The 576,716-nt window shown below is 36.0% G+C and overlaps 1 protein-coding gene across 1 annotated transcript; it reads left to right on the top strand.

Moving 5' to 3' along the window:
- The first annotated feature begins 103,151 nt into the window (after positions 1-103,151).
- On the top strand, positions 103,152-532,826 carry GRIK2 (glutamate ionotropic receptor kainate type subunit 2). The gene is made up of 16 exons (XM_050895229.1): positions 103,152-103,266; positions 236,909-237,076; positions 241,039-241,296; positions 264,590-264,771; positions 268,513-268,566; positions 271,721-271,894; positions 324,782-324,925; positions 326,217-326,324; positions 336,208-336,321; positions 353,486-353,692; positions 384,348-384,571; positions 431,158-431,276; positions 435,161-435,378; positions 495,135-495,360; positions 517,671-517,921; positions 532,662-532,826. Exons 1-16 carry the CDS (start codon positions 103,152-103,154, stop codon positions 532,824-532,826), a joined length of 2,727 nt encoding a protein of 908 aa, XP_050751186.1.
- The last annotated feature ends 43,890 nt before the right edge of the window (positions 532,827-576,716 follow it).

Here is a 576,716-nt window from a genome sequence, read left to right as displayed (position 1 = left end):
CATTCTCAGCACTTAACCCAGAAGATACACCCACATTCTTATTTTGAGGGGGACCATAGTTGGGGAAGAGTTTCTATCCATTTGTAGCCCTTGAGTGACGCAAGGAACTTGACGCCTTTAAGTCTGCACAGAGATGTACTGCTGGGATAATTTCCACTTGTTCTCATGCTAACCTTCACCAGCTTCACAGACATTGGTTTGCTAAGTCCAGTGTCAATCCATTTTCTTGCAAAAAGGGTACAAGCAATTCCTTGCTCTTTCTCTTCTGGCAGACTGTTAGCATTAGTCTGTACACAAAAATGTTCCAGTTCCTCTTGCAACCTCCCTATTCTGTAACTGACATGATGGGGGCACTGGGCCCACCTCCCTAGTTTGTTATGGTGATCTATATCAAGTGATTTACTAGGACAAACTTCTTGAAACCTTGTCCCAGCACCTCAGCTGAACACCAGTCTCCTGTAGTGAAACACTACTAGTGAACTACCCTAGTGAACTACTACTACACCTACTTATTGCCTTTGGTCAGATTTAGTCGTCAGGAACTCTTTGTCATCTTTGCGGTTTTTTTTTAGAAGAGATATGTCAGCTGACTGTGCAATTGATTAACATCTGCTATGACCATTGGTTACTGAACACTCTTCTCTTTTAATAGGAGTTTTTATCCTCAAAATGTTTCCCTAGAATTAAAAAAGTCATTCAAGGTTCTTGCTTTAGTGCAAGCACAAATATATTTTGTTGAGATAAAAACCCCACAGAAACAATATTCTTAGTGCTTGGCAACAATTACAGTGATACTCTGATCTTGGATTTACTAAATATTAAGATGCAAAGGATCATAGTAATGTATCTTTACTTAAGCAATAACCCACATGCTTACATTCTTAGCCCATAGCTTTTAACCACTGACTTTCTTTGTATCTGATCAATTTACTGAGAACACTTGTCATACTTCTTTCATTTGAGCTATTATAAAACTGCTATACTTTCCTGCCTGTTTTGCTCTGCTCTTTCTTTTGCTTTGTGTAATCAGTTTCCACATTTTTATTAAGATTCTACAAAATCAGTATGGCTTTAGATTATCATATTATATGATTGTGTCTTACCAGTGGTGTAAGATTTTATAAAAATATCTATATTCTATAATTAAAAAAAATTCCAATGTGAAGTACATCCTCCACCATTATTATAAATCTTGTGAGCATGATATAAAATTTGTGTAGTCATGTTTTAATCTAAACCCTTTATGGTTTCGATTTCTTACAAACTTAAGAGAACTGATTTGGAGATATGGAGAAAATGGCAAGATCATTCCTTTTTGTAAAGTTTCACACTTCATTTCCTTGCATTTTATGCTGTTCTGGCTAATGAAGAGCTGAAAACTGAAACTGTGTTAAAAAGGAGTAAAAAAATATTGCTCTGATCATAAGCAAATAAAATTATGTAGTATATGGTACAGAAACTGCAATTGTCAACACAAAGTAATGAAAATCTGCAACAAATATTAAAATATTGGCTACTTAAACCAGTAAACCATTAATTCATTTGCAACAGAGGTAATGTGGCGGCCCAGTATGAAAAGACTCTATTCACATATTATTTAGATATCATATTAACATAAATCAGGTATATTTGGGAATCTTTAAATACATTTGCACTTCTCAAGCATTCCTTTCTTCTATGAGCAATTTTTTCCAATATCTTCTGTTACTTGCATGAACATGTGTTACAGAAAAGGCAAAGTTTTCTAAAATTCAGAGTGATGTGTTGGAAGAATAAATTTGAATGCAGTCAGTAAATTAAAAGTGTATTTAAACAGACAGTTAATGTTATAGGAAGGAAATTGTTCAGATCTGGATATAAGATAAGAAAAAGACTTCACCCTTCCAAGAAAAGAAATGTGTTATTGAAAATACAATTGCATTCAATTGTCTACCTTTGTTAGACCTTTCAAGGGTTGACCACATTGGAAATTCAAGCTCCTTCGTGCATACGTGGTTGATTTTTTTTTTTTCTGAATGATGCTATTGAGTCTTATGGACTATTTAATCTAAAACATACCCACAAATTTACATTCACTACAAGGACAACATTCTTACATTAGCATTTCCAAGATCCAATGCACACAGAGGATCAAATTCAATCAGGATGTAGAACACCTCAAACTGTGTCCCATTTAAATTGTCTGTTTACATGGAGGCTGAATTTGATCAAGTCTCTAGCAAACAACTAAATAATTCAGTCCAGTGGCAGCCTTATTTCACATGACTTGTACATCTGTCTTGATTGTGAATATAGCTGTTTCCCCAGGAACGGAGCTTTGCTTTGATGAAATGTGTCTGGAAAAACAATTTTTAATACATTCAGTAAATAACACTTTGTTTGTCATTCAACCCACATGTTTTTCCATCTCTATAGAACCTCTTTGTTTTAGATTCTGATGACTAAATAATTCAGTCCAGTAGAACCAGGATGATTTCACTTTGAAATTACAGCTGCTTGCGGCAGGAGAAGAGTGTCTTGTCCTCTCCTCCTGGTGTTGTGGAGGGTCTCTCTCTGATGGGTGGTACTGGAAAAAACAAACAAAAGGGATAGATGGATACTTTGGGAGTCTTACAGCCCCACTTTTGAAAAATACTATAGAACTTCTTTGTATGGCCACACAGTGTGGAATTGTTTAGGCTCTATTACATCATGCTGTGTTGCATTGTAAAATGAAGTGATTACAATGTGATTGGAGCAGCTGATATATTTCGAATCACTTGACAAAAGGGGAAGTGTAGTGGAAAATCAAATGGATATATATGGGTAGCAGAAGTGATCAGAACAAATTGCGACCATAATTATCTTTGATTGCTATCCCTTTTTTAAATGCAACTGCTTTGTAATAGCAGTTTGGCTTGGGTTCATGATGGTATAGAACTTCTCTCAATTTTAATTTCTCAGAAACCATATAGCAAACAATAGTTGAATACCATGGTGGTATCAAAACGTGAGTAGATTATCTTTAGTTGTGTGAATTTGAAGCCCTTTTTGCTGTTTCAATTCATTTAATTGATTGTAACTGTTTCTAATCAACTGGGATAATAAAGCTAGCATCAATAGAGGTTTTTCATCCCCATTTTGATGGGGGATGAATCTTCTCTATCCTTATTCTCCAGTTCCTCTGGGCCAAATGCAACTGTTCCTAACACATTACAAAGTCTTGGATCTCTTCCAATCTTAATGTAAGCAGCATAGATATGATGGCATTTATTATGATGGATAGTGTGCTCAGGGGTATAGACAAGGATGAAATGTCAGTGCTGGTATTTTTCAGTCTGCTAAGAATCTCTGAAACTCCCACGCAAAATAATCTCCTGATCTTTTGGTATGACTTAGCATGGGTATCTAGAGTTAGGTAAAGTAAAATTACTCACTGTTATCCAATAAAACTTGCTGGACCATAATGAGAATCTCTTCTTTTACACTGAGTGTTTCTATCTTTAAGGCTAATTCTGTCTGCTCTCTGATTGAACATGTACCTGAGGCCACTGGGAGAGCTTTAACGGTAAAAGCGTAAAAAAAGAGTAAGGTGACCAGTCAATGAGTTGACAGCTGGAGAATGTACTTTGTAAGTCAGGATTACAGATAGTCTGTTTTTCTTTTCTGGCCTTTTTAATAATTGCTGAAGCTATGCACATGTGCGTAAATGGTGCATACTGAGGAAGAAAAGGCTAGTATATGTTTTCAAGCAAGTCCTCCATAAAATAATGAAGACAGCTAAGTCAAAAAGTGGATGACAAATTTGGGTTTTTTTTGTTTTTTTGGTTTGGTTTTTTTTTTAATTCAGTAATGTTGGAGCTAAGTAAGCACCTCAAATGTCTGCTTTGGTGATATGCCACTGAGATAGATACAACTTTATTGATCTTCTCCAAATCATGATAGCAAGTGATGTTGTCAGTGGAATTCTGGGACCTCCTCACATTAGCAGGGGACTCAAACTCTTTTGAATATTGTCTCAGAGACATTTGTTTACCCTTTTAGCAGCTGTAACTTAAGCCCTAGAAGGAGCCTCTTTTTTTGGATCCCTCTTTTGTATCTGTAGCTAATTGGTATGAATGGAGCACTGTCAAGATTAATTTCTATGTCTTGTCCATTGTAAGAGCAGTTTGTGTAACATAGATTTAATTCTATTGGTGCTGTAATATATTTTTGAGATGATAGACGTTTCTAGCATATCACATATATGGCATTTTATAGAATGGTGTGAACATTGATTTGTATCATTCATCCATTAGAATTTCCACCCAGCTTTCAGGTTTGCCATGTACCCAATAACCTTTTTTCACTTGGCTTCACTCAGGTCACAATCCAAGACCCCCTTTGTTTTTTTTCAAATGCATTTTTCTGTTTGACTTGCTGTACTGAGAACATTTCCTCTCATGAATGCATTCATCCTGAACATCTCTGTGATTGTTTGCTGTATGCTTTGGCCTTTCTCTCCAAGCCTGCAGGTTAGGCTGCAGATCTTTCTTTGCATATGGAATTTATTCCATTCCCCAGATTCTGGGATTTGGGCCCAGAAATAAGAAATGTCTTATACTTGTCTAAGAAAATGTCTTATATTTGACTCAAGGAGGCGTTATACATTTATGGTGTTGTATAAGGCTTCATCTTTTAATGAGCTAGTAGTATATTACTACTAGGTCAATTTTATGGATCTCATGTTAGATGAATTTCCTCTTGTAGTTTAGTACCAGTTTGCAGTTATGTATGTAGCTATCTGAAAATACAAAGAACATTATATACAGGAATATCTATTTTTTATACTCATGTAGCTATTAATATCTTTAATTCCCCCACCTCCCACCCCTCCACCCCACTTTGTTTCCCATTTTCTCTCTAATATTCCATCTGGAGATCTCTTTTCATGTTATTCATTATACAATCTATGAAATGGTATAAATAATTCTGTTTTCTGATTCGTATGCAGTTCATCAGCCCAGAGTTTTCAGCAGAATATTGGAAAGCTCAAAACAAAGGAAAATTTGTAAAAGGAATATCAGCAAGTAGCAAATTGAACAAAGTTAGCAGAACAAAACTCAGGTGCCATTTCAGTATTTAACATTATGACTTATTGCGACAAATTTGTCAGTGCTATCCGTTTCAGTCTTATCAGTGATTCAAACTAACTGTGATGGATGTACATTTCCATATTATGATTTTTTCATGCTTCAGGGTGACACCTTGGCATAATTATTCCAATGCATGTTACTGGTAGAGCAAATTTTGCAAAGCAGCAAGTAGAGAGCATTTCCCAGTCTGTATTATACATCTCTCTGAAACCTTCCTTTCTAGTGCTTCACTGTAGGCAAGCTAAATGGTAGCCAGAAACTTCAGGACATATTTATTTATGAAGGATTGTAAATATATAGAAAGCAAAAACTAAGTGTTAAAAATATGTATTTAAAAAAAAAGAAAATGTGTTTTATACATTTGTCAATGTCATAAAATAAATAATGTAATAAATAGTGTATGTTTCTCTGCAATATGGGTTTTCGTGTCTGATTTTCAGAAAATCAATGCCCTCTGCCTATTACCATTTTATAATTAACCAATACTTAAGGGAGTGCTGTGCAGATAGTATAAGATCTTTTTTTTTTACAAATTGCAAAATCTAAACCATCAACACTAAAACCTCAGATAAAAACAATAATTGTAATGTAACTGAACTCCCAAGCTAAATGAATTTGCTTCCTTGCTTAATAACTATCTTATGTCAAGGGTGACAAATTCATGTCGATCCTTTGTTGCTTAATTTCCCATTTAATACAGTGTTAACTCTTACTTTTGTACCTCACAACAGTGTTAGCAGATAAACACATTTAAAAAGTATGACTTCCTCAGGAAGATGTCTTGCAAGTGCCTGAGATTAGTCTTTTCTAACTTGTGTGGGTAAATGGGGGCAACAATGTAATCAAAGGAGAGAAGAAAAGGATGGTTGTTATAAAAAGAAAATAAAAATAGAAGGTACTTGTTCTGTTCCTTTATCTTTGATGAAGGAAGTAGAATTTCAATGAAATGTGAATCTGAGAGTTTCCTTGCTCTGGAAATTCACAAAGTTTAGGGATGAGTCCTATTTTTGATGTCAAAGATGATTTCTTCCAATGACCTTTGTGTTAGCTGTTAGGGATCTGGTCTGAGCCTCATGAGCTCTTACTGGGAATGCTTGGTAGAGGGCATGCCGAGTTCCTGGTGTAAAGAATTTAGGCACCAAAATGTAAAAATGTCCTAGAGATACATTTACTGTGGGATGAAGAGAGGGAAGACATAAGTCCAGAAACAGTTTCAGGCAACAAACTTGAAACAAAACGAACATTCCCCTCACCAAAAACAGGCAAAAGAGGACACTTATTCATAAATTCCTCTAATCTGACCAGCAAAAGCTGCCTTTTCTCCCTGTGTGTGTAACTAGCTGTTACGCAGGGAGGTTATGAAGTCTTTCCTCTACAGAGAATGCATCTGGCAGGAGGAGGCTGAGGACCATCGTTGTTTAGGTTGCCCACTGATGTGAAACTGAAGAGAGTGGGAGAGGAGGATGTTTAAATAAAAAGTTATTCCTGAAGGTGTAATGACAGTGCTTTTTCCTGTTGAAGAGACTTTCTGATAGTTCCTTTAGGAACAGTTGACAGAAGAAGCATTAACTATCATGATCTTAATTATAGATCTTATTTCACTCTGAGGGAAGAGTTTCCTGGGGGGATCCCTGGTAAGTAATATGAGTAACATGGCTTTGCCCACTAATAGGAGGAAAAGGAAAACCTAAAGGTTCTTCCAGGTCAGGATATCTTCCAGGTCAAGATATTTTTTCATCTACAAATATGTGCTGTGAGGAGCTAAAGATCAAGCTGTTTACATTTATATGGTAATGAAGATCAGTCTGTCTTCCAAGTGCCTGCTTCTTCATGGTTACTTCTGACACACATTGCTCACCATGGTTGAAAATCCTGCGTTGAAACAATATCAGAAACTCTGAACATAATTATAAACTGACACTGTTAAGGAAGCCAGTTTGCCATGTATTAAAGGTGGCTGAAGGAGGGAAGAAGTATGGGGACTGAGAATTGCTGTCACATAAGGAGTGTTAGGAGGAAGGCAGAACTGGACTGGTTCTGGCTCTACTGTGAAATGCTGGCATGTGATAAGTACGCTAGATAGGAAATGAGAAGCTTTGTTTCAGCAAATAAATGTACATATTCATCTGTGAAAGGCAGCGTGTGATAAACTGCTATCAGCATCTAGTAGAACCTAAAGAAAATGACCTAATTTCACAATGAGTAGTCATCCAAGTATTCAAAATCTAAAATGTCACTTTTGTCCAAAAGCTGTTTGTATGGCCTCTCCTAAGCTCTATTTCTACATCCGTTCAAGTGAAGAGCCAAAATCTGACTGACTTTAATGGGAGCAGAATTAGGCTCATATTGAATTTTTGGAACAATGTTAACATTGCTGTCAGCAAGATTATGAGTTCTACCCTCATGCTTTCCCCTGACATCTGCCTGTTTCAAGGTATAAATGAACGAACACACAAGGCACACTTGAGGAAATTTTTACATCTGCCTATATTGGCAGCCAGGAGAGACATTGTAAAATACTGGAAGCTTGACAAACCCTGCAGCATTCAAAAGTTGGATTGCAAGTGTTTTCAGTTTAGCCTCATTAAAATAGGAATAATAGTAAAGGGAAGGCCAGAATTTAGATTTCTTTTTGATCCAAGACTGTGCAAGAAGACAGAACAAGTACTTCCTCTGAAGACCTATAAACAGTCTGAAGTACAGGTTTATCTCTATTTACATAGTGAAACTAAGGGCAAAAAGAGATTAAATGATCTATTTGATGCCTTGGTAAAACTGTCTTTCTTTTAAAACAATAGGTTAAATGTGTGTGTAAATTTTTCTGCTTTACAATCCTTCTGCAATTGATATGTTAGCATTACTTCATACTTTCTACTCTTCTGAACCTTTAATTTTTGTATCTGCTTCTAGTATTTTGTATGCAGACACAATAATTCTGTGTCCTGCATTGTTTGAGTAATATGTAACAGATGTCTGTTCTGTTTTTGCCATTGTACAAATCAATATATTTTCTTAAACGGAAAGGAGAAAAAAAAAAAAGGTCATCCTAGATGTTGTAGACAAACTGAGTTTGTATAGTCTGAAATACAAATGCAAAACCCACAAGCTTTTTCCACTGAATGATCAGAAAAGGCTTCCTTTTAAAAAATATCGAAATATTTAACTCCCACTACTTTATGGCTCATTAAATTACTTCAACAACTTGTTCCAGACTTTCCAAACATACTCCATCTTGACCACAACCAAGAATAAGCTATTTTTTAAATTGGATTGAACTTTTTTTTAATTGTCATCAATATTAACAACTGCATGTCCTTAACATGCAAACTACTTTTACAAGGAGACAAGAGCTGTTTCTTAGATACTGCTTTAAGACCTAACAATGCAAAGATACTGAGTGCTTCCTGTAGAGTGACAAACTTCTTCAGCTTCTTCTGGATTTTCAGTGAGCAGGAATTGAGAGCATTAATTATCTCACAGGATGTATTGAACAGCTCTCAGGTCATGGGTTGAAGTTCTTCCAAAATCCCTACTGCTACAGACTGTACTTTGGCTGAAATATTAGTATATACAATGTAGCATTTTCTTACCAAGATGATTTTCTATTTCCATGGTAGCAGACAGTTTGGACAGAGTTCAAGTGTGTGTTTTTTTTTCTTCTTAGCAAAAGGACTAATGACAGCAGCAGGATTAAATTGCAGCATCTCTGTTCTGTTTGTTATACAAAGCTGTGGTATGTGGCTGTTCCTGTCAAGAAGATAAAAAATGAATGAGATAGATACACAGTAGAAAGGAACTAGAGGTGAAGACGTGAAGTACCTTACCTGGGATCGTTCAATCGCAGGATCTCTGGGCCATAAGTACTGTTTGTCCACTTCTTGCAGCTTTATTCTATGTTTTTTTATAATTCCAGTTGTCTTGAAGTGTTACGTCTATAAACATGGTGCAACGTACATATTACATTTAATGGTGTTCTTTTCCACACTTTTGTTTATCCAGTTCTCTTCCCTCTCCACATTTCATACTGAATCGGAGTTTGGAAGATGGTAATGCACAAAGCAGATGGGTTGCTGCACGTCCTGTTGCTTAATTTTCAACAGGTATTTCAGTTACTGTCATGATAAGGGTAGGACAGAGCCTGAACTAATGTTAGATATGATACTGTAAGATCAATTGAAGTTACTTTAAAGAGTGAAGGTGACTGTATATGTCACAGTACTCAACTATATGGTTTTATCATGCATTTTTGTTAATATACTTCTACCTTACTCCATTTCAAAAGGTACATATAGACTGTCTTGTGGAACAGAAATGAGAGTATTCGGAAAGAAGATTGTGGATTGGTATCATAATGGACCATATCTAAATACTGAGGGTATGAATGCTCAGGAAGGAAGTAGGATAATGTAAGAAAAGGTTACAGAGCCAACTAATGATATAATAAAAAAGTAGTCCTTCATTCTTGTTTTCACGGCTATTATGTGTGTTAATCCTCTTGGTATATTGCCTTTCTGATTGGCATCTCAGAAATGGCTCATAATCAAGTTTAAGTGAAAGACTTAACTGCAACAAAAATGGCAGTGAGTGAAATTTTACAGCTGCAGCCACATGCATTTTACTTCAGGGAATGCAAGGAGAGGAATGAGCTGAGGCATTTTAGGAGATGCTAATAAGGAATCGTCAAAAAACCATGGAGTACTTCAACCCTTTGTTGTCTGTCTAAGATGCTTCAGATGGCTATTATCCAACATTATTAAATACAGTACCACAAATCAACGTAGTTCTGCAAGAAAAACTGTTGCAGCATGGTAGTGTTTTGAATAAATACCTTCAGAAATACTGTGGTACGAGCACAGTGGGGTTTGCACGTTGCTAGAGCTAATGGCCACAAAAGCATCTGAGATGGAGAATTGAATTAATAAGATTGTTAATATTCTTTCTCAGTTTTTCAAATTCCTACTTTCATCCTAGTGTATACCAACTAGGATCTGTTGCTGTTTAGGTATATTTCAATGTCGTTCTTTTAATCAAGCTTCCTCAGACCGATGAATGCAAGCCAGAACAGGTCCAGGAGTAAATATGGGGAACCCAGACATGACCTAGTCACTGATCCTGTGGTTAAGATGGTCACTTTTTAGACTCAGATTGAAATCCTTCCCTATATCTTACAGAACTGGACAATGCATCATTTCTTACATCCTCAGAACTACTCTAATGATTCAGTTATTAATGATCCTGGGATAAGTGAGGTTCTGTTTTTAAAACAGAAGGCCTTCTTACCTTCTTTTTACAGTAAGAAACAGTAAGTTTCAAACTTCCATTCTGTGGGGAAGCTGTTCCTTCTCTGCTCCAATGATAAATACATCTGTAGTTTTGAGATCAGAATACAATATTCATTCTGACGTAGTTACAAAAAGATGTAGATAACTTGCATTCATGGATCATATTGCTTGTAGCACAAGCATGAAATCTTCCTGCTACCTGAGCAAAGCTAGGAGTCTGAGCAGTTGGTAGAAGATGTTGAATCTTCAGAGTGCTCAGTGGATTTGGATGTAGAGCAGCAGTGAGCACAGACAATAACAGTGCAATGGAGTAAAAATCAATCAGTTTAAAAGGTCTGACAGAAAAGTAGGGAGAAAATAACTTTGTATCACAAAGACAGCTTCATATTAAGGTAGGTATGTGCCAGCTTAGGCTGCTGGCAAGGATGGCAAACAGTTGCCTCAGTCACTAATTGTAACATGCCATAGTAATAGTCAGCCGTGTCACTACAAGCTCATGATTGCAAAGTTAAGTCAAGTCACAGATCCTGCTATGTGGTTACCCCTGTCTTCTACTGTAAGTAATAGCCAAAGGTATGATTTAAATCTATCTGTATTAATTATTGGCAAATGTTGCTTAATATGACTACATGAATGTTTTTCCATACAAAATTCTTCTTAGAGAATTGTAACCATGTCAAGTTAGAGTCACCTTTTCATGGAAAACTTTTGCTCATAGACCATGAAATGTAACACAACACATAATTTTGGAATATTCTTTTTTTATCCTAAATGTAAGGCTTTGGATTTTACACTTTCAAATTCTGAAATTTTAATCAGATTTTAATCTTCTCACATGATTTTAAACCTTTCATAAGGTAAAGAGCTACAGTGATGGAGATAGAGAGTGCCTCTAAGATTTTCCAATGGCTTTTTGCCGAATTTAATACAATAGTTGAATCTGACTGAAAGTAACACTTGAAAATTCATAATGCTCTGAACATTGGGTTCAACCAGTGTTTACAGTATTATTATTTTACATTTTTTTTTTTTAATTTAAATGCTTAGTCTCATGCTAAGTAAGTACCTCATAAAGGTCTAAGGCTTGTTGAAAATCTGTATTAATGATCCAGAAAACTCCTTGATAAACTCTCTTAAAATTCTCTGGTAAAAAATACCTGAACCACAATTTTTAAACTACTACATTAAGGAAATGCAGTGTCCTCTGAAATTATTGATGAAGTGAAAGTAATTCTTACTCTATGATGTAATGCATTTATCACCACATTTTTCCAAAATACTGATGAGCTATGTTTATTACATACTTCTATGCGCTTTGTGTTGCTGTTGACAGTTTTACCATTTACCATTATTAGAATATATTTTCTTGCATGTTCCAAAATTAATAGTCAGATATTTTATCTTTTGTCTTTGTTTCCCTAGTTTTGGTTTGTAGTCAGTGACATAAAATTCCAGTCTTCATTTGCTATATACTAGTTTTTATTATTTTTAATGTCTGTTTTTTATAATCCTCTAAGCCAATACAATCATTAGTGTTTCTTAATTACAGATTTTTGAAATATGTAATGTAATAATTTTAGTTGGAATTCACATTTTTCTGTCCATAAAATTAGTTGATTTAACTCATAATTTACTTCTAGACTTGTGAAAATGCTATTTTTTAAGCACCAAACATATATAAATCCTTTTTCTGTCTTGTTCCACTTGCACATAGCAAATATATTCAAAACAAAAGCACTTGCTACAAAGTAATTTTAGTTCTGTGTTCATAACTAAATGAATTTGGAATTTCTCTTAAATGGGTGAAAATGTTCCTAAGTTAGGAGACTGACATATATGCCATAAATTCTGATGAAATCAATTGTATCAGGAGGGTGAAACGTCTGGCATGTTTCACTGAGAATAAAGGTTCCTGTGTTATCACTTTTTTTACTTCTTATGATGTAGGTGATTGTAAGAGTTGGTATCAATATTCTCTGAAGCCTAGTTATGCATTTGAATAGTGACTCGTAATCTTTTCAAGGATCATTTGCTTGTCAGTTATGGGTAACTGTTGTGGGTTAATGCCAGTAGGCAGCTGAGCCCCACACAGCTGCTCGCTCACTCCCCCTCACATCCCCTGTGGGATGGGGCAGAGAATCGGATGGGTAAAAGTGTGAAAACTCATGGGTTGAGATAAAGACACATTAATAGGTAAAGCAAAAGCCATGCACGCAAGCAAAACAAAACAAGGAATTCATTCACTACTTCCCATCGGCAGGCAGGTGTTCAGCTATCTCCAGGAAAGCAGGGCTCCATCACACATAATGGTTACTTGGGAAGATAAATGTCATAACTCTGAACATTGTCCCACTTCCTCCTTCTTCCCCCAGCTTTTATTACTGAGCACAATGTCATATGGTCTGGAATATCCCTTTGGTCAGTTGGGGTCAGCTGTCCCAGCTGTGTCCCCTCCCAGCTTCTTGCACACCCTCAGCCTACTCGCTGGTGGGGTGGTGTGAGAAGCAGAAAAGGCCTTGACTCTGTGTAAGCACTGCTCAGCAGTAGCTAAGACATGTCTATGTTATTGACACTGTTTTGGTCACAAATCCAAAACAGAGCACCATATGAGCTGCTATGAAGAAAATTAACCCTATCCCAACCAAAACCAGTACAGTAACTTAGTAACAGCTAACACTATTTTCAGAGTGCTGCTTCAATTCCCACTTTGCTTGCTCTGTCCTTTTTAAATAAGTTATATCTTATTCTTCAAGTTATGCAATTCATTTCACAAGGGTGCTGCAATACCAATTCTATTATGTTTCGGCATGTAAACAAACAATTCTGATTCATCTTATTTATTACTTAAGCCCCTAGCTCAATGTCTTCATATTTTTTTTTTTTGATAACTTTTTAAAAACACGGCTTGATTTAATTCTAAGCAAGTGCTTTGGTCTTTATCTTTGTCAATAGTTTAACACCCTAGTAACTAGGCTAGCAAGCTTTATCTGAGAAGGATGACTACTAAGCATTATACATACCGTTATTGATAGAAGCAAGAGATGTAGGGAACAGCAGTATTTTTCAGCCACATACCCAAAAAGCATCTGGGAAATATTTGCACATTAATATTTGCACTTTTTTTTTTTTTTTGTTAACACACCACAGTTTGTAATCCTTATCCTAGAAGTTTGCCTCTACTGCCTCTTAAATGATAGCTAGGGGAAAAAAAACCCAACTTGTTAGAGGTTATAAATAAGTTTAAATTAATATGAATCATTCTTCAAATGTATTTCAGCTCACCTTTTATTATATATTAAAGAATTAGTGATGCAATAAAAAGAGAAATCTTGATATGTTGCAGTTTTATGTGGCAGTCTCAATGGCAAAATTAACTGCACTGCTTTCTGCAAGAGGTGTTCAGCAAGCTATCAAACAATATTACAGGTTTTCCTTATATATAATATATTAAAAAATGGCAAAAGCACTCAAACAGCCAATGAGAGAAACTGCAGTTATCCCATGTGGAGGCATTCAGGGCTGGAGAGACTTGAGGCAGAACTGAGCTTGCTTATTCTGGTATATCTAGAAAGGTCAATCATTCTGTCATGCCTAATCATATCAGCTACGATGAGTCCTCAAATGAACAGTACTGCCATAATTTGTTGTAGATACATGCAGTACTATTGTGTCATATATACCATCCAAAAGGGTTGTCCAGAGTTGTTTCAGGTCTGGGAAAATTATTCCAGGCTCTCATGACTCCTGCTGCTTCTGTGGTACCACCTGGTAACCAAACCATCAGGTAGTAGTGTCAGTCTTAGTGAACTGGGGAAGGGAGGGAGAGAGGCAGAGAGGGTCATTTCTTAATTTCTTTCATCCTTCTTAGGTACTGACTGTTGCAGGACTCTGGGGGAACTACTCTGACTAATATTTGAATGGTTTTACCTAGAGAAAAGAAATTTTCTAGAGACACACACCTTCATAGCCATAAATATATATATTTTTAATATTTACCAAAGCTTACACTTTTAAGCAGTGGCCACATACTCTTGACACAGCTTGAGGGAAAAATGAGGGAATTTGCTTATTACCTCAAGGTCAGCAATTCTGTATCAGCTCATTATTCTTATTGATAAAATTATTAGCAAGAAGAACATGTAAAACAATTTCCAGTCTCTCGATATGTGTACATTGTCTTGAAGTCAAGGAAACCTTAGGATATAAATTAGCTGCTTATGGAGTTCTAACTACTAAGTAAATATTTTAAGTCAAAAAAATTATTTTTATGTAAACACAGTGGAATTAGCAATTGCGTATTATGTAAACAATATATTGTATGGTTGAAAGTGATCTGTACTCTCTTGTTTAGGCTTAAACTGTAGGTATGGGAAGTAATGCACTTTTTACATAAAAGAACATAGCTTTCTGGTTCAGAATTTTAGAATAAAAAGGACAGAGAATTTACTTTGCTTTCAAAAGTGACAGACATATAATAGGTTCTCTTTAGGTATCTTAAGATATGTACTGTATATCTGGCAGCATTGTACCTTTGGCTTCTCATCATAAATGATCTTATACCAGCGACCAGATGATCTGCTTTTATAAGAAGTTATTTCAAGTCAGTGATCCTCCTTGTCAGCTAAAGACTTGAGTGTCTTCTTTTATCAGTCCATCAACTTTAAAAGCTTTTCTTTCCTCATCAATTATCCTGAATTCATATTTGGCTTGGTTTATCTGCGATGGACATAAACTCCATTTGAGGGCTTGAATGCTATCTAAAATACAAGTTAGTGCTACAGAAGTATTTTCAATTGTATTTCTGCTCCTTTTGCTATAATTTAAATATTATAAACTTATTTTTCTGTTCTAAATCCATTTTCAGATTTAAATATTTCTCTACACTTGCCCCTGGCAAACCTCTCTTCCTTACTTAGTTAGAAACACTTCTTCAACATGAAGTCAGTAGCAACAAAAACTATATTACATTTCCTCATCTTTTATTTTTACATTTTGGAAGTAAGTGTTGTTCACTATTTGACAAATACAAAGTTGGTCAGGATATTTTTTGCTTTTGTTAAACATGAAAAGCTTAACAAAAATGTTGGGCTCTCAGTAGACTTTCATCAGTGTTCAGTGGTGGTTCTGAATGAAATCTAATGTATTCTCCAGCCTCAGCCCTGAGGTCCCTATCCTTTTGACAGTCTCTATAATAAAAATGCAGTACACAGAAGGTACTGTTTGAGATCAACATCCTTATGTCACAGAAAACTAGAGAAACTTCAAAGAAAGCAAATGAATGACTTTTACCCAAAATACTTTATGAAAAATCATTCTGAATGATTCACTTTGCTTTCATGTGGTCCATCATATATTTCTTAAGTATTGCAGCCACTATACAGTTCAGATAGTGACCAATAACAAAGTGTTACAGGAAGATTTTTTTTTGTAACATTTTTCATGTGAAAGTTGCCTACATTTACCATGGTCTTAGATTTTCATGCTTTAAAATTCTAAATGTAAGTATTTATCTTAGCAAGGGAATTTCAAGCAGAGAAGGTTGTAAAAGATTTTCTGTCTTGTGAAAAATTTGAAGCCTATAAATCCTATTCTACACCAGCATGAGGTCAAGGTATTTTGCGAGAGACAAACCAGGTTAGTCAAGGCATTCACTTCTAACAGACAATCTCATTTCCTTCTGTTTCTGACTGAGATCCTGAGAGGCTGAAGTTGCTAAGTGGGTCTATCCACTAGACTATTGATGTGGGGCAAAGTCACTTTCTCTTCTGTTCTATTAAAAAATTAATCATGGACTAGATTATCCAATGATTTTTTTTCTGGATGAAAACCTTATTGAAAATGTTTCAACATAAAGTTTTAGTTACATAAACAGACTGAGGTAAAATCATTCTGTTGAGGTTTCTCAATCAGTTCCAACTCTGATGTTATTATAGCTGCAAAGTATTATTTATTAATTGTTTTGCTTCCCCTCATCTGTTTGACTTCGTGTTCTCCAGAATTATTTCTATTTTACAAACAGTAAGGTAAAAACTGTTGTTGAAGCATCTAGTTGCACAATACCATGTTTCCACAGTTAATAGAAGAGTTAAGAAAACAAAATTCAAGAGATCAGCAAGACTTTAAAAGATCAGAGAAATCTGGGAGATTATTTCATCCAGTTGAAATGAAATGAGCATGCTTCTTCCTTGGAAGATAAATTGTCATTTACAGTCTAAAACAATAATAAAGATGCTATTTTATTCATTTCAGATTTGTGTATATATATGTATCTCTCTGTTTTCTGAAGACTAACACAAACAAATGTGTAAAATATATTCTATATGTATTATGCTGCAATACAAAGGAGTTGTACCTCAAGTCGTATGTGTGTCATACAAATTTGCTTATACAAAGAGCTGCTTTGACGTCAGTGATGTTTATGAATTAAGCCTTTACAAGCATGCATTTGGTATATTTCAGATCAAACACATTTATTTCCAGTATAATCAAGCAGATCCTGTCATTTAAGACATCATCTTTAAAAGGTTTAAGATGGTCATTGAATGAAGATTCAACATTTCCAATACTCAGGCAGAGATCAGTAAGATTTGACTGGAAGGCTCACAGTTGCAAAACATACCCTTTAAAAGTAAGGCAATATTCTCTCCGAACAAATATTTCCTTGCCACCTGAGTCTATAGGCAAGAGGAAAGGAATTCAGTAAAATCTTCTATAACTTTTTGGAGACGAGACCAATCTTTTGGTTGCTTTCAGGTTTTGTGGAGGCTGACTAGCAAAGTTATGGTTGACTTCAAGTTTCCTCTTCAATATTTTAAGCAGAATATTTGCTATATTCTTTTAAGGCATTTTTAAAAAGATTAGTATTATCATTTCTAAGCCTTAGCTCCTTGCTAATAAATCCATTGCCCAAGGAATTCTCTTGTGTATCCAAGAATGTTTCCATGTTCTCTGGTAAAGCTTACAACTGTTTCAAGATAGAAGACATCTCAGAAGATTAGCCTTTATCCTTAAAATACTGGTCTCTCTATTTTGTGTTTCATTCTGATCCTTTAGGAATGGATTTTCTTTTCTAATCAAATCATGGTAAAGTATGGTTAATCAAATCATGGTAAAGTATGGTAAATCAAATCATGGTAGAGTAGGAGCTGGTGCATAAAGCCAAAGCTAAAAACTGTATATCATCTTAGCTACAAAAGAATTATTTGCAAACACATGGAAATATTTAAAAAATGTTATGCCTTCTGAAATACTATGTATCGATTATAATTTCTTGCAGCATTTCAGAATTCTGATGAGATCATTACCTAATCCAGCACACCAAACCATGTTCTAGTGCATCAGGACAAATGATAGGTATGTTACAATGCGGTGGGTTTACTGGCTGGATGCCAGGTGCCCACCAAAGCCGCTCTATCACTCCCCCTCCTAAGATGGACAGGGGAGAGAAAATATAACGAAAGGCTCGTGGGTCGAGATAAGGACAGGGAGATCACTCACCAATTACCGTCGTGGGCAAAAGAGACTCGACTTTGGGAAAAAAATTAATTTAATTTATTACCAATCAAATCAGGGTAGGATAATGAGAAATAAAACCAAATCTTAAAAACACCTTCCCCCCACCCCTCCCTTCTTCCCAGGCTTAACTTTACTCCCAACTTTCTCTACCTCCTCCCCGCCCAGCGGCACAGGGGAATGGGGAATGGGGATCGTGGTCAGTTCATCACACGTTGTTTCTGCTGCTCCTTCTTCCTCAGGGGTAGGACTCCTCACACTCTTCCCCTGCTCCAGCGTGGGGTCCCTGCCACAGGAGACAGCTGTACATGAACTTCTCCAATGTAAATCCTTCCAACAGGCTGCAGTTCTTCACAAACTGCTCCAGTATGGGTCCCTTCCATGGGGTGCAGTCCTTCAGGAACAGACTGCTCCAGCGCAGGTCTTCCGTCAGGTCACAAGTCCTGCCAGCAAACCTGCTCCAGCATGGGCTCCTCTCTCTCCATGGGTCCACAGGTCCTGCCGGAGCCTGCTCCAGCACGGGCTTCCCACGGGGTCACAGCATCCTTCGGACGCATCCACCTGCTCCAGCGTGGGGTCCTCCACGGGCTGCAGGTGGATATCTGCTCCACTGTGGACCTCCATGGGCTGCAGGGGGACAGCCTGGGTCACCATGGTCTTCACCATGGGCTGCAGGGGAATCTCTGCTCTGGTGCCTGGAGCACCTCCTCCCCCTCCTTCTTCACTGACCTTGGTGTCTGCAGAGCTGTTCCTCTCACATATTCTCAAGTTGTTTCTCTCACATATTTTCACTCCTCTCTTCGGCTGCAGTTTGTTGCACAGCTTTTTTCCCCTTCTTAAATATGTTATCCCAGAGGTGCTACCACTGTCACTGATTGGCTCAGCCTTGGCCAGCAGCAGGTCTGTCTTAGAACTGGCTGGCATTGGCTCTGTCGGACACAGGGGAAGCTTCTGGCATCTTTGCAGACAAGCCACCCCTGTAGCCACCCTGCTACCAAAACCTTGCCACACAAGCCCAATACATACAATCACACCTAATATGTAGTTAAAGTGAAAAGTGCTTGTGATCAAAAAAATATTCTTTACCCAACATATTATCATCAATGGATCTAAAAAGTGTCTTCGTATGTTAGTCAACCATGCTATATTTACTTTCTAGCCTGCTTCCCACGAGAATATTATGGACTAAATCCTAATTACAGCATCTATATTAATGGCAAATGTAATATAAATGTCTGGAAGATTGTGATGTGATTATTTTTCCTCAATCTTCATAACTAATCAGAACTTTTTTAGTCAGTTCAAAAATGAACAAAAACTAATTTTTTACCTGAATAAGCAAAAATTATTGATATGAAAGAAATAAGGACCCCTACAATGTTATTTATGTCATTGCTCTTCTGAGTGCCTTTTGAAATGGTTTGCTTTGATTTAAAATGTGTGTATTGGGTTATAAAACACCTCTGTACAAATAGAGCTGAATGCATTGGGTAGTATATTATAAAACTTGCTTCTATATTTTGGTTTGTGAGACAACATTTGCATTCATTATAGAAGCAAAGATTGAGCAGAATAAATTTAAAGCCTATTAAGTCAACCATATGCAATATGCATCTACTGATGATAATAAGAAAAAATAGCTAGTGAAGTTTTGTTTATTTTATTTTACTATATTTACATATTTAAAATTCCTCGCCTTATGAACATTAATAAGATCATATGTGCAGTTTTCCTGGACCATTGTATTTGTTGTATTTATGGAAGACAGCTGATGGCATCTGACATGAATTAGGATTTTACTGTTATAGAATGAATTGTGAGACTACAAAGGAGAATCTGAAGAGTTTTCATGGTGTTTCTCTTGTCTGAAATCTAATAGTGCAAAATTGTTTGAGTTTCTCTGTAACACTGAATGCTCTGGAGCGAGACACGTTTTATTTTGAGAAAGGACATTTATTTGTGCAAAGAAATCACACCTCCTAGGATTAGAGGCTCTAGGGAAAGGTAGATGGACCAGGCAAAGCTTCTGTAAAAGTTTAGTAGGTAAATTCCTGGCAAATATGGAAAGAAAGATGGAGGGTAAACAAACTGGGGAGCAGAAATATTCTTGGGAATGGTTTCAAATCAACTGACCTACCTTCCTCTTTTGTGTACCGATGTGGAAGGGAGAAGGGTTGTTAGACATCTAACATGAATGAATGGATTTTTGGCTACTTTTGCAGTCATCTAAAGGCACGTGAACCTGGTTGATGATTTACATTGGCACAATGTCTGCTGAGTGTAGGTTTGCATTCATATAGCAATGCTAATTATTAATAATCCACTAGATGTTCCTTAAACTTGCAACATTTTTGTTACAGTAAATTTTCCAGATAACTCACTTGTAGATTAATAGGCTTTTATAGAAGCTTATTCTTTTTTTTTTTTCTTTCTTTTTTGCTTTCAGAATCCTAATTCTGCAATTGTATTGTTTCCTTACCCTTTAATCTCTTGGTGGTATAAAGGTACACCTCCACAAAAGAATGAAATCTGTTCTGAGATTCTGTGTTTCTTCAACAGTAATAAGAACAGCTCCTTTATCTTGATTGACTAAAATTTCTGTTGTTTTAATATTACATTTTTATCCTTCATGTGCTTTAGCAGATTATACACAATAACTGCAAGAACCATGAGCATCCATGATTATTGCCTACTACCTTATATGCCAATAGAATAATCTCTGCAGAGTTATTTGCTATTTCATTTGCAAAAAAAATCTGTTGTAATAGTAACTTTGTCTTTTTTTCGTGCTGTATATTCTTGACAATGATGTTTTCCCCGTTTATCTTTTTTTTCTGGTTAGCATTTGGTCTAGTTGTCAGCAGTCTCATTTAAATTATTTAACTTTTTTTCACTTGCTTGTGAAAATTTTTGAATTCACTTTGATTCACTTCTTGTGATGCTTTCTATATTGTTTTTTCATTATTCACTTTGCATGCAGTCATATATGATGTGGATATTTAGCAATTCAATTCACAAGGCACTGTCACATAAATAATGTATTTCTAGACTTCTGCACATGCCTATTAACCTGATTGACCTCAAACCCCTTTCCAATTTGTAAGAAGTTTCCTTCTATAGCAATACTTTATACTTTGCACCTGATCCAGTCTTTTTATCCAGTAGCCCATTTTAACCCTTATTCTTTACCTCAACCACTAATCTCTAGTTTGGAACCTTGTCAAATACTTTTGAAAATCCGAGTATACTACATCCACTGAATTCCCCTTATCTCTTACAGCAGCAATATCTTCAAAGAACTCCAACAGGGTAGATAAGACGGTTCCCTGCCAGAGTCCTTGCTAGTTATCCTTAATCAAACTATGCTTATCCAGGTGTTCTCCCTACTGCAAAGGCCTGTATGAAGTAGTTTAATTTTCTTCATGAACTACTATCTACAGTTTGCTGTTAAGCCATTTCCGATTACTTCAAATTTAAATCTACAGTTTTCCTTGGCTTTAGCTAATACTGTTTTCCTTCTAACTGGCATATATGCTATGCCAATGAGTTTTTGCTCACATTTTAAATATTATTATGAATAGATGATTACTATTTGATTTGTATCTGGTCTAACCAGACCTGTTACTGTGAGCTGTGGTTGTCACTTAAAGACAAACTTGCAAAGTAGTTCTGCTGTCTGCTAAGCAGATGAATTGCTGCTTTAACAAATTGCAAAGAGAAACTATTATATTGCCCTAGAAATTTTAGTCAAAATTTGTATTCATCAAATACAAGGACAGTTTTGGACCTCAGTTTTGAACCACTCCCAAATTCACATGAAATGATGTCATGAGTGTTCTTTTTTTGAAAAACATTTATCGTTTATGTGAAGGATAACTCTTCTTCTTCTTCTTCAACATATGCTTATAAAAAATCAAGACTCCAGTTACCAAGATCTTTAGTTTTTGCGTCTTATTCCTGCATATACTGTCCTGACAACTCTAATAACCAAGTGTAAAAATCATCCATATATTTCCTTATTTTCAAATAACTATTCTGTGGACTGTTATGTAAATGTATATGGCTCCACTGGTAGATATGTATGTATGTGATAAGAAATATGACGAATGTAACTGAGGGGGGGGATCCTCCTCCTCTCCTCTCCTCTCCTCTCCTCTCCTCTCCTCTCCTCTCCTCTCCTCTCTCTCCTCTCCTCTCCTCTCCTCTCCTCTCCTCTCCTCTCCTCTCCTCTCCTCTCCGCTCCGCTCCGCTCCGCTCCGCTCCGCTGAGGAGGAGTCACAGTTCCATAATAGACTGGCATTAGATAAAGCTTAGATAATTAGATAATGGAAATGGCAAGTACTTCATCCTTCCTTCTATCCATCTGTCTTTCCTTCCTTCTCTCTGTCCTTCCTTACTTTGTTCTGTATGGTTTCTCTAAAAGTTTTCTGCTTAAACAGTTGCCAGAGACTTCAGTAGACGAATCACCATGCCATTGCCGATGAAGAAGTATATTGTGGGCTTGTTTCTCAAACAACCCGTATAACTTTTATCAAGCCTATAGCTCTGAAGCATTTACTTTTCTGCCACTCCACAGGGACAGTGTCTCACGTGTACAAAAGAGCCATATAAGCTATCTGTCTGAAATGGAAGATTTCCTTGTCCTCCTGCTCCCTCCATGTTCTGAGCTGCTGTGACTGAATCTGACTACAGCTGTTTGATGGTTCTTTTTACATCTGACATGCTTTATTGTTGCTCTTGATTGAGATAACACTAAGTGCCTCTGCTATCAGGAGAAGCCTGGAAATCAACAAGTGGGGTGCAATTTCTCTTGCTTAACAGTGATGCCTAAATTGCTATTTGCTTTCAGCAGTGCTTAGCTGATGATTTGATAGTGGAAATATTTTTTTTTATGATTCTTTCTCACCACACTTATAGCTAAAAAATTTGCGAGCGTATAATAATTGCTTTGACTTTGGAAACTGATTACTGGGAATGATTTATATTTGCAGCTCTCTGATGGACCTATAAGAAGTGATTTAACAGAAAATTGCCCTGACAATCGAGGCTGTACTGTCTATGACAAAGTTAAAGTAGATAACTTTTTAAGAAAAAAATAATTCCTTATTTTGAAGAGGTTGTGAGAGTATGGCGATCATTCATTTGAATTGAATGACAACAAAATATTTTAAATATAATAATTAGGAAAGAATATTGAGGGTTTGAGGAATAAATCTATAAAATTATCTATAAACTACTCAATTTTCTTGTAATTTTCTCTGTAACTCATGTTTATGACTGTAGCTTTTACCATGAGGAAAGCATCCATTTCTTGTAGCAGAGGTTTGCCACCTCTTGAATGTGTTATTGGTTTGCTCTTCTCATGCCTCAAGCTGGATGCATCAGCTCCTTACTACGTGCCTTAGCTCTGTGCTCTGTTGACTTCAAGTGAAAAAGTTTGGACTGCTTCAGAGCTGTCTGCTTGGAGCACAGGCAGGACCTGAGAAAGCTGGATAGGGTTGTCCGTAGTATGTCCACAAGGTTTCTCAATATGTAAGCAAGGGCAGTTCATACATTTCTAGCACTTCGTAGACCTATCATGTGACTGAGAAGCAGGACTGAGCACAGAGAAGGAATCAACCTGCAGTGTAACATTGGTGCTGTGTGAGCATATTTGATCGTGGAGAAATATGCTTGCTAAACTGTGTTGTGTATTCTCTGCCTTTGTCTTTGGTGGTTATAACTAAAATGTAGTGATGTAGCCTTAGTGAAAGTTTCTGAACAATCGTCTGTTAAAGGCATATAGTGCTATAATATAGCCTTCAGTTCTGAACGTAGGCTGGCAGACTTCGGAGTCAAGCACCTTCTGTTAAAGAGTATCTGTATCCAAAATCTGTCCAGATTTTGTACAGAGAAATCCTTTATAATAATTACCCAGCTGATGATAGCTATTTTTAATTCTTGTGAATTAAAGTGAAAGTTGGGTCAATTAAAGTTTTGACAAACATCACAAATTCAGGATATTTTCTGAAAATAAAGGTATCAGTCTTTATTTATACCATATAATTATGCTTAAGGGAAAATTATATTGGAAGGTTGGGGTTTATTTTGCAATAATTTTCTCCTTAGTGTCAACCTCCATTAACTGGACTGGGCAGAGCAGGAGTTTGTGGCAGAGAAGTATCTCTGTCTAAAGGCATGGCTTCACTGGCCTCACAGCACGTGGTCACACTGTTAGACTCCTCCTCCTCCTTCCGGCTGGTAAGCATTTTACTCATCATTTTGAAAACATTTTCTCTGAAAAGAAGAATGAGGATAGGATGACCTCCAAAGAGGAGGATTCTTCAGTACATTCACTTTCATAAAGTGTCTGCCTTTCTTAAGCTAGTGTTTAAATAGAGGCAAGGTCTGCATCATGCTGAGAATGCTTATTCCATGAAATTCATAAAACAGTAAATACCTACATGACTTAAAAAGAGTTACCCTTACAGTACTGTCTCAAAAAATTAAGTTTCTAATTTGATCAATACAGCAGAACATAATTATATTGCCTTGTTCTCATCATACACATACACTTTATTTGTGATGTTTTTTACAATATAGTCCTTCTTGTTATCCTGCCTGTAGCACTACTCTGCATCCTTACTGTCTTTGAACTGGATCATGAATGAAAATTCCTCCTCCAACCCTCAGCCACATTTTATTTTCTGTATGGTTATTTGTCGTGGTTTAACTTCAGCCAGTAACTAAGCACCACGCAGCTGCTAACCCCTCCCCTCTCCCAGTGGGATGGGGAGGTGAATTGGCAAAAAAAGTAAAACTCATGAGCTGAGATAAGAGCAGTTTAATAACTAAAGTAGAATAAAATATAATACTAACAATAATAAAAAATATATTAATAATTGTGATGAAAAGGAATATAACAAAAAAAGAAAAAAAGAGAAACAAAACCCAGGGAAACTTGGACCAATTTGCTGATCCAGTTCACTCTGTGGCCCTACGGATATTTATATTTACAAAAGCAAGTGAGCAGCACATATGTGGAAACAAGCATAAGGCAGAGAGAGGACAATAACTGCTTAAACTTGTACTGCTGCAGAGAGAAACATCTGTGGACACACAGCCTCAGTTAAACATTTATGAGGAGATGTGTGGATGCACTGTACACATATCTAGGATCAGTGCAATTTTTCTTTCTTTCATCAAGCACTTGTCATCAATCTTCTACAAGCAGTAAGCGAAAACAGAAGCTGTCATCTACACCATGGTATTTGCCTTACACCCTGCAGGCAGCAAATATCAGCTCAGTTCTCTTAAACAACAGGCCTTTCTACTTTGCTTTTTGATAGCCAGAAGATTTGCTTTGTCTGTCATACAGTCCAGCATACAGATGTGTTTGTTAGATTTTTTTTTCCTTCCTTCATTTTAAGGAACGAAAGAACGATTAAGCGTTTTTCTCTCAAAGAATGTCCCTCTCTTATCCCAGCTGTGTGTAGTACCTGCTAGGCATAGAAAGACAACTGTAGCTGGATAGCAGTCAGGAAAACTACATTCAGGACATAAAGATCTGATTTAACATGATATACAAAACAAAATACAATAGAGCTACGGAAGAAAAAGTTAGTGAAACATATGGTTTGACTCTACAGTCTTTCAGAGAACAAAAGTTTTGCCTCAAGAATTACAAGCTCAGGCTCTCAATCTTCATTGTCTGAGATGAGTGCATGATATTAAGCACTGTGTTCTTCAGCATCTGGATGTAATGAGATGCATTAAGGAGAGTGTCATTCTTGATATTCTGCCATAGCTCTGAATTGCTTATTCTCTACCAGTTTGCATTACAAATGTGTTTCTTTGCCTAAAGTAACATTAAAAAAAATATATTCATTTTCTTTAGAAAACTCTTCATTAGTATGTGTGGTTTACAGACTTATGCTCCAAATTATGGAATGAGTGTACAACAATCTTCATGGGTTACTGAGAAAATAATAAAGTTTGTGTCATGTTTGCCAGATAAACACAAAAGGAGAGATTTTACAAGAGGGCTTTTATTTCTGTTCCGAATTCTAACAGCCCCACAGGAATCAGGACCTGATAAATCATAACAGCTATTTTTAGTCTCTTGTGCAACAACCTACTTTGTAGCTTTTAGAAACTTCTAGCTCATAAATTGCCTTGGTGATCTGCACTACCTTTTGTGGAGCTTTTAAAATCGAGTCAGTATGTACCTTTGAAAAGTATAGTAGATTTATTTGCTAATTGTTCATTTCTTTAAATATTTTTTCCAGTTTTCAAAAGGCTTCAGTACAAACAAATAAAATGCGAATGTTAAGAAGTGAAGACTGAGATCCTGGTTTTGGACTAATATGAATGTATATACTAAATGTAGAGTGCAGAAGAAACAGAGGTATTGATTTGGATCAAAATGGCAATCCATATTTTCCAGCATTCTGTCTCCGTAAATGTACAGTATAAAATGCTGCAGAGACAGATGTAAGAAAGCTTTCAGTGGATGAGTTTGGAATAGCTGTTCACACAGCAAGATAGGGTGTCAAAATAGCGAACAAAATACTCCATGGGAGTGTGCTGCTTTATGTCCAAACAAATAAATATTTATTTTATTTATTTTTTGTCTGGTCTTGCACAGTACATTGGCATTTTAACTGAGCTATCTATACTGACTCTTATGAAAAAAAAAATTTAAATGCTTCTGAAATGATTGAAAGCTCTTGGGCTTTCAGAAAAATGCTTGGATATCTAATTCTCATTGAAATTGATGAATATTATAAAATAATTTAAAATTCTGTTCTGTGATGGCTATATTTATGCTGGAAAATTATAGTGGCAAACACACAGCATCATTCAATGGTATTGAACCCGGCTAGCACAAGACAACCTGCATGCTTGCTATACGTTCACTTACTTTCCAAACCGCCCTGGCTGTGTCTAAACTGTCTATCTGTAACTGCTTGTCCTCTGTTAAATTCAAGATGACGTCCAGATATTGTCTGAGAGTCTGATACTTGGTCCAGGTTAAAACTGCATTAGTGACCATTCTAACAGTTTTACAGATTAGATTATTTTGTTCCAGTGCCTGGGAATGTTCCATGGCACTGTTTATTTTACTCGCACCGGTATCACAGAATCATAGAATGGTTTGGGTTGGAAGGGACCTTAAAGATCATATAGTTCCACCTCCCCTGCCATGGGCAGGGACACCTTCCAGTAGAATGGGTTGCCCAAAGCCCCATCCAGCCTGGCCTTGAACACTTCCAGGGAGGGGGCATCCACAACCTCTCTGGGCAACCTGTTCCAGTGCCTCACCACCCTCACAGTAAAGAATTTCTTCCTAATATCTAATCTAAAACTACCCTCTTTCAATTTAAAACCATTACTCCTTTTCCTGTCACTACACTCCCTGATAAAGAGTCCTTCCCCACCTTTCCTGTAGGCCCCCTTTAAGTACTGGAAGGCTGCTATAAGGTCTCCCTGGAGCTTTCTCTTCTGCAGGCTAAACAACCCCAACTCTCTCAGCCTGTCCTTATAGGGGAGGTTCTCCAGCCCTCTGATCATCTTCATTGCCCTCCTCTGGACCTGCTCGAACAGGTGCATGTCTTTCTTATGTTGGGGGCCCCAGAGCTGAACACAGTACTCCAGGTGGGGTCTCATGAGAGCAGAGTAGAGGGGCAGAATCACCTCCCTTGACCTGCTGGTTCATGCTTTGTTTGATGCAGCCCAGGATGCGATTGGCTTTCTGGGCTGTGAGCGCACATTGCCAGCTCGTATTCAGTTTTTCATCCACCAATACCGCCAAGTCCTTCTCCACAGGGCTGCTTTCTATAGCCTATCTTTAAGGAGATGCCATTTTCAAAATGTATTTGCAATTATTTGCCTTGCAATTTCAAATAGAAGTCTAACTAAAATGTGTTGCATTCTGTATAATAAGAAAAACAGAACCTATATTGACAAAGTTTTAAAAGCCTAAAATCGTTGCTAAAAATTAAATATAACAACTGGTTTGATGAAGTCACTCTTCAAAATTTATGCTACAAAATTTTGTCTAAACTGCTCAGAATACATATAATTAAGCTTTAAAAGAATTGCACGAGTCCTTTTGTTGCTCTTTTCTGAGGCTATCCATATAAATGAATTATTGTATTATTTTCCTTAATTTGAAGTCCATTCATTGTCCAAGGTAAATTTCAGTTGCCCTCTTCTTACTTCATCTGACTCTTTCTAGTCATCCCAACTTTCTGGGAAAATTGTTTCACATTTGCCTACAAAGTAACTTCCTTTAAATGAAATGTCAGCGGGCAACAGTAATCGATTAAAAATACAGGTTTCACTGCATATCCTTCTAACACCTATACACTATGAAATTCTTTAACAACTAAAACTTAAAATGATGCTTTTATAGCCTAGACTGAGTCTACAACTGTAGAATTTAATCTTGCTGAAAAATGATGCTTCATAATGTAGCATTGACCTCATACTTTCTTGAGGTTCATTTAATAAAGGCCCTTAGCAATTCCTTCTCAGTAGTATGCTAACTCCACTAATCAGAAATGGTAACATATTGAAAACTTAAGGTGTGTCACAGCTGAAAATAAATTCAATTTCTATAAAAATAACATATAACTACTCTAATAATAAAATCTATTTTATGTTTAAAATGTATATTTATAGCTGTGGAGAATTTTTGCTTTAGGTTCAGAATACATACCCTCAGATTTACAGTGTTAGAAAGTATGACTTTAGCATTTGGGGGCGGGGGGTGATAGGAAGAGGAATGTAATTATTAATTCCCAGGTTCAAAAATGGCCTTTACTAAAAATGACATTTTGTCAAGAATTAAAAAATACAGTTTATTTTGTAAGGTTATTTAATGCTCAGTCTCTCTTTTTTTTATTTTCTTTTTTTTTACTTAATCTTTTTCTTTTTTACGATTTTTTTTTCTGAGTGCAAAGAGGAAAAAGAAGTGGATATGTGATGAGAGGTGATGCAGAAAAATCAATTCCATGGGACAGACATAAGAAAGCTTTTCCATCCCATCAATTCCATGGGACAAAAAATAGGAAAAGTATACCCTTTTAAAGCTTTTAACATGCCAGTTTTCCTAGGTTGTTGATACTTCTGTGAAAATATGTCGGAGAAATCCAAGTGAAAAATAGCTGTCTCTTTTTAAGGTCTTCTCTTATTCCTGGTAGACTGTTAATAGTTCACAGGAAACAACATTGAATGCCATTCCTAATTTATCTTTAGAAATAATTGAACATTTAGCTCTGGGAAATGTAATGGTCAAAGGTACACACTTCCCATGGGAAAATATTTGGATAGGAAGTTGCAGCTTACATCCAGAGAGAATTCAATTTATTTCCAGAGGTATGAGCATGTATGTGGTGAGTTCACCTTGGCTAGCTGCCAGGTGCCCACCAAGCTGCTCTATCACTCCCCGTCTTCAACAGAACAGGGGGAGAACATATGATGAAAAGCTCATAGGTCAAGATAAGGACAGAGAGATCACTTACCAATTACCATCATAAGCAAAACAGACTCAACTTGGAGAAATTAATTTAATTTATTGCCAATCAAACAGAGTAGGATAATAAGAAATACAAAAAAGTCTAAAAAACACCTTCCCTTCTTCCCAGGCTCAACTTCGGTCCTGATTCTTCTACCTCCTCCCCCCGAGCAGCACAGGGGCACACGGAATAGAGGTTAAGGTCAGTTCATAACGCTTGGTCTCTGCTGCTCCTTCCTCCTCACGCTCTTCCCCTGCTCCAGCTTGGGGTCCAGCTCATGGGAAACAGTCCTTCATAAGCTTTTCCAACATAAGTCCTTTCCACAGGGTGCAGTCCTTCAGGAATGGACTGCTCGAGCATGGGTCCCTCACAGGGTGATAGATCCTGCCAGAAAAACTGCTTCTGCATGGGCTCCTCTGCACGGACCACAGTTCCGACCAGGAGCCTGCTCCAGCGTGGGTTCTCTACGGGGTCACAGTTTCCTTCAGGGTACATCCACCTGCTCTGGTGTGGGGTCCTCCACAGGCTCTAGGGTGGATATCCGCTCCACCTTGGACCTCCATGGGCTACAGGGGGACAACCTGGGTCACCATAGTCTTCACCACAGGCTGCAGGAGAATCTCTGCTCTGGCACCTGGACCACCTCCTCCCCTTCCTTCTTCATTGACCTTGGTGTCTGCAGGGTTGTTTCTCTCACATATTCTCAATCCTTTCTCTCAGCTGCTGTTGTGTGGTGTTTTTTGCCTCTTCTTAAATATGTTATCACAAAGATGCTATCAATGTCACTGATGGGCTCAGCTTTGGCCAGCAGTGGGTCCCTGGAGACGGCTGAAACTGGCTCTGTCCAACATGGGGGCAACTTCTGGCATCTTCTCACAGAAGCCACTCCTGCAGCCCCCCTGCTATCAAAACCTTGCCACGTAAAACCAATACATTATGTCAGATGTTATAGTATTTTATTGAGGTTGATAAAATAGTTAGAGAAATTCTTTGAGCCCTGAGAAGTTGAATTCATTTCCTGAAGCAAACTTAAATAAACACACTACTAGCAAGTCTTATCCAGAATGGTTAAACTTCCTACCTAGTCCCAATCCAAGCTTAATTTTAACATAAGCAAGTGCATATCTTTTGAAAAGCTGTTTGTAAAGGAAGTTTTGCAAGACCATGAAGTTGATGGATGAGGTAAATGCAGAATCATTACTCACAAAATATTATTGTACTAGAACTAGCTGAAACTCGTAGGAGATCAGGTTGAAACAGATTTTTTTAAAGGTGTGGTTTTTAAGCAGCAAGAGGTGAAATGTTGGAATTTGTTGCCACAGAAAATTTTAGAGATAGACAATATCAGCAGATAAAAAAGGGATTAGACAAATTCAGGGACTATAAATAAAGAAGAAGTGATGTACCTCCCAGGACCCTTAATCCTGTGGCTGGGCATCTGAGGGGGGTGTCCACACTGAGGACCTCAGAAGGTGGTCAGATTTATGTGCCTTTCATGAACAGTATCTCCTATGGTCATGGAGCCAGTCTAGGTAGACCAGACTACCCATCTGATGCTGTTAGGGCATTTCTAATGCTTGTATGTCTGTCACTGAACATTCATTCACTTCTTTTTCTAATTCAGAATGAAAACCAAGCACAAGATTACCTTCTATGCAAATTCCGTTGTCCTCCATCCACCCACACATATTTCTGCCACCTTACAAATATTTGAGTAGAATTTGGCCTGGGAAGTTCAGGAAGGTTTCAAACAGACAACTAGCTATGTCATACTTTTTTTTTTTTTTTTTTTTTTGGTTCAATAATGCAAGCTATTACACATCGTTGGTTTAGTCTGCTCTGTTGTTTTATTTTTGGTTCATCTTTTAGGACATAATTTCAGTTCCAAGAATGGTGTAGAGACAAGGGGATACACAATAAACATCTGAACTGGATTGATCTGTGACTGAATTTCCTGCTTTTTGTATATATCTATGACTGTAGCTTCTAAACACAGGAAGCTGTCTTTCCACAATGACAGTTAATGTTGATGAATGGTTAGAAAATGGCTTGGATGATGCATGTGATAATGTTACTCTACAGTAATTTACAATGGCACAATAGTCCCATTAACAAGTGATTCACATGAGCTGGAAGCATTTTATTATATTTACAACGCAATAGAACTCTGCTTCTCTTCAAATAACGATGTTCATTGCAAATCGTTGTGCTAGGGTTTATGTTTTAAGTTTCCCCTTTATTAAGTTTCTTTTTCCATGATGGCCCTTTCACATCTTGTCTAATGCAATGAAATTATCTGTGGCTGACAGTGACTGTTAAGCACAGCTGCAGCTGACCTGCTGCTGCAACGATTGTAGTGCAAGTGTGGACAAGAACCACGTTCAGTGATTTTTTTTTCAGGAAGCCCTGGGTAATAGTATAATCACTGACCTTTATCCTGTTCTGCAGTTATAATTAATGGTTAACTGCATCTGTGTCTGAAACTCACTCTTCTGTAGAATAAGATACAATATATAAATCTGATAAGAAAGAAAGAAATTTTGTAGTTTGTACACAACTTCAGTAACAAGTATCTTTTGTTTTCTTCTCTTTTTCCTTCAAAGGATTGCTGGGGGCTATGACATGTCCTAAAAATGAAAGACCTGTGAATTAGCCAATGTTACATTTGGAAGACATTAATTTCATTACAGAGTAAGGGTTTGTACTTCTCCATTAATTCCATAAGGAAATCAAAGGGATCTTGAAGGATATATAAAGAAAGAAAACAGAAATTTATTCCAAAGAAATTTATTTCAAAGCTGTAATATTAGAAGGAGAATAAAAAATTATGATCCTTGAATAGTATTTTAGACTTATGTGAATTGCTTAAAAGGATGTAGCTCTTTAGCTGCAATAAGCAGTTTGTTTAACAATTAATGTGCAGTTAATTGCCAAAACAATGTCTCAGACATACCAGCTCTCTGTACAGTTTCTCATTATGCCATTGGATTGTTCTTGACCTTGCATAACTCATATTGAGTCATATGCTTACCTGACCATTGAATTACATGACCCCCGATCAGTCAGTCAAAATCAGTTGTGTCTCCCAGTTGTTACTTGCGGGTTTTTTGTCTGTTAAACAGATTTAATGCCCTATATTACTCCATAAATGTGACTCTACCAGACGAAAAGTGATGTTTTTTTATTAGAAGGCTGATTTTAATTCCTCAGAAAAAGTCTTATCTGAATGTGTATTAGCTCTCTCTCACAGTAGCATCTTTCCACAAAGTTATTGAGTAAGCCTTTATCTGAGATACAGGACTTTGGAAAAAAAAGATTGAAACTGTATGGTCATAAAGCTAAAATAAGTGTTTGATCCAGAAATTTCAGTTTGGTTTTCTTCCGATATAAAAACTAGTGTATAGGAGTGTGTTCAGTTTTAGTGCAATAAAGGAGAAAAAGAAAAGTAGGAAAGAAGCGTTTCTTTTCAAGACAGATACTTTAACCAATTTGAACTAGTACTGTTTCCCTCTGAATACAAAATGTTACAAACATGTTCTCTTCACCTGCAACTTAAGCTCATAACTTGATGTTGTTGATCACAACTCCTTGTGATGAGTGACTGAGTCCAGCTTAATGCAGAGTTTTGGGCTAGGTAGTAATTTGATCCATTTTAGTCACTAGCATAATGGTGGATATTGACAATATTCAAGTACTTCAGGGAACACGTTTTAATATTTGCTACGATCCTCTGTGAGGCTGTAACTGTGCAATGGTTGTGGTGCATCACCAGGACAAGAACAAACATTTATGAAAGCTGCCATGTTCACGGCAACTGAAATACAAGTCAGAGAATATTGTGGCCCTACCTCCAAACCAGGATTTAGTCAGTGGACTCTTGGCAACATTTTTTCTCGTCCTCAAACTTCCTTCACATGCTTTTGTGCCCCCTCCTTTTCATCACCGCATTCTAGAACCCTCATCTCTTGAATTTCTCCTCTCCCATATCCCTAAGTACCAAATTCTTTTTATTTATATACACATCTCTTTTATCTTCAGGTGACTCAACTCAGAGCTACAAACACCATTTCTTTTCTCTTCACAGCTTGCAATTTGCTGTTGGCTTTACTGTTGTCCTACTTACAACTGCATTTAGCTACACAAAGCTCTGACTCTTGTAAAAAAACATAGATATAGGTTGCAATCATTAGGAAAAAACCTTCCCATGTAATTTTTAAAAAAGCAATGGTGATGGAAAGCCATCACCAATAGTCTAAGTGTTTCTTAGTACAAATATTCATGGGCTTTACATTAGCATATACAATTGGGTTATTAAAGTTTTGTTAACAGTTAATTTGCATTAAAATCTTAAGCCTGCTGTGCTTAGATAAAAATACAGGTTGATTAACAGTGCTTCTGTTAGTCTTGCTTGTTAACATCTGTGTATTTTCCTTTTTTTGCTTCTTTCTGAAGACGCATAAGAAAAGATTGCTACCTTATCAATGAGTGAAACTAGGACTAGTTCAGGGCTTTAGCCACTTTTATAGCTGCATTCATTTAATCATGCTATTTCAGCAATAGCCACAATTCTTCCATGACATCAAATGAAAACCTCTTGTTAAGAGACCAGTATGTACATAGAGCAAACATGCCAATGTGGCATACACAGGACTTTACCAAAGTGCTGTGGTTTTGGTTTAAAACAAAATGATAAAAAGATACAAGACATGGAAGAATATTTCTTGCTTTTATTTCTTGTAATGCCCAAAATTAAAGGTTGAGAAAACTGATCTGTTCTGATGAGAAAAGACTGGAAAACCTACACCTCCCTTTCTCAGTAGTTTCAGGCAAGAGTTATTTCATTTACTGCAAAAAGAATCCCAAACCTTCCAATTTTTTTCCAAAACAAACAATGGACAAAAATGCCAAGTCTGAATTTCTATTTATTTTTCCCATGCCAAATACTTTGATGCGGTTCTTTATGTTTAAGAGTGTGCACCCTAAACTGGAGACTTGCAATTATGTTTTTAAATCACTTTGAGATCCTTGAGCAAATAGCTATATATGTCAAGTGGATCTTCCTAAGATTGTGTAGCATGTAACATACGACTTTTAGAAACCTGAGACACACATGCTGTACCTAATCACAGAAACGTGGCTTGTAACCTTGTAAACCAAAAACATCCCCTCTTTAGGCATGAAAAGAAGGCTTCAAGTTATGAGCTCTGGTCTTGCATCAGACTAGCCTAGTATCTGTATCTGATAGCTCTTCATCCCTTCTCATCCACCTGAGATTACTACCTCTGTAACAGAAAAAATGTGGAAGATCATGTGTCAAGCCTTTAGCTGGAGCAGTTCACAGCTGGGAGTATTAAACTCAGTTGTCATTGCTTATAGTTTAATACACTTGACTGTGAAAGGTGGCAGTTTATGACCCGCCTTACAAGACATGTTGGTTTTAACTGCCACAACTGAGGTAGTTGCCATTTCCCACTGGGGCTAGCAACATCATTGTCTGTGACAACAGACACACCAGGACTGTCAAAACAGCAAAGACAACTATGAAACTGTAGGTATACAACTGCTGGGATTTGGCAACACGGCTGGACCAGAAGATAAAAGGGTTACTTAACAAATGTGGGAATTAATGAAGTCTACTGGGGGTATGATGTGCCCACTTGCTCAGTAGGCGTTTTCATACAATGCTACATTAGGATGCTTCACTCTTACATTCATTTGAGCACTGTTATAATCTCTTACCTCAAGATTCTGCAAAGCTGGGTCAATCATTTGGATGCTGTAACATGTCAGGTGCCACAACATGGAAAACTATATATGAAACTATAAATCAGACAGGCCAGTCAGGTGCACAGCGGCACAAGATACCCTTGTATGGGTATCTCACGTGCCAGCTCAGTAGAAACTATAATAGTTTTATTTGTGCTAGATCTAAACCTGGTGAGTAGGAGGTAGTGAGAATTAGCATTGCTGTGATTCTGGAAGTAAAGTTCATCTCAGGCACAGTTTTAGCTACTTATCTTCTGTCATCTATATGTGAAGCGTTTGTGTAGAAATTCTCTCAGAGATTTTAAATGCAAAGGTATAATATGCCTGTGTTTATATGATAGTAAAAAACCCATTTAAACAAATTCAGTTGATCTTAGATCTATGCACTGTAAAAGTGATGGTAATTTAGGGCTCAACGATAAGAGAGGCAGATGGAACAGAGACACAGGACTGGATTTACTGAATTGATTTCTTCTCCTAAGAAATAGGAGAAACAGCTCCATCTCTAAAGATGAGCCCAGTTCATTCAAAGAAGATAGATGCCTTAGGGTCTCTATGGTGCCATTTTGAAGTTTGGTCACAGTGCTCATGGCCCTGATATGCCACAATCTTTTGTTGATGTAGCTTAAAACTCTGGCAGTGATAAAGAATTTCCATATGTTTTCTTGGTTTTCTTGTATGACAGATATGAGAGGTGTTAGCAGACACTGCAGGCAGTCCTTACTGCTCCCTGGGAAGTGAGGATATGTCAGCAATTGATAACCCTTTGTGGAGGCTGGATCTTCTAGAAGAGTATTGTAATGGAGCTGGAGAATTACGTGGCAGTACAGGGCTTCTGCACTGTTTGATTCCAAACTTCGCTTGGGATGAGCTCTCATATCAAAACTAACACCATTCCAGTTCTGTAGAGAAGTAAAAAATGCACAGTGCTCTTACTTCCCTTAAGGAACTTATTTCACTTTTGGTTTGACAGGATTTGTTAAACTTCATTACATTCTTTAAGGTGTTTCTGCTTGCACAACTCAATCTTTTGTGATACTTCAGTATGGATCTTTGAGGGATACTTCAAGTTTGTTTTTAGGGGATGCTTGTTAGCATCTTGTTAGCTCACTGAATTTCTTTTTTTTTTCCCTTGTGTGAAACGACATAACTTCACTTCTTTATCTGAGCAAAAAAGAGGGGGTAAGAAGGCAATTTTACCACTCAGTACGAGTTGGATTATATTCTAAATGCAGCCATTTCTCAGTTGGAATTTGCTATTAATAATGATTTAGCCTTAAGAAGTTTTTACAAGTTTAAGCATTTGTAGGATTTCTGTAGAAATAAGACTTTTATTTCTACATGAAATAATAGACTTTTATTTTCTGGTTAGCAGTGTGACAGAGAGAATGTGGGATCAGGTGCTTAGCTGATGTGAACTAGTGGGTAGCAGGGTTTTTTGTTGGTTTAAGTGAAACTTTTTAACAGATTACTTTTTATTCAGTTTTCAGAAAGTGAGATTTTGGCCAATGGAATTTAAGGAAATCTTACTCAGAAAGTGAACTCATTTTTTCCACTTATCCAAGAAAGAAAACAAAATCTCTCAGAGCCACTGTTCACCACCTTGCTTTCTTTAGCACGTCTTGTTTTTCTGCCTCCAGAAACCCAAGCAGATTTTGGACAATTGTATGTTGATTCTGAAGTTTTTGAGATCCATTTTGAAATGAAAGTTGGCCTGTTTTGAAAGGGAAGAGTAGTATGTTAGAATATGTCTGAAGAGGGGTTTGGTACAGCAAAAGCTTACTGGCTGCAGCTGCTCTTCAATTCTCGCTGTGCCTCTTTATATTTAACAGCTCTTCTTGTAGCCAAATCATCCTATAGCTCGATGATGGGCATTTTGGAGTGGACAGTCAGTAGCAATAAGCATAAGGTAATTGGGGAGAAGAGTGGTGGAGGTGGAGTGGTTTAGTGAGAAGGGATGAGGAATAGGACAGGAGAGCTTGTCTTGTAGCATCCTTTCTTACCAATCCAGGCAACTCTAACTTGACAGAGACATTTTTATGATATTCATGCCTTGCTCCTTCCTTGAAAAACCAACACCATGCAGGGCTGTTGGGCTCTCTGTCTCTCCTAATCATTTTCATTTTTCTGTCAGATGTAAGCTGAATAGTAGATACAGGTGATGTCTGTTAGTCAGGGCTTTTTAGATGGCTAGATCTACAAATTCCCAGAGGAGGATTTTAAAGGGAGTTCGTTCAATTACTAGCTGTGTTTTCTTACTCCTTTTGGTCAAAAGAATGTAGTTCTAACGTGGTTGTTCTACACAGTCTCAAAGGACTCTATTTTAAAACAGCATAAATTAATGTGATTTTTTCTGGTCATTGACACTTCTGAAATAAAAGGATAGTGTGTTGCTGTGCATTTTAGTCTGTACTAGCTTGACGTAAGCTAGTATTTTTCAGGAACTGCTGTCACAAAAATACAGGTTTGCTATTTGTGTAATTCCTTAGTGAAAGAAAAATCATTCTTGGAATGATTTATGAGCACATGTGTTTCAAAATGGTTACTTTAGGCAGTAGATCTGTGTTTTCACTTAAGTCTGCATTAGAAATGCAAAGGACAGCATGGATGGACAGGAATTTTTATCTCATTTCCTTCATAACAAGGAAATACTTCATATTAAGAAATTATAGGTAGTTTTGGAAAAGTCAGTTCAGAAATCTGATGGAAAATTTCATCGTTTGTCATTATAGAGAACTACTCTTGGCTAGAGAAAAAATTTTTCCTTCAAATCAGTTGAGGCTTACTACATGTCAGCTTAATTATGGTCAGGCAGTGATGAAAAAACATACAATCCTTAACTGATACAGAAGAGCTAGCATAAACCAGCAGATGGAAATGTATTTATATTTTAAAAAAATCACTTCTAGTGATTTGGCGTAGTTAGTTTATACTTGTGGTGGTCTTGATGTCTTTTAGCATAGTGGCAAAGACATAGTGTATCTTTCCTCAAAGGACTAATGGAGGTGCCCAAATTAGGAGTGAAACTACCCGTAACATTTGAGAGGTCATTGGGGAATAAATGGTCCTTTTATGGGGGAGCTTAAGTCCACATATGACTCTAATAACCATGTCCAAAGGTATTATAGGAGTATAATCTCTCTAAATGCTTTTTAACCGAAGCTGTTTGGTTAGGTGGCATAAAACTAGCCCACAGAACTTTATCATTCTCGTGTACAGGAAAGGCAGGCAATTCATGGTAAACAAATACCCAAATAGCATTGGCTGAGGGAGGGAACCCGTATAACTCTATAAATGAGAATTAGCCAACTCAACTGCAAATAGATATAACTTATTTTTAGCTTTAGTGAGAGGTACATATGTATTTGGTTTTGTTCCCTTTCTAAACTGGTGATGAGCAATGCAGAACGATGAATACAGCTTTTGCATAAGCTAATCAAGAAATCAATCCTTGAGTCTCTCATTTAAATTGCATGAAAACTGGAGTGAGAAAACACTGGGGGAAGAGGAGGCAGAAAACTTCAGCTGAAAATGAACCTAATTTGTAAGCAAGATAAATTAAATACTACAGTTGTATGCCCAAAGACAAAATAGTGAAATGGTTAACGTGATTGTATTTGTATAATCCTGTTTTTTTGCTACATGTACCCCTACATCTAAGTGGGAAAGAAGTTGAGATTGTGATTGTGTGAACTGAAAAAGGAGGAACTCTTCCTTCTCCTCATGATACAGAGAATTATGTGGAAAATGGTTGTACTATCTGTTTTTTCAGTTTCTTCTGTCAGAAAACTGACTGGAATGGGTGAGCCCTGAGGAATTTTTCACTAAATCTGGAATTTTCCTGCAAAAGATTGTTTCGAGTATTTAAAAAATGAATCACTTTACATCTAAAAAATTCCTTACCAGTAGGAATATGTTGGTACTGCAATAGATCAAGAGTAGGTCTGAACATATAGTCACAGGCATTTGTTTCCTGTGGAGAATCCCTCCCTATTTAAACTATGTATGAATACAGCTGTTGTAGGTACTGCCTATAGTACCTACAAAGCCAAAAGGGAGAGCTGCTGTAACTGGCTGAATTCTTCAGTTTGTCTGCAATTTTATACAGGAAATAGTGTCCAGCACTGAGAGATGGATTGTCAGGGCCCTGAGGCTACTGCTAATTCTTACTGTCCCTGCCCACCTTCCCGGCGCTCCCCCCACCATGCCCAGGGCTCCGTTTTAGCCCCCTGGGGCCATCAGTCCCTGCCCCAGCGATGCCACATCAGGGCTGGTCTCCATCTCCCCACAGCCCTGCCCTGCTGTCCCCAGGGAGGTGCCCGATGCCTGGGGCTGGGGCTGCCAGCGGTGCCCCACAGCTGCCCCGCTCCTGGCTGGGGCAGTGGGACAAGCCCTGGCTGCTGGGTCCTGCCCTGAGGGACCTGGGGAGCCCCCGGCTCCTGCTGCACCTGACACAGGCCGTTCAGGTTGAGTCTGGTTTTAAGTGAGAGCACACAACACTCCAGAACAGAAGAGAAAACGCTGCTGCATCTTGTTTGGAATAGGCTGCCTCAAATACATTACAAATGTGGAAGACGAATAGAAAAGTGCAGTAAACTGTTAGTAATATTAACATAGCACAGCAATTGCATTCACGCTCTACAGACTTATTTATTGAAAAATTAGTGACTATCAAGCAAACTATTCAGTGCAGTAAAAAAATACACTGTTTTTCCCCTCCTGCGTTGATCTATCTTTATCATTGCTTGGTGCAAGTGATTGTAACAGAAATGATTCAATCATTCCCTTTTTTTTTACACTTTAGCTTTAAACTAATGATTTTGTCAGTGGCCATTTGACCGATATGATAGGTGAAAAATGTAGATGTTCTGCATCAAGCGTTGTTGGCTTGTCTTGTACAGCTTTTACGAAGATACTGCTACTTCTGTTGGCATGGCACTTTCTGATGTGGATGGATAAGATGACTGAGTGGGTGGCAGTACTATGTAAACCTGCTATGCAGGTTGCTGCTATGCAGTGCTGCTATACAGCACTGGTATGTTTATGCTAGGTTTCTCTAATGATGTCAATACAATATGTGCATATATATAAAATATAAGCATTTTCACTTCTATAGAAATTTTGGTGAGTGAGAAGAAGTGGTATCTGAATGTGTAACATTACAGCCTGTCTGATGAGGAGTTTGGTCTTGAAATCTCTTGAGATGGATTTTTCTCATGAGACTGAATGTTTCAAGTGTTTTATATGGAAAAAATGCATGAATACATGCATATAGCATGGATTCGAGTGGGAAGATACGGGAAAAATAGTGAAATCAAGAAATAAATCGAACTGGCCTTTTTCAGAGCTGATGATTGTCTCAATGTTTGCTTGGGATCTTATACTACTCAGTGTCTTACATACTGCAGATAGTGCATTGCTTGGACAGCTTGCTTTGACTTCCAGTCAGTGTTTAGGGTTTGGGGTTGCTTGTTATTGCTTGTTCCAGAACTATGGAACTGTAGCAGCTCTGCCAGTGCCACCTAGCCAGCTGAGTCCTGAAGCACCAAGCAGAACAACTCTTCTGTCTGTGACAATCCATTTAAAGGATTTTTTTTTTATTTACACAAGGGGTTTTTTTGTAACTACTTTATTAAGGCTATTTAGCACTTGTGCCCATGCATAGAAACTCTGATTCTCTAGTAGTAATTGTACAGTGATAAGAATATTTTAAAGGATAATTTCTGCTGAATATAAGTATCCTAAATCTTTTAGAATTGAAAATTCTTAAGTTAAATTATAACCAAAATGTGTTTTTAAAACATAAGTTGTTGTTGGACTATGTGTTACTCTGATAAACACTGGCAATGTGCACAGTCAGTTGAACATTTCATCAAAATAATTTCTTTGATTATTTTAGTAATATTTATATACTTTGACAGCAGAATAGGTCAAAATTAAGATCAATATTTTCTCTGTTGCAGGAAGACACTGTTTAAATTTAAAACTAGACACATTCAATTTTATTATGTCATGGCCTGCCCTAACCAAACCAAAACAAAAAATTAAAATTATGTAAAGTGTTGGATGAAAATTTCTTTCTTTGTACAAGTGTCACACTCTATCAGAATTGTAGCACTGCAATTAAATTCTTATTACACTTGCATGTTTTTAGTCCTATACTGGTACAATTAATTATATCTTATTTTATGCACAGCTTTGAATAGATGTTTATACCTTTATGATAGTAATCCTATTGGAGTTGAAACCTGTCCTTCATTGTCATTAATGAACAATCCTTAGATAATTTGTCCTTAACTGACAGAGTCAAATTTCTGCTAATCAGGTTCAATTTCACATCATGCTCTGTATGTGCTCTAGCAGAATTATGGGTAAGCATTACATTGAATCTCTAAGTAAAGCTGTAAGAATGGTCGCTCAGTGAATGTTCACATATACTGATAAGATTATAAAACGGATTAGATTATTAGGTATGTGTAGCAGGACAGAAAACAAAACTCCCTTGGAAAATCTTCAGTCATTTATATGTCAGATGGCCTAAAAGGAGGTAGTCCTTTCTAACAGCTAGAACAGACTTTGAAGGTCGAACCTCTGAGAGGGGAGGGGGAATTAATTTTGTGCTACGGCTGCTGTGTAAAGCAGTTGTGATGAGAGTGAGTACCTCAGTCATACTAGGGCTCAATGTGAGGAGTTAAAGGACAAGAGTTATGCTCAAGGTGATTCAGCAGAGAGAGTCAGGGGACTTCTGGGGACAAAAGGAGGGCCTCTGCTACTCTCCACTTCATCTTTTATTTTTTTTCAAATTTTGTTTTAAATTTGGTTACTAACAAAATGTCTCCCATTGCCCTAACCTCTTCTTTCTACTTTGTGCTCCCTTGCCCTCATTGTTGACTGAACAACAATGGCTCTGCACAATTTCATTCATTGGGAGTTGTTCATGCTTTGCCAGACCTTGTTAATGAAAAGAAGTATGTATGTGAAAGATAACTAGAAGTCTAGCATAGCCAGAAAACACATGGCTGGCAGACCTGGAGCTGAAGGCAAATTGAATTATTCATTTTTAATTTGGGAAATATTTAGTTTACCCACTTCAGTTCAATGGTGAATAAAGAATTCCACAAAGGAAACTTTGGAGCAAATGGATTTAAGGCCATAAAATTAACATTTAAACATGAGACTATGAGGACAAGTCAATAGACATGCACTATACATATGCCTTCCTCTCATTTTCTTTAAGCGTGTAATGAAATGTTTTCTGACCAGACAAAGACTGGAAGGGCAGTGGTGTCTTTCCACTGAAAAACAGTCTATTTTTAAATTTAGGATTAGTTAAGCAAATTAATAAACCTCTGTCAGTATTGCAACCTCAGAAAGAATGCATGGAGAAGCCTTTTGCCTCTTACTACTGCATGTAACTCTCTCAGATCCATAGGCATCTGTTTTTGTGGGGTAAGAGAGACACCTCCCAAAAAGGCTCATAATTCACATTTTTCAGTTCGATGCTTGAAGCTGAGCAAAATGAAATTGGGGGGTGAGGGATGGGAAGACTATGCATATAATATGGCACCATTGCTCCATCTGAGCCTGACCGTCAGGCTATAAAACATTTGAAGCCATTAGTATTATGTCCGTGCTATGACTAAATTAAGATGGGTTAAGAACAAGGGGAAACGTGTTATATTTTTAATTTGTTAGGAAATAAGTTTCCAGACTGTGGTATAAATACCTTTAACAGTGTGAACTAGTATGACATGAACTAATATTTGTGGTAGTACATGAACTTTTCCGAAATGTGGGGTGAGGTTCTTCACACAGTCAATTACCAACCCAAGTAACTGTCTGAGTGCAGCTCGGATGGGGTCCTTTGTACAGGCAGTTGCAGCTGATCTGTTGGTAACTACCCGGGCTGGCAGGAGAGAGGGTACTTGCTAGGTTGCAAGGGGTGGGGATTGATGTTTTACTCTGGGAGTTTGGTGGCAGAAAGGTGAAGGTGTAAAACTGAGGTACTACTTTGGCAAGCAGGAGGGAATGAAAGGATGACAAGTCTGGTCCTTGAGCCTGACACGAGACCAAGCTGCAAGCTGTTGAGGTATTGCTAATGGTGGCAACTACTTGTTTTCACTGAAGGGAGGATGTGTGTTCTGTCACAGAGCATTTGTGATTTCTCTGAGCATCATGAATACCATACTTACATTTTCACCTTTTAACAAAACATTTGTCATTTATGTTTGAAAAACATATTTTTTAATTATTTTGCTTTGCTTGACTTTTTTCACCTTCAGAAACATAACAGTCAAAGTTGCTTGGAAAAAGCATGAAGAAAGTCAGTTGTCAAATACTGTTTTAAATAATCCACCATTTACCCTTCAAATGCAAAATTTAGCTTGCAGGATGCTGATTTTTTTGTGATTCATTTATGATCTATGACAGTCATCTCAAAGATAACATTTATGAGCTTGTTACATTGGCATCCTTCTTGTAATGAACATTTGTAGAGCAATTGAAATTTGGTAGATGAGTGGTGCTTCAAAATATTAAAACTATTTACTGTGGGATGTTACACAAGCATCCTTTTAGCCTCAGCAGAATGAAGTGAAAGCAAAGTTCTTATTAAACAAATGCATTAGTTTTCTTAATTCCACTCTCTCTTCAGAAGGGAGTAGACAAAATAGAGTGTTTAGGAGCAACTCCTTTTTTCCCATCCATTTACAAACTGCAGGTTTTCAACAACACTGAAATGTAAGCCATAGAACTGTAAAGAGCTATTTCCAGAACCCAACTGGAAATGTAGCTAGTTCTACAAACACCAAGATCCATGCTACACAATTTTTAACTTAATCTCTTGATACCTAATCAATTATCTACATGCACTTCTGCATGTAAAACGTCAGATATACTTTTGGGCAGAAACATTTATATCAGACATATTATTCAACTAAAAATTATTTTTGACAAAAATGTGAATAGATTAGCAATTTCCATGAAGCTTGTTAATTCTGTAGAAGTTCTGAAGAAATGTGTCTCTCTGCCTTTGAACAAATGTTAGAAAGTGAGCATTTTTTATAAGGAAATGCAATAAGTGGAACTTATGACAAATTGTTTTTATGTTGCAACCTGAACTGTGTTTTCTGTGATGCACACAGCCCTAGACTCCTGTAATACACTTCCTCTCTTAGTGGAAGATATCTTAATTAGTAACAAGATAAATTGTTTGAAGTTGGGGTGGTGAGAGGAGAATAAACTGAGGACTGCTGAAATTCTGGAGCAATGTTTCCAAATCGAAATATTTCTGATTGTAATTTCAATTAAATCAGAAAAAAATGAAATTTTACTTAGGATCTATATAGTTGAACAATGCTGTTATAAATGTGTTCTGCAACTACATCAATATATTTCAGTCTGTCATACAAATAAATAAGAAAAAAATAAACTAACTACGAAGCAGAAGACCAAACTCCACTTTGTAAGTATTTCTCTAGGGAACAGCTAGTGACTTATAATACATGTGACGGCTTATTAGGGAAAATTTCTTCCTCAGATCTGGCAGTTGGAAAGCTGAAGAGCTATACATTTGTTTGCAATGGTAGACAATATCAAGAACCCAAAATCAAGTCCCGATGGACCTGACAAAAAAGAACAGAAGGATTAATTTTTTTACTATGTCTAATGCACCTTTGAGACTTGCTGTAAAACGTAATTCATTTTTCATGAAGAACTTTGACATCATCATATGAAAAAAGTTTGAGAAGTGTTAGTGGTTGGTTTTGCTCATAAAAAATACAGTATAGTCTACCACTACATAATCTTTTTCAGTGAAATAAGATAATAGTAAATTTGATTTTTATTATGTTTCTGTTATATTGTAATTATTTTTTATAATTATATAAGATGTTCAGTACCTCAGCAAAGAGTTTCTTTATAATTAATTACCATTGCTATTGCCACAGATTATAAAATACCACTATAGGAGTCATATGCTGAAGGAGAATATGTGCTAAAAGTTGAGTGAAACACTTATCATTCAATATGCAAGAATGATCAGCACAGAGGGAAAACTGTTGATATATTGTCTCAAGCATATTTATATATCAAGTTATAAATGTTCTTTGACTTTACAACTCAGGAAGTTAAAGTATCAAAGAGTGTCTCTTCTGACTCGAATAAAGACTCTTTTAAATGTATCCACTCTAAAACACTTTAGCACAAGCTTAAATATTAAGTCAGCAGAAGTACTGATATTCAGAAATGTAAGCATAATTATGTGTAAATTTCTTTGGAAGTAATGGTGGAATACAGCAGCACTCACTGGGAATAAGAATGCCAGGGAATTGGGTCTGGGAATTGTAATGTAAGAGTCTAATATTTCTCTGGATGCTAGCATTTTTGGACTTGGTGGTAAACAACTTTGAGATACTTAAAGATCATGGTTTTTTCAGGCAGGATTTTTTGTTTTGAGTGCTTCTGTGAATTCGGGTTTTGGTTTCCAGGGTGCAGTGTCCATATATGTAGAAATGCAATGTTCTTAGCTCTTGCAGTTCTTCCAAACTTCTCTGTAAAAACAGTTTCCTACCACTGTGTCTTCATCCTGCTGACATTTTGTATCTGTCTCCTATCCCTTTCACTCCCCTTATATCTGATCTAAGCGAGGATCTAGGATTCCTCTATAATGAAATGAAAATGATGGGTACCCTCAGAGCTCAATTCATCCCATCTGCCTAAAATATTTGGTTTACAATGGGATGGTAGTGATGACTAGTTTGGACACACAAAATCAGGGAAGATCCATCCCAGCCCTTTGTGAAATATTTTCACAATTGAATGGTATTTATTACTGTACAAGATTAAAAGCAGTTGCTGCATGATTTTACAAGCAAAAGTAAAATAGACAGATCTTTCATTTTTATTAAATAATCAAAATAAACAAGGGTTAAATATACCATTTGATACCAACATACAATTTTAAGTTCTGAAAAGACTGAAACTGTTAGTTACTGTGCAGAATGACTGATTTCACAATGCAAAGTGAAAATATAACTGTATCAAGTATCTAATCTAGATTTTACTGTAATTATTATTAATTATAATTAACTTTTATGAGATAAATGTAGATAATTGTTTAAAGTCTTCTTTTTCTATGATAACCTGTAAATTAAAATAATCAATAACATCATTATATTTGTCACCATCACAGCTTGTATCTTTGTTTATAATGAATCATGGGAGAGAACATATTAAAATGCATGAATAATTTCTTCTGGAACTGGATTGACCGTGCGAGTTCACCTAGATCTTTGTACTTAAATCATATAATGAATTTGGTCCTTGTTATTTTGCCCATTACATTAAATCTACAAAAGTTTCGCTTAATCATTTTCATCAGTCCTCCACCTGTCACATAGTTTCTCTTTACCTTCCTTTGGTTAAGTTATCAGTCAAAATTACTATATCTCTTAGAATCATAGAATCATAGAATGGTTTGCGTTGGGACCTTTAAAGGTGATCTAGTCCAACCCCCCTGCAATAAGTAGAGACATCTTCCACTAGGTCAGGCTGCTCAGAGCCCTCTTGCACTGATAATGCTTCCATTTCCCTAAAGAATGAGGGAAAGTGTCTGAAAACTACTTGAAGTTTATGACGTATACAAATAAGGCAGGAAGAAGAGAACATGCAAAGTCTGATTGTTAGGAATAAAAAAAAATACATATGTTATTCTTGTAGTGAAAGGTAGCATTGCCTTGTTCATGGACATAACTAGGAAGCAAAATTGGCAAATAACTGTGTTTGAGTTAATGTTTAAAAACTGGGCATCTCAAATAAACATATAACTAAGGTTTAATCATACTACCTTTGGCATAAATAGACTAGAGCTCATTCTTCCTGATAGGCACTTTTTATTTCTGATAAAGAATCTTCTATTTGCTTTACAGATTTCTCTCCCTGGCAAGAAGTGTCACATTTAGCTGTGCTGAAGCCAGCTCACCTCTCTGTTAACAACCTGGTGATTTTTGCAAGTATATAGCAAGCTTCAACAGGAATTTTGCCTCATTAAATATTGCTGGGTGAGTCTTTTCTGTTTTTTGGGGTTTTTTTCCCCTTCTTTTGTATTAATGGAAAATTATTTACAGCCATAAAATGTAAAAATTTTAAGTTTAAATTTTGCGGTTTTGTGTTTAAATTTTGTGTTTTACTCCTCTTTTTGAAATTATTTTTGTTTACATGAGGGTGGTAGGATTGACAAAAGATCTAATGCTCTCAAGCTATGAAATCTTCAGGGATCTCAAGGATTATCCTGTGCTTCCCTACTTTGGAACAACTTTAACAATGGAGTTACTCAAGGAAGCACTCCAGAAGGGTATGACATTTCTTTTGATTTCATACCTATTGTCTGAGTACCACACACACTTCATAGCCATGAGGATTCCCATATGTTCAGAGGAAAAGGTTGCTGTCAAGTTTATGCATGGGCACACTTGCTTTCACTGAGTGAAAAAACAAACCAAGCAACAATAGGTGGTAAGGAAAATATGATTTTTTTTTTTTTAATCTCTTGCACTGGGTTTTAGAAAGTGCTAAAGTTGGTTGCCAGTAATAGATAAAACCTCATATTATTTACTTGCAAGAGTGTGATGCCATACATTAGCTTCATGGGAATAGAGGAGAAGTCTTGTTTGGTAAGATTATAACTTCCAAACTCTAGTAAACTTTTCTTCCAGACCTTCATGCCAACCATCTGTTAAAGCATCTCTGCAGAACTAGCCATCTGTTAAGTACTAAATCTTCTCTAGTGCTGTGCTTGTGTATATTTTTTTTAAGAATGTTTAAGTTTTCTGTTTCAGCTGGTATTGTACCAACAAATGTGAATAAGTGCATTATTCTTACCATGAAAACTCTTGCAGTATGCATACTGCAGATGAGTAACTTTTCATACATTAGCCACCATTCATAGGCAGATGTCCCACCATAACATTAGTGCTTTATCCATTATCTAATTCAAAACATAAACTCTATTTCTATTATCTTGCAACTCAAGATTAATAAAGAGATAACAGCCTTTTCCTGCATTCTGCTCACATTAACAGTGTTAGAGCTAATTTAATAACGTTTAGTTCTCTTGCACTTGTTGTGCATAGAAAACTTGGAAACTGTAAAATAAAATTGACTTATACGTCAAACTGGAAGAAAAATGTCCTGTGCATTAAAAAGGACTGCTATATAAACTCATTTATGCCATTGGCAAATATCCTGTATTGTCTGTATTGAACTTATTAAGGGTTTTGCAGTTGGTGGTGCTATAATGAAACTAGTTTATCAATGTGCTAGCTGGATGATTGCAGAATTATTTGTTGTTGATTTATAAGTCATAGATTTTTATGGTAACTTAAAATATAATTATCATTTGTAATTACCAAGAAAAATAATCATAATTATTCTGTGCTGTATAAAATTACAAAAAAAATTATCAGTTTAGTCAGATTAGTATTTTATTTCTTTGTAGCATAGTAACACTATACTGTAAAATAGATTATTTTCTAAAGCTATGAATAGTCAGCGAAGCACAGTAAATGTAAGAAACAAGGCTAATTTCAGTCAAGTAAGCTTTTGACATGATAAAAAAAACACTATAGAAAGTGAAAATCTTCAACAACTTTGTTTTGGAAATAATAATGAGCATTTTAGAGCATTTTTTTCATTCAAAGGACAAATTAATGTCATAACTGGTAGTATGTTCTCATATAACGTAAAGCAAGCATGATTTAAAAAAAAATTCTAGTGGTCAGATCTCAGAGAAACAAACAGTCCAAACCTTACAAGTCTTCTATGAGGTCCTGATATATAAAAGTGTTTAAGTATCTGCTTAATGCTAAGCATGTGCTTAAAAGCTTTGCTTTTCTGTACTGGATTGAGTAATTCATACTATTTGCATCTTAAAATGGCTTTTGAATAATTCCAGTGTTCATATAGACTTATTTAAGGTACTGGTATAAAGATGGCATTTACCATATTAACCAACTTCATCAACAGGTTCCCTTTAATAGTCAAGAGGCAGAATCTGACAGTGAGCTTGGAGGAATCCCTATTGCCTACACAGTGAACCAAAGCCAGGCTGAGTGTCCTAATTTAGGCACATAAACTGGATGCTCAGAATTCAGTGTTGTGCTGTGGCTTGACAATTCTTTGTCACCAGGACATTTGTGTTAAACTCCTGGTGCTGAATGCTTTCAGCAAATGTTAAACTACTGTCAGACATTTTCTCAATTTGAGGACCAGGGCTGCTGCATATGTGCATGGCGTTCAGGCTGCTCGTCAGTCATACGGATGGCGTCTTCCTCACCTGGTAATGATTCCTAGAAAAGTCCTGTCTTTGCAGAGGGGTAGAGAAGAGTTCACGCTCTTTCTGCTTTCAGAAGAAAGTAGGTTTTGTTTTACGGAATTTAAGATGACCGTGTTCTTACCCCACACCTGCCCCACTGGCTGTTCTGCTGCCTTCTCCTGTCACAAGCTTTTAAAATTTTTCCATTGTTCTGATAGATGTTTGCACAGTTACTGCAAATGTAGTATATGGGTCTCTCATTTATGACTGTCCAGAAACTTTAGCTAATTGATATATCACTTCCCATTTAGCGACACCTCTCTCATTTGTATTTTTAACTCTGCTTTGAAGTACCACCCCTAGGAACCCTCACTCTATATACTTCTGGTTCTGACTGAATTAGCATCTTATTCTGTACTTACAAAAGTAATATGAATTTTGCCATTGATTGCAAACCTCTGGCAGTTCACAAGTACAATTCTGTTGGTCGAGGTAATCTGAGACACAATAATTGAGAGATTTAAATAGTGAGATTATAGGCAAGACATTCTCAGGAATGTTTAATTTGAATTTGATTGCTGTGTTCTATAAAAGCCACATACATTTCCTTTAGGGAGAATTCATGTCACATTAAGTTCTTAGTCTTCAGTCTGGGTAATTGGAAGATGAGTGCACTGAGGTTCATTATTGCATCTATGGACAATTATTTTAGAATTTAATATATTTTTTAATTTTTTTTTTTTACAGGTAGTCTGGTGTGCCTACTGTAGGCAGTCTACTCTCCTTTACATTTGTAGGGTCTTTTATTAGATCAAATGATAGGCTACAGTATTTATTTCTCTAAGTCATTCTTAATGTTAGAAGGAGAAGCAACAGACTAATAGAAGATACTACATTTACCTACAGATCTTTCCTCATATTGCTCATATCATCGAAAGTATGACAACACTGTTATTATTTCTGCTTTAGATCACATGTGAATATTGTGAATATTCTGGTTCTTGTAGAGAAGCAAAAGGTCAGATCGTTAATGAAATGCAACAATATAAAATGTTATAGTCTATTCCTATATCCTTAATAGTGATTAGTATTTTTGCTATTTTTAGTGAAATTGTTTAGCCTCTGTACCAATGTACAGCACAAGAAAATTTGGCCCCAGTAAGAGTAATTGTGAATATGAAGTGGTGTAACTGTCTTAAATGCAGAAAGGCCTAGCAATCTCAGAAATGGTAATGAATAAAGGTGAAGAAAGACTAAGATAAAATAAGGACAGGGCATACTTACTTACATAGTAAAACACTTAAACTTCTTCAAGTCTCTTTCACTACTTACTTGTATTTTTCTAGCTAAAGTCCTTCTAGGCTTTTCCCTCAGCATGGAAATTACTTCAGTTTGCAAACACATCACTGATGTTTCACTTAACCTATTGTTTCTGGTATCTCCAATATTGGCTTTTAAGCTGAACCATTGCAGTCTTGATGAGAAATATGTATATTTCACACAAATATCTTGCAGAGAAATTGAATCATATATTTTTTCAGATACATGCTATGAAAATGCATGCTAAAATGATTACTAGGCACCTGTTGTGCAAGGTTGTGTATGGGTGGTGCCTCTGACCTTCTACATTAAACCCAAGCTGAGTGTTTAATGAACTACTATTTTTAGAGTATCTTACAAAAATCAGGTAAATGACTCATTTAGTTCCCCATAGTCCAATGTTAGCTAACCTTATCTTTTGTGGTGCCACCTACTAGATCCCTACAGTGAGCATGTGTGTACTGAATCTGCTTGATGAAAAGTAGAAGCCTGCCCTCTCAGTTGGTCATAACACACTTTTGCTCTACTCATTGCCAAGGCAAGTGGATGTAGTTTACATTCCACATACATGTACACAGCGTGAGTACACCCACAGGATGGCTAAGTCTGGCTATCTGGGAAAGTGTTCAGAGTAACTGTTCAGATACTCTGAGAGATCAGAGTCAATGCCTTTCTTAGCAAGGTTGTGAGTGTAAAGATACAGCAATAGGTAAGAGGGAGTTTCTTGATTAAAAAACACCACAACCTTACAGAATTACTATAAAAGAAAAAATGTTTTACCAACTTTGTAAATGATAACCTTGATTAATTAACTCATTGCCTGTTACTTAATGTCCAGTAAAGGAGACAATAAAGGGACAAGAATGACTTTCAATGCCATGAGACTAAGTTGCCATGTTTTCACGTTGGCCAAGCGCCTTTCATTTTAAGTGTTACCCGCAGTTTATACCAGCTGAAGAAAGAAAAAAAGTAAGCCTGAAGTGTGCTAGATGTCAAAGCAGCTGAAAATCGAAGGAACAAATTCACTGGGCTATCTCAGCTGCATTATAACTCTCTAGTGATAGAAAGGGCACACATGGGTCCAATGCCTTTGTCAGTTTGCTTCAGGTTTGTAGTTGCTTTGTTTCCAAGGAGTGCAAAGAATTTAGAGAAAAGTGATGAATACATCACCAGATCTGTGAACATCCGCATACTTCAATATAAGAGTTGGATACCACAATGATATGGATGCAGGAAGAAGACAAGAAAAGCTGCATGGGGACTGTGGGACATGGACTAAATGATACATTACTAGATACTGGTAATGGGATGAGAAGAGGATAGCTTTCCTCCTTGCTGCTGAATCTTTTTTTGACGTGCAATCAGCAACCTTGTTTATGTATTACTCTAGTGTAGACTCTTGATCCACTGGGCTTCCCTACTTCCTCCCAGTCCCCTGAATGCTCTCCAGGGCCCTCTGTCCTTCTCAACAATTATCCACCTCTTTTTCTTTGTTGAACTGTCATTCCTGTTTCTGTTCAGTGGTTGTATCTTTAGCCTCCAAAGAAGACTTAAGTCTGGTTTCCACAGTGTTGTTTCCCTGGCTCAGAGCTGGTGCTGTTGCTTAACTCTTTCCATACTAGCAAGTGTTCTTAGAAAAAATTGCTACAGGCTTCCTTTAAAAATAAGTGGACAACCCCATCCCAATAAAAACCATAACATGATAATGCATCACAAAAAAATTCCATTTTTAAGGTCAGAGTACCAAGAAGGAACACAGACTTTCTAAATAATAGCATGACTGTGCAGTTTATAGACTATAGTAATGCCATGTAATACAGAAGTGTGGGTGACACTGGCGAGTAGCTGATAATCATAATGGCCAATTGAAGTAAATTTGCACCAGTATATTAAAATGCACATCATGGAAGAAAGTACAATAAACTCCTTTTCTCATAAATGTTGGAAACACCAATTTGACAGATGAAAGATAAACCTCCATGTAAAATAAGCTACCTCTGACACCTTATTTATTATACAAATGTACTTTAATGTAGCTGTGAAATAAATATAAATGAGCAAAGGCTGGAGTCAAGCACAGTAAATAGATCCTATAGGCCACTGCTTAACAGGCCAGAATAGAATCAATGGCAAAGCTGCAAAAATCCCAGTGACTTATTTTCAGAGACCTAACCAATTGCAACCTAGAAGCAGAAGAATCAGTCTAGAGGGACTGGAAATTGATTCATAATAACCTGTTTCCAATGTCCTGGAAGAAATTGCAGACTTCATTACTTTAAGTGTACCTGTGAGAAACTTCTTTCTTCACAACATTTGAAAGAAGGTTAATCCTCTTAATCCTAAGGTTTTTAAAGTCATTGTGATTTTTAGGTTACCTAATGCCATTACAGATTTTCAGGTGGCCTGTTGACTTTTTATTTGGTCCATTACTGCCCACTAAATGCAGCTTTGGGGAATTCCAGGAATTACATTTCTAACCAGCATAGCTGCTGGCAGATGAGGACCCCCCTTTCCAAGACTCAAGGTGATCTGGATGACTTGTTACCTGGCAGTCCTTGTCTGTTGGTATAACACAAGGGATGACAGAGGCATCTTTGAAAGTACAAAAGACTTGATAGTGCTTTCTCAGTAGGCTATCGCTAGATAGACAGTTGGCAGCTCCAAGATTTTGAGGTGTGAAAAGAATTTAAAGACCAGTCCAAATTCCCTCAGATCCATAATACCGAAAGGTGAAGTCAGGTTTGTGAGTTCTGCCCAGCCCTCATGTCTCATTTCAGTGAAGTAGAGGTAAGGATGAGAATGATATGTAAGCAATCTAAAAAGGACTACAGCACGTCAACACCAAAAAGTTAGGTAGCTGCTACCAATATGTTAGAAGGAGATGATATTGTACTCTTGATCAACCTAGTTTAAACTATTTCTAGAGAACATACACAGTGGATCAGTAATGACTTATGGTTTGTCCTTCATTATTTAGGCTGAGAGAGTGAAGTCTTCCTTGCCCTTTAGTATATTTCTAATGCAGTTCTAGCATTGTTTTTTTAACTAGTTACATGATTAGAAGTTTCTAGAGCATGGGGAAAGATTGAAGACATTTGATTTATTTAAAGCTAGAGAAGATTAAGACAAGAAATAATAGTTTTCAAAGTCATAGAAGGCTGGTCCAAAGAGAAAGGTAATGATCTATTCACTATGCCCAGGACTAGAAATAATGGCCTCAAACTGCAGCAAGGAAAAATATTTGGCAGAAGTTTCTAGAAGTTTGCCAGTGAAAATGAATGCTCAAACTGGCTGTCTGGAAGGCCTGAGGAGTCATCACTGAAGAACTTAAAGGAAAGGTCTTTTGTGCATGAACACAATTGGATGAACTTCTGAGATCTTTCTCAGTTCTATGTTTCCTGTGATTCTATGATTTGATGCTATCAAATGGTATGACCAGACCCTCTATGGCATGATGCAACAGAAAAAACAGCAGAGACACATAACTGTAGAGACTATGGGAAGCTAAGCCTCTGACTTTTATGGCTGTCGTGTTGAAAAATCACATTATTTTCTCTCCAGAGAAACAGCAAAAGCTGAATGCATGTGCACCAGATTAACAGGACATTGGCATCTTCCTGATTGTACTGTTATTTCTGAAGCTTAATTTTGCCACAAGCCTAATCTAATTGATGCTTTGTTATTCTGCAGACCACTAAATATGAAAATACTTATCTCAGTGCAACCTTGCAATTTGCTTTTACCTTTCTACAGATTTCCAGTCTTTTAAATTTCATTGACCTGTCTTGAAATCAGTAAAAGGAAACCTTTATATTTAATGACTTGTGTTATACAACTCAGATGTTTTGCTATTTACAACTTTGTTGTCAAAAAACCCCTATCCCAACCCCTCTGCCCAATTATGAGTCCTTATTTTAAGACTAGCTAACGTGAGCACTATTCCAAGTCTGAACTTATGCAAGACATCTGCTAATTCCACATTCTCTGTTTATATCAATTAAGTCTTCAAGAACAGGCAAGCCCATCTGTACTATTTTTCTAGTTCAGTCTCAGAAAAAACAACTCTGTTCTCAGTCTTCAAGCCTGCTTCTATTCAGATACACCTGAAACTTCATCCATGTCACTTCAAATTCTCATTCTCTGATGAATTCATCACCTTGGTGGCAACACTTGTTCTCCTCCAGCTATCCTTGAGTAGCCCTTTGTGATCATGATGATTGATAAGTCTCTTGGATCAATGCTATGAGATTTTTAGCACATATATTGTAATACATATTTTAATGATGGATATGTCTGAAGCCAGATGCATAGTAATGATATGTTTTGAAGCCCTATTTTGAGATCATTATCCTTCTGATCTTTGAAGGTCTGGTTATAAAGGACTCTTATTTCCATGATAAATAGGTGCTAAATTATTCCTGGCTTCCTTTACTCATGGTATCCACTCCATGTAATTCAGGATGAATGAACAAGAGATTTACTAGTTATTACTGATGTTCTTGCTCATAGAATTACAGGCAAGTAGCATAAAAGCATAAAATTTTCTAGAGAAAAGGGCACCAGACAATGGGGAGCAGGTAAGAGAACACAGATCCTTCTGTTTGGGGTTCTGAAGCTGAAGGTTTATCATAGGGTTAACGGTTGGGAGGGGGGTAGGACAGTTGACATGTCAGGTGCTGTGTCTTAGAGCAATCACTCTTGGAGCATACAACTTCTGGCTAATGTAGGGGCCGAATTTAGCTGTGCCTGACCTGGCCTGTCTTAGGTTTTGTGGGATGGAGTTCCACACCCTGTGTGCAAAGTGGCAAATGGTGCATACCTAGCAAAAAAAAAGAAATATGTTAGTTCTGTAATAAAAATATTGTGTTTTGCTGCAATACATTAGGGGAGTTAATGCACCTCCAACAAAATAAAGACCCTTCATTTCAGGATATCAAATAAATAAATCACATGATGTTGCACCACAAATTTTCCTTGCTTGCATACAAAAGGAATATCCCCAAGACATATGGATCTCTCCAAAACAACATAGTTGTTGGTTTTTTCTTTATTATTTATTCATGTGATAGCTTGAAGTGCAAGCGTGTCCCTCAGGTGATATAAATATCTCTGTGAGTACTCTGCATTAAGTTACTTGGATTTTTTTCACTGCAGGAGACCATACTCATATGAGGTTGCCTCCTATCAAACTGTTGATATGCTTAAGCTTTCCTAAAGCAGGGCTGGTATAATTACTCACCGTTTCATGCTACTATAACTGCTTACACAGTATGTGAATTGACCATTTATTGTTACTTTTTGTATTTCTGTCTTGTGTTAAATATATATGCCATAAGTATACTTTGCTTTTCATCAAGCAATCACCAAGCTTCCTTAACAGCTTTATGAAATGGACTTTATCAAAAGCCTTTATCAGAACCTTCTTCAATTAGTTAATGTTAATGGAGCACTTTTTGAAAATGAAAGATGCGGTATAAGTGTTCAGTAGTATAGTTATACAAAAAAGTCCTTTTATTAACCATTTTGCTAATGGTTTAATTTTAAATGTTTATTTTATTGCAAATTTTTAGAACAATATTATTCATATACACAATATTTGGGATTATAACCTGTCCCAATGGAGAAATCAAATTAAGAAACCAATTTTTAAAAATGGAATTAATAAGAATTTTAAAGCTGAAAAGTCTTCATTTTTTTATTTCATTAATTCCTTTGTGTGCCTAATTTTCTTCCTTTCTGTCTCAGATTCTTGAGTCTTCACTTGGCTGCACAATAGCTGTCAATGGAGTTAATAGCTTCTCTCTCTCTCTCTCTCTCTCTCTGTATATATGCCAACTAACCACAAATGGCTATTTCTACTTCACCCTTAAAATAGCACCTAATTTTTAATCTACTATTAAAACTTCTTCTCTTCCTAATATTTTGTTTTCTGACTCAAAAGAAGTAGCACAACATAACTTCTTTGAATGCTTCTATCTGGGCATTTCTTTGCTTAGAGAAGAGATACTATCACTTCATGTCCTATCTAAAACTAATTGGGCTCACTGCCAAAATGTATTCCTTTTAATTAGCCTGAATCTTTGATGAGATAATGGATAGAGTATTATATGTATACACAGAAATGCATATTGAGCCTTACAATCTGCCACAATTGCACTACCATATAATTTAGCATGGCCTGGTTCTACATTTTTGAGGTTTCTTAAATGACTCCTTGGTTTATCATGCAGATGAGATAAGGACATAATTTTAGAAATTATTAGTAGTTTTCAATAGTGTAACAACTGTAAATGGTTGTGTTTGCATAATCATCTTGTGGCATTTCTACACATAAGATTATTCAGATTGTTGTCTCTCAAAACTAATCTCTGTTAATTTGTGGGGGGTGTCACAGGTCATTTATCTCAGCTGGGCAAAATGAAATTTCAGATAAATTAAATCAAAATTCTTACTGGACTTATAAATAAGTGGGTAAGTAAATAAGATTGAATGAGTTTCTCGGACCAGGCAATTTCTTCCTTAGACCTACAGAGAGAAAGAGGGACGAAGTGTCATCACATTTTCTCTTCCTGCTGCTACCCTGCTAACTGAAGTTGCACATCTCCAGAGCATTGGTGCCAGAGGCTACTGCCTCCTGAGGTACCCCAATTCAGGTGCTTGTGGGATCACTTTAGTCCATATAAACCAGATTAGCATGGATATATTATTTCATTTTTTTAAGCAGTCCTGGTTTGTTGTGAATAAAAAGGCCTGGAGAATACTGACGTGGCAGGTCAGAGAGACAACAGTTGCCTCTGGGGCTGGGGACAGTAATTTTTCAGCCAGTGTAACTGCAGCTGGAAGAAGATTGTGACTTTGCTAATGATATGACTGTAAAGACTTAGCTCTAGGTTAGCTTAATGCATAATGCATTCATGTGTACAGATTAAAGTCCTTGTTAAATCTGTACATGGTTAGGCCTTAGGCTGTGACTAGGACTCGCAGTGTCAAAAATTTACAGTGGGACATCCTAATTGGAACTGCAGTGGTCGTAGGGAATTAATTTGATACAAATCTTCTCACAGGTTTTTTTTTGGCCAATGTCCCTCAACTCTGCTGAGCAGAGATTTACTAAAGAAGGGTGGGGAGAACATAAAGCTGCAAAGAGTAAGAGCCCTCTAATAATGCTGGCTGCTGTGGTGTGTCCTCCTGTGTTAAGTGATGTGGCTGCAGCCATGTAGCTAGCTGCTCAGCTCTCTTTATTCAAAGCAGGAAAGTATATGCTTTAATTTGTTATGACAATGGTAGCTTATAGATATTGCAATATTTAAATACGTTTGCTTTCTGGATAAATAGAGTATTATTGCTCATTTAGTGGTCAAAACTCTTTCATCAGCTTATCATTATGTACTTGTAAAGTGCTTTAGTCTATTTGGTCATTCATTTACTCTGTAGAAAGCCATGATGCTTTCTGTTATATTGTAAAGGCCAGATCTAAAAGGATTACATGTTCTAAAGTGATAACACCCACCAAGGTAAAACTGTCATTCTGAAAAATCTCACTTAGCTACCATGTAAAAACAGCCCGTACTTTATAGGAAGTCTTTGTTGTCTTTATGCTCCTCATATGACCACAACTGCATCTTTATGAATCTTTCAAGTTGTCCTGGTTTCAAGTGGCTTGTTTGCTACCTCATGACTAGGTCCAGCCAGAATGTTGAATTTCAGTGTTTCACTTCAGTCCCCTGGGAAACCTATGCCTAGATGGTATTCTCAGACAAACTGACAGAACTAAGCTGTAAGGCAGTGGAGTTTCAGTTGCTACTTTCCTAAAAAGCACAGAGAGAAGAGGCGGCTGTGGGTGTATCTTCTAAAATATCTTGTGGCAGAATATTTTCTGAGGAAGGTAGGAGGCCCAAGTTCAGACTTCCTTTTCTGCCAGAGTCGATTCAAACTCACATCTCCAATGAATGTGCCCTAATTAGCAGGATTTTAAGTAGACAAGGCATGAATAGGAAGCCTGTATGCTTAACCTGCAGAATTAACAGTGGGAAGCTGGGGTTGCAGTGCTGAGCAATATAAAACCACGGTCTAGTCATCTTTATTTCTATCATAGGAGAAAAAGCCGATGCCAGACGGTCTACCATTCTAGTGAAGAGATGCCAAATAAAATCCATTGACTAGAAGTGAAAGTTAGATTATTCAGAAAAGAAACTAGGCACAATGCACAGTGAGCAGAATTAACATCTGGAATAAAATTATTTAAGGACAGACAATCAGGTCTGTAAATCAAAATCTATGTGTTTCCAAAAGAGAAACTGTTGCCCAAGCACATTAAGGGTTTCCTTTAGAAAAAAACTCATACAGCAAGCAGCATGTTATGTGGAATTTTGGAGGACGGTCTTCATAGGTGTGAACACATGAAAAATCAAGCATTCCTTAAAAGCTCACATGAGCCCAATGCAGAGTACAGACAGCAGAAGTGTGGACTTAAATACTTCTTAAGAAGCTGAGCCAAAATACTGGCCTATTGAATAGTGCTATTTTTCATTTCTTCTTTCATAGCTCCAAAGCACAGCTTCTTAGCAGAGATCAGAATATTTTCACTTACTTTCTTTGTAATGGGCAAATATTTTATTGAAATATTCAGTTTGGCACAAGAGTTGATGTTTATCAGGACTCTGCACTGTATATTATGTAAGACAAATCTGGACTGTTTTGCTAGGATGGGTCTTTGTCAGCTGTTCCTGAATTCCTGAAACTGTGTTGCTTCTGGTACCTCTATTGAGCTCTATTTTGTAGCCTTCCTGAGCACAATAGCAGGTGATACTTAGGTAGCGCCTCTGCCACCAAAGTGCCTTCCATGGAAGTGTTAATTTACATGACATGATCCAGAGCCATGTCCTTGTTATAGAATTTAATGATTGTGATAAAAATGTGGCTTCCACATATTTTGATTAATTGACCTGGACTCAGTTACTGCTTTAATTAAATATTTGACAAGAAAAAATCTCGATGTTGCTTATGGAGTCACATAGATTGCCATGCCCTTATTTTACAGAACATTTATATAGACTGCTTGCTATCATCCCAATTCTGCAGGCATTGTGAAAAATTGAATTTTTGCCATCAAAGTCTCAGTAGTGGTAGTTTGGACCCTATTTTGTATTTACTTGTGTTGTATTGATCTTTCACTTTCTGTTTCATTGGCTAGAACTCCTTATTCATGGAGGCTCTGAATTTAATGATAAGCCTAATATAGTAGTCACTGACTTGTTATTATTTTGTGAGCAAGAATCTTTTTGTTATTTTTAAAATGCCCCAGAGAGAGAGAGAGAGAATTAACAATCACAACAGCAGATCTTGGTAACATAAAGGCAGAGTTTTTCACTGCATAATCATCCATTTGTCATCTGCATTGCCACTGGAGATTCATGTTAATTATGCTCATTCATCTGAACCAGCCACAGGGGAAGTTCTCTAAACAGCTTAAGGCAGTCTGGCTACAGAAGACACTCCTTTTATTCCTATCTGCTCATTGTATTGCTCACTTAACTTGCTGCTACTTGAGCAGTCAAGAGACTAACACCTGCAAAATCAAATGCTAAACTAAATACAGTAACAAGACATATATATATTAAAAATGCCAAAATCTAGAGGTGCTTTAGATTTGCAAGGTCAGAGATAAAAATAATCTGTAATTTTAAATAAAAACAAGCATTCACATAGAAACAAACATTAAAGGAATTTTAAGGTTTTACTGTCAAATGCCCAAAATTTATCAAGTGCCAGATTTTTAATTCTCAATTTCTCCCCACTGATGAAAGCAAATTAAGATATAATCTTTGATTACATTGTCACATGTTATATTCTCTTTCATAAAAGCCTGTGCTTATTCAGTGCTTAGTATGAGCATTATTTTTTATATGGACAAAACAATGCCTTCATTCCGGTTGAAATGGATGAACTGTTTTTCCTGAAATTTTATTTATAAACCCCAACATAATCATATATATCCATGATATGGAAAATGTCATCCTCACACCTAGTAAAGCTGTAGCCAAAAGGATGCAAGGTCTTATGAAAAAAAGCACTGAGCAATCTCTAGAATTAGATAAAGGTTAGACGGCCTTGTGAATACTTAGAGATTTGTGGTAAAAAATAAATGTCATTTATGAAACCTTCAGTTATTCCTCTTCTTTTGTGTGTGTTTGTGCTGCATCTGTTAGTCAGGGAGCAAGATCTAAATAAATTGTAAGGGATAACATCTGAATTAGCGGTAATCATCTTGCTGCAATAAATACGACTTTCTTCCTGCAAGAAAGGGTATCAAATCCACATTTGTCTTATTACAAAATATAATATTCAAAGGAGTCACATCAGATAAGACAAATTAATTCAAATTAGTTCATCTGAGAAAATCTACCAGTAACTAAACTACTGTAGACAATGACTTACAAACCTGAAGACAAAAAAAATAAAATCTTAAAGTTTAAATATTTTTGGCTTCTCATCCTGGGAAATGTCAATACAATATTGATTGTACTTAAAGAAGTAGTAAAAAATATATTGTCTAAAGAAAAATGTGTCTGAAACTATTTTTTCACATGCCTGACAGGTTGTCTTTGATCTTCCTGATAAAACTGTCCTCACATTAGAGCTGATATCTCGCCTTGTACATCAAGAACATCATCCGCAAAAAAAGTGCCTTTTCTGGCTCACGAAAGATAGTTGTGAAAAAGAAATGCTGCTGAAATGTTGCTGAATCAGATAGTGCTCCAGAAGAGGAACCCTCACTACTATGTGAGACAACAGGCAAACTGGTCTTCTGGAGGCAGGGCAGATACCTGCCTGCTCTGGCGCTGCCTGACAGACGTCTGCCTGTCCCAAACCTTGCACTCCAAGATGGAACACTCTGCTCTATTTTCTGAACGCACCATCTATGTGAGGGCGCAGACCACTGACTCCAGTGCCAGTAAAAAAGAGATGACATCTTCACAAGATAGAGCCACAATCTTACAGCCAAGCCCAAGGATAAATGGAATCAGTTTATGGATGACGAGCTGTTTGGCAAAAGGCAAACCTGGGCAAGGCAGAGAGTGTGCTCTGGGCAAAGTCAAATGTCTTTTCAGATATTACAGCTTCTTTGCAGCTATTTTGGCCAAAAGAAAACATCTCTGTTGTTCTGTTTAGTCCATAATTCTCCTTAATTTTTTCACTGGGTGTCGTGGTTTAACCACGTCCGGCAGCTCAGCCCCACACGGCTGCTCGCTCACTCCCCCCACAGTGGGATGGGGACAAGAATCAGAAGGATAAAAGTGAGAAAACTCATGGGCTGAGATAAAGACAGTTTAATAGATATTGCACAAGCAAAGCAAAATAAGGAATTCATTCACTACTTTCCATCGGCATGCAGGTGTTCAGCCATCTCCAGGAAAGCAGGGCTCCATCACACGTAATGGTTACTTTGGAAGACAAACACCATAACTCTAAATATCCCCCTTTCTTCCCTCTTCTCCCAGCTTTTATTGCTGAGCACGACGTCCTATGGTATGGAATATCCCTTTGGTCAGTTGGGATCAGCTGTCCCAGCTGTGTCCCCTCCCAACTCCTTGTGCACCCCCAGCCTACCTGCTAGTGGGGTGGTGTGAGAAGCACAAACGGCCTTGCTGCTGTGTAAGCACTGCTCAGCAATAACTAATACATCCCTGTGTTAGCAACACTGTTTCCATTATAATCCAAAACATAGCACCATAGGAGCTACTATGAAGAAATTTAACTCTATCCAAGCTAAAACCAGTACACTGGGTAATGTTTTCTGTCGTCTTAGGTCACCCAGCAGGATCTATACAGCTCTGTACAGCTCTGTACATTTATGCAGATGGGGAAGAAGTTAAACCTGACTTCAGTGTTTTGTAACAGCTCTATGAGATGCCACAGATACATAGTAAACAATGCCTCACATGTCAACAACACTCAAACCAATTTAGGACTCTGCCTCTCCTCTTTTCATGAAGATGGTGAGAAATTTGAAACTTGAAATGCCACATCCAAAATATATAAATATTTCTGAAAGCATTTTAGTGAAGACCATGTCAGGGAATTTTGCTCCTCAGGTATAGTAGTACAATAAAATACAGTATAATGCAACAGCTGTAATAATTGAGAGTGGTACAATTTTCCCAATGGCATGGTCCAAGACTTTGAGATTAGCCACAAAAATCATAGGTATTTCCAACTTCAATTAAAAATATGTTTAGTCTTTATTTTTCTTTAATATAAACCATAGCAAAATGTTTTTCTTCAACATAAGATTGAGAAAAAAGCAACCCAGCCATTCAAACAGACCAAAACAAACTTCACAACACATCTCCCATTTTGCAGAATATAGAAGTGCATTGGGTGCAGGTGTCAAAGTGTTGGCTTGGGGGGGGGGGGGGGGGCTGCAGGAGTGGACTTTGTGGGAAGAGGCATGCGGCTGCTCCATGCCAGACACAGCTACTTCCAGTTGGTTCCAGCTGGCTCCAGTGGACCCACCGCAGGACACAGCTGAGCCTGTCAGCCAAGATGGCAGCACCTCTGGGAAAGCGTATTTAAGAAAGGGCAGTAAAAAAACCACAGGGAAAGAGAGGAGGGGAAAAGAGTGAGAAACAGGAAAGGGAACACCAAGACTGGAGGAGGAGGGAGGAAGAGGAGAGAGAAGGAAGGGAGGGAGGAAGGAGCGTGGAGAGGAACCACAACACCCCTGCACCACCCCTTGCCTCACTGAGGGGGCTGAGTGTAACTTGCGGCAATAACGAAGGGCAGGAGAGGAGTCTGGAGTGAAGCTGAGCTTGAGAAAGGGAGAGGAAAGGTGTTTTCCCTAAGTGTGTAAATGTTTGTTTCTTTTTCTGTTTTGGTTTTTTTTGTTTCCCAATACTTGAAACAGTAATTAAATATATGTATATTAATTGGCAGTAAATTAATTTTCCCCAAATTCAATCTGTTTTGCCTGTGACGGTAATTGGTAAGCAAACTCCTTGCCTTTATTTCAACCCATGAGTTTTCTCATTCCTATTCTTCCTGTACCATCCCCTGTCCCACTGAGGCAGGGGAGAGAGCGAGCGGCTGGGCAGGAATTTAGCTACCACCTGGGGCCAACCTACCACAAGAAGTCTACATAAAGTAGTGCAAAAAAAATATTGTATTAGTGTGCAGAAGAAGAGTGTAGACAAAATACTGACATTGCTGTGAAGAATTAGTGGGTGAATAAACTCTGAAAAACCCCTGTCTGTTGGCAGACACAAAATCAAATACCTGGGTGCCAGATGTCTCTGTAGCTGTGGACTCCATCTGTAGCACATGCTTTCATGCCATATGCTACTTTATGTCAAATGGTGGTATGATTACATAATAAATTTATGGAAAAACAGCTCTGTTCCCAACTCTCACTGCTCTTCTTTATTCTCCCATCTCTCTCTCTTTGTCACTACCGAAAAATAAATTCTATAGGCAACTATCTTTCTACACACTATACTTCCCCTTTCCCTCCAAAAAGAGGATCACTGAACTGTTGGGCTCTGAGGAGTTAATGTCCAGATATGAGCCACTAATTAGTCTGATAATTCTACCCATCACTGTTCTGCAAGTGCATGGTGTTTCCTTTTAGAGGACTAGCATTAATGTTATAATTACCCTTTCACACATTTTAATTTTGCAGGATATAGCAAAACTATATTTAACCTTATAACATAAATATGTTAAATATAAACAGAGAAGTTTTGAGCCCACACTCATTTTAAGGAGACAAAGTAGTGACAAAAATTCAGCAGGAGCAAGTGCGCTGGGGTTTTTTGGTCGTTTGTGTATTTTTTCTTGTTTTTATTTGCAACACTGTGGAAACACTGACAATGCAAAATTTCATCATTTGTACTAGTTAAATTGAATATTTTTTGTTTTCTTATAACGGTCCCCACAACCTGGCCATCTTTCCATTATAGAGACAAATTGCTTAATAAAAAAAAGTTGATAAATTGTAGTTAGTTTGAATGCAGACCATGGTTTCTCTCATCATCAAATTTCACTCAACTTTATACCTTCTTTTTGATCCCTTAATTATGACTGGAACTGTTTGGATCATAATATAACTGAGAGCGCCTTCAGAATTTCTCTAATTTCATCACCGTTTTGGCCTTGTCCCTAGGATAGCATTTTGATATGCTTAAGATTTCAAAATGACCGTTTAGACCTGAGATTTAGCTCTCCTTCCTTCAGCATGATGCTACAGTGTCCTCATGTTCATGCCTGAGGTGAGCATATATTGACATTCATTCATGAGGTCTCCTATTCCTCATTCTGTATCTTACTGTTCTGTTGTAATGGCAATGTTGAGTCAATGTAAAGTTTGCTTTACCCTAAGCAGAAACTGGCGTTTGGCCCTATTCTTTGTCTTTCATGAAGCCTCACAATATTCTTGGAACTTTGACTTGATTCTGGTTCATTCACTTCTCTATAAACTGAGTAATCTCGTTTAAGTCAGTATACATATAGTACAATAAAAATAGTGTGAGAAGAGAACCCAGCTGCTGGCTTTTTAGTTGTGTTGTTATTTTAGCTGTCCTTTTAAAGAAGGTAGTAAGGGATAACATCTATATTTCTTTTAATTTGATTTTAGTTCCCCTTATCATTCTTCAGAACTTTCTTTGGCTAAGAGTTGCAGAACACAATAATTCCATATTCTGTCAAATTGCACGTCAGTTGTATTTCTTTGTGAAAAAGGCAATATTTTTTAAAAATAATATTATGTATACCTGATCTGTTGAGGGTGTTACAAGAACCTGAAGACAGTCTGGAACATGAACAATGGTGACTTGAAAGGATTAGGACATTACAAAATAAAATAAGGACAAAATTAGTCACAGGCACAGTACAGATTTTCACTGTGCTAAATTCAAGTAAGATCACTTTAGACATGAGTACCACTGCGAAGTGTGACAAGGAGGACAGTGTCCCCAAGAAAACCCCTGGTAATCTTGTGTAGAGGTTAGGGTTCTACCTGCCTTTGCATTCTGCCAGTTAGCCTCCTCTACCATGTCTGGTTCCCTTCTTTTCTTTTGATTCTGTCCATTAAGGGATTGATTTTGGCAAAAAAAAAAAAAAAGGTCAACTTGTCATCTTAATATCTGTTGACTGATAAAAAGTGCAGACTTAATATTAGTCTCTCAATGGAAAAAAATAACAATATCTGTGAACTAGTATTTCAGATTTTCTCTATTTTGTAGTAGAAGATCCTCCACAATTTCATTTATGTCACTATATAGTGGTAAACAAATCCACATGCCAGCAAGACTCCCAGATGTCGATATGTAATAACAAGATGATACATTTTAGGAGATTTCAGGTTTTCTTTTCTGAACCTAGAATCAAGACAATAGAGGCAATTACTCTGCAGAGACCAAGGGAATACTATTATAATACTCTCCCAATGTAAATGTTCTCAGAAAACAGATTAAAAAAAAAAAAAAATTGGTAGTAGAGTTGCAACTTCTCAGCTTCGGGTTCACTAAGATCCTCACCCAGCATAGGTAAGAAGTTATCCACCATTTACTTCGGGCAAATATTTTGAGATATGTCTCTTGACTGCTGGGCAGTATCTACAGTGTTAGGTTTTGTATGGAAATGATGTTGCCATTTCACAGAGTTTCCATTTAATTTAACAGTAGTTCTGTCCTTGTTGTGAAATGTCCAGCTTGATTCTTGTCTCTCATATGGCTTTTAGAAACATTTTCTCAAAACTATGATAAACTGATAAATCTGATGTAGAAACTGGCAATTTATCTTTGATTTAAGTAGCTTTATGTCTTCAACACACTGAAAGGCACAAATATAGACATAGCTGAAAAAAAGATTTTTATATACCTGTGCGTATGTCTTCAGCACACTGAAAGGCACAAATACAGACATAGCTGAAAAAAAGATTTTTATATACCTGTGTGGAATTTTGATTTCCTCGACATAGCTCTTAAAAGTTTTAGAAGAATCTTGTCTCCTTCGTTAACTTAACAGTTCTCCTTTTCCACATAACTGTATCACTTTTATTGCAAATACTTGAGTGTGTATATTTCAATTTATATTGATGTGGGACTGGCAGCTGAAAGTCTATCACTGACTTTAGTGGGAATTGATTAGATCCTGCTAGCACTTATGCAAGTGAAATTCAATTGCTTGAATGTGTGCAGAAAATGATCATAAACATGATGCAAGTGTAGCAGAAAGGAGTTCATTTTTTAATGTAAATTAATGTTTGTGGAAATAAACACACCACACTTGCTGCAGCCTGGAGAGGATAAGGGAGGTAGAGATTACTTAGTAAACCAGTTAGAAGAAAATTTAAAAGGTAGCCTTAGAGTTTACTGAGAGGGAACAGCACTTGAATATTTGGGCAAACTCCTTACCACTTGTTAGCTACTGTCATTTGCTAGGTATTACTGACTGTGTTGAAGGATGGTGCACTGTCCACTTTCTCCATTGACTCTTATTTTGGTTATTGGATCGGACTCAAAACTTGTATCTATACTGGCAAGGCATTGTATTGGAGTTTGTTGCCTGGCCACAGGAGAACGATAGCTTTTGGACTGCATGGATACTTTGAGCTCAATTATCTTAATTTGTTCTGCTGGCAAGGGAACTAATAAGAGCTGTTAATTCCTTATTTGATATATTCCATGTTACATGGTGTGCTTTTCTGACTAAGATTGCCCCTCTGCAGCAATTTGAGACACTTCTAGAATGAGTGAAAGAGAATTCAACTTGTCATATTTTTAAACAAAATATATGTTCTTTTCTACAAGTTAGCACTTCAGTGTAAATAACAGGGTAGCATGGCATGACTCATGATCCTCAGGATTCATTACTTAAATCCATTTGTGTACTTTTATAATGTAGTGTAATTTCTGAAATGCTTATAGCTTTTTTAGCTTTATGCTTACCCCCCCCCCCCCCAAAAAGATGCTTATATAATTCACATTAAAGTGAGAGATCACATAAAAAGAAAGAAAGGTTAAAACTTAGCACTGTCAAGAGACCAGATCTTGCAGTCCTTCCCACACTCCTCAGGATTGTTTTCTCTGAGTAAGATTTAAGAAAAGAGCTTCTTAACTTTCCTCTGAGCCATTACAAGTATAAATAGCCAAACTCAATGGCTTGTTTTTACATAGTTCTTTTTTTCCCCAAAATATCTTGACACTATATTTTTTTCCCAATTATTTGTTTTGATCGCAGGAAACACTGCTAGTCTAAAGCTATATTCTTTACACATACCAAACACTTACCATTTGCAATAGGAATGAGAGCTACCCTTTGCTAGCAGTACTGGAAGGCCACAGTGATGCCTGATCAGTGATTTTCCATAGTTCTGAAGTCTGATGTGCAGCACAGTACTATCAGACTTCTCTTTTCATGCCTGGGGAAGTCTGAAAAGCAAGTGGAACATGTGAGGGATACATCCCAGGAGCTAACATTTATTCCTCATTTACTGAGGTTATAACGCTGGCCCCAGTACAATCAAAGGGAGCTTTGCCTCTGAGTTGAGTAAGACCAAGATTTTCTTCTCTAGGGTGTGAATAGTTATGATACTGTGTTACCTTTGTCTTACATTTGCCAAGAGTGGGAATTTTGTTATGTACTGCTGCAGTAGGGGATCACACTGGGTGTTCCCTCCCACAGGTATTATTTTTGTTCTTTCTTGCTGCTATTTTTCTTATCCAAAAAGGTGCCATTTTAGGTGGAAATTACAAAATAAAAAGAACACTGAAAAACTGGAAATATTGCATGCTTAGGTTTACTATGTCTGGTATTCCTTTGACAGAAAGTGAGTGGTTCTCTATTACTAATCTAAGAAAAGTAGTATTTTTAGTGTGATGTCTTTAAGAATACAGAAATTAATTTCTTTTCTGATCTGGTGAGTGGGTCATGGCTTGAACACGTCAATCCTTGACTTTCTAACACAGCCAGCTCTACAAGTAACCTCTACATCTACTGTTTAAACTGTTACACATGACTATTTTGAACTAGATATATACTTTGCTGCAAACAATAACATGGAGTCAGTGTGCATCCAAATTTCTATTGAAGGCTAATGAATAAGCTGTTAACTAATTTAGTCTAATTGTAGCTTTGTTGTGCTAACATATAAACCTAACAATTCAGCTTTTGCCCTGAGTCTTTTAAATTATATTTCGCCCCTACTGAGTAAGAGTCTAATTAAAAGCTTTCAGCTTCTCATTGTGCATGCTGCTAAGTGATGTTCAGTTTATCAGGACTCAGTTATCACTTGATTGAAATAGAAAAAAAGGAAAACAACAGAACAACATTTTTTCACTTGCTTTTTTTGCCACTTGCCTTGAAAATTGTTCCGACTGTTAATTTGATTATTGAGTAAACCCCATGAAAATCAGAAATACAGAAATATTTTCTTATAACATCAATGGTGTTTTTAATGATTTAAAAAGACAAATTAAAATATAAACAATATATTTTCAAATAAAGTGACTTGTAAAAGAGTACATAAGAGTCTTGTGTCTCCTGTGTATCCATTGTCTGGAGAGTTGAGAATGGGTAGATTTGATTTTGGATTTTTTTTTTCTTTTGTTTTGGTTTTCTGTGGGTTTTTGGTTTTTTATTTGTTTTCTTGGAGTTTTGTGGTTTTTTTCTCGGAGGGTGTGTGTTTATAATTGTGCCCTTTTTTTGTTTGTTTACTTGCTTGGTTTTTTTGTTTTTAGATCTGACAGTGGTGAACTGTAGTGAAAGATGAAGACTGGAAGATGATACAGAAGACTTCTTAAACAGCTTGCAACAGAAGAAAACCATATCTTCAGACATAGTAATCTCCACAAGACCTTGCTAAATGCTGCTGGTGTTCTTCCAGCCTTGCTCTGTAGTCTTCAACTTGACTCTTTTTGGAGTGCTAACAGACTCCTCATTAAGTTTAGAAAGTCTGTGAAGGGGAACTAGGAAACTTGTTAGGGAGCCTTTCATGCTGGTCAGAAAAGTGGTTTTCCTTGTCTTTTGCCTAGCCACAGGTAAGCATTGTTTATTGTTAATTTTAAGCTACCTGCTAACACTTAAATTAAAAGTCTGAAGAGACTTTGGTTTTTAGTGCTTGAGTAGTCATTTGACAACTCATGAAGTGGCAGGTGAGTACTGGCAAGACTGAAGACTAGGTGTTGTCCAAGGATAAATGCACTTGGCAGGGAAATCAAGCAAATTTGCAACTAAAACAGCTGATCATGACATGCTGTACTTAAAGTAAATGAGCCTTAGGGTGGCCCATTCTAAGAGTATGAGGAGTCAAGTACAATCCTGCTCCAAGTGCACTGCCATGTTTCTGTCCTGGGGGGACTAGGGGAAAATGGGAGGGAGGGTAGAGCTGAGAGGAGAAGGGGACACAGGATGTCAGAAGCCAAGGTTTCAGAATAACTATGGCCTCGGTTTCAGACTGCAAGAGTACATCTATACTAATAAAGTAAACAGTGACAGGGAACAGGAATGAACACTGGAATGTTATTGTCCATAGTGTTGAATTTTTAGCCTGGTCCTTGACTTGAACTTGGCCTGGGCCAATTAGTGTTCTTCCAAAAAATTCCTAGGCCTGATCTGGAAATTAGCATGTGCCAAAAACTACTTGGATGGACAATCCTGTTTTGAAGCTAAGAGAGTTTAATCATATGGATATGGGCTGTTCTGTGCCAGTTGTCCTCAGGTCAGCTAATGGGCCCAGACGCTGTGTATATTATTCATGTAGGAATAGCCCAAGAGTCTAAATGGAACCTGACTCAGGGCTTTGACCTGGAATTTTCAACCTTGGCATAACATACAGTAAAGTGAGACGTTACGTATGCTTCTACAATATAGATATACACATTTGGGGTAATCATGCTAGACTTGCTTTTAATCAAATGGAGGCATGTTTAAATTGCTCAGATGATCTATCCCGTTTTAGACAACTTAAATGACTCACTATCTCTGGTTAGTCCCAAACTGTCTCTGGGATGCCCCTGGAATTGGCGATGAGATTGTTTGATTTTCTTTTCTTTTGCATCCAGTGTAGCCCTAGAGACCATGTCATGATGAGGGTAAATGAAACATGCTATGGTGATATTCGAATGACTGATTCTAATCTATCAGTACTCTAGTTATTCGGGATCACACAAACACCTCTTTTACGCTGTGGATTAACATCCACATCTATCACCCTATCTTCTGATATCTCCTCCCTATGTACCTGGCTCTGAGAGGCAAACAATGTCATATCTAATTCAACTGTTGAGGGCAGTTCTTTACCAGTTGCCAAGATAATCTTGCCTCTCATCTTCTATTGTTTCCTTTGTGATTTTAATGTGTCTTCTTCAGCATGTCTTTCCCCATCCAGCAACAATCTTGTGACTGCAGCTTCAGCCTGACATTGTCATGCTCAGATGTGGGCCTGCCTCATCCCTGGTTTCGCTACATGCCCTTTCCACTTTGGCATCTTTCACTGAGCATTTCCCATGACTTTTCTTTGTGCTGACTTGTGATGATAGCCTCTTCTCTATCACTTCCCTTCTTCTCTTATCTAGGCTCCAGATTTATTTTGGACACAGGCCAGTGACAGGGTTAAAAACAAAAGATGCTTCATAAATTTCTGTGCTTATTTACACTTACATATAATTCAACTTTCCCACTGGGTCAGTGGAACTGGCATTGGCAGGAAGCAACGCAGGTTGACGTACTGTCAAGGCAGTCATAAGGGTGAGTTTACAGAGCTTGGAACTGTAAGGAAAACATCTTTTTTACTTAACACTTAAGCAAAGCTAAGTTGGAGTGGTTGGGATAACAAACAGAGAACCTCTGCAAGATGCCATTTTTAGAGCTACTTTCCAAAATAAAAGTATGCTTTAAATCCATGACTGTTATTGTCTGCATTTAGACTCTGCTCTCTCAAAGGTAATTTTACAAGCTACAATAAAGCTCTTCCCAGCATGTAACATTACTGTTCAAGTGTAGCTGTTACTTTTTATTTTTCAAGTGGAGTTGAATGATTAGTAAAGGACCAGGAATTTAAATTGCCTCATCTCTAGTAAATGTTAACACATGCCTCATATGGCTTTCTCTGAAAGTCTGCATTATCTGGCAAGCGAACTGTATGTATACATATAATTATGTAAACACATTCTCCCCAGTGTGATTCATGGAGATTTAGTGCAGTCAGTGGAAGTTTTTTTGATCACTGTCATCACTGTGAGTTGCTTAAACATCTGCCTGTCTATTTTTGAGTCAAATTCATTGGCTATATAGGGATGTACAGTCCTGTGCGTGATAAAAATGTTTGCTGCACCACTCACGGTATGAGCTGGTCACCTCTTGCTTCAGCCCTATCTTGCACATTTTTCTTCACTGTAGCCATGATATCTTTCTTAAGAAAGATGTATTCCTTCATTTCTGTCTTTTTGTGGCTAAAAGTTCAGAAGAGCTGGCTGCTGATTGTAGTCAGGTGTGCTTTACACCACATTGCTTGGCTCAATGCAGCTGACCTTTCACTATTAACACTTCAGCAGACAGACAGTATGCTGCAAGTCATGGTCATTGTCATGCTTGTCTTTCTGGAACTGCTCCTGTGGGCAGTACCTGTATCTTATACCTATAGGCTTGATTCTGCACTGAGTCCATCCATAAAAAAAAGTCTAGCAACATAAATCTGTCAAAAACCATGCTCGCTTTGAAGATTCTCTGGCATTATTGGTGGAGCTATTCATAATATCTCTGCATCGAGTGAATGGTTGAATGATTCAAAGTTTAGTTCTGCAAGAGATATGGAAGAGGCAATATAGTGTCTTCCGAAAGTTGTATACGAAGAGCTGAACTAAGCTCAGATTTGTAGCATATTCAGGGGCCTATGTGGCTCCTGATGTAGGCTTCCTGAGAAGCCTGTGGCTTCTCACACACTTGCTGCAGATGTTCTCCCTGTGTACAGGTGTGTATTCACTTGTGAGAGACTCCCCATGGCAGCCAGTGGGACCAACAGAGAAGTGCGCACCACTTTTAGCAAGTCTTTTCTTCCATCTATCCACCTACTTATTCACTTATTCACCTGTGCGTACATCCATCTAGGCAAAAGTTTTGCTTTACCTATACTAGTGGTGGATAAAGTAGCAAAAACCTCTAGTCTGAATAGATTTCAGCTCATTCCCTGATGAAATGGAACATATTGTATGTTAACTTAGTAATACTGCTATAATTGTTTCACAGAGAAGATTGCAGACATAAAATCTTTCAGGCAGAGTTAGGAAGGACAGGATTTTTAATACAGTATATTGATAATATGTTGCTACATATACCTCAGAATCTCAGCACCTCACAATCTCTTTATCACAAAGTGGTAAATAAGTGAGGAAGCTGCACATAGTTTTAACATGGACTATTTGGGGTTATAACATCTAATATGTCCAAAAAGCATATGTATTTCTCTCTGAAAGTCCAACAAATGCTGTCAAATTCCTGTATGGTCATATGCACAATGATCTTTCACAAGACATTTTGCTAATGATAATTCTCACAGGGATGAAGCTGCAATGATCACAAGCAGCAACGTTTTCAGATGAGGAAAACTGGTATAATAGCAAATAATGCTGAGGAATGAGTAAACGTGGAATAATAATTTAAAAAGCTGAATACCACTGACACATTAAGACAAAATATGATTAACCATGCCAGCTGCCATACTTTTGCATCTAGAAGTAATGAATTCAGTCTTTACCAGTGGAACTGGAAAATGGTGACTGAGTACACTTAGGATTTGTAGCGAACAAAAGAATTTCAACACAAACTGCTTGTGAAAATGCAGTTATATGAAATGTTTATATACACATATGCAGCCTAATAGAAGGAAAACAATGAGATCTCTAATCTAGCAGAAAAGGCAGGCTAAGAATGAAAGCTGGAATGTGAAGGAAAACAATTAAAATAGAAAACTAGTTATACATTTTCTTTTACAGAGGGGTGATAGTCACTGGAACCAACTACAAAGGGAAATAGTAAATTCTCTGTCTTGTTGAATTGAACTGAAGACAAACTGCTTTTTAAAAACATATTACCTAGCTATAACAGAGGCATGCTTTACTCAAACACAGGTTGCCCATTTGAGGAATCCCCTGCACTTGTCTTACAGAAGGGGGATTGAGGTAGTTTGTTTCCAAATTATTAATGCCCCACATATCCCCACATATGCTTGTGGCAGGGGGACAGAGCAACGCTTAAAGGAGCTCAGGAAGTTTGTTTCTTGAATAGGGGAAAGGACAACGTCAATAAACTGGCACTTGCTTATTCTGAAATGAAAACCCTACTCAAAATTTGGCATTAGTTATAAATTGGAGTTTACCACTCCTCGTGGTAGGGTTTCTCTCTCTCATGAAGGTATAGATACTGCAACACGTAGGTACGTAAACGAACACTAGGAATAAATTGCATACACTGGCCAGCTATTAGAGATCTGAAGTATGCACTAACCTTCTGTCTGCATTGCTGCAACAGGGCTATTTGTACCTTTGTGGACTTACTTACATTGTAAGGCAACGTCTTCTGAAATACAGCTGGTAGAACAGGTGCTCCAAAGGCATGAAAATTGTGTTCCTGGACAAAACGATAGAAAGTTAATTTTAAAAAACTTGCATAATATGAAGGACCTGTATTGGCCCATATGGTCCAGCAATATGCCAAAGTCTGCAATGGTTTTATGAATGACTGAGCACTGGCAGAGGTAGATACTGATTAAGTACATTGTTGGGGGTAGCATCTGGAGGCTGTATGAAACCCTAGAAGCTATTTCCTTGGCCTTTACTTGCCAGTGGTTTATTATCCAAAATAAAGAAGATTTGATTGCAGTTGAAAACTGTTGTTTGCTGATTAAACTGACAGAGAGGAAAGCAAGACAGACAAACACACTCAAGCTGGCTATGACTCACCTGAGGGCACAGTAGCTGTCACTAATCTTGGTAGAAACAACATACATGTTGCTTCTCTGCTAACACCAGTGAAACAAGCCTGGAAGCCTTATGCTACCATATATTGTGATTTCTGAATTTGGTTCCATGTGTGTTCCTTCTATAAAAACAGCAATGTGAGGGCCTTGTTCCTTGATTTTATTACTGGTGAGCTCATTTAACAATTTCTATTCATTTATCAAGGCACAAGAAATACAAGCATACAGCGTGGCACAGGCTTATTTTTAATGTGATACGTAATAGATATGCAAATTAGACTTGCAACTTTTTTGTTGCAAAATCTGGACATCCCAAAAGCAAAATTTGGCCTTCACAAGTAATGTTTGTGAAGATAATGCGAGATATTCCCTGCCACCTGTTTGTGAAATTGTTTGGAGACTATTAATTACATCCCTCTAATACTTTGCGTTTAGGTTCACCTGAAAGATCAAAGTTCTCTTCATCTCCTTAGATAGCTGATAATTAGAAAGATAAATAGAACACCTCTGCTCATCACCTTTCCACCTCTGTCAAATATTTTGTCACTTTTTAGCCCTCTGCCTCTGAATCAGGATTTCTTAGCATTAAACATGAATGCCAAATGCCTTCATGCAAACTTATCTATAGAAGATCCAGTATGACTACTGCCAAAAGATTAAAGTGAAGGTGAAACCATCATATCAAACTAATTCCACTAATGTCCCTTGATAATAGCATCTAGTGGCCAAAGACTTAGCCGTTCCAAATACCAAATGAAAAATAATTGTTCACCCTTTATTGAAATATTAATCTTGATATTCCTTTTATTATAACACTTTTGAAAGCAATATTCAAGAGTATAATATCCATATACATTTAATCTTTGTTTTATAAGTTGTTAAAATATGAAACTAAAGTATAAAGACATTAAAAATTAGCATATTTATTGCAATTTTTATGAGACATGCTGCTGCAAAACACATAAAATCCTCTAGGATAAATCTACATCTGGTGCTGTCTTGATAACTGTTGAATTTACAATGGCATAGTATTTATACAGGCTCTTCTTTTAAAGAAATAGCTGAAGTGTGGAGTTCTTTTGTATGAGAGGTACTCTGTCATTTGCTGCTGGAAGCTACTGGTGCAGTGCATCAGTGTGAAAGTAAAATATGTGTATGCCTGGAAGAGAGTTAATTTTTGGAAGTAAAATACCTAGTTCCTAGCATTCATTTTCTACTTCAGTGTAGTTTTTGCCAGTCGAGCAGACTTAACTCGAATATTTTTAATTGGCCCCAAGCACCAAACGTTTTGCTGCTCATGTACAATGTCAACCATACCTTAAAACATTCACTTTGTCTTTTTTTTTACTCCATAAGTCTCCTTTACTGGTTTAAACAAAAGGATGTTTTTTGACTACGGATAGCAAAGAAAAATTGACAAAATGTGGGATCCTGTTGTGAAGTTTTAGATTCAAATCACCTACTGTTATTTAAATTCTCACTAAAACCTCAAGATTTGCTAGAAATTGGTACACAGTGCTACATCTCAACAGCTCTTTCCCCACCACAGTCAGTCCAAGGATGCTTAGTTTGTGGCTACTGGGATACACTCGCTCTTGAAGTGTAGGAAGGCAGGGAATAACTGTGTCCTGTGTCCTGCTCTGGAGATGTTCTGATGTCAGTGAGCTGATGTCAGTCACATAATCCTAATGTGACTTTTTGAATGGACAAAGTCCTGCAGAGAATAAAATTGAAAGGTAATCCAGACACCTTGCTTTGTTATCCTCTTCTGTTTTCTAGTAGAGTGGTCAGAGTGTCTATGAACTACTCCTGGAGAGCCCCCTCTCCTCAGGCCTCTGGAAAGTGTCTTGCAGCTCTTGGTCATAAAATGTTGATATAGACCTTATGAGCCAGAAATTCTGGCCATCCTGTTCTCACCAATAATTATGATAGTAACTTGAAAATAGTAACTAGGTATGTATCCAATAGTGACAGGCTAGATTATCCGTTGGTGTTAAGCTGTGGAACTAAGTTGCAGTTTCACTAATGTCAGTGGATCAATATGAATTTAGTTTGGAACTTGCTCAGTATATGATTTTTTTTTAGAACAAAACCTCAATATACATCTGATTTCACTATTTTTCTGCTTAGTTGCAAAGGAGTCTTTCTTCTGGAAATGGAAAAACTTATTTCCTTGACTACCAAAATATTCTATGGATCAGAGAGCTGAGGCTTAAGTTTATGTCCAACAGTATTTCATAAAGAATATAAAATATTCTTCTTAACCTTCTGAAAGACATGAAGGTGGACAAAATTAATAGAATGGATGTTTTATTTTGATGGGAACAATGGCCAGAGGAAGTTGGGTGAGAGCCATATGAAGATTAAGTAAAGAGGAGAACAGGCTTCTTTAAAGAGTGACCACTTGGCATGTGATGGATGTAAAATATTGTAACTTTGGCTCTTCTCTTGTGTATGAGACCAGGAAATAAAGGGTAATCACTTACTAGAATATTCACCTTATTTTTGCATTAAAGCTTTAAACTAAGATGCAAGTAAGCCTCTAAAATTTAGAATGCATATCACTGCTGAACTTTTGAACCTTTGAATTTTTCCAATAACTAATCTCGACAGAGCTATTATAAAGAGGAGGACCATACCAGATCTGTTTACACAGTTCCTCTTTGATCTACTGACTTTGAATGTAATTATCATTTCAGAATTAATATCTTGTCACTGTGTATATGACTCTCACACTGTTGCTTTCTTTGGTCTAATGAACCCAGTGTACTTCTCAAAAGCTTTTCTTTTACATGGAAAGTCCAAAGGGACCTACTACTTGTTCTTTTCTATTAATTTTAATTCTTTATCAATTGAACTTACATAATTACTATGCCTATCCATTCACAATATAATATCTTGAATACTGTCCAGTTAGTCAGGTTTTCCACTGTGGCTTCTGTATACTTATTAGCATTGAACACTGAATAACAAACCCATACTGACCTATGCATACAGTGTCCTTAAACTAGCTGCCTGTCTTCCTAGTTTATGTAGAATCACAGCTGGAGCCCATTATGAAAAGAGAATAGTTCATAATTGCACCAAATGTACATACTGCTTCTGTTTCAGATTTTTTATTTTTTTTTTAACTTGGGAAGTTTAATCAGCTGTTTTACTCCAACCGTACTAAAGACTCTGCAATTTATTTTTACAAGAACTGATTCTTGGACTATGCCTGCAGAAGTTAAAAAATGGAATAATATTAGAATTGTGATAAATATTTCAAGGATAAATTCAGGAGCTATCAGGCTTGTCAAGAATGTGGGCCATGTACTAATTTGTTCTCAGAGGACTGGAGGGCAAAAACCACATCTTAGGCCAACCACCCAAATTCAGAAAGGTAGTAGACATTCGTTGTACTTAATTAGTGTTTGCTTCAAAGTTGTTTAAACTCAAAGGTTTTTGTCTTGCTTTTAGTGTATGTTATCTTGTCCTCTCAACTCTGTTTTCCCAGTAGCAATGGAAGAGTAGAAATATAGCTATGCATAGCTGTGACTTTCTCTTATTGTAGCCCTGTATACATGCTCTTAAGTCAAGGAGAAGCACAAGTTTGCAGTCTTCTCTTTAACTAGCTATTTGTACCCTGCTGTCCTTCTTCCTACAGCTCAAGATATATTCCTCTTGAGGACATCCTGCTTTCCGTATTTCCTTTTGATTTATTTTACTAATTTTTGTTGTGTGTTTCTGGATACAGACTGGACTATAAGTATTGAATCAATGTCCATTATCTATTTTCTCTCATTTTATTTTCAGTTATGTTTCAAAAAATCCAGTCAATAAGTAGAACACACAGGAAGGATCAGAAGATACCTTGAACGTTTTTAATGACATTTCACTCAAAACACTACAGAGGTTTTCATAATTTGACTTTTTCTCTATTGTTTGGTGTAGTGAGGAAAATGATACATCTCCAGCTTTAATGCTACAAAAAAATTTTCTTGAGAAGTCTTCTTACATTCATGTTCTTCCCACACTAAAGATTCATGCATGGCTTCAGTAATCTTAGATACCTGCTTTTCTTACCTGTACCAGCATTTCACTTTCCTGGGAGGTTTAAAAAAAAGAATCAAGGTCTGAAATTTTCTTAGTTCATTTTAAATTTGCCTTTGTGTGTCAAGCTTAATATCTGAGTCCTGAGTGAAGTGCAGAAGCTCTGCAACCCCTTTCTGCCCTCTTCCTAGGGGTTTAGCTGCCTGTATTTAAGGTCAGCTCTGATGTGACAGAGCTGTGTTGTCTCAAACCTGACTGCTGTGAGAAGAGCTGTGAGAATGCACTTCGGGGGCCTCCTGTCCTTGGCTTGGGAGCTACAGTAAACCTGAGAGCCTTACTCAAGGCTTTGACGTTGACTTCTGGGGTGTTATCAAGAGGATTTGTGATTCTTCCTATGTAAGAGCATTTTCAAGTGAAACTTCAATTTGTATGACTAGATCTGATTTGTTGATCATACTTTCTCTTCTTCATTTTCCTGTGTCTTTCTCTTTTTTTTTCTTTTTAATTTTATTTTAGCTGTATTGTAATTTGGTAAACTGAATTCACATCTTTCTACTGAACAGCAATTTCAGCTTGCTTTTTTTTTATCCTGCCTTTGTTTCAGTTCTCTATTTCTTGTCTCATATTCATATGGTATTTAGATTTTTTCATGCCTCCCTGGCATTATTGAAGACTTTGTTGATCTTTTCTGTAATCTCACCTCATCTATGTTAATTTAAATTATTTGAGGATAGAGTATGAATGTAGATCAGCACCTGTTTTTATACTGATGTCTCTTGTGGTTTGACATCATATTTCAATCTCTAAATTACTTTATGGCAATGTTTAGAAGTACAGTTCCTGAGATTTTAATTTGCTAATGATTTGGCTTCCAGTTTTAGTCTTGAAGTCCACCTGAAGCTCACTGAAAAAGTCTTTTATACATATATATTTATTAGAGATTCCCCAGCTTTTCCAAATTTTATTTACTGTTATTATAGAGAAATTGCAACAATTCTTTAGCCAGCCTTATATACCACAGTAATGAAACATTTCTATACATGTGTAAAGACTGATTCATAATGTGTTTGCAGATGTTATTCAAGAACCTGGTTTTAGTTAAAAAAGATAAGAAAAAATAAACAGAGTAGCTGTGAGCACAGATATTCTGAGGTTCAGCTGTTTATATCATCCATTAAAATTTTCTTAGAGCAATTCATCAGTATTCTGCCCAATTTCCTCCCAACTCTTTACAGTTTCATGGATCATTTACCTGATTATCCAGGATGGATTCTGGGTTGCTTGGGAAATCCCTACAACAAAATGCTTTTGAAAATTATTTTAAAAAATAATAAATCATCTGGTGCTGAGATACTACAGCAGGATGGAGACTGTAGCAATTCAAACCAATAATGATTCTGGATTATGAGTGGCATTACCACAGAGCAGTTACCTTGGTATCTCCAAAGTTCTAAGGCTCATTTAAAAGGAAAAAAAAAAGCCTACTATGAAATAAAGAAGCAATTGTTTCAACCTAAGCATGATCTTGTCACTTATTCTTTGAACATGAGAATCCATCTTCAAAAGTCTGACAAAAGTCTTTGTCAGTTCTAAAGCACCATCAAAGCAAACCTGAGCAATAGTGCAAACACAAATAACTGATGAAACCCTTCACTGTTATGGCTTTAAAACAGTTAAAGAGAAAGAGGTCCAGCAAGACGATTACTTCAGTCAAGCAGATTCCCTTTGTATCATATATAGACAGCTTCTGTAGATACAGTCAACCTTCGAGTTACATGTGACCATTTCTGTTTAAGGTTTAGTGAATATAGTGAAACAATAGGAGATCAGGTTCCCTGACACTGATTTCTCCTCTGACAGAAAACAGACCTGGAAGATTCATCTAGGTGTTATTGCTTGTTGGAAGGAAAAGTGGTTGTAAAAAAAATAAAATTAACTGGTTTCAGCACAGCCCTTTGCACTATAATCCTAGACATGACTGGTTTTAGATTATTTATCTTGTGAAGGAAAGTTTGACAGAAATTTCAGCCAAAGTCTATATAGCTGTTTACATTTGTAAAGCTACTGTAGCTATTATTTCTGTAATCAATCAATCAAATGTCATTAAAAAACCCCAAGCACCCTTGCAAGCGACAAAATAAATTCTAAAGAAAGCAGAACCTGGAACTCACTGTAGAATTAAGAGTGATGCCCACATTCTTCCCACAGGGCTTGTTGGATAATTTCTCATTAAACACCTCCATTAATGGACTAAAGAGTTTGTCAATGAGCTGAGATGATGTGGTGCTGTTCTCTTGTAACTACGTGTTAACAAACATAAAATAAGAAGTAATCCTGTACTGTTAGAAAGCTGGATGACAATAATTTTCTTCCATCCCTGTAACCTATGAATATACTTTTTGGTTAAATTGCCACTGTAATCTTAACAAAAAGCAGTTGCATTTCTGAGATTCCTCAGGATAGTTTATGCTTTTTATGTAATATAGTATATTAAGCAGCTATGCTTCACAGTGTGATGATTTAATAGTAGAATAGTTCTGAGAACAGAATGACTCTTTGGTTTAAATCATACTTTTAACATTTTAGTTGTGACCTGGGTTGGCTACCCAGTTTGCTTATTATATTATGAGTATTAATTGAATGGGCATGTATGAATGTACACACTTAAAAAGGAAAGATATTGGTTTGCAATCTGTATTTTGATAGCTCTTGTTTCTTACAAATATGATGCAGCAACCTAAAAGTGTGTTGTGATAGTACTGGAAAAACATGAATTCCATTGTTCCTTTAAAAGGCTCGAGGTTAGTTCTATAACAGATGTTAGTTCACTGTAACTCTGTCAGCAAGATCTATGCAACAGCATGAGATAAATATTTGGTCCCAAGCCTTTAATAAAATAAAATTAAACAAAATGCCCTTATCTGAACAAATTGATGCATTTACATTGCAGGTATGAGAGTCTTTCAAGAGTCTTTTAACTGAGGGAAGAACTATAGGTTCAAAACTCAAAGAAAAATAAAAGCCAACTATTTCAAGGAGTAAAGTTGCAATTTTCATTTAATATTCAATTGTTTTAGCTGAATTGAGTTTACCTCTTAAAGTCCCAGCCTTGGGAAAAGAGAACCTTTTTCCTCCTGGAGCACTCTAAATTCAGCAAGAGTTTATCATTTTGCAAAGTTTGTGGGAGAGTGTGTAGTAGTTTGCTGACTTCATATCAGACCTAAACTTCTATAAGTCTTTTCTAGGTCTTCTTGACCATAACTTTAATTTGTGCAAAATTTTACTGAGAAGAACTTCAGGCAGTAAGAGTATTTTCTTCATACGGTGGTTATATCCCAGTTTATTATGTTCTACAAGCTCAATCTAGGTAACAGAGTGACATTTGCAGTGCAAAATCAAGATAAGGTATGCTTTATGTGAAGTCCGTTTTCTTTATTCTCTACACCAAACTATCCCCTCTTTCAGGTCTGGATGATGTTCTAAGTCAATCAGAATGAGGAGGTTTTATACTGAATTTGATGAAACACCATATTCAGACACCCAGCATGTTCATGTCACGGCACCAAGTGAGCGCTCTTGCCAGCAAATAGGCAATGAATTCAGCCTTGAGTTCCACCTTGGGCTAGCTAGCCCTGTTTTCCAGTGTAAAGTCAACATGACAGTTCAAATAGTTTAGGATTTTCTCCTCCAGTAAATCCTTTTCACCGATATATGATATTATCCTATTGTCACAGTTAAGAATGCTGAAATTCACAGCCTGTGGATGTCTAAGGATCTTAGCACTACATACCCTACATACTATGAGCATCCCTGGCATGGGTGCTCACTCCTTTTCTTTGACCTAACACCATCAGTAATTTGGCATTTGGGGACATTCTAGAAGGCCAGTGTGTTTTTCTCAGACTATTTGGAATTGGATGCAATGTTAAATTTGGGAAAATTCTTCTATGATGACTAGATTTTATGTGTAGTTAAATAGTAGTTAAATAGAGAGATGGGGTAAATTTGGAGAAGCTTGGGTAAATTTATACGCTGGATTAATAATTTTCAGGGTTGTATATTTTACTCTCTTGTACAAGCAGTTAGAACTTGGAATAAGTCCTTATAAAATAGATCTAAAGAACTTTGTAAATCCCCACAAAGAAAATAAGGAATAGAAAAAGAAGACCTATAGTACAGAAGGTAATTGTTCTGATGACACTCATATGAAAAGTGGTATTTTCTATACCCTGTTCCAGGATACAATTTGGAAGGTAATTCCTATATTACACTGGTCTTTTAAAAATATGAAGGAAGTAAAGATATCCTATCTTATACACTTATACACACACATATACATATATTGTATGCACATATATTTATTTAAATATAAAATGTATAATCAGAAAACCAAAACAATCTCTCATTCCATTATTTTAATTTTAATTTTAAGTTAAAATCTCTCAGTTACTTAATAATTCAAAAAAGCAGAAATGTTTATTGCAGTCAGTCTTTACTTGAAGACCTATTTTCAGTTGCCTCATCCTACAGTAGTTAAGTAAATGGGTCACATCCATCTCGCTGCAAGAAAGCCTACTCTTTGTGACTGACTATAAAGGAGTCTAGACAACTATTTTGGATGCTGATGTCTAAATTTGGACAGAGAAGTCCTATTCCAGAAGTTTAGTTCAAAGTGATTTACAAAAGCTTAACTACCTTGAAAGAATGAGACTGTTTTTCCTCTTAACTTTGAAACATGGCTGCTATGGTCAATGTGGCGATGATGTGCTTGTTATTGTCACTGTGAAAATCACTGAACTGTAACCAAATTATAAAACTTTGAAATATAGTAATATGCTTGCACTTTAATAAGAGATTTAGACACTGACCACTAAAATATCTGAAGATTGGTGCACTAACAAGCCTTTAAAGGGAGATTAGGCTATGTAAATGGGACTCCTCCCACTTAACTTTGGATGCTTAAACCTTCACTTTTGTGTTTGTTGTTTTATGTTCCAATCAAACATGATTCAACTGGATATCTAAAAAGTAATATTTGTGTTCCACTGACTAAAAAGAAGTTGGTTGACCTGCTCAGGTTGTACATGCTTTTTGATTAGATCTTATCCCATTTGGCAAATCAAAGTTCATAAAAAAAGTCACTATTTTATAAATTCTAAACCTTTAAACCTGCACATAGTACTTAACTATTCTAAAAAGAAAAAGAAACAGAAACAGAAACAGAAACAGAAACAGAAACAGAAACAGAAAAAGAAAAAGAAAAAGAAAAAGAAAAAGAAACAGAAACAGAAAAAGAAACAGAAAAAGAAAAAGAAAAAGAAAAAGGAAAAGGAAAAGGAAAAGGAAGAAAAAGAAAAAGGAAAAGGAAAAGAAAAAAAAAAGAAAAGAAAAAGAAAAAGAAAAAGGAAAAGGAAGAAAAAGAAAAGAAAAAGAAAAAGGAAAAGGAAAAGGAAGAAAAAGAAAACAAGAAAAAGAAAAAGGAAAAGGAAAAGAAAAAGAAAAAGCGAAAGAGAAAGAAGAGAAAGAGAAAGAAGAAGAAGAGAAAGAGAAAGAAAAAGACAAAGATCTCCAGAAGGCAGTATTCTTCTTTAAGATTTTAATGTCTTGAATCTCCTTAACTTGCTTCCATGAATTCTGACATCACCTTGTGTAACTAAAAGCAGACTTTGAGAAAGTTAATGATTAAAAAAAATGTTATGTATCTAAACCCATGGCTGAATGTATGAAACATCTGCTAAGTGCATATAGTTTTGCACACAGAGTAAGTAAACTTTATGTCAGAAACCAGCCTCCTTATTTCAGGGCAAATCCAGAGACACCAATGACTAGAAGTTTTGATAGAACCTGACTAGTAGTTGAAACATCCCTAAACTGATACTACGCCTCCGTCCCTTCCTTCCTCCTTCCTCCCTCTCTTGTAAAGTTTTTATTTTCACACTTATGTCTTAAGCCTTCGTGTTGCCTTCAACAAACTTTGGATCAGGTCATCAAGCCAGACATTCCCTCCTCTTAACTAAACCTAGCTTCATAGCCATTTTAAAAACTCATCTCTAGTTTAAAAAGAGGGGTGAATTAACAGAAATCACCTGTACTTTGCAGATGTATCAACATTCTGTGTTTCTATGAAACATAATGATATACTTCTGGAGTCTTTCCTGATTTAACTCTACCAAAACATACTCGCATTGTTCAGCTGTAAGACTTTTTCAGAGAAAAGACTTCAGGAGACTGGTGACCTATTATATGTTCTACTTCACTGGTTATAAGAAAAAACACTTAATGTTTTATGGGTTGCCTATTGCTGTTTGACTGTGTTTGTATGCCAGCAGGAAAAAATAACCAAGAACTTTGTAAAATCATTATTACTAAGGAGCTACATTTTAGCCTTTTGAATTAAACTGTACAATTATCACTAAATGTTCTGTCCACGTAACAATCATCATTATATAAGGTTACTAATGAAGCAGAGTGATGTAGTCAGTTCAGTAGATGAACAAGATGATTGTTTTCGGAAGTGCAACAGGTGAGATGGATAGAAGAAAGATTCCTCAAAGAGCAGGTGAAGTTTTCAGCTATTTAGTCATAGAGGCCAATAAAGATGGATTACTGGTACTTATGCCAAAAGACGTGTTGACGTGGTGCTTAGGGACAAGGTTTAGTGGTGGACTTGGCAGTGTTAGGTTTACAGTTGGACTTGATGATCTTAAAGGTCTTTTCCAACCTAAATGATTCTATGATTCTAGGATCATTGGTGTAAGGAATTTTTCCTTGGTTCAAACTCCTGGCATTTATTCTCTCCTCCCAATCTCAAAGTGGCTGAAAATTCTTAGAGTGTATTGAATATTAGAATCTCAACAGAAATGCAAATCAGAATAAAGGCGGTTATGCACCTTTTTGAAATATTAGTAAGTATAATGAAAAATGTCTCCTTCTGACCTCTTACCTGCATTGGGGCTGTCAGTGTTAGTGAAATCTCTTCACTTCCAAATGGCATTTATTTTCAAACACACGTATCAAATACAAAGTTTCACAGCTCTATTTATGGAAAACAGGTAACTTTTATTCATCTATCTTTGATGAGGACCCAGCCCCAGGTACATTAGTAAAATTTATTACTTATTTCTTATTACTTCCTTATTACTATCTCACAGAATAAGAGGAAACCTTGATTTAATCAAACTGTTCGTGGACTAATACATTAGCTATTTATCTCCTGAGATTTAAGGATAAATTTGGAAGGAGACACAGAATTAGTTTAGTATGGATTTATCTCTGTTCCCTTACGAGTATTTATTCACAATCAGCATCTTTAGCATTTAAAAGCCAAGGACTGAGATATTAAAGGCCAAATACACACTTACAGAAGGGGGGACACACCTGAACAATCAAATGTGTGACAGAAAAAGTAAGCCAAAAATAATCTGCAAATAAACAAAAAATTTTGGAAAATTTTAGCTTTTGCTACTGAAGTTAATGTTTTTGTCAATGAAGTGGAAATAACACCATGTTTCTATGCCAAAGTGAAGACTGCTAGCAGTTAGGTTACGTTGCTTAAAATCAACTGTCGGTAAATGCTGAGCCGTAATCCTCTGACAGAAGTACAAAACAAGAACAAATTCTTCTAGGAGTTTAATGATTAAACACTTGATAAAAAGCTGTTTTCTTTAATAACTAAGATAAGTAGTTTGGGAGAGATTCAGAGCCCAATGAGGGTTTATGAATAACATCAGTCAAGACCTCTATCATCTTTTTTTTTACTTTGGGAAGACTGTAGCTTCTGCTATATCATTGCTATTATTTTTCTGTTTGTTAAATTGCATAGGACTACCCACTTAAGCTCTAAAGAGTTGAGAGTTTCCTATTTAATTTATTAATATCATATGTAATTTATAAATAGATGCTTCTTTATTTCATGATAAGCACAAAAGGACAGGATGAACACTGTAGGGGAAATGGCAGGCAAAAACTCTGGTTTTGAACTACATTGACATAAATTATAGATAGACCATAACAAGAGATTTCCATTTTGCAGACCTCTACCTAAAGAATTGCAGCTCAAAGTGCAAGGTTAGAAATGGTTGGTTTTGGAAAAAAACACTGCACTGGTTTAGCCAGCTTTGCCAATGTTGTACATATTGCAGTATTAGTAAGACTAAGTTTTAGCAAATAAGAGTCAGCACTGCTCTTTCACAATGTAATAGAAAAACATTTTCAGTGCAGTGATATCAAAAGAAGTGATTTAGAATGTGAAGAAATTCTTCTTAAAAGTATTTTTGGGTTCTGAATGGCTACAATTTTAGGTACTTCAAGTTCTTATTTCCTCGTAGAGGTTTATGAATGGTTTTCCTAAACTAAAATTGTAGGGAAAAAAGTAATTAAATTTTGAAATACATGTTTCCCAAACCTGCAGTTATCATGAAATAGCAGATAATACTGCCTACAAGGTCTATTTACAAACAAGAAAGTAAATAACACCAACCTCAACTGGTTCTTTAGATAATTGACTGGGCAGGTCCTCATATTAGTTACAGATATGTGGGTGCCTCAGATTTCAGATATCGTCCAAGTGATTTGATCCAAGTTTATTCTGCTCCTTTGGGTGTTATAGACCAACTGGTTAGGCTGTTGTTAGACTCCATTCTTGTGCCTGGGAGACCTGGGGAAAAACCTGCTGCTCAAAGTTCTGAACTTTATTTGATCATCTGACTCACAGTGCTATCTACTGTAAAATGTAGGGAGTTACATGAAAATGTTCTTATCATTTGTGGAAATGTTCCCATCTCTGGTTAAAAGTGGAAAACTAGGAGTTACTGCGTTTGTTCATATGTATTCCAGCTATTTAAGTTGCAATCATGTGTATAAGAAATTATTGTCAGTAAGAGCTAGCTTTCAGTTGATTTTTTTTGTGCTTTGTCTCAATTCCATCTTCAGTAATTTTTAGAATTGTCCCTGTCCTTTTTTTTTTGGTGGTTGTTGTTGTTTTCCAATTGTAAAAGACTTGTTAATAAAACATAAAAGATGGGAGTATCATTAATTCTAGTTCTCCCTTCTTGGATTCATGTCAAGTCTGAAAGAAGAAACAAAAACAGCAAAGCATTTGACTTCAAATTAAGTCTTGATATGATGTGCTTGAGTCTTCCTTCTCACTGTTCGTTATAAATTCATCCTGTTGAGATAAGAATTTTCATTTGATTTAGGTATTCTTCCTGAAGGATTTCTAAAAGGAAATGCTAAGTTTGGAAAAGGAGATGTATCTCTTCTCTTTTGTATCAAGAGATACCAGACTAGTGCCTCTTATCTGTTAAGAGAAAAAAATGCACACTAAAAGTGGAGGGGCTCCACTTTTTTTTTTTTTTTTTTTTTAGTAAATCTAGGAGACTGGAAAGTTTCTCAGCTTCTTTTTAGACTGGACATTGGTTTTGATAAAGAATGACTGTAAGTCTGATTCTCTGTGCTCTCAGGGCCTCAATGTTCATCATTTATAGATGTAGAAACAGGCCAAATTAGGAGTAAAATGCTAACTAATTAGAATGATTGCAGACTGTGAGTTTAAAATGCTTTCATAAAGACGCTTTGCATTATACGTAGTGTTAAGGAGAATCAAACTCTCTTAAATTATCCAAGAATAGCTTGTGTAGTTCTTTTCATCTCCAGAAAGAGTTCACTTCTTTTGGCAGTTGTCCCCACATAGTGTCTTCTCTCAGCTTTCAAGAAATTTCAGTAAGTTTAAAATATTTTATTTCCTTTCTGATACTTATCTTCAGTTCCTCCCTTCCTCCCAGCAAGGGGCCTGTCAACTCAGGAACCATTTTGGTTTCTTTTATCCTTCCTGATTTTCAGTTTCTGTTTCAGTTTCAGGTTCTGCTCTTCACAGCACTGGTTTCATCATCTCTTGCTTGTCCTGCCCTTTCTCTCAGAATATTATGTCCAAAAGCCTTTTTTCTCCCAGCGACTTTAAAGTTCCAGATTCAGCAATCTCAAATAATGAAAAATAAGCCCTCCTTTGTCCCTTTCACTTCTAGAAGATTTTTCTGGACAATAGATTTCAACAATATATTGAAATTAAGCTATCAAGATAATTTTGGGGGCTGTCCAAACCTGGGACATTAAGCAGTCTTCATCACTGAAATGTGATCATCATTTCTCAGCCTGCATATGGGTACTAACATACTTTCCAGAGAAAAAGGGTCCTTGCACAGCCTTAAATGGTTTCTCTAAGTCAGATTCTAATTTGACAAAGTATTTAAGTAAATATTCAAATCATGCTGACTACAGTGCTTAAGCTGTTCTCCCAGAAGCTAAGACTTTTGTTCTACTAAAAACTCTGACTGAAATGAAACTTACTATTTCTTCCCAGTAAATGCATGAGATGGTAAAGAAATTAAGGTAAGTGCTTATAAATGCTTAAAATGTGAAAAGAATTGGATAAATAAGAGTTCGAATTACTTAATTAAGGTGTTTATTTTTACATATTATTTGTGGCCCCATTACGTCACTTATGGTTATCATTGCTAAAGTAGGTCATTATTCTGTTTTATAATATAATGCCAGGGTATGCGACTTCCTATGTACTTAAAATGCATATTGTAGAGGAATATGCCCCAGGGAGTATTTTCACATACTAGAAATGGCTTTCCATATCTGATAAACTGCTTAGGTTTGAATAGTGGAGCAATTTCCTTGCCTCCCCTGAAATGGACCAAATACACTTTGTATAGTCTAACTAAAATAATTTCAAGGTAGATTAGAAGCATAGGCTTGCTTTAGGTGAAATTCACTTTCCAAAACCTCAAAGAGATTTAAACACTGTACAGATCTTGTAATTCTCTACACACTAGTAAACTTCTATTCTTCTGTTCTGAGAATTTGAAGTCCATGGAGCACCCTTTAACAATTGTCCTAATGAGTAGCTAGTACTGAGGGCTAAGCTACTGTGTGGCTGTCACCACAACTAATGTGCGATATGTAGTGCCATATAGCTGAATCTTGACAATGGATTCATGTCAATTTCTAAATCCCAGGAAAAGGAATGACATTAATTATAATTCATCAGACTATATAATTGATTACTTGGTTTAGATGGCTGACATATATGAGGATGGAGGCCTACTCTCAGCTGTACATTAAACACAAAAATATCACCTATGAATCCTATTTATATTATTACTTCAAGATTAGGCATTTGGAACAATATGTAAAATAGATTCTCCTGCTATGTTCTTCCCCCCTGAAAATTAGTTCTATAAATTCACAGTGAATAAATCACTCAGATACTTGAAAAAAAAGTTCTCTTTTAATATTGTAAATGTGATCAACAAACACAAAGTTCCCCATGTATGGAGGGTTTGGGTATATTGCCAGTATACAGGCAATTTAAATATACAGCTGTACAAAAACTGTTGCAGCTCATTGATGCATGATTAATGTTAATCTTTTATATGGTATATTCTAAGAGAGGTATGAAAAAAGCATGATGATCAAAGACCCATTTCATTCTTATGTTATTACTGAAGTTTAAATCTTATTGGAATAACAACTCAGTTGCAAAGTAAAATAGAAGTTTCTTCCCATTATTAGAATGTCCTCTTTCATATTTACAATTCAAAGTTACCTATCTATTGGGCATTATCTCATACTAGGGAAACTTCCACTCCCCACTAACTAAACTAAAGCCTTATTTTTATTATCGATTGGAGTGCTGTTTAAGGCTGTATTATAAGGTGATGTATCCAGTTCTTGTTTCAGACATAAACCAGCAATTTTGCTCATAGCTATTTCAGCATTGTGCTTGTAAGAATTAACTGGGGTTTTTTTGGAATTATTTAATTTTGTACCCATTATGATTACTTCTGAGTCTAGATGCAAAACTAGGTCCCAATCATGTAACTGGCTCCGTTTAGGTTCCATCTTTATATTTTTTCAAAGCTTCATTTATTGCCACAGGGCTTTCTTGGTCCAGCTATGAATATTTTTCTTCCATGCATCTAAATTAACACTGGATTTGTAAAAAGCTAGACATATACAAAGTCATTAAATCTATAGAATACATATTCCTACATATATTTTTTTCTTTAAAAGGAGGGAGAGGAAATTCTATTGGGCTCAAAGAACAAAGCACAAGGATAAGACATTAGATAAAATATATTGGTATTCATAAACAAGCTATAGAGTTTCTAAGAATAAGCCTGAACAAGACATGACATTTGCATAAGCAAAATAGAATGTAAAAGTTGGTGCAAAACAATTTTATTGGTATGCTGTTGAACCGTAAGGAGAAAAAAAAAAGACTTCTCTAGAATTCTTTGTGTCCTGCTATGCTGCTATTGCATATTTGCTATTGCAAATATTAATGACTTGACTGCCTCATTTAAATGTTTGATGAAGACAATATAGGAGAAACTGCAGAAATGGTGGTGATTAGGCCGAGAATTTAGAATGTGTCTCAAAAAATTGAACAAGTGTTCTGGAAAAATAGGAATGATATTCAATGGGGACAAGCACAAGATTCTGCACTTGGGAGAGAATGAGTAGCTCAGCAAATGCAAGTGAAGAAACAGCTAATCAGGGGGTAGTTAAGCAGAAAAGCACCTAGACATTATTGTGACAAGGCAAATATGAATCTACAATATTATGCTGTTGCAAAGGAGTCAAATGTCACGTTGGGATTTCTGAATAAGACGGGAACCTGAAAACAGTAATAATAGTCTTCCCTTCCACTCACTACTTTGGTTGTGGTCTTTTCTGTACTATATACAGTTCTGCACACTGTAATGCAGTGATATGGACCAATTAGAAACACTCTGGCAAAAGCAGTTATAACTATGAGATGCTTAGAAATAGTTTAGAGAAGAGTAGGCTGGGGGGACACAAGATAATCAGAGAATCACAGCACAGTTGAGACTGGAAGGGACCTCTGGAGGTCATCTGGTCCAACTCCCCCTAATCAAGCAGTCACCTAAAGCTGGTTGCCCAGCACCATGTCCAGATAGTTTTTTGATATCTCCAAAGTGGGAGACTCCACACACTCTCTGGACAACCTGTGCCAGTGCTTGGTTACCCTCACAGTAAAAAAGTGCTTGCTGATGTTCATAGAGAACCTCCTGTGTTTCAGTTTGTGCCCTTTGCCTCTGGTCCTGTCACTGGGCACTACTGAAGAGAGTCTGGCTCTGTCTTCTTTGCACGCTCCCTTCAGGTATTTATACACATTGATAAGATCCTCCCTGCGACATCTCTTCTTGAGGCTAACCAGTTCCAGCTTTCTCAGCCTTTCCTCATGGCAGATGCTCCAGTCCCTTCATCATCTCCCTTTGTTGGACTCTTTCCAGTTCGTCCATGTGTCTCTTGTACTGGGGAGCCCAGAACTGAACACAGTACTTCAGGTGTGGTCTCACCAGTGCTAAGTGGAGGGGAAAGATCACCTCCCTCAATCTGCTAGCAACACTTCTCCTAATGCAGCCCAGGATACCATCAGCCTTCTTTGCCACAATGACACATTGCTAGTTCATGTTCAACTTGGTGTCCACCAGGACCCCTGAGTCTTTTTCTGCCAAGCTGCTTCGCAGCCGGTTGGACCCCAGCCTGTACTGGTACGTGGGCTTGTTCCTCCCCAGGCAGGACTTTGCACTTGCCTTTGTTGAACTTGGTGTGGTTCCTGTCAGGCCATTTCTCCAGCCTGTCGAGGTCCCTCTGGATGGCAGCACAATCCTCTGGTGTATCAGCCACTCCTCCATTTGGTGTCATCAGCAAACTTGCTGAGGGTACACTCTGCCCCATCATCCAGATCATTAGTGAAAATGTTGAACAAGACTGGATGCAGTATTGACCCCTGGGGTACACTGCTAGTTACTGGCCTCCAACTAGACTTCATGCTACTGATCACCATCCTCTGGGCCTGGCCATTCAGCCAGTTTTCAATCCACCTCACTGTCTGCTCATCCAGCCCATACATCAACAGCTTCTTTATGAGGATCTTATGGGAAACAGTGTCAAAATCCTTACTGAAGTTGAGGTTGGCAATATCCACTGCTCTCCTCCCATCTACAAAGTCAGTCGCTTAATTTTAAAAGTTTATCAAGTTGGTCAAATATGACTTCCCCTTGGTGAATCTATACTGACTACTCCTAATGATTTTCTTGCCCTTCATGTGCCTGGAAATGGTTTTCAGGATTAGCTGCTCCATCACCTTCCCAGGGACTGAGGTGAGGCTGACTGACTTGGAGCTCCCTGGATCCTCCTTCTTGCCCTTCTTGAAGACAGGAGTGACATTTAGCTTCCTGCATGATATTTTTTCAGATGTACAGAAGATGGTTTTAGAGAGAGGAATAAACTCATCTCTATGTCCTCTGCAGGTAAGAGGAAGAGCGATGAGTGTCAATTGCCATAAAGCTGTTTAAGGCAAACATCAGAATCTTTTATAACAATGAGGATTGCTAAGCCATGAAAGCCTTCACAGGAAGACTGCAAAATATGGCAGTCTATTGGAGAATATTGTACACTGTATCGTGACTGGCACCAAATAAAATAAAATAAAATAAAATAAAATAAAATAAAATATCTAAGCCATGGTTCTATATCCAAAGGTATTCAGACTCAGGGAAAGTTTTTATTCTTTTACAGCTCTTAGTAGTGTTATATTTTAGGCCTCTTAGTAACATAATACACTTTGGTGTATCTCTTAAACAATAAAGTGAGTCAACATGTAAATCTTGAATTAAGCCACGTTGTTCAAATGTGAGATATTAATTCTAGAGTTATGGGATATAATCTGGAAAGACTCTAGACATTCCTGCCTAAGACCCATCAGTGAAAGTCGTTACGTGATCCCATCTTGCTAGACAGTAAGGAGAGAGAAGAAAACTGTCAGACATACAGGTCGATAAATTGCTATGAGAAACATCATGCCTGCTGTGTTACACAGGCCAGTACTTTTAAAATTAACAATAACACACAATGGATACAAATCCCTTATCAATTAAAAGTTCAATTTTGTATATGATCCATCAAACTGACATACGGATGTAACCTATGGCTCATTGTCTCCCTCAAGTGGATAATACAAGAACAGGGATTTATTTCTTCTAGACAAAGATTTTTTGGGTTTATTCCATCCTGCTTTGACTTATTCTTCTGTTTGATACATGCAGCCAGCTTGACCAGGAATATGAGTATACAAGGTCATCATTAAAAGCTGCAACCAGCTGTGAAGAGCCAAAACTTGGGAGGATTTTCCTTGGCCAAACTAACGACAACAGTTCTTTCTTTGCCCATGAGCTGTACCAGAAGTCCTTATGCCATAGCAGTAGGACACAGATTTCCTGAAAGACCACGCAGTGTTGCTCACAACTGCAAGAGGATAAAAAATAAAACAATGCCTGGCAGGAAGAAGCCATCAGCATCCAGAATCCCTTAGAGACTATTTTGGTCAGTTTTGGGTCTTTGTAGAGCTGGCATTTTCAAAAAATTCCATGGAAACTCTTTTGAAAGATCTTAAATTCTGTCAGTGTTTACATTATCATAGCTGACCCAAATTGAAAGATAAAGCAGGAAAGAAAAAAAGTATTAAATATTCAGATGTACTCAGTACTAGTGATAGATTTCTGTGGGGAAATAATTTATCTGTCATCCTTAAGCAATTTCATTTTGGAAGACTTAAAGGAATTAGGCTACAAGTTTACATTACTTCTAACTTCTAGGTGTAAATGCAGCTAATGGGGTGAGAATGTGATAAACCCAGATTATTTCATTCTATATATTTAGAAATAATGCTGGGAAAAAAAAACAAAACCAAAAACCATTCTCACAAAGATCTTTGCAAATTTGTTTACTTTTTAATGGAGTGAAATTCTTATTGGCACTTATAAAACTTGTTTTAAATAGTTGATAAATAGATGACACATGTATGTTCTTATTTGATACAGTTTTAAATTTCAATAAAAATAATCAACAATAAAGAAGAAGCAAACAAGCAAATAAGTTTTGGGTTTTTTTCTTGTAAGAGTCCAAGACCCTGTGTAACAAATTTTCTGGTACACCTTATTTTGCATATTGACAAACTGGGCCTGTGCTTTCCTATATGTTTCTTTCTGGTGGTCAACACTGAAAAAGTTCAAAGTTCCCACAGTGTAACTGGGAAGAAACATAACAAGAAACTTTGTCAGTATTGAAATGATGGGGTTTTGCAGTAGTCAAAGCCTGAGAAAAGAGAATCCCAGAGTGTCTTCCCATTATGTCAGTGACTTGCAGTATGATCTTAGGCTTGTTGTTCCAACTTTCCTGCTCCAACTTTCTTCATTTGAGTAATAATGATACATATGCAAAGTCCCTAAATATCCCAAGTGATACGTGTTGATTACAGCACTGGTGACACTGGGAACCTCTTTCCTGTCTGAAGGAGGACCTGATTCTGCATAAACTGTTGCTGGCTGAGGAAAGCATTGAGGGTTCCATGTCTGGACAGAAATGTAACCCAGGCAACAAGGGAAAAGACTCTGCATCAATGTAGTTGAGGTGAAATGATTACATGAGAGTACTACACAATCTATCTGCAATATTAGAACCATTCTGGGGGCTGAAATGCCGCATCCCTTTTCTTCCCCTTCCTTCCTTTCTCTCATCTTAGAAAGACACCTTTGAGTCACATATATTTATGTTTGCCTTGTTCGCTGTTTGTGCTCTGGTCAGAAAACTCTGGATAGTAACAACGCAAATGCAGTCAGTGATAAAAGAAGAGGGACGGAACCACCGAGTCACTGCTTGCATGAATTTTTGCTCATCCGACCTCACACGCTTCCCACCCTTTGCCTGCCCACAGCGTTAACCCGCCTTGCCTTCCCGGAGATCGTGGAGATCACTTGGTCACTCCCATGGCGATCTCCACGATTCCTTTCCCTCCTGCAGGACCCCACAGAGCTCAGCTTTCCGCAACGTTGTCCCGCTCAGTTGCCCCACAAGCAATCCACTTACTCCTGGCGTGGCACCTCCTCCCCAGCTCCCTTTACCTCCTAAGGTGGCATGAAGCGCTTTGCTTTAGCAGTGCGTTTGTTTTTTTACAAGAGTTATCTCCATTACAGCTTCAGGCAAATGAACTGACTAATGAGTTTTCTGTCGGCCATGGAAGTGCGCTGCCAGTAATTAAGGGATGTGCTGTGGGGCCGATTAAGCTGCAAGTCACAGCGGCCAGAGCCCAATCGCGGCGGGCCCGTCGCGCTCTGTGCCGCCTGCGCTCGGCTCTACAATGGGATCATTGACTATTTATTTACTTCGCACAACAACTCTGCTGTTTACTTAATTATAGGAGCTTTTCAGTCACCAACCCCCACCCGCCACAGCCCCATCTCTTCGACGCTGTTCGAGCCCCCCCGCCTCCGATAACCAGGGCTCCCTACTTGATCTCTTGAGCAGATGAAGCCGGGCAACGCCTGGGCATCCTTTGTGGGGTGCGGGCAGCGCTCCCCCGCGGATCCGGGAACGGGAATTTTCCGTGAGGGAAAGGCGAGGGGATGGGGATTTTCCTGTCAAACTGCACAGCACGTCTGCCCGGAGATCAGACCTCGGGAAGGCTGCGGGGTGGAGGGGAGGCGCAGGGGAAATCCTGCAGCGTTTCAAGGCATGTCCGAGCCGCGAAACCAAATCGGGTGAAGGGGAGAACAGGCAGACGCCTCTGGCGCTGCGGGGGCGAGCGCGGCTGGGCGAGAGAGGAAAGCATTGACAATCCCGAAAGGAGGGTGGGCCGCATTTCACACCCCAGCTCATTAGGGAGGCCTCGGCCCTATTATTAGAGCCCCCCTTCCGCAGCGTTGCCGCTTAGGGGCGAGTCGGGCGGGGATGGGGGCAGAGGCGGTCGCAGATCCCACGGGGCGCGCTCGCCTTCCTTGCTCGCCCTCGCACGAGGTTCCCCCCCCCCCCCGGACCCCCTTCCAGCCTGGATGGGGTGGGGAAAAAGTGCCCGAGCTCAGCCCCCGCTAGTCCAGGGAAGGAGCGGGGACAGGCGGGCTTCAGCATGAGGAAGGAGTCGAGAAGCAGCCGAAGGCACCCGCACTTTTTCTAGCACCCCCGCAGGCTGCGGTAAGGGCGCTCCGCTCACCCCCGCACCCACGGGGCAAAACGGGGACGGGCAGGGGTCGCTGAGCACCGTTCTCCGGGCGGCAGGGTCCAACCCCCACTCCCTCCGTGTTTACAAAATGGGCTCGGGGACCTCGATTAGGAGCTGGGACTTTTAACGCCCTGAAAACTCGCCGCCCGGCGAGCTCGGGCCCCTCGGGAGACGGCGGGAGGAGGAGAGGCGGGAGCGCTTCTGCTTCGCCGGCCGCCCGCGAAGCTCTGCGGCCGCCGGTGAGCGGCGAGGCGGGCGGGCGGGCAGCCGCGGGGGCGGTGGCGAGGCTTGGAGTTGCGGGGAGCCGGGAGCGGTGGCCGTGGAGAAAGCGGGGTTCTGCTTCTTTAAAGGGCGCTGTGCAGCGCTCCCGACGGGAGGCGGATCACCCTCCTTCCTTCCTTCCCTCCCTCCATCCCTCCCTCCTTCCCTCCCTCCTTCCCTCCCTCCCCTCCCCTCCCTCTCTCCCTCCCTCCCTCCCTCCCTCCCTCGCCCGCCGCTTGCCGCTACCGTCAGTGGTGCCCGGACGCCGGCTGCACCGCAGCCCGGGCAGTCCCCGGCGTCCTGCCACCGCCCTTCCTCCCCCCGCCTCCGCCTTCCTCTCCCTCACTGCTTCCCCGCCCGCAGCTTAAGGTAGGAGGATGTCCCGGGGTCTCCGGCTGGCCGCCACGGCCGAAGGGGTTGCATGCAAGTGAGGGGCTGCGGGGGGGCGGGGAGGGGGGGGGGGGAGGGCCGGGGGAGGGTGGCGGCGGGGGATGCACCGTAGCCGCGTTGTGCCGAGAGCTGCACACCGCGATGTCTCCCGGCCAGGTGTCTCCGGGCGAAGGCGGACGCTGAGCTGGCGGACCCGAACGCTGCTGGGCTGGCCGGCTCCTGCCTCCCGGGTCTGTCTCTCCTGTGGGGTTGGCAACCTGTCGCCTTCCTCTCTTCCTCCCCCCTTTGCTCCGCACCGTCAGAACCGCCGCTGTCCCCACGCTGGAGGTGGAGGGGTGGGAAGCGGGGGCAAGGCCCCCGATGCCCCCCGCCCGGCTCCCGCGGTAGCCCGGAACTGCCCCCCACAGCCGGAGCTCTGATCCCGGGCCGGGCTCAGGGGGACCGAGCCGGTAGCCTTGAGGATGTGCCCCTCGCTCTCCTGGGGGAGCGGAGGTGAGAAACGGGCTCTAACTTCGCTAGAGTTGTGGGTGGACAACAGTCTCTACTTCGTGAGGTCTCCTCCTGCCCCTACCCGGCCCCCACCGTACGGCGCAGCCAGCCCCCTTTTCGGCTTGTCGGCAATCCTGTCATTTATTTCTGAACAAATTCAGCACTCTTTGGGTGAGCAGCCATCGCTAACCCAGCCAGGGCGCTGACACTCTCTGTGTAAAGCAAGAGACATTCCTGCCTACGGAGTGGAGGCATGATTGCAAAGAGCCGTGTGCGCACTGAAAAGGAATGAATACATTATCATGAAAACCTCTCTTCACGTTTTCCTTAGAAACTTTCGGGGGACTACAGCATGGAAAACATTAAACATCCTCCTTCTCCTCCCAAAATCTTTCACAGCTTCCCCAACCCTAAAGCAAACTGAAAGGACGAAAGGCTGATCTGTAGATAATGTCATAAATATTTGTTCTTGCTTCTTAAAACCTGCTAGGAAAGTGCATTGCTGTGATACTCAAAAGTGCCTGAACAAGTAAGTCTATCGCATACTCAGTTCGTTAATTAGAATGTACGTCTTTCCACTAGCTAAAAATTAATTACCATCTTAAAATGTCATTAATCATCAGCACAGCAGAAACTTGGTTGTAAATTTGGACTGAGCTAATAACAGACAGAGGAGAACCTATGGTTTTTATGGCTGGTGGGAGTGAAGTGCAAGCGGGCCGCAATGTGTTTTTAAATGATAATATCAACATTCATTTGAATACTTTGGCAAACGTTTAAAAAGGGAGGACTGTGTTACTGCTTTGTCAGCAAAGCTGCAATACTTGTTTCTGGAGATCTGGAAATGCTGGTCAGGTGTTGCCGTAAGCTATGGCTCTCCTCACACCAGATTTCAACAGCAGGAGGACTGTGGTGGCATGTGAATCTGAAGCGTTTGCAAGGATTTGCCGAAAAATATCCGAGAAACAAAGCTTTGGGAACCGTATGTTATACACATACTAAATTTATATCAGTTGTTGTTGTGAGAGGACAAAACAGTAGATTAAGTGATATAAAAATCTTATCATCGGTTCTTAGAGACACAGCTATGACCTGAAAATGAAAGCCATTTCCTTTTTAAAGTAATATGGTAAAACTATACATCCCAGTAGGTGGCAGCTAGCTGGAACTGGGTTAACTTTTGTTATGATAACAGCACATAAAAATAAGATCTGAAGGGAAAAGTACCTGATATAATAAGGTAATCAGAATCAGATATCTCCCCTCTCCAAATGAAACATTATGTACATAAGATCACATTGACACATACCCAAAAATTTAGTAGGCTTTTATTACCCAGAAAAGATTTAAAGGCCTCAGATTGTCTATTCTTCTTTCCCTGTCTATAGCTGGAATACTATTTTTCGTATCAGCTTCGCTTGAATATTGTCCTTGTGTATTAAAGATGTGTTACCACCATGTCTGTGATAGATGACCAAAATGTAAAACAAATCAAAATGTATATCCAAGGAACTGTAGATTTCCCAGTTGCTGATCACTGAAGTGTGGAGGGCAGTTTCATAAAGACTTTAATCTGAAAACAACTGTGTAACAGTGGTGACAAGCCCCCAAAACACCAGACCAGCTTCTCCAGTATATCATTTTATTAGGCATTTCCAACCTTTGAACCGTACGGCTCACAGAGAAGGAAATATGAAAGCCGTTAAGAACATTTACCTGCTTTCATATTGAAATCATTCTGGAGGGTGGACAAAAGCATCTTTTTAAAGGTTACCCTTCCTTTTCCCTCCCTCCCCCGAAGGAGAAATGAAGCTAAAGACCAATTATCAGAAAAGGAGTCTAGGGTGGTGAAGTCTGAGGCTTTAGTTAATTGTATAGTCTATAAGTGATCTTCAGTCACCAAATATTTAGTGAGTTCTAAACATCTGATGTCTTGCAAGATTTACTTTTTGATAAGGAACTGATATTCTTGAGAAAATAGTTCTGGATTAACTACGATTTTCCTTCAGGGTGGGAGCTAGGGTTTGAAAGAAGAGGGGGGGACGTTAACACAGAGCATTAGGCAATGCGTGATAGCAGTTAAGGAGAGCGGTAGTCCTTCTGAACCCATAAAATGCCATAGAATAGCTGGCCAGCTAACATAAGTGAGGGTATAATATGTGTCTTTAAAGAAGCCGATAACAGATTCTAATTTCCTTTCCGTGCTGTGAAAGGACTGGGAGGGAGAAAAAAGGCGTTCTGACACCTGAGGTGGCCGGGCGCGTAGGCGCGGTGGCCGCGGCGGCGGGCGGGGAGCGCTCTCCGTGGTGCTGAAGGAGCCGGCGCCGCCCGCGTCTCCCGCCGCGCCGGGGCCGCGCCGGGCGCTGTCCGCGGTGCCGAGGCCGCAGCCGGCGGTGGCGGGATGTTCGCACGGGGGAAGCGGAACTTGGCTGGAGCCTCGGGCGTGCGAGCAGGGGTTGCAGCGTGGGCTGCTGAACATTTAGTAGTAAAGGGAATTAATCACAAGTTGTTTTATGATTCCGGTTATAAACGCCTCGGTGAGCTAGGAGCTCTGTTGGGCTTAGGTTACAGGTAGCTGTATTTTTTTTTTTTTTTTTTTTTCAAGAGACTTAGAAAATCAGACTGGTAACAGGGGTCACTTTGCCCAAAGTTTATGTCTTGTATAATGTGCTAAAGCTGACCACGAATATTATATTTTCAAAACTGCTCACTAAAACTAATTTAAATTAAAAAAAAAATCAGTTTAGACAGGAAGCTACATCTGAGCATTCGCAATTTAAAAAGTATCTAAAGATGTCTAATGTCGTTTATTTCAGCAACACCAGGGAAAAGAAAAGGGAGGCAAAGAACGTTCACAGTGTTCACGTGGGTCGGTTTTATTTCTCCTTGGACTAAGATAAAATATGAACAAGTAGAAGAGAATAAACGAAATAGAAAATATAAGAAAAAGCATCTCTCTGCATTTTTACTGGGAGATATTCTAAGTGTGAACTGAAGGAGTCGCTAGATATCCTTGCTTTTAACACTAGGTGTTCTTTTTAAAGTGCTCCAATAGTCAAATCGTCTGATTGAATTCCCTGCTAGACTGCAGAACTAGCCATTCATGATACTTATTTTTGACACTGCAGTTATGCCTCCATCTTAAAGGAAAAAAAATCAATGATGTTTAATAATCCCCTCACAGAATGTACATTTCTTTTCATCAGCGTTTTACAGTGTTTTAAGTAAATGCGTGCAGAGGAAATCAGTAAGCCATAATGATAAAAAGTTACTGTGAATTGCTAACACTCTTAGGGATACAGAGCACCTACATTACAGGTTATAATTTAAATGCTGCTGTCACTTATTTACATGTCTACAATACACAGATCTTATTTAAGAATAAACTATAGCTCACCTCTGCCATGTTCTACTTCTGAGAGATTCCACAGAGTGTTCTCACTAGTTTGGCATCTTCGGTATTTATTTCTGTAAAGTCAGGCTTATTCTGTGTTCATCTGTATGTATCTGTGGGGGAAGTCTCTCAGTGATATTTTCTTTTGTAATAAAAGGCAGGGAGGGAGATAAAGGAGACAAAAGGCGTCTGTAGGCAGAATGTAGAATAAAATTAATTCATTTTCCTGATGGGGAACCTAGGAATTATCTTTTAATGTTTGTAATAAAGCTTAAGTAGGTTCAGCAAAAGCTTCACTTAGATTGCGAAGTCTGACAGTCCTGGTTCAATGTATTTTGATGGATACAGGCACACAGCTAATTGTATTTCCAAGGAAAAGCTGAAGTAGTCCACAGAATGGGTTTATCTTCTTTGGAACACCTGGCCAAAAGACAAAAGTCTGTTGCTGCTTTTGCAGATACAAACTCAGTATCCCATTATCAAACCGGGAAGTGCTATTGTTCTCTCTGAGGACTGCAAAATGACAAACTACATAGATCTCTCAGTACAGGGAGGAACAGCAATATTTCCTTAATACTAGAGTGAAAGGAAAGCAGAGTGCAAAATAAGAGAGTGGCAGAACAAAGTGCAAAACATAAACTAGTAAATCCCCAAGTTACTGTCTTTTAAGCAACATTGCAATTTCAAGCAAGTTGAGCGAAACAGGTCTATGCATTCAACAAGGCTGTTCTAGCGCTGCCGATTCCTGTTTACCTTGCAAAAGCAGGCTGGTGCTCCGTAATCACTGGGTCCAGAGCAAGTTCTTAAGGACAGTCAGTATACAAGCCATCGCATTTACCCTATTTCATGCATTAACGTGAGTAACAGTTAGTGAATGTAAATATCACGATCTTTTTTTTTTTAGCCTAAACGTTACTCTGATAACCTGCATGACTTTATTGTCAGCCTTCTCTTTCACAACTCTAAAGCTAAGTGATTTCGACTCAGGCAGTCAGCTATTAAAATGCATGAATTGATTTTTACAGAACCGATTCCCTTCTCCCCTATAGCCCCCTCCCCACCCCCCTCCGCTACAGACCCTTATAGCTATTGTTCAGAACAACTGAAATACTAATAACAATTAGAAGCATGTAAATAGAACCGAGCTGTTTTTTCCTCCGACAACGCTAGGCGATCAGATCAGTTGCATAACAGAAATTGGGAAGGCTGTCTGGCAGGCAGCCTTAAGAAGAGAAGAGCTATCTCAATTTCTCTCACTTAATCTTGGCTTCGCGTCAGAAGCTGTGCAGCAGTGCAGTAGAATGGGAGCACGGCAAAAGCTTCGCCAGTGAAACGGCTGGTGCTCATTGACTCTCGCTATGTGGCGATACCTCAGCGATTTCTCGAGCTGGATTACCTATTGATTTTCCTCCTTTCTTGCCTCCCAGGTTTACTCGGCTGGACATTGTGTGTGTTTGGATTTCTCAAGGATTCTCCCCCGACTAACATGGACGTCCCACCATTCCTTGCAATTGAAGGTTGCTCCTTGGCGCAGTGAATGAAGAACATGCAGGGATTGCTAATGGGTTTGGGAAGCGTAGACTCTCTCTTCTCTCTGTGACCATGCCGTGATCGTGTCTGAGGGCCATCAGTTTACGTATCCTCATTCTCACCCTATCGGGAAACCTGACGGCTTAGAAGGGGGAAGTAAGGCAGCGCGTGTGTGCATAGAAACATCATGAAGATTATTTCCCCTATTCTAACTAATCCAGTCTTCAGATGCACCATTAGACTCCTTCTTTGCTTACTGTGGATTGGATATTCTCAAGGAACCACACATGTATTAAGATTTGGTAAGATTTCCCGACACTTTTTTCATTGTACATTTAAGCCTGAATGCGATATGCGTAGGATTGACTCAGAAGGGGGTGCTGGGGGAGAGCTGGGACGTGCTACCGGAGTCAGGCAGCGAAGTCCCTCTTTATTTTGCATCCGGAGGGATGAATTGCTGTGTGTTTTTTCTGTCGCTGCAGCTCATTGTAGCCGTAGTAACGGCACGATGATGATGATAATTATAATAACAATAGAGAGAAAAATGCCTGGCAAACGCGTTTGCCTAAGGCTCTGCGCAGCTTGCTTGGCTTCCTCGTAATGTACCTTTTTTGTTTCCATAGTAGTGGAAAGCATGGCTAATACGGTGCTTGATCAGTTAAAAATCTGTCAACTAGTTGTTAAGTTTCGGCCGCCCGTCTCTGGTTCACCCGAGCCGATCCCGTGCGGGCGCGACGCTGTGATTTGAGACCTTTGGGCTGATTTCCCTTGAAGCGTCTGCGTTGCTTGCCACTTCAGTGGTGTTTAGGGTTAGAGAAGAGATGATTTATGTCTTGAGCGGTGGCCGTGAAAGAGCCTTTGCGATACGTTTCAAAACCACAGCTTTTCTATGCGAGGTAAGTTGTTCCCCCCTCCCCCGCAAAAAAAAAAAAAAAAAAAAAAAAAGAAAAAAGAAAAAAAAGAAAGAAGAAAGTCATAGATCAGGATGAAATTTCAAGGAGACTAGAGGGGTTTTACAGTTTAAAGACTATCCCAGCTGGACCATGAAACTAACCTTAACAGCTCTGCCTGTGTATGCGCGCGTGTGTACGTGTGTATAGGCAAGCAAGCGAGGGAAACATTTCAGCCGCTGCATCTCCCAGAGAAGTTTCGCAGCAAGGAAGGGCAGGACGGAGACGAAAGTTAACCGCAGGTCCGAGGGGGGCTGTGCGGCCCGGAGAAGTCCTCCGGGGCGAGCCGCGGCGGGAGCCCCGTGCCCGCCTCCGCGCCCTCCTGGCCGCCCGGGCACCGCGGGGGGAGCGCCGCGCCCCGCGGGCGAGCCGCGGCGGAGAGAGCAGGCCGAAAGTTGCTTCCCCAGACGAGCATCCTCCTCCTTTCCTACCGACAGCATGGGTGGAGGGAGGAAGCGCGGATCTCCCGCATTCGCGCTGACCGCGATAAACCGTAGCAGCCGCTACATCCATTTCTGTGGGACACTGAAAGCTGTTGTCTTCGCCTGGGAGTAGTGCCTCGGTTCGTACCTAATTTTGTTTAAAATCCCCCCCGCACACACTTTTATGTGGAGGGGAAGGTGAGTAATGATTAAAAAGTCACCAGGCTGTTACCGATCTCGTGTACTGAATTCCTAGTAGTACTTATTTTCTGCTTCCATCTGGTCTAAAGGTGGTGCTTAAGGCACGTTGCTCTTAGCAACCGTCTTCAGGAATGCTTGTTTCTTTGGACATGGCTAAACGGGTCGGTATATCATTGCGGGGTTTCTTTTGCATTCAGTTTGATCCATAATCATGGCCGTGAAATTAGTGCTAGGGCTGCCTGTAATTTGGCACTGTCCGGCTGCCTATCCTTCCACGAACCAGGATTCATAACGGGTGCCCAGGGTCGGTCTCTAGGAGTCTGAATTACTTTAAAGGGTAGATATGTAAACAAACATCTTCCCGGCCACACCATTAGCAGGAGGTGAGCTTTCCTCCTTTAGATTAGCATTCTCACTGCATTGTTAGTCCAGTGTACCTATAGAGATAGCCCTGAAGAGCAGCGTTTTGGTAATGATTAGAATAATAAATAATTCCGAGACTGAAGCGTGGTGCAGCGGGACTCCGGCACCCAGTGACATAGTCGCGCATGCATGTATTTTCCTAGGCTAACTTCCCTTCCCAGCTGCCTCCTGGTCACACAGTCGGTTAACGGGTTGTGCTCACTCCATTGTTTGTAGCGGGAAAGTATGAGTCCGCTTCTGAATCACCGCATGCTTTTTCTTGTCTTTCAAAAGAATTGTCGCCAGCTCATCTCCGAGGCTTAGAAGTAGGTAGGGAGCGGTTGGTTAGTTTATTTAACTATGGAAAATGTTAGACATAAGAGAGAGCGAGGAAGACTTCTGCTCTGCTCAGCCGGGCCTGTTGCACATCTCTGTTTTAGGGAGTGTGAATTTAGCCTGGTCCAGGTGTGGAGTGACTCTGTCTCTGACAGAGAGACAACTCCTGCTCCTTCCCCAGAGGCTGACATCTCTACCTCTGTGTAGGGCATGGCGGGGAGGAGGGAAGGAGCAGGGAGTGAGCTGTGGAAAAGCTTTAGTTATTTCTGAGAGGGGAATTTCCCGCCGCCCCCTCCGGGTTCCCGTGCTATCTGTCCCTTCGGGATGTCCTTGCGACCAGGAGGACGGGATGCCGGTGCCTTCCCGTGGAGTCCTTCCCGAGGAAAAGCGAGAGCTGAGGAGATTCCCTCCAGAAGCCAGCCTGCCAGCCCCCGCTCTTCTTCCTCAGCCAGCAGCACTATGGCAACAGGGGAGAGCTTGAAGCCTGCCAGAGCTCCAGCCCCCTCATTCCTCCTGTGCAAATTAACCACCATGGATTCACATTGTCCTTCCCACGGCTCCTCTCATTGTTGGGACTAGCCGGCATGTCCTTTCTCGCTCTCAAGCTACCTTTTAGCAACCACACAGGGAAGTCGAGCCGCCCAGGTTATCTGTCAAATGCGGGGGGTTATTTTTCCTGCGCCTTATGGAGCAAACACAGGGAGAGGCTGGTGCGATGGCATAGTTCCCTCCCCAGCGACACTCAGTCAGGCATCTGGACGCCCGCCTGCCGCTGCTGCTGGAGTAGGGCAACGTGGTATTTGGGCATCACACCAGGCGCCCGTCCTAAACGACACCTTGCTTCATGGGACGTGCGGCCAAGCTCCCTCCCTTGCCCTTTCTGAATAGCTTCTCATAAGCAAGCCCGGGAAATGCCGAGGGTGAGGCTTGTGCCCACGGTACTCGAGGGTTTCAAACGGGAACAGTTCTAAACCATTGCTGCGGATAAAAGGACAGGTCCCAGCTTGACGAGGGAGAAAAGCAGCAGCCTAGTATTTGTCTCTCCGCTGTGCTAAGTGTGATGGAAACCTTTCCCTTATCACTTGGCACCGTACAAAAGCCAAAATACGTGACCGCCGGCAGATCCGTTCCGTTATCAGGGATCACGTTTCGTAGCTTTCCGATTCACTGCTCCTACGTAAGAGCAGAGCCAGGGCAGCGGCTCCCCAGAAACACCAGGTAGCTCGGCAGATCCACAGCTCGGAGGTCGAGCCGCCTCTCCGTCCCCGACCGCTGGGCACGGCGGGCGGCCCGGGGCCGGCCTCAGCCTCCGCCCCGCCACCTTTTCGTACGCCCCCTCGCTTCTGCCTTTACCTCCCTGGGGGCATCCCAGCACTTTGCCCCGTAAGGCCGAATTAACAAGCCATTAAGAGCTGTTAACCATCAGTAACTGCTCACCTGTGTTTTCAGAAACCTGCCCCTTCCCTTACCCAGGGCAGTAAGAGCCCGGGCTGCTTAAAACCCCTCTTTTCTTACCTATTCCTACACGGGACATAAATGTCAGCTCTTTGAAATCTGGAGCACTCTAAAATACCCTCCTTTATTTAAATTGCCCGTTTCGGGCCTTGTCTCTCCTGCCGCAAGCAATTCGTCTTTCCTACAGTACAGGTGTGAAGAGGGACCAGTAACTGGAAGGTGAAAGTGGTTTGGCCATTGCGTTTTCTCATTCTCTCTCACGTAACTCATTATTCGTGAAAGTGTGGTGAAAGACTAAAGTGGGCCCACTGGTCTGATAAGTGTGTCCCCACCTTGTGAGATACTTTGTTTTCTTCAGCACATTCAAAAAGAAGGGTAAGGAGAAGTAGAGGCCCATGTCTGTAGTCTCGACTTTTTGTTGCTTTGGAGTTGCCTGACTTCAAGCCGATGAGGAAGGGAGCTGAATGTTATGAGTTACAATGAACTATAAGGGAAGGGGGGGAAGGGGTGGGGGAGTGTCTTGTTCCAGCTTAAAAGCTAAAGAAAGCCAAGAGAGAGATGTGAACACTTTTCAAAGGATGAAGGGAGAGTTTTGAACGCTTACCAGAAACATTTCCTACTACTGACTTTTTTCTTTTCCCTGAACTCCCCCCCCCCCAAACTCTTACAAAGCCTAGCACTTTCCCGTTGCCCTCCATAAAATAGTAGCAAAACAAAGCTGTATATGATAATGTAATCTTTGGGACTTAAGTAAAACCAACCTCATTTCCCACTCCACTGTGGGAACTCTGAGAGGGGAATTACTATACACTGGAGTCTTCCTCCGTGAAGATTTAGCATGGGTTTCATCTGACATATTCTTAGCTGAGCTCCTTTGGCTCAAGCAGATTGAGTCTTTCTCCATATAATTGTTTTTACGAGATTGAGTGTGGCAAAACCAGAGAAGAGTCTAGCTCATCGCGTCCACTGCTTGTGCAGTTGCCAGCGGGTGTTGAACCACACGTTTCTGGGATTCAGGTGACCATTTTAACATAGTAGCATTTAGAACCAGCAAAGTCATGGAAGAGCGGTGAGAGTTAGCTCTGTGCAAAAGGGTATGAGACAAGAGTTCAAGTGAAAAGTACCTGCTGGGTAATCCTGTAGAGTTTTCCTAGACTTGGACCTGCGTTAGCTCTCTTGAATGTGCGCTTTCTTTTCTTTGGATTTTGCACTGACACGCTTTTAGTGGAAGGAGGTGACCTCCCTGCCTGTTTAAGAGAAAAATGAGAAAAGGTACGTATCTGCTTTTAGTGGGGAAGGCAGTCTGCCTTCAGATCAAGAATGCGATGAAAATCTGCAAAATAAACACTTGTTGTGTCAGCCCTCAGAGGTCCGTGGCTTGGTAATTCCAGTATTTAGAGCCAATGAAAATTTTGCTGCCAAGGACAAGAAGCTTTCAACATGTGTTAACATCCTCACGGAGAGGAGTTCAAAATCAGTCTTATAAACAACAACAGAAATCTTTGAAAGAAGAGTAAGGTTAAGAGCCTCGGGAAGGCAGCAAGGAGGTGAGAAGCATTGTTATTGACTGGTCTAGATTAAACAGCACAGAGGAAGATTTCAATTTGATAACGTCACAGCCCTTCCTGTTTTTCTTTGCTGCTTCTGCTGACAATTTTGTAAGGTAATTAAATTGGCTGATTGAAGTCACAGTGGTCATGGGGCGATAAAGACCATTTGGATTTAATGGAATTTAGAAACAACGGTGCGCTGCACACAACTCTTACAGAACGAGAATTTTAATGACTCATTCAGGGTGCTGACTGCATAGAATGTCCTGGACGAGTTTAATTGAAAGGGCAAAGCAGATTATCTGTATACAGTCTTTATTGCCCTAGACAGGGGAATTAGAATTATCCTTTTAAAAGACTCATTATTGCATTATCAAGATTTAATGTAGGTTAAGAAAGCTTTCATCCGTGTGGGCTTTCTGGAATATCCCCAAATCCTTTCACCCAGTGTTTGGAACACCAATAGCCTAGTAAAATGATTTTCACGCAATTGTCCGATAGATTGGATACTGAGAAGTATAACTCGCTTCTTACTGACTGCTACTTGTCTTTTGAAGTGATGCAAAGTTCAAGTAATACCTCCCATTTAAATGTGGTTGCTGAATGAAATGGTTTCTGTCACCGGAGATAAGAAACCAGAGAAAAAGAGATTTTTCTAAACTCACATATTAGAGATTTTTTTTTTTTATTTTATACAAGAGAAAGTCCCCTCGATTTAGAAAAATATAAACCAAATATTGTGTAGTAATTGCAAATAATAGCAGGTCTTTGTCCCCTACTTAATATATTTACCTTGTCTGTTTCTGAGTTTTAACCTTCATCCTCTTTAATCTCTTCCAGAGGAACAATTACTAGAAGTTCTGTCAATAATGCAAAAGAGAAACTAGAAGGTGCCTTATTTCCATACTCCTCAATCTGCAAGGCAAATTAATGTTTCCCGAATAAGCTTTTTATAATGTTATGCTGTAATGTATGTTGGAAGATTAGATTAAACAATACGATAACATAATGTCATTATGCTACCACATCTGAATTGGAATATGGAGAATCAAAGACCACTGTCGTATTAATAATTATAATTTTGTGCTTCCCCCCCGAAGTCTTTTGGCTTCTTTATTATATAGTAATAATTGTCTTAGGTTTATATAGTGCCTTCAATTCAAACAACCAAAGCTTTCAGTAATGCAAAGAGTGCAGAACAAACATGTAATGATCATTATTCCAATTACTGGAGCTCAGCCAGCTCTGGATAAACTAGATGGTATTGTAATACTATGTAAAACACTAAACAGAAGCTCGAAAAATTTATTCTTAATTTCATTAAAAAGTAATTCTTAACAAATTAAAACCACAAAGCTTTTTTTTTTCCTTTGGGCAAAAATTAGAAGTGACCCATGGGCGCAGTGCTCCAGACTGCTCTTTTTACTTTTCCTGCAAAGATACACTTGGATCAAAAATTGCAAGTGATTTGGATCAGCCTGGATTCAGATTTCCTTGAACATTATTCTTGTGTATTCTTTCCAAAATGCTATTGAAATACAGTAACTCATCTAGGAATGTGTTCAGTAGCTTTGTTTGGTGTATCTTTCAAATGAAATACATATTTTTAGATGATATATTTTTAAAGTGTTTCCATTTCTAGGTGTTTCTGCCTGGGGTATAGAAAAACAGGTTCCCTGCTAGTATTGTGACTAGTGTCTACAGTAGGGGTAGTTTAAAGCACAGCTACGCTGTAGTGTTTAGATAACAATGTTTTGTTATCAGCGCGTCAGAAGGTTAATTCATTTATGGGTCTTACAGAATTTAATCTTTATATTTGAGGAAATACATTCATTCACATTAGCTGAACATCTATTTTATTATATTTGTATTTCCATTCCCAAACTCTTTAAAAACTCATTTTTTCAAGAAAATGGTTACCAGGATTTAAAAGTCAGTTGAACTAGGAATGTTGAAAATGTCTGTCAATATTTCAGCGTGAAAAACCCCCTGAATGTTAGAGTCACTAATTCTTGTATTAGGCTCAGTAACACTCTGACAGAAGAACAGTCCAGGGTCGGCTGGTTTACTGCGCTGTCAGGAACTGTTGTTCAGGAGACTTGATGAGTTTTTAAATTCAATGTATGATGGCTTTTTTCTCTTTTTTTCTTCTAGTATTTTACTGGTTGTCTCTGATGTTTCCTAATTATGTAAACATTCTAGCTGATTTCAATGTGTGTAGCTAAATCTTAAAGTGCTAAATGATCCGTGCTATATTTTTACAGATGAATGGAAAAAGTAATGTTGTTTTATGAATGGACAAAATAATTTTGAAAGAACAATACTTTTTTCTTTTTTTAACTTTTGCACCTTGAATCATTTGATCCCTTCCCTCACTACTACTTCTTCCTTATTTTTTTTAATAGCTGAAATGGAGAATTATTTCTTACCTATCTGAAAGAGGAATGTATGTTTGAATGTTATTTTTCTGGTTCTTTTTGGAAAGTCTTTGCTCTTCTAACTTTCTGGGAAACTGCATGAAAAATTAAAAAATCTGAAAGGCCTCATCGCTATCTAAAAACTGAACTTCTAGTCCAAGCCAAGTCTTAGGCCTCCTCTGCAGTATTTGGAGAGTGAAGGAGGCAGAAGAATTAGACAAGGTTGGCTTAGGCTGGATAACTCTTACATGGCAAAAGTTAGGCTAGATGAAGCACGCTTTTCATGGCATCAGCAACATGGAGGAAGTAAAAGTGGATTGTGTAGGGATATTTGTTTTCTCCCCAGGTTTTGAGGTTGTTTACCACATACTGAACTCAATTTCTCAGGCAGGAATTTAAAAGGGAAAGATAAATATGTTAATGGCTCAACAGCTTGTTCCTGATATTAAAATACAAAAAATGCTGAAACAGAAACTGCTCACTCATGCTGCTAAAAACTCCCCAGCAAATGCGTGGTGCTTGTTTTCACAATAGGTAATCATAATCAGTCCTGTAAATAAGGACTTGTTTGTGAACATATGTATTTAACTGATTACTTACTCTACAGAATTTTATTGAGTAAAGTTTATCAAGCTTGCTTCAAAAGATGCAGAACTACTTCAGCTTTGGAAGAGCGTGCCATCTTCACATTTAGCTCTTTCTGTATCTCCAGTAAAATATGTCAAATTAAGTGTCACATTTCTCTGAATATAAAAATAGCTATTACTTTAAAGTGGTTTTTGTCATAAGGTAACTGATACTGAATTTAAAACACTTCTATTAAAATGCTCGTTCATGTGCATATACACATTTAATAGGTAATAATCTGGGTAAATTTATTAAGGATTACTTTATAATTGAACTTGCCATCCATTTGGGCTTTTGTCCTTCTCCAGGAGCTAAATATATACCAGCTATTTCAATCAGCTCAGTAGCTAAACATATATCAGCTGTATCAATCAGCTCATATTTATGCTGTAATTTAAAAGTTGCACAATTAGGACACGACTTACCGAACAGCCCATACTAAAAATAATTACACTAGTAAGCATGAAACATTTACAAGAAAATCTGAGTCTCGTAGCTCATAATGGTCAAATTTATGACTTTCACTTTTTTTTTTTTTAAGCATGTAAGCAAATATTTTAAGTCATGCCTCAACAGTTCACATTGTAAAACCTTGAAGAAAGCAGTTATTTTGCTTGGAGACTAATCAAATCTTCTATTCCTACCTATATTTTCAGAGTCAGTGCTCGATCATCAGTCAATACCAACTACCTAGATTGTCAGAGAAATACAGTCCTTGATAGTTTAGTGCTAAGTTGATTTATGTTAGTGTGTTTTTATTTTTACACCACAGATGATATGAAATCTGTATGTACTTAGTAAAGTTTCTTATGTCGTTATTCACAACTACAATTTATGGATCGAATATTGAAATAAGATAACTTGCAGTATACTTTAGGTCTGATTCTCCTCTAACTTTCCATTCAGGTCAGTGGCTTATGTTAGTACAAAATGAAATAAGAATCAGAACTGTAAATTGTAGGATACTGTTTAGAAAAAGAATCTTTAGATCTTTCTCATGCTAAAACTAAGTAATTACGTTAAACTCGAGGGAAATTTGTCTGTTTATCCTAGGTATAGTCGTTGCCTGGATGAGTTGGTGGTAGAATATTCTTCCTAAGATGCATGATTAGGTCCACAGTGACGTTGAATGACACAGTGCTCTTCCAGTCAAGCCATCTGTGCTGGTTTACATTAGCTGAGGATCTCATTCCAGAATCTGTCTTGCCTTGAAATTTTTTTCCCAATTATCTTTTAAAATTGCACTACACTTTTTTGCACTTAAATTTGTCATTCACTTATTGATGTTTATAGTATATTAACAATATTTACAAACAAATTAAACATGATAGAGAATAATTTCAACTGGTGGATTTTTTTTTTAGGTTGGAAAGGGTATACTAATTGGTTAAAGATAATGCAGTTCAGTAGTAGCAATATAACTTGTTTCACTGATCAAACACTACAACACAATCAGAAACATTGTGCTATGTAGAAGTATACGTAAACAACAGTAAAGAACATGAAGATTACATATTCTGTAAGAGGAAAGTGTTTTCTAAAGCAATAACTTCATTGTTATTCTGCAACATTTATCCTACAAGGCAGGAAATCTTTAAAGGAAATTCCATGTTACTTATTCATTAAGGAATTAGGTAAAAAGGTACATTAGGGAAATTAAAATCATACAGAGTACTCTAAATCAGGGGAATTAATTTTCTTTTAAAATGCTTCATCATAGTATTTTTTGGTTTTATATTTGTTAACAGGAACATGTATGTTCTCATTTTATGCATTTCAATAACTGAAATTAGTTCAAAAAAATCATACAGAACCTTTAAGAAATTATCAGCATGCATTCGAGTATTACATTAAAATTCATTATTCTTGCTTCATATTGTGCCACTTAACAAGGACCAATATCAGGACTGAACCTTACGGAATCTGATTTGTAACATTATTGCTTATCTGATTTTTACTGTTCAACAATGTTTACAGTTTTCATGGGTTACTTTACTTACAAAAAAATATTTTTTTCAAATTGAAAGAGGACCCTAAACTATCTACCTCTCCCAGTGAATAATTGTTTATTTAAAAAAATATTTATATATTTTTGCTCAGGAAAATCTAGTCTTTCTGGTGTTATATGGCACCCATATATGCCTCTTTCTAGTCCATATAACAATAACCTTTTGATATTTTACTCCCCGAAGCTGGTATTTGAAAAGATTACTGTGCAAAATGGAAGTGTAAGGCGAACGACTGGTCATAGCTAATTTAATGGCAAATGTGGAATTCTTCCTTTTAAAAAGAGATATATTAAGTACTGAGGTAGTGTGTCTTGCTAATTTTTAACAACTATCGTTTTGAGTCAGTCCATTTTCAGAGCAGTGTGATTTCCGCCCCCCCGGCTAACAGTTTTTTTGGTGGTCACCTACATACCTTGAGATGCTGGTCTATTTTAGACACTAAACTACTTAGACATGCTCCCAGATATCCCGGACTACACTATTCTCTTGATTTTTTTGGGGGAAAAAAAAAAAAAGGTTGATAGGCAGGATGGAGGTGGTTTGAGAATAATAATGCAGATCAATTAAAGGCCATCAGTGATGAACAAACAACACAAAAATTGAGAGGGGTTAATGAAGAAAAAAAAAAAGCACTGTTCACCTACAAAGGCCATATACAACTGTGCAAATAGTAAGATTTTTGTTTCTGTTCAGTCAAAACCAACAAAAAAATGATACTTGGCAAAATGATCCAATAATACCAAAAAGAAAGCATAGCTTTTTTTTGTAAGCTAAGAATTTCCTTAGTTAAATCCCTTTGCTTGTTATTGGATATCGAGTATGATGTTTACATAAAGAACGGAAACATAGTTAAATAATCTATGCCCAGATTTGATCTTTTCTTAGCCTTGAAGGAAACATACACGGGGTTAGTTCAGGGGAAGTGATAAGCCCTGTGCATGCCTCATCTGTAAGCAGCTGAGGGAAGAAAATGGAAATTTGTGAAAGATACATGTGACTTCCTTTCAGTACTGCTATATGTATTTGTCTGGATGTCCTTGAGAAGGAAAGATTATAAAATACGACTGTTATTAAAGCTTATCTCTTCAGATCTCAGCAGACTCTATCATTCACGACATTCAATATGCCTGCAGAAACTTACTGTGTGACTGTGATATGGCTAAGAAAAATGTGTCCAAAAATGCATTAAATCAGATTTCCTAACATCTTTTCAAACCTACCTAAACAATGAAAAATCACATTTAAAGATCAAATCAACATTAGCTATTCACATCATCTTCAGTGTTACCCATTTGTGACCTTTTGTGTCTAGACATTGGAGATTTCAAGTTTAGCTATGCATTTGTATAATTCTGTGATCATTAACGTTCGTTAAACATTGCATTTGTTGGAACTTAAGGTAAGACTATACCATATTCTCATATAAACAGTGTGGGTTGCTTTTCAGAGCATTTTCCACTCTTTTCTTTCATGGGAAGGTGCTTGAGTTGGATAAAACTGTTGTGTCTAGCTGTCTTGTGGGCACAGGAGCTCTGTTCACATTGATTTCCTTTACTCTCCTGACTGTCATCTTGTAGTTTGTAAGAAAGTTGCAACACATGTTTTTGGAAGCCTTTTTTTCCGCTGTTACCACAGACCATTCAAAAAAATCCTTTCTACTTTGGGGTTGTACTATGTACTGGTTTCTTACTCATCAGAACCCATCTGATGGTTATAAAGACAGAAAATTAAAAGCTCTTTGTCATCTGCTCCACTCTGGTTATATACGTACAAAAGTAAACATCAATATTTTTCCTAATCCATATTAACAATAGATTATTGGATTTTTGATGATAAGTCCCTTTATTACTTATTTTTTTTGGCAGTCATTTCAGAGTGACACAGTATCTTTGTGACTTGAACAAAGGAACTAGGCAGCAATAGTCTTACAAGCACAGTCCTGTGTAAATGTGTGCGCATACATATATTTTCCTGCTGTGGTGGCTGAAATGCAAAAAAAAAAAAAAAAAAAAAAACCAAGTGGGAGTGTGACTCCTTTGCTGGAGTTGTCTTTAACATAAACCAGGAGAATTGCCTGAGGGTGCATCAGAGGTCTTTGATGGAAGGACTCATAAGGACTATCCATCTGCTTCCTGACAAGTAGTGTGAGCATGGGATAGCAAAGAGCTGTGAAGGTGGCAGAATCTGTTCTCACATGGTGTGATCTTCATGAATATTTTCAAAGTGGTCGTGAAAACAAGAAATTTTCAAGAAAGAAGCTATGAAATTCAGCAAAAAACACATAAAGTCAAGTATATTCATGAAAGGGAAAAAAAGAGAATGTTTCAGAATTTGCTACCATAAGAAAGAAAAACTAAATTCTGTGAATGAAGCTATGGATATATACGTGCTCTTATGCATTCAGTACCCACCCCCCTCCCCCAACTGCTAAGAATGTGGAAATGGTACTTGTTAACATGTCAACTCAATTTGCCATGGAGCAATATTCTTAGTGTAACGGAAATCTTCATTTAGAGAGTGGATCTGCCTCTGTGCGAGACCCATAGCAACCTACTTTCACTACTGTTTTAAGAGGAGGTAATTATGCCAGTATTACTGGGTGTGACTAGCAGTACTGTAAATCAATAGATCATATTAGAGTAAATTTCTGCTACAGTTTAATTTCTTCTTATCTGTGTAGCCTAAAACTACAGCACTGCAACAAACCTTTAGGTAGATTTGCTGGGCCTCCATTGTAAGGAGCTGTGATATGCCAAGGATCAGTGTATAGTTCTTTGCTGAGCAATTAAGGGAACTCCTGAGGAGACAGAAGAGTCTTCATTACTTCCATATCTGATTAGGCACAATTTCCACAAAAGCTTACTCACATGGATAACTTCACAAATATGGTTAATAGGTGGAAAGCCAGAAGGGATTTTACTTCCATGAATCATCCTGTTGAACCATAATTTTAAAAAACAAGAAGCTGAAGGAAGTGACTAAATATTAGCTTACGTTTTAGAGTTCATTTAGCTCTGAAGCTGAAGTAATCCATGGAAGCTCGTTTTGTCTGCTTTGGCAGAAAATAAAACCACTGAAAACCAGAAAATATTGGCTTTGGTGTCACCCTAAAGATAGTTGAGCTGTTTATGCTAAGCAAATTGAGAGGAAAAATGGAAGGGGCTAGTCTAGGTGTTAATGAAATATTTTGCAGTTGGTGAAGATTATTGTGCTGTTATAAAAAAGGATTTTCTGCCAGGACTGGCAAAGGACATGAGTATACTGAGATTTTCAGATGTTTTATGAATTCTGAAACACCCTATCTTAAGTACAATATTTTATATTTGCAGTGATAGTGAGCTGGAAGTGCAGAAGATTACAGTGCTTTTGCTTTTTAAAATATCTTTAGCTCATGTTTTATAATTAGTTCTCTTAATTAAATTTTTTATATTCTTTGGAAATTAGTTACCTTTCAACACAATTTCAGATTTTTAAGAAACTCATTTAGGTTGATTTACATCACAGGCAAGAGTTTTTGAACACAAAGGTTATTCCAGAACTAGGACTAATATTTAAACAACTTCTACAAAAAGTGCTAGCCTGTTTTTTTTAATAGCATTATTTTGCCTGCAGTATATGTTATCTTTTTTTTAATAATCTTTCTTTCAGTAGCAAACAAATATTTTACTTTTTTTTTGTCTTATGCAAACACTGTGGTCAGTCATACAAACAGTGAGACAAAACTTTTCAAATGGACTTAAGTTCCATTTTAAAAAATGTCTTAAATTAATGTGCTGCAAATGTCTGAAGTAATGGGCTTCAGGCATAACTATAACTTCACATGATGATATCAGTGTCTTTTTCCCTGAACTGGGCTTGTGTGGTTCAAGACACGTGTTTTACCTTTTTCTTTATCAGAATTAATGTAGGTGTAATCCCATCTTTCATAACAAGAAATTTTATTAAGAATTTCAAAATGCAAATGACAGTTGGTAGGACCCTTTTAGAGCTAGTTTAAGCATCACCTTTTAATAAAACAGATTCTTAGGAAAGGAGATGATAAAAATATAAATATATTGTTATTTGAAGATAGTCTTTCTAGAAATCTAGAAAATGATGAAAACCAGAGAAAGCAGACTGACAAATGGTTATTCAGTTTTTTTATAAAAGAATATTGTAATTGGTATGTTTTCAGGTAGGTGGTTTAAAACAATGAAAGGAAGTATGAATAACAGAGAAGAAAATTATGCAATTCATTGCCAGGGAGTGTTCTGGTTCCCCCCCCCCCCCAGCAATTACGTACATTTAAGGAATAAAGGTCTGCACTGGACATTATTGGTACTTTTTGGCTCTGTGAGTCCCTAAGTAAGTAGAAGTGGAAAGAGGGAGAAATCAAGAGTACAAACTTTTCCACATTTCCCTCGTTTTCTTTTCCTTTCCCTTAAATTTTGACTGTTGGACTGTGTTGGATACAGGGTAGTGTGTGTTGGAAAAATGGTTATTTTCCATGCTACTTTATGGCCATTCTTATGTTATGTTCTCTATAACATGCATAGTCAGAGAATATAGAAAGTGAAGTCAGTGAGCTACTGTGTTGTTACTGGAGGTTAAGATAACAAAGATTAAGAAACAAATAATACAGCCTTCATATATGGATGAAGTAATGGGAAACCTTTAGATACTGTAGACGAAAAGAGAATTTTAAAATAGAAGTTAAATACGATGTAAATAACAAATGATACATGGCAAGGAAGAATATGGAATAGAAACGGAACAAGGAAAAATAAACACTCGATAAAGCAGTACTCAGCCAAAGATGGGCACTCAGCCCTGCAGTGAAAAAATGTGGAAATGTAGTTCAGGAGTAGGGTCATGGAAACATAGCTTATTTGGCTTTTTGCAGAAAGATGTCAATGAGAATATTGGTGAGTGTAGTGGCCAATATATCTTCTTTTTTGAAATACAGCACCTCTAGGAAAACATCACAATCTTTGTTGAATGTTATTTCAGCATTTATGTAGAATAAAGAGTTGCTTTAAAAACTTGAAGTTATCATTGGAAATCTCCAGGTAAAATACTAAACAGAGTCTGGACAATTTCACTTATCTGAGGTTTGCACCAGCAGTGGAATGTATGGCCTATTGAAATGAAGAGATGTGGATGATGGTATTTCTAATTACACAAGCTTGTATCTAACTTGTGAGTTTCTTGTATTACTTCTCTCAAAAGAAGAATGTGTTCAGCCAGGGTAAAAATGTGAAAAAGTTTCTAGGAAACTTGGAGGTAAGAGTAATTTTATCTTATTTATTAAAAAAAAAAAAAATCTTTCCTTCTGGACACTGATATTACTGATTTAGAGACTGGAAAAGTACTATTTTAAGAGCACAGAAACTAGAGAGCATAGTTTCATGCTATAATCAGACTCTGCTGCTGAGAAACATTACTGTCACAAGAAAAGAACTATTGGCCATTGTTAGATCAATAGATCACTTTCGTCATTACCTCTATGGGAGAAAGTTTATTATTCAAAATAATCCTACAGCTGCCCAGTGGCTGTTGAGACTCCTAAGCCCAGAAGGACAATTGGCTCACTGGTTCCACAAAATAAAGCAGTAAGATTTCATCTTTCAGTATCTTCTTGGAAAAAGTAATGAAGATGTTGATGCCTTATTAAGGACACTGTGTTTGTGTACTTTAAGCATTACATGTGCAAAGAAGTTATAGAATTTTCATCCATATGCCAAGATTCTTCATGTGTTAGTTTTCTAGAAATATTCCCTTTGGACAAAATAAAAAGAACTACAACTATAGCTGTATATGAAGCTAATGACACAGTTATGAACTGATTCCTTACAAATAAATCTCAAGAAGCCCTGCTCAAGAATCTTGTGTTATCTGCCTGATTTAGCTATTCTTGAAATGGATCTCCCACGAGTTTGCTTGTTTGACTGGATACTACTCCAAAAAACAGATAAATGTTGGCAATGACCAGACCAATACACAAGAGAGAAATTGCAGTTATGTTAAAATCAAACATTAATTTGAAAAGACCACAGATTTAAGTGAGTACCATACCCGAATGACAGCCAGTGGTTCTCAGGAAACTACAAATGGTTATGAGCAGTTATTTTTTTAGGATGCTGATAACTGCTGAAAAATGATTATTTTTTTTTTTTATTATTTTTTAAAAAGAATGCTGGTACATCATGTGCTACAATTGGATTTTATGTTACTTTTTACAGATGTATCTTGTTGGATTACAACAAGGTTATGTTTCAGTACCGGGTGTCTCACTTTTGTGTTACTTTCCTGAACATTCTTAAATCCACCCTAATCCTGCTCAATAAAGAAAAATGTTCAATTTCTAACGGTACTAATATAAAATTCCTGCATGTACTTTGCAAAACATTATAATTGCATTTTAACGGTAGTCATGATAGATCATAGAATTCTATATGTAAATGATAGATAAGAAAAAAAAACCACACAGAAAAATAAAAATTTTCCAAGTTCTGTTTTTACTTATGGAAATAGTAGATATGTATTGTCCATTCTGTGTGCCCCCCCGCCCAATTAGTGTGCACATATTAGTGTGCACAATACATCTTTTTATATCTGGTCAAAAGGACAAACAAACAAATTTTTTTGCCTGTGTATAAAACCAATTTTTATAAAATAAAGTCTGTGCAATAAATGTGTAGTTTTTGTTTAATGACCTTACATTTGGATTTTGAAATTTTGAAACTCTTGACTTTCAAATTTGGGTAAGCTTGGTATTAGTATTGTGCATTTGGGTTTTTTTTTTTGTTTGTTTGTTTTTTTGATCCATAGTAAAGTAATAATATTTCCTTTATTAAGTGAAATTCTGTGAGCTTGGTTTTGAGTCAGCATTGTGAAGGATCTGTCAGTATGAATGAGGTGTCTGTTTTCTGGTAAAACCAAATATAGCTGCTTTCTTTTTGCAGTCTGGTTACAATAACCTTCTGCAGTGTCTGCACAAATAATCTTTAATTTTTACACTTCCAGAACAGGAATGGTAATTTGTCATTATCAGGAAACCATAAATTACACTGTCTCTGAATATGATAGAAATCTAAACTGTAATCCTCATTTTTGAATAATTCTAAGTGTTTAGAAAAGTCTTTGCAGAGTTTTCTTAGTCTATAAGGGAATATTTGAAAGGTACTTCAGGTCAAGTAGAATGGTAAATTATTAACATGTTAACTGTTACTAAAGAACTCCTTGTGGGGATATTGTTGCTGTGGAAGAAGGATGTCCTAAAAGGGATAGTCAGGTAGAATTAGACGTTCTTTTGTGCATATATGAAGCTATTCAAGAATAGTTGTTCCAGAGTTGTTGTGTAAGAACACCACATGTGAGGGCCAAAGGTCTTTAGCACTGGTTTCAGTAAATCCTGCAGACTATTCGTATATCTAATCCATACTAACAGTGTTTCAGCAAATTTAAAATTATGAGACAGAAATTTCCAGACCTAGGTTACAAAGTTCTAGCAAAACCAAAAATGTGTAATTTGGTGATGAAATTGTGCATCATTTGAGATGTGACAGATGAGCTGTCTAAAATGCAGAAATCACTGGCTAAAGAATTGTTCATCAACCCTTCAGATATGGTGAATATATAAAATCATTGATCCTGCCATGAAGCAGATATGGAAAAGTAGTATCACATAATCTAATAATTTCTTATTAGCAGTTTCTTACTTTAAAAGAATATAAATAGATAAAAATGATTTTGGTTCTTACAAAACCTTCTATTTCTAATTGAATCATTTTAATAGGATTCTTTATACTTAGAAGGAAGATGATTGGTAAGAAAAGTGTAGCTACAGATAAACTGGAATGCTGCTTCTAGATTCAATTACTTTTTTTTCTGAAGTGGTCATAAACTATCTTGGCTCTATTCCTACCCACTTTTTTTCCCCCTTTGCTTCCTCTTTCCAATTAATGATCTATAACACAATGAAAGGTTACACTTAGAATGTTTTGAAAAGTAACTCAATGCATTTATAAATATATTTCAGAGAAACTGGATAACATTGTGTATTTTTCACTGACATATATCCGTTACCTTATCACTTTGTTAGGCTTTGTTTTTATAAAAACCTGTAGGACTGTTATTTAAATTTGTCATCCTAAAAGTAAAAATCCTCACAATGAAAACTTTAAATAGTCATTTGCCATTTTAGAATGCATTTTAAGTGTATTTTGTATTTAGACAAGGTTTTTTTTATATGGAATCATAATAGAAATGGGTTTCCTGTAAATCAAGTCAATATTTGTTGTACAATCATTTTATGTATAAAACATTAAGACCTTGAATCAGTGAAAAAATGCATATTATAACCAGTTATCACCTGATTTTAGTAGAGCACTACCATGCTTCAAGCTAGGCAACTTGCTAAGACATGGCTCATGACTATTTCCTCCCTATTTAAATTCTATATAAGAGCATCTCACAGATGAAAGCATTGGGAATTGAACAAACATAGTATTTATTTATGTTTGAAATAAGAGAAGGTGGTGGGTTTATGTCTGTGTTTATTGTAGTGAATCTAAAGTGAAAGAAGTATCTTCCATCTTTGTGTAGAGGTAAGAAGAATGGGACCATATTCTGAGTTCACACAGGGATTTGGTACAAGGACCACTTCACCCAACTGAGAGTGTAATTTTGTTGGGTTTGGTGTTTTTTTTAATTGTTGTTGTTTTGTTTTGGTTATTTTTTTTAAATTGGTTTAGGCAGAGATGATGTTACCTCACTGTAACTGAGGCCATTATCCTAAGGTGTTTTGACATGACGGATCCTGATGGAGTAATCAAAGAACAATGAATACGTTTTCCACGCCTGCTCTTTGCGCTTGAACATGCATTTGAGGGTGTAGCCATGCTGAGGACCATAGACCATCTTACTGTTATTCTGAGAGGATGGAACACATAGAAATTAACATTTAACATTAATCCTTCCTTATTTTATCAACGATGTGGTACTTGGATGAGGAAAACAGTACATATAACAGTAGCTGATTTTACTACTGCTTTGTTATCAAAGCTTTTCTTCTCTCAGACTTGGCATGTTGAATCTCTGACTGCTAGGAGATCAGTTTTCCCTCACATTTTTGCATGTTCTGTTGCTGAAATAACCTCAAAGGCAGGTAGTCTTCTCACAGGGGATTTTATAACTGGATAAGGAGCAGTAAACAAAAAAGTTTATGTCTATTAAGGAACGTAAGTGTTGAAGGACTAATTACTCACCTTATATTAAAGAGTCAGGAAATGTTAATGACAAGTTGGAATATGGATTTGCTGGGTAATCTGAAGTCTCAGCATTTATTCCTGTTTATGATTTTCTATTTCTGCAATAATTTAGAGCATTTAAATTTTTAGAGGAAAAATAAACAGCCAGTATTTTATATCTCAGATTATTTTGTAACTAATCAAACCACAAGTGTATTAAGCATTTGTATATATATGTATTGCACATATTTATGTGTATATATATTTTATACGAACTTTAAAACACAGAGATTAAAACTCATTGGCTAAAGTGACAACATTTATATCCAGTGTATACTTGTGCAATAATCTTAATCCATAATTTGACCCAGAACATTTTAGTTATCTCATAAAAGGACTTGGAGGTACTCTCCTCTCACACAGTATAAGTCTCTGCTGGAATCCTAAATTTGGACTAGATTTTCCCTACTTAAATCAAGGCTCACTAAAGGCCACACCATAGGCCAGTTAATCTTTTGTACAGTTCCAGAGATGTCAATAGGAATGTTTTGCATCTGGAAAGATTGCATAATGTGACCTGATTTTTAAGGGGGTTGAGCACTTGTTATTCCTGTTCATAGGAATCCATGGGAAGTGGCAACACTTTGCAGTGACTCTTAAGTAGGTATAAGGGACTTTGCAACAGAAAATGTAAAGATGAAGATTTTACATTTCTTAAATATGGTGTAATTCATGTTTCTGCTTGCTGCTAAAGTGACCAGATCTGGTCACTTAAAGCTTCTCTGGTCTCAGTAATAGCTGGATAATTTCACAGGGTTTTGAAAACTGCCTTTGCTGTTAAATGTCTTTCACAGGTGGTCTAGCCTACGGAAAAAAATAGTGTATCTAATTCAAAATTGTTTATCCCATTTATTAGGGCAAAGATGTTTGAGACGGTAATTATGAATTATCTGTTCCTTGTTCTGAACCTTTAATACAAATGGCCATTGGTATGTTTCTGTAATTTAGTCCTGCAGTCATGTTTACACATAAACCTTCCCTGGAAGTGTATGTACAGAATAGACACATACTATTCCTAAAATGATTATGGATTTATAACACAATGGTATAATGCTTCTTAAGGCAAATAGAATCTGAAAATAATATATTTGATTTTTACCCAAGTTCAAGGCTTTCGTGAATCTAGGAAGATCCTATATGTTTACAGGCTTGTCTTAGAAAAGTGTACCCTATATGGCTAGATGAACTGTGAAACAAAGCAATTCTGCAAGGAGGCTTAAATCAGGTTACTTGAGAATGGTTAAATACCTATCTACTTAGCATTACGGCATTCAATGACTTAAAGACTGTAATGAATGTTTTCAATAATATCAAATTTAAATATTCACAGCAATATTATTAAAAAGTTTGATTTACATCTTAACTTTACAATTATTGATCAGAAGCTTAATGCAATTTCCAACTTCAGAAAAGATGCTGCAATTTCCATGCCAAATTTATGAGAGTATATTCAACTAACAAAATTGGTTTTAAAAAAATCCCTCTGTGTTGTTCAAAGGAAGTATTGTGGACTCTATTTCACTTAGTGTATCTGTTTCGTAAAATAAATGTTATTTTGAAGCATATATATCAAATCAAAACAGATGGATCTAGAAACAAAGCATATGGGTACACATATGCTAAAATGTTCTTTAGAATGAACCTCTTAGGAACCCTGATACATAATTGTTGGGAAATACAACATGCTCTGCTGGTAGAGTTACTTTTGCTGACTTTTTTAGATATCAATGGAAATATAATAGTTATTTTAAAAACAAAATTTTACTTTTAAAACATAAGATCAGTGAACTTGCTAGCAAATTTTTCAGCAGTACTTTCTAATGAATGTTTCCAGTGTATGTGTAGAGAGCATCACATGAAAAGAAGTTTTTTCTGCTCTTAAGCTGACGGAAATGTAGACAGCAAAATATGAAATATCTTCAAACAGTAACTAAATAAGATAAGCATTTGTTTTCATTTGCAAAATGTGCTACTATTCTGTGACTCTCTTTGGCTGTTTCACTCTTATCTTGATCTTGGAACACCTAAGTGCCAACATCTCAATATGCACATACAGCAGCCTGCATAACTCATTTAACAATGAATTGAATTAGTCTTTATGTATGAGGGAAATCTCAGGAACAGATAATTTGGCAGGGTTTTTACAACAAACACATTATTTTCCATAAATAGATATATATTTCCCATTGTTTCTTTTTCCGAGGAAGTAAATGCTTTCAAATTAGCATGTTGCTTCTCTTATAACATGCTGGTGAATGTCTACAAGACTCCAATGGTGGAGTTTTCCTTCTGCACTGTGGCTACTTTAAATAAATGAATATTACTATACAACTGCAACCATTAAGAGCTGAGTAATGAATAATAGCTCCTGGACTTCTCTGTTCTCTTTTTTGTTTTATATTCCATTTCCATTAATTTCTTTCTTCATTAATCCCACAGCTTTATCCATCCTTTGCAATTTCAAGCTAGAGAAAACAAATTAAGAAAAAAAAATACACCTGTTAATTGACTGTATTTGCTTTATTGCTGCTAGTCCATGTTATCTGCTCTCTTAAATTGAGTTTGGGATTGCCAGCTTTAAGGGTATTACACTGCATTTTGGGATGCTGCCAGCATATCCTGAGCAAATATATTTAAATCAAAGCTAAGCTGCTTAAAATATTCATGTTATGCTCTTAGTATGGTTTAGAGAAATATGAAACCATTTAAGACTTGCAAACCTGTTTTATGGCCAAAAATGTATTTGAACTGTCAGGCATATAGCCTAAATTGATAGTCACTGTTAACTTTGTTTAATAGGGAATAGTTTCATTGTTTTATTAGCAATGATACATCCAGGGGCTAATTAATTTGAAATTTTGTGGCATAATGCAACTGTGTTATTTATAGAGGTAAAGAAAAATATTTTTAACTGAAAACAGTTTTGGGAAAGGGAATATTCTGAAGAGATAAAATCGTGCATGCAGGGAAAATGCACATTTCTTTTGAAGAGTTAAACACATTTGTTTTATGTGTTGCACTTTTATGCATTGCAGGGAACTTTGAAGATCAAATTCAATAATACACTAATTCAAAAGTCAATGTATTTTTAAATAGTAAAACAAAAGAGAAATATCTATGAATATATATTGTATTTTGGGGAGAAATACACCCTGTAAGAGAAGCAAAACCAGGAATTTTAAGAGGTTTTGATGAAGAAGCTTTGAAACAACATGTTTAAGCCGTGTACTAATTTGTCTTTGTGCATTTTTTTTTTTCAGTAAAATAATGTGTCTGTTCACAAACTGGCCTATGATAATCTTGCAGAAATCTAGTTTTTCTTCAGTTCTGTCCTACAATGAGAAGAATAACAGTTGCTGTTAAGGTTAGTTGAATTTAATGGAAGATTAGCAATGAATATCCATCTACCTACTAAGGCAGAAGTTAACTAAAAGCTAGATATTGAATAAAGAGTGCTATTTTTTTTTATGTACATATTTACTTTAGAGAAACAAGTTATAAACCAATGTGATATAATCTCAAAAATTTAAATACAATGCAAGCTGTCAATGTTTGATGTACTATTAACTACTCAATAACACAAAAGTATTGGCTAGAAACTACAGGACCTATCCATCCAAAGATGAATAATACATTTTTATATAATCATATCAGGTTACTTAAAAACAACAATCTAGATTGATACTTTCAGTTTCATCCTAAATCCTTTATAATCTAAACTGGATCCCAAATATTTCTGGAGTTTAAGAGAGTATTATCTAACTAAATTTTGTTACTGCAGACTATTAATTCTTAAATTTTGCCATAATTTTCTTATGATAAGGCTTAAGGTGAGCAACTGACTAAGTGGAAGACTCGTTCTGGAAACAGAGTTAGTCAGGGACTGTTAGACTGTTGGACTCCGAAATTATGAGACAAAATATAGTTTGTCTTCCAACTATTCATCAAAAGCAATTACAGGCCATATTTTCTTACTGTCTAAAGGAGTATATTGCTACAGAATCTAACAAAAACCAAATTTGTTTTGAGAGTTATAAAACTCTGGATTTATTCTACAGTGTGCCTATGCAGGTGTCTGTCTACCTGTCTACCAGTCTGTTTGTCCATCTCATACAGAGAAATACAGTTTAAGATCTAAAGCAAATAATAGGAAGCAGGGGTGTGTGGGGGGAGAGGGTTAAATCCCAAGCCCTGTCCAGTTCCAGCATTACCCTGTGGATGTATCTTTTAAGTGACAACCACCTCATGGTAGATTGTCCAGTGTGGGGAAGGGAGAAGGTGTGACATAGACATCTTCAGCCTACAGTTGAAGTGTGTGTATTTGCAAACAGGGACATGTGTGCACATATGGGCATAACACTTTATTTTTGTTTCTCCAACATCTTGGTGTTCTCTTATTTAGATTTTTGATGAAATTTTGATTCTGTACTTTCAGCTCTATCTATGTATAGATGTGCACGGGTATATGTACATACATACCCATTACATATACATATACGCAAACCTCAGTTTCTAGTCAGCACCCCATGCCAGCTTCCACCACCCAGCTGTGGAGCATTTTCATTTCACTCTCTCCTGCCTTTCATTTTCAGCAAAATTCCTTTATTGCTCTCCTTTGAGACTTCCTTAAAACTCTTCTGTGACACAACTCTTTCCAGTGGTTGGTTTCCCGTGTTCAGAACTCGCTATCTATCATTTAACTCAAATTCTTTTTTTTTTTTTTTTTTTTTTTTTGGTATTCATTATCTGTCCATGTCCATATACTGGCTTTCATTTTTACTAGATTCTAAATGCTTTTGTTCTGCTTGTACAGCATCTAAGTATTGCATTGTATTATTACTGGTCTCTATATTAGCCTGATGGTTATATGCTCCCAAACCCCTTACTATAAGGAAGGTATTGAACCCGTGTGTCTGCCTTCCCAGACAAATTATGTCTCTGCAAGATTGCTGTATAAAAATAACCATCATCATGAGGGAAAAATAGGCAAATAAATCCAGGAGATGGATCAGACTTATGGATTCCAGTTTCTCCTAGGTTTTGTAACTGAGGGCTGAAGGAAAGTGTCTGTGCTTCAGGAAGGGGCAGAATTTCAGATATATCCCAGTCTATTACTTATCTTAAACATGGCCTTCCTTATCCTGTGTCATCCCATCAGCTACCTGTTAGGAATCATCAGGTTGCTAATCCTGATCACCTAGTGGGCTCCTTAAATTACTTGGGGATTTTAGATGTGGACTTTACCCTGAAGCTAGGCTCTGAAATCCCTATGTGGATCTAACCCTCAGTTGTATCTTACTTCCAAAATGAATGCACTGTTTCATTGGGTCGTATTTCTCTCCTCATTATACCAGTGTAATGTCATTGCAGGCATGACAGCAGCACTGCTGTAAATCAGAGTAAAACTTGCCCAGCATCTTTAATAGATGTTTCATTTCATTCACATTATGTTCATCTTTTAAACTACTTTGCAGATATAATCTTTAATTTCCTCTCTGGGTAACTGCATAGAAATTCTAAACAGCATGTAAGGCTGGAGTAGCACACACTGCTGACATCTGAAAACTAGATAAGTGATTACTTCTAATAGATGGCGTGTGTGTGTATATATGTGTATATATGTATTTAATGCACAAGCCTAGTCTTTCTCTCTTGTTCAGCCAATTTCTAGTAAACACCGTATCACTGATAGTGTGAAAAGGATCCAATTGTTCACTCTGGCTTTCTGGAATAGATACACTGTGCAGGCATGCACAGCCACTGCTTTTATTTGTGAAGAAGCAGCATTCTTGAAGGATAGGATACATACTACTTGTGTTGAGTCCTTTTGCTGCCATTGTGCTGTCAATACTCTTCTTTCTGTATATGTGTTCAGAGCATCATCCTCAAAAATAAGCCAGTGGAACACAGGGAGCCAGAAAGTCCTCCTGGTGAATATTTCTGCATTCCATTTCCTCCTCTTGGAATAAACCCATGTCTTTTCCACATTCCAATGTAGTTTTTATTTTTGGGCCAGGAAAAGGAAGAATTCTTCCAAAGAGAAAAAGAGTTTTGCAGCAAATATCAGATAACAGAAGGAAGTTAATCTCCTCATAAAATTTCTGCTGAATTTAATAGATTTGAAATAAGACATAGCAAAACCGCATGATGGCCACTACTCAGTTCTCACTAATTCTGCTTTCACATAAGGAAGTAGGACTTCTACTGACTTCAGTGAAATTTCAGTGGCATTAAGACTGCTTGCACAACACTGAGCGGCCATTGCTTCCTGAACAAAGGCAAAACTGAGATTTGACCATCCTGAATCTGATAGGTATGACAAAGAAGCATGTGAAAATCTTTTAGTCCAATTTGATTCATAGTTTTACACCCTGTCATGGTTTAACCCCAGCCAGCAACTAAGCACCACACAGCTGCTCGCTCACTTCCCCCTGGTGGGATGGGGGAGAGAATCAGAAAGGTAAAAGTGAGAAAACTGGTGGGTTGAGATAAAGACAGATTAATAGGTAAAGCAAAAGCCGCACGTGCAAGCAAAGCAAAAGAAGAATTCATTCACCACTTCCCATCGGCAGGCAGGTGTTCAGCCATCTCCAGGAAAGCAGGGCTCCATCACACGTAATGGTTACTTGGGAAGACAAATGCCATCACTCCAAATGTCCCCCCCTTCCTTCTTCTTCCCCCAGCTTTCTATGCTGAGCATCTGGTATGGGATATCATGTGGTCTGGAATATCCCTTTGGTCAGTTGGGGTCAGCTGTCGCAGCTGTGTCCCCTCCCAACTCCTTGTGCACCCCCAGCCTACCTGCTGGTGGGGTGGTGTGAGAAGCACAAACAGCCTTGCTGCTGTGTAAGCACTGCTCAGCAATAACTAATACATCCCTGTGTTAGCAACACTGTTTCCATTATAATCCAAAACATAGCACCATAGGAGCTACTATGAAGAAATTTAACTCTATCCAAGCTAAAACAAGCACACACCCATATACTTACAAGGTGTGAATGAAAATATTTCATATGTGTCTGTATTGGTAGTTCACTTTTATTCTTCTCCTCTCCCAATAGCATGCTCGGATTTAATATGTAGTTTCAGTCACATCTTTGCACACAGGGCTGGGCATCTTAGGTTTTGATAATCAGTTTCAGCGGCCAGATAAACATATGACACTTCCAGAAACAAATCAAAATTCACATGGTTTTAAGACACCTGCTGAGGCAATTGGCAGGATTTCCAATACTGACTCTCGGAACCAACTTGCCTGTAGATGCTTTGAAACATAAACCTATTACAAAGACAATGGTACCTCTCAGTTAAATACCTGCCCCAAGCTCTGTTTGTATTTGAATAGCCCTATGAAGATTTTGAACAGCATTTAAAAGGTGAGCTTCTAATTTCCTCATAATTTGCTTCTGTTTTTTTATATAAGTTTATATCTTGAATCTATGTCATTTTCTTCCAGCGTAAGCAATAGCAAGAAATTGAGTCATGTTCTGTGTCGGGACAATTTGCTGTCATTTAGTAACTGGAGCACTGCAACAAAGTTTTTTTTTTTGACCAACATAATAGATGTGAGATGTAAACTAAACTGGTAAATATTTTCAATTAAACAGAAAATATAAGGTCCTGAATATACATGCAAGAAATTCGAACAGCATCAAAATACTTTTATTTCAAAAATTTATGAGAAAAAAGGAAAATACTGACCAGTTCTTTCCAGCATGTCCAGATTTTGTGACAGGTTATACTAATCAGTGTCATGTTAATATTCAACTGTTTATTTCAATACCTAAATTTGAGGAACTGCATCCTGAAAAGGAGAGCCCACGCCTGAATTAGGTACTTAGGATCTGTATTGGGTACATTGGGAGCAAGAGGAAGCCACAAAACCCAGCATGTGGAACAGTGAGCTGTCAAAAATAAGTGAAAAGTGGGGAATGGCTCATGTTCTGGGATTAGACGTTCTTAGCTATGAAGAAATGGCTTCATGTCTCAAGAACTATTTTTACAGTAGTACCAAACTTTCTTTAAAAAAAACAACCCAAAACAAAACACAAACATTTTTATCACATTTTATTTGAAAGACTAGTAGAGCAGATGCCCAGTTTTTACATAATTATCTAGTGGTTAATGCATTCATATAGGATATCATAGTTCTGACGTCAATTTTTGCTTATGTATGAGGGACATTTAAACCCACATCTGCTGCAAACCTAGTGCTGATGCTGTCTTAGCTTTTGTACTATAATTAATTATTTACTGAGGCAGAGACTGTAAGAGGGAAAATGATTTTCTAGCTTAGCAGTTAACAGACTTACTTGGAAGAGTCCTGGACATAAAATAACTTTTTTATCCCTTGACTGTTAAAGAGATAATAATCCTTGAGGCAAAAGGCTGAGCCCCATGACTCCTCCTAATCTGTTGAGTTTTATACTGCTCTTTCTTCCTCTGCCGGTCTTTTGAATCTTGAATGCTCTTATGTAAAACAGAAATGCTTCAACAGAAGGGATTAAAGACATTCCCCAATTCTATTACCTGTGAATTTTCAATAATTTGATGGTTAAGGCAATCAGCTTCAGGGTTAAAGCATAGATTTAAATTCTTGCAAGGTTGAGGCAGGTGAGTGTGTTAAGCACTGGAAGAAGTTAGGGAAGCCATCTCTTCCTCTGGCTGTTGTGGTATTTTGTGTGAAGCCGAATCCAATAGGCATGCTCTAACACCACCTATCAGATTAAGCACTGCAGGCAAAACAGACAAAGGAATTGCTCATCTATTTATGCACACCAGTAGGTCTAAGCCTGACTTGAGTACTGAGCTCTCTTGCTGCTGTTGAGCCTGAAGTGCTTCCAGGCATGCACAAAAGCAGAACCTTTGGCAGGTTGGAAAGATTAAAATAAGAGACAGACATTACTGCCTTTAGGTGTTAAAGAATTAGATGATAGAATTAGATGACAACTGAGTGGGGTGAAGACTAGAATTCAGGCATTTAGACTTGGCGTATGGTAATTACTAGATCTATATATTAGAAGGAAAAATAAAAGTGAGAGCGTTGCTTTTATTGAACTAAAGAAAGCAACATCAAATTCATGTTAACTTAATGTCAGGTGCTTTTACAGTAAGATACTTTATAATTTCTTAGTTTTAATAACAATGGTTTGGCAGTTTTTTCAAGCTACTTTATGAAATTGATATATGCATTGATGCTGCTGTAATCAGCAGAGACAATGAGAACCACAAAGCCTTACATATGCAATATTCCTGCAAGGTGTTTAATATGTTAATATTAACAACTATACCCACAAATATATATTGAAATACATGGAAATATTGTCTACCAAACAAATGTGGCTGATGTATATGTAATATACAGCATAAAAAGACCTTGACAAATCCCAATACGTTAAGTTTTGTTGTCACAGTCATTCTTACCTACTTCGTTGTCAGTATTAAGCCTCTTCATTTTGTGCAAATACCTACAGATACAATTACGATAGGAGGACAAGGTGCACATGTGTGCAGACAAGGTAAGTCTTGCCAAGATTGATCAGAAGCACTGGAGGTTGCACACTATTCCCATGCTAGAATAGCTAACTGTACACCCTCTCTTCCATGCAGAAGTTTATCTATAGCAAAGCACAGGTGAAAGGTACTTAGAAAAGGAAGACCGGTTGTAAGATGTATATAAGTCTTTTGCAACTAGATAGGAAAAATGTTATAGTTATAGAGCTTACACATATATGTCAAAATCATATTGTGTAAATGGAAATTGTTCTTGCTCAATAGATTTACTACTCTAGAACAGACTGATAATTTGAGAGTGCATGTGGAGTAGTCTTTAGGCAGATTCAGAATATCAAACACCTTTTGACACCCAAAGCAAAGACAAACTGAGGTTATTGGCTATTTTGGGATTGATACAGTTCTTTTTTCCATGGAAAACACTGAAAAAACTTATTTTTACTGTATTTGCCATATTTCTTTCATTCTCTTTCTCATCCTGTCTCAAAACCCCACGGCTTTCAGTCAATGTCTCTGCCCATTCTTTTCAGTGATTGGGAGTTCTGGTTCCTTGCCAGCAGGTTTTCAGCTGCTGGGATGAACCTGGTTTACAAAGAAGTATTATAGAAATAAACCATATAAGAATTAGCTACTAAAAAATCAGAAGGGAAGAAGCCCCCAAACCAAAGTTAGAGGTGACAAGTATAATTACCTTTGATAAGGAAATCACTCATAAAAGCATAAAGCATTCAAGGCATACTTATTTTTTCTTATGTTAAGGTCTAAAAAAATTTCTGTGTAACGTAAAAGATCCTATATTATTATTTAAGGGATTTGTTGTACTGAAGATTGTCAAAATAATAGATCAGTTTCACACAGCCTGAATAGATGTTTGAACTGAGATTATAAGGATGAGTGCAATACGCGACAGATTTTCTGAAATTCTATATTGCATGTCTAGACAGAACCCAAGTTATCATATTGCCTATATATTTGATATTCTGAAGATTGTTTTGGGAAAGCATGTATTTCATTCCAGGTATGTAGTAAAATATGAATATGAAATAGTATTGACAGTAAGTTAAAAAACTCTTTTCCCTGGAAAAACAAACAAACAAAACCTCAGGGTTATCTCTTCTGGGAAAGGATCTCAGAACTAGTTAAATAATAGATGTATGTGAGACTGAGTGATTTCATTGAGGTGACTAACACAATAACAGCAAAAGTATTCTATAGCATGCTATATCTATACAACACTCAACAAATAATGGAATATGAATTTCTTGACTTATAAGTCAGGAATCAATCTGCTCTCAGCCAAATTAACTTCCTGTGTGAGGCAAATCAATCCTCTGTTGAGACTTTGCCTTAAAAATCATAGATATAACAACAAAATGGCATTTGATGTTTATGAAGGACGTACAAAATGGTATTTACTTTTACAGAATATAAACTGTTAAAATGAAAAGATTTAAGCATAAACTTTGCTCTAATGAGAAGGCATGCTCTAATGATTAGGACTTTTTTTTGTTACTGGCTTGTTATGATGTTTTCTTACACGGAAATGAAATACAGGTAATTTTTAAAAACTTGAATCACACATTCTTTGATTATGAGAAAAGTTTGATGCTGAAATATTTCATGCATTATAAGGCAGCTGTTGCTAAAACAAAGAAACAAAAAAGTGTCATTGAATGTGAATATTAACTTTGAGAGAACTAGCTGCAGGAAGGGGATAGTGCTGCAAACTTTTTCTTGGTTTTGGGTAACAAATTCCCTGGCATTGCCAAATTGTCAAAAACATCTTCTAGCCCCCTTAAAAATGTTAATTCCACTTGGACTGTGTGTCAAACAAGAACTCAAATTATTTTCACTGAAATAGTAACTCTTGTAGCTTGCCATCACTGTATTATTTTACTAACGCTCATTTTCATGTGTCTGTGTTTTGATCTCAATACCATGAGAGAGAACCAGAGTTATACTCCTCTGTTTTGTAGACCATAAGCTTATGAGAAATGCTGCTAAGTACATATGTTGCCAAACCTAACAAACTTTCAGAAATACTGTGGATTCATCATTCTTTTCAACTGAGTTATTGTTGTGGTTTAACCCCAACTAAGCACCATGCAGATGCTCACTCACTTCTCCTACCCAGTGGGACGGAGGAGAGAGTCGAAAAAAAGTAAAACTCATGGGTTGAGATAAAGACAGTTTAATAGGACAGAAAGCAAGAAAATAATAATAATGATGATAATAATAATAATAAAATGACAATAATACTACTAAAAGAATTGGAATATACAAAACAAGTGATGCACAATGCAATTGCTCACTACTTGCCGACCGATGCCCAGTTAGTTCCCGAGCAGCGATCCGCCCCTCCCGGCCAACTCCCCCCAGTTTATATACTGGGCATGATGTCATATGGTATGGAATATTCCTTTGGCCAGTTTGGGTCAGCTGTCCTGGCTGCGTCCCCTCCCAACTTCTTGTGCCCCTCCAGCCTTCTTGCTGGCTGGCCACGAGAAGCTGAAAAATCCTTGACTTAGTATAAACACTACTTGGCAACAACTAAAACCATCAGTGTGTTATCAACATTATTTTTCCTACTAAATCCAAAACACAGCACTACACCAGCTACTAGGAAGAAAATTACCAGCTACTAGGAAGAAAATTAACTCTATCCCAGCTGAAACCAGGACAGTGATCTTCTTGGGTCAGGCTAGATTGAAAATATCTAGTCTCGGAACATCTAGTCTCTTGGGCCTGGATAGTGTGCGTACCTGCTAGGGAGATGCTCTGGGTGCCAGAGGTACCACAGAAACTGAATGACCAGAAAGGCTAGTTTGAGGTCCAGCGCTATTACCAAAATGACACATAGGGATTTAAAATTTTCAGTGTAAAAAAAAATACAGTTAATTATAAACAAATTAAAATCCTGTTTTTAGCATCAGTGATAAAAAATAAATTTATATTCTCAAGTTTAAAGAAAACAAGAGAAGTTGGTTTTAGATGTGATTATTTTGATTTGACTTTTCTGAGGGATTTTTCTTTGATTCGTTGAGGTAGTGCATGTCAGAACAAAGACGCATTTGTGTGTGTTTGCTTATACATATGTCCACCCTATATTTTTAGAAGTGATATGATTATAAGTGTCAAACCATAAGGAAATCCATGTAGAAGAAAAGGATGAGTTATTGAACTTTGTAAGCTCCTTTATATTATTACCTGTTTGAACCTAAATATGGAAGCATCAAAATGATGTCACTGGCAAACTAGCATAACTTTCCTTTCTTGCTGTAACTCTGTTACAGAGAGATAAAGCAGACTTATGTTTTGATTTTTCAGTCCCTGAAATATATACTAGTTTTTCTTAATTGTCATACGGGGTCTGGAAGAACAGACCTAACTCATGAAAATAGACATATAGATGTCCTGCTGTCTTAAACAGCAACATAATAGATGCCTTTGTCCTCCAATATTTTGCAAAAATGCTAGTAAGGATGGTACAATATCTATCAAATTGCAGCAGAGAAAGTAATTTTATTAGCAGATGTTTCAAAGTTGCTCTGCTTATTTTAGTTGAATTTCTACAATTATGAAACTCTCTCTAGGAGCTTGTACTTTGTGTAACTGAATGAGTTCTTTGCCTTCTCCCACATCTTTGTTCCCATCCCAATTGCCAGAAGTTTCAATTAATTTTTGCCTCATTCTTCCTTTCTGTATTGGGTTTGCATGGCAAGGTTTTGATAGTGGAGGGGCTACAGGGCTGGCTTCTGTGAGAAGATGCCAGAAGCTTCCCCTATGTCCAATAGAGCCAATGCCAGCTGTCTCCAAGACGGACCCGCTGCTGGCCAAGGCTGAGCCCATCAGCGACGGTGGAAGTGCCTCTCTGATAACATATTTTTTAAGGGGAAAAAGTTATCGTGCAGCAGCAATTGCAGCCAGAGAGAGGAGTGAGAATATGTGAGAGAAACAACTCTGTAGACACCAAGGTCAGTGAAGAAGGAGGGGGAGGAGGCGGTCCAGGCGCCAAAGCAGAGATTCCCCTGCAGCCCATGGTGAAGACCATGGTGACACAGGTTGTGCCCTTGTAGCCCATGGAGGTCCAAGGTAGAGCAGATATCCACCTACAGCCCATGGAGGACCCCACGCTGGAGCAGGTGGATCCCCGAAGGAGGCTGTGACCCCGTGGGAAGCCCGTGGTGGAGCAGGGTCCTGGCAGGACCTGTGGACCTGTGGAGAGAGAGGAGCCCATGCTGGAGCAGGTTTTCTGGCAGGACTTGTGACCCCATGGGGCACCCACGCTGGAGCAGTCTGTTCCTGAAGGACTGCGCCCCGTGGAAAAGACCCATGCTGGAGCAGTTTGTGAAGAACTGCAGCCCATGGGAAGGACTTACATTGGAGAAGTTCGTGGAGAACTGTCTCCCATGGGAGGGACCCCACACTGGAGCAGGGGAAGAGTGTGAGGAATCCTTCCCCTGCGGAGGAAGGAGAGGCAGAGAGAAAGAGTGATGAACTGACCACAACCCCCATTCCCCATCACCCTGCACTGCTGAGGGGGGAGGAGGTAGAGAATTCGGGAGTGAAGTTGAGCTCAGGAAGAAGAGAGGGGTGGGGGGAAGGTGTTTTTAAGATTTGGTTTTATTTCCCATTATCCTACTCTGATTTGACTGGTAATAAATTAAATTAATTTTTTTCCCAAAGTCGAGTCTGTTTTGCCCGTGATGGTAATTGGGGAGTGATCTCTCCCTGTCCTTATCTCGACCCATAAGCCTTTTGTTATATTTTCTCCCCCTGTCCGGCTGAGGAGGGGGAGTGACAGAGCGGCTTTAGTGGGCACCTGGCATTTAGCCAGGATCAACACACCACACTTTCTTTTTCTAAAACCTGGCTGAAACAGAGATCAACAGTTGAAAATGTGGCATGATTTTGAGGAAAACATTATCTTCTCTATTGTAACTGCACAATCAAATAAAAGAAATACTGCAAAGTTCGTTGTTTGAATTTCTCTTTGGTAAAAAGCCTGGGCAATAATGTGATATTGATATTAAAAATTTCATAAGGATAAGGAAAAATATGAAGCAAGTTATTTAAAATTGTTCCAGTGGTTCCTTCCACAGAAGGTGTAAAGTAGCAGATACATGTTTTAATGTTTATTGATATAGTAGAAATCACATATTTATTTCTAAATACTTACACTTATTATTGCATTTGAAAATAAATATTTTCTTTTTCAACTAACTTTTAAGATTTTATAAATATATTAATAATTGATTCCTTCTTCCTGTTTCATAATACTCAGAACAAGCTGACGGGCAATTGCAGGGGTTAGAAAAAAATATTAAGCTGTTCATATAACATTAATTAGTATTCCCAGAAATAAAATAATTTTCACCAAATTGTGGGGACACTGTAGTAAAATACTTTTTTACTCTGAGTTCAGCTTACCTTGCCTAAAGATTTTTGGATATATTTGTGAAAAGTATCAGTCTTTTGCTTAATACCTCCTGAAGTAAGTCCTTTGCACCAACTTTGACTAGATTAAAATGGGCATTCTGTTATGTGTTAATACGCACGTTTATATGGCACCAGCATAGTTTAAAACAGCAGTCTAAGTAAAAAGAACTCCTTCACTTTAGAAGTGTACACTGTATAATGTGCATGAATGACATCATAGGTTGAGATATTTGATGTGGAGTCAGTTTCAAAGATAGATTATGCAGGAGATATTGCATTGGTATCATGATTTTGGTTGAGATTCTCCCTATTACATATGGACATGGTAAGAGACCTGTGTTATAAAACAGAGAAAGGAATTGCCAGGCATTATAATTATAAAAATTATTATTTTCTCATAGAAAATAATTAGTAATAATTAGTAGAAATATATTACCAACAATGAAAAAAACAGAGGCTGGCAGGTTTTTTTACCAGTCATTGAATCAGCAGGACTGGATTTTACTCTAAACTTTCTTTTGGAAATGGCAGGAACTTCACAGAGGACTGACATTTTAGCTGAAGATTAAACAAGAGAACTAATGTTCTCAATTTTAAAGGGCAACCTTTGGTAAAGTAAGAGAACTGGCTTGGGGTAGTCAGCTGAAATGAGAACCTTCCTAGAATGAGGAAGCATAAGGATAAAATGAAAGTTGTCCAAAGTCAAGATGAATTAGACCTTGCAAAGAAAATTAATATGACAACTTTTTTTAGCTTTATAAATAAATAATAATAATAAAATATAAAGTTAAAAACACCCAATGAAACAAAAAAAGGGGATGTGAGCTCTTTTCTAGTGAAGATGAGCTAAACAGTATATAATCTGGGATGACCTAAAACCTAAATGCTTTCTTCAGTGTTCAGTAAGGTTAATGATGGTCATAAAACAGGGTAGAACATGAGGCAAAACCAGAATAATAACTTGTACTGAAGGTTTGAAAATGAAAATTACCACAAATTGAAAACAAAATTGAAACACTTTAATAATTTCATAGTAAGGATTTAGGTAATCTTTCTTCCTATATACTGAAAAAAGGACAAGATTTTTGTATATATGGATATTAACAAATGATAGGGCATTACCAAATGTACAATCACTGGTAGTCCATGCTAAACTACTGGCTAAGTTTTTGACCATATTTTGAAGGAAAGAAAAGCTCAAGAAATAGATTTAAAAAGATAATGGGAATTATTAAAAGATGTTTTATGAACTGTAGATTTTATTTGCTAAATCTATTTGAGAAATTATTATTTTTATTAGAGAAAGTAAGTAAAGTATATCTAACCTTTCTAAATTCCAGTAGGTTATCTGATAAGATGCCACATGGGAAATGTCATAGTTAGACTAAAAATAGTAACCATTATCATGGGATGATGTGAAGAAACTGACTGAAGAGGAGGTGACACAACTATGCTGATGGGCAAGAGTAAAGTTAGAGGTGATGTTTCTCAAGTTACACTTTGACACAGACTTTTACACTTTTAAATTGCTAATATAATCAAGAAAAGGAGAATTGTGAGGGTGAAATCTGCAGACAGAAAGAAGGACTATCTTGACGACAGAATAGTAGAAATGGGATGAAATTTAAAAGGTGCAGCTTGTGCATACCTTAAGATGCACCAGGGCATAAATACATGTGAAAAAGAAACAGAGATGTAGGAAGGGAATACCAGAGTATAGGGAATGTACTTGGAATGAGATAGGCTGTTATGGTCACCCATGTTCAATAAAGATGGACAGAAACTGAAAAAGTAGTGCAAAGAAAAGGAAGTGGGATGGTCAGTGAACGAAAACCAGCCTTAAAAGAGGAAACTAGGATAGTCTTAGCCATGCAAAACATTCCTGAGGAAAGATAAGCCTATGATCTCTAAATAACTCACAAAATTAAGTTTCTCAGAGGCTAAGTTACCTAAGTTAGAGGAGAATGTTAGCATATGAGCACAATTAATCTCAGAATGCCAAGAGTCTCTCTCAGGGTTTCTTGATTCACCTTCCACAGGAACAGTGGAGTAAACCACGAAATTGTATTTAAGGCAGAGTCAAATAAAAATAGACAATATTTCTGTGACAAGTTTCTTGTGTTTGATGAAAAAGGTTTTAGAGGTCCCCTCCAGTCCTTTCTTTCTATATATTTGAAGGGAATTTATTGCTACCATAGTAACAGATGTGGAGACTGAATTTCTTTTTTATTCCTAGATGCGGCCTAGCTAGCATGGACAGTGAAATAATTAATTTCTCTTTGTTAATTTCTTCTCAACCCTGAGTGGCACTTTGAAAGTTAGATGGAAACGCTGTACTGCATTTGTACTGCATAAATGTATATGGCTGATTAATGATCTGACATATCAAATTGACTTAGCCTTTTTGGGTGCTTGTGTTTAACCAATAGCTTTGATTTTTGACCTACTGATATTATTTGTAGATCAAAACAGAAAATAACTTGCTACAAGATCTGTCAATGTATGAATTTTATGGACATCAATGAATATCAGGTATTCAAACTGAAAAAAAAAAAGTCCACAGTATTTCATGTGGTTTTCTAGCTCTGGAAGGTAACGTGTAGCAATAGCAACAGGTATTTTCAGAATTAAAATAAATATTGCAAAAAAGTACACTACCATTAAAAGGGGGATTTTAGCATTCTACTCCTAATATTGGATTATTATATTACTATGTTATATGTGTCTAATGATTATTTTATATTTGGTGATGTAAAAATAAGATGAGCACCTGTGGTTTGAATTTGCATTTGATCTGTGAACAGCAGCACCTTATCTCCCTTCAGTGAATCGTCAGTTTTCACTGTTAATTTCTTACATTTTTCCAAGACATGAACCATTAATTGATTCTTTAGCTGGATATAAATATGTCTCTTTTTAAACTCTGGGAAATAAGATGGTATCTGAATACATGGTGTTCTGGGACTACGTTGACAAAAATTGTATTCCACTGATACCTTAAATAGCTTCATAAATCTTTACAGCACTTGAGTATCACTTGTTTTAAGAGTAGGGAGAAACGGCAGACACAGTGAATATGCAGTGTTAAAAATAAAGAAAATTGAATATATAATGATATCTGCAGTAGAAACCTAGTCTATATGTACACAAATGTTGTACTCAAAAATATAGAAAGTAGATATTTTTCTCTGTTATTTAATGTTTTGTCCAGAATGGAATTTTATCTTGTTGAATTTCATTTATATGTTGCAACAAAACCTGAACAGAGAAAAAGAATATTAAAAAAATGTTGAATATTACGGCAGTGGACTGTTGAGATAAGTTAGACACTGTATTTCTTTTTCTCCAGTAGGCAGCTGATATTATGAACAGTTGTTGCATAGATCCCTTCAAATAATGACTTGGGTCTCTCTATGGGGAGTTCCATGTTTTCGTGGATTTTTTTTTTTTTTTTTTTTTGTCAGAGAGTGCTTTTATGTCAGAGTCCATGTTCATAGACTTAGCTGTAATCATACATTGAAAACCAAAGCCGTATGTAAATAAAGGTATGTACTGCATTTCTCTTGAGAAGTCTAGTAGAAAAAGAATATAAATGTACTGCACTACTCAGCATACAGTAATATAAGCTTAGAAAGATGCTGATTTGAAGTATATCACTTGCATGAACAAAACTGACGTTTCTTACTGGCAAATGTATATGACTGGGATCAAGAGGAAAGTTCTTAAAGAGTTCAGTCCCATGCTCTTATTCACACAAAGTTCACATTTTCTTGAGTATGGTTAGTAGGTACAAGTAAAAGAAGAGCAATTGCAAAACAGAGAATATGGTTAACAAGTTGCAGGTGAAAGTCTGTGGAGGCTCAGGTCCTAGGCAAATAATCCTATTTTAAACCATTGGGACAATTGTTGTTCTCTGAGGTTTAAAAGAAAGCCAGACACACCTTTTCTCAGGATCTGGGATTAACTGTATTGACATGACTATTATGCAATTCTAAGCAGTAAGAGGACACTGATTTAAAAAAAAAAAAAAAAAAAAAAAAAGACAAAATCTCTTCCCTTCTTTTCTTTGCCTGCTCCAATTGCTTAGTGAGACTACCCAAGTTTGACTGTATTTTTACTCTGTTTAGATAATGAAGAAACACCCCTTTTTATTAACTTGTATGAAAAAGCTGGACTGTGATACAGAAGACTAATATTTCTATTTAAAATAGAAAATTCCTATTGAAAATGGAAATATCCTTTCTGATTAATTTCTGAATAATTTTCACATAATTTCTGAAAATGTTACCATTGGTTGGATAGTGACTGATTTTTAATGGAATCTAGGAATTTATGAAAAAGAAAGAAAGAACAAGGTGAAGCTGGGGAAAAATACTCTATGGGCTAAGAAAATACTACTGTATGCATTTTTGCCTTTTGCAGAAGAATTGCAGTGCCAGTAATTTGTCTGACAAAGTGAGTTTTCTCCAAAACTTTCTACTGTTTGGAACAGTTACAGACATTTTTTATTATCTGGAAGAGTATTGTTTAATTATGTGCAGAAACAATTGGTTTTTATTCAGAAAGCTGGAGAAATCTATAGTACACTTCAAATCTAGGAGAAGAATTCCTTCTCCTAGAAGAGAAGGAATAGATAAGTGTTCATCCTTACTTTTTACTTACATATTTCTGCGGCATTGAATGTGACCAGATTTTCTCACTAGGATTTTGTAAATGTGAACTCTCAGATGTGTAAATTGAGCGTATATGAAAGGGAAGAGAGAGTCTTTGTAGTGTAGTACGTTTTCCTGCTTTATATTCATTAAGGATGTAGCATGTAGGTAAAAGAAGTTTTGAATTAAGTTCTTCTAATTCATTTCTCGCCTTCAAAATGCTCATAGAAATGAAGTCTTTTCATCACACAGCTATTTTACTTAAGTACCACTAACACTCCAGCTACTGCTTTAGAATACAATTAATTGCAAGATAACCTGTGTTAAACCTTCAGTCCATATCTGCTGAAAGACTGACCTATTTTAGGAAATGAAACAACACAAAAGAATGAAATATCTGCAGGGTTTTTCTGCTCTTCAGAGGCTGTTAGCTAAAAGAATAGGGACTGGAGGGATTGTATGCTACGGAAAAATGTATGCTTCAAGATAAGGAGGTGTAAGAAGGTTAGGTAGATGTATCAGCTCATCAATCAGCTGTTTAGTCCACTCAGAGAGGGAACAAAGATTTATCCCATGTTACCTTATGTATTTAAATGGGATATCTAGGACACATTCAGAGAAGATTCCATTCAAATTGGAGGGATGAACTTAGGCCAAAATCACTGCACAATTTTTGCATTCACTAAACAGTTCCACTTTCGTAGAGCTTTATTTCCCTAAATTATAACCAGAAGTTTTATCTGCTCAGTCCCAAAGATGAGAAAAGCTAGAATCAGAATCACATGACTATAGATCTTTTAGCAATGCAAGCTCTACATCAGCTTGCATCTTCCTTAATATTGTAATTATATTTTGTTGTTGCTTTTTTAAAAAAGTTAACTGTAAAAACACTGTTCTCTCTTCGTTTTCACTGAACAATTCAGCTTTACTCCTGTGTTTTTAATTTACACTGTTTATTGGAAAATAGCATGCAAAACATGACCAATTTAAAGCAATTTTGTATAAACTTAGAGTGTTTAAGCCACATGGGAAACTGTAGAAAATGCAGTGCATTTCTGTGAGATGATTGCTTAAGTCTTCCTGAGTCCAACATTTTCTTGTATGGCTTTTACAACCTTCCATTTTGTCTAGAATTGAAAAAACAGTAGACAATCTGGCTTCACCCAGTTTTCATTTGCTTAGTTAATACTGTACAATATAAATATTTTATAAAATAAAAATATTTATTTTAAAATTAATAAAAATATTACTCTTGAAGTCAAGCTTAGCTTTGCATCATTGCCAATAATCTCTTTGGAAAACGCACATTCAGCAGGCACTCAGAAAGTCAGCTTAGACAGTATCTGAATCTTTCCTCATTGGTGTTCATCTAACCAGATCACAGCTTCGTAAGTTAAATCAGTCCCCAGGATTACTACTGGCATTTTAACACTACTAATGTGAATATGGCAGTTATAGAATAATAGCCCTATGTGCCTCTCCGGGAAAGTCCTGTGTGAAAATGTGTATACTGAATTCCATTCCTTATGAATCATAATTAATATCAATTTAACATCTCTATGTATTCACCAGTGTTTGCATAACCATAGAAATAAATTTTGAGGCAAGAGGTTAGTGTCTTTTTGCAAGAAGAGCAAGACAGGAGTAGAATATTTGTACTATCAACCCATCAAATTAAAAGAATTAGAAGCAACTGGATTTTTGACTGTTTCTCAAATACTGCTGAGATGCACAGCCTGAAGGAGTAAGATGTACTTACATTCCTTGTATCCCTGTTTGACAAACTCCAATTTATTGTCCTTAGCCAAAAGCAACCTAGTACTAAAAAAGATGATTGCAGGTTTTTTTCTGGTCAAAGTAGCTCTTATTTTGATTCTGTAATGTTGGGTTGAATCTAGATCAACATATAACTCCAGAAAGGTGGCCTTCTTTCTCTGGTATTTCTGTGGCTACTGTATGTCTACTTAATCATGTTACCCCATGATGACAATTTATTAGTCGTATGCAGCTGGCTAGTAAGTATCTGTACCAGCTGACAACTTTTATGCAGAAAAATGCATGATTTTCTGTCTAAAATCTTGATCATATCTCCAAACATTCCTCGTTGTGCTATTTAAGTTATGCAAATATAGCAGAGTCATTCAGTTGCCCGGTAAACACATGAGTGTTCCAGTGACCTGTTCTGATTCACATTGATGATGAGATAGAAACATGAGATTTCTAGATGACAGGATATTTTTACCCTGAAGAAAAAAATGTAGTTGAGAAAAGAGAGGTATGGATATTGACCACAGTATTTTGACCATCACATAGCTGCCTATGATTTGGGATGGCCCTTCACAATAGATCATAAAAATGTTCATTTGTTGATGACATCTTTCCACTCAGGAAGATGGCACAAGAGATAACAGTGATATACCTACCCGCAGACTACCGTGACTTCAACTGGAAGAGCTGTATAGAGGGAGGAGAAGTATCACTGACACTAGAGCCAGTCGTACAGACCTTTTGCTAATGGTGAAGTTGACTCTTGCAAACCAACAAATGTATGCTGAGAAAACTTTCTTACACAAATGTAAGTTATAGTGTATGTGTATTAGTTGCTACAATAACCAACTATTTCCCATTTACAATTTTCTTTTTAAAGCATTAGTAGTGTCATCTAGGAATAAACATCCATTTTAAAACTTGAGTTAAACAGTACATCTAAACAGAATTGTTCCTTGAGTAGTGAGAAAGAGAATGTGAATGAAGAACAGCACTGTATAAATTATTGAAGTTTGCACAAGATGAAAGTCAAGAAAACAGTTGGGTTTTTTATTATAACAAAACTTATTTATTTATTAATTTTGGGCCTTAAACACATATTTTTAGTCTTGCCTGTAAACCTACCAGAAGCTGAAGTAAACTACACGGGTTAGTAAGAAAGTGCATATCTGGAGCAGAAGTAGAGTCTTTGTCATAAAAAGAAGCAAAATCAGATGCCCCAAAAGTCACCTAGAGAGCAAAGTTTTTAAAATAACTGGTTCAGAGGGAAAAACATTTTCAGTACAAACATTTTCAATGCAAAATTCAGATAGTGACAGTGCATAATGAACAGACAAGAACTGGGCAGACTGGGACTACCCATTCTTGCCTGAGGCTTTCAAGGCCACAGGGAAAACCTGCCATACACAAGCTGTTCCTTGAGCTGTGAAGACAGAGAGGTGGCAAAGGAGAAAAACAAGAAGAAAGACAACAGAGTTAAGAGTCAGTGGATTTTTTTTTTTCTTATCAAAGTTTAAGTAATAAATATTTATTTTTAGAAATTAAATAATTAATACATATTAGTTCTGTTCACAGATCTTAATTTATCTGTGGCCTGAATGTTAATATGTTACTATGTAGTTTAATTATACTTCTGGTTTTGTCATTATTGATATTATAGGTGTACTTCATATTTAGGTATCATAGAGCCAGGAAGTCATAGAACTTAAAAATAAAATTATCTTTAAAAAAATTGAATAATAAATAAACAAATACTTCCTCCATTTTGCACTTCAAACTCTGTAGAGTAATCTCAAAACACTATTTAGTAGAACTGCAAAAAGTCTTTCATATCTGATGTCTAAGTAATGAGAAATATCTGGAAAAAGGAAAACCAACCAACAAACCTGAGGCCTGAAGAGAAGGGCAAATCGTGATTTGTATTAAAGTTCTTGATTGTTTTGAAAATTCTATTCTAATTTGTTTCTATTTATGACCTTAAGAATTGAGGACAAGTAAGAAATCCTAAGTCTATTTCTCCCTAGAAAATACACCTGATTTGTCTTCTCCCCCCCTCCAAAATATAGACTGTCCTTAATTCTTGCTGTGTCAGTAGTGACTGAAGGTATTTAATAACAACCAGGGTCTAATCAAGATGCAATTCTGCTTGAAACCAAAGAAGTCTGAAGATGAAAGGGCAGTAAATCTTAGGTCCTTATACCTTAGCTAATATGGTCTGTAGGTCTTCCATCTTCAGAAGAAACTACAAAACACATGACATTAACAACACAGGTGTCCCATGGTAACTAAGTCCAGCATAGAATATTTCCCATGGTTTGCTATACAAAGGAACTAAAGGATGTTGGTCAGCTGTTAGTAAACGCTTATGGTACTGCATTCTGTGGAAAACCCTTGAACATCTCTCTCTCTCCTGTTGGCTCGTGTTTGCCTAAGATGTAGGTGAAATGCCTTTAATTGAATCTTTATTATTATTTTTCTCTGGAGGAAGAGTATGTTAAGGAAGAAGGAACACTTGAGATTATATCCTGGTTTAGGAAACAGCCATTCAACCCTGACAGGCAGGTATTTTTATGTAGACTGTGCCCCACTGGTTTCAGCATGAGTCTGGTTAGATCTGTTCATTTGCTAGAGAAGAACTTTGGTAAGCCTTTCAGGTAATAAAACACTTCTTCAAACTTCAAGTATTTAAAAGGGACTGAGCTCCATGACTGGTCATTTTTTTAGGCTATATTTCTTGCAATCCACAGCCAAGACTACACATTTATATGAGGTAAGAATAAAGATGAGAATAATGAAAGAGAAACTTCAGAGGAATGAGAAAACAGTGGGCGGTGAGCATGGTCATGAAATATACGATGGCCTGTCCCCAGAAAAGAGAGAAACTGTTTTAGGTACTGGTTAAGGTTTTGGGTCTTTTTTTTCTTCATTTCAGTAGAAGTAACAAATATTCTCTTTTAGCATATCCCTTTCCAGCCCTCTGACAAAAAGAGCTAGCTGATGGGTGAGGGAGAGCTTGTTGTCAGTATACTTTTTATTTTCTACTAAACAAGGAAAAGCAACTCCCATCTGCTGGTTAGAATTGCTGGATACCCAAAACAAAATAAATGCATAAGAATGTAATCTTGTTTGGGGCCAGCTAAGTCATTAAAAGGCTTTCTCAATTGATGTCCCTTACTAAAATATAATTATTATATGGTTGGCAGAGATCTATTCTCAGTTTCCTCTTTTACTTTGCTTTTTGAGAAGAAATTGAAGAGAGAAGAAAAAGAGCTAAGGCAGGACAGCAAACAAGTGCACAGAAATTAAAGAAGGCAGCTTAAAATGAGTTAAAGATTTGGCTTTGGCTTTCCATGACACGAGCATAAAAATGAGTGAACGGATACTATTTAAGATTGTACAGTGGTAGTACACAAAAGCCTCATTAAAGAACAAGATTTCATTTTATTAGGTGTAGGTAAAAGGATTTGGTTAGAGAGTGAGAAAGTCTGTACCCCAAGGTATTTAAAATGTATTTTTAGCGGGGTTAGTTAAAAATAGCCTTTGTATCTCACAAAGCAGAGACCGAGCTCAATGAATGTAGGCATGTAAGTTACTAATATAGTGGCTCTTGAAAGAGGTTTCAGATTTTTTGGTGTATTGGATTTCTTTCAGATAGCAATATGGGTAATTTTAAGTAAAGTTCTTTGGGGCAGTGCCTGCTTGGATCTCCACTCGTGACAAGAACCAAATATGCTTTATATAATCTGAAATGGGGATGGAGAGAGTGTTTTCAGATAGCGAATGATCACTTTCAAGATTTTTAATAATTATTAGGTATTTGGGTTGAATATAATTATTTTAATGTTTGGAAATACTGCCTTTTTACTTCCTGTAGAATCTAACCTTTTCTTTAGGTACAGCTTTTTATTCTTTCCTCCTCTAACCCCAGTATCTACTTTTGCAGATGCACAGCAATATATTCACCTCTTCTGTACTTTTTTTATTTAAAAGTGCTCTCTGTGTTTTGATAGAAAAAGACAAATGGATTTTTTTCCCATCTGGGAAATGCAAGAAATGCGATTTAATTTTATTTTTTTTCATGGGCTGCCTTCACTCAATGATCTTGAATTGGACTATGCTCTGTGAGTGATCTCTAAAGCACTTAATGTCACTAGTCATTTTCTAATATTTTAAGCATTCTTCACATGCAGTACTCCACTTTATTGAGTTAATAATTTTCATAGAGAAATCTTCAAGATTTTTCTCCACACTGGAGAGGATAAACTGCATAAAATTAATTTGCGAGTTCTCCATTGTGAGACCTCCATTACATTTTCAAGAGAAAGTTCTAGGAGCTGACAAAGATGATTATCATGGGGATGACAGAGAGAATAAGGAATGCATATCCAATGTATATAAAATATTCTATACATGGTAATGACACAAAAGTGATGACAAACAGGTATGGAAGGCCAACATAGTCCCTACAAGAAAAGAAAAAAAGAAAGAACAGGAAGAGAATTTCTCTAGTAATATCTTCCCTGCTTGAGGATGCTGCACTGGTAAAAGCCAGTACCTGAAAACCAGCAAGACCTCACTCCCCTTTGGAAGAGACAGAACACAGCCTCTTTGATTTTTGCCACATTCACCACAATTCAACACTTTTGGAACTTCAGACTCAGCAATCACACATGAAATATTATCTTTACTATGGAATAGAGTTAAGCAAATAAGAATTTTAAAGAGCAGTGTGTGTTTCCTGAGAAGGTTGTGGCTGTAAGATGGGCACTGTTTTATTTTTGTGTGGACTTCTACAGGGCAGATGCGTTAGCCTAGGAGACTTGGAAGGCAGAAGTACTTAGAAGGTAGAGGTAGATAGAAGGCAGCATACAGGCCTCATGTGAAATGTATCTCAACTCCTTCATAACTGCCACTGAAAACTAGAGATGAGCTTTGTTGTTATATGAGTACTGGTAAAATATAGCAGTTATTGCTTGTCTAGTATTCTTTTTCTCCTGTGTGTGGGTATCTTTATTATCCTGGTAGAGGAAAAATGTTGAGGATTCTCCTACAAACATCTGCCAAATCTGTTGCTGCTGCATGGAGCGGGAAGCATCTCATGTTATCGTTGTGTTCACAGGGTGACCCATGCTGCGTAAAGTCTCACTGGCAGACAGATTTTCTGTCTTGGTTTGGAAACTGTTCTGGAAGGGGAGTATGGATTTGTGGCTTCTTGACTGTATAAGGCTAGAAGCTGTTAGTCTGAGGCATGGATAAATCAGTGACTTTTCTAGTATGACAAAGACATTTCTTTTTGTAGAACTTCCACTTGAGACCCCAGGCAGCTTCAAGCTGTCTTTTGACTAGGTTTCCCAGAATATCCTGAGTTGGGCCAAGAAGGCAACAGGACAATAAGCAAAGAGTGCTGAAAAGTCTGGTGAGGAGGAAAGGAGACTGATAGTCTTGGCTCAGTTTAGATTCTGGCCTCTCTTTCAGGTGGTTGGTACACTGTTTTTTTGCTAGATGTTATTGTGAATGATAACAAGACTTAGGCAGGTCTGCAGAGGACAACAAAGTGGGTTTATTAGGTGTTCATGATGCAAGACGCATTGAGGGCAGGTCAAATTCTAGAAGAGTCTTTGCTGGGTGTATTATATGACTTGTAAAATAAGTGTGTCCAAGTGTACCTCAAGCTGGTCACAAATCAGATATATGTGACTTAAATGTTCTTGAAGCCTTCCTGTATTGATTCAATGGAGTGAGTGCTCCAGCCTTGGACCCCCTCACTGAACAGACCGAGAGAGTAATTTAATACACTGGTGTAGACACAGCTGTATTTCCTAGTTTTTTTAATGTATCTTTATGTTTCTTTATGTCACCATAAACCAGCAGTGAGCTGTTGAAAGATTATAAGAGTCTGCTGGAATTTCCAGCACTCTGGTCTGCTTTCTGCAGTTGTATAATATCTCTGTAGGAGTGTGGTGGGCAAGAAATGTTTTCTGTGTTTAGTCCTGTAGTTTCTAATAATTTTTCAGCCTGCAACTTATGCTGTCTGTGTATAACAGTCCTTCAAAAAACCAAAAAACAGAATACAGTGTTCAGGGCTCTTCGTAACACGGTATACTCATTTTACAAGCAAACACAGTGTGATGTCAAGAAAAAAAAAGCATATTTAAGTTTAACTTGGTTGTAGTGAGATGTTGGAATAGGATTTTCTCTTGCTTTGAATTAGGCATTTCACAGGGGGATTTTTCTTGATTAATTAAGACAGCTACAATACTTTCACATAAATTATTGAGCAATTAAGAGGAAACTGTTACAAGATGCAGTCATCCTGGCCTAACTATTATTCATGTGGATCTTTAAACAAGGATACAATGGCAGGTATACACAGTGAGTTTTGGATGGTATGTTTCCTGCTTAACCAGCTGACTCCATTCTGCAAACAGAATGTATTTTAAATTAACTTTTTTTTTAATATATTACTGCTGCATTAGAAAATCTATTTATTTAAATTAAGTAGACAGAACTTTAGTAAACTGACTTCTCAGTCAATTACATTTCTCAGTCCTTGTTTAGTCTTATATCCAATACCTTCTGTATATATCTCAATATACACCCACTCTTTAATTTCTGTCTAGTCCTTGTGCTTCTTCATTTTTTTTCTATTCTGTTTTGTTTTCAGAACATTACTATCACTGCTTCCTGATTCTTCAATATTTGATGCTTGTACCATTCTATTTATTTCACAAACTTTTTAGTCTAAAGAAAGCAAACCATAACTTTATTACTTTTGTGCAATTCTGCACTTTGTGGCCTGCTGGCCACAATGATACAAGTTGTAATAATCATTGTTATTGATATGTGTATAATGTCATAACAGCTATCAATCTGGAGTTGAAGTTTCTGCAGGCTGAATTCTGATTTGAATCCTAGATCTGCAAAATCCGCTGTAGAAAACAGCTCCTAGCAACACCCATGTCTTTGATAATGCTATTTGAGATGCAAGATCTTATTTTAGCTTTTAGAGAAGCTCCTAATTTTTCTAATGTACCAGAAAGAATAACTGATTCTCAGATGTGTCGACAAAAATATTTTTAGTTATATTGTGTTCTCATGAAATCACTCACTAGAACATCATAGGAATACAGGAGATTAGATGTACAAAAATAAATTTCAGTTGGCTCAGTGTGTTTTTCTTTAATTTTCTTAAATATCTATTCTCTGTGCAACTTGACATAAGCAAAGATTCACCTTGTCAAATTTGCCCATTGGTTATGTTGCATGTAATTCGACTTTTAATACTGTTTTGAGGGTGTAAGGTAGACTAGAATGTGAGCATCTGCAGTAGATGCATTCACATTCTTTCCTTGCACTCGAGTTCTTATCTCGTTCTCTGCTTTGGGTGTGAAACTATGATACTTCTAGCCTCAGGTCACACATGTGTAGTTTGCTATACCTTCATGAGGATTCCCTTTGAGACCTGAATCCTCACAACTTTTTGAATTGCCTGTATTAAACTTTCAGTGCACTGCTAAACCCAATCTGTTGGATCCATGTTGTAGCTGGTAAAATGTGTTTGCTACAAGTTTGAACTTTGTCTCATAAACTAGTTGAAAGAGCTTGTCTCTTGACTCTGAAATAGTCTGGAGAACTCCAGAACAAATAATAGTGTGTTCTCCAGTGTACAGACCAGTACACTTATAGATGCCTACTTACATAGAACAAGTCATTCATTCTTTACAGCATCTAGGCCTCTCACCTTAGATGAAGCCTTTGGAGATAGTCAAAGCAGGAGAAGACTTACTGATTCTGAGAAGTTTCTGTGAGAGAAGAGCTCTCTTCTGGATGGGTATGACTGTCGCCTGAATAGGAACAGTTTGTTCTGACATAACACCATAGTAATCTCTGTTACTATTTCTCTGTGTTAATCTGGGAGTTTAAGAGGAACCAAGTGATTCTTGAGTCACTCTTTTGAGTAATACAGAACTCTAGTTAGAAAATGTTACATTTCAATGACAGGGAGGGGACCTGGACTATGCACTAACCTAAGGAAGTATATGAGGAACAACTGCTTCTGTAAAGTTGTCATCTACATTACAAAGTGTTTGAAAAGTTCTATTCTACAACCTGGATAACATGTTAATAACAAGGCAAGTAAATGTGGTTTGGATAAAGACATGTATTTTCACTGGCTGTGTTACATGAATTCACACACTTGGTAGCTTGTAGAATGTTCATAAGGAATATACTAGTTCCAGTATGTCTTAACTCCCAGAACAAGATATGACTTGATGGGGATAGTGGTATCCCCAGTAATGCAATGGAAATACCTATCAGGAGGTCTAAACCTGGTAAGCAGCTCAGTCTTGTAAACATCTGGCAATATTGAAAATGTAAATGGCAAAAGTCAAAGTTATTTACTTTCTCTTTGTGATACCCCTGGAGCTCAGTGGCATATTTAAAAAACTTGTTATTCCTTGTGCCTCATCTTAATCATCTTCTGATAATTAAAGTTGCAAAAACCCCAACAGTTTTCCATTTGGGATGTGGCACTTTTAAGTAGGTTTAGCTCCTTAGTGTTTAGTAAGTTGCATTGGACTTCTTTGGAGAGACAAAGACGACAAATATTTATGGATTATCTTTAGTAACTTTCACCTGGTTAAACCCAAGATAAAAGTGCTTATTTTTCTCTGACATTCTTCCCGTTGGGAAGATATTTTTCTTTGGAGATTTTAATGCTGTTGAGGATTTACCCTCTCAAAGTTGTCTTTTTTTCTGGTGCCATATGCAGAAAGAGACCATGGCTTAAAAACAAATATAGTAAGGACTGGCTGTTTGTTGTGTTATTTTTCAAAACCTCCGAAGGTATTTGTTTACACTTAAATATTCACTACCTGACCTTAACAGAAAAATTTTAGCTTTCCTCAACTGAATGTATGCACTAAAGAGAATTAAAAGGTTATTTGTAGGAAGAACCATGGACGGCTATCCACATTCACACAATATGTATAGTTAATAGAATGTATATTTTATGTCATGTCTTTCTATTTTGCTTTATATAACTTAGGTCTTATACATTCAAGATACAAGAAAAAGCAGTACATCAGTTCAAAATTCATGAAGTTACAGATTAAAAAAATGACATACTTTAGAGTATGAATGAGGATAGATTTCTATTTTGGGTTTCTTTTTAAAAAGCACAGTATGTAATTATAATTAGTTGATTGGCAGTCCTTCAGCATGGTGATTTTAAAACGTTATACAATTTGTTCTACAATCCCTTTTCAGAGTTACATGACGGCTAATTTTAAAGAATGATGAAGTTTGAGATATGTTGTATTTTAGGGACTTGAATAGTTAAAAATCATATTCCTTTCCATTTTAACGTGAATGTTAGCCCTTAAGTATGATGAGTGATGCAAAAAAAGTCTGACACATAATGTTAAGAATATATCTACAAGGGATCTGGTCTGGGCATATTTATGCAGACTATTTCCAGACAATTTTTACTTGTTGGGCTAAGAAATAGATTTTCATCCTGAAAGCAAACATCTGTGGTCTGTTGAACCTTTTTGTCTGCATATAGAGCATGTAGACTTCTACCCATTATATGGGACAGCAGAGATAAGAACTGACATGTAAAAATTAAAATCAATTTTATTCAATTAAAACAAAAGTTTGGAAATCCTGTTTTAGAAAAGATAGCTATATAATTTATGGCATGCTTCACATTGTGTTATTTGTGCAAACTTCATGTTTCATAAAACTGATTACCTGCCTACTTTCCACTCTGTTAAAGATCAGAATTTGGTGTCTAATAAATGCTTCTCCTATTTATTTCCTGCTGCTGAGAATTTGTCTCCTGGTATTGATCTTGAGTGGTTCAATTTTATATTAACATGGTTTCTTCCTTTGTATTTCAGTAGTTCTCAGTTGTTTTTTTTTAATTCTGTATGAAGCAACAAGGTAAAAAATCTCATGCCAAATTTTGTAATATTTCAAAACCTAGTTTGTCATCTACAGATGAAGTAACATGGATTGTTTCTGTGGGTTGTTTTTACTGCCCTTGCAACACTTCTAAAACAGCTCAACCTCTCTTTGCTATTATTAGTTCCAAGTATACACTTTGTTCTAGTGACATTTTTAAAGGACCTTTTGTGCCCTTAGGTATGTTAGACATAATATTTATCAGCTTAGTTCTAGAGAAAAGCACTTAGGTCCTTTGGTTTCAGGAAAGCAAGTTTGGTGATCAATCACCAAACGGCAAAGAAATACCTGTGTAACAGCTACCACATTCAACTATTCACTTTGCCTTACAAAGTCTAAATTAAAACTGTAGATGCCAGTCCTTGGGCCATTAAATGATTCAATTCCTTCACCTTTAGCTCCCCTCCCTAACCTGCCATTTTGGCTTTTCTTACTGTTATCTGAAGATACGTCTCTGTAATTGCTGGAGTATTTACATAGCACTGTTTGCTTATAGCAGTCTTTAGGCCTCTGACCTACGTAAGGGTTACCCTAAGAAAATATATTACACAGACTCCCTAAGATGACATTTCTGCTGTTAACCAACTGTTTTAATTGTACTGAGATTTACCTGGCTTACTTTCAGAGAAATCAAAGCCTTTCCAGCATCATTCTGTCTCATTGACCTGGTCTTTCATTCTAGAATTTCTTCATTGTATTCAGGCAACTGTAATTTTAGCATCGCACAAACTGCTGAACAGGAGCTAGTACCAATGCCACTATGGCGATGTGCATAAAGAAGATACTAGGAATGCAGAGGTCATCCCTGTTTTACTCAACATCCCTGTTTTACTCATCATCCCTGTTTACTCAAGCGTGCAGATAATGAGCTTAATGCGAAAATGATAATCTTATATCCAGGGTCTAGAAGAATCCCATCTAAAGGGATAACTTCCCTGAATCCTTGACTGAATGACTGGTAAAGATAATTTTTAAAAAAAAAGTTATCAGGTTATTCAATTCCAACCAACCTCTTCTGTCTGAAATTTTAAATATATAGGGATTTTATGATCATTGACAATTATGTAAATCAAAAATATTTCTGCTAAAAGAGATGGAATATCACTGGTATAAAAAGTTAAGGGAAGGAAGACTAGGTCAAGACAGCTGTGAAGATGCCGGCAGCTGAAGCACAGTTCCTTTCAGTTTATGCCGTATTTTCCTTTCTTATTCATACAGAGAACTGAGTGAATGATCTTTTGAAAGGAAGAGGGTTGCATTCCATTTTCCCTCATTGCTTCTCATCAAATTTTGACACTGAAGGACAGGAAAGGAAGAGCTTCTGGTTGCAGGGAAACTTATGATTTTTATTCCTATTTTCTCATGCACAATGGACACTTGCCAGAATATGCTTTTATTTACGTATTAGGGAATTTGGAATAGAAGAAAGCTGAACTAAAGGAACATATTCGTGTGCAACCTCTCTTACAAGCTTTATTGGGACACAAAGTAGTAGTTGTCTCTCTCTATATACAGAGGCTCAGTACATGGGAAAGTAATGCAGTTGGGTAATGCAATAGAAATGTCACAAGATAAGCCACAGCAAAGTAATTTCTCCCCCAAACTAGCTTTGACTTCCTTTCAGCGTAATTCCTTTCTTGCCCTTCAATCTTACATTGAAACCTACCTATTTTTGCTTGATTATCAACAGTTAACTCAACTTTGTTCTGTAAATCAACAAAACAAGACCAGTGTTTTGAAACTCATGTCTGACTTGTGACAAGGTGTTGGCAGAAGCGGGTATGCAGGGCTGGCCTCTGTGAAAAGAGGTCAGGGGCTTGCCCCGTGGTGAACACAGCTGGTTCCAGCCAGTTCTGCAACAGACCCACCACAGGACACATCCAAGCCCATCTGCAAAGTCAGTGGTGTCTATGTAATCCTGATGACACCAACATCAGGGAAGAAGGAAGGGAGGAGGTGCTGGAGCAGAGATTCCCCTGCAGCCCATGGAGAGGATGTCTGTGGAGCAGGTATTCCCTGCAGCCTGTGGAGAGAACCATGCTAGAAATGGGTGATATTCCCTGAAGGAACTGTGGCCTGTGGAGGGCCCACACTGGAGCAGGTTTGTCCTGAAGGACTGCAGCCTGTGGAGAGGACCGATGCTGGAGTAGGGGAAAAGTGTGAGGTGGAGGGAGTGGCAGAGAGGAGCTGTTATATACTGACCACAACCCCCCAATGCCCATCCCCCTGCACTGCTTGGGGTGTGGACTGGAGGAAGGAGAGTTGGGAAAGAAGGAGTGAAGCTGGGCCTGGGAAGAAGGGTGTGTGAGGAGAAAATGTCATTTTAATTTGTCTTTGTTTCTCACCATCCAACCCTATGTTAATTGGCAACAAATTAATTTTCCCCAAGTTGAGTCTGTTTTGTCCATGATGTTAATTGATAAATTATCTCCCTGTCTTCATCTCGACCCATGAGCTTTTTCATCTTATATTCACCCCCTGCCCTATTGAGGAAGGGGAGTGAGAGAGTGTCTGGGTGGGCACCTGACAGTTGGCCAGGGTCAATCTGCCACAAAACTATAATGAAAATTCTCTTTAACTCTTGTATTCTTAATAACAATTTAAGTATAACAGCACCGTGGTATTACTGGGAATAATACACACAAACTTCTGCGTAAACATGTAAAGGAAGATTTAAATTTTTTAGTCTGTGGTTAATAGTTAAAACTGTACATTGAGATAAAATGGTGACGTATCATCAGTGGACAAATGTTTCTTCCTCTGGTGAGCTCCATTTTTGAAGATTTTGTACCATAATGAGGTAGCAGCAAGATGATTGCATAAAGAAGATCTAAGAAAGAGTACTATGTTTTCTTAAAAAACCCCTAAAATTGTAAAAGTATGCACTGATTAATATTTCAGTGATCTCACTACTTACAAAGCCCCTGTCTTTTCATTTTTTGCTAGAAAAACTGAGCAGTTGCCAGGTTGTATGAAATTTAACAGGTAGTCCTGCTAATTACGAACATAGCCTCCTCTGTTTCAGCATGCACAAAAAGTTGACTGATTTATTATGTGGCCTGTTGGTTCTTTTCAGACAACTAAAAGGAGTGACTCTTACATTACTCTGTAATGGAAGATTTTCTCTGAGGTGTTGAGAAGAAAAAAGACTTTTGGAGATAAAGTTTTATCAGCCCTCATTATTTCTAATGACTGATAACAAAGCATCTGAAAGGTGACATGTGTTTAAGCTAGGAGTACTGTAATCAAGAGATCCAATACTACCTTTGAAAGACTAAATTACTGCACTCTCCACAGTTAAGCAAACTTGGAAGACTCCTCACAGCGAGTAATTTCCTTTAAAATCAAAGAATTTCTAAGAAAAAAATGTTTAAGGATCTCATTGGGGCTATAAAGAATTCCAGCAGTTAAAATATGAAATATTAATATTTTGGCTGAAGAGTTAGTCTAATGAATATTTTATTATTCAATCCTGTTTTCTTTTGTGTCTCTTGATTTTTTCTTAACTACAAGTAACATTTTAAAATTGTCCTTTGGGGGTCAAGCTTTTTATTTTCGTCTCTCTCTGGTTGTTCCTCCTTTATTTATTTATTTACTTTCTTACTGCTAAAAAAAGCACTTAGAAGTGTGTCTTTCAGTGTTTTCTTTTTTACTGTGTACTCCTGACCTTCTCTTCTTTCATCATGCAAACTCGTCCCCTGACAAACGTCAGTCTGAGGCTAGTTGGTGCACATAAAAACAAACCCAAAATATCAAAACACAAGCTAAAGAAATAGTATTTTTGCTTATTTTTAAGGTTACCTGCAGTTTCACATTAGGAAAAAAAAAAAAAGGAACATTTCAATTGCTTGCCATTTGGGTTGATATTTGCTATACTGAATGGCTGCCTCTGGAAGACTATTTTCTGAAAAGTTCAGCCAGGAGTGGTTTAGACAATTCACCCAATGAAGCTTGAAAGCACAGGTAATATTCTGATCCTGCTTTATATTGACCCCTCTTCCTTGCATGCATCTTGTACTCTGATGCTTTTGAACAGGAATCTGAAATTATCATAGGGCATTGCTTTTATCACTTCCATGAAAATGTGTATAACCTTGATTACCGAGTGAAAGTCTGGGGCGGGGGGGGGGGAAATCACAGCCCAAATCTACTCAGTGGGAACATCTTTGTTTTAGAAGCTGTTATCTCCCAAAATGCTACTCTTTTTGGGTGTCATTAAGTTTCTCTGAGATAGTTGACGACTAATATATGCAGTTCTTTCACAAAGTAAACATGGTCTGTCGTGATGCCAAAGGTGCAAACTCATAGGGAAAGGCTTGACTTTGGCTGCAATACTGACTTCTGTAAGCAACCAAAGCCTGTCTCTTGTAGTCTCAGTAATGTTCTTTCCCCTGCCCTTTTTGTATAAACCTACAACTATTTCAAGCAAGATGGAGAAGAAGAATGTATATTTTCATACAAGGAAGAGATGAATTGCACAACAGGTGTAAGACTGGTAAAAGAAGGAAGAAAAGGTTTGCGATAAACTGGAGACTGACATTTAAACACTGGAAAAGGAGTCTCAGGTGGATAGGACTGCCTTCAGTACGAACTGGGAAAAGACCAGAGAAGGGAAGTAGCTGACTGTTACAAGAAGCCTCATCCTTTGTAACGTGGCAAGGTACTAGAAAGACTGTATGAACATTTCCTACTTTTTTCACTTACCACTTATATCAGGTGTGTCTCTTTTTAAAGCAAAATGTGGATTTTATATTTCCCAGTATCCAGGAATATTCAGACAACGTCTGCACTTCTGAATGAAGGGTAAATCACAAATAAATCAAACTGTGACAAACTATCATACAAGCTTTCCCCTAAAAGAAGAGATGAATGTCATGTGAGACACATTACACTATAATGTGTCACTAAATAATTTTTTTTTCATTCAGGCACCTGTAATCAGGTATTTAGGCGCTACAACAATGAAACTGATGTAGGAATGGAGTAGATTTTTCACTCTGGAAGAGGAAACATTTTTGTTCTTAAATAATATGGCTGTCTTCGTATGTAAAAATAATAATAACTATCATATAGGGGGAACAGTCCCTTGGAGGACTTTGGCCAGCTTTGCTGTCTATCTTCCCCTTCTGCTGCTTTCTTTGTTTTCCCTGAAGGAATGTTCATTTCATCTTCACTGACATTTTAAAGTCAGGTGGTGACTTTTAGTTTTCTACTGAGCCTGAGAGTTTCTTCAATGCCCTCAAGAGTGCTCTTGACTTCCTCATCAAACAGTAGATGCCTCAGTCCCACCTAGAGGCCACAGCCGTGATGGAGTTCCTGCAAAAATAAACATTAGTACGTTTGTAATATTTTTTCTCTCACAAACTACTAAACAGCTGAAAACAACACTGGTAATCTATTTGATTGTAAAGGGGATGGGCAAAAGGGTTCAACCTTCTAGTGTAAGTAAGTGACTTTCATTCTTTCTGTTCTCCCTATCATATTAAGAGAGAGAGATGTATTATCTTTCCTCTTCAAGAAGCTCATGTTCTCACAGTCAGTGGGTGGGAAACACTGTCATAATTTGCTTGCAACATTAGCTTTACAATGACAGTTTTAAGTTTTAGAAATTTAGATCTTTATTTAAGTAAGGAAAACCATTGTTTTTTTAAGAGATTTTATTCATTACTGTTAGGATTTCTAATTTTTAGAAATCCTATTTACATTTCCATCATATATTCTAAGATATTAAACAAGTCCTGGACAGTATCAATACGGAAACCTTTCAGAAGACCTTCAGAAGAAAGAAGACTTTCACAACATTAATGATTGCCTTTCTTCCTTAGGATCGGTTAATTGGTATTCCAACCAGATTCAGTCAGAAACCCTAAAGTGAAATCTGTTATTTCATGGAAAGTCATGCTGCTTCTAGTCTTGCTTCTAGACTAATTATGTTTAAAAGACAGTGCCTGCCCTTAGAAATGCACAGAGTAATTTAGATTGGAAGGGATCTCTGGAGGTCATTTGGTCCAACCTCCATCTCAAGGCAGGGACAGCTTTGAGCAGATGGACTGGGGCCTTGTCCATTTGATTTCTGAATATCTCCAGGTATTTCAGAAACTCTCTGGGAAACCTATTCCAGGGCTTGTGAATTTCACTGGGAAGTTTTTTTTACCAAAATCTACTCAGAATTTCACTTGTTACGACTTACGTCTATTGCTTCTTGTCCTGTCACTGTGCACCTCCAAGAAGAGCCTGGCCTTGCTTTCTCTATACTTTCTTATTGGTTAGTTAGAGACAGAAATAAGATCATTATCCACAATATCAAATTTACTAATAACTTTGTGATGTAGATATCAAACCTACACTTTCAAGACAATGTCTGTACTTTTAAATAGTCTTTATTAAGAGTAACAGTGTTCTGAACTAACAAAGGATTAAGTCTTGTGACTTGATAGAAACCAACGGTTGCTGTCTTCATCTGATAATTTTTAACTACAATTTAGAATTCATATAGTCCTTCCAACGTCTTCTGTTATTGTGTTTAGCTTTTAGGATATGAACTAGCTGCAAACAACCCTCAGCAGCTCCTAGAAATCTTAAAATAAATACGCTCTTCATGACTATCAATAAAATGGAAAGTTGGATATAATTGTAAGGGGCTGCCTTGTGTTGGCATAATGCACATTCTTCCATATGGTGAGGCAGGACTCTTCCAATCATTACATGCTCTCATTCAAATTCTGCCTGCTGCAGGAAATTAGCACTGTTCACACTTGTTTAGGCTTAATAAAAATCATTTTTGCTAAAGCACAGGGATAAGGTCACCATCTGCCACATGAAAATGCCAATTTCAAATGAGCAGCAGTCAAAAGAGAGTGTCATTCATTTTTAGACACTTTCAGAAGGAACTTAATAGGAGAATTCTTAACTGATTCTGACACCTATCAGACCACAGGATAATGTTAAGAGATCAGATTTTCAGATTTGCAAATGTGTACTTTTTTTCATATAGTGTTATGAGTTTCATGGAGTACATTTCTATTTTCAGCTTCGTTCACATTTGGGAATATCTGACTATATATAATATGTACTTGGAAACCCTTCCCTAAGCATGAAGGCAATAGATCAAATTCATACCTAAGTTCAGTGATTCAGCACTCATATCAGCTTTGATTTTTGTCAGTTATTTTAAACTATCTATCTGATCCATACAAGTATGTGCTGAAATATTTTGATAAAAAGGTCTTTTAAAAATTTGCAGTCTCTATCAAAAACTTTTAATTATAGCAAAATAAAGTGTATATATATATATATACACATCACGACATTTTTCTCCCAAAATAGATTACAAAGAAACCTACACCTTCCATGAGTTACAAAGAACATTTACACTTATGTATTCAGAGTGCATGTGCTAAATAAAACACATAATTAATGACTATAGAATGCATGATTGAATATGGCCTTTTCATGACCGAAGTGTTTGTACTCTAATAAAGGAGATATTAAAAAACGCAACTGCATCTGAGTTGAAGAGCTCTCTTACTCACTTAAATTTGGAAGCATCTGCTTTTCAAAATTATACTAAAAGTTCAGTAGTCTTTCAGAACAGGAAAACAAAATTTACATTTGATTATATTCTTAAATCTCTTTAGTTTACAAACTGTCTGGTCATGATAAGGTTGTTTGAATTGAATATACCACATAAGTATATTAATTCACTTGTTCTGTAGTCATTTGTTATATATTGATTTTTAAAAAAAAACATTTAGTTATCTCCTCATACTTGGGAGAATCACGTAATCCAGGAATTAAAAATAACAAAAAACCTAATCATTGACTGGTGTATACTTTCTCAAAACACAAAAATCACAAAGCTACAGGCTGAGGATAGAATCAAGCTGATGATTAGCAGCCTGGGGACAGCAGAAGGGGTAAAAGTTACTTATAATGGTGGCAGAAACATATTGTGGACAGAAGAAAGTTGTGACAGATTGTTTCCATTGCACTTGTTACAAAATTCTAGATTTGTGTTTGGTGATATTATGTAGCCTAACATGAACTCAAAAATACTGGGTGATTTTCTATTTGGCCAATGAGAACTGACACCACTTCTTAAATTGCTTCCCTCAGTCACTGGTGTTTTTGGCTCTACTCAGAATTTCAATGTTGACCTCTAACCATTTCCAAAAAATTATACAGATAGATTTATGAGCTGGATGTTTGCTTTGCTCTCACAGCAGTTTTTGGATCGGGTGATTGTAAGCATAAGTTGCCCTTTATCTCAAATGTGAGTAGCTAATTTCTTTATTGATGGCCCTGATGTTGCAGCTGCTGTAAAGCCAACTTCATTTGCTCCAGCTCTATATTCAGCAAAATATTCCAGATGACCTCATGGTTTACTTCTAGGTGCTAATTTTTTTAAAATAAAGAGTTTACTGCTTTAGAATCAATTCTGACAAGTGAAAACAAATTAATAAAAATGTAACTGCCTTATACCTGCCCAAATTAAAATAGTGATCAGTCTCCAACAATGTGCTTCTGTCACTCTTTTTAGTCTGTTCATTACTAACTAAATTGTCTCTTTTGTCAGCTGTGGTCTTGACTCTTAGACAGTGTTTCTTAACCTTGTAACATTTTTTTTCCTTGTCCTTCCTCTTTCTTTTCTGAGATGCTTTTATAGGCGTTGAGGTTCTATTTTCATACTGTTCACTTCATCCTTTAATTATATGGGGAATATAAATCCCAGCAGAGACAATAAAGGGAAAAGTATGCATTCATTTTCCTCGGTCATATTTTAAAGCCATTTCCAGATTTCTTCATTTTTAGGAGAGGACTTTTAACTTTGTGGCATGATTTAGTTAAGAAAGAGGAGCATGGATGCATATTATTCTTTCCTTAGCTCTGACTCTGCATGCCCTACCTAGCATATAGCTGGGTCAGGTATGAAATTAATCATGCACATGCAATCTGTTCCTGTGGCAATGTCATGTACCTAGTGACAGGTTGTGTGCAAAAAGGACAGATGGAATTTTCAGATATCCCATACTTTGGCTTTTTTTTTATACCAGTATGGGTATACTGCAGCACCATAAAATGTAGATAAACTGAGCTGTGTCAAGAGATACACCATGTATAGGGATACTCCTGGCCCTTGCTCTTAAGACAGAAAGGAAAGATATGGCATGAAACTACCATAGAAAGTTGCTTCTTAATGAGCAACACCTGAATAAAAGCAATTATATTATGGTATATCAATGTAATAAAATAGTGAAAAAGCAAGCCTAGAAGACTTGGCAATTAAAAAGTTAAAGACACTAATACACACGTTTATATTGTTAACATTTCCCACTTAGAACAATTTTGTGACATTTTAGAAGCTATTAGACTGACATTTGAGTCACCCATGGAAACTAGATTCAGTCTTCTGCAGTAGCAACAGCAGCTAATGGGGGCTACATTTTTACGAGTGTCTAGATGTCAGTCTAGCAAAATTTGTCAGCAGAACGGGCTGATAGTGAAGCCCAGCATCATGCTCTAAGAAAGCATGGTAAATCAAACTTTCTACCTGGCTTGTGTGTATGCTATAGTCAGCAGCAGCCACTAACCTGGGGGCACACAATCCTGCTGCTCACAGGAGCCACAAAGCACCCTCCTACAATGCAATGAAATCCTCCCCCAATTTAGCATGATTCCAGTAACAGACTGCAGACTCAATTTAGTCTCTGCTCCTATTCACGTTTCTTCCAACTGTGCCAAGGGTGGCCATAGCCATATCTGAATGACAGTGTTATGTGCTAGGAGATGAACTAGTATATTGTTTCATTTGTTCAGCTGTGGCTGAAGTCATTCCAGTTTAGTTCTAGTTCAAGTTCAACAAGACTTCAAAATAGAAACTTATTCTCTCATAAATAAATAAATAAATAAATAAAAATTATAGCTTGAACCAATTTCCGTTCGGGGAAGAAATGGGTTTGCTTCAGCTGCCTGGCTGTGCATTTAAGAGGGAGTTACAATGTATTTTTCACTCAAGAGTATGGGTAAAGCTATTAAGGGTAATCCCTTTTCAGCCCATCTTCCTTGACCCTACATGCATATCCACTGAAATAAACTAGAGCAGAGTTTCATCCTAAAAAAAGAGATATTAACATTTGTACAGCACTGCTGGTGCTTCTGCTATAAAAAAAAGACTCTAAAAATGGTATGGTTCTATATTTAGTGCCTTTCACTTCTATAACAAATACGTTAATTTTATAAATAAATATATTAATCTACCCATCCAATTTAAGGTCTGAGAAGCTGTGTTTTTCCCTTGTGCTGTCATCAGTGAAAAAAGTTGTGAAAGTCAAATTAAGCTTTCAGTTGTATCTTCAGTGGCCTCAGTAACACTTACAGCTCTACTGTCTGCAATACATTTATGTAAGTGTAGTTGCTGAGTATCATCTTGAATCTTTTTCTTTTTAGGGTTGTGTGGGGCTAGCAGAAGTTTCTTTTTTTTTTTTTCCTTCATTGTTTTCTGCCAGTTAAATGAGCAGATTTCTGAAAAACAAGAAAGGGGCTGATTTAGAAAGTAAGAAAGAAACAATTTTATACAATTAATTTTTTAAAGTGTAACTGTCCTCTAATTAGCAAAATGAGGTAACATTATTGTAGTTATTCCAATAAAAACAAAAACTATGTCTGTTTCTCAGTTTCTTAAAAGGGACGCAGTAAAGAACAAGAGACATAAAGGGGACAGTAATCTATTACAGAGAAAATGTATCCAGGTAACCAGAGAATATGCAGTTATGGTGACCATACTTACAGGTTTCTGGTTACAGCTCAGCTTTGACCTACAGTTTTCTGGCCACTCAGTCCATTAAAATTACTTTAATTATGTCCTTTCTTCACAGTGATCTTCTTTCCAAAGTCCATTTAAAACAGGAATTCTTTTCATAGCTAAGACCCTCCTCCCTACACTTCACAGTCATTAAAAGTGTTAAGAGACAGACCTTCCCTGAAGCAAACACCTGTCCTATGGGTTCTTTGTCCCAGTACTTTATTTCTTCTCAGCTCTTGGAATGAGTTGAGAATCCTGCATCCTTCAAGCAAAAGCCAAAGGAATATATTTTTCCTCTTGTAATGGGAGTATGTCTTCCGTGAGACTCATTGTAAATCAACGTAGGTTTTTATTTGCTGGGAGAATATTCAGCGAGCTATTACTTTAATGTTAGTACACCGATTTATGGATCTGGTATTTGGACATGCCTATATGAGCCACATTTATGAATTTCTGACAGGGATCTAGAAAACGGTAATAGTTTAAAGAGATCAAGGCTGAGCCACTTATGAACAATATTTTTGCTGTCAGAGATCTGCTTTCATAGCCACTAGGCTTAAATGGAACATATATCTATTTTTTCTTTCTTATAACTTTGAACTTCTTAAAATCCTCACCTGACAGGAAGATGTACTGCTGTCTGCTGGTCTTTAAAATCCACATATTTACCTGTTCCTGTCAAAATCATATGACACTCAAACGTGCACATATGCAGTTACAGTGTTTTTCTCTCTCTACAATTTTGTGTGAAATATCGTAGCAGAAAATGCTAGTATAAATTCAATATTATGTTCTAAGGAAATATTATGAACTCTTGAAGGCAGTTTTTAATCTGTATAATTATTCTAAACAGGTCTGAATCACACTAATGATCAGCTCTTTAACACCACTGTTCCTGGAAGTAAAACGGAGTTCAAACTTGAATGTTACAAGTTAAAAATGAAGCATGGGTTATATATTCAGTGCTAAAGAGATGATGCTAAAGAAAATAGTCATAAATGTAAATTTATTACTCTGAAAGATTTTCTATATTTTTTTTAAGAAGTGATTTATGATTTAGAAAGGCACAGAATTCTTCTGAAACTGACTAAAATCGAAGGTTAAGAATGTACCTTCTTCAAGTGTGGCCCTACTGTCTGTGACCTCTATTTCTGACCTTGATGTAAAATGGTTAAAAGAAAAAGAAATTTTAATATTAATAAATATTTCACTGTTAAGTGAAATGATTTTCTGAAATTTAAAAGATATATGTTTATAAGGAATTAAAATTAACACAACATAGGGTTAGAACATAGCATATAATCAGACATTAAACAAGCTTGTTCCCTGAAAGGGAACCTAATTTCAGATAGGTCAAGGCATTCACCTTTAGAAATGGAATATGATTATACTTTCTAATCCTTCTTCTCTGGCAGCTAAGTGAAGATTTTAAGGAGTCTTATTTACACTAAATTCTCTTTATGTTGTTGTTGCTCTGCAAAGGGACCTTAAAAGAGATAAAACTGCACTTTTCTCCACTTTAATATTTTCTCCATATTTCCTGAGTAGTTGAACAAGGCTGCAGTGTAAATGAAAAAAAAGTCCTAAAAGTATAAGAATATGACAGAGTGTCCAGTGAAGCCCAACCACAGCTGTAGTTCATGAAAAAAAATACGGCTTTGATCTAAAAATAAATCACTTTCTGTTATTTGTGATATGTAGTAGAGGTCCATCTCTGTTGTCTTGTTAGTTTCACACCAGGGAAATCACCAGCATTGGCTTTTAGCCTCTCCTTTATTTGGGCAGTTTTATATCTTTGCTTGCTGCTAACTTCCTCTCATTTCTTTCAGATTTACTGCAGCAATTGAAATGAAGAAGAGGAATAGCCACAATCTCAATTTTAGCAGTATACATTTAGTTTTAAAATATCATACTGTCCATGACATAAATTATTCAGTGCACTATTTAATAGTGAGAGCTGTACAGATGGTTTGTATTTTAATTAAATGTAACCTAAATTCATAATCAGTCTCTAAAGCCTGAGAAAGGTGTTCTGGGTTTCCATTACTTTAGTACACAATAGTCAATTAATTGTACATTTCAGAATGTAGGTCTGTAGGGGTACTTTTAAGGAGGAAGGTTAAAGGCTTTGTTTCAAAGTGCCAGTCTATGCCATCCTATTGATCTTTGGATTGCACAGAAGAGTTGCTATGCTGGCATTTATTAATTTAGTTTCATATTTATTACAGTCTGTGATATGTTAACTAAACATTTTTTTTCACTTTTGTTAGCTCATATAGAAAAAAGCTGATTTGGCAATGTTAAGGTATTAGTCTGAGAGATGTAACAGAGAAAGAGCAAAAGAACTGAGCGTTTTTGTTTTTCTAGGGGATTGTGATGTTAACTCTAGGTGCCAAAACAGACTTTCCTGAGACTTGACCAAAGCAGAAGGATGAGGATTCTGGGAACAGAGAAATCATGTTCTGAATTTTAAAACAATTTCTATTGTTTACATCTGCCTAAAATGAAAATAAAGACAACCTTTGGGGAAAAATGGTAATAAAGTAGAATACTTCTAATTCTCAAAGGATAAGAGATAGATTCAGGTTATTCCCCTTTAGGATAAACCTAGAAACTGATGTCAGAAGTTAAGTCATTCTTTAATTAATGCTTTATGGTGGAAGTTTTTCTCTGTGGAATGAAAAAAAAGGTTGTACATATATCTATGGAGTGAACTTAGAACAACATAATTTTACCTCTTTTCAGCCTATAGTTTATATCTGAGAAAGTCTGTGCGACATTTTTTTTTTATTAGAAAAGGTATACCTCCCTATAGTCTTCCAAGAGCTGTAAATCAACTGGGTCAAGAAATTTAAATTTCAAAGTGGCTTCACCTTTCTCATACTATTCTGATTGCTGATAAACATAATGACCTTCACGTGTTATCAACTGGTATAGCATCATTAAAATCAGCTAAATCCAGTCCATCTGCTAAGATTTAGATCAACCATGCTTATATAGCCTAGCCTGTAAACCTCTTTCTTTTCTTTTAATATGTAAGGCAAAGGGATGTGCCTTCTCTGTTGCTTTATCAATTTTATTTTTTCCTGTAATTTCTTTAACAGCTCAGCTCCATCTTTCAGTGAAATTCAACAAAGGTTTTGCAAGAACAGAAGGTGAGCAGTTTTTTCTGGAGATCATAGTTAGGTTTTGCTAAAGTTTCAAACTGGAATCTTTTGATGGAAGTGTAAGTCTATGATAATTGGTATAAAGCGGTTTGCTGACTAGGAAACTGAATGGTCAGTCAAATGAGAAAATGGAACATATTATAAATCTAGCTGTCTCCCGTTTTAGAAAGAGTGAAATATGCTGCTTTGAATGGTAAATTAATCGGTAGACTATGCTTGCTGATTTTGGAATCAGTGAAGAATTTTGAAACAAAAGTAACTTTAAAACAGCAGTGTCAATTTCAAAGGTCAGGCACATAAAAAAAAAATGTATGGCCTCCGGAATTAGTTAAGGAAAGGAGCTTGTAGTAGATACTCTCCAGGTACTAAAACTTGATCCATTTTATTCTCAAGGTTTTATATATATATTTTTAATACTATTATATGTATTGATTGGAATATACAGTACTAAGGTAACTTTTTGCCTGTTCAGGCCATCAATAGTTCTTTAGGAATGTCTTACAGACCCCCTGATTTGTAATACTACAATAGTATGTTTGGATCACAGAATCATAGAATGGTTTGGGCTGGAAGGGACCTTAAAGATCATCTAGTTCCAACCCACTTGCCATAGGCAGGGATATCTTTCACTAGATCAGGTTGCTCAAAGCTCTGTCCAACCTGACCTTGAACACTTCCAGGGATGGGGTATCCAGAACTTCTCTGGGCAATCTGTTCCAGTGTCTCACCACCTTCATTGTAAAAAAAATTTCTTCCTTGTATCCAATCTGAACCTACCTTCTTTCAGTTTAAAACCATTGCCCCTTGTCCTGTCCCTATAGGCCTTGGTAAAAAGTCTCTCTCCATCTTTCTTGTAAGCCCCCTTTATATACTGAAAGGCTGCAATAAGGTCTCCCTGGAGCCTTCTCTTCTCCAGGCTGGACAACCCCAATCCTCTCAGCCTTTCTTCATAGGAGAGGTGTTCCAGCCCTCTGACCATTTTTGTGGCCCTCCTCTGGACCTGCTCTAACAGGTCCATGTTTTTCTTGTACTGGGGACCCTCAAGCTGGATGCAGTACTCCAGGTGGGGTCTCACCAGAGTGGAGTAGAGGGGGACAATCACCTCCCTTGACCTGCTGACCACACTTCGTTTGATGCAGCCCAGGATACGATTGGCTTTCTGGGCTGCAAGCGCACATTGCCAACTCCTGTCCAATTTTTTGTCCACCAGTATCACCAAGTCATTCTCTGGAGGGCTGTTCTCAATCTATTCATCCCCCAGTCTGTATTCATATTGGGCATTGCCCCAGCCCAGGTGCAGGACCCTGCACTTGGCCTTGTTGAACTTCATGGGGTTTGCACAGGCCCACTCTTCAAGCCTGTCAATGTCCTTCTGGACGGCATCCCTTCCGTCTAGTGAATCAACTGCACCATTCAGCTTGGTGTCAGCTGCAAAATTGCTGAGGGTGCACTCAATCCCACTGTCTGTCATGGATGAAGATATTAAATAGTATTGGTCCCAATGAGGACCCTTGAGGGATACTGCTTGTTACTGATTTCCACTCGGACATTCAGTCTTTGACTATAACTCTTTGGATGCAGTCATTCAACCAGTTTCTTATACGCCTCACAGTCCATCCATCAAACCCATATCTCTCCAATTTAGTGGCAAGAATGTTGTGGGGAACCATATCAAAGACCTTACAGAAGTCTAGGTAGATGACATCTGTAGCTCTTCCCTTATCCACTGATGCAGTTTCTCCATTGTAGAAGGCCATGGGATTAGTCGAACAGTGATGATTATTCTTTCAAGCCATACAGCTAAGTGCAATACTATACTTCCAACACAGGAGTTTATTTCATAGCTAACAATGAAGAAATGGGATTCTTAAGAATAGTAATTTGTGTGTGTGAATGTTTATAAATGAATATACAAAACATATCAACATATATACAACATCCTTCTTTTACACATGCATAAGTACATAGAATGTTGACCTTAAAATCACTTAACCATATTCAATTTTACTGTTTTTTTTTGTCCTAGTTTGGCTTGGTAAATGTAGGAAGAATGCAAACTAGTATTGTAATAAAAGTGCAAAAGAGCTGAGAAGACTATTTATTGACCAGAAAAGATAGACTGCAGCTATTTAAGAAAGAGACTCATAACCCAAGCAATCAGTTCAGCATGCAGCCTTAATTAGAGAGATGAACGGGCATAAGGAAAGGTTTTTAAAAAAATAGGAAAATATAGGGGGAAAAGAAAAAAAATGCTGAGTACTCTCCTTTTAGAACTTCTATGCCTTGTACCCAGTGACTGTTTTATAGAAGACATACTGCTATCATTGTTCCTGTTGCTGCTGTCACCCCCATCCAGGTTACATATCAAAGGATTATTCTTCTTTTCTGTATTTTCCCACTATGTCAGACAACTATACAAATACAAGGAAATTGCTCAGTGTTGTGGCTGCTTTGTAGCGTGCTTTTGAGGTAGGAAGAGTTTGGCACAGTGGGCAGCTGATGGTCTGTATTTTAAGGGAAGGCAATCACTTAATACTTACTTGCCACAACTAGGTCATATGAGACTATCCTTTCTGGTAGCTTAGTAGCCTGATGCTGTTGACTGACTTCTGTCTCCTGTTCCCAGCTTTCTGAACCTGCCCTCTCCCTTGTGCTACTCCTGGCCCTCATCTGTCCCTGCTTCCAGTGAGCCAGCGCAGCTTGCCAAGCGAGCAGTTTTAGGTTTTTTATCTAGTTGGTTTTCTGCTAATTAGTGAATTAAATGAGCTCACAGAAGAATCAAACAAGTGCCAGAAACAATACATTGGAAGCAATGGGAGCCTGGATGAAAAGAGTGGATTAGACATATAGGGAGGAGCAGGACTCCAGCTGCCTTTGGCAGCAGCCAATTATTAACTCAGCTCACTTCATACATTTGTGCCCTCTATCTCCCAAACAATTTATAATGTGCTTAGGTGCCAAAGGTTTCAGATTGTAGTCCAGTGGCTAAGCGACTGCTGTGGTGTCCAAGTACCTAAATAAGATCCGTCACTGAGAGGTTATGATTTACTAAGAGAAAAATTAGTTGGGTATTCCTTCTGTTTATCTTTGCCTGAGATTTTGGTTTGTTGTGAGCTTCTGTTATTAGGAGATGCTGCTTAATGCATTATTCTCTCAGCATACATAATATTTGGCAGTCTATGAAAAATCTAGATTATAGTCTGGATTACATTGCCAGTATTCAGAGGGGAATAGTTTAGGTTACAGTTACGTAAGAAAAAGATCCTACCATGTGTACAAACTTTTCCACGGGATCATGTTGGCTAACTTAGATGAGAAATATATTTCTTACACTTGTTTCTTTTGTAAAGTGATCTCAATGTGTTCAGTGTCCATGACTTTTCATGTTTTACATTTTTTATTTTGTTGAATTACTGTTCTTACACTACAAGGACAACACCTAATGTTCAGATGTAATTGTTTGTGCCAAACCTTAAACACATGCATGTTTACTGTTCAATTCAGAGCTTTTCAGAGTTGCCTAATAAAAACCAAATGCATTAATACGTGGAGAAATAGTTTCCAATTTATTCTGCTGAACACAGTAAAATCCTTTGCATGAAAACATTTCACAAAGCATGTGGTTCTATAATTCAGTGTATTATAGGCAACAGCCTACTAATCTTATTTGTAAGCTCTCTAATGAGGAAACACACCCCAATGTTTTGTGTATATAAAGAGGGAGAAGCAGTTTCCTGTACAGGTCTGTGACCTGATAATTCAGGAGAATGTGGTAACTCCACTTAAGCCTAATAGAGCACAGCAGAAATAATAAAATATATAAATAATATCAAGTCTTTGATGTTAGAATCTGGTGCATAAGACAAGACTATCCCTCTTTTTTTTTTTTTTGGTGCAGTTAGACCTACAGACCCAGCTAAGGTCTCTGCAGCATTATGCTAGACAGTCATGCAATTAAAAGCTATGTCTGCTTTATACTATACAGGAAAATGAAGCCTAGGATAGGAATCAAAGCACAGACAAAATGATGCAATTCAAACAGGTCAGTGGCAGAGATGGAAATGGAATCTGGGGTATCTGACATCCAGTTCTTTGCTCTGCTAATTGGCCAAAATTATTATTGGAATAGCTTTGAGGGGAATAAATATAGTTTTAAAATGCGATTCACTACAGGTTTTCTGTCTTGGAAAAGTAATTTGGCTAAAATTGTTATTTCTGATAAAATGAGAGTAAAAAATGAAAATATGAACACTGCTGGATAAAAATGCCAAATATAGATAAAAGTAGGGATTATGTCAATGTGATGTTTTTCTAATGTATTTTGCACCAATATGTTTTCTTTAACTTATTTTTCACCAGCAGAAACCCTTTATTCTGGAGTAGATATATGAAGCTAAGAGCAGTATGAAACCTTAAGGAAATATGAAACATAGAATTTTCCCTTGGATGTTATAGCCTCAGAGATTCTCAATGTCTAATTAATGTTCAGGTTTCTAACAGAAAGGTGTTAAATTTCAGTGGCTTCTTCACAGAGGGTCCTTACTAGTCTTGGATACGTTGAATTCCATACCTCATTAATTTGATTTTTAATAAATGTAATTGGAGTAAATGCATGCAGTTGTTAGATAATCTAAATATCTTCTAAAATGTTATATAAATATTGCTATTTGGAGTAAATACATTTTAAATGTAGTTATCTAAAGTAGACACATTATGATGAGCAAGGAAGCCTTGATTTCACAGGTACTGAACAAATAAAACTTCCACTGACTTCATGGAGAATTGTCTTTCTGAAGACTAGACCTCTATGAATTAGATTACTCAGGATGAATTTAGATAACTAATAATGGATTTTACATCCTTGAAACAGATCATTTTTCTTAGTGATGTTTGTATTAAGTGTTCTAAATATTTTTTGTATTAGTAAACAATTCATTTGCTGGTATACACATGTATTGCAAAGGTAGTGACATTCAGAAAAATACTCTTTAAGAAAAGAAGTCTCTTCACTTACAATTGTAAATATTCATAGACAGTATAAGGTTCTAATAGAGTGAATTGGTGATGAAGAAAATCACAATCAATCAAAAGGTTTGGAGGCTTCGCAGTATACAATAAAATACTGATATCTCTAAGTTATACTGACCCAGCAAATTTTGTATTCTAATTTCCATGGCATTACATTTGTGTAGAAATAAGTCTTTTTCAATTAGTTACACAAGTCCATTTGAATCCCAAATCTGCAAGATGTTCTGTCTGAGCAGACCTGTGAGCCCATGTAGCATTCTTTAATTTAAGCAATTGATGTGAAGTATTTTTTTCTTGCTTGTAGTAAAACAGATCCTATAAAAGATATAAGGGTTTTTAGATGTATTTTTCATCTTTAAGGGTTGATGTTTGTAATGTGGGAAGTTACATACTGTTAGGCTGTGAAATAAAAAAGCTGTTCTCTGCACACACACAAAGGAGCATAGGGCAAACGAGGGAACCTGAGTAATACCCTGCTCCGGCTACTCTCTGGGACACCACAGGAATTTGATCAGCCCATGAAAACTTCACACTCCCCAAGCACAGGGATGCACAGAGGCACAATGGCAGGTGGGGGAACCATAGCATCCCAGTCAGGGGAACAAGTCCCCTCCCTGGGCATCCCAGGAGGTCATCAGTCCCACGGGCTGGGTGAGACCCACTACTGTGAGTCAGTGGAAGCAGTTATCTGGGTCACCTTACAGACTGAGGACGTCACTACCTAGGGCTATAAGACTTGTTACGGGATACAGGAAAAGAGAATTTTGGGATTGTGTGAGACTTATGGCATGTTTCGAGGAGGAACCAAAGGTGGGGAAGGGGAAGGATCAAGGTGGTTGGGGGAGGAACATGCATGGGGAAAATCAAAGGGATAAGGAAATAAAAGGGGCCAGTCATGTGTGAACAAAGACTGGTCAGTACCTTTCTCTGGCTGTGCCCTGTGCCGAATCAGTACAGTCTGTCCTGTCTTCTAAAACTCTATTTCTAACTCTTTTCTTGGGTGAGAGGCTATCTTGTGTGTGTGTTTGTGCAGGTGTGTGAGTGTGCAAATGTTAGCAAATATCAAGCTGTAAGTTAGCCTGTAAGTAAGTGAAGTGCCTGGGAGCAAGGGGTGTGTGTGTGTGTTTCTGAAGGTGAGAGCACAGGAAGAGTTGGCTACTGGAGGGACCAGGGGATCAAGGCCAGCTGCTGGAGAGGCTGAGACACCTCTGTGTGTGTGTTCCCATGCAGGAGGCTGCTGGGGAGAGGAAGGATCCAAGGTCAACTGCTGGATGGATTGTATATCTAAACCCAGTTACTGGAGAGATGCGCAGTGTTAGTGTTAGGGTGTCTGTGAATAAGGGTATTGTACCAGCAACTGGAGTGGGGCTGCAACCTCAGGAGCTCTGTCCTGGTTTTGGCTGGGACAGAGTTAACTCTCTTCTTAGTAGCTGGTACAGTGCTGTGTTTTTGGATTTAGTGTGAGAATAATGTTGATAACACTCTGATGTTTTAGTTGTTGCTAAGTACTGCTTACCTTAAGCCAAGGACTTTTCAGTTTCCCCTGCTCTGCCAGCAAGCAGGTGTGCAAGAAGCTGGGAGGGAGCATAGCCGGGGCAGCTGACCTGAACTAGCCAAAGGGGTATTCCATACCATGGAATGTCATGCCCAGTATATAAACAGGGGGGAGTTGGCCGGGAGGGGCGGATTGCAGCTCTGGCATTGGTCAGCAGGTGGTGAGCAACTGTATTGTGCATCACTGGGGTTTTTTCCTTCCCTCCCCTTTTTTTTGTTATATTCCTTTTTATTACTACTATTATTATTATTATATTTTATTATTATTATTGTTAGTATTATATTTTACTTTAGTTATTAAACTGTTCTTATCTCAACCCACAAGTTCTGCCTTCTTTCCCGATTCTCCTCCCCATCCCACCGGGAGCAGGGAGGGGGGGACGGGGAGTGAGGGAGCGGCAGCATGGTGCTTGGCTGCTGACTGGGGTTAAACCACGACAGGCTCATATGTCCAGGTGCCAGTAACTGGGGAGACTGGGGTTCATGGGCCAGCTACCATGTAGACTGAGTGTCTGACCCCAGCTGCTGGAGGGATCCACATTGTACATATATATATATTTCCTGCTAACAGACCTTTATCCTGATCCACCCTGAGAGGATGGCAGAATGAGGCTGTTGGTGCTGCTTGTGTTCATGTGAGTGCTGAGTGTGCATTGCGTACCTGTGCTTGTGAGCCTACCATGCATACAAACTCAGCCTTGCAACTGGTTGGACATGGGGGTATAGACCTGCAGCAGCCTTGCCTGTACTGTGCTACCGGACTCCACAATGCCTAACATATATGATATTTAGTAAAACAGCCCAGCTTTGAATTTTGTAGAAGCGTGGGACTGGAAGGGTTACTGGGTTACTTAGAATGATGTCATAGCATCTTGTTCATAAGTGTTTTTTTATTTAAAAAACCACCCAAAAATATAATTTTGATGTTGGCTATTATGGAATCTATTACAATATTGAATTATAAAAATGTTAGTTTTGTTGAAAGGACTTATTGTGAGAATAAGCAGAAAAGAATGCCATGTCTACCATCAGAAGACGTCAAGCAATGATTTGTTTCATATGACAATTGACTGAAGGATCTGATTGACATATGCTCAATTAAGAGAGGCTAAATTTAGGGGGGAGGAAATACCCCAAACTTCCTGGTTCTTGTTCAAATTCAAATACTTTAGGAAGTACCTGTCAGTCTACTCAGTTTCTGTAACACTTGTTCTGTATGGGACTGGAAATCTGTTTTATGACTTGGAGATTAGAAGAGAACTGTGTGCTCTATAGTTGGTATCCGAGTTGAGGATTATACTTTACCTTTGTGTGCAGTAGTGAATTATTTAGCATACAACGTGGGCTCCACAGACTTTGCTTGCTCGTCCCTGTCTCCTTCCAGGCACCCCTGGTCTTTTCATTTCTGTTTGTAACTTTTGAGGGGATTCAGCTAATATGAATGACGGAAGAATGACATAAGTGGATAGTTCTGAGCTGCAATGAATCTGATATCTCTGGTCAAGCAGGTGGTTTCAACAGCCTCAAAGGGAAAAATAGGTCTGTCTGAGTGTATGTCACTGCCTGCTGGTATTAGGAGAGTAACCTGTAACCACATCTGCAAGCTTTTCTTTACCATCAAGAGAACTGGGAACTTGTCATTGTTAATGATAAAACCCCATTTTTCTTATGGCCACATGATGCCAGGACCTTATTTGGAAGAAAAATTCAGATATTGAAAGCCTATGATAAAATCATGAGAAGAGCAATTACTTGGACTTGGTTATTATTTCAGGTGAAAGATTTAGAGAACAGTATTTTAGTCATTTTGACCTACTGTTATTTCCCCCTTGGTTAGTACTTAGTCTGTGCTCTAGCATAGGATAAGCAGCAGCACCTTTTAGATGAAGGGGGCTATGACAGTTAAAGGGTTGAGTACAGTAGTGTGGCTGATCTCTGGTTTGAATAACAGTGTTTTTTGGATGTTATGCTCTAATGGATATAGTGTTCTTCACCACTTACCTTTAATATTATGCACTGTTTCATTACTTTATAAAGTCTATAAAACATCTACTGAAAAATTTAAAAATACAGGAAACTGATACACATTTAAATCTATATAGGTAAACCAAATACAGTTCTCTAAACAAGAACTGACTGAGAAACAAAGGCAACTAGCTTTGTGTGTTGTTAGGGCTATGTAGCCAAGTACTAAGTCTCAGCCTCTTCTTACTGCTACTACAGTTCCGTTGGGACTTAAAGTTCAGGGAAAGCTGCAGTTCCTAGGAAAATCCTGGAGGGAACTTGGGCAGATCTGGAGGAAAAAATTTGCACAGGCAGCAGAACCAGCTAGGTCACTGGTGGGTTTTCAGTTCTACCAGTGCAGCCATGATAAGATGACAAATTAAATCTTTCTGTCCACATTAGTTCAAAAAGTAATAACTGACAGACATGAAAAACACATCTATCTTGCTTCTGCCTGCCTATGTGCAGGATTTTCAGGTGATTTCTTCTCCCCAAACTGTTCAAACTTCCTAAGTTTGGCTTGACAGCATATATGACTAGAAGTAACGTGCTATGTAATTGTGTTAGCTGCAACCACCCTGCAGTTCTATAGTATTACTTTACTGTCCCTTGCCTTATGCCAGGCCTTTTGTTTGTCAAATACTTTAGCATCATTCATGCTAAAAGTATTATGTAAACCTAAGATGATAATATTAATAACTTCAAGCAAAATGAGTTGCTTTCATTCTCTATCATTAAACCTGTTGTGTTCCCCCCTCCAACCCTCCCCTCCCACCTCCACCTCATGCAACAACTGTTATTCCAAATAGCTTTCAGGAACTGCCACAGACAATTGTTATGATGCACCATATGCTCTGGATGTAAAATTATTTTTTTAACAGACTTTCATTAGTAAGTGACATGGTCTAAGCACAGGACACAAGCCAGCTCATTTTTAATGTCTGGCAAGGATGTTTCCAATGACCCTGGCCATGGCAGTGATCTTCCCTGCTATGTTTCTATCCTCTGTAGGGTTGGTATATTAAGAATGTCCTCAGAGGATGTGTAGGAGAGCTAATTAGTCAATTACTATATCAAATATTCAGCAGATAAACTTGCCTATATAGTGAATTTGAGGTTAAGTGGCATTTTATTCATAAGAACAATCATTGCATAAGCAATATATTAGAGAAGCTAGATGGGCTAAATAGATCTCTCATATTTGTACCCACTGTGCAAAGCTGCAATATTCAGATGGCAGTAAAAGAAAATGTAATGGGAGGCTTTTACACATAGGAGATTTTTATCTTCACAAGGTGGGAGCAGAGTGGGGAGATGGTGCAACTGCTATTATGAAGCAACCTCCATATTATCAGCATGTCACTGCTTAAATACAAAGTATGCAAATACCAAATGGAAAAAAAAAAATCACTAAGGACTACTTGTATGACTACAACTGACAAGTACATTTTAAAGAATCTCTAAGGTTTTTAGTACAAGCTTCATTTGACTTGCAGTTAAAGATCATCTCTGTGAGTCTAGTGACATTTGCCAGCCCCTTAGGTTATGATTTAAAATGGGTTTCATTGTACTCATTTACCTCACAAAATACACACAACTATGTGTAGCTTATTTAGTTGCAGTAAGCAAGTAAAACTTACTCTGCTTTATTCATTTTTAAGCACAGTACATAATTCAGCAATTACCAAATCGGTAGCATCACATTTCCTTTCAAATTGCCTTCTTTGTTCTTTTATAAAAATCATATTGACTTTTCTTTCTCAGGGAAGGCTTCCTTGTTGACTTCCTCTTCCTTCTTGCTGAAGGATTTGCATTAAATGTTCTTTTAAATGCATCAAAACCGTTCAGTGTGTCAGCAGCATGGAACTGTATCATAGAAGTGTGGATGGCCCTTACTTCAGGGATAAGGCTAGCTTTTCTGCATCCTTTTCTCTACCTGCTAGATGAAAGTAGTTTGGTTTCCAATTCACATGCTAAATAGGAAGCAACCACTGATTTGGCTTCTTTGTCTAAATTGTTTTTATACATGAAAGCATTTCCAGTCTCAAGGCTTACTTTGTACTTTTGATCTTTAATTCTTGATAGAAAATCACCAGTAATGTCAGTACAACATTCACAATGAACCAGTGATCTTGGCTTTTAATATGCTGTCTTCTAATCTTGCCCAAATGGGTTGTACAGGAGGATGACAAAAATGACTATAGTAGAACTTGCCTTGATTTTTAATTGTTGCTGGTTATGACATTCCTGAACTACGCTTACTCAAAGTGTGTGCGTGTTAGAAGGAATACAGTGAATGGATAGGTACAGTAGGTATGTTTCTAAGACCAGTTGTTATTTATCAGATATTTAGAAACACAGGATGAGATTTATTTTACTTAGCTCTCACCATTGTAAAGCTTGCCATCAACTCTAAACGAACTTCTAGGTTTCCTCAGAAGCCATTGAAGAGATGCTCATTTTGAGACTCCTCTCTAAAATAGGAGGTAGGGGAAATAGTTTTCTGACTTTTAGAAAAAATGTAAATGTCTAGTTGAGATTTGATGTCAAACTTCTAGTGGCTAAAGTTGAATGAGATGAATCTTGTTCATAAAGATTTTAGGTCAGCTTTCAAAATACTCTGCATTCTGTTGAAGTGTTGATTTTGCATGAACATCAGTGAGAGATGAAGTAGTCCTAGTATTGTCAAACTGTAGGTTCAACTTTATTTAAGATAAATTGAAATACTTTAAAAATATTTTAAATGTGTAAAATATCTTAAAAGGATATAAAAAGGAATACTGAATTAGGAATTTTTTCTTCAGGAGAATAAAATTAATTTTTATTGTTGTTTTTGGAGGTTTTTTTTCAGAAGACTAATTTGTCTTTTAATAAGTGGAAAAATACAAGCATTGAAGGCAACAAATGGTTACATATCCTGAGCTATGACTATATGGAAATTGCAACTCTGTTTACATCTCTTCACTAATGTAGCAAATAAACTGATATGGGTATGTTCTGTCTTTTTTAAAGAGGTAAAGCATTAAAAATGTGGGCTCTCATATGATTTAATTTTCTTCCACAAAAAAGTTTCTTTTGTCTGAAAAGTGATTATCAAATTAGTAAAGAGTTTCAAAAGGGTAAGAAAACCCCCAACCCCTAAAAATTTTATTTTCAGTCTACTTGTGGAATGACTGCATGACATTACCACTGGAATGCATAAGTTTGTACCTTAGAGCAATAGTAAAAATCCATTATTATTTCTTGTTATGGTAATTCAGGATGGTTTCATTTGATTATGGAATTTCAGTTAGAGCTAATATTTTTTTTAAGGTAGACTGTGTCTTACAGGTACACTGAAGATTGTAGCTGAATTCTTCATTGTAGCATGCTGAGTTTTGCTTTTGAATGAGTTGGGTTTTGTTAGTGAGTAACAAAAGTTGCTAAGACAAGATGGAACAAGAAACTGCTATAGCAAACCAGGAAAAAAGGCTGGACATATAATGATTACCTATTTTAACAAAACCTTGTTACAAGGATCTTTTTCTGATACTGAAAGTAGGTTAAAACTAGGAAATTTTAACAATCTTTACTTAGTGGGTATGCTGTGATAGACCTGAGCCAGCTTTGAATCAAAATCTCACCACTCAGGGAAAAGTTTCAATTAACAGGCATGAGTAGAACCAAACAACATGAGAAGGACAGTCATCCAGTCTAGCTTACTGCAAGGTTAGAATTATTCTCTCTGCATATTTCATAAAACGTGTGAAGTCTGGTTTTGTGTATTCCATATATCCTAAACTCTAGCCTTTTTCATATAAGGTTGTGCACGCAAGTTTCAATTAGTACTGGTAATGTCTAGATTAGCCATTCTTTGCACAAATGTGATTCTAATCTTCTCCACTCTTTCTTCCTTCTTTTTCTGCTATCTTAAGATTTTTTTTTGTATCTTTTCACATTCCTCCTGAACCCTTGTAGGATTATTTGACACCATAATTTCGGATCTCATTTTGGCACCATTACTGATGCTGCTTTATAGTACTGTGAGGAGGGTGGAATCTACCATTAGGCATCAACTTTTGCTAACATGATTTCTCTCTCATGATATGAAATAGTGATCCATAATACAAATCACTGTGTCATTTCAGAAACTTCTAGTGAATACACTGGCATTTATTATTAACTTTGTTTACAGTCGTTCACTTTGCATGAGTGAGTTGGTAAGCAAATAATTTCCAGAATAGTTTTTAAGGAAGATTTTGTGAGATTATAAAATACTAACAAAACTCTAGATGATGTTCTGAGTATTCCTTTTGCCACCTCATTCTAAAAGCTGAGCAGCAATAAGTCAACAGTGAAGCACAGACTTCTTACAGTGTTATTGTGGTAATAGTGTAATGATCAAATTGCATATAGATGTCATGAAGGTGCACAAATGTTAACATGATACAGATGGGCATTTTTTAAGCACCTTACAAATATTGATCTCACCTTTTTCTGTGATCTGAAACTCATTTGACTTAATGGGAGTCTTGTCCATCTGAATACTATTCTAGACACAGTGTCAACAACCGCAGATAACCAAAATATATGGTAAATTACAGATTTTTGAACTTTTTGTTGCACAACTGGTTAAATTACAAATGAGACTATCCAGTGAGATACTCATATATTTGCATTTCTCTTACTGATTCATTCTCTTCTGCTTAGATTATAAACTAAATATTATTCCTTATTAAAAAAACCTAGAACAAAACACCTTCTATAGCTAGGAAAAAAAGGCAAAAAGTTAAGAAAGTGGAGATGGGGGTAAGAAAAGATAGGCATATGAATCTGTGACAAAGATTTTTTTTTTCCTTTAGTATTTCAGATTCTATTTGTGCCAGGTGTAAATCAGGAATATATTCCAGATGTGTAGACTGTGATATTTTTTCCTGCTTTTAATGTTGCCACACTTTGTGATGAGTAATGTGAAGCCCACTGAAGAGATGCATATCAAAATGAAGGGCGGGGGAGGGGGAAGGAAAAAAATAGATTTTTTTTTTTTAATATTTCAGAGTAGTATGGCCCTTGTTATATGATTTAACTTAAATGAAAAAGAAAGATGTTTTCTATTCTACTGGCAAGAATTTGAAATATCATAGCATTTTATGTAAATTATTTCCATTGCTATGTATTTCAATAGAAGGTTTTCTGTACAAAGTAACTTTTTTATTTATAGGGAACAATACATTAGTATTTATTAAACAGAAGTTAGATAAGAGTACACAAGATCAAGGAAATGAGTACAGTAGTTGTATAAATTTCAAGTTTTTGTAACACATACATTTGTATGCTGTCTGCTAGTGCTGGTTATGGCACTTGAGTCTTTGAGTTAGCAGAAAAATATGTAAAACTACACGAAAGTAGACAGCTCTCTATGAACTACTCATCTAAGACTGTTTAAGTGCATTTTTTTTACTCTAGGAACTACAGCAAGTATATTGCAGTCAAAAAGTGTCTCCTGATGTGCTGTAGTTTCAGGCAAAAGAATGCAAAATACCTGGTGAATGGAAGTCAAGCCATCCACTTTTAGTTAAATCGTGTTTCTCAACTTTTGTGGACAGGCATATTAGACATGCATATCTAACATACTTTTGTGGAGAAAAAGTAACCATTTTTGGTAGTTTACAGTGGAGAATGTGTCAGCTGCTATTTTTTGTACTTGTGGTTCAAAAAACCCCATTGCTGAGCTAAATGCGTATCTACAGAAAATGATATGAGGTTTTTCTTATGTCCTTTCTATATCAGAAATATTTTCCATTTTTCTCCAATGCATGTGTTAGCTGGAGACAAAACCACCTTGACTTCAGTTAAACTACCTTCAGAAATGAAAACTATTTCTGCAAATAGTGGCTTGTAAAACCATGCCTTAAGTTTCTCCTTAATTTAGCAGTAGTGTAACAGGAACACAAATATATATTTAGTTCATTCAAATTACTTAATTTCTTTTGTTTCATGGGAAGTTCCTCACTTCCCAGATGGAGTGCTGAATAGTCCTCTCTTTGGAGTTCCAAATCTCATTCAAATCTTTTGATAGATGGGGACAATATGCAATCTCACTGCTGTTGTCCAATTCAACCAGCCAGAAAAGGTTATTGCTCAGCTACTCAAGGGCATGCTTTTTCCCTTGGTGATTGTCTGATGAGCGTAAGATATTTCAAATGGCTCATGACCTAGGAAGCAAGTGACTAGGAAACTAATTAGACTCAAGAAGTCTACCTGTTAGTTCTTACAACTTACCAGTAGGCTAGGATAAGCTCTGCTATTATTTAGAAACACATACAAAATAAAAAATGTTAAATATTATAGCATCTTTATGGAATAAGCTAATGGTTGCCTTTCACAAGGTTAGCCAGAAGCCAGATATTTAGCTTATCAACTAAATATGAATTTGAAGTAGTGAATTAGTGAGACGCTTTTCTGAGACCACTAATTCCATGTCTACATCATTCCAATACCTGTACGTTGACAAAATATGTAATCTTTTTTTATGGAAACCCAGCGGTAGAAAACCACTTTGTTGAAATTACCTGTTCACTGGATGTCACTGCTGCACATAAATACGTATGAAAAGCTATCTGCCACCATTCAACATTCATCCAAGCATTCAAGAAAAGAATGAGAACCCTGTATCTAGCTCTGTCAGTGGAAGAATTACGAGCATTTCACTCACCACTTATTTCAGAACAAAGCTATTTAACTTGACACTTACTTGCAGGAAGCTATACCCAGTAGTAGCTGATGTATGTACAATACTATTACCTACTATTAAAAGTCATATTGCTGGGCTGTAACAGTAGCCTTTGCAATCATATGTCTGGTTATAATTGTGTTATAAATTTTTGATTTCCTGTTGAAAAGAGGCAGTTATTTTATAACAAGAACTAAAAAGTATCCTTGCTTTCAGGTTATATTAGTCTCTGCAATGCTAACAAACAAAAGTTGGTATGAAAAGTTTTACATCTGGATTTGTAATACGTCAAAAAGAAATAACAGGGTCTTAAAACTGTCTTTAGTTGAATATCTCCTCTTTGCTCAGAATACTGTTTATTTACCCTTGACTGTTCCTCTGGCCAGACTTTTTTTTTCCTCTAAGTCCAATGTAACAGAGGACAAGCTAAGTAATTTCAGCCATAGCAGAATATGTATACAACTTAGTATAATGATGATGCTCATTCTCTTACCCTATCAACATCCATGCAAGACAAATTTCAGAAAGGTAATGTGTCAGGTAAACATTAAAATGGGAAAGAGCTAGGAAATTCAAACTTTACAATTCAAAGCTGAAGAAGAAGAAAATTGATCAATGAGTCCTTAAATAGCTGGTTCATATTAGAGCAGTACTGATTTACAGCACACATTTTGTTTTGTCAGGGCTTTAGTTGCAGATTTTCACTTTAGTATGAACTATTTCCATCCATATTATAGTCTTATGTGTAATATTCTCATAAAAACTGTTACAATTGAAAAACTGGTGTGGAAGACACTTCAGGGTATAGTACTGAAAAAAAGAATAATTCCACTTACACCCAGTCTTTGCTATAATAGATCATAAACAATGTTTCTCTCTGCTATCTATAGCCATGAATCTATTCAGAATTTTATCAAGCATAAAAGAATAATTTTTACAAAGAATTTTTAAGAAGAAATCTATCAACTTGTGGTTTCATTTCTGTAATGCTTTAAAAAGAAATCATGAGCTCCTGAACTTAAATTATATAGTCAGTTCATAAGGGAGAAATGCAAGTTGACCAGAAACCACACTATAACTTAAACACATTTTATGGTAAAAATTACATTTACTTCATATTTTAAACTTAATTTATATAGAAACAAACATTGACTTTTCTGTTGTTTTTTTCTTGCAAATTCAAAATTTGCATACAATATTCAGTGATTATTGTCTGAGCAAACTGTCTTTTGTGTCGATGTGTGTATATGTGCATTTTCAGCTCCAGGCCATTTGGAAAGCATTTCATTAGTCAGGAAGTATTAGTTAATAATAAACAATGCTTGTCCATCAAATATAATGTGAAAAAATAGTTATACTGCTCTTCACCAAAACCAGGAAACAGATTTCAGTCTTCCTAAAAGTAACCTTGGGATGCTTCCATACCATAAGGTGCCATAAAGATGGTACGGAACAAGCATAGCAGACATTAGTTCTTCTTACACCCCCTCATCCAGGAAGCCCTGGCACCCTGCTTAAAGCTTTGGCAAAGTTAAGGGTAAGTGTTCAAGACAGTTGTGCTGAACTGATTGAGATTAAAGGTGTTTGGTTTTGGCCTCAATTAAATATAGATCCCCTTCATTCTCTGATCTTTTTTATTCTAGTATGTGTTACTAAATTTATTGCTATATTTTAGACTCTGTATTGTAAGGTCTGTCTCAGATTTCTTGCTAATCACCACCCAAACCCACACCATTCAGCACAGCCTTAAATCCCAGCACGTGCTGAAATATGAATTTGCTCTTTTCTGGTAACTTGAGCAGAGATATGTATATTTTTAATAATAGTCTGAGAATTTTTATAGTTAGTCTGGTTACAGAATTGCTGGATTACATGTTGGATTTTTTTGAGGCAGGATTTGTATATAAACCATCTAATATTTTCATACACTGCTTAGGAAAAATTTCAAGCCTGGGTGTCCAGCTACTGTTACTATAACACAAATGCCTTTTTTGTTCTAGTCCATGAAGATCTACATATTAAATATTTTCTGTTATTTACTTCTACAGTAAAATATGGCCCCAATAGCATATGTTATTCCAGATTTAAATATTGGCACTTATGGTCCAGGTACTTTAATCTGATTTTAAGTCAACCTTTTTTAATAACAAACATACTTGAAAGGAATACTCTAGTATAATATAAGAGCTCTGGAATACTAATCTGCAACCTTAATATTGAATGATAGTATGGATCAAAGTGTGCTGCCTTGTAAAGACAAACATGTTGACAATAAAGTTTTGAAATGTTACTGCAAGTGCTTGTTTAATTGTATTTGGTGAGAAAACTGTCACTGTTAATGTACTGCAACATTTAATAACGCTTCTGTGTGTTACAAAGGCAAAAAGTACCTTCATTAGAGATGGAAATTGGCTTGGATCTCTTGCTTTTGGGCTCATTACATCTCTCTACCTCTTCTATATTGTTTGAAGTTTTTATTAAATGTAATTTTCTACTTTCACTCTTTGAAAACTTAACTAAATCAATCAACAAGGAGAAACAGGGAAAAAAACCAACAACCCACGTGTTTGGTTAACTTGACCTTTATGGTGACAGCAAGGAAATGTGGTACAATTTGCAAAGGCAATTTCTTTCATTTTTTGCTTGGGTAGGGAAGACCAGAGAAATAAAGATGAGGAAGCCAAAGTTCTGGCACTGTAGGAGGGAAAACAGTTGCAATTAGCATGCTGAGTTCAAAATAAAAGAAACTTGGACCTGTTTGTAGCATAAGTGGCAGAAAGAAAGCAACTCTGCAGAAATTTTGAACTGCTGGATTCCCCTTAAAAAATAGTGCACTCTCCAAAGACTGAAAGAAAATATTTATTTGTATTTATGCGTCCTCTAACCAGTGAAGTTGTGATCTTGATGAAATTTTAAGACATTACTATAGTAACCATTATTTTTGGATATTGGAAAAGAATTTGGCAACCAGAACCTTTCTTTCCCATTTTATCCACCAGTCTAGCTCTTCATTCATAAGTTATGAAGGAGCTGACATTCTGCTCATCTACCTGAGGGCAAAAGAATGTTGACATGCAGATGATTAAGCATGTGCACACGAACAGTTGGCTCTGACCCTAACTTGTGTCAAGCAGCTGGCATGGCTCCTGATTAGTAATTAATTAAATCAATGCCAGCAGACACTAATGTTATCTTCCCATAGAATGGCATGCCAGATCTATTAAGAATAAACTACTTGATACTGATTCCTGTCTTATGCTTTGTCAGTTCAGCTGGATATCTAGTCAATGTCAGTAAACACACTGTGTGAAAGATTTGTTTAGAAAAAGTTATCTAAAACATGACAATAAAATTAAGCTCAGAGCATAGTTTTTGCTAAGCTGTACTACTGTTTGCTCATTACACAGGGAAGCTGCAAGTCTACTATAGGACCCAATTGCTAAAACCAAAATATTAAAAAAAAAAAAAGCCAAAAACCCCCAAACCACACTTCCTCCCCCCTCCCATCTGAAGTATAGCTTATATAATAAAAATAAAATATCAATTTTGATTCAGCAAGGTACAAGAACATTGCTTGAGATTTAAGCTGTAGTTCTGGTTGCAAGTGTATTTCAGTACAACCAATGATTTTGAAATTATATTGTAAAGTGTCTCACGGACTTTAATTACATTTCAAAGACTGTTTTTCTATTGAATACCTTTTGCCCTGCAGGCAACATCAGCTCCTGACAGCTGATAGACACCTGCTACTCCTACTCATTTCCATGGAAGGCAGTTCTCAGGATTTGTCATGTTTATTGACTCTTTTTATATCAAAAGGTCTGATTTAAAGCTCTAAGTGAAAGAAATAACCAGAGGCCACAACTGTCCCTCAGTCATAGTTGTGTAAACCCAAAGTAACTTCACTGATTCAGAAGTTTAGAAGCTGAACACTTAGGGGGAAAAAAACCCCCAACCTCAAACGTAAAGCATTATTATATTAAGTGCTGCTGAACACTGTCTATCCAAAATTAACAGTAGCATTGCAGGAATGGCAATAGTTGCCCAACTATCTCTAGGAGTTTTGACATAAATACAGGGGTGTCTGGCTCCATGAAAGCATTTTGGAGGGCAAAACATCAGCAGATACTGGTGTAGTTGACTACTGCAGACCAAGGTGGAAGGTATGTAGCCCAGAAGCCAAGGTTCTTGTTCACACTTCTTCACCACCATTTGCCTTTCATAAGGAAGTTTTCATTGTAAAAGGGAATGCCTTCTGCATAGCTCTGACAGAGCAACAGAAAGTGCTAGGCAAGTTATGGTGCAAGTACTAGAAGTTCCTGTGGGATAAAAAACATTGAAGGATGCCTTGTCTGTTGAGAAATGTGGACACAGCATGTCTTTGGTGGTGTGGAAGGACAGGGGAGCGTTTTCAGCCTCTGCTTGGGTTACTGTGGGCTTCATCTCCCAAGTGAGTGCAAGGTCTGTTATGTTCTTTACCTTGGAAGAACCAAGCTGGCCAAAGCTGGAATGCACAAAGTTTGCCAGCATCCACAGGCATGGCACATATACATGTACTGGTATGTGGATGAGACACCTGTGATCTAACCTACAAAATCCAAAGATGCTTTATAAAGTAAGACCCATGTTATTCTAAGCATGCAGCTCTGAAAAGCATAGTTTTTATTTAGAGGTGAAAGATGAACTCATAACAGCTATGCTTTTATACCTTTTGTTAGAAATAAAATGGGATTTTAGAATATTAGCCTTTAAAAGTAAATATCCTCATATTAAATACAGAGTTCTTATTGCAATACTTTACAGCACTACAGGATGACTATTCGAAGGAGTAATTATGGATTTATTGAACTTCTGTGGCTGTTTTATTTTAGAATTTTCCTTGGAGGGTTTTTTTTCTGACTCTTATCCAGTAGTTTCGAAAATAAAATTAGTCTGGCTAGTGTCAAAGGTTCCACTTGGAGAATACTTCTTAAAATGTCTTCCTGATTACTTATTCCAGCAATACTGCCCTATTGAAGAGTGCTCTAAATCCTTAGGGATGAAAGGTGACAGGTGCTATATGAATGCAAAGCGTTATTTGTGGCAGATCTAGGTCAAAATCTTAGTTGGGGCAGTAAAATTCACCTTTGCTCACCAGGTGATTGTTGCAAAGGGCAGTTTTGAAGTCTTCCTTGATTGTTTTCAGCAGCTGTCAGTCTATTAACTGAGTGCCATGTTGATGGGAGCAACTGCTGCTTGATATTATTCCTCTGGAAATGTTTTCGCTTATGTAGCCTGAGAAACACTTGCTTCTACGTAGATGTGGCTATAGATATCTATTCTTTACAAACTGCATGGTGGTATGTAGGGGTGGTAAGGAAAGAGAAAGATTGTTAGTTAGATCTTATATGACTGTTGAAGGTCTTAGATTAGACATGAATTTCATGATTTTGGGATTCCTATAAAAGGAAAAGAGAATGTTTGCAATGGAACTAAAATTTTGGCAAGACCAGCTTCAACCTTCTGATGAATCTATCAAAAGAGATTGTGTGTGATTTGAATAGAGTTGAGCTGAACAGTAATTCTGGGTTAGTAAATATAGTTTCTTGCCACTTCTCATGCGTACTCTTTCTCTCTTTTTATGAAACTAAGATAGGAACAAAAGCATGTAGTGTACTGAGGGTTGGTTTGGTTTTTGAGGCTTTGCACGTATAAAGTTTACAGTGATTAACATGGATATGAATGTCGTAAACTGATTAGCTTGCAGTTCTTAACTGGTCTGTTTTATGGCAATGTTCGGAAAGACTTTGTTTTTTAACATTGTTTTAAAAATAAATGTATTACCTTCTCAAATGGCACAGGTGCTCAAAAAAGCAAAACGAAGAAAAAATTCCTTACTTGTGATTACAGCCTAAACTTTTTTTAATTTAATAATGAGGAAAAATAAGTGATGCAATCTGCTTTAGTCTTAATTGAGCAAATCCAGGTACATATCAAAATTTTTGTCACTATTATGCATTAGTTTTTGAATTTTTCCTAGTTTTAATTTCTCAAATGATTATTTCAATCTTCTGTTTGAAATAGCGTTATTTTTTTCAGACATACATAAATTTTAATAGAATTTCTGTATCTATCATTTTAAAGTTACATTTAATTTTCCCAAATATAGAAATAAAATAAAAATTTGTTCTGAATGGACATAGCTTGACATTTTTTATTAGAATAATTGAGTTTCTCTATTGATTTCTTTTTTAAAAGATTTGAAATGTTATGTTGCCATTTTTGAATTATTTTGTTATGTTTTGCAACAGCAACAACATTCAGTAATGGTATTTTTATAAAGAAAATTACTGTTAATTTCTATACAGGTCTAAAATACAACATTTAACTTGGGGAGAGGGAAGCTTTTCAGATGTTTGTCAATATATAATGTAAGTGACAGTGCCCTTCACTTGCTAGCTGAACCTATTTTATGTGACTTGGTTGTGAACAGATGCCAGTTGAATTGCATGAGAGAAATGGATTGTGTTTTTCAAAAGCTCTTTGATCACGATGGGAAAATCGGAGCAAAAATCACAAACAAAAAGTCTCTCCTGAAAACATTTTGTTAACTTCCTTGGCTTGTTGTTTTGTTAGGCAAAGGCCCAGAAGAACAATTATTTTTCTTAGTGGAAATCAATAGTATTTACAATTAAGTTCTAATTTGGTGAAAAGAGAGTTCCATATCTAATACACACCATCACATTCTGCCTGGTTTTCTTCTGACTACACTGCTGTCATGCCATGTGTAAGCACAGTCAAAGCAGTGACAACAACTTTAAGCCTGTAAATTTGGATGCAAGTATCAGTGCAGACTAATCATCTAAGTTATTCAGGCTTCTAGGGAGTTCTCTGAGCTCCATGAGTACTGTGCTAATGGAATCCAAATTAATTTAAAACTAGCTTGAGTACCTCTGCAAGAGCTTGCAGTCATACCTGTCTCTTCAATTTTGGTTGAAAATCATCATTTATTATATCTATGGTGGATGTGTGTATTTTTTGAAAACGGCTATTGTTTTGGCTCCATGTTGCAACTGTTAGAAACATCTCTAATCAACCAACCACTACAGGTGATTTTTAAGCATTTCCATGTATCTGTAGTTCCTAAATACTTGTTAATTTGTGGTAATTTTTGTATATGACATAGCGTTTGTTATTGTTTGAATCAAAATGATCATAGGTATCAGATCACACTTTACACTGAAAATTTATAAACATAGCTTTGTTCTTTCCCCATTCAGTTGCAGCTGTAATGCCTACTTTTCTGCAGACTTTTCTTCCTCAGTCTGTTGACCTCGTTCTTTCATGTATCTCCTCTTTCCCTCAACCTTTACTTGAAAATGCTTGAATATATTTCTTTTAATTTGCCATGCCTTGTATCTCCTAACTAAAATTCATTGTGCCACTTCTCAAGACTTCTCTCATTTCCAGGTAACCAGTAGAATTTAACTACTGATAGCTGGTTCATAGTGGTATTCAGGTTGTGAAAACATGCTCAGCTGAACATGAAAATTATGCTTGGAGATTATTTCATCTTGTAAAGATCATTGTGTGTTGGATTTCCATAACAGCAGTTCAGTGATGGCTCAAAGTGATACACTTCCCAATTCAAACATAGCAAACACTGATCAGACTTTCCATTATTTCATTTACATTGAAGTGATGAAAGAGCGTATTTTATTTCCACATTATAGCACCTTATAAATAGACACTTTTTGAGTGAAATACTCAAAATCATACTGTATTAAAGCTTGGTTATGAATGGAACCTGGAAATTTGGGTGTACCTGAAAAGCAGAGCAGAGACTACTTCAAACAAACAACCCCTCCTCCCAAAATGCAGCAACAAAAAACTGCCACTCCAAACCATCCACGACGTGTGCCCTCCACCCCCCAAGTGTGTTAATTTTAAGCCAACATACTCTGGTTGGATGCAAAATTTACCTACTAGCATCTCCTCTGTGTCTACTTAAAGTACTAAAATTTGTTGCGCATTCCTTCTGTACCTACACCTGACAGCAATAATGCACAATTTATGTACCTCATAAAATTACTCTGGAAAGCTGATTTGCTGTGGATAGTAGAAATGCTGATAAAAGGGTGGTCTATGCTGTCTTAGAAACGTGCTCTTTTTGTCTTTCAGTTTTCTTGTGTCCAATCATTCTATTTCTGCTTGCAACAAAAAATACATCGGTAAACTCTACAACATGCTGTTTAATATAAAGAACTAAGTTCGTATTTAGATCTTGAAGCACAGAAGCACCCATACATATTTTTATCTATAGGGTGGCTTGAAGCCTACCTGCAAGCTAATATAGGACAAAAATTTTGGTAATTCTTCATCACCAAAATGTCATGAGTAACTGATAGTAAAATATATCAATTTTATTAAGAACATTGGTAGAAATGTTTTTCAGATTGTATAGTATAATCTCTTTAGGGACAGAATAATTCTCTTCCAGGATGACAGAAACAAAGTAAAATAAGGTTTACCTCTGTCATGAAAAGGGCAAACATGGACTTTTATGCTTTCATCTTGGTGGGGTCTTTGCTTTGAGTGAGGCAAATAAAAATGGAAATAAAATTTACTGGCACTGAGTTTATACAAATCCGTGCCTTATTGTTAGTATGATAAACCATAAAATAAAAGGCAGAATTAATATTTAGATTGTGGTAGTGACAGAGACCCCAAGAACACTAAACTCCATCAGGCCATTTGTTATATAAAAGGGGTGTGTGTGTATATATATATGTTATATAAAAGGTATATAAATCTGTGCCTTACAGGTAATAAGGGCACACAATTAGCATCTGAGAACTATTTAAAGCTTGCATGTGTTAAAATTGTTATCTCTGATTTTGTGTACATTGTGAAACATGATACTAAATGTTATTACAGTCATCTAGAGTATTTTTAACAAAAACTAATTATATCAACATAGAATTTGATATGTACTTGTGGAGCATCAGTTCTACTGTATTATCATTTGTTAAATTATACGCTTGACTCTCTTGTTCTTTGGAGGCCTTCATCACCATTACTAGGTTTCTGTCTACTAATGTTCTCTCATAATAACAATGAAAGTGATGTTCCCAAGCAAACAATTGTTGCACAAAATCAAAGAAAACAATTACTGATACGTTTTCCTTTTCTTGGATTTGAACAGGCTTATACCGTATGGTTTGAACTTTTTTATGCATAGTGGCCAGTCAAATATATAATAATTGTTATAGATTTTCTTTATAGTATAATCATATTTTGTACATGATAGTCTAAATAAAATTGTTCTTTTGAGCGATGTTTTTCTTACATCTGTGTGGGTAGTTGATTGGAGTTAAAGCCTATTTGTAGTTATATTAGTATTTATTTAAATGGATGGTTTTTCAAAACCGTGGGTTTTCCTTTGCTATATTAATTTTGAAAGTAAGGGTTTGACAAAAAGAATATGTATTAGAAGAAATGAAGGAAAATTATATAAAAAAACCTGAGCATAGTTTATTGGACAGACATTTGCAATTAAGCTGAGAGATATATAGAAACAACCAACGGTAGACCTCTAATTATAATCATATTTTCTGGTATGTTTTACTTGCTGGAACTGATGCTGAGGCTAAACTTCCTATGCTTTTTTTTTTTGTAGTCCACCAAGGGAACAAAGGATAGGTTCCTCCTTTGGGCCAAAGAATCCTGTTCTGAATAACCCTTTAGAAAACGTTTTTCTTCATTGTTCATGGAGGAACACTGAGTTTAAACTCCTGATACGAATGTTAGTCTCTGAGAATATAACCTGATCATGTGACCTTACACAGTATGCTTACTACACGGTTAAAAATAATATTTGCTGAAGATCAGACATTTTCTCTCCATTGGCTTCAACTGGTTATTAAATCAGCCCCTATTTTTTCTTTACAACTGAAAAGAAAAAATTGCTGTATAGCTGAAGCAAAGTTTTCAGAATCAGCTCTTAAAATATATGTATTTTCACAATACAGAGAATGTAGAAATAAGTCCTTAAAATTCATGGCTCAATGAGGTCTGCTTTCACTAGTTTGGTAAAATGTCTGGTTTTCGACTGATCGTTCAAATAAAACATAAATTACAGGACTCTTGACTGAAAATCACTTTCCAACCACAGTAAAAAGTGGAGATCCCATGACATAGATCACAGAAGGGACAACAATTTGGCCTAGGAATTCAAGTACTTGACTGATGTTTTTAGTTTGTCACTTATGGGATTTGTTTTACATTATTAAAATTGGCAAAAAATCCACACAACCTTCTTAACCTAGGAAAAAAAAAATCCTACATGTCCACACTATGCATATCTCTATAGTGAATCATACAAAGCCACGGACAAATTAATTTGTGTCCTTCTTTCTTGCATCTGATTCTTCAGCATGTTTATCATTTTCAGAATACAGCTTCATAACTAATTGCCTAACTAATTAAAACTCTCTTATGCCACATGTTACCCATCAGTGAAGCAGCAAAGCAGAAGCAGCAGGCTGAGGTTTTTCTGTGGGTTTGCTTTCTTACTTACTCATTGGATTCTCTGTTGAAATGGTGTCATCTTGTCCTTTTCTAAAAAGATAAGTCGATAACTGAAAGCTGAGTTGCCTGAGTTTTTATTACTGAAGTAACGATTGTAATAACAGTAAACACTTCAGCAAAATATTTTCCTTGCTTATTGAATTTCCTCCATTAGGGGGGGAACGAGTGGAGCTCATGGAAAAAATACAGGAATTTAAAGAGTCAATATATGTGCACATTTTTAAATGACACCTAAAGTGTTGAAAAGTGATTAGTAATTTTATATACCTCAAGTTTCAAAGACTGACCTGATTCCAGAATGAAAGTACTAAACGTTTTGAAAACTAGGTCATAGAAAGACAGAGCCAAATGGTGTCCCAAGTTCTTTTGGAAAATATCAGTTGTTGTTACCATCTTACAAATACTTTGAGGTTTCTCTGACAGAAAATACGGTACTTTATGGAAAACAGAACAAAATATCAGCCATACATAACTGGAATTTTTGAGAGGATCAAAGATTTATGCTTTCTTCTCAATGAAAATTTTCATTGATATTTTCTTGTGCTCTGTGTATCAAAATCTCCTGGCTTTACTTATAATTCTCTTTTTTCTACTTTTCAAGTATAAAAACTTATTAATCACCTTTTTAAAGTAGTGAGAACAATTAATGATAAGAAACAGAAAAAGTATATTGGTCAAACATTTAATATCAATAAGATTACTAGCAATAAAGATATACTTTAGATACTTTACTTTCCATTTCATCTAGAATATTAGGTAGTTTCATGCAAAAATCATAATTTGCACACACTCTTATAAAAATGACCTAGTTTAAGATCTCTTTAAAAATTAGGTTGTAAATGACCTATTTAATATTGAAATATAGTTTGGAGATAAAAGAATTAATAAATATCACCAAATAACAGTAACAAAAAGGAGAATTTTGGTTTAAATAACTGTAGCTATAGGTTTATAAGGCAGTTGTGCTTATTATAAAAGGGTACAACAGTACTTTTGTCAAAATGAGTACATTTTTTTACTTAAGCTGCAAAAATTGTTGAGAAACCTCTTGAACTACTTACGTTTTATATGTGATTAAAAAGTTGAAATATTTGACAACAATGCAGTAATTCCATTCAATGAATATAAGACTAACTTCAACGATTCTAGACACCTCACAGATGATGTACAGTCACAAAAAACAATTCTGCCTGTTTTTTGGATGACATTTTGAGAAAAGTTAAAAAAAAAAATAGTCCCTTTCTTACATGCCATGAAGATAATTGTTTTATTCTCTAAGATCAAACATTCATTAATTACTTCTCTAATTGCTTTACGGGGATTTGTTTGGCAGATAGATTTATCTTTCATTATTTGGAAAATCTGACATTCTCTAAATATTCTAACAGAATAATTTAGCAAAGTAAATGCTGTTCAAATAGTGGTGCAGGAGGTGAATCTGATTAATTACTTTTAAATAACTCCTATCTAGTCTTACATTGTGACAAAAACATACAGTGGAGATGTAATAGAATTAATATTCAAAAATAACTCAGATAGTTGTGGATATGAACCACACCATGTGAGATTTTTCCTTTGCCTGTGATCTAACTTTGCATCCTTTGAAGTCAGTGATTAATGGTTTAGGGATTCCTCCTTTTAGGACAATTTAGAGTTGAGCTTAAACTTTCTGATGTATACAAATAAGGTCATAATTTTCCTACTTTACTTGATATATCAAAATCTTTTCCTTTCCAAGGAAACCTTACAGACATAAAGGGGAGAATTTAGGATGATTCAAGTTTCTTTAGGGCATAAAATAATTTTGGATGCAGAGATGCTTGATTTGGCCAATTGTAAACCAATCCAGATGAGTTTTGCTGTGGTGCTTGAGCTATGTGAGGCTGAAAACAATATAGCAATGTAACTGTGGCATTCTGCTGAAAAATCTGTATTGTTTCTAGATGTGAGCTAGCATCTGTGTATGTACTGTATAATGCTGGAGTAAGTATCAGTTTATCTCTTCAGTCAGTTAGGGATTATATATTTTATTGTTACATTGGACTTTCTCTAAGTGCTATTAAATGATGGAACAGATTAGGTAATTTCATTTCTGGCAGTATAGCTATATTCTGCATGGGCTCAAGACCTTAAGATGAGTACCTTTGGTGCTGAAGGCTGATTGGGAGTTAAGCTCATCTGTTCCCAGTACAATATGAAAATTATAGGAATGGTCATCACACCAAATGTACTGATATGAGAAAAGAGTTTTTGTCATAATGCCATTTCTCTTTAGTAGTTTGTACTAAATATTTTATTTAGCAGTTTGTTAATAGACTGCATGTTTGTGCTCCTCTTTTCTGGGGAGCCAAATTCTCAGAAATCCCAGAGAGTGTCCAAATTGTAGACATGTAGCCTTTTGATTTGTTAAAGGGGAAGAGTTTTCAATCCTTTTTATTTTCTTAAGTAGTTTCATTCTTGAATGACATAATTTTAAACAATTGAGATATTTCACACTGGATAAAGCACCCATCTGAATTCCAGTTCTTCTTTAAAGACTGTCTATATATTCAATACTAAGCAGCCATTGGATAGACTACAGAATCTGGAGTGGGAAGTAGGAGCTTTCTAGGAGCTATCTTTGCACAGATCAGTGCTTTTGGAACATGACTTTTTATGTAGATGATTGTTATTCTCTTATGTCTTTGTGTAGACAAGCTATGATATAGACTACTCATCTAATATGAACTTCAATTTTGAATGAATCTCTGAGCTCAGAGGGTAAGCTTATTCATGTAGTCAATTTTTATTTTTTATTTCTTAGTTTTGGGGTAAAGACACAAAGTTCTAGATGGCTTCAACTAGAAGATGTGTGTTGGTCAATATTTATCAGCTGAGTTCAGTCTGTTGTACTTTAGGTATTGCTTAAACTCTAAGTTTCAGAAGTGCAATAGAATCTTATTTTTTAAGTTTAGGATTTCTTTACAAATGTTTTATCCTTATTCCCCTTGTATGCTGCTTTCTCTCTAGGAAGTCTATTAATTAAGAAAAATTGCTTGGTTCTTCTGTGTAGCTGGAGCCATAAAAGGCAACAACATTTGTTTGTCTCCATTTCATGTGTTTGTTATTCTGGCAGCTGTGTAGTTTCATTTTGCCCATCTACCAGTACTGCATATGCTCCTGAATTAAAGTGCACACTAAGGTCATGGATTTTGTATTTCCTTAGGGCTGGTGACTATGGAATACTTTAAACTGGAATCCCAGAGGAATTGGTCTATATCTCTAATTTAAATTTCTCAAGGACACACACAGAAATATGTTTATTCTGTCCTATTTTTTCCCACTTTACTTTTAATTAATTTTTCTATCTAGTTAAACATGCTTATTTGCACTGTTGAGCTGTATTGACCCAAGCTTGACTTGGGCCCCCTTTGTTAAAATTCTTTAGAATTTTACATTCTGAAAGATATCTCCTGCATTAAAGATCTCAGAATACAAATCAAAAAAAGAGAAATACAATTTTACTCATGAGGAATGAAACAGATTTTTTTTTTGTTTGTTTGTTTTTTTTTTGCAGGTGGGACTGATAAATGCATTTCACGTTACTCCATGTCCACATGCCAGTCCAAGACACACTATAGTCACTCAACTTCCACATTTCATTTGGCCAGAGAGCCACAATTCACAGAAAGCCAAGAAAGGGCTAACAATGTTTTTAAAATTACTACATGCAAGGAAATAATAAAAAAGGTATGATAAGAGCAAACTGATTTATAAGCAAATGTACTTTGATCACCCTCTAAAAAATATTTACTCCTTTCTACTTTTTAAATAATGTCTGTACAAACACTAATAGAAGGTGGCTCTCAAGGACTTAGTCTATCTGGCAAAATTTTTAGCCATTATTGGATAAAATTTCTACTTGTAGATGAGGCGTGGAGTCTAACTGGCGCATACTAGTTGCAATAGTAGTCACAGAAGGGAACACTGTTTTTTAGTTTTGAAGAAACAATGTACAGTGTGCTTCTGAGAACAGCTTTCTCCTACCCTTTCAGTATAGCTTTAGTAAACTAACGGCAAGATTCTGTCAAGCATGTCTATTTTTATTAACTATCTAATCTTAGCTGAATGATGTGGTCTTACAGCTCAACATCTGCTGCTATTTACTCAATGACTGTGAAGGTCTGGATGGTGATCTTGGGAAATACATTAGCACTAAGCAGAACCCCTGCTCACTTTAAAATAGGTGATTAATCATTCCTTTCTGAATAGCCACTGAGTGCTGTACTTGCCTTCTAACTTTCAACAGAACCTCAGTTTCTTCACATCTGTTGTGGTTTTTCTGTTGTTTCCTTCCCTACTGAGTATTTTGGGATTCTTGGGGAAATGGGGGTTTTGGTCAGTTTTTTTCCCTTTCCTAAGCTTTAACCTCGTGAATTCAGAGCTCTGTGTGGTATCTAGTAATGGATTCTGGGTTAGATCTATAAAAGGACTTAAGTATAAAAGTATTGAAACATCACAGTACTGAACATTATAGTGCCTAATTTTCAGATACCTGTTGATAACAAGAATTCACAGTTCTGAAATAGGTACATAAAATTCTCCCTGGGCATTGAAGCTTATGACAAGTGTACGGTGTAGAAAATCTAGTATATGTGGAAGGGCAACCATTATTTATATCACAGAAAGAGGCAGGGGGACAGTGGTGATAGTAACTAAAATACTTGAGTATTTTTATGCACCGAAGTACCAGGGACCTCATTTTAATAAAGCCTGTCCCTCGGTAATAAAGACATTCTGCTGACATTAGGAAGATGGGAGTTCCAGTCTTTGCTGATGGAAGAGGGACTGAAGTCTACATCTCTTACACAATATTAAGCTACTGGTTAAAAATTCAAATATTAATCCACTTCCTTTGGCAAATGGTTTAAGGTGTTCTTTGAGAATGGCTGCTCATATCCTTTATGTAATGTTTTGTATGAAACCTTACAGTCCAGAGGTGTGAGGCAAGCTGGTAAGCTCAAGAAGTACTCAGGGGTTCAAAAAAAGCTTTAGCCTTTAAAAGCAAGTGCCTCCAGAATTAGCAGACAAATTAAAATTTCTGGTCACCTACACTTTAGGTTTGGGCAAGTAAGGCATATTGTGATCCAGATTCTCCCTCCTTTTGAAGGAATGTCTGGTGGAAGATGGACAACCTCTCAATGGAGAAAGTGGAGTCGGTTTCTCAGCTGGTATAAATGAATATGGCTCTGAGTTAATTCATAGCAGCTGGTATAGCAACTGAGTGGCAGAAAATGTGTTAAGGAAGGTAGTGGTTTAGCTGCAGCTGTACTAGGACAGTTGTGCTCTAGGGTAAGGATATCCCCTCCCCCACTGTATTTTATGGAAATCTTTCACTCATTTTTATAAATGCTGTATTTTGACCTTAAGTCAATTCTAAAGAAGAGACTTTTCTGACTGAGACCTTATTTCAACTGCTGAATAGGGACTTTTTCCACCTTCAGATAGAAAAATGTGTGAGACATCCAACAGCACTGTGAAAACACTGCAAAGACAAGTCACTTCAGTTTCACCAAGAGGTAAACTGGCAAGGTCATAACATGTAGAGTTTGTGCTTATTCATTCTCTCAGGATACAATAACACTAAAACAAAACACTCTAAAATAACAAATTTCCAACACTACAAACTGGTATTTTTTGCTTTAAGTAAGAGACTTGGCCTGAATAAGGAAAATGCTATTGAATGTCTTCAGAAAATCTTTTCTGTCAGTTCCACAAAATGGCTCAATTTATTAAAAAAAAAAAATTATACATTTCATTAATTGTGGCATTATTAGGTGAGATTTTCAGTATTGCATCGGTCACGGAATGTATACAGTGCAGTGAAAAATAGTTCTGCTGCCTGTTGGAATTTGTAGTCTGAGCTATGTTTGCCAGCTTAGCTAACCAATGTGCACTACTACAAATTAATATTAAGAATGTTATCTAATGACATCTGTTTTGTGTAATGATTGACCATTTCTGCCCTCTTAGCTAAACTGTCAAAAGAAGCTCAGTGACCTAGCTTGAAAATCTGATGTTTTTGAACTGCATAAGGGATTTTGAAGGAAATTGTCCACACTTCCTAGTAATAATTGCAACTAATGTGACTGATGCTGCAGTAACCAGTGAGAGTCACTATACCAGATGCTAGTCTATGTAATTTTTAGGGCAGTATCTGTTAAAGAGAGAGAGAGAATTCACTCATATATGTAAATGCTGCTTTCTAGACAAAAAACTCAGTCATATTTACTGTTGTGCTATAGAAGGCAAATCCTATGCAACTCCTACACTAAGTAGACTGGACGAGACATAAGCCTGTCCAGGTTATACTTCCTGTTGCTATTAAATATAAAAAATGAATTTTATGGAAAAAGCTTACAACCTTAAAAATGCTTGCAGGGCTCATTTTGCATATAAATAGGCTGCATTTATGCAAAGACTAAACAACTCTTTTTCTTAAAATAATTTTCTTTAAACATTAAAATTGTATTGATTCTTCTACCTTTGTACCCATTAGGTTGATCAAGTTTACCACTGAAAAAATAGCACCTACAAAATCCTACAATTTACCATAGAGGAAGTGTTAAAGTAATAGCTCTATTGATTTTCTCTTCTTTCTTCCCCTTCCCAAGTCTCCGATTTCCTATTTTATGTCATCTTGTCTGAACGAACAGATTTACAAACCAGCTCCTTGAACAGTAAAACCATTTGCCATTTGGTGAAATTGGCTGACATTTCATTTTTGCTGTGCAGATTGCAGATAATGTTGACATTATTTCGCTGAGCTCTGTACTACATCATTAACATATTGCTCATGACTGAATCTGAAATGCTTTCACTCTTGTAGTGTAATAACCTGCATTTTCTCTGTTAAAGAAATGATGCAGATTTTGCTGAGAGAAAATAGTTAATGTTGCAGCATGGTAAAATAAAAATTGCATTGAAGTAACAAAATACAACGTTAAAGTCTATGTTAAAAGTGAAAGAAGACAATCCCGTAGATGATGTGTTTACTCTTGACATCTATAAATCTTGAGTAGAAATGAGCAACATTCATGAAACAAGCTTAAACCCAGACTATATCAACATTGTAGCAATGCCGAACTTCTCAAATTAAAGGCATATAGCTTCCTGCTTGCATCACATGAAAATGAAAATTCATTTCAAGCTGTAGGCATAATCCCATTCTTGCCCATATAGAATTATTTTGATGAAAAAGAAACCAGCTAGCAGGATTGAAAAGTAGCTTTGGGTGACCAGGAACACTGAAACCCTAGGCAGATTTTTATCAAGTTGGTAGGCAATTATCAATTAGTTTATTGTTAAAATGTTTTAAGATCTACATCTACAGATAAATTTGTAAATCAAGCATTTTCTTTGAAAGTTTTACTTCAAATCCTACTGAGAGAGAGAGAAGTGGAACTAGAGAACTGATTTTAGATTGTCTGTCACCCTGATACAACCTGTTCAGGATTTGTTATTAGCATTACCAATGATCTTAGACAATTCCCTTATTCTTATGTATTTATCTCTGCCTTCTTGGTTATGCTTCTTCATAGCTTCGATTAGGTATGTTTTGCCAGACAGTGGATTTTTTGTTTCTATAACACACTATGGATCATATGCTGCCATCCTTCTCCATGTTAAATTGTATCTTCAGCTGTGTCGGGACTAATTGTCAACAATTAAGATTACTATTAACAATTAAGAGGTTACTTATTGTGATTAAAGGTGACAGTATGTCATCTTGGTTGATTAATAGTTTTTTCAATCACATGTTCCACATACATAAATTCTTCCACTGACCAACCAGGTGTGCAGTTTAAAAATACAAGATCCAGACAACCGTCTGCATTTGAGATTTTTTCCAAGGCAGACCAATTATTCCGTTTCTTATAGTCAAACAGATAAACTTTGCTTTAAATTTATAAATGTGCAAGATGGATTTTTCATCAAAACTAAATCTTTGTTCTGTGTTGAACCCAGATCTGAGAAAAATCAATGGAAAGAACTTAAACTCTTTCCATCGGGGGATGGGGAATGGGAGCTGTGGTCAGTCCATAGCAGTTTCTCTCTGCTGCTCCTTCCTCCTCACACGTTTCCCTTGCTCCAGTGTGGGTCCTTCCCACAGGACACAGTCCTTCACAAACTGCTCCTGTGTGGGTCCTCCACAGGCTGCAGTTATTTCGGGAATATCCACCTGCTTTGGCATGTGGTCCTCCCTGGGCTGCAGTGTGGGTATCTGCCCCACCATGGTCCTCCATGGGCTGCAGGGCAATCTCTGCTCTGGCACCTGGAGCACCTCCTCCCCTCCTGCTCTCACCTTGATGTTCACAGGGTTGTTTCATTTTCTTTTTTTTTTTTCCCCCCCCTCCACTCCCCCAGAGGCCACCCCTGCAGCCCCACTGCTGCCAGCACCTAGGCACAGACACTCAATACAATTGTAGTGTAAACATATTGATAAAATATTGATTTCTCTATTACAATTTCATGTAGAGTAAAATTTTCACACATCTCAATGACTTCATCAGCAGTTACTTATTTCCTACTATATATGTAGATGAATTACTTGTTGCCAGGGAGACAAAAGGGTTTTTCACTGTTTACACAGTATATGCTGTACACAATAAGAAACAAACATTACCTTAGTTGACATGGTTTGCCATTAAGAACTAGTGCTACCTAAACCAAAACAATTTTATTTCAGCACTGCAATGCAAAATATGAAGTAATTACACTTTAATTTTTAATAAATTGGTACTTTTTCCATGGGGTTTGGTATTTCTGTTGTTCATTAATCTTAACTGAAAAACTAGATAGAGCAGTATTTGGGCAATGTTTCCCCTCCCCCCAGCGGGGTAGTTTCTCACTTTTGAAAATGTCTTAGGATTTTTTTGAATATTAATTGTGTACAGGTAAAACTATTGCTGGGTATGAACCAAAGCACTAGATCTGAGCTGCCTGAATTTTTTTTTTGCCTTCTAGCCAAGAAATAGCAGTTTTTCCTAACTGTTTTCTGGTTTCTGTTTTTAAGAAGCTTCAGCATCTGTAAAACATACTGGCATGTCTATGTTGATTTAATGTCTTTGGAGTTTACAAGTTGGGGGCGTGGTACTACGTTTGACACCTGCAGGTGCATAACTATATATGCTAACAGACAAAGGTTGGTTGACCTTTACTTTAATGAATACATCTTCCACAGTCTTTAAAATGACTTACTTCACTGGCAGACTTGCATTTTGGGGCTGCTGCAGGCAAACATAAGAATATGTTTTGAGGAAAAGTGGCTTATACTTGGCCAGACTGGCAGCAGAGATTTACAGCAGCCCCATCAGAAACATAACATTCTTGTATTGTCTTGAAACCTATTTTCACAGATGATCAAGCAAACAAAAATTGTGTGATTACTTAATCAGCTGTGAGAAACTGGCTTTGTGAAAAGTACACTATAATCCACCATCTGCAGGGGCTTTAGCATGCTGTTTGGTTTCCTTGCTGCTTCATCACAGCACTGCACTGATGAAATCACATGGGCAGTGACTAATGGCAGTGCTTTCCCAGTTCAGTTTTCTACTTTGCCATAGATTTTCTGTGTGATCTTGAATGTTGTCTTAAGTTGGTAAGTTAACCAGGCAGCTGAAATAGGTTCCTGCTGCTTTGCACTGCAAAATCTAACAGAAAGCACCTAGATTACATCCTTAAATCTGCAATGAGTAAGATGAATTTGGGTATCCTCTTTGTCTTTTTGCTATATTTTCTGCATAGTCACGTTGTTGTTTTGTGTTTTAACTTTTGCCTGAATTTCAGTTTCACCAAAGCCACCAAACATATGTAGATGGTTAAGCCTAGGGTTTTCCATATGTACAGATGATTACAACCAGGCATTATTACACATTTTATCTGTGAGTTTTCATACTTGTTAAAAAAAAGGTTGTATTTTTTCCTTCCTGCCTTTACTAAATCAAAAATAACTTCTGATATTTTGTCTTTAGAGTAAAGGGTGTCTGGTGGACTTGGATGGATTCAGCTTTGGTAAAAATACTAAGTGTAGCAAAATCTGTTCCATACAACACTTTGACCTGGGGTTTGAGGGGGTGGAGAGAACTCTTTTGCACCCAAGCTGACTTAGACTCGGTATTGCAGTACCAATCACCTTGTTGTGTGGGAAGGTTGTAACAGAAAACAGACTCACAGCACTTCTGAATTCTAATTTACTTAACTCATTCTGTAGTATGTGACTGAGACTCCAGTCACCCTGGGGTACATGGTAAATCAAAAAGCAGCACTCTTTCTTTAACAAATTCACTGTTTTAAGAAGTAGTGTTGATATGGTGCAGCATCTTTAAGAGGAGAAGAAAATGCTGTGGCAATCCCTGGTGATTTTTTCTTTTTTTTCCTGTTCATATTGGCACTATTTTTTTTTATTTATGTGTATTTATGATACATAAGATGTTTTCCATATGTTGGATATATGTTCTTTGTCTTCTTTTCTTAAACTCTAAAATCAGTTTTACCAACACTCACAATTGTACTCCCTATTGTCTGGGAACTAACGACTTGTGGTTTTTGTTTATACTTTTGGGAGTCTCTCCTGTTATCTAGTGCTTATTGCCTGCAGGACCTCTGCAACAACTCACCCATTTCTCAAAGCTCACCAAAGGCTTTATTATATACTGAAAACTGGAATCACAAGGGTTTGGTTGTGGGACATGTGGAGATTTCTGTTGTGAAATAATGCACAACAGCTGGCAACTTCCCCAACTAGTACTGACTCAATATTTTGTTCATGCTGGGCTTGCTTACACAAGCACACAATTACACTTGATTTACAAGCCATGGTTGGGTTGTTGCCATGGTCATAGGCTTGACTTTCATCAGTGTAGTGGCAGACAGGAGGAAACAAAAGTTAGTGTTTTCAGATTCATGAATGCACATCTCCATTGCTATTCTGGATAGATGTTTGGGTTATGCAGGACAAAGGTGAGGTGAGGAAAAGGAAAGGGAAAGGAGACCTGAAACTAAGATAGGTTTAGGCACCTAGTTCATAGGCCAGTATCAAGGGTTATGTAACTTTTCCTTATCTGGTGAACAATAATCCGAAGCATTAAGTGCTACAGTTAATATTTACAAAAGGTGTCATGTTAAGTAACAACCATGAAAGAACTGTGAAAATCAGCTTTCACAGAGGTGTTTTTTGAATTTGGCCTCCTAACAGATGGGCTTGAGGGGCTTAGATCAGATTCAACAGTCTGAAACTCTCCTAAGATTCAGTACAAAGCCCTTCCTTTAGGAAGTGAGGCAAGTTTGCATGAGCTCTTCTGGGAACAGGGACCAGCAGCCAGATTCCCTTCATTGTTCTCAGTTGAATGAGCTAATGAATAAGCTAAGAAATCTGTGCTTTCTCCTACTCCTCTTTGGCCATGTTTATTCCATTCTCCTATAGAAGCTGTGTCACAGTGAGGAGGAGGACACTGCTCATGTGCATATTCCTAGCCTAGATCGTCTTCCAGGACATAGTGTTCTCACGCAAGGCAAGAAATATGGACCTGAACCCTCTTGCACCAAACAGGAATTGGAACCTGCATCCCAGGCAATTTGATCTTCAGTGGTCAGACCAAAAAAATCCCCATTTATTTTCATAGAAAATGGCTGTTTTGTACAGAGCCCAGTAGTGCTGATGTTAATTTTGACTATCTGCTAAATCAGGATCTAGCATTATTCCACTTTGCGACTCTGCCAGAGGACTAGTCAAATTCTTGCCAACAGTGACAATTCAAGTTATGTTTTGAAGGAGAATTTAAACAGATCAGAAAATGTGTTAAGGATTTTAATCTTGGTATCTTGGTATCATGCCGAAATCTAGATAGGGGCACATCTTATTTGTCTCTATTTGTGTTGGTTGTAGTTGTTAAGCATTTGTATAAGCAATGCCATTTCTGGGACAGCTGGGCTTTCTTCTGTCTCATGCAAAACACTTTCTCTTTCCACGGCAGAAAAAAAAAAGGTATTAAACTCTTCATACAGACCACTGTGAGCCAGCTATTAAAGTCTGCAAAGCAACTCATGAATTCCTAATAAAGTCTTCAGTCATTTTATGCAGGAAATCCTAAAGACATGAAAAGTATTTGAGCAATAAAATGAAATTTAAGAGACAATTAACTGATCTTGACTATGTGTAACCTTTGGGATAATTATCATTTCACTGGGGTTTTTCGGCTGTATAAATAAATAATAATAGAGTATTCCCTAAAGTTTAAATCTATATTCAACAACTGTAGTTGAAATGTTAATAGATATATGTAATTTCTGTTACTCTGTACATGGATCTTAACATTATTACAAGAACTTACATGTTTGAAGATATTCTATTGGTAAGGAAAAAACCCATAGTATTCTATGGTCTTTCAGAATTTTTTTGTGTTTGTCTAAAGATCAAGATGACTGTCAGCATATTTTTATTCAAATGCTTCAGGCTATAGAAGAAAAATATTTCATTTGGGTTCATTGAGTGACTTCCTGAGCAGTGTAAGCCATGTGTATTCAACAGTTACTGCACTGTATCTTTAAAGCTGGAAATCCATTTCCACTGTTACATTAATGAGACACAAAATGAAAACATCCTTCTTGTAGGTAAACTATCTGTTAGGTGATGTTTATGTTTAATTATATATTTCTTTAATAATTCTACTGTTAGTAGGTTCTAGACAAGTGACTCCATAATATCCTGGGCTAAAATTTAAGGGATGATAACATTTAAGGAATTCTAAGAGGCTTTTCAAGATATGCCTAAGTGTTAGTGATTCAGTAAGACACAACTGTCTGCTTAACTCTAAGCGTGTGAGTAATTTTTGAGTAAACATTTAGTACCACAGTATCAGTACTATATCAGTATGATTTCAAAAAATGATTCCATTATTCTAGTAATGTTTTGCTGAATTTAGAACAAATTATTTGGATGTTAACACTAAGAATAAGATTCTTTTTTTTATCTTAATGTAAAACTTATGTTTGACCCAATGTTAAAACAATGCGCCAACACCATGTATAGATGCCTTGAGCCCTGCATGTATGGAATAGTGTGCATTCTGTGTTTCGTATGTTGAAATGCCTGTTTTATATATCATATTTTCTTTTTCTGTGTTTAGTGTTCTCTTAGGAGTGGAGGTCATCTTATGTAGGATACTGTTTTTATTATAAAGAATGCAAACGTTTATTACAAACAATGCAAAAAGAGAGATGGTGATTGCCAGCTGTATCTCTCATGGATGCTCTTGTTAATTTTAAGCCACATTTGACCACCTACATCTTCCCTTCATGCAGATGTCAACCTTCTCCTACCCAAAGGTCAATGAATCAAATTTATAGTGGAGGTTGTGGTTCTATCTCAGTACATACTGAGGAGATTGTATACTGTTCTAGGCTGTTTAGGGGTTATGATCCTCTGAAAGAGGAGGAGGAAAAAACACACAAGCAAATTTCCCCTCCTCTCATCCTGAAAGGTGGGCATAATGCAAATATAGTTAAAAATAAAGCTTTCAGGATCATTTTTTCTTGCAATTAGTTTTGTGTATTTTTTTCAGTGCTGTATTGTTTATCAGCAGTTAAATACTGCTTAAGTTCCACTATATATCAGGACTGCAAAAAGCAGAGACTGCTTCTAGTTATAGATGCAGAGCAAGTGCCTGAAAGTCAGTCTCCAACTCTTACATAAAGAATAAGGCTACAAGTCTTATAATTTAATGTCTTTCTTTCTCAATACACACTGCTGAGTCTGAGGCCACTGGATAAATTGCATAGGAAAATGACCTATATAAATACTTCGAGATCAATAAAAAGCAAACCTACATGCATGGCTGACATAGCAAGAGGATTGTTTCTACAAAGGTTTTTATAAGCAGCCATTTCTTTTCTTGAACCATGGTTTCTGCTTGGGTGTATAAACGCTCCCCCCCGGCAACAGGGAAATACGACAAAAACTGTTCAAAAGTACAGTGCCTTGAATCTGTGGTGCTGGGGATTATAAAAGGAGTTTAAGCAGAGGAAAATACTAAAGATGGAAATGTTTAATTAGTAATAAAACAGTACATTATTGTTGATGATCACAACTGCACAAAGGTCCGGTGAGATGCTTTGCAACATTTATTTTCCTTTTCTCCTTTGAAAGAGGAATCTGTAGGTTGTCAGGGATAAAATGGGTTTGTCTTATTCCTGGAGAAAACTCATCTGCTGTCACTATTTAAAAAAGAAAAAAGAAAAAAGCTGATAACAGGAGGTGGGGTTAGCAGTCAGTCAGGAGAATTAACTAATGGATGATCACAGAGTGCAGGCCCTAAAACTATACAGCTATGTAACTGGTGTCTGTGGCATCTGGGATTCTCCGGCCTTAGAGTGGGAGGCAACTGGTGAACAATCATCTTAGCAATCTGATTGTTCTTCAGTACACAAATATGTGGAATTTTCATGTTTTATGTACAGCTAGCAAATCTTCTATTATTGTTGTTAACATCTATTATTAAATTTTCCGGTACTTGTTTTCTTAGAACATATCATGAAGGGCTTGAAGCCAGATATGGCTTTTTGATGCATTGAAACTGGTAGGTATTGGAATGGTGGGTTTAGCAGCAGTGGCAGAAGAATATTTCTGTTCATTACAGGAGAAATGAAAAGGTGGAAGGGGTTAAAATGGCAAGAGTGTTGATGGTACTGTAAGTGCACCTTTAAGGTGGTGTTTGGAACATGTACAGGCAGGGTAAGGGATAGATAGACATCACTCCATGGGTACCTGCATGTTTATCTTTATGCCTTTGTACAAGTCTAATGTGTGACTATTTTTTTTTGTTACATGCATTTCTCAAAAAGACTGATTGAACTGTCTTTATAGTTCTATAGTTAAAAGATATAGTTTTGATAGTTTTAATACCTAGTGGAAGTATATTAGTTCTGAAAAGCTTCAGAAAATAATGATCAAAGATACTCAATGGCTTCCATGTAAGAAATAATTCAGTAGGACACTTCTCTTAACCTATAAAAAAGAGACAGCTGAATGGGCTTATAACAGAGGACTGTAAAATAATGAGTAGCACAGAGAAGGTGAATGTAAAGGTGAATATAGAATGACTGTTCTCCCTTTCTTCCAATACAAGAACCATGAGACATCAAATGACTCTAACAGGCAGCAGGTTCAGTGGAAATTCCTGCCACAAAACATTGTAGGTACTAGAAGTTCACGTGCATTCAAACAGTGACTGCATCTAATGGATATTTATTCCATGGATTTGCCCAAAGAAACCTCTTGTTCAGCAAACTAAACCTCTCATTCACGTCAAGGACTTACTAAACCCTGCAAGAATGATAAAATTATCCCTATATGCATCACCTTGCATACTTTCTTCCTGGATGATGATGATGATTGGCCATTTGTGGGGACAGTATATTGGGCTAGACAGATCTTTAACCTGATACAGGATAGCTTTTTACATGATTGTTATCTGAATTCCTAGCTGAGTGATGCTTTTGTCACTATTGTCTGTCAGCTTATGTACTCTAGCAGTTAAAGAGGTTTGTAGGAAGTTACAGTGTCCTCAGAGATATTTTTTTCTTCTTTCCTAGAACCTGTAACATATAATTGAATGACACTGATCCTTTGTATTTGAGGATCATCCCAGCTGTAACAGAATTATTAGTGGAGAGACTTGCTGTACTATTATTTTGCTTAAAGAATGGTGAGCTTGCCTTTAATGATGAAAATATTATTTAACTGCATTATTCATTTAAACATTAAGAGCCAGGTAACAATCATTCATGTTTATTTTGAAGTTATTTTTCTATTTATTTGTAAGAAGCGTTTTGAGTCAGGAACACCTTTTAACTCTTCAGAAATATGGCCTACAGGAGGTGGTAGTGTGATGTTCCGTCCCACATGCAGAGACAGAAGGCACCGGGAGACTCTGCAGCATCACAAACGCTTTCAGCCCTCTGGGAGAGGACAGTGCTTAGCAAGTATAACACACTAAAAAGGAAAACAATCTGGAAGTTGGGAGGTCCTGACAGCTGTGGATCTTGGTAGAAAAACTTTTCTGATTTACGAGCTTCTGCCCACCACTGTACAGGCCCAACAAGACTAAGGTGAAAGACACTGTGTACAGACCAGACTCATGCCTTACACCAATGGTTACTTTTCCCAGGGAAGATTTGGCATTTAGCTGAGAAAGAAAATAGCACTCTTAGGAAGAGAAGCTTCCTGGGGCAGAAGCTGTTTGATAGCACTGATCAGAAAGAGAAAATAACGAAAATTCAAGGCTTCTCAGGAGCAATTAGGAAGTAGTTATTATTTCCTTTAGCTACTATATTGAGAAGAAAGCTCTTGTATGAACTTTTTCAATTAGGTTTAAATGAAATAGGACTATCTGCTCTCCTTCATTCTTCTTAACCTTATTGAACTGTAGTAGGAGTTGTGATTAGGTTGAGGCTGTGTATTTTCCTGTAGTACTTGAAAACTACTATATTTAATGACCATGTAGACTTCAACAAAAAAATCTCCTGTCCAGGCAGAGATTCCCAGCTGTGGTTCATAACTTATGTTTGTATTGAGCTAACTCAGTAACATTCCATTTTTCCCAAGTGTATAAAAAGAGGGGGGGAAATCACATATTAAGTAATTAGTTCTCTTGTTCTTTGATATTGGAGATCTTACAATGACAATATTTGTATGGCAATGTGTTTACAGCTAGCTTCTAACTGCTGCAGCTGAAACATCCTCAGGATGGTGAAACACTGGAACAGGTTGCTCAGAGAGGTGCTAGATGCCCCCATCCCTGGAAACATTCAAGGCTGGACGGGGCTCTGAGCAACGTGATCTAGTTGAAGATGTCCCTGCGTGTTGCAGAGGGTTTGGACTAGATGACCTTTAAAGGCCCCTTCCAACCCAAGCTGTTCTATGAATCTATGATTCTATGCCATCTGAGTCTAGAATGTCAAACTGCTGTTATAATGAGGAATTAAATAATGCTATATACTGAACACTGTTACGATATATTCAGAGAAATATGCTTACCACTTATTAAAAATCCTCATCAGACACTGGCCTTAAGATGGTGTTTTTAATATATCACTGCTGCTAATAATCAATAAGGAACATGCTAAAGATGCATTATTAATAAAGTGGTAATGGGCCAAAGCGATAAGAGATCATCACAATCATCTTGCATAAACAGCTTGCTTTGTACTGTAAATTTTCCCTCACCAAAGCACATTCTCATTCCTAGATGATATGTAAGTGAATTTAAAAAAGAAATTGCTAACAATATCCATTGTGTAAAAAATGTCCAGAATATAAAGGAAGTAATGAACTATTGAGGGAGTCTCTTGTTGGGTTATGAAACTGGAATACACTTTTTTACGGCATAAAGCCGTTGTTTGCAAAGGCATTAACCAATTTATCTTCCTAGAGGAGGAAGATATGCTGCACTTTGTGATGAACTGATAATGTTATGAAGAAATTCACTTTTTTTTTCCTCTTGGTAAATCTTCCCTTGATCCAAATAAGATTCGTAAAACAAATATTGTAATATCTGTATATAGAAGAAATACTTCGGCACTTTAGTGGAACTTAATATCTGCTTGAATGTTCATCTCTTATAGATATTGAAAACAAATCTAGAATAAAACATAATGAGAATAACACTGGAGTAGTTGAGAAAGCTGGAAAGATGTGGAATACGCAAGCTATCCATCGATTTAATTTGTTAACATAGAAGTGAGGAAAATATAACATCTTGATCACTTATTTAAACGACTAGATGACTAAATGTCAGTGGTTCTATACACAATAAAAGTATTCAAAAACTTCATAGAGTATGTGCCCTCTCATATAACCCCTTTTCGCATTTACCCTCTAGTTTAGTAACGTATCATTCAAACTACTTTTACCACAGTAATTTCTACCGTACTATCAACTGCTGTCTTTGTAAAGACAATATCGGTGATATTTTTTATTTATTTTTATAATCAATGCAAACCCAGCAAGTCAGGCTATTTTATTTATTGCTTTGAGACATGAAACCTGGGTTTGGGCTTAAATCTGGTTTTGAGCTTGAAAATCTGATAGAAGGAGCATTCATAAATGGCAGTTTTCCTACCTGCTATCACCTCCTTATTAATTTCTTGATGGCCTCCTTTCAGTCCAAACATTGATTGGAAGGTATTTTGTGAGCCTAGTTATGGAGTCACAGGTCTGCATTTATAGAAACATCTGTTTTGTATGAGAAAACTTCTGTACCTTTCAAAGAAGGTGAGATTTTATAGGGGTTAAACTGGGATAAGCAGATAGGGAAGGTCAGTAATCATAGATTATAATTGTAGATAAATTCAAAGCACCCACAGAATGAAATAGTGCAGTTGATTTTTAACTGCTTTTTAAGACAGTAGAATGCCAAGATTTGTTAATTTCTTTGGTTTTTTTTAAATTAAAAGCTTTTAGCCCAAGTCAATATAGAATTACACTCCGGGACTTTTCTTAAGAGTTAATAAAATATGGATCTGATTGTTAAGCAAACAAGTAAAAAAACCCAAGAAACTCCAAGGTAATGACTATCCTACCATACAAGAGAAAGTCAGTGAGAGCAGGAGATGCTGACTCCTCTGCAAATGTGAAAGCTGAACTTGTAGCATTTCTAAAAGCTAATTTACTATTATCTGAAACAAGCATTTGTCTCCTTTTCTGGAAAATATGAGCAAATCTGGAGAGAAAGGGTAAATCTTTGCTTTTTGGACTGTAGTCTGCTGTCACAGTATGTATCTTACTCTTCCCAGTAGTAACTCATTCTTCAATGCTTGATGCATGTTTTAGGAGTTTAGAGTAATGAAGTAAATATATGAAAGAGTTTTCACAGAAAGTCACTTGGAATGCCAAGATATATCTATGCTCATATAGATGTTATTGATTCAGGCTGTTCTGAGTTTTAAAGATGTCTACTTAGTCTCTTTTGAATTGCCTATTTCAGTTTTTCTCCCTTCATCTTATTAGTGACTCTGTCTTTAACTGGGTTGGGCTCCTAAAGGCTGAGAAACCTTGCTTGCCAACTTGATATTAGTTTTCATTTCTGTTTATGATAAATTATTCCTAAATGACATGATATTGTGAATGGTATTGTTGAACAACCTGCATGGTCTTGCTATACTGTTCTTACCTTGGTACAAGATACGTAGGTTGCCGAACACGTACATGACCTTGAGTGGAGATTTTGGTTACTCCCAGCCATCCTCTGATGTGAATTGGCTCCACAGCTGCAGGACAGCTTGCAACTATCACTTCTGGCTCTAGAAAATGCATTGCTGGATTCTGTAAGTCCAGAGTAGAGAGTAAGAAAGCTTGGGATGCAGATGAAATGGAGTGGATGTTTTGAGGTGGGAGTTTTGGGACAGAGGGGCAGGGATTTAATGCAGTGAGGGAGCTAAGCAGACACCAACAGGGGCAAGCTACTAGCAGAGATTTATTTGGCAAGTGTTAACTGTCCTTTAGAGGATGGATTTAATAAAAGGCTGCAAGCATCTTAATTTCATTGACATGAGAAATAGGGGGCTATAATTTGGAAGTGCAATAGTTGAATGAGGCACAGAGGAATGAAGTTGTATGTATGTGTGTGAAGGAAATCCCTTCTGTTGGTGACTCTAAGCTCAGGTAACCGTCCTTTCCACACCATTCTATTGGCTATTACGAGAGAGGTTTTTTTAAACAAACCCTCATAGTAGTTTCCTCATCCATGGCTGAGAGGCAAATACCATGCACTTGAGTGAAAACAATGTGCTCTGAGAGTTTTTGAAAATACCACGCCATGCAGAATCATGAATTTTTCAGATCTTCTTGACTTTCCTAGCTGTTTGCTATTTTGATGCTCTCCATCAAGTCTTCCTGGGCTTAATTTTCTCCTCCCTCTGATATCCTCTTAAGTACTTAGTTTTGCACGTTGCTTCAGGCAGATTCTTCTTACAGCCATAACCCCTGTGGGCTTTGACGTGATGCTTCAACTCTGACATATTGCATTGCAGATGAGTGAAACATCACACCTAGGTTTTAGCATAGGGTTTTTTTTGTTGCTTTTTAATGATTTAAATGAAGTATCTTTGATAATAATGCTTTGCCGTACTTTCAATCTAGCTTACACACACTTTTTTGTTTAATGGAATTTGTTTTGTTGATTGCGTGTTATTCCTGCTTTCAGTAGTAGTTGCGGAACCTTCCAGTTCAGGTGCTGTGTTAATATAATTAATGTGCTTTTACCCTCACTCTCAAGTAATTAATAGAATTGAACCTAACAGTGATTCTCAGGACAGGTATTATGTTTGCCTTTTACTGCCCTTTGTTAATGGCCTTTCTGCTGGCAAGAGTGCTCATGTCCCTGACAAATTGAATTAATATTTACTTGCATATTTGTGAAATGCTTTGTCAAATGCACATTTTTAGTAGTACACACATGGGCATTAATTCATTCTGCTCTAAGCTTGCGTCTGGAAAAACTCATGATAACAAGCTGTATTTATAGCTTGATGTTGTGAGCAAACAATGTTTCTGGAATGGAATACAGTGTTCCTGTACTATCAGGGGATCTGGCTGCAGAGGGCAAGGTAGGAGTCGCAGAAGAAGGGTTGAGGCAACTGTGATGTGTATCAGTTACTGAATGAAGGCAAAAGTAATGCTCAGTCGTTTGTGGTTTCAGAACTGTAAAATAATTAATCAGCACTATCCAAGGAAACTGTTCACTTCCAAAAAGATTGAGCAAATATCTTCCAGGCTTTAGGACCAAATGAACAGTTCTTAAAACAATTTTTCAGATACACTGACAAAGATATTGATGAATATTGGCAATGTACTGAAGCAAGGAATGTCAATGTATGGGGAACAGAGACGTTAATAAACTGCTAAAAGACAGCAAATGGAATGCCATGGAACCACTAAGTTGGAAATGAGGGAGGAAAGATCATCACTAATGATACTTAGAGATACTTTTTGCCAGGTAAATTTAACCTTCGATTTATTTGTTTTATCAGTATTCAGACTATCAAACGTATTAATTTTTCGATTCACTGTATTTATTAGGACAATTTATTTCTCAATAATAACAATGTAAAATACAATAGTTTAAATAGCAGAGATCATTTAATAAATAACACAAAACTACAGGGAATGTACAGGATATTCTTATCTGTGAATCAATTGAGTATAGCAGTTCTAGATGCTATACACTTGTAACCAAGAAAAGTATTTGTAATGTGCAAATATCACCTTGAAGCACAGAGTTGCAATCAAACCCCATGTGGCTAAATTTAAGGACAAATACATGCATGTCCAAACAGAGCCCGTCAAAGATTCTTCACAACAGTCACCAGTATGATGGAGAAGAGAGTCATGAATTGTGGTGATTGACCCCACACCCCCAGAGGGATGGAGGATAGAATTGGAAGGGCAAAAGTGAGGAAAAATAACTCATGGGTCGACGTAAAGGCAGTTCCAACAAGTGGAGGAAAAAAAGTAAGGAACAAGTGATTAAAAAGCAATCCCTCACCACCAGTAGACCAATGCCCAGCCAGTCCTTGAGCAATGGCTACTTTGGAAAAACTCCATCCCTAGTTTTATTGCTGAGCATGACGTTAGATGATATAGAACACTACTTGGTCAGTTCAGGTGAGCTGTCCTGGCTGTGTCCCCTGCCAACCTCTTGCCCGATGCCAGCGTACTTGCTGGCGTGGCAGAGTGAGAAACAAAGAAGGCCTTGATGCTGTGAAAACACTGTTCAGCAATAGCCAAAACATTGGTGTGTTATCAACACTGTTTCAGCCACAAACCTAAACCACAGCACCCTATGGGCTGCTATGAAGAAGATGAACTCCATCCCAGCCAAACCCAGGACATGACTGAACAAGCATGTTCAGTTGTTACACTTCTAAGCTTGTGAGTGCTTTGCTTTCCAGTTAGAAAAACAGAAAAAAATCTGTGAGTTTCCCAGTTTTCATTGGCAGCATTGAACAGTGGGAAAGAACAGTTTAATCTAAGACTACTGACATACCAAATTTAAGAGGACATGAAAAAGTAATATTTTGACATTTCAGTTTGAAACTTTTATTTTTCACTTTTTATTAGAGGGCAATTTAAAATAACTAAAACATAAGTATAAAAGAACTTGAGCAAAACTGGAAATGTAAAAGTCTGAAATGTAATTTAAAAAACAAACTCAACTTTTTTCAAAATAAAAAATTTAGCATAATTTGCTCAAATTAACAAATCTTACTGATGTCAAATCTGTATTTTACAAAAATAAAATAAATATACAATAAAACATCACCTGAAGTCTAAATCACTCCTTGTATTTGTTGTATATGTAATTGAATAGCTGAGCAAGACTATAACAGATATTTTATTTGAAGGAATCTCTAATTCTAGCAGCAGTGATTACCTACAATAGCATGCATAAGGGATAGCACATGTGAAACTCTCTTACTGATTAGAGTCCTTTCTGATTACAGTTGCCTGTCATTTGCTAAAGCCATACAAGGCACAGTCAACAAGCAATTTCTAGCCTGGAGCATAAGATCTTTGAGGTGAACCATTCAGAATGGAGAACTGAGTTCAAATATGTTTAGAATGCATTTATTTAAATCTTTTGTTGCTTCTGAAGATCCACAAATTTAAAACTATCCAGTTACATTGTTTCTGAAGGATCCAAAAACAGCTTGCAGAAATAAGGATTGGAGCAGGGCTCTTATTTTAGGCTTGGGTGACCAGCTGATACGTCCATATTCCTTGTTTGTTTTGGATCAGTGGTTTGGTTATATGTTTCTGCATTATTTTTGCAGTACCCTACCTGCATATCTGCTCTCTAGCATGAGCAATACTGCATTCCACAGGTAGTCTTAAATTATTGCACTTCATTAGCCTTCTAGTTTGAAAGAACAGACCTGCAGGCAGACCTGAGTAGAGCAGAGATGTACATATATTGTCTCATGTCTAATGACAAATTATATCATGGAGCTGAGGGAAAAGAGAATTTGATTTTAAACCCTTGCAAGTTTTGAAAATAGCTTTTTAATTTAAGGTGTAAAAATTCAGAGGGCAAGATTACAGCTAATGCTTAAAATTACGCCTTATTAACAAGAAATCTGAACCTTCATAGCTTTACATTATGTTGTAGAAAACAGTACTAAATTAAAAAATATATTAATAGGGCTTGGGGAAATCTGAATCTGAGATTAAAATCTATCTGGAAAGTGGTTGCATAAGTTTTTGGTCTAAGGATGATACTTTACCAAGAAACTAGCATGGGCAAAAGATATATGTAATTTCATGTTAGTATTAAGCCACATTTAAAAAAAAAAATTTACTAATTCACAATGATTTAGGTTAATTTATATGACAGAAAAAACTTGAAGTCACTGAAGATTTTGAAACAGTTGCCTTGTTTTCTACAAATGCTTCTAGTTTCTTTTATTCGTGGGTAAATACCTCAACACAGGCAAAATGAAAGACGCGCTTTGGAGATTAGGCTTCAACTGAAAGAAAAATGTTTTTAAAGAAGTATCTTAAATGTCACAGAAGCTTTTCAGAGGGATCTATCTATAGACTTCAATGCAGGAAAATCTAAAAATAAACAAATATTCAAGGTACCAAATAAATTTAGAAAAAATCTTCATACACTTGTGAAAAAGGCAAAGAAATAGTTTGTACTCCCCCAGAGTAAATTTTTAATTCTCCTATTTGCATTGCCACCTTGCTGAAAAACAGAATAAATGACTCTTACTTTCTTTCCCAGTAAACCTGTTGCCAGATGTAAAAGACAAAGTGTCACACTTCATTGTTTCCATGGCATGAGCAGCATTTCAACTAAGTTGTCACTGTTCATTCCGAACAGCCTTTCCACAGGTCTGACTCATTACAGATTAGAATTGAATTATAAAGACGCTGAGGTTAGTGGTTTACATAAATCAATATGAAAGGCTAGAAAACCTGTTTTTCTCAGAAGCGGTCACTAACAATGATAGGCTAGTAATTTAAGACAATGATATTTAAATCTAATTTACATGATATCTTTATATGTATGACAACTTAATCCTGCTTTTTTTTGCTATAGAATGATATGCTTCTACCTGTGTCGGTTCTAAAGAAATCTCTGCTACTTACTGGGTATGGAAAGCTATAATTTGTAAGCACATTTTACAACATACTATTCATGGGAAAATCACTGCATGGAATCTTTCATTTTTGATTATTGGGGAAAACAGCTATAAGGAAGGACTCTCATAAGAGACAAAAGATGTTTTATGACAGCTGCCTGTTTCAAAATCCAGTTAACATTAAATAATTAAACCACAATAACAACTAAAACTGTATTCTGTAATATCAGAATAAATATTTATGTCTTTGTTAAATAGCAACATGGTAACAAAGGGCAACTGGTAAAGAATAAGAAATAAACACAATGGGGTGTATAATACAAAATTAATTCTGAATATATAAGTATACTGTGTCAGAAAGCTTTTCCTGTAGGACCTTTATATTGTTACCAGCTCATGTGCATGTATCTCCCATACTCACATGCCGATACATACACGCAGAGGAGAACCAGCAGGAAAGAGGCTTGAAGGACAAGCTTTAATTCATCTTATCTAAACTCTGTAATGAGCAGAAAGAAAAAGGACACATGCCAAGAGCCTTTCAGTCTGCCTATTTTGAATCAGTCTGTACATGTGCCTTTTTTACTACAGTGGGAACTATCACACTAACTTCAACAGTCTTCTAGTAGGATGAATTTTGTACATATAAGTGTATTTGTATCACCTGTACAATTTTTAGTGGGCAAGCTCTATCTTTACAGAACTTTTCAATATATATCCAAAAGACCATATAGAGTTATAAATAACTCTAATTTTATTTTTATCAACAGGTGTATACTGGCTTAAGGAAAATGAATTGCTAGTTCAGGGAGGAAATTCTATTTAGCTGGATCAGAAGGTGACCACTTCTGTGTAACTTGTTTTTTGTTAGTTATTTGAGCAGTCATTGTCAAGTATCATAGAATCATAGAATGGTTTGGGTTGGAAGGGATTTTAAAGATCATCTAGTTCCAACCCACCTGCCATGGGCAGGGACACCTTCCACTAGATCAGGTTGCTCAAAGCCCCATCGAGCCTGGCCTTGAACACTTCCAGGGAGGGGGCATCCACAACTTCTCTGGGCAACCTGTTCCAGTGCCTCACCACCCTCACAGTAAAGAATTTCTTCCTAATATCTAACCTAAATCTACCCTCTTTCAGTTTAAAGCCATTACCCCTTGTCCTATCACTACATGCCCTTGTAAAAAGTCCCTCTCCAGCTTTCTTGTAGGCCTCCTTTAGGTACTGGAAGGCTGCTATAAGGTCTCCCTGGAGCCTTCTCTTCTGCAGGCTGAACAACCCCAACTCTCTCAGCCTGTCTTCATAGGAGAGGTTCTCCAGCCCTCTGATCATCTTCGTGGCCCTCCTATGGACTCACTCCAACAGGTGCATGTCCTTCTTATGTTGGGGGCCCCAGAGCTGAATGCAGTACTCCAGGTGGGGTCTCACCAGAGCAGAGTAGAGGGGGAGAATTGCCTCCTTCGACCTGCTGGTCATGCTTCTTTTGACGCAGCCCAGGATACGGTTGGCTAAGTATCCTTAAATACTAAGATACGGGATAAGTATCAGTCTCTTAGTTGTTTGAAATGTGTGAAAGGTAGCAAATCCAGACAAAATTTACCTTTTTTTTTTGAAGTGGATGCAGGTCAGTGTACCTGAAACTGGCCAATACCACTTTGTATGCATCTGTCTTGTGTATCATCTTCAGAAGGGCTGCTGAAATAAGATTTGAATTTTTCTCTAGTGAAAAACAGTTAACAAGGTTCACCTGCAGGAAACCATTGAGGATTATGCAAGAGTATTTAGGAGCTTTGGATTTGTGTGTTCAACAAGGAACAGTGAGGAAATCTGACCTCTTTTAAATAATACTTTCAGGATACAATTAATCTCATCTTAAGGGAGGCTATAAAGGCTGCTTACAATAACCAGCTCAGAAGGGACATCCACCTTATAGAAAACTAAGAGCAGGTGAAATTGAATCCAACCCAGTGAATGGAATTCAGCTGCCATAGTGTAGGTGCTATGAGATGTGTTGCTTCCAGCCACAGTTACAAAAGCGCTTGCAACTCCAATGAGTCCTTTGCCATATCTGCCAGTGCCCACAGGTTGCACCCCGAAGAGAGTCTCAGGCAGTCTGAAAGGGCAGTAGGTGCCTGTTTTCAAGCAACTGAATCTTGCTTTGTTTCTCCGCAAAATTCCTCTTTACAACTCAATGTTAAAGTATTAACTGTGACTGCAAATAACCTTAAATTGCTGGGCTGATGAGCCCAATACAAAACCAAACCAAACAACAACAAAAAAATCATTGAAACCAGCACAACATAACTGACCCTCTGGCTAAGAATTGTCCCTGAGGCTTTACTAGTGGAAGAAGTGAATCTTTAAAGACTACAAGAAGCTAGATGAACTTTTTTAAAGATAAAAATGGTCATATTCAGTATCCACATTAAATTTAAGCTACTCCTTGCCACGTAAAAGTGTGAAGGTAACAAAGTCTTGTTTTCTGAGGTCAGTGTAATTTCTGAATGATGACAGTCGGACGACTAACTGTTGCACAAGACTTAAGGACTCAAAAAGCGTGGTTTTTGGTCTTAAATACTACCCAAAACTTACACTGTAAAATTGGTTTAATAATGAAGCTTTGATCACTTCTGTTCCTAAACTGAATTCTAATAGTATAACCTCAAATAATCTGTTGCTTTGTTCAAATATCAAAATGATTTCAAGTTTTTCCATGTTTTAAAAAGATAGTGCTTCAACACAGCAAAACTCATACTAATATAAAGGCCTAAATGGGAAAAAAATGAAGGTTAATCACATTGCTCTTTGATACAGAAGTGTGTTAGGGGTCTAGAAACTGGTAAAAATGTAGCTGTGTTTTGACACCACCAAAATATTAAATATATTTGTCTCTGACCTTTCTGTTTGATAAATTTTAATAACATATTTCAATTCTGTTAATTCAATTCTGTTAATTCAATTCTGTTAATTCAATTCTGTTCAATTCAATTGCCACTAAAGGCAAATTTATTAGGACTTTTATCTGGCAGCTGTGCTTGAGAAATATTAAATATTTGAGATAAACTACTGCTTCTGGTGAAAAAATACATTGCTCCACAATAAACATGAAATGGAGAGAATTCAGATAACAGTTTCAAAGATGTTCTCTCCCAGCATACAAACCACCTATTATATAAACCTGTATTACATAAAGTTGTCTACTGCAAATATCACAACTTCATGTCATCAGAAAGAAGCAAAATTCCCTGGCTCCAGAAAGAAAACCTATTTTGTCTTGTAATGTTACTGGATTTTAAGCCACCTTAAGAGATGGTAACCTATATCCACTGTCTGCTATACTGAAAACTCATTCTTGTTTGGTTTCCCTAAGTCATACCTCTGCAAAAAGTGAAAATTAACACTGAATACTTTATAACTAGCATCCAGTAAGGCCTTCTAGTTCTTGTACGTGAAGAAACAGTGAATAAGAAAACTGTACCCACCATTTGCATGACATACACGTTTTTGCAGAACTCTATCTTACTCCAAGCTGTCTCTTTTCCAGGCTGAATTACCCTTTCTCATTCACTCCTTATGTGAAATCATTATATACTTTGTTGCCTTTCTCTTTACCTTTTCCAGATCTATTATAACATTTTTTAAATGAGCCGGATTTGGTTCAAGTTTCAGATACATATGTGTGCCAAGTACCCAAACTCCCCTTTTAGTCAATGGAAGTTAGCAGATGAAATGGGCAAGCTGTACTGATAAGCTGCAAAAGGACTGATACAATTTGAGATCCATATGTGTTTCAGAGCCACCTGTGTAGATAAGACATGAGACCTGGGAAAGACACAGTCCTTTTCTGTACCAGAGGCCATGAGGGGTAGCTTCAGCATTGTCAGGTGGCCCATATATAGACATACGCACTGAGTCCTCTATGAATGCGCTCAGGTGAACTGAACTGTTCTCCAAGATCAATTGAATACAATGGGAACTTGAACTTCTGGTACACCTATGGGCTTTTAAACATAGGTGTCTTAATCTTCAACTTCAGCCATTCCCTCCCTGCCCCGGGGGGGGGGATTAAGACTATGTGTGATGTGCAAGATATTGGCATGAAAGCAGAGCTTCCACATTACGCACTATTGTAGAATTTATCTTCCAGGTTGCTGTTTTAAACCTTTTTTCCCCTGTGTTGTTGATACTTAGACTGTTTTCCTAATGGAAATAGTTGGAATGATTCTGTCAATATCCTACCTCCTTGCTAAGTGTGCTTCCTTGCTTGAATACCTGAAAACAGAGGTTGCAGAGGTGTTTTGTGAAAAAGGTGGCTAGATAGCCTGTTCATATGCCTAAAACAGATTGGCCTTCAGTGAAAATACTATTTTTGTTAGACACTGACAAATCCAGTTGTAAGATATAGATTCCCTGAGAAAACATTTTATATGATGCCTATGATTTATGGAACATCTTTTTCCTTCCAAAAAAATTGTTTCCTCCGTGGAGGTGTTTAAAAAAGAAAAGCCTCAGCATGGGGAGAAACTGATCATACTGGATGAAAAAATAATTTCTTATTAAACCATGTAAATTAGAAGAAAAACATGGAGTATTTTTACTGTCTAGTCTTCCGTTGTTACAAATGCGAGTCTTCACTGTGGACAAAGTAGTTTAAAGCATTTTAGACTTCTTTTTTAAAGTATATCCTTGTAAATAAAAAAGTAAAGCTAATACTGTGGTCATACTAGATAAGACAGTACCCTGGTTAAAGATGTATCTGTCTGGAATAGTTTGGCCACGTACCAGAAAAATATATAGAAGAGAGAATAAAAAGGAAGAGTTGCTTTATATAAGATAACAGTTAATATTTAATCCATATATAGGGTTCAGATAAGGTAGGATGCATAACTCCTGCTTTCCTGCCAAAACAACTTTTCAATTTTTCCCAAGAGGCTTCTAATTCAGTAATTAAAACTTAATTATCAAATTAGTGAACAACTTTTCAGAGCATAATTATCATCTTAGCTAATAACTTCTTAGCATTTAGACTCTGAATAAAACAAAATATCTGCATATAATTGATGATCAATCTAAACCTAAACTCTGGATAAAACTAGTGCTGAATTCTGGGATATAGATGGAAACAGAGTGAAAGGATATACTGTGGAAGTATCATTTACACATCTAGATCACATTTCAGTCATTAGGAATATAAACACTTTCCCTTTCATGGAAAAGATAATTGGGTAATTATTAAGAAAAACAAATGACAGTCAAATGTACTGCAAATGAGAGAGAAGTGTAAAGTATTCAGTATCTCTGTGCTTCAGATCAAATGTTTTTACCTTCTGTTTCTGTACAACGCTTTCCCCCAGCTCCTCCAATAATATTTCTGCAGGCTGTGAATTAAGCACCACTGGTTTATCACTGGAGAAGTGAATCAGTATCTCTGATATGCATCATACTGAAACAGACCCTCTTGTGCCTCATTAAACATTTTTGCTTGTTTACTTCAAGATCCCACTAGAATCTGTTCTCCACATGAATCTGTCATAAATTATCAGTTTCTGAAGCACTCAACTTTCATATGCATTAACATGTTTTTTGTTGATATTTATCACATTAACTGAATGACTTTAGAAATATGAATCTGTGGCAAAACTTGTGCATCATTTGTGTAATATTTAGAAAAAAAATAGCATGCAAAAGCTTTCAAGAAGATTTAAATTTATAATCATATTTCTTGTTATTTATGGAGTTGATACAGTACATTTAATTCATTTCTTTGGAGAACAATGTCTTAATTTCTGCTAATGTCCTGTTTGTATAAGTCATGCTGAGATGCATAATTTATCTTAGGTCACATTACAAAATGTAGTATATTTCACTATTGGTGCAACTTATGAAATAGGCATGCAAAAAGAATCTGAACCAATGTATCTTTAAAACTTTAAAAATAAATTCGCCCAGTCTAGCAGCAGATGCACCTAATATCTCTTTTCGAAGATAAGAAGCTTTTTTGGCTTTAACTTCCTCTTTTATCTACATTAGTACTTAGCAATCTCACTACAGATCCATCTCTTTCTTGCTCCTTGGAATTTTTATCATCAGCACCTAATACTTACTCGTTTGCTCAAACTATTTGCTTGTTTCTGTACTCACGGTACATCACTTTTTTTCTTTTTTTCCTCCCATGGCTGAAGACTCAAAAAGGGAATCATTGAAAGAATACAGAAAAACCATTTCTATGCAATCCAAGCAGCTGGTACATTAGGGACAGGAATAGTGAAGATTTTTCAAAATAATATTCAATTACCTACATTAGTCTTCCTAAAATTGCTTCTAAGTATTTAAACCATAATTCCATAGCAGCACATACTATATTTTAACCAGGGTAGCAATACTTTTGGCGAAAGTGATTTTGGTGAGATTATTACTAAGATGAAAAGATAATGACTTAATTTCTAAGCAACTCTCTAATTCAAACATTTTTGGAAACTGAATATTTGAGTATTGAATTGAAATATTAAATGTGACAGCAAAATGTGTTTGTCACATCTAAAACTTTTCTGTCAGTCTGATTTTGAAGTTTGTTTTTTAATTCTTTTATGACTATTGTAACTTTTCCTGCTATTTCACAGCATTTCCATAGCAGTGATTTCAAACTGTTTAATTTTAATACAGTCAGGAAACAATTTGAAAAGATGATTAAATGCTCCAAGTAGTACTGAAGAAAATCTATCTTTTAATAGCTGTAAGGACACAATGGAAACAATAAACTGTTCCAGTTAATACACTGTAACATGGCAGTGTTAGGAAGTAGTAATGCATTAGTATGAAGTAATGTAAAACACGATGTAGAAAACTAAAATTTGAAAATATTTTCCTGAAATATAAAAATAACTGAAAAACTTTGTTTTTTCTCATTTTACAGTGCCATATGCAGGACAAGAAACCTTTATTTTGTATCTCATATATAGAGTCCTTAGAAAACAAAACCACACTGGTTCTAGTCCCTGCTAAACAAGTAGATTTAGCAGTTCTTGCCCCTGCTTATTCAGGGATTATGGAGGAGCACTTGTAGAGTTCTACTTTTTTTCCATTAAGAAACAAATTTTTGTTGATTCTTTGGAGGTTACTTTGCCTATGCACAGCAAAACCACTACAATTCTCCTTTTTGTCTGAAATGTCTGTGGAAAGAAAAAGTATTTCACTAAATAATAGCAATATGGGTCCCTTAAATAAGCAGTTGTAGCACCTTTCTCCACAATAGAATTCTAAACACTGTTTCATTAACCCAAAGAATGACCATTAAGAACTATTACAAAACCAAATCCATTTATGAAAGGGTTTATTCTGTGGATAGTGCAAAGTACATACAGTTCATACCATTCGTAGAATGATATTTGCTACTCTGCATCGCTTCTGTTACATATGTGTATAAATATGTTTTAAGCCTAGGTATGACCTTTTTCTTTTCCCCTCTCAAATTAGATAATATGTTTCATAAAAATTATTTCAGGTTACTGAAGGATTCTATCTGTGAAAATCTTGAGAGAAGGAAGAAAAATGTGAAAATGCAGTTTTTGAACTTGCTTAAATCACTTAAATATCTAATTATCACATTTAAATATTAAGCATTAAAAATAAAAATCATCCTGAAGCTGCTGATAACCACTTATACATTTTACTTCTGGAAAAGATTCTGCCTAGGGATCCAGATGCTCAAATTTCACTTACTTTAACAGAGGTCATCGCATTCAGCAGAGCTCAGGTCAGGTTTTTTTTTTGTATATCCATTTCAAGGATGCAAGTTTTAGTGTTTATGATTGCGAACAAACTTTTATTGACCTTTTTTTAATGTCCAAACCATGAGAATGACTACTCTTACTGTTTATTTTAAGAGAGAAATTGATCTTTTATGATGTGTTGTAATTTTAAGCTTTTGTGAGTAGTTTCAATAAAGTTTTTGTTTCTTGATATTTTTGGAAATAGGAAATGGAAGTTATTTATTTTGAAGATTTATATACGCCTTAAGTATGAGAATCTGTTTTTTTACTTTAGAAAAAAAAATTATAATGCATATATAATGCATATTATGTGATTCTCATTTGCTAGATCCTGCAGTGCTTACATTTTAAAAGCAGTTGCTTTCAAATTAGCTGTTAGATCTTAGCAGGGTGAGTCAAATTATTTGGATGACTGGGAGTTGACTCTGAAGGTACTTCTGGCTAGCACATGTTGATATTTGACGCTGAAGATGCATTAGGAATTACTTGACCAGAAAGAGCAAGCAGAAGGTGACCTGACTGTATAACACCAGTCGGGTAAGGTGCGCTAGTATTGTGGAAGGAAGTGTAGGATCAAATAAGAAAGCAAGTAGGAAGCTACAGGCTGGGACTGTAGATTACTCAGGAAGAAAACCTGAGTCCTGACCCTGAGTTTCTCTTCTATTTAAGCGTTTTCTACAAGAAATTGATTGGATAAGAAGCAAATGATCTAGAAATCATGGGCTGGCTCCTATTTCTTACCTAGCAGAGGTGTATAGAAGTATAAGATAACTTCAGGCTCGCTCTTGTTTTCTGGATCTTGCAGACTGAAAATTCCTATCTATATGGTAGCCTATCTTCAATCAAAGTTGAAAATTATGATATACGTCAGTATATTGCCTGCTGGTTAGGGCATTGTTCTGAACAGTGAAAGACATGGGCTTAGATTTCAGTATATAATGGGATCTGTTTTCTGCTTTATAGGCAAGCGCTTTAACATATGTTTATTTGAAAAAAATTTAATAATCATATAATCACAAGCAGTATTTTTCATTGAAGGTGTCTTTCCATGTAAGCTGTGCTTTGAGCTTCTACAAACCAAAAGGTGCCGTGTTTTAACCCCAGCCAGCAACTAAGCACCACACAGCCACTCACTCACTCCCCCCACCCAGTGGGATGGGGAAGAGAATCGGAAAAAAAAACAACTCATAGGTTGAGATAAAGGCAGTTTAATAGGACAGAAAGAAAGAAAATAATAATAATGATAACAATAATAATAATAGTAAAATGACAATAATAATACTAAAAGACTTAGAATATACAAAACAAGTGATGCACAATGCAATTGCTCACCACTCGCTGACCGATGCCCAGTTAGTTCCCGAGCAGTGATCCGCCCCTCCTGGCCAACTCCCCCCAGTTTATATACTGGGCATGATGTCATATGGTATGGAATATTCCTTTGGCCAGTTTGGGTCAGCTGTACCGGCTGCGTCCCCTCCCAGCTTCTTGTGCCCCTCCAGCCTTCTTGCTGGCTGGGCATGAGAAGCTGAAAAATCCTTGACTTAGTAGAAACACTACTTGGCAACAACTAAAAGCATCAGTGTGTTATCAACATTATTCTCATACTAAATCCAAAACACAGCACTATACCAGCTACTAGGAAGAAAATTAACTCTGTCCTAGCTGAAACAAGGACAAAAGCCTTCTGACTTCTGTGAAGTTTAGGCACTTTTCTGTTTCATCTTTATATGTTGAGGGATCCTAGCATGAGCCTCTTATACTGCAGTATTTTTCTGCATGCTTGGATGCCTACAGTTCCTGGGAAACTTTTCAGCTTTCCACGGAATTGTCAAGTGATTCCTGGTAACTGCTGAATCACAGGCTCTGTGAATTTCTTTGGAGAAATTAGGTGTGTAACTTTTCTAAGCCCTGCTTGAAAAATTACAATGATAAGATCAGGCTCTGAGTCCTACATTCTTTACTGACTCGTGTTTACCTTATTAAAACAAAACTGAACCAAAAAAGAAAAGAAAAGAAAAGAAAAAAAGCTCCTTTTGCTCCAGCTTTTGTATGTGGAGATATTAGTATTAAATAGAACAATATTGTAGGAGTTAAGTTCAAAATACATTTACTTTTTTAAAGTCTACTTATTTCTCATGAGTCACTTATATTTTATTTTAAAAGCAAGTGAAAACCTGGATAAAGTTTCCTTCATTGTCTGTGTACGGTTTGGCTTCTCAAATGTGATTCCAGACACAAACCAATACTTGAGAAGATGGATGAATAGCATTCAGTGTGACGGAAAGAAAAAATCCTGGCCTAATGCAATGTTGTTAGCATTTATCTATGGTCTGTATGAGGAGGTTAGAGAACTGTTTTTGTCAGTGTTCTAATATATTTTATGACTCTTTCTAGAATAAAATGAAATAGCCTGTGATTTGTATATCTTCAAACCTGCAAGCAGGAAAGTTTGAAGATTGTAACTGTCCAGTAAGTAGCCTATAAACAGATGTAAGACTTCTGTATTAGTCCTTGTGAAAGTATTCATGTAAAACCTAAGCATTTAATTTTGTATATTATCTTCTTTAAAGAAGTTTTGGAGAAAAAGTTTTCTTCAAGGAGACTGAAAAGCTCTTTATCTGGGTGTTGGCTGCCTCTTCAGAAAAAAGGGAAGGAAACAAAGGTGTGTAGTTTTAAGACAGTTTAAAACATTTTGTTAGCCAAAGTAATGAAAAGTACATTTTAGCAAAATCTCCTGAGGCCATTTTTATAGTCACATTTCATTTAGTGTTTTGTTTCCTGTTGTTACTGTTAGTCATGAGAGACTAAATATTACATGAATGTGATAATTGCATTGGAATTATCAAGTGTATTCTGTAACAAATTGCTTAGCATGTCAGAAGAAGCTAATGTATATCTTTAAAGTGGGAAGAAATCTTACGGATAGTACATTCTAATGCTGTAGATGAATGTGTTTAGGTGTTCTTATTTTCCCTGTCATCTTTATTCACACTCTGTTGATATTCTGACTGAAAGGAGTAATATTCATAAACAGAGATTCTATCAGAAGCAGTGTTTTATAAGTATGCTGCATATTCCAGTCTAGTAATATTTTTTTAGTAGTATTTTATTTATGGCTTTTCAAAGCATATTTGGAACTGTGCTGATGAAAGGTAAGATTCTGACGTGTGGTGTTTGTCACATCTGACTTAAAGAAGATGTTAGAATGCATCAAATCATATTTAAAATACAATTTTAAAGATACTTATCATTTGTATGTACTTGCCTTTAAAAATCTTTTTCACCAGTTTTATAAGATAAAGAAGCTTTTGTTTAAATGAGATCCATGCTTATTATTTCCTCATTCCTTTATTATGTCCTCACATTTAAGATAAACTAAACAAAATCTTCCTGTTTTGATATATAATTTAACATTAAATTAACAGGATAAATGTGCCATTGACTGGATATTTAGCCCCTTATGTATAGTACAATTAGAAAATATATAGTTTTATTTGTCTTAAATCTGTGGATAATTCAAATCCTTTTAGGAGAAACATGTCTTAAAGTTGCCAGTTTCATGCCATTACATTAAAATATTGATCAAAAGATAACTTAGATGCTGAAGGTAATATTTCTATGCATTTTATAGTGCAAGATTTGCAGGATTCTGTGATCATGCCTTCATACACTGATTCCATGAATGCCTTTAACATAAATTATGTCTCATTTCAAAATGTTACTGATTTTCCAATAATTCTGCCTCTGTTGCAATGTTGAGGTGTTCGTTACATCTGTTTTGGGATGAGAGATTTATTTTTCAGAAAAGCTTCTTGTCCAAGGTCACACAGGAAATCAGTGGCAATGAAAATAAACCCCAGAAATTCCAGGTCTTGCTTCCCTCCTCTGAATCCTATATACACTCGGTATGGATAAAGGATACTGCTGAAGTGCACTGTCTTTTCCCACAGTGGCTTATCCACATAAAAAGGACTTCAGAGTCAAATAAGCAGAGTTTTCTGTGTCAAATGATCCTTTTAAACTTCTTCTTGTTGTGAGATTCAGAAAGCTTTCAATATAATTTTGAAAGGAATAATAAAACCATGGTATAGTCCAGATTCACACTGCTGTATTCCAAATTAAAAATAAAAAAATAAACTATGTTGTTTTATGGAAAAGGTTGTAAAGAAGAAAATTTTTTATTTGCTTTTAATGTCTTGCATGAAAGTGACTAATTTTCTTAAATTCTGTACCAGACAGAAATAAACGGCTGAGATATAATTTTGTTCTGTATTTATAGGAAGCACACGTCTAAGCTGGCAACCTTTATGGAGGTCTTTGAACCACCTCTGTAGCTTTCCAATCCATAACAAGATCTGAAACAGGATTATCAGTACAGCCCATAGCATGCCTGATTAGAGCTAAAATGCCTTCAGCCAGCAACCCTGATCAGTCAACGTAGCACAGCACCTACCATGCCTCCTGCTCCCAGTATCATCCATGCCACATCAGTGATACTGGGTTTTTCAGATGAGCCTCTTCACTGCCTTCTGGCTATGCCTGTATTTGCAGAACTGTAGTCCCTTCACACTTTCAAAAAGTCATCACCTCCATTTCTGGAAATACTGACAGTATACTAGCATCCATTGAACTCAATAATATGTTTTTGACTTTTTATCCCTCTACATGTAGTACCACCTTACATAATCATTGGCTCTGATTACCAAATGGGCAATTTCAAAATTAGAACACAGTAGATATAAGCATATATTTTAATGGTATAATACCTGATAGACTTGCTTGATTCTCTCTTGAAACACTTTCTAGAAAAGTTGTTTATCATAGATACCTTGTTCACAGATACCAGTTACTCCTTTCTCCCAGTCTTTCCAGGTTAATTAAACAAAGCGTGTCTGAGAGTTCATGTTTTCTGAATAAGAAATAATCAGTCAGAATAGGAGGTTTCTATTTGTCACATCAGGATTAGATCTGGGCACCATAGTTATCTTATATTCAAAGTATTGATCTGAGGTGAGGAAGAAGAAACAAAATAATTTCATTCCCAGCTCTCAGTCACCTTTTTAATGTTCCTTAAGATATGGGTTTACATTATTATATTTTAAAAGTTACTGTATCATTAAAAAAATGGTGCTCATGCCACAATGTGACTGATGTCACTTTTTATAATGTACTAATAAAGACCTTCTTCATAGCTATCGGTAAATTTGTGCAGATTGGTGTATGATAACGGTAATACGGCTATAATGTTAAAAAATTATAGCTATTAATAACTAGTGCGTGTATGTGTGAGATCTTTATCAAGCTGTTTTGATATTAGAAAAAGAAACTTCATCTTACTTCTTCATACAAGGAAATCACAGTTAAAATTGACATTTTGATTAACGTTATTGTTTCCATAACTTTGTTAACGTTAACAATGTTGTATTAGAATGAGTTTGTGTTTAAATTTTTTTCTCTCCTGATTTCACATTTGAAAATTAGCCTGGTAAATTCCTGATACTGCCAAACCATAGAAGTTTGCATATATAGTTGATATACTTGCAATGATATTGAAAAAGAATTATTTTAGATTCAGTAATTTAAAGTAGTCTACAGGATTAATTTCAACTGATCTGTCAGATTATGATCTGAGGTAATGTGGCCTTCTGTTATATATTCAAAGGTTTAATTTTTCAGAGGGTACAGACTGTAAAATAACCTGTAGCTACTGTAATTAAATAGCATTTGTTTCTACTGAAACAAACTTAGGACTGTACTACAAACAAAGGAGAAATTATTTGATCTACTATCAGCCAGGTTTGCTATTTTTCTTGTTTGTAGTTCTACTTGGACACTTTTGAATCTTGCTTGAATGTGGATTATTTCAAGTAGGTAACAGTAGCTCAGGTTTTATGGCATGCATTTGTTTCCAAAGTTCTCCATATGTAAGATGAGGAGAGATTTACGAATAATTTGTTCTGGCACTTTCTGCTGGGTTTTATCAGATATTACATGGAGATGATGATGCAAAACACACGAAATAGTGATCCCCAAAGTGGAATGTTTATGGGGAGAAAAATACCTATGACCCTTTTATTGAATAGAAATGGAAATTTGAATCATTCAAGTGGCTATTCTATTATTTGTGAAATTAGGTAATTAAGAGCAGGACCAATTTTTTTTTTGTAATTTTTACCAAGATGTGTGGCAAGCTTTTTTTTTTTAATCTGGATTTGGTGTTTGAGAAAATGATTTGAAACCTGGAGAGAACCAAGATGGCTTGTGAACTAAAAATGGCAATTCTTCAAATTTTTAGTGGAAAATGCAGACTTTTTCATTTGAACAATTTCAGAACAAATTTTTTTGGACTTGTATAATTGTTTTAAAAACTATTTCAGATTTTCTTTTTCCTTGGAAAATAATGAGGACATCTACATTACTCATACTATTTTAGGCACTACATATTGTCCTTTTTGATAAAATATTACTATCATTTTTTTCCAGTGGTTTCTGTTTCTGAAGAAACTGTTACTGCATCAGTATTACGTTGATGACTGGATTTTCCCTATTGGTTATGGTAAAAGAACTTGGTCATATAAATATTTTCTCAATAGTGACAACCGTGATGAAAAATTCTAGTGGATTTCAGGTTCAGTAAAAGCAGTTCTAGTATAGCAAGATTAATAGAAGATCTGAATTATCCTGGATGTCACTGCAAAAGTTACTGTATTTAAAGATTGTTTTACAGTTGCTCTTGCATATCTGGCTTGGACTGGCCTGTCTTTAAACATTCCTTATCACTGTGGTTCTTCAGGTGTTGATCACTACCAAAATCTAGTGAGCATTTGCTAAGTGGTTATCATGAGAGTAAAAACTTGAAGAAGTGTTCAGCTATACAGCAGTCACCTACTGTACACAGTCAATAAAACTTCATGAGCTACAGATTGAGCTGTAGCTACGTGATGCCATATTCCCTAGTGTTACTGCTATAGGGCAGAGATGAACTACCGTATCATTAACATTGTAAATGAAGAAGTCATATATGAGACCATTAAAGCAAGCTAAGCATTAAATACATATTTTACTACTCCTTTTAAGTTTTCTGTCTCTGTTTTGAGGTAGCAGTGAAAATTCAGCCATTTCCTCTAGGATGCGCTGCTGGTTGTATACGAGAACTGATGTTTCTGCCTATTACGGGTATATAAGCTGTGTTAAAAGCAAGACAAACCCCAACACCAGCATTTTTTCAAGCTGTTAGACAGAGATAGGCATAGGCTTGGCTGCTTGTCCACATATCAATAGCAAGATTTATGACTCTTCTGTCTGCTTATCTGAGAGCATACAGTGCATTCCTCAATTTGATTATAAATAAGGCTATTCTGAATACAAGGCACAACAGCAAAGAACAGCCTGCTTGGGAGGGAACAACATGACTCAGTATGCTATAATGGCTTCTGGAAATCGCTATCCCTTTATAATTGAGTATACCTGAAGTGGAAAGCCAATCCTTTTTATTCATTTCCTTTCCATTTTATAAAAAAATGCAGTGTAATTTGTGGCTTGTATCCCAGTATTAAGCCAGTGGATTTACACAGCATTTTCTTTAAAAATACTCAACTTATTTTTTTGTTATTATTTACATATTCAGTAACAAATATAGGAACATAACAGTAAGGCCAAGGCTGTTTAAAGTTACCAAATAAGTTTCTACTTGCATCTTATGCAACAATGGAGAAAGCAGCCTTTAAAACTTCCCATTCCTGTCAATGTCTGAACTCATTTATGTGCCTTTGCTGAGCACCCTGAAAATATCTGAAGCATAGACTCCAATGCACATGTAAAAGGGTTCTCATCTGGAGAATGAGGAGCAGTTTTGTGACTATATTCTGATATTGAGAACACAGACGTGTCTGCCTAAGCTCCTACTCTGTTTAGTGTGTGAGTTCAATTTAAACTGCTTAGATGTTCAATTGAAAAATGGTGGTGCCCTGTGTGCAGTATTAGGTTGGCCAAAGCTGGTGGCTGTTATTCACTATGGAGGAGCCTGGCATTTTCAGCTATTTTGCTTATTAGTAGGACATCATGCCCTTTGAGAACCTGTTGACTTGAGTCTCTTAGTGTGAAGGTTAAGATGAACCTACACCTGCCAGCATCCAAAATATTTAATTATGGGATGTTCCTCCCCTGCTGCTTGAGCAGACAGATACAGAAGTAGCATAAAACTGAAATGAAAGGAGCCTAGTGGAAGTTTAACATGCTACAGGTTAGAAAACAGCTAGGAAACCGCAAATATATGGTCTCATCTATATTCCTCTAGGGTTCTTATTTTTAATTCAGTGTCTATCTAGTGTAAAATGTGAAAATATTCAGGAGCAGGAATCAGAAGCTATGTTTTCCTTCCTCCTAGCAAAATATCCTAATCATAGGACAACAGAAACAGGTTATTCTACCTCTGTTTTCCTTAAGAACGGAAATTTATCCTGAGGCAGACAGACCATATGCTGCCAGCTTTGCAGGGCATACATTTATCACAGGGACAGAGAATGTGTGAGCGAGGGAAGAAACTACTGAATGGTGCACATGGGAAATTACACATCGTTGCCACTCACAGGAGATAGAGACTTTGTCATCTTCATAAAATTGTCTTACTATGTGATGGACTGTCACTACCATTAGGAATTACCCAGATATGAGAGGTCAAAATCCATTTTTATTTTTATTTTATCTTATGCTGAGAGTAGTGGCTGCATCTTTGACAAGGAATTCCCCATCTCCAGAATTTAGAAATGAACAGAATAAAAAATACAGGAATAAAGAAGGAAGATTATATTGAGCTTCAGACACATAGAAATTAAAGAAGAAATCTTCCAATGTAAAAATTTCAGGGAGAAGAAAGAGGTATTGTAATGCTTATTTCCCTTTATGAATCCATTGTAACTTAGGATATAATATTTTTTTTAATAACTGTTTGTGTGATACTGGTTTGTTCAAATACATTTGAATAGCTGCTTTCCAGATGCCTTAGGAAAGCCTATAAAATCTATCTTAATTTTCATTATGTTCATGGAAATGTCTTTTTATTTTTCTTGTCTCTTAATATCTATACTCATCATTTATTCACTAATTTTTAACTTTCTGCAGCAATTTTTAAATACTTTCCCCAAATCAAAATAGGATCCTCCTATATGTCACAATTTGATTTATAATGTTTAGATGATGTCTTAAGCAGTACAAAATCTTATCTATCAGACTATGTTTTCCTGAACAGAACACTTCATTAATTTCAAAAGCAGTAGGCTGCCTTTCACGTTAATATTGCATTATTGTGCAAATAAACATGGTCATTTTTTTCAGTTTTAAAGTGTACTAGGCCTATATTTACCTGAACGTTGTCCAAGTTTCTTTTGCTTTAGCTTCTGAAGTATTGTTAATATTGGTTACTGATTATATATACAATATGCTCGATCTGTTTGGATCATTTCCTTAGGTATCTAAATTTTTCTTAAGCATCTGCCTCTCCCATCAGTGCCTTGTTCTCAGTTTTAAATGACTGATGTTTAAATAATTATTAGTCACATCTCATCTCAGTGGTTAGTGCTTGTGCTTTTAAATTAATATTATTTGAGCATCTGCCCCTAGGCCTCTCACCAGGAATTTAAGGGCTCATCTGCAGGAAAAAAGTTAACACCTCCATCCTGTAGTGAGAAACAGGTTGGAAGAGGCAGGAGGTTTGCAAAACTGAAAAGCTTTTTCATATTTAATAGTATTGGAAAGGGAGAGTTGATAACTAAATACACATTCTTTTTGTGTTAGAAATGGTTTATCTACTTGGCTGCTCAACAAGACTGTTTACAAACTGACTGTAGTTTGCGAAGTTCAGTCTGACTCAGTTCCTGTACATTCAGATTCCGAGAGCTTCTTGCTAAGAAAGTAGTGGAGTTTTGAATGATTTTTTTAGACAATACAAAGCCAGGTAGAAACATTACTTTGAAAATTAATAAGAACAAGCTAGGAGAAAGCAAATGAAAATCATTTCTTGCACAAATACAATACCTGGTTTGTAATTAGTGACCTCAGATGATGGCGATTAGCTGTCCAGTAGTATTGACCGATGCTGTTAGAATGAGGACCAAAGAGACCATGTGGATGCTGATTGTTTTTCTGAGGTATTCCATGTCACCATAGTAAGGACATATCTTCAAATTACTTTCATTGTCATTATATCCTTGGCCTTTCCAGAGCCAAGAATAAATGATGCTACCCCAAAGTATGTCTAAATTTACATTTCTTGGGCAATGATATCTCATTAATGAGAAAACAGCTGAAGCACAACACCGTTTCACAAACTTATTTGCTTCCTTTAAGATTAAGGCTGACTCAGAAGCGTTCTAGAAATTGCCTATCATTTGAGGCATGTCCTACTCCAACAGCACACTTTGGAAATGCTTTCATTGCATGACAGAGCTTATGCAGGGTGTAGTTGCTTAGATTCTTGTATTTGCTGAAAATGAGGTTAGCGTGTACATGCGGCTCAGTGCAAAAGAGCAAAATTTGAACCCTTTACTCAACATATTTATCTGTTCAGGCACACAGTCATGCTAAAATATCTATACATCTTCATTTCTGGATGCAGTTTGGGGCATCCTAGTTCCATGCTCCTTTATATGTTGCATTTCCAGTGAACTCTCCAGTTCATTATAGCTGTATCATAAGTCTAGAACAGTAGAAAACAAGAATCCGGAAATCTCTCTCCCTCCTGCCACACACACATAGATGGATGTTGATCTGGAAGGGGTAAATGTAATCATTTCAAGTTTAACTATGTAAAAGAATAATTACATAGTCTTCATTCCTCTCCTATTTTGGTTCTAAATAGTGTGGTTAGTTTGTATTGCCACACTCTTTTTATTCACAATAGTAAAATGAATGTTGTATGGAAAAAACCAAACAGGTTTTCTTTCAGGTAAGTTTGATTCGTTGCTGCGTTATTTATGGTTTGACCCAAACCTCACCAAAATCATGAGATAATTTCATGAGTTGCACTGTATCAGGTTTATTAAGTTAAGAATTTCAGGCTGATGAATCTTTTCCCAGACTGATGATTAAAGATGTTCTTGTATGCCATTTTGGCTTACTAGTGGTTTGTTTTTTTCTTTCTTCTTTCTCCCACTACCAGGAGGCATTTTTGAGTGTGTGGAATCTGGTCCAATGGGAGCAGAAGAATTAGCCTTCAGATTTGCTGTGAACACAATCAACAGAAACAGAACTCTTCTGCCAAACACCACATTAACATATGACACCCAAAAGATAAATCTCTATGACAGTTTTGAAGCATCCAAAAAAGGTAACCTTTTGCATATTTAATTTTTTTAATGGGCAACTAAGACTCACTTGGTTTACCCATCTGAAAAGATGTCTGTTCAATAAAGCCATATGCAATGAGACTGTACAAGTTGGTGGCTGACATAAAAAAAACTGCTGACATAAAAAAAGACTACTCCTTGAAGGCTGTAATGGTAGCTGCTTGAAAATTACATTGTCACCTTTACTCCCACTGCCCCTGTCTAAACGTTATTTCTTTAAATGTTTAAAATCTGAAATAGATTTTTGAGCTTTGTGACTAGGGCATTTCTGAGACCAGCTCCTTTGGAGTGAGAAAACACTACCTTCAGACTTTGTCCTGGAAAATGCCAAGCGCCCCCAAATTCTAACGAACATGGAAGAAGGCTCCAATTAAATTTTAAGCATTCAATCACTTTAAGTACATCTCCACAAATACGTTTAGCATATGAATGTCTCATATAGGTTAATCAGATGTGGGCTTCAAAGGGGAACAAGTAGTTGTAATTTTGTGCATCTTATGTCAACAAGGCATAAAAATAAGCCTAAATATTAAGTCTGTGCTTAAGAACACTGCTATCAGATGAATATCTGGGCTGAGTTCAGCAGTTTTCTCCTAACTATATATGATTTGTTTAAAGAAAAATTAAAAGTTAAAAACCATTTTGAACATTTTTCCTAAATTTTCAAATCCTTGATTCTCACAAACATTGAAGTTTTCAGGCTGTTTTACATTCAAGTCTATGACAACAGATGCAAATTGTACTGCATCATTGCCATATCCTAGAAAGTACAAACGCCAACAAGTTCAATATGCATTTATAGGAGAAAATACAAAGCCTGATGTCAGAACTCAGTAGGACTGAATTTTGCACTGTATTACACGTTCTTTAAAAACATTTTTTTTATAAACTGAAAAGCCAATTTCATATGAATGTTATCCTTAACAAGAAAATAAGAAGGGTGGAAGAATGAGGTCAACCTGTATTTCTTATGACAGGTTTCTAGCCTAAATCTGCCAAGTGATCTGGTCCCAACATGCCACTCCCAAGTGTTGAAGGCTGAAAGCTTTACACAGTAAGGGATTTTTGGTGTTATGGTGGGCTAAGATGAATAAAAACATTTGATGCCACATTAGAAATGCTACATAGGGAAAAGCTGCTGTGTCAGGATGAACGTACATGAAGTACATCTTAAAAGTGGAATATAATACTGATTAAAAATTTCAGTTTAGAAATTATGAGAAATTTTTTCTCTTTTGCTGCAACATACAGAGTTAATCTTGCTAACCTGTTTTATCTGTTTATTTGCTAAATAAACAATTCTAATATAGGCTGTTGTTAGGTATGAAAACAGACAGTATCCATATTTGTACAGAAATACACATAGTTTGGTCATTGTAAGATGCTTTGATTTATGAAAAATATTACGGGCTAACTATTTATGCCTAGCAAGATGGTTTCTCTGCAGAGGAGAGTGTGTGGAAGAAGAAAGGCAACAATTTTAACAAAGTATTTTTGAGTTATTATTCTGGTATTTTGGATGATGGATTAAAGCAGGTTCTGAGAGGGACTACTCTTTCCTTTCCATCTTGGCCAACAGTGAATAAATGGGCTTAATTCTGGCCCCTTTCTACTTTCCTCCTCATCTTCCAAATTCAACTGCTTCCTGACTCCAGTACATGCTGTCCTGTGAAATTTAATGGGACACTTTCTCTCCATTCTTGAGGGAGGATGTAGAGAGCAGAGAAATTTGTTCTGTGATCTTTAGTTCTTCAAGCCTTTCCTGAGACAATAGAGCTACTTTTAGTCCTTACTTGGGGTTTGCTTGAAGGTGCAAGCTAGCTCTAATATTATGTTGCTAATTCTTGATAGACTACAATAGCTGAAGTTAGAATGGCAACATGCCATTGATTGGATATATTGAATAGATTGTATACATTCATTGTTCCCACTTGCATCTTGGATGAGAATGCAACTCTTTATTTGTAACTGGTCAGGCTGTATCAAAATCTGTGTAATCTTCGAGTGCTAATAGCTTTTTGCCTCATCAATTCACAATACAGCCAGCTACATTTGTGCTGGCAGGTGCTTTAGTTCAGAATCAAAGGCTAAAGGTTAACGTAAAGTGGTTCATTTTATTATGATGGCTCCAAAGCAGAGTTTTAACAATGAGGTTTAAGCATTTGACTCATTTTGTGGTTCATGATTATGTCCATTAGTGAGCAGGCAGGCACTGCATCAAAAATAGCCTGTTTAGACCTCTTAGTAACACATACTTTTGAAGTTGAATATAGATGAAATATTAATGGATTTTTAAAGGTACTATATGAAAGAGCAATCTGAAGGTAAGACGATATTTCCAAGATACTGTTTCAGTGAAGAATAATGTAAATGCAAACAAAGTATCCCTCAATGCACTAGAAAAATTGGTGTGTGTCTGATAGAGCCAGTGCCATATTAAGTCACGTGTGGAAGCATTGCATTATTCAAATCTCAGAAACAGGAAAAAAAAAAAGCCCATTGAAAAGCCATCTGGTAGCTATTGCTGTTGTTAGTGATCCCATTTACTGACATTTGCATAAAGCTTGTTGATTACTCTTAGGAAGGGCAATATTAGCATAAACGTTTTTTTATCAAGCTAGTCATTTAGGCCCTGATCTGATGCTCAGAAATGCAATGGAGATCCTGTGTGTATATGAGAAGTTCGTTTAAACCACTGGTGCTCTGCATTAATAAAAAGGTGTGCCAGCATAGTTTCTGGAATGCACTTGAAAGACTTAGCAATATTCTCATCATGTTGAAAAGGATGTGCACAAGAAAACAATTAATTTTTGCTTGCTGAGAAAAGTAATGCGGCAAGATGTGTTTCTACTGCTTGTTTCCTCAGCTGTCAGGAACATTGATGGTGGAGTTACAATATTAATTAATCAAACCTCATACAAATACTCGCATCTAGATTGGATTAGGGAGATACTTTTCATTACTTCTGTCTACCAAATGGGATGTTTTCTCAGAAGACAGAATCTGTTGTTTTTCAGAACTGCATACTCGTAAAGGTTATGTCTCTGGCAGGGATCTAAACAGGAGCAGGCTGTGGGCTGAAACACTGGTCTGCAGTATCAACTAATTTTCCTGCCTTCTTTTTGGCATGTCCCAATTAATATTCTGCAAGATAATACTGGAACGTACTGTGGGAGATAATACAGACCATAGACTGCTGATGCACGGTATAGGTAGAGCCACCCCATACTGGAAAGAGGAGAGCTAAGCCACTTGAATGCAGCAGTATTGTGTCAGTGACTCTCAGGGCCAGTTTTATCTACTAATACAGGTGTAGCAAAACTGAGTATTTCCAGTGTTTAGGAAGGGATACTGAATTTTTTTCACTAGCAGACAGCAATTTAATTTTGTTTTAGGGAAAATATTGACTTACTTTTCAGATACAGAAATTCAAATGTCCATTTCAATGAAATTAATCATTCGCCTCATACTTAATTGGAATCTACTTAACACCTACAATTTCTGAGTAATTAGGATCTCAGTAGAAATAGTGTTGATTGTGGAAGAAGATAACGCTTAAACAGCCTAGATTAGAATACTGTCCCGTATGGTCCTTTTCCAAATGTAAGATGCAGTTGAGCATAAATCTCTTCTCTTGTCAGCGCTTTTTAAGAGATACACAATTGCTGGCCTTTGTGACTTCCACTGATACAGAAGTGTTTATTAAACATAGCTGAGTGCTATTTCAATGTTAAGTGTTGTTATTCATCAGCTCATAGAGAAAGCTTAGAAATGTATTCTGAGGTTGAAATCTGTAAGTGAAAGTGTTACACAAGAAGGGAGCTCTGTCAGCAATAAAGTTATGTTTCATGGAGTACCTTTTGTTTAATATGAATTGTGCAATACCTTCTGGCACACTGCCTTCTTTCCTCTCATCATTGACAGACTTCTGTCTCCTCTTCAGCCTGCGATCAGCTGTCCCTTGGGGTGGCTGCCATCTTCGGACCATCCCATAGCTCCTCAGCTAATGCTGTGCAATCCATCTGCAACGCTTTGGGTGTTCCACATATCCAGACCCGCTGGAAACATCAGGTGTCAGACAACAAGGACTCCTTCTATGTCAGCCTCTATCCAGATTTCTCTTCTCTCAGCCGTGCCATCCTTGACCTTGTGCAGTTCTTCAAGTGGAAAACAGTTACTGTTGTTTATGATGACAGCACTGGTAAGGCTAAAGCATTAGACTATGTCCAGATATATTCACATGTACAAAGAGAGGGAAGAGGGGTGTCACTACTCATATTTCTTAATTTAAGAAATCTTAACTAAATTACAAGAATTTTTATTGGCAAAGTAGTGTATAACAAATAATGTGGATTTATTAGCTTAAGTATTCTCATAAGTATGCTTCAGTTGCTGAATTCTGTGTGTTTGAGCTCACAGCTGTCAATAAATCAGTTACGCTCTGTGTTTTCTGTAGTGTCTTAACAGTTGCTAACAGCTATGTCCTTTGATTTTATTTAAAACTTAAATTTTGAAGAAAAATATGGTAACTTGAAAGATGTACTAGTGTGCCTGGTGAAATAGAAGACCTAAATTCTAGCGCTGCTTCTGGCATTAGTTAAGTTAGAAAACAGGTGCCATATTTGTTTGGAATTTCAGTATCTGCTTTTTCAGAGAGAATTGCAGAAGGAGCCCTGGTTTTAGCTGCTAGGAATTGAAACCAAAGGAAGTTTGGAGGCTTGTTTTGCAGATGAGTTACATGGGTCAAAAATGAACTCCTGACTCTCCAGCAAAAATATACCAGTTTGCTACCTTTCCCTTACCTCATCCTAAAATTTGTTTTGCCCTTCTGTTTTGCCTTGACAGCGACATCTTTGAAAAATGCTTTAAAAAAACTTAAGTTTGATTTGAGGTCTGTCTAGTGTTGGTCAGAACTAAGACCTTGGTAAGAGGAAAATCTGACTGTAATGGAAGATACAAGGAAGGTACTTAGCCAAACGAGATATATTTAATCTTCTTGGAAATGTTGCTAACATGCTGGTTGAACTGTCATTGACAAGAAAAGAGCATGGTGAGCCTCAAACCCTTCTCATGGTTCAGTGAACTGGAAGATTGTTGATACCCTTGGTACATAATGCTACTATCTATCTAAATCTGAAATAAAAAAATAAGATCAAGAAACAATATGTGTTACATGTGAGGGTACCTGTAGTGAAGACTAACTCTGCTAGATAAACAGCATTTACAGCAGGACAGAATGCCTGCTTACTATTTAAGTTCAAATAAGATGTGTGTATAGCTATCAAAAGGTGAGAAGGGAACAGAGATGGCAGTGCATAAAATAATTTATAACTGATATTTTTCTTCATGCATTTTAAAAAAAACCAAGGCAGTGGAGTTTAGAGGCTGCCTCCCCAAAAGTTTAGCTTTCCAGACTTAAGGCAAGGACTATGTAGCTTGTTTATTAATGTTTTTTTTTATTTTTTTTGTATTATTGTTCTGAAATAGGACAGGAAGTGAAAAAAGCCTCAAATTTTAATCAAATGATGACTGAAAAAGTAATTTGTGGTTCAGTGAAACAGTTACAGACTTAGGTTTACATAAATTGGATATATTTCACTTTGATTTAAATTGTTTGGAGACTATTTTTACAATAAACAGGTTACCTTTTAAAACAGGCCTTTCAGTTAGGAAAGTCATGTGTTTTAACACTTTGAAACTGCTGTGCTCAATATTTTCAAGTAATTTTCTCCCCTCCTACAAAAAAAAAAAAAACCCAAAAGAAATACTTCATGTTTAATGGGCTCTCTAAACTCCTATCTTTTCTGAAAGAGATATGTTGTTAACAGTCATGCTAGACCTGATCTTTTCATAAAGTATGTTTTGAAGTCAGAATGTAAGTAGAAATAGGAATGAAGATGGAAAAGAAATTTTTCTTGTGTATGTTGTGATCTACTTGATCTACCTGTGACTACTGTTAACATTTAAGAGAAAAAAAGAACATGAGCTCTTTTTAAATAATTTTTAAATAAATTTGACAATGAATAAGGAGATTCAGATATTTATTTTATTTAAAAAGGATAAAGAATTAGTTCAGGAAATATTCACTTTAAATTTACGTTTCTTTCTGGAGTGGCTAGACCCTTCATATTATGATACTGGCTGTTTCTGCTGATAAAACAGCAATCCCAGCTACATCATCTTTTTTTCTTGAAATCTGTTGCTGTCTGAAGAGACCGAGAAAAGAATCAGTTTTAAAAAGGTAATCGTCTCTCTCTTTTGTGGCATTTGCTGTAAGTAAATTTAAATTATACTTTTTTAAGACTACCGGTTTCTCTTTGTTAGTAACATCTCCTATGGATAATTCAAAGACTTCAAAAGCAGGACACACTGCTGGGAAGTCCACAACATCTCTTGCCTTTGAAGTATATATTAGGACAACTCTTAGGTATGAGAAACTGTCAGTCTTAAACAAGTAGAGTTTAAATCTTGTTAGAGCTCAACTGCAGACTGGGTTTTTTTGAGATGAGGGGAGAGGAACCTTTTGAAAGCAAGTAGTTACTTCAGCTGAAGAAGTTATCTCCTGCCATGGGATAAGATAAATATTCAGTTGTGAACCTAGGGCTGAAGCTGAATATGATAGTTTCAGCTAATATTTAGAAACTGTTGTAAGACTCCGTGTACCATTTAAGACTTAATTTCAAATCCATTAAAATGAAGGCAATGAAGACAAAACATTTATCATTGTTTATATCTGTTTCTTCCATTTGGCCAGTGATTTCTTAATGTAAGAGGGATATCATTCTTATTTCCCCCTCTTTTGTTTCTCTTTTAATCACCCACATTTTACTCTCCTTTATTGAAAAGTTGTTTAGGATGATAATGCATGCTTTATTTTATGATAACTTTAGTGTTATGGATTTCCTTTGTCTGAATGGATAATTCCCAAAAGTACACCCTGGTCAACACAATCATATGTTGGTATAGCAGTTACAGTGATAATTTTTTTAATTGCTAAAATTAGTATTTTTGGGGGGACAAATTTACTTTATGTATTTCTATTATTACTTTATAAACATGAATACAAGGGGAAATGATACTTTTATTATAGACAGGAAGGTAGAAAACATGCATAAACTACATCTGGATTCTTCTCAAGATAAATTATGGCGAGCTGCCCATATGCCAAAATCCTGGAAGATTGTAGGCCCATTCTGAGGGAAAGTATGATTTTTTATTTTTTTTAAATTTTTAAAAAATGTCTTTATCTTAATTGTTAGGGCTCAGTTTTATAAATTCTCTAAGGAATTGTTAAAGTTTTATTTCTCTAATAAAGGAAAGATACCTCACCCACTTCAAAGCATTCTAATAAGAGCTGTGTCCATGTTCTTCATTCCTTCAGTATGGGATATGTGTTCTTGAGTAAACACAAATGGAAAAAGCTGTGTGGTTATTTGACACGCTGCAGTCAGTAAAAGCCCGTCATTCCCAGGAATGCACTGGAGACTGATACTTCAAGTGAACACTTCAGCTGCCTCTTGACAGCACCATTGTGTCCAATTGTATGCAATCCCCCATGCTCCTATGTTAGAGGAAGGAAAGCCAGTTATGTGACTCTAATAGACAGCAAAGTATTTTCCTGATGCTACACAAGACACTCTACATAAGTGTAGATGCAGTCTTCCACAGAGTTTTTGTGTGCCTTTCAATCCTTAGTGTAGCTGCCTTCACAACATCCACATGATGAGATGTTCAAAATAGACTGCCACCACTTCTATTTGATCTGGATCTGCGATTGTGTGGTATGAAGGTGGTACAGTGGAAGTCAGTCCACATTTATAGCCGAGTTTGAAATAAGAGAGAAATTTGGAATCCCAGGCTCCTTTTGCAATAATGAACATCTGCACATCTAAAAGGTTACCACAAAGAACAGCCATTACTGTGTTGTGTCCCTCATTTAAGTATTCTGCCTGTATTCTCTGTGGAGGAATAGCTGTATGTCTTGCTACTAATTTGAGAAAAGACATAAAGAAGTTGCTTTTCATGCACTATGGGTAGCAACTAGACCCTGTCCCCAACCCTCCCCAGCTTTATGATGCAGAAATGGCTGTGTCAGAAATCAACCTATGGAGTCTGGCTATTGTTCCTCACATCAGTCTGGACCTCAGAATACTGGGCTGTTCTGTTCTGATCAGACCTGCCTCACATGTTCGGGAGCCTGTAATGAGGAAAGCAGGATAACTTGGCACAGGAGAAAATGGAGGTTGTGTCATGCTGAAATAGGGACAGAGATGCTTCAAAAGGGATATGATCAATAACACTGGAGAGAGGTTAGATCAGGTTGAATACAGCGTAATAACGAAGAGTCAAGACTCTACAAATAGGATGAAGTAGATGAATAAACTAGAAAGGTTAATTCTATCTTGTCTCAGCAAGAAGAGATGCAGTCTGTTACAGTGGGGATAAGGTAATAGAAATAAAAATGAACATAGAATGGGCAAAGGTTTTAATATTATAATAAAGCCTTCTGCCCTAGTAGTATTTTATGGAGTAAGCATTGTGACAGTAGCTAGATGAGACTGTTCTTTCAGGGAGGAAAAAATGTGTGAGTCCTTTTTCTGTGAATCTGTGTTTGAATACTCCTACATCTGACTTTTTTTGCATTAAATAATAGCTATATTCTGCTTCCTTCTATGATTTAGTTTCTCCCTTTATTTTAGCTCTCAAGACTTTTTTTTAATGTAGTCCATCTGTTGTACAGACAAAAAATTGGAATGAGGCTCTAGAACACTTTTCTTGCTAGTCTGAAGATAAGTATTGCTTCCTGTGATCATTCTAAATGTGAAAGTATATTCCTTTTAACTAGAATTTCCCATTAAAAAAACCTAGCAGGATGTAATGAGAGGCTGGTTAGTTTGTTTTTTTTTCCTTAAAGTAATTTATGGTCTCTTTGTTAATTAAATACCACTAAACTGTCCCTGGATACTAATTAAGTCCTTTCAGACTTACAGATTTGCTACAGTCAATTGTCTTTAAGAAAGAAAAGTGGAAAAATGGCAGTATGTTCATCAGCTGCATGTCCTAATGGTTTTAATTGGTCTCAAAACAGTAACATAATTTCAAGTACATATTCTAATCTCTATGCTAAAGAAAACAGACTAGATAAATTCTAAATAAGTTTGTGAATCTCAGAGATTTCTAAAACAAAGAATACAGGAACAGTTAGATGCTGGGGCCTTTAAATTATAGTGACACTTGTATTGCCAACTAATGCTTTATGCAGATCAAATTGATATCAACAGGGTTCTGGGTTTTTTCTTAATTAACATTTGTTTTGGTCTCGAGTGAATGAGTATAAACACCAAAAATCTGTTGCGTCTATGAACAGAAGCCGAAGTAAAAGCTGGAAAAAATGACTTCAGAAATCAAAATGTTTTGTGTTGGTCTTCGGTATTGGACCCTGTGCTTTAATTCAAATGAAGGAAAAAGAAAGATGTCATTTTATTGACATTTTTACTGTAGTATACAGGTAGCATTGATTTATAAATAAAACTACGATTTCTTTCTTGGGACCAGTATTAAAATTCACATTATCTTATTCCCACTGTATTTAGTGTTGTTGTGGCCTCACCTTGAGTATTGTGTATGGTTATGGCACCCCCCAATTTAAAAAGAATTTTAAGGTACTTGAATGTGTCCAGAGTAGGGTAACAAAGCTGGTGAAAGGGCTGGAAGGCATGGTGCCCTATAAGGAGCGGCTGAGGACACTGAGTTTGTCTAGTTTGGAGAAAAGGAGGCTGAGGGGCGACCACATCGCTCTCTACAGCTTCCTGAGGAGGGGAAGTGGAGAGGGAGGTGCTGAGCTCTTCTCCCTGGTATCCAGTGACAGGATGTGTGGGAATGGTTCAAAGCTGCGTCAGGGGCGGTTCAGACTTGACATTAGGAAGCATTTCTTTACAGAGAGGGTGGTCAAACACTAGAACAGGCTTCCTAGAGAGGTGGTCTGTGGGTATAAAGCTCAGAGACAATCCATGGGGAAGCGACCTTGGTTTAGCTAACATGTCTTTGACCCTGGAGGAATAAGGGAAGTAAGCAAGAAAAGAGGAACAAGGGGCAGAAGAACGCTGATAGCGGAGGGTGTGGAAATGAACTGAATAGCAAGATAATATCCAATGAATCATACAGCTCGGCCGCATGCACACTAACTAAGAGCCTATCAATGAAAGCTCAGAGACGCGTGATCAGTATTGTAGCTATAAAAGCGCAAGTTTGAATGCAATAAAGGTCTTTGGTTTTACCCGCACCAGAGTCCGTGAACCAATCCCTACAGTGGTCGATGCCCCAAGCCTGTCAGTGTTTAAGGGGCATTTGGACAATGCCCTTAACAACATGCTTTAACTTTTGTTCAGCCCTGAAGTGGTCAGGCAGTTGGACTAGATGATCATTGTAGGTGCCTTCCAACTGAACTATTCTATTCTATATTTCACATATCTTATTTCCAAATATCTTACATCTTGTGGTTTGTTGTGTGGAGTTGTTTTTTTTTTTCCTTCTTTTTTCCCTGTGTTACTAATAAAAAAGGATACTCACCTTTGCAGTTTATATAGCTTTACACTAAGGGAAATTAAATATCTTCGTGGTAAATTGGATGAGGGGTGATGACAGGTGGGCAACATTGCTAAAGGATTAAGGGAAAAAAGCTTGTAAGTGATTCAAAGTAAATCTTGGCTAGGGAGAAAATTTCTCTTTAAGGAGAATATACATAGTGCACTATAAAGATGATAAAAGATGTTCAAGAAACTCTAGAGAACAGGCAACTGAGAAGGAGGATATAAAATGAGATGGTCTGAAAAGGCCTGCTTCTCTCTGTTTTTCTGTAAATGAATTAAGCAACATCTCAATTTATGTGAAAAGCTATTCTTCTGTATAAACACGTCTGTATAACTAAGGTCTATTCTTAGCAGAATGAGAGAGAAGGAATGAAATTAGATGAGAATGCTGTATTTGAACGTTTGACAACTGATACAGTAACAGCGCATTTCACCTGAGTTTAGAAGACAAGACTTCAATCTGAGTGACCTATAACAGAAATTTACAAACTGACATGGCTAGCATGCAGTAGAATATATTTCATAGAATATAAATTTTATATTTTCACTATAAGGTTTGTTCAAGAATAGATGACAGGCAGAAATAGGGAGAGATTTCTTAAAGATAATCTGGGGCGCTCAGTCCACCATACAGTAGGAGACATCTGCTGGGAGCAACAGTGTAATTATAAAAAGCACGAAGGAGTATTGTTACTGTGATTTGCATTGCTGTGGATCAAGATCCAAAACAAACCACTAAACCATGAAAATTAAGTGGACAAGGCTTTTTCTTCCCATCTTTTTTAGAATCATCTAACAAAACCAACCAAAGGCAAGGTTTTAATATCAACAAATATTTCAAACTAGGTGTATACTGGGAAAAGGACTATAGAAGGACACAGTTCTTACAATATTCTTAGAAAGACATTGTAATGTATGTTGGCTTTTTTAATACTGAAAATACTGGATGCCCACATATGAGATGTTCTTGCGATATTTCTGATAGTGAATCAATGCTTGGGAATGGAAAATAATGGTTTATTATTAGGGAAGTGCAAAACAGCAAAATATGCTGAATAGAATTCAAGAAAGTGAATGTCATTAAAACTGGAATTTCTGCCAACAGAATTAGAGTCTAAAACAAAGAAGATTCAGATCAGTTGATGATTTCTTAAATAATACTGAAATTGAATAAAACAAAACAACAGTTGTCAAGGGACCTAGGTTTTCAAATCACTTGAGTAAGAGACTTTTGAAAACCTTTAAAATGAAGTAATCTTAGATCTGTTAATAATTACCTTTTTGAGAATTCATGGATGATAGGCAAAGTTCTAGAAGTCTGGAAAAGGTAGACAAGCTCAGATTTATCCCAACTTAGGTATCTGTCCAAATTTTGAAGTACATTTATCCTGGTTCCTTACATTCACTTAACATCTAAATCATCCATGTGTTCCTAATAACTACTTTCCGAACTTGGAACCTGCTTAAAATTGGGTAGAATAAAGTGAGGTTGAAGGATGAGGGGGTTTTTTGTTTTTTGTTGTTGTTTTTTTTTTTTTTTAATAGACCAGTCTGTTGAACTTCTATTCCTGGAAAAGTGCTGGAAAAATAAACTATTTACTTGTAAACACTTAAAAGGTCTCAAAGTGATGAGTAACTGTCAAGTTTGTTTTATCAAGAGCAAACACTGTAAAATTTCCTCCTTTGATAGGTCAATGTGCCTTTTGGGTAAGGAAAATACAGTAGAAGTGATAAATATTGAGTTAAGAAAATCATACTGTTCAAGGTGACATTCTTATATGCAAATTAGAGAAATAGGTTCCTTATGCAACTGTTGTCAAATGGATGCAAAAAAGAGCAATAAGACTTAAATAGATTGGTTATGGCTTACTGCAAAACTGAAAAGATGTACTTACAAGGTTCATTTTCTGGTATGAAGAGTATACAAATTACATATACAGGTGATAAGCTCAGAAGTTACGATACTCTAGAAAATATGATTTGTGTTAAAGTATTTTAATAGTTATCTATCGAATGTAAGATGTGGTCATTGTGGATAAGCCAACAATGGCATTACGAGAAAGCAAGCATAATGTTGTACTCTGATGTATGACCTGGAATTTCATGTGTAAGAAATTCCCAGGTAATTCCAATGCATAAGAAAGGCATCACACCATACTACATTGCTCTTTGCAGCAGATCTCAAGAAAGATGAGGGTTTTTCAGATCAGAGGCTTAGGAAAATATGACCTGGGAGGAAAGACTAAGAGCTGTTTTAGTCTAGGGGAAATGGACAAAAAGGTCTTGCAAAAGGAAACCAATAAACTATCCTGTATGTTAAATGGCATAGTTAGAGACATGTTTAAAATTGTAGCAGAAATGATGTAGCTAGGAACGTCTAGGTGAGAACAAAATAACAAGTATCCTCGAAAGGCTGCAGAAACTCCATCTCTTGAGGTTTGATGGTTTGTTGTTGGTGTGTTTTGTTTTGTTTTGTTTTGTTTTCCTGGGTTGTGGTTTTTTTTGGTTAATTTTTTCTTTTTTTTTTTAAATAGCAGTGTTTTCATACTGCTTTTGCTAGACAGAACAGAAAAGACAGGTAATGGTGACCTTTTAAGGTCACTATCAGAACTACTCCCTACCACTGACGCTGACTAATGTCTCTATCGAATGTGAAGAAATACTAAATTATAAACTACTATTAAGTTCCTCCATTGATAGTGATTCCTCAAATTGGATTTATATTAGATGTCAGTTAGATGAAAACTATACCTGTGTGTATTTTTGTATATTTATACTGTTTTGACTTGTGCAATTTTAACTAGCATTTATTCTGGTTCTAAGAAGCAGATGCAGAATTCACAGTACTGGTTGTTCGTGAAGGGCTGGGTGGGTATCCTCTCTGCAGATAAATGAACTTGTATATAAATCTTACTAAAGATATAGAGTGGGATGGGTAGCTTAAATAGAGATTTTAATTAATTTTTTGAAAAGAAAAGTAAATGTCATCAAGTTAAACAGAATGCATGAGTCCAGCCCATCTTTCAGGAAAACATGTAGCACAGTCCCCGCCCTGTTTTGGCCAAGAATTGAATTTGGACTTACTGCAATAAGACATGGTATTATAAAAAGAAAACTATAGGTTTAAAATAAAAATAAAATAAATCCATGAGGTAATTTATGGTATTTTTCTATAAGCATAAGGAACAGAAGTAGAGGTAATATTTCCAGAAATTATTGCATTAACAATGAACATATTCTAAATGGTACTTTCAATTGTTTTGCTTTTGTGGGTTTGAATAAACTTAAGAATTTAAATCTTACAGAAAATTGGCTAGGGAACTTACGATCAAAATAATTCTTTCTTTCATGAAGACTGGAAAATTTTATTCACTATTTTCAAATACAGAAAAAAGTGACGGGAAAACTATTTAAGAGAAACATGAAAACAGGAAAATGGAGACATAATCAATATCACACCTTGCATGGGGCATACATTTAAACTCAGATTTATCCAAACTTAATTACGCTTTTACTCCTACATCAGTATTATATATTTTGTCCTCCAGTTGGAGAAACACTGTGAAATGCACTTGAGATGTCAACCCCTTTGTGAATTGCTCTACATCAGTCTTAGCTCAAATATTCCTGTCTTAATGCATTTTAGCTTCAGTTCCAGATTTTTCTTCTCTTGAACTCTTACCATTTTTTTAGCAAAAATATAACTGCTTTTGTTTCCAAGAATAAATGTGCTTACCTAGTGTAAATTCTAGTTTAGAATGTTCATTTATATTTCTTTTCCAACTGAGTCCATTTTGATTTCTAGTATATATTATTTTTTATTTAGTTTCGTATATTTTGTTACAATAGTGATACTTCTATGGTATGGCTAGAAATTGTTAACTTGTTCTACTGCTTCTTTTATCATTAATTCTGACAGCTTTGACAAAAGGTGTTTTGTCCTTTGACTGTAGTAGATCTCTTTTTTTCCTCTTCACCCTCATTAAACTGCACTGCTCATAGATGTCAGCCACTTGAGAGATCATACTTCACACTATTACAAGAATTCTTTTGAAATGCCCAAGACTGTTAATTGTCATTGCTGTCACCATCATCATGCTGAATTAGAGATAAAGCTTTCTGAAAATGTTAAAAAAACATGTTCAGAAAACTGAATAATAACAGTATTTCAAATCAGACACATCATAATAAAGCCACATATGTAAAGGAATGTCACATGTTGCTGGAGACTAGAAAAACGTGGCAAATCTAATATAAAAGGCTTAATGTTTTCTTAATTTTCAGCATTTTCTTCAATTATAGTAAATTATTTTTTTTCTTATATTTTCACACACTAGGTGCAGAGGTGAGGGAAGGAATGGACAGTTCTCTTTTTTTCTAGCTGCTGTCTGATGCAGCTGATAAGTATTCAGGTGGTATGAAAAAAACTTATTTTCTTCATCTTGTTATGGTGATCTTCAAGATCAAAACCTTTCCAGGAATTGAAGGCCTTTTCTGAGCTTAAGCAGCGCATTGATTCCCTCTTGTGGAACTGTGTGGGATGGGGTAGAGGGCTTTTTTCACTGCAGTGCTGAAAAGCCATTATTAGAAAAGAATTGTTACTGGAAATAGGCTGAATTGGGATTGGCTATTTGAAACTAACTATAAAAGACTTTCACACCCGTGCTCTGACGTGCTCACTTAGCATATTTAAAGAAAACAATAAAGCTGATTATTGCCTTGCACTTCAATTACAGCTGGTTATGTTGAAACAGCAGTAAAATGGATTTAACATTCAGATGCTAAGACCCAAGACACAGAAAAATTAAGTGATATGCACGGTATCAGAATGGAAATCTGACTGTGGAGTTAAACTTGGATCTCTGGTTTTCTTGTTCAGTGATTTTTAACCCTAAGGCCAGTCTCTCCTTTACATGTCATTTTAGTAATCTCAACTTCAATATTAATTATGAATATAATTTTAAACACTTATGCTTTCCTATACTAATTGTTTCAAAACATAATTTTTTTTTAGTCTAAAAGAAAGGTTTTTTTCTGTCTTTAGTCTAGATGCTTTTAGATCTTTCATAATAATGAGGTTTGTATTTCAAATACATATACATACAAGCACACATACATCTAGTTAAAAACATAGTTCTGCCTTTTTTGTTTGTTTTAGAAAGGAGCATTTTTCTCAGATATTAGTATTACTGTGCTCTATATCCTCCTGAAGTACACCACTGGTTATATCAGCATCATTTTGTGGAAGTGCAGTCAAGGAGTGAAAGAAAAGTCCCCTCAGTCTAGTGACACATACTCACACCATTTGTATCATCACTGTTGAGCCTAGGTTCTCCAACAAAGTAGCCTCTGTTTGTTGAGCTGACGTTGACCAAAAATGGGTAAGACTGCTGGAGATAAAGGTTAAAGGTCTTGAGTCAGGTTCACCCTTCCACATACAAAGTGAGGATCACTTGAAGTTTGGGGATTGGACTTTCTTTCCTAATGTGCCCAGAGGGTGCTAATTACTATACCTGAACATGCAGTTGAATCCGAAAGCGTGGATGTGAAGGCAGATCAGGTATCCACTCTCTAATGCTGAACCTTTAAAGCTCAGGTCAAATTTTGGAACCAAAGACATTCAAATATGTCCCTCCTTCCCATACACACTTCATCTTTGAATTAGTTTATTTTTAATAAAGGAAACTGTAAAGCCTTTAAAATGAAAATAAACATCTAAAATATTGCTATTGTATGCTTCTAAATATTGAGCTTTGGAGCTCATGCAAAACTATCTGATTGTCTTGATAAACATCCAGCTGTGCATGACAGAATAGCATACACTTCAGTATGTCAGCATGAGAGCAAGATGAATGTTGGGAGACTGCATCATAGCCACAATTATGGAGAGGTTTAGAGAGAGGCATAGTTCTTAGCCCTAGAAATCTTGTTTCAGCAGACAATTAAGTCAGCAAATGGATGGCTGGCATCAGTACCATTCTATGTTGAAGTTTTGTATCTGGAGCAGAAGATTTAGTCTCAGTCCAGTCCAGACAATAAGCACTATGAGAAGATGCTGATTTGGGAAAAGAAATGCCTGGAGAGAACTAGCTACCTAAACTGAAAAGTTTTCTGTGATTACTGGCATGGCTTCCATCCAAGAGACAGTTCTTTGAAAAATATTTTCAGTTGAAAATAATGTAACTTTTATTTGTCCTCTCATACTCGGTGACCCAGAACTGGCTTTTCAGTGTGACTAAAACTTTTTTTTAGTGATATGCTCAAAAGAAATATATTTCCTCAAAACAACAACCCTTCTCCTCCCCCCCCAAAAAAAACCAACTTGATGATCAAGTTATTTTTTCTAATAACATAAACTGCTGGTTTTGAAGCATTGTACCTTTTCAAAGTGTGTTTGTATAGCTGAAAGGCCACATATGGGGAGAGTGAAGCTTGGAATGAATTAATCAAAACATGATAGAACATGTCAACATAGTCTAAGGGTGTTCTGATTTATAAACAGGAGTTCTTCTGTATATCTGAAGAAGAGTTGGGGGTGGTAGGTCACTACTGTGTACTTTGATAAGGAGATAAGTATATAGCTACAGGTGGCTTGACATTATAGAGCCTCTATACATCTACACTTTTTCCGCCAGAAGGAAATGTTGTCATCCAAATAGACCTGCAGAGTTCATTCTGGCAAATACTACTATTATCATGGTTGACTAGTGTATCTTGGCTTGCCCTAATGAATCTAATTTTTTAAATTTTAAGCTGAAGTTATTCTAAATAAAGCAGCTATATTTTTTGACAAAGGGCTTGTTAAATAGAATTTGCTTTGGCAAAACTACTACTGAAGTCAGTTACCAGATACTTTTCCTTCTTTTTACTGATACAGTGCTATCATTTTCCTAGTAAGAATCAAGATTAATAGAAAAATAATTTAAGTCAACATAATACTAGGTATCTTTGGACTCTTCTTCATGTCACCTCCACTAATTGTAGTGCGTTTTTAGTATTGCAGATTGCAAGTGGCATAAAGCTCTAATGCAGTAATATCTGTAATATATATACATATACACACATACATACAGTATTCTGATTACTCTCCAATGCTTCAGCTGCAAGACTGAAAAATCCTGCTAAAATGTTGGACTCTAAAGCTGGTAATAAGGAGCTGTATTAATTATGTTTACAGTAAGAAGATATATTTTTCTGGATTACATATCTTAAAGCTCTTCCTCCATTAAATACACTTCACACCATTGGTACTGTATTTAAATGGATTTAAACATAACTGATGACAATTTTAAGGATGCTTTACACTGCTGGAATTAGGTGAAATGATCTTAATGTAGAAAAAAGACTAAGTATGAATAAATAAGAAAGGTCCATCAAGCTGTGTTTTCCTTTCATCTCTATCTTCTCTGTATTTTTCTTAATGGTGTTTCTGTATTATGCTGTTATATCCAAAGAACACAGAACAGCTCACTGTTCAAGCAGCCCTACTAGCAAGTGCAATTTCTTTTTTTTTTTTCTTTTTGTTTTAATCCTTCACTAGAGGTGTATTTTAAGTAGAGGACGAGGATGATAAAACTAATCTTGAGAGTTCATGGGTAATCTGTTCAGGATGTTCAATATCTGTGAACCATTTTATAGCAATGAACTGTTCCGATTGATGTGAAGCATTCTATCAATACCCAATAAACTGGCATTCTCCTCCCTTCTACCCATACCCCTTTCAAAGCCCAATACACAATGATATTTTTCTGAGACATAACCAGAAAAACTGGGCAGGGGGCTGTCAGGGAAGGAGAAGAGTATAGAGAGGTATAAGAGGCAACAACTTGCTGAAAATAGAGAAGCTATTCTAATAGCTCTACAAAGCAAGATATTATTATTTTTGAAGTTTTTGTGATTCTGAAGATAGGAGTAGCCTTTAAAAGAGCATTAGTGTTCTTTTGTACAGAAAAAGGTTCATGTGTTTAGCCTATTGCAAAGCGCATTTGCTTGCATTCTTCCTGTGCAGCACAAAGGCAGCATTAACGGAAATGATAAATAGTTTGATGAGCAGGCCAGGTGGCATAGCAATGGCTCGCAAGACTGCTGAGCTGGAGACACAGGTTTTGAAACAAACTTGGGGCTCTTGCTTCCTGGACTGGTTGAAGTTGAACATGTCGAGGAGGTAATGTGATTGATCTCTTTGGAGGAAGATGCCAGCTGGAGAGCTCACAAACTGCTCCTTCAGGATTCTCCTTAAAGATGAATTGATGGCAGCTTCTGAAAAGAGTTACTCACACCGCATTCTTCCCAGCCATTCAGAGGTAAGACTCTATCACAGTGGCTGCTAAAAGAAGGAATTGAGAGTTTAAAGGGACAGGAAAAAGGTGTCCCTGGTGAAAGAAACTGCAGGAAGTACATTCCCAAAATGCAGCTATTATTTCTATACTGTTGTAAAATAGATTTTTTTTTTTTTTAGGAGCTTGTCCACACAAATGGTTGGGGTTTTTTTTCATTACACTGGGATCCTGTAATGCTAATAAAATAAGAGGGCAGCATTTCATTTAAGGGCTGTACTTAATTTTATATTGTAAATCAATTGTTTTAAAAGTATTCTAGGTTGAAGTCTGTGCTTCTGCGTTGACAAATATCTCCTCAAAATCGTGGTGAAGAAAGGATTCATTTTGTCCTTAGCTTGATTGTCCTTGTAGTTCTCATACTGTGTTCCTCCTTTCATTGGAGGCTCTGGTACTTCTTTTTCTGATTAGCTACACATGAGCTACATATGTGCCCTTTTGAAACTGTCCCTTGTTGATCCAGAGACTTTATTTCTCAGCGCGTGACAGCTCGTTACTTTGATCCTCAGTAACCAGCTTGTCCATTTCCTCTAATGTCAGACAACAGCAACAAAAGTTACTTTGGGATTAACAGTAGCTCCGAAACTTAGAGTTAACATACAAATACTCCATGCTTTTTGACCTAAAACTACCTTGGCTCTTAGGCATACGCACAGAGGGTAGAAGGGTAGAAATGGAGTCCCACAGACAAGCTGGACACAGCAGGAAGAAGCAGTCTTCCTCGAGTCTCAGGAATCTCACTCATGCAAATGGGCCATAACAGTATTAGGAAAAAGGGAAAATACAGACAGAACAAATTTTGGCAACATCTAAAAAAGAAAGCAAACAATGAATTTGTCTGACTTCACCTGATGTATTCAGGACTGTAAGTCAAAAGACTAAGTAAGGTAGAGCTCATTTTTGGTTACTGGAAGGTGCTAGTTTTACTGCAAAAAGCCTTAAACATATGATGTCTTATAGCTGTGAAAAACTGAACTCCAAACACAGATTTTTACTACAAGGATAGTGACAGAATTTACTTATATCATACGCGGATTGCCTGGTGTCATGGTTTAACCCCAGCTGGCAACTAAGCACTACACAGCCACTCGCTCACTCCCCCCTGGTGGGATGGGGGAGAGAATCAGAAGAGTAAAAGTGAGAAAACTTGTGAGTTTGAGATAAAGACAGTTTAATAGGTAAAGCAAAAGCCACGCACGCAAGCAAAGCAAAAGAAGGAATTCATTCACTACTTCCCATCAGCAGGCAGGTGTTCAGCCATCGCCAGGAAAGCAGGGCTCCATCACGCGTAACGGTTACTTGGGAAGACAAATGCCATCACTCCAAATGTTCCCCCCCTTCCTTCATCTTCCCCCAGCTTTATATGCTGAGCATGATGTCATATGGTGTGGAATATCCCTTTGGTCAGTTGGGGTCAGCTGTCCCAGCTGTGCCCCCTCCCAGCTTCTTGTGCACCCCCAGCCAACTCACTGGTGGGGTGGTGTGAGAAGCAGCAAAGGCCTTGACTCTGTGTAAGCACTGCTCAGCAGTAACGAAAACATCTCTGCCTTATCAACACTGTTTCCAGCACAAATCCAAAACATAGCCCCATACCAGCTACTATGAAGAAAATTAACTCTATCCCAGCCAAAAACAGCACATCTGGTTACTTCTCAACTATGCAATGTTTTGATCCCCTGCATCTTTTTTTGGCCATTGCACTTACTCTTCCTGCAGAAACCAGGATGGTAGGGTGTGGTGGGGAAGAGAAGATCAGTGACAACTATGAGTTAGGAAGCACTTACTGTGCACAGCTGGACCCAGGTGCTGCAATTTACACATAGGAGCTTGTTCTTCTAGGTTATATCTTTTCAGTGCTTAATTTTTTCTTTGGTTACAAATAATGACCCACTGTTCAATATTTAACCTAGAAAAGGAGGGAAAAATTAAACTGCTCAAAATGGTTGTGGCCCACGGCTGCAGCCTGCCTCCCCCTCAGCCGGGCTGTGCTGTGGCAAGGAGCTCCCTCCCTCGAAGAGCGTGTCTCCAGCCCTGAGTGGCGGCCGGTGCCTTTCTTTGATAATTATGAGCGGGGCTGCCTCCTTTTGGCGCCCGGTGGGATTTTTTCACTGTTGTTTATGTTGGCTCAGCGCTGGCTGGAAGCGACTGTGACCGGTGCCGGGCAGGTCACTTTGCAACCCCCTTGTGCCTTGCACAGGCAATAATCTCCAACATATGTCAACTACTGTGCCTTCATCTAGGCATAATGGAGAGGAAAAGGTAAAGAGTGTGCTGTTTTTTGGTTTGGGTTTTTTTTTGTTTCTTTGTTTGTTTTCAGATTAATTATGCCATTTTTGCTCAGGGAATTAATTTGACAGTTTTTATTTTCTAGGAAAACTAGACTGCTCTTCACACACTTTATATAACACAAATACTGCATCACAAATGCTAGGTACAGTGTGGAAAGAAACTTTCAGCCTTTGGTTTGTATTTGCAAGAGCCTGCTTTTGAAGTGCGATCCAGGCCTGGAAAGCCTTTACTCAGTCTTGGTTCTCACTAATGCCTGAATGAGGAAATGCTGCTTTTCAGCACTTTTCCCATCGGTGCTCTGACATAGAAATAAAAGTACCAGAGAGGTATGCCCAACAAGATCTGATTTTTTTTATTCCACAAGGTGTTTCTCTACAGCAATGAGCTGTAGGGTGACTGTGGTAGTGGTACTTGCCACCCGTGACACAGCTTCACGGTAGCTCCCCACACCATGCTGTCTCTGCAGAGCGGTGTGTGCAGAGGCCTCGGCACGGGAGGCAGCAGCCCTTGCAAGTGAGGGGGTTTTGTTTTCCGAAATCATTCCTGTGAGAGCCTAGCAAGCTGTAAAATGTTGAACTTGTGCCAGCAAGGATTTATTTTTTAAGTATGGATGAGGATGAACAAATATTCGTTGTAGTGGATGGCCTAGTGGACTACTGAAGTGAGTTATTTAGTAGACTGGAACGTGTTTTGTGCCCTGCATAATTCATCTGAACTTAATAACTGCTGGTGGCTGGAAGCACAATGAAAAATATATGTTAAAATCTTAAAAATGGAAGTATGTGTTAACTGTAACTATTACTAAAATTAAATATTCTGCTACACATAGAAGCTATGAGCAGTAATACTACACATTAAAAGCTTAAGGTTGCTTTTTTATTTCACATTGATGAGGATAGGAGAAAAACCTTAGCTTTGAAACACCTGGAATTTGTTTATGTCTCATATTTGCTTTATCTTAAAATATGTTTTGAGAAAGCTCATTGGTTACTATTTCTGTGTCCTGACAGTTGTTGAAGGCATAAATACTTCTTCATTTGCTTGCATGCATACCTGTACTGCCCAGCACTGAGGTCCAGTCAGTACACTAGAGGTGTGCATTCACAGTTTTTCTCTCCCCCATTCTCACTCTCATGTTCCTCTGGTAGCTTCTACAGCTTTTGTACTGCCTTCACAGTGTGGTACTTTGTTTATTGCTCATCGCTTCTCTCTCAGATACATAGGTAACCTAGAAAGCAGACACTATATGTATCATAGTATTCTCCTTGACAGTTTTTAATTGCTCTGGTATTAGTCCCTGCATCTGTAAATCTTCTATTTCAAATTTTGGTGGGATTTTTTCTTTCTCTGGGGTAGCCCAATCATGACAAGGTTTATTAAGAGGAGGACTTTCTTTTTTTAATTCTTGAACAGCCTGGTTAGGCTCTTGAGGAGAGCATGAAGTGATGTGCACTCTGCTCACCTTCTTGGGTAATGCTCTGAAACAGAACAAAGCTTGGAAGAAAGTTTTTGAATTGTTGGCTCTCACCCCCTGCAGTTTTTTGTCAGCCATACAGTAGATGTTTAATTTGTAAGAGTATTTTAAGACATTTACTTCACGAGCTCCTATAGGCCACAAAACACTTTGTGCCATTCTGTAACAAACCTTGGACCTACAGTAAAAGACCAAAACTCTATTGTATTGGTGCCAGAAATGGGAATAGATCAAGGGACCTGTCAATTTGTAATGTCCTACATTTGTTTACTAAAATTTTGGAACTTACGGACTTGCTAGAGAGAAAAGCAGCCTCCCTTTTTCCCTTCCTTCCATCCCACCTTAACGTTCCTTGACAATCTTAACTGTCCGTCCTGTCTCCAAAGGTGTAACAAAGGTGATTGGTGTAACACCTGAGAATATGAGTAAAACAGACAAATTAGACACTTTGCCCTTCTAAGTAAACAACGTTTTGAAAGAATAACGTGTTTGCAGTCAAGAAAGAACGATCAGATTTCCTTTTAACCCTTGATATATTAAAAATACTCAGTATGGTACTGGTACAGAAAACTTGAACTTCACGAATCACTTTAACGTCTTATACAATCAAATTAACTTCACAGTCGCTTCCACAAACATAATAAGTTTTGTTCTGGAGTGGTTCTGATTCCAAAACTTGCACAGTAGAGTAAAGCTACTTTTGTCTCTTGCTGTTCTTAAAAAGTGGTTCAGTATAGAAATACGAGAACAGGGACTAAAGCCCAGGTGTTTCCTCTCTCAGATGACTGTCATAACCATCATACTAACAAGTGTCTATTTGTCTCCTACTGAGCAACTCCAGCTGCAGCTTTGGATAACACTGCACTTAAGAATAGTTTATAATACTTTATTCATTCCTTGCCTCCCAAAAAAATACAATTTGATTCCTCTGAAAAAACAAAAAGGCCAAATATATTTGAGATTACAAAAATCCTAAGGGAAAAGTCATCAGGCAATTATTCAAAAACTACTGCGTGGGTGAGAGACGGTTCTGAATTTCTTCATTTTGAGTAGATACGTATTTTGTAATCATTGCCTCCATTTGAGGCTCAAACAGCAGTGCAGTTTTGAATCTCCTAATCTTCAGTGTCTTTCAGCATATTTTCACCAGTAATGTTTATTTTTTAAATAGCTTTCCATTTTTCTGTACATCTCATGGATATGATTTTTGGAGCAAATTGTGGACTTTTCATGTTTAGCAGTTTACTTAATGCTCTCCCGATGGGAGAGCAATACCTGTTTTGTGAAACTGATTATAATCTCTTTCCTACCACATATCTGTGACATAAAGCTGTGTTTAAGAGTTTCATATTGTCTTAATCTCCCGTATTCACAGTGGTTTCTAGTTGTGATGATCTGCTGCAAGGAATGACCAAAGGTTCATGGCAAATGTTCAGTGTGACATAGAACTTTTTCCACTGAATATTAGTTGAAGGTTAAAATACAGCTCATCCCAGAAGTTCCCATTAATATCTGAATACCTCGGGGTACAAGGTCCTGAAGATGTCTGTACATTCAGATTCTCATCCCCCCGCCCTAAATCTGCCATTTTTTCCCCTGTCTTCTTGCTCTTAAGTGTGATGTAAGTAGTTCAGACAGATGCATGTCTCTAGTTCACGTACTGACAGCTCATATACCAGCTTTAGATACTGTTGTCTGTTATATGGCAACACATTTTGCAGCACTATCTGATTCAAACTAATGTGGCTATTTAGAAAGACTGTCTTTCTGTCTATCTTCTCAGTCGTATTTGACTAGCAAGCACCAAAAGCCAGGATTTCTTTTTTTTCTGGCAGAGTGTTTCATACTACCTGTCCCATATTGCCACTCTTGTGATTTGTAGTTCTTAAGTGGAAATGCAAGGATATCAGAGCAAGTGAGCAACTGGCAGGACTTTGCCTTTGAGAAGGAGTCTGCTTTGAAAGGTGGTCCTTCCCTCAGTCTGAAATCATCTAAATTTTTTGACCACAAGGGCATACATTCTAGTTGCTTTATTTTTCTTAGTCTTAAGGAAATGGGAAAGACTTCGGGACAATCCTAAGTGTTTTCATTGACATGTTATTGTCAGTTATTTTTGTTAAGGTGGTTAATGGCTATGGGGTATGCTGTGCTGTTCATTTCAAAGCTTTACTTTCACGTAATTGTCCCAGATCATCTGAAAATGGTACTAATATGCAGTAGATTTATAAGCTTTTAAATTAGAAAAGACACCTCTACTCTACAGCTTTTAAGTATATTTATTCAAAATTATTTAGAAATCAAGTATTAAATCCATTTAAGTTTCCATTAAATACATTAATTCATGTTATGTAAATACCATTATAGGATTTGAGGTAAATATGGAAAATTTTTTTATTTGAATTAGTTTATAAAAGTACTATTTTCACAACCGTGTAGACTTATATCTGCCATTTACTCAGAAGTCACGTATACTATAGCTATCACTTCTTAGCAAGCAGGGACCAGGTCTAGTCATGAGAAAGTACTTCAGTTTCCATATCTGTTGTGCACTCAGCATGCCTCCTAAAGATTGCCAGTAAATGTAGTGATGTTTCTGTGATTCTTTAACGGTGGCTTTTATTTCTTTTTCAAAGCAGGACAAGCAAAACAAAATAAAGCAAAGAAAGCAGGACAAGTCTAAAATTAGACTTGCTAAATATAATGTAATAGGAGTCACAATTATTTACAAATTATTTGCACTGGACAAAAGTTTCCAATTGTCTTCTTTTAGCAAGCAATGACAATCTGGAACATGCAGAATTATTTTTTATCCCCTCTTGAGTTAAAACATTTTACTCTGACTTTAAATTTTGGTATGCTGTTATGTTATGTACAAAAGACCATTAACATTTTTCACCTTATAATTTTGTATGGAAAATGTCAGCCCGCATTGAATTACTGGATTTAGTTATTCACAATACTTTAGCTGTTAATGAAGATCCTATAGAAATGTTTTTAGAAGATGTAAATTTGAAAGATTATTTAGCTGTAGGCAACAATTGTCTCAGTTTGAACAATATATACATTGTTGAGAATGTTCGTATGTGGTGGAGGTATTACTGAGAAATTGTGATGAAATATGAGATATTGTATCTGTGACATAGACTTGTGAGTGAAGAAAAAATTCCTAAATTGACTAAATAGCAAGGTTGTCCTGCCTCACTCTGCTTTTGGGCCTAAGAGGTCTACTGGGATCCTCTGCCAGATCTCTACACCTGCAGTCCTAATTTAGGAAGGTTTTATATAGTAAGCTATAATTCCTATTCCAGCTAATTTAAACAGAAACTGTTGAGAAAATAATGTGGATCCTTTACAGGGTCAAAAAGGGGAAATGATGAAACAGAGGAGACTGATTTTATCTTTCAGTTATATTCTCTACTGGTCTCGTTCTGCTGGAAATGATTAGAGCTAAGTTTTTTACAATCTAAAAGCTTCATAGCAAAAAATCGTAACAATACTGTTACTAAAATCTCTCAGCATTATGTTACTAAAGGACAATGTAGGTTGGAAAAAAACTGTATTAAATCCTTTGTCAGAGGTTAGCACAATTTCTTACTGACGCTATAGTGTGGTTCCATGTTATGTCACAACAACATCATTTCCTGAAATCAAGACAGCTTTGACATCCAGTTGTAACCAGGAAGAATATTTAGAGATAAAATACCAGTGTTTTTTAATACTAGACAGTGCTGCTTGTGATGATAACTAAATAATAATTAGTCATCTCCATTAATATTTTTGATGTAGTGGAGTGAGCTATTTCAGATTTTAGAAGCACTTCATTTACTCCTGGATCCTGCTCTAACTGAAATCCTAAGCAGAGCTTCCATTTTTTGGCAGTTGGGCGTATTATATATGTGCACTGCAAACATAATGATGAACAGTAACGCTTGTTAATGCCACTAAATGGAGCATGCTCCAATGCAAGAAGGAAGTTAGCATGGCAGAATACATCTTTTTTTTGCTAACACAAAAATAAACTGCTACTTTATAGGAGACCTGTTTTTACCCTGTCATTTTAATACAGTTAAACAACTTAATATTTAATATTGGTCACAGACCAATCAGTGATATGTAAACCACACCGCACACTGTTATGCTGATGTGAACAATAAGAGTTTTGGAAAAATGTTACTGTATTTAATTCCATAGTAAAATAAAGTAATTCAAAATGGAATTTTAGAGTATTGAAGATGAATGCAATGGCATGAGTCATTTATTCAGCCTCTTTGCTGCTGCATACGTGCATTTTGTTACCTGTATAATCAAGAAAAAAAAAAAATTGATACTCTCATGTGAATTACATGAGAGTGTTCTACAGTGCAGAAATGATTCACAACTTTGTATGTAAACCTGATAGATTAGTTAGGAGACTGGCTAGTCTGATTACAAACTATTAGTCTGGGATATTGCTTTAATTGAATTAGAATAAATATGTATATTCTTTGAAGAGGAATGTTATAGTTGCATGATAATGCTAAAGGAAGATTTGTCTGCCTTAAGGTAATTCTAAATGAGGCTGCTTACTGTCTGTTAATATTAAGAAAGAAAAAAGACTTGTGATAAGAAAGTATTGGGAGTGCAGATACTTTATTTTTCTTTTTTTTTTCTTTCTTTTTAATAAAATTTTTGAGTATCAGTTGCAACATACTGAGAAGGGAGAAAAATTCAGGAAACTTTGAATGTTTTTAGTAAGTTGTCCTGCTAGCAGTTCAGGTTCTTGTTTTGATAATTTTCTTTTCTTTTGACTCCTGTGTTTTCTTTAAGGCCTTATTCGATTACAAGAGCTCATCAAGGCTCCATCACGATACAACCTGAGACTAAAAATCCGTCAGTTACCAGCTGACACGAAAGATGCAAAGCCATTGCTAAAAGAGATGAAAAGAGGCAAAGAATTCCATGTAATCTTTGACTGCAGCCATGAAATGGCAGCAGGCATCTTGAAACAGGTAATCCTCATTTTGCTTTAGATGGCCTAATCTTTTTAATCCCTAATAAATAAAAGTAATATCCAGACTTAATGGCATTTAACAAGCAGGGGAATTGTATGTCAGTTTTACTGAGGCCTAACTGAAAATCACCCAAGAATTTCAGAGGTAATTTTATTGGTGACTCTAATGGTAGCTGCTTTCATTATGTTTTTTTAAAGAAACAAATTAATCGGTTCACGTGCAGAGAAAAAGGTATATCAGTCTTTCAACTATGAAGAACTGGTACTTTGGAGAATTGATGCTTTAACCAGGGTTTTAAATGCTTGCTTAGTGTTATTTTATATAAGAAAGATTTTTTTTTTTAATTGAAGTCTCTAAATTGAGTACTCTTAATCAGATAGTGATATTTGAATAGTATCTTACCAACAGACCACATCAATGTGTTCCACTGAGAGGACAGAACTAATAGATACCTTAAAGCCATAATCTCCTCGCACTACTAATAAGACTGCAAAACACCTGAATACATTTGGGCAGGTGCTTTGAAAGTGTTTGCTTTGTTGTGTACAAGTAAGATGAGTAGGTGAGATACAGCAGAATCCCAAATACTTAACTGGCTTTGTATTGCAGAAGCAGATTCCAGTGATGTCTTCCAAGAGAAGGTGGCAATATAGTGGAATACAAAGGACATGGCTCATAAAAAAGCTTACTGTAACCCTGAAGTATGCACAGAAGACAAGCCTTTGTGTGTCTTCTTTAGTTTAATGAGCTAGCTCCAAAGACTAGGAATTCCTTATGCTCAGAGGCCATTTTCCCCATATTTTTTTAATTGAACTATGACTTGCAATAAGGAGAATAGGAAGAATACCTAAACCAAAACAATATTCTACATTTCTAATGCACAGCTTTTAGTGACTTTAATTCATGTTTATATTATATTTGCTAGCAGACTGTATGGTTTAAATTGAAAACAAAATGTATTTAAGATTTGAAAATATGTCTCTCATTAAAGGTACTCAGGGGTATTGTTGCTGGTACAATTAAAATTGCTAGTAAACATACATGTATACTATCATTTCTTTGCTTTATTGTTCATTGATTAAAAGGGTTTTATTAGTTCCTAGTAATTTTAAACCTCTACTGGTGGTTTTTGCTCTTTGGTAAGCATAAGCCAGCCTAGGTAGTCTAATTGTTTAGCCCAAATCATTAAATGTAAATTTAATTATTTTAACATCTTAAAAATGCAGATGGAAAATGCATGGATGGCAATACAAAGCTGCAGTACTAACAATAACTCCATCAAGGTACATTATTTATACTGTACCTAGTAGTTTTTAGGTGAAAGGAAACTTTTCTTTCACAGTATACAACATTGTGAAAAACATATGACTATAGGGAAATGGGAACAAAATTAAAAGCTTTGTATCTTTAATCATGTCCCAGGACCCAAGAGTGAGCATTCAACCTCTTTAAATCAAATTGTAATAGTAGTTTTTATCAAACTACTCTGCTCATCCCGAAGATTATAGAAGGAAGATACAGGAACAGTTCTTTCATGAGTGTTTAGATCTTTATACTGTTTCTGTAGACTTTTAGCTTTCCATTCAGCTCCAATATTGCAATGCTTTAAATATGTCTAAAATTGGTAGTTCTGCAGCTGAATGTGAGCTCTTGCTGTCAAAATTGACACAAAGCATGTTAAGACTGTATTTATTATTTAGTGATGTTATTCCAAATATAGTGTTTACAAGTGTTTGCTGAAAAATATTAAAAAAAAATCTTTATATATTCATTTGTGAACTATTAATTAACCAATTAATTATGGAGGGATAGTAAAGGAGGGATGAACTTGGGGAGGCATGACAAGGGTTTTCTTCTTGAGAGGATGATTGGAAAGATTAACAATGAAGTTGGTGGAAGAGAAAACTAGTTGGAAATAAAGAAAACGAAGTACCTTGAGAGGCCAGTGAAATGGCAACTACTCTTTTCTGGCCAAAAATACATCATGAAAAGGAAAAAAAAAATCCCATCATTCAGACAAACATAATTAAATTAAGTCAAATCTCAGTGGTAACTACATCACCAGGCAACCAGGGAAAGCAGACATGATTTAAAAGGTTAGGGAAGCACTGGAATAATGAGAGCAGAGAAATGACAATGTTTTGAAGAGGAAAAAGGAGTGAGGTCTTTTGAGAAGTGAGGAAAGTGAGAGAAAAAACACCTGGAAAAGAGACAATGGCACATAGCAGAATCAGGAACATGCATAAGATGTTCTTGTGTAGAGATTCTGTGGAGTATGAAAGACCTGAGTATAAGCAGGTAAAATATAGGCGACTGCAAATATGTTATGTATATAGAGAAAGATACCTTGGTTTTATTTAAAAACAGCAACAACAAAAGTTCTTAAAAAAGCTAACAATGTTTGTAGTTGTACAGTTTCCAATGAAGTTGTAATATATCTTATGAGATAATGTTTTTTCTGTGTTTAAGAGAATTTAAATTGCTATCGGCACATTATACTGTAGTTCTAAATATTATTGTGGAATTCTAAATGCATAGGTATAGGCATCCTTTGGAAAAGTATTGTTGCAGTTTTTGTCAGTCTTGTCTAAAATACTACAAAATCTGATCTGCAGCTGATATTTGGAATTCTTTTTAGCTTTTAACTTTTCTTGGAAAAGAACATACAGACCAGTCATTTCATCATTTTTCAGACAACATCACAAGTATAAAGGCTCCCCACAGCCTTCAGAACTCTGATAATTCTTTTGTATACAAATTCTGGTATTGTGAAAATTGTATAATTGTTGCCTTCAGTGTGTTTAAGGATGTGTATCTGGTAGTGACTTGGCAAAAAATTCCGTTGATAATTCCTGGAAAGGAAGAAAATATTGCTTACTTGTGTAGCTTTTTTACAGTGCTAAAATTAGGTAAAAATCACTGTAGATACTAAAATGATTGAATAAATCATACTAGTCTAAGGCAACTTAGACTACTGCAGAGCATGAAGATACATGCTTTTCGGGTGAAAATGCCTTTAATGAATGAGCGATGAGACATCTATAGCTTATTGCCTTAAAATTGTATCTACAAATATTTGTTCTTATGCTGTTAAGAGAAAAGTATGAACATTTTAAAATGCACAGTTGATCAAAGACTCTTTGGTATTACATAGTTAGCAAGACAGATGAAGGTACTTCATAGATATCTGAGTTTATAGAGTAATAGTATGAATATTTGTTCTTCATTTTTACTAAAGTAGTATGTATCTCACTGTTCAAAACTTGATTCAAGAGTATTTTCTTCCATGGTTGGAAAGGTGTACACACATATAATATAAGCTTGGGTCCTTCTTTTAAATGCATAGTATTGTTTGTCAAAATAGAAAAAATATTTCCTATTAGGTTATTCTTTTTAGGGAAAGGGTTCAATAATGAATGAAAATATTATCGACTCAAATTTTGTGTGGCAACTTAATGCATCCATTAGTATGTAAAACTATAAGCCTCTCACATTTACTGCACTAAACAGTCTAATAATATTCTTTCTATCAGAAGATCTGGTTCATAAATTCCTTTAATAGTCAGTAATCTGCTCTAACTGCTAGGAAATGACTTGCTTGACCTAATTTTAGTATAATTCCAACCCTATAGTCTGATCCCAGTAGTGTTCTTTTACAGCTTTTCATTTGCCATGTAAGTGTGATAAAAATACATTATGTGACCTCAGAAACATTAATCTTTTGTTTATTTTTTCAAGGCTTTAGCTATGGGAATGATGACAGAATACTATCACTATATCTTTACCACACTGGTAAGTGGCTTATAAAAACACAGTGATGACATCTAACAAAGATGTTACTTTCCTTCATTATATTACTTGACAAAGTGAAAAAGGTTTCTCTGGAATGAGGTGTGAGTACAAGATGTTTTCTCTGTTGAATTTTCTTACTTTCAGTGAAAACTCATCAGGATGGTTTAATTATTGTTCAACAGTGTGCCCTGGAAACTGATAGACCTGAAAAAGCAACTGACTCTGTAACACTGCAGTTTTTAACTTTCAAGCAGGGTTAAGTATATAATTCATAATTGATTATTTATATTATGAATTTTGTCCTTTTTCTCTTTTAGCTATTTGTATGTGAAGATCATGACATTTTAAACTTACTCATATATTCCATATTTTTAATCCAACATTTTACAAGGTAATTCTTCACTGTCATATGATTCCTGAATAATTTGTTGTGAATATTAGCAGCGTTTTATTTAACAGTCCACATGAGCTTTTTAGGCACATGAATTATGCAATATGCTTTGGTGTCCATTGTAAAAGTAACTAAGAAGGAATTTGATCATTCTTGGAACCATCAGATTTAACATTTGCAATAAATGAACATTTAAAATGTGAATGCTTTCACAAAGCATAACAAACATGTATGTGAAGACCTTTTTTGCTGCTCACCACAGCCTAAGAAACAGTTTAAAAGTTGATAAAATAGTACTCTAAAAACTACAGTTGTGCACATTTCTCTGTTTTCCATTGTGTTCAAATTTGCCTATTTAGATTGCAGTTCATTAAGATTCTTAAAATACAGGTCATTTCAAGCATGAGACAGATGTGCCTTGGTAAAACCACGCTTGAAATGACCTATGATTAAAGCCACATACATGTTTAAGTCCTTATGGAAATGAATCCTTTGTGGTAAGATGGGAAGTTCACCTCAGAATCACAAAACAGAAGTTCATGGAAAGTATTAATGTAGAAATAGCTTGTTGAATAGAAAGCAAAATAATTTGTGAAGTTCATTAGAACTATAGAGGCAGAATACTCTGCACAAGTACCTGTCTTATTTTGGAAGGTTAAGTTGTTCTATCACTTAAGAATTTAGGATTGCATGTAATAGAATTTACCTCATTAGTCTATCAAAATGGATTCTAGACGTTTCAAGGGTTTTTTTATTTTTTAAATTTTCATTTTGTTATTGGTGAAAATTGCTTCTTTGAGTGGTATGCTGTCCATTGGCATTTAATTTTTATTCTTAAAGCTATGTTTAAAAATCAGGATTTTTTTTCATTCTTATTTCCTTATTAGAACATTAGCTTTTTTTAGGAGAGACAAGTATTATATTGACTTGGAGCTATCAAAAGATAATTTAGTGTGCACAAATGGGTAATAGACTTTGATTTTGCAAGGTAGCTTTAGAACTTGCATCAGAATTTAGTTGTTTTGATATATTAATTTCTTCTTACCTGACATGGTGAAAGTCCTGTCAAATAAATTTTCCAGTCACAGTGTTTACAGCAGTCTTCTGTGTATTCTCCTCTTGATTGATTCAGGGTCTAATGCAGTAGCTCATCAATACACCGACCTGTGTGTATTTATAATATATGCATAATATTGTTGTGTATATTTATTATATTCCAGTGTAAACATGAATGTGTTTGGATTAAATAATTACATCTGAAGTTCTGACTTCTTTCACAGTAAAAACTGAGAGAATTTTTAAAGGGAAACATGTAACATAGTTCTAGTTATGTTCAACCTTTCCTTTGCAATAAAACATCCTATTTCTTTAGAAAGAGGACATGAGCTAGGTTATTTGTAAATTAATAACTTAAAAGCATTTTGACACCTGCATATCTTGGGTATTATATATGGAAAATGGTATCATAATTACTGGCTGTAATTAAAAATGGGTAGTGATTGATAACTGGTTGATATTTTTCTGGGCTTAGTGATATTAACAATGAATAATGAATTATATTCTGGTTTTCCATGGTACAATATTTAATCTTTTTCAGCTATAGCCAGTAAACAAAATGGATTCAGGCAAGTGTTACACCTAACACTACCATTTCACGAAAATTTATAATATATTCAACTGCCAGCAAAAAATAACTTAAAAATGAGATGGATGACTAAGTATGAATTACAAGGAGAATTTCTATGTTCAATGAAACTAAAATTATGTCATAGGACAGTAATGTCTTATGTATAACCTTGATTATGTCACTTAAAAAATTATTTAAAAGGAAACAGAAAGTAAACCAAATAAAAGTTCATTTATAATGCACGTAGCTAGGCCTAGTGAGTCATGACTGTTTTCTTCATCAACTTAGGGGGTTTTTTTGCCCATGTTCAAAACTTGATCTTAGACCTGAGTTTTCTGAAGTCAAGTACTGATTCTGCATTGTTTCTAAGGATTCTGCCAAAGGATTGGGATAATCTTGAGTTTACTTGCTTGATCTAAAATTTTATTTTCTTCTTTTTGTTAATTTATATTTGTCTCTGTGTGTGTTAGGGGGTTAAATATACATACACACACATACATATGTATTGAAAATACATTAATTGGCAAAGGTTGTTCTTGCAAAGATAAATTCCTAGTCAAAGATATGTCCACGTTTGGAAGTATGATTGAGGGCTGTGAAAAATGCTTTTGGTTAAATTTAAAGCCATGTACATTTCTCCTCTCCCCCTCAATTTGTCATCTAAAGATCAACATGTTCAAGTTTCATAGAGTGAAGGTGCAAGGAAACTCTTGTTCTGTTTATTTTATGATTTGAAGTCTGTTCTGGTAAGCCAAAGGAGTAGCGATTAATAATATTTTTAGCAACTAATAATAGTATTTAAGCCTACTGTAGTATTTAAGCCTAACTAGTAGTAGATACAGTTCTGCAACTGGACTTAGGATTTCCTAACAGGCTTTTTAAAAAAAAAAAAAAAAAAAAAAAAAAGGCAGTTGAAGCTGTTCTTCCTCTGTGAATCAGATTACTCCCACTATAGGGTCAGCTGAGTTGCTTGCTCACAGACACAACAGGCCCCCAGATAAACAGAGCATATTTCGTAGCATATATAGCACTGTTACTCCTGCAAACTTCAGTACTCTCATCAGGGAAGATGGTCTAACAATTGAAATGGGAATTACAGTGTATTAAAGAATTTATATGATGGTCATTTTTTTCAGGACCTGTTTGCCTTGGATGTGGAACCTTATCGGTATAGTGGTGTTAATATGACTGGATTCAGAATTCTAAACACGGAAAATACCCAGGTGTCGTCTATCATTGAAAAGTGGTCTATGGAGCGATTGCAAGCACCTCCTAAGCCTGATTCAGGTTTGCTGGATGGATTTATGACGGTATGAATATCAGTGTTTAGTTCCTTTTTTGTATATGTTTGTGAAGCTAAAAAAAAGTTTTACCTTTTTATTTCTGTTACTAAAATTGTTTAGAAGTATGAGACCAAATATTATTGTAAACATGAGTCAGAGAGTAACTGTGGTGTTTCTGTTAATATTCTGTAGACTGAATACATGGCCATATTAACTTACTTTCAAAATTGCACATACTGTATTTTTTCCCAAATGATAACGCCACATTGTAAATGTCTAATTCATCTAGTCCATATTTCCCTACCTTGTTGGTGAAAATATTGTATGGGATCATGTCAAATCCTGACAAAAATCAAACTAAATCACAATTGTCTCTTTCTCTGTGTTTTGTGTCTTATTCATTTAAGATTCATTCATTAATAACGTGTACTATTTAATTTCTACATAATTCTTTTTTTTTAATATTTTATGAATATTATAAATAACACCTTCTTACTATCTTTTCCAGTTTCTATGCCTTCACATAGCTAATTAGTCTGGTTGGTTGGGTTTTTTTCCTTCTATTGCCACTATTCTCTGGCTTCAGTTCATGAAAATCACAATTACATTCATGCAAATAAACTTTCATTACTAGGTTTTCAGTGAGTTTCTGCTTATTAGTTGGAATTAAATCTAGAATTATAATGCCAGGAAGGGATTAAGGGATTTATTTTAAAAAATATCCTACATTAGGACCTCTTTAGTTTTCAAATTTGTTGAAAGATCTAATTTTCCACTTTGGCCCAGAGTGATTTGTAACATCTTTGCTGACAGAGTTCCACTGCTCTTTATTTTTAATTTTTTTTAGAAGCCTTTTCATGTTCCATTTGAAAAATAGAAAATTCTGTTTCTTGAAGATTGGTATCTTAGTTATCTATCAGTTATCTAGATTGTGTTAATTGAGCCACATAACATAGCTAATTTTTTGAACAATTTTTTTCTACTGATAAGGTTTAAAGATTTTATAGACATCAGATACTAAATGACAATCAATATTTTAAAAACTTAATTTCCTTTTTGTCTAGTTTTTAGAAAATTACCCTTTTTAGAGGAAAACACTTTTTTCTTCTATTGTATATAGTGTCTTGAGCATGATCATTGGAAACATTTTATATTTAATTTATTTACTAGTTCTGTTGTGCTGCACTCTACAGATCCCATGATATAGTGCTTTAAAAGTTACATTGTTCATTTCTCTAAATAATTCCAAATAAGTGAATGAACCCCCCCAAATTTTAGAAATATGTGAAACATGCATCTGGTTTACATATAGCTGCTGCTTATTATTGTAAGTCATTGTTTCATGCTTCCTCGTTTGCATTAATATTTTCATTCTTTGATTTTTTTTTTTTTTTTTTTTTACCTTTTTCAATTTAAAATTTGTAGCAGGTCACTCATTGTAGCTGTATATTTTTAACATTGATCAAAGATATAATTGATCTCAAACCTTTGGATAGTTACCAAGATCAGTAGCAATAGTTACTTTATGAGAACATAGGGCCATGGTCAATAAAATCATAGAATAATAAATATTGGAATAGAGTTCTGTGGGCCAATTGAATGTTTTTCGTCTTTTGTGGTGCTGTAAAGAAAGCGCCATTCTCAGAAAAGCTTCTGATATGAGGTAGAAACCTATTATTGCTAGTATATGACTGTGTAAGACCATACTTTACACCATTACTTCACCTCAGGATAGAAAAAGAAGTGCATGAAAAACACACTGGTTTCTCTTCTGGACCCTTAAGAGCCCTCTTTGTAAATCTAAATGGAACCAAGTATTCATACAGACTGTGAAGAATATTTTATGGGATTGCTTTATGTTGATTAAGCATCTAAATGTACTTTGATTGCCTGGGTTTTATATACCTGAGATATGCAGATAGGCCTTTAAATATCCTTTAAATTCTAATAATCTTGACAAGTGTTAGGTGCTTACAGAACTTTTGTAATTTGGCCCTTAGATACAGAAAAAACATTCACAGGATGTCAGTTTGGAAGCTGTGAAAGAAAGCTATGTCATGACATCATTGTACAAAGTTCTTCCTGTGCTCAGAATAAAATAAGTGGAATAATATAAGTCATTTTATTGACTTATTATCAATAAAGCTGTTAAGTTTTTAAAATTTTACTTCCATTTCACTGTTGTTCATGTGTATTTAAAGTCAGAAATGCACTCAAGAATTCAAGATTCTACACTGATATTAATTGCTGTTATGGAATACTCTAACTGAGATGGGCTGAACTGGGAATTTGTTTTAATTTCACGGGTTGATAACGACTACAGCTTATTCAGAAAAATATTAGCAATAAGCCTGCTTAATGGGAGCGCATTCAGCTTGAGCCACATAGCTAAATGCCACTTAATCAAGTATTAAAACACCTGAAACTCAAGAATTTGCCTAATAAAAAACTGAGGTTAGTATATCTCTGAGTATTTAGAGACCTCAGTGAAGACTAAGTGGTTTCCAATGGTTTAAGACCAGGCAGTTATGGATCATAAAGTTTGTAAGCTCTGGTGTTGTTTGTGTTATGTTCTTCTTCCTCTGACTTTTCCACCGCAAGCAAATCAACTTAACCATCATAATAGAATTAGAACTATCAATTTAACTCTGACATTACATTTCCTTATGTACGATTCGTAGAGTTCCCAGTCTTAATTCTTGTTTCAAGTTGTTTTCTGTAGGCTTGTATAACTCTCTAATTAGTATGTAATTTTCCTCATAATTATCTGACCTTTAGTATCCCATTCTGATAAAAAGTGGGTATAAAATTTCATCTCATCTCTTTGGAATGTTCCAAGTCAAATTGCTGAGTGTGGATCCTATTGACTTCAGTTAGGATAGTTTTTCCTTTGTTTCTAGGCTGCTCCTCAGGACAGCTCTGGAAAGGGTGATGCTTTAGCACACCCGAGAAGATTAGTGGTGAAAAACAAATTTTCATCACATTTGACTGTCCTTTTAGGATTTCTTAAGATTCTTTGTATGGGCTTTGGAAAAACAAATTTAAACTATTTAATGAATGCTACCATATTTAATAGTTCTATTATTTAATAAGTGTTGATGTATTTGTATAACAAAGAAACTAAATCCATTCTATGATTTAAGAGAGTAACTACAGCACAATTGACTTTTTTCTTTCTGTGACTCCAGAAAATTTGTGGAAATGTTGGAAATCCTTTGCCGTGTTGTGTCAGACTACACATGTTTTCTTTACACAGACCTGTGATAAAAAATTTGCTTGTATAAATTTTTATAAGAATCAAATAGATATACTAAAGTCTAAATTAATTGGTGACTTTAAATAAAACTGTGAATATACTTCAGTATGATACCTAGAAGTCCTGAGGAAGTCTCAGTGGTCTACTTTTATTGAAGAGGCTTTTCTACCATTATTCACATACTAATAGATTTCATTTGTACTTTTGATGGTTCTTTCATATTTCTTTGTTGGTCTGAGGATAACCAAAGTGGTGCTTATCCTCATAACATATCAATAACAATCTAAATGTGTTGCTATTCAAATATATTTGTATCTTTTTATCTCTGTCACACACTGTGCAGAAATGCATGTGCACACATGGTGGAGCTTACTAAGTTACTTAAAACATTACATTTATTTCTTAAATCTGTAAAGGTCTTTTTTCTGAGTATTCTCAGCAGTCTTGTATTTACTTTGATCGTTGTTTTTGTATCACCATCCTCTTACTAAACAGATAGAAAGAAACATATAGTGCTTTTAAAAGTAGAGATCACATGGAACTGGCACATACCATGGCTGTTGTTTCTTATAATAAAAGTACAGGAATATGGTAATGATAATTCTGTCACAGGTAATAAGCCATACCTTTAGAAAATACCAGCAGAAAAGTCAAAGGCCAATCTATTGCAATACTTTATTTTTCTTACTAGTAGAATTAAGTGTATCTAACATTTCTCTATCTTTTTCTCATTGTCTCCTTTTTTCTTCTTGTTATCATTGGGTGAAAAAGTCCCAGTGAAATAATGAATAAAGTCTTTGCTCCTGTTAAATCTAAAGCTGGGGCTTTTTCAGACTCAAATAAACTTTGTAATGAATTCTCACTTGATCCTGCACTTCCTGACTTAGTTCAGCAATACATGAGTGTCTTTTTTTTTTTTCTTCGGCTTCTTACATGTTTCCAAATAAAATCCAAAGTCTTTCTAATCTGTCACAATCTAGCTGGTAAATGTCTGTTCATTCATGCATTTCCCTGTTTCTCATCACTAATTTCACTTGTTAGCAGTTCAAAATGCACATTTATAAAGTTAGACTGTGGGCAGAGTGGGTCGTTAGCTTTTGAACTTGCTCCATCTATGAGAAGCTTAAATATACTGAATATTAAGGTAAAAAGCACCAGGTATTGGTTTGATCAGCTGCCAGACTGGATTACCAGTGGTTTATTTATGGCTTAATCATTCTACTAGAATGTTTAGTTGCCTAGACATCTTTTACAGGGTTATAGAAGCTGGTGCATAAAAGTAAAATAAAGACATCTGCAGAATATTTTTTCCATGCACACTTCTGTCCCAGAGACCAGTTACTTATAATATATGAACAGCATTCAAATCAAAAGAGGTTGAATAGCATCACTGAAAGTTTTGAGGTTTGCTCCAAGATAAATATTTGGAGTTGTATGTCACCAAAATGAATGGGTTTTTTTGTATACAAAATGTATGATAGATTGAGGTATGCAAACCTGTGGTTCTGTTGAGGCAATCTGCCTTTAAAGTATTTCAACACTGCAGATTGCAATACAGAATGGAACTAATTTGAAATAGAGCCTTGTGTTGTGGTGTTACTAAACAACTTCTAACTAGATTGAGGATCTTTAAACAATTTTCTGATATATGATATATTCATTACTGTTATTTTCACTAACTTTATACTAAATTCTGAAATTTGAAAGTGGTTGCTACTTAGCAACCACTTGAACAAAATGACTTGGCATTAAAAAAACCACACTGTTTTTCAACCAGAATAAGATTTCTTCTTGAAAAATGAATTTATAAATTGAAAAAAAAAAAAAAAACCCAAAACCAAAATGAAATAAAAACATTTAATTTATGTAACTTTAGCTTTTATTTCGTAAAAAGTTTAGATTTGCAAGGGTTCATCCTGATTTAACCTGGAGCAAAAAATTGAATTTTGGATTTTCCTGCAAGATGGAAAAACTACTTAATTATGATGGCTGAATATTTTTGTTAAATTCTAACAGTATTGTCATCTGTACTATATTAACAGAAAGATATTCTGAAAAACAGAGGAGTGACATACTATTTTCAAGAAACTTTACTTTGGCATACTACTTATTTTTGAGTCTGTACAAGTAGCACACAGAAAGAGAAAAAAAACCAAAAACCCTGAGCATAAATGCACTCCTACATTTATATATGACAACTATGATTCAGACCAAGCAAAGCAGAGCATGAATAGTGTTGTGAGTTCAGAATTTTTTTACTGTACAACTATTAATCTTCCACAGTTTTCTGTGCCTCAAGTCAGAACTTAACATGCATAATTAAGATGACCTAACAAGCTCTGCTGCTTCATTAACGTAAAGTTTTCCTTACTAATTGCTTTTGCCTATTATCTGATTTAGCTATCTGCTTTCATCTTACCTAGAAAAGAGTGTACTTTTTTCTATTCTGACTATTAATTCTATTCTTTAATGTTCACTTTAGTAGTTGTATATGGCAGGTGCAGGAAGCACTGTGGTTCTTGATGAATGCTATAGCTAAGGTCAATATTAAACATTTTCCTCAGAAAAATCATAGTTTGGGTCTGATATATTTTGTAGGCTGCCTAGCAGAATGGAGCATTATTTAGTTGTGTGCTTTCTCTTTCCACTCTTAATTCTCTTGTTTATTTTTTTACATATTTTTTTAATTTCTCCTTTCTTTTCTGGACATAGTGTGTTTTTCAACCTTAGGTGCTTTCCACCATGAAACATAATATTTCTCAGCAAATGAAAACTGTTTGTAATAAAAATTTAGAGTGATATTAAGTACTGAGGGCAAAAATGCAGATATTTGTTGCATACCCAGGATGGGCTGATTGTTCATTTCTGTGTATGAGATTTTCATCCAGTTCAAAAAGAGAGAGATGAGATTTTATGAATAAAGATTCAAAATTTTTAAAAGCTGGTGTATGGACTTTATTGGATAAGGAGAATAGATCCAAGGATATTTTCTTTAACTACGTAACTGTAAAAAATGCAAAGATCACGAGGGAAAATGCTAATACCTTCATAAATTGTCCTTAATTGAAAGAATATACAAACACATTCACTCCACAGAGCTGTCTAGGAAATTCATTTTGAAACTAGCCATTTTGAGGGATACAGTGAAAATGCTGAAAAAATTTACTTTGGAATTTGAGAAAGGAAATGAAAGAGAGAATAATGTTGGATTCATAAATGTGTAGGTATTTTCCCCTAATTAGCTCTCCTTATTTGCACACCCAAAGACTTGGGGGACACACTTATATATTATGTTCTTTGTTTGTTCTCTGTTTCCCCTGATTGTAAAAAAAACTTCCACTAAGCGATCTCTCAATGTCCAAACATTATGACTGTCCTGTGAAGTCTAGTTTATCTGAATATTCACTCTTTTAGCTTTGTGGTTAAATTATTTTAATATTCTCAGAAGTTTTGTTGAATCCAATGGTAAGACAAAGAATTGCTAAAGAAAAGAATGGTCGAAGGGTGAGTATGGATGGACAACAATGGTGTATTTTCAGTTGCATTAAATCAGTTTGTTTGAAAAAACCTAAAACTTTAATGAATCAGACCAATGCATAATGGCCAGCTGTAATCAGGTGAAAGAGCCCAATAATCCTCAGAACCGTTTGGCTTACTTTTGATAAAGCTTTTTGAATCATGTTAAACTAATTTGGTTAAGCTGATACAGTTGGAAAGTTTACTTTTTTCCATTATAGACATGATTGGAAGACATTAAAAGAATAAGGCATGAAACCATGGCACTTGTAGCTTAAGAGCCATCCGAAATTTAAAAATCTAGACTAAAAAAAGGGATTCAGTATTTTTATCATGATATAACCAAGGCTTAATGATGTTTTTCATGAAAAAGATAAATAACCACCATGTCAGATAATTGGACATGAATAATATTGAGGGCAATTTTCTACTGCTATGAAAGACAAGTATATATTTCCCAGGTTCAATACCCTACTCAAAACCAAAAAACAAACCCCACAAGAATTTGAATCTATGTGTGTCCGATCCATTTTAATCAAGGTTTAGGTGAGCAGCATGAGCCAAGAAAAAGTGTGAATAAAAAAAATACAGCAGTGATAAATGAGGAGATTAGATTTTAACCAAGCACTGTTAAAATTAAGCTCTTAATTACTGACCCAACAAATTGGGGAGATGCAAAACTGGAAATACACTCTACTAGCAATACTAGTATCTTGTATATTTAGTTCAGTTTATTTTTTAATCTAATTTTGTTCTGTACTTCAATTTCTTAGTTTCTTGTGCAGTGTTCTCCAAAATTCACTGCTTTGCTTTCCTCCCAAAGGAAGCAAAAATATTATGGTGTTATCCAGGGTTTTCTTTCAGCACGCTTCTGGAGTTTGACTTACTCTATTCAACCTTGATGTCAGGATTTCCAATGACTGTAAAAACTAATATAGATAGTGGGGTTATTACACTGGGTACAAATTCTGCACTGAGATAGAAAGTTCTAAAATTTAGTTTTGTTTTCCTTTAGGCAAATAGACTTTTATAGTTACTTGGGGGTAAAAAAGAATACATTCATTGCAAGTATAGTATTTTTAAGCTTGTTCAATTAATGCTTTAATGAAGTTTAGGTGCTTATCTCGTGGTGTTAACACAATCTACAGCTGTTTTACTTCCTGCTAATTCCTTAGAGTATGCTTTGATTTTTTTAAAAATAGTAAACTATTTCACACTTGTTTACGTTTGTGATTTGAAATTATAATCTCTTTAATTTAGCAATGAAGTTATTTTATAGAAGATAAGACTTCCAATTTGTTGAATAACTTGTTACGAATTAGTCATTTAGTTCTGTTAACAGTAAAAGGATATTTGTGAAACTGCAATTTCTTATCTCTACCTAATAACATGAAATAACAGTTACATTTGAGATAGCTAGTTAAATAATAATTTAGTAACTGCTAGCAGGCACTGTGACTGGACAGAAAGATTTGATGAGAAAAAGGTGCTATTAAGGTTCCTGAGGGTGAAAAGATTCATAAAAATAAAAAGAAATACTCATTATAGAAATACAGCCTCGGATTCTGATTTAGAGCTTCAAAGAGGATAGCTTGTTATGTAGACAGCTTTATAATTTTCCCTTTAGCAAAAGGAATTTTCTGGATTTGCTGAAGAGATGTGTTTAGTAAAACAGTGTGGCAGCAAATGTGTACTTCAAAGGAAATACTAAACAATTACTTATTACTGCATTACAAGCTAGGAATCTCCCCTAGGCACAGTTAACTTCATGAGTTTAGGGACTATGCAGGATTTCATGCTGTAAGATGTTTTAGAAATGATATGTCAGCTATTTTGAGAATTAATTGCATTATTAAATATTTGACTCCTGTATGTAGTTTTTCTTCGTATTTTAGGAGACAAGATCTATCAGAAACTTGTGATCTTATCCCAAAGAAAACATATGCCCAAGTGTTGCATAGCATTTAGCAGAAATTGCAGCTTCTTTCCTATGGAAGAATTCATTGAATTCTTCCAGATGTGTTTTGAAGATGTACGCGTATATTTATAAATATAGTAAGATTAACATGGACTTATATAATGCTTTCATGTTAGAACTCTCCTGCTACATCTTTACAAAGTAATAGAGGAAACTCAGTGTAACAGCAAGTAGGGAAATGGCAGAGCTTGTGCAACCTGCAAAAGCTCCTATGCAGTCTGGAAGACTAGCTGAGTCATAAGTTGTTTTTTGAAAGGAACTTAAGTGCCTTTACTCAGGAAATATGCAAGTATCTGCACTGTATGAAATTTAAAGTCTGAGGACTGTAACCCAGTATAACATAATCTGTCAAAGAAAGTTTTCTTAGGATGTGCATTCTGAAAATCAGTTTAATGGTTTATTTATACACTGTGTTTATTGTAAATTTTCATGAAAAGTGAACCAAAAGCAAGATTACTTTTATTCTGTTTCTTTGCTGTTATGGTTAAAGAATGTTGTCTTTAAGAGCAGCATAATCAATTAAAGCTGGAAATCAGCAGACTTATTTGCGGGAATGAACAACTCTAACAATCATTATGGCTACAGTTGTAGGATGTGGAATGGTGACAGTATAGCCGTGCTGGGTTAGGCAGCAATGTAAATAATTCAATTTGTGGAGAGAAGGGACCATCAATTTAGCCTGTATTGTGTGCTCATCAGCTTCACAGTGGCACTGCCTGTTAGGGCTGGTATGTACTCAACTCAATAGTGAGGTTTAAAAGTATGTTCTGCGTAAAATCCTGGTCCTTTGGAAATCAGTATATGTGTGTAATTTGGCTAACTTTTAGTTTGCTACATGCATGCCAGGCTTAGACATGGTAATGCAGATGAACTGAAGAGCTGATTATTTTTTTTCTTTTTGATGGAGTATTAAATATTACATACTGTAATGGAGTGAAAAAGAATGAACATCATATGTAAATATTTGTCTCTGAATATTCAGGTGGTCAATTTGGGCGTAGTTTGGTAAGCTCTAACTGTCTTCTTTATATACTTCTGATCTATGAAAAACAAGAATGTGTTATTTCTTTCTGTTACTAATTAATACTTGCTAATTACTAGACCAGTTGACATAGCTGGTAGAAACAAACAAGCTTCTAGGCATACCATTCTTTCTGCTAAAGACCTGAAAGGGTATGTGCTTAAATGTTTTTCTATTTTTTTTCCATTTCTGGATGTATATAGATTTGTCTAATAAAATATATTACTTCTCCCTATAAATCTTTTTTTGCTTATCTCCTTAAGCTGCAGCACATTATTTCTAATTTTAAATGGGTTCATATAGTACACGTAGACTTCACTGGGACTTTCATCCAGATCAGATATACAGTTATTGCTTAAATTCATTTTCCTAAGGGATAACTCTATTTCCCATCCGGAACATCATGGACTCAATTTTAGTGCTTTCCAGATGCCACAGGATATTGTGCCTGGCCTCCACCTGCTCCTCCAGAAGACCACAGGTCTCCTGTAAGTCCAAAGTCACGTCTGCCCACCTTCTGTGGATGTTTCGCATATCATTGAATATTTCAAATGGTGTTATATGCCTGTATTTAGGCTGCTTAATCAAGCTTCTAACTAGAATTGTAGCAGTGAATATATTTTCCACTTAAACAGTCTAGTGGGAATACAGTTGCCACAAGCACACATACAGAGCTATTAAACAGTGCCTAGGAAAATTCAAGCATCAACCTGAATCTGCATCTGAATAGCTTTATGTCAGGCTGGAAACAAAATTAACGTGCTTCCATTATTATATATTTTCTTTGTGAACCTGAGGCCTCTGCTGTCCCAAACCACATTCAGCATAGGAAATAGGTGGAAAAATAACATACTGAATGCACTAAAGAGAATGAAGTATCATGATGCTGTGAAACAGAGATTTCAGATATTACAGTTTTTATACTCTTCCTACTCCCACTTCCCAAGGCCTGAGTATATGTATAGTATGTTAATAGCAGAGATAAGGCTGTATCCTATCTCAGATAGTGAGAGGCTATGTAATGTCCTGGAAATAAATATTAAACTCTTTAAAAATTCCTTATTTTGATGCTATAGAATCATTTATTCAAGCCTAGTGGTGAAAAGCTACTGGGAAAGTATTATTTTGTAAAGGATATTCTGTGAATGTAATTTCTCTCAATATTGTCTATAAAAACAAAATCTCATTTTATCTCTTTGTCATATGTAGCAATGGATGTATTATTCAATCTGTCTGTTTATTGAGCTGTTGATTGAGGCCTCAGTTCAACAAAATGTTCAATGTGCTTTCTTGCTGAAAAAGCAATACAAAGCTTGTCAGTAGTCCTGTTGAAGTCAACTGGACTACTTTGGCACTTAACTTGAAGTATATAATTTGTTTAAATGGGACTTCAAAGGTCGCTCATGTAAAAAAAAAAAAGGTTTTATGTAAGTTCCTTTGTTACACTCCTTCACTCTCTTATTTTGAGCGAAGACTGAGAGAGAATTTCAAGGTATTTCTGAGCACAGGGGGTGATCCTTTTTCAGTCTCTTCACAATAAATGACATAGTTCAGGAATTACCACTTTGCAAATTGTATATGCCTGATTGTTCTCAATGTTGTTTACATAAAAGATAAACAATATTAGCTTTAGACTATTTTGGATTTCACAGCCTTCTTTTTGTTTAAAATACAGGACAGTTATTCTGATGTAATTCCAAAGTTTGAGTAAGATTGTAGTTAGAATCCAAATAAAAATAACTCTATATCTGAAGCAATATTCTTGTCTGCAAGACTGCTGAAAAGAATTTTTTTTTTTTATTTATTCATCTTCAAACTGAAAAAAACGCCCTTTTTTGTTACAGTGCTCATCTGTGTCATAGTCCCTAGGGTGCTTCACACAGTGTGAGTCATGTTAACATGAATGCTGGAAGTATGAGGTCTTCCTGAGCAGGTAGTTTTACAGTAGTGTATATCTAGAATTGAAGCCAGGGAACATCTAGCTAGCAGCTGGAGGACTGCTGGCCAGTTATTTCATGAAGTTGCTAGCCTAATTTAGAAGGCGACGTCCACAAAACTTCCTGACTGGACTGTCTTGGACTGCTTGGAGAAAACTGGCGTACCTATAGACACCTTTTGGCCAGTGGTGGATTTCACAGAATCACAGAACAGCCCACATTGGAAGGGACCTTGAAAGATCATCTTGTCTGACCTTTCATAGGAAAGGGAGCCAAGATGAGATTATCTTGCACTCTGTCCAATTGTGTCTTGAAAACCTCCAGTGATGAGAACTCCATCATATCCCTGGGGAGGTTGTTCCAGTGATCATTTTCACTGTAAAAAATTTCTTTATCAAGGTGAAACCTCTTCCGGTGTACCTTGTACTTACTGCCCTTTGTCCTCCTCATGTGGCTCCTTGTGAAGAGACAGCCCCCATCTTTGTAGCTGCCCTTTAAGTACTGGAATACTGTGATGGGGCTCCCCCCTAAACCTTCTCTTCTCTAGGGAGAAAAGACCTAGCTCCTTCAATCTTTCCTTAGAGGGCAGGTTTTCCAGCCCTTTGATCATCTTTGTGGTGCTCCTTTGCACTCTCTCTAGTGTGTCCGTGTCTTTCTTTGAATTGTGAGGAACGTAACTGGACAGAGTACTCCAGGTGCAGCCTGACAAGCGCTGTGTAGAGTGGGATGATCACATCTCTGTCTCTGTTAGTAATGCCCCTGTGGATGCAGCCCAGGATCCGATTTTCCGTTGTTGCTGCAGCAGCTCACAGCTGATTCATGTTCAGCTTGTTGTCCACCAGGACCCCCAAGTCCTTTTCAGCAGGGCTACTCCCCAGCCACACAGATCCTAGCCTGTACTGGGCTCTTTGGTTATGTTGTCTTTGCACTTGTCTTTGTTAAACTGCATACAGTTCTTGCTAGCCTATCCAGGTCTCTCTGTAAGACAGCTTTCCCTTCTGAAATGCCCTCTTACCACCCAGTTAAGTGTCATCAGCAAACTGTTTAGCAATGGGCCTATGTCTTCCATGTGCTTCTGCTTACTAGTCACGTATCTGAAGAACCCTTTCTTGTTGTTCCTGATATCTTTGGCCAATTTCAGTTCTAGCTGAGCCTTAGCCTTCCTGACTGTATCTCTGCATGCCCTAGCAAGGTTCTTGTAGTCTTCGATGGGTACTTGGCCACCTTTCCATAGCTGGTATACTTCTTTTTTTGCTGTTAAAAAAGCCCATTGTTAAGCCAGGGTGGTCTTTTGTTCTGCCACCTTCCTTTTACTTTACAGGGGATGGACTGTTCTTGTGTTTCCAGGAGGTTGTTCTTGAATAACTCCCAACATATGCAAGCTCCTTTGCCCTCCATGGATGCTTCCCATGGAATTCCTCACAACTGGGCTCTGAGCATATTGAAGTTGACTCTTATAAAATCCAGGTCTTTGTCCTACTACTGGTCTTCATTGTGCTCAGCAGGAGCTTAAACTCCACAATGTTATGATCGCTGTATCTGAGATTGCCATTGACAGTTATGTTGTCAAGTAACCCTTCTTGGTTTGTGAGCAGTAAATCTAGCAATGCACTGTTCTTAGTTGGCATGTCCAGTAACTGTAGCAGGAAGCAGTCCTCAAGGCATTCCAGGAACCTGATAGATGACTTGCATGCTGCTGTGGTGTTTTCCCAACAAATGTCCAGGTAATTGAAGTCACTCATGAGGACCAGGTTCTGTTGGTTCATGGTTGTGTATAGGGGCAGGGGGAATTAATTCAGCAACATACTTGCATATCTATAAACATTAAAGTCTATTGTTGATACATACATGAACACAAGGTACATAAAATTACACAGAAACCAATTTAGTAATAATACTTTGAAGAAGAAAGTGCTGTAACGTTTCTTTATCCTCTGAGCATTAAGCTTATTTGAGGCTTGGTTTGATGTTGGATTTTTTTGCCATTACTAGAATATACCTCTACGAAACACAATACAGGGGTACATACCTCTGTGATCTTCACAACTTCTGTGTCCACTGTGAATAATTCTGCTCTGTTTCTGCCTCTGAAGATGCTTTTCATTCTTAAATTTTCCTTTTTTGGAAAAAAAAAAAGAATATCAAGCACATAGGAGTATCTACTGTAGAGTTGGATACATTTGTTTTCAACTTCTAGTTGAATATGGAAATGTAAACACTGACATACCACTTTCTGTTCAAAGAGCACTGTCATGCATGTAAGGTCCTCGGCCTGAAGTTCATTGCATGATCACGAATTGAAAAACTAAAATCTATACTCATAGAAGGAGATGTTTCTGTCTTGGATTGGAAGATTTACAGCAACATCTGGGAGCAATTAGAAAGGCTTCTTTGTTCTTTGGCACAGTTAGGTCTTCATATCTTTGTACAAAGCAAAGATGTGCTTAATGATTTCAATTAGTAAATGCTTAGATCTGCCACAGTTTTGCAATTAATAAGGTAAATAAGAAAATAACCTTTTTCTTTAAAATTGAATGTTCCTGTACTAATGTTAATACAAGTAAGGTTCTCTGTCTTCATTTGCTCGGTTTAGTCCTGAGACAATATTCTAGATGAAAAACCTAAGTATACAAAGAAAAATAAATATAACTTTTATTGAAATTCATGTCAAGTTGCATCAGAGAGTATTGTCTCTTTGTTTCTTTTAGCATTGAACATGGTTAGGTTTCTTTGACTTTACTGTTCCACATTTGGCCTATACATTGACTAAATACTTGTCTTAGATAAAGGTAATTGATTAGGAACAGACACCAGTAATGTTAGGAAATTGTTTTTAAACATTTAAAAGGGTTTTAAATGTGAAGACATAAATATGACAAGCACAGCTGTGTCATATAAAGCAAACTTTTATTAGGTTTGTTTATAAATTGCAACATAAGGAGCTTTATAAGTAGTTTTGCAAGGCTGAATATAAAGCTCAGGTTTACTTTGGTTATGAACAAATGTTTTGTTAGAATTTGTAAGGACATGTTTTTAAATCTGCTAATGTAAAAAGTCAATGCTGATTCTGTCTTTTAGACATGGATGTAGAATACTGAGTGACATTATAGTGGATTTAGTGACTACAATTTATCTGGAGAAAGACATAGAAAAAAGTAAGGATTACGTTCTTTTCTGCACCCAGAAAAAGTGTGTGTGTTCAGTTAATGAAATCAGCTGTATTAGGTTAAAAATAAAGGTACTTGTAAATTTTATTGAAGTTACTCTGAATTTGATTAGATTATCATTTACGGTTTATTCCTAAAAGAAAAACATATGGGATATACTTGGAAATATACAAATGAAAGATGAATAAAGTGAAACTGTAAAATGTGAAACTATAATAAAGTGTATATATACTGAAGTTTAGCTTGGACATAATAAAGTTCAGGAAAAATAAATTGGTAGAAAATCAATGAGTTTTGTTAGCTTTTGCATCATTGCTAGCAGTTCTCTGAGGCAAAGATCACACTCCTTTCAAAAAGCCGTGAATCAAGAGACTCATATGGATGATGCTTGAGTAAAAATGTATTGACGAATGAAAGATCAGATGAGAGAGGGGATTCCAGGAATAAAAATTACAAGCAGATTTTCAAATTTTTATATATATTAGTGTTTGCTTTTCTTTATCTTGTGGATACTAGCATATGTTCCTTTTACTTTTGGTCAGAACAGTCTTGCGAATCAAAATGTTTAGATGATCTATATGAAGTTTGTTTAATGCTGTTGGTTAGAATCAGAATGTCAGGGACCTGTATTGAATTACAAGTAAGATCAAGGGAGAAAGTCCATTAGTAGAGCAGTGGGAGGTAAAGCACTATCAGGAGAGAATCTTTACTATCTGAACACTGGGTATCGTAGTTGTTATAGAAAAATACTGAAGGGCTTTTCTGGGAATATAAATTAGCAACAACTACCACACGAGATCTAGCACAAGATTTACTAAGGATTTGTTCCTAGAGAGTGAGCTGTTCCCTGAGAAGATGTATTCCTATCTCTTCATTTGCAGACATGTGTTCAAGTTTCCAGAACTGCTAAAGTATTGTTTTCTTTGTATTCCATAAGTTGTGATAATTTTTAAATGCAGTACCTAGTTTTTGAAGCATTTTACATTCTTACAGGTAGGTGATTAAGATTCAGCCAAGTGCAGTTCAATGTTAGATGTATGGAAAAATGTTGAAAATGTTTTCATTTAAGGCTTTGGAATAGTGTAAAATGTTACTGTTATGTTTTTGGGGTTTTTTTTATTGTAAACATTTTTTAAAATTTTGTGTGTGTGTGTGATAGAAACATCACTGGGAGCAACCCATTGCACTTCATGGAATGATGTGGTCAGTTAAGCTTCCTTAATGTGCCTTTAACATCTTAAAAATGGATTCTTAGAGTGATATTTAGGTCTGTGGTCCCCCTCCACTTCTCTAAGCTATGTTTTCTTTGACTTATATGGTTGGAAGTAGTAGCACATAAAACCAATAAAGAATGCAATTATTTTTTCCTGGAGATAACAGAGGACTGAACAAAATACTTCAGGACTCAGAACATTGAAGCTTTTCAAATGTTACATTTACAATCATGAACAGAACATATACAGTAACTTCTTTGGATAAGAAGGACCTCAATAAACTGGAGCAAGTTCAGCAGAGGGCCACCAAGATTGTCAGGACTGATGGACTGGAGCACTTGTACTATGAGGAGAGACTGACAGAACCAGCCTGGGGAAAAGAAGGCCTCATGAGGACCTAACAGCAGTCCCCCAACACCTGCAAGGAGGTTATCAAGAAGACAGAGCCAAGCTATTCCCGTCAGTGCATGGCATGAGCATAAGAGCAAAGGCATAAACTGAAAGAAGAGAGATTTGGACTGGATATAAGGAGAAACTTTTTCACCATGAGAAAAGTGAAGCCGTGGAACAGATTGCTCGGAGAGGTTGTGTAGTCTCCATCCTTGCAGGTTTTCAATACCTGACAAAGGTCTGAGCAACGTGGTCTGACCTCAGAAGTGATGTTGCTTTGAGCAAGGGGTTGGACTAGGGAAGTCTGAGGTCTCTTCATCTTGAATTATCTTACGATCTTTAATTTATACACAACAACTACTTGTGGCTGTCCTCTGAGAGATTCATCTCCAGTAGCTCTGTAGAGCACTATTTGATCTGAGGGAAACTCTCCAAAAGCAACAGCAGTTAGAGCCTTGAAAATGAAAGCTGTACTTGTATTCATGAAGAAGAATTGTAGCTTAATCACACAGACACCATATAGTTGCTAAACCAGAGTACCAGTTCTTCCTTTTCTTCTAGAAGTTACCCTTCTGTTTTGGGAGAAGCATCTGCATCACTTCCTGTTTTGCTTGTATTTTAATCCTAATGGGCACGTGAATTTTTCAGATTACAACAAAACTTCATTAAATATAGTGTGGTCTCAAATAGAATTTTTTAAACTTTTACAACCACAGAAGATGTGTTAGAATATATCAATTGCGATATTATCAGACTGATGTTAATATCAAAATGCTTAGTGAATTCATTCAGTAAAAGAAATGATATAGTGATAGTTGCATCCCTACTGGAAGACACTAAAATGTTCCTTTGCTGGATATTTGTAAGACATGTTGGTGATCTTTGTAAGATAGTCAAAGTTGCTGATCATTACAGCTATCCAGCCACACAGACATAATTATGTCCCAAACAAATAAACTTTAAAAGTACTGAGAATTTAAAAGGGTCCAATATTTAAAATGATGAGCACACCATAAAAAGAAACAATGAGAAACCTAATAATTCCATGTTCTGTTTAGAGCTTCACTGGTTTGCTGTGTTTTAATGTAAGGAGAAACACGAAATGAGCTTGTCTACACTGTGCAGTCATAGGCATAGTGGTTAATCTGCCTGTCTCCTTTCTATGCAGCTGTTGAACAGGCAACCTTGCAGAAGGCTTGGTGGCAAACCATGTAGAGCCTTTCCAGGAACGGCTAGTGGTCTGCTAAATCATCCAGCAGTGGCTTGGCATATTCAGACATATTCTTTCATGGTGGTGGCCATGCTTTAAGCTTCATTTGTTTCTGTTTGCAGATAAACTGCCCAGAGAACAAGTTTAATATCCTTTGCCTGTGCTTCAGAGTGAACTGTACATACATACCTCCTAATGAAGAAGATGCCTAAACAGTATGTGTGGAATTCACCTCTCCTAACTTAATCTGTTGCCTGTATTTCTTTTGCAGTCAGTAGAGGAAGAATACAGAAATTTCTCTTAAAAAAGCTGCATAGACTGTATTACGGAAGAGGTGTCTATAGAGAACCTAGATGATTGGCTGGCCAATTTTAAATGGCTGAACTTAGATGAAATGATTCCTTTCTGATGTATGTGGGTTTTGCATACACAGACATGTCCCCTCCCCCTCCCCCCCCCCCGTTTATTTTATTGTTCTTTGACTTTTGATGATGTGTTTACAGTTCTAATCTGCCTTGCCTGTCTCTCTAAGAAGATATGTATTCTTTAATGTGGACTATATTACTTTGGTGCATTATCTTGAATCAGTGACTACATGCACATCAAGGTGATGACATATTTTGATAAACTAACTAAAAATGCACTAACAATACAGTAGAAGTTGTAAGTAAATAAGATTGCTTGTTTTGTGCTTCCCTAAAACACAAGAATATTGTTGCTTTCAAGGCTGGTCCCAGAATGTCAGTTGTCAGTACTGTCAATTTTTCCAGTAGTGTGTTCTGTTTTAATTGTTGTGGACTCTTGCAGATTTTACCACCTGGAGGAACTTCTTAACAATTAATCTGGTTGGATAGGACTTAGGCAGCAAAGTTAATAGCCGTATCAGAAACTATAGCACTCTACTTTCTTCCTGATGACATTTAATGAAGGCTCTCACTCCTTATCTGTCCAAACCAACCTATGCATATTTTGTAGAGACCTGACGAAATTATCTCTTCTCATATTGCACTTTGTAAGCCCAAAAAGTTTAGTTCTTGCCAGAGGTGGAGTGAGGGAGGATGGAGTTTTAAATTCTCTAAATAGATATAGCTGTTCTGTATGTCAGAAAAGTAGACAAAGCTCCAGGTCTTTTCTTTTGATAAGATCCTAATTGTGTAAAGTACTAAAAATGTTTATGACGTTCCATAACATTTTCACATTAGCCAGAGGCTGCACTGCAGAATCTAGTAAGCCAAATCTCCACGGGACAATTTATTGTGATGTTGTTCTTTCAACATCTGGACAACAGCAAGAATCTGAGGGTTGTTTAAAAAAAAAAAAAGTAAACAACAAATACACTTCAGTACTAGTCCAACAATTCATGTGACCTAGAAGTCTCTAACTAGCAAGATAATATTATTTACGTGTGTCTGTTTATGACTTATTCCAGTGGAGTAGTGCCCTGTAGGAAGACAAACTAGGGGAGAAAAATTTTTTTCTGAGTAAGTATGAGCCATCAAGTAGGCCAAGATTAGATAAAGAGGCCTTCAACAGCCAGTAATGGAATAATATTAAGTCTGCTGAGTTCACTAAGCAGTTGGATGTACTAATGGAGGTACCGTGCTGGGAAAGCGTACATTTTAGTTGGAATTTCCTATGAGGGGGTGATTGCACATTATGATATGAATAGCTACGCTAAATGCATGGAAATTTTCTGCCAGAAAATTAAGGCCCCCTCTACCAGATAATGTCTCACTGGAGGAATGTAATAGTGGTGAAGTAAAATCTGAAAACAGATGATTTCCTCTTTAATGGTCCATTGACTTTCCTCCTAGAGCCATTGTCTCCACCATGATGGCTATGGTCTTTATTTTCATTTCGTAATCAAGCTCAAGCTGTTTTGGTATGACTTGAGAAGTTACTTCTTTGATGTTAGAAAAAGGTTTAATTCATTAAAGTATTATGTTTTTCAGTTCAGGTGTAGTTACTGATTTTGGTTGGATTTTCACTAGTGTGCCCAGATCGATATTGCATAATACATGAAATTGTTTTCTTCAGTTGTTTTATTCAGTTTTGCCATCCATAAATGACACCCTGTCTTCAGTATAAATTTCAATATCTTCTGCTATCCATTTGTGTCTCCAAACACTTAATATTTTCTTGATAGTTAGTTCTAATATATGGTTCTGTTATAAAGGTCTTCATAATTTTTTTTTTGTGATTAATTATTAAGCTTTTAGAAGGATAAATGCATTAATGTTGCTTCTGACACCTAGTAAAAATTATTAGTGTTTATAGTGTACTGTGAGCAGATATATTATTTCCAAAAACGACCCCCCACCCCCAAAAAACTGATTAAGAGGTTTTTCTTTGTAGTGCTAACTGTCCTCCTCACTCTTCTGCTGATTATTTCTAACCAGACAAATAGCTTCCCTGTTTTTCTCTCAATTACAATAGCAAAAGCCCTACTTTTCTAGGAACTGTTATTCTGTAAAAATTTTCCATTCTATCATTCAGTAAAAGATGCTTGGAGGGAAAGACATAAATAATTTGCATGTATCAAACAATACAGAAAAGTAGGTGTTGTCCAGAGTGACTGGAGTAGATTATCTATATCCATTGTACACCATGCTAAACTTGCAGCCCTGGTTTCTTTATAAAACCTACCCATGAATCAATACCTGAAATTTTATTGTAAAATCAGAATGATTTCCCTGGATTTACAATGTAGGGAAAATTATGATTGAGAATCTGTAGTTTTCAGAAATATGTGTAGCAAGGGAGGGCTTGTATCTAGAGCAACAAAAAAAGTAAATAATGAGACTTTAATAAACATAAAGTTATAGAATCATAGAATCATTGAATGGTTTGGGCTGGAAGGGACCTTCAAAGCTCATCTAGTCCAACCCTGCTGCCACAGGCAGAGATCTTTCACTAGATCAGGTTGCTCAAAGCACCATCTAACCTGACCTTGAACACTTCCAACATTGGGGCATCCAGAACTTCTCTGGGCAACCTGTTCCAGTGTCTCACCACCCTCATAGTAAAAAATTTCTTCCTTATATCCAGACTAAATCATTCAGTTGTCTTAAAATCTGATGTGAGAAACCTCCTTTCTAAAAATTAAACATTCACAGGTATACGAAATTCCAAAGTCTAATCAAATTGTGTTATATATGTATATAATGTGTCCTATGTAAACATTTGAGTGGAAAGGATTGTAAAGTACAAAGTACTTTCAGAAATGTGAGATGTGTACCCCTTTGTGGTCCATACAGTTTCAATTCTGGTACCTGGGTGTGCCAGGTACTTTTCCTTCTGGTGCCTGCAGAACTGTAAACTGGACCAATGACAGCAAGAAGTAGCAGGTGCGCAGCTCCTTTTTTGACTGTGAATTTCTCGCTAGAGCAAAATTACTGCAGAGCATAGGACAATATTATAGAATAAGAGAAAGTATAATCTGCATAAGTTCCTTTTGATTTTCAGTGCTTTATTTGGGATGCTTCTCTATCTCAAGCTTGTAAACCCACTAAAATAATTATCTCCATTAATACCTATATTATTTTTTTCCTGTCCTCTCTCTCTAATATGTTTCTCATACCAATATTTAATCCTAGTTTTAGGCTGTACCTACTTTAAAAAATGCAATTTGAATACTTGGAGTAGGTTTTTGAGCAGTATTATCTGTGCTGAGCTAGTAATATCTGGCTCTGACAGTGTTGATTCAATGATTTCTTGTAGCACTAAAGGTAGTACAGGTGAACTGTTTTCACAAAGAAAAATATTCAGTAGGCAATAGACTTCTTACTTGAAGTAAATCTTCAGTTACATTACTGCTGATTTTATGACCACAATCTTAGCTTTTGGTTGTTGTGAAAGCTAGTGATTTTACTTTGGAGAAATGGGAATAATTTGGGGATACCTGATTGGTAGATAAACTATTTATATGTCTATCTGATAAATGTAAACAATGTGCAGAGAAGTAAAATAGTTTGTACTTAAATGACCATAAAGCAACAATCTTTCACGGAACTCTAATGGGTATCAATTAAATACCGGTTAGTGTGGATCCAGGATGCAGAAATGAAAGTGGTGTTTTCACAATGGCTTGATGAAAGTTATGAAAAATCCCCAAATAGTTAATTAAGGCGAATTTACTATTTAAGCTACTTTATTTGAAAAATGTATCTTCCTTTTGTTGGGATTACTGATTTGGTTTCTCTTATGCATTATGATTGTTTATTGATTTTTTTTTTAAAATAAGAGGATGTTCATGAAACGGAGATGATCTGTTCTCTTTTCTACACACTTATTTCAGAAAATGGCTAGAATACTGGTAGATTTAAATTCTAAGCATTCACTTAGTACTACATTACATGAACATAGCTTCATACACATAAGCAAAGGAATTAAAGATAAAAACACTCTGATATAGTATATATACTATTCCTCCTTGGAGAGTTGAATTTCACCATGTTTTTGGATTTAAACCCTTACATTACTAATAATTGCTTTGGCTTTTCTTCAGATTCCTGTTCTCTACAAACAAGAGGGAATTGTTAAAAAAGGCAGATGTTTCTCACGAGATAAAGAGAAGATAAAGGAATGAAGCAGACTGAGAGTTAACTTTACACTCTCTGCTGGTGGATTGGCAGCCAGGAGGGACAGAATTTTGTTGTAGGCATTTCCTGTAGTGCGTTGCCCTCTTAGCAATATTACTTTGACTGCCACAGTAAATATCCCTGTGGATGTTAATAGATCACCAGAGATGATCTGAGTTTTCCCCAGGATCACCAGTCATTGAAACAAGTTTCTAATGCTTCAGTGACTCCCTTTCATCTCACTGAGCAAAAATTCTCACAGGAAATCCATATCTAGGTATTAATAATAATAATAGGAATAAAGCCCCAAACAGTTTCACCTCAAAGAAGTCTGAGAAAGAACTTTTTTTAATGAAGCATTAAAATACATTCTCACTGAGGAATTATTTACTTCTCACTGGGGATATTTTAGGTAAAATAAAAGCATGCAGTATTAAAAATATTTGGAAAAGCATGTGAAAGTATTTTAATCATCTTGGGGAAGATACTTTCTGTAATTAAAATACCAACAGAAAAGAATCCCTATAAACTTGTCCATCCTGAAACTGAAAATGTAGCATATAATTTATAAATGTTTATTATACTGAAAGCAAATTCTGGTTTATGACCATATGGAGCTTATATAATTCTTGGTGGAAGTTCAGACAGAGAATTGCCCATAGTGGTAAAAGCATTGACTAGTATGTATTTGTCACTATATATGTTCACAGCTTGAATTTTGCGTGAACTGAACTTTCTTTGCCCTACAGCAAGTTTTAGATTTTATGAACCATTGTACTTCTGGCAATACATAAATGTGCTTCTGAATTCCAAAAATAACATAGAAAATTACTGTATTTCTTATGTTCTGCTGAGACCATTATGAGTTGGCACCGAAATAATACAATGGATATACTGGTTTTGCTGCCAGTGGTGTGAACCTGGCTGCTTGATGGATTTTACTTTCATTCTATTGTTACAATAATATAAGTAGTTCCTTGAGCACTAGGTACTACTCTCTTTTGTTTTCCGCACAAAAAACCAAAGCAGTAAAAATAATAATAATAAAAAAATTAAAGCCTAAAGCCTTAGCAGAATATATGCACATTATCATTGGCTCAGTTAAGCATTTGTGCTAGTGTTTTCAGTCTTTCTCCATGTACAAAGATCTGTTCTAGTCTCTCCTGACTCGAAAATATCCTTTTTATAGTATTGTGTATTTCCTAACAACTACCAGATGTTTAGTGTTAGTATTGCTTTATATGTTCACTCACAGTCTTGCAAATGATCCTAATGCCCACTCAGAGATGGTATGTATAGCTATCACACATACCGACTATAGTTTCAGTCCTTGGCAAATTTGCTGTAACTGATAGTAATGCTGCTGTAATTGTTTATCTATGATACAAATATTGAGGAATAATTAGTTTCTTACAGGTTATTAACCACTAGAGACATGTATTTAAAATTTCAGAACATTTAGAAATAAGAGTTAAATACCATTTCTGTACATAGAAATAAACTCTATACCTTCTGTTACTGTTTATTGCTTAATTTATGATATTTCATATAGCAGCTAATGGTCAGAAGGGCCATGCCTCACTTCAAAATTTGGGTTTTGTTTGTTAATGAAAATACCACCCACTCACCCCCCCAGAACCCAAACATACAAAAATTAATTAGCCAGTTTTTCTACTTGGTTTATTTGACTTACTGTTTAATCCTCACTGATTATGAAACTGTTTTCTTCGATATTCATAACATGTGCCATCCAGCTCCGTTGCTTGCTGTGAACTTGTAACCCCCTTCAGTATGTGATTGATGAATATAAAATTGAATCACAGAGCACAAGAAAGGTAGTATAAACATGACTACACAGACATGATCCATAGGTGTAGTCTCAAAAATATATCTGAAATTGGAGTTTTCAGAAACTGACTTTGAATAGGACTGGACTGCTTTCCAGCACGCCATGATTTCAAAAAACCTGCCTTTGCAGGATCAGCTTTGTTATGTTCAGAGAGGAACAGTGTATATGTATAACCTCACAATCATTTGATCACTAAACTGATGACTTACTCTGTCCTAAAGAACCTGGCAATGGCTGAAACCAGAGAGGAGAGGAGTAAAGGTTGGCAAATTGGCAAAATAATGCCAATTTGAAGCATACCCATTTTAAGATTTAAAATGTGCTTTAACAAAAATTTGAAACCCAGTGATGATTTATTTGTAGGAAGTCATTTATATGTTGAATGTATATTAGAATTTGGGTCCATTTTTGTACAGTTAAGTTGCATGTATATTTTCAGTTTTTACCCTATATTTCTGATGAACATACTTTTAAAAATCAGAATTAATATTTGACAGAATAACTTGAGCAAACAGACTTAAAGAATGGTGGATTTCCAGAGTGTGATACTAAAATATCGAGACATGACAAAACTAGAACTGCATGTTCTAGTTTTTAAGATTTTTTTTTTCTGAAATCAGTTCTGTATAATAACTCTGATTGCTGTGTAGCAGAATGTGGCTTATGGCTATGTATAAGGTCCAGACATCTACTTGGTTGTTTAGGCGCCAGTCTGCCAATGTCAACAACCCATGAATTTTAAATGATCTTTTCTCTGTAGACGTTTATAAAACTCTCTGTGATTGTCTTTCATTTGTGCTATAGGCTGCAAAACTGAACCACTAGTTAATTTATGAATTTTCAGAAGATTTTTTTAAATTATTTTTGCCATAGCCATAAATAAAATATTATTCAAATATAATTTTACCTGGGAGAGATGGGAAACAAGAAGAAGAAAAGGGAGATTGGCTGGTGCTTTTATGACAGTACAGATAGATTTTAGTGTAGAATATGTATTATTCATATGTGGAATTTTCATTTGTTTAGTTCATTATAAACATTAAATTAGAAATTGCTAATAGAAGTCAGCTATCCCCTATAGACACAACCTCCCTTAAGACAGTGCACAAAGCTGTTATTCAAAACTATGAATAATTACGTCTAAATGTAAAGTGGATATCTAACAGAATCATAGAATGAGGGTTTTTTTAATACACTGGTAGGTTTTGTTTGTAGATTTGAGCTTTGAAAAATTAAATAAGCTGAAACTATGCACCTGGCAGTATTCTTTTCGAAAGGATAAAGGTTTAATTTCATGCATTCCTGTGGAGTATCTTTGGATCTAGTCTAAACCACTGTCTGCCTTGTTTCAGCAAAGGATATTACAACCCGCCCTATTGGACCAGAGTTCTGTATGATTAAATGATTTACCTTTTTCAATGCATTTTTAGATAGCTATCTGGTACAGATGTAAATACATTTTAAATGCTAAATACTGTTCAGAGAACAGCAAAAATTCTGTTCTTATGTCTAACAATGTAAAGAAAAAAAATTGCACTACTATATGATCAGAAAAGTTTATCCAATAATTTGAGCACAGTTAAGAGTAGAATCAAACCTTGTGTGTCTGGCAGATATATAAAGGAGAATTTCAGTCTTTGCTGGGGTTGTTCTATTAACAGCTTCAGTAAAAAAATAATATAAAAATGTTAAAAACATATTTGTTTTTGTAAAATAGTATTTTTCCATCTGATATATGAAAAATGTATTTAATTAATGTCAGGAAAGTAGAAAGATTTTTACAGACAAAACTGCAATTAGATATTGGAATTTTAATTTTTCTCCTGTGTCCCATTCTGATTAGGACTAATGAATGTTGGGGGGCGGGGGGAGGAGGGGAAGAAAGCACATACTATCTGTTTACCTTTTAATTTTTGAGGATATTGTTTTTCTTATTCTGCTTTGCTCAGAAGTAACTATTTCACTTTGAGCCACTACAAGAAAAGAATTTCTTTACTAATTACAATACTTTTCTACTCCATGGACAGATTCAAGAAATAACTCTTGTATGCTGAATAACCCCTTATGAAAACAATGTCCAAAGAAGACATCCAGTCCTCATTAAATATAGTTCTGCTTGGCTGCTCTGCACTTTTAACAGGAAATGAAGAACAACTGTGTGAAATACACTGTTGGTTGCTTTGTAGCAATATGTCAGTGATACTCCAGCAGTTAATGAAAGTCGATGAAAAGGGATAGCTTCTAAGTGGTGCTTTATTTTTTATGCTTTAAAAAGAACTAACTGCATCATGTCCTCATGAATTGGTTGAAGCTGTGTTTTGATAATAAACATGCGGTTCATATGAGCGTACAAATAAGGAATGAAATATGACAGCATAGAGTGTAAACATCCATAATTGCTTCTGTAGACAGCAGGAGAATCACAGGCGGTTTATGGTGATGACTGAAGCACCTTCAAATGAAGACAAGAGATTTTTAACTGGTGAAAATTCATAAGAACACTAAAGGTAATAAATAGTCAATATACAGAAATTATTCTGGCATTTTTGAACAGTAAGTTTAAGGACAACATATAATTATGCAAATGTTCAGTATTTTTAGTGTTTTATGCCTGGCATGGTGTTTTACATTTGGCATTTTTAAGCCCAGTTAGCTTTTGACTTGCAAACTGTAGATGTCCTCCTGTTTTCTTCCCTCAACTGAAGGAAGAAAAAGGTGAAATTGCAAGACCTGGAAAATGTTAATATTTCTGTCCAGAATCTTCTAATACTAAATGTTTTTTCACTTATGTTGCTTTAGCTTTTATTTGTGTTCATCTACATTGAACACAGTTGTTTTCGGACAAGAGTAGAATGACTGTATGTGTTGGGTTTGTGTGGCAGGGTTTTGGTAGCAAGGGAGAGGCTACAGGGGTGGCTCCTGTGAGAAGCTGCTAGAAGCTTCCCCAGCTCCAAGTCGGACCCACCTCTGGCCAAGGCCGTGCCCATCAGCAACAGTGGTAGCACCTCTGTGATAGCATATTTAAGAAGGGGAAAAGACTGCTGAAAAACCTGCAGCAGAGAGAGGAGTGGGATGTGAGAGAAACAATCATGCACACACCGAGGTCAGTGAAGAAGGAGAGGGAGGAGGTATACCGGAGCAGAGATTCCCCTGCAGCCCGTGGTGAGAAGGCAGGCTGTCCCCTTGCAGCCCATGGAGGTTTAACGGTGGAGCAGAGATTCCCCTGCAGCCCATGGAGGACCCCACACAGGAGCAGGTGGCTGGGCCTGAAGAAGGCCATGACTCTGCAGGAAGGCCCACACTGGAGCAGTTCGTGGAGGACTGCAGCCCATGGAAAGCACTTGCATTGGAGAAGTTCTTGGAGGACTGACCCCTGTGGGAGGGACCTGTGTGAGGAGTCCTCCCCCTGAGGAGGAAGGAGCGGCAGAAACAGCATGTGATGAACTGACTGCAACCCCCATTCCCGCCCCCCTGCACCGCTGGTGGGGAGGAGGTAGAAGAATCGGGAGCAAAGCTGAGCCCGGGAAGAAGGGAAAGGTGGCGGGAAGGTGTGCTTTTAAGATATGGTTCCATTTCTCATCATCCTACTCTGACTAGATTGGTAACAAATTAAATTGATTTATTTTTCCCCAAGTTGAGTCTGTTTTGCCTGTGACCATAATTGGTGAGTGATCCCTCCCTGTCCTTGTCTTGACTCACGAGCCTTTCATTATATTTTCTCCTCCCCATCCCACTGCGGGGGGGAGGAGTGAGCGAGCGGCCATGTGGTGCTTTGTTGCCGGCTGGGCTTAAACCATGACACTGTATCTCAACTGTTCTTAGGTAGCACTTGGAAACCGACCTTTGGTTTTATGTTTTTAGGAGGCTAGAGTCTAATAACTTAATTTTTTCATCCACACCTAGACATCTAGTAATTTTTTACCTACTCTGTTATACTCCACCAGGCCTCCCATCTGCCAGTCAAAGGAGCACATGAGTTTGCTCTATATCCTGGGTAAATGGAGGCAAAATTGTCAAAAGGAATGAGTTGTCTGTCTCTTTACAAATGAGTGGCTGAAGCCTTCTGAGGAGGAGAGGTTTCCAGGCTTTAGATGCCTGTGTTATGGAGGTTCCACACTTCCTCAGATATTTAAGTCTTAAAAAAGAGTAGGATTTCTTTTTGTCCTGAGCAGTTGCTACTGGCTAGCTGAATTAGAATGCTGGCTAAGATGAATCGTGTTCTGAAGTGTCTCTGTTTCTGTGCATTGCATGCAGAGTTGCATAAGGCATGTGGATTCCATTTGGAGGTCCGGGTTCCTAAAGGTTCAGTGTAATGATACTGTGTATTAGAATAAATATCTGTTCCCATGGTTTCTAAAATTTTAGATATTCAACAAGTTGCTTGGCCCACCTTGAGAGAAGTATTTAAGAGGATCCAATGAATTAGTCAAGTGGCATGTCTAGATAATTGAATCTATTCAGTTCAAGAAGTGTAAAATCTCAGTTTCAACTTTGCCTAGGAACTGATGAAAATAAAAATGGAGGAAAGCAGTTACATTAAAGAAGTCTTACCTAATAACTTGAAGATGATAGCCTGTGTATAAGCTTGGAAGAATTCTTACTTATTTCATCATGATGCTTTCACTTATTTTGTCAGTACCGTTAATGAATTATACTTTAAAAAATCAGTGAGATTTCACAGAGAAGAGCAGCTGAGGTGGCTTCTGTTACAGAAGAACTTATAATATAGTAAAATCACTGTGAATTTTCAGTATACATTCCGAATATACAGCAAACACAGAAGAAATAATAAGGTATTCACTCTTGAATCCTCACGGTGAATTGCAAAGTTGAGCATCACTGAATGAAAAATAAAATCTGAAGGTAATTAAATCTTGTTTTGCTTTATTTATGATTTGGCCAGGTGAGAGAATTGTTCTGTCTGAGAAAGTAGTTATGATTTCTGCACTGAATTTGAATAGATAAAGTTCAATTCCTTTTTTCTCTTGTTCCTATGAGGGAATGGAAACATTTTGATATATGAAATATTCAGATATGTTAAGTGTGTAAGGAAAGAAACAGTAATACATCTAAAAAGTATTTAGGATCTTTGTTCAAGTTTTAGCGGAAAAAGCTTGCAAAGAGATTTTACAAAGTGAATGCAAGTAGAGAAGTTACAACATCTACTAAACCCTCTAAAATAACGTCTTTGTTGTCTTATCTCTTCAACTTGCTTTGATATCAGCTTGCAACTCTCTGAACACCAAGCCTGTGTGACTAGATATTTTCAGGGTCTAAGAGGCAGTTTCCTTGGAGATTAGTCCTCAGGTGGGTAGTTAGTGACCTTGATTTGTGATGTCTAATGGAATTGGAATGCACTTTAAAAATGGTTCTCTTTTTTGACAACCCTTTATTAGCAGCTAGCAATTAAATGTATTAAGAGCCCTTGTTGTTCACACTCTTTCAGCCACAGAACACTAAGGGATGTATATGTTATAATTACAATTGTCCATTCTCCTCATTGTCCTGCTGAGGAATGCAACTGTAATTCTGGCAGCCAGACTACATAGTTGGCTTGCTGTCCTTGGACTGCAGATGTCTAATTGCAGGCAACCATTTCATTTCAAATGGCTCATTAAAGCAGAAGCCATTTAGCATTGCTAACATGGATCTGCATCCATGATTATGCATTTAATTAGAAAAGTGCAAGCTTTTTTCCTTTGTAATCTGGATTTACAAAATTTCTTCTGTGTAATCTGTTTTGGAAGAACTTGAATGGCTTAATTTATTATCTTTTTTGCAGTGCTTAATATCTGTGTTTTTCATCTGTGAACTCGGTAAGCCAGATATAACCACATTGTATGCATTCGTGTTTCACAAGTGTTGCATGTTTGTGTAGTTTATCCAGTTTGAATTTTCCTTAATCTAGAAATCATTTATTCTGCCACTTTATTTGTACCTGTAGCTAAAACAAGTTTAGGTATATAAGCATCTCTGTTGACCTCACCCTGAGAAGCTACTAGTTAAAGTAGTAAGATTAGCTTAACCCTTCTGATCCTTTCTCATTTCTTTTAGCATTATAGGTAAGAAAGGTTTCCAGTATAAGCAGGAAAGATAGTCTCCTTGAGTCCTTTCTTCTTTTCTTGAGCTCTGTAGCTTATTTTATTGTCCATTTGTGTGTGTGCATTGATATCACACTTTTTGCTTAGCATAGCTAGGACCCATTTAAATTGCATTATTGATAGAGTTCCTTCATTCTCTATGTGTTATGTTTATGACTCTTTACTTTTCTAATCCTCAGTGGTTAACTGTTTTTGTAGTGTTTCAGTTAGTAAATGTAATCTGGGGGGTTTGTTGAGGTTTTTCCCTCCCTTCTTTTTCATTTGCAAAGTATGAACTGCCAAATTTTTATATTTGGACAAACAAGCACATTTGCACTGCAAGCAGAGATAATGGACTCTCATTCTCCACCCTCCCTCCTCCCCCTTGAGAAAAGTTTTTTCTCTTGCACTTTACCTTTGTACATCTTACTCAGTTGTTCCAAAGATCTCTAGCACCTGTGAATCTGTACAGTATCCCCTTCCTGAGACAGTTACCTGTCACATTTAAGTTTCTATGTGATCCTAGTGGCAAGTCCCTTCTAAATAAGAGCTAGGGAGGTGTGCTTAAGCAAACGTGAAAGAATGTCAAAGGAAACAAGCCTCTATACAGGTGCTCATTTCCAAATATTGCTAAAATTTCTCAATAGAATAATGTGCAGTGCTTTGAATTACAGGACAGGACTGAGACAATCTGAACAGCTGGCTCCAAAATAGGGGAGGTCAGGACAGTAGAATACATTTAGGAAATGTGAAAAAGCTTCTTGCTATTATACTTTGGGTGGGTGCGAGGAATATGAATGAGTTTACCGCTGATGAGGCAGTCAATGTACATGCTAAGGCTGTGAAATACTACCTTCTGTCTAACTCCTATTAAAAATGAAAATGATTATAAGCAAAAGTAGGATCTCAATGGACTTTGCGTCTTCATTTTTAGAAATCTAATTAGCTTCTACTTTTCTTAAGGTATGTCTTGCATCTTCTTTTTGTTTTGCATAGTCTTGAAGTAAATAGGAAAGCACAAATTTTTTGAGGCAACAAATATTTAGCTTCTACTGCTTGAATTACAGTTAACAAGCACAAGTGTGTTTTCTGTTCTGCCTGGTCTATTACAATGAACAGAAGATGTTTTATTTATTATCCAAGTATGTTAGATAAATGTTAAATGGGACATCTTCTGTTCCCTTTCCCACCTCTCACAGTAAAGAGTGGATGGGATTAAGAAAACTAGTACTGTGTTCAGCTGCTGCTTGTTCACAGTAGTATCTTTGGGGTATTGCTTGTTCTGTTGTTTTTTGTTTGTACATCTGAAATTGCCCTCTAAAAGAACCAACATGTATTTTCAATTCTTTTAGAAATGGAAGACCTGCTGCAGTTTACCTAGAGAGCAATTTGCTTAACAGAGGCAGAAATCCATATTTGTGGATCACCACAGCTGTAAACCATACTGTCTAACTATTAAAATGAGTACTGTATTATCCAATGAAACAGTTTGCTTCCTTGGAGTTAACTTGTGTGGATTAGAGCTTATTATAATTATATAATGAAATTCGGTTTGTATCACAGAAATTACAGAGTATGGTTTCCTTTCAGATCTTAGGTTTTAAAGTTTGAAGTGTGAAGTTTTTCAAGAGAGTCTTACTCTCAAAGTAGGGTATGCAATGTAAGCTGAATGTCTAGGCTCCCTCTAAACTCAGGGTAATCAGATGAATCATCATTTTTAATTCGTGGCTCTCCTGGTAGTTTTCAGATGGCTGAAGTTAGGTAAATAAATTCTATCTCAAATGTTTTTTAAGACTCCTTTTTTTTTTGGTGAGGAATTAGGTTTTTTTAGTTCTGTAAAGCTACAGTTCACCAGGATCAAATGGTTTAAAAGGCAGTACAGTTGGAAAATATTCATACACAATGCCACATGTGTATTATGTACATCCAAATAATAGCTCTGAAATCTTCAGAAATGTGTATCTTAAGAGTTGTTCAGTCTTTAAGAGGTTTTTCCATACGTTTACTGCTCTCCAGGGATAATTTGGTGGTTCAGTTTTCTTTTTCTCTCTTCTTTATAAGAATGTGAAACAGCTTGAAAAAAGCAGTCTCTCAGCAGATCTCTTGTGCTAGTCATATGCAAGAAAAATAGACTGGAGTCTCAGCATATACTCCCTCCTTTAGCAGCAGTGATTAGATAGTCTCTCAGTTAGTTTGCCTCTTGAAAGATACTTTCACTTCATATTTTTTGCCTAACGTTAATCCTTTAGAGAAAAAAGAGCAGTGGACAACTGTCAGTTTTAGTGAGTTGGATTTGTTTGAGCAAGATAACAGTTCCCAGAGGAATGTGAGCGTGTGGTAGAGTACTTTACAATCTTGCTTTGTGTCTCAGAGAGCTTTCTTGACTTGGCCTTGCTGCTGCTGTTTATTTCCCTGAGGAATGTTTGAGAGAGGAACTGTATTTGTCTCTGAAGCACAGAACTGCTTCCTGGGTTTATTTTTCCCACCTTTTATTTTTCAAGCAAAAGTCTACTTTCTAAATCCTTTCTGTTGTGTTAATACTATACACTGCTTAGTGGATTGTGGCAGAGTTGGTGACTTTCTCAGAATTTTAATATATAGCTAGTTAGGCAGGTAGAGTTTATCCAAGGAGAATCTAATGATGATATTTTGCCAGTATTCCAATCTGATAATTTTGTTTGGATTTTAACAAACTGAAATAATGTTAAATGCTTATTTTGTTTACTTTGTAAAGAAAAAAAAAATAACTGCACTTGCGTCTGAAATTTAAACTAAATGTATTTAAGTTGCATTTGGTTAGATAAAGTAATGACTGGATTCACTCTAGAGACAATTTTTACCATTTCCAGGGGAAGATAGTGGAGAAAAGCATTTTGTGACGAAGCACATGGAAATACTGCCCAAGGTCTAAGCTAAGAATGTTGATGGAAAACGTATGAAACTGGCTGCTCTATCTAGGGCAGTCACTCTTTTCAAGATTTCCCTGCAACTAGAAACAGGCTAATGAAAGATATTCTGTATCCCTTTAATGCTTCTCTAATTTTTCCTCAGCAATACTGTATCTTTTCTCACATTGGTTGGTCCAGCAAACACTATTGCTTGTACAATGGCATTAAAATGAAACGTGTGGTTTTGCCTTGCTTCTGGTGCACTGGCATCTTGTGGATTTACATTCTTGTTATAAAACTAAGTAACTTCATGATTATTCCATGTCATGTTAAATGAGAATGATCATATATAGCTGCTTTGTTATTAGTTACAAATAAAATGTCATCTCTGGCAGTGGAGCTATGACTGAAGAGGTTTTTAAACCACTCTAGAATGTATGTAGATTTTAATCAGTCTTTATTAGTGTACTTGCCAATTTATTTACTACAGATGGGTTTTTTTTTCCTCTTCTTTTCCTGAAAAGGTGGAAGTGGCACAAATCAGATTACAAGGTTATACATATAATTAAAATTAATCCATCTGATCTTTCAAGCACCAGTTATACAATTTTGCAGGTACTCATATTTTTTCTTGAGTGTTTTAAATGGAAACTTCCTCTTTCTTAAAGGACCACTTTCCTTATGCATCAGTATCCCTAATACAGGTAGCTCTATACACAGAACAAGTAGCAATTCCTTTTTTTCCTTTGGTTCAAGGAAAAATCTTTTACGTCATTGTCATCTTTTTTTTAGATAGAAATACAAATGTTCTTCTAAGAGAAAACCTGGATTTGTGTCTATTTGAGTTCCATTTCCTGATTCCTAGGCTCTTTCTGGGGACCCTGAGAGCAGTCAACTCGCCAATTTACAATGTAGGGATGAACAGAGTTAACAATTTTCTCCCAGAATGGGAAGCAAGGTTTCTCATGTATAAGATGCATCATTCTCTTAGGGTATTTAGACTCAACCTTTTATCTTGTACTTCTTTTAAGAGCTTGTCTTTTACAAATTTTTAAATCTCTTTACTGAAAGATTTGCATTGTATTTTGTTTCTAGTATTTAACATAGAGGAAATGTGACACAGTGCTTTAGGGCCTAATGCATTTTCATTTTGGGTGTTAATGATGTCCATCAATCCAAGATTTGTATTCATTTTAAAAATGTAATATAACTTCATGATTTCCACTACTGTTTTCTGGTTTTCTGACATCCATTTTCTGCCTTTGTCTTTCTCTGGTGGCTTATAGCAGGCTTGTGGCCATGATATCCTACTGCCTATTGATTTAAGGACTCTTTAATTGAAAACTATTCAGCAAACACGGTTTTCAATTCACTGTTTTGCCCAACTATGTTTAGGTGCCAGGGGCTCATTTGCAGCAGTTGATGGTTAAAGATTTAAAAGTAAAGCTGCATGTCATCTAGGTATACTTCAGTAATATGCAGGGTTTTCACCAGGGACTTGTCATACATCTTACGTAGCCCGCAGGCTAAAAGTGTGTGTCTGAGCATTTGTGTCTGCATGTGTAACCACAGGAAAGGAAAAGGCAAAGAATCAATGATCTTAAAATTAATTAGAATCAGGAAGACTTTCCCTCTGCTGACAGGATATTTAGGATGAAAATAATTAAATGAGCTATTGTGGCAAATGCAATATCGATTGCTCACCAAGGGCAGCTCCTTGAAGACTTAGATGAAGATTGATAACTGTTTTTTAACAGTTAGAGCCAAAGGCAACCATTCCCATCTCCAGTTTGTGTGCATGTGTGCAGTCTGACAAATAGCTTTCAACCCAACCCTCTATTGACCACTATAAAAATCTATTATCTACCATAAATAGATGGCATACACATGCTGCTTCTCCCTTCTTCTTCATATCTGTATAGTTGAAAATGCTTCATTTATGATTTTTCAGTTCCTCATACTTTAAAAGTAGTAGCTGCTGTCCTTTCAGGGCAGAAAGATTTTTTTGTTTGCTTCAGGTCAGAGGTGGATTTTTTTCTTTCTTTGAGTAAACAGGGTCAGGAATTGCATCCTGGAATTAGAGATGGAGTGAAGATAAGGTTAATATTTTCAGAATAATAATGAAATACAATAAACTTGAAGATGGCACCAGATTTTCTCAAGTGATCACTGGAATTTAGCTACAATATGGCTAAAATAGCAAGTGAAGAGGCCCAGTGGGGGCAGCCCCATAAAGCAAAGCTGTTGGTGCCAAAAACCTGACTATTCTTATTTCACACTATTCTATTTTCAGCTATTTTGCTTCACACTATCTTTAGTCCATTCCTTTGGACAAAGCCAATTAGCGGATGGAGCACAGAAAGGACAGCCCTAGATCACATCTTTCAGTGAACTTTGTCTTAAAAGAGCCTGGTTCATGCACTATGAGACTGCTCCATGACGTGAATCAGAACACCGATATGTGGGAACAATCAGGAGAGTCACTTCAAAAGCTTGCTGCAGATCGAAAATAAAATCTGTGGTAGACCTTTCAGAGTAATGGAGCCTTACAAAATTATGGTGAGAACAAATCTTAATGAAAGGAAAATGAGTGGACAAGTGTTGTTTTTGCTTCGGTGACAGACTAACCCAAAAACAGACATAGAAAATGCTATAGACAGAAAGGAAAGTAAATAATACAAGCTTAATACGTGTTTAAAATATCAAAACAAGCCTGTTGAAAACATTTGCCTTTGAATCACATTAATTTATCTAAATGTCTACGGAAGCAGACTCATACATCAACTTATTTATGGAAACACACTTGCAAGGGGAAAACAGTTCCACATCATCTAGAAATTAAACAGTTCTTTGCAAAACATAATAAAAAGTGACGAGAATTGAGAAGTGCTTAACAAGTGCTTCCTACCTATGCTTTGGCAGTCTTGTCCTGCTAATGACTCTGGCATCAAACTTAACTGTTCCTGTGTTAGTGTTTGTGGTGAGCTAGAGCTCTGTGAGGTAAGATTCCTCAGTTACTACACTGTATGGGTAGACCGGTTTTTCTCAGATCTTTCAAGATAAAGGGCTCACACAGAAATAATTCTCTGCAGAAATAATTCTCTTCCATCTCTTTCTTTCTGACGAATCTGCAAATAGTTGTACCGTTTTGGAACTTAAAGGCTTCTTGTGATTGTTATAACTGGTAATTTTTTGTTCCATTTTTAATTAAATATTAGATAAGAATTTGTAAAGAAATCAACTGCTAAGAAATTTGAGAGATTGAAATACCTGCCTTTTGAGCTTTAGATTGCTCAGACCCTCCCTGTTTAGTTAAAATTTGAGTTGGAATAGTTAATCATGTTAAAATGAAGAAACTACTGTCTTGTAGACCTTATTTGTATGCTGCTTGCTGCCTCGAACTATTTATGATCATTCAGGAAAGGTTTTCCTAAACAACCATGAAATTTCCTGCACACTGTGATATCTGGAAGTTTCTTCATCAAGGGCAGAAGTTAACACAATGGATTAACTACTTCAGGAGAAACAATTTTCCTTCTATGAATGTGTATCATTCCAATTCCATGAAAGTTTGTCTAGGAAATAATGGATGAAGAAAATAAGATGATAAATTGTTAACCTGATTGAATTTACTTCTGTTTAGGATTCTTTGCAAAACAATCAGTTTCATTAAGACCGTAACATTAGGCATCTAGGTTAAATATGTTCTTTTGTGATTTTAATTTTGTGGCACTATATTTTGAGTTTGTTCAAGTTCTGGGGAGTATACAAATATTATAATTTTTACTGTAATTTTTCCATACCTGATCAATAGTCACTTCCACTTAGTTTTAGAGATAGGACTCGTGTATTGCTTTATATTAATAGGATAGACTTCCAAATATAGTATTCTTTCAATTTTTTAGAGTTTTGTCACACTGTAGCCACACAGCTGAATATTTTCTGAGCAGATATATCTCTTGGGATAATTATTTTGAGAAAATTTCAGCTAAATCAGATTAGCCAGTTCTGGGTAGAGAAGTGGGACAGAAACGTTACGTTTCCAGCATTAAAATTTTTTGTTTTTGCAAACTTTCCCTAGAAAAGTGCAAGTATTCCCTATGTTAAAGTAGATGCATGGAATTTTGTAGAATGTAACAATCAATTTTATGTTGCCTCCACAAGTTAGAAGCTTTTTACTGCATCTGATACCAATACACTTTTGTAATCCTCATGGAGCAGGATCTTGATCTGTCCTAGCTGTACTGGACTTCATATGTGTATCTAAGGGATCCTGTAGAAAATACACTCAGTGGTTATATAAATTAAAACTTGCAAGTGCACAAGAGAGGTAAAGTTTACATCCTTACAACCATTATTTTCTATGTGGTAAACACTGATTTTGTAAAGATTTTTCTTAATTTCTTTTTAATATATACCTACATGTATTACAAAAACATGTAGAGCGTGTTTTATTTGTTAGGTAGGTATTTTCCCACAGAAAACTCTGCATGCTCTACTATGTATAACAGACAGAACAAATTATTTCCCTATAACTATCCAAAGCACCAGTTACACTTAATGCCTCATGAAAATAATTTCTTTAAAATATCAACATACAGTATAGAGCCATTTATTATGAAAGTATCTTCATAAACTCTTACCAAAATCCATCTTTTGATAATAATTAGATTTAGTTTTCCATTTTTAAGTTGTCTCTTGATAAAACCCCTCTTATCACACTATTTGGCAGTCTTTGGAAGAGGAAGCCAAGAGGTGATAAAAACTAAGGGAGTGTGCCTTATTGCCTTGTAAAGAAACCTGACATTGCTTTGAATTCTGCTATACTTACATTCTGTTTTTTCAGTACAATCTGATTAATATGGTGCTTCTTTGGGCTAATTTAGACAAGTGAGGGCATATAAGTCTGGCTTAATACAAGTGAGGATGCTCTAAAGGATAATGCATTGTGTACTGCTGAGATAGCTAAACTGAGAAACAACTTTGAGATCAGAATGCACGGAAATGAGTTGAGTGATAGCGGCAAACTGAAAACTTGTACACTTTATTAACACTAATTTTTGATCATATGTTCTTTGAAGATGTAAGAAGGAATAGAATTCTGTGAAATTTTCTTACAGGTGCAGATGAATACTTGTACTTTTATGTTCTTTATAGAAAAGGGATTACGTGAATGATCTTCTTGCTGCTCTCTCTTAGAACTCTCAGAAACTGTACAGAAGTGTCAAAGAAAGTCTAAAGACCTGGAATAATTGATGAGGCTTATCACATTTGTACCTATTTATTTTTCCTTCTAGTCTGTCTGTCAAAGGCCATTTGGCTAGTGGAGCTGTTTGTGAGTATGAATGAGAAGACTAGAAATCCTTGTGGTACTGAGGTTAAAGCAGAATGTACTTGTGTACGTGCTCTATTTTCTTCCTCTCCTCCCTTATTTCTTCCCTGTGCAGTCTGCAATTTCAGATATGGAGAACCTTCTGAAATATAAGGGATTAACATCTCTAAAATAAGATGAATGGTATGAAAATTATGTTTTTAAATCTTGCTAAAGCATAGTTAAGAGGTATTTGTACACTTCAGGAACAATATATTGTCATCAGATTAGTCAGAGATATGCAAAAAATTTGTTAAAACTTCTGCCTCAGCTTGGACACATTTTTATTTTTAAATGTAGATTTAGATATAGTGCAGAAATTCGACTGTTATCCTGACGGATGGAGTCCTGATGGAGTATTGAAAAAGCTGGAAGTATATTCAGTTTTCAATTCCTATTTCTGGTTTAGTAATTGTGATAATTATATACTGTCAGTTGGCTTTATGATATAAATATCCTTTTGAAAGTCAACTATGTTTAGAGAGAAAGAGAGTTCCAAAATTTCCAGAAAGGATCACTGGGTGAATTTGGATTTTGTATATTGCTACAAATTTTATTGGACATACCAAGATTCATATATACATCAAAAAAAATCTGATCACTATGAAGATTGTGCTTGGTTCTTATATTCACCAAAACAGCAGCTATGTCTAACATGATAGCAAAATCATTTTGAGTTGTTCTTATTAGTAAGCCTGTATGTCTTCTAGCACTGAATTACTACAAGTGATTTCTAAGTTTTGAAAATTTCATGTACATAAAAACCAACCATATAATTTTTCTTTATCCTTACTTTTTTTATCTGTCTATCCTTATTTTCTTTATACTTTGAACTTCTGTGTGCTTTGCCATTTAAAGATTTCAAAGTACCTAAAACTTCAATTAAACTTTCAGTGTCAAGGTACCTCCCAACATTAACCATTGAAGTTCCCATTAAAAGTTATTCAGCTTTTTCTGAAACATCACAATTTGAAGCAGTACTTAAATTAGGTAAATTTTTGTGGGCTAATATATTAGAATAATAGACTGTCTAAGATGGCTGTTTTTATGAGGGTATTTTTAGAAGATAACCTGGAAAACTAGTGTCAAAAATCAGAACACAGCTTTTCAAACAATGAATAAATTGACTTAGTGTAAGCAAATTTTAATCAAAACAAAATGTGTCTAATGCAAATATGTCTGAATGTGTTTAATTCTGTGTCTACTCTGATGACGAAGCTGGAGTCAACAATTTATGAGAATTCGATTATTAGAACTAGTGTCATAACATGATAAAAAGTTTATTCTGAAAGCAAACCCTAGTTAATGGAGAACTTCATTGAAACAAAAAGCAACTATACAGTGAAATGCAGTTGATGGAGACACAGTTGCAAAGAAAAGAAAATGTAATGTTACAAGGTCACTATGCTTTTCTGTAATCTGCATATAACATACAAGTTGATTAAAGATTATACAAAAACGACAAAAAAAAATGAAGAATCTAAAAATGGATATGCTTCCAAAACTAATAAAAAACCCAAACCATAAAATATCTACTTTCTAAATCTAAATGAAAGGTTGATTTTCTAAATCACAGGCCAGTGGTTTCTTTTAATACCTTTTCCTTTGGGTATTACTGATTTCAAGGAGATGTTAATCCAAAAGCAAAAAATTTCATTATTTATAACAGAGCCATAGGAGGTAATATAATAAAGGAATTATAGAAGATTGACATAAAGCAGAATTCTGTTTTGAAACAAATATATACTCTTGTATGGGTTAGTTATGTTTTACACTGCTTAACAATTTGTTTTCTCCTGTAAATGTGAACTTTGCAAGGCTGCACATGTAATCATGTTTTTTTGACGAGGATATTAAAATCTGTGTCATTAGTTCTTTCTAAGGGGAGAGAAATGTAGATGGAGCTTGGTGAAAGCAGGAGAAGGCAATTTATTATGAAGACTCAGAACTGTTTTTTCTCTGCATTTCAAAGTCATCAATATACATTTATTTTTGTCATTTTATTTAAAAATGTGAAGGTGTGAAATCTCTGAAATCCTCAAATATTGTGAATTTTTTACAGGAGACAAAAATAGAATATGTAGAGATTCATTCTTTAGAATGCTTTTTTTCCCCCTCAATTTTTGATCAGATTTGCATTTAATCTCTGGATTGTTCTAACTTTATGTCTCGTTTGCGTTGTCAGGTGTACTTTCTTGCTGCACTTGGGTACGAAAGGTGTTCAGTGTGTATGCTGAGTAGGGTTTTTCTGTAATTACTTATGAATTGCTCATGCAGAGGGACTTTTCATGTGGTGTGATAAGTCTTGAATATTGAGCTAATATAATAGTAGCAGGCAGCTCTTTATTATGGATGTAGTCGGTGGAGTTGCAGTGATCACAATCATATTGATTTTTAAGCAGGAGAACAGATGAAAGGAAATAGACTACCAAAGACCAAATAATGACCCATTGTTCCTGGTAATTAGGTTTTTGCTATCTGTCCTTAAGGTATATAAAAGAGCATGATGGGTTTTTTTAATTGCAAAAAATATTATAGCACATACCATAATTTCTAAAGTTCAGAAGAAAGGTTGAGAAAGTACTTCAGAATAACTTTCACCTGGAAATTTTACATTTATTTTTAAGGATATATGGAAACCTAACATCATAACATCTTGTTCCTTGTTGTATATTATAAACACAGTTCTGCAAGTGCTTGTGCAGTCAGACAGCATTTGATATTGCAAGCAGTACACTGAAAGTCATTTGCTTCTTGGATTAGTAGAGTTTATGACATGACGGGACATTTACAGGGTCTTATGGAATCACACTTTATGTGGTCTTGTTAGCCAGAAAATAGAAAATGGGAGAAAATAAATTTCTAAAAAATATCATTATAGAACTATTTTTTGGGCCTTCATTTTTTTCATGCAGTTAACAGTGTTTATTCCAGATAAATGTAGATGACCATATAGGCTGAATGATTTATATTGGGAACTTTTTCCTCTTTCTATGATTGGAAAGAAGTAAACCACCCTGAACACTTGTACAGGGTAGTGACAGATAACCTGTCCAATAAATGGTTAATTTAAAAATAAGTGAGAATGAGAAGTTGATCAGAAAGTTCAGGAAATCAATTACAGCTACTTGCTAACTACATCTCCTAAGTTAATTGCTGGCAAAATTTCAAGTTGTCTGAAAATTTCCCCTCCAGTAAGTTAAAATCAAGCTGCAATAAGTGGCTACGTGCCTAACTCATTTTCAGATACTTTGAGGTTCTTAGCACCATAAATATTCTATCAAATTACCTGATTATCTGAGATTGTTTTGTGAGATGAAAAAAGTTCTACCACTTCAAACTTTATACTGGGAAATATGTTTTTATTCTGTCAATAAAAAAATGCATATTCTTTCCTACGTAATGACAATGTAATGGCAAGAAATGTGGCAACAGCATCACTATCCTTTGGAGTGCTTTTCCTATTCGACATTTTCTCAAAATTTGTAATTGTTTCACGTTCCACTTTGCCATTTCTCTGAGAAATGGAGATCAAACTATGAGACATTGAGGCAAAAGAGGAAAATCTTTCTTTTCTCTTTCTGTGTAAGACAAAATTACATTTTTTCCAAAAAAATTACCTGGCCAGTTCTAGTTTTTATAGATTAAAAAAAAAAAATTATTAGTGTTAAGGCTTTTTTCAATAATATAAGAAATAAATAATTTGTTTTGTTTGGATGTTAAAACAAGTATTTTGATGATGGGGAAAATAATTTGCATCTGTTTTGTCTCTACTTATAATCACATACACATCTCTGTAAACAAACACCCTGATTAAAATTCACTAGGCAACTAAATGTTAAAAAATAATCTAAGTAGCTATGCCTTAATGTGATGATTATTCAGCTGAAATACTACCATATTTTGAAAAAAAGAGTTCTTTGATTTTTAAAAAAGTTAGATGAACTTTTTTTATAGCTTGCTGATGCTCATATCTTTTTCCCAGTTGGAATGCATTTTTGGAGGTGAGAAAAAAAATCTCTACTGTTTGCTTAATTGTACCCCAGGGTGGAGTTGGGAATGTGTCAAGAAGTAAGAAAACACCAGCTTTAATAAGCATACAATTCAATTTAACAGTTCATAAAACAGTAAAATTTAATCCCAGGCTGAGAGATTTATTAAATCTCACTCAACAAAATGGTTTTGTGGGATGTGTTAGCAAGTGAGAATTAAGTGAAATGATTTCAGGGGCAATAGATTTTATTACCCGAGGAGGGGAGGAACTAGTTTTGCAAGCCGTTTCTTCTTAATTTCATTCACTTGTTATAATTGCCTTGAGTAGGAGAGCTTTCTGTGAGTAGTAGCGTGTTGGGTCTCTGGAATTTGTGTGCATGCTACTACATTTGTCAGGCATCATCTAACTGAAATATCTTCTGTTGGTGGTCTTGTGCAGCAGTTCTTTTAATGACTGTTAAATATTTTAAAATCTAATACAACTTAAGCCTCTATCTGTCTGTAAGATAAAATGACTCCTACTAATTTTTTTCATTTTGTCATTTTTGCATCCATGCTTGTTTTTCTGTGCTCTTTAGCTTTCCTGTCTTCCCTGGTTTCTGTTCCCCTCAATGGTTGTTCTCAGTCTTTGTTTTCGTAGGCTACAGAAATGATGTTCTTTCAGTCTCTTTTCTAATACTTCTGCCAGTTAGAGGATTCCTAATTCTGCTTTATTCTTCCAGACAGTTGTTACATCCCTGTGAAATAGTATGCTGACTTGTATCATTTGCTTATGTCCTACTTATATAAATGTCAACATATCATTCAACTGTCCAAAAAAAATTTTTTTAAAGTTAATTTTTTCCAATACTTTTATTCCTGTAGCCTCGTATGACAAACTCCTTGAAGACACTGCTCAGAGTCCAAGTGTGCCCAGAGCTATCTTACTTAATGTTACACTAATATCCTTGTTACTATGAATTGCTGAAAGGACTTTTCTTACATTATTGCTGCCCAGACTATATTCAAACTGTAATACAATTTTCTATGGCGTGCATATCCCATAGAGATATGGGATACCCAAGAGAATGTTTTAGTGAGCTTGGATAGATTTGTTATATTTTGGACTGATAAATGTTTTTTTGTTCCCTTGTTGCCTTGAAATCATTCTTAACCTGAGGTAGGTTAAAATAATTTAAAAGCATTTATTTGCTTTTATGCTTTCCAATACAGTTGGAAATATTTAAGAAAAGATAAGACGTACCTGCTCTACTTATGTAAGGTTAACTTGGAAAGGTTTTTCTCTCTGTCTGTCTGCCCAGCTATTTTGCCCTATTGGTTTGCTGTAGACTTTCTTTAACACAGAGCTGGAATTTCTATACACCTTATGTTTTGGGTCACATTCATTAGAGAGAACTGTTTCTTGATATGTAATGGCATAGGGCAATTTAGCTTTTACAGCTAATCTCTTGTCTAATTCTTCCTGAATGTCCTGAAGGACCTTTTCTCCTGAATCTAGTTTACAATATGAAGTGTAAACCTCATTATTGAAAGCTGTGTTTCATCAAGCTGTATATTCATAACTGTGTAGAATAAAAAAAAGTGGGGGGGTATGTCTATGATACTTATTATCCACTTTTGAGTGAGGACAGGTATGATGACAATCACTTTGTGGTTGTAAAATGATTATGGCATGACGTGATTTACCCTTCTATCTTTTTTTCAAGTACACTATAAGATGTTGTATGATATTACTGCAATGCAGAACTGTATTTAAAAAAAATTAGTTTCATCTCATAGTGTGTAAAGGAACAGTAAAGAGTAAACTTAAATCTATATTTACTTTGATATTCAAATTTTTCTGCAATATATGTACACAGAGAAAGATACTATATTCTTGTGCCTCTTACAGATCTGTGTGGTCCCAAATAGTTCATATTATTGAACATACTTGTGATATTAATATTTCCTTTGGACTGTTCTTTAGGCTTCATTTGTCTTGATATATATTTTGTTGTGTGATTAAACATAAACCCTTTCATTCTTGTATCTGTTCAACGTAAACTTCTGACCATTTCATCCTTGTGGTAAATTCAACCTATTCTATCTTTTATTATGCATATGACTGGAACCTTATAGAGGTTCCTAAACATGATCATTCTTCACTTTATTATTATAATAACTTATTATAGAAAATTATCTCTCATATATATGTATATACAAAATATAGAAAATAATGTAAAATTTTAGGAACTATATTTCAAACACTGACTGGAAGCAATGGAATATATGTCTGTCCCATTAAGCATGAACTGTAATTACCACAAATAAAATAACAGTTTTATTTATGTTTATATAACAGAGATCCATGGAGTTTTGTAATTCTCCTAGTACCCTTTCTGAAAAATCATTTCTGAAAATGGGAAAATATTCCAGATTATAGTGATTAAAATAACACCGTACAGGGCATGAATAGTTAGATGCTTTCTCTTCATCTTCTTATCCAGCCATTCTTTGTTTAACATTAGACTTGAAAAAGTTAAAGAAAAATTACTTTCTTCAATATTAATCTCTTGTTCTGGACCTTCTTGGAAAATCACTTTGTAGGGCAGATTTAATCTACCTGTAGTTTGGAGGTAGATCAAGGATATGTGGTGAATCAAGCTTCAAGTAGGGTAATGTTAACATTATTGGCACCACACTATATGAGAATTTGGGGAAAAAGTTCTTATGTTACCAGTTATTCTGTTTTGTGGGCTAAAATCACATTGTCCTAACATAATTCAAGATCTGGCCCTTAAAATTTTCTGACGAGGCAATAGTAGAATCTATAATAAAGAAACACAGATTTTTATAAGTAAATCTTAGCTTATTTTTATATGTACACTATCATAGTTTCTGTAGTTCATATCCAGTAATTTTTAAGGCCATCTTTGTCATTTTCTGTCAAACAGGACAGCTTTTAAGGAAAGTAATAGACAGTGTTAGTAATGAGAGCTCTTCTGCACTGTGGGTAGTCACCCCTTCCTGACTTCTGAGTGTTGTCAGACTTTTCTCACATCTTTGTTCTTACTTATTTTTCCTGAGTTGTTTAAAAGAACGGAAGCGGAGTCAGCTTCTATGATAAAATCAGTCTTCAAAGGAAAATAATAATAATGAAAAAAACCTGCACCAGAGACCTATTTCTGTCCACTGTGCTCACAACGGAAATAATCTAGAAAATAAGACTAATATGGGAAAAAATGAAAGGCACGTGGTGGGGAGTTTGGTAGAACAAAAAAGGAAGTGTTTTGTTTGTTTATGAAATATGCCATTTATTCAAGGTTTTGTAATTAATAATTATGTATGGTGTGTTAAATTATTAGTAAGGATAACTGAGAGAAAAACAAGTAATTATCAAAGGAGAAGTACTGCTTAGCAGGCTAAGGAGATTGATTATGGGACATTTTTGAGTGCTTTGAAATGAATAAGTATGCCATTGTAAATCCCTATTGTGCAGTGCATCCTAAATAATGTTATTTCTCCATAAAAACATTATGCTGGGGAGGGAGGAGATTTCACTAGGCTGTCCTGTTCATTGTACCTCCATTATCCACTACTTGCTCAGGATGTTAGATCAAAGAAACAGAGTTGCTGTTCTTACCCTCCTAATTGTACTATGTCATCTCTGTCCCTCATAAAGCTGACTAGAAATAGTCTGGATATATTGGGAGTTGGAGAAAAAAAAAACCCAAACCAACAACCTGACTTTGCATCCAGTGTTATATCCAAGGCATTACTGTTGTGTAAGAAACAGAACAAAATTTATAAGGGCCAATGGAAAATTCAGTCCAATTCAGTCCTTCTGGAACATGCCTGCCTCGTGTACTTACGCTCCTTTTGCCAAATGGGAACGTAACATTATATTCTAAACTCTTGCAAGGACAGGCACCATAAATACAAGCTCAGCGAGAGACTCTTGTTGCAGTATGAAATGAGCATATTAACACTTTGTTAAACCAGTGACCACAGTAAGTCTGAAGTAGGTTTATTTCAGAAGATACTATGGTCTGAGATGGTTGTGTAGCTAATGGAAATTCAGTCGGTAACAAATGATATTATATGATGAAATAAGTTTCAGAATGGATTAAAGACTCCATATGAATTGCTTTTAACGTGTTCACACATTTTCAAGGACTTTGTTAAAAGAAAAAAGTAGAAAGTGTTCTTTCAATTTTAAGCATTTATCTGGATACTTTTGTCATGGTCACCTAGGAAACAAATGCAGATATACATTTGCAAGCATTTGCATTCAGTTTAATTACATTTTTGATGCAGCTAATGAAGTCACACTTGAAAAGAATTTAAGCCTTGTTTTAATTAATGCACAAAATTTTTCAGAATACATTAGTGACCATCAGACACTAGGCAAAACCCTCTGAATAGTTTGGCCTTTTAGATGTAGTTGGACTTATTTCACAAGGGCAAAATTTGACTGACTAGAGATAGGAAGACAGAGAGAATCTTGAAGAGAATAATGAGCTGCATATGAAAAATATAAGCTATCCTGCTTAATGTAGCAGTACTTATTCAGATAATATGCAGGTAAAGATAAGAACTAAAAAGTAGAAAAGTATATGCATACTTTACTAATCAGTGCAAAAAGCTTGGCTCATGCGATGCAGTATTTCAAGTGAACTGTACAGTGTCCTCCCTTGGAATTTTTAGTGAGTCAATTCAGTTTAACACAGAACTGACTAGAGAATCAGAATACTATGTTTCAAGATTTTTTTTTTTTAATGTCAGTTTTGTTTTGCATGGAACATTTCGCAAAGAACTGTTTAAAAACAAAAAAGAATTTTAGCAAAATATTTGTCTTTGCATAAAAATCTAGATATATTTAATTTATGATGTATTTGTAACCTGATACTAATGACAGTAGTGACTGGTAAATGCAGATTCAGATCTCCACCTTGTGATAGGACAGGGCCTGTCAACTGAGTTGTAGAATATGACACCATTGCGTTTTCTTTCTCATTTGCTTTCTCTTTGGTGAAGAAATATATTTTGACAACAAATTTTCTGAATCAAATATTTAAAATTTTTATTGTGGAAAATCCAGTCTTGTTAGACTGTCTAGAGAGTTTCAAGTTGCGTTATAGAAGAGTTGTATCTGAATTTAATTCTGAGACAAATTTGGAAGTTTTATTCCTTCTTTGACACATATAAAAGCTTTCTTTTTTTTTGTCCCCTTCCTTTTCCTTCTTTCTTTCAGAGTTAAAGGGACATTAATTTTCTTTTACTGGACTTGACTTAAATGAATAAAGTCAAGTTCAAACACAAAATACAGATCACTGTAAACAAGTATGTATCATGCTTGCAAGGAGGTCGTCTTTAATAATATCTTACACTTACCATAAAAGTATTTTGCAAATGGTTAAGCAGTCTAATCCTCATAAAGATAATCCTTATATTGTCAGGGAGATTATTTAGCTAAGTAAACCTTTTTTTTTTTTTTTTTTTTTTTTTTTTAAAAAACTCTTGAGTGGTCCTCTTCTTTGACTCCTCTTCTGTGGAAAAAGTTCCCTACAGTCACTGAAAAAAAATGACAAAGAGGGCAATTATGAGATCTTGTGTGTCACAAACTTGTAAACACAAGAATCTTCTGATCTAGGGAAAATAAACTACTAATATTGCAAATAACTCATTCTTGTCTGGGATCCACACTTGATCAAATACTAAAGAACAAAAAGCAAATTTATTAAGCTTCTCTTTTCCATTGACTTATTTCATATGTCACTCAATGTAGAAAATGTCTGGGTGTTTTCAAGTACTTCACAGAGCACTTTTTAAGTAGAAGACCATATTTCTTCGTAGACTTTTATTAGTAATAAATTTAATTAAAGGGAAAAACAATCCCATTAGTTTAATTTAACATTTAATTGAAAACCTGAGGGTTTTTTCCTGCTTTCAAGCTGTTTTTAATCATCTGTGTTTGAATAATTGAAAGTTCTTCCAGATCATGCCTACGTAACAGTTTCATTAAAAAAAAAAAAATTATAGATTGTAGAGGACTACAATTTGTTATAGTAAAAGCTGAAATATGATGTTTTCTCTTTGAGAAGTGTACTGTTTCTGATATAGCTCATGAAGAAACAGAATTAGCCTAGCAATCCTTCATCTTAAATTAATGTTAAGCTTGATGGCATGATAAAAATAATGTTTTTTAAAAATAAAGCACATATTTTTGCAATTTAGAGATAATTCTGGAGCATTGAGATATGAACCAGAGAGGAGTGATTTATTGGTACATGAAATCCTCATATAGTTTGATAGAGGTAAATGGAAATGTCATACGAAAACATTGCTGTGCAAATAAGGTGCACACACAAGTCATGATTTGATGTCATTAGATGTGGAATCTGCAATTTTTTTCAACCCTTGATAGTTAATTAGGCATAGGTATTCCAAAAGCAGTTAGCACATTTGTTGGGTCAGATATCAAATGGCATCAATGAACTCTTATGTACTGTAAGTCTGAAGGTGGTTATGAAGAGCATGATTCCTCTGTTCTGTTAGGTTTGCTTGGATTTTATCTATATGTCAGCGTGAGCCCTTTCTCTCACTTTTTTTGGAAGGTCTTAAGATACAGATCTAGATCTCAGGTTGCAGCTGTAGTGCATAAACAGCCCATTTGCTTTCAGGATTTTCAGCTGATTCTTGTCTAGCCAACCACCCATGCTGAAGGTCACTAAAAATCATACCTTTTGTATGTCATAAGGAGGGCAGAAAAACTTGGCAGAGAAGTAGTTTGTCAGTTCCATTATGTGGGCAAGATTTCTTCTTGGCTGAGACCCAGGCTATAGTGGGTTTCTTCTGCATCAGCTTTGCCCATATAGTTTAGAAACTAGTAAAAAACACTACCCTGCCAACCTCCTGCCCCAGCTCCAAGCCCCCCAAACTCAAACCGTCCCTACAATATTGATTAACCAGGACAAGCAAGCATGTGACAAAAATCACAGCATATATCTACTAGAGCTTATCGTGTGCCTTTGACATCTTTGGGTGCGGTTGGGGACGGAGAAGAAAAAGACCACCTTTTACTCTGAGGGGGGCCAGGGAGAAATAATAGACTCTTTCTCTAATAATAGACTCTTTCTCTAATAATAGACTCTTTCTCTAGTAATAGAGAGGATTCTTTTTCTACCTTCTTTATACTGAGTCTGGCTCCACCAGAGCCCTTTCACAGTGCGATTAGAGTACTTGCATGCAATTTGTTAGACAATATTTAGCAAGACTCAAAACTGATTATACAGAAACACATGTAAAAAATAGAGGCAAACACAACACCCACAGTAAGACAGGAGGTAGAGGAATGACAGAACAGTATTGAGACTAAATGTGTGGTATCCAACTGAGTTTGGGATAAAAATCAAACACAGATTGGTACTTTCTCTCTATTCAAGATATATAGTGACTGAAATCACGTCTCTGATTAACCTGTTACCTGTGAGTGCTAAAAGCTTTCTTGTTACTTGACAGAGTCAACCGGAAAACAGACTTGTGGTCACAGACATCTGTCACCTGACATCTTAATCACCTAACTGAATCTTGTTCTATTTCAATTTGATGAAAAATTTCTGTAGCTTCTGTAGCTGTAGTAATTTTTTTCTTTTGTAGTTGTAGAAATACAAATGACAGTATCATGAACAGTATTTTAGATGAGTTTATCTGTATCTAAGCAAGTCATCATGAATACTAACTAGAATTGTGAAACCAAAAAAACCCCACAACCCATGGTTCAGAAACTGTACCAAGATATATTTGTGAAATACAACATAATTCTTAAAAGGTTTATATCAGTTAACCAAAACAGTACTAATCTCATTTTTCAGTAAGATTATTTTCTTGTATTATGTGTGCTTCAGTGAATGGAATCATTGTAGTAGTTTTCTATCTGAAATTCAAGAACCATTGCTTCTCGTGAAGTTTCTACCTCTTCTTCCTTCCAGACTGCTAATCTCCATTTAGATAAAATAAAGAATCCTAAAAATTTAATTAAGGACATTTCCTCCCTGGTACCCAAACAGTCTCTTGCTGAAACCTGCAGTACTTCCTGTACCACAAAGCATAGTTCCAAAAGTATGATTTAAGGAAGAGAAAGCGGTATGGACAAAGGGCAGCGAGACATAAAGCTTCACAAGTTTAATGAACGAGAGTGGAGAGCTAGGCCAACAGCTATCAATTCCTACTGTCTCTCAGAGGAAAGGTAAATTGACCAACCAAGAGGAGAGCCCAACCTGCAAATTCAAGTATATACTTTATATCTTTTCCTGAGTTCTGTGCTGTTTATTTCTCTTGCAGTAAAATCAATGATTGCACCCAGTGAGATGAGTGCAATATTGAATCACTAAACCAATGTATTTTTGAGTATATGGTTCTATTGGTCTTTATTCAGTACAAACATTTAAGCCTATGTTTAACTTTAACCTTCCTATACAAGGTGGATTGTGGAATCTCATTCTATGTAAATAAGTTATTTATCCTGTAGCATCTAAAAATCAAATAGGGGACTCAAATTCTAGCCAGTGATTAGTTTATGTTGTGTGCATTTAAAAGAAGTACATTCTGATTCAGATTTGTTTCCAGTGAAGCAATATTCATCAGTCAAATATGAAGAATATTATCAGAATTTGAATTACTTCTAAAACTGCAATGGCTTTTTTTAATGCTTCCACTGAGTTGACTGTCTTGTCATCCTACAGATTTCCAGCTCAGTGGCTTACAGAATTTGACAGAAAGCCATGTTGCTCTGCATCTGGCATAATGTCCATTTGATTCCTGCTGATGAGTCTTAGCAGTTCCGTGTCCAAACTTATATCTAATTAATCAGTTAATGCTGTTTTTGAACTTCTGGTTGCTTCTTCATGGGCTGCTTTTGCTAAAGTCTCACAGCAATTTCAATTTTCCTTCATTGGTGCAAGGACTACAGTTTTAGAAGTCAAGCTGATTAAAAAAAAGAAGTTTGCATTTCTGAGCCAGATTAATGTGTTGTACTTATTGTGTAGTTTATTTAAAAAACTGTTGTCTAGACTCTAACTACTGCCAAGTACTGCTTCTAGAATATTAAACTTTGTATGATGCTTACTCAGCATGTCATTCCAACTTTTTGGTGTTTTGCTGCCTCCTTGTCAAATATCAGCTTGCCTTAAAAGCACTTTAATGCCTTGAAGATAATGAACAATTTGGCAGCAAAAATATTTTTTGACTGATTTGGAGCCCCTGCATAAACTACTTGGTGTCTGAGATCATTGAAACCTATTATACTGGCTACTTTAAAATTAGGATTTATCTCTGTTTGAATTTTGAAATTTCTCCTTGGGAGAGCCATTTAAATGTAAATGCATATTTTCCTCTTTAACAGTAGCTTATGGGCTATAATGGTAGAACATTTTTGCATTTTTATGTTTAGTTTTATTGTAAAGAGCCTTGGGATGCATTTGCATGAAAGGCACTATATAAGCTCATTTTGTATTGCATTGTATTGTATTGTGACAAGTGCAATAATCTCCAGGTTTCCTATCCATTAAAGAACTAATTTCACAGCTCACTAATTATGTGAATGAGAAGGGGAAATAGGTCCTTTTTCTCTAAGGTATGCTGAGCAGATGGCATAGCATTCATTTCCACCAGCTGAATCTAGGGTCCTCTCTTGCTTTTGGTTCCAAGACTTGCCTCCGTTTATCAAATAGAACAGGAGAGAGATGTCAGTTTCTTGTACAGCATGACAGTGTGTATGGAGAGGCTGTCTCTGTCCTTTGCTAATACAACATTAGTTAGCACACACCATGTCTAAACAGCCTACTTATTGAGGATGGGACATGAAAACCATTAAAATGAATGTGCGTTTCAATGCAATTCTAATTTGCCTCTGATTTATAGAAGACACTGGTTAGATCTGTCCTAGGGATTTAAAATGATACCTATAAAAAAGTTATTAATGAATCATTTGAGTACCTTTGGGACTGTATCTAGTCTGTAATTTCAAAACAGAAAAACATAATTTCCTTAGCCTGTGCACTTTCCTTCATGGCTAAGGTTTTGCTGCCTTGCTAATCTTTTCTTTTTTTTTTCGCCTCACTCATGGAAATAACTGACTTGAATCAAACATGCATACAGTGATTTATATAATCCCCTAATGCACTGCTTTTTTAAAGTAACCTGAGTCATCAGACATACCAGTGTTCTCCTGTGATCCTGAAAAGTTGGTATTTGGGCCCTTATTTCAGCATTAAAAAGAGAAAAGCTGAGACTGAAGGTTCTGACACATCTTATGTAGAACTTGGCAACAAGGCTGCATTTTACAGGCTGCTACACAAGCAATCAGATAATTTTCTCCTTTTAACATAATGAGCAGTGTTAATTTTTTGTTTCCTTCTCTCACTGCTGGGCTGTCACATGTTTTTGTTTTTTGTGTTCATGGTTCTGATTTCATTCTAATTTCAGACGGACGCAGCACTAATGTATGATGCAGTTCATGTGGTGTCAGTGGCTGTCCAGCAGTTCCCACAGATGACTGTCAGTTCACTACAGTGTAATCGCCACAAACCATGGCGCTTTGGGACCCGCTTTATGAGTCTCATTAAGGAGGTAAGTCACTAATAGTGTCCTGCTTCATTGCTTTCCTTTCTCCCAACTCCCATTTTCTTTTGTTTCCACTCTACTTGAATTCTGCCTTTTTTTTTTTTTTCGGTAGATGGGAATCTCTCAGCTTGTAATGTGTAACAAGTTTAGCAGGCAAGGGCAGCATTTTTATCAGAAAGCAGGTTTTCCTGAGGTATTAGTTGGAACAAAGAAACAAAAAGGGTGAAATAACTGCATTCTAAATAAAACTTTTGTTTGTAGATAATTGGGGGGTGGGATGGGGTGTGTTTGTGTGTGGAACATTTGTGGCATAAAACCCCAACCCCCTGAAACGCCAGACTATAGACTGGCTATGAAAAATTCAGCAACTAAATACTGGCATAAGTTCAAAGGAGCTAAAATGAAGTTTACTCCCTAGTTTTAATTTTCTTTTTTTTTTTTTTTTTTGATGTGGTGAATTAAGATATGTGGCCTTGGTCTCCTAGTATGCTCTTTAGATGCTAATAGATAATGATTTAAAGTAAAACTAGGATATTTAAGGTGCTAAAGGTGAACACTGTAGAGTATTCAAGTCTCTTGTACCGTAAGTAACTCCTAATACTGTATTTCTTATTCTAGATATGCAAAATACTATGATAAAGAGAACTATTTGCAATGGAATATAATCCTTTTTTTAATATTGGTTCCTTTTAGGATGATGATTTTGTTTTCCACATTCCCTCCTCTACTTTAGCATAGTTTAAGAACTAGGTAGACTTTAAGTTATAAAAAAATGAGGATATTGCACTTCATTAAAAGTAAGGAATCAGCTCTGGAAGACTGGCTCAGTGACCTCAATTTTTGTTGTCTCAGTGTCGTTTCAGGGGACTCAGCATCTTGCAAATGTAAGCCTTTATTTGAATGAAATTTCCTGACAGAAAAATGAAATCCAGCTTTAATGAAAGATATTAAGGCTTGGGGGGCGGGAGGGGGGCATGTAGGGAAGCAGAAGGGGAAATGCATGCATGAATGATGGAGGAATGAAAACAAAACGGCCTTTTATCTCATTTAGTAAGAAGAGTCTATTGCCTGACATGGAAAGTTGTTTAAAAAATTGTCTGTGAAGACTGAAGAAAGGTTGATTTAACTAGTAAAAAGTGAATACAAAACATTTTTTAGAAAAATCAGCCACAAGGTAAATTATTTAGATAGACTGAATAATTAATATTCCCGTTTTGGCAGAAGTAAAATTTGTTCTCTTTCGGCAAAAAAAGGAAGAGGTATTTATTTATAGAAATTGTTTTTTCTTTCTCCATAGGCCCACTGGGAAGGCCTCACAGGCAGGATAACTTTCAACAAAACCAATGGCTTAAGGACAGATTTTGATTTAGATGTTATCAGCCTCAAGGAAGAAGGTCTTGAAAAGGTGCGTAAGATGTTTACCCCCAAAGTGATGGGAAACAAAACAAAAACCCACCCCCTAAAACCAATAGCATTTTCAATAACATTTCATGTGTTACATAAAACAATATACGTGTTCTCAACTTGATACCTGGTTTCAAAGTCTTCTAGTAAAAGCTGTTATCTTGATGTCAGACAATTAGTGGCCTCTTAACTGTGTGCTTCTAGCCACTTTCTTAGATTCAGGAGGACTGGGGAAGAGTGAATTGTTGGACCTGGAGTCATGCATTGATATACTTTGTCTTCAATCTATATTGAGTTTAGTTTTAGTTGTGATTCCAATCCCATTGCCTATCCTCATGTGTGAACCTGTGGGTACGTATATTTGTATTTTCTTTACATCTTACTAATTCAGGAAGAATTACCTCAAACAGAATAAAATAAAATAGCTTCCTTTTGGCAATTTTCTGTGTTTTAAGAGGGAACTTTGATTCTCTTCTTGGAATACGAAGTTTCTATCTGTAAGTGGTACTAAAAATTAAGAATAGGTAGCCTGACAGGTTTGTCTGTCTTCTGACATGTATTTTTCTTGTACAGAGATGGAGTGAAAGACCAAAGGATTGAGAAATGCCCTGTCTGTGTAGCCTAATATAGTCTATATTTGAACTAAAGGCCCTGGGAAGCTCGTACAGATATTTGGCCTGCCTACATGACACCATGATGATCTGAAATCAGATCATCTTCCCTCTCTTCTCCAGCCACCCTGCCATGGAGAGGCAATGCAGGAAGCTCCAGTGTCTCACATTGTTGTGATCAGCAGACAAAAGTTTTGCGATTTGCATCTGCCTTGTAGTTTGTATTTAGCTGTGGTCAGTGTTCTGTAAGCACTATGTTTTCCTTTATCTTCAGATAAAGTTTTATCAGCTACTTCCCCAAGGTGATATTGTGGCCACAAATAAAAAGAGAAATTAAGGGAAGGCACCATGCTGCAGAGTTGCATTTCCTTTCTTCTATAAATCATTGAATGGAGAAGCTAGCATAAACAGCATATTTCCCCAAAATTTTCCCCCTAATACTAGTTTTGGAATATTAATATTCTCTTACTAGGAAGATTTTTAAAAAAGTTCAGAAGCCATGAGCTTGCTTTGAAACACATCGTAATAACATTTTTGAAAATGTCCAGTGGCAAACCTGTGATTAAAGGAATAACTATATTTTAAAACATTCAGCAATGCACTGATAGTAGAATCTTCCTATGAAGTATTCCACGAAGGGAGCTGTGGAAACTTAAGGGAAAAAAAAGTATATAGTAATGATTACATTTGAAGAACAAATTAGCTTTGTGTATGAGTAGAATAGGTGCAATGCAACCTGTTTTCCTGACTGGAAACAGAAATGGAAGAATTGATGACATGAGAATAGCTAAATGAGTCAGTAGTGGCTGAAGAGTCTGCATGTATGTGATAACTGTTGAAAATGAGGAAAGGAAGTCTCTGTAATCTAGGATGGCTTTAAGAACATTGGGTAGCATTTGAGAACTGTCAAGCAGCATGGGTCTTCTGGAAAATAAAATCTCAGCTGACAATATATTAGGAGATATGTACCCCACTGAAAATATAGAAATAAAACAAAAACATCTTCAGAGATTAGAAATATAGGAAGAAAATAAAATTCAACAGGAAATACAGTACTCTAAAACACATAATAGAAAAAAGGAACTTGGGAGACTAATAATGAAAGATATGTAAGAGATAACAACAGAAATAGTCGTAAAAGGATATGGATATTTAAAAACAACCAGCATACGCTTGAGCTGTGTATACAGAAGTTCACAGAAAAGGAAGACACTTTTACTGCCTTCATGGTTCATTTTTGCCATGTGATAAAGGGATGTGATAATATTAGTTTTTCACCAAAATGTGCTGACAATCTTTGGAAAGAGCAGTGAGAATTAGTTACCATGTATTAGAAAAGTTTAGCAGTTAGGAAAGTGTTAGCAAAGAATGATGAGGAATGCTACACAGATTCAAAGATACATATGAGCAAAAGCAAATTAGTTTCTGTAGGGTGTAGTGATATGAGATTAGGAAAAGGAAAATTAAAGTGTATGCACATTAGACTGAATTGCTTAGTAAATATTTGGAACATACAGGGTATTTTACTGAGAAAGCAAAATCAATGCTGACAAATTTTGTTCTTTGAAAAAAAACCTGGTTATTCTAAAAGAATACAAACACTGTTCTTCTTGAATCCAGGGTGAATTATTAAACTCGAGAGCAGGACACTTCCTAGTAGAGAGAATATGTTTTAGCCAGTCTTTTTATTTAAAAGAGCTGTCTCAAAGGTTTTTTTTTTTCCCCACAAGATTGTCTTCTGTTAAAGCTACGATGAATCCCTCTCCCTTCTCTCAGTCCCCTACCTCCCTCCCTTCACACTGGATGCGCACTCCATCTCTCTACATCACATTTTCCCTCTTGCTTTCTGCTACTTTCTCCTTCTCTCCTTTCCCTCTTCCCCCCCCCCCCCGTCCTCCCTCTCTCCCTTCCCCCCTCCCTGTCCGTTTCCTTTTCCATCTAATCCCTGTCCACTTTTCCCTCTTCATCTCTTTGCTCTTTCCATCCCCTTTCTATTTTCTTCTTTCTTCAGGAGCCTTTCCCCATCTTTGTCCTTATCTTGTATGTTCCCAATGTTCTTTCAAAACCACCATCTTGTCAAGCCTCTCTGTCTATGTAGTTAGAATTCCTGAACAGTTTTGCTTAAATAATTAATTAATTCATTTATTCATTTTCAGGGATGAGAGAGATAGGGAGATGGGAATTATATGTGTCATATTATGTGTCGTGTTTCCATACTGTAAACAGCTATTATTTCATCTAACCTCTTTCTAAATATGGGGGAACAATTTCTTATGTGAAGGACAACAGTGCAACCCAACAATTTCAGCTGTAATCTCTAATGCTTTTGTGACAAAATGAGATATCTTGATGAGAAAAATAGTCATGGAGGGGAGAGAAAAGAGTTATTGTGAAGTATTTCTAGAAGACTTATTTTTTTGAGATTTTGTAAAAAAAAGTCCTAGATAAATTGCCTGGTTAACATAATGGGAAATGACCTAAATCATGTATTTTAAGTGCAATGACTGCTGGAGTCAGTGACAACAGAAAAATTGCTCATTGACTTAAAAAAGATGTCATGTGTGATCTCAGATTTTACATAAGATACCTGTTCCTGAAACTCTTGAATGAGAGGTGATAATGAAGCATCAATCAATAAGAAGTATGTGTTTGCAAATAAAAATTCATGTCTGACAAAAATGATAGCTTCTTGTAAGATGAAAATGACAAAATTAATAGATGATTGGAGTGCTGCTAATGTAATGTACAACAAAATTTGCTGACAGTCACTCTGGACACACTGAAACTATTTATGGTTAAGCACACTGAAAATCCCAAACAGTGGCAATCCAGTATAATAAGTAAATTATCATTTAAATTACAATCAATCAGTATTTACACTGAAGCTGCATCGTGAGGAAAATTATTTTATACTTCAGGGAGATAACAAATACCTGAATTTAATACCACTTTTGATATGAAAATTTGTCATTGAAGAAGAGTCACGTTTCTTGAATAGAGATGTTAACAACTGGCTTGAAATCTTGCTCAGGAACTTACACATAAGACGAATATAAATGACACACAATGAGTTGTAATTCATTGTCCAGCATATCAATGTAAGATCTTATTTTATTTAGTATCTTTATTAATGACCTGGGAAAAAACAACAAGTGGCATAAACAGAGGGTTTTATAAAAGTTACAGAAAAAAAGAAAGCGAGATAACAGATCTATGGAAGCCAGAAGTATTGGTATTAACATGATATTTGGCAAAGAAGGCAAGCATATTAATATTTCTGAAGAAAGCAAAATAAATGAAGCAATTTGCAAATGGGAAATACATAAATAGGAAGAAATAATATTACTCACACTGGAGTATAAATAATTATTTTCTTGATGTAATCACCACTATTAGTAACTACTCTACAAAATATAATGAAAAGATGGTAAACTGTAGACACATTTGTCAATTCTTTGGGGGTTGAATACAGCTCTGATTTTGGCTGCATAGTTAGACAGTTGGTACCACTGCAGAAGGGCAATGATCCTTCCTAATACAATGCTTGTGGCACTTCACTGTGAGTAGTATGTACAGTTTTGATTGACTCAGAGCCAAAAAAATGTTACTTTTCTTAGGAGAGTTTCGAAGGAAATTCAAAAAGAAGAATACTTGAAAGAATACTTGCTTATTCATAAAGATAAATTTCTTTTTCTCAAACATACTGAAGTGAGAAAGCTACTTTAATCTATTGAATTCTTGTGGATAACATCTCATGAGACTGATGCTCAGTAAACTACAGTATATGTAAACAGCAAATTTTAAGTTTCAGGAGTGTACAATGCTTCTTTTTTGGGGTGGTGGTGAATTATTGTACTGGTTTTGGCTGGGATGGAGTTGAATTTCTTCATAATAGCTTGTATGTGGCTATGTTTTGGATTTTTACTGAAAACAGTGTTGATAACACACTGATGTTTCAGTTATTAATGAACAGTGCTTACACAGAGTCGAGGCCTTTTCTGCTCCTCGGACTGCCCCGCCAGTGAGTTGGCTGGGGGTGCACAAGAAGTTGGGAGGGGACACAGCTGGGACAGCTGACCCCAACTGACCAAAGGGATATCCCATACTGTATGACATTGTGCTCAGCAATAAAACTGCGGGGTGGAGGTTGGCAGGGGCTACCGTTGCTTGGGGACTGGTTGGGCATCGGTCGATTGGTGGTGAGCAATTGTTTTCTTTTGCATCACTTGTTTTTCATTGGTTTTATTTTCCTCTCTCTTTGTTGTTTTTTTCTCCCTTACAATTTTTTTTTTTTTTAAATTATTAAACAGTCTTTATCTCATCCCACAAGTTTTCTCACTTTTACCCTTTCAATTCTCCCCCCCCATCCCACTGGGAGGAAGGGAGTGGTTGTGTGGTGCTTAATTGCTGGCTGGGGTTAAACCACAGCAATTATATTGGATTTGTCTTGGTAAGAGTAGTAGCTTTGAAGAAAGTCTAAGTGTTACTAAGAAGACACTACAAATTTGAATTTTTCTTTTTTTTTTAATGAATAACTTGCTGCAGTGTGATTGGTATGACTAGAAGCAGATCTTTACTGTATGAAAAATTGCATTTTTATTTTAAAGAGGAAACATGCACTTTAGATATGTTGTAGGAGATAAACTAAGATTATGATGTATCTTTGAAAATAAATGGGATAAGAGACAGTTACCACTTATAATACTGCTAAATTTACATAGCTATGTCTAAATACTCACCTGTTAACTTTTTATTTGTATGCAAGCTTAATTTATGCTACAATCCATAAAAATTGCCAAGTCTGAATATGTCTTTCAAATTACATTTATGCTTAACTTTATAGATCAACTCAGAAATGGATTATGTTAATGATTAATAACCTTGAAAAAAGGAGAATTTTGATACGGTTTGAGAAAGTTTATGTCCTTATTCTGATACCAAATGTATTGCTAAATGTCACAAAAATCCAACTAATATTTCCAGAAGAGACTAGTAACTTTGAGCTGAAGTCCAATATAGCTTGCTTTCTCTCAAGTTCCTACTAGATTGCTGAGCAGACTATATACATTTTATGTGAATTACTGTAATCAGCACTCTCCATCCTAGATAAAGGTCCAAGAATGTATCATAATTGTCTCTAATTACTCTACTATATGAACCTATTAAAGGTTTAAAGAATAATTTTATTGTACATATTAACTGTGTGTAGTTTTCAGTATTCAGAATTTGAATTGTTATTCATTCTGATTTAACAGGTCTGATATTTTTACTTAGTTTTTATTATTTGGTAAGTACTTTTTTCCTAGAATATTATTGCTTCACAAATCTTGCCAATTGCATTTTACTATGAAATTAAGTTAATATTTTTTGAAATAAGTGTAATTGTACTGATCTTTTTATGGAGACTGAATGCACAAAATACTTGAACCCAAAAGAATCAAATTAATTTTAAATTTGTGTGAACATTAGCCAAGCTTCTTTTCAGTATCTGCCAAATTCTGTCCTTTGGTAATGACTGATTATTTTTAAACACTTCTGGTGAGATTTAGTTTTGAAATTGTACTTTTGAACTATTGAGTAGTAAATATTGTGAAGATTATTTAAGAGTTTTGTTTAAGTGGTATAGGATTGATTGGCTATTTGGAAACCTTGGAGTGTACCTGCCTAAAGGTGGATAGCAAACTTTTCTTGTGGTGCAAGAGAAAAGAATATCTAGATTCATGTAGTCCAGTATTCTGTATCTGAAAGTGGCCAGTTGCAGAAGTCTAGGGAAGAATATAACAAAATGGCAAGCATATTGCAGTACTCCACCAGAACACTCCCAGAAACTCCACTTATTGAACTCTAAAGAGATGGTATCTTCATAGACACAGGTAATTTTCTAATCAATACAGAATTCTGAGAAAATGATGACTCTACAAGCAGAGATTAAGCACATATTTCCTGGCTTTTCCTCTTTATCTACCTTTCAGTAATGACTGTCTCAGTGGTCATAATCTCCAATGAAAGGAAAAAGATGAATTTGCTGTTAATTTCCTATTAGTAAGATGTCTCATAGTATCACAAACATGCATTTTTCATTTGGATTACAGGTTTAGGACTTGTTCCATACAGTTATATAAAGAAGTTACATTGCGTTGCCACCATTGTCTTAGATCAGATGATGCAACTTGATTAAAAGACTGCAAATTACTTGAAGGATTTTTTTCTAGAAACTGTTTTATTAAAAATACAAACAAAAAAACCCAACTGAAAAATAGAGAATTGTGATTTATCAAAGCAACAATAAAAAATGGAAACTTCTGTCCAAACTTTCTGCAGGACTGCAGTAATCTGATAGTTACCTAATAGTTAAACACAGGGAAGCTCGGATGCAAGTTTTTAATCACTCAAGTGTAGCTGGGAAACTGTATTCCATGTCCTTGAGGAACATCCCAATTGCCATGTTAAAGAATATTCTATGATATTTGATGATGAGCCTTTTAGTAGCTCTTGTTGGAATTGTTTCAACTTGAATAAGCTGATTCTTGACTAAGCTAATTCTTTGTGTCACAGAGATTCTTTGTCTCACTGTAGAGCACAATGTCAGCTTCATGGGAACTCCTGGTTTGGTCCTGTGCTATGGATAAGTGTTAACATGTTCCAATGGGCATGGTCACTCCAGAATAGTCTAGCCGTTTAGGGGACTTGAATGGAAGAATAGAGGATCGAAGGCCTGACAGCCTCCCTGTGACTGTATATACTGTGTGAGCATTCTCTCTACGGTGTATATTCGAATATCAGTTTGTTTCACTTTTTAGGAAAACTTGAAAGTTTGTTGGAAATAAATGTAGTGCATTAGAAGTAAACTGTAAGTTGTTTGAATTGCAGTTATATGTAGTAGACTACCTTGATTTGCTTTTTCTACATTTTTGGCATTTAAATTTTTCTAGTGAAAACTCATTAGCTATTCTATTCTGTTCAAAAGGCTACTTTAAAATTAAAACACTGTGCTTAAGCAAATAGAAAAAAATGAATTTGCTGCACATTTTATGCACAGTTTTCTCTAGAAGAAACAGCTTTGAGAAGACGTTTCTGTGATTTGGGAGCTATACATATCAGTAGTATATCGGAATCTGTGGCATAAGTTGTTGAGTTCGAGCTCATTGATAAAGAAAATGCAAAGAATGTCTTATTTGGAACATCTGACTTTGTTCCATTTCTTAGATTTTTGATTCACAAAAATAGCAATACAAGTACAATTAACCTCATTTAGAAAAATAATGCGATAATTCGTCAAGACAGAAGTTTCTTTTTAAAGTAATGCTGTTGATAGTTCTTATAAGTCTATATGGATAGAGTTAGATAAACCCCAAATTCTAACAGTTGATAATTATTCATTTGCTTGTGGCTGTGGCTACACTAAAAAGTAGGGGAGGAAGTATTTTAATTGGCAATGTGTTAGCTTTTGCCAAGGTAAATTTGAATTATGAACCTGAACTTGAATAAAGTATATGATTTAATGAATTTAGGATTTGAAATTGATTGAATAAGGTGATGGTGTTCCCTTAGAAATTTTTGTGCTACTTGTGTGCTTGAAGTTGAATCTCATAGAAGAGATTAGTCCAGCTTCAATTATGTGAAGAAACAGCAGGGACAGGCTCAAGTTCCGTTTTTTGTCATTCCTTGTTATTCTATTCTAGTTTCGTCTTTCTTCGAAGTAAAGCAAACACTATGTTTGCCATAATTAACAGAATGTTGCAACTAAAACTTCTCGATCCTTTTACAATTTCCTAATTGTGGCCAAACTGCAAGGCTGAACATTTTGGTTTTCCTAAAAATCTTTCAAGTCACCAAATGAAATAATATTAAAAGAGTAGATGAAGAAAAGCTTTTGGTAGTAGGGTTTGGTTTCAAGACTTTGAAATTATGTGTTAGATGTTATTTTCCAATTGTATTTCTGAGACACACATGTTCTTTCTTCCCTTCATGATTCTTTCATCAGTTTCGGGGGTACTGAATGGCCAAAATTCAAGAATCACAGCCATTCAAAGGAGTGACTTCTTGGAACTAAGTGTTATGCAAAGAAGAAAGATAAAATATCGAACAGAAAATCGTGGAAAAAGAGAGCAAATTTGTCTTTTCTCTATTACAGCTTCTGCTGATTCATACTCTGCTCTATTCCCAGTTTTAGAAATGAAACTCTTTTTATTTAACCCATACCGCATTGCATCCTGAACTTACTTGGCAGCCGTACTGCAACAAATCCCCTAAAAGTATACAAACAGTTTCTCAGGAATCAGTTTGAAAGATTACAAAAAAAAAAAAAGTGTGTGTTTATACATACATCTATACATACATACATATATATATATATATATTTGCAATCAAACCTCACAGAATTTTGACATTTCTGTCTAGATTTAGTTTTAAAATATCTTTACCTTATATTATAGATATTGCTTTGTATTTGAAATGCTATTTGAAATCCTGTCTAAAAACAAAAAAGAAATGTTTGTGGGGTTTTTTTAGACAACGGAGTAATGCAAATATTCTGATGTCTAAAAATGGATAGTTGTATTTACTGCTTGCCCATTTTAGTTGTATAGTGATGAAACTGCAGATGAATAATGTAATTACAAGCGCTACTACTTATTACTTAGTATGTGAGACTGTCCTTGACCTGAACCAGTTCAAGGTTATAAGCATAACCCTGGACCTCCTTACTTAGATAAAAATCCTATTGACTTTACTGGAATAAGAATTTCAAGGTATAAAATGTCAAAAGAGCTATGTACTGAACATTTATCTGTAAATCAATTAATTTATTACACTTAACCTACTTTCAGTCTTCTCCATTACATTTTCCCCGAAACACCTTTTTGCTCTGCTGTTCTCTCTGATCACAGAAAAGGGTCAGTCCTTCTGTAGAGACAATGCTCTCTGTTCTGCAAATGAATTTCCACCTAACTGTTAAGTTATCTTCAGATGTGGTTTGTCTTGAAGAATGAAAGTTAAATGGAAAATTAAGTATTCAGAGTAGCTTTAGACATTCTGTGCATCGTTTTTCCACTTAATGTCACACTTCACAAAACACACTTTGAGGTACTGTGAATCGTATTTTAAACAAGCAGAGTTTAACTACAATGACAGAGAATAATGGAACAGGGATTAATAATAAATATTAGCGATCTTTTTTTTTCCTATAGCAATCTGTTTTTCCTTATAGTGCTCTTTTCTAGATGCTGAAATGTAACTAATCGACAATTTACACAGTAATTTACTGTTTTATAGGTTGGAACTTGGGATCCATTGAGTGGCCTTAACATGACAGAGAATCAGAAAGGAAAACCAGCAAACATCACAGATTCCCTATCCAATCGCTCTTTAATCGTTACCACCATCTTGGTAAGCCATTATATTTGCTTTTCCAGAAATACAGTTGTACAGGAAAGCTAATAGAATGTGATATACTAATTACAACAGTAATCAACAGTCTGTAGTATACGTTACTCAGAAATTACTGTGTCATGAACGAACTCCAGTTGTTAAGCTAGTCATGGATATTTACTCTCATCTAAATTGTAAGTAAATTATCCCAATTTTAGAGTTATGTTAGTTGGTTAGTAACTTCACTGTCCTTATTATTGACTAAAATGTTTGGTTCCTTCACAAAGCTGTTTAGTTCAGCACCATATGAGAGGACAAAAGGTGTTTGTTTAAAAAAGTGGTTTGGCTGTTAGCCTGATGATTCTAGCCAGCAAAATTTATTGCTTTCATTTGCTAATCTAACGGCATGATATTACCTCTAAGGAAAATACGAAATATTTAACATTTATTTTCATCATCGTTATCACTTGATTATTAAGTTGAAATTTTTAATCATGAAGAAATTTAATTCAGCTATCATTTGAACTAGATCAGAAGAAACATTTTAAGCAACTTCTTTTTCATTTCCATTGTTGACAAATCCACAGTGGTGAATGAGGTATTTTTTACTTATAATGACATATATTTAGTCATGTAAAAATAAGTGTTCACTGCTTTCCACACCATAATTTTGAAATAGCACTTTTAATTTCAACACAAATTTAAAACTTCCCAGAAGTGTCTCTGCTGTGTTTGTCTGCTGCCACCATTATTGTGAATTTGCAGATATCAAAAGATAATCCACTTCCCAACAGTTTTATTCTTTAATAAGAAACTTTCACCTGCCAACATATATTTTGACATTTCAGGCTAGAATGAATTTTCATAGGTACTTAGATGCAAATGCCAGTGTGCTTCTAACCTTTTATGTAACATAAGCCACATAATTTCATCCAGAGTGTAACTTTTTGGTTACTTATAAAGTCTGGTTTTATTTGAAGATTTAGAAATTATAGAAAATCTTCTGAAATCCTTTGTTTCATTTATTCCACTAATTGAAAAATACATACCTGATATATAATTGGAAGCACAGTTTTACCACAACTTTCTCTTGTACCGTTAATTACATATAAACATATCATCTCTTGGGTTTCTTTTTTATAAAATGTAAATGAACCTCTTATAGTGTCTTAAAGTAAAAGCATGTTTGCTAGAGCATTAGTCTGTCTTTTTTTCTTCCCACTGCCCTTCACACGTTTTCAAATTTTGTATATATAAGAACTACTGCGTTATCAAGTAATGTTTCTTAGTAATTCCAGTTGACCTCCCCTATACTCCTGTTACGTTGTATCCAGATATCCTGCCTAGGTTTTTTCCTGAAGCATTTCACTGATACATAACTATGTTTCACGTTTTTCCTAATTGCTTTCTAGAATGACTGCTTTCCAGAATATAGTCCTATCTCTATTAGTGACCTGTTCCCTTCATTACTTAGTACTCAACCAGCCTTTGTATCATCTGCACACTTCATTAGCAATCATTGTCTACTTGATTCCAGGTCAGTGATAACAACACTGGGACAAGGATCAATCCCTGCAAGATTACATAAGAAACACTCAATAACTTACGGTGTTTCAAGTTTATTTATGTTTTAACATCTATCTGTTGAGGTTTAAGTTCATATACTGTATGTATCATACTGATTTGGTATAGTGATACTTACACTGGCATGATTTGGTTTGAAATAATGATCTCAAGAAAAGGTAAGCTGCATAAATTTAAATAGCAGTGCTATCAGTGAGCACGGATTTTGGACTGGTAAAGCTTGCAAAAGTAGGTTCCTGAGTTTTACGATAGCAGCTGCTTTCTGTAATCGAGGATACCCTTTCTCTTAAGGGATAACTTTTGGTTAGTGGTGTTTTATAAGCATCTGTCATCTTTGCACATATCTAAATAAAATAATAAATAAAACAAATATGAGGACTTTAATAGGTGTTACAAGTTGCTCACTTGTAACTGCCTTTTATACTTCAGTTACTGTTCAGTGAAAGTTTTGATAATTGCAATAACTCTAGCTATGAAGACATTCTAAGTGTGGTACTTAGAATAATGAAATGAAACAAAAAATGTTCTGGTACAGAAAGCACACGTACTAGCTTACTTTTGTAGCTCTATCTTTTTGTGTTTAATAAATACATTTCTGTTGGACAGAAAGCATATTACTGAATATTCATTTTGTAGCAATGCAAGGGAACAATGTAATATACTACAGCTCCTAGAAACATATTTTCTTCTTCATCACCTTCCTTTTCTCTCCTTTTTTCAGTCTGGAAAATACTGCTTTAAAAAAAGGCAGTTCTCATTTAAGCTGTTCATGTGATTTTTCTATGCTGTTTTTTCACTTCAACGATTCTCTACAATAGTCTATAGTATACTGCCAACTGTGGAGTCTTGATCAGTTTTCTCTGTAGTTTGCTTTAACACTCAATTTTCTTTTAAACATCTCAGTCTTTCTTTTATTTTTAATTCTGTCTTCTGAAATTCTGAATGATATCTTTTTCCTCCTTTATATTGTAATCATTAAGATCTTTACAACTGTGAGTACACCCTGCTTTTTCAGTGATGGCTGAGTCTACTGAAGATGAAAATATGTTGATAGGCAAAATAATAAATAAACTGCAATTCATAAATTCATCTACTGCAAGTAAGGATGAAACTATTTGGTCTTTTTTGTCTTGAATTCTGCATAATACATGCTATAGGTAACCACCTGAAAAATTATTCCTTGGTTTATAAGCAATTCAGTAGCTCTATTCTGAAAAGGGGTCAGGGTTCCCAGGACTTCATCACTCCTCAGAAGTCTACTGGCATGTAGTTTTGGTGCAGAGGGATGTCTGGTTTCCAAGTTCTGGTCCTATAGCAGCCCAAAACACCAGCTGAACACGTCCAATGGAGCAGTAATGAGCTTTTTAGGGGGGGAACGTTTGAAATAATATAATAATAAAAAATATGCTGTTTGTATCTTTTATAACCATGCCTTTGGATATCTCAATCTTTTTGACACTATCGCTTTATTTTATTTTAATGCCATCTGCACTGAAACTTCAGAATTTCTTCTACAATTAAAATTCTACATTCTGAATATTCTACGTTTAAAAAAAAAACCCAGCAAAAACCCTTTCAAGTTCATTAATAAGGATGTCTTATAATTTGATTCTCCTAAATTGACTTTGTTATGCAAGCTATCAGAACTCTGATTTTATTTTTTTTTTCTTTAGATTGTAGAGATAAGTATCTACATATTTTTGTTCTTATATATATTCTACCTTTACTTTGGAAGTTTTTAAACTTTGGAATTCAATTTTCATATTTATTAATGTACGTGCATGGCATTTGCTTATTTATGCTAAATTGCATACCAACCTGTACATCTTATCATACAGGTTCATTTGTCCTGTTCTGCTGAAATGAATGAGCCTTTCCTTTCCCTTATAGCTTTTATGTGATTTTCTGCATCTGCTTACATCAAAGCTCTGAAAAGCTCACAGTTGTCAAGTTTAATTTTTTCAAGAAATGTGTGAAAGTTATGAAAGGTGTGTGATAATTTCAAATTTAGCAGTTTTTTGTTACTTCACTTTTGAAATGAGAAATTACTCTTTTTACTATACTTCCCTAAAAAAATTGCTTTGCATATTTTAGAAACAGGAATAATTATAACGGGTTTTCAAAGCAATTTTATTTAGTTCAAAATGTAATATCCCCACACCGTATTTTATTTATAAATGCTGCTTTTTCAAATTGGTAGAAATCTGATGCCATATAAATGCCATCTTGTTTTCAAAGTAAAGATACAATATCAACCAAAGCCTAAAGTTTGAGCATCTTTGAATATTTTTTTTTTTTTTTAGGTATGCCACTTTTCATTTTGCATACTTTCCCTCCCTTTCTTTTGAACCCAAAGGATATTTAAAGCATGAGTTTTTAATGACCAAATTTTAAATTAATATATATAAAAAGATTAACTTTACCTTTTGTCTTTATAAAGATGGGTCACTCATCTCTTGTACACAGAATTGCAGACATGTAATCTTTTTAATTTTCATTTTTCTGGTATATTTTGAGGAAAGATACCTGATGCAGGCGTTTTCTCATTATTACTGTTCTATCATTCTGGGATGATTCAAGCAATATCTTAATTTTGAAATATTAATAGCTCAATAATATTTGGTTCCTGATGATGTTATAGCCCTAAATAATTATTTCTCTCTCATAAATCTATTTGAATTTTGTGTACTACCACAAAATAGTTGAATCTGCTTTTGTCTAACAGAAAAGCTGTAAACTTGATGTTTTTAGTTTACTCAGATGTGATAATTTTTTTCTTTGGAAACTAAATACAATTCATTACTTTCCAGTTTTAGTACTCATCCCTTTTTAAAATACTTTCCTGTCATGAGCAATGTGTGTCTAAGTGCCTCTCCCAGACTTCTCATACCCATTTCAGCATCCAGATTCTGCACCCTCTCCTTCCTGAACTTCATTCCACTCCTGCATTAATTCCACTCCTCTGTCTTTAGCCACAACTGCAGACTGTAAACTGACTGATTTCTTGAAGATGCAGCAGAAATGTAAAGCAAACTACTTTAATGTGTTTCAGGAATTTTTCCACTGAGAAAGATAAATTAGCTTGCTTTATATTTTATGGTGCTCAAAATGCAAAAGAGTTTAAGTTGAAAATCACCCTTGTCCTGAGATCCAGCATAATCACTGTGTACTTCTAATAACCTTTGGGGCCTTCAGACTTGCAAGGTATTCGAAGATATGCTTGGCCATGGTGCTTGTTTGTATTACAAACATAAAAGTAAGTGATGATTATCAGAAAAAAATTATGAGGTTTGAAGGGAGTCATAGTATATGAATGAGTGCAGTGGGATCAGCACAAGTTAAAGTTTGACTTAGTAGAAAAAGGTCAATAAAGCTATTTTTCTCTTGGCTGGGTGCAAGCAGAAGGTAGGGTGGCCATTTATTTATATCTCTGGATAACGACTGAGAAGTACTTTCTTTGGGTTCCAATTCTACAGCATCATCCCAAACAACTTCTCTCAAATAATTCTCTAGTGTTTCAATTCCCTTCTACTAAAATGTTAGTAATAAAAATATACTTTTACATAGTGGCAAGGATCAGTTTATAACTCCACTTCAGGATTTGCGCTTATGAACACCGAGGGCCATCAGCCTAGGAAAATGCTTGCTGTATTTGTTGGATGTCTTGGGTTTGCATTTTTTTGTTGTTTGTTTTTCCCCACAGTCTTTTGAAAATTTAAGACTCATCATAAGAAAAGAATGTTTTGCTTTCCATTATGGTAAGACCTAATAATGTCTTTGATATTCTTCATGTATCATGAAGACAGTATGATTCAGTTCAGCTGAAAAATAGGTTAGTACAGTCTGCAGTGTTGCAGCAGTTTAATGTTTTCATGTTCTGCGGTTTATTGAGTCAAGTGTTTTTGCTTGAAATAGACATCCACTGATATCTATTTTGCTTTACTGGAATGGAAACTTAGTACACATTCTTGGGATGCAGCTGAATTAATTTAAAGTCTGGCCAAAGTTAAGATTAAATTGTGGGGGGAATAAGGAAATTTTTTTTTTTTTTAGGAGCCTGACAAAATGAGGAGTGAAACTGCAGAAAACAACAACTATAGCTTGAGTTCTTCAGGCCGTGATTTATCAAAGCATAGTTATGACTGCACGTTTCATGACCCAAAAGGTCATACTAGGGAATCTTCCAGGAAATATCTTAAAAGATGTCAAATAAAGATATTAATAATTAATTTCTATTATACATAATATAGTGGAGGAAGGTGACTTTGGTGTTTTCATGTGTCTGGCCTTAGTTTCTTAGTTTCTTCTATCCTGGCTCAAAAGACTAGTGAGATATCTAGTGTATTACACTGTTTTGATTGATTGTAACTAGTGGATTACTTCACCTCTCCCACTTGAATTTTGACTGCCGACTGTGAAAACCTATCGTGTATTCCTTACATCTGACATAACTGTTAATTAGATATGGCAGCCTTTTAACTCCAGTATCCCTGGCGAACAGAAGTTAATGATTAAAGTTCTCTGTTCTAACCGTGGCAAATTTTGAAGTTGGTTTTCCTCTTTTCAACATCGGGGCTTCCACTTTTTTGTTTTGTTTTGTTTCCTTTTTTCAATACTGATAGTAATACAAAAGTTTTAAATTCTTTAAAAATACATATATCCATGTTGAAAGTATTAATGAACAATCCATATGTTTGATAACTATCCATAAAAATTAAAATTAGAATAATTTGAAATGTAGAATTTATTGTTGTCATTTCTAGTAATATCTTTGTAGTTGAAATATAATACAGCTCACAGGAATAATTCAAGTAAGTATTTCTTGTCTAAATCTGAAAAGAAAACATATAGATCAAGACAACCAAATACAAAAAATTCTATCAGTAAATTTTTTCCATGCCCACATTTGTATAGAATAAGTGGGTCTTCATTCAAATGTTAGTTATACATTTCAAACACTAAAACAAGTCCATAAAGCTACAATACTAACTCAACATGTAGAAACATAAGACAATAATCTTTTATTGTATAAGGGTGCTTTAAGTCTGTGATGCAACTTATGCATTAAAAAAGAAATAGAGATAAATTTTGTAAGAAGAGCACATGAAAATGTATAATGGAAAAACTATTATATTGACATCCCTAATGAAAAAAAGTCTTTGGAGATAGTATACTTCCTGTGTATCATAGAAATGATGCAACTTAGAGAGTTATTATGAGAAAACCAATTATTTACATTCATGGAGGCTTCGCACATACAGTCAGAAGAAAATATTTTGATCATTTAATCTGACCTTTAATACAATATAAATGAAACTTGACTCCCCCTTGTTGTTTCTTTTTGAAATCTGTCCAATTTTTATCTTGATTTTTGGACTTCAGAAAACTATTTCTATCAAATAAAGACTTTATGTAATCTCTCTACTCCTTGATGTATCCTCTTTTTTGCATCCAGAGGCGTGCTACCCTCTCTGATGATAGTGTATGACAAATGACTGTCATCATCTGGTTATTTCGACTTCATTGTCACTGAAAAGAATCACTGATTAAAGTTCACCACACAACCAGGAGGACATCACCTTATCAATAAGGCAAAATGTCCTTATTCATCAACAGTACCTGTAAACAGAAAGTCTGCATGAAAACAGCAGTCATCTCTCACTTGGGGGTCATATCATTCTTGAACGAAGTTTTGTAATTTATGTTACTCCATAAATACTTTTCAAGGATTTATCTTCTATTTACAGATGTAATTTTAAATCTACTTGCTACTTTACTCTTCCTTGTGACCACATCTTTATTTGCAGTAATTTTAGTTTAGTGTACTTTGCAGTAAATGTTCTCAGAAAAATGATTACTTGCATTTACTAATTTATCTGCGTTCTCACTTTTAGTACTTATCTGGCTTGGGGTGGGGCTCTTCTTTATCAATCTTCATTGAAGATATTTTAGTCTTTTGAAACATTAACTGACTACTTTGTTCTTAAAGTTTTGTAGCAAGCTGACCTGCTGATGAAATTAAGTAAATAATTGCTCCCAAGAGGAGTTCTCAGGGTAAATTACTTTCTTAAAGCTATTATTTTCATTATTGTTTTTCAAAGCTTTCCTTTAAAATGTTAAAATATACACTATTTTCTTGAGTCCATCTTACCAAAACCTTTGTCTGCATGATATCTCCTCCTTGGTACTTACTGTTCACCCAATATTTGTGTTATCAGAAAAAAAACAGTAGTTGGTTTTTTTTCCCTCCTTACAAGTCAATGTAAGAAAATGGGTCAGTGTTTAAAAAAAAAAAAAAAAAAAAAAAAAAAAGAATCACAAATATATACTGAATGGATACCTAGAAAGGTTTTAACACTTTGCTCTTCAGAAGGGATTACTTGGTTATGATTAAACTTTGGACAGCCAGGTTTTAATGAATTTAAATGTGTGTAAATTTCACTGCACAGTTTTATGTAGCACCAATTCAAGAAGCTTAAGTTTTGCAGTCAAACATTGCTTAAATAGATAAGAAAGATATAGGATTAATTTCTATGTATTATGAGAACTTTCTTTGATCCCTTTCTATGTTTGTTATCAAATGCTCTATTATTTTGCAAATGTTCACTTCAAGGAGGGTTTGTCCTTATATCAGTTTATATGTGAAATAAGTAATGAAGTTATGACAATTTTATTTAAATTAGTGTTAACTTTTAATTCTGTAATTATTTATTTGTCAGTTGAATCTGATATGAAAAGTGCTTTCAGTACCTTTGAGTTAGGTATTTATATTTTAATCTTTAATTTTTTATTTATTTATTTTAGGTAATTTTAGTATTGACTGTGTCAGTCTGCTGTATATTTCAATCAGATTGGTGTCTGTTATGATTATAAACGTATGATTTTGCTTTCTGTTACACAGATGTGTAGTACCACTTAGTGACATGTATTTATAAATGATGTCTCATCCTCTAATTTATCCTTTAGCAGATTGACCCAGAATCATTCAATTAATATATGACATATGAACAAGAAATCCAAGTATTTTGGCTAACTTGGTTTTTCTTAATGGTTGAAACAAGAAATTTAACTATTCTGAGTTAAATTTTCCTGAGCATTCTGAGCATATTTTCGTGCTAGGTTTATCATCATGACTCCAATTCTTCTCATTTTTTTTTATCCTGACAATTATCATTAGTAAGTTTTTAACAAAACATTTTTTCTACCTCACATCGTCTCTAGACCTGATAAATTTTCTTCTCATAATGTTTTGTACTGACCAAGTACTTATTTCTTTCTAGTCAACTGGACTACGTACTAGTTAGCTGCTTTTGCAGATAATTGATTTTCCTTGTGCTGAGATAAAGGCCACATAAATTAGATGTCTTTTTAACTAGGCACAAACCTGCATTTCATGAAACAAGATCACTTTGTTTTATATCACTTTTTGGGTCACTAGAATTGACTGTCTTCCATTCACCTTCTTTTACTGGGCTAGAATGATCTCCGAGAATAAAACCCTATCCCCTTGTGATCCTCTTAAATCTTTGAGAGTTCTGCAGAGTACCACAGAGTTACATTCATCTGAATTTAAAGACTACTAGGATATAGAATAACATTTCTGGAAAGGAAATATTCTTTCCTACTGTATACTTGCTTCATATAGAATTTTTTTTTAGACAAATATTGTTCCAAAAATATTTTTTAACTTTCTTAACTCTTCAGAAATCTCTTTGCAAGTGTGTTGGATTTTCTTATCTTTTAGGCTGAACAGTTGTTGACAAATGTGTTGATACCATTTTTTATTTCCTTTGACCTGGTGGTTTTTAAAAGGCAGCTTTCCTCTGCATGATCCAACTTGCACTCCACATAAGTTCTCCATGGGCAGGACAAAAAGTAAAGTCACCCAATCCTTGACAATCATGACCATCGTTTCATAACTAGTCGTGATACTTTTTGCGCTTCAAAATCAAACATCTTATTGCATCCAAGCTACAGTCAAGCTTCAAGAACAGGATACAAGACCATACACAGCTTTAAAGGTATATTTCCCTTTAATGTTATTAAGATGGTACTTATATCAGAACTACAGAATATAAATTCTGCATACCCTATAAATTCTGCTCTGGCACTCAAACACTAATTTTTGTAGCAGTCTAATACACAGTTTAAAGATGGCTGCTCTCATGTTAGCAGCCATGGGCAGCTTCAGTAGGCTGGCATACATGGTCAAGTTGAGTGACCTCCTGTACAGCGAGTGATTGGTTAGTTGCCTGTTTTTTCTTCAACATCCTTTAAAAATATGGTTATGATAACATACACTAATGTTTTCCAAACAAAATCCAAGTATTCTAGTCATACATGGTATACATTCTTGTTCTATCGTCATTGAATAAATCACATATGCGTGTGATGAGCTTGAAGCAGCCAGCTAACTTAGCAGAAGTTTGCTGAAAATCATAGACATCCCATACTAGGAAGACCTGTTTTTAATATTCACATGTTGAAATCTAACTGACATAACAATAATGGTGCTGTAATGTTATTGAGAGAACCAGTGAAAATAGTCTTGATGGCATATGCAAGAAAATTATTTTCAACTCTGTAGTGCTAATTTTTTCCAAATTGCTCACCTGTATTACATTGATAGAATATTTACAGCCACGCATGTGTAAAAGGGTGATTGCATTCTCCAGATAATCCAAGGTCATGTTCATAAAGTTAATTAGCCAAAATGAACATTTCAGACTAGTAACTGTTCATGTGACTATCTCCTTCAGGTGCAAAGAGGGTGCTTAGCACTGAAGAGAATGCACTTGCATTATACCTCAAATTTATAAAAAACCCTGGAGAGGGTTATCTTGTTATACTGTTGCCCTGAGTGCTAGATATATTGGCGGTTTAACTCCAGTGAAAAATTGAAGTTTCTAGTTGTTTGCTTTTGTTCTTCTTCTAAACCCTCCTATTTTAAAAGGAACTAGTGGTGTGAAGAATTTCCCTTCAGAGAAAAAGCTATCCATATGAAATATAACTGGTTGAAACAAAACCAGTGTTTGATTTCAGATTAAATTTGATAGTTTGGTGACAGAGGTATATACTGAAAGTTGGAGGAGTGTACTGCATGTTTCTGAGCACAGATACATAAGGTTACTCTTGCTTAGTATGTGCCTCTCTCTGTCAGCATTGAAAAAACACCCTTTCCATTTCTTGCTTTTTCTAAACTATTTACATTAAATGCTATGAATTATCTAACTGTAGAATTAGAGATATGATTATATATGTGAACCTTTTGAGTATATGTAATTTAGACTCACCTTGTTCTTGCACAAGGTTTATAAACTATGATTTAAATCTTGTGAGAAAACATCAATTTATCTAGCCTCCCAATTTCAAATGTAAGCTAATGATAGCAAAACTTTATTTACCCATGTCCCTTTCATCTCTCTCATTTTTCCCAATGCCCTTTATGTTTTTCTTATTTCCGTATTCGAAGTATTTCTATATGTATAAACTTACTCTGGGTAATTCCTTACTACTGAGCTGGTCAAAGATTCGCTACAAAGTTGGCAAATTTCACACATCAAGAATAAACTAAACTAGAAGCAAGATTAATTTGGATGAAGAAAAGGGTTGTTTTTAAAGTGCAATAACTCTCCCTTTGGTTGCTCTTGTTTCAGGACAAGCACACTTGATAAAAATACATGGTAGAATCCCTTTCCTATAGCCTAAGTTAATTCAAAGTAGGCACGTTTTCTGGAAACATTGTCTCTGCATAAGGATTTATTCAGGAATCTTTTTCTTGGAGCACCTGTGTATACACAGTGCTTATTCAGTGGCTTTTGCTTCAAGCTACTCATGTCATTCCAAGCAATAATAAAAATGCGAAGGGGAAGATGTCGTTTGTTTTTTTTTTTTTTTTCCAGGGAGATTTTTCCAGTTGAAAGACTATTAATTTCAACAGAAACTGTGTAGAAGATTTAAAGAATATTTTGTAAACATTCTGAAAACAAGTCTGACCCAATTTGTTTTGTGATGTGGTCTAGTAATTTTTAAGGGTCATGTTTTCAGAAGCTGAAGGACAAAATTAAATTGTGAACAATATTAAAATAAGTATAAACCAGTTGCCAGTCTACGAAACAATTTAAATACTCCATCTACGTAATCAATGATAATTGTCCTAGTGAAAGGTTTTGGTGGAAGCCATAACCCACCAAGAAGCAATGGTGATCATATTTTTAATGCATAGACACTTTCCTGGGACTGTACTTGGCAACCAGTTTTACATTAGTCCATACTATAAATTTAAAACTTGAACAAATAAAGCATGTAGTAGATCCTTTGCATGGACTTGTCCAGAATACATGAATGCTGTGTTCAGTATTTAGAATGTGTATTGTGTATTACCAGAGGAAAAAAAGAAGAACTAGAGAAAAATTTGGGATTAATAAGAGCTATTACAGATAAAGCTGCCAAAACCCACTTCCTGATAAATCGAAGACGAACCCTGTTGAAGCTAAGTAAAAAAATGCTTTACATGGCAAATAAAAGGTCTGAAGAGAAAAAGCAAATGTTTTGGACAGTGGAAGACTATAAGGAAAAGCAGCAAGAGCCATTAAGTAATGGCTTAATACAAGGAATGTGAAAGTATTAAGAGAGTATTAATAACTCATTGGTCAGTCTTCTCAGTAAAAGCTTTTTTTCCATAACAAAATATTATAATTATTAAATAGTAGCATAGAGTCTATTGTAGCCCTTATCGAAGCTAGTCAGAATAAAGAATAATAAAAGAGTATGGAGTTGGAGCTATGAATTCCAGAAAGTGTTGCAAGACTTTTTTTAACAAAGTGTAAAAAAGCATCAGCAGAATGGATAAAACAATTGAGGATTACTGTAATGATCTTACAGGATCTTACAGGATATTTATGCAAGAATGTGTCGATGAGCTGGCTGGCTCAGTGAAGAAAATCCTGCTGTCCTTACTAAATAAAGGAGACATAAAAGCATGAACTGGCAATTACACTGCCTCCCTGATATCACACATATTTAAATTCTGCCCTATGTAATTCAGGATTGTTTGGAATGGAAGATGGAAAACTGTTGTCAAGAATCTTTTCAAGATTCCAGATAGATTGGGGGATGTGTGACTCTGTAAATATCTGAACAACTCAGAGAGCAAATGTCTAGGATCTGTGTATATGAGCATTCCAAGATACACAGGAATTTCATAATGCCTACAGAGGCATATATAGAATGTTATATTTGGGAAGCACAAGTGTAAGTCTTTTTACATCTGAAAAAGGGTTTTTTACACCTTCAGAAAAAAATGTTAGGATTTAAAGTGTAGCTAAACAATTTTATTGAATATTTAATCCCAATTTAATATGGGATAAGATATTTGAATTAACTACTGTTGATAAAGAAGTGCCAGACATTTTGGAAAATCCCAAAAACACAGAACCTCAGAGCTGAAATGGACAATTTTTCAGTTGTCATGATTTCACTTCCTGGATGGTGAATGTTCTTTTCACATGCGAAACAGTTGCCACAGGTAGCTGTTTTCTTGGCCTTTTTTTTTTAACAAGAAGTGATTGAGCTTAGCTTTTTCTTCTAGCAAAACAGTCCAAATTCTAGATAACCTACTGTGACACTTAAGTATAGTTACCATTATCAAGTCTCTCCTAATTTCTAAACTTTATTTCTTTTGCCAGAGTTTAAGGCCATTAATTCCTATCTCTTCTATAGAAAAGAACTTTTCTGATTCCTTTTTGCAACAACTTTGTATGTGTTGAAGACTTTTATCACTTCCCTCTCAGTCTGTTCTTCCTTAAGTGAAACAACCTATATTCTTTCAGTCTTTCCTCATCCTATTTTGTAGACCTTGGTTCATGTTTCTCCTGAACCGCAGTATTCCAAACTGAATGGAATACAGCAACTGAAACATTGATAGTGTCAAAGATGTAAAACGATAGAGTAATTTTGATGGGAAGGGACCACTGTAGGTCCTCTAGTCCCAACTCCTGCTCAAAGCAGATCCAAGTAGGTCAGGTTTTTTTTTCTCAGTTAATGGTGTGATATTATTGAGTCTAGTACACGATCCCCTATAATACCTAGAACTTAATTTTATAGAGTTGCTACCTAATCAGCTCTTTTCCTCCTGAATTTCTGCAATTTATTATTCATCTGAAGTATGGAAGTATTCATTAATTCCTTTGAATGCCATTTTTTTAATTACTCTTCTCTTTGCTGAAACTTACCATTTTGAATTCTGATTCTGCCCCATCATAGAGGGAATACACTTCCAATTAGCATTTTTTCTGTTCAAGAATAAGTGGAAATATTTAACTGTACCCTACAAAGGAATATCACTTCTTATAACTTTCCAGATTGATAATGAATCTCTTTCAATGAAGTGCACATTTCTGGACAGTCAAATTTTCTTCATATTTTTAGGGAGAACAGGATGGCTTTGTGTATAACATGACATGATGACTTTCTTCAACTTCTCCCCTTCCCCATATTGTCTTAGCTTTAGATCCCCACAAATGAAATAGTTTTATAATTTGATTAGGATAAAAATACTGTTTTTCTAAAAATTGCATTAATCAGTCTACAATTTCATAACCCTCCTTTCTCCAATTTGTGAAGGTTTTTTTGGAATGTGAAGAGTTTAAAGATAAGCCTTTTACAGTCTTCCTGAAGCCTCCATGAATTCTTAGAGATAATTCCTAATGGATCTGAAATTGCTAAAACCAGTTCTTCTGAGAATTTGTCAGGTCCAAACTTCCTGAAAATACTTAAAGTTGAAGGACTTACTGAAGTTATCTTTCCGTACTTTAGCCTAAACAATTTTACATGTGTTTCTTATGTTAATTTTATAAATTATCTGATCAACATTAGCCTTTTCAGAGAAGATAGGCACAGGAAAATCATCAAACTGTTTGATTGTCTTTGTAATGTCATTTCATGATTTTCTTTTCCTGTTCGGCAACAGATGAACTAGTTCCTAGAATTTCCTTTTATCCTTGCTTCTAGAACGTCACTTTTTATCCTCGATATTGATTGCTAATTGTACTGTATTTTTTGCTTTGTCATTTATACATTTGTCCCTGCATAAGTTTTATGTTTGTTTGTTTGCTTTTCTGTTTGTCCTTCACATTCTGTGTTTTGTCTTAGCATAGCTTCTGCTTGACCAGTAGTCTGCTTTCTTTAAGGAATTCTCATTTCACCTGAAAACTGTTTTCCTTGCAGTTGTTTTCTATGCGATATTTCATGTCAATTGTCTGAGTTTATTAACAACTGTTTTCATACATAGTTCTTGTTCTATCACTATCTCTGCTTCTCAAGAATTATTCAATGATCCTTGTCATTTAAATTGCTTTCAACTTTCATGTTTTCAGTCAGGTCTTTGTTCTTGTCAGTACTATATCTAGAAGAGCTCTCCTGGAGTCATTCGCATATCTATTGTTTGAAAAGTTTCTGTCAGAACGTCCTAGTAGTTTTTCTGGACAATTTATTTCATGTTACAGTCCTTGTTAATTGTATGAATATCAGTGGTGTACTTTTTAAAAATATGACTGTAACTTTATTAATTTCAATAGAAGTATATAAAAATAGAATCTCAGCAGAGTCTTGACTCAGTAGTTTGTTTTATTTAGAAAAAAAAGCGTAGGAGGCAACAAGGGAACAGGTATATTCTGAACACACCTCTTTTAAGAGCAAGAGATCTCCCTGCTTTCTTCTTTGCATTTTGGGTAAAATCTTATATGATAAAGTTTCAGTTTTATGCAGATATAATGCTTAAATCATGGTACACCTCAAGACAGATGTTTACATCAGAAATGCTGACAAATCTTTATTAAAGCTGTCAGATGCCTGTAGAATGAAGTGCCTTTAACCCCACTGAGTGCTGATGTGGAGATTTAGGGCTATATGAATTTTGTTAAGTTACCCTGCAGAGTTTATCTGATTATTCATTGAGACTTGTATTTGGTGCAGTAATTGCATCTACTACCATTTGTCTTACCTTACTTGGTGCTTATTTTTTTATTATTGTAAAAAATGAAAAAAACCTGTCTAAAACATGAGCAAAGACTGAGTTGTGTATTTAACCTATCAAATACAACTTGAATATTCATGCCATATTGTAGTGGAAAACTCTACCATTTGTTTTTTGTCTTTTTTCCCTTCAGCTTTGTATTTGAGGAAGGCTATCTTGTATTGAGAAACAGATGTAAAAATCCTATATTTTGCTAAATGTTAAGTTTCTTCTCATAATTATGAATATTCTGCCAATCATTTTAATAAGCTTGCTGTTCTGTTTACGCACCACTTTATGCATAAAAGTCACATTGTAGTTTAAACATGAGAAGATAAATGTTTAAAGAAAATAAATTCGGTTTTCATGCAACACATATCATAGAATTTGCTTTTTGAGTTAACTTTTTTCTGATTTTGCTGCAGTCTTGTAAATGGCAGCCTATAACTTGAGGCAACAGAACAGTAGGTGCTTTCACTGACTTTTTCCTCCCCCTGTGGGTTTTCTATACTTTGCCTAACAAAACATTGAGAAAAAAGTTAAAATACTTGTGTAAAGAAAAGTGTAAAACTTAATACTTAAAGCATTTAATTGATGTCTGGGGTTTGAATTAATTTTTTTCAGTTGCCAAAGCACGTTGTTTCTGCTTTTTAAGAGGCTTGAAATGTCCCTCCAAACAATGCATTTGATATTAATGTATAATGTAACTTGTTAAGGAGCACATTTAAATTTAGTGTTTATATGAATTCCTTGAACATATGTCTACGGTGTTTACAGTGTCATTTTTTCAAATAAAAATGAGAAAGAGAGTCTTCTGACTAACTTCAGTTTGAAGATAAAGACTTTAGACAGTGTCCTGGTTTTGGCTGGGATAAAATTAATTTTCTTCTTAGTAGCTGGTACAGTGCTGTGTTTTGGATTTAGTGTGAGAACAGTGTTGATAACACATCGATGTTTTAGTTGTTGCTAAGTAGTGTTTATACTAAGTCAACGATTTTTCAGTTTCCCATGCTCTGCCAGCAAGCAGGTGTGCAAGAAGCTGGGAGGGAGCATAGCCGGGGCAGCTGACCTGAACTAGCCAAAGGGCTATTCCATACCATAGGACGTCATGCCCAGTATATAAACAGGGGGGAGCTGGCTGGGAGGGGTGGATCACAGCTCTGGCATCGGTCAGCGGGTGGTGAGCAATTGCATTGTGCATCACTTGTCTTTTCTTGGGTTTTATTTCTCTTTTTTTGTTATATTCCTTTTCATTACAGTTATTGTTATATTTTTTGTTATTATTAGTTAGTATTATATTTTTAGTTTAGTTATTAAACTGTTCTTATCTCAATCTACGAGTCTTACTTTTTTTCCAGATCCTCCTCCCCACCCCACTGGGAGGGGGGAGGGGGAAGCGGCTGCGTGGTGCTTAGTTGCTGGCTGGGGTTAAACCACAGCAGACAGACATAACCAAAAGCTAAAATGGTTCTAGTTTTCATTTTAGTTCTTTGTACAGGGATTGGTATCATGACAGTGTACTACTTTAGGATAAAAAGAGAAGAAGGGTGTGGGGTGCTCAGTATCCATTCTGTCTTTTTACAGGAAGAGCCATATGTTATGTTCAAGAAGTCTGACAAACCCTTGTATGGAAATGATCGATTTGAAGGTTATTGCATTGACCTCCTCAGGGAGCTGTCTACTATCCTTGGATTTTCTTATGAGATTAGACTGGTGGAGGATGGAAAATATGGAGCCCAGGAAGATGCCAGTGGACAGTGGAATGGAATGGTTCGTGAACTAATTGATCATGTAAGTTAACTTTTGGAAGCTTTCTACTATCCATTTAGATTTCAATTCTATCTGTACAAATTGTAAAACTTTCATGATAATGCCATTTGAATAGTACTGTTTTGGAAAATGCAGATGTTTAAAGAAGTAATGCAAGTAGATTCACATTAATGATTTCTTTAGTGTAGAATTTGTTTGTTAAATGAAGACTATTCTGCATCTCTGTTTTGCCTATAGGCAGTGTTTTTTTCTGTCTAACTGGTTTAGCTCTTCTGTGGCATATGCCTAAGTCAAAATATGGAATAGATAGTATTCAGAATTTATTTCTGAAAAAAAAAATGTGTTTTTTTTGTGACAAAACATATGTATTCATTAATCAATACAAGTCAGGCCTCCTCTTCTGATAGTGGATCTGAGACTGTCTTAGAGAAATTTCTGCGTATGTAGTGTAAACACATAAATTATTTGATATACACAAAGAAGAGGAACATCTTTCTTGAAACATTAACAGTAAAGTGCATGCAGTAAGACAAAAATATCAACATATACTGAAGGAGCAAAGTAATGCAATGTGTGTCAAAACAGATACCATGACAATTACTCGTAAATGAGTAAGGCAGGCATTACTTCGTGTCCTTCAAAGCATGCTTTCCCAGTTGGTCATACCAGTTGAATTCAGTCTCTTAGAAACATCTTAGTCAACTTGAAAATTATGTCATTGTCCCTTTTTGCATTTGATATAGAGACATTTGATCAAAGACTGAGATAAAACATATTCTGCACATCACTGTCATTTAAAATAGGAAGAAGGGGAGACTATTTTATAGCTACTTCAAGTGAAACCTCATAATGATGGCAGAAACTACATGAATAGTTTGAAGAAAAATATTTACTAATCTTGTTTCAATTTGCTTTAAGATTTCAGCAGATGGGCAGAACATGTGCTAATCAAAATATTCATATTTACTAGGAGTGTTGTTATCTTTGTGCTTTTCTCGTAAATAATAATCTGATATTGCTGTTGCAACAGATGTTGATTATGCCTAGCTTCTCACTTTTAAGAAGAATGCATGGGAGTATTATATTTATATTACCTTTAAATGTGTGTATGTATTATATCTAGTACACATACATAGAAAGCAAACAGATATTTCACTAGACTCTCTGTCCATCTCTATACATGCATATTTTCACACATGTATAAATGCATAGGCATGAATAGCTATTAGATTTGATGGTTGTTAGGTAGTATCATCATCTGGAACTAATTTTCTATGATTGGCGTGGATATTGTGGAAGTATTTCTTATATAATTCTTCAGAAGCAAAGAAAAATCACATTTTGGTATGTTTTTATTATTCAGCCCTAAAGCTTTCTTGAACAAGCACTAGTATGGCCTCCTAAGCTTTTCACTAAGATAATCTTGAAATAAAATGCATTTGAAGACGTTGCAGCAGTAAACTATGTGGAACAGGAGCTTTTCCAATCCTTTCCTCTTGATAACGCAGAATGGAACATGTGTTCCTTTTTCCCATAGATAACATATAACTAAACTTAGATCAAAATTTATTTTGCCTTGATGTTTACTTAGGAGTCAAAAAAGTTTAGATACTGTGTTAGTGCATCATGGAAGATATAGTTTAACTTCTTAACCTGGATCATAACTTTTACTAGTCTCTCTCAATTTCTCAATTGTTAAAATTTTCCTTTAAATTTTTCTCTGGTTTTGTCTATTCTTATTTTGTAATCTATTTGAATACTTGCAATTTATTTATGCATCTATGTCCTTTATTTGCATGCATGTTACATTTTATTAGCAAGCAACACTTCAGAACCGATGCACAAGAATTTAAAGAATTCCAGATAGACAGTTACCACATTTGATATTTCCATATGGTTAGTACTTCACATGGTCCATTAGCTTAGCTTTTCAGTTTTTCTTTTCCCTTAGAGAATATATTTTAAAGTGTCAGAAAGGTTTTGTTTTGTATAAAGTGGTTTAATAAACTCAGATACTGTTTCTTTTGGAAAGGTAAAATGATTCTGTCTACATTTTTCAACCTGAGTTTCCAACTAAAATAAACAGACTGCAGAATAAAGACAGAGTTCTGAAAGTTGCCATAGTACTTACATCTATTTGAAAAGTATTTTTAGAATTTATTTTATTTTTATCTGCTTGTTATATTTTAAATGTCAGTCACTTAAGTTCAGAAAGAAAGGATACTATACTACAGTATATATCTTTACAAAGGTAGTTCCTAGCATTTGTCATTCAAGAATAAATAAAATGGATAATTTTGGTATAGTATGTGTGTAGAAAGGAAGATGTACAATTTATATAAAGATAAAAAGTACCAAACAGAATCTAAATTTTTAAATAAACTGTTTAAATGTGTGCTTAGTCACTTTACACAATTGCTTGGACTCAAAAGTGTAAGTGAAATGAAGATAATGATATCTGAACTGAGCTCAGCATATCATGTCAGTCTCAGGCTTGAAATTCTATAGTGTGAACAGAGACTGAAGCCTTTACATCAGGCTTTGTTTGTTTTCAATCTCATTTCCCATAGTTCACTTGTATTTCTTCTTTCTTTGACTGTTTTACTCAGTGTTCACATATGCCATCATTCTGATATTGATATCCAAAAAAAGACTAGTTTCCTTTTGAATAAATGGTAAATACTGAAAGTGAAAAATCAGTTCAGTGATTCCTTCCCTTTGACAATTGAATGATAATGAATTCTTGTTGGAGAAGACAGTAGCAAATTGAAGAGCAATATTCACTAGGACAGCAAATATAGATGAGATTTCCCTATGAAAACATTTTAAATTTAATTTCTCCATTTAAGCAGTCTGATTTCTTTGTCACAATTTTTCATTCAATATTTTACCCTCCTCTCTAGTTAATTCAAGACAAGGATGTTAGATATTTGGGGAGGGGAAGCTAAAATCCAGGTATCTCCATCCTTTACGGATGCATTCTTCCTAAAGAAGACTTGCTGCCTTTGGTTCAAGAACTTTATTCAAGGACAGATTTATTGAATTGGTTTTGAACTGAATTATAAATTCTGGAGATTTCAGGTTGTTCTGTGGTGCTAAAAGTTATTATGGCACTGTATTATATTGTGCGAGATATATAGTGTGAGTGTATAACTTATGTTCCCCTATAGCTAGTAGGTACTGATAGAATAAAAATAGATAATTTTGCTTTTTTTCTGTTAGACTTTCTACTTTACGGCTCCAAAATTGCTTCAAAACATTCATATCATTGGGTTCTAAAACAGGCAAAAATTACTATTTTATACTTTCCCAGAGATATAAATGAAAGTGAAAAATCTACTGGGAAGTAATTAGTTATTATTATATACCATTAAAAATAACCTTTTTTTTTCCTTGGCTCTTTGTTTGAATGATTCTTCTACAGCATAAAGCTTAAGCATTACAAATAGACTTTAAGGCTTGCAGATCTTTTATGATTCATAAATAATTACAGAAAAGGTCCAATTTTTAGATCATGACTGCTGTTTTATTATATGTGAGGATTAAATGGGAACCTTTCTTTGTATCTCAGAAGAGTAGGATTTTCAGCTTGGAGGAAGTTAAGACTTACGCAGTTGCACAACTGTAAAACACTACTTAATTTGAATTAATGTTAGGCGTAGCTTTGTGTTTTACTTTGGTATCTTTTGAATTTTTTAAAATCAATATCTTAACAATAAATACTGTGCTGGTTTTGGCTGGGATAGAGTTAATTTTCTTCATAGTAGCTAGTAGGAGGCTATGTTTTGGATTTGTGCTGGAAACACTGTTGATAACACAGGGATGTTTTAGTTATTGCTGAGCAGTGCTTACACAAAGTCAAGGCCTTTGCTGCTTCTCACACCACCCCACCAGTGAGTTGGCTGGGGGTGCACAAGAAGTTTGAGAGGGGACACAGCTGGGACAGCTGACCCCAACTGACCAAAGGGATATTCCATACCATATGACGTCATGCTCAGCATATAAAGCTGGGGGAAGAAGAAGGAAGGGGGGGATGTTTGGAGTGATGGCATTTGTCTTCCCAAGTAACCGTTACGCGTGATGGAGCCCTGCTTTCCTGGAGATGGCTGAACATCTGCCTGCCGATGGAAGTATTGAATGAATTCCTTGTTTTGCTTTGCTTGCGCACGTGGCTTTTGCTTTACCTATTAAACTGTCTTTATCTCAACCCATGGGTTTTCTCACTTTTACTCTTCTGATTCTCTCCCTCATCCCAACCAGGGGGAGTGAGCGAGTGGCTGCGTGGTGCTTAGTTGCCGGCTGAGATTAAACCACGACAAATGCTTACATACAAAATTCTTACATTTATAAAAATAGTAATGGCCTTTTATTCTCTCAGTAACAGAATAGTTTCAGAAGTTTATATAATCAGTTTAAAATATTTCTGGAGACATCTTCCTCCAATAACTTTTTCTTTTTTTTCTTTTTCCTAATTTAAGGTCCTTATGTTCTTGAAGGACTAGAGCCAAGTTCTTTGTATTACTGTGTAGCAGTTTTAAAAAAGCTTCCAATAAGCAACTATATAGATTTTTGGTTACTTCCTTTTTGAGACAAAGAAAAATCTATATGAGTAAAGGCATATAAGTTTCTTTCATCTTTTTCTTTTCTCTTCCTCCCCTTTTCAAATGCAGTTTCATCATGTTGTTTGGACTCTATCTCTTTCCTTCATACTTCCAGCAGGTCCTGCAGTATAGAGCCTCATAAGGAAAGGCTAAGGAGCTTCTCTTGCCTCTTCTCAAGGACAGATACAGTCTTCCTCCTTGTAACTTTCATGCTAATAGTTGAGATTTTCAATACAATGCAGGACAGTTTAGCCATCCCTCTTTCATTAATCAAAATCTGAGAAAATTTGACAGTAGTAGGGAGTTAGAGACTCTTTAGGAGAAAGAAAGATCAAGCATTCTGTCTTTTTGCACCAACATTGTATGTGCTGGACAATAAAACCTGTGGTCTGTCAGTGCTCTTTAGAGCACCATATCTGCTTTATGGCTGCCTCATTGTATTAGTGAAAACACTGATCTGATGTTGACATTTTCAAAGCTATGTATAACACTTAACTCCTACTGATATTTTTTTTTCAAATGATGCCCCTAAATTAATGTACTGACACTTACTTATATGCTACTATTTATTGAACATTATTATTAGTCCATTGTCAAAATATTTCTCCATAGAGGATCACTGGATTGTAACATCTTCATTTAAGGACAACTTTTTTATCAAATAGAATACTACATGACCTTCTCCTTTCTGTATTTCTCAGAATGACTTAGTTGTTTTTTGCAAGACTCCCTAGATTTTTGCTAAGGGCTACTGTGCTAGTCATCATCATCACGTTCAAATAATAAGAACGTTTCGCAGGACAACCTAGTTAGTAAACCAGAGGCAGAATATCAGTAGTGACATCATAGAATCATAGAATGGTTTGGGTCGGAAGGGACCTTAAAGGTCATCTAGTTCTAACCCACCTGCCATGGGTGGGGACACCTTCCACTAGACCAGGTTGCTCAAAGCCCCATTCAACCTGACCTTGGACACTTCCAGGGATGGGGCATCCACAACCTCTCTAGGCAACCTGTTCCAGTGCCTCACCACCTTCACTCTTCAGAAACGTGCTTTGCCTTACATATCTGAATTTGGAAAATTCAGGACTTTAGCACAGTGTTTTATCTCTCTTCCTTTGTGGCCAATATTTATGACTGTGAATTGTCATTCATTTCATATTTCTTTAAAAATATTACAGATGTCATAGTTTAAACAGATATATCAACTGAGTAAGCATTAAAAGAAAAGGCCTGAAATATGAGACAAGTGGAGATTCAAAAAAAGAAGGTTCTCCAGAGAATGCTTTTATATATGACAACATTTGAGTGCACTGCTGATGAGAACTTAAACTGGTGCTGACAGAAAAATAGTGAATTAGTATTGTAAGATCTTACTTAGGATTTGCAAGAAAGGTTTCAAACTATTTAGGCCTTAAGTTTAGAACATTCTCCTATATTGGTCTTTAATATTTATTCCAATCACATTAGCAGCTATAAAATTATCAATTTAAATCCAGAAATGGTTATTTCTCCTTCTTTAACACATTTTCCATTAATTCATGGTATAGATTAACCATGTAATCGCATAATGATACATCAGAAAATAAAAATAAATAGAAACATATCATAATGCAGAAGTGATTCTAACTCATATTTCTGCAAAAATCTACCTTTTTTCCCTGACCTATCTTTCTCCATCTAAACCTGCATCTCAGACTTCTCTTAATGTTCATCTTGGCTATCTTACTGTCAAATTCAGTTGAACATTGCCAAAACATATCTCATTATTTTTTACTTGTCTTTTTTATTCCTTCATTCTTGTCACTGTTCCTAACACCAGCATTCTCATAAAAGTTCAAGACCATAAAGGAGTCATTTTAGATGTCTTCCTCTTTATTTCCCTTTCCATAGAGACTGTGTTCACATCTTGCCATGTCTTCTATAAACCTTGGAAAATCAATCTTTTTTTTTTCTTTTCTTGCCCATACAGTAAAATAGCTCTCAGGACAGACCTTTCTTTTGTACGTTTGCCTGCAGCAGTGACCCTGTTTCTGTCTTGTAGGAAGTTCATGAATCCATTTCTTGAGCTCCATGTTCCTCACTGGTTTGACCTAACATTTTATATGCATGCTTTTCTCTTACTGTGCTGCATCAGTGCAGGAAGGGGAGCAGAAAGAAGCCCCCATAATCCAAGGGGAAATGGATAGTGACCTGTTACACCACTTTGACACACACAAGTCTATGGGGCCAGATGGGATCCACCCAAGGGCTCTGAGAGAGCTGGCAGAAGTGCTCACCAAGCCACTTCCAACCATTTATCAGCAATCCTGGCTAACTGGGGAGGTCCCAGTTGACTGGAGGTTAGCAAATGTGACACCCATCTACAAGAAGGGCCAGAAGGAGGATCCGGAGAACTATAGGCCTGTCAGTCTGACCTCAGTGCTGGGGAAGGTTATGGAGCAGATCATCTTGAGCACCATCATGCGGCACATACAGGACAACCAGGCAATCAGTCCCAGTCAGCACGGGTTTATGAAGGGCAGGTCCTGTTTGACTAACCTGGTCTCCTTCTATGACAAGGTGACCTGCTTAGTGGATGAGGGAAAGGCTGTGGAAGTTGTTTACCTGGACTTTAGTGAAGCCTTTGACAGCATTTCCCGCAGCATTCTCCTGGAGAAACTGGCTGCTCATGGTTTCCACAGGTGTGCTCTTTGCTGAGTAAAAAACAGGCTGGATGGTTGGGCCCAAAGAGTTGTGGTGAATTTTGTTAACTCCAGTTGGCGGCCGGTCACAAGTAGTGTTCCCCAGGGCTCAGTATTGGGGCCAGTTCTCTTTAATATCTTTATCAATGATCTGGATGAGGGGATTGAGTGCGCTCTCAGTAAGTTTGCAGATGACACCAAGTTGGGTGGGAGTGTTGATCTGCTTCAGGGTAGGAAGGCTCTACAGAGGGATCTGGACAGGCTGGATTGATGGGCTGAGACCAATTGCATGAGGTTCAACAAGGCTAAGTGCCGGGTCCTGCACTTGGGTCACAACAACCCCATGAAGCACTACAGGCTTGGGGAAGAGTGGCTGGAAAGCTGCCTGGCAGAAAAGGACCTGAGGGTGTTGGTCGACAGCCGGCTGAATATGAGCCAGCAGTGTGCCCAGGTGGCCAAGAAGGCCAATGTCATCCTGGCTTGTATCAGAAATAGTGTGGCCAGCAGGACTAGGGGAGTGATCGTCCCCCTGTACTCGGCACTGCTGAGGCCACACCTTGAATACTGTGTTCAGTTTTGGGCCCCTCACTACAAGAAAGACATTGAGGTGCTGGAGCGTGTCCAAAGAAGGGAAATGAAGCTGGTGAAGAGTCTTGAGAGCAAGTCTCATGAGGAGCGACAGAGGGAACTGGGGTTGTTTAGCCTGGAGAAAAGGAGGCTGAGGGGAGACCTTATTGCTCTCTACAACTACCTGAAAGGAGGTTGTAAGGAGGTGGGTGTCGGTCTCTTCTCCCACGTAACAAGCGATAGGACAAGAGGAAGCAGAGTCAAGTTGCACCAGAGGAGTTTTAGATTGGAGATTAGGAAAAATTCACCAAAAGGGTTGTCAAGCATTGGAACAGGCTGCCCAGGGAAGTGGTTGAGTCACCATCCCTGGAGGTATTTAAAAGACACGTAGATGTGGTGCTTAGGGACATAGTTTAGTGGTGGACTTGGTAGGGTTAGGTTTACGACTGGACTCAATGATTTTAAAGGTCCTTTGCAACCTAAATGATTCTATGATTCTATGTTATAAGTGCCTTATTTCCATATCACTATTCCTGTTTGAATCATGAGAGTGTCTTTAAAACTCCTTGATTTTTTATTTTTGTGTTCTGCAGAAACTGTTAGTAACAATTGTTCATTCTTCAACAGAGAATTTGACTCTGAAATGAATCCTAAAATAATTTTTTTTTGTTTCCCAGTTAAGAGAATTTACTGACTGTAACTGTTGTTATAAAAACCATTTTTTCATTAGAAATTTTTTTGACAGGTATTTTTCAATCAATTAATGATAAGTGAATTTCTCTTTGAAATTTGTTGTTCTGGTTTTGGTACTCTATAGAGGAAGGGAAGCAAAATCTAATCAACATTTTAATTAAAAGAAGTGAAGATAAAATTAGAAATTTAGGATCAGATGTTGAGTTTAGGATCAGATGTTGACCCCCTGTCAATCTGGGGTCTTAGTGATTTTCCTTTTGAAGACTTGGGTAAAGACTAGTTGTTGCCATGGAACATTTTGATTTCAATAAAATAAAAGGATTCTAGGACACAAGCTTTTTATCAGTTATCTTAGAAATGATTCTTCCCCTGCTACTATATCATGTCAACAGTGAGATACCAGGCAATGATACATGTGTTTTACATTTTTGTCTACTTGTGTAAACAAGCAAAAGATTTTTGTTAGAGGAAAAAGATACCGGTTTCATTTTGATGCTATTCTCTCTGTCTTAGTTCTCCATAATTGAGGTATTATTTTTAAGCTCCTTAGAACAGATACTACTCATAGTATATTAAAATACATTATAACATGTCAAGCACTGCAAAATAATTGTTGAGTCTATTGTTAACACTTTTCTTGTCTGAAAAACAATCAACTTCAGAGTAAGACATCTTTCCACTGGCATTTGCAAAATGAGCGTGCATCTTTTGTGAAAGTACTTGTGCAAAAAAACCCCAAACAAAACAAAAACCCTAAACCCACAGAAACTCAGAGCACTGCTTAATTTGCTTTGATGTCTGTTTTTCACAAAGACATTTATTTGCATTCTTAGAAGGGGGAACTGGGTGCATGCAATTGCAGTATTTTATTTGATAACACTTTAAAGTTTAGTTCTTAAAGTTCGGCTTTACAAAAAATGTGTTTCTGCATTCTTGAGGTGATAAAGCTTTCTTTATTATAAGTTGTTGAGTTTTTTTACATTTCTTGTTTTTGAAGGACTGTTCTTTCTTTAAATATACTAGCTATAGAAAACCTAAGTACAATACACATGTGAACCAATTTAAAAGAGAGATCTTACTGTTTTTACACATAAATTGTATATTGAAATTTGCAATTGATCATCAATATTAAGCAAAAAAAAAATTCCTATTCTATCTTCCTTTAAAAAGAAGCTGTGTTGAACACATTAAATATAAGTGGGTTTTTTTTTCCCTACAAATAACATTACTCTAAAGCCCTGGTAAACCTGGGCAGATTTTCTTTATTCAGAGAAGTGGTATCTTTGACTTGTGTTCATTAACATATTAAAATAGATACAATTTTGGTGACTGTCTTCTGTGCATGTCAACTTATTTGTTGAGATAATTAACATTATGGCAATCTTGTTAATTTTGACTCATTAAAAAACCAAGGTTTATCTGTGAAAAGCACAGAATTTGAGAGGGTAAACAATGTGATAGTTTTATGAAACAAGGGCAGTTCATGTAATAGATGTGAAAGGTAATTTTTGACAATACCTACTTTTACTCTCAGTGTTATTACATAAACAAGGTGCTAATAACTGTAGATGTTCTCGAAAAGAATGAAGGATTTTGATATGAACTCCTTTTTTCAGATACATTTTTAGAACATACATGACATCTTACATCAGGCCTTATAAAATCAATTTAATCTAGAGTACAATTCCACAGATTAGAATGTTGTACCTCAGAGGGGAAGACAGGCTACGAGAGACTAAATTCAGGATTAAAATGCCTAAATCAATGTTTTGGTAAAAGGTGCCTGTTGGAGCACTAGCTACGTAGGCTTCTGTTTTAGCCAATAGAGACCTAGTGAAAACAATCATACCAGAGTTGAGAGATAAATTTAATTTATCTTCTAAAGCTGTGTCCAATGGAGTAATTCAGGTTAAATGCTCCATAATCTCAAGCACATCTGTATAAGGCAGCAGATGTGGCAGAGTGCATCCGTCCTATTCTAGAGCACCACATTTGAGAACAGGTTGGCTATCCAAGGTATCTCTTATGCCGTAGACATATTCAGAAACATGAAACACTTTTCTAGAACCTGGTCAGCTGAATTGCTCTTTAGACTCCATCATCTGTATTGATTAGACCTTCACTGGCTGTGATGGGAGTTTAAACTGCTACGGATTAAGCCAGTAGCTGACACAAGTGTCTGGTGCCACTTGAGCTTCCTTAAGCTATCCAAGACACCCACATAGTGCTGGCAGATCTAAGACCTATGGGAGACCCTTTCATGGATGGAACAGCAACTAGAGGCATGGGGATACCTTAAAGTGTGTCACAAACTCTAGTCCAATTCAGAAAAGGGCCTGGAATAAGAGCCTAGGCATCTGCCTTTTCGTGTTAGCTCACACTGAGGTCTTGCTTGAAGCAATTGTGAGGTTATAATCTGTATTTACAATATTATATTTGTACCGCACTTGCTACAGTAGTCATTGAGTGTTCATCTTATTTTTTTTTTACCACCAGTACATGTGAGTTGATAAATTCCTCCCTCAATAAAGTATACCAAGAATTTTCCAAATGCCAATCCTTGTTTATGCAAGTAAACATAGCGGTTTTCTCATGGAATGATGCTATTTTCCAATTATTTGTTTTCATTATCCCTGTCACCTATCATGCTTGTATTAGGAGCTGGAAAAAGTAAGGATTACCATGAGAAACTATAATGTGAAAAACAGCTGACTGAGAACCTTTATCCATTAAGAAAGAAAATAGTGATTTTGTTAACAGTACCTTCATAACAAGGTGAGAGGGTTTGTGTTCCTATTTTTTCTGTACCTTTAAACAGATCATTTAAGCTGTCTGGATAGAACTCTTGTCTTTCATCTGGTTGTATAGTTTGATGAAATATTTTTTTGTTAGGCTAATAGCATAAGATAAACTATCTTACAAATCTTGGCTTAAATGAATCATCTTGTTTCTTAGATAAAACATGGGTTTTGTCCATTTTTACTTGAGGAGTAACCACATCTATTCATCATAAAAATGAAAAAACACCCAACCAACTTGCATGTACTTCAGTTTCAAGTTCAAAAATAGGCTTAATAAGGCCTAATTTTTTTTTTTTTTAAATACATGATTTCTGTTGATGGGACAGTTTACATGATGCATAATATTACTCATCAACACAAATTATATTCACAGACCAAAATTTATTTTTCATTTCTTACGGCAAGGAATATTCAGGCTATTCAGGCTAAGGGAAATATGTAAGAAAAAGAGAGAATCTAAGTACTACTGTTCGAGGTGGCGAAGATAAGTGTTACACAGATCTTTAATGAATAATAGGAAGGAGAGAGTGATCATGTGAGTGTAGTAGACAAAGTAACAGGCTTATAAGCTATGTCAAGGGAATTCCAGTGGGACTCACTTCCCTTCTGGTAGGACTGGAACCTACTAACGCACCAGGAGTTCTGGTGGGACTCAAACCCCCCTCCCTTCTAGTGGGATTCAAACCCACTGGTGCACTTCTGTTTCTGATGGGACTCAAACCCACACTTGTGCCTTGGGAGTCCACCGCTGACTGAGGAGAGACACACGGACAAAGTGTAGAATTACAAAGGATTTTTTCTTAAGCAATGCGCATGTGATGCCCCTAATGTTTGGGCACCCTGATATTGAGGAAGGCAGGGTTTATATATGCTACAATACAGTTGTGTAGACTAATCAAATCACCCGTGTTAAGGGGTAGGCTAATCAGTTACAATTGTTTGTGTAATAAATGCATGCTTATCCCATGCAGGATCAGTGTGTGCTTGTCCCATGCAGGTGGTTAGCAGTGTGTGTTAATCTTCATTGTTCTAAACCTGTGCAGGTGGAGTGGTTTTGTACTGGATTCTGGTCAGTTGCTGTTCTGAGAACCTTGATTTCATTGCTAGGCTTGGGTCACTATACTTTTCCATTGTTTGAGAGGCTTTCTTTGAGATCCGCTGATGTTGGTTCTTAACACTTCGCACCTACATTTCTGAAATGAAGGTAGAAAGTGTTCAGGACTCCTTCAGAGGAAGGGTTTCAAGGTCTAGAAGTAAGACTAAAGACAACTTGTTTTGAAAACCGTGCATTTTAGGTAAAACATCATCAAATAAATTATATTACAGGGAAATATTTTAATGTTATGTCCTTAATATACTGAGAAAATCTCACCTTGGTATACAAGATATAATAACATATACTAAATTCTGAGCACTCACAAACCACTCATTGGGTTTTAGTTTGAATGCATACCATTGAGAGGAAGATAAATACTCAGCTCAGCAGAAGCTGTAACATTTTACCTGTCTTTGAATAGTTTTCACTTGCAGAATCCATAAATCTATCATCTTGATTTTGGAGTTTCCAAGTCTTCTTTGCTCATAGATTTCATTACAAAATGTCTTGTTCAGCTATAAAGTTTTCACACTTTTTATAATAATTACTCCTTTCCTTGTATGAGTTTACATGGGGTATATTGAGCAGTTTTGCATTACAAAAGTGGAACATAAATTGTCATTTAATACATAATGTATCTTACTTACAGAGGAGTCTAAGCTCCCCTGTAAATACAAAATTTAGGCTACATTTTTCACAAACTATGTGAGACTTGGTTAAACTTTTTTCAAACTTTAGGTCTAAGCTAGTATCTGCCACTGAATCTAAGGTGCCACATGATGAAAATTTTAATCGTGCTAAACTTTTTCTATATATAACAGAAATTTGAACTCTCATCCTTTGGGGAGATGACAGTTTGAGGGGTAACTTTCCATAAACCACACAGTGTTTTGGCAAGTCTGCAGTTAAGGTATAGTTGTTGCTTGAACCAGCAACTCTGGTGAATACAGATAGATGGTAAGCTAAATGCCTACAGATTTCTGCTGAAGTTTTTTTATGTTATTTTCTAGTATCTTGGCATTTTATTTTATTTTTACCTACCCTCTTTAAAAAAAAAAAAAAGACACAATTCCTTTTTTTCTGTACTCTCTGTATATATTTAAAACACTACTGTTTGTATTTCAGTTTTCTTATCATTATCTGCTTGTATTTTCAGCTTTCTTATGTTTTGTTTATAATTTATCTCTTTCCTGATTTATCTTTTTAGCCATTTGAAGGCCATCTGTTCTGAGTATATTTTTATTTCTTGGTATACATTTATTTACCTTGCAGATTAAGCATTACTGTTCTATGCTGAACCATTCTTCTCTGAATTTCCAGTAATCATTATTAGTTACATTTGTTAAGCTATGTTGGCAGTTTTCCAGCACAACTCTCTCTTTAAACAAAGGTACTAATTCACATTATTTAATATTTAAAAACAGTATTCCAACTCCTTCCAGTTATTCTGCGTCACGATAAAGTATCCGTAATTCTTTAACTGCTAAGTGTCTGTAATGTATTTCATGTGTATGTTTACTGTTTTAAATATTCCTATTATCTTCCAGTTATTGTTTGCATACTTTCTTTTCATCATTAAAGTAGCATTTCATTTCTGTGTGTCTTGAGGTCTATAGGATAATTTAGTATGATAATTTGTAATATGCCAGAAAATATCACTTGTGCTTTTTGTGCCTTTCAGTCTAATTGCTAACTCATTAATCCACAACTTCAAGTGCTCTGACCTTTTATTTCCGATGTCATTTGTCCCAAAGTTGAATAAGCAGCAGCAGGTGTCTCCCTAACAAGCAAGTAACTATCTCTTTTGTTGCTTGAGCTTCTGTTTTTCACTTCCAGCAAACTGAATATATTCATAGACTTACAGAACCTCTCTGCAAATTCTTATCTTGCATGTCTGAATTTATCAATGTAATTCACTCAAATATGCCGTACTATGCATTTTCTGTTCCTTTTTTTTTTTGTTTGTTTGCTCTAAGGTGAAAGATCAAAGATATGGTCTTCTACATAACCATAGAATTATTAGCAACTACAGCTTTACTGCTACTTCAAAGCAACAGCCACACATTGGTCTCTATACTCACTTACAAGATGACACTTAATTTGCATGTCTACTTAGTCACTCTCTAATAAAGGCTGTATATGATATTCCCATGGAAAATGTACAAACAGATCCTAACTCAGAGTAAATGTTACGCAGAAAATAAACTTCAGATAGAGTGCAGCAGAAATTATTGCAGAAAGCCATGAAAAAATGCCAGGGAATTCCAAAAACTCAGTAATCTAAAATGTCAAAGAAATCCTAAGCCAGAAGCTTAGGTCAACTGTGCAAAATATGTATATTAATTCAGTGAGGAACATAGCAGAAGTGCATATGAATTCCCTATTAAATTGCAGGCAAAGGGTGTGTTACTGATTTCAAGTACAGGACAGACTGAAGATGTAGTTTTCAACAAAATAGCAGTTGAGAGTGAGCAATTATTTTCCAAAGAGCAAGGAACTTCCACACAGTCTGGATTTAGTAAAGCAAGGCCCAGCAATATTTCTAATATTACAGTAAGACATACAGAATAATAATGTATACACTTCTTAATAGTCATAAATGTTACTACACGATCTTTTGAGCTGATTGCATCCTATGTTTCTCAAAGAAACTGGATGAAATCTTTTAAGTACATTCTCAGTTATTTGACACCGGAAGTGGCAGGAGACTTTGACAGTAGGGTCTTCTCAATGTGTGACGTGATGTGTGGATTTTTTCATGACCTGTACTCAGGGGGCTGTTTACCTGAAATTTCTTGAGATTAGGGGTAAGTGAATATTGCCTTCTTGTTCGTTTAGCTACAGTATGCCTAAGTAATGTTTCTTACAGTTAGGGTATTACGGTTCTCTAATTTTAATTTTTACAATTTTAACCACTACTAATGAACCTTTTTCTTTTAAAATCCCTTTTCTGTTGCTATGTGAAAATAACCTTTCTTCTTTTTCCATTTCTGTTTTTTCTCTTTTTCATTCTACCAGTCTTATCAAATCTTATCAGTGAATTGAAAAAGAATCGAACTTACTTTTTGGAGCAACATCTGTACTCTGTCTTTTGACATTCTGCTAGATAGCTCAGGATTTTATTTAAAGTATAGATGAAATTCGGGAAGTACACTAAATTACTTTAGAAGCCAGGATCCCTCATGATAAATAGCATGTTTTGCTGTGTAAAACTGTTAGTTTGTAATTTCTGTTCCTTGTGTTGAATATTTTCCTACCTGCCCACATTCATAAATAGGATATTTGCCCACTTGCCCCCCCGCCCCCCTTTTCTTTTCTTTTCTTATTTAGGTGTGGCCAGTCACAGGTTCACAAGTTTCTGGAAAGGTAGGGAATAATTTCAAATGTTCCCCGAGAAGTTACTGGCAAAAGAATGCTAGCACTGGGCCAAATCAAGTGTGAATTAGGGACCAAATATTTTAGAGGCTGGGTGAAAGAATTAGTATGTAAGCATTAACACAGAACATGTTTTAAGTTTAACCAGTATAATCTCCATTTATAATTATTAGCTATTAGGACATGCTTGGCTAATACACTTGGTTATATAAAATGATTGTTTCAGTTACAGATAAAAACTGTACAGTGAATAATTTGAATTCATTTTCACTGCACTGCCAGTGAAGTGAATTGTAGCCCATCAAGGCAGCAGCATGAAGCTTTTGAAATGAGACTCCAAAAGATAACTTTTTAGCTCAAGCATCATCTATGCTTACAACAATGATTAGGAACTGACTGGATCCAGGGCTAGGGCTGTATTCATAAAAGTGTTACATTTTTCATATCCTCATACAGTTATCTGATCTTTACAATCACTTTTGTTGCTATAATGATAATGAAGAATGGTAGAAAATAACACAGGGATTATTGTTTCTATGTATATGTCTGCTGAAGTGAAATACATGTGAAAATTAGAATTCTCTAATAGCAGTTAATTTCCATTGGGACTTATCCCTTTTATTAGGTAAATCCATGTGTCTACATTTTTATTCTGTCTCTTCTGGTTCAGAAGAGGTTGGTTGTTGGAGTTGGCCCCATTTAGTAGAAATTAAATTACCTGGAGAAAATTGATGAAACAACTTCTCTATTCAAATATGTGCTTTTCCTCCAAGGAGGTGATTTGCAATTCTGTTTTTCCTGTCAAATCTTCAGCAGGTTATTTTTAGAACTTATTGTGAATCTGTTCATTCAGTCTGTTTCTACAATATCTATACTTCATTGTATAGTGCTTGATCACTGCAAAGATCAAAATAAGTTCAGCTGTACAGGGAAAATTGATCGGTACCAGTTTTCCCAATCTTCCCTCGGTCCTCCTCTCTGCCTACTCAGATCTTATTTTAACCTCATTGCTCCCAGAAGTAATGATTAAGGAGTTTGATTGCATGTTTGGTAGATCAGGAATTCAGAAATTTTACTCATAATTCTGAACATGGCACACTCTGAACATGTTCATAAGAAATGTTGCTACTTAACCTCTGCTTCAATTTTCTTCATTTGAAAATGGTAACAGAAAGATTTTGAAAGACTTGCAGGGGACCTATATAAATCGACTAGAGGTGTATTCATAAAGCACAATTAACACAACCAACTGAATTATTAATATCATTACTGATACTAAAAGCTCAAAAAACCCCAAAGTTCAAAAGCTCTGTGCTGCAATTTGTCTTTTGCCCATCTCCAAAGAATTTCAAAACATTTCAAAATGAACATTTCATGGAAGGTAGGGAGGAGGGACTGTGGAATCCTGGAGTATGTTAACTTCCAGCAAAACACTATTTTGGTAAAACAGTTTCAGGATGTGCTGGCAGGAGATGTGTCCCTGGGAATGAAGCCCAAAACACAACATCACCCATACTGTTTGGGGAACTGAAAGGTATTAATTCTGATCTGTTATTCTTACAGCATCAAAGATAATTCAGTTGTTTAAGAAAATTATACAGAAGTCGAACATTCAGAGTTAAAAAAGAAAAAAGAAACTGCCAGTGCAGCCTTACTTAAGTCCAAAATACACCAAATGAAACTGACTCTGTGTGTGTGTGTGTGTTGGGAAGAAAATCATGTTACTTTGTCACAATAGTCTGAAATTGGTTTGCACAGTCACTTTTTGTTCTGCTATTTCCTGACCTCTGAGGGCCTGATTAGCAGTAACGTGTGGTAACTTCCAAAGATGAGTAATTTCACTTCCTGAGAATGTATGTTAGTGTGTATATATAGTAAATACATATACACACACACATATGCATACCAATGACTGCATATAGGTGCTTGTAAAGAATGAATGTATATTTTTGTGTGAATGTGTGGGGCGTGGTACTCATAAAGTGCCAGTACAACCTGTGAAACAGTATAGATACCTGATAGAATTTTTTTAGTCAGGATATTGGATAAATAAGTGACATACTGAGACAATGTTTTATATATAAAACTCATGTAATTTAAAAAATGGTCAGAAGTTTTCTTTTCAGGTTGTAAAGTCAAGTTTAAAGAAATGAAAAGTATTAAGCTTGAAGAAAGATTTTTTACTTCTTGCTCTGCTTTAGAAGTGTATACAATAATCTGTTATTGGAAGTAAAATGTTTATTTATAGTATGGAAAATAGGTTTTTAACTAGAAAGCCATTTTGTGTCTGAGGCAACATGGATTTTACCTTAAAAATAGAAGACTTATGTAGATGTATTTTGTTAGATTTTTTTGCTATGTGAATTGGTCTTTTAAAGAATACTACACTTATTCTAGAATAAGTGTCTTGTAAAAAATATATCAAAATCTTGTTATATACAAATCCTCAAGTCATTCTTCAAATGCATGGTAATCAATTGTCTTTGTTAGTTTTTAAACTTAGTTTGCCTGGATAGAAAAAATAATTGAGCTCTTTCAAAATGTCATGTGCAGCATTCAGCCCTATCACTTCCATGTTTTATGATTTTCAAATTAGTTTGAAAATGATCCTTCTGGCCCCTAAAAGAGCTATTGAAATACTGCAGTATTTCATAATTCCAAAATGTAAAAGCAAAACTAGTGTAAGATCTACACTTATATTATTGTTACAGTGTAATAATAAAGAAAAGACAGGTCAGGAAAAGCCACCATAGAAGCACAGTGTCATTGCTCTTCTCTGGACTAATCCTGTTGCTATTAGAGACCTGCATAAAGGTGAAAGAGTTTTGCTGAAAGAGCAGTAGCAGCTTTGATTACAGCAGGAGCATGATTTCAGATGTCACTCAAGTATGCCTGAATCAGAAGACTAGAACTAGGCACCAGCAAAGAATGCCATTGTACCAACCATGCTTTGTGGGACTGAGAAATAGCACATTTCAATTCTAGACTTAATGGTCCTGTATCTAACTTGGTATCATGTTATCTCTAGAACTTCTGTTGAACTATTCGCTATATTTAAATGATTAAATTTATCAGCTTGAGGTGTCTTTAAGAAAATTGTTCTGTAGTGTAGCCATCAGACAAGAATATTTTCCCTCTTCTCTTAATTCCCCACTGTAAACCAGTAATATAGACATAAGAGAAATGAGATAGATACCATATTTTAGTATTTAAATTCTTATAATATTTGAGCCATTTCTGGTTGTCTTTGTAATTTTAAAAACTATTTTATCTATTTATTTAATTACTTGTAGCTTAACAGGAAACCAACAATATTACAGAAAGTTTTAGGAGACTATATGCCAAACCTAGTTGCACTAGTTGCAAATTTTCTTTCTCTCTCTGCATCCAGAATAGAAATAAAATTGCAGTTTTGTTACAGAGGTGTAGAGAATTGGAACGAAATTAGTTACACTACATCAAGTGAATTGTTGAGGTTGAAACTGACCCTAGAGATCACCTAGTCCAAATCCCTGCTCAAAGCATAGTCAACTAGTGCAGGTTGCCCGGGGCCATGTCCCATCAAGTTTTCACTGTCCCTAGGGATGGAGACTCCACAACTTCTCTGAGCAACCTGCTCCGGTGTTTGACCATTCCTACAATAAAACGGGGTTTTATGTTTAAGTGGAATTTTCTGCATATCAGTTTGTGTCCATTACCTCTTCTTTCACTGGATACCACTGAGAAGGGTCTGGCTCTGTCTTCTTTACTTCCCCTCCCCACTTCAGTTATTTGTATTCATTCGTCAGATTCCCCTGAGCCTTCTCTTCTCCAGGCTAAGCAGTCCCAGCTCTCTCAAGTCTCTCCTCATACAGCAGGTATTCCAATCTCTTAATCACCTTCGTAGCCCTTTGCTGGATTCATTCCAGGGTGTCCCTGTCTCTCTTGTACCAGTGAGTTCAGACCTGGACCCATCACTCCATATGTGTCTCACCAGTGCTGAGCAGAGGTCAAGGATCACCTCCCTCAACCTGCTGGCAATGCTTCTGTCTAATGCAGCCCAGCCGGTCACCACCCTTCCAGCGTGTGTACTGGTGCCTGGGTTTATGCTAGGTACAACATTTGGCATTTTCCTTATTTGAACTTCATGAGGTTCTAGTCTGCCTATTTCTCCAGTCTGTTGAGGTCCTTCTAAATAGCAGCATAACCCTCTGGTCTATCAGCCACACCTCTTGGTTTTGTATAATGTGCATACTTGCTGAAGGTGCACTCTGTCCCCTCATCCCGCTCATTAATGAATATGTTAAACAGTATTCGTGCTGGTGGTGACCCCTGGAGTACACCACTAGTGAGTGATCTCCAGCTGGTCTTCATGTTGCTAATCACAGCCCTTCAGTCCAACAGCTCAGCCAGTTTTCATTAAACCATCGTCCACTTATCTAGTCTGTACTTCATCAGTTTGTCTCTGAGGTTGTTATAGAAGACGGTGTTGAGAACCTTGCTAAAGTTCAGATAAACAACATTCACTGCTCTCTACTCATCCACCAAAGCCAGTCATTTCATTGTAGGAAGCTATCAGATTGGTCAGACAAGATTACCCCTTTATAAATCCACACTGATAATGTTCAGTTATCTTCTTGTCCTTAGTATGACTTTCAGGATTTGCTCCATCATTTTCCCAGGAATTCATTTGACACTGAATAGCCTCTCTTGAAGACAGGAGTGACTTTTTTTTCTTTCAGTCCTCGGGAACCTCCCCTGATCTCCACAACCTTTGAAAGATAACTGAGATTGGCTGACATTAGCCAGCTCCCTCAGCACTCATGGGTGCATCCCATCAGGTCCCATGGACTTGTGTATGTGCAGTTTGTTTACATGTTCCTTCACTTGATCCTCCTCCACTGAGGGTTAAGTCTTCCTTGCTCCACACTTGCCCCGTAGTCTCAGAGACCTGGGATTTCTGATGACCAGTCTTACCAGTAAAGATTGACATGAAGCATACATTGAGTACCTCGGCCTTCTCCATGTCCTTTACCACCAGGTTCCCTGCCCTATTCAGCAGCAGTTCCACATTTTCTCTAGTCTTCCTTTTGTTGCTTATGTACTTGTAGTAGCTCTTCTTGCCCTTGACATTGCTTACCAGATTCGACTCCAGATAGGCTTTGGCTATCCTAACCCTCTCTCTGCATTCCTGGACAGTGTTGCTCTATTTCTTCTGGGTCACCTGTTCCTGCTTCCACCTCTGGTATTCTTCCTTATGTCTAAGTTTTGTCAGGAGCTCCTTGTTCATGCAGGCCTCCTGCCATCTGTTCTTGACTGCCTGAATGTAGGGATAGATGGTTTTTGAGCTTGGAGGAGGTCATCCTCATCCTTGAAAATGAACCAGCTCTCCAGGTCCACTCTTCCCTCCAGTCGTTGCCCATGGGATTCCTCCAAACAGGTCCCTGAAAAGGCCAAAGTCTGTTCTCATGAAGTCCAGGATTATAATCCTACTTTATTCCATGTTGCCTCCCTTCAGGATCCTGAACTCCACTATCTCTTGGTCACTGCAGGCAAGACCACTGCCAGTCTTCACATCCCGGACCCGTTTATCCTTGTTTGTGAGGTTCAGCAGAGCATCACCCTTTGTTACTTACTTCATCACTTGTGTCCGGAAGTTATCATCACTACACTCTAGCAACCTCCCGGATTGCTTGTGCCCTGCTGTGTTGTCCTTCCAGCAGATATTGGGGTAGTAAAGTCCCCCATAAGGACAAAGACCTGGGACCGTAAGGGTTCTTCTAGTTGTCTGAAGGACTTGTTCACAGTAATGCATTGCATTGAGACCTTTGTAGCTATGACAGTGATAACACTCCAGCCTGTCAGGAGAAGAGATATGATTCTATTCTTTACACAAAATAAAAGGCACCATGGCATGGGAGGAAGGAGGAGCCTCTCCACAGACAGGATCTGCACAGCATGCCAGGGGAAGATCCATCTGGGATCTGTCCACTGCTGCACATAAGCAGGGCTCTCTGCATCAGAAGGGATGTGAGATTTATTTGGCATCTATATTCCTCTTTTTATTATCTCTTATTAAAATAGATGATTTATTAAGCCATTTGTTTTCAGGCCTTTCTTATTCAGATCCAGAAAGAACCCTGCATAGTCTCTCTCTCTGTCTCACCTTAAACACACCCCGCTTTGTGCAGACATGCATGGCCTGTAATCCCCTCCATTTAATGCATGAAGTTCAGCTAAAATGTCATGGATTATAGTGTAAAAGTTAATGCGAAATCTTTTTTTGAAAATAAACTTAACAAGTCCATAATTTTCTGTGAGCTATTGCTCCCTCTTCAAAATATGTGAAGAAACACGTTTAAGTGAGAAGGTATGACTGAAATTTGAAACTTAATTGGATGCAAAAAACACACTTGTATGAAGATGCAGTGTGCCCTTCATAGTTTTATAATAGTAGGTAAGAGATGTAACTATTTATTGATGCAAAACTGTGCCTACGTGCATGTGCACCCCCCTCCCCTCCTTATAGCTGTTCACAGTAAAAGCTTATTTTGCCCAGTATGCTGACTTCCTTCTTAGCCAACAATAAATGTCAAGAAAATTGTATGAGGGTGAACAGAATGTAGTGATATTTACCCCATCAGCAGTGAGTTTGTGGATAGGGTCTTACTGAACTATAAGATAGGGTTTTTATTGTATAAAATAGTATTCATTAATTTCTTCAATTATTTGAAAACATTTAAAGTTTTGGCATCCACAGGTCTCGGAAGCAAGGAGTTTTACAGCTTAATTACACTTAATGTGAAGAACCATTTCCTTGTTTCTTCTTCTGAGCTCATTTTATTTACTGTCTTCCACTTCTTTTTATGCAAGTTGACACAGAGCAATTCTTCCGTTGTCTTTCTACTTTGAATAATTTAGTGTCATACATAAATGTTGTTATTTAACTATCTATCCACTTTCTAATTGGGCAGCAGTTAGGCTAGGAATTTGTCTACATCTGCCTGTCATGCTGATCAATGTTTTTTCTTGTTATATTGTGTGTTCTTATTCATTATGTATCTGTACCCTTCTATTGATCCTTGTCTTCCAGAATGAAGCAGAACTTCACATAATACAAGGAATAAATTATAACAGTAATGACATTTTTAAGTGTTTCATAGATTTCATCTTATAAATATCAGAAACACTTTAACTCAACTACCACAGATTTCATCCTTGGGATCTGCATTTTATTTTTATTAAAGCTGATTGTTAATAAGTTTATCCTGGTATCTTCAGTATTTAAATAATGCCTAGCGCTTGGATAAGCTTTATTGAATTTAAATAAATGTAACAAGTTTTTCAAATGAGTTAGCTTACATATACCCTAGGCAGAACAGAACTAAATTAGGATCTAGTGCATAAAAACATTGTTAATATTTTTCTTCCTTAGATTTGTGACAATATTTTTGGGTAATAAAATATGTACCATATTAGCCATTCTTTTATAATTATGGCACATGTGAACCATTGCATGTTATACAATGTTTTAAGAATACACACAATATAAAAACACTTCTGTTTTTATTTCATATATGATGGCGTTCTTTAAAAAGACCATTTTTTGTTATTGTTTATAATAATGATCAATTTTAATTAAAGCCTAAGACACTGGAATTTAATGATTCATTGAGAATTTCAGTGTGTGGATTCTTTTAAAAATAAAGTCTAGTCATTGTGATGGCTGCATCAAAATACAGCTGGAGGGGATGAGTGTACAGGTGGTTGATTTTGTCCATATTAATGGGTTTTATCCCATTAATTTATTAGCCTGATGAAATGATAGATTTCAAAAGGTTGTCAATTGAGAACTGTTAATCAGTAAGAGGTAGTATATCCTGCAGTGATCTACTCCCATCCAAACATTATGCAAAAACGTTATTAATCATTTTGATTCCCTTGTAAAAAATTGCAGATGACAGAGTGATATAGAAACGGGGGAGCAAGTCAAATTTGACACAAGTCAAACTTGATTGCATGACAAAATGAATTCACTGAAACAATTTGATAGAAATTAATATATTTGAGAACAGAATTTACATCAAAATTAAAAGGGTGGGATTTTTTTGTCCTGAGTGCAGTAACTGAAAGTTTAAGTGACACAGCTGGTTAACAACTGGAAAAAAACACTTCCAGGGAGTTGCAGTAAATCTGGAAAGTATGACGCTAAAAATGCTAGCTACAAACAAGGAATCAATGTTACATCTGTATTTTATTTCAGGAAGCTGCACTGGAGCATGGTGTCCAGTAATTTTCATGTTTAGTAACCATCTCTGGTACAAAAATACAATTTTGGAAAAAAATAGTGTGATAACTGTCAAGAAGAACTGTAACATTTTAATTTAAGTACGCTTATAATTTTTTTCTTTTTTTTTTAAGGGGGGCGTCTCCCTTTCCTGAACCCTGAGCCGCAATATCTACTCTGTCTTGTAAATATTGTCTTTGCCAGTTTGCCCTTTCTGAGGGTACGTGAGTCTTGCTCTTCTAATCATTGGAAGAGTCCTTTGTGGAAAACTCTACTGGAGTGAAGTAATAAGAATTAAGGCTGAGATTTTATTATTGTAATTTATTGTCATCCATCTTCCTGCTAAGTGTAGTTTCATGGTCCACTGCCTCTAGTCCTCTTACATACAATTTGTATAACTGTTGATTAAAACAAAGTTGGTGCAAAATACTTTAGTGAAACAGCGTCCTATAAATCAACAGAAACTTTGTGACTATTTTGAATGGGTACTCATGTTACATCTATTCAGCTATTAAATCTAATCCATGCTGGCATAGCTAAATGAGAATGGACTAGAAAAATTCCTAGTTCTACTCACCTTGAATAAGAGGAAATAATGTAAACTAACTAATTACGGAGTTCCTGATGATTTTAGTACTAGTATTTTTCCTTGACTACACATTCAGAGAATAACAAAGGAGCAAACAAAAAACAATACTGAAAGTCAGTTCTAGACACTGCTATGTTGATCAAAAGATATACTCCATCCTGTTTAAAAGCCATTGTACGAAGAATTCCAAATGTTTTTGTCTAGTTGAATTAATGTAGCAAGTTGTTTCTGTAGTAGTGGGCAGTAGGCAAATTTCCTCTGCAGAACCTTTTGCTTTTTTTTTTTTTTTGGCAATCTGGATCTCTAGGGAGATGATCTTGGTGGTTACTAGATCAGGACCCTCCTCTAAAGACTTGAGGGCTTGTAGTTGACACAACCATTAGTTACCATAGCTGTTCAAGACTTTGCCAAGAAAAGTATTAGCCATGCTGACAGAAGGATGTCTAAAGAACTGAAACAGCTATGAAATATTACTGAGTGTTGGTAAAATTAATCTGAATAAACTGCCTATCTTTCAATAACTTTTTGTTGCTGAACACTAAATACTGAGAAGCAGCTCAGCAGTTAGAAACATACGTATAACTTGAGCCAGTACCTATTGAGACTGCCATCATATACTACTTTATTATGTTAAATTACTTTATTATGTTAATAAAGTAACAACTGCTAAAGTTCATTCTATATATGATATTGTTAGCAATTAATCTTAAATGATACAAGTCAGGATCCCACAAATAAGAAGGCATGACATCTAAACTCAGCTATCTAGCCTGGACTTGTTTTGGACTTTATGGTATGTTACTTACATTTGGCAAAGGTAACAACTTTCTGGGACCTGTGAGGAGGTTATCAAGAAGATCCATCCGGGCTTTTCACAGTGGTGCCTGGCAGGAAGACAAAAGACGGCAGTCATAAATTGAAAACCTCCAAGGACAGAAACTGCATAACCTCTCTAAACATCCTGTTCCACTGCTTGTCTGTTGAAACTTTTTCACTATGTGGACAGACGAGCAGTGGAACGGATTATCCAGAGAGGTTACGTAGTCTCCATCCTTGGAGGTTTTCAAAACTGACTCGGTAAAGCCCAGAGCAACCTGGTCTGATCATGTAGATGACCCTTCTTTGAACAGGAGATCGGACTAGAGACCTCCTGATGTCTCTTCGCACCTGAATTGTCCTATGATCCTGTGAAAGGTAGTAGAAAAACACAGAAACCAATTTATATCAAAATAATGTAAGTGGCTAGTTAAAATAAAAATAGTAATAAAACCCTAATAAAGTACTAGTGGTTTCAAAAGGAAATGAAGATCTTGTGTCAAGACCAAAACCTTTTCACAGGGTTTAACATTTTCTATAATGTAGCAGCATGAACAAGGCAGATCAAGATAGATCACAAGCTTAAAGGCAAACTACAGATCTTAGTTTTTCAAATCAGTGGCAGGGAAATGCACCTCTGTGAACAGGAATAATGCATAAGCTCTCTGTGCATTAAGACCCATTAGATGGGTTTAAAGAATTAAAGCTGGGCATTAGCCTTCCTCAGTTTAGCTTAGGGATGCATTTTCTCCAAAGGGAATGTAACTGAAATTCAGCTGTCAGGTTAACAATCCTAAAAATTTGAGGTGGCTGAAGAAGTTTACGTATTGACTTAGGGTCTTAGGCTGAAAAGCAGACATAGTGGATTAAAAAGAAGCCTTATGTATATTTCTTTTTTAAAAAGTAGCTTCCTTTATTTTTAAAAATAGTTACAGGCGGTAAGTGCATTGCTGCCCATATAGAAGTAAAAATACTAAAATGCATTTTCAGTGTATGTGTATACTTTTGTGTATATTATACAATCACAATATGATTGTACGGACTGACTGTATAAAACACTGAGAATGGATATAGATTGTATTATTCCCCCTGCATTTTTAATATAAATATTCATGGTTGCTAAATCAATGCAAAATGTTAGCAGCAAAATTCTTACCAGAAGATTCCGTTTACATAGGCTAAAGAACTCCATTATTATAGCGGAATATTCTGTAGTTGTAGAGTCTAATTAAAAAGAAATATTAACCATTTTGTGGTTGCTATGTCTAGAATGTATTTAAACTCTTAATTCCTTTGAATAAAATAAGTGAGACAAAAGTTTTTCAGAAAAAGATCATCAAAAGAAAATTCAATCAGTGTTTGTTTTTCCTTTCCCCAACATTATTAGTAGAAGCTATTGAATGCTTTCAAAGTTCAATTTCCCCAAAAATTAATGTGGCAGTTTCTCTGCATTATATTTTACAATTTTCACATACAAAATATCAATATCTGCAAATACCACTTACTATACATGCTATAGCGCATGCAGTACTCAACATTTATGTGCAGATTTCTTCCTGAAATTATTTGTAGTTGCATGCATAGATTGAATTCAGTATAATTTTAAAACTTGTCTTCTTAGAGGTTATGTACCAAATTTCAGCCCTGTGCAACTGAAAGAAAAGTCCTTCCTTTTTTCTTTAAATGTTACTTTATGTAAAGTAGTCAGTCAACTAGCTGCTTGGAAGTAAAATATAAATGAAGCAGCAAAGGAGCAGGATTTCAGCATGCCTTAGGGGCTTTTGTAGCAGAAATAAATCATGTATACCTTGAGTTGTTTGTTGGTGAGTGAACATCCTACAACTGCACATGGCAGCAAGAGAGGAAAACTTTTACATGGCTGTGAAGAGAGTATGTGCAGTCCTCATATGGCACAAAAAGAAGGGAAGGTCTGGCAATCCCTGATCACAGAGTTATGCAGTAATGTAGAAAGCAGACCATACTGAGAGTGCTTATGCTAGTATGAAAGGAGAAAATATCATTACTCTTTAAGACGGAGGGTGAAGATGGAAGATCAAGTACTATTGAGAATGTACGGTTAAAAGTAATGTTCAAAATATCTGATGCACTTTGAGAAAGCAGGGTGGGAAGAACTATCAATGGTTCAGTTGACTTTGAAAAGTGTCCTGCAGAGTATGATAAATTCTGTTTCTTCCTCCCTCTTGTCTTGGACATTCTCTTCCTTGCTAGAGAACCTCTCTGTGAAAAACTGTCCAGAGGGATGCAGAATGCGACTGCCATTCTCCAGTTTATCATGCCATATCTTTGAATGGTGGAATGAATGCAGGATTGTGATTTTCTCACACTTGACATAATTAAAGTAAGAATTTATTGTGAGGAGTATTTTTCTCCAGTCTCTGCCATCTGCCGTTGGCATTATTGTCTGCAGCGCGCTCCTTCATCACATGGTACAGCTACTGTTTGTGTTGCTGTACAACTCTCTTATTTTGCTCAGGACTGTGCCTTGTGTTGGAATGTCCTTGTCAGACTTACTTGTTTCTAATTGCCATTGTAACCTTTAGTTAGTGCAGAATTTTTCTCTGTAGCAACTAGCTTATCCTCCTCAGTCCTTGGATGCTGTCATAAAAAGGCCTTCGTTTCTAGTATTCTAAGGTCAAGAATAAGTGCTGTTTAGGATTATGCTTTCAGATAGATAAATCTTTTTTTCCTTTATAAAAATAGAATTATACATACATTCATTCTAAAAAATGGAATCATACATCATGCCATGTGAGACAAATATTCTTTGTTATGGAACTTATCAGAAAGCCATTTTAAGATGTACTCATTTGTTAATGTTGATAAATGTAGATTGATAAAATCCTATTTTTACACCTTTCCTCTCCAATTCATCCTGAGATATTAACTAAAGAGAATTCTCTTTAGTTTGTATTTCTTCATTGTAGAAGAGTGTAGGAGACCCTGGTACTGCACTTCTGGAAACTTGGCCCCTTATTTCTCTTACTTTCAAGTAAGAATTACCAAGAGAATTGAATATTTTGGAGATAACATATATTAGCAAAAGTGATTACATGTGGCAGTATTACATATTTATGTCAGTCATTCTAGCAGCTTTTTGTTTTCTCGGTCAGTAAAGACTCTGGATTTTATTTCTGTTGAGAAGCTTAATTTTTGTTCTTATGGTGATATACTAGTTCAAGAATATTGAAACAGAGTTACTAAAACTCTGGAGAAATCTTGAGATATCAAGATATGGACCTATATTTTGGATCTGTGCCTCCCAGGTTGGGATATCTGATTGTCCTGTTCTGTCATATGAGACATGCATTATTTCTTGTTTGGTTATTTTTCTAACTTCATCTGCAACTTCCCTAGAGCTTTGCTCCACTGAAGATAGTTACAACCTATTTTCACTTGTGTACGGTTTTGTTTTCCTCTAATGACCAAGGGTTGGATTTTCTATAGTATTTGTTAAAAGAAATGATTTGTTATTCATTAAGGCTCTGTTACTGTTTTAAGACCAAAATTCATAACTGCCAATAGCCTTCCAAAAGATATATTTTCTCTATCTTTGGGCAGCTGCATCTTCTGACACTCTCTAGCAAGTTGGCTTCAGACTCTTAGGGTAAGGACTGCTAGTTGCCTTACAAATTAATAGCTTGAGTTGTTATGTTTCTCAAACTTCTACAAGTTGACCTATAAATTTTAATCCAAATTAGTTTCTTACTTTACTGTTTTCTTTCTGCATCAGCTGGAATATCATCAATAATATGCAATCCATGAAAACACAGCTGCTGTGGAATAAAGGCTTGCTGGTCTGATTAATATCTATAAGTTCTGAATACCAATGGAAATAAAGCGTACGTCATATTTTTGACTAGTAAACCCTTACTAAATTAAATGAACGGTGCCAACAGAACTTCACATTGTAACATAAAAGTACTTTACTAGAGTAGATCTAATGACATAATAAATGCTCATAGCAACAATAGACTATAGTAGAACTTTGTGGAAGGTGAGACAACAAAAAAAGGGAACTTTGAAATGCTATAACATTGTGTTGGATTTTGAGTGTTACACAGTATACACAATACCATCTGAGCAAAATAAAGTATACTTATAGGATTTTATTGGGAATAAACTCTCTGGATCTTGGTTTGAAAGAGGCATTCTGAAAATGGTGTTATTTGCAGCCATGTTACTTGGATAACAGTATTTCACGGTAGCTATACCATTTCTGTCATTACATACCTATCTTTATGTATCGTTTACAAGAAATTCTTAGTTTACAGCTTGCCAAGTCTTGTACTGTATAATTTCTCACTCTGAACTTCCCTCTTTCATATGTGTACGTGTACATGCACACACACGTACACATACACACATGCACAGTAGTCTTTCAAGAGCTCTTGAAAGAGATTAAAAAGTAGATGCTGTAGATTTCTTGTCACTATGATTTCCATTAAGTTTGGAATAAAAATTAGTATAGACCATTTACTAATCTCCTATGAATTATTGCCATAATAACTAAAACTAAATGTAAATTGACAAAATACGTTCTATTGTATGATTTCATTTTAAATGCTGCAATTGATTAATAGTCTGTTATCTACAACTTTCATAGTGATTTCTGCAAACTAGTAAGAACAGTTGTACTTTGTTAGAACTTACTCCTGTAGCAACCTTTCAGGTGTAGCACTTCCCATTTTAAAATGTTCTTCATTTTGTACCAATATTTTTATGCTAAGATAAACAAAACTGCTTCCTGGCCCTTTCCCTACACTTGTACAAGCATATTCACATCTGCTTCACAAATATATTAGCTTCTAAAAAGCACAGTGAAGGAGTGACAAAGAGAAGACGTATGTTGATATGCACATTTTAAAAAGTTTTAGAAGACATGATAATGGGTGTTCATGTTTTCTGCAAGATGCAATCTTTTTCTTCGCTTCTATCCCTGTAATACTGCTTTTAATTTTCTCTAAATGCTACTATGTCAGTTTAGCAAACAGGAAGTAGAATAAATCTGTTTCCTTACTTATAGGGAGAAGAGATTTTAAATTTCAGCTTACCTAGTACAAGAACAAACCTCCTCCATGTAAAGTTTGTTTTACCTAATCTGATTGTCTGCTTCAACCTGTTTCTTCTGACTTATGGCCTGTTTCTCTTTTTGTATTTCTGTTAACAGAAAGCTGACCTTGCAGTTGCACCATTGGCAATCACCTATGTTCGAGAGAAGGTCATCGACTTTTCCAAGCCCTTTATGACTCTTGGAATAAGTATTTTGTACCGCAAGCCCAATGGTACAAACCCGGGCGTCTTCTCCTTCCTGAATCCTCTCTCCCCTGATATCTGGATGTATATTCTGCTGGCTTACTTGGGTGTCAGTTGTGTGCTCTTTGTCATAGCCAGGTAACATGTCAACTTTTGTGATTTTTTTGGCAATTGTTATCATCTTTTTCTTACTAATAATTGTCAAAAGTCACAAAAATTTTCTTACTTTCATACTCTTATATTTTAACTTCATGATGTACAGAATAATTAATGATGAGGGTTCTCACTATTAATTTTCTCCACTGCCATACTAAGTCTCCAGTTTGTTATGTCACTAAGTCTTGAGTATGCTAGCTAGCTTTCTCCTTTTATTTACAAGTTTAGAGACACTAGAAAGTTTACGAAATGTCTTTTCCCAATATATGCTGTGTTTAGAAAGACAGGGGTTGACATATTTTATTTTGTTAGCCTGATTTCATTTGATGCTATGGTGCTTAATCTCAAACTGAGTACTTAGCTGCCCATGTTAATCCTAGATGTCTGAATTGGGCCTCTACCTGATACAAAACAAGTTACTTTATATAGATTAGTATCTTAGAAGTAGGGTAACAATATTTAGTTTTTAATTGTGTGCTAGGTAAAATCCCTGAGATACCTCACATAATTTAAAGTCCCAGATTGGAATGTATTTGGAAGCATGTCTAGCTGAGCTTTCGGAGTTAAGGAACTCAATGCAACAATTGTTAAATTATAAATTGATTTGATATATAGGGCTCACTTCTTTATTTGTTTTCTTCAACATAGACAAGTAGGAAAAAATCTTTTGTCAAAAATTCCCATTATATTAACCTTTTCCTCTTTAAGTAATTAGGACTGACTCCAGATGCTCACAGAAATGTAGTCTTACATGTTGTAAATTTGTTGTGACAGCAAAAAAGAATTCAGAACAGTAAATCAGTGATTCCCAGGGGTATAAATGTAATCTCTTTTGCAGATTCCTCCTAGTAGTCACTTTAAAATATTTTTTTTTAATCAAATACATATAAACTATATTGGCTTCTATCTCTTTAACACGGATTTTTTTTATGTTTGACTTGATAACGTAATCTCACTTCAGCCTCAAGATTTTTATGATTTCATTCTGTGGTACACAGTAGAATCTTCATATTTTTCTTTTCCTATTGTGCTGTAATTGATATCAGGGTTCTCCATCTTTCTTTGATACTATCTACTTCATTTTGGAGAAGCTGCATCATTCCTCTACTAAGGGGAGAGGTAATATTTTTAGAAACTAGTTTAAAAGTAATTTAGCAAGATCACCTGTACGTAAAGTACATGAGGTATTGAAGTAATACAGATAACACTGAAGCATATTCTGTAATGAATAACTTCACTTGTGAGCCTTCTTTAAAAGTCTGCTTTAAAGAGCCAGACTTATGTTGAAAGTTTCTTGAAAGAACAGTAGATTTTAGTGGACTATATAACCAGAGAGTAAACTCATTTCTGAGGTGTTCTTGTGATACAGATACTTCTGAAAGCACAGTTGAGCATAAATCACAAATGTTATCTTGTGAAGCACCTCATGTAAAATATTTATGTGTATGTCCAAAAGTTTTAACCCTGTTGTTATCACTGAAGGACGTTTTCAGCATAATGGACAGTGCTTTTGACAGGCAGCTCCCAGTAATGGTAGTAGGAGTTGTATGGCTGAGTTCCTACTTATACTTTGAGAATGTGTCTTGTCATATTTTGTAGGAAAGATACATTTTCTTGAAGCCTTTTTTTTTGTTAAGCTATTCAGTCACTTGATCTCACTAGCAGAACTGGAAAGAATGTCTATTTTTAAACAGAAGTGCCACATAGTAGACCAGTATTGCTGGACTTTTTTTCACTTGTCTGTTTTTGTGACCAGCACCATAAATTCCTTATGTACTTGGAAGCATTATCTTAATTGTAAAACAATATGAAATACATTTTATACTGAGCAGAGGAGTTTGGTTTTTTATAGAGTTTTATAAAATACCTTTTTTATGCCTAAGTTTATATCAGCCTTCAGATCTAGAGATTTTCAATACCTCTTATCTTGTACAATCAAATATTGATAACACATTTAGAAAGAAAAGATCTAGGATTATGTAAGACTATCTACAGATTTTATTCCTAATGCAGAATGACTTAATAATATGTGATAGCATTTTCTAACACTATAGTTCATATATGGAAACAGGTCTAAGTTAAGAATGTAATCTCTTGCTGAATACTAAGGAGAGAAAAGAACATTATTCAAAAGTAAAAGAGCCTTTTGTGAATATAATTCACAATGTATCTGTCATGTAAAGAGATACTGCTAACTGAAGTGTGGTAGTGAAGAGGACTTTGCAGCATAGTGCTGGCTATGTATTTTCAGTACAGATTGTAAGTTAGGTATTACACAGCTGATGATGTATTTTTCAGTCCTGGTGTAGTGAAACTGTTGGACAGTATGTCACTAAATTAATAGGTTCCACCTAGAGTGTCTTATTAAGAAGATTTCTATTTCAGAACAATCCTTCCATAATGAATGTTTAACTACCAGTGTTTCATAATAATTACTATGTGTTTCATAATAAGGTGTATCTATGTTTGGAGCAGTACTCAGCATGTCTTTTATGATATGATGTTTTGTAATTACAGCTCATCAGAGTATTCAGTGTAGAATATTTATTTTTAGATTTAAACCTCTCATTTTTGTGTCAAATGTTTTGTGATTTTATTGTGTTACCATGTCTTCCAGCGTTGGAATGTAAGAGCTTGGTGCATTGAAAATGGAAAGTACAGTTCTATTGTGGTACTTGGATTTCACCCATTAATTAGTGGTATGGTCGCATTTAGGGAAAGATGAAGAAATTAGTAAAAGGTTCAAGAATCTTTGTGAGAGAATTGTTGAAAAGACTTTCATAGAGTAACATATTAGGCGTAAATGGGCAAAAAATGTAATATAAATCTTTATTAGTCTTTTCCTTTATTTGAAAGAGCTTTGGATTTTCCTTCCAATTTGAGAACCAGATATAAAGAGCTGGAATCTTTGCATACTCAACAAGACAAAAAACTAGGAGAGAGATTTATTTGTTAGCTGGAGGGCTTTTCTATGTCATTTTCCTCTTGTAGTCCCCCCCAAAATGATGGTTCATCTATTTATATGGGTGTTACGGATTTTGCATTGTGGATAGGATGAACATATGTGTTGTACACAGTGTTTTCTTTAATTGTCATTCTTTATGGGGAATTATAGTAAGCTGTGATTTCTCCATATATATGAAAACCTCTTAATCTTGTTTGTTGTGATTGTTGAATCTAAGTAGTTATGGTAGTTAGTCTCTGAAAGTTTCTTTCTTTGCTGTACAGGCTGATGACTGATAGGTAAGCCCAGTCTGCTTGACACTAAGCCTATTACTTTTCTGTGAACTGAGAAAACATATAGCAATTTTTTCTCTTGTGGCAACAGTAACAGATCTGTTTCTGATGCTAGCTGGCAGTGTCTTTGTGTCACTGCTAGCAGTGTCTTGTGTCATCTGACATCTTGTTGCATTCCAATATCTGCCATTTATGCCTCTGCCTTTACTTGTTTCTTTGATTTAGAATCCCAGTTAAACTCACAGTTTACATGTAATTAGAAGGAAAAATAAGACTGGAATAAAGTGGGCCAACTCCCTTTTGGGGTGCTGTTAAGTACACATTATTTTCTGATCTATATAATGAAAAATCTCGATTAGTGGAATTTCTTTTCATTTCTGTCTGTTGGTGCAAACCATTGTTTCATTTCTAAGAAACATGCTGATTTCTTAGTGTTGTATACCAACTTCACAGACACATATTGTCCCTTTTCCATTAGTATGTGTATATGAAACAGCTGTTTCTTATTTTTAGTCTCTGCAAAATCTGATGTGATAGTAACTGGAGGATACTTCTCTTTCTGCATAGGCAATATGAAGAAAATCAGTTTCATACATTTAAAAATGCTAAATATGTTTGATTTATATAGGTCTTCCAATTCATGACTTTCAAAATTAATCTTCAGCTGGGTTTGCTAATGATTGTATCATATTTTTTAGAGTCTCTTATGTATGATTTTAAAAATTTATGTCTTCATGAATCTTTTCTGAAAACACAGATTGGAGGCTAAACTCCTTAAATATTTTTATCCAATAATTTCCCACCTGATTTACTGGATTTCAAGTTATTCTCTGCACATTGAAGTATTTCTCTTTGTAGTAAGGTCTGTTTGCTGTGAACACCTCTGTCTGTCATAAAGCAGTTTACTCTTAAGTGACCTATGTTCGTAACTGGAAGAGATACACCTGCCTTAGCATGATGCTTCACCTTTACGGATCAGCTGTGAAGCAGATAAACTACCCTGGATAAAATGGTCCACTAATGAGCTCTGATGCTTCTTATACTGAGCTGTCTGGAGTATCAGTGAATATTGTGTAAATATACATTAAACTGTGCTCACTGCCCTAATTGCTAATATTGAATCATAGGTTATCATTTTAAAGGACTTGATTCACCTTTACTTGTACCACTTTCTGTATGTTAGGACTTCCTGCTTTTTCCACCCTTCAGCAGAATTATGCTATCCTACTTCTCATAAGTCAAGCGCTTGTGCTGGTTTCAGCTGTCAAAACATTTAGTATCAACTATTTTTCCATTTCCTTGTAAGCAGTGATAAAAGCACAATGAACATTGCCTCATCACCAAATTATATTTTTCTCTTACCAGCTGGAATAAAACATAATAAAAGAAGACAAGAGTTTTAAAAATGTCTCCACACATTTATCTTAATCTTTTCTCTGTGAGGAAGCTTAGGAATAGGCTGCCGCTTCAGACTTGAACAGACGCCTGAGCATTATCTCTCTCTGGAGTGCGTGCATATCCTTTTACATCTCATCAGTCTTCATTCTTATTTCATATTTCTTGATCAGCTGATTTCTGTCCTTGAGCTTGTCTGATAGATTTTCAAGCTACTCCTTGAACACTATCTTGATGGAAAGGAATTAATGGCAGAATGAGAGGGAACTACTTTTCCAGTTGCTATGGAGCTCTGGTTACTAAATTACTATGTTGATATTTATTCAAGTAGGAAGTTAGCATATTTGCCCTTTATTCTTAACAAGCATTCTTCCTACAAGAATTTTGTCTCCTGAGGCCTCCCTAGAGAACTACAGCATATGTTATGAGGTGTTTTCAGGAATGGATTCATCATCCAATAGGGCAATCCAGATGGCAACCCTGAAATCAGCTTCTCTTACTATCTTACTGTTTTAAGGTAGTTTTGCCTCACTTGTAATGCAAAAATTTAGTTTTGCCTCAGTTGTAATGCAAGTGGGGATATTGTCACTTGACTATAAAATACTGTGTAAATAGATAAGGATAAAAGCATGCCAAAAATTACACACAAAAATTACAACTGTTCCATAACAATTATTTCAGAGATTTTTATTTCTGTTAAACCAAGTTGCAGCTTATGACCCTTAGTTGTTTGCTTCCAAAAGATTCAGTATAGTCTGCTTCTTTTCATATAATTTTTCTGGTTGAAAAGCAAATCCTTGTTAACACTAGAGATCATCTTTATTGTGAGCAGAGAGCAACTGTGCCAGCCTCTGGAACACAGGTTTTTTGTCAAGCGAACCAGGCAGATTGCATGACAAGAATTTTTCTCTCTCTTCAATGGCTTTTCTAGCTTTTTATTAACAGATATGTTTGTGTAGCTATACCAAGAAATCCTAGTATTATGTGCGAATGTTCTAAAAAGCTTACTTTCTGAACTAAATTTGTTCTCCTTTACATCAGACCTGGAGAATTCTAATTTTAGATTTCTATCATTTAAATAGAATTTCAATAACCAAGTTTAATATAAAGAAGATACCTCAATTATATCTTAATTTTTTGCACTCACAAGCAAATTGTGAAACACATGTTTTTCACTTCATCTATCCTGCTATATGTTATAGCAATGTAACTGTACCGTCATCTTGCTTGGACAGCAGTCACCGGAAATTTTTTAAGCAAGACTTACACATGATATTTCAAATATGCTCAGATATTTCTGAGTATCACTTTTCACAAAATGTGAATGACAGCTTTAAATTGATTAAACAGAATGGGAGTTTACTGTACTGTATGCCATTAATATTACCATAAAACTGCGTAATCTGTAATAGTATTTAAGTTCAATTTTCTGTGGTCAGCACACAGATCTTATGTTCCATCTTTTTTCTATATCAAAAATGCGAAACATACTGGAATTATAATACTTTCTTATAGTCATCATCTAAATTGTGTAATTATTTTAAGAAGTTATGAAACAGATGGCAATCAGTGCTATAAAGTCTAAATGTTGTGAATGAGGATATATGGCTAAAAGAAAGACATGTATAGCAATGAGTTAAGCAGCAATGTCTCACTTTGCATCTTGACACTCAGAAAGACACTTTGATCTCTCTGACCTCCTCCACGAGATTCATCTGGGTAGAGTGTCAGTTTATAGAATCTCTAATGTATAAATAAACTACTAAAAAGTATGGACTCCTCATCCTAACCCTTCAGGATTCTCTTGAATCACTTCTGAATGCTCTCAATCTCCTTCAGCTGTTCAAGGAGAGACAAGAGTATCAAGAGGTCTCTAAGTCTACATACAAGCACAGCATCTACATAATAACCTTTATTAGAATACTGTTAGAGATTACAGTAAGAGAAAAATTCTTATCTTTTACTCTTTTTAACATAAATAACCTCCTTAGATTTTAGGGGGAAAAACAGTACTCTAAAGCCTTGCTATATTGGTGGTAGATCAGTCTGACATCCCAGGTACTACTTACCATGCATCAAACATAAGGAGAAACTACTGCCAGCAAAACAGCTGAAATGTTTTAACTGAGGATGGCTGAAAAACTCATAACTCACCTGCCTTAGCAGTCCAACAGAAGATATACTACCCCTCATTGGCTAAATCTCCATATGCACTTTGAAGAAGAAAAATATGCTCACTTCAACACACCTGGTCAATTCTGGATTCTTCTGTCAAGAAATTGATTTTTTGTGTGCATGTGTGGACATCTAGCCAAACTTTGTCTTCTGCAGAGTTAAGATGTGTGTGGGGCCCTCTTAGGAAACAAAGCAGTAGGTCTGGTGACTTCTGCCGTAAGGAAAACACTTTGTAATATGCATCTGTTTGTAGCACTTGCTCCATCAGTATGTTTTATGTTAATTCTTGTTACTTTGTAGATTAACCTAATCAGAAAACGGCTTCTTTTTTTTTTTTCTTAATGAAGAGTATAGTAGTATCCTTATGCTGTGTAAAATTGAAGACGGCCTAAAAACTCTTCCATCCTTTCTGTTAATTTTTTTCTCATTATTCTGAAAGCCATCACAAGGTTCTTCAATTCATTACTAATTATTCAAGAACCTAGGTATTTTGAATGTCTGAACTGAATCAGAACCCTGTTCATCCTTAAGGAATTGGATGTCTCTTACTACCAGCAATTCGATCTCTTCATTCTCATTTACTTAAGCACCTGCATCCAAAGACAGGAATTAAATTTGAGATAGCTATAGATCATTATGTCCAATTAGGTGGACAGCTCATTCTGACTTTACTTTTTAAGCCTTGTTACACATAGGTGTTACATATTTATAAACACGTATTTCCTCTCCATTTTGATGGAACATTGTAACACAACCTTTTGTAGAGTCTGAGGGGTGTTTATGGATCATTGTATCAAAACTCATGTTGAGCTATTTTTCATACCATGATTTCTCTTGTTTTCAGTTTCTCATTTACATGTTACACTGAATATTTCACTGTCCAAATATGTGAGGATCTTATCTATCCTTTTGAATCTTAACAGTACCTTGTATCTTAGGATCCAAAGGCTGTTCGCGAAAGCTCTTAGAGAGGATTCAGCTGGATAAACCATCTTTACTAGTAAAATCTCCTAAGTTTTCACTGGTGAATCGCTTCTGAAATAATGAGTTTACTCTCTGACCTTCTTCCATTTTGAGTTTCAACTGACTAGAATTGTTCTGTTTGATTCATTCTGTTTCATACAGTTCATTGCTAGACATCTGCCTGAAAGCCATTCACTGTTTATCTAAATCATTATTTCAAATGTCCTGCAACAGTTTAATAATTGTATTTGCATTCCCTTCTTCTCTAAAACAAGCTGGGAGATGCTGGAAGGTATTATGCCTTGTGTATTGCCATTTCTTTTCACACATATAATGCTAGCTCATATATTCATATTTGAGTTTACATGCCCAGTTTTCTGTGATTATTCTGCACACTATATGACCAAGTTAAAAATATTATAAACATACATACTATGGAACTTGTTTTTGAAAGTATCTCAGCAGTCAAAACAGTGGCATTTCTCATAAGAAATTTGCATTTGTCTTTATCTAATTGGGTTTAACTACAAGCAAGGTAGATCTCATCTACTGCATTTTGTGTCTTCAAATGCCTTGGGTAAACAGCTTCTATAGGTGAGTCAATATCTGAAGACTGTTTTGTCAAGAGTTCTATAACATCACACAAAATAACGTTTTGTATCTACCATGGACAGTGATTTGTTAGTCTCTATGTACTGTGTTACCATCCATTAGCAAATAATCCCATAGTCCTTGCTGAGAAAGTTAAAAAACAGTCTGAGGAACAATTCCATTTAACTTTGAAAGATCTTCACACTGTGGTAACATATGCAGTGGTTCATCCTTCTTTTTAACAGCCCTTGCTAATTACCAGCACATATAGTATATGAGAAGAATATTAGATTGCTAGTATGAAGTAGTTTGCTTAAAAAACAGTTGAGAATCTCCAGAAAAAGCGCTGAACATTCTTTTCTGATATTGGATCATTTCATTCTGTTTTGTCAAAACATTTTTTTTCCCCAATATGTGACAAGAAAAGAAAAGAAGATGCAAGTCTAGATGTGGCACTTTGTATATTTATTTAGCAAATCATAGCATGGAATGTTAAACATGCCTAAAGAGAAGATTCCTCTACAGATGAATTGGAGTGTTTTCAAGCTAAAATGATGCTTTTGAGAAAGACCAGTGTCTCTTACGTTTTTGGAGGTAGGGGGAAGAAGGCTTATTTGCTTTATTTTGTTTTTTTTGCATGTGTTTTACTCTGGCATGCATAGTATTAGTGGGGAGAAGGAAATTGCAACTCTCACCATAATGCATAGCAGCAGTTTTCTGATGATTTGTGCAAAACCATGTAGTCCTCCAACCTAAAGAACAAAACATAAGAATGTAGTGGAATGGGAATAAAGTCAATAAGAATCCAAGAAGGTACCACAGTGCTGTCAAAAGATTTTGTTAATAATTGGATACAAGTGGTAATTTAAAAATGTGCTAGTTAACTGATTGACTCCTTTTCCATTAGCATCAGTGACTGAATGTACAGATTGCCTGGTATATCAGAAAATGCATTCAGCCGGCAGCTGAGCTGTTGGGTTTTTTTCCCAAAAATCAGAACAGAAAAGCTGAGGTAGGAGACATTTTATTTACTGAAGTCATTTCACACATGTATCCTGCTTGGAACACCTTGACTTAACAGTGAAAGTTTTGCTCAAGAAAAATGTAGGGGTTATAGTGATAGGATGGAAAATGGAATGTTAGCAGCCATGATTTCTATTTACCCTGCTTCTGGAGGGCCCAGAAACATATAGTAATATTGAGCAAAAACAGCTGTAAGGATTGAAAGGCAGTTTTTATGCTAAATGAGCCAAACGTATGAAAATAAGCATTATTTGTTTGCTCAATATGTGGACCTATATGCAATGAGTTTCTTTATATCATCTAAATGAAGAGGGAGACATGAACCATTGGAAGCAAAGCCAATATGATACGATGGTTATAACCTTGTAGAAAATCCTAGCTACAGACGTTCAGAGGAAGAGCAGTTTCTGTAGGATAGTATTTCAGAGTTCTCCTTTGAATTCTTTGGTTTCAGGATTACTTGAAGGATAGGAAAACATGGGTAATGAAAGGATTTTATGGATTTTACTCTTTTATTCTCTAAAACAGACCTTGTATTGTTGTGTAATGTTAATAATACAGATACAATCTTACGCTACTTTTAGATATTTGTAACTTAATGGTCAAATGCCCAATTATTTGGAGTGGTATAAAATGTCTGTTACAATATAAGTTTTTTTTTTTAAATTAAATGTCGGTTTCTGACTTCAGAACTGGAAATAATTTAGTTTCTGCAAATTTAGCTAAAACCAGATTTCCTAAATTCCTCTGACTTTCAATCATCATTATCCATTGTATTCTGAAAATATGTAAATAGAGCTAAATTGGAGGAAAAACAAAACAGAAAAAGAAAACCCCAAACCAAAATTAACTTACCAGAACCTTACCTCTTCAAAAGATAAAGCATTTCTTTCTTGGAGGAAAAAATATTAGACTTGGGTCATGGTTAAACATTATACTTGAAAACAGAAGAATATCTTTAAAAGAGATAAGGAAATAAATAGCGAATATTTCTTGACTCTAAGTGTTATTTGATATATGGAGAAAAGTAAGATTGTTCCCTACAAGTTCCTGTAGGCAGAAGTATAAGAATTATTTATCTCCTGCTTATTTTTCTGATTTAGCTGTTAGCCAAAAGTTTACCTGGCTTATGCAAGCCTCCCGTCTCTAACTTATTAGAGAGTAGGATCCATTTAAGCACCAACAGGGCTTGACCAGAAATCAGTCTGAAAAAAGAAGTATAGTAGTTGTTTTTGATGCTGAAACTAAATCAGTAGTGTGTCGTCCAAGCATTTCTGTTTTGTCTATGGAAATGGTGCTGTGTTAATTCTAATGATGGTGAAATTCCTTTAGTGTAAAGCTAATCGTGCATTTTCAGACTTAACAAAGGTGAGCGCCTGTTTGTTTTTATTTTAGTATTATCAGTGGTTCTGTCTTTATCAACAAAGGTATCATTCTTACAGGGAAATAATTATACAATATTGAAAATTTTCAGCATCATATTTAAAAACCCCACATCAGCTAACGGATATAATTGATTTTATTAGAAAACAATAAGCCTTTAAAATATCAAAATGTTCATCATTAATCATTCTTACAGCACGTCAGAGAGTAGTTTAAATATAAGTAATTTTTATTACATAGGCCTGTTCTGGTACTTCACTCTCATTATACTGTTTTGTTTTGTTTTGTTTTGTTTTGTTTTGTTTTGTTTTGTGTGGCCATTAGACATGTGTGGCACCTGCACTTGCCAATTAGGACTTGCCTAGAGACTTTACAGCAGATAGCCTCTAGCTCTGAGACCAATGAAGGCAATGTTACGTCACCTTGATGGGATCATTCATATAATTTCACCAGACTAAAGACAGCAAACCACCCAGAGCTACCGCCTGTTTCCATTTCAGTGTCCTTCCTCAACTATGTGGAGCAGGAATGATGCATGGAAAACTTTTCATGGGGTAAATAGTGAGGTGGTAGATAGCAGAAGAAGGTTATACAGTTTCTTTCCATTCTCCCAGATCTTTAAAGAAATTATTGTCCTTTCCCACAAGAAATAGCTTTAGCTTTACACAGAATAGGATGCCTATTTGCTATTAACTTATTTGTTTTGTAGAAGTAGAGATATGGTGTTTCTGTACCAGAGCACCATCACCAGTGATATAAGACAGTTTTCAGCTAACAGGTACTACAGCAATCAGTTCATGTTCTGGAGGAATTTTCTTGGCAGATATTTTGGAGTGAAAATTAGAAGAGTTTATAGTATGAAGCAAGTTCAAAGAAGTTCCTGTGAAAGAATTCCACCACTTAGAAGATTCTCTGGTTTTGTGGCTGACACAATGTAACCAATGAGCCCTGTCCAGAAGAAAAATGGAAGCAGTTAGCAGAACTTTGTACATTGCATCGCTTTGCTGTGCTCACAGAGCATGGCAAAGTTAATGTCAAATTGCAAAAATATCTGAAAAAGGCTCTTAATTAGTCATATTTATCCTCCACACACTTCTCTCTCTTACTTTCTCTCGCTTGCTCTCCCCTTCTTATAAACAGCCATGTTAGAGGAGAGCAAGTAGTTAATCATGTCAAAATCCTGGTCAGTGTGCCCTTCATTTACTGGAATGAAAGGAATTTTCACCTTGCTTCAAATGTAACTGTAATTAGATAAAGTTACTAGGTAGATGGATACCAGAGGCTCCTCATATCTTTCTGTTCTGCTGCTGCTAGAAGCCCGACTCTGCCTCCAGCTGAAGTGTCAATGGAGATTGCTAATGTTTGTAACACCTTCCTTATCATCCTGACTTTCATACTATATAGTCATTTGTGCCTATGCAAAAGCAAATGTCAAAACCAAGGAAAATGATGGTGTTACGCTTCTATGCATGAATGTATATGACTCCACAGGAGACGGCAATGGAGATTTCTGGGTGGTATGGAAAGCTTAATTGGGCTTTCTTCTAACACAGGACAGCTTTCAGAGAGCATCGCCAAGCAGAGTCATGTCTTGTTGCATAACAAATACCAAATGCTTTAAAGAGTTCACAGTTCAGAAGGAGTAGTTAAATAGTTTAAATAGTTAAAAAGGATGAAAATTTCTATGAGGTGTGAAGAAAATGAAGTGAAAAATGAATACGTTTCTTAAGTAGTGAGGTTCAGCAGTCATAGTCCATCAGCTCCCTAGGCAGGACCACATTTCTACATTATAAAGCAAGTGAATTTTGAGGAGGATTTTGAAAGACAGGTATTGATTTTGGCCTTGAGGCTTTTCTCACATGAAGTCTGGATGAGATTCAAATGGCACTGGTGGAAAAATTGCACACATTAGCCTATGGTAATGACATTAAAATCACTTCCAAGTTTGTCTTTCTCTTGGGGAAAAGCAGTGGATGTGAGGAACAAATAAAGAAGAAAAACTTAACAGTTACATTTCAGATTAATTTATGTGGAAAGGGATGTGTTTGTAAGTATTGAAACTTGATTGAAAGCTATGCAGATACACGGGACAGGAGCATGCCCTAACTGCCTTTACAGAAACATACAAGTTGCCTGTAGGTCTTGTATCACATATACCAGATCCCTGAAGATCTTGAATATGTTGGGAAATCTGAAAATTCTGAGACATTGGTGTTTAGGCTGATGAATCTCTCTGATGTTCTTTAAGTCACAAACATTTGTTTTGGCAGTCTAGTCAGAGGGAAGATAATAGATTAGATTCAGGTAGGCCATGTGGTACTAGAAGTGGTACATTTGAGTTAAATGACAGGCTTAAACACAGAATGAAGTCAAGTTAGTGTAATTGTCCGTCCTCAGAAAAAAAGAGAGAGAAAGGAGTATCCATAGTCTATTTCTGTAGAAAAGAATGAGCTACTGCATATGTCCAGAAGCAGTTTGGATCTAGTCCCTACATTGTTGAAATACTACTTCTAGAATCACAATTTCTTGGAAATATAGTCTGGAAGAAATCCTGAGCTGAGGCAAGACCTGATATACATGGTACGCTTACAAGGTTTTATCAAATTGGAGAGGTGGAGGGGTGAATTCCAGCTCACTGATAGTGCTATGAAGGAGGCGCATGGGTGGTGAGCATGTGAGGATGCGAGTTCCTGACTCTCAGTGCTATCAATGAAAGAAGCGCTGGTATCTTGTTAGTATCCAGCACACTGTTTTATAGGTAGTCCATATCCAGGCTTCAGTTTTTTGTTTGAAGGTGAGAGAAAGGTTTCTAGATTACAGAAGTAAAAAAACTTCAATATTTATCCACCACCAGGATGTGGAGTTGCAATTCAGCAGACTCCCTGTGCTCACACAGACCTCAAGTTACTCAAGTAGACCCTTGTAGTTCAGTTGAAGTTACTTGCAAACTTAAAACGAGTCATGCATTTGAATTCCTTTAACCATGGTCTTTCCTGAAGAAAGCCTGTGTGTTCCATTAGCAGTAACAGAAATATTTGTGCAATTAGTGGTACAGTTGAGAATTGTAATGGAATAATCAGAAAGGATGAAACGTTTTGTAATCAAATGTCAACTTGAGTAAGACAATAAATGATTGTCCTTTCACTTTCCTGTAGAAGTCAATATGAAAGTTCTCACTGATTTTGATAGTAGCACAGTGGATCCCAAAGACTATGTATATACTTTTCAAGGGCTGGGGTCCAGGGCTTGCTTTCTGGCCCAGAGGACAAGTGACATGGTGTGGCCTGTGCTTCATATGACTAAATGCTCCATCATCCCAGTTATCCCACCCACAGTGCTTACCAGCACTTCCTGTCTCTCTGAACCACATCTGGGCATTATCTGAGTGTAGCATAGGCCAAAACCGTGAACGGGAATGTGCTAACAAGTAAAGTGTAAGGATGATTGCATGCCATTGCTGAAACCTGAGTCCTTCCCTTCGCTTACTGATACAGATGTAACCACAGAAGCTCATAGAATTATTTGCATTCCTATTGATAGTAAATTTTAGACAAAACTTTAATCAAGTACTTTAAATGCAGAATTATTTCTTTTCCATAATATAAACAAATTCATAAACAATTAATTTATGACTACTTAAAAAAGAACGAGCTTAGGTTTTGGGTGAATTTTGGTAAATCTATATTAAAGTCCCAAATCTGAAAGCTATTCTATTCCTTCAGAAGGCCATTAGGAGTCACAGGCCAGCAAAAGGCAACCTTATGTGCCTTATAAATCCGACTATGGATTTTCTTTTAAGTCAGTGTATCTATTTATTTACTTACTTCACATCAGATCGAAGATCTCAGTTCATCAGGCTTTACAAAGCTGTCTTAAATTTTAAGCATGTGATTGGCCTGTTTAAATTGATGAGAATAGTAACATTTCCAAAATAAAATATGTTTTAAAAATATGTTGAATTGCACAGAGATTTTCACATAGTCTTGTATCTACTCAGGAAAAAATGTACTTGGTGAAGAATTCCATTTGACATCACTGTGGATTTTGGTGATGTCCTTAATGTACAGATAGTAAAAAAGAAAAGGATTTGATTCTTATTTTGAAAAAAAACCCACAAAACAACAATTCTCCAGGTCTTAATTTGTGTTGACAAAACTTTTTCTTTTTAGTATCAGAGTGCCATATAAGTGCAAAAAATACTCACTATAAATAAATACTCCAAAATACTCCACATGACCCCATATTACCACAATTAAATTTTGTAATTTACTGGTTTTATTTAAAGAATGTTCTATTTTGACAGTTTTAAATACTTAAAGAAACATTATGTTACTCTTGCAAATATTTTGATGGTTTATTCTGTATGTAAAAATCACATCCAATGTGCTTATATTAACAGATACTTTATTAGCTAGTGACTCTAGTGTAATCATTTTTTTTATTCCTGTCATTCTGATGGGTGACATTTAATATACAGTGAAGGGCAACAATGAATTATTATGCACTCTAAACTAGATAACTGCTTTGCTGTGATGCTCAATGTTAAACTAATCTGCTGTCAAGAAGAGTGTTGCAATATTGAATAGAAATTCCAAATTTGTTGTACAACCTTAGAATGAGCTCACCCCATCTTTTTTTAAGAACTCCATATATTTTTGCATTGCAAAATATGGTTTCACACTTCATTATGTGCCTTTAGGAGGTCCTCTGCAGTACTCTACTTCTTCCCTCAAACTTGTGATAAACTCTTGAATGTATTGAGGAACTCAAATAAGTGCTTCACATTTAAAAGAGGCAGCATTTGAATTTCTCATACACCCTTCTTATGTGTACTGTGTTTTATTCTTTTAAAGAGAAATACTGATTAACTTATTACTTTGTGTTACTAATATAGAATGGAGTATCACTGCTGTATATTACTAATTTACTGTCTTATCTATAGATATAGAATAACCGTTGTAAAAAATGTTTGGGCCAAGATAGTAAGATCTTCAAATCAGTAGTGCATATGAGTCCCTCATTATTGCAAACATGCCAGTCATTCAGCTCTAAAACTTTAACAGCAACAAACAATATAAACAACTTTGCAAGGGCCAATACAGTGTTACACAGTGTTGTATTAAACTATGCCAAACACTTGCTGACCACTTTTCCTAATAACACCTGTTTGGAGATATAGACAAATATAGGATATGATATCACAATGTTTAAGACTTAAAAATAATCTTACAGATACAGTGGTTGGTATGTGTTTTTATTAAAAAAAATAATTAAATGACAAATGAACGCAATGCCTGTGCAGCTCCTATCTTCTACATAGGATGTTGAGATTCCTTGAAGTAGGAAGACTGACTAAATGTAATCTTTGAAGATGTGTCAGCTTGATAAGTATTTTGGTAAACTAGTTTCTCAGAACTCAGCCCAGCCTTGCCAAGATTTGTTTCAGTTTAGGAACACTGCAAAACCTGGTGAAGTTTTGGACAGACATAAACAATGTGTTTTGCAATCTTTTTTTATATTAAAGCAATTTAGAAATTGGGAAATAATAGATGCATTTTTTTTTATAGAAGTGAGAGTAATGTAGCATGGTTTCAGGATGTCAAAGTGTTTACTAGTTGTTCATAGGCATGGCATTTTTTAAAGATAAACCTCTTTGTAATACACAGTAATATTTTTTTTGTTGCCACATGACAGAAAGATAACTACTGTAGTTCAAATATTTGCAATTTTATCACATAAAAAATCGAACTATTTCTTAGTTTGGGCTAAAATAATGCAAATTTTACTATATTAAAAAATTTCTTTTTAAAACAGTAAACCTGTTCAGATTAGAGTACAGGACCATACAAGGAGAAATGATGAAATTATAGAGAAGAGAGAATTATGTGGAGAAGATAAATCACACTTTCCTATTTACCCTTTTTCAGAATGCAGAAAAGGAAGGAAGGTTAAATCAAATTGAAAGTAACAAATTTATAACAGAAAAGAGAATTTAATTCATTTTTTTTGTAAATTGATAATTAACCTCTGGAACTTGTCTCAGACTAAAATAAAAAATGAGTGCTTTGTAATAAAGCTATAATGATTGGAAATGCAAGTGCATCTGAGGTAATGCTTCATGTGTAAAGCAACTGGTGGAGGTTATAAAGAAATGTTCCCTGTAGTGTGTGAGCAATTTTCAATTTTGTTGTAGTATTCAACTTTCAATTTTTTTTGCAGCTTCGTATGAAATGCTAGTGCTAACACTAGTCAGAAACAGAATATGTTTTTGTAGAAACTTTCTTTATCTGTTTTCCCTAGTCCAGAGAGCAGTAGAGTTGAGGGGGAAAAAAAAGAAAAATCATTCATCAGTGTGGAAAATAGCAGGCATCATTAATTTCTCATGTTAATATTTACTATGCTCCATTAAAAATAACAATCCTACTGGTTATAACAATTTTAGTGAAATAATAAGTCTACCTTATAGACAGTGCTGTGTAATGTCACTTTATTACATGTTCTATGCATTTCATTAACCTGTTTACACTGTCTGTTGTGTAAATTCTTTGTGCATCAGATAAATCCACAGTTTAATTCATAGATTTGGGAAATATTACTGCAGACTATAGGTCTATTACAGTGTCAACCAAAGATCATGGAAAATATTTCCATCAACTTCTGTAGACATTAGCTAAGGTCCATTTGAACATATAAAACAGCAAAGATAACATGGAATGCAGCTAAGTAGAAGAAAATGATAATTCAATGAGGTGAACACATATAGCGTAAAATGTTCTCCCAAGTTTGAGTTAGTATTTGAAGCAATGGTGAAAAATATGGCCTTGAATTTGGGCCTTTATGAATGTTACCGGCATCATGACCATTATGAAACAAAAGCTGCAACTGTCATCTAAGTTGGTTCAGAATATGCACCTGAATATTTATTTTATTGTAGTAAGTGACAATTAGGTAAGTTTTTCCCTACTTCCCTGTTAATAATTCCTGGTTTGCAAATTTATGTCTAGCAGTTCAATTAGGTAAAATGGCATGTGTTGGGACTGAAAACTGTTGTTGATTAAAATAATTTATAAATCATGACAGACAGAGTGGTAAACAGGTAGGCTTTCACTCTTGTGAAAAAGAAATTTCAAGAATCATAAACATTTTGGTTAATGCATTTGTCAGTTGACAGCAATGTGAAAAAAAAAAAAAAAAGCCAAAATTTGATTCTGAATGAAGTACAGGTAACTTTCAATTTAGGTAAAGACATGTTGAATAACTGTTGATGTTTGAGTAGTTTTATCTATAATAATAAATGTCACCTTTTTTTTTTAAAGTCCAAAGATCAGAAAACCTTTGTGCATAGGTATCTTTAAAAGTGTCTCTACCTGTTTACTGTGCTGTCATTATTAAAACCACACAAATATTATTCTTTTATTTATTGTATGTATTTTTGACATTCAGTTTTAAAAAAGCATAAAAATGCACATAAAATAATCAGTGCACATAACTAATCATACAAGTTAATGTGATAGTATATATTTTATATGATAACTAGTAATTTTGTATAAATTAAGCATATTTTTATCCATATATTATCTTTGACTATGTAGATTCAGTAAAAGTTAGTGCCTATAAATTTAAAATATTGCTAGGGGCAATCCAAATATGAATTTGCTATGTCTCATGCAATCTTACATTATACTAAATGGTGACATAAAAGCAAATATGTTTAGTTAAATTGTTAGTGACATCCTTTCCTTTGATTAAGAATACTTCATAAAGTCAAAATGTGGCTTAGTTTTTTGATGCTTACAATAATACTGCTTGCATTTTCATCCGATTAATCCAAGAAAATCCACTGGAACATTTAGTCCTTTGCATTATTTTTTAATTCTTTTTTTCAGTTGATTAAAATTCAAACATCTTTTTTCAGGTCAAAAAAGATCAGTACAATAGTTTATCCACTGGTTTTTGGTTTTGTTTTAAAGAACAGGAAGAAAAGAGGGTTTGTGGTCAGGTGAAAATATTTTTGCTGAATTGCCTAATGTGTTATGACTGCTTCGTTTACAGAAAACAATACTGTTCTTTTGCATGAACTTTTTTCTGCTTCATTCTCAAATTTAAAGCCACTCTGCCATCAAGGATGTATGTGTAAGAACTTGCTTTTATAGCAGGGCAAAATTATTCATTCGTAATATAAAGCAATTTAAACTTGGATGGACGAATAGTAGTGTTATATCCAAGTGATCTACAGTAAGATTTGGGTCCATTCTGTCAGTCCTTAATCAAAGAAGCAAGGAAAAAGTAGTGGTAGTTTCTCCTTAGTTGATGATTTTATTCTCTATTTATTGCTTAATAAAAGTTCTCAGGGGTTTTTTGGAAGGGTAAACCAAACTGAATTACATGTGTATTTCTACAGGGAGGATATGACTTGAAGATTAAGTTATTGCAGTTGAACTTGGCTGAAAGTGCAGTATGTTGGAAGTACATTACATAATAAGTTTGTTCAGGAAGGTCTGCTCTTAAGTAGTGTATCCAAACCAAAACAGCAATTTTTAAACTTTTGGTCTTTTTCTTTAAAATTCTAAAGCAGGGATGTTTTGCATTTGAAAATGAATAAGAAAGAAATGTAATCAATCTCCTTAGCCTTTATCTCTTCCTTACTGTCTGTTTTCATTTTTGTGGCTAATCTATGCTCCAAAACTAAAAATCAGGTTGAATATTTTAAGAAATGTTTGTGACAACACAGTAATCTTTTTTGTAATTCTGAACAGTTCTTCCTTGTTTGTAGTGAAAAGAAAATGTTTTGTTTGAAGTTTTAAAGTGTAGAGTTAAATTAAATTTTTTTTAAACAAGTATATGAAAGCATATATTTCTCTAGTTGCCAGCTTCCTCTTGTTTGATTGTAAAACATGAAAAACTATTTCAGCTTAATGTAGGTAGACAATAATTGCTCAGCAAAGTTGAAGGGATAGGCAGTATTTCTTGAGCTGCTTCATTTTACAGATGTTATCAGATACAGACAAAGGAAAAGAGAAATCTTGCATTGCGTAAGACTGTGAGGAATTTTATAGCTGAAAGAGTGTTAAGATACGATTAAACAGGATTCTTAAGAGCATGAACTATAAATGGTTTGTTTTTTCATTTTTCTCAAGAGATCTAGTGATTATGCATTGCTGATATTGATTGTTGCTTGACTTAATAATAGAATTAATTATGGTCCTTTTCACTTTCTTTCTGCTTCTCAATACTACAAAGAATCATTGCCATTCATAGTAGTTTTAGATTAGATCACCCCAGTTGAGTAAACATAGCTGGGCCAGAACAAAGCTACCGAACGTGTTCGCAGCTTTAGGAGTGGCTACATGAACTGCACTGCAATTTTATTATTTTTTTTCATTGTGAACAAAACTACTAGACATTGTGAACACAACTACTAGTAAAATGAAGGCAAGATGAGTTTGACATGATAACAACATCATTGCTAATGATTTCTACAACTTCTGTAGTTGAATTGAATTGAAGAAAACAATGCCAACAATTCCAATAGTATAAAACCAGAACATTCAGAATGTATACAGGTGCAATCCTTGCCTCTTCCAAGTTTGTAGTAATTGTAATTGAAATTCTTACTCAGGTATAATTGAGCCACCCAGAGAGAACTAGAGCAATAATTACTATGCTCCAGTGCATTCCTGCTGGTGTTTCCTTTCTTCTACAGCTGAGTTGACATTAGTTCTGCAGTCTGTTGGTGGCTGCAGTAACAATCCATAACAAAGTACACCCAGCAGGAATATTCTTCCTGGAGCCTAAGCTGTGCCAACAGCAAAAAACTTCTCTTAAGGAAACTATAGGTACCCATGCAATACAGAGAATCTGCTCTGAAAACAAAAAAACAAACACCACTGCCCTCCCCCAATTATCCTTTTCCCATTGCAAGAAGGAGATATTCCTATGCTACTTTTTTTTATAGTACACTGCCATGATGCAGATAGTATTCTATTGGCTTTGTTCCATAAGTGATTTTTATATTAGATTTTCTTGTCTAGTTTTTTTAGCAGTATTTTTTAAATTTTATGTGTAACCGTATTATGTATGGGTCAGTTTGACAGTAATAGTTGTTAAACTTATATACTAAAGAAACTTGCATATAATATTTAAACAATTGTCTGCTCATGTAGAATATACAGTTAGTAAATGCACTACTTTTCCTTAGGAGAATGGGTGAACGTAACATGAACATCATCCCAAAGAGCTTAAAACTGAACCCTAAATTTTGTTAGAAAGATTCATTGAAGGACAGACCACAGTTTTCCACTTACACAGCTCTCATTTGCTTTTCTTCAGCAAGTGGACAGGTGGTGATTTTGAATGCCTCATCTTTGTATAATCCTGTGATAATTGCATCCATTTAATCTACCACGTAAGGCATCCATGCATTTTAATCTTTTGTTTACAGCTACCTAGCACTTCTCATGCTTTCCTGTTGAACGTTAATGGAGAGCTCAAGGTCTTAACCTATTCAGAATAAAATAAGCATTTAACTAAGAGCTTTGAAAATGATAACCTCACTAAACTCTTTAATAAATTGCTCGAGTGTCATTTTTACACATAATTCCGAGAGATTGCTTCCAAATGGTTAATTTCTCAAGAGAGGCGTTTATGAATATGCATTCATTAAAGTGATAGAGTATGAGTTTGAGTGCCTTTCTGCATTTTGCCATTGTTTTGTGGCTTACACTGCCATTAATTGAAAAATATGTCAAACCTGTATAATGCAGTTCCCCAAAACCTTTACAAAGCAATTCATCAAGATTCAGTATCTCTTAACTGATGGCAGTGTAAGACAGAACCTGTTAGATATAAAACAGGTGACATTTTTGTCTTCTAATGTACTTCCAGGAAATATATATGTATGAAAAGATATGATTAAACCAATTTGCCAGAGGACATGAAAAAATCTTTAGGGAATCATAGAAAAAATCAAATTGTTCAAAAGGATATACTGTGCAGCAGAACTCAAACACTGCTTAATCTGACTAGGAGTTAACACTGTGATATGCTCAGACTCATACCAGATGTGAAGCTATATTCTACACAAATCTCAGAAATTTAAAAGCCAGTTTTCCAGATGCACTGCACTGCTTTTCTCCATTCTTCCCCCAGAAATATGCATTATGAAATTATAGCTTAGTAATAGCAACAATAGCAATAACAATAATTAAAGTAACAACTTCTTATAGGTAAAAAAATAATCATCAGAATAGTAATATTCTTTCTTTCATAAACAAATCCAGCCTTTGTATTTGTGTTTTGCAGTAGGTTTATCCCAACTGGTTCCTTCCATTTACTGAGTGGAGCTGTGTTGTCTTCTGCCTCTTTAGAAATCTCCAAGCAAGTAGGAGCAGACTCTTTCTTACACACTGCCTAGACTACATAATGGACAAAACACATAAATGAAGTGTACTGTTCTCTGTAGTTCCTATTCTTTTGATGCTTTTAGCATCAAGGATTATTCAACTTCCATTTAGATAGTAGTGCACCCTTTTTGGCCAGTGTTAGTTTTTTTATTTCATAACATTTAAAGTTTAGACAAAGGGAAATAATTCTAACAACCGAAAAATAAAAATAAGGAACAGATCTCCAATGAGTAAGAGACAGATCTTCCCCAAGACTTTTTAAGTTATTTAGAGGCAGTACTACAGACTGAAGAAAGGGAGGGAAGTTCTGATGCAGTGGATAGAATCCCAGAAGGCAGTTCAACCTGCTAATAACTCATTTTCCTATTTCTGACAGGTATACCGAACACACCACTGAGCCACCTAACTATAGTAAGTGGCCTTCTTCTTGCCACTTTTCAGTTGCACTCCAGACAAGGGACAAAGAGCAAAGAAGCAAACAATAAAAGACTGGACCCTTGCTTGCCTGAATTAGTAGTGTGATATGAAATAGAAATAAAAGGGATCAATTGACAACAGAAAAAATGGTACCTTGGAAGATGCTTTGCATTTGCATTCAAATATGTAAAGCAATTTTAAATATAAACAAACCCTATTTGTTGTCAAATATGGACCAAAACTGAATACTTAGATTTCTAGAAAAGTAGTATTTTATTCTGCTGTACTCCTCGTTCCAAAGAAAACATTTTGATATTTTCTGGATATCCAAAATTCTGGATAGTTGGCTATTTCTAGAACTTAACTTTCCATTTTGATCAGTTTTCATAGTACACATAGAACTGAGGTACAGAATTTAATTTCAGGACTGTGATTGAGAGTGTTTGGGTACAGAATATAGAAGTCTTGGATAACTTTCCTTTCTTGAAGCATCTTTCTTTTCTCAGTCTGTTTAAAAACTAATTCAGGTTTTCTTTCTGTTTACTTCAAGTTAATTATTCTTAATTATAATTATAACTTGGATTTGTTTATGCTAATAGTTTTTACTACTCAACTTTGAATATGACTCACTGTGTTCATATCATGTAGTAGAAAATGAATTATCAGCTGAAGTACAGGGGCTGTAAAATGAGGGTTGTGTACTGAGACAGCATATACTGTTTTTGTCAGAATGGAATTAGAATTGTGCATTGAATGTTTAAAGAGTAATTAATCTGAAACAACTTAGGGAACACATTTGCCCATATAGCAGTTGAAATGCAATTCCATCATAAGTTTACATATGATTAATAGTTTTGTTCATATACATTATATATTTGCATATTTATATCTACGTATGTGTATGGACGTGTATATACATGGGTGATGGCTGTGTGTGTTTGTACTTAAATTTGTATTTAAATACCTTGATATTTTTACAAATCCGACTATCAGATGGCTTTTTTCAGTATCAGTGGTGAAACTGCCTTTTGCTTGGGCCCTCAAGTGTTGTGGCTTTTCCCACTGCTGTAGTGGAGGTAAGGCTGAACATTCTGCATATATCAGCTGATCTAAAACCTAAGGGGGACAGAGCAGGTTCTAGGGTCAAGTTACAACTTCCTTGATACCATTCCAATTTACATGGACAGAGATGATCCTCTGGGAGCATTTACCAGCATTAGGATGACCACTATTACTGTTTCCATGGTAAGCATTATACAGTGAGTAATTTAAGCCAGGCTCAGTGGAAGAAGCCACAGCTATCTTCCATTGACCTTAAAGTGTTTGGTAAACTACACTCAAAATCCGTCCTTGTGTTTCTTCATAAAGAAGTGCCTTATATATTTAAGTAATCATTTTACCCTTTGAAATACATCTGTAAGGGTTTACTTAATCCCCACTCTTACTTCCCTGTTTCTAAGTTGTCAGTAAAAGGGAAATCTCCCTCTCTCCTCTCTTATTTCCCCATTAAAGTATGATATTCTCTATAAACCCCTTAGGTAAATAATTTGCCATATAGACTGTAAGTTTATGCTTATTTTTACAGTACATCAGAGCCATCCAATTGTTCTTAGTATTTCTTTTCCTAACAGTAGTTACAATGCACTGACTTTGACGGTTTCTTTAGTGTCATCTCTTAAAATCATTTGTTCAAAACATCAGGAGACGATTAGTGATGAATGAAGCTGAAAATAATTGGAGATTCAGCTTAGCAGTTCAAATGTTCGCTTAAGCCATATGGTCTTGTCTTTCCACACTCTTAGAAATACATTTAGAATTATAACCCATCATGTAGTGTTTTGTCACTTTGTTGATTAAAAAAAGATGGAGAATTCTGTGAGAATGGAATAGACTAGAGAATTGTAAAAGCTTAAGTTGGTGAAAGATTGCTCAAAGTAGAATACTAGGGAGAAACTTCATTGGTGTTAGGGAAAGAGTCAACCTTTTGGTGGAACTAGCTAATATATCTCTAAATATGACTGGAAAGCAACCAATTGCTCAGATCAGGAGTAGCAAACTCGGATAATTTTATTCCCAAAGAATATAATCATGTAAAAATGTTCTTTGATGCAAAATATTATGTCACTCTATACTCAAACCTACTTTTTTTTTTTTTTTTTGAACATAGAATTCAAATTGTAATAGTTTCACTCAGCATCTCTCATTAGCCTCCAAGTGTTTGGTAAATTACCCTCAAAATCCATCTTTGTGTTTTTACATAAAGAGGTACTTTATATATGTAAATGGTATCTTAATAACGTCTCAGGAAATACAAGTGCAAGTAACTGCTACTATTCTGGTTAGCCATTAGTGTTCAGGGTATTTAGCCTTCACATTAATTATAAAATGGGTGATTGTTAAGAATGGAATTTAAACTAATAATTAAATAATCATTATGTATTTATAATTATTTGTTTTAAAGAAGATTAGATTGGTTTTTGTAATGTAGGACCGTAACCTGATATATGAAGGTAAGTAATAATGTAATACAAGAATGGCTGACTTTTTTTCTTGAAAGAATTACTGAATATTTATATTCTAGCTAAATCCTCTGCCTAAAATAAATCTATCCTCACTGCTACAATAAAATAATAATACTCACTGCAGTTACGACATTTATGTGTCAGCTGGGCCTATCTTTTAAACAATCGAGTGTTTAAAAGGATTTTGTAAGCATTAGAAAGATAAAATAATACCCTTTTTGTTTTTCTGAAACAACTCACTGTGTTACCAAGTTTGTAATTATAGAAAAAACCACCTGATTTGCAATTCAGTCTTAGTGGAGTGTGTTGATATCAGTTAAATTAATATAGAAACTGACCGTAATTATTGTAACTTTTATATTATAACAGCATGGAAAGAATGAAAGAATGCTCTAGCGGTGTTGGAGAGATTGCTAATATAACAGTCATATAATTGTAAAATGATTTCTTACATCATGAGAATACTCCGATTTGTTTTGTGTTTCTTGGGATTGTTTAGTACACACTGTAAAAAACCAAAACCAAACCAACAAAACCAAACCAAAACATCTCTTTTAAAAGCAAAGCTATAGTACTAGCTGCTTTAGAAGATTACAGTGTGGGTAAAAAAATAACCAACATTGTTTTTAAGAAATAAAATAGAATAAGTATCACTTGTAGTCTTCTTTTTTCCCTTCAATAGAGTGGTGAATAATAAGATGCTTCCCTGCAGCTATATATGACAGGCAAAATCTCTTTGCATGTAGTAATTAGTTTACAGCACCCTATAGCCTGGAGCCTGGCAGGAATTATTTGCAAGCAAGTATAATATAAACAAAAAGATAGTTCCTGTTGTAAAGCAGCTGACTTGCTTCTTTGGTCACCAATCAGTTCCTTCTCATGAGAATTATATCTCTTATTTTAGAGGTGAATATGGATAGAAAGCTAAATCAGCAGAAGGTATAAGAAAGCTATCTTGTTTTAAGTTGTGATTGTTGCTTGAGACAATTTAGGCTGTTCTAAATACAAAATGAAAATGTTTCAAGTTTTTTTTGCAATATAATGGATTGAATCAGGCAAATAAAATTTTATGCTCGTTGTAAAAGAAAATATAGGAAAGAAAGAAGGGTACTCTTTCAGAATTTTTCTTGAAGTTTCTAAGGTATTTAGAGAACCTTTACATATTTCTTGCTAAGACACATTTTGACTGAACCCAGAGTCAGACAAAATATTTTAATGGAATATCTTTAATGATTTGCTTTCATGCATATATGAGCTATATCAGTGGCTTACCTATTTTATAGGTACACACTTGATCACTCAAGGCACAGAGGATTGCATGCTTACAGCGAGAAGAGTAACTCTCCCAAACTATTAAAGGCAGACCATAAAAATACCACAGTCTGAAAATGTAGCCTGGTGAAAAGCTAAAAGGACTGCTGATATCAATGGCAAAATTCACATCATGCATTCCAGTCCGTAGTAAGGATAAGGGCATACAATTATTATTTTTTTCTTAAGTTATCCTCTGCAACCAATACTAAAGTAACAATGAATATTCTTAGTTTATCCTTGTGGCAAGATAATATGTGTTAGCTTAAATTCGGTGAAGGTAGTTTAAACTGATGAATTTGACCTTACAATCAATGGGACAGACAAAAGGAAAACACACAGATGACTGTAGTGACCTGCCTGGCATGAAGAAATGATCACTTAATCATATCTGATTGTGGGTCTGTATTTTTAATAATCTCATGCAGAGCACCTTGTTTTTAACAGGGTTTTTTTTTCTCTTAAAAATAAATTTCACATCTGCAAACGAAGTCACTGTATAGTTGGATAAACAAGAAACCACTCAGGTAGTACTGGGGTATATTGGGCAAGTATGCTTCTCATAACAATAGCTACTGCTCAGAAGAACAAGGAAAGGTAGCCCATAAGAACCCTTAGTGATTGCTAGACTGCTTGCAATGCATGCTTGCAACACAGCACATTTAGTCGGAGTAAAAGCTATCTTGAGCTGTGAAAGCTAGCTTTAGTATCTGTGCGCTGTGGTGTAGATGTAGATGCTGTACTTCATTGTTTGCTTACCTTCTACAAAATCATTATCTTGCTTCAAAATTCTTAGTATAAAAGTGGTTGTTCTTTAGAGGAAAGTGATATCAGATGACAGAGAAACAAAGCTCTCTGCCAGCTTGCCCATACAAGTTTGATTTATACTATGTTTTAGGAAGTCTTGGCCCATGTATTTCACAATTTTCCTTCCTAGCTTTTTCTTTAATATTACTAAATTCCAGAAAGAACACTGCTGAAAATAAACAGATCTAAAAGTAAAAAAAAAAAAAAAAAAAAAAAAAAAAAAGTTGTAAGCGGGAAATAATTTCTGCTTTGGGACCGTGCATTTAGTGGACATTCAAGGTTGATGCTGGAAATGCTTTCAAATGGACTATAGAGGAAGACAGGGCTTCTTTCATTTAAATTACCAACAGATATATTTAGCTTATTGGACAGTCTGTGAATGTGCCTAATGCTTACTACTGTGACCATATTTGTTAACTTTGCTATCACATATCTTACAGACTAGGAGTACTTCCATCATAAATATGTTATTTATCTCCCACATGACCTGTTTTGCTCAAAAGCAGAACAGTGCTCCTGAGAGATTAGTTTCTACTTGGCTAAATAGTAGCAGTAATTGTCTGACTGAATGAACAATAACCTGTATTTTTCCCTCTGATACAAAGAAGTTTCTCATGCATAAACTTGCAAAAATATTTTTCTTAATATATTTTTTAGAATACCATTTTTCCATATGCTAAATAATACATATTCCTATGTATTTTTATATATTGAACAATATATATTCCCATACAATAATCAATATTTTTATGTTCCTGATTTCTGAGATGCCTGCCTTAAGATGCATAATCATCCTGTATTAAAAAACTCAAAAATATTGTCTGGTCCTTAGAAAATATCTCATATCAAGCACCTGGAAAATGAAAGATGTCAATCTTTTAATACTTCAGGGGTCAAACATGTCAGAGAGGCTAGGCTCCTCCAGTTTCCTTGGCTATGTCTGTTCCCATTCATAGCCCACAGTTGAAGCTCATGCTTGAAGACAAACTTGCATATAACCTGTATTTCCTGCATCCTTGTACTCAAGGGCAACAGGCATATTAACTCCTTCAGGCAGGTTACATAGCAATCTTAAGCCCCACTTGAGCAGTGCTAACAACTGCTGCTCACCTCAGTCTTGTCCTCTCATGTAAATACATGTCTCCTAGAGAATATGATAGAATTATAGAATAGACTGGGTTGGAAGAGACCTCTGGTTGTCACCTGCTCCAATTCCCAACACTGAAAGCAGGGGGAACTTTGAAGGTTTCCCAGAGCCGCGCCCAAGTCAAGTTTTGGACATCTCCAAGGATGGAGATTGCACAACTTCCCTGTAACGTGTTCCAGTGCTTAAGCACTCTCACTGTGAAAATCTCTTACGTCCAGACAGAATTTCTTTTTCTGCCTTTTGTCCTTTCTCTGTACATCTCCAGGAAGAATCTGAGTCCATCTACCCTTCAGGCAACTGAAAATAGCAACTAGATCTTCCCCTATTTTTATTTCTGCAGGCTGAAACCCAGATCTCTCCTTGTCGTCTTCTACATCATCTACTCTAGTTCTCTGACCGTCTTGATGATCTCTGCTGGACTCCAGGATGGTCCGTGTCTTTCTTTACTGGGTGGCCCAGAACTGAACACAGTACTCCAGACGTAGCCTCATGATTGTCCAATAGGCAGGAACAATCACTTCTCTTGACCTTCTGGCCATTCTTTTGCTAGTACAGACAGGTATGCCATTAGCATTTATTGCTTTTAGGACACTCATGTTTAGTTTGTCCACCAAGACATCCAGGTCCTTTTCTGCAAAGCCTCCTTACTTCTGCAAAGCCAGTCAGTATCCACCTGTACTGTGCATGGTGTCTCTGCTTCCAAACTGCAGGACTTTTCATCTGCCTTTGTTAAACCTCATGAGGTTTTGGTCAGACTGTTTTTCCATCTTGCCAAATTCCATCTGAATGGCAGCCCTGCTCTCCAGTGCATCATCCTCTCTTCTCCTGGTTTGGCATTACCCAGAAAGTTGCTGAGGTACATTCCATTCCACTATCCAGGTTGCTGATGAAGCTGTTAAACAGCTTTGGCTCTTGTATCAACCCGATGGGAAATACTGTTCATTGTTGGCTGTCAGCTAAATTTTGAATTGTTTCCACTCTTCTTCAAGCCCGGAAGTCCAGCCAATTTTTTCTCCACCTTGACATCCAGGCATTACCTTCCCAATTTGGCAATAGAGATGCTATAGCACACTCTGATAAACAGTCATTAAAATCAAGATAACATCCGCTGCTCTCCTCTTATCCACAGAACTAGTCTTCTTATCACTGAGAGTAGTTAAGTTGGTTAGGTATGATTTGTCCTTGGTAAATCTCCTCTGGCTGTTCTGAAACACCTTGTCCTTTTTCTATCTGGTAGTGGCTTTCAGGAGGATTTTTCCCATAATCTTCCCAGAGACTGAGGTGGGGTTTACTGGTGTGTAATTCTCTGGATCTTCCTCCCTGCCCTTTTTTGAAGAAAGGTGTGACATTTTACTTTTCTAGACATCAGGGATTTCCTTTGATGAACGTGACCTGATGAAGAGGCCTGTCTCTACAAACTTTCTCCATCCATTTACTAAAACTAAATTTAGAACAGGACAGTGGAAAATATTCCCTTTTTTGGAGAAATTCCTGAAAGTTATATGCTTATCTTTTGACTATGCTATAATAGTCAGTTTGTAGAGGAAACAATGAATGGAGACAAGTTGTGCTTGATAAAGTTTTCAAAACTAATCAGTATCAAATGGGGTTGCCCTCATGGACCTGCCTACTATAAACCTCCTGGTTTATGTCAGATGAGGATCACCCCAAAAATTTGTAATAGTCAATACCAAAAAGAGTAACATTCTCCAGCTAGAGAGAGATGGTGTTCTTACATTCAATAATGTTGACATGTCTATTAATATTTTCGGCACAGTATTGTTTATTTCTTCCTGTTTGCAGAAAACTTCCAGGGCTGTCCAAGGATAAATTCTAATCAGCCAAACTAAGATGGCTGTCAACAGTACTTTTATTTCACTGATAGGTACCAGGCAGGAGTGACTGTTTATATAATGCATTATTATAAAGGTAAGTCTTGATTCATTGCGAATCAGTGCTCACTTCAGCCCTCTGATGGGGATAACAATAGGCTTCTGTAAGTGAGTATGCTACCATAAGTGAAACCAGTTCATTAACACATGCGAAAACTTAAGACACAAAGTGGGTTTTTTATATAGAGGCAGTAGCGGGAATACACAGAGTACCTGATGATACCTTTTCTGGACTTCTATAAGCATTCATTAAGTTGTTATATCTCCATCAGACAGGTCTAATGCTTCCTCTGTTTGAATCTCAGAACCCCAGCGGGACAGGAAGCATATAGAGCTCTGTTGTGGCCTTCAGGTCTGTAGCATACCCCTTCTACATATTCCCTAGTATGTTTGTCTACTAACGGAACTAACTATACTACATGTAAACTTTTGTATGTAAAATGTATACGTAATTATTTTTTTTTCAGCATGAATTACAAATAATCAGAAGGGAGTCCTGGAACAAACAGTTAATTACTTCTACTCTTTCAGTCTTCTCTTCTCTTGCCAGGTTCAACTGGAAAATTAATTGAATACTGGTAGTCTTAACTATTTCTGGTTTTATTATTGATTTCTTCACTATGGCAGAATGGATACATTTTTTTAAGTTGATATGAATTGAATCAGATATAAGAACGGTCACTATTAGAAAGATGTTACTTTTTAAGATAGAATGAAGACTGAATTCATTTGGATTATCCTCTTTATCTCCTTTGATCAAATTTTGTGTCAGATAAATCAGTTAGGGATACAGCACTACATCCCAGATCCTCTGAGACTTTTTTCTTTCTTGTCTCTGCTGACAGCCATTGTCACAGTCTGTATTCAAAATTTTGGTTTCCCTTGCCCATTCTCTTTCTTTTTCAAATTAATTCTTCATTTCACCATATGTTTGGGTTTTTTTATGCTGGTGCAAGTTATATAACATTGTGTAAATTTCTATAGCCTGTAGCAAAACTGCAGACTTAATCTCTACAGCTGGTCTGATCCAGAACATGCTTTTGATTCCTTTAAGCATACAACAGTATCCTTATAACTTCTTGAATGTAAGACTCACAGAGACATTGGCTTCCAGGGGTTTGTCTTTCCTGTTAATATTCTTTCCGTATTCAAAGTGGACTAAAACCTGCTAGTTATCTTGTCAGCTAACCTAAACAGTTGGAGTTCATTCAACTGTATTCAGAACTGATCTTCAGTTGTATCCATAATTTCTGGTTTCATATTGAATATCGTATTTTTTTAAATGTTGATCATTTGTTTAGTATTTCCATGAGATATGGCACTGAGAATGCAAAGTATTTTCGATTGTTTTCTGGTTTTACAATATACTAAAAAGCAATATCCATTTATACCCAAACAATTGGAGCACCACAGCTCAGTAAATTATTTACTGAGTTTGTTTGGAGATAGAGAGTGATGTTGTAAGCAGCAGCAATAAAAATATAGATAGAAAATACAACACCCTCTTTTTTTGTAGTCTGTGCCATCACAGTTGAAGAAATCATACCTTTGGGGTAGTTTCTCTTCCTAATTCATGCAATTTCCTCTTTGCAAGTGTAAAGAAAAGATTATCTTGGCAAAGATTAGCCGTGTTTTCTAATGATCACTAAAGACATGTTACCTTTCCAGGATTCAACTCAGGATGTTTGCCTGTGTAAACTTTGGGTTTATCCACATTTGACAGGGTTGCTATTTTAATCACTATGGGTTTATTACTCATGAGCAGGCAAAGTCTACATATTTCAATAGTTTATAGCACATAACTTCAACAGATGTAGAATCCATGCTAATCAAATTGTAATTTTGTATCTGTGAGATAGGCAAAGAAATAAATAAGAGCGAGCCACTAGTGTTGACAGGGGCGTGGATTTTCCGTCTTTAAATGTTATGGTATGCTTTTGTGATTTTTCCCTTGGTCCTCAAAATAGTAATAATTTTATTAAAAATAATAATGCTCTTCAAAAGCAAACTAGTGGAAAGGGATGATCCCTAAAGTTCTGATGTGATTGATTCTTATTTTGTAGAAGGGTATCAGCTGAAGAATTTGAACTACAATTTTTAAGAATGATCATACTGTTTGTACATTTAAGCATTACCCTTAGGACAGCAACACCAGTATCTCAGAAATAAACAAAAAAAGCAGTAATTGTGATTGTTTCTTACAGTTCCCCAGAAGTTCCTTGCACTGTATGAAGGAACGGAATATATCCTCAGTGGGTTTTGCTGCAGTTACTCAGATCCACTTAAAGTTATTAGAATAATTTTCCCGACAGAACCCGTGGAAGAAACCCGTCAACTTCAAAAAAAATTATTTAAAAAATGAAAGCCTTTTTGAAAATACAGCTTCTACTGCCAGATTATCTATTATAATTTTGACATTATTGTCGGTAAATTAAATTGAAAATTATAAAATTAACCCATAAAAGCAGCACTGAAGTAATTAAGTGTTGTAATATAGAAATAGCATTGACAAACTGTGAGATTAGAGTAAAATCCTAGCACAGAAGATGAGTGTTTTCTGACGGCTGCCTATTTTAATTAAAATAATTATAAATATGAGATTTTAGAACACTTCATGCCAGAACACAGCATCCCTGGAATTTTATCTCTGGTGCCAAATTAAAAAGAATTAAAGGAGAAAAACAATTTTCCACAATATTCCTCACTGGTGAGGATTGATAGAACCTAAATTATAGCCTAACGTACTGTACTGTATGTATATGTAAGCACAGATTTATAGCAGAAAGATATATTAACTTCTGCATTAGGAGCACTTCATTTGATGCATATTTTTAGACGTGTGATGCAGAAGCATGTCCATAGCTACACTGCCTTATCCCCTCACTCCTCCTGAGATGAGGCTTGCAGCTAAATCATTATCTTTTATACACATTCAAGTCACAAGCAGAATAATATATGATTAGCTTTATGGTTTAACCATGCTGTTATATAAAAGACTAATTTCATTTTACTACTGTCCACATTTCACATTTAAACAGACTACTTTCTTTTTCTACTAAAAATACCAAAATATCCAGTACTCCCTCTCACCCCCAAACAGAGGAGGCCAAGCTTTATTTCTAAGTAAGTGTCAAATAAACCTATTACCACACTTTCTTTGAATCCAGCTTCCATAAATTTGAGTCTGGCCTTTATAGTTACACACAGGATGCTGTGTAATGCCTTCTTGTTCTCTGAGAAGGCAAAAGACCCATACAGGTTTTCTCCCTCTGGCAAGCACCTTTTTAAAAAGTTCAGCAATTACTTAATGTACCAAAACCAGTAGCAATGATGCAATACAGTGCTACTGAGCCCAGGGAATGGAGGCTCTATAAAATGTATAACATTAATTTATAAGCTCTGAAGATAAGCAAATCAATCACCTGTAAAATATGAACCTTTAGGAAACTGGAAATTATTTTTTTGCATAATATAACTTTGGGCCTGCAAATCTGTCAAAGATGTTTAAATCAAAAGAAATCACATGTGCTAGTCAATACTTGGAAGGAAGACTTCGAAGGAAAATTCAAGTACTGCAGGCATAGTTTAGGGTGATCATTAATATGTTTGTCAAGAGTATTGATCAATAAAGATACACTGTGATACAGGAGCATATCTCCTGTCTTTTAGGCAAAAAGTAAAAAGAGTTCTTTACAAACAATGATCTTTAGAGATTCTTTTGGGTTTATTGTAATGTGAACCAAGCAAGGAATGGTGTTCTGTCTAGTTTGTTTTATAAGAAGTGGATAAGGCAGATAACAACTGTATAATCTTACGGTGCCCTAACTAAATATTGACGTGAAGCTGAAGTTCTATTACATGATGTACAACAGGCCTATTAAGCGAGAAAAGAAATTTTAGGCACTTCGAGTAACAGTAAAAACTAGAGTCTGGAGTTAAGCTCTGAAGCAAGTGTGTTTAGAGGGAACACAGAGACCAAAATGTCTCATTCTAGGATCCAAAAAGCTGCAAGTACTCTGAAGTGGAAGAGGCCTGAACAAATAAACAGAAAATACAAGGAGAAAAGCTGTGTCTGAAAACACCCTCCTGCTATGATTTTTTCTGCTCTTTATGGCTGTCTTCACACTGTAATCATAAGCTGGTAAGGTTTGATTCGGACTTGGAAAAAGTAATGACCTATTTTTTAACTCTCCTCAAGTGTATTATTGTTATGACATAATTTATGATCTATTGACCAGAGCTGTCCAGGAATCATCAGTGATGTAATTTTTTAGTGGGAAATGTGCCATAGCAAAACATTTCTAGAAAATGTGATGGTTTTTCTGAAACTTTCATATTCCTAGTAGAATTTCTAGTCAAAATAAGAGAAGACAGTAGAAGGAGAAACAGGTGTCTCTCCAAAGTGAATAAAAGGTTTTTTTCCTGTTTATGTGAGTTACTTACTGAAGAAAAACAAGGACTCAGATTTGGACTTTCTCTATTCTCTGGTAAATACCAAGGATGCAACAGAGATTTAATTCATTTAGCTAAGTACTTTATCTCTGACTGTGGGCAGAAGTAGATATCTACAGAAGAGTTAAAAGCATAAGGAAGTCTATAGTAGTACTTCTCTCAAGTACACTCCTACAAACACAAGTTTGTGGCTCTCAACTTGAAAGATTTTATTTTCTTATACAGATAGAGATTCCTTTGAAAACCTGAAAAGTATCATGGACTGAAGAAGATGTTTCTCACCCAGGACTAAATATGCTACAGACTTCACAAAGCAAATAAGATGGTTTCTGCCTGGGGAAGCATACAAGTCTAATTTTAGACATGACAGAACAAGTGAGCACAACAAATAGTGGGGGAGGGTGGGAGCTGAAGAGGGTCATGCTAAGAAGATTACATGGTTACTTAGGTTCATTTCATGCATATCTTGATAGTTATCACTGTTTCATTTGTATATAACATTTCTAAGGCTTCTGTAAATATTCCAGAAGTAGCTGGAGAGGCAGCGGAAAGAGAACAGGGAGAAAAGTGTATAAGATTTAGCAGAAGAGGTGATGAAGGGAATCAATTCTGTATAGAAAATAATGGCCTATATTTGTGTACAGGCTCTTGTTTTTCTATGTGACCTTCAAGGCATCAAAAGACATTCAGATGATGACTAGTCTCGTGTCATGTATGTGGAGGCACTTACATTTTAGACTTTCTCTTTTGCTGGGTATCTAAACATAGCTCTGCTGAATAGTTCCAGAACAACTGTGTTAGTAAGCATTTAAGCCTTATTGTAGTTTATGGATGGAACACGGGAAAGTCCTTTGTGCTGTGTGAGAGCAGGTGCTCAAACTGTTGACCAGAACTCAGATCTCACCTCCCAAGGGAGGACTCTCATTAGAGGAAGTAAGCCAATTTTATGTTGTGGGGAGTTAACCTTGGCTAAGGGCCAAATGCCCACCCAGCCACTTGCTTGCTCCCCTCTGCAGCAGGACAAGGGGAGAAAATACAATGAGAAAGCTCATGGGTCGAGATAAAGGCAGGGAGATTGCTTGCATTTACTGTCATGGGCTAAAATAGATTCAGAAGATGAGAAACAAAGGCAAACACTGAGACAACACCTTTCCTCCTGCCTTTCCCAAGCTCTACTTCACTCCTTCACTCCAGATTCCTCTACCCACTCCCAAGCAGTGAAGGGAGCATGGGGGCAGTTTGTGGTGAGTACATAGCAGTTTCTCTCTCACTCCTTCCCCTCACACTTTTCCTCTGCTCCAGCATGGGCTTTGTCATGGGCTGCAGTCCTTCAGGAATAAAGTCTGCTCCACTGTGGTTCTCGCCACGGGCTGCAGGGAAATATGTGCTCTGGTGCCTAGAGCACCTCCTGCCCTCCTTCTCTCACCTTGGTGTTCCTTCTGCTGTTTCTCACTTTTTTCTCCCGTCTCCTCTCTTTCTGCCTGGCATTTTTTGCCCTTTCTTAAATACACTTTCCCAGAGGTGCCACCTTCTTGGCTGAGGGGCTCAGCTGTGTCCAGCGGTGGGTCTGTTTGAGTCAGCTGGAACCAGCCATGTCCAGCACAGGGCAGCCCCTGGCCTCTTCTCACAGAGGTCACACGTGCAGCTCCCTTCCAGCCCAGGTACTAAATCCTTGCCATGTATACCCAATGCACATTTTCTTTTTCTTTCTTTTTTTTTTTTTTTTTTTCCTTTCCATCTTCTTTACCCACCTTTTGTATGTCTACTGGCCAAGGTTTGGTAGATGAACTCCCATCCTAGGTTTTCACCTGTGAGAGAGGTGCCCTCCTGGGCATTAGAAACAGTGAGTTAAAAACTGCTCAAGCTGAGGAGGGTCTGGAATCCAAAAGTCTCTTAGCTGTCTGTTTTAGTCACTACATATGTTTGAAAAAGGTTTTCTCTTTTATTAGGCACAGGACTCAGTAGAAGGCTCAGCACTGTGACTCAGAGGCACATACTACTCATCCCTCGACCAGGCATCTGCTGAGGAAGCTCAGGCCCCTGGTCCTAAATGTTTTCTGTTGCATAGTTGCAGGCCTGGGACAGTCACCCAGATGAGCTTGGAAATCATGAGGAAAGGATGTGCAAATCCAGGGTGCTCCTGAAGGCAGAATAAGATTAAGTTGCCAGAATTGTTTAGGCCAGACATAGGGCCAGGGAGCTGAGCAGTTCAGAAGGGTTTGGCTGTTAGACAGTAATATGGGTTTTGGATGCTCTTTCGCTGTTTTTCCTTGACTGCACTGTAGAGCTATAGAAGCTGAAATTTATCTTAGCTCAGCAAGACAGAGCGTGTGGTTTGCTTCTTTCATTACCTCACCGTCAGTAGCACCAGCCATCAAATATAAATACAGAAAAAAGGAAAAAGAGGAAAGAGAGAGAAAGAGAGTGAGCAAGCACCTAGAAGAGGTGATAGAGAAGCAGCCAGCCAGCCAGTCAAACTGTACTGTGATACCTCTGGCTGCACAGAATCTTTCCAATTCTGGCCCATCAAAGACAGGGATATCTAAGGAGATTCAGGCATGTGTAGACTGTGAGATTAATGTTTGATTTACATCTCCACTTTCCCTGCTGACATAACTTCGGCTTCAGCCATTCTCCTTTTCCCTGCCTCCTCCTGGCCTCCTCCTTATTTTCAAATAACAGTGGAATTAGTACTACTTCAGTTCAGTTTGTACTGTATAAATAGTTCTTCTTTTTAATTGTTTTGAATCCTGAACTCTGATTTTTAAACTCAGGCTGAGAAAAGAATTTACTAATTGCCTGGATATTCAAAGGTCTTTCTAGAAACGGAGATGAGAAATTTCCAAAGTAGTCATTTTTTTATTTCTCCCATTTTTTCAATATACTCAGGGAAACCCATATTTGGGTAAATAATAGTAATGTACTCTGGTAAAGAAGTAAGAACATTATATTAAACAGCTTGATGTAGGCTATTTAGAAGGAAAAGGCAAATAAAAGCTATAATAAGTGTTGAGAATAACCCATTTTTGGAAGTAACACCCAATTGTTTATTACTATCTAGATATGGGAGTAAAGGAATACAAATGAAGGATTAAAGATTCCTAAGTATATTAAGAGCACTAAACAGCAAATCATACAAAGGGGAAAATCATAGTGGATATATCAGTTTACTTGTGTCACCAAAAAGGGGGCAAAATGTTTTCTAATACAACAAATACTCTGTTTCTTTGAGTTGTGCTTCAGATACAGAAGTCAGGACAGGTTGCGACTCTTTATGTATAAAGCCAGTTTTTAACAACCTATGTTGACTCTCTGGCCTTGGCAGAGTTTGCAACAGCCAAGAGATACCTGCTGCTTAATATTTCTGAGGCACCCTCTGCTGCTTAGTGATTGTCAGAGTGCCATATGCACACATTGGGTCCTTGCTAATGTTCCTCCTCTTACCAAGGCTGCTCCAGAAATCAGCTAGTCTGGCTCATTGCCCACTCAGATTCCCTTTGCATTCAGGAAATCTTCAGTGGGGAAGTCTTATCTTTCTTTCTTCTATTTCTAATGGGATATCTGAGCCTAACTTGCAGGCAAACTGTAGAAAACTCCTGAGTTGGTTCTACCCACTCCTAGGCTTTCTTCTCCTGTCATTTTAACTTTTTGCCTGTTCTGCAATGAATAGCACTGTATTCTGTGTTCATCTGCTACAATAATACTGCCCTTTATTCTGTATTGCTGGGTAACACTGTGCAGTTCAGATCAACCTCACTTTCTGTTCTCCTGAACTATTAATCTAATATTTCTAAACTCTTTATGGTCCTTTGCCCTCCTTAGTGTTCATAACATCCTCCAAAGTACTGCCTTCCATGTTTTAATTAGTGTATTGCTTACACCTTCTTCCAGATTGTTAATAAAAATGTTCATTAAAATTGGCTTAAAACTAACCATGGAGCAACTCTTTGGACATCTCCCCTGCTAGACCTTACCTGAGATATCTCAGAACTGTTTAGTCCAAGAATATTTGCTTTTCAAGACTTCAATATATCTAGCAGAAGTCAGGATACATTGACTGTGGGAGAAGTCTACAATCAATGTGAAGTTCACATACATTAAAAGATAGAAATTTTAAATAAGTTTTCTTCAGAGTCTTGACTGTCATTTAGCATTTAACTCTATCTACGTTTCTTCTCTTCAAGAAACGGATGGACTAATGTTTTGGAAGTTCAAAAATTTTTTAAGGACTGAAACCAGTATATTTAATAAATTAAGTGATAAGAACTTGACTAGTGCTGCAAAAATGAGGTTGTATGTATATCTTTGACTTATTTCTAGCATATAATAGTCTTTAATTACAATAGTAATATACTATTTCTTTAATACAGAATATCACGAATTGTAATAAACCCTTGATTCACATCTGTAGAAACAAAAGTTTCAGTTATTTTATACTTATACTAATTATCACATAATAGTCTAAGAAATTTTTAATAATTCTGACATTTTTAAGTTATCTTTCTTCAGTATATCATTGAGTAGAATGGTACTAAATACCTAAGAACATTACAATCAAAAGAAAGATTCTCTTTGTCTTCAGCAGGTTTGAGAACAGATCCATACTTAGTATATGTTTTACAGTATTTCTTTTCAACAAACAAAAGAGCCTTTCTTAGTTTTGGTTCAGATTTGAGCTACAATGAACCTGCACATTTCTGTAGTCCCCAAGGGTACATTTCTTTGGATTTAACTGCAGGACTAGTAGCTAATACAGTAGTAAAAGTAGGCAAGTTTCATAAATTACCAAGTATCCACTTTTGCTGGATGATATTATTCCTGTATGGTTCATGTTGCTTACAGCAGAAGTTTACTGTATAGTTTTTATGTTACTTGCTTATAAGCTAATTGAGTGTTTAGTTTTTGAATAATAACCAGGAAGCTAAAGTTGTAGAAAAAAGGGACAGCATATTTTCATGCATACAGTGAGGATTTGGGTCCTGATCCTACAATAACTTATGTATTTAATCCCTGATGTAATTGGATTTAACAGGATGATATTCATTTTTAACGTTAATAGTGCCTGTAAGTCATCTAAAGGGATAGGGGTAAAGCTACAGAACACACTTCTGTGAAGATGGTACACAACTTGCACATGGATCTTGTGCCTTTCTAGACTTTAGATTGATTGATATCCCCTAAGTTTAGAAAAAAAGTTAGTCTTTTAGGTATCTAAAAAGTCAGTTACATTAAGTTCCATTTATAGGCAATGGAGAGGTGATGGTGATTCAATGCAACTACTTTAGATGGGGATTTTTTGTGTATAAAAGAAGTGTTGGATGATTAGCTCTTGTCAGTGAGCAGCAAAAGCAGAGCAGTTCCACGAGGGAAGATGATGTGGAAGATGATCACAGTACAGGCAGGCCAATTACTGCACTGACAAGAGTATTTGAGCAGGGCAGGAGTGTTGGCAATAACAGGCTCTGTTCACAGCCCAGCAATCATCAGATAAAGCGAGGTAGTGAGTTGGGTCTGACATCCAAGCAGCCCAACAAAAATCTTGATTTTTCTAAAAGGCATAATTTAGAAAAAAGAAATGCAGGCTTTAATAAAGGGAAGAAGAAACATGTTTTATTATTGAGTAGTGTAATACATTATAATAAAGTATCCGTCTCATATCCAGGATATTCTTGAAAAAAATTTAAAATATTATAATTTATCTGACTGTCAGTTCTGATGCAGTAAGATCTGGATTGAGGGTGTAGTCCTGTACAGAAGCCCTGAAAAACAATGTCTAGAAGAATGTTTCTTACTCTTCGCTCTGGTGAATGAGAGAATGTGCAATTTGCTAGAGCTAAGAGTATCTCACATGAATGCCTTGATACTTTGTTGTGTTCGGCAATATCCAGTACTGAATCAGTATGTTCAGCAGTTCATGAAGAAAATGGGGTAAGATTCTTTTCATTTCTCAAATTGTACTCATTAGATGAAGCCTTACAGCTTCTGAAATCTTTGTATTAAGGGTTTTGCAGTGAAATCTGTTGTCTGCCCACTTCTTGGTCTGATTGTGCAAGAGAGAGATCTGTGTGCATGTAAGTGGGTAATCATCTTTACTTTATATTTCTTCATAGACCTTATCCAAAGAAAAGTGAGGGAATGAAGGAAAAGTAGCCAGGTTAATTTGGCAGGTTTGAAATAATGCTAGAATAGTATGCATACTGTAAGTGTGTGCTGCCTGTGTCTGTGGCATATATTGCTGAGCTATGTGGGGTATGTTGGTTTGTACATCGTGCTCTAGATAGTATTTTTGTAGCACCATTTTCTCCTAATTGATTTACATGTTCATTTTCAAAAACACAGTAGCAGTATTGTCTGGTTGTAACATCCTGAAAAAAAAGTAATTTAAATAAATTAAACACAGCTACCAGTAAGTAATCTCATTAGTCCTTTAAGTCATACTTGCACTATACTTCTTTACAATCAGTGTTCCCTTCCCTTCCCCTGCCCAAAATTACTCATAATTCCATTAATATAGGGAAGTATTCTATCTGACTGCATCAGACCAAGAATTCAATTTATTGCATCTGATTTTTTTCTTGTAATTTCAAGCTATCCTGTAGAATATAGTTGTCTTGTGACTCCTATTTGGGACAGAATGGAAGACAGTATCATGTCTGAGATAAGGATGAAAAATTATAAGTCAGTATGGATTTTTAAACACGATTTAAGCTCCAGGCACTATAATGGTAACTGATAACTATCAAGGATTTTTAGTTAAATATTCAGTATCAACCTGCGATTTAAAGATCCCATGTGTTTTGTTTTTTTCATCCCCAGGCAAAAAAAAAAAGAAATCCCTGCACCTCTCCCCACCCTAAAAAAGAGAGACTGTTTTAGATTTTAGGTGAAAGTTCTCTGTAGGAATTTAACAGGTAACATGCTGAATATGATTTAATGACAGTACACACCTGTTTTGCAAATATCTGAAAACAACACAGAAAACTAAAATGGTGTGTAAATATTAATAATGGGGCCAATCAGTCTTTATCCCACAAGGACTAACTGTATGTTCCCAACTGGTATAAATTCAGTTCTGTGTAATACTCCTAGACAGCCATGTGTTGGTACAATGAAAAACCAATTGTAAATATTACTCCACCAATTCATTTTCTCATCTTTCTAAATCGCAGTTTTTGTGTTTTCTTCTCTTTTTAACAAGTTGTATTGCTCTCCAGAAAATAGAGCTTAAATTAAAAGTGTTTTTAACTCCAGATATTAAAGTCTGTATTAAGCATGTCTGTTAATTTGCTTTTAAAACAAAATACTGTCAGAGAGAGACTGATAGGGTTTTGAGTTGAGAACTATTTAAATTGGTGGAGGGTACACTTTTATACATACATTCTCAGCAGCTTTGAACTGAGTCGATTTGTATAGAACATGCTAGACCACATCTCTTATGAAAGCAACTGAAAGCAGCAGTCAGTGTATGACAGGATGTACTGCATTGAGTAGAGTTTGTGAGCACAAACCCCTGTATCTACAATCACATTTAAGGTCATCTAGATTGAGCCCTGTGGCTCTCTATAAGACTGTATCTTTATTTACTGACCAAAACTGTAGAAACTGCTCTAGTTTATCCAGAATTAGTCACGTGTCTCTTCCTGAGTTTGTCTCAAACTATGGATACTGGAGAGGAAGAGTGGGTGCCTGCAGGTCAAGAATTAAGGAACAGTGTCTTGTATCTTCGTAACAAGAAGACTTCCTGTGCCCAGAATGTGCAAAAGAAAGCTCCTAAATAAAAAGGGAGGCTGAGATGCTAGCAGTAGAGTACAGCTGATACCATATCAGCCAAACAGGCTCAAGATGGACTCCTATTGAGTCTAAAAGCAGGCATTCTCAGTGTAGACAACTGGAAAGTGTGTGCCTGAGAAGGGACCTCTTTGTTGATGCTGTCAATATAGATCTTGCCTTAGAGGACTAGCAGAATTTTGTATTGAACTGAACTTTCTGGAATCTCAAAGGCCAGAATCATGAGATATTTTCCACTTGCTGCCCCTGCATACTGTCTTCCATAGGATACAGAAAAGCAGCTTTGCTAAAGCTGGTCTCCTTTATGTGAAGCGTAACATAAAGAGCACTGAGAGGTTCCACAACCAGATAGCATATTATGAAGTATAGTCAGTCTTCACTTACACTGTTCATTCATGACTCTAACTATGTAGATATGCCAAACATAATATGGTATTCCCTCTCATGAAACATTGTTTGTTATCATTTCTATTCTTCCCATATACTCAGACGCTGTACTGAAAAATCCAGTATCTGATTAGAGAATTATCCGAGGAGGTTTTGCAAAAAACCTGTTCTTGTTTTTTAAATATTCACTATTATTTTTGCTTAGCAGGCCTGTAAGATCAAGGCTTCATTATTCCAAACACTGTATGAATACAGAGCTTAAATAAATTATAGTCCGTCTCAAATAATTTGCAAATGAAATGATGCAATTCTGAAGTAGGTCTTCTGACTGCTCATTGGGCATACTAATTTTAATTTCTAATATCATGGAATGGCCTTAAAGTAGAATCATGTTTGACACAAATCTTCCCTTTCCTGTGGACTGCTAAGATTGCTGACTTCTAAACATTACTTGTACTAGCCAATAGTTTTGGAAGAGTAATTGTAACTTTTCAGTGGGTAGCAGCAAAGAGGAAAAGCGGAGCACAGGTTTTGTAAAGTTCATTTAAAGTTTATTTTTTCAAGTATTTCAAACACCTGAAGGTGTTAGAGTTTAAGTAAAGAGACTGTATCTGAACTGTTAGAATAAACACTAATAGAGATGGGTAAATGGGACGAGTACCTGTTATCAACTATCAGGGAGATCAATCTTCAAAATTGCATCAGCTCACTTGAGTACTGAAGTTTCTTTTTTGTTTTACATTTGTCTTCCTGATTGAGCTAGAGTATTCTGCATTTATGTTAGTAGGAGTGTAGTCAGTTAATCAAAGAAAGTGATTATTCCCATAATAGCTTTTGTTATACCGTATTTAAATACTGTGAGCAGTTCTGGGTCCTCCAATACTTGAATAAACTTGAGCAAGGGTCACCAAGCTGCTTAGACTCTGGAGCACAAGACTTGTGAAGAGAGCCTGGGGGAGCTGGGGTTTTTTAGCATCAGGCAGGGAGAGTTTTCCTACTAGGCACTTTCTAATAAAAGGAGCTGACCAAAAAAGATGCAGTCAGGCTTTTTCTAAAGCTGCACAGTGCCTTATACTTTGAAACAAGGGAGGTTCCAGCATGACCTAAAGAAAAAAAAATCATTATTAGGATAATTAAACACAGGAACATGTTGCTCAGAGAAGTTGTGGAATTTTTATCCTTGGGGGTTTTGAGACCTGACCGGACAACCTCCTGTTCTAGATTAGTGATTGATATTACCCTGAGCAGGATGCTGGATTATATGACCTCCTGAGTGAACCTGAATGTATTCTATAACTCTATGATATACAAATATTTATTGCAATGGGTTAAACATCATAAAACTTGTACACGTATGTAGTACATACAAAAATTAATTAAAGGATCTGTAGCTTAAGATTCTTACATCAGACAATCTAATATCAGACATTAAAATAAGGTGGGAAAATATTAATCCACAATAGGTCAGTTTTATTTTCCTTACTTTCTTTTCTCTTATTTTTTCTTATGCATTTTTAAACACTCCTAAGTATCCATTAAAAAAAAGACATTTTATATCCTATGTTGTGGACTGAAGAATAAAAAAATAGAGAATTCTAAAACCATGGGATGTGACTCCATCCTAGACTGAGTCTAGGACTCAGATTGCAGTGTTTCTTCTTCCTAAAGCCAGCTCCTGTGTCAGGTTGTTTCTTCCTTTCTTTGCAAATATGGACCATTTTTCTGCTCTTCAAAACAATATCAAAATAATTAAACAAGATAAGATATTAGAACAAGAAGGTAAAGTTATCAATTATGTTTTAGATAGTTCAGTAAAATTGCAGCCACTAAAAGTAATATTTGCAGATTGATATTTATTTTAAATCTCTAAAATATGTTTGCTTTATCTAGCAAACATTGTCCTCACAAGAACAAGATATTTTCCAATTTCATCTTCAAATGTCTCTCAGCAAAAGAATATAAAAATCTGCTTCAGTTTCATTGAGTGCTTGCTTTCCAAGTTTTGTTGGACTGACGACAAAATAACGTGAAAGATACTTATCTTTTTAATGAGAAGGTAAACTTCTGATCTAGTTTTACTACAAAGTAATAGAAGAATTCAGGTCACAATGTTTAATTAGAACACAATCAACTTTTTTGAACAGCATGTCAGTATTACTTTGGAGAACCAAATGAAACATTTCTCTGTCAAGTACAGACTTTTAAGATGAGAGGTGTTCTAACATTACATTAAGAGCATAAAAGTGGAACATTTGATTTTCTGAATTTTAATGTGTTTGAAATATTATTGTGAAGAAAATTGCATTTTCTGAAGTGACAGATGCATTATTCAGATAGCTTTGATTCTATGATAGATTAAAAAAAAGTTCTTTCATACAGGATGACTATCCCAGGGTTTTTAACAGAGTGGCTTTAATGATTTGAGAAATTAGGAAAATACATTAATATTGATTTAGTAATTAAACTATGTAATATTAATTATTGTGCTGGTTACATTCTACTGTGTTGCAATGATTTTCAGTTTTTTGCTCAAATTTGTTATGCACATGCATTAACTCATATTCAATATCAAAGATTTAAAGACAAGATTTAAGCATAAAATAAAAGTCCTTATCAACCATGTGTCTCCAAGGCCAGGCATGATGATTAAATCTCTTAATTGATTAGAATAATCCTGCACATTGGAATTAAAATTTAAAGCTGTACAAGAAATAATGAGGAAGAGAAAGAACTGCAAATCTTTGTTTCTGAATGGAAAAGTAACAAATAATAATTTACCTAGACATGTTTGCTTGTTTTAGCTATACTTGGTAAAATAATATCTAGATATGAAGTCATCATAATCACAGCAATGTCAAAGTCATGAGTTAAAATAGATTGATTATACATAATCTGCTTGTAATCTATTGCCAGACTCAGTTAGACATCATTCTACTATCTTTGTTCTACCTGTTTTCGAGATAATTAATTTCACTGTCTTTTTCTTTTTCTTTTTCTTTTTCTTTTTCTTTTTTGTTTCCTTTTCTCAGAGCCTGGCCCTGCAAGGTGCTTGTGAGTGTCCCCAGCTTCTTTTGGAAAGCCTTTCCAGGGATGCTACTGTGCACCTCACAGGACAGGATGCAATTCCTTTAATTTGCCATAATACTTTTTTTCTGTGAATTATAGAGTTTAGTCCCCTCATTTGGTGATTAATGATGCCACTTTTACTGCCAAGTATTTATTTTCTGTTACATTCATTATTTGTAATTTTGCTGAGAAAAAACTTTTGCCTTAATATATAATTTTTTTTTCTGATTAATTACTGTGATTTAACACATTATATTTTCTTTCAAGATGCAAAATACTGACACAATAGTTATAAAGACCTAATCCTAAATGGTACCAAGTGCCTGTAATTCTATTGATGCTAATAGAAGAATAAATGCTTTGATGTTTACAGGTGGCACTCAGAACCTTTCAGAGCCAATCTATATACAACTTTATTATCATCAGCAATAGTTAAGAATGTGAATCTTCAGTATTGTTTTATCTTTTAATATTGCTGTTAAGTATAATGCAGTCACATATTTTCTTTGTAACCTTTCTTGTTTTTCTTTTTCTTTTGCAGCAGATTTGCTGGATAGACTTTCTGCTGGCTGCATTTTAAATCTGTTCTTTCTTCTGTCAATTACCACAGGTTTAGTCCCTATGAGTGGTATAATCCACACCCTTGCAACCCTGACTCAGACGTGGTGGAAAACAATTTTACCTTGCTAAATAGTTTCTGGTTTGGAGTTGGAGCTCTCATGCAGCAAGGTATACGATTCAGTCTGCTCTTTCTCTTGGGCGCCATGTCCCACTTTTTGCTGGGAGTAACAGCTCTCTGAAGCAAGTCACTTGCATGGGTCCCTCTGTGTATGTAACCATAAACCAGCTTCTTTTAAGTTTATATATCCAGGCATTCTCAAACTCCACCTTAGGAATAAGTCTGAAGACAGATAAAATTTTTAAAACTTAAAAGTACAGCATAACCATGTAATTTTTTTCCTAAACAGAATCAGGTGCATTACTGCATAAGTAAAAGGGCTAATCTGTCCATTACCTAACAAACCTTCATTTAAACAATGTAAAAAAGAGTACATCTTTGTCAGGCAAGAGTATAAAGTAAATGTCTCTCATTTGTTTAATTTTGATCTAGAAATCTTTCAATAACAGACATATTTTATCTAGTAGTTAGTACCTGTAAAATAAAATTTTAGATATAGGAGATTTAACTCTTTCCAGCCACATTTTATATTTTTTAAAATGGGAATGACCATTCTTAGAGATTTAAATAAATGGTCTATATTATACAATGCATGCACTGAGAAACTGATGCCATTGCTGACAATAAAAATGGCAACTGTATAGTCATATTGCTCAGAGTATAACCAACAACCAGTTTTAACTAGCACTGTCTTAGTAAAATGCTTAAGGTAAGATACATTCTTTAAAATCTATAATTTTCCTTACAATATTCTTTTTATTTTTAAAGTATACCAAAGATACAGATCCATAAAAATATATCACCATTTTATTACCCTTTTCCATAAGGATTTGAACAGAGTCACATAATTTCAGACACATTTGAATAGCACAGATTCAGCTTTTTGTTCTGACATTTTACTGGGCAGTATAAAGTAATAAGACAGATTGTTAATTCTGTTGAAGAACCACCAAAAGGAATGACTTTTCTTTCCGGAAAAAAACCCCAATGCATATCACAAAAAATTCATAGAAAATGTTGGCAGGAGCTAGTGCATGTTGGTATAGTTGTTTGATGGATATACCTGAGCAATCATTTTTAAAACTTCCCATTATAAGTACACCAACTATAAATAAATCCTGTTTTTAAGTCATCAAATGAATTCATGAAGCTCTGCTGTAACCGTAATAAATGTTCTGTCATGTATCAGGTCTGTAGGCTTAAAAAGTCTCTAAGCTCTCAGCGAAAAGTGTATTATGCTTAGAAAAATGTGAATTAATGGGTAAAAAGGAATCAAGATCCCAAATCAGAAATAAATATACAGCTATATTTTGCTAAGTGTTTAGTATCAACTAGATTATCAATATACATGTCAAGAAATTATATAGTCCAAGCACAACTCCTAAATACATGTTTGTAAGATAAAGGTTGCTTTCAAAAGAGCTACCAAAAAATGCATACTGAATGAAACAAGGTATTTTGAATTCCGTTCACAGTTCTCAGGATTGTCAGCATCACTATGAATGCTGAGTTTTATTCCTCATGTGGCTGTATGCTGCTTCTTATTTCTGGAGGAGAGAAAAAAGCCATTCAGGTTTTTGCATCATCTTTTTGCAAGAAAAAGGTATTTTAGTCCCTAGCATCTAAACATTTCTTGACAATCAAAATAGGAAAAAGAAAAGACATTAATTTTAAAAGACATCTTTGGAGGATAATAGTTTTCCATGAAGGAAAACTAATTTTTCAGAATTAAGGCTGACCCTGTGTCCTTGCCTCATATTGTTTTGCCTTTGACTCTGCATCTTTTAATAAACTTTCAAAGGCACCATTCTAAGCATGAAGTATCGGTCTTGATTTTGATAATTACTTTAAAAAAAAAATTCTCAAGAGCCTAAAGTCATCTAAAAGTAGGCTTTTACACAAGCATGGAAGTTCTCACCTAACGGCAATAACTTTCCATTGGAAACAATATAATAGTGCTTGGGCCATACTCACATTAACTTATTAAGTGCTGCTTCTTTACAAAACATTTGCTTAGTGCTGGAAGATACATGATAGAGGGAACTCATACATGTCTTGCTGACACCCCTTGCTCCCAGGAAACTGTGGGATATAGTGCTGGACATGACGTTACCTTGGGTACATGACAGTCAGCCCCTAACCAGGCTCTGTTTCATGGGCCTAGGCAGCACTCGGTTTCAGTCCTCGGTAAGGTATGAACTTGTGGTAATTGGGGCACCTGTGGCAAATGTTTCCACTCTTCTTTTCTTCCCAGTCCTATTGACTTTACTGGTGTTGCTTTTTAAATGAAACGAGAGCAATTAAAAAGAATTGATGATGGTGGGCTTATTGGGAAATCTGTTAGTGTTATGGTGTCTAAGTGTCTGACTAACAGGGCCTAGGAGCAACTACATCAGAAAGGTACTTTTCTACTTTTTTCCTTGCAGAATTCTAGGCAGAGTCTGGCGCTGGAGTTGGCTGTCATGTCCAAGTCTGTCAGCTTTTTTTGTTTGAAACAGCAAGGGTAAGATGAACTGCAGGGTAAGATGGGCTGTTTTTGAATACGATAGTCCAGTTATGATACCACTTCTTTTTTCCTTTTCTTTGGTTTTCTTCCTTTTTTTTCTTTTTGTCCCCCCCTTTCTGTTCTTTTTTTGGCATTGACGTTGGAAGTTTGGCATAACCTTTCATTTATATGAAGATGTGTTACCTTGCTGGACCAGTTCCTTAAATAATTCAATATAAACACTAAAATTTAACAGGAATAAAATAGTCCATCTTGCCTTCATTCCATTTTACCCAGGAGATTTAAAAGCAAGTATAGTGACCAATTAACAGAAAGTGATTGTTTTGGTACAATGGTATAGTGGATATGATAAAACTGTTTCTTTGAGCACAAATTTCCAGATACTTCTAAAAGATCTTACGTAAAGTTCTTACAAAGAATCTTGAAACTGTTTATTTGACATCATTAGAAATTTCATTCCATTCAATTATAATGTTATGGAAAAAAATCCATACATGCTCATTTATAATAAATATTTGTGGCTGTAAATTACATTGAATCTTATTTTTTCCTATTTTTAGTAATTAGGCACAAGAGGAGTTTATGTGCTTCAATTTGTCTCATTAGACTCTAAATTAGCATTAATAATTATGCAAATTACTATACAGTGTCTGTCTCCTCCTCCATTCTTTAGTGCCATGAGCAGGCAACTCCAGCAATGCATTATAATCTATCTTTATCTAGTTTGTACATAGCAGTCTAATATTTTCATTGCTGCTCTATCAAATTAAGTGTGTGGCATAGCCACCCATGTTTATCTGAGATTGTGGGGCTAACTATAGAGATGGGAGATGCTCATTTTTTTTATCTAAGCAGTCAATAAACAACCCTCTCTAGCAATACAAATGGCAAAAGTCAAAAGGATATTTATAATAGATTTCAGATCTTGTATTTCAGATATGAAATACTTTATTTCATATCTGCTACTTTCATCAATAGCTTATTTTTATTTACTCAAGTGAGTTTTTACAAAATACTTAAATAATATTTATTTAGTGGCTTGAAGATAAAGAACTGTATAAGCACTTCAATGTTAGTATTAATTTAAAGGCTCAGTCCAGCCAGGATTTTTTCTGGAAAGCCAGTTCAAGTAGCTGCTTTTTTCACATTGCCATATATATATTTTTATAAATGTTAAAAAAGCACTGATCATTGAGTCTCCCATTGCTATCTTTTGATTCCCACAGCTCCAAAAAGATCTATCTTTATAAGTGTAATCAGTTCTTATTTTTCATTTCAGTTGTGTGTGTTTGTACAAGCAGTACATGTAAGCCTGTAGCTTTAAGATTTTTTTGCACAGTGATTCCATCTCCCCACTGTGGCAAAAAGTGCTGAACAGTTATTGTTTTCTGTGCATTGGTTTCACCTTTCTCCCCTGGTTTTTGTTAGGTTCTGAGCTCATGCCCAAAGCCCTCTCCACCAGGATAGTGGGAGGCATTTGGTGGTTTTTCACACTTATCATCATTTCCTCGTACACTGCTAACCTAGCCGCCTTTCTGACAGTGGAACGTATGGAATCCCCTATTGATTCTGCTGATGATTTGGCCAAACAGACAAAAATAGAGTATGGAGCAGTTGAAGATGGAGCAACCATGACTTTCTTCAAGGTAAGCTTTATATTCTGTTTGAAAAGATGCTATATCCTGATTGTGGGGGGAAAGTTTGTGTACCTTGCTGAGGAACAACAGATATGATTCCCACTGCTATCAAAAGCAACTGAAAATCACTTTTTTCAGGATTTGCAAGATAGCAAAGGAATCAAATGCAAAATGTCTCGTGGGAAATAAAAGGCAATTTCTCTGATTATTTTCGCTTAAAGAATTTAATTTATAGCAGTGAAGAAACCTGAACACTTTGCTTAGACAGATCTCCTATAGCCGTGTACAAGAATAAGTTTTGTCAGATTAAGAGTTACAGTATCAGCTCAATAGCCTTATACTTAATTGTAGTCTTTGTTCAAGCAACTGGACTACACTAAGGATATTAGTGGCTGGACTGAGAAAAACCTTTTGGACTTCGTATTTTTGAGAAATTTTGAATGAAACTTGGGGTCCCTATAAAAAGCTCAGATTCTTCCAGTTTTTCTATTCCTTTTAACCTGTTACTAAGATTTGAAATATAATTACAATTTGAAATATAGTGAAATATGCTGCCAGACTAGAGAGAAATCTTCCTTTTCTAACTTCATGAAGCCTTTAAGTGGGCTTAAATTAGTGAGAAGTATGCACGAAGGGAGAGAGGACGGTTTGTTCTATAACTCCTTGTGTTTGACAGCACAGAGGTGTCTCGGATCTTCCAAAGAGAGAGGTGTTTAACAATATTTGTCTGATCTTTGGTACATTTTGAAGACTTTTAGCTAGTATATTCTGGTTTTATCAGTTATGCTGTCACCTAAAGCTTTGCGGTGGCTGTTACATTGGCATTTGAAATTAAACAAACTGAGGTCCAAGGTAACTTGTAAACTGGTGCAGAAATTGAAGAATGTGTGCTCAGTTCCTCTCATCAGATTCAGAGAGTACAAAATTTGTTTAGATATCAAAAAGATATGGAAAAGGAGCTGATGAAGTTAATAGAACTAATCAGTTAGAAGTCTCTTGATGTCCGGAAATACATGAAGCAGTTAAAAGAAACAACATTGAAAGTTTAAAGACTGAGGTCTTTAAAAGAGTCAAAATGATTTATGTCTTGGGACATAAAGAGATGACACAAGGTATTTATTGAGTTACCAAAAAACAGAACAGGGCTTTAATTTCATTTTTGTCTGGCAGAAAACTTTGAATTTGTTCTAATTCAGATTCAAACTGTGGACTCTAAAATATTAGGAAGCAAGTTTAAATTAGCAGTGTCTTGCCTTCTGGTTGCCACAAGCACTTTTCTCTGCATCTTCTTAATTTTTAGTTTTCCTTCTCCCCACCCTAAATTTTCTCTCTTATTCACTCTTTTTCCTTTTTTGTATGCGCATAATCTGTGGGGTTTTTAAGTGCACAGAGACGATTTCTCTTTCTCTGGATGTTTTTCTCCTCTGCATATTAATTTACTGCTCCCTTTTCTGCACAATTCTTTCTCTATGCTCTCTTTCTTCTTCTGTTTCTATTTATCTAGATATATTTTGTGTTTGTCTAGTATATTGTATCCAAGAACTAGAGAGGACTTACTTCTAGTGAAATAGCAATTGCACATCCTGCATAGAAGATTTTTTTTTGCAGTTGAAATAACCTAGATTTATACACAACAGTGTTATGGTGTCAGATCACATAATTTGGTATTGCTTTTAATACATTAACAAATTCTCCTTCTTCAGTACAAATGAAAAAGCAAAATCAGAACAAAACACAAGATTTCTTTATTCAACTGATACATTTTAGGTCAAATTAAGGTTTATTCTGTTGAACAAATATATTTTCTGGGCTTTATGTGTGAACAGATCATGGTTAGTAAGTGTTTTGTGACATGAAAATGCACTGATAGTTAAGAACTTCTGTTTCACCTAGCAGCCAAAGGATTCCAAATATTTTTCTGGTGTTTACTGTCTTATCTAGTAGTATGTAAATTAATTGGTATTATTTACCTAATGAATTGGATCCAAACTTAAGCATTAGAAGTAGCTACAACTGTTCTTGTAGTTCAGCCAATAAGTGAAAATCATGCTCAAAAAGAAAAGTAAATGCAAACTATACAATCTCATTTGATTCATTCAGTGTCTGAAGCAACTTCCAGGTGGAAATTCGAGTTTGCTTGATGTAAGTGCTATTCACTAGAGTAGTATAAGGAATGTGTAAGGAATACTATCTAATAAAATATATATATTTCATGAAAGATAAACCAAAACATTTGTACACAGTCTGTTACAGTAAACTTTCTGGTAAAATTAGGTATTTTTACCTAATGAGGTTATCAGAAAACATAATACTATAGTTCTGGTCAACATAGTATATCTGTATTTGTGTGTTTTCAAAATATACTGCTATTTTGTATAAGTTTCATGAATCTAATTTCCTTATGTGAAGAAAATGAAAATGTAAGAAAATATTTTAAAATAAGACTGTAAGTGGAATTGCCTTAAAAGGTACTACTAGAGTTGAACAGCTCATAGATACCACTACTAAATAACAATAATATAAAAAGCACTTAAGAAGAGCGAACTGATAAAGGAAGATAAAAACTATCAGAAAAATATCTTAAGTGACAGAAGTGACACTGGAGGTAGATAGTATAGAAAAGTATAGATAGTATAGAAAAGACAGAAGAGTAGCCTATGTTGTCTGCATTGTGTGTAAAAAAAACCAGGATAAATATTCACGTTTTAAATTCTTTTCAGAATACTTTGTGTTTTATCAGTAAGCTAAAGGAGGGGTTTAAATGGTATATATTATATTCTCTGATATATAGACAGGTGAATATCAAGTAGGAAGTAACGCTGCCTTTTTATATGGCATTAGGGAAACTATTAACGAACTATTGTGTCCTCTTCTGGTGACCGCACTTTGAAAATACGTTTAAAATTGGAAGGAGTTCATTAAAGGTGAAAGAATGACTGTAGGTCTGGTAATAAGCATTGTAGTTAGAGGTTAAAGAAGATCGGTCTGTTTAATCTGCTGAAGAGAAGGTTAAGAGGTGACTTGATCATGGTCTGTAAGTGCCTTAATGGGAATGAGACTTTTGACAGTAGATGACTGTTTAATCTAGTGGAAAAAGGCATAATGAGATCCAATGTTTCAAAGCTGAAATTAGGCAAATTCAGACTAGAAATAAGGTGCTTATTTTTAAAAGTGAGAGTAATTAACCACCGGTACAACTTATCTAGGAGTGGGCTGGATTCATCCATCACATGCAGCCATTGTGAGGAAAATAGATACAGCATGGCCCAAACATGTTATGCTTTTGATTTAGAGGCTACTCAATGAAATAGATAGCCTTCATTATACAGGAGCTCAGAGTAGATTTTAGTAGTCCCACCCTACTTCAAAAATCTATGAGAGTATGGGGGGGGGGGGGGAAGAGGTGCACAAAGATGATTGAGAGGATAAATTTATCATCATCTGTGTTTGTATGTTTTTCCTTAGCTACTTTGTCTTGTTTTAATGAGAGTGGATTGAGTAAAACAGTGGCATTATGTTACAACAAGAAATGAAGGCACCAGATGGTTTCCTAATGTTAAATGAAATTATCATATCTTGGTAATAGTTATTAGTTCCAATCACAGTGAGGCTCGGTAGCTGCCCGTGAGACTGACAGTAATTTCTGCATAAATTATCTATATAGCAGTCCATTGAATTCTTTCTTAACAAAACTTTGGAACCTGGCCAAAGCTGTGTGGTGCTAAAACAAAAGAAGAGCATTTTTTGAAGGAGAACTTAAATGGGAATCAGACAAACTAACTGCTAGATTAAAACCTGCTAAAGTTAAAATCTTGGAGAGCACAGGGGATGTACATTGAAAATGCCATTACCCTTGTGAGTCAAACACCCCTGTGAAATGTCTTTGGTGAAAAAGGAGCATGTTGTCTCCAGAGGTTTGTTAGGTCCTCCAGATCATCGTATGCCTCCTCGTGGTCCGAGAAACATGACATTACAACTCCTTTTAGAAGCCAGAAAGCGAAGGAAATTTTCAAGGCTCTCCTCTTAAGATCTACTTATCTAGTATGAGCATGGAAAGGAAGTAGTTTTACAAGTCTGTTATATGCCTGGTGGGTCTGGTGGGCCATTTCATTGGGAACAACAAAGAAAACCTTAGTATTATCCAAGAATTAGAAGGAAAGAAATGCGTAAGTAAATTCTAAGCCATATCTGCTGCTAGGCTTGCAGTTTCCACTCCTGATACGTGTTTTGGTGTTTCTCAAATTGTGGAGTTTTTCTTAGTTACAAACTTCTCTTCCTTTCTCTTGGCTGCTTTTGTCACTATTGACCATTTTCAAGTTTCAGAAGCCTGTCCTCCTTCCTGTTTGGAATAAAATAAAAAGCATTTATTATTTTCATGAAAGATACTTATCTCACACTAGCTGTTCTTGGATAAAAAAGCTTAGATTTTTCATTGCCTCTGATCTCTGTGGTCTCTCAGTCTGTTTCTCAAAATCCCAGTGTCTGTTTTCTTGCTGAATGACAGTTCTGAAATTGAGAACAACGTTAATTCCACCCTGCTTCTATTTGTACCACAGTTCTCCATCCTCACACACAAAGAAACTACTACAGCACATATGCTTATATGTGGTCTACAATTTTAAGTTTTTTTTTTTGGTGAAGTTGCTCTGTAGCTTTGTTTTTCTCATCATTTTTCATATCTGTACCTTTCAATGTCAGAATGTTTTTCTTTCTATGTTTTTGTACGGCATCATACACAATGGAACTTTTCTTAGTTATGGTTACCAGGCATTTGCATACCAAATAGTAAAAAACAAAATAATTTTTCATTCTCTAATAGCAGCAGATTAGTGTCATTACTGCTGTATCACGAATTAAAGGTCTTCTCAGCTCTCTGTGAGAGTCATATATTTTATATCCTTGTTTTGCTGATAAGGAAGCTGAAGCACTAAAAGGGAATGCGTCTTTTTCAAGATCACTTGGTGAAAGGCAGATAGGGGACTAATTCAGGAAAGCTGAATCACGCACCTTAGAATTATCTGATAGACTATTCTATTTATCATTTACATTTGCCAGTTACTTTCCTTTTCTTCTTCAGGACCCGTTTTTATACTCCATCTCTACTTTTCTACAGTATCTTCCATTTCTTCTTGCACTGCTTTTTTTCCACACAGATCCATGCTGCTGACCCTTTTCAGTTCTGCCCCCTCCCCTGCCTCGCTTTTTACCCTAGCTATTTTGTTACTACCTACCTCAGGAAATTTTGGGAGGCAACAATTCAGCGCTTAGTGTCTATCTTCCTTTTCCAAATTCTCAGCCTATTGTTAAAGGAAATAGCACAAAGCTCTACCTATACATTGCAAAATCTCAGAAATAGTCTCTTAAGGCTGAAAGAAGGAGTTGTAGGGGAATTGTCCCACTGCTTGCAACTGGAGTATAAGTGACAGATCCCCTGACATAAATGAAAGAATAGCAGGAATAATAAAGGTATGAATGCCATTCATTTGTCATGAGTGAAGTTGGCATTGACATGCATAAAGCCAGTATAACTTCAGTGGGTTTTTCAAACCTGGGTTTGAACATTGTAATAGACAAATTACATTTACCTGTTTAACAAATAAATATGCATGTACAAGCTCATGGGCATAGACACACACAGAACTTTTAGTTGAATGCTGCAAATAAAACATTATGAAGTTTAGCAGTGTGTGTCAATTATTTGGTGGAATTGTTGCAAGTCAAAGATGAAAGAAACACCACTTCTGAGCTTCTCAAATATCCATTGACTGACAGTGACTAATGGAAAACAATTTCTTGAGTCCCAGCCTCCATGTACTGATCTGGATAATGCTTGAAAAATAATTGGTAGCAGATAGAACAGATACATGTTCAGTTTGCTTTAAAATTATTTTACTTTATAGACAAGTTGCATTTGAATGTAACAAATACAGACTTGCTCTTGTGCATAAAAACACATGTGGCACTTTTGACTAAAAAGGGAATTGAATATAAATATAATGTAATTTTTTTTTTTTCCCCCTTCTTTTTGATCATCGTGGTTTGGGCCTATCTGCTAGGAACACATATAGTTGAAATGCATTATTTCCCTTTTCCTATGATTATTCCCTCTTTGCAGGAACATCTACTCAGTTAACCACTACTTCTTTGAATGTACAAAAAAAGCAGGCACAATTGCAAACCTGTAAAGCAAGGTCTGTGGTCGCTTCATACACTTACAAGAACTGAATCTGCAATGACAGTCTGTGAGAATGAGATATAGGCTTTGTCCAGAGACCTCAAAACAGCTCTGCCTCACTGAGTTCTACTTATTTCTTTAAAAGATCAAGGAAGCTAGGTAGAGGTAGGTAGGTTAGATGATGCATTAACACAGACTATAACAAGAAGAGCAGTGCATTTGAATTCTAAATAGAAGAAATTCAGATGAATTTGGTACCATTAAGTTCTTTGAGGTGAACTCTTTCTTTTGAATCCGAGGGCAGAAAGCAGAACTAATTCACATAAAAGGCCTCATTCCAACCAACTCTCTAGGTACTGGGACAAAGTGACTGAAATGGTTTTACGTTGTCTTGACCCTTCCCCCTTCTCTGGGGTTCTCAGAGACATTACTGTTGCTGCAGTAAATAAAAGCATATGTTTGGCTGCCTGTTGCATCTCAGTGCTGAGGCATGAAACTAAAAATAGATGGAATGTGGTAGAAATCCACTAGCTTTCCACTCTTGCCTTTGTCCATGCCCATGCCTTTTCTCTTCCCTTTCTCTATTCCCCATTCCTCATTCCTTATACCCTTTTCCCCTGTTCCTACATTATGGGCTGAAAAAGATGAACACAAGGACTAGTCAACTTTTCATTTCTGCAAAGATTTATACTGCATTATGCCATATATCCAGATAATAAGCACTCTTAATAAGCTGCTGGATAACATGTGGTATTCATAAATAATTATGCTCCAAAATCACAGGGTTCATATTTATCATTTACACCTGTGTCCAGCTATGGTTCTTAGAAACTGATGAAACACATACAAATGCCTTTTGGGGTCCTCTCAAAGAAATATACATAACTTTCCAGTGAAAACAAGATTAGTCAATCACAAAAATTAAAATATTGCATTAAGCAGTTAACATATGAAATGGATCACCACTAGTTATTTTTGAAAGGAAGTCAAAGAGACACATCAAAAATAAATTAAAAGTTGACATTAGGAAAAGTCATCGTCTTCTTTGGATCAATTAATATTTTCCACAGCTCAGCGTCTGTTTCTGCCTTACCCCAAATATTCATAGGGGAAAAAGTTTTATACTGATCTCCCCACTCTCAGGTGGGTTAAACTATGTAACCTATGGTCCCATTTGGCCATAAGTACTGTTCCATAAGTATTTCTTAGTGTGACTATAATGTAGAGCTAAAATGAACATACCAGCAAGAAGCTGACATTTGTATTATTTTTCAAAATTGCATCCAACAACAATATGAATTACTTAGTGCACATGCATTAATGATCTATACTATAGGTACATGATGGAGTTTGTCTGAATAAAGCTGGTCTTTCTCAGTGTATAAGGTATGGTAAAATATAGCAAGATTTAATTGCCACTTGGACAGAAATACAGGATGTAAGAAATCAGAGCTCAGAGGGGGGAAAAAAATTACTAATTAACTATACATTTGTCCGAAGAAAGTCAAGCCTGATGATATACAAATATTATCCAGACCACGCTTTGAGTCCTAAATTGTGTCAGGATTTTTTACCAGCAAAAGATATGAATTTCTACCAAATATAGCTGATTCAGAGGAATGTTATAATCTGGATATTTGAAAAATCGTTTTGTAGTTACGAGAAACAAATTCTGTCTTTTTTTTTTTTTTTGGTGAATATATAGTGATGCCACTGAAAAGAAGAAAAGTAGGGGCTTTTTCCTTTGAAGTCAGATGGAGTTTAATCACTACTGATCACTGCAAATTGCTTCTGGTCATACCTCTCAATAGCTTTCTTGTTGTGTTGTTTTGGGATCATCTTAAGCCAATCTAACTGTGAGTAGTCTAACCTCTTCTCCTACCTTCAGCCTCAAGCTCTGTTGGCTCTACATATCATAGGGCTGTGGCAAGAGTCAGTCCAGCTTTCTGATTCAACTGAAAAGAAATCTTTTTTCTTGTTGCATGTTTACTTTTCAGTTGTGAAGAAAGCTGCTCTGGTTGCTAGAATGCTAGAACTGATGCGAGAGGAGCAGAGAGTGTCCCTTTCCATGGCAAGGCGATCTTATATCACCCTGCTAAATGTGAAAGCCACTGGGAATCCACACCCTTTGGGAAGCAAGTTCTGTTGCCTAGATGTTTGGAGGTGTGAGGATGAGAAAATCAACAGCAATGTAATTGCTGATACTTCCAGAATGTATGTTGTTCTTATGTACTATTGTAGGTTTTGTCTTAATTGGTAAGCCATTTTGTTTCTTTTCTCTCACCTATGTGCTTCACTTTGTGGTCTCTTCAGGACCTGTAATGGCACTGCTGACAGGATCAGTTGTAAGAGAATGACTGAACTCTGGGTTCTGATCATAGGTTTGGTTGCAAGGCTTTTTCCTCAGAAATGCATAACCTAATTGCTATCTAGCCTTATCAGCTTTCTTTCCTTCTCCTGCTGCTTTCCCCCAGGATGCAGGGCAAGAACACTTTCCTTTTCCCTTCTCTTTTCAGCTTTTTTCTCTTTATGTCTGTCTTTAGATCATAAGCAAGGTGAGAAAGGGAACTGAACTAGATCATAGAGAATCCTTCAACTGCAAACAGCATTCTGTATGAAGGACAGATTTCAGAGTTAGGGTTTGTTGAGAGTACATCTAAGAACATTTTTAACTATCAGACTCTGAAAAAAAAAATTGTCTTGCTCTTCAAAACAAATAGATCTATCACCAAGTAGCCATGTAAATTTTGCAGATTTGATCTATGACTTATCCTGGGAATGTGATTCAGAAACAATTCTCCAGAGTGAACTGTCTCTTGGTTTAGCCAGTTTTGTGTGAGATCCTGCCATATGAGCAACCTTCAGTGTTGAGTTCCTGCCCACTGAAGCAGCCTGAAAGCCTCCATTCATTAGCAGAGGTGAACTCCTGGTTCTGCCTTGTCAGTTTATATATGATACTGCTGAGAAGTTGTCTAACTGTATTAGGATTGCTTTGTGTAGAGAAGTATTTCCAGTGCCAGAATTGCCCTGGACACCACCTAAAGTCTTATTACACTGATGAATTTCTTCTCCAGAGTTATTCATTGCTCCAAACAGAATGTTTGTCAAGATTGGTTAAACCATCCCTTCTGTAATACACCTGTGATAATAATTACATAAGCTTTATTGGATCTGGATGCCTTTTAAGCATTTTTCAGTATCCATGCATTAATTGAACTTGTGTTTAATGTATTCAAGATCCTTAATCTGCACAATATAGATTACCGATCTATAAAAAAAATATACTAAACCATGCTTTAGAATCATAGAATCATAGAATCATTTAGGTTGGAAAGGACCTTTAAGATCATCGAGTCCAACCGTTAACCTAACACTGCCAAGTCCACCACTAAACCATGTCCCTAAGCACCACGTCTATGTGTCTTTTAAATACCTCCAGGGATGGTGACTCAACCACTTCCCTGGGCAGCCTGTTCCAATGCTTGACAACCCTTTTGGTGAAGAATTTTTTCCTAATATCCAATCTAAACCTCCCATGGAGCAACCTGAGGCTGTTTCCTCACCTTATCACTTGCTACTTGGGAAAAGAGACCGACACCTACCTCACTACAACCTCCTTTCAGGTAGTTGTAGAGAGCAATAAGGTCTGAGCCTCCTTTTCTCCAGGCTAAACAACCCCAGTTCCCTCAGTTGCTCCTCATAGGATTTGTTCTCTAGACCCTTCACCAGCTTCATTGCCCTTCTTTGGACACGCTCCAGCACCTCAATGTCTTTCTTGTAGTGAGGGGCCCAAAACTGAACACAGTATTCGAGGTGCGGCCTCCCCAGTGCCTAGTATAGGGGAATAATCACTTCCCTAGTCCTGCTGGCCGCACTATTTCTGATACAAGCCAGAATGCCATTGGCCTTCTTGGCCACCTGGGCACACTGCTGGCTCATATTCAGCTGGCTGTCAACCAACACCCCCAGGTCCTTTTCTGCCAGGCAGCTTTCCAGCCACTCCCACCCAACTTGGTGTCATCTGCAAACTTACTGAGGGTGCACTTGATCCCCTCATCCAGATCACTGATAAAGATGTTGAACAGAACTGGCCCCAATACTGAGCCCTGGGGAACACTGCCTGCGACTGGCTGCCAACTGGATGTAATTCTATTCACCATCACCCTTTGGGCCCGGCCATCCAGCCAGTTTTTCACCCAGCAAAGAGTACACCTGTCCAAACCATGAGCAACCCGTTCTTTGTGATTAGAGTAGCCTACTGATCAGAGGATTATCTGCCCATGAACACGTTGGACCAAAGATAAGCAATATATTCCTTATCATTTTTTTATTTGTTCAGATATGGCTTGTCATCTTTCAATTTACTCATCGATTTATTGTATATGAAATCATAGGGGATTTTTTTTTTCACATCTTAAAAGCAGACACAGTCACTCATAATAATGGTGTTGATCATAAATAACATCTTTTATGCCGAATTTGACCTAAGTTCTCATAATAGGTATTTAAATGTAATTGGTAACCAAAATCCAGATAAGTTATTATGTGAATTCTGTTGTGAATCATTGTGATTTCAGGGGAGCGTGAGAGCTTTTATTATATTAATACATACTATTAGTAAACTATTATTTCTAATTAGAAACTAGGCTTTGTGAAAATTAACAAAGAATGTAGTACTGTTTACCTTAAAATATTTGTATTCGAGTAGTCTATCTTTGCATTTGAGAACTGAAATCAGCTCTCCCTCAATGAGCTATAAAATACACCAAATATCCTGGAGGCCTTCAAAGACTACTTTTTTGGACAGTCTGCAGAATTCTTACTTTCTTGTGCAATAGAAGGCCAGTGGTAAGATAGAAACTGTTCTGTTCCTCTTTCTGTTGCTCTCACTGTCTTTCTGCTTCTCTGTCTTTCATTTTTTATTTTTTTGATACAAGAGATACTTATCTTCCTTGACTTACAAGGAATCTTCCAAAACTCTTAAGAAGCTTCTATATGACATGTCTGATAGAAGTTTCATATACTCTTTCATACATTTCCACTTTCTGAAAAAGGAAAATGCATCCCTAAAGGAACTTTCTGTGAAGAAGAAAGACTAGCATGAAACATTTTCTGTGATTTGTTGGGAAGGCTGTCTAGCTCTTCTTTCACCCTTTTACCTTATCTGGCAAAGAAGCTCTGAGAATAGTTTCTTTGATGCTAGAGCTTCTATCTAAGCCTATCCAGGTAGTTATTGTTCAAGTGTATTTTTATTCAGGTTGAATTGCTGAGGAATTTACTAGGATGGAACAAAACCAACAGTTTGGTTCCTTAATTTATTTTATGGCTACACTTAGTATTTCTGATGCAGCTTTTGTTCCTTGAAGTACAGAGACGCTGAGCATAGTTCATTATAGATGTGCAATCCAAAAATGGTATTCTAGTCAGGGGTTTGGCTACCCATGAAATCAGAAGTTAGCAGAGGAAACACTGAAATTTCAGTTACAGCTTCCTCTTCCAGTCACAGGTGCCTCATACAAGAAATCTCTCCTGAAATTAAGGAGAATTTTTTTTTTTTTGTACAGCCTCTTCATAAAGAAGATTTGGCTGTCTCAGTGGCTGTCTTTTCAAATCAGATCATCAAAGATGAAAGGAGGATTGAAGGGAAACTATAAGGCTCATCTCATAAGCAGTATTGAGGCCAATATTTTTTACATTCTTATTCAGCTAATAATGGATTTTTGGATTTATTTCCAAGATAGAAATTGATTTCTAGATACTCCAAATAAATTTCTTAACACTTCCAAAAAACATTAAGAGTCTTGGTCTTAATCTTCAGGTCTTCAATTTTCCTTTCAGAATTATAGAATTACTTTGATAAGTTCAGTCTCTAACTTTTAGTGGAATAAATCTAACAGCAAAACTACCAGAACTGACAAATGTTGCAGTTATAATATTATGTGATTTGAGATATTTTTTGTTATTTTTACATTTGTTGACATTAGTCATGGAATCAAGTCATTAAAAGCTTCCTGTTACTATGTATTTGTCATTCAAATTTTTAATATTTTATTTTCTTACACTGTATTGCATTACACAAACTCTATTTTAATGATATTATCAACTGTTAAAGTGGCTAGTTTCACTTCATCGGTAAAATGTGTAGCAAAGGTAATTTATTATTCTTTTATAGATATAAGAATCGTAAAATGAAGCGTGGCATCTCTAAAATGATAATGAGTAAAATCAGGAATAGGCTGTATTCCTGAAGTTTCTCAACATGCAGAGTAGGACTGTGCTAGCAATAAATTGGTAAATGGTAAATTTACCAATAGATAGGTAAATTGGTGGATTGGTAAAGAAAGAATCTCATCCATTGATTGAGAGAACTTAATAGGAAGACATAATAAAATCTTGTGTTTTGGTCTCAAAGCTGCAAAACAGACACCCCCCCCGCCCCCCAGATTATTTGTTTTACTAGGAAAGATGTAGTTTTTGAAACATGTAGGGCAGGTTTCTCCTCGCTTCAAAATGTAGATACCTGCTCTCCTCTCAAGTAGTCATCTAGTTGCCTTTTACTGGCACTGGAAAGAAACTGAAAGGCATCAGAAAGCAGTTCTTCGATACTACCTTAAGTAACTGTCCTAGAAGGACAGCGTTCTCCAGAGTTACAGAACTTTTCCAATTGACTGTAGAGAAGCTTAGATTAGTACCTTGGTCTAGATGCTTAATGTGTAGGTGGCTACAAGTGTGTAAGATGAATCTTATAAAATTTCTGGTCACTGTTTAAGCACTAGGAAACTTTCATATGTGCATAAACTGCAGTATGACTGTAGGGAGAGGCTGTGATTAAAAAATATCTATGTAGGCAAATAAATTAATTTTACAAGGAATAATATGAATAGTTCTAATTCCATAATAAAACTGACTGACTTAACTAGCACTGTGGGGATATTTGTCTTATTTTAGATTATTGGTTTAAAGGCTGTGAAGAGTTTCTTTTCTTACATGCTGGCACTGAAATGAACACAAAAACAAAGAGAAAAATCTCTTTCAAATCATAGAAAAAGTTCACATTTTGGTTTACAGTCTGAGTTGGACTATGGCAAAATTCTGGTCTGTGTTTGTAAACATCATATTTACAAAGATTGAACTGGTCACAATGAGTGTTCCTAAAAGTAAGCCAGTGATTGCAAAAGTCTGTCTTTCAAAAACAAAAGTAAAAAAACCAAACAATAAATACAATCCACCATTTTGCCTTGCTCATGTGACTCCATATGCTTGATCATATTAGAGGCTGAGTACATTTATCCTCCACCAGCAGGACAGATGTTGCTGTATAATCTGCTGTATAGCTTGTCTTTTTTTTTACATTTATGAGTCCAATTAATCTTTTTTTTATTAAATTAGGGTGGCAGTTGTAGGCATTTGATGTGTGCACCAATAATGTATTTGCATTGTTTGCATATTTTGTTGGAAGTATGTGGTAATTTTCATAGAAACTTTAAATTGAAGGGTACAGTTCAGCAAATTTGGTCAACTGAATTATTAAAGCTCAGTAGGTGTTAATCAAGAAATGATGAAAAATCTGAAGATATATACAGATTACCATTTCTAAAACCACTTCAAGCTCCAAACATTTTTATGTTGTCATCCTCTAAGATAGTATTTGGATTTCCAAAACTGTAATATGGTTTAATTTACAACTGTTAGAGCAACTCTTAATGCATTGAGAGCATTAAGAGACCATTGTTTAAAGTAGTTTGTTTGTTTGCCTGTTTTTCCTGGATTAAAAATTAGCAAGAATGAGCAAAAGAATTGCCGTAGTAAATTTTTAGAACATGGAATCACCTTTAAGTCTGAAGATGACAACACTGTAGTTATTGATTCCTGTTTCTTTAATTGTATAGTCAAGTTCTATTCACATGTTTGGGTTTCTGCATGCATATGGGAGACGAGGCTGATGCAGCAAAACTAACAAACAACCTTGTTCACAGAAAAAATAAAATTTGCCCACATCCAGAACAAACTAAACCCTCTAACAGATTCTGAATCGTTAATTATCTCTTGCAAATTTTATTTTTCTGTACCTTTGGGCTTCTTGGTTAGAAGGTGAAACAGAGGGAAAATGATTAAGGCTAGAATAGAATACAACAGAATAGAATATTTCAGTTGGAAGGGACCTACAACAATCATCTAGTCCAATTGCCTGACCACTTCAGGGTGGACCAAAAGTTAAAGCATGTTGTTAAGGGCATTGTCCAAATGCCTCTTAAAAACTGACAGGCTTGGGGCATCAACACCTTTTTAGGAAGCCTGTTCCAGTGTTTGAAAGTGGTCTTAAAAATTATTGTTAAAAAATCGTGATTTCTGACACAACATTTTGAAGTAAGAATTTTGAAGTGGATTGTTTAGAGACTGAAGTAAAATGTATAAAGAAATCTTTATTAGAAAGTAATGTAAAATAGATACAAAAAATCTTTATATAGTGTTTCAAGTACATTGTTCCAAATGCATTATATGTCTCTGTCTTGTACACTTTCAGGCTATATTTTTAGTAGTAAATAAAACAGGCCAGGACCATTTTTAAAGTCAAGGTCACCAGGCTAAACTCTCTTTTCTATCAAAATCAGGTGATCATGCACAAAAACCCTATTAGAAACCGTCATTGGTATGTATTTGATATCTCCTGAGCTATTATCTTGGGGTGGAGCCCAGATATCATTTGGGAGGTTATTCCTTAAGACAGGCTGAAACTGTTCCAGGCCCCATGCTAACAGATGGTATAGACAATTATGGGCCTCTGTCCTGGCCCTGTTTTGTTAATTGTAACAGGTGAATCATAGTCTTGGTTTGGATATAAGTTCATGAGAATCTTTAGCAGTTTTGCTAAAATATTGTCAGTAGAACGAATTATGTCTAATTCTACTCTTTAGTAGAAAAGTTAGCTGAAGAGATGAATGCTTTTTTCTTTTCTGTCCTACTCCCAAATCAATTTCTTTTTTTTTTCTTAGTTGTACTGGTTCAACTTAAAGCAAATCAATTGTTGCGGGACTAACCTGTTAAAATATTTGGACAACCTGAAAATCCTAGGATGGAACTGTATTCTTATTTCTTATTTCTTCTTTCTATGCTTCTTTCATAAATAAGTTCCCATTGATTTCAGTAGGTATTAGGTGTTTCAATACCTTTGTGAATCTAGGCTTAAAGACATACAAGGAAAAAAAAGGAAAGAAAAGAACTAATTCCAAGTAAGACTATACACACAAAAAATTGTGGCCCTCAAAGCTTAAAGAATCTGAAGTTTCACCCCCCCCCCCCCCCCAAAAAAAAGAAAACCAAAATCAGTTAGATGTTACACATCCAGAGGCTTGGACTAGAGGAAAGCCAAAGTAAAATGCAAATAAAACACCAATGGTTTAATAGTTTCAGTCTGTTTGAAACCAAATAGTTATATTTGATCTTTAATTTAAACATGCAGTGCTTTTCTTTTTGTCATGCTGGTGTTTCCCACAGCATTATTAATGAGGACTATTAGATAATTTATATTACTTACCATTTTAATTTCAAATGAAGTATTTCATTACTGCAATATATATCAAGAAGAAATTATTTCATTCTACTTGAAAAAAGAATCTTTGATGTCTTTGTATTCAAGGACAGCAAAACAAACATACTCTTTGTTCTGATATTCTCTAATGTGCAATACTGATTTGTAAATATATGTTCGGATCATATTTTAAGTGATGACTAATTTTAAGCTTATTTCCATAGTGAATAGCATGTATTTTGAGATGGAGTTTTTAAGTGGGACCCAGAATGACTCCTCATTTGCTTAAAAAATTCAAACCCAGATCTACTTTGCATAATTTTACATAGGCAGTGGTTCAGTATAAAAGGAACAAACGCTCTTCTTCTCCACATACACACATATAAATGATGACTACATGTTTGTCTGCATAATTTGCAATGGCATTTCCCCTGAAGGTATAGGAAACACACTGCTATTTTACTGCACTCCTTTTGTTGAAGAGGAAGTGGTGTCATTGAATAGAACTGCCTCATCAGACACTCTACAAAAGTGCCAAGTTGTGGCAATCAATAGGGAAATAGCAGATGTGAAGGTTAGTTGGCATCAAAGAATGTAAGTGGAAGACTTTCCTATGGGAAAGAAAGTGCTTCATTACACGTCATCTATACTAAGAATATTGGTTCTATCAAGCTTTCAGAAAATTAGAATATGATGGCTTTCATGACTCCAGCTCTGAAGGAGTCACTTTAACAACAGTTAAAAAGTTAGACAGATATCCATCTGGGGAATTACACTAAGTGATCAGAATTTTATTCGTTTTAAACTGGAATGTTGTAATTTCTTCTCTCTCTAAAGAAAGCAGAGCCAGTGCAATGACTCTGGGACAAGAATTGGCTCCCTGGGTGATCACTATATTGTAGATGAGTGTAAATGCTGCTTTTGGAGCCTGTTCATCGGAAACAAACAACATGTTATCATTTCTCTAGAGCATAAATATTCAAAGACTTTTGTTCAGAAAGTTCCTTGTTTTGGGGCTAGCTTGGATATTTATATTTGCTTCTTTTTCTGAACAGTATAAGCAACTTTTCAATGTTTGTCCACACAGGAACTGCTGCAGAAAAACTGAGTTTCAATACATCAATCAAGTGGATGCTCTTTAAAGAGATTGTCCTACAGGGAATGGCAAAACTGGAGAGTCAGTAAACAGAGTGATGTTGAGTTGGCAAGTCAGTGGATCATAGATAGTACTTGTCAGTATGAGAGCTTAGAGTTTCTGGTAGCAGTTGAATGCTTTTCTGAGCAAGCTGTAAAAAGGAACAGGTGTTAGTGGAGGATAGAATACTTGGAGGGAAATATTCACTGACGGATATTTTGTTCATTCACTTTGCAAACTAGTGAGATTATTTTCAGGAAGGTGAATTAGAGATTTTGTGTGCTTGAGACTGAAAATGGGGAGGGGGTTGCCTTAAAAAATGCACAACTCCTTAGTCATATATCTTTCTCTAAAAATATCTCTAGTTACAGGGATGGACACGTGTTTCTTATAAAACATTGAAGCAATTTTCTCACCTCACCGATCTTTAAATTAAAATACTGCTTAATGGAAGTTCTGCCCCTAGTCTGCTCAAGTAATACTTAGAGCAAATTATATTTATTGGCAATGTGGAGGAGGAGTCAGCATTGATTATCTAAAAACACCTTTCTCACTGAAATCCATCATGGATTGAAGATGAATTGTCCATGGTCCTTGAGTTCTGTTCACACTAATAAACAAATAAATGCACTAGAGCACACACTGAATCAAAGGTTGCACTGCCAGTTTAGATATTTAGTGCCAGAATGGAATTTGATTTACTGAGTACTCTGCAGTGCTTCAGCTCCTGTGCCTCCAAAGTTCACAACAAGGGGCAGAACTGAGGGCTTTGACATTAAGAGCTTAAATGAACATCACATGGTATCTGTCGAGATTGCTCTTTCATCTTAGAATGCTGTGTAATGTTTACAAGCGAGTTGCTTCTGCCTTCAGTGCTTACAGAAATGTTTGGCAACAAAAGAAAGTTATTTTGCCTTTGGCTTTAAAGTGAAGCTCAGGCATTCCTGTCATGCAGCAGCCCAAGACCAAATATTTTGTACCTCAATAAACATAGCCAAAAGCTTCATAAAAATCTGTTAAATCATCTCTTGTCTTTCTGCATTTTTGCTGCTTTCAGACAACAGTTTATCAAAGCAAGCAAAACAGAGATAGCAATAAAATTTAGAGCTGTATCTAACATGCAAAGTCATTTACAACCTGAAGTTTATTAGGCTCTTATTTTAGGTAGTAAATCCATACTAGTAATGGAGAAAACCTTATTTAATTACACTGAAAAAGTTAAATATCAGCTTCTTGAAGTTTTGAAAAACTTTAAGCACTCAAGGCTGAAATCTTCAGCCTTCTTAGCCTAGTATGAGTGGACACGGACAAACCTTTTTTTCTATTACTGTATTACAATGCTTCTGTACTTGCTCTGAAGCAATGACACACCCTTTCAGCCAACCATATCTCCTGTGTGCACTGAGATTCAGGGTCAAGTTTACCTGTAAGTGAGTACTCTGGCAGCTGTTCAGCTGGTCTAAAATCTGTTCCTTTAATCAAAATTGCTTTAGAAGTGTAATGACCCTCCCTTGTATATTTTTAGTTCACTTCTTATATCTTTTTTATAAAAAGCACTGAGTATTGTAGTTTTCAGAGTGAGAAAATATGGTGTGAACACATGTAATACGGAGCATGTTCTCCGTGTTTGCATAAATCTCATTAAAATTAGCATTTTGCAAGCTATCGTAAAAAAGAGAAAAAAAGGAAAATCCCTGTAGACCAAGATCTGTGACAGTATTTGATTGTCACTACAGGTAGGTGGCTCATTTATTAAATATTGCAATTTAGCTAATTAGACTATACAAACTGTATTATTTTTCACTGTAGGTCTCATGACAATTTTTGGAAAACAATGAACATTTTAATTGATTACCAAAACAATAAAGCCAAAAGAATTAAGTTAAACTTCTTTTCCCCAGGAAATCTATCATAGTGATGCAGTAAAAGATTAGGAATAGAGCTGTTTCAAAGCTCAGCTGCAGGAAACTTAACACATGGATGCAACCAGGTGCCATGAAGAAAAATGTTTATTGGAAGAATCTGATTCAGTAGTTAGTGTAGGATAACTTTTTATCATAATCCTAAATCTAAGAAGATTTTTTTCATAATCCCATGCATTATCAAAACAATTCTATCAAGTGAAACTTTGCACGCTTTACTAAGGACAGTGGTTTTATTGCTGTCTTTTTTTTTTTAAGCCCTGAACTTTGTATCCCTATGCAACTAAGTCCCAGTGAATTGCGCTGAAAGTTTCCAGCTAAATAGATGGGTATTAGATCAGATCATTAATTTGCAATTGTAGCCTTCTATGTGCAGTTACCGAAAGCTCTTTCTTCTAAATTTTTACTAAAACTAATACACTCAGTGTTCTGCTTTGCCAGAATGTTTTCTGCTAAATTAGTCAACAGAAAATACATGAAAATTCGCTGCAGGATGTTCACAGATTATTGATGCAGAAATATACAGAATGAAAATAGCAGTGCTGTTGCTGGTGCCATCAAATGCATGCCATTAATAAGTTTGAGGTATTATTAAATTAACTGTATTTTACTGAAGCAAGTAACTAACAGCAGCTGGGGTTTGAAAGATCTCAAGGAACATATAGATTCTTTTATATGTTAATTTATATTTAGGAGGCATAGAATAATGCTAAAATGTCTGCTGAGCTAATTTCCTTCCCCTAGCTCCTTTGTGGCAACTACTGAACCATACCACTCCTTTTGGATTGATAACATTCAGCTCTGTCTTCTGATTGTCTTTATGGTCTTGATTGCTCCAGGTCAGTTTGGTCTCTTGGGACATTCTGAAAAATGCATTCTTAAATCAGAGCTAATGCTTGTGAGTAATTGTGCTTTAAATTCTACCTATATAGAAAATTATTTTAGTTCTACTGTACTGTCAGAAATAAAATATACACCAATGCACTTTCTCAAGAAAATAGTATCTTGTTCTCTCATCTGTTTACAAGACAATTATACCATGTTCATTCCTATGTTAACTTCAGAGACTTGCAACTCAATTACTGGCTAACTATCATATTAGTGATAATGGCTCCTGTTGTGGTTTTTTTTTGTTTGATTGGTTTTTACTGTCTTACATTTGTTTGTCTCCAATACCCTAGGCACTGTATTAATGTGGATGTACAATAAAGCCACAGTGTAATTCAAATAGTTAAAATCTGAGTGAAATTAGCTGTGTGCTGCAGTTCATAAAAGGCACAAAATCCTGAATGGAATCCCTGCCATTCATATGATGAGATGCTAAGAGGCAGTAGATGCTCTGAAGCATCAGTGATTTAATTTTCATGTGGTGACAAGACTTTCCCTTTCCAGTAGAATCCCACATGTTAATGTGATGATCTCATTACCATTTTCTGCAATAAACAAAGTTATTCAGCTTTCACATGTCCAAACATCTTCCTGTCATGGAAAGCTTTTTCCCTGCATGGGCCATCTGGGGTCTTAACAGCTTGCTCGCCTCCAGCTCTTCTGGTTACTTCCTCAGCTTCGTATTAGTGCAGTGAAGTTTGTACATGCTCAGTATACACAAAGTGTAGAGCTGTTTTATTAAAGAGACATTGTACAGAAATAAACAGCTGTACAAAAAAAAAAGGCAAACCAAAAGAACTGAAACAATCAACAAAAAAAACCCCACAAAAACCCCAACAACACCCAAACCAGAGAAAAAAAGAAATGAAGTAAATTAAGATTAACACTTAACTGTTGCGTGGCACCCTGAACCTGTAACCATTTAATCAGTATCTTAATTAAACCAAACTCTGACCAGAAAATCTGAAATTTGGATCTTAGTTTTGAAGTTCATAGTACATGGAACTAGCCCATTGAATCTAACTTAAAACATGCACATTTATGTTCACAAAGTCTATTTTCTGTCTTAAAACACCACAAAACCCAAAGGAACCAGGCTGTAGGATTTTCTAATTATTGCAGTTGGCTAAAATGACAAAGAATCAAAATCCAAATTAGAAAAAAATGACATTCTGCCAGAGAAAATTTCTTTTTTTACAAATCTACCTTACTTTCTCTTCTCTTCCCATTGATTTTTTGGTTTGTTTTTTTGTTTGTTTGGGGGTTTTTGTTTGTTTTTAATTTGAGGCAAAGTTTATTTCTGAGCAAAAATTACTTTTCCATGCTGACTGCAATTCACAGAAATAATTCCCTGAAACAAGGTATGATCAGTGTTGTAAATCTTTGAGTCTTATTCTTTCAGGTGGGTTTGCTATTTACATTTTTATCCCTGCTAACCAGGTTAAATTACCTGAAGATTTCAAATGTCTTGAAAACTTTCTGCTTCAGTCATATGTATCTATCTTAGCTTTTATTTAAAGATGTGCTAATGTGAAGCGATGGCCTGTCCCCACTGAAGTTTAATGGATTTCAACTTAAAGGAGGAATTTCCCTGCATTTACAAGGTTGCAGAGCTGATTTAAAAATTTTCTCTAAAAGAGGAGGATAAGATCACTGAAAAACAATTGTATTTTTAATAATATGATCTTGGAAGCAAGAGTCACCTGTTATGCATTATGGTAAAAATAAGCAGTTTCAAGTGAAAATGGAATTATCCCATCTCTTTAATTGCTGTCGTTAGCATCATCCTCCTTAGATGCTTCAATTTTCTGGTTGCTTTTCTTTTCTAATGCTATATTTATAACAGTATAGTTTTATTTGGTAGACTATAGTGGTTCTTTTAAAACATTTCTATTTAATTATTTAAATGTAAATGTTTCTTCTTACACTTTTATACTCTAAAGTTTATATGTAGTGGTGAAACAAAATTTATTAAATTTGTTTGAAAAGCTATTTTCAGACTTAACTGTCTCAGCTGACTTCTTTGCTTTTTATTCCTGAAAAAAAAATGTAATTAGACCATATTAGAACCTGGTTTCTTGAAAAATTCTCTTGAAACTAGGAAGATTGAACTGTAGAAGCACACACAAGCTATAGTACAATATATTTTGTGTGTCCTATTTCACTGTGCTTCTTAAGCTTCAAAATTGATTTCTGAGGCCCAGCTATCTTTTTCAGACAATAAAGAAGAAAATTCTCACATTCAGGTATGCAGCACTTAAGTTTATCAGATTACTGCCTACCAAACAGTTTTATGGAGGAGTTACTCTTATCAGAAATTTAAAATAAGCTGGATATGTAAATATTAATAATAGTACTGTTTTTGAAGTGCTGTCAGATAATTTGACATAAAATGATTATTACTTTCTTAATGTCTTTATCATTTAATATTTTCCCAGGGTTTTTTTTTAGTGCATGGCTACAGCTGATGATATAAGCTTGTAAAAAAATAAGCTTATCACTTTTAAATCACAGCTGGTGGAACTACTACAACAGATCTTTAATGTTGATTCCGCCCCAACAGCAGGACTCCTGTCATTGGATGTTATTGTAAAGATGTAACATCTATGTTATACCTTTGCATCTGCCTAGCATTGATATTTATCACAGACAGCAGAGAAGTAAGTGCTTATTAGGTGGCCCTAGATCAGAACACTGCAATCCCTTTTAAAATTCAGAAAGGGAGAACACATCTTTGTGATTATTAGGTTTCAGGCCTGAGATTCAGGAGTGGGTTTTTTTTAATTGCTGAGAAAGTTTCTCTTTAAATTAGGTACTGTGAAACTACATGCAAAGGTTTTTTTTCTCATTGTGTTTCTACTCTCTGTGATCACTTTGTGTCATTTCTGCACAATAATGAGGTTGTTAAATACAACTAGACCTAACCCTAAACCCTTTAGTCACTTATGCTGAGTCCTCTGTCATTAGTCTTATGGTCTTTTTGTTTTAAGTTCTTTCATTATGGTTTAGAGCCATTGAAGCCATGGTTTAAAGCAATTATTTGAATTAATTTTGTGACATTAATTTTATGAGACACTGATGCTTAGCTTGACATGTACTCTGGTTTCCCAACAACTCTCTCATAGCCTAATCTGGACCTTCCTTTGCTTCCAGACCACAGAATTGCTAGTTACTATTCTCCTTTAGAACGTGATTTAGTAGGAATTATCCAAGACAAATAACATATGGCTAGTGTTATCCTACAACATGCCATTCTTTAGCTCTCAAGTGACTTCATTTCACTCCAGCCCTTGGGAATGGTTGACAGTATCTAAAATTCTTATTTATGCAAGCAACAAAAAAAGGCTGCCTTAAATGAAGATGAAAAATAAAATACATTTATTTTTATTCTCTCCGTTCTCAGTGGAGAGGGTGGGGGGGTGGCAAAGGGCCCCATAAAAATCTTTTCAAGCCCAATGACATATTTTTCCACAGGATAAAATTGAGAAGGATCTTCCAGAAGGTCAAGTAGAGGTGGAAGGTGGAAGTCTTTCCTCTCCCCACTTCTCTCTCTACTTCCTTAGCCTATCTGAAGTCTCTGCAAGGTGGGAGGTGTATGGACAGTGAGAGTGCTCAGGGTCCCTAATTTCCTCATCCTGTTCGTGTCCTGCTGTCTAGTGAAAGTATCTTGTCCTTGCAATTGAAAGTTCCCCCCAAAATTTTTATGTATGCAGGAAAGCAGTTTCCAACAGAAAAAATTATTTCAGTGGAAAAATCTCATCAATTTAGTAGGCATTGTTATCAGATTCCTCTGGATTTATTTTTCTGAAATCGCTCGTATTTCTGTCTTTAACCATGTCATTCATCTTGCCTAGCTTCAGAGGACAGAAGCTTGTCATCCAACCTGACCAAGTCTTTTAGTTCACTTCTGTAGTTAGTGTAGGATTGGGATAGCTGGCAGAATTTTCTCTAGAGATAACCTTTTTCCTTTTCTGTTGAATATAAAGTGAGTCTCTATGAATATCTTAGCTTAGGTAACTTTTAAAGGTCTAAAGCAAGCAGCATTATTTTCTCACTAAATATGTTTTTATTTCATTTTCAGTGTTATTTTCATTCTAGCATTGTGTACATACTTTTTGAAGTTTGGAAAGTTTATAAACGCTCTTTTACCCCTTTGAGGTATACGCCAGTTGGATACTTCACCCATGTACTTTAACAATTCGGATATTCCATGTCCTCTTTCTTTTGCTCTCTTCTAGTTGACCAAAACTTTATCTTTAGTTTTCCTGGTTACCAGCTCAGTCTACTAGAACAATTAAAACAATACCATGCCGTATTAATCTCTGTTTTAAATATACTGTCCAAGTACTAACCAGAACCAAATGGGTTTTTCTTATTATAAGTGTTGAAGGAAGTAAACCTGAATTTATCACACAATATTATTAATTTAATATAAACTGTAGTGTTGATATATTGATTACAGAGTAGTACTATTGCATTAAATTTGTATGGTTCTCCTCCCAAATCTACCTGTCTAAAATTACTCAAATGCAATTATGTATCCATCATTTCTCCTCCTAAGATGCCATCTGTTCCACTGATAACTTAGGTAACTAATTGCTGCTTTAGTCAAAGTAAACCATTTAAATCCTCAATTGCCACCTGTCCCTGCAGTCAGCAATTTCCTTAGTTTCCTAAGAAAATTTGCTTCTGATGTTACGCAGAAATGACTAAGTCTGGATGTTCTGAACAGCTAAGTGCCTACTTCTGTGTCCCTTTGGGGGCCTAACATTTCTCCAGGGACTGGTCTGGAAACAGGATGACTGCATATTCCCTTAATCCTACAGTGACAGCAGTGTTGCTATAGCTTTGTTTTAGCTGGTGACTCAGTTTGCAGAAAATACTTTAGAAGGAATATCTGAATTTTTAAATGTTAAGATATTCAGAGGGGAGAACTCTTTTACTCCATAGCATGTAAGATATCCCATTTTTGTGGATTATTATGAATGGAAGAGCAAACAGATTAATAGATTAACATTCTAAGATAAGAGAAGGGAAAGAAGGCACTTTACACACTTGACATTTCAGGGTTTACTCCACTAGAATGCGTATGTTTTTCATCCCAAACAACCCTTTGTTACTCAGTTTAGTAAGGTGGAGTGTAAGTTTTCTGTCTTTTTGTCAATGGGATACATTCAGGATGGAAAAAACATTCTATACCACTTGTTTCTGCATCCTATTCATACTGTGTTAAATGTAAATTTTGTTTCTAGTTAGTCTATTTTAATTTAGTCTATTTGTTTCTGTTTAGTAACTTGAGTAGATATACCCCCTCTCCTTCTTGGTATGATGTCAAAAGTACAAAGAGGCAGAAAACTGAGGCCGTTCTACTTAGAACAATGAACATGAATGGTTTTTGTTAAAAAAGAAAGAAAAAAAGAAACAAAAAGACAAAATTGCCACTTCAGAGCAAGCTATGGATTTCAGACAAACTAGGGTAGCTTTAACTTGTACTCTGCCTATTTGAATAAGGTATTTAACATAGTAATTACTTGAGTATTCATGTTCAATAATTGCTATAGCACATCTGCAAAGAGTCTAATTTCTCTGCCTTAATATTGGTAAAATATACAGCATATTTTCTGTTCATCATTTTTAATCTTCTATTTAGTAAGAGTAAACATGTGAACCAAAAAACAGAGGTCCAACAAAAGGTGATTAAAAATGCATATATTAAAATACAAAACAGTAATTTTGCTTATTGCTGTAACTTATTACATTTTGCATAGTACTGTAATGATGCTGAAGTGCTCATATCACCATATAGTAGAAGTACCCAGTTAGTTAAAACAAACAAACAAAAAAATTAAGAAGCCTCCCAGCTGGAGTTGATTATTGCGTCCATCAAGTGTATGCCTAAAAAGAAGTGAAGTGAGGGAAAATACACTGTTGGTAGAAATGAATCTGACATATGCTGGAGAGGTTGTTTCTGGACTTTTGCTTTCTCAGGGAATATTTGTCCTGATCAATCCAATCAATTAATAACCTAGGTTAAGATCTGAAGGAAGCCTGTTCTGAGGTCTTAACATTTAGTTTTACAATGTAGCTAAAATATTTTTGCTTAACTCCTCTAACGAAGTAATCCTAGTCAAGCAGCTGTCACTTCCATGGTGAATGGCTTGTGAACACATTTTAATGCTAGTAACAGTGCTTCCTTAAGGTTTGTTTGGAACTTCTGTCTCTTTCTACAATATAGCACTTATAAAGCACATATAGCACTTCCATTCTTGGTTGCATCTTCCTTGGCTTGTCATTTATACTTCAGAGATGAAGAATTCCTGTAACACCCCAAAGCTTGATCTTACGCTTCACCTATGTGATACTAAGACATCAACAGTCCTTATGACTACACGTGACTTGTTACCTCTCTGTTGATGTTCCATTTGTTCGGACATCCAGGATGCTAAAGGATGGTGTTAATCAGTAGAGTGTGTTTTCTGAGCACTAGATTGTTAGTTGGCTCTTCCTTACGGTTGCAGTATTTCTCACTGCCATTCATTAGCTTTCTCATGAATATGATCCCAGAAAGATGAGCTGAATAATCCCTATCAGTAACATTTAATGACAAAATGGAAATGCCAATAAAAATTGTAGCAATGGCTTATTATAAAACCAGATATCATTAGGTATAAACCAAATCATTAGAATTACAGGCTGTACTACTTGCTATTCACTGTTACAAAGTAAATGATTATCAAACAAGTGCCTGTTCTCTCATGAATCTTAAATTTCTGTTTTTAAAGCTCTTTCCTGTAACATAGTACAGTCTGTCCATAAAGAACATCTTGAAGATGAAGGTCATTCACTAAAGAAGACAAATTGTCATATAAGATAATAATAAATATACATTTAAAAGATGATAAATGAAGATAGATGATACAATTAAAAGCTAATTATGAGGGGAATGCTTTAAGGGAAAAGAGCTTATCTTTCCCCAGATCTTACTGTAGAGAAACATATAATGTTTAGTGCAGTCTATTTCTTTCTCCCTGCCTGAGCTTATCATCATGACATATGGGAGATTATCACTAGTTACATGCCTTTCCAGATACACTGTTAGATGCCTGTGCATTCTTTGGGATGTCTCCAAAGTCTGTATCTCAGCAGGCATGGTAACCTTGTTCAGATTACTTTCTTTGTGCAGAATAAACTAATCAAGTGAGGGAGCCTTTTACCTCTCTGTGGAAAGCACACACATTAGCAAATATTTGCAACGGTCACAGGTAAACTCCAGAGTAGAACAGATTCTTAATCTGTATGTGGCTGACAACACAGCTGAATTACAAGGATGAACAAGACCAGTTAGAAATCAGTGTACTGTCAAACGCAAATATATAAACTTCAGTGTTTTAGATTTAAAAAAAGAAAAAAGAAGATGTAAAAAAAAACCCAAACAAGTACATTTATTTCCCTCAGTCTAATTTCTACCTGCAGTTTTTTAAGCTTCTGAGGCCTTGGAACTTACCTGGTACCCTTGTGATTTTGAGAAAATTGTGATTTTCAGTAACTATGATGTGTCACCATATAGATCAATTGAACAGCTCTGTAAGGGAAAAAATATGCAAAAAATAGGTATGTTGAAGTATTTTTTTCTTAAATGTTTCATAAAAATCAGCTACTTCCAATGAGTTTGTGAGGCACTGGCTTTAATGTATATATGGGCTTTTCTTTGGTTGTTGTTTATGCCACAGACGAGTTCTGTAGGCCCACAACAAAGTTACACAAAGGAACAACAGCGGCTTTCTGTCCCTGGGGCTGATCCTATGCCAAACACAGTCTAAATTATGACAGCTGGTTGGTTATGGCTCCGAATAGCTCTTTGTTAACAAGAAATTGCCTGAGCACTCCACTACTCCAGCCATGCTGAGTGACCATATGGAAGTTAAGAATTTGGCTTGTGGTTGCTATTGCCATTATGGTATGCCAATTATGAATTCATTCTCCAGCACTGTAGATCCACATTAATGACTTCATGGGTTTTGGACACTTTATAAGTTTCTTTCTGTTTATGATGATCTTCTCATTACTTAGGAGAACATGTGCTGAAGTTAGTTTAGAGTTATTTCTAGCTAAATGAAATCTAGGAGAGTCTAATTATATTGGCTCTTCAGACTTGGTTTCTAAAACATATAAGCCTTGCAACTTTGTCCTAGAAAGGCATGAAAATGTCTGTCTGCTGAGCTGAAATAATACAAACCTAGGAATATGGTCTGTGCTTTTGTAGTTGTGACATTAGAAGAAGCAAAATTTCTCTCATATGGATACCTCTAATTTAAGTAAATCACAATAAGTGGCTAAAATATAAGAATATAAGCATGGCCACCACCGAATCATTTAGCTCAGTATCTTGTTTATGACAATAGTCAGTCTAGGGTGAAATATGAGAACATGGCATGCATATAGTGATACTCATCTGAATTGGCAGTGATTTGTAGCTCATATCCTTCTTGAGATAAAAGTAGCATCATTAAGTTTAGTAACTACATTGCCAAAATAAGAGGAATCAGAAAGCAGAGACAGGAAGAAACTATAAAGGGAGTGATTAATAAGAGATCAAACCAGATTGTCTTCAGATTCAGTTGGATTACAGAAGTACTTTATGTTACATTCAGAAATGTTTTTGTTGGTTGGAAGATTGCTGCTTTATAGTAGACATATTTGTCCTCCAAACTGTCTGCAAATCACCTGAGTCCACTTTTTGTTTTGTAGTAGAAATGCTTATCAGTGTAGTCACTGTTTTTGCTGATGTTTCAGGGATAGTAGAAACAAGTCTATGAAAGACTTGATAGGCTTGCAGGTCTCCATTTTCAGATGCAAAAACCCAGGAAAATTTCATAGTGGAGTAAAAGCTGCGAGGCTAACTGTCAGTGAAGGTAAGGTCTGGAAGAATTATGAAGGGTCAGACAGATTGTGCCTTCAGTGAGCACTTGGCAAAGGGAATAGGATCATTCCTGACGTGGAAGGGAGCTGGACAGTTTGGCAGCTAAGGTCAAGCTTTGTACATTGTTCACCTGCTGCCTTTATTCTGGAAATGGCGCACAGAATCTCTCCCAGTCATTATTCCACAGCCAGCCCTGACTGTGGCCTTGTAAAGGGCTCCAGGAATGCAGTCTTATCTCATCCCTACTGTCAGCTTGCTCCAACTGTTCACACACCCAGTCGAATAGACCCTATCAAGCTAATTTCATGATGTTAGATGTTAGACCTGCCTTTTCCCCCATAGCTTACTTGGAGAGCTTTGGTTCTAACAGAAAGGTTTTGCCCATCTGTACTGTTATATGATGTATTGAGTTAAAAAACCTGTTGAGTAAAAGAGCAATGTACATTGCAGCAAAAGTACCTATAATGTGTGAAGCCTAAAGTGAAAAACACCACCATATACTGTATATTTAACTGTATCTTTACCTTTTAGCCTGCAATCACAGCCTACTGATAATTAGACTTTGAATATGTAAGCTGTTTATTATATACTTCATTAAGTATATGTTACGAAGCTATTTGTGGATTTCCCTGTGAAAAAATGTATCTGTATATAGAGAGATTTTTTAAAAAGTCTTGTAACTTTTATACATATGCAGCTGGTGATATGCTGGTTTTTGGACTTACCTTATGGTAAGAGGATATAAAAGATTTAGGCTCCCTTGCACACTTCCTGCCTTCTGAGAAGTGAGAAGGGAACAGTGAATGGCAGTCATCCTGTCGGTAACAGTCATTATAACCTGCTTCCCAGTGCAGCTCTTTACTAACACGATGTGAAAAGCGTTGCTCAGGAGAAGATGGGTTTATTCTGAAAGGGAAAGACCCATGACTGTGAGTTAGCATGTATATAATCGCTCCTCTATCAGCAGTCAGTTATTTGTTTTTGCTACCTGGGTGGGCTCTGCTAATGATGTATTAGCTGTATTAGTCATTACAGTAGCTTACCCTGTTTTTTCTTCTGTTTGTTAGACCTATCAGACTTTCAGGCCTGAGTCCAAGGCTGGAGTCCAAAACTCCTGAGTTCAACCTCTGTTTATTAAGTGATTTTATTCTAAATTCAGGCCACTTAATATGTCTTTTCATTTCAGTTTCTGTATTAAAAGAAAGGAGATGATATTTACATACTTCAGTGGGTCATGTTAGGAATGATTTGTATCTGTTTAGTGCTTTGAAAATGGAAGGTTTAGTTTTGCATTATTGTTCTGGTTTCAGCTAGGACAGAGTTAATTTTCTTCCTAGTAGCTGGTATAGTGCAGTGTTTTGGATTTAGTAGGAAAAGAATGTTGATAACACACTGATGTTTTTAGTTGTTGCTAAGTAGTGTTTCTACTAAGTCAAGGATTTTTCAGCTTCTCGTGCCCAGCCAGCAAGAAGGCTGGAGGGGCACAAGAAGCTGGGAGGGGACACCATCAGGACAGCTGACCCAAACTGGCCAAAGAGCTATTCCATACCATATGACATCATGCCCAGTATATAAACTGGGGGGAGCTAACTGGGAGGGGGGATCGCGGCTCGGGAACTAACTGGGCATCAGTCGGCGAGTGGTGAGCAATTGCATTGTGCACCACTTACTTTGTATAGTCTAATTCTTTTAGTATTACTATTGTCATATTATTATTATTATTATCATTATCATTATTTTTCACTCCTTTCTGTCCTATTAAACTGTCTTTATCTCAACCCATGAGGTTTTTTCTTCCTGATTCTCTCCCCCATCCCACTGGGTGCGGGGGGAGTGAGCGAGCGGCTGCGTGGTGCTTAGTTGCCGGCTGGGGTTAAACCACAACAATTATTTTCTTTCTCTGTGGACCCTTCTCAGCAAAGACTATGAGAGGGGTTTTTTTTTGTTTTGTCATCTCTGACCTCCCTTTGCCACTTTTTTCCTTCTAAACAAAGGGTCAGTATCTTTCTTCCTGAATTATCTGTGAAGGCTACCCTGTAAGGAAGCCATGTCTTATGCCAAAGAGAGATAAGCTGGATTCCTACTCTTTCCTACATGTGTGGGAGAAAAAAAGGCTGAAGGGTGCAAGGAAGCTTTCACTGGAGAATTCTAAGCCAGGAATTTTCTCCAATTCTCACAAGCAGTATGAAATAAAAATATGCATCTGATCTGAGGTTGAGAGGCTAGTACTGTGCACTCTGTCATACCCAGAAGGTCAGCTAATACTTTATAGAAATCCCAGTAACAAAATATGTCATTTCTTCCACCTGACTACTCTCCATGAACTGGGGAGAGTTTACAGTTTTTCTCCATACTGTGATGGGTCATTCAATTTTCTGGTTTACAAACAGGTGGATTATATATTAAAAAAAAGATAAGGTGAAATAATAGCAACATTTTAAAAAGCAAGGACCATAGCCATGTTATTGTGTTTCACACTTAATTTGTATCATTGGGAGAACAGTTCACAATACCTTTATTTTCTGCATCACTTTAATAGAAATCACATGAGACCAAATTACAGGAAAGAGAGGAGAAAGAAAAAAAAAAGACATGAATGTACTTATGGAAATATATTATTTCAGACTACTGTAAAATTAGGTTAGACAGATAAAATGGAATCCTCCCACAGTAGAAACCCATCTTAACAAATCCTAGAAGTGTTATCATAAAGAGACTTCAGTGCTGATATCATAGCTTGTCTTCTCACCTATGTCTCCACAAAATTTCTTTATTTTTCAGTACAGTGTAAGGTCTTTCACACTAAAATCTATTACCTCCTCATAATAGGCTAACTTTGAGGATTACTATGGAAATTAAAAATAGGTACAGGATTATGTGACAGAGAAAAAAATCATATGGTAGATTGCCATCAGAAATTGATTCTAGCAGAGATGAAAAAACTGTTTTAAGATGGATCATGAGAGCATTTATTGCTGCTGAGGTCCTGGAATTCACCTGACTCCCAAGTTAATAGTGTATGCTATTTGTCTCTAGCCAAGATTTTTTCCCCATTTTCACTGGGGGAAAAAAAAAAGCAAACCCAACATAAAAACATCTGATGATCTTTAGGAACTTACTAAATTGGAATAGTAAGTTTAGCATGAATAAGAGTGTGAAAACCCCATCAGATCATTCTCTTAAAATAATTCTATAAAATGATACAGGTGTTTAGAGGAAAGGGATTCTTCAGTAAGAATCTTCCATTTTTTATATTTTGGAACCCTCTTTTAAAAAAAAAATGTCATTTATATAAAAAAAGTGCAGATTGAAGAGTTGTACAGACCTGTTAGACTGTCATTCATCAACTGTCAAGTAAGTATCCTCATAGTACCATTTAATTCTGATTGGCAGCTGTTAGGTGCTCACCCCCATCTCATTTTTTCCCTTAGAAAATTGCTCACTTTCAGCTTATTATCTCTCTACATTCTGTATCTCATACTATTAAAGCAGTCTGGCAGTGTCTGACAGAAGGAAGCTGGAAAATGGGTAGCCTGCAGAGCATGTCTTCACTCTGAAGCTTTCTTGCTCTCTTGCTGCTGCTGCCACTAGAGCTGTTATTCACAATATGGGATGAAGTCTTGATCACAAAGCCTTCTGTCAGCAGTGTTTGACCTATCATTAGCTAATTGATACCTGACTAGATAAAGTTTCTCTCTACCTAAATTAATCGTGTATAGTTGTTTTGTTTTTAATACGCGAGCTTTTTTTCCCATTATTGTGGGATTCATTTACTTTGATTAGGTACGTTATCTGTGGTCAGCCCTGTATCGCAGACAAATTATGATGGCTTTTAGAGGCTTTTTGACAGCTGTCTGTATTTAGCATTGCAAGCATATTTCTTATACTTCTCTCCCTCCCTCCCTCTCTCTACCCCCCTGCCTCCCCACCCCCCAAATCACCCTCTAATAAACACTAAATCAGAAGTAATAGGAGGGTTATTGTCTGATAGCTATAGAGAGAAGTAAGCAGGAAAATCCTCGGGATGTCCTGCACAATGGTCCTGATTTCACCATGAAAGAGCTGATGCAAGTCAGGTCTATGTGAGTCTCATAGCAGTCTTAAAAGAGGAGCTAGTATCAAAAAGAAACAGAGGTTAAGATTGTTTACTTTGTTTTTAAGACTGTTTATTTCAGAATGAAAAGTGTGGATGGTGAAGTCCTCAGAAGTTTGACATTCTGTTATATGTGTTTTCTCTGAAAGACTAAAAGGTGTTATTTTATAGGTTGTAAGTGTGGCATCATTCACAGGTTGCACAATGATAGAAATAATATCATATCAAAGATTCATAAATTTGTTTTCCAAGATTCAAGACATGCAGTGACAGAAAATGTGCAGTGACAAAAACCCTTGCTTGAAGAAACTTGTAAAATTAATTTCCTTTCACAGCATTAACTTCATGGTAAAAAGAAGGAAAGCTGATTAAATTGGTATATTTCATCTTTATTTCCTTTTTAAATCTTAGAGACTGAGTAAGAGGGGAGAAAAGAGAGGGAGAGAGTCAATAATAATAAAAAAACCCAAACACACACATTTATGCACTCAATTTATTTCCCTCTGACATTTTCTGATGTTTTTAATTAATCTTCCCCTGCTGGGAATCAGATTTTCCTTGATATGTTAGTTTTTGCTAGCAGGGAAAAGGTAGTAACAACAACATCATGGAATTAAGCTCTCTGGGCTCACACAAGAGTACACAAAAACATGATAGAAATATGATGCTGTTAATTGTAAAAATTAAGCACTTTGAAAAGGATCAAATATGAATTAGGCTACTTCTGGTCTTCCTGATGAATATCAGAGCAAGACTTCTAACACTTTTTAGTTGTAGGCTTTCCATACCAGCTTCCAAATGGTTGTCTGTCCCCTTCAAACATTAAGACAACTAGTTATTATAACAATAAACAATATACGTTTGTTTTCTATGTTAGATTCCTTGTCCTAGAATGGAATTGATCCAACCTAAACTCAGATTTCCTGTTTGTTCTTCCCACTACATGTTAACACTTGCTGATCTTCTGATTGGATTTAGCATAACACACCAGCTTTCTTCACACAGACCCCTGCTACCTTGATTTCAGTAGGCAGCCATTAATAATGAGATAAATACATCCTGTATGTTATAGTATGTGTCTAACATTCTCTTATAAACATATTAGGAAGAGCTATGCACATTAGTGCAATATCTACCTATGAAAATACCTAAATATCTGAGTGCTTCTGTATGTATTAGATACTCAGGCACCAAAAACTTAGGCTCTTGCACTTTCTGCAAACTGTTACCTCCATGCTCAAACCATCTTGAGGTGACAAAAGTGTTGCTTACTATGCTTTAAAATTTTTGAACATAAAAGAGACATGTAAGAAATTCTCATGGAAGTATATTGTTGGATAATCAGAGAGCTGCTTATTTGCTTTTGCCTTTGCCTTTCTCTTTTCTTTTGTGTGTTGTCTTTACTCCTACAACAACAGGAAGTTCTGCTCCTCCACCTTGACTTTGCACAGGTATACCCTAAAAGTTTAAAATGCATCTTAACAATAATAACAAAACAAAAAATCAGTTACCCAAACCAAAGAATAGAGAGATGTAAAACTTATGTAATAAACCCTTGTTAGAGATTAATCTTTAACAAAAATCTGAAATACTCATAGGTCACGTTGGCATTAAACAGATAAGTTTCAGCTTTTTGAGGAGAGAAAAGACTCTTGCCTCATTTGAGTAATTTTATGATACACTTAAATATACAATCTTAATTTTTGTTTGTGAACATGAAATAAAGGCGAACTTCCAGGAGAATTTGAAAGTAATACTGCACCATTTCTTCTTAGTCAGCTTTCATTTCTCCATAGATCCTTGCCCTTATTATTATCTAACACCCTTTTACTGACTTTCACCACTGCAGTACCTCATACCCTAGCAGGAGTTCAGGCAGCTGGATTCCACCAGTTTGTGAAGTACTTTGATGCTACAGTCAGTCTTATGCCATGTCTCTTTAAAGGGTCAAATTTGGTTTTATGGAGCAAAGTTTATCCTGTTTTTTGGAACAAATATCCTGGGATGCTGTAATACGTATCTTTGGCCTGAGCTGGCTAAACTGCCTTCGAGGCTGACTTTTTTTCAGGACACAGAAAAGAGAATCAATCTTATTCTTTGGGTACTAGATCTAGGCAAAAACACAGGTTTCACTTGCTTTTCTTCCACAACCTGCATTTTCCAAGTAATTTATTAATCATAGAGCTTATCTGAGCTGATTTGTGTAATTGTTTGCAACAGCACTTAACAACAGCATTTGATATAAAATCAGAATTCTCCAGAAGGAGATTCAGATTTCAGAACTGATTTCTTCTCCTTTTCCTTTCCTTCTATTCTTTTCCCTAAATTCTGCTAAATGCAGCAGAAAAACGTAGAGAACTCTTGAAAACTGAAATCTTTAAATGACCAACAAACAAGAACATTTCAAGTTGCTTTTAGTTTCATAAACATGCATGCGCATATTATGTTCATGTTGATAACACACATACACAAAATCCTCCTTAATAATTTGAGTCTTTTGAGTCAGCTCTGCATCTATCATTTTGGGAAGTTTGTCAAATCTATTTTGGCTCAAAGTTGCTTGTATTTACATGACAATTTAACGGGTTGCTTTTCATCTTTCTTTTTACTACCTTTGGGAAAAATCCTTTCACTGTAACATCAAAAGTACTGGGGCTGAAGTAGGTATTGGCCCGTAACCAGCAAGCTGTATTTCAGGTAAATCATAAGAGAAAGGCTAATGTGGTCTTTGGAAAGGCATATTTTTAAATAAAAGATCAATAATAATATTATTTGTAATTTAGGGGAATATTTCTTTGATGAATTCATAGCCCAGATGAAATGTAGTTTTCTAGATTGACATCTTGTATCAACTATGCTATTCACTTGATCTGTTGTACTTACAGCAATATTAGATAACCTAAGCCGAGTGTGTGTGTGTGTGTGCATGTGTATATATATATATACATATATATGAATTGAATATACACACACATACACATCCAATTTACTTATAAAGTGATATAATTTTGCTTCAAGCACTCCTCTTGTAGGCAATTTTATTCTTTCTTTGTCAATGTTTTTCAGGCCATTGCAAATATAATACTACTTTCAAACTGAAATGCCCTGGTAAACTAGAGGCCTTTGAGTATATAGGATATCTGCACAGTCACTTTTTTGTTACTTTTTATCCAATTTTGAAATCCATTCTCTGTTGCATTAAAGCCTTGTGCCAGGAACTGGTGTCACCATATGTAACAGCTACAGCCTCCTTTTGGCTACAGCTAAGAATGGGTATAGTAGTAATATTGACAGTACATAAATAATTGGAAAGCATATGCAGACTGATAGTTTGTTATATCTGTGACTGTATAGAAATTAAAATGTATTCTTAAAAGATAACATTTTAGAAGTCCTAATACGATATACGTGACTGTGTAAACCTAGTTCATCTCCTACATGTCAGAGACTGGGACACAGAAACAGTTCTCTTGCACTTTATAAAGTCTCTGCCTCTTTCAGAATGATTTAAGTCTCTTTTGTGGTATCTTATAGAATAAACTGCATGTGTTCATCCAGATATGGGGACTCTACTGATGTATATAATCCAAATTAACAGGCAAGTGCCACATTTGATTACCTGTAACATGCCACATAACATCATATAGGAGTTTCATAGAATCATAGAATGGTTTGGATTGGAAGGAACCTTAAAGATCATCTAGTTCCACCTCCCCCTGCCATGGGCAGGGACCTCTTTCACTAGATCAGGTTGTTCAAAGCCCCATCCAACCTGGCCTTGAACACTTCCAGGGACGGGGCATCCACAACTTCCCTGGGAAACCTGTTCCACTGTCTCACCACCCTCATTCATTGTAAAAAAATTCTCACTAGGTAGTATCAGATGTTAATCCACATGTTGCAGAGGATAAACTGCATGCATATGACACATTTATTTATCTGCATTCAGCCTGTAGAGGATAGGGTCTGATGTATTTGTCTGACATGTTAGTTTATGACTAAAGAATTAGCTGTTCATCTTTGAAGGTGTCTGTCTTCTTATGTCATTCAGGCTAGGACCCCCCAGACAGGGTACAAACCTCTTTGAGAATTGTATCTACATATTCCTGTATGAATATTATAGACAAATGTTGTGCTTTAATATTAGGGTTCTTGAACAAGTAAAGCAGCAGGAAAGAATTAAGGTTTTAAATGAGGCAGATGTTCGTAAATATAGTTGTTTCTAAAATACAGTCATATATGAGACATACTTTAATTGTACAGAATGACCTGTTATCCCCTTAAAATAAATTACTAGAAATATCACTTTTCTGTAACTAATTATTGTAATTTTAAAATGTTAAAAAACAACATCAGTTTTTAAACAAAGCATACTATCAGTGTTATTTAGATACTGGCCATTTGAGAGAGGCATTGTTGTTTAAATGTGTTTGATAACAATTGTTATGTTAAATATTCAAATGTTCTTTACATTAAAGCCTACAGTAGTATCCAATCATGTAATCTAAATCTACTGGTACTAATTATGGCTATGTTAAAGAAAATCTGAAATTTTGCAGAAATATTTCTTCTCAATTTACTGATACTTAACCAGGACAAAGTTTAAGCAATAAATATTAACAAATGTTACATTAATAAAAAACATATATATTTGTGAAAAAGTAGTTTTTAATGTGAAAAAATACACTTCTTATTTTTTACCCAGATGCATGTAATGAAAATGAAAGCATTTGTTTTTCTGAAACTACTAATATGCAGTAATTTTTCTGAATACAATTCTTCTACTAATATTTTTCATTAAGCATTATTTTTCATGTTCTTTCATTCAACTGTCCTGTCTTTTAATTATTTATTTTGCATTATTTGTCTTCTGTCTCAGAGTTGGAAACCTGTTTGTACCCATGTTTATAGATTCCAGTCTCAGAGCCAGTTACCTTGGAAACTGTTTAAAGTGCATCTTCTTGACTATTTGTTCTATCAAATCACTGAACTGCCTTCTCTCCTCTTTCATCTATTGCGCCACAAAGCTTGGTACTAGCAAACACACATGCCCAGCTTATTTCTTACTATAACCCCCTTTCTTAGCTACTCAAGGTGACACTGTATAGTAGGTGTCTGCTCATTTTCAGGTAATCATTAAATTTCTACCATATATACTTTTTTGTTAAGAACAAATAAAGAATATCTAGATACTCCTTTCTGCTAATAGCTGCTGTTGCAAGCAGCAAAGTTGCACAGCAATAATAGGTGTAATAAGAAAATCTCTCTCTTCAGAGAGCAGCAATAGTTACTGCTTCCCTTTCTCACGCACTCCCCTTTACTGTGATGTGGAGGCCACCAAAGTAAGTATGGTGAAGAAAATTATTTACTTAATAACAATAAGTATTTTGAGAATGACAGTCTTAGAATAGTATAAATAAAATCATTTGACATTTCTCAAGAACCAGAATTCTAGTAATACATGTACAAGGTTGTAGGTTCTCATCCTCATCTGGTCTTAAATGAAATAGCTCTATTGAAATTCTTAGTATCTCAAGATTAGTGTTTTGGTTCTGTCTTGATGTCTCTCTGCTTTTCTGTCATATTCAACCGGTCTCGAAAACCCTGACAAAAATAGTGATGCTGGTATTTTACACTGACAGTGGCAGGCAACTGGAAAGATGTTTATGAACACAGTCAAGTAAGCAAAGAGAATTTCTTTTTTGTTAGAGTAAGGCTCAAATTGAATGTGCAAGTGAGAGCTTCACCTACGTACCCTTACTTTTATAACCAAATGAATTTTATGACTTTCTCTGAATATTTATACATTATTTATAAGCATTGACACAGGCTCTTAAGCTTCATCAAGAACTTAAGAAATGTCAAGGTTAAAGCCTTGTGAGCTGTTGCACCTTTCTGAGTTTCAAAATCCCATGAAATTTAGAGTTCCTGATCACACAAAATGACGTGAATCCCATCTCAGCTTAGGGTAGCAATCAAAAAGTTCTGCATCTGATTGAAACCAGGTATTCATGTTCCTTTTATAATTAATGGAGAGAGAGAGGAACATTAGAAGGGACTAAAGACACAAAGGGTACAAAGATCAATGCTAAGACAGGGAGAATTAATTACCTTCATGGATGTGGTTCTTGTCTCTCTCCATTGACAATATAAGGAACCTCAATACCAGGTTTAGTTTAGATGCCTGACTTTTAAACACCTAACACGAGATGAGATGAAGCTAGTCCTTTGGTCTGAAACCTACGAATGAAATGAGAAATGAGGCTTTGGCATTGCAGATCATTTTGTCAAACAAAGTCAATTTGTCAAAAGCAAAAGCCTTCATGGAAAGATTTGTTTCAGCCAAACTTTTGTCAGAAGGAGTTATCATGTCCAGGAATGCCTGTCTCTAACAAGTTGTTTGTTTGTTTGGCTTTTTTTATCAAAAATATCCCCCAATGTATATGTAAATATATATATGCATACACATACACACAGTGGAAACTTTTAATCAATTTCCTTCCATCAGGTGTGTGGAGTAGGTCTCTCATAGACACTCCTCTTACTCTAAGGGGAGTAAATTGGTCATGAGTGCTTGCTTATGTGGAGGCTCACCATATTTATTTCTGGCTCTCCCTTTCCACCACTTACCTCATCATATTAAATTAGAATAAAGAAAAAAGTTCTAATTCTCTTCCTTTACCTGAACAACAAATTGTGCTATGTCAGTATTTTTTCTCAGAACAGATTGTATCTTGATCTGTTCAGTTGACCTCTAGCTTTCTAGCCACAAGTCATGTATTTGAAAGGATAATGAGTGGTTCACTTCCAAAAAGTTTTCAGAGGAGATAGTTTCAGTCCTCCCAGATGACCTCCCTCTTGCAGATCATTGCAGATGTATAAGAAGATACTAATTTCTGGATACCTTTGAGAAGAAACGGGCAGAAATGTAAACGAACACAAAGAAGATGATTTGGTTAGTTGGATATATCAAACACTGCATATTTCTGAGAATCATTGAATATAAATCCCGATATTGTACAGATTGACTGGAGTTAGTATCCAGCAAATCTTAAGAATTGTATTGCAAGGCTGCAACATCTTCTACTGCAAGTTTTATGTTGCTTTTCTAGATCCAAAATGCCTAACTCTTTCCTTATCTCTTCCAGAAAATATAGGAGGCTCAAGAGAAGCTACTACATAAAAAGGGTTATATCTGTCAAACCTGATTATTTAGTCTGCTTAAATTCAGTTCTTAATCTAGGATCTGCAAGAAACATATTCTAAAAATAAAACCACACAGAGATACATACATATGTATATATGCACACATATAAACACAGAGCGAGGGATGTATCTATATCTGTATATAAAGATATATGGAGAGATATACTGTTTCTAAGGACTACGGATTGGCTGATTTGAGGATTTGAACTGGTAGGAGTATTGCAGTGAAGGAAAGAATGCAGCCATAAATAAAAATGGTTAAAGATAATCTCCATACTCAATGAGTTTGGCTATGTTTTTACGCTCTATTTAAAACTGCTTCTAGAATTTACCTCTTCTTTAATGAGAAGAAACAGTGGTTCTGAATGTCAAGGACTCCTTTACATGAATGTCACTAGTGGCTTTAAAGTGGGGGGATTGGCAGGGAGGTATAAAGAAAGGGAAAATGAAGATTTTAATTTCATGGCAATTGATTTTCTGAAAATAAGTAATGTTTTAAAGAAAAGAAAAAGGCTTTGTCCTGGATCATTAGAACGGATTTTAGGGGCTGTATGACAACAGTATATTGATTGTCATTTTACTCTGATTTTCTTGCCCTGAAGAAATATTTTAGATACCAAAACACTTTCCTCGCCCTGGATTTCTGACAGAGGCAAAATCTTAATTGTCATGGATAGACTATGTGGGAGAAAATGCAAACCAAACAAAATACTCCATTCAGGTTAATTGGAACATTTCACAGACAGCTTCATAGCATCCTTTTTTTTTTTTTTAACCTTAGCTTAAATAATTAAACCTAAATTTATTAAAAAAATGAATTCTTGAGCTACATCTCACCTTCCAAATCAAACAAAAATGAAAAATAACAGTAGGATATCTTTAGAAGGTTAATATGTTTTTTGGTTCAATTTTTTTGGAACAGAAAAATTGACCAGGTTGATTTTTCTCTAAGAACATTTGATAATTCAAAAACTTTTCAGGAAAAAAAGAAAAAAAACAGATTCTGTTGAGTGCTGTCCAAGCTGAAGGCTTCAACTTGATCCTTTAGAAAATATTCTTCATTTGGGGTCATGAACACTAAGGATGCTTCAGAGAAAATGTGGTAGCTGATTCTTTAAGAAAAAATGCCTTCTTCCCAATCTAGATGTACGTGGGCAGATAGATACTACTACTTCAGCGTAGGCTCTTCTCTGATTGTTAAGATAACATAATTTCTTATATTGCTTAGAAGAGGGTATTGGTGAGTAAAGAATGTTCACAAACTCGCATTTCCATAAGCACAATTATTCTCTAGGAGTTCTAAGCCTTCTTTCAACTTCTTTCATTTTCTGAGTGCCTGACTCTATGTTTGGTTTCTGGTGATATCTTTTCAGCCACAGTACAAGAAAGACTTGGACCTTTTAGAGTGGATTCAGAGGAGGGCCACAAAAACTATCAGAGGGCTGGAACACCTCTCCTCTGAAGAAAGGCTGAGAGAGTTGGGGTTGTTTAGCCTGGAGAAGAAAAGGCTCTGGGGAGACCTTAGTACAGCCTTTCAATACTTAAAGGGAGCTTATAAGAAAAACAGAGAGAGGCTTTTTACCAGGGCCTGTAGTAACAGGACAAGGGGCAACAGTTTTAAACTGAAAGAGGGTAGATTTACATTCGATACAAGGAAGAAATTTTTTATGATGAGGGTGGTGAGACAGTGGAACAGGTTTCCCAGAGAAGCTGTGGATGCCCCATCATTGGAAGTGTTCAAGACCAGGTTGGACGGGGCTTTGAGCAACCTGATCTAGTGAAAGAGGTCCCTGCCCATGGCAGGGAGGTTGGACTAGATGTTCTTAGAAGGTCACTTCCAACCCAAACCATTGTATAATTCTATGAGTGAATGAGAGCTGTTTTATCAATCCACTGTAATGTTTTAGCCAATTTGCACTATAGAGTCAAGAAGTGAAGGCTGGTTATATGGACACGATTTGCTAATACCAGTGATTTCCTTTATTGAATAAGTGTTTTAATGAATTACTGAAATATTTAGCAGAAAATAGAAATATAATTGATGCCATTCAATCAAGCACCCTAAGCATAATCCAGAAAGACTGGCAGAAATTCTACCTGTGTGAGTATCATGTCAGAGGGTCCATAATATTTATGTTTGAGTGTTCACAAAAAATGTATCTTTTATTTCTCACTAATGTTTATTTGTGACCATTGTTTGCACTCTATTCCAAACTAGCCAGCTCAGGCTGGAGTTCTGTTAAGGATCTCTGACCTAAGTGTAAGCTTTTGATATTCTGTAGTTGGAAAATAATATTGTCTTCCACATACAGCTCCTCGCAGATATAAAATACCTATAGAAATTTCCTTTTTGAAACATCAATATCTAGACCAAGTTTATACAATGGATGCAATATATACATAACTAATGTTTGAAATACATAACATGTAAGTCTTCCATTTTTTTCAGATGGTAATTTTAAAGTGACAAATTTCCTTTCTGAAATTTTAATTTTCTCTCAGAAAATGAAGGTCCTGAGACTTCAAAAACAAATATAAATTAATTTATTTAGACACAAATATTAAAAGTACAATAACTTTAGTATCAATTTCTGAGTATTAGAATTGGGAGAACTAAATGAAAATGAATTATAACTTGCAGGATATTTAAGCAACATTTTTAAAAAATAAGATGGTTTCAGTGGGTGGGTGTATTTTATATCCATTGATGAGTGTGGTTTGCTAACTTTCTTATGTCTTCCTCAGCATTGCATATTTGTATTAATGGATGATAAAAACAAAGAAGATGAGTAACTTATAACCTGTAAATCAGTCTAGGACAGCTGTGTAGACAGGAAGAAATAGCTTAATCATTGTCTTCAAGGAGGTCAAAAGGCTGATCCCAAAGACAAGTAAATTTATGCATGAGCTCGTATTAGTCCCATCTCCATCATTTGATACTTCAAGTAAATGGGTTGCCCTGCAATCCAGAAGAAAAGGTACTGCACTGCGACTATGGTATTTGGTATTGCTTAGATAAAGCCTGTTTAAAGGGGGAGAATATAAGATTACCATAAGCCTTTTGTCAGCTTCCAGTCTGAAGTAAATTTATACACATCAAAAAAGACTCAAAGAAAATAAAAAAAAACCAAAGTGGAAAAATAAGCTCGTCAAAGCAAATGCTTAACACATCTTTACTTTAGGCATTAATCATACTATACATGAGTGAGAGTCAAAAGAGTTGAGATGAACAAAGAGTATTTTGGTGCAGGCAAATGGAAAAAAAATGAACTAAGTTAGTGATTTAAAACAGATAGAATTTTTAAAGCAAGACATAAAGGTCACAAAATCAGATTCAGATTGCTAAGGCACAGTGTGCAAGTTTTAATGGATTCTCAGTAAAGCTTTTTAAGACAAGCACTCAAGACTGGAATATTGAGATAAACCATTTTTTTTCTAATCAATAGGAAGAGAGCTAAGGAAAATTCTAGTGAATGATCAAGCAGAATTATGAAAACTTGGTTTTAAACAGAGAAACTGAGCATCCTAAGACTGATTTTAGTAACTTTTCTACAGAAAAAGAGAAAGTTTTTCAATGATTGACTTTTACTTATATGTTGGGGGCAGCAGGGATGCTGTTTTGTCTTCTCAAAATGTTAGCAGTCTAACATCTGTAAACAGTAGAAAAGGTGGAATTAAAATAAGAAGGAATAGAATCTCAAACCAAGTCATTACACCTAGCAAGGAGAACAGTGCAGTGACAGAGATAAATGAAGACAAATGTTTACTTTTTGTACTTGAAGATGTGGGCAAAATGAGTATATAAACAAGATGTGTCTTCAGTGTAGCAGAATTTCACTTTGTCTCCAAAGCATTATGATAAGTAGTATAAGAAGACTTTTCCTATAGGCTATTTTAAATGCCTGTACTAGACTTTAGAGGACAAATCAACACAAGGAAAGGACAAGAAATTGTTCTTCTATACCCTTGGTGAAGGGTGTCTATCTAGTCTAGTATGGACCAGATAAGTGGAGAGTGAGGAGGACTGAAAACTAGTTGAACTGCCAGGCTCAAAGGATTGTTATGAACAGTTTGAAGTCCAGCTGGAGATGAGTCACAAACAGTATGCCCCCAGGGTCAATATTGAGTCCCTTACAGATTCATTCATGATCTGGATGGTAGGACAGAGCGGACCCTGAGCAAGTTTACAGATGATACAAAACTGGGAGGAGTAGTTGATAGACCAGATGGTTGTGTTGCTATTTGGAGGAACCTCAACAGGCTGGTGAAATGGGCAGGCAGGAACCTCATGCAGGTCAACAAAAGAAAATGTCAAAACCCTGCACCTGGGAAGGCATAACCCCGTGTACTAGTACAGGTTGGAAGGCTGACCAGCTGGGCTGTGTCAGGCAGAACATTGCAGCATGTCAAGGAAGGTGATCTTTCCCCTCTGTTTAGCACTGGTGAGACAAATCTGGAGTGCTGCATCCAGTTCTGGGCTCCCCAGTACAAGAGACACAGTATTGTACTGGAGGAAGTCTAAGGAAGGGAAACAAAGTGCATTAAAGGATTGGAGCATCTGTCATTAGAAGAGAGGCTGAGAGAGCTGGGTTTGTTTGGCCTGGAAGAAAGAAAGGTTGGGGGTGGGGGGCTTTGATTGATAAATACCTGATGGGAAGGTGTAAAGAAGATGGAGCCAGACTCTTAGTGGTATCCAGTGAAAGAAGAAGAGGCAGTGGGCACAAATTGAAATATGAGAAATTCCATTTAAACATAAGAAAAACCTGTGTTTTTACTGTGACGGTCAAACACTGGAACAGGTTGCCCAGAGGGACTGTGGAGTCTCCATCCTTGGAAATATTCAAACCCTGGACAATGTCCTAGGCAACCTGATGTACTAGACTTTGCTTGGAGCAGGATTTTGGGCTAGATGATCTCCAGAGGTTCCATCCAACCTCAACAATTCTATGATTCTGTGATTGCTGTGGTAATCCAGGACAATGGTATATGTGCCATCCTCTCACAGAAGAGGAACTAGCCTCTATAGTTTTATTTTCCTTGCATGTTCTATGTCCATTTGAATTAATGCATCTTAAATGGGCCTTGCTTGGAAGAAATCTACAAAAGAGCATTCAGGAAGGGGGCAGTGATCACATTAATGATACATAATGAGCTGGTTTTCCCTTCCCTTACCAGCTTCAGTGTCAGCAATATTCCTTCTGGAATGGAAGATGAACCATTTCAAATTTTTAGCCCTCTAACTCAAGCTAGACAATTGTTTTAAGGGTATGGTTTATAGGTTGCTCAAGTTTTTTCTGAGCCTAATAGTGAAGGAAATACAAGTCCCATTAGGATAATAGTTAATAGCAGGCAAACCCAGAAGAATCATACTGTATGATTATGCAACCCTGGAATAAGAAGAACAAATTAGCAAGTTACTGGGATTTTCCTTATTCTTGCATTTTACTCAGAATGAGAAAATCAAATGGAGACTAATTATAAAGCAAAGAAAATGCTATGATTATGGGACTGTGGCTTGTATATATTTTTTTTTTGTTCGCTGTTTCTTTAGACTTAATCATTTCTGAGTTAGCTTTTTGGTTTTAAAGGCAAAAAACTGTCAGGGATACCATAATATCTGGTTATTATCCATTCTCATAGGATAAAGTTAGCTATAGAATATGTTTGCAGAAAAAAAAAAAATCCTAGAATTAAGGCAAATATTGCCATGATCTGAATGGACAGAGTGTGCTAGTCAACAGATGCTATCACATCTGTCATGATGAACATGAATATACTCTTCCCAGAGATCTTCAGTAAATTGGCACCTTCCTGGAAGGTTCAGTGCAACTTTGTCAGATAAACATAAAACAGAACCAAATTATAAGAATATAAATGCAAATTAGTAAGATTATAGTACTTGTCCCCATTTGAGAAATGTCATTGAATGCATAGTGTTGATGCACACTACTGAAATTAACTATTGCTAAAATGAAACAACAATAGTTGATTAGGGTCTTACGACTAAAGTTAAAAGATGTTTATGGAGCTATACACCTTGAAGCAGGTTATTTTTCTTTGTTAATTTTATTGCTGACAGTTAACGTTTATCACTTATCTGCAGGTGTTTATTGTAAAATGAACTAGTGGTGTATCAGTCCAACTGCTGACCCAGGTCCTCATTAGAAAAACCTGTTATGTTAGCTGGCACCATTTTAAGCAACCTCAGCAGATGACCAATATTCAAAATAGAGATGAAACTATTCCCTTACTTCTCAAAAAAGTTTCATCCACTTTGTCATATTGGAAGCTGCTTGTACTGTCACTGCTTTTGCTGCTTTTCTTCTTGAAATATGCAGAGAAATCAGGTTTGTCATGTTGCTGCAACACATTTCCCAACACAATGGTTTTCAAATTCATAGGTGATCTCTGCAATCCTATCTGTGAGTAGTGAAGGGTCACCTAAAACGATATAACCACAATAACACATTGACAGTAGCATCAGTAACGTGCCAAAATACAACCACAAGCACTATCAGTGCAACTGTTTATTTTTGTCAAACTACATGGAAACTAGAGAAATGTAAGTGGTATGGTATAAAACATAGAATAAATTCTATTCGTTTTCTGTGCTTTCACTTTATTTTTGTCGCCATTGTTTTCAGTCTTATGTGATACATATGAACAGCAGAACATGAAGTCAGTCACAGGTAATGATACTAACTTTTATTATAGTAATTTACTATATATTTAGTTATTATTCCTTGAAGGTTTCTAAAATAGTTGTTCATAAATTAGGTTCCGTAAAATTCCCTAGAAAGGAATTTCTGACTTTTCACAAATAGTTTAATTAGAACAACAAAATAGGGAATAAAGTTAAACCCTCTAGTCCCAGTTGTTATTATTTAAAACTGCTCAGCAGAATAATTTGGTAGCATCCAGAAGAGTTTGGCTTGTTTTGGTAAGCAGGTTAGCAAAGATATTAATATAAATTTAGCTAAATTTAACTTAATGGATGCTCAAACTTCATCAGAAATTGTGTTTCTCATTAGTTTTACTGGATGAATAACAGAATTACTTTTTGATGTCCAATTGATCAACTTACTGACAGCTTGACAGGGGAAATGCAGAATCTGCAGTATGATGCACAGCTACACCCAGCAGTTCCATGGAGGAAATGTCTAGAATCCTTAGCAGGTCTGATTATACCATAGAGTCATTAACATAATAAATGTTCCAGGAGTTATGATGTCACATACCAGCCCATACAATATTTCTGTGGTGGCACATGGATTTCCACTACAGCACGTCAGTATATAAATGTCAAATATCTGTTCCTTCTTTTAACTGTATTTCAGAACTCAAATGTCATATGCCACAGAGTAATTATTTCAAGCCATGTTTGAAGCATTTCATTGTTGATATAAAATTCTGTGCAGCTCCCAACATTCTTAGGTAATAAAATGTAATTTCTTTTACCATGTGTAACTATAAATACATAAATGTAAATTAATATTTTAGTCAATAATAGAAGTAGTCTACTGTGGGAATTAGTAGAAATTTTTGGTTAGAAAGCTTAAAATATCGTTAAGGCATTTCTGGAGCTCACATGGTGTGATCTTGCTGAGTACCACAGAAAATTTTTATGTCAGCTCAGGAATTCTCTATAAAAAAATCTTATTTTGTAAAATAAAAATTTTCCATGGTTAAGTTTTAATCTTTATTATTGTCTCCATTTTTCTGCCAAGTGAAATCAATATGGAATTTTGCCCTCCTATTTTTTCCTTGTCATTCTCTCTACTTTGTTCCTAACACATTATTATGTAATGCTTTTTTGAAACTTGATTTTGCAGTTTCCTATTCTACTTTTCATTGTAATTCAGTGTGTCTGCATGTCGTGGTTTAACCCCAGCCGGCAGCTAAGCACCACGCAGCCGCTCGCTCACTGCCCCCCCACCCCTGGGATGGGGGAGAGAATCACGAAAAAAAACCTCGTGAGTTGAGATAAAGACAGTTTAATAGGACAGAAAGGAATGAAAAAACAATGATAATGATAATAATAATAATATGACAATAGCGATACTAAAAGAATTAAACTATACAAAGCAAGTGGTGCACAATGCAATTGCTCACCACTCGTTGACCGATGCCCAGTTAGTTCCCGAGCCGCGATCCCCCCTCCCAGTTAGCTCCCCCCAGTTTATATACTGGGCATGATGTCATATGGTATGGAATAGCTCTTTGGCCAGTTTGGGTCAGCTGTCCTGATGGTGTCCCCTCCCAGCTTCTCGTGCCCCTCCAGCCTTCTTGCTGGCTGGGCACGAGAAGCTGAAAAATCCTTGACTTAGTATAAACACTACTTAGCAACAACTAAAAACATCAGTGTGTTATCAACATTCTTTTCCTACTAAATCCAAAACACAGCACTATACCAGCTACTAGGAAGAAAATTAACTCTGTCCTAGCCGAAACCAGGACACTGCAATTGCTGACATACCAAGATTTTCTGTAAGACAGAAATCAGATTTTTTTTGTTTAGATAAAGTATTGAATAGGCTTTGAAGAACTTTCAACTTTTGAGGAAAGTAAGGCAAGTACTTACCACTGTCCTGGTTTCGGCTAGGACAGAGTTAATTTTCTTCCTAGTAGCTGGTATAGTGCTGTGTTTTGGATTTAGTAGGAAAAGAATGTTGATAACACACCGATGTTTTTAGTTGTTGCTAAGTAGTGTTTCTACTAAGTCAAGGATTTTTCAGCTTCTCGTGCCCAGCCAGCAAGAAGGCTGGAGGGGCACAAGAAGCTGGGAGGGGACACCATCAGGACAGCTGACCCAAACTGGCCAAAGAGCTATTCCATACCATATGACATCATGCCCAGTATATAAACTGGGGGGAGTTAACTGGGAGGGGGGATCGCGGCTCGGGAACTAACTGGGCATCGGTCAACGAGTGGTGAGCAATTGCATTGTGCACCACTTACTTTGTATAGTTTAATTCTTTTAGTATCGCTATTGTCATATTATTATTATTATCATTATCATTGTTTTTCATTCTTTTCTGTCCTATTAAACTGTCTTTATCTCAACTCACGAGTTTTTTTTCGTGATTCTCTCCCCCATCCCAGGGGTGGGGGGGCAGTGAGCGAGCGGCTGCGTGGTGCTTAGCTGCCGGCTGGGGTTAAACCACGACAACCACTTATATCCTTCTCTTCCTCTTTTCTAATTTATACAATATTTGTGTAAATAATAAACATCAGAGTAGTGTACTAGCTTTGTAATGAATGTTTGACTTGTAGAAATTTGATCTGTGTACTACTGAGAGACTTAAATGATCTCTGAATTCACTGTGTTTAGTTTATCACTGAAGTTTCACATTATCTGTCAAGTGGATGTGTACCCGCCATATTTGCTTATGTAGCAAAAAAGAAAAAGGTAAGGATTGAGGGAGGGTCACATCAGCCTAACTTCTTATTTCCTTGTTGTGGCTGATATGGCTCAATGTTAGTATCATTTTAACTCTGATTTCTGTCATTGAAGATGGTGTTTAATAAGACTACAGTTGGACTTATGTTTGCATCATAAGGGCACGCAGAAAATGCTGAAAATGGGAAGAAATAAGAGTTTACAGTACTTTTCACCTTGGTCTTTTCAAGAATTCAGGGCAACTAGCAGTAATAGAACACGCATAATTTTCAGGCTGCAATGCTCAGGCCATACCATATGATGGACACTTCCCAGTGCAGATCTGATAGACCACTTCACTGTTGTCACAGAAATAAGTATCTGTTCCTACAGATACTGTAGGAACAAATTAATGTGCTCAAAATTAAAATTACTTTTGCAATTTAAAGTTCAATCTAACCCGTTCCTGAAGAAGATATAATAGCCAAGGTTCTACTGAAACTGCAAACTGTATGTTTTTGTAGGTAGATTTCAAACAGCACAAGTTTCTGCAGCTGATATAAGGTAGTGGAAATATAGTGCATTAGTTTTTCATTGATTTTGCTTTTACTTTTCCTCTGCAAAAATATATAAAATATTGGAATTTGAGATTCCGTAGTTTCAGAAGACCACACACAATAATCTTACTCAAAATAGTCTTTTTCTTTTTTTTTTTCCCAAGAATGGTTCTGCACCATTCAATTGTCTATTACTTTGTAATAAGTAATAATAAAGTAAGTAGTTGGCACAGAATTAGCCTGAGAAATCTTAGAATAGTCTTTGGCTACGTTTTGGTGTATTATTTAACAGAAAACACTAACGTGACTGATTTAAGTCACTGAATGGTCAAACTGATAAACTGGTGATGAACTTTCCCTTCCTTGTTCTTTCCTTGGAAATTTCAATTACTTTATTCCCGCTAATTTTGAGCACATCCCTCTGACAAAATTGGAATACACCAGTTAATAATGCTGGAAAGAGAATCCTTTCCCCTCTGTTCTGCCATACACTTGCTGTTCTGGCTGTTCCAAATTATAAATAAAGCAGAGCCTTTGTAGAACTTCCTTAGTCTTCAGAAGCTATACTATATCCCTTTCTCTGTTAAACTACTTTACCAGCTGTGTTTACACTGCCTGTACTCACCTATTACAGATGTCCAAATTGCAGTATGCAAATAAACACATGAATTATATCTCACTCTAACTTTTGATGTGTTATACAATTTTGTCAGTACTGCAATTTTCCCCATCAACTTCTGAAAAGTTGGGTGGGGACTCTATGTATCAGTGCTAAAAAACTACTCAAAACTACATCTTATAACTCTGCTATTGCTCTTATTTTCTGTACAGATCACTAATCGAACACACGTAAGTTCATCTATGCATGTAGATGAATTCTCCGTGATGTATTCTTCAGCAACCAGTTTGGTTGAAAAGTTCCTGTGTCTTTTACTGTAGCATTTCATCCCATATCTTTTAATTTTTTTTTAACCTCTCCATTGTTGGAGGAAAGCAGCTCCTTAAGTGTTATGTTGCTTATCTTCTCAAGTATGTTGTTTAGGAGACTACAGGTGTTTCAAGATAAAACTGCCAGAATTATTCCAAGACCTGACAGATTTGCTAACAAAAAAACAGTTCTTCTGATCAGTATCCTGCCACTCCTCTATACCTTTGATATGAACCACATATGGCATCAATCCTGTTTGCCTGAATTAACTCCAATTTTCTAGTGACTAAGGTCAGATGAGTACAGAGAAAGACTCAGCTGTTCTTAGCTAGCACATATGGTCCAGTGTTGTTGGTAATTTACTTACTATAATAAAAAAGTACTGAATGCTAAATCCAAATCCCACTGCAGAATATCTCAGTGGTGGCTTATGCTAGTCTATAGCTGGCAAATATTTCACATGAGCTATTTTGTAAAGAAATACTTGAAATTATCGACTATTTTGGATGTTCAGAGTTTTGTTAGGTCTGGCAAGAGAATTGATGGGGGAATTTAATGGGGGAAAAGACCCACCAGTCTGTCTGTGCCACTAGACTGATTTTGATGACTATCATTACACGCAATAACTAATGCTAATGCTGCTGCTTGACAGATGCCGAAAGAAAAAAAAAAAGTGACAATGGAACTTCCATTAAGTTTTTGAAATCTCTGAAGATAACTAAACAATACTTATTCCTAACTGTTTTGTGCAACAAATTAGCAAACAATAGTTAGTGGGCTTTCTATCCCTTCTCCTCATTCAAAGAGATCTTGAATGCTATGAGTTTGATTTCTAATGCTGCCTGATGAGTTTCTTTCAAATCACAACAGCAACAGAGTGTTTTGAGTATAGTGCATATTAATTTTGCTTTGAACATTGCACAAACATCTTCCATGCCAGTGTAGATGCTGTGAGAATACAATTGTTAAAATCATAGCGTTGTGATGAATTCTTACTCTATTAGAGGTAAATATTTAAAGTAGTGTTTAAGAACTTCATGCTCAGTTCCAATGACAAAACTATGCACTCACTGCTTTTGGAAGAGGAGATTGCTTCCAGATACAGCGCAAACAAAGTGTGGAGTTTTGTACTGCAGTTTGTATCTGAGAACAGGCAGAGTGAGCAGAAGTGGATTTATCTTTACAGAACATGCAGAATATAAGATCTGCTTTAAAAACAGATTAAATTTGCTTAATGTCTTATTCCTTCTTATAAAGGAAGAAACTTACGTAAGTGTGAGAAATATCACACTTGTCATCTCCCACAGTGTTTTACAAAAAGAACCATTGTGGTGTTAGTTACAATTCAGTAGAGGACTATAAATCATTCTGGTATAAAAGGCAAGGAAGTTTTCTGAAATCCATTAGTGATTTTTGAGGTATAAAATCCTTACTTATTTCCAGGTCAAAGCTGATAGTGAAAACCTATTTCAATAACATTAAGGTTTAGGGTTTTTTAACCATAATTTACTTTAAATATTTAATGTTTGTTCAAAATCTTTGGTTTTTAAAACAAAAAGTCAGCACAATGAAGGCAAGAGTAAAAATGTCTTTCTCTGAACACTGCATTTTTCATCCCTTGTAGCTCTATACTTGGCAGAAACACCTTTCCTACCTTTTTTCATTTATGCTCTATGGACCATGAAAACTGCTGTTATGGAGGAGAGAACGCTGTATGCATTGGTTTTATTGTTTTTATGCTGACACAACAAAATCTAAATCGGCTGGTTCACTTAGGGGTTTTCAGGCCTCAGCAGTTCTGAAAAAATAGGGAGAAAAAAAGAAAGGGGCGGGGGGGAGAAGGAACGCCCTGAGGTCAGAGGGTCAGAGTCAAAGAGACCAGTCTGATAAAAAGGAGAGTGACTTTTTCACTTTTCTTTGATGACTGAGAAAAAGCCAGTCTCATGGTTCTAGGAGACAACGAAGAAAATACAGTACTACAAAGGTCATTTTAATAACTAGTTGCTAATCTGGTCAGAAAATCAGATGATACTCAGAAGTTCACTTGAATTAACACAGTCTGTCTGTTGGGTGATAGGGGACAGCTAAGCCGATTTAAATCTGGTCTGCTGTCCAGCACAGGTAGGGGAATGTATAATATTTTCAGTATACTTAAGATGCTAGTGATTAGCACGGTGCTCTGTAAAAGCTATGCCTTAGCCTATAGCAATGATTCAAAACTGTGCGCTACACTTATGTGAATGCAGAGTTTGGAATGTCTATGGCATCATATTATATTATGGAGGCATCAGGTGTGGATATGCAATTAAGACCAAATTGCGTTTTACACATAATGTGCTCAGCTATGTCAAAATTGGTAAATACACTGCTTCTGCTGCCTCAAAAACCAGCACTTACGTTTGGAGTGTAGAATTAGCTAAGGCTTACTGGAAACTAGAAATTATTTCACTCATTAAAACAAACTGAAATGGATTATTTAAAACCAAGTATCTGGAACCAGGACGTGTAGTGGTACTGTGTAAAGCTAAAAAATGAATAAGATCTGATATATTCCATTCTGATTCCTGTAGCTGATTCTGATATTTATCTTCATTTGCATATATTGCTGTTTAGCTCAGAAGTCCCAATAATGGATCATTGTTGTCCACTTCAGAAACATTGAGCAGTTTAGAGAAAACAGTACCTATTCCAAAGAATTCACATTCATATTAAGAACTGGGAGAAGTAGATCGGTGTATACAGATATAAATTACAGAAAGAAGAAAGAACAAAATATGCACAACAGAACAAACACATCATCGGTCATTGATAGATGTTTGAACAGTAGCAATCAGCCGTTACAAATTTCCATTTGGTGACAGTTCAGGAAAGCCAGCAGGCTATTTATGTTTATTTACAATTTATTTTCATTTATGCAAGCTATCTTTCAGATAGTCTTATCTTTGAATTTCCCTGTATTTATAATGCTTATTATAAGGACAATTAAAGAATTCCTAAAACATTCTTTACCTTAGGCTGTTGGTTTGTTCCCTCAGCTTTAAGCTTGCCATACTATGATTTGAAATGTATTCAATTAATTAACTTTGTTTATCTCTCTATTAATGGTAGTAATCCTCTGTGGCCTAAAATTCTGGAGACATACCCCAAATGTGTTAGAATGGCTATGAGCCATAAGAGGATCATCTACAATGTTTGCTTCACCTAAATTTGACATGTAGCCTTCTTATGTTTAGAAAAATATCTTGAGATACATTACTGCTTTTGCTGTTATTAAGAACATCAGAAATGCATTTTCTAGCTTATTTCACAGCTATGTAGATTTAGGGCATGTGTCAACACAAAATGTCAAACTTAAAAAAATGAATAAGGAATGAATAAAGTAAATGTATTATATGAACAGTTCAGCTTGAATTTCCATACTGGTGTTCAGGGTTTCCAAGGGGTCATGTATGAAACAATTGGGATGAGTCTACTTAAGTTTCAAAGGACTGAAGGGCGAAAAAGACAGGAAAATACATATTTCCCTGGCTAATAATGAGCTTGCCTTTGGCTTGATGTATAAACTACATAAGTTCCCAATGTTTTTTGGGTTTGTTTTGTTTGTTTTGTTTTGTTTTTTCCCCCAAACAGGAAATGATATGTTTTGTTTTGTTTTGTTTTCTTGAAATTGCCCAATGTCAAAATTTGAAGAGTCTCCAGAAACACTTATTATTGTATGTAACTTCATACTTATAAAGAATCATAGAAATCAATGAAAACTCAACTTTGGAAAGGACGTCTAGAGATCTCTTTCTCTTGTTGGAGGACATCTGTTTTCCTAATTGAAAGCAAGGCTTTCAATCTTTCTAATCTTAAATCTTTCTTAAGAATCTTTCTTAAATCTTTCTAATAAGATTAACTTATTTGGGGCTGTGTTAAGCTGTCTCAAATATTTCCAGTGACCTGATTCCACTACTTCTCTGGGCTACCTGTTCCAATGCTTAGTTGTTCTCATGGTGAAAATTTTTTTCTTAGATCCACACAGAATGGAAATTCTTCAGCAGCTTGGGCCATTGCCTCTTATCCTGTTGCCATGCATCCTAATGAAGAAAGTACCTTCAACTTCTCTCTAACCTTCTCTTTAGGTAATGGAAGAACATGATTAGATTCTGTGTAAGCCTTCCATTCTAGGTTGAACAAAACCATTTCCATCAATCTTTCTTTGTAAGTTAAGATCTCTAACCCTCTGATCACCTTGGTGGAAAATCTCCAATTTTAACATCTCTCTTGAACTTGGAGGACCAAAACTGGACACAGCGTTCCTGGTGTGGCTTGACACGTGCCAAGTATAGTGGATTAATCACATCCCTTCTTCCGTTGGCTATAGTCTTGCTGATACGGCCTGCAGTTTCCTTTCCTGCTACAAGGATGGGGTGCTTATTTATGTTCAGCTTGCTGTCCTCTTGGATCTGTAAGTCCTTTTCAGCCAAGATACACTCCTGCCAGTCAATTCCCAGCCAGTATGGATGCTTGGGATTACTTTCTCCCAGGACAGACTTTGCATTTATCTTTGTTAAACTCATGCAATTCCTGTTATACTAATTTTCCAGCCTCTTGAGGCCTGTCTGCATGGTAGCTCTTTCTTCCAGCGTACCTACGTCTCCTCCCTGTTTGGTGTCATTCACAAACTTGGTGAAGGTGCTTTCAATACCGTTTTCCAAACTGTTTATAAAGTTATTGAATAGTATCAGGTCTAGGACCGACCCCTGAGGCACTCCACTCATGACAAAATGCCAATCTGGCCTTGAGCTATTAACTACCACCTTTCAAGATCAACATCTCAGCCAGTTCTCCACCTGTAGGTGCTCCATCTGTTCAGTCCATATCCTACCAGCTTGCCATAAAGGATGTTGTGACAGACCATTTTGGGCACCTTGCTAAGTAAGGCTCATATAGATGGGTCTTTATGAATGCATTTTTCATACGTCATTCTTTTTGTCAGTGTAAACACATAAGTGATGACCTTAGTGAAGTAATTCAGAAGTGACATTTCATAGTTTGTGTATTACAGAAGGTCAGAATAAATGTGCATAGTTGTTCCTTTGGCCTTAAAAAAATCCATGAATCAAGCAACTTTAAGAAAAGTGGCCTGTGTCCACGAAGAATGTGATGCTCAGAAAAAACAAAAGTCACATAGCTGTTATAGGCAGTGTCATAAATGAAAACTAGTGTAGTAGGACTGGGAGTCTGTGGGGTTTTTTTTGACATAAAGATTGTCATGGTTTAATTCTTATGTGGCAGAGAGTGCTTTCATAAAATATATAAGAACTGGGCTTCTAACTTTTTTTTTACCTTTTTTTTTCTCAAAATTTAATCTTAATTACCCTTAATCTTTCCTTTGTTACTACAGCCTCTTTTGAGTTTAAATATTGCATGGGTGAAAGCAAAGCTGTGGCATTGTCTGTGACACACAAATGCTTTAAAAGCCAGGAAAGAAGTTGGATGCTATCATTAAAATAAAAATCTCCATTAATGGATCTGTAATTTTTCCTTTGTAGAAAAATGTCAGAGTTTGCCTGACACATTTTTGCTGTGCATTTATCCAGTCTTGACCTGTATCATGAGGTCTGCTTCCCTGTCCTTTGATCCTTGTTTATTCTGGCATTCATTCAACATCCTGATTTATTTCTAACCTTGTGGTCCAGAGTCTCACCACTCAGATACTTGTCTTTCCTAGCCAGTGCTTCAGGATAGAGCAGTAACACATTACTAACGATGATTCCTTCTGTTTCCAGCCTCACATTTGTACATGGCATTAGACTAACTTAGAGCCTTTGCCATGCTTCCTTTTGTGATCCCTGACATGCCATTATCTTCCAATGATCTTTGATTTATGAACACTGAGTATGTCACTGACAGTACCCTCTGAATGTCATTGTGAGAGCTACCATTTTATGCACCAGGTAGACGAGTTTCTTGATTTGCTTAACCTTTTCATTTCCATCTTTCCTGTTAGTTAGTTCTCTTTTTTTATTCCAGGGAAATTCAAATGTTGCAAAGCATAGGCAGCTTTCTTATTACTCTACATTGTCTTCAGCATTACTGAGGGAACACAAGCATGATAAATCATGTCACCACAAGTTATCTTATACAGACATCATTTCCGGTTGATTTCAAGTTAGGTTGAATTTCCAGACAGTGATTTCCAGTTAGATGAAACAATCTGGTGAACTAACCCAGATAAAATAGTACACTTAATTGATGGAGTATATAAGTTGATTAACCAGATTGATTTGCACACAGTGAAAGAAGATGGAAACATAATATAAATTGCAGCATCTGCTTCTATCAGTATGAATGACACAGTCATAACCACAGGAAGCAATATGTACATATTGGAGTGTCTTTCTCTTCAGCTCGATGTCAAATGGGCTCCTGATGTTTTTGATTGTTCTGGCTTCTTGATTTTAGTCACGTGAGTCTGTTGAGTAGTTTGCCAAACACGGAGGAAAACCATTTGTGGTTGTATTTTCCTGAATCAAATGTTGTTTTTTTATTTTCAGATAAAACATTCTCTGTTGTGCATAAACCAAATCTCATAACCTGTACTATACACTTTTTTGGTAAGAATTTCTAAACACTAGTTAGAATTTAGAGGTCACAAATAGATGGGCTGTTTTCCTTGGCATCATTTCAGTTCTGACTTTTAGCTTTTAGGGGTGGCAGAAAGCAGTGCAAAGATGTTGTAGTGTTCTGCCTACAGGAGAAAACTGAGACATCACTGTGCACTTTCTATCACCCTTATTAACTTCACAGTGGTGAGCCATGTGCACTGATATTCTAAGTTTTGTGTTGTCTTCTACAGTCTCACTAATCATGTGTAGACTTTTTAACTTTTTTTGTGTTTTAATTACTCCAGTAAGCGAGCTATCCTATGCAGGAACTATCTCTGATTTTGTTGGTGACCTTTGTTCCTTCCTTTTCAATAGTAGCTGTGAATTCATCTTAGCTGATGAAATCAGTCATTGTAATATGAACACCCTGTCCTTTAGAGGATATTGTATTTTTTCACATGCTCTAATGCTTCAGTAGAGAGCAACCATTCCCCTTGCTAACATGTTTCCATCCTGGAATTTTTTTTTTTTTTTTTCCCAACAGAAATATAGAAATGCGTATGTATCACAGGTTATTTTTTCTTTATTTTCTATTATAGCTCATTTGGCTTTTTCTCTTTTTTTTCCACTCAGCATGCGTCAGCAATGTGTATCTAACAGTTTACTAAAATTGTTTTCTCTGCCAATGTTTTATATTGCTCAGATTATTTATAGCGGCTAAAATGTTTGGGTTGTGTACTGGGGTAAAGATTGTATGACAAAAGAATTAAATACAGGTTCTTGGTAAAATTTTACTAATATTGAAAAACATCCATTTTCCACCCTTTCTGTATTACATAGTAATTTATATTCCTACAGAGCTGATGTGCATTGCTTAAAGTATGTTATGCTACAATGCAATATTAAATGCTTGCAAGAATTATTTCATTTTCAAAACAAACCCTATGAGGAGAGACCATATCTGTTTGGTCTTCTCTATTCTATGCATTCACAGTATATTCTGAAGAAAAATGCTTTCCCCTTTCATTGTTACTAAAATCTTTCGCAATCATCAGCCACAGACTACGTTCAGTACAATAACAATGTGTTCATGCAGAGTCCTAAAAGTCTTCAGTTTTGTTAGCATTGACACTAGAGCTAGTTCAAATGCTTGATTTGCTAAGTCTCCAGGCACAGTGAAATAACTCTTGTATTGTATCTCAGCAGGGGGATAAAGTCATCTTTTTTTCTAAGTAAATGTCCTTTTTATTCCACATACACTGCTAATTCTCCTCTTGGGCAGAATTTATGGCTGCCAATCAGCTGAACTTCAGAAAGGTTTGTAGTGTCAATCTTTGTTTAGTATCTCCACCAGAGCTGATGGTAGAGTTATGTTTAAGGCTGACATTAAAAGATGAAAGATTCCTTAAAAAGTCTGATTACACTAGTTCTCATGCTGTATCTCTGCATTTTATTTACTAGGTAAGATTTAACATCACTGAACATTTTCTGATACATCTTTCCCCATTGTTAAACAGATGGGGCAAATAGAATATAAAATGTTCAGTACTTCTAATACCTTCAATTTATCCAGTGGTTATGATCTCTTAAGCATTGTGTTTTACAAAGAGGAGGGAAGGTAATATCTTTTTTTAAAGAAGCTGAGGTGAAAGAAAGGAAGCGACTCCTCTATAGTTGCATAGCATCACTTTGTGCCAAACTATTGGCTCCTTTGTCCCAAACTACTGTCTCTCTCTTTCTATCACAACAGTTCTTTGCATTCTGGGAATGTTAAAGCAGAAAACACATATTCATTTCTAGGACTTTAAGTAGTCAATTTCTGAATGGCAAGCTAGTATTAGTGTGACCAGAGTGTGATACTATCTCTTACCTAAAATCTGTCTCCCAGTATTTTTACAGTGTACCATGGATAAAATGTTTGCTGCCCTCTCCCTCACAACTGTTTTCTCCATATACTGCCATCTGTAAGTGCTTTGAGTACTTCAAGTTGCCACACTGTGCATTAGGTTTTCAGAATTGCTCAGGACTAGCTGAGTGATTGAAATAAGAGTGAAAATTTCAAATATTGCAAAATCCACAGATTCTCCTATAACACTCACCAACATTGTTGAAGAACTTGGCTACAGTGAAATACTTAATAGTTTTCCACTGACTTCAAATACTTGTAGGCCTTCATCCTACATAAAAACATATAAACAATAAAAAACAGATAAACAACAATGCGCATTTTCTTGAGAATCTGTACAGGTGTTTTGTTTTAAGCAGACAAGATGAGAGGTACAGATGAGACGAAAGGTACAGGTACCATTAGAAGAATGCCTTGGTAAAACCCGACAGGTAGTAAAATATGATAAGAGAGCAATGTGCAAACTGAGAATTTGCTTTCACTTTTATAAGCATATTATTCTTATTCATGTTGCATCTAATATTTGTCTTTCAGAAATCCAAAATCTCCACTTACGACAAGATGTGGGCCTTCATGAGTAGCAGGAGGCAGTCAGTACTTGTCAAAAGTAACGAAGAAGGTATCCAGCGTGTGCTTACCTCTGATTATGCATTTTTAATGGAGTCGACAACCATTGAGTTTGTCACACAGCGGAACTGTAACCTAACACAGATTGGAGGCCTGATAGACTCAAAAGGTTACGGCGTTGGAACTCCCATGGGTAGGTGATATGTCAACCATTTGTTCTCTGTTCATTAATCTTAGTTGCTGCAGTAGCACAGAAAAGCTCCAATACACTGTTGCTTTCTCTACATTGTTAACATATTTTCTCATTTTCTTTTTCCCACCTGGGAAAAATATTACATATTTTATCAACATTTATGGATTTAATTGAATTTTCTAAACAGAAAAAAATAGTTACTTTATAAAAAATTGGACATTTTCATATGATACATTTCTCTTACATGATGCCTTCCATATGTTCAACAACAACAACAACAAGTACTTTTCACAGCACTTTCTTTTATTAAAAAAATATTTAAAAAATGTTGATGTCTCTCTTTAGAGAATGAGGTGCTAGTAGTACAATGCTTGCAGAAGCAAATGGGGATAATGCTTCTGTACTGAGAAAGTTAATCCTTGAGATTCTTAAAAGAAGAGGAAAGATTCCGTAACATGCCATGTATAATCCACAGACAAAAGAAATACTGAATTTACCTTGTGGAATAGGGTTTTGCAGAGCAATACCAATCCTGTAAATATTTTCCAGGTCAGATGTTCTTGACTAGGTACAAAACTTTAGTTGCAAGATTAGAACTACAGACATTGGTTTGGCTGCTAGAATCCACAGGATGGGATTCAGCAAGCACTGGGGTGCTGAGTTCCCATTGGCTGCAGTGATTTTTGAAAGACATGAGCTGAGGATCTGGCTTTAGATTTCAGAATAGATGGGAATGAAAAATAGTGTGACACAAAGACTCTCTCAGTACTGCACAATGATCCTACTTAATACTGTAAGATCGTTCTGCTGACTTCTTTGCAAGGCCAATATTTATTTTAACCTTATTTTTAAGAAGAATTTATGATTTTGTGATTGATGTGAATATGTTTTATGTTTTTCTCAAATAGGTCTTACATTTGGTACTGATTTTATCTGTGTTAACAGTATACACTAAATCATTGTATGGGGAAAGTTGTGTCCAGAACTTTAAATCAAGCACATGGTAAGGAAAGTTAAGAAATAAACTTTACTGGAACATCTTGGATAAAGAGGTGTCTAGTATTATCAAACACAGGTTTCCCTATATGTTGTAGATATTTACTCCAACTTTAAGAACATCTTTATAATTTTCACGATTTCAGTAATTCTCTATGAAATGGACATCTGCAGAAATGACGATTCTATTCATTCTGTCTTTGAACAGTTAGTTGTTAAGAATCTAGTTTTAATCCATATACCAATTTTTCCACCCTATTCTATTGTGGCTTCTTATATTGCTGAATATGTTCTGTAGATATATAAGTGCCAGAAAGGACTGGACTTCAGTCCTGCTACTCTTTTTGGCATCTTGTATTTTCTGATATATAAACGTTTTTTTATCTTGAGGATGAAAACCATCTTCCATTTAGGTTTATTATGGGGAAAATTAAATCTTAGTGATAGTTTAAAATCCTTGAATAAGCTGCACGCAAACTTGTGAAGCATCTGAAGCATGCCCCAGAGATCTAAGTGCCCATGGAAGTACAAAAGTGATAGGAATCAGAGAGACCAGGCTATTTTACAAGTTATTTTGATTATGTGTAAATCAAAGAAGCAGCATAAACACCAGAGAAAACAGATGAAAAGCAATGATAAAGCCAGAAACAGACTTCTAGAGTTAAAGTTTAGAGGAAGAAGTATTGGATGTAAAGAGGAAAGGAAGCAAGTAAGTAAACTGTCTTTTGGTCTTTGTCCCCTACCTGATTTGGGGAGAACAGGCACTATGCATGCACTATTTCTTCATTAACTTTGAATCATATCAAAGACTATATTCATCTCTTATTCATCTGCAAGATTCCAAGTAATAACAAATTATCTGTGTCAAGAGAAATAATAGTGTTGTACAAGGGGATCTGTGAGCTGACAATTGTCTTGAATCAAGACGAAACAAATAAAGAACATACCTGCAGGAATCAGAGATCACCAAAGGAGGTAAAACAAGAGTCAAAACAATGTTAATCTTCGCAAAAGAGGCTGAAGTAAGATCTGAAAAAAAGATGAGGTCTTCATAAGAGGAAATACAACAGAACCTAAAATAAGATGTAAAGTAAGGTTTTCACAAAAGAAATGAAGGTACAATAAAACAGCATCTGGAGCTTTCCCAGAACAGCTAAGAATAGGAGATTAATCCTGTGTTTGGGCAGTATCTATAAAGTGCTATCCAGAGAACTAACATTTATAAAAGTTTTGAATCCTGTGTATTAACCACACAGTCTCAGAGGAAAGAGATTGGGTAGCCTCCACTAAAATAATGCATAATTCACACATACATTTGAAAGGAAACCTTATGAAGAAGTATATCCATAGTGCCTGTCAGAATAGTATTTGTTAAATATATTGCTTTATTGAAGCTAAAAAATCCTACAGAGCAGTAGATAGTACAAAATAAACTCATGCATTATAGCTAATCTCATTTCTACAGGAAAAAACAATTCTGGAGTCTTTAAAAGAACTCATGACATGGTTAAATCTACAGAAGTAGATTTCATCATTATTTAATGATTATGGAAGAAGTTTATAGACACGCAATTGAGTAATATCTTTTCAGAGTTAATAATACTAAGAGTAAGTTGTCAAGTGCTTGGAAAACTACAGTGTAATGGTTTCAGAAACAAAGCACATGTTACTGCTTGTGCCTATTTGGGAAGCAACACAGCTCTGAGCAGAGTAATACAGAACTATATGTATTAGAGGCATGGTATCTGAAAGATATAAATGTCATCTCCCCAAATTTACAAAAAAATCTAGTTTATTTCCTGGAATGGTGGCTTGAAGTTGCAGAAATATTTGCACATAAGATTAAATTTGTAGAATACCTTTGTTACAGGCCTTATGTTGAATACAGTAGAATGGATATGGTTACTTTTGGAGAACAGCATCAAAGGAAGTAGGTGCAACAAATCTTGTTCCTTTTGAAGGCTAATAGAATAATAGTTAGTGAGAACATAATTTGCTTGAGTCTAAGTAGCTACAAGCAGAAGAGCTAAAAGCTTTCCTAACAGAAAAATGTGCTATCAGAATAGTTTATGATAGGATAATCACTTGGAAAATGCAACCACCCAAATATAGCACCAGCTTAGAGTACTACAGTAAAAGCTCTTTGCTCACGATGTGAAAGTTTTAAATTCACAGAAAGAAAGTTGCACAAGATGAGGAGAAAAAAACAGCAGATCAGGCAGTGTACAGGTATCAACTCCCTCCAAACACACTGAAGAAGCAAAATCTGAGTTTACATGATTATTTCAACCCTTCTAAAAGCATTAGTGAAGTAAACAAAGTTTAGATTGCTGAAATGTAGCCTTGATGAAGGAAATTGGAAACAATGTACTTTTGGTACAAATTAGGATCAGTGTACAGATTTAAAATCAACAAAATACACCAATGTTTGGAATAGGTGCAAGGTAGCATTCTGTATGATATCTTTCTTGTTAGCTTTATTTAATATGTCATATATGACACCTGCAGCACTGAAAAATAAACTAGAGATAGTGAATTTGGTAAGTTATATGTACAATGAACGATTCTCATGATACATGTTTATAAATTAAGGTAACAGTCTTGTATATACTTGAATTCATTTTCAGTCAGCCACCTCTGGTGCTAGGCTAGAAAAACTTCACTTATAATGAAAAGAGAACAACAGACCTGGGTAAGATGTTTGACAGCAACTGATACTTCAGAGCAGATAAGGGACAACCTATTTGTAACCGGGGTTGTGTTTGTTTTGTTTTATTTTCCGTCTTTGCAACTTTGTTTATAGCTTTGTAACCAAGAGTGTAACACTTGCTTTGCTAGAGCACATTTGGTTTTTTTTCTTCCAGTTTGAAGCTTCACATGCCAGGGTTTTGTATTGGCTTTATTCTGGCATGTCCTATTAGGAGGCACTATTTTGCCAGTCCTATGTTCTTCATCAATGAATCTGGTAGATAGGAAAACTTTTGTTAACATGCATAAAGCTTGAAGCATGCTGTATAGTTTATTCCTAATAATAAATATATGAATATGTATCATGTACTATTATCTATTAGAAACACATATATATTTCTTTTAGTGGTTGGAATTTGGCTTTGTGTGGGCATACACCTCATCATCCAAGGTTGGTATTCAACGGAGGAGGAGGGGAGGGAGGGAGGGAAGAAGAAAGTGAAAGAGAAAGAGAGAGAAAGAGAGAAAAGCCACAAACGAACGAAGTGGGGTGAGGGGGGAGAGAGAGAACAAACCCTTTGGGTATGCAGAATAAGTTCTTCTTTTAATGATAGATCCTCTAAAGTGTTACTTATCACCTCCAGTAGTTTTAAATGTCCCATTTCTTCATCATGCATGATAAAGGTGTTTAAAATTGGCTTTGTTATTGAATAGATCCCAGTTGAGATAAATTTACCATTGCAAAGGATTCCTAAATGTTTATGGTACTTCCACATGCTTATGGTCTTCTTATCAAACATAAATTGTAACTTTTTTCCAAGAAAAACTGATCTATCCAGCAATATACATTTCATGCCCTACTGAAACACAGTTAATATAACTTCCCTATGGTCAACAAACTGTAAAACACAGTAATATTATGTGACAAATGCTATTTTCCATAATGAGTATTTATTAACATTATTGTTAATGTGAAGTGAACTACATGAAATATTAGAAATTTACCTTCTATGTACTCTATATTAAGGCCTTAATGGTCTGCAAAGCTACTTTTCACTTTTTTTTTTTTACTTTTTACTCTCCTATTGGAAGAAACATATTTGAAATCATCTCTTGGAAAAAAGCAAATCTTCATCTCTCCAGGGTAGTTTCAGGTTCTTATTTCTTTTCCAAATTCCTGTTTCTCTTCAGCATGTTAGACAGCAGGCTACCTTCCATCTGGCTTGGGCAGATTTTCTACTGAATTGCCAGTTGCTTCTATGTTGAACCTGGAGTACATAAATGGCTGACAAGTGTATATGTCAAACCCATTCCATATGAGCAGATCTACTGAGCATGCACCTTTCAGATGATCTGCACTTATGTGGCAACTCAAGACTATCCTGTATATGCCAGACAAACTCTGCATGTGTGGAGATACATGCAAAGTAACGCCTTTGACATTTTGAACAAGAGAAATTGTAGGTGTAAGTAATCCTAAAAATTTGCATGTATTTCTTCTAACTCTTAAGAAATACAAAATAGAAAGTGGTGTTTGAGAGATATGATGCATATAAGAAATTAGAGCTTGTAATTTCTGTACTGTTTCTCTGTGACTGTTGAGCCATGGAAAGTTACAGAATTAGATTAAGAGGGGGCTTTAGCTGTATAGCAGCGATGTTCCTATAATATCTGATAATGGTGAGGTAAAAAACAGTTTGAGAAAAAGGTGAAATACACATTTTTTTAATCCTTTCTTCCTGTGCAGTTATTACAAGAAAATAAATTGTGCTATTAATATTAATAATATCTCAGTTGCAAAACATAGTGAGCTGAATCTGTTACATGACTTTCTTCACTTTTGCTAGTTTTTGACTTACTTTTCACTTGTTGTGATCAAACTATGACTTTTCCTACTACAGTATATCATCATTTCTATCCCTGATCTTTCCACACTGATGGACTATCAAGATACTCTGAAAAATGCTGGAAAGGGTTTGAGGCTCGGATCTTTAATATTTAATTGTTAACTTAAAAATTGTTAAAAAAAGAAATGTGCACTCCCCCAACTATATAGATACTCTTCACTGTACATGGGGATAAAATACTACTCTCAGGATACGAATGAAATTAAACAATGTATTTTGGGGTCAACATACCAAGTGGATAAAGCTACCAACTTTTCATTGCCAAGCTAAGTCTTACAGAACTACCCATTATACAAAGCTGCAATAACTTGCAATAGTAAAACAGATACAGGTATCAAAATTTATTCATGTAAGTACATAAAATATATCTGCACAGTGTATATTTACGTATTCACAGTAGAAAGCTGTGAGCTACTGTGATACGAACAAGTTATACTTTCCATGTCACAAAGAAAAGTATATGAATAAAATAAACAGCCTTCCAGCAGAGATGCATTAGCTGCAGGCCCCACTTAAGCTCAAAGGATGAAACAAAACTTCAAGGCTCTCATGTTCTATTGATTCAGAGGTGCCATTTTTAGCAAAGTTATCTTTTCTGTAAATTCTAATGAAATATCAAATAAAATGTCTTTGTTTACAAACATTTTATCTCTTAGAGAAAAAAATGTATTTTTCACAGTACATTGTTCTTAAAGCGTCTCAAAATTTGCCCACTCACCTATGACTTCCAAAAAGTCTATTTGGCCAACTAATGTAATGTGCAGAGCACTTGCATATAGAAATTTATTTATATACTTTTGCACAATGTAGTTTATCTTAATATTTTTTTTACTTAGGCATTCAAATCTTTTATTTTTGGCAAATCAGTGCCAAGAGTGGGGTTGGCTTTCTTTTTTTTTTTTTTTCTTTTTTTTGCTTTTTTTGAATTTCAGTCATCTGTGTAGCATGTAATTAAAATGTTGTTTGGAGTACGCACATTTTGAAGACAGTAATATTCATACAATTTCATCAGGCATAGAATCTAGAAAGAGTATTTCACACTCCACTCACTTAAATTACAGATTTCACTGCAGAAAAAAAGGGTTTCAGGCCATAATTTATGATCTGCTACTTCATATCTTCTCCAGGAATATGACTTCATGAATTATTTATATTTATCTAAGCCATTAATAAATGCAATACAATAGTGTTGTTCCTACCCCAGTAATAGGCTGCTGGATTCAAATAGAATTTAAACAAATAGTTTAATCAGCAAATGTATAACACTTAATTATCGTGTTTTATCTAATAACACTGTATAGGTTCAGCTGATTTATATTACCTATTGTGTCTAGGTAATTACTCTCTAGGGAGTAACCTAGAAAAAATATTCACAGTAAAAGTTTTTATTTTATAATATTGAAAATTTTTAACTGACCTGACCAAGTTCTTAATGTAAGTATTTTACAAAAGATTTCATTACCTGCCATTTTTATTTAAATGCATGTTTCCAAATATAGAAAATTTTAATTGAAGGCACAGTGGGGAATATAAATTACTTAAAAACAAAAGCTTTTAATAGATGCTTGTAATTTCAAAGATTAAAACTTAATGTAGTAAAAATATGAACAAATAAATGACTCATTTCCTAAATATGCAGTAGAAAGTGAAAAAAGATATTATGAAGACAATCTCAAATAGTCCTAACTCTTCTCTTAGAATTCATTCATCCTCCTCCCTTGCTGCATTTAATATTCCAGACAGAGATTTGCAGTCTGGTTTTGTAATAATCTAAAAATTAGTTTTGGAGCTTGTCTGTAAAATAAAAAGTAGATAAAATTGGAGTAAATGCCTTGTAAGTGTAAGAACAACACTTCATCATCCTACAGATGTGTAGGATGTTGCCTCCTATGTTTTGTCTAGCTTTTAAAAGACTAAAGCCTTGAATTCTACAGCTACATGTCTGAATTAACTTTTTTTGTAAAGCAGTTTCTACACTTAGAACATGAACTACATCCAAATTAATATTTAAAAAAAATGCCCTGAATGTTTTCTAGTAATCTGATATGTTATTACATATTTAGAACATAGCGGTGCTAGAAATTTTTCCTGCTCTAGGTGCTACCTATAACTGTGGTAAAAAGAAGTCCAGTTTAACAGAGATTAAAGTATGAATAGAAAGCCTTCCGTTTTCCAGAAATTACCTAAAAATGAATCTCAAAATTAAAGGTACTGTTGTCCATAGTCAGACATTATACCCACCACCAAAGTAAGAGGCAGTCTATTCTTTAAACTCTGATTGAATGCGAATGTATAGTATGGTTATCCTGCAGTTGTAGATTCTTCTGAAGGGAAGGATTGTGATACAGATGAGTGCCATAATGATAATGAGTTCTGGGCCCCAAAATTTAAGAAGGATGTTAAGGTACTCAAATGTGTCCAGAGTAGGGTAGCAAAGCTGGTGAAAGGGCTGGAAAGAATGTCCTGTGAGGAGTGCCTGAGGACACTGGGCTTGTCTAGTTTGGAGAAAGGAGGCTAAGGGGCGATCATGTTGCTCTCTACAGCTTCCTGAGGAGGGGAACTGGAGAGGGAGGTGCTGAGCTCTTCTCCCCTGTATCCAGTGACAGGACACATGGGAATGGTTCAAAGCTGCACCAGGGGAGGTTCAGACTTGACATTAGGAAGCATTTGTTTACAGAGAGGGTGATGAAACACTGGAACAGGCTTCCTAAAGAGGTAGTCAATGCCCCAAGCCTGTCAGTGTTTAAGAGGCATTTGGACAATGCCCTTAACAACATGCTTTAACTTTTGTTCAGCCCTGAAGTGGTCAGGCAGTTGGACTACATGATCATTGTAGATCCCTTCCAACTGGAATATTCTGTTCTATTCTATTCTATTCTATTCCATTCCATTCCATTCCAGTACTTGGATGCCATTGTTCATGCAGTTCTTTTTCTTTTTCTTTTTCTTTTTCTTTTTCTTTTTCTTTTTCTTTTTCTTTTTCTTTTTCTTTTTCTTTTTCTTTTTCTTTTTCTTTTTTCTTTTTTTTTTTTCTTTTTTCTTTTTTTTTTTTTTTTTTTTTTTTTTTTTTTTTTTTTTTTTTTTTTTTTTTTTTTTTTTTTTTTTTTTTTTTTTTTTTTTTTTTTTTTTTTTTTTTTTTTTTTTTCTTTTTCTTTTTTTTTTTCTTTTTCTTTTTTCTTTTTCCTTTTCCTTTTCCTTTTCCTTTTCCTATTCCCTTTTCCCTTTTCCCTTTTCCTTTTTCTCTTTCTCTTTTTTTTGCTTTTATTCTTAGAGAAGATTACCAGACTCCCTGAAAGGTTTGGCTTGGAATGTTTTATTTTAATCGCTGAGTGCCTACACCTTACTTCAGTATTCCCAATATGTTTTAGTGTAGGGAGTGTCATCAGGCCAATCACATTATTTCAATTCTTGCCAATGTTCAGTTCTGATAGAGTTTTCGTCTTCTTGGTTAGAAGATGAATTTCTCTCTTGCCTTTCCAACTGCTTTATCGGGACAGATTTGCAGGAAAAGACAGACTTTTTTCCCTAAAGAAGTGTTTGACGGAGAGTCTTTAACATGCTCAATGCTTCCATTCTATGTGGTGCTCTTTCCTGTTTCTGCACAGGTGCACAAAGACACACATATTTTCAGTCTGTTCCTCTATTTTTAATTTATTTCTTTTAGAATCAACAGGGCTAGTAAAGATTTATTGATCTGATTATGGGAACCAGATCACTTATTTTAAAAAAACAACCAAAAAACCCAAAACAAAAAAACCCCAGGCATAACATTTCTATCTGTAACATACCTGAATAAGAAAGTAAGGCTGAAGTTTCACTGTCATTTTAAACTGGTATAGGGCTGCTGCATTTTGCAAAAACTGACAACTATATGAGCTGGTTTAGTGACCTAAACTGGCAGAATACCGTCCATCCTTTTTCATAAAATTCATTTACTTCATGTTTAACTACGTAGCTGCTAATGAGGCTGGATAAGCACTAGTCATAGTATGAAGGAAGCAGTGACAGCAATGAACTGGGACATGGAAGAGGAAATGGGATTTCTGCACAGCTACCTGTTAGACTGAGTCTGAAGACAATCCGGATAGCCTTTCCTGTTTTGTGATAGTTGCAAAAAGCTGCAACACATCTCTCAGTGGCAGAAATAAACCAGTTGTAATCTAACAGAAGTGAATAGTTGCAGGGCGGGGGGGAGCTGTCAAAGTGAGTTTTCTGTATTTTAAAAAACTTTTTTTTCCCATGTCTTGCATTCTATCTCAAATTTGCAGAACTTGAGCAGTAGTTTTCATCCCCCTTCATATTGGTGTTTCTTCAATTTTTTCTTCTTTTTGTCTTTTCCTCTGGAGATCTAGGCTCAGAATTAAAGAACATTATGGTAGCAAGTGAGCCACAAGAAATGAAAACATTGGCTTGTATTAAATACCTTTTTTTAAAAAAAAAAATCCACAAGATCCTTTGAAAATTAACTGTTTGGAGTTTATCAACATTCCTTACTCTCTGAAGCACTTACTGTAGCTAGGGTTGCTTTCTGTGTCCTAACATCATTCTCTTTTCACACCTCCACCAAACTGAAAAGGTGACATATTTTGAAGAGGCGTGTTTTAAAAACTTTCCTTAAATCTCAGGCAAGGCTAGAAAACAATGACATTGAACACAATGACTGGCACTGAGCACAACCGTAATATTCCTTTGAATTAATTTTAACGTTTGGCAGTCAGTGATCAATGCAGAACATAATTTTAGAGATTTTATTCCAGGAGAAACAAGATAGGGTTTTTTTTAAATGTTTCCATTACTTCTCTTAAATATTGCACAATTTTCTAAAATGAGAATCATGTGTTGCCTTATTTGAAGAAATACAAGAAAAAGAAAAAGAACATCCTAGGCTCCACAGATACAGTTAGTGAGATCTTGCTTTGCTTCTACCCTTGCAGTAACTCAGTTGTGTCTGACACTGACTGGTAAACAGATGGTCTATACTTTTTATACATCTATGTTTAAATATATTTATGTAAAACCAACAAAGTCACAGGTATGATTGATGTGGGAACCTTTCAAAAAGCAGGCAGTTCCAAAACTGAAAGGAATAACAGGTAAATGATGTATTAATTTAGTCCCCAAAATTGTTAACAATACACTTGGTTAACGTAACTGAAACCAAATTCTACATGTCTGAAAATACTGAACTGTTCAGAAATTTAAAATTTGCATTGATGAAAATATATTCCTGGATTTCCTCTGTAAAGTACTAAACCCAACAGTCAACACTGGCTTCCAATTTAATCATTGTTGAGATTTCAGACTCTGCAGCTATTTTCTGTTTATATTGTGTGAGGCACTGAGGATATCTGAGCTATCCTTGTCTATTACCTGTTGTAAAGTACTGCTCCTGGAGAAAAATTTCCATCTTACAGTCCAGCACTCAGTCTACTTAGAAAATGAGCATAAGTGTTTAGGTGTATATATTATACATTCTTAGGTAATTTCAAATAATAAGTGTAATGAACACTGCAATTTTTGCACTCTGAACTTCAATCTTAAAAGTAGAAACATTGTCGCCTGCCTAAAGTTTTCAAAATCTACAAAAAATAAAAATATTAATAAAAATTCTAATTTTCATTTGGTTTTATTGTTAAGACATCCTAGTTCTCTTGAAGCTACTTAGTGCCTTCAGACCATACAAATTACATAATATGAGCATTTTTTACCAGTCCTTGGAGATGAGACATATAAACAGATCTGTCTCTATAGCAATAAATAGAAAACCATGTACGAATACAGGAGGCCTTTTTCTTCTGCTTGCCTGCACTTAATCTGTAATCCTTCATATAATTTGAACTATAATATTCATCACTTATGCATAAAAGTGCTGAGCTTCAGTTCTTCTGTAACTAAAACAAATTAATACATTTGTCTTCATTAGTTGAACATAATGCACAAAAAATAGGTGCAAATTATTTATTTTTATGCAGGTCAAACCATGTATTGAAACTAATTTGAGAATTTCAACTGCTTGAGCAGTTAATTTATTGTTGCTGAAATGTAAGAATGTGTAGCTAACATATTTGATGAAAGAACTGTTTTTTATAGTTACTTCAGAAGTATGAGCATATTGAAGCACTGTCTGAGAGGCATGCTAAGAGATTGAGCTTTATATCAATAAAGAATTGCCAAAACACTTAACGTCCGGTAGCTGTTGCGAGCAGACTCTGCCTTAGAGAAGCTCTTTCTAGTAGGAATTTACTGAACAGATGTAACTGAAGCAAAGACATTATTAAAACTTCAATGTTGATGTTATAGTATGTATTGCATGAGTCAAAGACTCATCTACAAATGTAAAATGTCTCTGTCCTGGTATGTCACCCCTAATCAGAAACAAACTAGTGTGTTGCATCCCAGCACATGGCATTTGCATGGTTTTAGGCATTCTTGATCTGAAAAAGCTGCAGCAGCATCTATTTATTTTGTCTGTCTTGCATTTCCTGGCTAAGTATTCCTTTTTCACTGCCTGTTAGAAGTGGGATCTCATTTCCCAGCAACCCAGGCTCACTGAATAAATATCACCCTCCACCCAATGTCCTGTAGTTTAACTACAATGCTTTAAGGTTCTGCTGAGGGACATGTGTAACTGAAAGCAAACTGACCACAGCCTTTCTGAAGGTTACAGGAGAGGCTGACAGAGCTGGGACTGTTCAGCCTGAAGAAGAGGAGGCAACTCAGGGCCTATCTGATCAATGTGTATAAGTACCTGATGAGGGAAAATAACGAAGAGAGAGTCAGACTTTTTTCCTGGCACCCAGCGACTAGACAAGAGGTATAGGGCACAAACTGAAATAAAATAAATTCCATTTAAATGTGAGAGGAAAAAACCACACACACAAAAAAACTTCTTTACAGCAAAGGTAATCAAACACTATAGTAAGTTGCCCAGAGATGTTGTGAAGTCTTCATCCTTGGAGATATTCAGAACCCAACTGGACAAAGTGTCCTGAGTAACATGCTGTGGCTTGAGCAGGTGGGGTGGACTAGACCATCTTTGGAGGACACTTCCAAAGTTCTGCCTTCATAGTACTGAAATGCAACAGTTTTGTGATGGAAGTACTTCAGACTTTTTAACTACAAAATCAAGACCCTTCTCTTTGAACGGTGACTTGAATTTGCATCCAAAAAGGATAAACAGAAGTTATTGGCTGTCTTTTGGTTTGAGCCTACCTAGTTTCATTTTCTGCATCCAAATGATTCCCTTGTAATGGAAAAGAAATTTTAAATTCTGAAAGCTCTTCATAAATCTATATTCTTGCTATCTCATCCAGCCCCACTGTTGACGACAGAATTCTCTAAATTGGCTAGGATAAATGAAAAGACTAGCACCATGGCTTTGAATCTCTCATGGTGCTTTATAGACAAACAGCACAGTGAGTGAAACACCGAAAGCCAATGTTTTTAAGCACTCTTCAAATAGCTGAGTTTCTTATTCTCACTGTATATATGATGCACACAGTTAGCTGATGCCTTCTTTTCCCAAAGATCAACCAAGAACTGACTGCCTTGCCTCTGTAATCACTTTAACCTTGTAAATCAAATTGGAGAACAGAAATCTGCATGGAGAACCTCAAAGAGACAGCATCCCCTATTTATCAGAGGGTTTAGAAATATGTGGAACATCACTTAATAGAACAGTAGCAGCTGAAACATCACCTATAAATGCAATGTGAGACTTTGTAGGAATTCTGACAGCTCCAAAGGTCTAAGTTTATTTATTTTTTTTACTAACTTAAATGAATTTTGCCCAAATTTAAGATGGCTTTGCAGTTAGATGTACCCAAGACCACTTCATACCTCACCTATGATGAAACAGCTAATGGCAAAACACTGACATTCATTGTTTTCAGAATTTCCCTTACAGATTGGCAGGGGGTTGGGGTGTTCTGCAGAAGCATGAACTGGGTTTTCAGGTCTGGACACTTTTGTTATGACCTTACACTTTTCTTGTCTTTCAACATACTCTTGTCTGCATGCCCGAAATCTTCACGTATAGCAGAACTGCGTGTAACATTTTGTTAGACTTCCTTAATTTAGCTATTTATTGCTGGGCAGTGTTAGACAAATATTTCCCACAAAGAGGGCTGTATTTGCAAACCATTCATATGTGAGTGATACAGGTTTGCAAGGAGAATTGAAAAAAAAGCTCTGTATAAATATGAAAAACTTTTAGCTGTATTAAAAATAATATCACTGATTTTCTCAGTACAAGTTTCATCAAAGGCAGCTTCCTGTTCTGCAGCTGCACAGTTCAACAGGGGGAGAGAGATAATAGTGTATTATGATTATGATCTTTTCAAACTGTCTGTGATGTTACAATGCATGAAGAGTCTATGAAAAAAGTTACTAACTTTCATTTGTTCGAATTCAGTATTTAATCTGCCTAAGAGACATGCTTTAGAGCTGTTTACAATGATAGTTTGAGGGGGGCTGAGAAAACTAAACTGTGTTAAAAAAAGAAAAAACAAAACAAAAGAAAACTAGAATAGAATATGCATGGCTAATACAATAATGTAATAATGATCTGAGTATTTAAAATAGTGAAAAAAAAAAAGGCTGCCTTAATTCTGTTCAGGTTATCTTGTTACTACAAAAAGAAATAGAGAAAAATGGTGTATATTAACTATTAAACCTGTTATCATCATATCTTATTTAAATTAGTTATTATAGGCAACCATTATACATGCATTTTTTTGTAACTTACTCACCGTGGAGGATAGATATGTTTTAACCTAGTTACAAATTAATATATTCAAGGATGTCCCCTTCCCAGTCCTAAACCCATAAGTACTTATGAACACAAGAATTCATGAATGGGTATTGTAGTCCCAAATCTCCCATGTGTTCACCTAATTTTGATATCAGTTAGGTTGCATACTTGTAGCTGGAAAATTAGGACAAATTTAATATGAAATAAATCTCAGCTACATGATCCCTCTTGGTTCCATTTCAGCTTTATAAACCTACATGAACTTTTTAATGATGGTTCTATAAAGAAACAACCAGAAATTAGCGTGAATTTGGAATGGTTATGACTGGGAAGAAGTGAAACCAATTAGAGAACACACCACTTGTGAAAGGGTTTTGATTACATTTGGCATAAAATACTGATTTAAAATGTTTCCTGCCTCTTACCAGCAACTTTTCTTTTCCAAGCCATACAAGTAGCTCAAAGGTGAAAAAAAATATATATAAAGGAAGAGTGAACAGCTTTGTTTTGGGTTTTGTTTTGAATGTTTGCAGTTGTAATTAGATATGGCGTAGCTTAGACTGCTGTAAATATCTACTGAGGATTTTCCATTGCAGTAACTGCAACTTAATGAATATTTACTGTTTACAATATGTCTAATATTACAATATGATAATCTTAACGTAGCATGAAGTGTCGGGGTTCACAATCAGAATCAGGAAACACTGATTTTTCATCAGAAACGTTAACCCATCCTGATAAATATATTATCCTGATACATCCTTTGGAAAACAATAGTAATTCAAAGTTATGTATTTAATCAGAAATACAAGAATGGGAAATCTAGTGCATATGCAACACAGCTAAATTAAAGTTGCAAGTATTTCTTATATTAGACCTGCCACTTTGTTATTTATTCCCAATATTCTTCACAACACGTGGAGTATTTAAAGAACTTTGATAAAGGCTTTTTCATGCCCAGAAGTCTAAGAGTCCATGAGCTGAAAGTCCATAAGGGAGTAGAGGAGCTGGTAGAGGAGCAAGAAGTATACTTTTTATTAATATTTAAATCTATCTCATATTTTAATTCATTAGTCATAAATGAATAGGAAATGTATATAAATGTTACTCTTCTCTTGGGGTGGCAAACCCAAGATTTTCACACCTTTCTACTTTAAAAAGATTTATGTCCATTCAAAGTTTATTAATATAGCAGTTGTTTTCAGTATACTTGGGAAGTGTGTTTAAACTCTGTGTGTGTGGGATGCTTTGCTATTAATTCATATGTACCTTGCAGGTGAGAATGCTGTAATGTCTGATCATTTCATAAATATAAAACAACAAATTTGCTGTGAGGCACAGAGCTAAGAAACAGGAAAAATGTTTCACTTCACATCACAAAGAGAGCCTGTTATCAAAGCTACGTTTGGATTCCACATCCATCTCCTGGTGTAATGCAATGATCTCAGATTTGTTCTATACTCTTAAAAATACCTGGCCAATTGCTGCTTCTTATGGAAGTGGCTAATTTTGCTACTGAGAACACCTTTTCATAGTGGCTTTTTTTTTTTTTTTTTTTTTTTAAATTTATGAGCCTTGCTTATTTGCTTGGAGTTAAACTGAGATCCAGATTTTGGGATAAAGGAAGATCTGCTCTTGTCTCAAGTTTGCAGGAACTGTTGCCTTTTCTTTTGAGTTATTGCTCTTCTCTTCACTGTGGGGTGTTGCTTGCTTCCCATGATTGCCACAGAATTTTAATTCATCAAATCCCCAGCTACAGCAATGACATTACTCCATGACCTGGAAAGAGTCTTCAGTGATCTTTTCTTATGTGAAAATGAGCTGATTTTGAAAGGACCAGGGACTGGGAGCTGACAGAATCTCTCTTCTTTCTTCATGTGTTCCTTGGAGACTTTTGAATCCACAGATAGGAAGAACAAACCAAGCTATGTTGACCCTTCTTTCTGTCGCTTCCCTCCCATCCCAATTAGAGAAGGTTAACGGAGTTAGGGAGCAAAGCTGGCTGTGACTTTTAAAAGAAAAACATTTCTGTGAAGCTAAAGTGCTTCTCCTATACCCAGTGCCCCTGAGCTGCCTATTCCTTTTCTATGGCATGTTATAACTGTGGCTGTCAGTCTTTATTTACTGAGTGCTGACTATGCTACCAAGTCCTGGAAGGTGTTTCAGGCCCTGTGATGCATGAGGCTGTACGAAGTAGTTTTTCCGTGGTTCCTCATAGTCTAAACATCTACTACACAATTACATGTAAATGAAATCCCTTCCATTTTGTTTCTGTCTTGCCTATGACTCCAGCATGCATGACACTTAAGAGAAACTGAACTATATCACCAGTTATCCTCTAGGAAGGAATGTCTGTTCCAAAGGCCTGGACTAAATTTTGTCGTGTGAAAACAAAAGGAAAACTTCATCATAGTAACTGATACAGATAACAGAACAATATAACAAACAAACAAAACTTTCAAATATGATTTAACTAAGCATGCAATCAGTTTGGTGGCAGAACATTTAGTTTGTGGTTCTTGACAGGGTTAAGCTATGGGATAAGTACAGAGAAATGTCGATATGCCAAGACTTAAATGATTCCACCCGTCCCCAGGAGTATAAATGGTGTTAGCCAGTATTCTTATAGAAATTTCAGATATGCTTACACTGGAGTGAGACTGTGACTGCAGCTCATGTATATGTACCTGAGCTAGCTTCAGGATAGATAGATCAATCTGGTGTAATCACAATGAGAATGGGCTCATGCTGAAAAAAAAACCACCTCAAAACCAAAAAAACCAAACCCAAAACACCCACATGCTGAGTTTGGTGTTTCTTCCTTTCAACTCCTTTCAACTGCTAAAACTAGAACTTGAACTGATTGCTTTGTTCAATGATGTAAACTATTCACAACTATTCACACACATATGTGTGCTTCATACTTCTATAGTATGCTTCAACACCTAGATATTACAGGAATATCTTTCCTGTTACATGTGGCTTTCTCCTTCCACTAAATACTTCAGTACTTCAATAACTTCAGAAGTTCTTGATGATATAAATTTTGTACCTAGGTTCTGAATATGATGGGGTATTCCTAAGTACCTTTCTCTTTTGCTTAGACCAAGTACACAGAGTATGAAATAATGTTGCGAGACAAGTAGAATAGTCTTGGAGTTTTTAATAACAAAAGAAAAAACATAACAGGAACAAAAGATGCTATTAGTGGCGTAGGAGTGTTCAGAATGGATTTTTCTGTCTAGCAAATCAAAAGTAACATGTAGCTATGTCCCATGGGCACAACTTTCAAAATACCAGACAATTCGTAGTGATTTCTTTTGGTAAAATGCACCTGGAATGATGAAACAAAAAAGTTCCTGGTTCAACATTTTCTTAATGAAGGAATTAGCAGAATGCTGCTATTTCTTTTTATTTACTTAGGATCATATTCAGTTCTACAGGACCAAATATGCTCCAACTCCTTTTGTATTTGATGGGATGAATAAAACAGACTAAGAGTAACCAGGCAGGTGATTTTACTGAATTATAATGTAGTAGGAAGCATTTTCAAGACCAGCCAGATCAGCAGGATTTCAACATACTAATCTGTCTGCAGTGAAGTCTCAATATAAAAAGCTTACATGTTCATAATTTATGATTAAACATATCATTATGTGTATAAATCTTTTTATACTGAGACTTTGGGACAGAAAACTTATCTATGTATAACTTCTACAGTATTTCTGAGACCTTGTTGTCTTAGTTTTGTACAGATGCTTCAGACAATATAATTTTATGCAAATTTTCTTTTTTATTTTAAATTTTCATAAACAGGTAGCTGCAAATAGAAATTATTGCTTCCCTTATTGAGTTTGTTGACCACAGGAAGGCACTAAGGTCTCTATAATCTATAACTGGCGGTCTTAAAATTCTTCTGGCAGAAATTCTCATTCCTGTAAACAGTGGCTAGAATAGGATCAGCAAATAATGTATAGATTATGTTCTGTAGGCCCTCTAGTCCCAGTTTGTCATGGGAATAGCTCATCAGTTGATAGGGAAATGAAAACAGTAGGAACGAGGAAAAGAGAGGGAAGAGGAAGTCAGATATTTCTGCACTGGACTTCTCCCTTTCTCTGCACTCAGTGGAAGATTACTTACTCATCTTTTTCCCTGATTTTGGGATGGAGTTTTAAATATCACTGTGTCTGTCCCCTCCCAGTCATCCTCCCATGCACAGACTGGTAAGATCTTTTTCAACTGCTTGTCTTTTTATTGAAGGTTGAAATGTGAAGTTCACATTTCTTCACATGGCAAAATTTTATTCTCTCTTCCCCCTCCCCCTGCCTTCTGCTTTATTACTTTACTCTTATTCATATTGTATTTATTTTGCAAATACATTCATATACATTGTCTGGGACTCTTAAAGTTTCTGATTTCATTTTAATTTTTTCTCTTGAACAGTAAATTCTCTTAAATGAAATACTTCTGATTTTAAAAAATGTAAAAACCAGGACACGGCCTTCTTGCAACACCCACAACAGGGCTTGATTCATCTTTGAGTCATGTGATAGGAGTGATAGGGAAAATTACCAGTAAGTGTCAAAAATCTTTTACATTTACTTGCTGAAATTTTTCATTTCTGCAAGGAAAACAGTTTTAGCATCCAGAGTGTAATCTGGATGCTTTGTCCATATTCTCTATTTATTTTCTCTTCTTTTTGTATGCTAACTTTATCATCCACAGATCAGACCATGATATTGTCCTGGTTTCGGCTGGGACAGAGTTAATTTTCTTCTTAGTAGCTGCTACAGTGCTGTGTTTTGGATTTAGTGTGAGAATGATGTTGATAACACTCTGATGTTTTAGTTGTTGCTAAGTAGCACTTATCTTAAGCCAAGGACTTTCCAGTTTCCCGTGCTCTGCCAGTAAGCAGGTGTGCAAGAAGCTGGGAGGCAGCAGAGCCGGGGCAGCTGACTTGAACTAGCCAAAGGGGTATTCCATACCATGGAACGTCATGCCCAGTATATAAACAGGGGGGAGTTGGCCGAGCGGCGCAGATCGCGGCTCGGGAACTAACTGGGTATCGGTCAACGTGTCGTGAGCAATTGCATTGTGCACCACTTGCTTTGTATAGTTTAATTCTTTTAGTATTGCTATTGTCATATTATTATTATTATCATTATCATTGTTTTTCATTCCTTTCTGTCCTATTAAACTGTCTTTATCTCAAAAAAAAAAAAAAAAAAAGCCACTTCAGGTGCTTCTGGGTGCATTTTCTGTTGCTGGGACTTGCAATCCAGCTTGTATCAGAAAAAAAAAATTAGGAGCAAATAAAACTTTAGGAAATAATACTGTTGCTATGCTTGTTTTGTTCTCTTAATAGCTACTTGAATCCGTATAAAGAGCATTAAAAATGACTTTTTTCCAAATATCAGATTATTAGGTGTACTCATTATTTGTTGCAAAATGCAAATCAATGAATTTAGAACATTGTAAGTCGTTCAGAAATAGAATAAAACTACAGCATTGAATGCCATCTTTTTCATGGGTATAAAATTTTACATGCTTAATTTAACAGCAGCAGTATGCAATGCTGATCACCCCACATTGATCCTTACTTGTGAGATTACCACTTTTAAAACAAGATAATAAGGTGTAACAAATACAAATATTGCAGCAAAAACACCAAAGGTCTGTAATCTGTCCATTCCACAACTATTTGTGCAAAATTTTGCAAATCACCAACAGTAAGTGATACAAATACTGTTGAACTGAATCACTATTAACTGCATGCTTCTAATGCAATCCTCATAAACTTAACTAATTGTAGATGGGATTAGTCCATGCTTTATGGTTTCTGTCTATGAATTCCTCAGTTAATTCATTTTTTAAGTGCTTCAAATGGACTAGATCTGTATGTGTACAAATCTGGTCCCTAGAATATATAAATAATATGTGAAGAATAGTTGATACTGCCTATATTTAGACCAACAGAAAGTGTGGAAATAAAATGCAGATCAGTCTAATTAGAAAGCAGCCTGTCAGATCAGAAGATAGCTTAAACTGGGTCCAAGATTATTTCTCAGAATCTAATGTTACTTAAGTTGTTGTTGTTAAATATTTATAGGCAGTGTAATGCTGAAAATATCCCCCCAAAATTGTAGGGTGCACTTACACTTCCCAGGCTCTTGTGGAGTAATCACTTTCCTTCTTCCATCTGACTGAAGAAATGTGTCAAGTATAGGATTTTGCAGAGTTTCAGCATAATCAGGATGGTCTGAAACTGTGTGACTTACTTAGACACCTGCATGCACAAGAGAGTAGAAAAATGTTTGTCTTCCTTTCTTTCTGCTTCCCGTATAGTCCTGTGTAAACATAGTTTAGCTCCTATGACAGAACATCATTTTTTTCTAAGCATAGATGATAAAAGCACAAGTTCTTGCAACTTAAATACTTTGAGGTCAGCTTTTTCCACCTTTTATTCAGGAATAAAGGAAAAGCCCAGAGTGTTTTGTAATTAATAGTCCTTTCTATGTTTTACTTCCATGCTGGCACAGCAACCCTTTGCTATTAGCTTTATTCTCATGATAAGCTCTAAATAGGCAAGAAGAAAGTGAAGAAATAAAGAATAAATTGAAAGAACTTCCAAAAGAAAATATATGTTTTCCAAGAGTGTAAAGAGTATAAAATATCCTATCCATGCATTCCTTCAGCTCCTTCACAGTTGATCACAGTACATGAAATAGTCAAATGGGCAGCATCTCTCTAAAGGATGATGAGGATTTTTTTTTAAAGGTATCAAGTTAATGAAAATGCATTTTATTACTCAGCCAAAGGAAACACTGTAAAAATTATAGCTAGTAAGTAACATTATTATGACAGAAAGAAAAAGAGAAGGGATTCTTTGTAGAATTGCATTCATATCACATGAAAGAGGGGATGCCATGTCTTTTCATCTACTCTTTTTTTTTTCCCTGGGATTTCTTAACCACTTTAATGAAGAGACTTTTGTTCGTGTTTTCGAAGGACGAGAAGAAAAATGATGGCTTTGTTCTCGCCTTAAACATTACACAAATCTTAACATAGAAAGTACTTCTAATTGATGTGATTTACTCTCTAACATTCAGAAAAGAAAAGCTTTCTCCATTGGCATTATTCATTAATTAATGTAGATTTTAAAATACTCATTGAAAAGTCCTTATGCACTATATAAAGAAAAAGAGAGCAGATGACATACCAAGATATGACACTACCCTTTGAACTGCCCCTTGAAATATTGAAATGTTCAAAAGCTACAAAATTATCACGTTATTTTAAAATACTGAATTATGAGAAAGAAATACATTAAAATATGAAAATTTACACCCTGTTATCCAAACACACTTAGCCTTATCTTTCTGAATGCATTGCTACCTGGTACTGTTAATAAGTAAGTGCATGCTTGGAAGGTATCTTAAGTGCCTGACAATTTATCAAATAGAGACTTTTGTGGATTGGTCCTGAAGCATAAATGGTTGTTTCTTCTTTTAACATAGTAATAGTATAAAGCATTCGTTACATATCAGACCTAGGAAGCAACAGCCTGTAGAATTATGTATATTAGACTAAATCTACTGCGGCATAATTAAAAACCTGACGGAAATCGAACGATGGATACTATTTGGCTGGATATAATAGTTGAGCATGAAGATGTTTGAGATGATGGGACTGTGATAGGACTTGTTGTATCAAGTTACCTGGCTTACAGGCATCACCAGCTGGATCGAGTTTTGTGCACATTTATTTATATGTGTGTGCGCATGTGGGTTTGTATTTATGTGACCATTGTGACCGTGGTGAGATGTAAATGGCTTTTTGATAAATGTTATGGTTGTAGAGGATATAGTTTTTCCTGTGACATTATATTACATTTTATTCTTATCAGGAATAACTAGCTTTCCTTAAAATATACCCCATGTAATATATGTTCCCTGTGGTCTCTTTAGGTTCTCCATATAGAGATAAGATCACTATAGCAATTCTTCAGCTGCAAGAGGAGGGCAAACTCCACATGATGAAAGAGAAATGGTGGAGAGGCAATGGCTGCCCAGAGGAGGAAAGTAAAGAGGCCAGTGCCTTGGGAGTTCAAAATATTGGAGGAATCTTCATCGTCCTGGCAGCAGGATTGGTGCTTTCTGTCTTTGTGGCAGTGGGGGAGTTTTTGTATAAATCAAAAAAAAATGCCCAGTTGGAAAAGGTAAATATTGTCTGTTCTTATTTTATTTTATATACAAGGTCTATTTAAATAATACTTTAAGCATTTGGTAGCAAAATGTAGGTGATGCGTACTGATTGTTTATTGTATAGTACAGTACTTGTATAACAAAGGATCACAGCAAAGCACCCAAAGTTTTACATTTACAGCTTTTAATTTGTCTTCAATGTGTTTAATTGTAGCCAGATTTCAGGACAAGTGACTATTTCTCCTCTTATTCAAGCCTGAAAAAAGACAGCTTTTTACTCCTGGAAGTTCACTGCAGTTAATTTTATGGATGAAGAAGAAATCCGAAACTGTAATGGGAAACAAATTAATCTTCTACAGATAATTCTGATTTTCAAAAGACAAACTGTCTGTAGCTCAAAGTCAAAATCTAAAAATGTCTCTATAGAAATGTTCTTTACAGAAGTTTATACTTTGCAAAGTTGTTCTGGTAGCATCTGGAAAAGATTACATCAGCATGATTTTTTTTGGTGGGTTTACTACTGACATGATGTCCTGTAATTTCAAACTGACTCAGTTTTGAAAATTCTAGTGTTAATTTGTTCTGTACTTTCAATTTATACAAGCACAATACTGTAATTGTGCCAACACTAGTAATATCTTGTGAAATTCTCAGTTGGAATTATCATTTTTGCATAATAAATAAATAAATCTTTCTATACATATATGTGCCTATGTTTAAACCTAAACTCAAACAGTGTATTCTGTTGCTATAACAAATTCTGAATTTTAAAAATTGAGAGAAACTGTTGGATTTTACTAGGTCTTTTTCTTTTTTTCTTCTTCTCCTTTTGAGGAGCTTGTGAGCTATGGCAATCTCTATATTTCTATTTAGAAATTTAATTTAATAAAATCAGTACTAAATCCAACAGCTATATTTATATTAGTATTTTTCCAGATGCTACTGGTGAGTTTTTGTAACTTGAATTATTACTCAGAAAATTTACAATTTGTTTTCACTTCTTTTGAGGCAACCTTTTGGTATGCAAGTGTCCTGTTATAAATATATTGTTAAAGAAGTTTTTTTCTAATACATATAAAGGCAGTGTGAGGTTACAAGGTCCTAAACACAGTTTGAACATGAGTACATCTTATTAAATTGTTAAAGGACCATTTAGATCCTCTTCTTTATGATACTACAGGTTGATTCCTTTCTGTTAACATAGTATTGGAATGTTACATTTCTAAAATGAAATTGTGAGGAAAAAGATACCAGTTACTTAAGTAACCCATGTAAGTCTCAATAATTTTTATCCATTTCTAAGGTGGATATGGATTTCATATGGACATCAGTATAATTTGGTTTAGGTTTTCTGGATTTTTAACAAGCACTCACTTAGAAAAATAGGACTGTTTTGATAATAATCTTGTAACATGAGTTCAGTATTTTGCAGGGTGTGAATACATATCTTCTGTGATAATAACAGCATGTTGGAAGTTGTGTGAGGAAGCAAAAAGAAGCTTCTTAATTAAGAACTTGTTTCTCTAAGCCCTATGGTTTTGTGGGGCATTTTTTTGGTTTGTTTTTTTTTATTTGCTTCTTTTTATTTTTGTTTGTTAATCATGGATAGAGATAGCAATGACTGGAGGTATCTGACCTTTTAACAATACTTGTACCAGAACGGTCTCATCATCAAGTATTGAGATACTTTAAAAAGTTAAGAGTGAGTCTGAAGCAGCTGAAAGTGTCAGGTCTCTCTCCTCTCTTTCCTCCTTGCTGCCACTCTCTTACCTTCCCTCCCCTCCACTCTCCACTACACCCAATTACCCTGATATCAGGAGACCAGTAAAATTTCAGTAGAACTTTACTTATGGAATGAAATTAACAGGAAAATGATGTCAGCATCCCTACACATGGCCTATCCCAGCATCCCCTCACCCACTCTTCTCCCAGCACCCACAGACCTTCAGTTATTTCTTCAATCCTCTCCAAATGTAGCAGATCCCCTTTGCCTAGGAGACCGAGTAGCAGCAGCCAAAGGGGAGATAAGCAGTACCATCTTCTGTCTCCAGTCTCTACATCTCCTTGCTGGGATGTGTAAACCATGCAAGTAATGCTGCCTTGGCTATCCCACGGGGAGAGAGGAGGCACCTATTTTTGGTAACATTTATAGTTTCATCCCTTTAGAATCAGAGTATCATTCTGGCATTTGCATAATGCTTGTCAACTTTTAGAAACAGGGAAGATCAAAGGTCACGTTAACAACCAAGGAAACAAAAGAAATCAGATAACTTCGGCTACAAAATATATGGAGTATCCTGGTATACAAATAGTCATATTAACATGTGTGTCTGCTTTTTAATGTATACAAAACATGCAGTTGCACTTCCAGTGAGGAGGCAATGCAGATTTAAAGTGTAAAATCTAGATATGCTTTTTTAGCATTTTTGATGTCACCTCGCTCCTGGAGTGCACACGTAAACAGAGACATTGGCTGGTGTGAACCTAGCTGGAGGAGTGAAATCTTAAAAGGAATTGAGCTCAGAAAAGCAGCAGACAAAATTGTCTTATTTGCTAAAAAACTTTTGCATCTTGTAACCAAAGTGGGTCAGAACATCCATGCTCCTGATGTGCTCAAAAATCCAAAGGAAACATGTGACACTAGCTATAGTCTTTCTGGGAAACAGATGAATTCATGCCACCACAACACTTTCCAGACACAGAGAAATTCTTCTTTTATTGACACCTTTCAAAAGCAAAGATAAGCTTGGATGTTATCACAGTTAGACTGTCAGTCACTGACACTTACTATGGCTAGTTTGTTTGAAAAATGAGTGTCCTAATTTACTAAGTATTTTCTAGAAGATCCAGATCTGATGGATGTGAAAAGAACAATATATGGATTCAATTCTGCTATCATTTATAGCCATTCAAAACTCATTGAGCCATCAGCAGGTCAGAACTAGGTCTGCTTGTGAAAAATTAGCAGATGTACATTTTATTAATTTTAAACTGTTAAGTACTTCAAATAATGTGAAATGAGACACATGTCAGTGTACCTTAACTGTTTGTTTCACTAGAGGAGATCTGGTCATAGACTTCCTGTAATACAAAATACTAGATTAAATCTTAATGCATACAGAAACAATAACACCAACAAAGTATTTCTGGAGGTTATGATTTCATTTCTGGTTATGATCAAATCATAACCTAAACATCAGTTAAATTAGCCTCTCTGAAATAGTTATTTATTTATAATTTATATGGTTTATATTTTACATACATTTCCCAAGGAAGACAAAAACAATTGAACTTTCCATGGTAAATAATTCACCGCTCAGCTACACAATTGAGTTGAGAAAGATCAGTCTGGATAATTTATCTCACAAGGTACAATGATCGAGCAGTTAGCAGGACTGGACCCAAAGCAGACATCAGTAGCTGTGAATATACATGTGTGTTACATACAAAACAGTGTTTTACTTACGACTGCAGATTCTATTGAACAAGAAATTCTGAATGCTGAACTGCGACCTGTATATGAGACTAACTATGTCTTTGAAGATGGAACAAACTTATCTGGTTGACTTTTGCCCAAAATAAATTGTGTACAAAAATTTCAAACACTTTCTGCAAAATGCACAAAGCATGTTTTGGTTTTGATAATGTAAGGATAACAGGAATAGAAGTTTCTGATCCTAGCTGGCTCAAAAATTCATGCAGCTTTACTAAGCTGCAGAGACTTTAGGTTATGGTAGTATTTGATCTTAAACTTACTAGAAATTAAGTGTGGTTTTGCTACAACTGCCAATAATTCTGAATCTGCTGTTTACCTCAAGCACGCATTTGAGTAATGTGATAACCTGGGGTGTATTTTGAGCTAAATAACCCCTCTAGTCCTACCTAATACATAGTCTCACTCATTTATTTCAGAGGAAGTATTGGGAATGACAAAGCATTGTCCTTGTCTATGGCAGAATTTTTACATTCCAGTTGACACAGTGGGAAGGGGTAGGAGGAGATGGCAGGCCAGAGGCTGTCTTGACTGCATTCCTGCAGAGTAACCACAAGATGGTGCCTTCTAATTTCTCAGAGGGAAATTTAATTGTTACTTTTTAATAGAATTTATGTCACAATGCTTACCTATTTTTTAATTGCAGCCTTTCTAAAAAATGATAAAGGCTTATATTCTTTCCTATTGTTTATGATACAAACATCTAATTATGTCATCTGCTTGGAAACATGTTATTAAGCAGACCTTTTTTATCTAGGCAATCTTGACAATAAATGCTCAGTCATTTGCATTTTATAATTGCTTTTGCTGGTGAATGACCTGCTCCCTGATTTTAACAGGCACTCAGAGGGCAGTGAATAAGCAATGTTAGAAACAGAAGCCATTTAAAACAATTACTAAGTCCTTTTTTTTATTATTGAAGTGCTTCAATGTGTCATGGGTTTATGTCAGTTTCATACATTTAGTTTTGTATAGCTCATATTATTATCATAAAGGCCAGGGAAAACATTGACCTTGAAGACCATTAATATTTAGCATAATATATTGATGATTCTCAGTTTGAGAATTTATTGACCTTTCCTTCATTTTTTGTTTTTGTTTGTGTTTTTTTTTTAAAAAAAAAGTCTTCTCTGAGATTATTTCCATTTTGATACCACCTTCACACAGTGATTAGATAGTACCATAAGTGTCAGCTGTGTGGTAGAAACTACGTGTGCACTGCTGAAAACTTGCGGATGAAAGTCACAGTATTGCTGAAGGCAGTGTCAAGAATATATAGAACATTGCTTGTTGTCACCCTTGCAAATGGTTGTCCTTGCACCTATCCTGGTCATCGTTTCTTTGGAGAAGGTGGTGTTGGCTTGAGAAGTTATCTTGAAACCTGGTTTTATTAATGTAGTGGACCCACACCCTTCCCAAGAGGCAAGGAGGGGCCAAGGGCTGCTGGGCTGAAAAAGCTGTTGTGCTGTAACCATGTGCAGTTGACACCACGTCCTGATTGTGCTTCTCTCAAATATGGTTTAACTATTCTTGATTTGTTTACATGAAGTTAGTGTAACCACTAACGCGAGTTTATTTGCCAATGTCCTTCTACAATCTGTTTGCACCACGATAAATTTAATTCATTATGTCTTAAAATGCTTCTTTTTAGAACTGAGGTGAGCAAAGTGCATACATGTGACTTGTCCTATATGGGATGGTCTTACAGGAAGAAGTTAATCAGTACTGAAATATTGTGGATGCTTCTTTATCAGCAGGATATGTAGGAAGTCAGTATTTCCATCTTTGTTTTAATTGTTGTCTTACCAACAGTGCAAAAGAAAATTTACCACAATAATTTCATATGAAATATGAAAAGATTTTTAGGATCCCTTCTTACTTTACCAGAATATTTTATGGTTTGGGTTTTTTTCCACATTTTACTAAATTAGTTTTCATTAAAGTCTTTTTCATTACTTTCTCAAAAAATGCAGTTATGTCAGTGTTACTGGAGTTCAGAGACTATTCCTAATAGTTTAATATCAAAAGCCTTTGATATTTGGGACAGTAATTTGTAATAGTTTTGGAACAACCCCAAAATAAATCCCAGTCTAGTGATTTCTTTTTTCCTTTCCAGGGGGAGGCAAGTTCAAAAGATTTTAAAGTTGAAAAGCCTGTTCCTCAGGCTACAATAAACAAAAGAATGTGGGCATTCTTGGTAAATCAAAGTAAAAGCTTTGGGATTTATATCCCAAGTAACTTTTATACAGCGTACAGTCAGTGATGTAGTCTGTATTGTCATGTCACATTTTGTAATGGAGTAACCTCAGAATTTTTAATGTTGGCTGGGAAAAGCAGCAGCAGCTGTGACAGCTCATAAAAGGAAATGTTTTTCCAACTTTAGCACATTGCATTCTGCAGATATGCAGTTGGAAAATCGGGAACTTCTATCATTCTGTACTCCCTTGAGCACTGTACGTGAATGTATAGACTTGTATGGCTAATTTGTGTGTGTGTAAGTGTACAGGTTGCTTGAAGTTGAGGTATTATTATAATTAAATGTCCTCTTGGAAACCACTTAAGTATATATTAGAGGATATTTTCTAATGGAAGGAACTGTTACAAAAAACAACAAAACAAGACACCCACCCCCCCAACAAAATCAAACTCAGAACCCCCCCCACTTTTCACAGAAATAAAGATATGAAAAGACAAAAACAGAAAAAGTGGAAAAAAGCAATTTAATTGACTGTGGCATTTTAAAAATCATTTGTGAACAATAAAACATTAAAAACAAGATTTCTATTTTGATTTTTGATTGCAGCTCAACCAATCTCTATTTGGTAATGGACCTTGCTTCTGAGGTATTTTTAATATCTTAATTTGTATCATTCAAGAAACAAAGAACAGAAAGATTAAAATGTATGTAAAGCTGACCAATGCACAAGTACAAATGTAGGAATATGATTTCAGAAGGTTCATTATCACTCCACAGATATTCAGTCAAAGATCATGGATTAAATTACAGGCTGAGTTATGGAATACTTTTTTTTGACAAGAATTTAAAGTTGTATAAAAAGTTTTTGAAACCCCTATGTTTATTTTATAGCAAGTATAGTTCACTTTCACTCATCTGTAGAAAGAAGAAACCTTCACATTTTATAATTATTGGCTCCTCCGAAAAAAAATATTTTCTTCATTCTCAAGGAAAAAAATGTCAGATTATGGAACATTCATGTCTTTCCAATAATTTTTCATTGTCTTCCCCTAAATATTACTTTAACATGTCATGTATACAAATACTTTAATATATAAATATTAATCTTTGCACTTTGAATTAATCAGCTATACTATAGCTAAGTGTAGTAGCAAACAGTTTAGTTCATCTGATTTAGATTACTTTGACTTTTGTATAAGCCAGCAAAGTAACAACAAGCACTTCCAGCTGCCTTTTAGATTGAGAAAATATCCTAGACTGCCAGATGAAACCATATAATTATAGAGAAACGGATGCTAACCATTTTGATATTATGTAGTGCAATATGACTATAATAGTTAGTGTTTCCAAAACAGCAGAAATCACTGGCATTAAATTAATACTAATAGTCTCTCTCTGTTCAATATGATTTGAGGCCATGCCAAATTTTATATTAATTTTATACTATAACACTGAACTATAAAACTAGTATAAATTTTTACAGTGAATAATATACAGCAGACCAGCTCAGCAAACTTTAAAAAAAGCTGTTTAGATACAGCTGAACTCAGGTAAGAAAGGTTGTATTTATTTTCTAAAATGTCTCTGTAAGATGGACTATTTATTTTTGAATTAAACAGTATTGTGTTATATACAGTATTTTAATCCAGACAGATTCATATTCCAAAGGATTAATTACATATCATCATCACTTCCTTTCACCATGCCTGAAGATCAACAAACCTGACCTTCCTTGGGCGAACAGAGAATGAATTTAGATCTAGGATCAAAAATGATTTTTGGATATCATTCTGAATCAGATAGGCAGTACCATATATTCTGTTATTTATTTGCTCAGCGGCAGCTACGTGGCTGAAGTACTATGAATTGCTATCAGCACTTATTAAACACCTGGCAGTCATTTGTAGCCATTGTCCAGGGACACTGGACTGCAGTAATGTGTTCTGGAAGAAGACCTGGACTGGTGTGACAAGCTTCACACCAGTAGAAATTATTGCCACTGACTGAAACACAGGTGACAACTAGTACTTATCACTACTGATCCAATTTGAAAACCCAGAACCAAACTTAGAAACCTGGAGAAATCTGAGACTGTAAGCCTCTTTCACAAGAGGTGGAACTGAATAATAAGGGTAGATAATATCTTCTGAATGCTTCCCTTCACTTGTCCAACATAGCACCTATCTCCCTGGGATTAAGCTGCCATCATACTTCTATTTCAGCCAGGTACTGGAAGCACAAAATGACTGCACCATCCTGGTCTGACAAGAGAGTAGGACTGTGTATCATCTGCATGCTGATGACACCACAGCCCAAATTATTTCATTATCTCCTCAGTGGCCTCATATACATGTTGAAAGGAGAGATGACAGGATGAAACCTTGTGGAATCCTGCATGAGAGAGAGCCCTCGGGGCTGATGAGCAATTGCCCTATGCCATCCTCTGGGATTTCTCTGAGAGGAAAGAGTGGAACCACACAAGTGCAATCCCATCTGCCCCAGCCTAGGTCCACAGGTGAGTCAGAAAAACATCATGGTCAGTGCGATGGCCAGAAAGGCTGCTGGCAGAGCTAAACAAAGCCACCTTTGAAAAAGCTTTCTGCACTGATAGGAGTTTCCCATCAGCCACAGGAACTAGTGTAGTTGTCAGGATGCGCTTAGACTGGAAACCAGGTTAAATAGTTTCGGAAGTCTTTAAAGGGACTCAGGGTTGCTTTACCAGAAGTCTCTGTCATCCACCAGAGTGCATTTTGTTTTGTCAGGAAATAAATTTTAGAATTTGAGAGCGGCTGAATTGGTTTTTTGGACACCAATTGATAATTTATTTAAGGCAAGCTGGAATCTTATTGTCCCACTGGGAGACATTAGCAATATATGCTAAAGTGGCCTGCAATGAGGTCCTGTATGTCATCTAAGTTCATCACATAACTCTAAAACTCAGTGAGCACTTCAGCCTGTGGAAGATTATTTCAGTGTTGTTTTGTTACAGGAAGGGTCAGCCCCATCAGACTCTTGTTGATCCTCTCCATAAAATAGCTTAAAAAGTCCTTGAAACAATCAGCATTCAATTCAGTTACAGGGTGAAGCACCTCATGCTTCACCAAGCTGTCTGGAACAACTCTGCTGGTCTTGACTTTGTAGATAATATGATGGAAGCAGAGTTTAATTTATGGAATTAAATTTTTCATTTTGCTTGATATTATTGTCTTTATTTGAGTAGGCGATGAAATCTCCCATACATTTTGGCCTGAAAATAACTTCCTAAAAAGGCTGCTCATTTTACTTCTACCAAAAAACAATAATTGCTAAATCTGAAATTGAGAGTATATTGCTGATATGTTCAGCTAATTGACGTGAACTTAGTCTGCAGTGTACTTGTGCATTATACTTGCTATGGATTGAAAAAGTACTAAATCAGAAAAGTCTGTGGCAAAATATTTTTAATGTAACCATATTATGTATGTATAGATATGTATGTATATACATACATATGTGTACATCCTTCAATCAACAATCATGTCTAAGACTAGGTATATAACTAAACAACCTAAAAATCCGATCATTACAAGTACATTTTAACTTCTTTTGAAATGGTAATGCTTCAGCTACAAAGAAATATGATTTCTCTTTTTCTGAGGTTATTTTCATTCCATTAATTGTTCATCTCTGTGATCCTAAGTCAACATTTTGCTAGGATTCGTGTTTCTGTCTAGGGGGTTTAAGATTGACAAGTTTTCCATATAACATTCAAAATCCCTGGAGGAGTGGCATATGGAAGCAGGAACTGATTAGGAGGGAGGGTCAGGGTAGGGCTGTGCATTCATTCTCAGCTAACTTCAAGAAGATGAAAAACAGTTTGATTGATGTATCCTATGAGATGCTAGAACATTGACCCATAACACAACAAGACAATGCAGGATTACTGCTGTTACTGCTTTAAGAAAATTAAACAAGGCTTCAAATAATATCTGACACACAAGACTGGAAGTAATGAACTTCTGAGTAAATCTTATCATTTTTTATTGAATGTTGACAATCAACTTTATATTAACTGCATCAAAGAGGGGAAAAAATATAAAACAGCAAGCGAATGGAGATTTTTATATTTAAACCATGTTGAATATTATTCACTTAAATCAGAATGTTAAGTGGTGCAGGCATGCCATTCCTGTCTTCCTGTTGCTCTTTTTAGGTTGTTAAAAGCAAAGTTTATGGTGATAGTCTCATAATTCTGTGTCTAACAATTGCTAATATGATTTCTAATTACCTTTCTAAATTCTTGTAAAGCAATATAATGAAAACAGTTTAAATATTGTCTACCTTTCATATTAATACATACATGCAAAGACACATTTTTTTCTCAGGCAGTAAAGCCATGCACAAGTTGTCTAAATAGATTGTAAATAGTGGTAACATTTTGCAAAATTATCATCTTGGTTCTACATGACTTATGAGCTGTCAGCTGTGGCAAAGAATGAAAGAGGTATCAGTTACTTCTTTACTCTTCTTAAGGAGATGAGCTTTTTCAAAATTGCTGTGTGTTAAAAGGCTGAGAACTACAGTTCTGGTTAAATTTTTCTTTTGTACACTTGACCTCCCCACTTAGAAATGCAGCTCTTTTTTCTAATATTTTATAGTCATTTGCTTCAACAAAACAGTCACACTTAACTGCACTGTTGTTTAGAGAACTATATGCCTTCCTTCAACTCTTCTACTATTTGATTATATCTAAGATGACTTGGAGGCAGCATTTACTTTCTGGTAACATTTAAGAAGACAACTTACGGTTTTGTCAGGGTTGGTGAAAAATCAATAATAACTGATGTTCTCGTAACGTGCCTGCAGCGTGGAAGGTAAGTCGGGGGCAAAGGGTTATTTTCTTTGAATTAAGCGGAGAGTCTTGTAATATATACTAAAAGTGCTCAATTTCAGGATGGACAACAGTTTTGAAATATAGCCTATAAGTTCTATAAACATTTCACTGTTTTTCCGTAGCAATCTGAATTGTCAATTGAATTCAAGACCGAGACATAAGATTATATTTTCTAAAATCATATCTGAAAATGTCATTTATCTGTCACAGAAAAAGTATTCTAGAGCTGCTTCTTTTTTTCATGTCTTATTATTCCAAAAGTTGTATCCTAACAGTGAAAGAACACAAAGTTTAACTGTACAGAAAATGGAGACTGTACACAGATTGGAATTCAAATGCGACAAGAAAAGAATTTCTGTTAAAAAAAAGGTCAAAAATAAAGTAATCCTTTGTAAAAAATTTTTTAACATGTTTTTGCAATATGTGGGGAAACTCTTCCTTGTATTTCTCAGCTAGAACCCAAAGAAGAATAAGGATCCCGGTCATGAACTTTTACATACCCTTGAACTAATCTTTTTTAAAATACATGACTATTTTCAGTGAATTAAATTTGGGGAAAAAAAAAAAAAAAAGAGATGTAATATTTCTCTTATTCGGTGCTCAGTTACCAAAACAATAGTACTGTCTGGGAGCTAATACTGTTTACTGTTTTCAGACATCTGATATTTTAAAATATATAGCATACATAAAAACTTAGTAAATGAAGTAATTAAATCATATTTTTAATACAATATATGCAGATAAGTTCCCATGAAATTAATTTATACAAAAGAATTTGAAAACACAGAATGGAAGAATTTTCTAGATAAAATAACTATCTCAAAATTGTGTTAACTGCCTTTTTAAGACTGTCAGTCTTGCCAACATTTCTCATTTAATGAGTTTTCAGATCCAGGTAAAATGCTCAGATAAAATGTGTTGGCAAGTTTATTGAGATGTCATTTTCAGGATATTTCAGAATGTTGGCATTAAGTACATGTATCTTCTTATCTCTTGGCTATTGATTGTAAACCTGTTCCTACTGATTTTACCTAAAAATTTATACCCTTTGGTAAGTGTTTGCAGATATTTGCAAAAGGTTTTGGTGGATTGATGCATCTTGAAAAGGATTCACTCTGTTTTGGCACTCTTGTTAGACGTCTTGGCAAAAAAAGACAAGGGACACAATCTTGAAAGTGTTAAGTGCTAATGCAGCATTTTTAAATTTAGAAGGATTTTGTTCCTCAGAATGTTTCAGTTAGGTCTTTGATTCCAGAGGTGAGAGCCATATAATGGCTGGAGGTGGTGTAACGCTGAGAATTGCAGCATTTACTTCTTAATGGATTCCCCGTGAAATTCCTGAGTTATGTGCTAAGATCCCCACACAGTGAAAATGCCAAGATCTGCAAGCCTTAGCAATTTAGCCTGTAAGCCATTAGGGAATATTAAATTAAATCTTGCCCTTTTGAAAGATTTCAGGGTTAATTTCAGATTCATAATCATAACTGCAGTTCTGATGTTAAGCAACAGCACTTTCTTAAAAAAAGAAGGTCTGAGAGAATTGAATATTTTCTTTCAAAGTACAGCTGGATAAGTAGGAGGTACAGTTTCCTGCTTTCTACACAATGCTAAACAAAGATACCTTATGCATGAAGATCTGACATATTACAGCTCAGACCATTCAATTAGAAATTTTAGCCACCTCATTCACACAATGAAAGCCATAAGTTCTGTCTTGGATGTCAACCCAGTGCACCAGAACATTTTTAAAAGGGATTGCTAATGAGTGTCTGTTGCAGAAGTCACTCCAGCCAGAAATGCCAGCCAGAAATGCCAGCAGAAATGATGAACTTTGTCTTGAACTTCGGCCTCCGAAGGACTCTGCATGAGAGAGATACACCTTCCTCTCCTTTGGATTCACAACTTAAACTTTTCTTAGTTGTAGGTGGCTAAACTCTTTCTATCATAAGTTGAGTAGGTGTCATTCTTTTATTTCAAACTCAGCAGGAGAAAGGAATGTTTGAAAAGAAGAGTATCACAGCCAGAGTAAGCTTACCCTTTCCTTCCCACCTGCCTATTCCTTTATTCATGCAAAGGATTAGGGAAGAGAGCATTTGTTCAGGATTTGGGGCATTCAGGTTCAGTTCTAACCCATGACTGAGATAACTCATGTTTGCAATCTTTTGCACTGAGCAGAATTTTGCATAAAAATATTGAAGTCGTCACTGAAACAGGAACTACCGCTGAAGCCTTTCCTCTGCCACTGTGTGCTCTAATCCCTAATCTACAGAACAGCCCACATTCTCCCTCTCTCCCACTCTGCCTCTGTTAACTGCTTCCTTGCAAAGTGGAACAGGATCAGTAGGTGGAAACTGCAAGTGGTTTTACCCTGAAATGGTCTAATGCCTGTAGGTTACAGCCCTTTGTTGAGACACTGAAGCTTAAATCTCTTCCGGCAGAAGACGCTCTTGAATTGGCGCTCTCAAATGTGTCTCACATTCAGCTCTAATGCTCCAGCTGATGAATGGCCACACAGAAGAATGTTGTAATATCTGCCACGTGTCCTTCTTTAGCAGTTGCCACTTTTTTTTGAGGAACTTGATTTGTTAGGTCCTTTCAGAGCACACCTACTGGATTGATGACCTTGTGCATGCAGAACTTGAGTGTGAATTCTAATGGGATTCAGGACTAAGCCAAGTACCAATGTGTTTAGAAGAATTTCTACTGACTATTGCCAAATGACAAACCTATAAAGTTTAATGTAGAAAACTGAGTGCCTTACTGCTCAGAATGCCTTCAGCCCCGGAGGCTGGAAGCTGAATGCAGATTTTGATGAACACAGTTTCAGTTTAGGTTCCCAAAGAGCTAGGCAGGGTGAGGTCCTTAAATATTTTCTGGATCTAATCTCCAAACTCCAGGTTTGTATGAATAATGGAGATGTAACTGTTTACAAATAAAGCAGAGTTCTTGATTTGGGAGATAAATTATATATTGACTAATGATCTACCACTAATCACACAAAATCAAACAATGAAACAATGATCAGGAGATATTTACAGCAATTCTAGGTGCTCTGTCTTTTTTTTTTTTTTTTTTTTTTTTTTTCTTTTTCCAGATCATCTGGAATTCTTTTTCCAGATCATCATCTCCTGGACTGGAGATTAGTTATTAAGAAAGCAAAATGCAAGGGGCTACATTATACCTCAAATTTGCTTTGGGTGAGAGCAATTGTCAGAGGCTTGTCATAACATCTCAGGCTCTGGGATGTGTTATTTAGTTAACACATTTTTACGTTAGCTGGAAAACTTTTAAGTTAAAGTATATGGAAGTGGTTAATTCACAGACCCTAAAACTGAGACTCTTCTTCCTTACTTCCATATTTCATCCATACTCCAATTCTCACACTTAGGAGAGGCTAATTGCTCAGCACACTGTTAACAGTTGAGAATTCAGTCAGATTGAGGGAATAAGGGAGATTTTATTTTACTTTTCCAATTCCTTGCACTGTAAAACAGAAAAAGGGTTTTGAGGATCTAGCTTTTGATGAAAACATGTTAATAAACTGTTTTTCTGATAACATGCTCTTCATGAAGATCAATGAAACTGAATATTTTTTGCAAATATGTACTTCACAAATGATAGTCAGTAGAGGAAGAAATGTTTAAATACAGAAAATATTAAAAATAATGGAGTAAATACTAGTTTTCAGTAATGGGTCTGCATTTTAACAGTATTTAAACATTAATTTAGGTAAACTTCCTATACTAAGGCTTGTTGTTTTGTCGAGGAACAGCTATTTAAATCACATAGAAATGAAATCATTATTTTGAAATATGGGCAAGAAAATTTTACTGAATACCTAATATACATGTTCCATTCAGATGCTATCCTTTAAGGCTAACCTATTTTAACAGAACATCTGTTTGAAACATTTTTATGTATCATATGCATCCATAGTCAGTAGCTGCCAGATAAATAATTGTAGAGACAAGGTGATTTTTTTACTGAGTCATCACAGCTTGATAAGTCATTTTAATTATTATGTGATGCATATTTAAAAGGCAGTGATTTGTTATGAGGTCCAGGCTGAGACAAAGCAAACTTACAGGACTGACAAGGCTGTGCCAATACAGTGAATCTGCTTCTAGACATTGCAGCTAGACGTTTCTTACAGATGTTTTTTTTTTCTTCTTCCTCTATTTCCCTCTGTAGAGGTCCTTCTGTAGTGCCATGGTAGAGGAGCTAAGGATGTCTCTGAAGTGTCAGCGTCGATTAAAACACAAGCCACAGGCCCCTGTTATTGTGAAAACAGAAGAAGTTATCAACATGCACACGTTTAACGACAGAAGGTTGCCAGGTAAAGAAACCATGGCATAGAGCTGGGAAGCCAAATACCCCAAGCACAAACTGTCGTCTTTTTTCCAAACAACCTTGCGAGAATGTTTCCTGTGGAAATATGCAACCTGTGCAAAATAAAATGAGTTACCTCATGCCGCTGTGTCTATGAACTAGAGACTCTGTGAATTCAGCAGTTGCAATGGCCAGACTCGAATCACAAGCATCATGGATCAACCAAGTTATGCGGGGTTACACTATTCGTCATGGGTTTCCACCATTCTGAATGAATGAATGTTCCATGTGAGTTTTGTGGCTGGTTTCAAATGCAGTCTCAGTGAGAAATTACAGGTTCCTTTTGAAGTTCAACGGTTGCCAGGAGATGGAGATTAAATGTCCAAGACTATACTAATCACGGAAGGAGTCTAGTAAAAGTAATATCTCAGAACTGTAGTGGAACAAGAAACCATATGTTCTTCTGAACTTCCAAGCATAGAAGAGTTGGTAACTGCTGGTAGACTGAAACTACCATCTGGACAGGCGATATGAGCTTCCTGCATGGGAGAAATGTTAAAGTGAAGAAACATGAATCCCATGAATAGAAGGATAAATATGAAGATGCTCACCTGCTTTTTGGACTGTCTGTGTCACTGAACTAAGTAAATAAATAATAATTAAAAAAAAAAATCAGTAACTTAAATTTACCTGGGCTGGAACTTTGATCTAAAAAAACAACAAAAAAGATCCATAATTTTGACCCAATTTTTAGATGAATGAAAGTTTCCTTAGTACAAAGAATGTATCTTACAACCTCTAGATATAAGCAATTACTTTTTTTCTTTAATTGTGAAAAGAGGGAGGGGGGTGGGAAGCAGTGTATTTCACACATAGAGGGCTTGCATTTTAGCCTGAATGGGTTTTGAAACCCTTGTTCCTGCTACTAATTGAACTCAACGGAGCCTGTGCAATTCTCGCTAATATTGGAAGTGGGATGGGTCACCTAAAAGAAGTGAATGTGGAGAACTTTAAGGAGGACTGCATTTTTCAATACAGTCACAGTACTAAATGAACAAAATCCTTGAGCAGTTTTTTTTAAAAAAAAAAAAATGTTCAGGTTTATTTGTGGAAATGCAAGATTTCTATGAAAATAGTTTTTGTATGGAAATTTTTGTAATACTTTTTATCAACAAAATAAGAACATGTGTTTCTGTCAGGGGTGTGATGCCAAGCATGAATGGTAGTGCGTGTGCACCACCAACGTTTGGTGAAAACTATTTTTATCAAGAAAAAGGAATCTTAGAAGAGACATATTTTCAAGTTAGATAATATAAAAAATAGGTGCACTACCACCACTGCTTATCATGCTACACCCCTGGTTTCCACTAGGCTGATAACATACTGTCATGAACAATTGTGTGTAAATGGTAAAAGACACAGACCTCTTGACCACATTGTGATAACAGTTAAAGTGCACTCAGTTTGCTGTTTGAATCCAATGCACAAAATTAAAAAAAAAAAAAAAGCATTAAAATTATGTCAGTTTTAGTTGTTTTGTTTTTGCTGTGTGATTTGAGCAACGTACGTACAGTACTTTGTGTCAGTACTGGTACTTAGCCTCAGCTTAGTGCCCTGTCCTACCGATTCTTGCCACTAAATGTGTGGCCAGAGAGTTTGCTGGGATTTCTGAGAGAAGCCAGTACAACACATTGTGATAAGTTTTTGCAGGATCTGGCTCTTAGCTGCTTCAAAGTTAATTTGTATGTCCTGCCTGTGGTGAGTTCCTGGACATAACATTTTGAAATACTGCCCTACAGATGCTGAATCTTGCACCTCTGTCTACTGTAAATTTATTTGTATCTCAACAAAAAATGTATAGGATGGGCTATGTAGGAATGTTATGTCAATCAAAAAAGTTTATGAAGATGGTCTTTATATGGAAAATAACTCATTTGACGAATTTAAAAAGAACTTTAAAATTATCATAGATAATCAGTCATTGGTGAGTAATGAGACCATTTGTTTACTGGGGCTTAATTTAATCTTATAATCATCTTTCTAGCACAGGAGTATAACATATATCATTCAAATTGTAGAAATTATATCATGAAATTTGGGGGAAAGGGGAGGTTTGTGTCTACTACCCGGTTCTCATGAATCTTCACAGAGACTGAGCTGGCCATTTCCATTGTGAACAGGGACTGAGAAAGCAAATTCTCTTATATTTGTGAGAGTTTCATCCCCATTTATGTGATAACAAAGAACAGGTTATCTTTGTCTGAAGTATAAACAAGATAAAAACATCTTCAGCAAAGATTCTGAAAATGAGTATACTTACATAATACATACTTAAGTTTAAGTTAATTCTTTAAAATACAAAGGGGAAGAAAATAACTGTCATACAACACAATGAAAACTCCTAATTATGATGGTTTGGAATGGAAAAAAAAATTGGCTATTGCATTTGATTGATGATTTACAACAAAAATTTGTAAAATCATGTAATAAAATGCTGTATTATATTCAAACAAACCTTTTTTTTCTCCGTTAAGGGTGTTGAAATAAGCAAGATTCCATTCTCACCTTGATGCACATGACTAATTCTCATTAAGCTTTATGTGAGCCAAAGTGTGAATGCAGAATATGTCCCAAATGTTTTATTGGGTCAAAGTCCCCCAAGGAACAAAAATCCTAACACAGTAGTGTGGCTTAATTAAGATTTCAGTGAGAATTTCAGCCTTCCATTATTAAGGGAAATATGCAAAGTAACTGCAGTTCTGTATTTAAGATCAAGACTAGAAATGCATGGCTCCACAGATTCATAGTAAGATAACGGCTTTTTTAAAAAAATCATACACTAATCCTTACTGTTAATTTGTTGTGCATTAGTAATTATTTCTGTATTTTTCACAGAAAATTAAGACATTTAAGAAAAAATGACTGGCAAAGAGTTGACCCCCAAAGTAGTAGGAAATGCCACTGGTAGTTTTGTACTCCAAAAAGCTCAATGATTCATTTTCCCTTCACTGTTGTGAAGGACATCCTCAATTCTGAACAAATCTTCCTCATTTTGAAAGGCCTCTGAATGGCTATTCCCAAATTCTCAAATTCTCATGTAGTATAAATTTCTATAATGTCATTAAAATCAATGGAACTACACCAGCTAAAATCAAGTGAGTATCATCTAGCCCATGAAGGTTCAGAGTCTGTACATAACTGCTTTATGTGGTTTCATGTAATAGCTCAATTAGTCTGTTGATTTCCTAGGACAGGATGATGAGTGCTTCTCTGACTGACTTTGAATGTCACTCTAGAGAAGACTTTTAAAGCAGTTATAATTCAGTTACATGGTGCTACCTGGTGGATGACAATTGGAGGTAAAAACTGAACAGGACTTTTTTTTTTTTTTTACTGTACCTATTTCAGGAAAGATTGATGTCTATAATCTTTAAAGATTCGCAAGACACACAATTTAGATCTTCAGGTTACCTCAGCATGGTTATATAGCGATAGATAACTATGTGGATATTACAGAATAAATGACAAAAAACCCTTTAGCTTATTGATAAATGTCATTTATGAAGGACTGGTAATGAAAATTCTGAGCCAAATAGTTGGATGAAATCAAGAAATATGTGGTGCTTTATAGTAAATGAGGATTTGGCTGATTACAGACATCAGCAAGCCATTTCATAGTAATCTCTTATTACATAAACACAAATGCAAACATATCCAGGGAGTATCTGGCAGGTTTTGTATGAGTTATTATTTTCTGAAGTTTCTATCCCAATTTTCAGTTGAAGAATTCAGTATAGGTTTGAAAGAAACTTTTGTATCATGTTTATATTACTTGAGGCTCTGTGCATTAATCCTTCCTGGTTTCACCCACAGAGTCTTCCAAAAAAACAAAATAACACTGTTTAGCCCTACTGCACTAACTAGTTAGTATTTCAGAATGGAAAAGACATAATTTATGAAGAAAAAAACCCCACCAAAATCCAAAACCTCAAATAGAAGTAGGAGTAACGCCCTGATATTCTACAAAATCAAAATGTTTTCAGGGAAAAGGGGTCATGAGCAGAGATAATGGCATACAAAGAGGTAGAAGATAATGCTATAACATATTTTTTGTACTATTATTATATTAAGGATATTAGAAAAATATTTAAAGTACTTTAGACACAACTTCACTTAGTTTCCAAATACATTAGTCTCCAAATACATCAATAATCACAAAATATGATGATTGAAATGCTGACTACTTTGAAAGCAGTGTCAAAACTCCTACTTCAGAGGAATTAAGATTTTGTCCAATACATCCCCGAATGTGTACTGACACAATATTAAAAGCCTCAGCCAAATGTGTACTGATACAATATTAAAGGCAAAATAAGATACCAGCCTGCGTTTAGGTGTACAGGAGCAATTGTGCTTTTTGTCATATTTTCAAAAATGTGTAGGAAAAGAAAGGGTCGCGGAGGTTGACTCGGCTGACATCCAAGATCATTGCTTTCCAACCTAAAATATGTTAGTGTCCTGTTCCCTTCCAGTCTTGCCTCTCTGCCTTCCTACAAGCACCTCTGACACTTTCAAATTTGTTTTCAAAACCCTTTTCTTCTGGCTTTCCTATAAAACGTAGTTCTAATTAAAAATAAAGTTACTCAAGCACTTCATCTCCCCAGTTTGTATCCACCAAGATAAACACACTAGCTTTTCATGTGACTGTAATCTAATTGTCCTTCTTTTCATTCACTACCCCTCTCTGTCCCCTGCTTGTGTTATCTTCTCCTGTTGTTCTTGTACTTGCCTAGACTGTAAGCTCTTAGGGGGCAGGGAATCTGTCTTTGATTTGTTCTATGTAGCACCATGAACTATGGAGCTATATAAATAATAAAAAAAGTAGATCTTCTTACATGATGTTTGAAGTGATAGTGATCTGATTGACTGCCAGTCTAGTAATATATTGTTTTAGCTCATTGCCTGAAATCCTAATCACTACAGCAATAGAATAATCAAAAAATAAAAATAATAAAACCAACCCAAAGGAGTTATCACACTGACTCATCTTACTGGAAGTTTCCCTACATGGTCGGGGTACAGGCATATAGAACATCATGTTCACATAGCTTCTATAAAGGTTTTAATATGAAATCTGCTACATTAAAAATGGAAAAAGTAGTTTAACACATAAAAAGAAGGGTTATATGCAAGATGAGCTTTGCGAAAGAGAACTTTTAATTGGTTTAAGCTTGGAAAAGCTATGATTAAGTGATTTGTTAAGTTGAACACCAGGCACCTTGCCTTCCTTCATTTTATCTGCCCACTTAGATCAGCAAGCCTCTCATTGTGAAAATCTATGTCAATCCTATTTTATTAATTATTTTATGGATGTAATTAGAAATTTTCTATGAAAGATAATACTAATTAAAACTAAAGAAATACTTCCTCCTATCTGACAACACTAGCTTTCTATGACTGCTGGAATGACAGTATTGTGGGAATCTGAGAAAAATGCTAACTGTAGATAAATGAAAGGAAACAATGATGCATCTGATCTTGAGGACAAACATATCAGCTTTCTCTTTTACCTTTTTCTTCTTCAAGGAATGCCACTCTAATGATGGACTTTATTTTTCTGAATGTTGAAGTGTACACTGGAAATTATACATAGATATGTCTTTAAGGAATTTTCAGAGCCAAAAGAATGCCTTTCTTTCCTTGTCATACAATGTATGCATAGTTTTTCCAGCTACTTAGGAAATCTAGCATGAGCTAAAAATAATGGAAAAATCTTAGAGTTCCTTCTTTGCCATAACTGTAGGAGTTTTTCTTGGAGGAAATAAGATACTTAGTCCTACATTAAACTTACCTGAAAAATTATATGCAAACATTGAAGATCAGTAAATCTTCAGGTTTGAGCTGTTGTTAATGTTTCTTGAGCTACGTCATCAACCACAGACCAAATTCATAGTGATTTGGTTTTGAAGGTACAAGTTCAAACCTTATGACGGATTTATGCCAAAAGTTGTCTCTTGCCAGTCTCCCACAAGTAGACTGCTGGCTGTTAAGCCCAGAGAGTGGAAAGCAACCTAACGCAGTGATGGTAACTATATCATTCTCTTTGTGCTTTAACCATGCTAACTGGCTGGGCCGTTTAGACTCAGGTAGATCAATAGAAGTTTCTGATATGTACATCTGCTAAGCCATTCTATGCATTAATGTCTATGTTAAAAATGCTCATTTGTGATAAGTAAAAATTAGTTGTGGGCTTATCATAGAGGCATCTCTTGCAGAATCAGACTCACAAAAACACAGAATCATTGAGGTTTTGAATTGCTGAGTCCAATGACTTCTCCAGATGGAACGGCCTTCCAGAGACTGTTGAATCCAATGTCCCTGTTCAAAGCAGGGTCAACTAGAGAAGATTGCCCAGGATGTTGTCCAGTCAGGTTTTGAATATTTCCAAGGATGGAGACTCCACAACCTCTCTGTTTCCAGTGTTCAATCACACTTACAGTGAAAACATTTTTTTTCCTCACATTTAAAGGTAATTTCTTGCATTTCAGTTTGTGCTCACTGCTTCTTATCATCTCACTGGACAGCATTGAGAGTGTGGTTCCATCTTCCCCCTATCAGATTCTGCTGAGCCTTCTCTTCTCCAGGCTGAGGAGTCCCAGGTGTCTCAGCCTCTCCCTATATGACAGATGCTCAATCCCTTAATCACCTTTGTGGCCCTTTGCTGGGGGCCATACTCACTCTGTTATGTCCCTGTCTTTTGTACTGGGGAGCCCAGAACTGGACCCAGCACTCTAGATGTGTCTCGCCAAAAGGGGAAAGATCACTTTCCTTGACCTGCTGGCAATGGTCTTCCTAATGCGACTGAGGATTCTGTTGCTCTTCTTAGCTGCAAGGGCACATCGCTGGCTCACGTTCAGTTTGTTGTCCACCAGGACCCCCAGGTCCTTCTCTGCAAAGCTGCTTTCTAGTTGGTTGGCCCCCAGCCTGGGCTGCTGCATGGAGTTATTCTTCCCCAGGTGTAGGACATGTCATGTCCCTTTGTTCAACTTAATAAAGTTCCTGTTGGTCCATCTCTCCAGTCTGTTGAGGTTCCTCTGAATGGCAGCACGAACATCTGCTTTATCAACAACTCCTCTTTTGTGTAATGTGTATACTTGCTGAGGATGCACTCTGTCCCATCATACAGGTCATTAATAAAGATACTAAACAATATGAGACCCAGTATCGACCTTTGGATGCATCACTAGTTACTGGCACGTGGCTGGACTTTCTGCCACTGATTACAACCCTTTGACCATGACAGGTGAGCCAGTTTTTGATCTGCCTTACTGTTCACTGACCAAGTCTGTACTTCATCAGTTTGTCTGTGAGGTTGTTATGGGGGATAATGCTGAGAACCTTGCTGAAGTAAAAATAAACAGCGTCCACTGTTCTTCCCTCATGCACAAAGCCAGTCTTCTCATTATAGAAGGTTATCAGGTTGGTTAGACATGATTTCCCCTTTGTAAATCCATGCTGACTACTTCCAGTCACCTTCTTGTCCTTAATATGTTTGTAAATGGTTTCCAGGAGGATTTGCTCCACCACCTTCCCAGGGACGGAGATGAGGCTGACGAGCCTGTAGTTCTCCACATCCTCCGTACTGCCCTTCATGCAGGTAGGAGTGACATTTGCTTTCTTCCAGTCCTCAGGCATCTCTGCCAACTACTATGAGCTTTCAAAGATTATCAAGAGTGACCTCACAATGACATCAGTCAGCTCCCTCAGCCTTTGCAGGTGCATCACATCAAGTCTCATCAACTTATATATGTAGAGTTTGTTTAAATGTTCCCTAACCTGATCCTTGTCCACCAAGGGTAAGTCTTCCTTGCTCCAGACTTTCCCACTGGTCTCAGGGACCTGGCTTTTCTGAAGGCCAGTCTTACCCATAAAGACCCAAACTGAAGAAGATACTGAGTACTTGGCCTTCTCCATGTCCTTTGTCACCAGGCATCTGCCCCCATTCTGCAGCCATCCCACTATTTCCCTAGTCTTCCTTTTGCTGTTGATATATCTGCAGAAACCCTTCTTGTTGCCTTTCACAGTGCTTGCTGGATTCAATCCAGGTGGGCTTTGGCATTTGTAAGACTGTCCCTGCGTTCCATGACTGCTTTCCTTGGGATTCTTCCAAGCAGGTCTTGGAAGGCCAAAGGCCAAATTCTGCTCTCCTGAAATCCAGTATTATGGTCCTACTTTTTGCCCTGATCCTCTTTGCTCAGAATCCTGAAATCCATCACCTGCAGCCAATACTGTCACTCACCCTGATTCTTCCATATTTGCAAGTATGAGATCCAGCAGAGAACCTCTCGTCTCGGCTCCTCCAACACCCGTGTGTCAGGAAGTTATCATCAAAACACTGTAGAAGTCTCCTGGGCTGATTGTGCCCTGCTGTGTTGTCTCCTCAGCAGATATCAGGGTGCTTCAAGTCCCCATGAGGACTTGAAGGGTTTGCGAACATGAGACTTCTTCCAGCTGTCTGAAGACATAATATACTTGCAATTTGCAACATACAAGACAAATTACGAACTTCCCATCAGGCCATAAGTATCCTTTCATCTTCATTTGCAATATCCTTTCATCTTCATTCACTTGGAACTCTTATTCAAGAATTAAAAAAGAATCCTGGTCTCTGCTTAGAAAATAACAAAAAATACATTTTTTTTCCACAGATTTTTTGCTGCTGAGTCATTTTTGAACATTACCAAGAGGACTACAACTAAACATCTGTCCAGCTGGACTTCAAATTTTAGTGACTTGTCTGATTAGGTGTAAAAAAGCTAAGAAAATTTAATCTCTGCAAACATGGTGAACAACACTCAGTACCTTAGAGTGAGCAGCATGGTGACTGAAAGCAGCTGGTGCACAATTCTTTGAAACATTTCAGACTGTTTAGTTGCTTCAAAATGTATAGTCATTTTCAGCATACCTTATTAACGGGCATGTTTTCATCTTTCTCTCTGAAAGTTTTGAAGCAAAATTGCCTGACGGGGGGGGGGGGGGGGGAAGCAAAAGCTATTTGTGTTCAACGTTCATGAGATGCAGCAGCTTTTTCTAGACCAGAATACTATCCCATGACTCAGTCAACTCTCAGACAGTAGGATTTTAAATCACAGACTCATATGAACTTGGTAACTGCAGAAGCACATGTGTAACTTTCAAATTACCAAAAGAAGTTAAAATAGCTGCCATTATCTGAATCAGTCCTAGATTCAGAAGAAAGTATCCAAGAAGCATGGTTGAAGTACAGCTATATTTGTAGTTGTTTGATAATAATTATCAGGCTTTTTCATTTTATCTTTTTGTTTCTTTCAATTAATGGTTCCCAAAGTAACTCAAATCTACTACTAGCTACTTGCTCTGGACTTTTGCTTGTCTCTATATATTTTAAGATCAGTACAGTGCTCTACCAGACAGATGATCTTTGGCCAGAATCTAGCCTGAGGGAGACAATATATGGCCCTTAGAATCAAAATAACCCGATTATAACCAGGCTATTAAAATTATCAGTCATCCATGTTTCAGCTCAAAGCTTTCTTTTCTGGTGATGGGTATTATATTCAGATTTCTAGAATTTTATTTTCTTTTTCCTTTTCTTTATTCTTGCTGTACATGGGTTCATGTTATAGGAATCCCTAGTCTAACATCGTATTCCAGAAATTACCTATGAAGCATAGGGATCATTTTAATTTCTACAAGACAGTGAACCAACTCATATTCCACTTGTGAACCTGATACCTGCTATTAGCACACTGAGTTTCATAACAACTCCTTCATTTTTCTTGTAATTTCATTGCCTTTTCTCTACCTTTTTGTTTTTGTCCTGGTGACTGGATTTCTTTTTTTTTTTTTTGGTTTTAACTTTTGTGTTCATGTAGAATGCCTGCAAAAATGGAATTCTAACAAAATGCAAACATTGTGTAATAGCAATAAGAAAAAAAGGTAAGTGGTTTCTCAGAATGGTATTGTATTGGGTTTGCGTGGCAAGGTTTTGGTAGCGGGGGGGGGCTATAGGGGTGGCTTCTGTGAGAAACTGCTAGAAGCTTCCCCTATGTCCGATAAAGTTAATGCTAGCGGGTTCCAAGACGGACCCGCCGCTTGCCAAGGCCGAGCCAATCAGTAACAGTGGTAGCGCCTCTGTGATAACATATTTAAGAAAAGCAAAAAAAGTTACAGGGGGTGGCAGTTGCAGCCAGAGAGAGCGGAGTGAGAAGATGTGAGAGAAACAACTCCGCAGACACCAAGGTCAGTGAAGAAGGAGGGGGAGGAGGTGCTCCAGGCACTGGAGCAGAGAGAGAGATTCCCCTGCAGCCCGTGGTGAAGACCATGGTGAGGCAGGCTGTCCCCCTGCAGCCCATGGAGGTCCATGGTGGAGCAGATATCCACCTGCAGCCCGTGGAGGACCCCACGCCGGAGCAGGTGGATGCCTGAAGGACGCTGTGACCCCGTGGGAAGCCCGCGCTGGAGCAGGCTCCTGGCAGGACCTACGGACCCGTGGCCCCATGGAGAGAGGAGCCCACGCTGAAGCAGGTTGGCTGGCAGGACTTGTGACCCCGCGGGGGACCCATGCTGGAGCAGTTTGTTCCTGAAGGACTGCACCCTGTGGATGGGACCCACGCTGGAGCAGTTCGTGAAGAACTGTAGCCCGTGGGAAGGACTCACGTTGGAGAAGTTCGTGAAGGACTGTCTCCCGTGGAAGGGACCCCACGCTGGAGCAGGGGAAGAGTGTGAGGAGTCCTCCCCCTGAGGAGGAAGGAGCGGCAGAAACAACGTGTGATGAACTGACCCAAACCCCCATTCCCCGTCCCCCTGCGCCGCTCGGGGGGGGAGGAGGTAGAGAAAATAAGGAGTAAAGTTAAGCCTGGGAAGAAGGGAGGGGTGGGGGGAAGGTGTTTTAAGATTTGGTTTTATTTCTCATTATCCTGCTCTAATTTGACTAGCAATAAATTAAACTAATTTTTCCCCAAGTCGAGTCTGTTTTGCCCGTGACGGTAATTGGTGAGTGATCTCCCTGTCCTTATCTCGACCCACGAGCCTTTCGTTTTATTTTCTCCCCCTGTCCAGCTGAGGAGGGGGAGTGATAGAGCGGCTTTGGTGGGCACCTGGCATCTGGCCAGGGTCAACCCACTACAGGTATCTATCTTACCTCCAAGATATTCTGGTCCAAGAAGTTTATGTGATGACATCACACTAACATGAGTTAAGGACCCACTTCCAGGATACCAGTTGTTCAACTCTTCTTAATGTGTTTGGGCCCCCTGTAATATCAAACATCTGTACTACTAGCATTGTTTTGACAAGACCAAGTTCAATCATGCTGCACATCAGCAGTACATCTGTTATGTCTTTTGCTATTTACAGAACAAAATTAATGTGATATGACTATGGAGATGCTGGGACTTCAGTTTATCTACACACCTAGCCTACAGGCCTACCAGGATTTCTTTGGAAGCTGGTAAAAAAACACAAACAATATCATAAATCAATTAGCTATTCTTAAACTGTTGCTTTGAAAAAACACAAGGTGCCATTATATTTTAAATGGAAGATGCAATGAAGTATGGTCTTTGTAACAAGCTATCCATGGATGAATACGTGGTAGATGAACTACAAGGATTCTGGTTCTAGGATGTACTTGAATGACCCAATTTTGCACCTGTTTATTAGGATGCTGGGTTCTTAACACATTATAATTAATATTGACATCTTTGACACTAAAAATTGAACAGTGTGAGCTTTACATGAATGTCCTAAATTCTACAGACTTTGATTTTAACTAGGTTTATGCATCTCACTTGTTAGGAAAAGGTTATGAGAACTAGATAATTGATCCTCAGCCCAGTGAGTTCAGCACCCCATTGGTGGCACAGATTAATTTTTAAAATGGATGCTGTCCTTGGTCAGCCACTTTTCATAGCAACTCATTATGAAGGTGAGTGAGTATGCTATAATCATGCCACTTATCTAACACTTTGCCCAGCATAAATGAAATTGATGGGAGTTTTTACAGAATATTTTGACAGGTAAATTACAGGAATGGATATATATTAGTCCACACTTGCCTGTGTTCCTCAAGGCTTACTCATATATGATATGGTGGGGTTTTTTCGTGAACTGTTTATATTGATGCACTGATTGCTACACGAAGCCTACTTTCTTAGCCTCCTAGGCAGATCCATTTTACAATTTTGCTGTCTCTTTTTATAGTGACAAATTGCTTTGTGAAGATAAACAGGATAAGCAAATGTAGCTTAAATTATTTATTTTAAAACACATTAGGAGATGGATCTAAAAGTTATAAATATGGTGCAAAAATGGAAATAATGATTAATCGATTGAAAAGTCAGTGTTAAGGCATTCATTAAAATTCAGTGTATAAAAAAGCAGATAAGACTGCCTATTCCTGAGTGAAACTTTTTTTTTAGCTTCTCATCAGCAATCTTTAATCCCATTTCTAAACTTGTATCAATCTGTCTTTAAACCTGTCAGATAACCAGCAAGTGGCTGATAAGAGATTTCATCATTTAATTCTCTTAAATTTTCTTTTCAATAATCTAGATGGTTCATAATTACAATTGACTCCATTTTTGTCTGCTAGCTTAATTATGAAATCCTTGCAGTGTGTCAGTTTCCTTAAAGACTTTCAGATAACTAAATTATGGATAATTTTTGTTATAATGCTGAAATAATCACTCAAAATTATGGATTTTTTTTTTAAGTTTTCCAATATGTAACCAATGTCTTTTATTCATACTGGAGACTGTTAAAACAGCTTGTGGATTAAATTTACTCATATATTTATATCTCCATCTATTGGAGGTGCAGATATTTTGTTTGTGTTCCTAAACGCCTGTAAACAAAATTTGTGGTTTAACTTTCCTTGTAATAGTTTTATTTAGTATATATTTCCAGTGGGGATCTTCATTGCAGTGTTTGATTTCCTAACAGGCATTAATATTTACGTCCTCGTAATGACCTCAAAGAGTATTGCTTTCCAATTTACACAATGGAATAAGTGACACAAAGAAAAGTGAGTTGCCTAAACTTAGATAGAAGGTCTGTGTTTGCAGTCTCCTAAATCCTTACTTAATGTGGGTGGGTTGTGGTTACATGGCCATTTGAATGCAGCATAAATCCAGGTTATTGCCAAAGGGAAAGATTCTGTTCTTTCTCCATTTTCTAGTCTTTTAACCACATTCCCTCCTTTGGGCCATCATACATCTTTTTTTCTTTTTTTTTTGTGGCCATATGATGAGAAGGATCTCTGTTCCTGCAGAAAACTAACTGAGAATGAAAAGCAGGGAAGGAAGATGAGTTTCCAGCTCATGAGAAGCCTTAAGTGAGCTATGTATTATCACAACCAACTGCTGTAGGCAATGATAGCAACCTAGTCTCCCCTTATGTAAAAATCCTTTTTTCCCCCAAGTTGAGACAGAAATACTACAAGAACACATTTCTATACTTGAAGGGAACTGGAAAATTATGCTGGGTTGTGTCATTTCTAGCACAACTTTAGTAACGGGAGGCCTGGCTGTGGCATCACAGGCTGGGGTGCCTGTTCAACTTGGATGCTGGCCAGCCCTCCTATGTACAGCTGTTTTGGGAAGGGGGGTCCTGCAGCAGGTGACCCCCCAGTACCTCTGTTAATGAGCACTCAGAGTTGCTCTGCACTCTTTCCCTGCCTGGATGGGTATCAAGTGCCCAAGCCAGCCAAGTCCTAGTTTTCAGTTCCGTTCAGGGTGAGGACCAGTTCTCCATCTGACTTGTTTGCAGCTGGAGCACTGCAAATGGAGTGAGGAGACTGCAGCAAAGCACAGGGAAACCCACCACATACGCTCAGTTTTGAGACAGAAAAAGATGCTGAAAGCATCACCACTTTGGAATGGCTTTGAATCAGAATTTTCCTTCTCTGGACCAACTTAAACATAATGCTGTTTTCCAAAGCAATCATCAGCTATTAGTAATTTAATTCCTGTTTTGTGTAGTGGAACATGGATGTCCACAAGCACAAATAATAAACATTCCTGGGGAAAAGAAAAAAGAAAGTCTCTACAGGGCCCAAAAAAGTGTGTTGTTAAATTGCTTGGAGGCACAGGTTTTCAGATCATGTTTTATTTTTTATTGTTGTCACTTTATCTCTCCTTTTCCCTAGTATTTATTCTTCTTCCTTTATCACTGTAAGAGAGAACTATGGAAAGCTCACTTTTATTCCATATCTGTTCTTCCTTGGTATCTTCAGATTCTGCTATCCCAACTCTCTCTGGGACAGAAATGTAGCAATACTTATTTTTCTTCAGTATAGACCAGGTGCTTCTTTCAAGTTTATACTGTTTTGCCTGCTATTATTCTCCTATCTTGAAGAACACTTCTGTATGTTAACATCAACAGCCTTAGTTTTTCAGAAGCTATATCTCAGTTAATGCATAACAATACTACTTTTTCCAGACAGAAAGAAAAATCCATGTCTCATTTCTGCAAAAAAGAGACAAAACAGTGACACCTTCTGCAATAGAAACATAAAGTGAAGATCATTGTGCAGTTGTCCTTATGAGAAGGTGGGAGTGTTACTCTGTAGTTTGGTTTCCCTGCACAGTAAAAATGAAACCAATAATAATCAGATTTAAACTCTGGTAATAAGTGGCTCTGTTCAGTGACATGGAGAAATCTCCAGGAAACACATAATCAGCCAAACCAATTCCGCTTGCACTGTAGATGTGTCAGACTCTGACCAGACTTGTGTTCATTCCACCCAAATCTACCTGACAGTATGATCAACCACGTAGTTTCCATTACAGAAATCCTGACGTTGATTCAGCTTACACCAAAGTCTGATTTAATCCCTTATGGTCTCAAGGGTCCTGTTACATAAATCAAGCTTTGTACTAAACACAGTTTGTCTGTAATCAAGATTCAAGAACATGATCCTTTTTTATTCAAACAGTTGCTGAGCATCCCCATCTCCCAAAAGGATATTAGTTCTCTTTCAGCCCTGCTGTAGGTATTCTGGAGTGGAAAAGAGAGCCTTATTGCCCTTTTTTCACAGAGCTCTAGATAGACCACGGACTAGAGACAGTCTGCAGATAGAATTCTGCATAAGCTCTGCATTTGGGAAATGAGCCAAAAGTGTCTGTTGTGACTGCCAGGGCATGGGACATCCCCGCTACAGAAGCAGCCAGAGCCTCTGCCCAACTGTGAGCTGCTAAGGGAAGGACCTGAAGGTACATTTGGATCTTCATGCTTTTTCTTATTACTTCTCTAGTTAGGAAACATACGGGAGCTTCACCTTAGAATGGAAACAAAGGGGAAGACAGAGGTTAATGAGATTAAGCACACGACCTACAGAAATAATACGCAGAGAAGACTGACAAGCCTTGAGTCCCTCCCCACCTGTCTTTCTTCTTTTCCTCTTTCTCTTCTTTTTTCTTTTTTTCTTTTTCTTGTTTCTTTTTCTTTTTTTTTAATTTTCTTTTTCCTTTTTTCTTCCCCCTCCTCAGTTTTTCTTTTTTTTTCTTTTTTTTTTTTTTTTTTTTTTTAACACAGGAGGATTGGTGATCACAGTATAATTCTGTATGGTGTACTGTTCTGCCTGTATTGATATCTGTTTGCGAACTGCTTTGTGTCATTTGTAGCTTTTCCTCTTTAGCCTGGGCTGCTTGTGCTTCCTCTACTGTGAAGAACATTACATTCATGGAACATTTATTTGGTACTGTGAAGAGAGATTTCCGTAGCTGCTGTGCAGGGAGGGAGTTAGAAAATGAGAGTGAAAAGAAGAATCTGTGTCTAATAATCTGTCTTTGTCTTCATTTTGTTAGCTCAATTCTGTGTAAGTATTGTCTGGGGAAGCTAAGAAGTGAGAAAACATGCCATCAAGGGATTTCCTGCAGGAGGGGTTATTACATGATCAAAGGCCCATTAGTGAATAGAACTGGCTTGGTGCTGTTTTCATACTTATTCTCTAAAACTCTGCCCACTTTAGTGGCAGGACAATCAAAGCACTGAACTGCATCTGGTATTTTTAGAGGAGTCTGACTCACACCTAAACATTAAAATATGTAGCCTTATATTTTCATTTGGCTCAGCATGGCAGGAACAGATGTAATGGATCCTCTTATAAGAATTTTAGCTGCTGAATACATGGTCCTCCTAATCAATGGTCCTGAGGAACTTTTCAGATGTGAACTGAAGGATTGACCTCAAACAGCAGAGGAGGCTAATGTTGGATACAGGATTGCAACACAGGGAGTTCTGGTTTAGCTTCGATCATAGTGGACAACACTGCTCTTTGTGAGAGAATTACCACAGGAAAACATGCTGAAAGCATTTAAACCCTGACTTGAATGATTTGAACAGTACTTAAAAATCTATTCTCAAACCTCATTCCCAAATGTAAAAGGGCAAAGATCAAGAAGGTTCTTTTCTACAGGTATCCAAAATGGAGAGTATTTCTCAACCTTGTTTTTAACCTTCTGTTGTTTTAACTGTAGACAATCCTAAGGATGAGCCTTAGGACTTCTTTTGTTTTTTTTTTTTTTAGCCTTTAACAAAATAATCTGCATACGGTTATAAAGACAATATTTTGTATATTATACTCTTGGCATTTTGTAAACACAAGTCATCCATGGTTGACCTTGTCCTTGACATTTTTAGTTCTCTGAAATATTTCTGGCATATTCCTTTAAAAAGGAAGGGTTGGCAATTATGTCCATGATGCTGGTTCTGAGAAGATACTGTTTGCTTCTATGAAGCTTGTATGGTTCCAAAGAGACATGCAAAGGCTAATGAAAATGTGCCACTGAAGCTGCAGAACAGATAGCTTTTCTTGGGGAATGATGCTGCACCATAATGCAGACAGCTGCCAACTGTCTTCTTTTTGCTTCTTTGCAGAATGGAAGGGTAAAATAAAATGTGTTCTTTGCTCTCCTAAGTGATTCTGATTTCCCCTTTGGTCTCCTGTTCATCCAAGGTAGGACAGTGACAGTCTAACTTTAATCATCTCCCTGACAAATGTAACTTAACAGAAGCTGAGTAAATATGATCCAAATAAGTTGTGTTCACGTTTAAAGCTGGAGCAAAACACTTATTTTATTTTCCTAATTTTATTAGTCATAAATGTTCTTTTATGCAAGTGCAAGAGAACAAATGGCTTAACTTTACCAGTCTTTTAGTCTACTTTGAATTTGCAAGCTGAGCTTTGTAAAAAAGCTGGGAGGGTCCCTGACAGAGGGGACTCTTAGAAGTGAAGAGCCTGTGCTCTGTCTTGGGCTGAGAAACTGGGTTTACAGGGTCTGATAGAAAAGGTTGTAGTTGTAGCACTGAATCAACCTACAGGCAGTTTGGTGAGTTGGTGAGTGTTTGAGATTATTAGAGCTTAAAAAATATCCTTTAGACTATGGAAACCCTGTCAACACTTCAGTAAACCTAAATATAAACTATGCTAGTGAAAATGTGAACTGAAAATGAAATTGGCAACAATGATTTAAAGGGTTTTGGGATTAATTATTTATGTTGTTTACAGAACCCAAACCCCTGCTAGGTCTTTTAGAGAATATATAACAGACATGATATTTTTCCTTACCGCATCCTCCCTTCCATTTGCCTTTCTTATCATTGTCACCGGAGCCTTAGACAAGGAAGACGTGACAGAACTTGCCAAATTCTTTATGTCTAGCTCGATATTGCAGTGTGTATTCCAACATATGTAAAAGTATCATTGGAAGAATAATTAAACAGTCAGAGCAAGACACCAGTTTGCTAAAAGGTTTTATTTACCTTTGTGTGCAGCATATAAACTCAAGTGTGTTTAGACCCTAGGTATTTGCAGGAGCCATTTTCTAATTATTCCATTTACATTCAATTATGTCTTTTGTGGACTTCACTGAAACAATTACCATAACCCAGAGAACAGCCTTTTAGGTAGCTACACAAAAAGCATGTTATTATCATTCTCTGTTAACAGAGGCAAGCTGAGAAAACTGCAACAAAAATAACAGCAACCTGCTCTTGTGACTTTGTGGAGGTACTGTTTAAAGGCTCCCTTGTGTTAAGGTTATTTGCTGACAAAGTTCCAGATCATCAGGAAAGTAAGGGAATAAATGACCCAGCTAATGGTTGAACTTAGATATTCTGAAAAATCAGACAGACAGACATATGAAATAAGGTGGACAGTGTCATGAGGCAGGCTGGAGTCTTGTGAGGTTTTGTTTCCTTGATACCATGAACCAGTCAGTGACTTTACATGATGTACACACGCCACTGAACCTAAGAAACTGTAAAACTTCAGCTTGATTAATTACAGATTTAAAGCTGCAATGTGTTAAACAAGAAATAACAAGGACGTGACACACTGTGAAATCCTCTTTGTTCCAATTTCCCTTCACTTTGAAATAAAGAAAACGTGTGGAAATAAAAGCAGACAGACTGTCTGAATAGCATATAACACAACGAGTGTGGTAGTCTAGGTTGTTCTAAGATACATCCTCTGTGAGGATGAAAAATAAATGCTGATGTTCACAGACTGCTAACGGTGACTATACCATAAACCTCCAGCTTTTTCTTCTTGTGCTTCTGCAGCTTCTCTATACAGGCTTGCAGCACTAACCTACCAACCACTCTGACTATCCAAGTACTTTTTCATAACATAAATACAACAAGGTAATTAAAAAATGTTAATATTTGAGCATTTGATGTGTTTTAAGAAATAGTGAAAACTGTTGTTATCTGTAGCAAAGAGTTAATTAAAAGATTTGGTTCCTGGGAGCTGCACACTTTCTCTCTCAGAATCAAGCATTGGGTCCAATGACCCAACTGGGAGCATTGCGTTTTGCTTCAGTGCCTGTAACTCTCAATGAGGCAGCAGAGAATGGTAAACATAAAGGATATATTTTAACTCTTGCTGTAGCAGGAACAAGGCACAGAAATAGTTCTGTGTATTGGTTAGCTAGCTGTTGTAGAAAGGCAGTTTCCTCTAAGCATTGAAATACAGCTGCTTTCAGTAAGGACACACTAAACAACAGAAATATTCTTATGGATTTTTTTTTTTGATAAAATATTTTCTTCTGAAGCGTAAAACAGAGTGAAAGGTGGAGTCTTAATAGCTTTCTTCATAATAACCATGTTTGTGTGGATAATCATGCTGTCCTATACTAAAAATCACTGGCAGGTGGTATAGACCCTCCTACTTTGTTTCAGTTGGTGGTCACACAGCCTGTCCCCCCAAGGAGTGTGTCCCTCCCAAAGCCACTGCATTCCTGAGGTGCCGGCTAGCCAGAGAAAGGCTCTGTTTCCACAATAACTCCAGCTCTGTTTTCTGGCACAAGAATAACTAAGGTAATCCTCTTATGTAGAAATACTGCCTGGGGGTATATGAGCTCTGTGAGCTTCTGGTGATGGCGGTGGGAGAATCCCCATCTGTGGTCAGTCTGTGACCTTGATTCTCATCCGTGACTGCTCTCCAGTTAGAGGAGAAGCAGCAGTGAGGTCTAGCAGGAGACAAGGAAAAGGAAGGTCTATTTGCAAAAGTCTCCCTTTACCTACAGTCAGAGTTACATTCTTTTTTTATAGAAGATTTACAGAACTCCTTAAAATAACTGCAAGCACAATCTAGCAGATGAAAAGAAATTACCATTTCTATTTCATGTATTTGCACCCATGCTTTGAGATGTTCTGAAAAATCTCTGAAGCACAAAACGAAAAAAAGTTTAAATCTTAGTATTGGAATTTAGCCTGTGATACATTTTAAGAGGTTCTACACATTTTTCCAGTAAGAAAAACTCACATTCTAGGTACTATAATGTGTTAATTTGTGTTAATGCTGGAACAAAGAGCTGGTCATATTTAGAAACCTAATATATAATTTTGACACAATCAAAACTACCTGTCACCTATATGAGAGTTTTTCTCTGCATATGTAACAAGATTGAAGGTTTACAGACATCAGAAACATTGACTGAATATGATCTTTCTAATTTTACATTAAATAATAAAATACAAGTACTTTTCTCTTACCCATGAGAAAAGAGAAAATCAAACAAAACAAGGCTAAAATAAGATATAATGAGACACAATATTGAAATATTCCTAAATATAAGCTGCAACATACTAAATTGAAGAAATAAATTAATCAGGAATACTGTAAATATGAGTCGACTACTGCTACACAGTATAAGAAGAAAAGGTAACTATGAAGACTGTAATGCAATCTCTTTTATTCTATACCTAGGACTGAAGTAAGACCTAAAGACACTGAATTTCAGCAGAACAAATTTTAGAAGTATGCAGGAAGTGATGGGTGAAATTGAATGATTTTGAGTAATGGAGAGAAATTTAAAGTGTTTAGAGACAAATTTGTTAGGCACAGAAATTATGCATGCCATCTAGCAATACGTATAGTGAGTGGTGGGTATTCTTCTGTTCTTTTCTTTTTTTTTATAGCCAATGTAGATGAACAGTGAAATGACAAAATGACCAGCAGTAAGAAAGATGCATACAATATGTTAAAGAAAGTACAGGAAACTGTTCAAACACTGGCAAATTTCTTCAGAAAAGAATAGTAGACAGGGTAGACATTGAACCAAACTTGAGAGTTTAGAATATTTTATTTGCCTTAGATATATAGAATTCCCATGATTTTATCTGAATAAGAACATCCTAGTGAATAATTGCTATTATGTAGCAAAAACCATTGCAGTACCTGTGTTACCATTCTGACTATTTCTAGGCATTCAAATCAGAAAGATTTCACTCAGCTGGTAAAGAGTTGATTTCAGTGCTTTCAAGACTGTAAAGCAGTATTATTTTACATCAGGAACCTTCCGAAGAGATGATACAAGTCCTGAATTTCTCAGTGCCCAGACACAAGACTAAAGAATCATCCTTTCTCCTGTTCTTCCTCTTTCATTTGATGAAAGAATCTTGATTTTTTTTTTCCCTTGTAGAGCTCCAGTTGAGTGAAAAGGGGATGAGACAGAAGAGGCTGAAGGGTGCTGCCTTCAAGTTGCACCATTTTTGCTCTGTAGAGCGTCCCATATTCAGCGATTAAGAGTTTCTTCTCTCTCTTAGATCTCTAAATCAGAGATTTAGAAACAGAATTCAGTAAGTTAAAGAGTGTGCTAAATTCAGATATTTCCTATGGGACATTCACATTAAGTGCCTATGATCTGTTTTATATGTATCCCTTAGGGTATGATGGGCTCATGATCTCTTTGGTTCTTCCTTGGGGACCGGAGGATTTTATTCTCCTTCCTAGTGCATTTAGATTATTTCTATTCCATTTTTTTTTTTATTCATTTTTAAGCTGATATATGGATGGGTTTTCCTTCTTGATTGGAACATGATTTAATTTACTTGGAAAGCACTTTATCCTGGTTCAACAGTGAAACTTTGCTGATGAATTACTATCTCACAAGATCAGCAGTGCTACTGATGCAATATATTTTGTTTGGAAGGATTCATTTTCAACTAACATTACATGACAGCACTATTGATAGCCACTCCTGAACTAGTCACCCTATACTCTTCTGAAAACATTTTTTCCATAGAAGTACTAGGGCTTTAAAGGGAGACTAGGCTTACTAGTTCACATAAAGCTGTCTACACTGCAAATAACAACAGCTGATCAGCAGGTGCCTCTTATACTTAGTGATCCTTCACTTTTCTTGATGATGCATGATGAGATCATATGACACCTCATAGCACCCATGTGCCATGCTGTTGAATAGAGAGCAAGAGATAAAAAGAAAAAAAAGAACTATTCTCAAGTTAATTGAACAGATATGGTAAATGACAGATTAGGAAAAAGCGATACATGCAGAAAGCAGAAGGACAAGAAAATACTTGGCACTTAAAACAAAAAAGGAGTAGAGTTCAATAAAAAAGTTAATTTCTCCAGCTTCGTATGCAAGAGTTTAAAAAAAAAAATGTGTTCAGTATTGCTGAAGAATTGTACTGAGATGAAAAATAAACTATTATTTTGGAACTATTCTAAATCTCTTCTATGGAGTGCTGAAAGATAACAACAGATTATAAAAAAAAAACAACAACCCAAAACAAATGAAATGAAGTGTATTGAGACATTCATCAGATCTATACGGATGTCTTGATTAATATGTGTTTTTCTCTTGTGAAAAACAGCACTTTGTCATATTAGCAATGTAACATTCTGAGGTCCCACAACTCATCTTACATTAAGGCATTACATTTCAGTTTACATGAAAGCGGCTCTGCCATGAGTTGTTGAAATGCATCTGAGTGAACTAAATTAACTAATTCACTAAATTCTGGACCTAAATATCTTTGCCAAACTTTTTACACCACTGAGTTTGTTATAGCTTCACATTTCACCTAAGTATTTGAGACTTTTACATAAAAGACTATTCTAGATTTTAAGGAGTTCCATATAGTTCACAGTCTTGTGAACAAGTATGATATCATCAGATGCAGTAGCTGCTCAAGAACATTGGAAATTCTGGTACTGGAGAAGAGTTTAACACAATATTTCAACACCTATCATCAGGTGTGTTTGATAGCTTTTATACCAAATAGGTGACCAATACTTTTTGGAAGAAACCTGGTAGTTGCTTGGTTGACTGACCTCTCCAGAGCTAAGAATTACTCTGCTGCTCGATATATTAAAAAAAAAAAAAAAGTCAAACTAAATATTGCACAATGTTGTGAATTTATTTATAGGCATCTTGATTAAACAATTAACACTTACGGCCCTTGAGGAAATTTATTCCTTTTTTAGTAGAGTCTACTGTAGGCTTCATGGATAGAGATTTTGTTTCCAGGTTGCCAAGATAGTTGTGTTAAAATTAAACCCTTTGGCTATGTTCATACTAGTAAGTTATGCAGGCGATTTCTGGGCACACTAGAATATAAAGCTCCCTGGTCCTAGTAGTATTTTGGGTAGGCTGTTAACACTCTTTTCCCATAAATCCTGGTCTTGGTTCAGGACTGAGGAGAGGTGCTGGCACAAGGTGGTTTCAATGGGCTATCTTGCTTTAATGGGGAAGAGCTTTCTGTGATGGTTGGCCTTAGAACCAGAGACCTGTTTTATCACATGTTTAATTTTCCAGTATACAAAGAGCCTTGGAGAGTAATTGCACTAATTAAAGTGATGTGCAGTTTTGTTATACAATACTACTCACTGTGGTGTGGGCATGCAAGTTAGTGTTGTAATACAGCCATCTAATTCTTGAAACATTGACAAGCTTAGAGTAAAATCTGCAAAACTGTGGATACTCCTAACTCACATCCATTGCAGCCTATTCTTTTAGTCATGGTCTTAACATGGATATTCTTACACAGAAAGAAAAGCCACAGACCGCATAATCAGCTCCCTTCTGTGCTTTTCCCTTATTCTAAGAAGCAATGCAGAATGTGAAAGGCTTAGGTTCACATGCCCCTTCTCACTGAGGATTTGAGTTGTCCTAGAAAAGTACAGCCATGAGGCTACAGGTAGCTTGGGGGTGGGGTTCTTTCAGATTATTGTGTTGAAATTTTTCAGTTCAAGCCACCGTAAGAATAATAACTAGAACCATATTGAATGCCCTGTTTACTGAGTCCCACTGCAGAATGGTAGTTGTCTGATGAGGCAGGGTGAATGACAGAAATGGGAGAGAGAAAGGGAAAATTTCTGCTTTAGTCCTGTAGGGCACTGCTTCAAAAATAAGTCCTCCAAATTCCATGTTAAGGCCCTAATGAAGCGGTACTTTCACTGGATAATGTGGCTTAGAAAAAGATGAGGCAGGTTTGGACAAATATTTTTGAAAATAGTTGTCAAATATCTAGCCCTATAAACAAGACAGTATTAATTCCAAGTTTTATAGTTCTGATTTGCTGGAAGATAGGAGGTAGTGAGAGTATGAATATATGTGGTGGTGTATTTACAAAGAGCTAAGGTAAAGCTGAACAATAAGAGTTGTGTAACTGTTAGATTTGTCTGTCTAGGTGTCTATGTACTTTTATTAATGTAACTCTTAGTAGCTTCACTAAAAGTTAGTGGAACGTAGGATGCCAGGCAAATCTTTTCAGTGGATTTAGGGTCACAAAAATTATAACACAAAAAGTCAGACATCAGAACAAAGAGAAACATTGTAGCCAAGCTCAAGCTGTTATTTGAAATGTTTATGCTGTTTTGTAGTTATGTTGGAGATACATTTTATTATGGGGTGTTCTAACACACAATGCTTTCAAGAGATGATGTGATACCCTTTTATTATTCTTTACTATAGCTAGATGCCATAATACAGTTCTAAAAGTTAGAAGAAAAGCAGTAATAATTCAGATTGTGAGTACTCTGGCTTTATTTTTCTATTATTATTATTTTAAGGAAGACATATTGTTAGAATAGAAAGGACACTTTAGTTGTTTACCATTTCCATTGTTGTTACAAGTATAATTATTTTGATTTGTGTAATACAACCATTAACTTAGACAATTAAATTTCAAATTATTAGTATTAACATTAGGGTCAGTATTATAGTGTTAATATTAGTGTTAGTATTGGTATTGATATTGATGTTGATACTGATATTGTTATTAATATCTTTTTACTTTGAAAGATTCCTTTCTAAGAATTCTTACTGTGCTTAATATTATAGACTACATTACCTCTCTAGATTATATGTTGACATTCATACTGAGCTAAGCATCCTTACAATGAGTGTATTTCAAGGTAGTCACAATAGTATTTATTTGCGATTCTTGTAAATTTTGCCTTTCTTGTGCAAACTTTGTTTTCTTGTAAAATTTTACAATTTCTACATAAGATTACTGGGTATTTTCCATAGGTGCGAATGTCTTCATAATTATGAAATAAATATATGTACAAGATCTATTCACTAGGTTTTCTTATGGACTTTGATTATGGAAGAGATGGAAAAATTTTAAGCATGCATTATTTCAGAATCATCTGATACTAAATGTCTATGAACCTAGCAGTTTTTTGGCTACTTATGGCTGGATATACATGCAATAACCTTTTCAGAGGATAAATAATTAATACTGCAATAGTAGTGTAACAATGTGACATCCTAAGGCTATGAAAAAGGTAGGGAAGTTATCTTTTGTTAGACCAAACTTCCTTAGGCCCTGAAGAAATGTTTGCATTTCTGAAAATGCATCTATTTTCTTCAGCTATATTCCAACCTACTTGGTGTATAAATGAAGACATGCACAAGAGCAGTATTTTCTAGGTGGCTGGCATGTAACATAAACATCTTGCTTTGACACTTCTATGAAAATGTCACAGCTTTTTGGTGGCTGGTGTTTACTGGACATAAAAGTCCTGTTTTTCAAAGAGTATACCTTTTTCTCTTTACAATCATAAAGTTATCATCTTCACTTTCTGCGGCCTTTAGGAGTTTCCTGAGTGTTTTTTCTGTTTGTTTTTAAATATGCATAGCCTGGCAAAAAATTTGATTAACTGTCTCTTGAGTCAGGAAAAAAAAGGAAACATGAGAATCAATCACTAAAAAAATAAATTCAAAACTTTGTTAAAAGAAATATTTAGGACCTCTGAAATTCAGTGACTAATGAGGTGTTTGCATAAAATCACTAGGAGTAAAAGGTGCATAAGGTCCTCTTAGTTCAATTCTTAGTTCACCTTCTAATCCAGATGTGAATCTAGTAGACCCAGAGATGTTTATTCCAGAAGTTATGTATGCACGTTCACACACACACACACACACACACACACACACACAAATCAGTGCTAGACGGTTCACAGCTTTTCTACGTGACCTATTCCAGTACTAAATGATGCTTCCTACTAGAAGATTCCTATAGGTGCATCTGGATGTAAACCGTATTTTGCATTCTCATTTAAGCTTGTTACTGTTCACCCCACAAAGAATGGAGAATTTATTGTATTTCAATGCAAAAAAAATCAAGTTTGTTCATTTACAAGTATTTTGTGTTCTGAATAGTTAGCATGCCTAAACCTGTTTGAGGTCAAAGAAAAGCACCCTCCCTGATTTGTATACACCATTTGCACCAAAAGCTCCCAGTTAATGACAATCAAACCTAGTATTCACTTATTTTTGCAACTCTGATCTTTCTGGCACTTAATGTCTTTTAGTTCCACCTACAGCAAAGTAATTTAAGTTCATTTCTGACTGTTAACTCAACATTGCAGAAACAAAAAAAGTTCCAAAAGAACAGTAAAACCACCAAAAATATTTAACCATTATTTCTGTAATGTGTATCTAAGTATAAATGAAAGAATTGTGACAAATGTAAAGAATGTCAAGCTCAAATTTTGCAGAATACAAAAAGCCACAGAAGTAGAACTCTCAGTAAGACTTTCTTCTCCTTTTAAGACAAAATATTCTGCAAATAATTTTTAAAAACTGAGAACTTTTGAAAAAGCAGAGAAAAAGCAAGGTAGAATCTTTTCTTACACAAACAAATTAAATAACATATCATAGAAAACAGACTCCAGCTGAAATCTTCCAATGAGTTTCTAATCAATCATAAAAAAAAATTCAGAAGGAACTTTAAGTAAGTGCCTATCTCACTTAGGTTGACTACATCCCTTCAGAAAAATTCTGTGGAGCTTGGGAGCTGAACGAGAGCCTCTGAAGTAAATGAAAGCATTCACTCTGGCCCTAAATATGCTTTGGTTTCTAAACACAGAATCTCAACAGATGATACGTATAAAAATGACCCTCATCATAGAAATGTCAAAGAGGAAAGATTTCAGCCCTGGCGATAAAGAACTTGAAAGATGATTCTATAAACACATATGCATGAATTTAATTCTATACACATGACATTCTATTTTAATGTTAAATATGTCAGTAAACATTTGAAGAAACAAAATTATATTTGTACTGTCTAGATACGGCTTTGTAAGCATTAATATATGAAGATTGTATTGGGAAGTAAATCAATAGCATCAAAATCATAGTATCAAATACAAGAAATAGATTCAGAAACAGCTATTCCTTCATGACTTTCTCAGCTTAATCTCAGCTGTATTGAGGGCAGCAAGAAGCACACTTTGGGACAAAATTTTATACATCCTTGACACTGCATGAAAGGATGAATTTACAGTAGTGATAAAGTATTTAATATTTATGCCATATCCACAGGAGCTCTCATGTTATAAAGTATTTAAAAGTGTAGTCACGTTCTTACATGTATTTGTGGAACTGGTTGTCACTGAAATGATAAAAGGATTTTGGATTTCAAAATTAGCAGATATTGCCTTTAGAGAGAAATCCTCAGAAGCACATGGGCTTTTAGCTACCCTTTTGCCCCAAAGGATCTCTTGTCATTGTTTTTTTTAGGTTTAGCCACCCTATATACACACATATACATATGTCCCTATATAAACCACTGAATGATATATTGCCTAAATTACAAAAGCTCTTTCTCTTGCTGTTGGTATTGTAACTTTAAGAACTCGGAATATTGCTCAGAATACCTGATGAAAAAGTAGAAATAGCTCAGCATATATGTACAGTTTAGGACTTTTCACACTTTATATATGGAGTTCCGTAAGTACTTTGGTGGTGAAAGCATATAGGTGGCAAACTACTTAGTGCTAGCTGACTTGTTTCTATTCACCTTAGAGAAAAACATAGATACATACAATTTATTCCCAATATTGCTCTTCTGTGTGAGAAACTGTATTATTTGGCAGAAGATACTGTTTATTAGTAGTTGATTTTTAGCAATATGCCACGTTAAAAAAATAATAATTTGAAAAGTATTTTTGTGGAAAACTTAAATAATAGAGGACAGTGTTACTCCTTTGAGTTAGGGCATGACATACAAAATCAAAGACATAAATTATTGACGTAAAAAGAATGGGTCAGATTCTGCTAGACTTAGGATTCACTGCATATCTCACTAAGCTTAATGAGAGTACTTGTCAGTTTAAGAGAGAACTGGATAGAATTGTTACATTAATTGGATCAGTATATCTAGTGCAATTATTATACAGTGATTCCAGAATTACATGTACCCTCACAAAATAAAATGTGAAATCTTCATCATCTTTTGGGGAATAAGATAAGTACTTAAATACTAGTGTTTTTACCATTTCATTAAATTTACTGAAAAGAGTCAAAAACTTAAAGAAAAAGATTTATAAAGCAAGTGACAAGCTGACATTATATTGTTAAAGACCAAATAATCCCTGAATCAAATTTCCCTCAATATGGAAAGTTCAATAATAGCTATTTTTTTCTTTAAGAAATTTATGTGTAGACTCTGAAGTCATATTGAACTAAATATTTTGAAAATAATAAATTATCAGATACTGAATCACTCTGAAACTGCACTGTAGTACACATACTATGTACCTATAATGACAGACGACTAATGGAGGAGACCAGTGCAATGACTTTAAAGGGAATATTTTGGTTTTGCTCCAGTTACCTATATAAATGAATGACCAGAGAAAATGACTGAAATTATGCAGTGTAATTCTGACTGAGATTAATGAGCCTGTAAAAAATACACTAGTGGTAAATCAGAAGCAAGCAGTGAGACTTTGAAATTGGAACTTTTGATTTCTGTACCTAGCATTATCCAGATGGCCATGACTCAACGTTCAGACCAAATGTTTCCAAAATAGTTCCTCCTTGATAAACATTTAGCCCTCTTAGAACTGGGCCTACATCATAGGTACTAGGGAATTCTAGATCATCACAGCAACCACTGCTCATCACTTTTGAAAAAACAAGTCAGCTGTAGTTGAAGTAGTATTCTATATTTTTAGATAGCATCTTTTCCCTTTTGAGTGGTTTTGAGTTCTTAAAGCTATCTGACCAAACCTGGGTAAAACTTCCTCTAAATCAGCACAGAAGTTATTGACTTATTAGAAGAGAACAAAGATAGTTTCAGTACTAACTGATCACACTGAATTTTAAAGATCAGATTCTACAACTTTCACGAAAACTTTGCTTTTCAGGTAGATTCTCAACTGTATCATTCAAGAATAAAATACTACTTAGTAGGTATCCAGTGATTAATAATCACTGATTAATAATCAAATAGAAGCTAAAGCTCTAAAAACAGGAAACAAGAAGACCAAGATGCCAGTTGGAAGAATACCACTTTACCAAAATATAGTCCTAAACTCTGTTTCTCCAATGGTATGTATTATCCTTTTTTGTTAGAGTATATTTTCAGAGCACCCTGTGTTACTTCACATCTGCCAAGATTCTGATAAATGTGACAATTTTTTTGGATGAGTTTGAAACTCATATACATATATGAAACTTGTATATCTAAAATATTTGTCTCTTTGTAATTTAACTGCTAATTTGAAAAGTTACATGATCATAGATTATTTCTTTAATTAAAATTCCCAGTGATTTATTGACTAGGGATTGATTGATTTCAGGAATTGATGAAATGTCTCGTTTTAAAGGAAAAAAAAAATTTTAACTAAAACAGAACTCAGCATTTTGAGTTATTTCATTCAGCTTAGTACATGAAAAATAAGCTAATAATAAGGTAGATTTACATTGAAACAATGTAGAAGAATATAATTTTCAATAATATTTGGTAAAAGTTTCAATGATTGCTGAGATGTCTATGATTAAGCATTTTTTTAATGATGTATAACTTTTGTCTGAATGTTATTGGATTAGGCTTGAATAGCCAGCCAGTCAAGTGTGCCCTCTTTTATTTGATTGAGTTCAGTTTTGCTACATCTCCAAAAAAGAAGCAAAACTGTTTTCTTATGATAAGAAATCATAAATTCCTATTTTCTATGTAAATAAATAAAAAAAGCCAGCCTCCATATTTAAAGATCCACTTTGCAAAGATCCACATGAGAATCCTTATTCAGCAACCTACTTAATGATTAAAGCTTTTTGTTTTTTTAAATCCTATGTAACTGCAAAGGAAGTCAATCTGACTTCTTCAGTAAGCATACAAGTTCTTTGATGAATGAATTTAAATATGTGATCAAAATTAAAGAAAATGTTTTGTTGAAGACAAACTTTGCCATTGGAAATGGAGAACATCTTTAGAATTCACTGTATGTTGTGAAGCAGGAAGTTTTTGAAGGAACAGACAGCAAGAAAATAGAATTCCTTGAATATTTTCCTGCATCAAACAATATAGTACATTTGCATGGTATTTTTCTCCCTTTCGTTATTGTCCATTTCCATTTGTTTTTCCTGTCACTAACAATACCAGAGATATTAACACCTCTGTTTTTACATATTCAGTTGAGGTAATAACATAATTTGCCCTTCATCATCCATGTCTTGCTATAGAACAAAATAATTCTTTTTGAAACTATTATAAAATAAAATCTGCCACTCTATGGTTGTTAATATTCTAAAGTAAAGTATGTTTTGAATAGCCAGAATAAATTCTAGTGTTGAACACAAGATGGTTATTCATGTTGAAAATGTTAACTCAGGAGTTTATAATACTGAAAATATTTTAGTTGTGACTGTCTATAAAATAGCTCTGTCATGCACAGTAAAATATACATGGAAATACATATTTTGAAAAAGAAGATTCCAAAGCGAAGGCTTCAGACAAAGAGACGTGAACTCTATGCACAATACGCCTTCAAGTTTGAATGGACGTGTCTCTGTAACTAGAAACACTCCTGTAGCACTCCAGTGTCTGTCCTTTAGGGACAGCTGTAGCAGCAAGAAACTACAAAGAATGTCTGATCCAACCAAGCCAACAGCAAAACCCAATCACTTAGAAGTTTTTCAAAAGATTAGTTTTCCTACATTTTGGTGGGAAGCTAGTGTCATTTTAATTAATTTAAGAACTTTCATATTTTGTATCTGTGAGCTGTAATATGCAGACTTCTTGCAAGATACCAATATTATTGTGTAGTGGGTTGACCCTGGCCAGATGCCAGGTGCCCACCAAAGCCGCTCTATCACTCCCCCTCCACAACTGGACAGGGGGAGAAAATAAAACGAAAGGCTCATAGGTCAAGATAAGGGAAGTTTAATAAAAGAGAAGCAAAGGTCACACGCGAAAGCAAAGGAAAACAAAAGATTTTATTCTCTACTTCCCATCAGCAGGCGATGTTCAGCCAGTTCCCGGGAAGCAGGGTTTCAGTACGCATAGTGGTTGCTCCGGAAGACAAATGTAAACAAACAAATGCCCCCCACTTCCTCCTCCTCCCCCTAGCTTTTATACTGAGCAGACGTCATATGGTATGGAATATCCCTTTGGTCAGTTTGGGTCAGCTGGCCTGGATCTGTCCCCTCCCAAGATCTTGCCCACCCCCAGCCTACTGGTGGGGGGGGCAATGTTGGAGAGACAGCCTTGATGCTGTGCGAGCACTGCTCAGCAGTAGCCAAAACACTGGTGTGTTATCAACACCTTTCTAGCTACCAATACAGAGCATAGCACTATGAGGGCTGCTGTGGGGAAAATTAACTCCATCTCAGCTAGACCCAATACATATTGAAAGAAATGGTTAGACTGAGCTCAGAAATTCTGTTTCTACATAAGGGAGTGTTCCTGATTTATTTCCCTTGGCTTTTGTAGAACTTGAGATTTTCCTTAGGACTGCAAAGAAATATTGATCATGCCTGGAGTACTACTGTCTTCCTCACTGTGCTGACAAATCTGTCCATTGTCTGTGCTGTTGTTCATGACTTTCCTAATTTGCTGCTGGCTAAAAGCTGGCCAATTTTATCCATAGTTTGTCACAGTGATCGAAAACAACAGATTGAAAAATGACTCATTTCTATTTACTGATGGTGCTCAGAACCCAACCATCAATGTAAAACATCAAAATTCTCACAGGATGCTGTACTTTTCTTTAACCTTAACACGCTTGTTGTGACTAGTCTTTCCCAAATATGAAACGGAAGTAACTTTTCCAAACGTATTTCTTTTTTGAAAAAATCAAATTATTTTAAGTCAGGCTTGTGACTTCAAGGGTGTCCTGGTTTTGGCTGGGATAGAGTTACTTTTCTTCTTTGTAGCTGTTACAGCACTGTGTTTTGGATTTAGTGTGAGAATAATGTTGATAACACGCTGATGTTTTAGCTGTTGTTAAGTAGTGCTTATCTTAAGCCAAGGACTTTTCATTTTCCCATGCTCTGCCAGCAAGCAGGTGTGCAAGAAGCTGGGAGGGAGCATAGCAGGACAGCTGACCTGAACTAGCCAAAGGTGTATTCTATACCATAGAACATCATGCTCAGTATATAAACGGGGAGGAGTTGGCCAGGCGGGGCGGATTGCTGCTCAGGCATCTGTCAGCGGGTGGTGAGCAATTGCATTGTGCATCACTTGTCTTTTCTTGCATTTTATTTCTTTTTTTTTTGTTATATCCCTTTTCATTACAACTATTATTATTTATTGTAGTGTTGTTATTATTAGTTAGTATTATATTTTATTTTGCTTGCATTATTAAGCTGTTCTTATCTCATCCCACGAGTTTTACTTTTTTTTCCTGATCATCGTCCCCATCCCACTAGGAGGGGGGAGGGGTGAGCAGCTGCATGGTGCCTAGTTGCTGGCTGGGGTCAAACCACAACAAAGGGTTATGTTCATAATTTGGAATATGAGTTTCACAGTACTGAAAGAATTAGATAAATTGAACTCTGATGTTAGGAAAAGCCATAGGCAACAGCAAGAGCTAACTGAAGAGCTTTTCATAAAAAGAAAGTCTGGGCAACAAAATCTAGTATTTATTATGTAATAGCCAGGAAGAATTGGTATGGGAGCAGAGAGGATAAGAACTTTTTTTTTCATTTGTAGCCAGAATTTTAGGGGAGAGGAGCAGAGGGGATACATTCAGATTTTTTCACACTTGTATTATCCCTGCCCTGTTCAGCTGGACAATATTTTTCAACACTGTGGCTTTGATTTAAATTTTTGGTAGAAGTCTTGAGGTTTGAGGTACCTAACATAACCTAGGATTTCAGGTACCAAAGTCTTATAAAGCAATTTTAACTGCTTGCCTGCAAGCACCATCTATGTCGAAAAGGTTTGCAAAACCAATAGAAAACAGTAGGCTTCACAGTTCCAGATTCTAGGTTTCTTTCACCCTTTTTTTTTGGTCTTGTTTAAATACAGTGACTGAATAGTACACCAGCAAAGCAGCATCCATTCTCCAGATACTTAGTGGCAAATAGGGATTCCATCATAATGTAAAGGTGGATTTAGGGAGAGGAAGGAAAATGTGAAAAGAAAGAAAACTCAGCATAAGTAAAAGAGGGAACAAATAGTGCAAGGTAAGGTAATGAGAACAGAGTGCAAGGTATGGAAAGAGGGGAAAGGACAATGCAGAAGACAGAGCAGAGGTTAGAGATATGGAAGGGAACAAGCAAGTCTAATATGCCAGAAGCCACTACCTCCTCGCACCGGAGAAGATTCCAATATTTTCCAACTTGGCTACTAATTCTGTTGTGTTTAAGTGGCTGTTGCATGCCTTTGTAACTTTGTGATTAGTTTCACCAATCACAATACAACTGGTTGCCTTTAGCCAGTTCTACAAAAGCTTGTCTCTAGGCTTAATGGAATGTTATTTATACCATATAATGCTGGCATTCAGGGACCTAGCTCAAGAGCACAATCCAATTGTGCTACATGTTCTGCAATAGTAGAACTAAACCCAGGTTTTTGGAGCTGGCTGTCTAGCTAGAGAAGAATCATACAGAGCACAAAGGTCAATAAAACTACAGAATGTGTTATGAAGTACATTTTGAATATAATCATATGTTTCAAATTTCTTCTCTGAGTGATCATGATTCATTGGCCAAAATATTTTTTTTTAACTTTCATGGCCAAAATTCATCTATTACGGCCTGACACTGACTACATCTTCTAGTGCAGAAACACATCTAAAACCATATCTCCATCTCTACTGAGATATATCCTTGAGCACATGGAATGTGCTTCCAAGGGTAGCAATGCCAAGCAGAATAGAGCTCCAGATAGGCTGTGGAGAGCTACTCGCTATTTATTTCTAGAACTGACCCACTTTTAAAAATAAAATAATAAGGGGTTTTTGGCAAATAATCACAGCTCTCCTCAGCAAACATCAGAAGGGCAGGACCCTAGTATTTAACAACCATTGGACAACAAATACAGAATGTGTCGCTATATTTCTGAGCAACATTTTCTGTCCACTTGAAGGATACACAAGACAATGAAGACAGTGAGGAACGAAAATAAAAGCTGGAAGAACTTCTCTTAACTCCAGTGGACTGTTGTGTCTTGTCAGATTGAAAAGTAAACCTTAAAACCAAATTCTTCTCAGATGGGAGAGGAAGAGGTAACATCCACCTGAATACAATAAATCTGAGGATTAAGACTTGCTGGAATTTTTGCTTCTCTGTTGCATTAATTCTCATTGTAATAGTAAGAACACTGCAAGTCGTATTGCTATCAGACACACACGTGAAGTGTGTGTGTATGAAATACATACATAATACATCAAATTATCTTACCTCCTTCTAATATCATCAAAATCTGTTCACCTACTTAAACACACAAATAAACAAATAAATGAAAGAGTTGGAATATCAGGACAGTGCTTACTGATCTTACTGTTCACACAGAAATTTTCAGACATATTTTTGCCTTTGGGAAGAGAAACAAGCCATTATAAGTATTTCTGGAAATTTTATTCTCTGTTCTTTTCTTTTTTATCCTGATGAACTTGACTAACAATATCCTGTGACATCTCTGTGGTGGGCTTTCAAATTTGTTTTAGTCAGAAATCATAGTTTAATGTTCTCTCTAGTAAGCTACGGTTTCATTATTGTAATAAACTCCCTGTTTGAAAACCCAACATAAAGATTCTGCAAGTTATTATTTTATAACCTCCAACTATTCTACTTAGTAATTATTTCTGTTTAACTCCTTTAACATCCTTCCTGTCTAGTTTCAGTCAACAGTGACTTTGGTTGCTTTTAAATCAAAATACATTTGTAGCTTCTATCTGAGCTCCTCTCAAAGGAGGTTTTCAATTCCTTATCCAAATGACACACTGGATCAAAAAATTACCTCTGGGTGATCTTTATTATTTATTTGTATTTCAGAAGTAGCTTGAGTACCTACTGAACTGATAGCTTTCCAACTAGGAAAGCTTCATCAATTTTCATCATAGTTTCCCTGCTGCTGTTAAGTCAGTTTTCTCTACAGGAAATGCTTTTATAAATCCCTTTCCATGACTCCATTTGCAAGGGAACACTTAATGACAGTTTCTGGTATATGCATAGGTTGATGTGGATAACTAACAGTGAAGATGCATTTTAGGAGCTGAGTAAGAAGAGGTTTTGTGATGGATTTTTTTGAACTAGACTGGTGTTGGCTTTATCTCTGAAGGAATTCTTACTGTCTCTCAGTCCTCTTAGATGATAGCATTTAGGAGTGGATACTTTAGCATGAATCATCCTCTTTGTTCCCAGCTAATTTTATAAATATATTTCACACAGAAAAAGCCAAACATCTGTAGCAGCAACCCAAAGATAAGACAGTAATATGTGAAATACCAGGTATTTATGTGCAATACCTGGAGAACTACTATGTGCATTAACAAATTATAACAATTAGTTTTCTATTACCAGTTGTATATTTTATAACTTGATAGAGCTTCAGCAAACTGCTTAGTCCATTTTTATGACTAAGCCTCTCTGAAACTGCTATATTAATTATATTAACTTCAGGAATATTTTCTTTGGGAAGAGTCTGTGATAAGGCAAAATAAAATGACTTTTTTTGTGACAGTTGCTATGAGCACCATGCAGCCTGTCAGCAAAGAAGGTGAAATTTAACTGCTCAAAATAGCCAAAGATTTCTAGCTGGACTTAGTTACAGCTCATACTGTTGTTATTTAGCATTGGAATGCCTCAGACTGGAGTGAGGAATTAATTATGTTAGACCGAATGTACAGGTGCTGTTTTAAGGGATTTCAGTTACTTCTCTAAAGCAGTCTAGAGGTATAATGAAAGAGATGTGATTGTTTTAAAACTGGAATGGTACAGAAGACAAATTTATTCTTTTTCACTCACTTTTTGGTTTTAACATTTTGCACTATTGTGGGAAATGCTCCCTATATATAAACCAAAGAACAACTTTGGAAGTAGTGGAATCTGTCAAAAGGAAGAAACAGAGTCTCTAAAACACACTGAAAAAGGACTGTCTTGTCCTTGTTTCTTTCTTCCCATTTTCATGAAAAATAGTTGAAAGCTGTGAATAAATTTTGGTTTTGATTTAGGTAAGACCAGGTAAAAGCTAGATTGTAGAAGTAACTTGTTGCTGAGTTTGCACTTCCAACCTCGAGCCTCTAACAGGCATACTAATAATTTATTAGACCACTTATAAGCAAGTTTTTTTTCCGGTTGGGAAGGCGGGCAAACAACTGTCTCTGCAGCTGATGTTATTGCTTCTTCTAGGCTGGAGAGGCTTTTATCCAAGATGGTTGGCTCAGTCGCCTTTTCAGTTGAGTGCATCTTTTCCATAACCCTCAGACTTTCTGCCAGCTCACATGCTTCATCATTTAAGTGTTCCCCAAATACAGCACCCCCCTCCCCCTAGCCATTGTTATTTTTGTTTTGTGATGAATGGTATTTGGGTTATGTCTGTACACTACTTTTATTGCTTGTTTTCTGCTATAATGAAGCTTATAACTTTGTAAAAAATCATAGAATCATAGAATTATAGAACAACCCAGGTTGGAAGGGACCTCAAAAGATCATCTGGTTCAACCTTTAAAAAAAATCACAAAAAACTCAGTTTAAGCTCTGACTGTTATTATTGTATTATGATAAGGCATCCATGAAGGTTGGACAGTAACTATACAGTAGGCAAAATTATTCTGTAATAAGGTCTGAGGTCTCAATGTCTCAGGTCTCATTGAGTACTGTCACCTTTACAGATAAATGTAAATATTGTGCCATTCGAAAAAATTTACGATATTAAAATTACATAAATGCATGAAATGAAAACAGAGGCAACAAAAGACAGTATAAATGTACAATGGATTCTGTTGGCTTTCTTGGCTTTTTTAAAACATGCTTAAACATTTAATATGAAATAATGATATCTGTAGACACACTATTTTTTGCTTTTGATATCATGAATTCAGCAATCTCTGAAGGAGTCCATTTTAATGTCACTGATGCTTTTGCACGCATACTCAGTGTGGGAAGTACTTTTTCCTGCTGGGACAGGACTGAAGAATAGACGGAGCTGTTCTTACACAGTATGAGTGTCTTCAGGATTCAAGAGTTTAGGCAAATATTTTGAAGTAACATTTAAAAAAAAAAAATAGAGCTTAATTCATAACAATATTTTTCCTCTTAAAATTATCCTTGCCATACAAATGAAAAATAAAGCAAACAAACAAAAAAAAGAAATCTTACTCAGATTAGTTTGATGGGAGCATTTCACACAGGGATGAGTAAGCATAGTCACAGGTTTAGATTTTTCAATGCCAAATATATTTCTAAGGTGGGTTCTTCAGATTCTTCATAGATTAGACATTTGAGTTACTGCATAGCCACTTTACTGATTCTGTTTGTCTTAAATTATAATGTTGGAAAGCTAAAATATAATACAAGTTACTACTCCAGGGAATATACCTGATATGTTCTGGTATCACTGAAAGTAAATTTGCTGCTGAAAAATAAGATTCCCTATTCTTTGCCTTAGGCTTAGTCTACATCATGAAGATAGTGCGCCAAGAAATTTTTGGTTATTGCAAAATATAACAGTTTCAGTTCTATTTTTTATCCCCTGATCCTTAAAGCAAAGAACTGGTAGGCACAGTAATCTGTTTTTTTGTAGCTGAATAACCTTCATTTCTATCAAAAGAGGCCTTTGGGCATATTAACAAAAATATTATTAACTCCCACAAATGACTGATCCACTAACTTTAATAACAAAATCTCAATCCTAAACTTACATTCAAGAACTAGAGCTCTGATTGTGAGAACCATGACAGTTTCACTTTGTATTGTCAGTTAACACTTTCTCTATATACCATAATAACAGCAAATTCCAGTTCCCCAGCTTTTATTGAAGAGCTTTAAGGCAATTTTCTGCAACAGGTCCTCAATAATCTCATGACATGGCCCTTCAGGAACTGAAAGCAATGAAAATGTTGTCAAGATGGAAAACCTGTAGATTAACTAACAAAGCACCACCAACAGCTGTGCTGTGACCTCATATATTACAAACATATACAAAAAGTGAGATCAAACTTGCAGAGGTCAGAAATTTATAAATTTCCTTGAGTCATTACATTAGTAAGGTTAAGACAGATAGATAATCTAGAAGTACTCTAGGCTCTGGGATTGTACAGGTATAGTTATGAAAAAGTCACTTGCTCGCAACCTTGTATTGCCTCAACATCCTCAAGCACTTAGAATAGAAAGTACCTCTGATGGCTGGGTAACAACATTTAGTAAATGCTGGTTTAAATGGTTGCTACTGTGTGTTGCCATAGTTATATTAAAAAGATGGCTGTATTTGAATACTGTCTTCTGGAAAATTTTTCTTTTAAATTATTTTGAACAAAAATGTTTGATTCTTTCTAAACAAAACTTTTCAAATTAAGACTATTTTTTCATTTCAAAAAGTATTTACATAAATACAAAGTTTTGCAAGTTTTGCAAAGTTTTTATTTGTTTAAATAAAAATATTTGCAAATTGAGCATAATCTTTTTTTTATAATCTATAAAGCATATTTGCTATGTTCTCTTTTGCATGTAAAACCTGCACATACTAAACATCCATGTGAAACCTGTGGATTCTAGATTAACACCACAGTATTCCTGAGTTTTTCAAAAGCTCAGTTTTCACTAGATATTCCTTTTTGTGTTATTTAGGTACACCATACATTTTCTTGTAACATAGCTGTGTTGCTAATCTTTTATACATTTTAAAAGAAATCATTGAAAGGACACTTTCTACTCTTACTAGCTCACTGTTAGTGATTCAGTGCATCAAGAACTTCATTGTTGTGTAGCTGGGCAGACTGAGAACACACAGCACAATCAATGGTAAGCCTTTTCATCTCAAGAAAGGGTGCTAAAGCTTTCTTTCCAACATTTAAGAGTCTTAAGTTATTAAAAAACCCTTTCCAAGCATTAAAAGATCCAGTCAGAACCAGTCAAATTAATGAAAAATACCCAATTTCTACCTCATGGGTTGTTGAAAAAACACATGTAAGACATAAGTTGCCTAACATATTTAATTGCCACTAATAGGCTTGCTTAAAAAACAAAAAAAATTACCAATTCTGAGAAATATGCATTCAGCCTGAAAAGTGCCTTGTACCAGAAACTCACTCGCAGATAATGCACTTACTCTCAATTTAAATATTCTGTCCACTTCAATAATGTAGTAGGTTATTACACTGAACTATTTTAGAATTTCAATTAAGTGTCTGTAAAGCTGAGTCCTTAACAGAAATTCATCATTCAGTTAGAAATTTTGTGGTTTTGATTCGATATTTTATTTGTGTTTAAAGTAATTTTTCTCTCTTTTGGACATGTGCATTTTTCCTCTGCATACAATGTCCTAATCATTTCATGTACATCTGATGTAAAAGAACTAATATAATTTAGTGAGGAAAGCTATGCTCACTTTCAAAAGAGGGTGGAAATTCTGATTTTTTCCATTGAGTGTCTCTACTTATGCAGGTGACATTTTCTGGGCATTTTGAAAGATAAAGGCCTTAATTTTGATCCCACTTATACATGTAAATGACTTCAGTAAATTAAAAGTCTAAAATAAGTATGAAATTTTGGGTTTGATTCAGTGCGTTAGAAACTTGTGTATTCCATAGCCAGGTTGACTGATTCATGGTGTACTACTTAGGAAATAATTTGAGAATAACAGTATGTATTTCATCTGTTGCTTTTCCTTAATTTATACAGACCAGACTATTGGAAGTTGCATAATGGTGATTACAGAGAACAAAAAAATAAATTGGTAGTGGAAACTTTGGAAAACGTTGACAATAGTTGAAAATATTGGAAAAATCTACTCCAAAAAAAAGTTAAGCTTTTTTTCTTTTTGTTTTGTTACTTTTATGATAAAGGAAATCATTACTTGCCTCTGCTGATGAACTCTTTTTGATAGCAGCAGGTAGTCCAAGCCTCTGGACTTCATTAATAAGAAGAGCTCCTGGCGCTACTGACTTTATTAAAAAGAAAAATAGGAATAAAGCGATATCTGTATTAACACTTTCCCTTTTCACTTGTTTGCTTTTGAAAGGTGCTCTTTAATTCATTATTTCAAACCTTCAAAGGAATTTGGATTAAAGCATATTTGAAAATTAGGACCTCGGCTCCTGGAGCTTTTTCCAAAACTCACTTTTATTAGTGGCAGAACTCATGTTAACTGTTCCCAAAATACAAGATATATTTCATTATTTTCAGTCAATGTGGTCATCTTAATTCCAGTTCCAGGAATGTTTCCAGTTTAGAAAGGATCTCCAATTCAATCCCATACCTTCCTTAATTCAGTCTCTCCTCATACACAAGTTATATCTAAGGGTTTTTTTTTTTATTTGTTTAACATTTTTAAGAACTTAACTTTCCTGTTCAGGCACAAAGCCAGTGCTCTATTCCAGGATCTCATTAGCTTGACTTCCCTACTTTACAGATGAGAAAGTGACAAACAGGGAGGTGAAATGACTTGCCAAGAGTTGCCTGGGCAGGCACTGAGCTACCCAGTAGCAAAGCTAGATATAGCTATATAGAAATCCAGCCTTGCGTGTAGGGGTTCCTGTTCTTTCCCACCCAGTGTTGCCTGTGCACTGCTCTGTATTCTCCCATTTATGCCATTATTCCTAAACTCTTGAATCATAATGACATTATCTATTTATCAAGACAAATATTCTTTTGCTAGGTTTCAAAGCTTTTTTTTTTCCTTTCCCCTTGAAACAGCATTATGATGTCTCTGTCACAATGAGAATGAAAACTTCTTCCTTATATTTTAACTGGGTTGACTAAATATAGGCTCCCTATATTACCATAAAGTTTCACTATGAACACGCACTATTCCATTTCCAAATGACATATCCCTCACTTCATAATGATTTAAACCTCAAGGAACAGTCTTCATTACTTCTGCTGCATTCATTACTTCAGCTCCCCATCCAGATCTCTTCTTTATACAGTAAATAGATACCTGGAATAATTTGTTTCATACCTATTTTTTAATAGATGAGATACTTAAAAACGACATTAACAATGAACGTGTATTTGTTGTTCCTTTGCCAGTGGGATAACTGTTACAGTGAGGGACATTATTCTTTTCCATAAGAATATCACACAGTTCTGAATATAGAAGTAGGAAGGAAAGTATTGAAGTATGAAAGAACTTTCTTTATAAATTAAAATCCATAAAGTTTTACTCAGCTTTTTGTTCAGTGAACAGTGATCTTGACAAACAGAAATAATCTGTATTCTAGTATCTCTCACCAGTGTAGAGTTCTTTATGCACATTAGAAAACACGACCGTAGCTTGCCCTTTCTATGGAGCAGAGTGCAGCTCAATGCAGGGCTGAAGCTCCCCTGTATTTCCCTAAACCCGCAAGCTGCACTTTGGGAGGACCAAAAGTCTTACTTTTGTGAAAATGCACAGGGGAGAGTATGTAGCGAGAAGGCAGTTTTGTCTCTTCCCTACAATATGTCAATCATTTCAAATGTATATGTGAATAAAAATCTTTTCCACAGAAGAAGGTGATAGAGATTATATCTACCCTGAAGTTAAATCGCGATCAGACTGCAAACTGTAAGAATGTCAGAGTTCAATCTTTAGTACTTTCATGGAGGAGCAGAATGGTTTTATGTTTTCAAAGACAGAAGTTAATCCAGTTTTCCTTTTCATAGTTACCTGATTTCACCTCATTTTTTATATAAGGTTTTCTCTTTGATGGTTTGTTTGTCTAGAAGAGCTGATATATACACAAGTAAACAGACCAACATACTTTTCTATGCTGAAATAGCAAGAAATATAAGCCAGAGAGATAGCTTGGGCAGAAAAGCACTTATGAAGTCTGTAACCCCCCTTCTTTCAGTAATCTTAACATTCTACCCAGCACAGTGAAGAAAAATAGAATTGTGTAAAAAATTAAAAGAAAATCAATTTTCTTAAAGCAGAATAAAACCTTTTAAAACATTCTGGCCAAACACACTATTATAGATAAGATATGAAGAACCTTATCAAATTACTGAGTTGAAACATATTAATGAACGATATATAGACTTCTAAAGCTAAAGTTGATTAAGGTCATTTCATCCATTAAATAATTTTCTCATATTAATAGGATTTTTTTTTAAATGAGCAGTTAAATTATGTGTTTTTGTCATTATTGATAATTATAGTACTGAGGAGTTATTAATTTAATAATTTTGAGATAAAACAGTTCATTAGTTCACATAAAGTTAGCATCCAATAATGTGTCCCATTGAGCAATCCACAGTTTTCACCCTTATAAATCCTCTTTCTAGGGAAAACTGTTTGAGAGATTTATTCTTTTAAAGATTTCATGATAATTCAGTTATTGTTCTTTAAGCTCAGTATTTAGAATAAAAAATCTGTTCTTCTAAAAGAAGACACAAAAATCCAGTTTTACAGTGAATTATTTTATTTTTTGTTCATTTCTTTACAAATATTTTAAATAACTGTTTGCCTCTCTGTCTTTTATTAGTTCTCTGAAAGGTCACGAAATTGATAATAAGAAAATGATAAAACATTGCACTTATTTCCTATTAAACAGACTTCTAGAACTTGCAACACTGATAATTCCACCAAGTTCTGCTTCTCATTTTCAGTTGACCTGTTCCAGAGCCATTTTGTTCAACATCTAGAGGAGGAGTACTTGTGAAGCTTGCTTTTAAATACAGCACAGGTAATTTATGACTTTGTCTACTCTCTGGAGACTAAGCTGATTAAGAAGTTTACACCTCTCTACTCAACCGGTAATAGCCAAATAGCACATACAATTTCAGATACAGCCTGGGAGACTCCCCTAGTGCCCTTCTGAGTGCAAACCCAGAGTAATAAGAATTCTTCAGATTTTAGTTTTGAACAGAGAATGACTTTTGAATCTTACCAATTTTGGTAGGAAAATCAGATACTGCTATTTGAAGCTTTGGACAATTCAAACTGGTTAAATCTTGAGAGGATAGTGTTCCAATCTTCCTAATTAAAGTTTATCAAAGACTATTTTTCTGCCTGTTTTTAGGATTTTCACGCATGAATGTTCAGTTTAAAATTTTGCTTGCTTCAACTGTCAATGTTGACAAAGACAAATGATTTTATGAAAAACACAGAAAAGGGAAAAAATTTTTCTAAGAATGATAGTTTTATACCGCTTCAGAGCTTAAAGTCATTACTGTACTGTACTTTGTTTTTCTTGGTGCCCTATTGAAAACAACTAGCAGAACTATTATAAAATCATTAATTATATCTTAAAAGAGAACTGTGAAGTAATAAATGTTTCCTGTGCTGCTGACAAATTACTACAACTGACACAAAGAGGCCTTGGGAGGCTATTTATTTCTGTAAAGACTCTTTCATAACACAGTTGCTAATATATTTTTTTGTTTTACCTTAGTTCTGTGGCATGTCTCACTTTCTCTTTACATTTTTATAGAAAGAGATTTCTAAGTGGTATCCAATAAAAATGTAATAATGGCCAGAATAAATCACTGAGGAGATACAATAGTTTTATAGGTTACCAGGCTGACTGGTCAAAGATTTGTTTTATTGACTGCTATTAAAGAATAACATGCGTATAAAAGTATATTTCATATCTAAAAAAGCATGTGTTATTCTTCACTTGCAGGAGAAAATTTTGCAGGCAGCTGGAAAGCAAGTTTCATGTGAACATCTCATCCATTGTTTTTTTCTATCAAAATTATCAACAGCTGATAGTATCCAGCCTGAAGTTTATGTTCATTC

The sequence above is a fragment of the Gymnogyps californianus genome, chromosome 3 (genome assembly GCF_018139145.2).
Source record: "Gymnogyps californianus isolate 813 chromosome 3, ASM1813914v2, whole genome shotgun sequence".
NCBI lineage: Eukaryota > Metazoa > Chordata > Aves > Accipitriformes > Cathartidae > Gymnogyps > Gymnogyps californianus.
Note: the sequence above shows the minus strand (reverse complement) of the source record. Positions and strands in the feature narration are given on the sequence as shown.

Excerpts from the sequence above, each read along its gene's own strand:
- GRIK2 (XM_050895229.1), top strand. The coding sequence starts at position 103,152 with ATGAAGATTATTTCCCCTATTCTAACTAATCCAGTCTTCAGATGCACC. Across the intron at positions 264,772-268,512 it reads CAGCAGGCATCTTGAAACAG|GCTTTAGCTATGGGAATGAT; the intron begins GTAATCCTCATT and ends TATTTTTTCAAG. Across the intron at positions 495,361-517,670 it reads CGGCGTTGGAACTCCCATGG|GTTCTCCATATAGAGATAAG; the intron begins GTAGGTGATATG and ends TGGTCTCTTTAG.